General features: G+C 40.3%; 34 protein-coding genes and 1 long non-coding RNA gene across 96 annotated transcripts in view; 19 read left to right on the forward strand and 16 right to left on the reverse strand.

Annotated features, from left to right (window-relative positions):
• Positions 1–1,830: 1,830 nt before the first annotated feature.
• On the reverse strand, positions 1,831–4,565 carry LOC125775222 (uncharacterized). 7 transcript variants are annotated; one of them, XM_049445821.1, is made up of 5 exons: positions 4,382–4,565; positions 4,129–4,257; positions 2,664–4,042; positions 2,483–2,599; positions 2,110–2,233 (listed from the first exon to the last, which is right to left on the reverse strand). In XM_049445821.1, exons 3-5 carry the CDS (start codon positions 3,978–3,980, stop codon positions 2,162–2,164), a joined length of 1,506 nt encoding a protein of 501 aa, XP_049301778.1. In that variant the 5' UTR covers positions 3,981–4,042; positions 4,129–4,257; positions 4,382–4,565; the 3' UTR covers positions 2,110–2,161. The 7 variants fall into 7 exon arrangements, with proteins under 7 accessions (XP_049301784.1, XP_049301778.1, XP_049301782.1 ...); XM_049445827.1 differs by lacking the exon at positions 2,110–2,233 and adding an exon at positions 1,831–2,038 and having other exon boundaries at positions 4,129–4,562; XM_049445825.1 differs by lacking the exon at positions 4,129–4,257 and having other exon boundaries at positions 2,664–4,024.
• An 18,735-nt stretch (positions 4,566–23,300) lies between these two features.
• LOC125765872 (matrix metalloproteinase-2-like) lies at positions 23,301–28,429 on the forward strand. Its single transcript, XM_049431362.1, has 8 exons — positions 23,301–23,565; positions 23,644–23,796; positions 24,928–25,043; positions 26,555–26,716; positions 26,790–27,076; positions 27,153–27,788; positions 27,865–28,014; positions 28,159–28,429. The coding sequence occupies exons 1-8, from the start codon at positions 23,452–23,454 to the stop codon at positions 28,269–28,271; spliced, it is 1,731 nt and encodes a 576-aa protein (XP_049287319.1). The 5' UTR covers positions 23,301–23,451; the 3' UTR covers positions 28,272–28,429.
• Positions 28,430–29,117: 688 nt separating this feature from the next.
• LOC125765873 (probable dolichyl pyrophosphate Glc1Man9GlcNAc2 alpha-1,3-glucosyltransferase) lies at positions 29,118–31,020 on the forward strand. The gene is made up of 3 exons (XM_049431363.1): positions 29,118–29,327; positions 29,391–30,051; positions 30,170–31,020. Exons 1-3 carry the CDS (start codon positions 29,269–29,271, stop codon positions 30,959–30,961), a joined length of 1,512 nt encoding a protein of 503 aa, XP_049287320.1. The 5' UTR covers positions 29,118–29,268; the 3' UTR covers positions 30,962–31,020.
• Positions 31,021–31,124: 104 nt separating this feature from the next.
• Positions 31,125–32,696, reverse strand: LOC125765874 (probable insulin-like peptide 7). The gene has a single exon (XM_049431364.1). The coding sequence runs from the start codon at positions 31,922–31,924 to the stop codon at positions 31,427–31,429; it is 498 nt and encodes a 165-aa protein (XP_049287321.1). The 5' UTR covers positions 31,925–32,696; the 3' UTR covers positions 31,125–31,426.
• Positions 32,697–32,796: 100 nt separating this feature from the next.
• Positions 32,797–35,790, reverse strand: LOC125765870 (glutamyl aminopeptidase-like). Its single transcript, XM_049431359.1, has one exon. It carries the CDS (start codon positions 35,708–35,710, stop codon positions 33,017–33,019), a length of 2,694 nt encoding a protein of 897 aa, XP_049287316.1. The 5' UTR covers positions 35,711–35,790; the 3' UTR covers positions 32,797–33,016.
• Positions 35,791–35,943: 153 nt separating this feature from the next.
• On the reverse strand, positions 35,944–39,771 carry LOC125765871 (uncharacterized). Its single transcript, XM_049431360.1, has 4 exons — positions 38,666–39,771; positions 38,359–38,584; positions 37,595–38,285; positions 35,944–37,506 (listed from the first exon to the last, which is right to left on the reverse strand). Exons 1-4 carry the CDS (start codon positions 38,776–38,778, stop codon positions 35,948–35,950), a joined length of 2,589 nt encoding a protein of 862 aa, XP_049287317.1. The 5' UTR covers positions 38,779–39,771; the 3' UTR covers positions 35,944–35,947.
• Positions 39,772–40,388: 617 nt separating this feature from the next.
• On the reverse strand, positions 40,389–61,312 carry LOC125765631 (kinesin-like protein Klp98A). Of its 2 annotated transcripts, XM_049430966.1 has the most exons (9): positions 61,195–61,312; positions 59,162–59,818; positions 45,380–47,453; positions 45,035–45,157; positions 44,776–44,898; positions 44,523–44,701; positions 43,170–44,455; positions 42,927–43,099; positions 40,389–42,855 (listed from the first exon to the last, which is right to left on the reverse strand). In XM_049430966.1, exons 2-9 carry the CDS (start codon positions 59,206–59,208, stop codon positions 42,613–42,615), a joined length of 4,248 nt encoding a protein of 1,415 aa, XP_049286923.1. In that variant the 5' UTR covers positions 59,209–59,818; positions 61,195–61,312; the 3' UTR covers positions 40,389–42,612. The 2 variants fall into 2 exon arrangements, with proteins under 2 accessions (XP_049286923.1, XP_049286924.1); XM_049430967.1 differs by lacking the exons at positions 45,035–45,157; positions 61,195–61,312 and having other exon boundaries at positions 59,162–60,959.
• Positions 61,313–61,975: 663 nt separating this feature from the next.
• On the forward strand, positions 61,976–90,056 carry LOC125764179 (TBC1 domain family member 4). Of its 15 annotated transcripts, none has more exons than XM_049428111.1 (11): positions 61,979–62,198; positions 63,232–63,814; positions 68,227–68,324; positions 68,468–68,672; positions 82,622–83,173; positions 83,250–83,416; positions 83,764–83,952; positions 84,540–85,448; positions 85,518–86,107; positions 86,179–86,330; positions 86,415–90,056. In XM_049428111.1, the coding sequence occupies exons 2-11, from the start codon at positions 63,695–63,697 to the stop codon at positions 87,774–87,776; spliced, it is 4,344 nt and encodes a 1,447-aa protein (XP_049284068.1). In that variant the 5' UTR covers positions 61,979–62,198; positions 63,232–63,694; the 3' UTR covers positions 87,777–90,056. The 15 variants fall into 15 exon arrangements, with proteins under 15 accessions (XP_049284074.1, XP_049284068.1, XP_049284069.1 ...); XM_049428112.1 differs by having other exon boundaries at positions 61,979–62,183; XM_049428113.1 differs by having other exon boundaries at positions 61,979–62,169.
• A 38-nt stretch (positions 90,057–90,094) lies between these two features.
• LOC125764180 (histone-arginine methyltransferase CARMER) lies at positions 90,095–96,729 on the reverse strand. Of its 2 annotated transcripts, XM_049428129.1 has the most exons (3): positions 95,418–96,729; positions 93,979–95,330; positions 90,095–92,041 (listed from the first exon to the last, which is right to left on the reverse strand). In XM_049428129.1, exons 1-2 carry the CDS (start codon positions 95,929–95,931, stop codon positions 93,979–93,981), a joined length of 1,866 nt encoding a protein of 621 aa, XP_049284086.1. In that variant the 5' UTR covers positions 95,932–96,729; the 3' UTR covers positions 90,095–92,041. The 2 variants fall into 2 exon arrangements, with proteins under 2 accessions (XP_049284086.1, XP_049284085.1); XM_049428128.1 differs by lacking the exon at positions 90,095–92,041 and having other exon boundaries at positions 92,308–95,330.
• A 3-nt stretch (positions 96,730–96,732) lies between these two features.
• LOC125764181 (zinc finger protein 70-like) lies at positions 96,733–98,970 on the forward strand. The gene is made up of 3 exons (XM_049428130.1): positions 96,733–97,099; positions 97,168–97,286; positions 97,350–98,970. The coding sequence occupies exons 1-3, from the start codon at positions 96,977–96,979 to the stop codon at positions 98,542–98,544; spliced, it is 1,437 nt and encodes a 478-aa protein (XP_049284087.1). The 5' UTR covers positions 96,733–96,976; the 3' UTR covers positions 98,545–98,970.
• Positions 98,971–99,688: 718 nt separating this feature from the next.
• Positions 99,689–113,380, forward strand: LOC125764177 (sodium leak channel NALCN). The gene is made up of 11 exons (XM_049428110.1): positions 99,689–100,628; positions 102,509–102,694; positions 102,776–104,245; positions 104,314–105,212; positions 105,281–106,331; positions 106,410–106,604; positions 106,747–106,964; positions 110,924–111,147; positions 111,278–111,551; positions 111,625–111,787; positions 111,870–113,380. Exons 1-11 carry the CDS (start codon positions 100,527–100,529, stop codon positions 112,710–112,712), a joined length of 5,625 nt encoding a protein of 1,874 aa, XP_049284067.1. The 5' UTR covers positions 99,689–100,526; the 3' UTR covers positions 112,713–113,380.
• Positions 113,122–114,761, reverse strand: LOC125764182 (zinc finger protein 770-like). Its single transcript, XM_049428132.1, has 2 exons — positions 114,509–114,761; positions 113,122–114,441 (listed from the first exon to the last, which is right to left on the reverse strand). The coding sequence occupies exons 1-2, from the start codon at positions 114,641–114,643 to the stop codon at positions 113,365–113,367; spliced, it is 1,212 nt and encodes a 403-aa protein (XP_049284089.1). The 5' UTR covers positions 114,644–114,761; the 3' UTR covers positions 113,122–113,364.
• On the forward strand, positions 114,751–115,686 carry LOC125764183 (UPF0587 protein CG4646). 3 transcript variants are annotated; one of them, XM_049428135.1, is made up of 3 exons: positions 114,751–114,911; positions 114,994–115,323; positions 115,397–115,686. In XM_049428135.1, exons 2-3 carry the CDS (start codon positions 115,071–115,073, stop codon positions 115,633–115,635), a joined length of 492 nt encoding a protein of 163 aa, XP_049284092.1. In that variant the 5' UTR covers positions 114,751–114,911; positions 114,994–115,070; the 3' UTR covers positions 115,636–115,686. The 3 variants fall into 3 exon arrangements, with proteins under 3 accessions (XP_049284092.1, XP_049284091.1, XP_049284090.1); XM_049428134.1 differs by having other exon boundaries at positions 114,751–114,888; XM_049428133.1 differs by having other exon boundaries at positions 114,895–115,323.
• Positions 115,687–116,250: 564 nt separating this feature from the next.
• LOC125765628 (collagen alpha-1(I) chain-like) lies at positions 116,251–120,375 on the forward strand. The gene is made up of 2 exons (XM_049430963.1): positions 116,251–117,401; positions 117,471–120,375. Exons 1-2 carry the CDS (start codon positions 117,153–117,155, stop codon positions 119,880–119,882), a joined length of 2,661 nt encoding a protein of 886 aa, XP_049286920.1. The 5' UTR covers positions 116,251–117,152; the 3' UTR covers positions 119,883–120,375.
• A 1,595-nt stretch (positions 120,376–121,970) lies between these two features.
• On the reverse strand, positions 121,971–125,748 carry LOC125765629 (N-alpha-acetyltransferase 30A). The gene is made up of 2 exons (XM_049430964.1): positions 124,061–125,748; positions 121,971–123,981 (listed from the first exon to the last, which is right to left on the reverse strand). The coding sequence occupies exons 1-2, from the start codon at positions 125,159–125,161 to the stop codon at positions 123,817–123,819; spliced, it is 1,266 nt and encodes a 421-aa protein (XP_049286921.1). The 5' UTR covers positions 125,162–125,748; the 3' UTR covers positions 121,971–123,816.
• Positions 125,749–126,104: 356 nt separating this feature from the next.
• Positions 126,105–299,877, forward strand: LOC125760936 (maternal protein pumilio). Of its 2 annotated transcripts, none has more exons than XM_049421542.1 (14): positions 126,105–126,610; positions 128,398–131,039; positions 143,758–144,102; positions 152,103–152,693; positions 170,561–170,790; positions 170,864–170,999; positions 171,072–171,196; positions 171,287–171,632; positions 171,714–171,803; positions 275,845–276,195; positions 283,241–283,451; positions 288,203–289,363; positions 289,449–289,617; positions 289,745–299,877. In XM_049421542.1, the coding sequence occupies exons 3-14, from the start codon at positions 143,929–143,931 to the stop codon at positions 290,292–290,294; spliced, it is 4,134 nt and encodes a 1,377-aa protein (XP_049277499.1). In that variant the 5' UTR covers positions 126,105–126,610; positions 128,398–131,039; positions 143,758–143,928; the 3' UTR covers positions 290,295–299,877. The 2 variants fall into 2 exon arrangements, with proteins under 2 accessions (XP_049277499.1, XP_049277500.1); XM_049421543.1 differs by having other exon boundaries at positions 171,305–171,632.
• On the reverse strand, positions 126,845–128,391 carry LOC125760959 (uncharacterized). Its single transcript, XR_007418072.1, has 2 exons — positions 127,200–128,391; positions 126,845–127,068 (listed from the first exon to the last, which is right to left on the reverse strand). It is a non-coding gene; the product is annotated as an uncharacterized LOC125760959 (long non-coding RNA).
• A 56,171-nt stretch (positions 299,878–356,048) lies between the features above and the next one.
• On the forward strand, positions 356,049–356,882 carry LOC125760956 (protein SREK1IP1). Its single transcript, XM_049421599.1, has 3 exons — positions 356,049–356,166; positions 356,241–356,359; positions 356,423–356,882. The coding sequence occupies exons 2-3, from the start codon at positions 356,255–356,257 to the stop codon at positions 356,825–356,827; spliced, it is 510 nt and encodes a 169-aa protein (XP_049277556.1). The 5' UTR covers positions 356,049–356,166; positions 356,241–356,254; the 3' UTR covers positions 356,828–356,882.
• A 962-nt stretch (positions 356,883–357,844) lies between these two features.
• Positions 357,845–362,179, reverse strand: LOC125760937 (WASH complex subunit 4). The gene is made up of 8 exons (XM_049421544.1): positions 362,054–362,179; positions 361,418–361,977; positions 360,867–361,355; positions 360,241–360,798; positions 359,256–360,176; positions 358,874–359,162; positions 358,343–358,795; positions 357,845–358,278 (listed from the first exon to the last, which is right to left on the reverse strand). The coding sequence occupies exons 1-8, from the start codon at positions 362,073–362,075 to the stop codon at positions 358,001–358,003; spliced, it is 3,570 nt and encodes a 1,189-aa protein (XP_049277501.1). The 5' UTR covers positions 362,076–362,179; the 3' UTR covers positions 357,845–358,000.
• A 98-nt stretch (positions 362,180–362,277) lies between these two features.
• LOC125760953 (ADP-ribosylation factor-like protein 2) lies at positions 362,278–363,935 on the forward strand. Its single transcript, XM_049421589.1, has 5 exons — positions 362,278–362,610; positions 362,708–362,838; positions 362,909–362,985; positions 363,068–363,743; positions 363,809–363,935. The coding sequence occupies exons 1-5, from the start codon at positions 362,561–362,563 to the stop codon at positions 363,913–363,915; spliced, it is 1,041 nt and encodes a 346-aa protein (XP_049277546.1). The 5' UTR covers positions 362,278–362,560; the 3' UTR covers positions 363,916–363,935.
• A 157-nt stretch (positions 363,936–364,092) lies between these two features.
• LOC125760957 (ribosomal protein 63, mitochondrial) lies at positions 364,093–364,726 on the forward strand. The gene is made up of 2 exons (XM_049421601.1): positions 364,093–364,321; positions 364,387–364,726. Exons 1-2 carry the CDS (start codon positions 364,151–364,153, stop codon positions 364,528–364,530), a joined length of 315 nt encoding a protein of 104 aa, XP_049277558.1. The 5' UTR covers positions 364,093–364,150; the 3' UTR covers positions 364,531–364,726.
• Positions 364,561–369,953, reverse strand: LOC125760944 (apoptosis-inducing factor 3). Of its 3 annotated transcripts, none has more exons than XM_049421558.1 (2): positions 369,645–369,953; positions 364,561–366,378 (listed from the first exon to the last, which is right to left on the reverse strand). In XM_049421558.1, exons 1-2 carry the CDS (start codon positions 369,850–369,852, stop codon positions 364,742–364,744), a joined length of 1,845 nt encoding a protein of 614 aa, XP_049277515.1. In that variant the 5' UTR covers positions 369,853–369,953; the 3' UTR covers positions 364,561–364,741. The 3 variants fall into 3 exon arrangements, with proteins under 3 accessions (XP_049277515.1, XP_049277516.1, XP_049277517.1); XM_049421559.1 differs by lacking the exon at positions 369,645–369,953 and adding an exon at positions 367,404–368,645; XM_049421560.1 differs by lacking the exon at positions 369,645–369,953 and adding an exon at positions 366,547–367,397.
• Positions 369,954–384,362: 14,409 nt separating this feature from the next.
• LOC125760938 (GAS2-like protein pickled eggs) lies at positions 384,363–419,560 on the forward strand. Of its 4 annotated transcripts, none has more exons than XM_049421545.1 (11): positions 384,363–384,466; positions 386,702–387,320; positions 399,565–399,987; positions 408,738–408,934; positions 409,240–409,358; positions 409,706–409,971; positions 413,591–413,698; positions 415,592–415,776; positions 415,848–416,007; positions 416,079–416,481; positions 416,565–419,560. In XM_049421545.1, exons 3-11 carry the CDS (start codon positions 399,814–399,816, stop codon positions 417,722–417,724), a joined length of 2,772 nt encoding a protein of 923 aa, XP_049277502.1. In that variant the 5' UTR covers positions 384,363–384,466; positions 386,702–387,320; positions 399,565–399,813; the 3' UTR covers positions 417,725–419,560. The 4 variants fall into 4 exon arrangements, with proteins under 4 accessions (XP_049277502.1, XP_049277505.1, XP_049277503.1 ...); XM_049421548.1 differs by lacking the exon at positions 384,363–384,466 and adding an exon at positions 384,487–384,564; XM_049421546.1 differs by lacking the exon at positions 384,363–384,466 and adding an exon at positions 384,494–384,730.
• A 68-nt stretch (positions 419,561–419,628) lies between these two features.
• On the reverse strand, positions 419,629–420,415 carry LOC125760958 (NADH dehydrogenase [ubiquinone] 1 alpha subcomplex subunit 7). The gene is made up of 4 exons (XM_049421602.1): positions 420,243–420,415; positions 420,061–420,149; positions 419,898–419,990; positions 419,629–419,830 (listed from the first exon to the last, which is right to left on the reverse strand). The coding sequence occupies exons 1-4, from the start codon at positions 420,306–420,308 to the stop codon at positions 419,776–419,778; spliced, it is 303 nt and encodes a 100-aa protein (XP_049277559.1). The 5' UTR covers positions 420,309–420,415; the 3' UTR covers positions 419,629–419,775.
• A 305-nt stretch (positions 420,416–420,720) lies between these two features.
• Positions 420,721–435,681, forward strand: LOC125760954 (sex-lethal homolog). Of its 7 annotated transcripts, none has more exons than XM_049421591.1 (6): positions 420,721–422,264; positions 423,356–423,401; positions 424,320–424,652; positions 425,908–426,200; positions 426,314–426,477; positions 431,327–435,681. In XM_049421591.1, exons 1-6 carry the CDS (start codon positions 422,218–422,220, stop codon positions 431,410–431,412), a joined length of 969 nt encoding a protein of 322 aa, XP_049277548.1. In that variant the 5' UTR covers positions 420,721–422,217; the 3' UTR covers positions 431,413–435,681. The 7 variants fall into 7 exon arrangements, with proteins under 7 accessions (XP_049277548.1, XP_049277549.1, XP_049277551.1 ...); XM_049421592.1 differs by having other exon boundaries at positions 425,911–426,200; XM_049421594.1 differs by having other exon boundaries at positions 424,335–424,652.
• Positions 435,682–438,018: 2,337 nt separating this feature from the next.
• On the reverse strand, positions 438,019–440,866 carry LOC125760948 (cartilage-associated protein-like). Of its 6 annotated transcripts, XM_049421571.1 has the most exons (9): positions 440,676–440,866; positions 440,393–440,532; positions 439,712–440,320; positions 439,497–439,640; positions 439,224–439,404; positions 439,022–439,147; positions 438,699–438,841; positions 438,446–438,637; positions 438,019–438,373 (listed from the first exon to the last, which is right to left on the reverse strand). In XM_049421571.1, exons 3-9 carry the CDS (start codon positions 440,279–440,281, stop codon positions 438,293–438,295), a joined length of 1,437 nt encoding a protein of 478 aa, XP_049277528.1. In that variant the 5' UTR covers positions 440,282–440,320; positions 440,393–440,532; positions 440,676–440,866; the 3' UTR covers positions 438,019–438,292. The 6 variants fall into 6 exon arrangements, with proteins under 6 accessions (XP_049277528.1, XP_049277530.1, XP_049277531.1 ...); XM_049421573.1 differs by lacking the exon at positions 440,676–440,866 and having other exon boundaries at positions 439,712–440,315; positions 440,416–440,646; XM_049421574.1 differs by lacking the exon at positions 440,676–440,866 and having other exon boundaries at positions 440,403–440,646.
• Positions 440,867–442,026: 1,160 nt separating this feature from the next.
• LOC125760946 (putative transcription factor SOX-14) lies at positions 442,027–451,012 on the forward strand. Of its 2 annotated transcripts, none has more exons than XM_049421565.1 (6): positions 442,027–442,222; positions 446,040–446,717; positions 446,791–446,872; positions 446,944–447,259; positions 447,339–447,758; positions 447,836–451,012. In XM_049421565.1, exons 2-6 carry the CDS (start codon positions 446,173–446,175, stop codon positions 448,159–448,161), a joined length of 1,689 nt encoding a protein of 562 aa, XP_049277522.1. In that variant the 5' UTR covers positions 442,027–442,222; positions 446,040–446,172; the 3' UTR covers positions 448,162–451,012. The 2 variants fall into 2 exon arrangements, with proteins under 2 accessions (XP_049277522.1, XP_049277523.1); XM_049421566.1 differs by lacking the exon at positions 442,027–442,222 and adding an exon at positions 442,425–444,480.
• A 584-nt stretch (positions 451,013–451,596) lies between these two features.
• LOC125760942 (kelch-like protein 10) lies at positions 451,597–454,717 on the forward strand. Its single transcript, XM_049421554.1, has 6 exons — positions 451,597–452,134; positions 452,210–452,458; positions 452,528–452,801; positions 452,865–452,990; positions 453,338–453,613; positions 453,684–454,717. Exons 1-6 carry the CDS (start codon positions 451,890–451,892, stop codon positions 454,440–454,442), a joined length of 1,929 nt encoding a protein of 642 aa, XP_049277511.1. The 5' UTR covers positions 451,597–451,889; the 3' UTR covers positions 454,443–454,717.
• Positions 454,718–454,851: 134 nt separating this feature from the next.
• Positions 454,852–457,854, reverse strand: LOC125760945 (tigger transposable element-derived protein 2-like). Of its 3 annotated transcripts, none has more exons than XM_049421563.1 (2): positions 457,272–457,854; positions 454,852–457,085 (listed from the first exon to the last, which is right to left on the reverse strand). In XM_049421563.1, exon 2 carries the CDS (start codon positions 457,082–457,084, stop codon positions 455,291–455,293), a length of 1,794 nt encoding a protein of 597 aa, XP_049277520.1. In that variant the 5' UTR covers position 457,085; positions 457,272–457,854; the 3' UTR covers positions 454,852–455,290. The 3 variants fall into 3 exon arrangements, with proteins under 3 accessions (XP_049277520.1, XP_049277518.1, XP_049277521.1); XM_049421561.1 differs by having other exon boundaries at positions 454,852–457,090; XM_049421564.1 differs by having other exon boundaries at positions 454,852–457,112.
• Positions 457,855–457,947: 93 nt separating this feature from the next.
• On the forward strand, positions 457,948–503,248 carry LOC125760950 (C-terminal-binding protein). 13 transcript variants are annotated; one of them, XR_007418071.1, is made up of 9 exons: positions 457,948–458,120; positions 492,140–492,906; positions 492,973–493,278; positions 493,421–493,681; positions 493,774–493,914; positions 495,090–495,297; positions 496,165–496,338; positions 497,815–501,024; positions 502,606–503,248. XR_007418071.1 is itself a non-coding variant. In XM_049421577.1 (8 exons), the coding sequence occupies exons 2-8, from the start codon at positions 492,724–492,726 to the stop codon at positions 502,638–502,640; spliced, it is 1,308 nt and encodes a 435-aa protein (XP_049277534.1). In that variant the 5' UTR covers positions 457,948–458,126; positions 492,140–492,723; the 3' UTR covers positions 502,641–503,248. The 13 variants fall into 13 exon arrangements, 12 of the variants coding, with proteins under 12 accessions (XP_049277534.1, XP_049277532.1, XP_049277540.1 ...); XM_049421577.1 differs by lacking the exon at positions 497,815–501,024 and having other exon boundaries at positions 457,948–458,126; XM_049421575.1 differs by lacking the exon at positions 497,815–501,024.
• A 3,645-nt stretch (positions 503,249–506,893) lies between these two features.
• Positions 506,894–527,987, reverse strand: LOC125760947 (NADPH-dependent diflavin oxidoreductase 1). 2 transcript variants are annotated; one of them, XM_049421568.1, is made up of 9 exons: positions 526,988–527,987; positions 524,941–525,428; positions 524,577–524,868; positions 513,449–513,535; positions 511,214–511,344; positions 510,992–511,131; positions 510,769–510,914; positions 510,451–510,683; positions 506,894–510,374 (listed from the first exon to the last, which is right to left on the reverse strand). In XM_049421568.1, exons 1-9 carry the CDS (start codon positions 527,817–527,819, stop codon positions 509,736–509,738), a joined length of 2,988 nt encoding a protein of 995 aa, XP_049277525.1. In that variant the 5' UTR covers positions 527,820–527,987; the 3' UTR covers positions 506,894–509,735. The 2 variants fall into 2 exon arrangements, with proteins under 2 accessions (XP_049277525.1, XP_049277524.1); XM_049421567.1 differs by lacking the exons at positions 524,577–524,868; positions 524,941–525,428; positions 526,988–527,987 and adding exons at positions 515,678–516,322; positions 522,498–522,668 and having other exon boundaries at positions 513,449–513,568.
• Positions 523,095–524,431, forward strand: LOC125760952 (THO complex subunit 3). The gene is made up of 2 exons (XM_049421588.1): positions 523,095–523,420; positions 523,493–524,431. Exons 1-2 carry the CDS (start codon positions 523,232–523,234, stop codon positions 524,270–524,272), a joined length of 969 nt encoding a protein of 322 aa, XP_049277545.1. The 5' UTR covers positions 523,095–523,231; the 3' UTR covers positions 524,273–524,431.
• LOC125760955 (U3 small nucleolar ribonucleoprotein protein IMP4) lies at positions 525,664–526,757 on the forward strand. The gene has a single exon (XM_049421598.1). The coding sequence runs from the start codon at positions 525,746–525,748 to the stop codon at positions 526,685–526,687; it is 942 nt and encodes a 313-aa protein (XP_049277555.1). The 5' UTR covers positions 525,664–525,745; the 3' UTR covers positions 526,688–526,757.
• A 6,939-nt stretch (positions 527,988–534,926) lies between the features above and the next one.
• On the reverse strand, positions 534,927–569,386 carry LOC125760940 (protein Skeletor, isoforms B/C). 3 transcript variants are annotated; one of them, XM_049421549.1, is made up of 12 exons: positions 567,489–569,386; positions 555,987–556,063; positions 555,728–555,879; positions 546,087–546,198; positions 543,445–543,864; positions 543,341–543,361; positions 542,836–543,187; positions 542,270–542,756; positions 542,096–542,137; positions 540,767–540,897; positions 540,511–540,680; positions 534,927–539,728 (listed from the first exon to the last, which is right to left on the reverse strand). In XM_049421549.1, the coding sequence occupies exons 1-12, from the start codon at positions 567,883–567,885 to the stop codon at positions 539,546–539,548; spliced, it is 2,544 nt and encodes an 847-aa protein (XP_049277506.1). In that variant the 5' UTR covers positions 567,886–569,386; the 3' UTR covers positions 534,927–539,545. The 3 variants fall into 3 exon arrangements, with proteins under 3 accessions (XP_049277506.1, XP_049277507.1, XP_049277508.1); XM_049421550.1 differs by lacking the exon at positions 543,341–543,361; XM_049421551.1 differs by lacking the exon at positions 542,096–542,137.
• A 2,952-nt stretch (positions 569,387–572,338) lies between these two features.
• Positions 572,339–576,716, forward strand: part of LOC125760943 (shootin-1) — a 10,065-nt gene continuing 5,687 nt past the window's right edge. Inside the window, exons 1-2 of one of the 3 annotated variants that reach the window (XM_049421555.1) lie at positions 572,339–572,540; positions 576,592–576,716. The exon at positions 576,592–576,716 is cut by the window's right edge and continues 220 nt beyond it. In XM_049421555.1, the coding sequence (XP_049277512.1) occupies positions 576,633–576,716 (84 nt within the window). In that variant the 5' untranslated portion in view covers positions 572,339–572,540; positions 576,592–576,632. The other 2 variants (XM_049421556.1, XM_049421557.1) reach the window with 2 other exon arrangements.

The raw sequence follows: 576,716 nt of genomic DNA on the forward strand, positions 1-576,716 counted from the left end.
ACCGAGCGTATAAATTGTCGGGAAGTGGGTTTCGTTTCCATAAATCTTGCACTCCACTTCCCATTGCGTTTTGCATCGATTCTGAGCATCTTAATTGCTTAACATCCACCACGCTCAACCTTTCGCTCGGGTATTCTTTCAGTTAAGTTCGTTTGATTTGCTTTCCCCCACCACGGGCATAAAAGTTGGTCAAGTTCTGGTGAGTATTTTCTACAATTTTCTACAGCACAACTAGCTCAAGGTCAGCCGTATACCCAATCCCGCATGCCACCCAGCAAGCGGCGCGCAGGTAATCCTAGCTGACAAAGGAAAACTTTTGCGCAAAATTTATTATGAGGTTTTTCCTTTGGCGTTTTCCCAACGTACCCGTCCACCAAACAGGGGGGGTAGCTTATAAGATGGGTCTTAAGTTTCCAGCGTACACCAAAAACCTAGCGGGACGTGAGAAACAAATGTTTCCGTCGGGTACGTTGCACAGCGCCAAACGTTAGCCAGCTAGAGCGCGTAACAAAACGCAAGGTTATCCCCGAGGACGCTGAAAGCGAAGAATCCTCCTGCTGGTCGTGATAACGCGAACGAAGCAACACTCGCTGTGGGATGGCAAACTCGGAAAACTTTGAATGCAGCTGGTTGCAGCTGGGTTTTATTACTGTTTGCCGTCGGTTGCAATTCCTGTTTACTAACGTCGTTTAATGGCTTGATAAACGGAGCTCGATGCTGACCATATTGAACCGCTTCCCCCATCGCTTCAGGGTGGAGCAATTTTAATTTATGAATGTTTCATGAAACGTTATGTATTACAATACCGAGGTTCAACAAAATATAATTAAATAGAAATGGTAGAACAAGCTTTACACTGCGTTAGAATGTCTGGAAACCTACGCACAAGCGTTCGTTGCTCACGACAATTTTGTTAAATTTATACCCATTTTGAAACTCTAGATTTATTGGACTTATTTTTACGATATTATCAGCCCAGACTTTAACCAAATGAACGTTGTATTTTTTATGTTTAAAGTATAATAAATGTACTTACAAATATAACACTTAATTAAAGTAACGAGGCTAAATCATTTTTATACAGTCCCCTACCCTGGTTTTGTTGTGTTATCTGTTTCATACTTGATCAACCCTGGTTTCTTCGATATACCTCGAAGCATTTCCCCATTCGTCAACACCATTTTCCTTTTGCACTGATAAAAAAACGAAACGTTTTGTGTTATTGCATCGTAACCTTCTTCCTTTACCAGTTTTTTTCTCTCTCTCTTCCTATCACATGTCCTTTTACCTTGCGCTGCGTGTTGCTTCTCGAGTACAGCGGCAGGTGTTCAACTTGTTGAAAGCCCGGCCACATGATCAGATTCAAGTTCACATCGCATCATGTTTACTTCAGCATCTTCCTCCCGAATGGAACGTTCCAAAAAGGCACACCAACATGAAATATTTGCCACCAAACCCGTGAGTCTTTGTCTCGTTTCCGTTTTGTTCTTGTTTCCAAGATTGCAGTTCCATTTGTCCTTCGTATTGTGCTTTGTTTTCTCAATGCATTTTTTTACCCTTGCAAAAGGCACGTACCACCGTCAACGGATAGGGGCGACCTGATTATACTCGCTCGATTTAGTGAAACAAAAGCTTCGGTACGAATCAATCAGCTGCCGGGAACAGGAAGAACACTCAAAACAACTCAAACGAACGATCAGTGCACCACTTTTGGGACCGGAATGGTACGATCGGGAAGTACATAATTAACGATAATTCGCAACCAGTGGCATGGTAAACTGTGCCCGGTGCAAAGAAGATGGACAACAAAACTGAAACAAAAGGACACGCTGGTGTGGTACGCTGTTTATTGTTTAAAATGTGAAAATTCACTTCAGTGTTGTGAGTACGTGGTTTACCACCACGTAACCAAGAAAAATAAATTCCAAACTCAATTCCATTCCCCTGATTTAGAGATCACAACCGTTTTTCTTTGTGTGAGCTTTCGTACCCACACGTACGGGTGCAACGGGGTACGCCGTCAAAGGGACTGTATCATCTGCAAAATTTCGAAACAAAAAACAAACAAAAAAAATCCCCATAAGAGCGTGGTTAAAACGAACCTAGAGGTTCTGCATTTGCTATCAGTTCATTGACGGATCTTTATTGCTCGAGCTAGCGATCAGTCGCGTCGCACTACGATCCACGAAACGGCATGTCTAGCTTTCCTTCGGGACTGGAACGGCTTGAGCACCTGCCAGGGAGTAGTTGTCCAGGCGGAAATGGAAAGGGGGAACGGGTGAGGGCAGGATAGAAAATGGACAAGGGAGACACGAAAATAGAATCAAACATCAGGGGAACATGGTGTTAGCGTTGGTAAACGGTAAGTATACACGCACTGACGAAATGTCTCCCATCATGTAATGAACCTTTGGACGTTTTGGTATCTTTTTTTTTGTTTTGGGAGAACCTATCAAGGAAATATACTTGCTGGTGATAGTACCAGTGAGGAGTTGCAGCTTTTCAGAATCCCACGGAGTAGCGTCACATCGTCCGGCGTCAGGGCCCATCCGCTTAGCTGACCAACGCTCTGCAGCTCCGGACAGCGGTCCATCAGTATCTGACAAAAGGGAAGCCGTGATCGTGAATTGTGTGATTTGTATAAAAAATACAGGACTTCCTACCTCCACTGATGCAATGGACAGGTACGGTGCCGATGTAAACCAAACGTCTTCCAACTGATAGAAGTCATGCTCGATCACCATCGAGCTGATGTCTTCATCGGAGAAGGTAACTGTGTCAACAGCCAGCCGGCGCAACGAAGTCGTATGGCAGATGAAACGACGCAAGCTAGGTTTCTGTATAGGACTGCTTAAAATCTCCAAACCCTGAAGATTTCCGAAGCTAGTGTCACCCGTAAACGTCAGTGAATCCATCATGTAGAAGTCGAGATCAATCAAGTTCGGACAGGAGCGCACGAGACGATCAATCTCCAGCGGTCCATATCCCTTGATTACGGTCAGATGGTACAGTGCTTTGCCGATGTGCTCCATCAAGCTAACTAACTCATATGAACTAAACTTGTACAACTTCAACCGGCGCAATTTGACCGCACTTAGCTTCTCCAGAATACCCGCCTCCGGTGAGTCGAGATAGATGTGTTCCAACCGTGGACAGGAGCGCACAATCGCATCCAACGTGGACGCATCCGTTTCCGTATCGTGCACATACACCAACCGGCACCGAAAGTTAGCATCCTTCTTGTCGATAATGTACTGCAAACTGCGGCCTACAAACGAGTACGATTGCAGCGTGGCTAAGTTGGGAAGGTTCTGCAGTAACAGTGCCACATCCGTGTGGCAAATGTTTTCCTCTCCGAGTGAACCAATGTCTACGTACGTGAGATGGTTTCGACATTCGCCATAGCAAAGATACTCAATGCCGATCTCCGTAATGTCCGTTTCGCCACTAATATCCAACTGTCTCATACATTGGCTATAGTCGGCGATGTGCTTCAGCAGGTTATCATTCGCAATGTGAGGGATGGTTAGTTTGGTCAGGTGCGGTAAACGCTTCACAATCTCAAACATGTAGCACATGCATTCTTCCTTCACCCAAACACCTTTCATGTTTAGCTGGCGCAATCCACGACCCTGCGCAGCGATCACCTGCAGTATACGCTCGTAGTACGCTAGTGGGAAGATCTCCGTCACCAGACACAGTACGCCATCGTTTAGGAGCATTTGCAAGCAGCAGAAACGCATCGACGCTTCGAGCGAATCCGAGCAAAGGATCACACGCAGCAGATCCTCATAGATGTTGCTCGTGGCACCCAGATTGTCCATGTACGAGTTGATCTCCACCATCAGCAGTGTGTAGTCGGGTGGAATGCCAAACGCATGGCTCGTCTGTACCATGGTACCGATCGCACCCACAATTGTACCAGCCAGCTCCGCCAACGTCAGTTCGCTCAGCGAGCGGACGGGCAGCTTCTTGGACATCTTGCTTCAAAACACCGAACCCCTTCTCTGGTCACTTAATTCACCTACAACAAAAGAAAGATCTTCAAACTGTATTTATGCCGAGACAAGTGCTCACTTAATAATGTGTTGCTATTTTGCGTCTCAATAGTTTTGCAAAAATTGTCACCTTGCCGTTGAGGTCCAAATGTTTCACAACAAAAATATTTGCCACCTTGTAGGCATGCGCACTACGCCTTCCTTCGCCTTCCTTTTTGCTTATATAAGGCACGACAGATTACAGTGCCGGGTGTATGTGCTTTTCACCGTATCAAATCGAATAGACCAAGAAGTGCAAGATGTATCACGTTCTTTTTACAAAAACTCACTATGAATAACGCATAAATCGTTATCTTCTAAGAGTTTCGCTACACACTACTTACTGTGTCTACCACAAACGGAATGGTCTGATAAAATTCGAACTCAGAACAGAACTGAAGATCGTGCGTGTATGCGACTATTATTTTTAAACTATGCGCAGCGGATTGTTTGTACACAAACTGACCGTAATTCTTGCGCTTGCGTAGTAGAAACCAAATTGGCAAGAACGTGTTTCAGTTGGATTGACAGATTGTGCCTAGGTGATGTTGCTGTACATGTGATGACATGTTTCCTAGTCGCTTTGAACGTATCCAATAAGTCATTTTGTGTAAAAGAAGAAGTGGCTATGAGCAAAAATTTAAAGAAACACATATCAATCCGAGGCAATATTTCAATTTCCTCAATATATCGATCTAGCAAATATTTAGCAAGATCGAGCAACAGCAACGACCTCCGGATTCAGATCATTAAAGATCTTGGTACAAAGGAGCAGGTTATGCCACTGAACAATGAACAATTGCCCCTAATTCTTATAAAATAGAAAAAACGCTAAAAATTCAGCTTCATGCAGTACTAAAGGTTCATCAGCGGATCGTATGTTAAGAATTAGTCGTCAAATAGGCAAAGATCTTTAAACAAGACAACTAGGATGAAAATGCCAAAAAATGTCTGAATCGCCGAAGCACCAGATCAAGAAATTGAGAATTTACTTCGAGCAGAATATTCTGCTTTGCACCTTATCTAAAACTTTTTATCCTGAACCTAGACAGTAACCAAAATTGTAACTATTCCTCTTAATAACCAAGTTGTTTCCTCAAATTTATTTCAATTCCTTATCAAAACACAACCCGATTTTTCACGTATAAAACGTTTAACTCGATGTAGATGATGATAAAATCCTTCTAAATAATGTTTCAATAAAATTGTGCCGAAGTATTTTCGTTATCGCAGAAAAGGACATGCAAGCACATCGGTTCGGCACATTATCATGTCTAGATGTGTCTTGTTTCTTCACAATGCTTATTGTCCGCACCTTTTCAATAAGCTGTTCCACTGTCTGTTCACCCTTTTCACAAACTCACCAAAAAGTCACCCATTCCTGTACAGCAGCTCCAAACCAAATAACCGGTTCGCGTGCAAAAACGTGCTTCAGCTGCTACCGGTTGAAAGCAGCTGACTTGCTCACGTTCCATTTAGCGCCCGTTGAAGCACACTCATCGCACCTTCAAGCCCTTGCCAATTTTGTACACGATTGACCCTATTAAGCGTTCCTCACGCAGCTCATCTCATCGCTCTGCCAGCATACAAACTGCGTGATGCGTCATTAGACCACAACTTACCCATGGCCGTGGGTGTGAGATGCTTTTGTTTGGTTGAACCGTTTAGTATGGTTAAAATGCCCAAAAAATATTCATTTGAGGCCATTGTTATTATATTTTTTTGGCAGTTGGTTTTGGGTTCCCTTTTACATCAAGGCATTTGCTCCCCCAAAAAACATTCAGCAACCTATTGAATTGCGAATTTGGATGGTCAATTAAGTCAAGACACAGCTTGAGAGAGATTTTTCGGTGTCTTGAGCTTTACACAACAGAAGTGCCAGTATCCGGCAATTATACCATACCTGATGCGGGAAGCCTTCCCTGTTCGAAACAAATTAAAACCAACAGTCAACAATAGAACGAAAATTGGAATAGATATGTTCAATATTTGAATAGATAAAACATCTTTTCCCCCAACCGCCAAAAAAAATCCGTACACCATCAGCAACGGAATTGATATTGGACATAAGCAAACTAGCACCTTTCACACGGGTTTACGTACGCACATAAATATTTTATCTTCGCAATCTCGCAAAGTAGACCCGAGTAGGACGGTACGTGCCCGTACCGCACCACACAACAGTGGTCCATTAAATATATCCTTCTTGCCGATGCGATGGTTTAACTTTACAACGCCGTCAAAATTCGGAAGATCGGTAAACGACGTGTATGCGATGTCACCCTGAAGCTTCCACAAAGGCGACCTATTTTGGATACGTACGTAAAACCTCACCCGAAAGCTCTAGACGCAATCTGACCCCGCCATAGCCTAATAAGCGTCCCGGAACATGATACTTTACCGCAAGGATGTTGGAGGCGTACTACGCCATCTTGCCATCAGGCAGTTACCTCGCTAGGTTTCGAGTATAGCTACCCGTTGACGTTTATCGTGTCGATGTCCCAATGAATGGGTGATGCGCCACCGACTCCTTTCCCGCACATGCTTTTCTTTTACGAGCCACAAAACCCCGGCAAACGTTAAACCGCCTCAATAACCCACTCCCTATTTTGTCGGGTGGATTTTTTCCACGCTCAGCTCATTTGAGACATTTGAGCAGAAGCCTTTGCTCGTCCTGATGGTAAGCGTTTTTGTCCTGCTTTTAGTGAAATCGAACCCATCCATCTTCCTAGCTCAGCAGTTAACGATTGTTCGAACCAGCGAGGAACCCGGGACATGGTTCGCGGTGGTTCAGAAACCCGGTTCGGGATTCGAATTACAGCGTCGTCAGGTTGTCAACGGTGTTTATTTACGGCACTTTAACACAATCGAACTACCAGCAGATGAAATCAACTGCCGCCCGGAATCGAATAGCGGCGGTTGTTGGAGCATCGTGCACCGAACGTGCTGGAATCGGAGAAAATGGAGAAAAAGAAAAACTGGAACTGGAAAACCGGAAAAGCTTGTTGAATGACGTTTACGGGATGAACAACGGTCCTGCGCGTACGATACAAACGACACTACAGTATCTCCCACTCGACGAGCTTTCCATGGTCTCACACTGCTGCTCCTCTGCCGTATGCACTTGTTCTGTACGATTGGAAAGAAATTCGATAGGCCAAGGTGCGGACTCTGTTTCGCCATCGCCATCCGGTTCGTTGGAACGGGTCTGTAAAGCTGGGAATGGAAGCTTATCAACTCGACAGCTTGACGCATCCACCTTCCATTTGCTTCGATAGAAATGTCTTCGAAAGACAGTGAAGACGATAGACATATTAATTATGATTTAGACGTACTATTACAGCCGAGGTCATGCTGGAGTTGAGCTGTATTCCTGCGGGACAACGGCAAGTCACTGTTTCGAAATCGCTTCTTTTGATGAATGATGACCACACGCACAAACACACACACCGGATGAAGACCCGGGCCAAGAATCTATCCCCAACAAGGCAACCATTTCCCTGTACGGCTTCACAAGTTTGGCGAGTCAGCACCATTCTCCACTCCCTGTGGCCCTATCTGGATGATGTGTTTATGATGAATGGAAATTAACTTTTCATCCTACACCTTCGACCTTAACCCGGTACAAACCATCGTGATCCTTGCACGCTTCCCACCATTTCCCCAGCACTGGTTCGGTGGGACCCGATGATTGATGCTGAGAAAACCGCCACACTAAGTACCAAGGTTCGAGACACCACCCTCCTCCACCAACATGATCCAGCCCAAAGGCAGGAGAACTTTTTTTTTAATCGTTTTTACTTTTTCACTTCCACAGTCAAAAGCTACGCCAAAAAGGGAGGAAAAGCCAACGTGGGGCGCAGCATTCTCGACATGAGGTAAAATTCCTTCCAGTCAACCATAAACCGTTCTGTTTATTCTTTGCCGAACTTTAAACGTTCGAACGAATTCTGCGGTCAATGCTGGAATGCCGTGCACACATACGTACGGGTACGAAAAACTTTGCCCAAACGGCCACCCGACGATTCCTTTGGTTCGTTGAAACGCAACTGGTGGATTGAGTGTTTCGGATTGAGCTACGGCAAACCGATTGCTGCATACCTTTCGTACCGAACTTTGTTTGGCCTCACGGACGATGGTTTGTAGCAGATTCACGGTTATCCGAATAAAGACGGAACCAGTGTACGAGTAGGTCGATCCATCTAGCGGACTCCGGAATAGTTTGCGTTAGAGTTTCAAGTGAAATTGCGGTATTTTGACGGAAGTGGAAAATGGTAAGGATGGGAACCCGTGCCCTTTTCGAGTCTTCTAAAGCACGAGTATGCTAGCAAATACTATTGCAACCTTTGGAATGTGTTTTAAACAAATCTGGACAGGTATTGGTTTGAATTTTTGGCCAAGAGTTGCAATTGATTGCTATTCTTCAAACGATGCCCTGCTTTCTTTGATACGAGTGAGTAGACATTTATACAATGAAACTGTGTTCTTTAGCTAATCTAAATATTATTTCCATGTATGGCATGTCTCTTAGCGCCGTTATGTCTTTAATTGGGACATACGGTTGCCTGATACTTGTCTTTACAAGTCTTTACATGACCACAGAACGGCCTATGTAGCAGCCGAAATCTTTCGTTCGAACCAGGTTTAAACGCTGAAGTTGACCGTCCAACGAAAAATGGTTAGATCTGATCATGCGTATGAACACTCTACGTTCAGGGAACTCTTCAAATCAGGGAAACTTTTGGAGGTATCGAATAGAGATATATCCATAGGTCATCTGGTTCGCATAAATTTTACAAACAGGCTATACATAATTCCTGGATAGAATTGACATACTCTTCATAGAGGATAGTCCTATCATACAAGTCACCGTCAGAAGCGCATCCTTTTCCAAATTTATCCGCTTCCTCATTGCCAGTAATACCAGAATGAAAGAGTCTTTTCAAACAAGAAGCTTAGGAGTTCTAGAATTTTATATTCTACATAGTCTAAGCTATGTTTTGAGTACTTCCACAGCATTGAGTCTGTCTGTGAAAATAAAATTCGCATCTGGTGGTCTATAAGTAATAGAGAGTACTTAAAATATTACCGCTGGCTCAGGAATAGACATTGAGCACGGTTGCCTTGTCCATACGAAAATGCTGTGAATTGCTATCTAGGCGTAAAAAATCTTCCAAACCATCCACAAATTTATGAGAGATGTGCTAAACCTTATATATTTTGACGATGATGCTGGTAAGAATAAATATTGTAGAGCTAGAATTTGATCATAAAGGCTTGTTAATGGCAAAAGCTCATACGAGTGTAGTGTTAGATCATTCTCTTCGCACTACGGCAATGCAAATAATGGTCCAGTTCGCAAATGAAACTACATTACTCTCATTCCTTTTAAATGTTGTAATGCATTGTAATACGTTCCATTACCATAAGCACTAGCAGAAATGGTCTATCACAAAACATCACACTAGGTGGTAAATGACTGCTTTCCATCCATAGCACCAATATCGCTAAGAGCAATGCATTTAACCATCGGTTGCACCATTGCACCGGACCCATTTGCACTGTTGGTTGCTTGTAGCAGAAAAATAAAAAGACTGTCGGCATCATCACGCAGTAGTCGAAACTGATCGCACCAAATTGGCAGCCGACAAGCGCCCTCGAGCATTTCAACCGATCGATCAAGAACCTTTTTGCATACTGCACCCTTCACCTTGTCCCTTTCAGCATGACTCTTGTTCCGAAATGTGTGTATGCGTGTGTGTGTCTGTAGGTCATTATCGTTGGCACGCAAAATGGCCAGAACTCGCTAAACTGAGAACAAAGTGAGACGCGAAACATGGGCTATCATACGCGCAACTACCATTGCACTGAATTGTTTGCCCTCGGGATGGATGAAAGCGTTCCGTAATTACCACACCGCTCGCGTAAGGAACGGGATTCGAGGCTAACTTTTCAGCATCGTTGCCACTGCTGAATGATGATTTTCGGCAGCGTGGTGAAGTGGTATTCGCGCATTTGCTGACGATGCACCGTGGCGCCCTGTGTGCCAATCTCATGCCATTGTGTTTGGCTGGACGCATTCTACAGTTCGGTTCCGAAAGCCTCGAGTGCCGATATGCTCGTGTATGATTATCATCCACATTCCTCAAAGAGGACGAACCAACCGGTTGCAATTTGTGTGTTGTTTTTGAAAGCTACATACAAAAAAAGAGCGCTTTCTGACTGTTCTTCCTCGCCCGGTAATGTTAAAAGCAACAGATATGTAAAGAAAATTCGTACCCAACACACCCTTCATTCGAACGTATACCGGTTTGGGCTGGTAAAAATATTAATTATGTTTAATTTATTTTCTCGTCAACCGGTTCATCGTTTTCAAGCGCCGATCGACAATGCTCAAATTGGTGGTTTGTTTTTTTTTCACGTGGAGTGGAATATTTAGGGCCATTATCATGATGGCATGGTTGCAGGTGACATTTTTACATTTGTTTACGCTGTACGCTTTCTCCACGCATCGGCAGAAGTAGGTTGTAAATAATTATTCTCATTGTACACCTGCCACTGTCACACTTAGCAGGAGCGAGGAGTAAGAGATGGGATCGAAGGAATACATCACGATCGAGTAATAAGGAATTTTCAACAGACTTCTTCTTCTTCTTCTTGGCTTAACGACCTTACCAGTCACGCCGGCCATTTCTGGCTTACTAGACTTATTTTACCACGTAGCCGGATAGTCAGTCCTTGCTACGGGGGGACGGTCCGGATGGGATTTGAACATGGTCCGGCCGTGTGGACTGGCGCCGTTTATCACATGCACCACCGGGCCACCCCCGGTCAACAGACTTACAGTTTGTATTTTGTGTGCTAGACATTTAGCAGCATAAATAAGTAAACGTTAATAATGCTAATTAACAATTGATTAATAATGTAATTTCGATTAAAACTTTCAAATTGAAACACGTGCTCTAAATTTATTTTAAAATATTTCAATTTCCTCATTTCTTATTGACATTCAAATTAAATTTTTCTTAGTTAACAACAATAGGATTAAAAAAATGAGCTAACATGAACAACCAATTAAAACATTGCCGAAGATAAGGCTATTTTAGAACAATTTTTTTTAAATTGTTTAACAAGCGTTGACATTCCGAAATATCTAACGTTAACTTAATAAATTTTAAATTTAAAATTAATAAATTTTCATATGTCCTAGCTTCGAATAAAAATATAAATATATTTTTTTCCCTGCCAATATGAATCCCAGCCAAATCTTTCAAACTCAACAAACTCAACAGCATGATCATTCCTTCTCACTTTCAGTGAATGTATTGACGCTCTATAAATTCCAGAAGTATTTAACAAGCCTTAAATCATAGCATAGTGTGTTAACGGCAAGTGACATTGTCCAGAAAAACAGTGTCAGCTAGTATTTGCACAGTAAAGTGCTTTGATTAACCTTTTCAATTTTATGTAAAAATTTATTTAAAATTTATATGCCACCGTCACGATGAAAAGTATTAGGTTAAATTGCTGCTACACTCCAGTATCATGCCCCAAGCAGACATCTCTACGCTTTATTCTTTGTTGCAGCTTGAAGCATGATTCGATTACGATAAAGTAATCTCTCAACCGATTAAAGTTTGCTTCACATCATTCCTCCGTACGGGGTTTCTCAGTACAAAATCCATTCCACTGCACCAACGCGGTTCCCTTTAGTGCTGTGTACAATCCTGCCCGCCATGCCGCAGATTAATGATGAGCAGCAGCAACAGCAGCAGCATCATCATCATCACCATCATGGAAAGCATCAACCACGACCATAATGACCGGGCAGAAATGTGGTCTACCGCAAGACATAAGCCAACAGGAATAATCAGCAGCTTTGGGGCATTATACATCGCACTGGGTATACCCACCAACGGTTCGGCCAGACACGAAAAACCCCGCGCGGCATGTTACACGGCGAATTAAAAGGTAATTCATCTTAACGTTCTGACGTACGTGCGCACACACATGGTTCGGAGTTCCTGCGGCGCGTACATAACCAAACCACTCCGGGAAGGCGTTCTTAGAATAACGTTTAAATGGCTTCCCGACCCTTTGACGTTCCTGTGGCTAGTCAATTCCGCCCGCTGCGATGCTAGAACAGGAATGCTGAATTCGTATTCACCGGAAAGTCTCGTCCAAAAAACGCTGTCAGTGTGCTTTTCTTACACAGTGAAGGATTCAACCGTGTTGTATTATGCGTGATTTTGCAACGTTAAAGGTTGATTGGTGAGGAAATCGTCCATACATATTATAGCCACCCTGAAACGTTCGCTTCTAATTAGACGCCACCGTATTCTTTCTCCCCGTCACTAAATGCTTAGCAATTGTCGCGTTTGCGAACGCGATTCAGGAAAATTTTGCGAAACTTCATATAAAAAAAATTGCGAAAGCTCGATTTTGCTGGCAATAACAAGGTAAACAAATACAAAAGCAACGATTAGATCGGTTGAGTGTATATTGTACAATATAAATTGTACAGTTTAAAAATATCGATTGCCTTTTTATTTTTTAAAGTACGTACGTGTTGTAAATAATTGTTGTGAATGTAAATACTATTTTAAAAACAGAAGAATGGCTAATCATTCGCAAAAAATCTCATCTCGTAGATATTTCCCAAAAAAAACTATAAATTTAAAATTGGCTATAGCCTAAGCCTTTGTTTTTGGCGAAATTTAGCAAAATTTTTAAACTGATGTATTTTAATGAGAATTTATTTAAATAAGTTTCTTTTCACTCATATAATGCTTTTAATAAAAAATGAATAAAAAATAATAAAAAAATTAAAAAAATTCTAAAAATTTGAAAATTTGCTAAGGTTATAGCCTTAGCTGTTTTTTTGGGAAATTTAGAAAAAAATATAAATTGATGTATTTCAAAGGAAATTTGGTGAAATCAGTTTCTTTTCACTCAAATAATGCTTTAAATAAAGAAAAGAATAAAAAGTAATAAAAATTAAAAAAAAACATATATTTGAAAATCTCCTGAGGCTAAAACCTTAGCTTTTTCTGGGATATTTAGCAAAATTTTTAAATTTGATATTTTTCAATGCGAATGTGTTGCAATAAGTTTCTTTTCACTCAAATAATGCTTCAAATTAAAAAAAGAATAAAAAAATTTTAAAATTATTTTCAACTCGAAAATTTCATAAGGCTTACCCCTTACGTTTTTTTTTTTGAGAAATTTTGCAAAAAAAATGAAACTGATTTATTTTAATGCCAATTGGTTCAAACAAGTTTCTTTTCACTCAACTAATGCTTTAAATTAAAAAAAGGATAAAAAATCAGAAAAAATTAAAAAATTATGAAAATTTGAAAATGTCAAAAGGTTCATTTTTGCACCAAGTTTTTCCTATAAGTCGGTCGGTATCCAACGGATCGCCAATCTTTAACCTGTAGTCGATAGATGGCACCAATGGCTACATTTTCTTCTTGAACGGCCATGCCCTACCCTGTTTGAGAAAATGTAAAATTTTCCTCATTTTTGAGCAATGTAGCAAAATTTTATAAATTGATTTATTTTAATGCGAATTTGTTGCAATAAGTTTCTTTTCACTCAAATAATGCTTTAAATTAAAAAAAGTATAAAAAATCGGAAAAAAATGTAAAAAAATTTTTCAACTCGAAAATTTCGTAAGGCTTACCCCTTAGGTTTTTTTTTGAGAAATTTTGCAAAAAAAATTAAATTGATTTATTTTATTGCCAATCGGTTGCAATGTGTTTCTTTTCACTCAAGTAATGCTTTAAATAAAAAAAGAGTGAAAAATAATCAAAAAATCAAAAAAAAAAAATTTACTAAGGCTCATTTTTGCACCAAGTTTTGCCTATAACTCGGTGGGTATCCAACGGATTGAGAATCTTTAACCTGTGGTCAATAGATGGCACCAATGGCTACATTTTCTTCTTGGACGGCCATGCCCTCAGATGTCTGTGCCAGAAGTAATTCGAGGAACCAAGTTCCTTACCCTGTTTGAGAAAATGTAAAATTTTCCTCATTTTTGCACCAAGTTTTGCCTATAACTCGGTCGGTATCCAACGGATCGCCAATAAACCTGTGGTCGATAGATGGCACCAATGGCTACATTTTCTTCTTGGACGGCCATGCCCTCAGATGTCTGTGTCGGAAGTTATTCGAGTAACCATGTTCCTTACCCTGTTTGAGAAAATGTAAAATTTTCCTCATTTTTGAGCAATATAGCAAAAATTTTAAATGTGATATATTTTAATGCGAATTTGTTGCAATAAGTTTCTTTTCACTCAAATAATGCTTTAAATTAAAAAAAGCATAAAAAATCGGAAAAAAATTTTAAAAAAATTTTCAACTCGAAAATTTCTTAAGGCTTACCCCTTACGTTTTTTTTGAGAAATTTTGCAAAAAAAATTAAATTGATTTATTTTAATGCCAATCGGTTGCAATGTGTTTCTTTTCACTCAAGTAATGCTTTAAATAAAAAAAGAGTAAAAAATAATCAAAAAATCAAAAAAATCAAAAAAATAAAAATTTACTAAGGCTCATTTTTGCACCAAGTTTTGCCTATAACTCGGTCGGTACCCAACGGATCGCCAATCTTTAACCTGTGGTCGATAGATGGCACTAATGGCTACATTTTCTTCTTGGACGGCCATGCCCTCAGATGTCTGTGCCAGAAGTAATGCGAGGAACCAAGTTCCTTACCCTGTTTGAGAAAATGTAAAATTTTCCTCATTTTTGCACCAAGTTTTGCCTATAACTCGATCGGTATCCAACGGATCGCCAATAAACCTGTGGTCGATAGATGGCACCAATGGCTACATTTTCTTCTTGGACGGCCATGCCCTCAGATGTCCGTGCCAGAAGTTATTCGAGGAACCAAGTTCCTTACCCTGTTTGAGAAAATGTAAAATTTTCCTCATTTTTGAGCAATATAGCAAAAATTTTAAATGTGATATATTTTAATGCGAATTTGTTGCAATAAGTTTCTTTTCACTCAAATAATGCTTTAAATTAAAAAAAGCATAAAAAATCGGAAAAAAATTTTAAAAAAATTTTCAACTCGAAAATTTCTTAAGGCTTACCCCTTACGTTTTTTTTGAGAAATTTTGCAAAAAAAATTAAATTGATTTATTTTAATGCCAATCGGTTGCAATGTGTTTCTTTTCACTCAAGTAATGCTTTAAATAAAAAAAGAGTAAAAAATAATCAAAAAATCAAAAAAATCAAAAAAATAAAAATTTACTACGGCTCATTTTTGCACCAAGCTTTGCCTATAACTCGATCGGTATCCAACGGATCGCCAATCTTTAACCTGTGGTCGATAGATGGCACTAATGGCTACATTTTCTTCTTGGACGGCCATGCCCTCAGATGTCTGTGCCAGAAGTAATGCGAGGAACCAAGTTCCTTACCCTGTTTGAGAAAATGTAAAATTTTCCTCATTTTTGCACTAAGTTTTGCCTATAACTCGGTCGGTATCCAACGGATCGCCAATCTTTAACCTGTGGTCGATAGATAGCACCAATGGCTACATTTTCTTCTTGGACGGCCATGCCCTCAGATGTCTGTGTCGGAAGTTATTCGAGTAACCATGTTCCTTACCCTGTTTGAGAAAATGTAAAATTTTCCTCATTTTTGAGCAATATAGCAAAAATTTTAAATGTGATATATTTTAATGCGAATTTGTTGCAATAAGTTTCTTTTCACTCAAATAATGCTTTAAATTAAAAAAAGCATAAAAAATCGGAAAAAAATTTTAAAAAAAATTTCAACTCGAAAATTTCTTAAGGCTTACCCCTTACGTTTTTTTTGAGAAATTTTGCAAAAAAATTAAATTGATTTATTTTAATGCCAATCGGTTGCAATGTGTTTCTTTTCACTCAAGTAATGCTTTAAATAAAAAAAAGAGTGAAAAATAATCAAAAAATCAAAAAATAAAAATTTACTAAGGCTCATTTTTGCACCAAGTTTTGCCTATAACTCAGTGGGTATCCAACGGATTGAGAATCTTTAACCTGTGGTCAATAGATGGCACCAATGGTTACATTTTCTTCTTGGACGGCCATGCCCTCAGATGTCTGTGCCAGAAGTTATTCGAGGAACCAAGTTCCTTACCCTGTTTGAGAAAATGTAAATTTTCCTCATTTTTGCACCAAATTTTGGCTATAACTCGGTCGGTACCCAACGGATTGCCAATCTTTAACCTGTGGTCGATAGATGGCACCAATGGCTACATTTTCTTCTTGGACGGCCATGCCCTCAGATGTCTGTGCCAGAAGTTATTCGAGGAACCAAGTTCCTTACCCTGTTTGAGAAAATGTAAAATTTTCCTCATTTTTGAGCAATATAGCAAAAATTTTAAATGTGATATATTTTAATGCGAATTGGTTGCAATAAGTTTCTTTTCACTCAAATAATGCTTTAAATTAAAAAAAGCATAAAAAATCGGAAAAAAATTTTAAAAAAATTTTCAACTCGAAAATTTCTTAAGGCTTACCCCTTACGTTTTTTTTGAGAAATTTTGCAAAAAAAATTAAATTGATTTATTTTAATGCCAATCGGTTGCAATGTGTTTCTTTTCACTCAAGTAATGCTTTAAATAAAAAAAGAGTAAAAAATAATCAAAAAATCAAAAAAATCAAAAAAATAAAAATTTACTACGGCTCATTTTTGCACCAAGTTTTGCCTATAACTCGATCGGTATCCAACGGATCGCCAATCTTTAACCTGTGGTCGATAGATGGCACTAATGGCTACATTTTCTTCTTGGACGGCCATGCCCTCAGATGTCTGTGCCAGAAGTAATGCGAGGAACCAAGTTCCTTACCCTGTTTGAGAAAATGTAAAATTTTCCTCATTTTTGCACCAAGTTTTGCCTATAACTCGATCGGTATCCAACGGATCGCCAATAAACCTGTGGTCGATAGATGGCACCAATGGCTACATTTTCTTCTTGGACGGCCATGCCCTCAGATGTCCGTGCCAGAAGTTATTCGAGGAACCAAGTTCCTTACCCTGTTTGAGAAAATGTAAAATTTTCCTCATTTTTGAGCAATATAGCAAAAATTTTAAATGTGATATATTATAATGCGAATTTGTTGCAATAAGTTTCTTTTCACTCAAATAATGCTTTAAATTAAAAAAAGCATAAAAAATCGGAAAAAAATTTAAAAAAAATTTTCAACTCGAAAATTTCTTAAGGCTTACCCCTTACGTTTTTTTTGAGAAATTTTGCAAAAAAATTAAATTGGTTTATTTTAATGCCAATCGGTTGCAATGTGTTTCTTTTCACTCAAGTAATGCTTTAAATAAAAAAAAGAGTGAAAAATAATCAAAAAATCAAAAAATAAAAATTTACTAAGGCTCATTTTTGCACCAAGTTTTGCCTATAACTCAGTGGGTATCCAACGGATTGAGAATCTTTAACCTGTGGTCAATAGATGGCACCAATGGTTACATTTTCTTCTTGGACGGCCATGCCCTCAGATGTCTGTGCCAGAAGTTATTCGAGGAACCAAGTTCCTTACCCTGTTTGAGAAAATGTAAATTTTCCTCATTTTTGCACCAAATTTTGGCTATAACTCGGTCGGTACCCAACGGATTGCCAATCTTTAACCTGTGGTCGATAGATGGCACCAATGGCTACATTTTCTTCTTGGACGGCCATGCCCTCAGATGTCTGTGCCAGAAGTTATTCGAGGAACCAAGTTCCTTACCCTGTTTGAGAAAATGTAAAATTTTCCTCATTTTTGAGCAATATAGCAAAAATTTTAAATGTGATATATTTTAATGCGAATTTGTTGCAATAAGTTTCTTTTCACTCAAATAATGCTTTAAATTAAAAAAAGCATAAAAAATCGGAAAAAAATTTAAAAAAAATTTTCAACTCGAAAATTTCTTAAGGCTTACCCCTTACGTTTTTTTGAGAAATTTTGCAAAAAAAATTAAATTGATTTATTTTAATGCCAATCGGTTGCAATGTGTTTCTTTTCACTCAAGTAATGCTTTAAATAAAAAAAAGAGTGAAAAATAATCAAAAAATCAAAAAAATAAAAATTTACTAAGGCTCATTTTTGCACCAAGTTTTGCCTATAACTCGATCGGTATCCAACGGATCGCCAATCTTTAACCTGTGGTCAATAGATGGCACCAATGGTTACATTTTCTTCTTGGACGGCCATGCCCTCAGATGTCCGTGCCAGAAGTTATTCGAGGAACCAAGTTCCTTACCCTGTTTGAGAAAATGTAAAATTTTCCTCATTTTTGAGCAATATAGCAAAATTTTTAAATGTGATATATTATAATGCGAATTGGTTGCAAAAAATTTCTTTTCACTTAAATTAAAAAAAAAATTGTCGCTTGTTTTAGTGACTCATGGTTGGAAAAAAATTTCCTTATTGTGTATTTTCCCCCCTATTTGGTTTGATGTACATAAATAAATAAGAAAATATAATAAGGAGAGATATTAATGATAAAAAATGTAAAATTTACCCAAGAAAAACTACCGAGTTGAGTACTAATAAAAACTTCCATTTGCTAGAATAAGTTATATCGCGTACCATTTCCTGCTTTGTAAATGTCATCCAACTTTGCTCAATTGGTGTATATCAAAGAAAATATCCCTCCACCTTGTAAGTTAAGGGTAAAAAAACCTTTGTTTTGTTAAGTTTTTATTCGCAAGCGATGCACTTTTCCTACTGAGAATTGTTGACGAAAAAAGAACCAACGGTGCCATTTCATGTTATTGTTCATTACGAGGACTTAAATCTTAAAGGTTGCCCACATGCCCGTTGCCACTCGACGAATCTGCTTCACCGGGACGAAATGTCAAACCATCGTTACTTCCTTGGTTTGTACGCGTACAACGTGTAAAGTAAATGATAAAGATCCTTTTTTTTGCTCTCAGAACCAGACGACCAGCAAAGACACACACAATGGAGCGCGTCAAACGTGCAGCCAGAGTTGAAATCGCTTCCTAAGAATCCCAAGGTTTGAACTAGGCGAACTGATGCCGAAAGTTTCGTCAAAGTGCTGCGCCTGTCGTCTTAGGCTGACGTAAGCGGTTCGGAAATAAAGTGCCGTGGGTTTTTATTTTGGCGGGAGGAAAGTTAAGAAGGAAAGTACATAAAAGGAATGAAACACACCAGCCAAATGTTCTCCCAAACCGTCTCCCCAAAAAAACCGGGAATGCTTTGGCTCTGTTCAATCTCCATTTCCCTCTTCGGTAGGTGTTTGGCACCATTTTTCCCTCCCAAAAGCGGCTGTCTATTTGGCGGTGTGTGAAGAAGTTAGAATGAGCTAAAAGTTCGCACTGACACTCGGAAAATGGAAAATGCAAATGCGCTCTAGGGAAGAGAAATTGACGGTTTCGAATCGACAGTTGCCTTTATGCTGGTTGTCTTCTACGCCCAGCGCCTGCGAAGGATGTAACGTGGGACCACTAAACAACCCCGAAGTAATCGGGGGAGTTTCTATCGGCACTTTGGTACGCCACGGAATCGGCCCACTTCCTTCGTGGGGTGGTGATTGTCCTTTAAGAAAAACACACACACACACAACAACCAATAAAAAAACAACCCACGGGGAGCAATGAGAAAAGTTTTCAACTCTATTTCGGATTTCGCCTTACGCCCGCTACGGCGAATCGATGTAATTCCGGCCAAATATTTCGATTCAATGTTCCGTTGTAGTTGCGTACACATTGGTTAGGTCTTTTGGAAGGAATAATAAATATATAAAATATATTTAAAATGATATGTATTTTAAAAAGTTACATTATTAAAGATAGTAAAGATTTGGTACAGATTTGTATGCCATTCTTAGTATACTTTCGCGCAGTAAATAAAACCATGAGAACTTATATAATTTGAAAAGTATATCTCATACTACAAACTGGCATACGGTAAATTAATACACTTTTTTAAATTAAATATAAAAACATAGTCAAAATCATGTGTTTAATGTTTCGCCTGAACCTGCTGCGCCCGGGACAGGTCGGAACCGATTGCGATTCCGCTGCACTCGACTCTCGGTCGAGCTGTAAAGAGTCGTATGACTCCTCAGTTATGATCGTTGTTAAGATTCATTAGTTCAGATCCGGGCTTCAAATATTTCTGAAGCTCGTCGAAAAAGTTTTTTTTCTCATCACTTCTATCAAGGGTTAATTCCGAGAGAAGCGGCAAATTAACTCAAAAAACGTATCAAGGACTAACTATTCAATTATGTAAAAAAAACCAATTGTCCTGATTCGTAAGCCAATAATGCTTGGTTATATCTTTTTGCTCAGTTAAACAAAATATTAGCCGCCAAAAGAAGCGGAAGGAACTCTCCAAACAGTCTTTAGTATAATTCTTTATCAGTCTTTTATTTACGACAATAAAGGAATAAATATGTCTATATTCGGCCAATTGAACTTGACGGTGATACGTTAGAACCACCTTTGGTGTTGAGCAATTGATTGAAAATAGCAATGTATCTTGGGACGCTTTTATATCTTCCGCCGTCTCACATGAACAAGAACAGTAGGAATTTTTGAAAAAAGAAGAAAATAGTACTGTATGTAATGAAATGCTTCCTGCCAGTAGCCCAATTGGGTGGATGTAATGTTTGTACTTAGATTTAAAAGTGACATAGAGGACAGCAGCATGAAACATTTTCCATAATCGAACCGCTCTCCTTCCCATTTCCATCATTCCTAAGTATGTTAAATTGTTTGGCTTTTGTGGAACTATAAAAACTGATTCCAAAAATCGAGTTTTCTGTCTTGCCCGTGAATCAACGTCATCTTGACGTAATTGTTCGCTGTAATTAAATAACGTCGAACGATGTGACGCGATGACACATTTCGCTCGTTTCCCACAGCAAGGAAATGTGGAAAGAAGCGTTGATAATGCAGCATACATTTGCACCATCCGAGCCATCCGGTACGGTCAGTGCTGCTCCCATGGAAGTATCCAACTCACCCCCGGGGAAAAACGGTCCATAAAATGAATAAGCGCGAAGGCCGGTATTCACCACGATAACAATAAACTCTGTTTTCTTCGATGTTTTTCCATGTAAAAGCATTTCTTTTTCCCTTGTTGTGTCTTACCTTAAGTCGTATGAAACACACACACAAAAAAACACAACATTACACACAAATTTTGTACACTATGTAGAGCGGCTGGATGCAGCGCTTTTCATCCGGTGGAAACTGAAAGCGTGGAAAAATTTTGTAGGGGTCTCTTTTAAACGAAAAAAAAAATCTTCCCAAGGTGAGTGGCCTTTTGCATAATTCGGTGTCGATTGTCGTCACAAAACCATCAGAATCTGCCCCCTCCCCGTTATTGCCACACAATCGTTTCATCGTTTTCACCCAAAAATTGCAAATTGATGCAATGAAAATGGTGAGAAAATTTAACACCACTTTTCGTTGGAAGTTTAGTTGCTATCGTGCGGTGGGAATATTTGTGTTTAAATGTTTAAAGGTACAGCAGCTAACCGATTGTATGCGGTTTACTTGCGGAGCGCCAAAAATGTGTAACAAACTGAGCAGGCAACATTACTTTGAACTTCTGATATGATTGCCCCTTTAGGAAGGATGATCAGGAAAGGTGCGAAAAGCAGTAACTGCCCAACAGCTGGGGAAAAGAAACCCATCAAAGGTGCCAAAGAAAACAAAAGGAAAAAAACAGTGGCACATCTATCGGCATGGTAATTATGATGGAACTGGGTTGTCATCATGGCTTCATTAACGAGGCTCAACATAGAAACCAGTGTGTTTGCATTGTTTTACCCTATTGACTATGCCGTGATTTACAGCCCCATATCTGTACAGGGCATCACAGTACGGTGGAAATTACCCGCAATTGTACTGCGTGAAAACTTTTGTTGTGGAAAGTTGCATATTTTCGTGCGTAACTCAATACCATTAGTACAAATTGCTATTGTTTGTCTAAAGGTGAAATTGTACGAATTGTTTAATAATCTGAGAAGCTATTAGAAAATTGTTACATATTAGGGGATTCCGATCCTCATTCACTCTTTTCTCTCTCAATTACGAAGTAGTGACTTACAGATAGATTTTTGAAGTCATCCAAAACTTCACCAATTTCGGCACGACAGTCGAAAATGGTATTATTTAGAACTTATGTATATAGTTCCTGAGCTCACATACCCCCCTGACACATGGACTCTGTTCAAATTTAAGAAATCCCCTTAGCCCCGGTTGATGCTTAGTAGGATTTTTAGGTTGATCATGTCTTTTGAATGACACCGGACGACCCAACTCGTAAACTCCTCTTAGGTCAACCAGATGGACAGAAGAGGTCCATCTTCCAGTGCTCTTCTGGTAGACACACAGAAAGAGCGGTTCATTGATTGGCAGTCGATGAATTAGCAAAACAATTTACTCTCTTAATTTACCGAGCGATGTGATTAGTTTTCTATCTGTGATGGTCAAGCATGATGATCATGATGAGGATCACCAATCCTCAAGAGAATGAAAAGGATTAATCGAATTTGAGCATTTTCAAATAATCCTTTTCAACTGTATAATTTATAATTATTGGTAGAGTGATCTTTTAGAAACAAAGATCGAAGATTCAGCCAGATCTAGATGAAGCATTTTTTAGTTTAAATTTAATTTCCTTAAAGTTTTATAAAAAAAAGAGGTATAAAAAACACAATGTACTCCACCATCGATCGATGCAGTTTCGCATCGTAACGTTACGCCCGAACGAGATGCAAATCATTCACCACAGTGATGCACAATGACACAAATTAACCAAACAAACAAACACGCACACTCCACTATTGGCACAGTAAAAATGTTTCATATCGCTGCAGGAGACACAATGAAAATAGTGCACGACCTCCCGGTATGTCTTATGCCCTATGACCCTCCCCGGGCAATGTGGAACCCACGGGTGAATCATTAATCATTTATTTATTTACTTACTTATGCTACACTCTTCGGTTGCTGATCGCAAGCAATAATTGGCCGGACGCTAATTGGATTTGGCGCGTCGCTGCCGGTTGACGAATCGTTCGCTTGTGTGCGATATGCGACTCCACTTTCTTCTAACAGCCCCCCACCCCCCTTTTCTGGTTCGTGTCACATTTCCCATTCGATGTGGATGCTGGGAGCAATTGCATGCCATGGCTGTTTGACCGCGCTCGGTACGCTTCACAGCCATCAGTCTGCGTGTGTTTGTGTGTGTCCGTAAGAATAAGAACAACATCGGCAGTGAATTGGACCAGCACAGATCGCGTCTTGATCGTGACAATAATTAGCATCCAGCGGCAGGGATCGACAGTTTAATTATGTTGCTGGAGCGAACAGCATCGGCGATAGCTGCAGCGAGTTTTGTGTTTAGTTAAGAATAGTTTTTTTTTCATCATCCAAAGATTTCCATCACCGATGGGTCAATATCGGATGCATTTATTCGGTACAACATTCGTGCTGGTGTGTTTCCTATGTTTGTTATGTCAACTTCGTGTGAATGGAGCACCGGTAGTGCCCATGAAGGAAATGGTGTGTAGTGTAATGGCAAGAGAAAAAAAGGTTCCTTTCGGTTCTACATCGATTGTCGATTGGTTCAATGTTTCGTAGATTGATTTTATGCGACGTTTTGGCTATTTGGAGAAGGGACCATCGCAGGCGGAAGCCTTGTACAGTGGCGATGCAATTGTGGATGCCATTAAGCATGTGCAGAAGTTCGGGGCTTTAACAGAAACGGGCGTTTTAGATCAAGCAACAATCAAGGTGAGAAAGTGAGACAAAATGTTTTAAGTTAAAATGTAAAAGATTTTACAAATTACACCCACATTAAGTAAAAGCGATATTGTACATAAATTAATTTATTAATTCAGTTCAGTGTCTGTTTTAATTAAAATAATTGGAATTTAAAAAAGTGAAATACAACTAGTAGTTTTGTAGTTAATGAATCTTATAAAAAGAATCATTCATATTCATCTACACTGAAGAGTCGTTCAAATCAACTCCCAAAAGATTCATGAATTCTTTAATATTAACGAATTTTCATAGATTCACAAATATCTAAGAAATTATGATTTTACTCAATTTTATGTGTTTCGCTTTAAAATAAAATGCTATTTTTATAAAAAAAGCAATAATATAAATATGTTTTTAAAATATTGAAGGAGAAGTCGATAATTTAACGTTTAGAGTTTGTCTTTTTGAATTATTACATTAATTTTCTCCTCCATATAACTTGTCTTTTCACTCTTAAAAGCTTTTTATTACTAAATAAATGTGTTAAAGTTAAATGTTAAATAGTTAAATGATTGTAAATGTAATGTCAACAACAACTTATAGTCGATTATTATAGATATTATTGGTTCACTAACTTATGTTAACCATATTAAAATCTAAAGTTCCTGGCAGTCTGTATCAGTCGACCCAGAGATATAATTCGTTCTAGATTACATATGCTTCTTTCGTGGCTCTTGCTGTAAACTAACAAATAACTATATTTCTGTGACTTGAATTTCCTTAAGAAGATGAGTCATATGTAAGGCACGGTCCTGGAAAATTTTTAACACAGAATGACCCTTTTATTAGTTGAAATTATAATCAAGAATTATGCATTTATTTACATGTATTGCGAATTGCAGTCTTTCGATTTATTTCATAAAAAACTTATCTGACATATTCATTTACATTAAATTTACCAGGATAGGTAGCCAAAAAAAATACAAAACAGGATTAAATAAAACAAATTAAAATGTTGAAGAAAGATCTTCCAATAATCTTCAATTCAATACACCTCCCGTTCTTTCTCTTCCACTGTAACACTGGCGCCGACACTTACCCTTAACGGCGCCAAACCTTCTGAATCGGTACACCTGTTCGAACGATCGGTTCAAACTGCAGCTGATGTCAACGCCCCGATGCGGCGTGGCCGATGTGATGCAGCACGATCAATCATTGCGCCACCGGCGGTACGTGATCGGATCGGAAAGTTGGCGGAAGCGGCGCATAACATACTTGTAAGTAGTCTCCCCAAAAAAAACCTCCCCAGCACGAACATGCATTCGCTTGGCTTGGCGCATTGTCTGACCAGCGAAGGCTACAACAGTTCCTTCTCCACAGTTTTTACATTCACTGATTTTGGGACCATACGAATAGGACCCCCTGAATAAAAAAAAGACCCCCAAAAAGGATGAAATGAAAAACGAGTTCAAAACAAAACCAACAACGATGCCCTACCTTAACCTCGATTTTTTTATACTCCCTGTACCGGCCTAAACACACAATCCCTTCCCGTTTTTGGGTTGAGTGGCTATTTATGGTGGCGAGGTCGATTTTTGTTATTTCTTCCTCGTTGTGGATAGGCCGCCGTTGCCGATTTCCCGATTTGCTTTCGTACCGATTCACCGATAATCTATGATCGATGATCGGTCAAACGAGTGAGGTCGATCGATGGGTTTTTTTTAACCCTTCAGCGCACATTAACTAACAGTAATAAATAAAATAATGTTTAATTGAAAACACATTTGAAGTTTACTCTATATTTTGCAAAACAGTCATTCGTGTACTATTCTACACAAACTAACAAAAACTCGGATGCAATAAAACCTGTTTGAACTTCCTTAAACTCCACTACCCAATCGATCTTGTTCCAGTGGTGCGTGAGCTTAGGGGAGTGGGGGGATTAGGGGCAACAGGGAAGGGGTGGAATGCTTTTGACTGAATCGAACAAAAACACACATTTATGGGCATACCAATTCCCATTCACATACGAGCGTACGTTGCACCAGGCTGATACTTCTGATCGGCCATTAGCTTTCGCTTCGATAGCCATTTTCGTTTAATTGGTACGGCCATTCATTATCCCGGCGAAACACACCACGGTGCAGTGGTATACACGAGCAAACGAGCCCAACAACAACAAAAATCCCCCGAACGGCTTGCGCCAAACATCAAAACCAAAAGGAAAAAAAGGAAAGGAAAACTTTCACTTTAATTGAAAATGATCATGCGTGCGCCATCTTTGGATGGGTAAGCACGGGGCAAAAAAACAGGGGCAAAACCCGGGAACCGATGGTGGGATGGTGGATTCGGGGCGGTCACATCACCCATGGCGGACAGGTGCCATTTTAGACATTAGCATTTTCATCGATTTATCAACCAATGCGAGCTTGTTGGCCGGTCTTCTGTGGGGCTTTCGCATTCCACGCAGCATTAGGCATTAGGGAACGGATTGCATATTATATCCCGATCGTGACGCTGATTACGACCATTAAACGACAGGGAACCGCAGCAACAATCCTGGCACTACGGACTACGGTTTGGATTCGTACGCCAAATTCTTACTTTCATCCACATCTTGGAGTTTGCTAATGATCTCCGCTGTGTTCTCTTGTACCGAAAGTCAAGTCTATGTGTGGACGCGCTGTAGGAGGTCCACTTTTTTAAATCTTCCCTTGTTCCTCTTTCTCTTGTTGTTGTTGTCTACTGATTGCTTTTCTCGTTCCATACGCGACCACACATCCCGCAGCATTGCGAACTGGTCCAGCAAGGTAGGTGAGGACGCGGTGGCCAAGTTTATGGCCAAAGCGTTCGGCGAGTGGAGCAAGTACAGCAAGCTGCGCTTCGTACGCGTGTACGACCCATCGGCAGATATTATTGTCGGGTTTGGCAGTGGCCATCACGGGGACAAGTGAGTAGACTGCGGGCGGCTGAAGTTGTCTTGTGAGTTTGATCGATTAATGTCCCCTTGCACACGCAAACAGTTATCCATTCGATGGACCAGGAAATGTGTTGGCTCACGCGTTCTATCCGTACGAAATGAATGCCTACGGTGGTGATGTCCACTTTGATGAGGACGAAAACTGGAAGGAAAACTCGACACATCTTAGCGAAGGTGTGGACTTTTACTCCGTCGCCATACACGAGCTGGGCCATTCGCTGGGGCTTGCCCATTCTCCGGTTTACTCGTCGCTAATGTTCCCTTACTACAAAGGAATCGCTCAGGGCACGCTGGATTACGATGATATCTTGGCGATGTACCAGCTGTACAGTACGTTGATCACCAATTGATCACCAGAGTTTGGCGAAGATATCATTCAAACATTTTGTGTTCCTCTTCCTATCAGTACAAAACCCTCACATTACCGATGACCCAGATTGGATGTACACTACCGAATCGGTAACATCCGTGGACGAGTTTGTTACCGTTACACCAGCACCGAGACTACCCGAATGGGAGAGTGATCCATACCCGGAGCAGGAACCGGTCATTACTAGCACCACTACGTCCTCAACGACACAAATCTACGACATCCCAATCACCTTCGTCGGTGACTACGAAACCGTAGACGACCATATCAGTCGGCACCATTCCCAGTCACCTACGGCGGTCGTGACGACGCAGGTGCCAACCACGTACGTACCGGTGCCGGACATATGCAGCGGTAGTTTCGATGCGATCGGATTGTTACGGGGTGAAATATTCATCTTCAAGGGTCCGTACCTGTGGCGGCTGACGGAGAAATATCGCATCAAGGAAGGTTATCCCGTTCGCATTTGGCAGGTGTTCCGGGGATTCCCCAAAACCGTCAGCCACATTGATGCCGTGTACGAGCGATTGGATGATAATGCGATCGTACTGTTTTCCGGCCGCTTCTACTGGGTGTTTGATGCGCTTAACTTCCTTCACCCGGAAGTGCGCCCACTGACGGACTTTGGCCTACCGGAAGACCTCAAGCGTATCGATGCGGCGCTGGTTTGGCGTGAGTAGCGCCCGTGCGTTAAGCGATCTTTTAATACATTGCGTTTCTATCTCGCTCTACACGATCGATCTTTCAGCGAAAAACAACAAGACCTACCTGTTTGCGGGTCATCGTTTCTGGCGCTACAATGATACGGCCGGCGAGATGGATGAAGGCTATCCATCATCCATGGACCGTTGGTTTGGTATACCGAATAATATTGACGCCGCCACGGCCGTCGCAAGCGGTAAGTTGGGTGAAACTGGCCGAAGTAGCAACGCTGACTAGCTGTATAACCTTTCTAATCGTGCTATTTCCTGGTACATGCTGCTAACCTTGACATTCGTCGCATTATCGCTAACGCGCCGGGGACATATCATCTGTTTCGCAGGCAAGACGTACTTCTTCAAGGGAAATTACTACTGGCTGTACAATAACACCCGGGTACGCCCGGAACCTGGATACCCTCGACGGACCGGAACTATATGGCTCGGATGCCGATAAGATGCAACTGGTGCATTACGGTCTTCAATAGATTTCGCGCTAGGAAGGAAGAAATACAACGACAAAGCGTAATATGATTTTTATTTTGCCAAAGTTTTTCTATTCTTGTTCCCACTTAGTAACATTAGTACATAATTAATGTCTTTCTTGAAGATAAAAAAAATATTGCTAAGCGCTGTATCGTTGAGTAAGTATCGATAAACTACGTAAAACAACGGTCTTTCTCTCTCTCTCTCTCTTGTTGGCTTTTAACGACCTCTAAGGTCACGCCGGCCATATCTGGTTTACTAGACTTATTTTTGACGCGTAGCCGGATAGTCAGTCTTTGCTACGGGGAGACGGTGTGGATGAGATTTGATGCCCGGTTCTGCCGTGTGGACCGGCGCCGTTTACCACATACACCACCGGGCCGGGAAAAAAATGGTAATACATTCAATTCGCTAGATCCATTTGTATAATTTCTAAACACAATTCTGAAGACAAAATACAGATTTTTTTGTGTAAATGCTAACATAAAACTAAATAGAAACAGAATACCACATAAATTTCAAATGCTCCGGCAACTTATTCTGTATAACGACCCATAGTGCTGAATTCAAATATTAAGCGTGTTAAGCGTTTCAAGTGTTTCTCAATAAGACAGGCGAAATCTTGGTTATTTGCATAAAAAACACAAGAAAGTAGAAATACAAGCAAAACAATTTAATTCTGAAAGAAAATAATTTATTTTCCAGCCTAAATAATCTATATTTCATTGATAATTCGCTGAAAATAAAACGCAATGTCCCTCAACACAGGGAAACGCTTCATCATAGTCTATTTCACTGAGTTGACGTTAGTTTGACATGTTGAACGTTTGTTGTTGTTTTGAGGTGTTGGCAACTAACTGCAACGAAACCGGTGCCGATTAGCTAATGTTCCATTCCTAACCCATCGATTGCCCATCGATGGTATTTGTTAAGTTTTGTAAAACTTTAATAAAGCAAGAAACTGTACAATGTTTTGGCACATATTTTTACTCGTTTCCGGTATAAAGCTGCTTTTTATTCCCGCCTAGTAAGTGTAAACAATGTTTCAAGTATTCGGCCGATAAGCAATTAGTGAATTTTATGTTTACAGCCGTTCCACAGACTTTGAGGTACACCGTAACTGGTTGGCCCTAACACACAGCTTGCCTCTCTCACGATGGTATTACGAGAAAACGAGCGAATGGACACTCGATTATCCACCATTTTTTGCCTACTTTGAATGGTTCCTCTCGCAGGTGGCCAAATCGTTCGATCCACGAATGCTGGACGTGAAGAATCTCAACTATGCCTCCGAGCAAACAATTGTCTTCCAAAGGTTCTCGGTCATTGTGACCGACGTCATCTACGCACTGGGCGTTCGTCGTTGTCTGCGTGCATTAACGGCAGGCAATGGGAATCCGTCCCGTTCCATGCTTATCGGTGGTGCGCTTCTGCTCGGCAATGCCGGCCTACTCATGGTAGACCACATCCACTTCCAGTACAATGGGTTCCTGTTCGGTGTGCTGCTGCTTAGTATCGGTGCACTGATGGAAAACCGACCACTACAGGCAGCATTATTGTTTGCGGCGTTGCTGAACTTAAAACATATCTTCATCTACGTGGCCCCCGTTTATATGGTTTATTTGGTACGATTTTATTGCCTGCGCGATTTCACCATCGGGCAGGCGCTGGTCAAGCTAATCAAACTCGGTACCATTGTGCTGGGCGTCTGTTTACTATCGTTCGGTCCATTCTACGAACACATTCCACAGGTAAGTTTTGCAATTTCGGTCATTAATTACCACACACGGTACTAATATGAATTTATTACCAATTTTTATCGTTGGCGTTTCGGGAATGCGTTACCGCTCGTCCTCATCGTCATTGCAGGTCCTTTCCCGGCTGTTTCCCTTCAAGCGTGGCCTGACGCATGCCTACTGGGCACCTAACTTTTGGGCTCTGTACAATACCGCCGATAAAGCGCTAGCCGTAACGCTTGGTAGAGTGACCAAAGTGTCCAGCACTGGTGGATTGGTACAAACATTCGAACACACCGTTCTACCATCAATATCTCCCGCAGTAACGTTTGCACTCACAGGTTTGTTTATGGTTCCGGTTCTTCTTAAACTATGGACACTGAAATCATCCCCATCGTCGACTGTCCCTCTTGGACGTTGCTTTGTACGGGCAATCGTTCTATGTGGTTGCACTTCTTTCCTTTTCGGTTGGCATGTGCACGAGAAAGCCATCCTGATGGTGCTGATTCCGCTGACATTGCTTGCCACTGGCAACGCCAGTGATGCCCGTTGGTCCATTTTTCTCGCTATCGTAGCACATTATTCATTGTTTCCGCTGTTGTTTAAACCGGAGCTCACGCTAGTTAAAATAAGTTTGCATGTAGTTTATACCGGCCTAAGTGTACTGTTGCTAAAGCTGCTTCACCGTGGAACATTCTTTCGGACAGTGGAGTTCCTTTATTTGGCTGGATTTCCTGTTCTTTGCACGTACGAAAACGTCGTACATGGGGCAATAGGGTTACGGGATCGGTTACCCTTTTTGCCCCTTCTACTAACCAGTGTGTACTGTGCCGTTGGTGTGTTGTACTTTTGGGTGTCTTACCAACTGTCCTTTCTGCGCACGAATGGTGGTGAAATAGTCCCCGAAAAGAAAAAGACTAAGTGAACACGTAGAGGGAACGAGCAATAAAACAAAAACCAATGACTGATAAATTTACACTTAAACTTCAAATCTTTAAGCGTTTCTTACAAGCAATTGTTTTACAGCAATTACTTCAGACGATGACCAATGACTTCCATGTGGTTTCTCAACTATTTTAGTGATTGTTTCGTAGAGATAAGAAAACAACATAACTTCCCGTTCTTCTGTTTTAGGTAGTGCGGATTCCTTTATTTCACATTATACATACAAAAATGCTACGATACACAACCAATGCTGTGTACGATGATCGAGAATACCGAGAAAACGTCCAGTTCTACCTTCACCTGCATCCCATCTCCTTCATCCGTTACATTCCATCACCTGGCCATAAACCATATAAACCGTCTACCTCATCCTTGCTTTTCCATTTTTGGGGTTTTGACCCACCGCTTAAACCACACACACACCCATTGTATCCGTTCGCAATATTTACTTCCTGCGCCGATATTGATTTAACCGCTTGTTTGACGGACAATATTCGGCATATTCCTCCCAGGTGCAACCGGTACGCGTGCAACATTCGGCCGTAATAGAACCACCCGAACGTCGCTTTCCGTTGCGTCGGGTACGCAGGAAAGCGTACGCCACCTCACGATCAATTGCCCAAGGAAATGAAGCGGTCTGTTGCATATCATCCTCCACAAACGTACGACTCGCTGTACTGCGTTTTTCCATCGTTCCAGACAGACCATCATCTCCGTTACCGCTGCGTCGCGAAATTCGATAGATATCCTTCTCGCAGGCCCAATACAGATGGCGTATCAATTTCTCCCGGCAGCGTGAATGGCTTTCCTGATGCCACACCTTCTCCCAGTCGGCACGGGTTCGTTCGCTGAACGTAACCTCCAGCGCATCGTCCAATCCGCCTGTTGCACTAACAATTTCGGCAAATTCCAGCAGCACACAGAGCGCCAACGGTAGCCACATTTTGGACCGTGTTCCGGCCAGTTTGCCGGATGTGTTTGCTTCTGACTCCCGTGTCTCCTACGCACTGTTACCGAAAGAACGGGTTGCAAAATCTTATCCAACATGCACTAACACGATCATCTTGATAAATGGGTTCCAGTTCCAAAGGTATTGCCCCCCCCAAACAGGTACACAACAACCGAACGAATGTTCACACGCGCACAAACTTTCGACCCGAGCTACGGTCCACCGACGAATGAGGCTGTCCACCGGTTAGCCGAACACTTTTTATACTGTGCACCCCTTCGATTCTGGCTGCTTATCCTGCTTTGATCCTTCACCATATGTATCATATCGGCACAGAATTCCCAGAAAACCGCACACCGATGACGACAAACACCATCGCGCCATCCAATATGACCGTTGACCATTGATATTGACTAATGTAATGATCATTCGCAAACGCCAGACCATTCCGTACCGAGCGTTCGTATAGTCGCCCGTTAAGTGGAGATTCCCTGCCTTGGCCCTGCTCTCTAGCTCGTTTTGTTCACGTGGCAAACAATCACACCCACACTGATCGGCGACAAATAGCGTGACCTATCGGTGGTGCCAAACATAGCAAAGGACGACCGAGCAGGAAAGACCACCATCACACCATGGACCTAATCGAAACGGTACACATAAATTGGACATTGGAATTGAAGGTGTGAGCAAAGGTAGGAAAAGAAGAAAAAATATACACACACAGTGGCCACCAGAAAACATGGGGAACATACAAGAAAATTGCAGACAAACAAATAACACATGTCCTTAGGTGCTTCTGCTAGAATGTGTGGACAACAGATTTCGGCTAAATTCTTAAATATTATTTTAAAAACACTAAAACAACATTTTTGTGATTTCAACATGATTTAGGACAGGTTTTAATAGTTAAATAGAATGATAAAATTACATTCAAACAGCAGCAAACTTTATCTAACACACTAAACTAAGTCTTACCACACGTGGTAAGTGGTGATGAACCTTTTCACACAGTACCGGTGTCATAAAATCGTCCCTCCCCCCCTCCAAACGCCACCGTTACGACATGTAACCCATTTCATTAATTCATCAAACCACCCGCCAATGAGCTTGGTTCGTGTCTTCCTTCCCATAATAGTTGGCCATACGGGAATCGCTAACGAATTCCCTTAACTTTGGTACCTGCTTTATCCGCCAGCTGATAGTTGACGTCATCACGGTGTTTGCGTGTGCGAGGAAATTTTCCGACAGGACGGAAGCATTTTTGACAATGAGCTTCTGTACTTCCGCTGCCTGATTCCGGTCAGTGACCTCGTGTACGATTACATTTAACAGATGCTGCAAACGTTGTCCTTCCGTACCGATCTCGTCCATGCTTACGGTGAGAAGGAAACGTACGGTCGTGTGCAGCAAGTGTTTCGGATTGGATTTAATCATACTTTCCAACACGGCAAGCAACTTGCCTACGGTAAGAAGTTTCGTTTCCTTTATACGGTCTAGTGCTAATAGCAATGGGTCAGGTTGATATTTTAGTTGACATTTCAATCGTGCAAATAAACGATCCCGTACAAGATCATCAGGAGAGATCAATCCTTCCACTATGTTGTCCACTGTTAGTAATGGACAAGATGGTGGCTGAATATTGCCAGCAGTTCCAGCTTTCTTCTGGCTGGGGTCTGTTGTTGGAGTTACCAACCGTTCCCACCAATCGTATGCTCGTTCGAGTGCTTGCGACTGAAACAGCGATTGGGTAACATTCCCTGCAAGTCCAAACATTTCTCCAACGAATCCTACCACAAACTGATCAAACTGCTCCGACATTAGGACGCGCTGCAAGAACCCAACATTCTCTTCTGCCATTGCAATTAACCACGGTACGGGATCTGGGTGTGTCGCAAGTTCCTGCAGCATCTTCAGACATATCTCGTACCCGACCAGTCCAATGCGCGCCAACACGAACGCATCGTCGACCAGTTTCGCCTGCATAACGGACGGTAGCAAGGATAGAATGTCGACGATACTGTTCCAACCACGCTCATCGTACTCGACGCGATAGAAACCTATTTGCCGTGGGTTTACAATTACAACATCCTCCCAATTCATCTCCAGTCGAACTACCAGCTCTTGGTCACTTTCCTTCATCCAAAACGCTGGTCGGTACTCAAACTTTCCTGCACTGCTGTTAGTGTAGTACGTAATCGGGATGTACCAGCGTGAGTGGTTGTCACGGGCAGTTGCTTCTTGCTGGTGACGTTGCTGCCGAAACCGGACAAAGGATCCGTTAAGACGCTCGACCGTTACCACCGGATATCCAGGTTTGTCTGCCCAGCTGCGAAACATTTGCTCCACCGTTGGACCGTCGTCCATCTCCGGGAAGCTACTGTACAGATCGGATGGAGAAACGATCCCATGCCGGTATTTCTCGAGATATCTCCGTACGCCACTCTTGAAAGCTGTCTCGCCTATTGAGCAGTTAATCATACGCAGTATACATCCCGCCTTGCTGTACGTGATCGTATCGAACAGTGTTTCAATCTTTGCCGTATCGGCTGGCAACGGTTCCACCGTGAGCGCATGTCCTTCGAACACGTCTGCCAACAGAGCTGGTCGCATGTGACGTACGGCGAAAGTTTCCTCCAGCGGTAGCAGCTCCGGGTACAGTTCGCTTCCCAACAGTATCTCAAAGTATGTTGCAAATCCCTCACTTAGCCATAGATAGGACCACCAAGCCGGTCCAACAAGATTCCCGAACAGTTGGTGAGCCGTTTCGTGACCGATGGTTATTACTGCCTGGGCACGCTGCAGTCGATGGGCTTTTGGCGAAAGTACCAGAAATTGTTCATCATACGCCACCAAGCCCCAATTTTCCATGGCATTTCCAAAGCGTGGAATGGCGGCATGATCCAGCTTTTTTAGACCCAACCTCTGTCCTGTGTACTGTTCCAAGCTGGTAAGCAGTGTTGTTGCTGCCTGCAAGCTAAATTGTAGCTTCTTCTGATCTTTGGGTGGTGCAAGAATACCAATCCGTACACCGGAGGGACTACGAGCGTGTGCAGCAGTAAAGTTACCGATCAGAAACGATACTAGGTACGTTTGCATTGGTGGAGTACGCTCGAACAGTACCGACTTGTGGCCATTCGGTAGCCAAGTGATCGTTTTGGTTGGTGCATTGGAAGCAACGAGATGGCTAGCGTTACTAACGATCGTCACCTGGAACGTACTTTTAAGTGCTGGCTCATCGAAACACGGAAAGGCGAAACGTGCGTAACTTGGCTGAAAGTGTGTTGCCGCTACGTCCATTGGAATTCGCTTTGGACCACGGTATTGTGTGCGATAGAAGCCCATTCGATCCTCGCCCAGCGTATTGTTGAAGATGATCGTCAGCTGGATCGCTTGATCGTCTATCCTGCGCAGGACACGATCGGTACGAATGCGCAACAGTTCACTAGCTTCTTCCGTTTCCAGCAATTGGTGAGGTATTTCTACGCCATCCCGACATCTTCGCAGATGTATCGATCCGAGCGTACTCCGTACGCTGTGCAGGACAATTTCATTCGTATCACTTGCAATGGCAATTCGTATGGACACATTTCCCCGGTAGGTGAAATCGTTCACTCCTAAACCAGTCACTTCCAGGTGTAGATCGTAATGCAACGGGATGGTATCGTTCGGCAAACGGCCATCAGCCCTTGCCCACGGAACAATCACCAAGCACACCGAACACAGCGCAAGCCACAGCATGATTACGCCAAACCAGCTCAATAGTCTGCTACTATAAAGCATCCCAGCTGGCCAGACACTAACTGCCGTTCCCGAAAGCGTGTCCCGCAAAGTGCATTGTGGTTGAAGTGTTTTATCTGAAGCATGCTTGAGGCACGTTTTTAATTGAAACTTTCAGGTGTGTATATTAGAACAGATGGGTTTCTACAGAACAATAGAGCACAGTTCTGGTATCATCCATTAACGGTGGCTTATCGTAGCAGGTGGCTACCGCTCATCAAACAAAACGGAGCGTACTTATCATTGTGAGGAGAAATCGAAATCACTTTCATCGTTAACGGTGCTTAAGGTTGGTGCATCCGATCCCGGATCCGCTTCCTTTCTGGAGGGCTTTTGCTCAACCGTAGGCTGTGACGCGTCGGTAGCTTTCTTCTCTTGTTTATCTTTCACCAACGTGGAATCGATAACGGCCGATGTCTCAATTGGCTTTTGTTCGTCAACTACTTGTGCTGGATCACCACCACCAGTAGTAGTAGTGCTTGTGAGGGGTTCCATTTGTTCTGGATTTTGAATAGTTGGGTCATACTGTCCGTCGGGAGGATAATACCCTGCTTGTTCATTTGGTTCTGCTGCCGTAGGATATTGTTCTGTTGATTGGATTTGTTGCTGCTGTTGGTCTTGCGGTTGATCCACCTGTTGCTCATACTGTCCTGCCTGCTGTTGATTGGACTCGTCCATGTAGTACTGTTGCTGTGGATCTTGATTATAGTACTGTGCGTCGTAAGCTTGTTGATCATTGTAGTACTGTGCATTTTCATCATACTGATACTGCTGATTCGGATCTTGATATCCTTCCTGGGTCGCATACGTATTGGCAGTTGGATCAGAAGCGTCTTGGTACTGATACTGAGCTTCCCCTTCTGTTCCTTCGATATATTGTCCTTCCTGATTGTTTCCGTACTGATATGCAGCTGCCTGTTGTCCATCTTCTTGTTGGTACTCTACCGGTTGTCCCATCGCATCATTATGATAACCTTCACTTACAGGCATTTGTTCTGTAGATTGATGTGCGCTACCACTGACATCCGTTTGGTAGTAAGGATCGTTCGACTCAACAGAATACTGAGGATATTCAGCAACTGGAGGATCATTTTGTGCAGGAGCATTCTGTACAACATCTTGAATGATGTTACTGGTTTCTCCGGGAACAGTTGGTACTGTTTCATGATGACTCTCTTGTTGACCACCTTGTTGCTCGGGAAGATCCGTTTCAGGTGACGGTGGTTTGGAGAAAGCTCCAGGGAATGCCTTCGAACGTAAGGCTTGCCGTGCAGTGGTCCAATGTTGGTTTCTGCTTTCTGGCTGCTGTACTGGTTGCTGTAGCGGTTGAACATTAAATTCTGGAGCAGGTTCTGGTTTCGATACTTCATTCGAGGTACTGTACTGCTGGTTGTCGTACGATAGGTCTTCATATTGCACTGGATTGTATACACCTACGTCTGTTGGTTGAGTTCCTTCCGGGTAATTCACATTCGCATCAGATAGTTCGTACTTTACGCCGTTAGGATCGTTGATAGCTGCTTCATATGTTGTGTTGGGTAAAACATACGAATCTTCTTCCATTGCAGGTTTGTTCTCGACGTCCTCGTGAGGAATTTCCATTTCAGACGATACAAATTCGGGTTGCAATTCCTGAACATCCTGAACAACATTCGCTTGGTTTTCATGTTCTTGTTTAGAGTTCGTTTCAACCACCATTTCATGATCGTCTTTGAAAGTTTCAACCAAGGCTGGTTTATTGAAAGAGTGATCTTCCTTTTCTGGCACGATCGTCTCAGAAGGTGCAAAATATTCCAGAGCTGGAAAGAGAGAAGATATAGCGAAAATATAGTATAAATATTTGCAAGTTATTATTTACTGTTAATAGAAGTGTATTGCGCTTTTTACCTTTCTCCGCCACTTCGTCCTTTTGTCGCTGCGTTTCATCTTGTGACTGACCCTCGGCAGAATGATTCAAAGTATCTTTTTTATTTTCATCATCAACCATCATACTGAATTCTTTCAACTTGCTTGAGATCTCTCCAACAGGTTCGTCCTCACTCATCGCTGCATCCTCAAGGTATGCTTCTCCAGCTTGTTTCATCTCAGCCACCTCTACTACAGGGGAAGGAGCAACGATGCTAACCTTCGGTACCGGTTCCTTAAGTACCTCACTGTCGATGTAGCGAATAAAATCTTCGTTCGACATTTCAAATTTATTAGCCTTAGCAGCACCGCCTGTCATTTGTGTAGAACTACCTCCATAGTGCATCATGGTTAGATCGTCCTTTAGGGCAGCATTGCTGTTATACGCTCTAGAATATGGACGTTCCGGGAGACCACCACCATTATGGGAAGATGTCAGTGCGAATGATTTCTGTTGCGATGCAAGATAGTTGCTTAAAGCCGTCGGAGGCGGTATCGGATTCATGTTGACCGTTTGCTGATGCGTCAGTTCGCTAATGTATTGAACGAATTCGGATTTTTGAGGACTTTGGGGCAGTTTTGCTGGAGGTGCAGTAATCATCGGAACACTGTACGTTGGTAAGGCTTGCGAAGCAGTCGACCAGGTACGCATCAGATACATCTCGTACTGCGTCTGATATGGAGTGGAAAATAAGATTTTTGTGATCAAATATGCACACCTAAACGGTCAATCCTCCGGTGAATACCTTTAACATCTTCAGTCGATCCGTTTTGGCAGCCAATGATACCGCCTGTTGATCGATTTTGTTTAACATTCGAAGGATACTTTCGTTGCGCTCTGCTCGTTGCCTTTCTGCCTCCAGTTGGCGTCGTTGCCGTTGCCTCACTGCCCGCACTGCAGCCTTCTCGTAGTCCGCCCTTTCGCGCATTAAATCCTCAAACTGGCGCTCCAATTCTGCCCGCTGTCGTTCACTGGCAATAGCAAAAATAAACTCGGTCCCATTAATGCAATGCTGCACAAAATTATCGGAATGCTATGTGGCCCTTACTTACCACCTGCGTATGCGGCTTTCCATCTCCTCGAACTCTCGCTGATAGCCGGCACGTGCATTATGTTCCGTGCGGAACAAGGCACCACTGTCCTCCGGGATGGCACTGGAATACATTGTGCAGTTTCCACCAAAAAGCCCTTTATCTCTTTATCACTGCGTGGACTACCGTGGACAAGGAAAAAGGATGTAATGGCCAATCAATTTCAAATCATACACCAGTAGCTCTAGCACATTGAGTTCCCTTGTCGTTATCCTATCCCCAGAAGATACCCCCCACAAGCCGTGCTGAACTGGTGAAGTAAATTCAGTACCAGCTGCTGCTATAGCAAAAAAACAAAAAACATCCACAAAAAAGAGTCACAATGTTAGAGAAAATCAATAATAGTTCCCCTCCCGGGGACGATCAACAAAGTTATAAACAGGACAACACATTCGATACTGCAAAACACTTCGTCCGCTCGTCCGTTTGTTTGTGTATGCAACGGACAGAACAACGGACTGCGGAACGATTGAACCGGAACGATGGAGGGATCGTTACGAAGTTCCGGACGCAACATAAAATGCAAGAATTTATCCTTGAAAAATGATAATTCGAAAGCACAGGACAAAACAGGGCACAAAACACGCAACATGCTCACCGAACGAGGACACGCAACTCTGAGGCAGTGCAAGTTCATCGGACCAAAAAAAAAAGTCCGAAGTACAGAGTGGAGATGTTTGTACCTTCTGCCTGGGGACGGGTCAGTCACGCAAACCCATGACCCTATTATATGACCGAACCGGGCAAACGAGGCGCGGGAGTGAAAGGAATTCTATTTTCAGTCTTCAGTCTTGGACTTCATTCAATTTCGGGACGGGATTATTTTTTCGTAAGTGACGCCATTTCGCAGACGGTTCACATGGTCATAACGCAAACAATTGGTTTGTTGGGACAGTCTCTAGTTTTTTTTATGTGTGAGGTGCGTATCAAGAGTGTATTGTACCAGCTCCTTATTGGTAGAGGAATAAGATTGTCCTTAAACTCCCGCTTGAAGTCAATATACTTAATCTTATCTTGTATAAAGACACGCTGCTTCATTGTTGTAACTGAATAGAGACTACAAAAAAGCATTTAAACTTCCAAGGCTTATAACGCCTGAAACTATGCATTCAATTCATCACTAATGTTAACCCTCCAATATATGATTTTTTTGTACGAATTCTGCAAGAAACAGCTTACCAGTAAGGATTAAAAAAGGTTCCAAAATCACTGAATCACTTTGCACTGCAATAGTTCTTTCATCCATTCAATGAACTTTCCATCGCAAACTGCACTTAACTGTGACCTTAACTACTTCACTTCAATCACACGAATGACACAACCGTTTGAAAAGAATTGTGTTGTCGCTGCTGCAGTCCGATCCTACATTAAGGGGAACGAGGACCAGAACACCGTATGGCCTATATCGAATAGTCTGGTGTAGTGTTGAATGTCGTACCCTTGCATACGACCCGATGCTCGGTCACACATCGGTGAACTGGTAACCCATGGCAACAAATGAAACAACTAGCATGTTTGTTAGATATCGAAATGGTACGATTGTTCGATGTTCGTGTAGGACATGCTTGGCTAGATGAAATGTTTGTCTGGTTCCATTACCTTCCAATGTAATGTAGCAAAGGTTTGTATTTGTTTCGGATGTTTTTCTACATTTGTTATCAACCCTATTTTATAACACAACAAATTATTTTTCAATATTCAATCGTTTGTTTTTTACCTGTTTCATTTTTGCTGTAATTTCATCGTATGTTTAGTATTCGTTCCAATTTGTGTGTGTTCGTTGGGAGGAAAGATTTCAGAACCAACCATATTAAGACCATTTGTGGTGTCATTTTTATCATCTAGAATCTAGATATTACACTTTACACCGAATGTAACAGTTTCGTACAGTAAAGTCTAATCATCAAATTGATTCACTGTGTTTTTTTGGTAAATTTTTGCTACCCCATGATTTGTGTTTAATTTTTTCCACTATATTTACTATTCGAAATGTTCTTCCAAACATTCTAGACACAAATCATCAGTCGATTTATTTTGCTTTTACATTTAAGCTATACTTATCTATCCTAGTATCTCTTGCACTACACCTTTTAGTCTCTTCTGCAATATTGCGAGCTGCAATTCAGAGAGAAACAAGTCCAATTGTTTTATAACGTGCCAATTTTTTTTTTTGGTTACATTTTTATTTCATTAGTAATTGTTTTTTTGTTTTGTTTACTACAACAAACACACACCTTGCAATGAAATGTTGTTATTTGATGTTCTTTTTTTCTTTCTTTATAATACACACTGTTTTAAACGATCATCAACTAATGGTGGCTGTTCCGTTCGTAACATTAATTGTTTCTTATACTTCAATACAGGCCTCTGTTGTAAACAAGCTCCTGAGTTACTTAACTACTAATGTTGCATTTCGTTCGAATTGCACCGCTCAAAAACACCAAAAACTGTAGCAAGAAAAAAAAATGATAGCAAACAATTACGGGTTTTAAAAAAATAATTTCAAAGAACCTAATAAAAATCATGCACGCCAGGAGGAAACGTGTATTGCTTCGCAGCATACAAACACATTATCCTTTTCAACATTATCTGCCCTACAATGTTTGTTCTTCAAATTGCAGCACTGTTATTTAAAGCTAGTTATAGATTTCCTTGTTTGTATATATAAAAACACATTTCTTACACACTTAACAACTTGGAAACCTTACGTAACAGACAGTTATTTGAAGATGAAAAATACATTCTAACTAAACGAACATAGAAAAAAAACGGAGAGAGAGAAAACATATTGAGGTAAACGACAAAGATTATCTAAACGGTGGAAAAAGCACTTGATGAACAAATACAGAAGCATACGCAACAGCGATGCCTTCCGTTTGGCAAGCTATACTTTTAACGGGGAACAACTACATAACTTTGGATAGGGTTTAGCACAACTAGAACCGTAGCGGGAGAAGAATAATCACAGTTAGTTACAATTGATGAACATTTTTACCGAACCGGAACACAGTTACATGGGTTTGATATGATGTGATTATGATGTGTGATGATAGTTTGTTTTTTGTTGTGGGGTTTTTAGTATTAGTTTTTTTCATATAACACATCCCACCGATGGAGGGCAGAGGATAAAAATGAATTGTTTATCTTTCATTAGATTCATCTTACGAATGATGATTTATGGTACTCCACTTACTAATTTTGGGTTTAATGATTAACGCACGGACTAACTGAACTATATACATTCTTCCTTTATGTTTCCCATCATCTACCTATGGTCCTGTCATTGATAAACTATCAACCGAGCAACACTTTATCCATTTGCACGATAAAGTCCGGTGAAGCTGGGCCCAAGGTGATGGATGGTACGTATGGTGCACCCTATTCGACGAATAGGGATGAGTGGATGGAAGTAACACCTTTTTTTAAACGTATCAGCACACACACATGATGATGATGCTATTATTGTCATTGTTTTGTCATTACTGCTTTGAGCCTAACTGCTGTGCTATTCGATGCTACTTGGTATGGGGGTTAAGACACCGTGGAACAATTAAAGGCCACTAACAAACTATCGTGAAGGGAAGCAAATTTGATAGCCGAATGAAGACTTTAAAACTTATTACATTTTCTTTCCATCGCTAACCGGAAACACGATTGTTTACACCGCAATTGAGCGGGCTCATTAAACTTTTTGCCAATGCCCTTACATATACCAACCAAACAGACTATACATTATCGAACCGATTGATTTGTTCCTAACTATGTTATGTCTAACCTAAAAACAAACCTAACAAATATGCTTGGTCTAGAAATCTAAAAGTCTTTTACATCACAAACAATATATAACCGATCCCACTGCGAAACCACTACAAAAGCAACGGTTCACTATCGGACCAACCCCGTCAGTACTATCCGGTTCCATGTTTGCCCGTTTCGAATAAACCTTTCTTGAAAAACGAATGAAACTCGATCAGTGTCTGCTTGGTTAGACCGGGCCGTCCTTCACCTTCGTAGATGGAACAGTGGGGAATTTTGGCACACACCACCAACAGGCGACGCAGGTACGTTTCTAGCTGGCGACGTCTCGTTTTCGCCACCGATTCCGTGTTGGATGCAAACAGTTCACGCCTCGGAAATGGTATGGTTGCGATCTGAATGTATAAAAAAAAGAATGGTATAGTAACGCTACGCGGAAGTTACGTTGAAGCGTTATTTTCCCTACCTTATCACCGTACAGCTTCTTCATCGTTAGATGGAGCTCACGGAAACGGCTGTACCGTCGCAGTAATGTCCACCGTTCATCGGGCAGGTTTATCTTAACCTCATACTCATAATGGGTTTGTTTTCCCGCACCACGTATAATGTACGTCGGTATGTTTATTGCATGATCCGAACCTAGCAAAGGAATAAAGAGCAAATAGCATATTGTACTTTGTAGTTTCTTCCACTGCCACATCCAACTTACGATAGGTTCCTTCCATCGATGGTAACGATCGCGTAACGCTTGGTGCATAAATGCTACCTTGATCACGCGATCGTACATATCCCGGATAGATGCATGAATTTCCCACCCGACTGTCATCACTGTCGGTAAAGCTTTCGGGGATGTCTCGCATCGAATCGAGCTGAATCTCTCCATCGGACAGGCAACTCTTCTCCACGTCCTGTATTTTTATCTCCAGCTGCACGATACGCTTCTGCAGATCCTGCAGCTCACCGATCTTTCCGTCCAGCATCTTTTTATCACCGTTCGTTTCGAGAATTTTCATAATTTCCGCCTTCTTGCTAGCGATGCTTTCACGCAGATGATTCATTTCGCACAGGATCAAATTTGCCGTTGACGAAGTAATCGAACTATTGTCGATGGATGAACCACGCGAACGGCGCTCTTCCTCGTCATCCTCATGGCGACGTCTGCCCGTCTGCTCCTCTTCGTCGTCCTCCTCTTCGTGGCTACCATCGGTACCACTGCTAACACTGCTTACCCGTAGCGGATGGATACCGTGACGGATGTCAAAGATTTCGGTACGCATGCTACTACTCTTACCATTATTGCTACGTGTTCGATTCGGTAGTGAAAGCTTTAACCGATTAGTGCCGGGCGTACCCGTCGATGACATCGTCGTTAGCGTGGTACGTTCCTCGTCCGAATCGGACGATTTGTGACGCAACCGGGGCGATTGCGGTTGGTTCGATTTCAGCAACCCATTGCCATCCGTCACGATTACGGTCGTGGTTGTGGTGGGCATCTTTTTACCACCGTACTTTGGGTTCGGGGTGGATGAGGTGGCTAGCAGCAGGCAATGATCATCCGATTGGAAAAGCAACTTGGCCGTACCGCTACCAGGATCGTTCTGCCTGTCCACGCTACCTTCGCTTTCGTTTTCATCCGCCTCGGCTAATAATGCTGCTGCCGTATCGGTGGCTTTATTCGTTTCAAAGCTAACGCCACTATCGCTCATACCACCGTGCAGGCCACCGTTCGAAGTGGCCTCCTCGTAGTCACGATCGCCCGTATCGGATTCGGTACCGTCCTCCGTTGAGCTCGGTGTCGGAATGAGTTGGTTTAACGAATTCAACGCTGGTGTGTTAAGGGCCGACACGAAGGAACAGTCCGAATTTGCCGTGTGGAATGTGTCACACGTTTCCAGTGTTGCTACACGATTCACACCCAATAGTAGATCGGTCCGTTCACCGTTCACACCTTCGCCATCAGCATCTCCATTGGTGTGCGTAAGATTAAGTGTCATCCTAAAAGGACATCAATAAATTATTACTTCGAAACAATAACATAAAGTCAACGATTTACAACACTTACGAAAGCTTTTTCTTTTGAATTTGATCCAACTCTTGCTGGGTTCGCTGTTGTAGCAAATCCCTGTTTTGCTGCATCAGCTCCTGTATCTTTTGATCCAGATCGGCAATCTTCTGTGTACTTTCTGAAAGCAGTTGCTCCTTTTCCGTTAGCTCCGTTTCGTACTTATTGATCTCATCGCGCTGTACAAATAATGTAAACCATAGAAATTAGTAATGTACAGTTCCGTTTGCCCGATCGATAAACAAATGCTTACATTGCGCCGAACAAACTCCCGAATGTACTGCTGCGAGTAGTTGTCAAGTGAGCGTGATATTTGAAGCAATATTTCCGAATAATCCTCCGTTTGAGGTGCATTTCGTATTAGTTCACTGCTTGCCTGTGGGTATAGAAATCAACACAACATTATTTTAATTTAAACCAGATCGAGAATACGTTTAATTTTCAAATCAATTCCAAATTCAAAAAGAAATAAATAGAATCAACAAAATAAAATAAAGCTAGCGTTTGTCTACCTCGTCCAGACGGCCACAGTCCTGCAACTCCTGAAGCTCTTTCGCGACGTACTCATAGAAATCGCGCTTCTTCGTATCCAGCTGCGTTTGCAGAGCGGACAGCTGTCGCACTAATATGTCTACCTGGACTCACGCAAAATGGGGCAAGGATCCAAATAAGCGATACAACACAAAAACCAATTCGATGACGGTGGTGAAACAAAGGAAAATTAAATGAAATAAACATGAATAAGTAAATACGAAACAGAACATAATTCATAGCAAAAGAAAATTAGCAAGTGTCGCACTGGCTAAGTAAAAGGATCGATAAATAATTCTTCTAATTAAAGAAAAAATCTTTCTTACTTGCGTCTTTTCGTTGCTTTTTTCCCACAGCACCATCTCTTTGCGTGCCATTAGCTCCCCGATCCGACAGTCCAATATCATCAACCGATCGCGCTTGGTACTTTCCAGCCGATCCAACTCTTCGGTACATAGCTTAATCTTATGCTTAAACTGCTCGTGCATACGCGTACGCTCCAGATTCAGCTGACGCAGTGCATTTTCGATCGTTTGCAGAATTTTCCGATGTTCGTCCTGCAGCTCGGCATCCTCCCTGCTTGGTGTATATTGCCGAAAGCGAAATGCATTCTGCGGTGAAGCCATACCACCGCCACCACCGAACAAACTCAACGACGATCCACCGTCATCATCGCTCAGAAAACTCGCACAAAGGTTTTCACGTGACGCAGCAATCAACGAAAGTCGCGACAGATCGAGCCGAGACGAACGCTGCTGATGGCTATTCTCTTGACGCATTTTTGCCGCCTCAGCCGGATTGTTGTAGCGGAACATGTTTGTCCGGCCAAGCAACAGTATGTCGCCCTGACTGATTGCAGTCGGCACTTCTATGATGCTCGCGTTTAACAAACAGGTTGCATTCGGATTCGGATAAATCGTTGCATTCCCGTTCGACAGTACGATACGGCAGTGTTCCGGCGCGATACCGATACCGTTTAGCGAAATGTCCTGCGGATATGTTGCCTCGTCCGTACCAATTGTCGTTTCACCTTCCTTTAAACTGTAAAGGGTCACACCGGTACTAATGTCATCGTGTATGCCAATCAGATGTGGCATCTCCGAGTCGAGCACCACACCCACACCGGATTTGCGTAATCCAAGTGAACGCTGCTCGCGTAAAATGGTTTGCGCCTCGCGCCATTTCTCCGTCCACTCCTCGGTCAGCACCTTTTCCTGTGCTTCCTTTTTGTGCAGATCTTCAAGCACCTTAAGCTGTGGCTTGAGAGCGGCACCACTATCGCTCGAAAGCATCAGCTTCAGCTTGTATATTTCATCACGCAGCTCGCGAATCAGCTTCACATTCGGATCCTCGTTGATCGTCGGTTTGTTGATGATGTTCTTCGCCCGGTTTGCGTACCGCAGTGTACTGAGCGTTTCGCTGTAGTTCACATCCGCCGGCGAGATGGCTGCGATCATGATCGTTTTGCTGTTACCACCCAAACTATCCTTCAGCAGCCAGGTAAGGATGGAATCACGGTACGGGATGTACAGCACCCGTTTGTTGTTGGTCGGATTGGTTTGCTCTGCCAGTGCGGATATGACACTGCCCAGCGTTACCAGCGACTTGTTGATGTGCGCACCCTCCTTCAACCTTTGCCCGGTAGCACCAGTTGCATTGGCCCGTTCGCTTCCTGCCAGATCGACCAGATGGATCTTGGACACGGTTTCGCTCGGCAGATCGTTGAGGTAGCGTGCCTGGACGAAGGTAATGGTGAAGATTGCATGACTTCGGCTGCTCGTATCGTTCATGTTCGTGCTGGCTGTCGTACGCTGTATGTTGCCCTGGATCATACAGTTCTGTATTTCCGAGTAGTCCGACACCGGATGCTGGGACAAGCTTTCCACGTACGGTCCAAGCGTGCGATGTTCCCGCACACGCAAACCATGCCCCGCACTGCTAGGTCCAAGGAGATCCTTTACCCGTTCGTTGTAAATTTCCAAATAGGAGCATTGCGTCTTATACCCGGTACCCTCCTCCTGGCCGAGCTTCATGCGTGCAAACAGTGAGCGACAGATGCGCGGGATAAGTCCTTGCGCTTCCGGTGTGCCCATCATTGTGAATGTTTTGCCACTACCCGTCTGGCCGTACGCAAACACACACGCATTGTAACCCTGGAACGCGCAGTCCACTATCTCCGTACCGAGATCGTCGAAAACTGTTTCCTGATGCGTGAAGTGTGGATCGCGTTCATCCACCGACCAGTACGAATGATCAAACGTGAAGTCATTGAATGGATCCTGGGCTGCGCGAGATGCGAGATCCCCCCGTATGCCATTGCCGATGCCAAGTTTCGGTTTCAGCAGACGTGTCTTCTTTCCATCCATCTGCACGATGAGCTTTGCGCCGAGTTCATGTTCTCTGTGGGATAAATCAAACAAACAAAAATTGGAATGAGTCCTATAAATATCTTGAATTTACAGTTATATTTGCCAATCTGATTTATTGAGTAAATAAAACTGTTCTCTAATTGTACCTATATGCCGCATCAATATAAAGAATGCAAATAAAGAAGTTAGGCCCCAAGAAGAGCATCTCCAAAGGATATAGGAATGCCAGATCTTGAGGGATTTAAAGAACTCCTGTAGCTGGCCAAGACCTTAGAGCCGTAGTAGCACCTGTTATGTTAGTAAGTAAGATCTTACACAATTTTAAAGTGTCTTTATGAGAGCTACTTTGAAGATATTGGACTCTTGATCGTCTATTCTTCAAAAACAATAAAAATACTCACAATTTTTTGAAGTACGTAATCAATTAAAAATACACGAACATTACAATTCTTTTGAGCTTTTCAGAGAACAACTTTGAAGTACATTATGTTACGAAACTAAGACATATTCGTTTCTAACTACCGCCGTCCTAATACAGATTAATTTTCTACTACAATCTTTACACCAAATTAGTTTGCAACATCTACTTTCAATTGACCCACAAAAATCCATCAGCCGCTGGCAAATTTGAACACCACAAAAAGGAGGCGTTGTTGATCGTTCACATCTGTTAGTATGTTGCTTCCAGTTCAGCACTATTTGCTCGGCTTAGACAGATGAAAGGGAGAAGAAATGCTCATACACAATCAACTCGCAAAAGCAAAGCAGAAGGAAGCTTAGCATGATTTAGCGATAATTCATTACTGTATCATTTATTTCTTTTTCGGTTTTGCTGTTGTATGATTCACTTCCGCGATTGTAAATGAAAAACATACACTTTCGTTTGCCGAAAAACTCCCCTCTTTTGGGTTACTGATTGGAGTTTTTGGGGGGAAACCTCGCCAATCATAATCATAGGTCGAGCCCGCTAATCATGACGGCCCGTGCTGTTGCGTTTCTTTTTAGTTGCTTGATAATGAACTACAACCATCGAACGGTGATCGTGTCGATCATTGCTGAAAGACAGCTGTTTGGTGGTGCTGATCTCATAAGTTCTCTATTCGTAATTAGCAACACCGATTTTTTAGGCTTTAAAAATACATTTCATTCGAGCTCAAAAACATGATTGATTGAAATTTGAGATTGCAATATTCAAATAAATCACCTTCACCTTTTAATAGTACGAACAATATCAAGCTGATTATTGAGACAAATAGAAACTGCGATAAGAAACACACCTCTTCTCTACGTTCAAAAGGCAATGACATAATCATTTGATAATGTTGAAGAATATCATCGGTTGCTTTGAAGAAGGTCGTGTTCCAACCGAACGATAAACGGTACCGAAATTATTGAAATTATTAGCAATAATCGAAACGGCCCCCCGGAAGTTAACAATGTGCAGCACCATCCGTTTAAAAGGTGATTTTCCTAAACGCAAACGAGTTACGTCGCGTTGGTAAGACGTAAGTTTGCAAACTATTCAACGGAGTGGTCGCTTAGGTCGCAACTCCCCCGAGTTGCATCATCGTCTGGCGAGTGTTTTGTCGGTGCCGATTGTTCGTAAAGAAAGAAAAAAACCGCAACTCTCATTACCACCACAAACCTACGGATTGGATTCATATAATCCTCATAAAAATTGACCTATAGATAGCGAGAGCAACCAATCGCAAAGCAAAGATTGATTCATATTCCGAAAGTGAATGTGCAACTGGTAACTCAATGTATATTAATTAAGCAATCGGCCGTGTTGGTGCTCTCTGTACGTGGCTTTTCTTTTGCAAATGTAACATCCACTACCTGACTCATACACAATGTTAAAATGTGATAATACTTATGTTGAAATTAATACGTAAAATAGAAAGAAGTTGATACAAATCAACTTTGGTACTTGACGGTCAATATTACAATTTGTGTTAGAGCGATTAATTTTTTGCATCAAATTTGCTTTGTTTATTTTTCCCATCCCATCTTTCATGTTGAATCTACAGAATGTGTTGTTATTATTACTTCGTTTGTACGATCGCGTGAGTCGTGCTAATCTTACAGCTCGATTATGCAGATCATAGCTATAATGGAGCCTTGCTCCCGTTAGTTAGGTCACATGGCTCTCGAAGAGTTCATGTAAATTTTAAATATAAATTCGCAAGTAGCTTATCAGTCGTTTAGAAAAATAAATAACAATAATTACTAATTTGTGCGATGTAGAATGTTGGATTGAATTTTGCACTGCATCTGTTTCAGGTTAATCTTTTGGCTTAACGACCTCAAAGATCACGCCAGCCATTTCTGGCGTATTAGACTTATTTCTACCTCAGGAGGTCCGGATGGGATTTGGAAGCCGTTTCTGTGTGTTGGTTATCACAAACACAATCCTTTAATCTGAATGACTTACTTTGAATCTCTATTGTCTGAGAAAAGCCGATCTATGAGGATTTATAAGCTTCCAAAGATTCATGAATTTAAAAACATTAATGATTCTTTGAAAGTTCTCTAAAGACTTCTGAATATCTATTAATTCAGGCATGTCTGAAGATTCATAAATGTCCAACGAATCATAAATCTTCATTGATTCTTGGTTTCTTGCATTTTAGGCATCTGCTTTACAGCCACATTATCATAAGGCTAAGAACTCTAATAAGCAATACCTTCGTAATAGGAATATACATAATATTAGATCATTATTTTCCTATGTCTCTCTCTCTCTGTCTCCTTATATCGAACAACATCTGAATGTCACAACATTTGTTACACCATTGCACTTCATATTGTTTATGGTGTATGGTGTGTAGGTGACAAACATCATAAAACTTATATATTTCTCCAATTGCGCTTAATGTGGGCAGCAAACACCCGGCTAGACATGTCTGCACTTTAAGCGTGGTTCACTGGTATGTAAGCAGCATACAATTCACCATGTTCCAGTTTCATGATTTCCACCGCCCGATGAAACAGTAGTAGCACGGTTCCAATCTTTACACTTTAGTTGCAATACGATCGAGAAGTTGCATAAAGCAATCGCAACAAAAGGGTCCATTGCAGCAAAAAAAAGAACTCCATCGCTATTGAGAACTAACGACGAGTTTGGGAGCGCTAAGATGGGAAGGTACCAGGACGGTATTCCCGGTGGCAACCACAACTGACCGACTAACCAAAACCGAGCCCATTTGCCCCCAAGTGCCCAACCCCGGATGGCTCGCAAAGCGCGTCCAGCGAAACGAAAGCGTACCAATAAGTCCTCGTCCACAAGATGTGTCCACCAACAAAGAAATTCAACACCGTCTGGTTTGTCGGTCACATTAACCTACGGAAATGGGAAGGGTTTGGGTGGGGGAGAGTTTCTTTGGATACCGTCAACCGGTACGACACGCGCGCCTCTTTCCTTCGCGCCTCTCCTCCTGCTTGCTGCCGGACGCTACTTGAAAAAAACCGTTCCGGGAGCATAGTTGAAGCCCCACTGTTTGCCACTAGCGCATTGCATTTCCGCATACACAAGAAGAAGCTTGGGAAGTAGGGAAATCAACGAACTGAAACACCGTTGGTAGCACAAAAATGCTACCCCACGCACGGTACGTCACGGTCCTACTGGGCACAGACTACGTGCAACATTAATTATTGAAGAAAGAAAACTCACTCCGGACCATGAGGGGGGGGGGGGGGGGGGGAGCATATGGCAGAAGTACACCTTCGTTACGGCTTTTGATTCACCACAGGTACAATTGCACACTATGAAATTTAAATCAACAGCCACCAGCGCAACAGGCTTGCCAGTTCCATTCTCAATATTTGTTGATCATTGGTGATGCAATTGAATTTGAAAGAAATTGTTTTGTTTGGTGAACTAATTGATTTTAACATTAAGTAAACAACCAAGTACTGTGGCTTGATTGAATAATGTATAAAAATTTTTTATTGCTTTGTCCATTGGACATGCGTAGTATCCTAGTTCCATTGAGAATTCCTTGAAGAGTTATGAATCTTTGAGGAAATACGAATCTTTGGGGATTAATGATTTTTTTTTATAGTCGAATCATGATTACTCCTCACTGAAGATCCACATGGATGACTCTTTTCAAAAGATTCATTAAGCAAAACACTAGATAGATGGATGTGATGTTGCTTATCTTAATGTACAATAATTTATGGAAATTGTATGCTTCCAGGAATTAACAATAAAAAAGATTAACAAGCAATTAAAAAACAACTTTTCTAAATAAAATATTCCTTTAGCTGAACTGGCCTGGTTCCAATGCCAGCTTACTTATCACCACCATCCAATCGCACATATTCACACGGTACGTTAAAATTCGCTTTCAACTAGACGGTCTCAGCCGGACAGCCGAATGCCGAACGCAATTCAACGGCTGCCTTGAGTGTGGTGAAAAGTGAAAATTTAAAATGCATCAAAACAGCAGCACGTCCACTTTACCACGTTTGTTCGGTACGGTACGCCAACACGGACGAATAGTAAGCTTATGGCTCGAAAGCTTCAAATAAATGATTTACTTCCATATTGTACACCGGGGCCGACGATGCGGGGCCACGAACGGTAAGGAGCAACATGGCAACACGGCACATTAAACGCCCACTAATCGAACCCAAGTTATGCTTCGAGCAATGCTACACAAGCATGAAAGTGTTTTTTTTTGTATGTGCGTCGTATTTGTTGTAGCCTTCGCGTTGCGCCCAAATCGTTTGTAGCGACCGCGAGAGACTAGGAAATTAGCCGCCCCGAAAAGATGAAGCGATTTCCGTTACTAAAGTTGCTTTTTTTCCATCTTGTCAAAACGGTTTCACACTCGAACGAGACTGGCGGCTAGACGCGAAAAGGGAATGTAATCGACCGATCGTTTCGAGATGCTAACGCACACGGTGCTTATCATTATGAAAATAAACATTCCATCCATATTGGTAAACGTTCAATCGGGATTGCTAAAGCGCTAAACGGTGATAAATGGGATGGTACAGAAATTAATTTCACTTACATATTTTGATGCAACGCGATTTATTTACGCACGCAACAGCAGATCGTGTTGCTATGCGATCGTGCCCATGTTGGTGATGAATGATCATCCTTTAAATGTGTACATAATTCTTTGTAGTTGTTAGAGTTGCTACCAATTAAATAAATTTAAAGTGGAGATGTCAAAATTTGTTTTTAAATTTAGATTTAAATAATGTTTGTACTATTTTTGATCAATAGATATTCCTCCTAATGCTAGCTGTAAGTATATTATCATTTGATTTGACATAATAATCGGTATTTTAAGCAAACGAGGCAGATGATAATATAAAAAAAATGAAACTTAACAGTTCCAACCGTGTTATTTTGAATAAATAATTCCAAAACAAACCATAACTGGAATAATATCCTCAGGAATTCACCTCATTCATTACCCGATGAAAGTGTTTTATAGGTACAATACAATATAATAGATTTTCTTTGCCATTGCCCTTTGCCTTACTCTAAACAATCAAGTTGTTTAGGGATTTTTGTTAACATTTATATTTTGGGGGCAATCACTTGAGATCGTTAATCATCTGGAAGAAAGGGCTATAATTTGTAGGGTCTTAATGTAATCTAGAAAGACCCACACTTTTGGCAATGACTGATGATTCGATTACGTGCAAAACAGTAATCTTGTAGTTGACAAGCATGACCTGTCGAATAAACGAAATTAAGTGGTAGCAAGTTTTGCTACAGAAAAAAATATATTTCATGGGTAATTTTATTTGTGTTGTTTCACAGTAAGTTAAGCATGAAATGTTTATTGATACTAAAAGTTATCGAAAAGACTAACACCTAAAAACACCCATCAAATCTCTACGAACCTCCATGTGAGTTCGTGTGTTGACTGTTGTTTCCTCCAAATTATCCCGAATATCTTCTTCGTTTAGTGTCGTATTAATGGTCTTTTGATATGTCTTCAAAAAAGTTGATTGATCTCGTTTGGGAGAAATGTCACAAGGTGAGTAAATTCTGGTAACAACTTGGGAGTGTGGTTGGGTGAGATGCTCTCTTGTCATATCAAAAATTACCAAATCTTTCGGTTTGATTGTTAGACTATCCTTTGAACTCAGATGTCTAAGAGTTCAGAGGTTTCATTGTATTGCTGAGTCGTGTTCACCTTGGTCTAAGCCACCGTGGTCTAGTCTCCTCCAGTCCGTCACTTCCTACAAGGATACCAACAAGCCCTTTCTTCATATTTCGTGAGATGTTGCCATCTGGGGTTAGACTCCACAGAAGCACAACATACATACTCTAGATCAGGGGTCTCCAAACTACGGCCCGCGGGCCTCCCGAGAGATCCCGAGATTGGCCCTCAGCTGTGGCTATTCCACTTAATGCGGCCCGTCATCCATTGGAGTTCCCAAAAAGTTTGGAGGCCCCAGCTCTAGTTTATAAGTCTTTTCTCCAAAGATCTGGATGTCACTTCTCTTTTATCAGCCATACCTCTCTTTATGCTCCATGTCGTCATCTTCGCTATAGAAGATCTATCTTTTCTATGACTATAACAAACCTGTCTCTCACTTCCGTTCCTTTTCATTCACATGTGTAATTGCAAAAACTTTGAATTACGACATTGATACTACACATGATCAGATGAAGAAAGGTTTATACAATTTTTTCATCAATTTTGCTCATTCAAAAAACACTTTTCCTTTTTGTCATTCAGAAACCAACAAACTTCATTACCACCTCCATCGATCTCTATCCAGTCTTAATTCATAAAATAAAAAAGAGCCTTTGAAAGTACAGCACATTCGAACGTTCACTTCGGAGTGAAATCGTAACCTTCAGCATCTCAATGCCACCATTCGTCCGAAATTTAAAAAAACTCATCATTCCATTACCAATGGTCGCTCGTCTCCGCGGTGACCTATTTACGGAAGATGCCACGGAAAAATGTTAAACTCACCTTGATCGGCACCGATCCGTAGAGCCACGAACTTTGTACTGGCAAAAACAAAAAAAATGTACATGCGAAACCGAACTGTTGTCGAAGCATAGTTTCACTTCCATCCGTGGCCCACCGGAACGAACGGTCTGCAGTAAATGACAAAGCCCACAAACCGTGCGTTAGAGTATCTTCACTTGATCTATGCTGTCCAGCGAACCGGAAAGCCAACACGATCAACAATGAATTCCACTTTTAAAAAACGGAAGGAAGTCTCATCATCGAAGGTGCTTCTTGTTTGCATTTGCTGCTAAACAAACATGCGAAATGGAACACGCAAACGCACATGGAAAATATGATTGCAAAAATGATAACATAAACTGAAAGAATGCATAAACTGAAACTAATTGCTTCAATAGTTAATTAAAGCAATGTACAAAAAAAAATCCAATTATGAAATCACTCAATCGCGCTTCACTTCTGATCACATCGAATTTGCTCATTTAGTGGTTTATTCTATTTTTTGTGTTGTTTTGTTATGTACACCAATAAATTAAACATATTGCATTTTTTTAACCGCAACAGAACGCCATCATGCACACAATCCATTTCCGTTGGTTGTTATAAATGAACGAAGAAGAAAACAACACACAAAAACTGCATCCTTTGCTGTGGTTTTTTGTTTGTCCTTGTGTCAAGTGTTGCTGTCAAGTCTGATGGACCATTGCAGTGCCATTTGACATGAAACCGTATCCCTTTGGCTGTGGTTTTGTCACATCGACCGATCGTACCTTTTGATGTGTTTCGCGGCACAAAACGGCTTTGCCATTTTTTATTCCGACCCACAATACACGGTGTCAAATGTTTCGTCGATCAGCACTGGGGTTTAATGTACGAAATCTTTGGTCGTGTCTAAATTCAACGTCCACTTGGTGTTGAAATCGTAACATTTGATTTTCAATTGTCAGCGAGAGACCCTCCTTTGTGTTTGGTCATTTTGATTCGTTGCCACAGCAAACACGGTGAAAGTGAACCGAAGACCTTCGGATCATACAGATCGGCAAAAGTGTGGATATTTCTTCGCCCGGAAACGATCAATGTAATAATGGTTTTATTCACACCATTCTCGCCCGACTGGTGCCCGACAGCAAAGAAAGGAACCGTGAACCATGGTCTTTTTCCAAATCGACGTCACAATCCCCCGGAACAAGAAACTTTCTCATTCTAGCGGACAAGCGTTTTGTCGTTGTTAGGAGGATTTATGAATAAATTTTCTCCCACATGGCATCTTTACGCACTCGGAGACTGGGGGGTTTGTGCTTGGTGTTCAGGCGATAGGAAAGTCAATGTACCGAATGGTAGAGACTCGCTCACACGATGAGTCACACCATTTCGAAAGCATCCACACTGAACCAATATAATACTTCCACTGTCAAACACAGTGGTACAAGAAGACTTGACAGCAGGGACAGGCAAATCAAGCAAAGGCAAACGTATTCTTGATAGGAAGTTGTTATCAGTATGAAGCTTGTGTGACAGCAGCTCCAACGCAGTACGAGTTGCGCTACATTGCGCTGGTAATGAAAATTCCAAAATGCCTTCCTTCCGCGGAAACATTTACATCGGGGTTCGAGAATTTCTATCATGCCATGGAGGATGTAACTTGTGAAGAAAAATTCTAGACTGAACTTATGAAAGCATTATCGCTAACTCCATAATACCTTCGAGTAATTGTGCTCCACGAAAAGATGCTTAAAATTCTACAATTTTCTTTTTTTTTTAAACATAGTGTTGTCTAAAGAAGAATTACTAGTTGTTACTACATTACTACATTACTACATTACTACATTTACAATCCCATTGAATGACGGAACAAGGGGTAGCTTACCCTTACTGGTGCTGGGGTAACCATTCAGTGCCACATAAAGCATCGTGATTCACACATCAAGGCCAGCGTAAATTGCATTAAGTCACAGTCACACAAGGGACATGCTTAAGCAACCACACAGAAACACCTGTTTTTCCCCCCTTCGTCCCAAATGGGCTTTTCACGAATAGGGGTAAGAAAGTACACCACTTTCTTAACCTGTGTTTTACGTTTTAAATGGCAAAACTAAGCTTAACGGTTACCCTCCCTCCCGAAGAACCTTGCAATACGTTGTGTAAGACGATTACCGCGCTTGATAAGCTCGTAGAACATTGTGTGTCGTCTGCTGAATGTCGGCAGGCAACCTTCTGACGCACAACCAACCCGGATGCAAATTGGGTCAATACGCGTGAAAAGCTTAAGGAAAAGTGTTTTGATTGGTTAGTAAAAAAAAGGGTTTAAATAATGGCAAATAAACACTAGAATTTAAAACGTTAATAATTACCCATTATGTTTACATAAAAAAATGGATTCCATTTCAATGTTCTTCCTCAAAGCATCAGGTTCCATGGGAACTTTAGCGGGCTGTTGTTTCTTTGATTTTAGGTACCATGAGTCCCAGCTACATTCATCTGTTTTGGAAACTTTAAACGTGAGAAATGAGGTTGGTGTTCGTGTTGGAGGGAAAAACAATCAACACTCATAAACGAATTCGTAGCTTGTTCGGTTCAACAGAAAAAACGGCAACGAATTTTCCTGTCCCGAGCTATTTAACAACACCGTTCTGGATTGCATGCGAAAGAGCAATTTAAACCAAGTGCCAGGCCAGGGATGGTTTATTTACGATCTTACGCTATGTGTACAGGCGATGATGGAAGTACTAGCGCCACTACCGTTAAAGAGGTTTCGCTAGATTGATAAGGGGGGGGGGGTAACTTTATTTATTTTTTATTTATAGAATCTTCAACATTTTGGGTTGTTCAATGTTTTGCAATTTATCCGTTGTATTTTAATTCAAATTATTATACCATCATAAGATTATTGTAATTCCAATAAAATCTCTCGACTAGTAACTTTGAATGATATGCTTCCTTTTAATATTATTTTTTCGGTTTATAACACTGTAGCATAGTTAGCAAATGATATTAACACCTTTCCTCTATAATACGAGCTACAAGAAAATCGCATAATTAAAGAATCATTGAAACTCAAAAAACAATTCAGATCTTCGAAATTGTTTCCAAAGTACCAACAATTTAAAAACTTCTTAAAACGCTTGAAAATTATAAAGTATTTAAGTTAGTTTTAACCACGAAATTATATTCTTCAAATCGGAAAAGTGATTCAAACGAACGAAAAAATTCAACTCATCTCGATACTATTGAAGCACATTTTTTACCAACCAAATCCATTGAAACCCTGCAAAGAATCGCTACAAAATCACATAACATTCGAAGCTAACAATGCAAGAAGGAAAAAAACTGGGAGCCCAACACGTGCCACCACCAGACTGGCGGAAAATGGAAACATGGCGAAAGCGTAAGCGTGGCCAGGAATCCTTCAAAACAATCAAACAAACGGTGGAAACGCATGAAGATGATCATCGTCACGAATTTCGTGACCTACTGGCATGGCGACCAATCAATTTTGGTTCGGGTGATTGATGAAGCAGCTGCTGCCAAACGGGGGGGGCCGGTGAGACAAAAAAAAAAAACAGGGAAAGGTGGAAACTACTGCAAGTTGCAATTTTCACGCCGTCATTAGATGATGCTTCCCAATCAATAGAAAACTTCAAAACTCGGCATAACTTTAAACGATGGACGGACACACACAACAATTTTCAGTCTGGTGTGCGTATGTGCCGTAATCCAATGTAATGGAATAATTCCAATAATTCCACATGCTTTGCGTGTGTTTGGGTTGGAGGTTTTTTTCCATCTTTTGGGTTGCTTCTGCCAAACTACCCACGGAAAATGGGCCACCGAAAACGAACTTCATCGACACGGAATCGTTCAGGGGTTTTTCGTTTGATGTTGGTAAGAAACAGGTGACGCAACATATTCAAATTACTTCTGCTTCTCATTTGCCCGGGCAACCTTTGCTGGTTTGCGTTTGTTTTGGGACAAAATCCGTTTAAAATGTTTTAAGCTTTTTAAACTGCACACCGGTATATAAATATTTTTCTTTTAGATTTTTTTTATTTAATTTAATTTACTGATCAAAACTGGCTTTTCCTTTATGTAATATTTGTGAAAAAAAAATTGGGCCTAATTTTCCACTTTAAAGCGTCGGTTTGAAAGATTTTTATACCACGTTCAAATTCAAATTTTGTCAATTTTTTATTGAAACATTTATAAATGCTTCCAATGCTCGATTCCATCTTTATTCCGGAATCGGTTCCAATCTAACTCATTCGATTCCGGGTCCAGAGTCATATAGGATCGGGATCGGCTCCGGGGTCATTGATCCAAACCAATGATGTCATCTCCGGAGTCGGCTCTGGGGTCTATGATTCAAAATCAACTCCAGAGTCAGTCCTAATTTTGATTTTTTTTTTTTTGAAGATCAGTGGGACCAGTCTAGATGAAATTCGATTCTCGAACTCTGGAGTACTGACTTAAGATGTTTGAGAAATTAAGATAAGTATATTGGTTTTTCCTGTTTTTTCTACACTCTGTTTCTGCTCAACTCATTACATAAAGCATAAAACAACATTATCTTTTTAGTTTAGTAGTTTTAGATTTTATTGAACACTACAAAATTGTTCAATCATTGCAATTTTATCAACAAAATGAAATCCAATATACAGCAACGACTTCGTTAAGCAAAACCCCATGAAAATGCATTTTCCTTTACATATTTTTTTTTTGCTTGCGGTAGGTCAAGTCCGTTTGCATAAACACTTCGCTCACAGACACACACACACACACTTACCTTTGATTGAAGGGACGAACCCGTACGGCAACCTTCAACGATGCCATGGTTGATTACTAAGATCGGGTACACACACACACACCACGTTTTCAAACTACACACAATAGCCAAACTCGGAACCGTAGTTTCCTTTGGCGCCGGTCGGATGGCCTTGCGGATGTGTTGTTTACACAAAACAATAAGAAAAAAAACACACACACACACAAAAGCACTAAACTTCCAACTGTTTCGGGCTCACACTATTAAACCTTGTTTTGGTTTTCCATCACCGTGCGCGCCACAGAATTTCATTTACTCTTGTTGCCTGTGCTGCATCGAGTGTGCAATGACATCTTTCTGTCAGATGACGGTTCTCACTTGCTCGGAATCAGCAGCAGCAGCACCACCGGAGCTAGACAAAGCAAAGCAATGTGCATCCATCACATGATGCAGCTAAATTTCCGCACTGAAACGGACACAGTTTTCCACGGCCACATTCCCCGGTTGTGGAACGGGTTTAAAAGAAACAGTTCAGTTTTTTTCACTTTTCACTACGCATTTACAAGAATAAAACACAAGTACATTTCTGAACGATCGCACACACATGAAGATACAACACTCGCACACAGATTTAGGCTATAAACAGAAATGCGCTGCTGAGGAAAAATAGAACACACGCTAGAAAGAGAATAGCAACAGTAGATAAGGAGATGGTAACTACATAATGCGAAACACAATAATTATCACTTCGGTTGCCTTTGGGATGGATAGAAACATTAGGCAACAATGATACCGTATTCTCACACCACTAAAAACCCACCCTGTTTTACACAAAAACACACACACACGAAGAATTCTTGATGAAAAAGGAATCAAACCAAAACTCACTACACAACTCAAGCAACACTTTTCAAGTGCTTTTTCTTTCCGTAACAACACGGCTGCTGCTTCTTCGTTGTTGATGGATGCCTTAACTTCTAATGGGGAGCTTCTTAACCACAGCAAACAACAAAGCAAACGGGAAAATCGTGAAGAGTTTGCGCTCCCCTGCAGGAACGTTGCTACCGTCTGGCTGTGTGTTTTGTTTGTACGGCGGATGATGATGATTGTGCTGCTACTGATGAAGATGATGATGATAAAATAGGGGGTAACAGAAGGTAGCCGATGGTTCGCCTATTGTGCTGCCTTCAAGTACATGGGGAATAGCTTCTTTTTTTGCGTATCCATTTCGCATTTTCACCGTGGTCAATGGGAACAACAACACAAAAAAGTCGTATATCCTACTGGAACTAGTTACAACCCCCTATTTAGGCCGCGAATGACCGGAAAGGAGGACATGAAGTGGGTACGCGCGTACTACAATATTTTACACTTTTTTTCTCCTTTTTTACGCACACACTGCCGATGCTTCCCACCCAACGTACGGCACAGCTGTTGTTGTTTTGCGTGATGGTTTGCATAGTGAATGCCGTCACCTGGTCAAACTTTGGACGGCACTGCATCTCGATGCAGTCATTCGTGTGGGGGGAGGGCATTCGCTTTCGCTTGCACGCTTTTCCAGGGGAAAGATTTTTCCTCCTTCCTTTCAATGTAAGCTTAGCGTAAGTATAGGTGCATAGGCACGCACCAAAGAACGGACACAATAAAAACATATACCAGCACAGGCGTATATTCAGTGAGCACGTACGAGGAGAGGAACACTTTCTGATTGAAGGCCACAAATGGGCTTACAATCGCTCGTGAAGTATGATAAACATTCGCTAATTTTGTCGCGATTTACTGTGCCGTAGCTGTTGTTGCTTTGTAACGCTGCGTAAATGCAATGACTTCGTTTGACACTGTTTTTTTCCCCGTTCTTCATGCGAGGATCTCCATATTCGCAACACTCGGTTGTTAACCATATCAGCTTGAAAATTGATGTACACTTTTTGTTCCACTGCAACTGACATCATCATTTCAGAACCAAAGACACAAAACGTTGTTAGCACAGAACACCGAAACACGTTAGTACCAAACGGCGTGAGTATTTCGGTCGATTTTACAGATTCAATTACCAAATCCCTAGAAAAACGGTACAGTAAGGCAAAAGAATTAGGTATTTTCGTTCGTTGTAGCACCACCAACCATTGCGACAGAAAAACAACAATGAACTGAAGCTAAACATCAGGGTTCGGTGATGGACGGGTCTAGCAAACAATGACACATTTGACAAGTCGAATGACGTTACCGCTTTGACAGTTGGTTGTCCGCAGAGAATAATGTTCTTGTTGTGATGATGATTTTATGTAAAAAATGGAATTTTAATGCTTCATAGTCTTAGAACGAGACGAAAATATTACAAAATATCAAGCAAATACTATTTTTAGAGAGAAATAAAATGGATAAATAATGTCATATTGGTACAAAATCAAACAACTGTGAATTGGTTTTAACGTACGCTTAACCACAAACCAATTGTTCAATTAAATGTTCATTTCATTGCAGAACATCTTGTTTCTTTATTTTAAGATGAAATTTTAAAAAAAAATTTGATGCAGCAGTTTTCAAAATGTTTGTAATGTGAAAAACAGTCATGTTTAAAAATGCCGTTCAGCGCCATCTAACGTAAAAAAAGATACACATAAAAGAAGGGGTGTAAATTAGGGGATGTTATCTATTTATGTATCAATGGCGGAATATAGCTCAACAAAATCTATTCAAAGTGCTTGTCTATTATCATATATGGTAACTGAACATGTTTTAAAAAACGCAACATAGGCTTACAGCAGTTTTCAGGAGTTACAACAACACGAGATGCAATTCAAACAGCAACATAACGTCCACCAGCAACTCCAAACTTCGAGTGCTGAACTATCGCATAAAAACCCACAGCATAGCACAGGATAAAAAGGCCGAGCATAAACTTCGAGAGGCTCGGGTTTGTTTTGCACACCGAAGAAGAGAACACACACAACCCGCGAGGCGTCAACAACGGTAACGAAAGTCGCAGAAATCCCTTCGGTACCGTGTAAACCCGTGTCCGGGCAGAGGTAGCAGAAAAAAGGTGGACTGGAAGAAGGTGTTGGTGTTGCTATTTTCCATTCAGTGCAGTGAAATTTTCACACATTTCTTCTGGTGAAGAATTCGCAAAAGTGCATCGTAGCAGCGATGGGGAAAGTGAGCAGATGAAAGCAAATCGCCCTAATCGTGTGAGGTGCCTCGGTTACGGTGTACCTCTGTGCGCATTGTTACGAATGAAGAAGGGAAAACACACATACACGCACACACGTAGCCCTCGAGGTTCGTCTACTGCACAAGAACCAGTGAGAGGGATTGATTTTTCTTTACCCTTGTGCTGCTAAACTTCATCTCAGCCCTTCCTTGCTTATGGTTCGTGTGTCTGGCCAAACCTCCATCGGTCCAGAACTACCATCTTCTTCGGCTGTTACGTGTGTACAGGCTGAAAATAAGATTGCTTTTTCAAGGGTTGCCGGAGACGCAAATTTCCCTCAAGCAGTTAGCTAGCTGGCAGCAAACGGGAAGGCTTTGCAAATGCTCTGCGCTAACCCTCTGCCGGAACCATTGCAAAAAAAATCCCCTGCTGCCCTTTTTCTTTGATCGATTCACGTACTTTGGGAGGGTTTTGTGAAGGTGAAAATGTGTGCATCCAGTTTTCGTCACTGTGCGCGAAAACTTTACGTTAAAGAACATTTTTTATCATTATTGTAAAGAGAATGCATTTTTTTTAATTTAGATTACAAATCGCGATGCGTGTTTTGAATTAATTCACAAACAAAAGATAAAAAAACATTTGTAATTAGATGACATGTTTGCTCTGCGCCACCACACATCATCGTTGTAACGTTAATGACGCTTACTTTGATCGTTAACACGCGTCCCAGACAGGTGATTGTTTTGAATTTTAATTCAATGTTGGACATCGAACTGCCTACATTTAGGCGCAATTCAAAATCAATCAATCATGATGTTTTAAAACTTATCAATAGAAAGGATTTTTCGTTTGTTTGTGTGCGAAATACGCGAGCCTTTTTAGAGAGTTTTTTTCCTTCTTACCATCAAGTAATTCATTTATTCACTATATATTACTGCAGTGTAGTGCGTGAAACAGTGCAGTGCAAATGAAAAAAAGTGTTCAAACGACATCATCCATTATGTTCGTGTGCTATTAGTGCGAAGAATAAAAAGCAAATATAATAAAGCATTTTACAGCGCAATTTAAAGGGAGCGCAAGCGTGTGAAAGGCATTTTAGAGGGAAAAAAAGCCAAAGTTTGTGCATTTTTATCACGTACAGTGCAATTTACATCCCAGTACTGCAGAGTCTCATATGGTGAAGGTATTGGTGCATGTCAGCCGTGAATGTAACATTGTGGTAAAGCTTCAACCACCACCACGTCTTTCGCACCGCCAAATCGTTCGTGCTCGTTTCTCGAAGCTTTGCCCATAGTGCCTGGGAGGTTCTGCGCCACAAACGAACATCACGAGTCGGCGGTGGTTAAAAGCACAGCAGCAACGGCCCCACAGTAAAGCTGGACCGGAACGCAACGGCCGCGACGATGAAGACTCGCCTGACGACGCTTACATGGCGTGGATCCGCATCGGTCGATCCACGGTTTTCCACCGCAATGCTACCGTGGTCCATCGCCGACATTAGAAACCACGAAAGTTATGTAACGGTAAGTGTACCGCAATTAATGTACAACCACTCTACGAAACATTGGACAGCCATCACGTGCTAGAAAACCGCTCGACCGACATTGTCCACTAACTTTAAATCAAGAACCATGTTCGGGTGACCTTCCCACTAGGCTGTGGGAATTTGGCCACCCAAAAAAAAACAAAATAATGCAAAGTTTTGCCAGCAAACCAGCAAACCAAAAACCCAATTCTGTAGTCCCACTGGGGATGGAAATAAAACTACCTGCATACACAATCACAAAAAAAAAGAATCGGAACACCGCCTTGGGCATGGCTTTGAGCAGTCATACTCTCCAACCAGGTCCAGTGGCTCAGCCAAACCGTTCAAATCTGAACATCCTTGCCCGTCATTGTGGCGTTGCGTTACAGAATCGCTCCCTGCGTGCATACCTTCAGGCGCAAAGGCACCCCGCCCGTCCAGCGCATCCTTTCCCAAAAAAACTTGACGCCCAACCATTCAACCGTTGGCCATTGCTTGGCTCTTACCCCTCTCTTCGCATTCGAGCGGTGGAAAATATCGATTTTCCATCGGAAATGCGTTCGCAACATGGTACGCATTTCGCGATTGAATTGTTTGACGGGTTTTGCTACCCGTTGCGCTCGAACATTCGTTCCAGGGATTGTGTGTGTGTGTGTGTGTGCGGGGAAATGTGTGCCACCTCATCACCACCAGCCCACCAGTACCAGTACGTGCCATGTGCGTTATGTTGTGTGTGTGTGTTGTGATGCATGCTGTATACTAGAAACGGCAAGCCGAAGATGGCGGAGTCAACCAAAAACCCATTCATCCGCCTAACGAGATTACGTTCTCATCAATTATTAACAAGTCAAACAACATGGTCCACTAAATCCACCCCCGGAATGGGATCCGTTTTCATTGGAAGCTTGAACCAGGGGGGGCAGCGGGACGTTATGGGAGAGTAGATATTGTTTTTTTTTTTATGTTAGGGCTGGTAGGAGGATGCTTTGTGGCAAATGCGCATCAACCGATTACTTTGTATTATCTCGTACGACATTTATCTGTAATGTGGGAGCAATTTGGTATTTACCGGTATTTACTGGTTTGCCGTATTCAATGGAGAGTTACTTGATCTGTGCTAAAGAGAAGTTTATTTTCGTCTTGCATTCCATTCCACTTCCATTCAAAATTTCCATTCTAAACCCAAAAAAGTCGTAGTTAATGACAAATGACTTTTTTCTTCTTCGTTGGCACAATGAGCTACTGATAGTTTTATCATAGTTTTTACAAAACTTGTTAAATATCTATTCTATAGCATGAACTCCTAGATACTTTAAAACATAATGTAGGTCTTTGTTTGTTTTGTTAAAAAGCGCATAAAATATAAAACAATGTTGATTGCATCGTTCTACGAAAAGGATAACAAACATCACAGGAAATAAATTACAATCATATAAATATTCAACATAAAATATTAAACCTAACACCCCATTACAATAGTTGTACTGGAAGCAGCTTGTTTCCCCTTCTCCATATTCCCGAGAGTGTCACAAAGAAATTACAGGAAAAGAATTATAAATTCAGTAAACAAAATTTGCATTAATTAAAACCACAACATAAACGGATTTATCAACTATACGCACCATGTTGATGTCACTCTAGTTCACTTTAGTTTCAGCTTACGTCCGGAATTTGTTAAATATGTATTTTTTGGGTTTATCATAAACAACAGATTTGGCAAGCTGTTACTGTATTTTAAATTATGCTACATCAATATTGTAAGATAGAGTTACAAAAGGCATTTTGAATTTGAAAAAAAATAACATCGAGTACAACAATTTACAATTTCTTAGCGTGGGAAAGCTCACAATTTGCTACAAAAAGACAAAAAAAAGTAATACAATTAAGAGACTAATGTGGTTAACCTTCTGTACATTCGGAAGACTATCAACACGATGCAAAACCGGAAGACTTTTCGTGCCTAACGAAGTGTCGATTAATTTTGTTAGACTTGGAGCATGATCTTTATCGCGCCTGCCGTCGGTCGACCCGGAACGATTGGTCTTACGAAGAAGTTCTGCATTGGAGCATATAAAATGGACACAGCCTATAGGGCACATTGTAACAGGGTATCTAGACATACACCGTTGAATCACTTCATCGCATACATATACATCAAGAGCTCATATACTAAAAATGCATCCTCCTTCGGGCAGCATTTTAGCCAACAACTAAATTGAGAACCTTTTGCAAGAAGACTTTACCTCGTGGTATCACAGCTAAAATTTAATTACCACAAGGGAGAAGAGCTTTCATTCACTGCTAAATGCCATTAACATTGTAATAAAGCAAAATGGAAGTGGCTTTTTTTGCGTTGGAAGGGACAGATAGAACAGACTACCGTTTATCGAAAGATCCAACTAGTGTCGTGCACGTAAATAACGCGATGTAGGGAGTGTTCGGAAAATATCGGTGTAGAAATGATACGAAAGTTTAAGTAGAAGTTATTTAGAAACTCAAACAAATTAATTCACTGCATGTAATAAGCTTTAAGGGTAGTTAAGTGATAGCAAAACCTATGTCCTTTAACATCTTTTTTAAATTTTGTATCCGTCTTTTCACTCCAACTTGTAAGACCGCTTTGAATTCAAGCTGTTCTCCAACAATCCATAGAACTATTTCTGTACAATATGTGTGCTGTATAAAGCTTTTTGAAGTAAAAAAATACACACACAAGTTATGGCTTCTTTCTCATCCAGATGAAAAACTTTACAGGCCCTAGTAACTCTGGTGCCTCATATACACACATACGAAAAAAACCCTTTTCTATAGCCATTCTTTGTTGTCTTGCTTTCCATTGCACCGCACGCTTCACTTTCAACGCCGTTGCTTTTGAAGTGAGCGGATTTATTGTACTCCTGGGAGCCGCTGTTCAGAATAGGCCGCACCCGAAAGCAATCCAAAAAGCTGTCCTTCTAGAGTGGTGTAAAAAATGGCGATGAGTCTCGGTTTCGTGATGGGATTTCGTACCCGAGCATCCGGCAAGAGCGGTTCACATCACCGAAACCTGATTGACGGGGTGGGTGAGGTTATTCCGGCCAGAGGAACACATCTCACCATGGTTCCAATTAGTGCCGATGGAGGGTTTTGTGTGTTGGCGTTGTTAAATTGGACCACTCGGTCCGGATGTCGCTTCTTCAAGCGTAATTCTTGACCACTTCCGAGTAGCTGTTAGTGGTTGGGACATTTTTTTCTTACAGTCAGGGTAAGAAAATAAAGCGAAAAGCGAAAGCTTCCGGAATGAGGTAAAGAAAACTACTTTCCTCACTATAAATGTCGTCATTATCGACCGGTTAGTAACGGTAACCGGTCGCGCATTACTGTTCGGTCACATTAAGTGATGTTTCGCTGTATGGAAGATCCCAAGCAGACAACTTTTGCCGTACGACATTTGGGCATTTTTTTACTGAAGAGCGTCGAAGGAAGCGAATTTTGAACAGTTATTTGAAGAGCACCAGAAAAAAATGCGAGACATCTTATGGATACAACTTAGTCCTAACCTTTGGCAGCTTAACTGCCAACCCGGACGTACTTTATCGTTGCTCGTATCCATAAAGTTTTCCGCCAGGATTAGCTTCGACAAGCTGTTATAGTCTGTCGATTTTTTGCTGGGAGAATATTCCTTGCATCCTTCAAGAGCACCAGTTTCTTACAACAAAACACTTTAAATTAAACTTTTCACCGAGACCCCGGGTATTGTGCCGTGCGGTACAGAAAGACACGAGCAAAATCTTTTATGAAGCATATACGACTCGTTAGAAGTCTTCATAAGCACCAAAAGCACATCCGCCTGCAATATGGTGAAGGGTTCGGTTCCGTATTTTATGGAGTTTATTGTACAGCTGTTACCAATACCCTGTGACATGTGTTTTGCAAATTAAAACATGCTGTTTGACTTGAATGCTGTGAGAAATGTATCGTTTCCTTTACAGTTAGAACTTGCTGAGTATGTAATAGTTTTGTTGGACTATGTAATAGTTAATCGACGGATATTAAAAAACGTACGATATCTTTAAGAAATTCACCAAAAACCATGTTGATAACGAAATTGCCTTCCAGCAGATTTTTTTTGTCAGTTCATGGAAAACATTTCCAACAGCTTATTTCCGCTCACTCTAACTAGTCTGACGACCCAGACGATCAAACGGATCAAACTGCTTACACTCCCTACCCCCCGGACTCAGTTGTTCGTTTCCGGTGATGCAGACGAGATTGTCCTTTGGGAGTTTATCATGATTTATCGTTTCTGGACTGTACACCGGGCACTAACGCGTATTGGTGGTGATTTGATTTCACATACTTCTTGCACTAACGAATTTCTCTCTATTTTCTCCCTCTCTCTCTCTTTTATCCAAACTTCCAACTCCCAAGCTATCGGTCGGTGTGGAGGATGGTGTGCTGGCAGCCTACAACACGGACTTTGAGCTACAGTTTGAGCACAAGCTGAAATACATTCTCGGTTATTGCAGGTACGTAAAGGTGCTCCCCAGAGCCCATAGAGTTGATGGTGTTGAGCGTAATGAATGGAATGATAGCAATCGTTTGAATTAACCCATTTCTTCGTTTTTTTTCTTCTTCTTCTTTCGCTTTCCATTTCCATTGCCCACGACAGAGTGATCGTTAAGCAGGAAAAGAGCAAAAAGAATTCGGACTTTCTCATACCGAAAGCGGCCAGCACACGACCACAACCGGTTACGATCGGTAACGACAGTGTGGCGGAAATCTTTGGACCCGAGTTTGGGCTGGTATATCTGCTGAAAAATCCCCAGGACCCACTGCTCCACATACACTTTTATGAGTGCGAAAAGTATGAACAGGTACGTCTTTCTATCTATAAATAATACTCTTTTTTCTTTAGCAATTTTTCTCGTCTTAAAGTGAATTTAAGTAGAAGAAATTCTTCCAAAAATTATTGACCGTCCAGGAATGGGGAAAACCATCCATGCCCTTGGCAATGATAGTAAATGAAAAGGTCAGTGTTTAGGGCGCTTGTTGCACAGTTGCCCTTTAACAAAGCTCCCAATTTGATACACGCACCCAACGCGACCCAAAAACTTCCCGAGAATGTCCCGCCAGACGTCGTTTTTGGAACGGAAAGACACGCACCCGAACATTCCAGGATTTAATAGCCTTTTTGGTACGGTGCTTTCACTTACTTTTGCGGTACCCGTGCCGAAGGTGTGCGCTAAGTGCACTAACATTAAACCGGAAACTATCGGTCCGTGCCGGCACGTGCTTTTCACGTTGTTGGATCGTTAACCAACCAGCTATGGTAAAGCTTCACCGGTCACCGGTGCTAATGATACATAGCGCGTAACATTCTTGGGACGTACATTTAGCGGTAACCCCTATTCGTATGTTAATTATCTCATTAGGTGAGCTTGTCTGTCCCTCTACAATGCTGAAAGCGTGTTGATCCAGCTGTCAAAATGCCGTAAATGTGTTGACCAGGGCTGGAAGATAATGTTCCAGCCACACTCCCGTGTAGTCCGGTTTGGTGAATTGCTTTATTAAGCGAAGGGTAAAGATCAATTTTCCAGCACGACCGGTTAAAGCATCCGGTTGTATCAGCAGATTTGCGGTTTACGATTCACTACACGTTTACAGTAGTGGTTGCAATGTTAAGAGTATAACCTTACCTTATTAAGGACTATTGTTAATATGGTGGTCACGACAAAGCAGGTTTTTTAACGCCATATTGATAATATTGCTTTACGCTAGCGTCCAGTAGGGGGCGTTCACAATCAACGAATGAAAGCCAGACAGAGCGGCAGATCGTGTATCAACTGTCGCGTAGGTTGTGTTATATTTTTCACCCCTCCCCAAAAAGCAGGAGATTTACCCAACAAAGTCAACAGTGCCGTGGTACATTCGTCTTCCATAGGCATTGAATCCAGTCGTTACGGTGATAATGAATAATGTTCTACCGTTTGCGTAAACGGTTCTCGAATAGCTACGGTCATCGAACGTGGGTACGTTTATCTATCTTACCTTACCGGTGACAAAGAAAAATCCGAATAAAACGATACCAGGCCCAACACGGGCAAATCATCAAAAATGCCAATCGGCACGAAATTCAGCTTTGCTTTGCGTGACTACCGTGTACTCTGTTTTGACGTAGTCAACTTCACCACCACCGTTCGTGCCAGTACCCAGACGTCCCCTCCCCAAAACACGCGTTTGGCTTTTCGCGTTTATTATACAAACGGTCACCGGGAGGGAATATAGACACGGAGCAGAGATATCCACAGTCCGCTTGAAGTGGTTTCAGTACCGTGATTTGTGATATCGTGAAGCATGAAGCCACACCGGCGAGCTTCTAGGGGAGCTAATTCGCCTCTGCGTGACTTAGAACTTTTCCGTTTTTTTTACTGAGTTCCCGCGTGAGTTCCCCACAAAACAGTGGGGGATGGATGGGTTTTTGTTGTTGTTTTGTTTGGAATGACGTAGAGATGCTACGCAAAATGGTTGCAATAAATTTGACCAGCGATCTGCGCGGGGTGCCTTCGTTACTTTGTGTGTCATTCTGTACACTGGCCGCTGATAATAAGTTAGCCAATCATCACAACACGCAGTAACAGCAGTAAGCGAATTGAAACCTTGATTGTTCACCGCAATTGATGCCATAAAGCTTCCCAGTTGTGTTACTTTTCGTGCACCGTCACAAATTGTGCCCCCAATGTCCTTGGGGGTTTGAAAGGTGGGAAACTTTAAACCCGTGCCAAATTATTAGCTTTGTGTGTCATAACGTTGCAGGTGTAATTGGAAGAATGGGCCACAACATGCAACAGGCTTTGGAACGATCGTGTATCATTTATCCAATCTGACCCCATTTCTTAGGCGCTAGCATTGCAAGAGTTTGATTTGAGATTACAATTGTATTAATGTTTTGATGAAATCCACAAAAGTATAGACATAAGTGAGTAAAAATTCACATTAAAATTCAGGTTCTTGAGCTTAAGTGATAATTTGGTTGCCATTTCTGAACGCTTTTCAAGTAAAAGTGAAATATTTAGAACTAGCTGTGGAATTTTTCACACTTTTTTATCTTCTTCTATTGCGCGTTCTATTTATGTTCTAAAATAAAATTTATTCTGTAAGACTTTGTTTTTTTAATTAACACATCCGTCATGGCGGAAAAGCAATGCAACGATAAATTAATTGAGATAGTTGAGACAGTAAGTAAAGATCCCAACTAATCCATTTAATCTTGAAAAGAATCTAAAAATGGTTCTAATTTTCATCCCAAAAGCCCTGTACTGCGAGGTGAACGACACGATCATGCAAAGAATTAAAAATAAAATCTTCTTAATTAATTTTCACCATTTTTTTCCACTCATTTCCACCGAAACGCACGTGCTTTTGCCCCGATGGTGAATTCCTACTCGCACTATACAGTTTTCACCATGCGAAAGAAAAATAATTTATGAGAAGATGGTGAATATTGTTGCTTCACAACATTTTTCTCACACCGTAAGTGAGTAATTTTCCTCAAGTGAGTAAACTCCCCTCGTATGGGAGAAAAAAGAAGTAACACATTTAAACAATACAATACATAGGAAAGCAGCAAACATAGGCCGCTTTTGCATCCGCCAACACAATCACCATCGATGGTCCGAAGTTGACCATCGATCGTTGCCACTCTATACACATGCGATACATATGCAACACACGCAGTCGGCGCATGATGACGGTTTTGGGTTGTCTTTTCGCGTTCGCGCTCTTGGGCATGCATCGCAACCCCCCCGGCATACCATTTGCACCGTTTCATCAATCGTCATCCGTCACCAACACACCGACCGAAACGGGTGTAGCAATTTGACAGCTGCCCAGCTTCAGACGATCGTGTCAACATCGGGAAGATCGTTTTGCGGTTCGGTTTCGGCCTTTCTTTCCGGATGTGCCGTACATGTCAGTCGTAATTTTCCTACCGAACCTAACGCATTGAAACGCTGAACTGTCTGTTCCGGAAGTCGGACGAAAATGGTTCCGCAAGTGGAAAAATAAACGTGAAAGCGAACAAAGTAAAAACTCGGCGCGAAAGTACAAAACAGCCAACAACCGCAACTGTTCGAGTGTGTTCGATTGGTAACAGAGATACCGAAAAAGAACCAAGAAACGAAATTTGCCTTCGGGGCACATTCGAAGTGAACGTGTGTCGGAAAAATAATCTAATCGAGGCGAAAAGTTTTGCCCAACGGAAATGCTCCAATAACTGTGAAAACCGGTGGAAAAGTTGTGGATAATAATGAGTTAGTGTTAGTGCCAGCCGGTCTGTTAGATCTGTGCTAATGCTTTAACTTTAACGCGGATAAAACTAATCACGCTAAGTGCGTTTTGCTGCACGGTTTGGGCCGCGTTGTCCTTGAGAGTGTTTTCGGTGTCACCTGTTACGAAACGAGCGGTGAAGTGTTGATTCTGTTCACTTCCTTCCGGCGATTACCATTTGGTGCGCTTGTTTCACTTGGCTAGTGAACTGAAGCATAATTTATCCATTGCCTTTAATAGGACCGTTTTCTTCGCTGTTGGACTTCGTTAAGATTAATTTGAATCCTAACAGTATAATCACTTATTGTTGTGGTTGTTTTGTTTTCGAAACAATCTATGTACTTCTGGTAATCATTTTTTTTTTATTTTGCTCCAACTTTGCCACCCAAAACAATGTAACGAACCTCATCTCCATTGAGACACAGCTCAGATCTTGGTGATCGATTTTGTATGTGAGCGTGGGTTGCTTACGTAGGGGGTTTGTCTATTTATTTTTTTTCGTTTCCCCTTTTTCATCCACACGAAACAGAGAATTATTTTTAAACAAACTCAATTAAATCAGGCCAACACTCCGCCGTGTGTTGACTTTTTTCTTCTCTGCGTATTTACTGAACACGGTGCAAAAGGCGAGCTAGTTGTGTTTGATATTCCAAAACGATGCGTTTTTTGAATTGAGTATTTTTCTTAAAACAATTGATCAAAATAATACTTCACTTTAATGTGTGCTGGTACGGCAAAAAACAATTAATCGTTTGTCGTAACGAAACGTCTCTCGAACGTGCGTGGCTTTCATTATTTCGCTTCTCACCACACGCAGGAAATTTTGAAGGAAACCATCCATCACTGCTCGATAGTATCTGACAATCGGTAGCTCATTTGTCCGCTTCTTGGCTAATTCAACTTCAATTCTTGGCCATTCAACTTGAACGTTACTTTAGAACGCTAAACCCTACGTACAACCGTGCGGACATACGAACTGGTCCAAGTCAACCCACCAGGCAGCCAACATCGCAAACATCGACCAGGCGCGGCCTTTGTTCAATATACAAATTGAACGTACCATCGTCCGTGCGCGCGTCGTACAATTTGCTTCCCCGTAACGAACACCGCACACAGCGCAGACGAGCCAGAGAAGAAGCCGTAACAAATCAAGTGCAATAGAAACGCGACCCATCGCGCCCGAAAACGATTGTGCACAGGGTAAACAAATCAATAAAATTGGCATCAACTTACCCAGCAGTGCCCGGTCACCCATTGGGCGGGGAAGGGGGTTGAGTTTCGCAACGAAACGAAGCGCCAGCATGAAAGAGTGTTGCACTTAATTGGAAGCAATTGGTGCTGATTGAGTTCCGGGACGCTTTCAGTGCGAGTTTACTAAAAGGCGACAAGTGAAATACACACCTTTCGAAGGTGTGTTTGTGAATTGACCCTCTGTGGGTGTATGTGTGTGTGTGTTGTTTGAGTTATAGAAGCGAAAGCTTTTTTCCCAAAACAGCTGTTGTAACCCACTGGGCGACACAGAAGTGCTTTGTGAAACAAAAGATAAATCGAAAGAATAGAACATGTTTACCCTACCACTGTACAAGGACAACGTCATGGTCACCTCCTGGAGTGATGCTTCATCCTATCGGATGAAGAAGAACGTAAGTAGCTTCTGCAACGTCACAGCACGTGTCACTACTGGGCGCCTCCATCGTCATCCACCAGGCGTCTCCATCATCATCCACCGGGCGCCTCCATCGTCATCTACCGGGCGCCTCCATCCTGAAAAAAAATTTCCTTGCATAAGGTTAACACGCTGCTGGAGCGGACAAATCGAACAAACTACATTTCGAGGGGTGGGCAAACCACAATCGATGAACATAATAATACTGCGGTACCCACTGACGACCGCTCAGCTGCCATTTCGGGAGCAATAAAGCTCATCTCCTCTGCTTTGGGGCGCAACGAATGAACCGTCGGGGGGGAAAAAGCGGAGTTTTTTTCTCATACACATTTGCATCTTTCTTTCTTCATATGCTACGAGCTTTCCCTATCTGTACCATTTCTGTCGAAACGTTCGACTTGGTCCATTTCGCTATTAGAGAACTCTTTCACCTAATTCTACCAGATACGTAGCAATACGAATCCAAACGCAACCTCCAACCGCAGCATACAAAAAGGTGGCTGCTAAACCCTCGCAAAAAAACTGTATAATTTATTCATGGCTAATGCTTCTCGGTGTGCTCCCAGTCGGTGAGACCACGGACGTGTGAAATTCGGTCTCCGATGTGTGGTTTTCCTTCTTGTTGAATATCTTCCACCTTGGGAACCTTTTCCCACTCATCGCTCGAACCATAATCGTGTCTTATCCCGGCGAATGATAAAAAGAGATTGCTATCTCGCTTCTATTTAGTGATGTTCGACGAAAAAGGAAAAAAACACACACACCAAGCCAAAAACCGCTTGTTTAACTCATAACGTCGTCAGGAGCATGTGTGTACGTGTGTGTTTTGATGTAGAAAAAGTTGCTTACTTGAGCGGGTTTTTGGTGGCAACAATCATGCATTTGGGCTTATTTTATCATAACCAATTTATCTTTCACCATCCACCAGCGCACGAGGCTGCTTATTGCTGTCGGTATAGCGTATCAGCTGAGATGAATATTTCCGTGCAAAAAGGTTTTGGGATCGCTTTTTCATATCAAAATATTAATCCTCCAGCTCAAGCCCAGCTGATAAAGGTCGTGTGTGCGGCTCAGTGGGCTTTTGTGGGTTACCTGGAATGTTAATGAATGTTTCTTTAGCGATGGAAGCGTAATGAAAAAGCGATTTTGGGTGAATTATTGTTCAGATGGCAAATAAAGAGAGATGAAAAAAGGAATGAAGCAACAATTAAAGGAGTGTTTTAAAAATATTTGCTTTAGTGAAATAGTTCTTTTTTCACTAGTTCCATGTTTTTTTTGTTTTAAATAAGAAAACCATATGAAAAACAATAAGCATTTAATTTGGATTCGGATTAAACTATTCCTCCTGACACGAATTCCGTTTTGCTAAATAAGCAATTGTGCAACAAAGCGTTCTACTGAAAGGATTCTTTCTATGTTCCTTTTTTTAGTCTACCAAAAAAGGGTCATAGCACTTTAGCTAGACGGAAACCATCGTCTTCATTACGAGCTTGTCAGTCAAAATGTCAGCCAGCAGAAGTACGCTGCGAGAGGAAGGGAGGTGGGCAAATTATTTACACCCCCAACATGCCTTCCCCCGGCCCTCCTCACCCAAGTCATCGTTTTATGATTAAGACGCGTTCTAATGGATTTGTACGATTGTGCTGCGGCGTTGGAATGCTTTGTGTCTTTATAATTTCCTTTTCTTTGATAATGTTTCGCACTCTATTGTGCATTCCTATGGCACATCTCTAGCATGTGGTATGGGTTTCTCACTCGCTTCACTGAATTCGTTTTCTCCTGCCAGCAATTATGCTCACGAAATATCACGAAATTCTTGTCCGGGGTGTGAAAGCAACGAGCAACTAGCAATACGCTTAATCCGTTGCTTTCCTGTGGTACAAATGCAGTATGGACACATACACAGAGCAACTAAATACATTTCGTTCGAATTACACAAACCACTTGGTGGAGGTGTACTGGTTCGCCCGAACAGACGAACGAACAAACGTTAAGGATTATCGCGCAGTACGGCCGCTTGATGGTGCCTTGTTGTCTCCGCACGAGCTACACAGCAGACACCGTACACAACTACTGTAGTGAAACGGTTAACGCACACTACCATAAGCCGAGCTTGATTTCCATAAAACCTCTCGGCCATGTTGTGATGCAGACAATTCATTAAAAATTTAATTGTTTTCTCTACCTTATGTTTTGCATAAAATAGAAATATGATAAAAACATTACCCTTTTAGTTGTTAATATTTTACTAGGATCACAAATATTTATCGAAAGTGAATTATATTGTTTTCATTAAATGTTAATGAAATTAAATATTATGTTCAGATAAAATTTGAACTTAAGCTTCTTCAAGTATATTTATATTTAAATATATTTTATACCTTTTTGTTAAGATTCTCATGTAATAGAAAACAGTAGACTATCTTTGCACATATCTCTTTATTTTTATATTTATTTAATATTATTCACATTTATTTCATTCTAAATATAACTGAAAAAAATTAACAAAAGAAAGAAAATAATTTTACAGCAAGGTGTTCCAATTTTCGATCATACAACTTAAAATAAATTAAAAAAAATTGTTCACTTGTTCTGCAAAAAAGTACCATGGGGAAAAACCCCCTCCTGGCAAGTGATAAGGACAATTTTATTGATTCTACAAGAAAAACAATAAACCTGTCACCATCGTGCTTTTCTTGTTTGCTCTGAACTGAACGGTCAGTTCCTATTGCGGTTTTTTTTGTCTGTGCTCTCCGATTGCATTAAGGATCGCTTTTGCTTTTTGGGCTGCACGGTGCCGGAACATTTCCGATCTAAAAATAATGATCTCACCTTCGTAAGCTTTTACGTCCGACATCGAGAAGTGCTTTTATCTGTTACACAGAACGTTACAAGTGCTCATTTAGATCGGTATCTTGATTTCTCGCGTCGCAAATCTCGATTTAATAGCACTCGGAAGATGTTCGGAACAGTGCTGGCTCCGGAACGTGGCTGATGATGAGTGTTGTGTTACCGGGGTAAGATTAAACCAGTACAAGTGGTATTTCAATGGTGTTTGCAAACAAACAAGAAAATGTTTACCTTTCTAAGCTGTTGAGCTGTTGGTGGAAAAGAAATGTCTATTGATTGACCAAAGCAAAGGTGAGGTCAGGTTATGTAATATTACGCTAAAAACACGATTAAATGTTCATATTCACATTGCACACTATATTGTAGAACAATTATTCTTACCTTGTTAACCATAATAAAAATTAATAAAACTTCCTGAGACATACACGCAACGAAGGGGGAACCTAAAAAACTGGATTTATATTAATGAACCTTGGTGGATGTCGTTCTTCACCGAGTTTAAAGCTTGTTTCGCTCGCTCGAGAAGATCAGCTTGACCGTTTTGCTTTGAAAAGAGAAAAAAAGTTTTATTCAACAACAAAGGAGCAGGAAAGCGAACCTAAATCTCTGGTGATATTTTTTTTTCTTTTCGCAATTATTAATTTGGAAACTTGCCTTAATTAACGGCTTATGTACAATCGGATAAAAAAGAGGCGACAAGAGGCTAGCTGGTAGTTCATTATTCTTAGCAGGTAATGGGAAAAGTTGAAAACACTTCGCTTTACTGTGAAAAAGTTTTTTTCCCTCCATCTTTATTACGATCGATTTTAAATCTATTGAAAATTTGAAAATTTGTTAGAACATTGACACTTTGTGCTATAGTTTAGTCAACTTAAGTTTGAATTAAAATTGATTATAAATTATTTACATTAAAATTTAATTAACAAGCTGTAAAACTTTTCCTCTCTTGACAATTGTTTTGCTTTTAATTGATTTTTAAATTGTTTTAATTTCACCTTTAATTTGTCTGCTTGCCAATGTCACTGCAGCATAATTTGTTTATAAATGTTACCGTCGAAAAATGACCTCACCGGTCGCATTACTTAGGGTGACCCTTTTTCACCAAACTACCTGACGTTGGGGGGTGCTGACTATTAAAAGCGAATCTACAATTCATAAATGTACCCGTTGGTGTTGTAAGCAAACTCTTATTTTTCTGCTTCGAATTTTCTACCCATTACATATAGTAATTTCACCACATCATCATACCATCACCATTAGCCACCGTCAACTGGGCAATAATTGAGGTCAGAGACGGTTTCAGGGGAGCGAGACGGAGAGCGTGGGAAACTTAGCATAGAAAAAAGCCTCCATTTGCAGCATTTTGATCGACACCGTCATAACTAAACACATACGTACACATACGTTACGTAGAGGTTGTACAGAAGTAATCCTAGCAATATTAAATATTGACTGACCCGTGGTAATACACCGCTGATCCTGATGGGGAGGGTAATTTTACCGAACGTTACTCGAAATCTTCATCAAATTCGCTTCGGAACGGCACATGAACCAGCTGCTCCTGCTGGAAGCTATTAGGAAAACGTTCTAGCCCCTGCTTGCCATCATATCCCGAACTCACATCCACCGGTGTATCACTTCCGGTGTTCCGTGCCAAACCTGAGTGTCCTGCAAAACCGGGAGATACGGCCATTTGCGAATGATGAAAGCTTCCAGAATTGGAGGGCAAGAGTGCTAAAAATAAATGGACATTTTTTCTACTCTATTTTTGCTCGCAATCTCCTGCCCCAACAAATGGACCTTTATCCCCGGGTACGGTAATGTGTGTGGGCTCGTGCATGATTGATTCGCTTGAAGGATCTGTACGGATGGGGATGGATGCGGCCTGTTTCCTGAACGTTTGGAACGAATCCAGCTGATGGTCCGAGTCCGGGAGAGGACTTTCACTGTGGCTTGAACTACCAGTTCCCACAAATAAGGCAAAACAGCAACCGATCACACATATGAAGACACACAAACACATTTGCACATAAATAAGGCTATCCATAGCCGTTTTTTCGCACAGGGAGATGGTAAATTGAATGAACGATATCAACGCAAAATCGGAATTTAATTTCATTTCATCCGTACGCACGTAGGTGAAGTGGATCCCGAAATGGAAGGTGAACCACACGTGGATCGTGTTTTATTTGCTGCTGTGGTTGTACAGGGTTGATGGAGAGCAAATATAAGTTTTTTTTAATACTTTCCGGTTTATACCCTAAGGAAAAGTTTCTTCGTGTGATGAAACTTTAAAACGCATTTTTGCAAAGTGTTTATCCAACCAAATAAAAACGGACGCCTAATCTTAGACCACACGATGTGGTTCTTTTGTTTTGTCAACAATAAAACAGTTTCCATTGTGGTTAGTTTTTTGCTGTTGTGTAGCTTAAGCGTAGAGAAAGAATTAAGAAGATAATGTTGGAAAAGAAACATTTTTTTCTTGACTCAATTATTCTTCATGGAAATTCTTACCTAACCGTAGGCTATACTTAACAACTCTTGAGATGACAGGTCGCTTCCCATGGGACAAAGTCCTAAAGGACTGATGGTAAGTGTGTCTGGCTTAAGACTGAAAGTTCTTTCTTGACCTGATGCTAAAGCGGTGCGAATCATGTCCTTATCACTTGATCCGTAGAACTTGATGGAGTTTTTATTGGTAGAATAAAAAAGAGTTGCATCCTAGGTATTTCTGATATTATAAAAGTCATCTCTTTCACATTATTGTCAACTCTCTTGTAGCATTGTAGTTTAATCTAATTCAGTGTTTTAGTAATCATCTCGGGATGTTTTTTTCTATATAATTTATATGAAAAGAGAAATAATTCGTTCCACACCGGAACATTTTTCAATCAAGACACTTAAGCAACGATTTAAAATAAATCAATCCGAACACCTTTTAGTTCAAGTTCTTCGGTAGATGGGTCTTTTATATGATTCGATAGAAGCTCTCCGATGTTGTAGCTTTCAATCCCAAATTTTTGGCTGAATTGGCTAAAGTCTTAAGGGCATAAATGATGGGTTCTCCAGTTACATTACGTAGCTGAGGAAATGCTGAAAATTTCATATCAGACTTTCATTAATGGTTCGACGTCTCCATTGTACAGCAAAAAAACTAATTATGCTTTTTATTTTGCTCCTTAACAATGGCATCTTTACGGCATTTAAAATTTGCTAGTTATTAGAAAAACTTATGATAGAGTACCGACCAAATGGCTTATTTCAATTTGAAGCTACACCAAAACATAAAACCAATCTAACTTAAATTATTTATTTATAATTGGTTCAATACTAATCACTTTCCATAGATAAAATCCTTGACTAATATGGTATGAATATGGTAAATATGTACATTCGCTTTATGCATTGTTAACTTGTTATAAGTTGGCTGTAAATTAATTGGCCACCTTACCTATTCAAGCTAAAGGCAAATTGTTCCAATTTAGTGTCAAAATTCATGCTTACCGTTTGTACGTGTCACTGCTTGCTCAACCAAATGAAGCAATGGAAATTGAATTTGGTCTAATTAAATCACAAGCATCTCGCGCCCGTACATCCTTGAGAAACCTTATCGTACGAGTACAATACACACCCATTGTTGGGCGATCCAATTTTCGTTCAATTTCTTCAAATGCCAAAAGATTTTCTTTACACTTTCTACCACCACACCGGCACACGGCACTACGTTATTCTTCTTCCAGGTACACGCTGACGCTTAGCTTCGGGCTTCTACTGTTGAACCGTTTTCCAGCAATAAAAGTACGTACGTTGAGCGGTTCTTTCGCGTGGTACCAATGTACGAACCATTAGCACCATCGTACAGCACGAAAATCATCTCCAAGTGTGGTACTTTAAAACACGTCACCCTCGATTGTCGTAGTGTTGCGAAAATAACTGCCGTCTGTATGTCATGCCAGCGGGTCTGAAGACGATGCCAAAGTGGAAGGTGTTTTTTCCAGAAAGTATGCAGGAAATTGTCGTACCTCGGATATTGTCATCTCATGGGAGGTTTCACCTAAGGATGAGCCTTTGTTTCAGTGCTCGGTTTAGAACGGTTTCAATGCGAAATGGCATTTTCCGCATAGTAACAGACGGATGAACGTTTTGTTGAAAATCTATTTCGGTTAAACGTACAGAATATGCACGTACCAACAAAACACGGGGGGAATTTTAAAGCGAAAATTGAGCATATTACTTTGAATTAATCATTCATCACGTTTGCGACCTTTTTACAGGGGTCGTTTTGTCGAAATGTTTGATTTCAACAATGTTCACCACATATTAACGGAGATTAGACTACATGTCTTTTCTGGCTAAACTCGTTCCGATATTCGAACGTGTTCAACTGAAGTCTAACCAGTTTTTTGGTAGAACTTACAATTTTAGCCAATAGTCTGACGAGTTTACATTAATCATATATATTTGATACATCTTTTAGGTATCAAGAATGCACGCTACCAATTAAATGAAATTTCATCCTAAAAAATGAAGAACTTCTTGTAAATAACATTGTGGAACTAATGCCGCCATTGAGCTCTAAGTGCCAGATCTCCTTAGTGAATTTTATATGACCACATTAACAATAGGAGATATACAGATATACGAGACTTTGTATACGATAGAGATATGCAAGAGATATACGAGACTTTAGTGATCTCATCAAAAGGCATCAGAACAAGTGCTCAGTGACTCACAGACAAGAAGAAGAAAAAAATACATTTTCTTCAGCCAAAAACACTTAATACTACTCAAGATGCATTCCAAAGATAATTCTTTAACATCTGAGTTTTAAAAATACTCATGTAAATACTCCTCACTGCACACAAGACAACTAAAAGCAGTAAATTAAATGCTTGCACACATATTACCATAAATGTTACTTAAAACACTCAATTTTTCAAACTCTGGAACACTCGACTGTTGGTCATCCCCCCGTACAGCAGCTTGCTCAGCAAACTTCCCAATTGTTGAACTGTAATGCCCCAATCTAAGATGCTAACTACGCAACCATCAAACCGTCGTAAGAAGAAAGTAAACATCGCTAATGTGTAGTTTGCCGCGGCAAGTCACATTAACGTGTCATCTCATGATGTGCTTCCGTGCGGGGCCAAAAATAAACGCACAACGCCTTGCACATCGAAGATGTATGTCATCGAATTGCTCGAACACTGCGGGCTGCGAAGATGGGAGAGAAGAGTAGCAACAATGTGACACCGTACAAAACCTTGCAATGGCTTTGTTTGTATCGAATGAAAATAAATGAGCTATCGGGCAATTGAAGGCAATACACTAAATGTTTGATTTACGACGATGGACGATGGATTGTTTGGGAACTGTAAACACTGCCAGAATTCTATCCTCTCTCACGTGTTTTTAGGGGTGCAACTTGCTCCCGGCATCTCGTCGATTCATTCACGCTGAGTTGTTCCCGTGTCGCTTCGACTCCCGCGAACAAAAGCCATCAACACGCCGCGTGCATGGAAAGTTGCACCGAGCAATGCATCCCCGTGCGCATATATTCACACTAACGCACGCGCACAAATACACACACACGCACCTCTGAGATAGACGCTTTGTAATGGGTTCCATCAAGCGCGGGGAGGGTTGTGAGAGGACTACTGGTGGGCGCAAAGTTTTGTATGGAGCGTACGTTAATTAAACAGCAAGCCTGTGTTTCACAGTCAACCGTTAGATGCAGTTTTGCTACAACTGCCCGTTGTGCAGTAACGATCACAAACGAACTGCAGTGCAGTTTGCGATAACAATTTTATCAAATCATTTTGTTTTTTTCGTGTGCTTTTTGGGGTTTTGTTATATTCTTGAAACTACACTACTTCGTACTTACCATTCGTCTGCGTTTTTGCGTGTGTGTAACAACATATTAAAAATGAATTGCTGGACAACACTCTGACGACACTTCTCGTGCTCTGCCTTTCTTTCCAGATGGCCGAACTGATGCAGCAGATGCGTGATCCGGCCACAATTGGTGGTGGCTCAGTGGGCAGCATACCGCAAAGTATCGTCTCCTCCAGTGCGAATCCAAACGATCTCCAGAAGGCACTCCGCAACCAGGGCATCCATTCAACGCCGGCCTCGAATCTGAAGCTTACGGAACAGATGCGTTACGCACAGCACGACAGTAGCCCAACGCTGGCGTACCATCTGCCATCTCAGCAGCACCAGGCCCATGCACATCCGCAACAGTACCAGAACGGTGGTCCGAATCGGTTGGCCACGTCGAAAAGTTATTCCGGTGGGTTAAACCATTCGACCGGTGGTGTGAACGGTCCGACCAGCAGTAGCAGCATCTCGTCCAGTCTCTCCTCACTGCCGGACATCTCGGCGAACAACTCGCAGTTCTTCGAGGTGCTGTACGTCGGCAAGATCAAGGTGTCGCACAAGCGTGTTCCCTCCACCTTCATCGATGATGCGCTGCCCAAGTTCAAGGCCTACGATGCGGAGAAGCTACGCCAGCAGCAGGAAGCCACACGCAAGGTAGGTTCATTTTATCACCTTCAATTTCGTCATCTTGCCGACGGTACCAATATATTCGCCCGTTTTGTTGCAACAGCAATCCACACCGGTCGGTGAGGAATCAGCTACCAGCACGGAAGCTGAAACCCGGCGCAATGAGTCCGACAATAGAGGCGCGGAGTCAACACCACCTGCACCGGACGATCCACCCGAAGTCTTCCAGGGTCGTCGTGTCAGCACGTTCGATATTCCTTCGAAGAAAATGTAAGTACACGCTTACGGACATTCTGTGGAACGTGGGAGGGAGCAAAAGCGTTACGAAATTAAATATCCCATCGTGATCGCTAGTGAGGGAGAGAGTGTGTGCTAGCTTCATGATCAGGTTTTTGCCGGGATCGTAGAGTCAATGAGAGGTCAAGGCAGATCACGGTCACCGCTACACTGGGTGTGATATGATGGTACACGCGTGTCGCAATGTGATACAGGAATTAGTATTAGTATCCCTTAAGTTTGTGCGCACACCCAGCCACTGGTCCGTTACCCACACCATCACAGATAACTCATTCACCTTACCCTAACCCACCCATCATCCAATTTACGTTCATCTTCAGTGAGAATGGTACCGTGGTTGAAGGCAATACATCCGGCAGTGGTAATGAACAGCCTAAAGTAGAGGAAAAGGTGCAGCAACAGAAGCTGCCAGAACCGGAACAACCGAACCAGACGGCATCGGTGGCAGCTTCCACTCGAGAGTGTGTTTCCGGTAAAGAAACAAAATCACCAACAGCCCAAGATGAGGAGTAAGTGTGGCCTGTACCATACTTTAGTTTTTACTTGTTAATTTCGCCGTTGATCAAACATTTCGATTAGCTTCACGTTTCGGTTGATCGTACCGATGCTTTGCATGGGACCCGAATGAACGCTGAGAATTCCCAAATCGAAGGGCAATTGCTGTAAAAACTGCTTCTAGTGCTGCTGATTACAAGTTTTCATTAGTTACCATTAATCGTATTATTTTACTTCATAGAAATAAGTTTATTTGTTTTACACTATGTATTTATATTTTGATGCTGTTTATTTATATTTCTTACGTATGTTTTCAGAAATAACACCGCATACATTTAATTGTCTTCCAAGTGTTTGTAGTTTTACTCATTAAAATAGAACGTACATTAGTTATTGAATGTGTATATCCAATGAAACAAATAATGTTATTAGTTAATCAAGTCAGTGTTAAATCGCTTTATAACTAATACGAATCAATACTCACGTACTTGCATGTTAGGCAGTTTTGTAGTCGTTTTTCTTATTTATTTATTTCACTCTGTTATCGATCAATTATCTCCTTAATAACGTTCGCAATGCCTTCTTCATCCTCCTTTGATAGTGCACCTGTTCGACGTGATCGTTCAGCTTCGATTGGATCGATACCGGTGGTCGAACAGAACCGAACGATGGTGTTCCTGATTGGGCAGACAGATTTGCGCCTGATCAGCCCAGACCGGAAACAGGTACTGCTGCACAAAGCGTTCCGCGATGTAGCCAGCTGCGTACATGGGTACAAAAATGCCGATCATTTCGGTATTATCTGCCGGGATGTGAACAACGATGGTTACATCGGGTACGTGTTCAAGTGTCAGTCGGAACAGGTCGCAAATGATATTGTGCAGGCGATCTCGCTTGCCTTCACGGCCTGTTCGGAACAGAAGCAGAAGGATAAGGCAGCGGCTCAGATATTCTCCTGCGAGCACTGTCCGATGCTGTGGTACCACAAGCTGTGCACCGATACCGAGGGACATAGCGACAAGAAGACCCAGTACATGATCTTCAAGCGTATCGATACAACGCTCACCGACGACGAACAGCGGCTGCTGATGGAGAAGTACCATGGTGCGGAAGAGGCCGCCGGCAGCAGCTTGGGTGAACAGAATCAATTTCTCATGATGCTATTGCGGGCCCACTGTGAGTCGAAGCAGCAGCGGCACGTACACGATACGGTCGAACATAGGGCCGAATTCTTGAATCAGTATCTCGGTGGAAGCGGTATCTTCATGAAGGCGAAACGGTCCCTTACTAGCTCGTTTGATCATCTGTTGAAAAGGCGCACTAGCAGGGATGATTTCGTGGCCGGAAGTTTGAAGGATTCGAGCTCAACCGACGAGCTGAAGGATGGTAGTTTTGAGCCGGTAACACGCGCTCGTGCATCGACGATCGGGTCCAGCCCGTCAATGGGACGGAAGAGTTCAGACATCGGCAATGGAACAACTCCACAGCTGAAGTCACCCATGATGGATATGTGAGTTTAGGGTCCGAGGAATCAAAAATTTGAATATGGATTTACTGTCAAATTCTTGTCTACTTTCAGCTTCATCAAGGTAGGCAATAGCCCCAGAGATCATAGTCATGCCGGGTCTTGGAGACAGGCAATGCTGCACCGTGTGGTAACACCGTCGAAGAACATGAAGAGTGGCCCCGAAGAATATATGTCACCGTTGCGTTCAATCGGTACACCGGCAAAGAAGCGTACCCGTGAGGAGCTACGGGAACTTTGGCGCGTAGGCATCAAGCAAACAATCATCCTCAACCGGATGGAGAAGGAGAATGCTCATCTGCAGGCACGTCAGAATGAAATAAAATCGAACGAGATACGGCGCGTTAAGCTGGAGTACGACGAGATTACGGTTTGCGATAAACGATCTGCTGAACAGTGGGATGCACTGTTGGATAATTGCACACCGAGTGCAGTCCCACCCAATCAGGCCATATTGTATCAGGCGATGAGGAATGGTGTGCCACGATCAAGGCGCGGTGAAATCTGGATGTATCTGGCAGAGCAACATGTGCACCATCATCCGGAACCGATCGATACAACCAACTTCCCGAACTTCAACACACCGTACCATGTGCTGCTGAAGAACTTAACGGAACACCAGCATGCCATCTTCATTGATTTAGGTAGGTGATGGCAAGAGTCTTAGTAAGCGAAATACAAAACGTTACAGACAACAAATTGGTTCATTTTACAGGTCGCACATTCCCGGATCATAAGTACTATAAGGATGCTCTTGGAGTTGGACAGCTTTCGTTGTTTAATCTGCTGAAAGCATACTCCATTCTTGATCCGGAGCTGGGTTACTGTCAAGGGTTAGGATTTATTTGTGCCGTCTTGTTGTTGCACGTGAGTTTACTTCTCAATTTGTGCTATTAAGGTCTTTAATTCATGCTGAGTCTTTCCATTCTTCAATTCTTCAACGAAATTTAGCTCGAAGAAGCCGATGCGTTCGAGCTGCTTAAGCATTTGATGTTCCGAAGGGAAATGCGCGCCAAATATCTACCGAACATGAAGCAGTTCCAGCTGCAGCTGTACCAACTGTCCCGGCTACTGAAGGACCACATACCGGACCTGTACGATTGGTTCGATCAGCATGACATTTCGCAAACGCTGTACGCCGCACCCTGGATACTGACCGTGTTCAGTTCACACTTTCCGCTCGGTTTCGTGGTGCGTGTGTTCGATCTGCTCTTTCTCGAATCGTTTGACGTCTTCTTTCGGTGTGCGATCGCACTGCTAGAGGCCCACAAGGAGCAGCTAATGCAGCGTGACAACTTCGAGGACATCATGAGCTATCTGAAGAATGTCATTCCCAAGATCGATGCCGATGTAATGGAGAAGGTTTTTCGGGATGTGTTCCGGCGCGATTTCTCGTGTCAGCTGATCGAATACCAGGTCGAATATAATGTGCTGCAGGAGGAGATGACTTCCCAGACCTATTACCGCGAAGGCTACAATCGGTTGAAGGAGGAACACCAGTCACTGAATACGCAGCTCCAGTTTACACAGTCTCACTTGATGCAGTTGGAAAACACTCGCCTCCTGCACCAGGAACAGATCCATTCACTACAGACGCAGGTCCTGACGCTCGAAAACACCGTCCACACGCTCGTCAGGTTTATCGAGCAAACGGTTGATGTACGTTCGGATATTGTGCTGCCGAATGAGGTGTGTCGCATTGTCCAGCAGGTTCAGGAACTTCAACAGCAGCAACAGCAACAACAGCAAAAGAAACGCTCACCAATATTCGTCGATCGTAAGATTGGCAAATCGATCTCGTTCAACAGCAATCTTGGACTGGCCCTTAACGTGCTGGAAGAAGCGAACGAACCGGACGGACCTGGAACACCGACGAAGAAGAGGCAACCCTACTTCCAGAACTCGTTCACCCAGATCCGCCAGCAGCGGGACAGTCTCTGGCTGCACAAGCTTGACGAATGTAACAGTACCAGTCCCGAGCATGGTGGAGCGAACGGTACGGGCAGTACATCTCTGTCCTCAGCCAGCATAAAGGCACTGTCCGGTAATAGTGATGATAGTGGTATAGCGACCCCGATAAGCCCACAGCTGCATGCACCGTCAACTACACCGATGGTGGCCGAAAGTCGACCGCTGGTACCGTTCGAAAACCATCCACTCAGCAGCTGTGGTGATGTGGCGGTACAGTACAACGGCACAACACAGCTAAAGACGCTGAAACCACGTTCGCAATCACGCCACGGTTCCGTCTCGTCGATCGTCAGCGAAACGAGCAACGAACCACGGCCCCAAGTCGCGACGGATCGTAGTTAACGGTCTCGCCAGGTTGCACCGAATGGGAACCACCCGGACATTACATCACGTAGAGAATAAGTGGGGAACCAATGTCGGGTACCGGGGTATCTTGTAAGCTTCCCGCGTGGGCCAAAAAACATGCGCGAGCCACATGCCAGCCGAAGTGCAACAGAGTGTGTTCAACGTCTACGTTCTTCCATCACCGGAGATGTTTCAGAACATTCGCACACGAAACCCGAACAATCTGCTCGCGATGTCCGGTCCACATATACACGAAACAGTTTCTTTCGTAATCGTGATTATCGCTGCTTACTCCCTGGCTGGAGCAGCAGACAAAAGTGTTAGAATCAAAATACGTTCCCTACCCCCTCAAAAGCACATTAATGTTGCAAATCAATTCAAGCGGAGTGGAGGAACTGTAGTGTCTCTCAGCAGCAAGAACACTAGATGGAGTTCTGGATGGAGAAATGAAGTACGATATTATCTCCTACCTGGAGAGACCAATGGAAGATTATATACTCTCGTTGCTTTCCTTTCGGCAGCTATCTTCCGGTTGATCTAGGAAGATAGTACGAAGATAGAAGGATATGAAAGATACAACAACTATTACTACTATTGATCGCTTTTTGCAAACCGCAAACAAAAATGAGAAGAAGTCACATTAGCAAAGGAGAGGACAAAGTGAAACTCATCTACAAAACTCAGAAACCAAACCCAACGCCAGTAAATGCTTCGTACAATTTTTGTGAGTGTGAAACGTAGTTTGTAGTGTTTAGTGATGATCTTAGAACCTTACTGTGCAGCCTGCTAGCTACTGTTGTTATCATTTTTTTTATTCTATTCTTTGCTAGCGATTCAACCAGGATGTCACCAACAAATTTTGTAGAATAGTATCAGCTAGATCAGCTGAAGGGGTATGGTGGGGCGGATTTGTACTTAGGAAGAGAAACAGAACCATTGCGCCTATTTGTTGGTGTATATATTTTTGGGTAATAGATGTAAAATCCTGCTTCCTATCTTGATTTTCCCTTGTTAACCTGCTCGTTTTAATAATGGCAAACAACACCAAACCACTGACAACACAACACCAAAAGCACTGAAGGAGTCTCATTGAAGATTTACTTCAATGAAGAAGTGGCCGCAAAATCTACTACTTCTCACACATACGCCAAGTTTATTAGGAAAAGGCTTCTTTCTTCTTTTTATTTTGAGGGTCTCATATATCCCTTTTCTATAGTATTTGTGTTGTTGACGGATGAAATGTAAATCGCACCCATAAAGGAAGAATATAGTCAAAAGTCCAATTTCTACGATCCCTAACTAGTGTAGAGAATTGAACCTACTCCTCGTGTAAGCGTGTTGTTGGTGTCGTCGTGCGTTCTCTGCTGTACCATTTTACCGACCATTTAACGGTTTGCAAAAAAACAAAAAAGTACCACGTTGTGGTCAAAAGTACTTCAGTGTGGACTCAGGTTCGACCTGGATCAGATCACCTGACAAGAGTTGAAAAAAAAAACAAATTCCTCCTACCGCAATCAAACATGGCGCAATAACAGAAGGGCTAGTTGTAACATTTAGCTTGTGTGCAGCACCGCTTATACCTTCGCTTACACTATAACCGATCGGGCTGGCTCGTTACGTTAGAGAAAGATAATACAACCCCACACTAAACGATTGTGCAGCGGTGAACAAACCAGCGATACGATACACTTAAGATCGCGCTGTATGATCTTCTCTATAAAATCCCTATAATATGTGAAAACATGTCTAGCTGGTTGGGCGTTTTTTCGGTATTTTTGTAACCGTAGCTTTTCGAGCTTTCTCGGGAGACCGCCCACGCTGTGTGTAATATCCAGCCAGCCTTAACACGTGGGGCATACATCTCCGTTGCTTCCCTTATCTGTTCATTGTAAATACTATCTCGTTTAGGTCAAATAGGTGTCACAGGACACCGGTTCTTACCGTATAGACTAGTATTGCGTTGTTGTTCTGTTGTTCTTCTTTAGTTGTTACATTAGTTTAATACTTATGGGCTTTCGTTAATCGGCTTTTTTTGTGTAACGCTTCACTTCATTTGGGATAGGAAAAAAAAGTCACAAAACAAATAGCTAATATATCTCTATCTACGCTTCGGTGATACAAGACAAACAGCAAAAAGCAAAAAGAAGGAAAAAAATAGACACATATATGTATAACACCACACCATCACGGCTGCATATAATTAAGCATCTGTAAGAGGTATGACAAATCGCGAAAGAAAATAAAACCCAATATATAGCTAAATATCAGTTTAAAGAAGTTTTTTTTACTTTCTTTCTATATCACCGATTATTTATATCCGAAATGTTGGTAAATTCTACGATTCGGATGCGTGTTTTTTTGTGAGTAAAATTACATTTTCTTCCAGACTTTCCAACACCATAACTGTCGTATTGCACGTTCCACACACGTTGATGATTTGTGATACTAATCGCAATCAATAGAAGCTACAAATTTGTATGCCTAAATTTCTCCATTTTCACCCTTAGTAAAACTGTTTAAAGCCACCGTGAAAAAGGTAACCGTGACGCAGAACAATATTGTCAGTAAATGGGAAATAAAGTTACAGAATCGCTCAGAACTGTTGCAAGAAAAAAAAAACAGTTCCGGTATGACATTCAAGGGGTGAAGTAAATGATGCACACCAAGATGCATTGTAAAGTATGTATTTCAATCGGTGGTGTTCCAATACTTCTGTTGGTTTGCTCCTGTTTCGTTACTGTGTATGCTGCTCTTACATTTTTACAGTTGTATTCCTCATTCGATAAAGCCATATTGTGCGGATTGTAACTGACTGTTAACAGGCCTTGCTTCTTGCTGACTGACTGACTGGCTGCCTGGCTGGCTGTATTATTCTCACTCTAAGCTTTTCTAAGCCGTCTTCTAAACGCATTCTCGATTCTTATTGCTTTCTCAAACACTCTTACACGCATTAGAACGCTCTTGCTGAATATCATGAATTATGTTTCAATGCAGGTATTTATCCGTACGGACGAGTGTATTTTCCTTTTTGCTTCCTATTGCCGTACGATAATGCAAGATGTACCTTAGGGTTGAAAATGGAACCACCAAGTTTTGGACTGCTTGTTGCAGTGATCGCACCATTCGTTTAACGTCGATCGTCTGTTCGCTCGCTCTTTCTTGCACCCTCTTTCCTGCACACGCTTAAAGGAACTAAAATTGAAATACATAAGGAGGGAGAACCTTTAAATGCATTCATAACGTGCCTGATCTGTCCTTCCACCGAACCGCATTATGCACAGTTCATCCTACGGTCTGCACATTGCAACTTGCTGTATAGTACTCGCTACTGTATAACTCTACGTTGAAGTCGTTCGATACTATCCGGTATGGTAAAATTGCTTACTTTTAGTTTCTTAGTCTTTCCGTGTAACTCGGTGTGATACAGCTTACGCTTCCCCGCTATGTTCGCTATGCGCTCTGCGCGACAACAAATACAAAAACACGATCCACGATCCGTGTGTACGCTTTTCCACATTCCTGCCATGTTTATGGCTACTATTTCTTGCCCCTAACTTATTGGAAGATCTCTGTTGTTTCGTAACGTTCGCACAGCAAATTAGTTTTTTTTTTGCTAAATAAGAGCCGGTCGTCCCGAACCTGGCATTAGTTAGTGAACAGCGAAAGTTCGTTAAGCTGTGCTACCACTAGAGAGCTTTCTTTGTCTATACTTTAGCCTCCTGATTTAGGGGATGGTACACGGTGTTTTAACAATACTATTGTACCTTTAGTTGAGTGGATGGTTGTTTTTGTTTACTTCGAACAGAGTCGCGTAATAATGCCGTATGATTAATAAAATATATCAGCCAACCTGAACGCTAGCCGTAAATTCAATACCTGAGAGAAAGGGAGAGAGGAGACAAAGGAAGAGATCATTCTAAAGAATCGCAAACAAAATGGTGAACATCATTCTTACACTGCTTCTGATAGTGCAAGATGTAAAATAGTTCATAGCAAGACGTTCAAAAGTAAGCCACGATTGTGGCACGGTAGCATTTATGATCAAACTGTCTTCTGGTGTTGTCCTATTCCTTGACTGCAGAACCCCATTCTATGTCGTTGTCTTCAGGGATGACTTAGTTCCATTACGTAGATTAAGGTTTATTTTGCGGGTTTTGTTCATCGCTATCGCCATGCTGATTGTATCGCTGTCCAGGGCTTCGTTTTGTCTAGTGGCTAGACTAGACAAATATCTCACTCCTGCCCTGGGCACGAATGTATTCCTGAAAATAAGAAAAATTAACCATCATAATTAGACATATTAAATAAATGAAAGGAACGAACAACAAGAAAATTCACAATTTGCTTTTTACCTAAAGATTTGTATGACTTTCTTGTGCAAGTGGCTGCGAAGCGGAAGTTCTTGCACAACATAAAAAGACAAACGCAAGGCATCAAACTGAAATAAAAAGAAACAAAGCACACAAAATGGACGGAACACATGCAAACAATATATACACAAAGAAAAAAAAAACACAACACAAAATGCTTGAACTTAAAAATATCTCTATTTGTTTTCTTCTTCTCCTTTTTATAAGACGTGATTGCCAGAATTTGGTTTATTAGGGTCGTACAAATATTATAAGAAAGAACCCTTTCCTACTTTCTTCTCTTTGGCCCGTCTTTGTCGCATACACGGGCCTGTACGATGATTGAAACTAAGTAATAGTAATAATAATAATAATAATCATTATAATCATAATAATAATGTTATTAATAGTAGTAATAATAATTAGCATTAAATTAAAACAAAAATGCCTCAATTGCAGTTTGTCCTAGCGTTGTCAAATTGGATTGGGAGCCGATTTTTTCTGCTTCTTCTCTCTCTCTTATGAAGATTAACATTTTAGCTACGATCGTCTGTAAGCGTCATTCAATAGTGTTCTTAATTTACTAATGTCTTTTTTAATGGAATACCCGGCTGCAAGATTTAAAACAAGCTAAAATCAATATTCTTTCTCTTCCCGGAAGTCTCACTAAACCGGACAGACCACACTTTTAATCTTGATCTTTTTCTCTTACTCGCGATCGTTCTTCCCGGCTATGTTTAGGTGATCAAGATAATATGACGGACCCGACTACTCATGATTTCTTCGATTAAACGTGTTTTTTACACGGGTCCTCTTCATTCTACAAATTTAAACGACTATGTTCAATTGATAAACCGGAATGCAACATAAACCATTGTGCTGCAAAGAGCACAATATGTAACGGGTAAAAAGCTGCCATACGCTTGCCCCATTTATCCAGTTTGCCTTTAACCGTTATTGTCCTTGTTCCTTATGCTAGATACTCAAAATGCACCGATACGCCGCTGCTGGATGGAATCGATTGTCTGTCGACGTGTTCCATTTATGACATGACATTCACAAACATTAAACATACATTACTAAGCCGAAAGACAGATTAATTAACGTAAAATGTACAGCTTACAGCAGCATTACATATAGCTATTAGCAAAAACAAACGAAAAAAAAAAACACACAAACAGCCTAAATTGGATGAATCTCTCTTTTGCGATAAGCGTAAACCAAAGCCGGTTAGCGGAAATTCATCAGCTTGTTAGAAAATGCTACTAATCTCAGTGGAATTAAAAGCAATGCACTATGTCACAATGGACAGAAAGTACACAAACTCCCATAATGCACAGACGGGCGCGTTTGTGTGTGCGTTTAAATTTGATCCTGTGTTGATTATACCCAAAAAACAGACAGGAAACTTAATACTAGACACATTAAAAAAACATATTAATGGATCGTTGTTCTGTAAAGCATCGTTCCATGTACCTACGCCATTTAAAGTTAACATCCTTCAGACTGTGACGGGAAGGATAATCGTTTAATTTGGAGCTGTATATAATTCTATATGCAGCAGTGCGTATATGTATGCAAAAGTGTGTGTGTGTTTGAGTGATTAAGAGCTTGCGGTGTTGGTATATAATGAGAATGTTTGATGGGATGTTTGTGTTACAATGTTGTTTTTGTTTTCACCACGGGCCTATCAAAGATCGTTCTCTGAATAAACGCCAATCAAAGCAGCAACTTGGCCCTGCTTCAACATGAAACAAACCTAATTGCGTACCAAGAGGCAAAGACCTTAGTGTGAAAGCCTTTGAAGAGAGTACACCATCGGTAATATAGTATAGTTCTGCCGGATGTACCTAGTAGAACTGGTTGCCGTGAATCGGTTGGCCCGGATGATGATGGTGACTGTTGAGGATGGGTTGAGCCGGCGAGGTGAACAGTGACGGTGAGATGGCGCCACCGATCAGTTGGTGCTGGGCGACATTCTGCGTTGAGGTAGCCGCACACCCGATCGGTGGCGTCATTGCAAGCTGCTGTGCTGTTGTAGATTGTTGCTGCTGTTGCTGCTGCTGCTGCTGTTGCTGGGGGCCAATGATCGAGTTGGCGGCCTGCTGCTGTCGACCCGTACTCGAGATAAGTCCCGGATGGATGTTGGGCTGATTGGCACCGCCACCGTTCGCCCCGATCGCCATCAGGTTCGTGTTGATGATCGTCGATGACATGTCTACCTCGCCGAGCCCGTTAACCGTGATTCCGTTCACCAGGTTGACCGCGTTACGGGCACCCTGCGCATCCAGCTGGCTCCAGAAAGCTTCACTGGGCGATGTGGTGTTGGAACCGGGCGGGGCAGGCACCGGAGCACCAGTGTATCGGAAATACGGGTTCTTTAGATCGAGCGTATTGGACGAGCTGATCATCGTACCCTCGAGCTTGAGATCGATTTCCACGTCGTAGCTTTGGCGCTGGTTAGCCGCCAGCACTACCTTCCCGGAAAGGACTTGACCCTGCTTCACAAAGATGGGTGTCTGCAGGAGGCATCGTACCTGGTACCAATGGGTTAGCGGTTCGGTTGGCGAAGTCGATAGCCAGATCTGGGAGCACGTGCCGGCAAACTCGACATCGAACCAGAACGCCAACCCGTGGCACGTGCCCGTCTCGAGGATGTGAAACTCGACGTCTATCTGAATCCGGTGCAGATCTTTCTCGTCCGCCGTGAGGAAATTCGTCGTGTGCCGGATTGATTTAGCCATGCATATACGTATGTCAAACGTATCGACGATCGGCTGTCGGAAGTATTCCTTCATTGCGGCATCGCGCAACGCTACCAGATTCACACCATGAAACTCCGTCTGCATCCAAAAGTTTGCCTTATTGTATTGCTCCATATACAGCGCTTCGTCCGTGAACGGGGCTACGTGCAGATCGCCCCTAGACGGGTACATCTTGCCGTCCGGTTTTAGCCACTTTTTACCGTGTAGATACGTTTCCAGCATGCGCTCGTTGTACAGCATGTAACCCATCGGCTCGGAAATGATAACGTCCACCCGTTCGGGCAGTTCGATCTCCTCTATCTTGCCGGCGATCACGATTATCTTATCGGTGAGATTGTTCGAGCTAACCAGCTGCTGCGCGTACTGTGCCATATTGCTTGCCTCCACCGCGTACACTTTTGCGGCTCCGGCCTGGACGGCAAAGAAGGAAAGAATACCTGGAAGCAGACAGGAGCGAAAATTAGCACGGCACCAAACAATCGCCATCTGTTACGACACACGTAACCAGCCCGCCCTCCACTTACCGGATCCAGCACCGACATCCAGAACGACCTTGTTTTGAAAGTCTTGCGCATTGTTGTAGATGGCCCGCTGGTACGTGCTCGTCCGCACAAAGTCCTGCATCATGTTCTGCTGCTGCGAGAGGTAGCCATAGAACTGGAAATACTGCGACGCCGATGAATCCTCCGTGCGGAGGTTAAATACTGAGTTCACCTTGCCGGACAGTTTGTGCAGCAGCCCGCGAAACTGCTGACAGTCGGCCCGGGACGCGAACCGGAACAGAATCAGCTCGCCACCGACGAGCAGCATATGTGACGTGTGGCCCCGGCTAAGGTGCGTCGTGCTCGACCCACTCACCAGGTACTCCTCCAGCTGCTTCGGTGGCGTCGTACCCTCCTGCAGCAACCGCACTGCCATGCCCTGTGGATCGTAGCTGCACAAGACCGTTACCTTGTGGTCGTACTTGTTCACCAGCTTGTCACTATCGTCCAGCACGAGAACGCTGCAACCCAGCAGCCGAGCCATTTGTTCACTCATCTTGCTAACTATTGCTGTTGTGCTTTTGGGTGTTGTTTTCACGCAGGTAGTAGCAAGCCTTGGCTTTTGTTGTACTATCGACACAGACACCGCAGACGCCGGGCACAGTGAACACTGGCACTACCTACAACGGTAATGCACCGCGAGAACAAAGAGCAAAACCACCGATTCCGACGGATAACGAGTTCGCACGCACGGTTCCGATAATGGCCACGGTCACGGTCACGATTTGATGGCGGCGGCTTCACACACACACATACGCGCTCGGATGCGTCTCTTTCTCTGCCAATTTACAGGTTAATGGCCTGAGCAGGGTTCAACGGAGCACAAAGCCCCGGGCCAGTAGGAAGGGAGACAAAACGGTACGGGAAAAAAGTGTCGGCCAAAGTGCCGGACTTGTACGAATGGGCGTGAAAAGCGTTTTCAATGCACTGGCGGGTGTGCGGTGCGCGAACGTTTTGCGTGGCCAAAACGGGGCGCTTGAAGGGATGCTGCTGCTGACCTATCGCCAATTGAAGTTAATAGATTAATTCTTCTTTCTCTTCTTCCTCTGTGGCCAGGTTATAGCATCGTATCGGCGATGAGCCACTGACGATGAGAGAATGATCACAGGAAGGCTGCGTGTTGTACTGTGTTGTTGCACTTGAACGCACTATAACACGTCACTTAACAGCTAACGGTCACAAGCGGAAACGAAAACCTTCAGCAAAGATGCATTTATTTGCCACAAAATTTGTTGTAAATTATTCCATTTACCATGCCCTGCACAAGACACCAAACACGCACACGCACGTCCACACGCCGTTTGATACCCTTTTGTTCGATTCACGCACACTGCTGCAGAACGCTGTTGGCTGTCAAACTTCGTACGAAATTTGACAGCTTCGGCTGTGTGTGCTGCGGTGGCTCAGCGATTTATGCTGCATGGACACTAGTTTCCCTTGCACTATCTCACCACAAAACATAAACAATTGCTCTACAGCTCGTTAGCCAAGCGAAGACAACAATTATTTCCAAGTTATAACAAACATTCCTAACACAAAACATGCTTACGGTGTACTGTAGGCTTTGTTTGAATCCTTCGCAGTTGAACGAAATCGTGTCGTTGTTTGCTACATACAAAGGCTTTTCTATATGCGATGCGTTGCTGGATTTGTTTCAAATTAAGGTAGAGTATGGAATGCCGCTGATTAAAACGTGCGCTTCTACTGCTAATTTGGCATGAACCATTTTCAGATACTGCCCACGGAAACGTTATCCAGCATATGTAAGCAATGTGTAGCCAAGGTGTGTACTGTACGGGACATCCGAGAAGAATTTATCACACAGGATCGCAAATATCAGCAAATGATAAGGTTAGTTGGTTTAATCGTATAATAGGGTAGATCGAATGTTAAACTGTATATTTTTCATTGCAGCGGTTCTAGTGAAGAAGAATCGCCCCAAACTGAGCAACAAAATGCTCCCAAAGACACTGACGCGGAACCTCCACCCAAGGCTGCCGGAACCACCGAAGAACAAGAGCTTGGCCAAGCCGAAGATATCAAAAGTGTCGAATGTTTGGAATTAAGCGAAGTTAAAGAAAACATAACAACGGACAATGGGGACAGTAATTCTATCATTTGCTATGTAGAGCAATCAAATGATACGGACGGACAGGAGACGCCAGAGTCCGATTTTGAAGTGATGCTAATACCCGGAAGTCCTGGAAAATCACCGATTCGATATGAAATATCCGGATGCCCTGTACAAGATAACTGTAGCAGCGAAGAACTGGATGTTTTTGAACCAAAAATCAAAGAAGACAACCATCCAGAATACTGTGCATATACGGAGGACACTTCCGAGCCAGCAGTAGCGCACGACGGAAAAGAAATGGTAAATAGTACGAACTTGTACGTTTGTGAATGGTGTGAGAATTACTACGACACATGCGATGCGTACATGGCGCATGTATGTCCGAAACGGTCGGAAGGTACCGAAGTAAACGAAAGCCAAATCAAAAAGCGACGGATTGTGAGTAGGTCCAACGCAAAAACCCTTGAAAAAGCGAAAAAACGAACGGAGGTTCAAACTAACATCATCTGTCCACACTGCTCAGCTGTGTTCCACAAGGACAAACAGTTGCTTCGGCACGGGAAGACAAAGCATCCGGATCAGTTTCAGGTTATCTGCTGCAATGAATGCAACGACGAGTTCGCTACCTCTAATGCCCTGGACGAACACGTCTGGTTAAAACACAGAACCGGTTATCAGTGTAAATTTTGCAAGAAGAAACTACCGAACACATTCGCCTTGGAAAGCCACGAAAATGTACATACCAAGCGGCAAACGTTCAGCTGCTCGGTGTGTAATAAAATGTTTTCCCAGTACACCAGTTTGTGGCGCCATAAGTTGATACATAACGATATAAAGGCATACGAATGTGATCTATGCCAGCGACGGTTCCGTCAACGAACGGTGATGCTAGCGCACCGTTTGATACACACCGGTGAGAAACCGTACATATGCGAGATTTGCGATCGATCATTCCGAGATCGCAGTACACTGGCAAGGCACGGGCAAACACATACCAAACTAAAAACGACGAGGAAAAGGGAAACATGGAATTAACTGCAGATTGAAATTGGTTGTATTTGCGGGGTTTGCAACACCTGATTGATTGTTGCATCCATTCCATGGACAAAAGTTAGTATTCAATCTCATTTTAAAGCCAAATCAATTTATTTTCGTTTTAATAAGATCATAAGCCCAGACAGTCAGTTAGAATCCCGAACGTTGGGAAGTTTTTAGTCCCAATTTCAATAGGGCATAGGTCAAACAAATACAAAAACCAATCGTTTTGTAGCTTCTAATTGGATGCTATTATGTACTTTTGAATTACTTACCAAATAATATACATTTGTTTGAATACTCTAAATTTTCTTACATTTCTTAAAACTCCTCTCGGTGAAACAAGAGAATAAAATTCAGAAAAATGCATAATGTCAAATCGTGCATATATGTAATAAAATCATTTCATTTTTATATAACAAAAAAGCAATTTATAAACACATGAAGAGTACATAGCAGCCTCACTCTCGAACAAACTGAAAACCATAGTAACGGACCATAGCAACCATTCGCAGCATTCGGCCTCGTAACGACCTTCTATATTGTAGCACAAGCTGTGTGTGCTGTTAGTAAACAACTTTTTACAACAAAACAGCTGATAGATCCTTCCTAGTAAGGATCAGGCCCCTTTGCGTGCAGCTATCCGCTCGGGAGGACCTCCGATGTAAACAAACCTGTTGCGTAAGGAAAAAAAAATCACTTCTCTCACTCTCACTTCCTTTCTCTTTCTTTATGTCTCGAAAAGAGAGGATTTACATTCAACAGGTTGCATAAGTTTTTATTGCAAAAAAAAATCAAACAAGAGTTACATCTCATACAAGGAAGGATAACATTTGAAATGTTTCGTTTTGTGTTCACATTTGCGTTATCTTTAAGGGAGAAAAACAAAAATAATGCGTTAGTAGGAAGTTCCCGTTTCACGTTGGTGCACGTTTTGTAAATAATAAATCCTGCACAAGCGCACTAGAAACCAACCGGAGTCCAGCGTTCGGTTCCACTAGGCCATTCCGGCAGTACAGATGCTTCCGTCCCGTTTTGTTGTCGGTGTCGGACCATTTTCGCACGCATTTGCGCTCAACAAAATCTCTCGCTGGATGGATGTTGGGAGCGTACCTCAAAACGGTAGCAGATTCCCGTTGTCAGACCAACACGCTGTCAGTGCAGAATCTGGCTTCAACGTGGGTGCGTGTGCTAGGTCTGTGCGCTGGTTCTTCCCTTCGTTTGTTGTTCTTGTTGTTATTGTTACTTCCTCAGTGTTAGCATCTTTTTGCATCAGTTTTGTACCAATCTGTACCTTCATCCCTGTGGGTGAAAAGTTAACATCTTCCGTACCGAAACGTGTACCTTTGACGAAATTCGTTTCGAAAATGTGGTTTTAATTGCTGGTAACAAAATGTAGCAAAAGCTTTCTGATGGTGAGATGTTTCCGGATTCAAGATGGCAGCCGTTGTGGCAAGTCGGTTGCAAAAATCTTTATCCGTGACCGATCGATAACGGTCCAGCAGCGATGAAAGGTGTGAGATAACAAGATGAAACCCGTGCCCTAAATTGGTATCTCGTGGATGGTGTGGAAAGTATCGTAAGAAATAATGTTTTACAACATTTTTATGGTGAATGGTTCGTGAACGTGTGGCGGTGGTGGGCGTGCGTGTGTGTGTTGGCCAGCTGTGGAAGCTGTACCACATCACAGTATGGTCGCCATCTTGGATTGGTGCTACAGTTTGGAAAAAATCCACCCCAAGTAAAAGATAAAGTAGAGCGCGAGAGAGAGAGAGAGAGCGAGAGAGAGAGCGAAAGAAAGAAAAACAAATAATATTGTACCTACCAAAGAGCAGGAAAGAAAGTGATCGAGGTGTTTACCGTGTATCGCTATCGCAGCAACCACGACGACGACGACAACGACGACGACGACGACGTCGGCGGCGACGGCGGTAACGGGCCTTAGCGCGTCCGCGTCGAAAAAGAAAAAGAAAACCAGCAACATGTTGGGCCGGAAGCAGAGCATCAAGGGCGAACCGGTTCTGGCCGACTACGGTCCGGAAGAGTCGCTCAACGAAAGTGCGGACATCGAATGGGTGAATAAGGTATCATTTTTTTTTGTAATTTCTATATTGTTGTTGCGTTGTTGTGGACCATCTTCATCGAATTGAACATATCCCGCGTAAATAGTCGTCTGCTGCCTTAACCACCGGTAGAGACTGAACATCCCATCAGCATTATCACCATCTCATCATTACGAACACATCACGAACTTAAAATTAAAGCAATAGAGCTTTTAAAAAAAAACCCGTACTAAACTGATTGCTAAAACAATAGTCTAATGCTGACCATGCGTAGTAGCGAAGGTATTTCTTTCATGGAATTCTCACTTATCGGGAATGTTATGTTTTTAGTTTTTTTTCTCTACTTTTCATACCTTCTCTTATACCCTTTTTTTTATCCATTTTCATCTATCTTTTTACTTCGTTTCACAAAAAAAATTCTTCATATTGTCTTTTCTTGCCGCTTCCTTATGACTTACGAATGGCATGTTTGCGTTTTGTTTCGTCTCGTCTCGTCACAGTTATGACGCCATTCACTAGCGATAAATACTTGCTTCCGATTCACATTCCCATTTCCCAGGTGGAATCGATTAATCAGTTCGATTCGGGCGCACCCTGCAAAATAATGGTCACCGTATCGGTGAACGAATCACTGCTCCACCATTCGCCCAACCTATGGCATTTAATTTCCACCAGCTGTGGTTGTCGCCAGCATTTCCGACTGAAAGTAGAGAAAGACTCTTGGAAGAAGTCAACTGGACCAACACCCATACCGAGTGCTCGTGATGGTATTTATAAACCATTAGGTTTCGAATAAGACCAGCGGGCGTTCTGATAGGCGTTCCACTTCGTACCGTTACACGGTGAAATGACCGTGGCGTTGAACTTTGAAGGGTGCGAATAGTGCGAACGCTAGGCGTGGAAACATTTATTTTCGATGGTATGGTGGAGGCGCCTGGTGTTTTGTACAAAGTACCGTGCGTCTCCATCGGAATTGGGAAGCATTTTTGAAATGTGTAACCGTTTGAACACTGTTTGTTCATACTAGGCAATATGTTTTAAAAGCAGCATTTATTTATTTTTATATCCGATATGATGGTATGGTGGAGGCGCCTGGTGTTTCATATAAAGTACCGCGCGCCTCCATCGGAATTGGGAAGCATTTCAAATGCTTCACATGTTTGAAAATTGTTTGTTCATGTTTGTTAACTGCTTAACAAGTAGTAATGTTTTTGTTTTAAATTGTTCTTAAAAAGAAAGTCAACTAATTTCGTACAACATTTAAGTTGAAATTATTTCTTTTTCCTTTTCATACTAATACAAAATAAAAACAATTACATTTAAAAAAAACTAAATATTAAACAAATTAATTCAATTAAGGCTTTCTAAAATATTTTCTATTCATAACTTAAATTTTTTACAAATATATTTCATGCATGCTTTAAAACAAACTTATCATTCTACATATTATACATATTAAGATGTATTAAAAAAACATTTCAGTGTTAACTTTACACACGCATGTTGCTTTTGTCCTCGACGCAAATAAAATCTATACACAATGTATTCGCTTTCGCAATTCAACCAATTGTTTCGCATGCAAATGGTAAAGAGTGCTAAACATAGAAAGCCCGCCCCGCCCTTAAAGCCCTACCAAAACATATCTCAATACAAAGCCAATGGTCACTCAATCGAAAGCATGTTCGATGGTTGACGGCACACCACATAAACCTATGATGCATGGCATGAAGTCACCATAAATCCTTTGCAAAATCAATACCACCGCTACCAACATACTGTACTAGCTCCCAATCCCCGGCCCGGCCCTAATCCGTCGTTTTGTTTTCTCTTCAAATTGCGTTCCGTCCGCCATTCCACGTGTGGATCGACGTACGGGTTTTTTGTTTTTTTGCGCAAAACAGCTATGGGTCCGCCGATTGATGCGACTGTGTGCCTTGATATCGCTAACGTCCGTGTCGCTAAACACGCCGAAAACCTTCGAACGCCATCCCTTCCTGCAGTACTGTACCTTCTGCTGCGATACAGTCGCCACGCTACTGTTCACATCGGAAATGATTGCCAAGATACATATCCGTGGAGCACTTCGGGTAAATCTGAAAAAAAAACAAGCAATATCCATTGCCGCACGTTCCAACCATTACTCATTCGTCCCTCCTTTCCCATTGCAGGGTGAAGCACCATACTTTAAGGACCATTGGTGCCAGTTCGATGCTTCGATGGTGCTGTTTCTGTGGCTTTCCGTCAGCCTGCAGGTGTTCGAGATGCTCGGTATCGTGCCCAAGTTTTCCTACCTCAGCACGGTACGGGCACCGCGGCCCCTCATTATGATACGCTTTCTGCGCGTCTTCCTGAAATTCTCCATGCCAAAGAGCCGCATCAACCAAATATTCAAACGCTCCAGTCAACAGATCTACAACGTGACGCTGTTCTTTCTGTTCTTCATGTCACTGTACGGATTGCTGGGGGTGCAATTTTTCGGCGAACTCAAGAACCACTGCGTACTGAACACGACCGAACCGGAAAGCTTAACAATCAACTCGCTCGCCATACCGGACACGTTCTGTTCGCTCGATCCAAACTCCGGCTACCAGTGTCCGACCGGTATGAAGTGCATGAAGATGGACTTCCTCACCAACTATGCGATGGGTTTTACCGGGTTCGAGGATATTGCGACGAGTATCTTCACCGTCTATCAGGCCGCGTCGCAGGAAGGTTGGGTGTTTATTATGTACCGTGCGATCGACTCACTGCCTGCGTGGCGTGCCGCCTTCTACTTTAGCACGATGATCTTCTTTCTGGCCTGGTTGGTAAAGAACGTTTTCATCGCCGTCATTACGGAAACGTTCAACGAGATACGGGTACAGTTTCAGCAGATGTGGGGCGTAAGGGGTCACATCCAGAACAGTACCGCGTCGCAAATTATTACCGGTGACGATAGCGGTTGGAAGTTGGTAACGATCGACGACAACAAACACGGTGGTATTGCGCCGGAAACGTGTCACACGATCCTGCGATCACCTTACTTCCGGATGCTCGTTATGACGGTCGTACTGGCGAACGGAATCGTCACGGCAACCATGCACTTCAAGCACGACGGTCGTCAGAGGCATGTGTTTTACGAGAAGTATTACTACATCGAAATTACGTTTACCTTCTTTCTCGATCTGGAAACGCTCTTCAAGATCTACTGTCTTGGGTGGCGCAGTTACTTCAAGCACTCGATACACAAGTTTGAGCTGCTGCTTGCGATCGGGACAACGCTACACATCATCCCGGCACTGTATTTGAGTGGATTCACCTACTTCCAAGTGTTGCGCGTCGTACGACTCATCAAGGCATCGCCCATGCTCGAGGGTTTCGTGTACAAAATCTTTGGCCCGGGCAAAAAGCTTGGTTCGCTGATCATCTTCACCATGTGCTTGCTGATCATTAGTTCCAGCATTTCGATGCAGCTGTTTTGCTTTCTGTGCGATTACACCAAGTTCGAAAGCTTCCCGGACGCGTTCATGTCCATGTTTCAGATTCTAACGCAGGAAGCGTGGGTCGAGGTGATGGACGAAACGATGATACGGACGAGCAAAACGCTTACACCGCTCGTTGCGGTGTACTTTATCCTGTACCATCTCTTCGTAACGCTGGTAAGTTGGGGTATCCCCTCCTGGAAGTCTAATTTCAACACACTTCTCACACTATCGTTAACCCGCAGATTGTGTTAAGCTTGTTCGTGGCCGTCATTCTGGACAATCTCGAGCTGGACGAAGACATCAAGAAGCTCAAGCAGCTTAAGTTCCGCGAGCAGAGTGCCGAAATCAAGGAAACGCTACCGTTCCGGTTGCGGATCTTCGAAAAGTTTCCCGACTCACCGCAGATGGCCATACTGCACAAGATCCCGAACGATTTCACCCTGCCGAAGGTGCGTGAATCGTTCATGAAGCAGTTTGTGCTCGAGATGGAACCGGAGGATTTGGAGGGCTATCAGCGCCCCATGCCGGAATGTTGGGATTCACGCATCGCCTACAAAAAGCATCGCCCGATCAATGTGATGAACAAAACGGCTAAAGTTTGTATGGTGGGTAGCGATCTGCGCAAGCTCGCGATCACACACATCATCAACGATTCCAACAATCAGCGGCTAATGTTGGGCGATTCATCGATGCTACCAGTGGCCGGCACTAAGGCGGGGCTGAAACCGCAGGGTACGATCACGCAGACAAAACCGTGGCGTGTCGATCAGAAGAAATTTGGCTCCCGGTCGATCCGTCGCTCGGTACGTAGCGGTTCGATCAAGCTGAAGCAAACGTATGAACATCTGATGGAAAATGGTGACATTGGGGCAGCTAGCCGTGTTACTTCTTCGCGTGCCCGACCGCACGATCTGGACATTAAGATTCTGCAGGCAAAACGGCAGCAGGCGGAAATGCGCCGCAATCAGCGTGAAGAAGATTTGCGTGAAAATCATCCGTTCTTCGATACGCCACTGTTTGCGGTGCCGCGTGAAAGCCGTTTCCGAAAGATTTGTCAACGTATCGTGCACGGGCGGTACGATGCACGGCTAAAAGATCCACTCACCGGCAAGGAACGAAAGGTGCAGTACAAAAGTCTTCAGTAAGTAGAGATTAAGGCGTAAACAAAACAGAACCTTTTATCCTTTGCCATTTTTTTTCCTTTTGCAGTAACTTTCTCGGGCTGGTAACGTATCTCGATTGGGTAATGATCTTCGTAACGACACTGTCCTGCATCTCGATGATGTTCGAAACGCCACAGTATCGCGTAATGGAACACGTCGCACTGCAGGTCGCCGAGTACACGTTTGTCATCTTCATGAGTCTTGAGCTGGCACTGAAAATACTGGCCGACGGGTTGTTCTTTACACCGAAAGCATACATCAAAGATGTGGCCTCAGTGTTGGATGTGTTTATTTACGTCGTGTCTAGCAGCTTCCTGATCTGGATGCCACGCCAGGTACCGAGTAACTCCTCCGCCCAGCTCCTTATGATATTGCGCTGTTTGCGACCATTGCGAATCTTTACACTGGTGCCACATATGCGCAAAGTGGTGTACGAACTGTGCCGTGGTTTTAAGGAAATTCTACTCGTCTCAACACTGCTCATTCTGCTGATGTTTATCTTCGCGAGCTACGGTGTACAGCTGTACGGTGGCAGATTGGCACGCTGCAACGATCCAACGATACAAAAACGGGAAGATTGTGTGGGTGTGTTTATGCGGCGTGTGTTCGTAACGAAGATGAAGCTAACGCCGGGCGTTAATGAGTCTTACCCATCGATGCTGGTACCGCGCGTTTGGGCTAACCCGAGACGCTTTAACTTTGACAATATTGGTGACGCCATGTTGGCACTGTTTGAGGTGCTTTCGTACAAAGGCTGGATCGATGTGCGGGATGTGTTGATAAAAGCGCTCGGACCGGTACATGCTATCTACATACATGTGTACATCTTTCTGGGTTGCATGATCGGGCTGACACTGTTTGTCGGTGTGGTTATTGCGAACTACTCCGAGAACAAGGGTACGGCACTGTTGACCGTCGATCAGCGCCGTTGGTGTGACTTGAAGAAGCGACTAAAGATCGCTCAACCGCTCCATCTACCGCCGCGTCCCGATGGGCGAAAGTTTCGCGCATTTGTCTACGACATTACACAGCACATTGCCTTCAAACGATGTATTGCCGTGGTGGTGCTGGTAAACAGTATGCTCCTGTCGATCACGGTAAGCGAGTAATGTTCTGAGGAGGAGAGTATTGCGATCATAGTAATGGACACCGTTTGACGTTCTTTTTTTTCTTAGTGGACAAAAGATGAGGTACATACCGAGCGACTGGTCATTGTGAGTACGATCCTCACGTTCGTGTTCGTCATCGAAGTCGTCATGAAGAATATCGCTTTTACGCCACGTGGCTATTGGCAGTCGAGACGTAACCGGTACGATCTGCTAGTAACCGTCGCGGGTGTCGTCTGGATATTTCTGCAAACCACACTGAGAGTAAGTATAGCGTAAGGTGTAATTACGAATTTAAGAAAAAAAAACTCCTTTCCCTGATATAATGTTATTAATTTCACGAAATGACTTCTACACTTTCTGTCCTCCCAAAAAAAAAAAAAACAAAACCCCCCCGGGACTACAGAGCGATTTATCATATTTCATTGGTTTTATGGTTGTCATATTGCGATTTTTCACAATAACTGGCAAGCATACGACCTTGAAAATGTTAATGCTTACCGTCGGTGTGTCGGTGTGCAAATCGTTCTTCATCATCTTCGGCATGTTTTTGCTGGTGTTCTTCTACGCCCTCGCCGGTACGATACTGTTCGGCACGGTCAAGTACGGTGAAGGTATCGGTCGGTAAGTACAGGACCCAAAAAGCTGGCACCAGAAGCGTGTTCCGTATTCCTTCACCTTCCTAGTTCCTGGTTTGGTTTTTTTTTGTTTTGTTTTGTTTTGTTTTTAACAATTCCCCAACCATAGGGAAGGAACGATTAGTGGTGGTGAGCATTGGCTTAGTTAGCCGACTTAGTCAGCCGGCTTGTCCATGCGTTTTTCCCCTTATTCCAGCGTTCCCCATTTTCCCAGCCCGTGTACATTAGGGGGGGGGCTGCTTTTTAAAAAATCCTTTTTTAGTTGAGTGTCCTTTTTAGGCGAAATTTTGATAATTTTACCCTAAATTAAATTAGAAACGAAAAAAACCGGCCTACCGATGGCCTTCGGTACTAAATTCCAATGTGTGTCGTCGTCTAGTGAATCATCCACACATCCACCATTATCGTCATTATCACCGTCATTAAACGATGTTCCTTCCGCTTCCTTACGTTTCCCCCCAACCCCCCCAAAACTATCCTGCAGCGCAAACGTAACGTAAGCTTGCCGCACGAGCAAAACAAGCGGTTCCGGGTTGCGCCGAACCGGAACCGAAGTAGATTGTTTTTGTTACCCAAAAAAATAAAACGAAAACCTCCCCAAATTGCCAAACGACCAATGCTGAACGAGAGAGGCAAAATGGGAACTGCCCTACGCACTTTTCCGGATAGGTGCGAGTAAGCTACATCCCGATATTGTCCCCCAAACCGAGGGGACGAGAGAGAGACGTACAAAGTCATTTGATTTGCGTTTGGTGTAGCTTACCTACACACCGTCCATCAGTGCAAGGACATTTCCCGCCCGTTTTTCCCGGCCCACGGTGGTATTTTACATGGGCAAAATTGTTTGGCGCATCACCCAATTTGTGGCCGATTTGTTTGTGCTTTTTTTCCCTTCTCCCCATAGCCAGTGCAAAATGAGTGCAAAATGAGCACTGAAGTGATACCAAAAAAAACAATCCACACAAAAAAACCACCGGAGCGTGTATCTTCGTTCAGCATTTGCCATCCCAAAATGGCGACGGGGTTTTGCTCCAGGGGCGGCCAGCTTACTACCGACTCACTGTACTCACTGTTGCCAGTCGTCCATCGCTGTTCCGTGTATTCATCATATTTCATCGTGTGGTTGTTTTGTTCGATCCACAAAGTATTGTTTCCATTTTGGGTTACGTTTTCTGGTTTTTATTTTGCGCATTTCGTACCACATGATCGCTTTTGCTGTAAGAAACAAACAGGAAAACTCAAGTGTCATCCTCAAGGGTTTGTTTTTTTTGGGGTGCCACCAGCAATAAGTCCTAACTTCCAAGTTCACCATTTTCGGGGTGGAAACAAAAATAGTAGCAGAAATATCAGGTGACTGTATACACGGTGATACAAGACAGTATGCGAGAAAGGCGTACATCATATACGAGAATAGTTTGTTACCTATCAGCTTGAAATTTTTTTTTTCAAACTAGCAGATCGCTAAAACCAAAAAAAAAACATATTTAGAGCTTCCGCTTATTATAGATAGAGTATACAATTCCCCTTTCCCAAGTGCTACTAATAGTGCTTAACGATCGTGCCGACCGATTGGTATGATAATGGTTCCATGTCAAGGTAAATGCTAACTGCTAACTGTGTAAGTGCTTCCGTGCTACGTTTTTGTTACGTTTCCTACTAATCTACCTACTATGTCTTGGAATGCTCTATCTATCTTTCTATTCCCTACATTTCTCCTTGTTTTTAACACTCTCGCTCTCTCTCTCTCTCCATCTTACATCTGCGTGCGATTCCTTGTGTAAAAGCACAATGTTGTACATCCTTATTTATTTCTCTATTTCTTTTCTTCCGCCGTCCGTCGTGTAAACTTGTCCATTGTCCATTATTTTTATGCCAGCATTTTTTTCTCTCTGTTCGTTATCCCTAGTTGTCGTGATATACGAAGCAGTAGTTGTATTCGTTTTTTTATGCCATTCCATGTTACTCCTTGTTTTGTGATTGTTTGCTGAAACGAAATGGGGCAACGTTATACGGGTCTCTCAATAATAGGGCTACGAGCGATCGATCTTGGTCACGATCGTTCTCTAACACTCGGATATGAAATGAAAAAAAAGTTACTTTTACGGAGAGACCACATAAGTGTAACGGATCCGTACTGCGTCTAATAATTGTCCACGCCATAATGGTGATGTTACCCGTCCTGGTATTCAAACTTAAATATTAATTCTTAAGAGTTGGTTTAGAACACCGGTCTGCAAACTACGGTCCGCCTCCCGAGAGATCGCGAGATTAGTCCTCAAGTGTGGCTTTTCCACGCAAACCACCCCGCCATCTAAAAAGTTTGGAGGCCCCTAATTTAGAACAATAAAATTAAAAAAATGTCCTTGTGGCTTAAGTCCTTTCACATCCGTTTTAAGCACGAAATTGTTGGAGTTGAGAATTACTCAATATTTCTTTATCGATCGTATCTGTTTTGGTGACATTATTGGGAGAGTTACTAACTTCTTGATGAAGGTGATAATTTCCAGTAGACATTTGATACTCGGCTATCTCCTGATCAATACAAGTTCTGAAAGATCTCTTCCTTCTCGATCATCGTATATCACATAAAGAGCTTCATCGAGAACACGATGTTGGAGTCGTCAATACTGCCGCCCTTTTTGTAGAGGATGAATGCCTATTCATCAAGGCATTCGTTGCCGTCCCGAAACCATGCGATTCTCCTCATCCATTAAGTTCTGCAATAATGTTCATCTGGTCCCGGAATTTCCCGGAATTTCTTTACCATTTGGCTAGTTGCTCCAACCTTTTAGGAATTTATTTTTTAAAGACCGTACTCGCGATCTTCATTTTTAGCCCTTCTACTGCACTTTACTGGGCCTGGAAATAGGCGATCTTGTCTTTCGTCATAATAGAGAAGATATAATAAAATATTGATCGACTATATCAGTGACCACATCGACTCTCTGACTGTTTTTTAAAATGATCATTACTATTTTTTTCGTTGTACAAAAAGATTTCTCCTTATTAATCACATACAGTAAGCAATTCGTAAGAGCAGCCACCAAATTCAAGCAATTGCTCTTAACGCATACACGATTTAAAAACTCAACTTCAGCAATTTGCTCTCTGCTTTCATTTGCTTTCACACACACACCAACAGCTCATTGTTTCATCTGGCACTGTTCCATCGATGATATCACTCTACCTCCCCATTGACTGTTGTTGTGGTCATTCCACATTAAGTACTATTGCCTCTTCTTTTGCCGTAGTAATGTGTCTTCATTTTTTGGCCAGTACTAACCAGGTTGCAAATAGCCATTTAGATACTCATTGTAGCATTCAATCATTGCCTACACTTCCTCTTAGCTAACTTTAAGCCGTTTGGCTTCAAATTAGTACAATACCCTACTTTCGGGTACTTTTTTTTTGCTCATTGTTGCACTATACACCCCTCTTTCGTGCGTATTTGGTAATAAAAATTCCTTTTAAAAACTAAAATGTACGTGTGCGTGTGTGTGTGTGTGCGTTGATTAAAGTTAAACCTTCTTTTTGCTACCGTTTGCTTTACTGTTTCCTTCCTATCGATGTTGCCTTATGTTTACTAATGTGTACTAATTTATCAACCTATTTCTTCTCTTCCCGTTCGCAAATGCTATAAACATCCTTTTCTCCTGTTCCAAATTCATGACTCATAAAACGCATCAACCCGTTTTAATGATGTGTTTATGCTCGTCTCTGTATGCTTGGGTGTGTGTGTCTACGCATTTGATCTATTGTTTTTCATCTCTATTTTATATTATATTACAATACCTCCTTAACATTGGTACGCGCGATCGCACAATCGCACAATATCCAACGAACGAACATTTTTTGGCAACACGAAACTTTGCCCTGCCCGTGTTTCCATTCACTTTCCACCGGCCTGCATCAATCATTCCTCTGCCTCCTCCTCTCGTCATCCAGACGGGCCAATTTCGGTTCACCGGTGACCGGTGTTGCGATGCTGTTTCGCATCGTCACCGGTGAGGATTGGAACAAGATCATGCATGACTGCATGGTACAGCCCCCGTACTGTACGCCGGCCGCAAACTACTGGGAAACGGACTGTGGTAACTTCACGGCCAGCCTGATCTACTTCTGCACCTTCTACGTCATCATTACGTACATCGTGCTGAACCTGCTTGTCGGTAACGTATCACAGTAATCGTAGTTTGTAAAGGATAAGTCGATCTATCCGATCGTATTTAATTGTTTCTTTCACTTTTTTGATCTTTTTGATTTTTTTTTATCTTCATTCGTTATTCTACCGTCCTGTAGCTATTATCATGGAGAACTTTTCGTTGTTCTACTCGAACGAAGAGGACGCACTGCTGTCTTATGCCGATATACGAAACTTCCAGAACACGTGGAACATCGTCGACATACACCAGCGGGGAGTGATTCCGGTGCGCCGTGTGAAGTTTATACTGCGCCTGCTAAAAGGACGGTTGGAGTGTGATCCACAAAAGGATCGTCTGCTGTTCAAGTACATGTGCTACGAGCTGGACAAGCTGCACAACGGCGAGGACGTTACGTTCCATGATGTGATCAAGTAAGTGTCGACCTTTGCGATGCAGCTGAATGATCGGGCTTTAAGTTAACTCCATTTGTAACTCGATTTTCAGTATGCTTTCGTATCGTTCGGTCGATATTCGGAAAGCATTACAGCTTGAGGAACTGTTGGCTAGGGAAGAGTTCGAGTATATTATCGAGGAGGAAGTTGCCAAGCAGACGATTCGTACCTGGCTAGAAGGATGTTTGAAAAAGATACGCGCAAACAATGTTGCGGTAAGTGGGGCCGTTGCTTCAGGCTTACTTTTCTCCCACCTTATCATCCGGGTGACGATCGTGATCTTTTTTTTATTTCTAGAAGCAACAAAACTCTCTCATTGCTGGACTGCGTGCAACGAACGATCAGAAACAGCAGCAGCAACAACAGCAGCAGCAACAGCAACAACAGCAACAGCAGCAACAACAACCACAGCAACAAACGGGACCATCCGGTAGTTCCCAGCAAGCCCAACAACAGCCACTATCATCCCAACAACAGCAACAACCTGCCCAACAGCAACAGCAAGCGACCCAAACGCAATCACACCACCCATCCCAGGTGACTTCACCACTGCAATCCTCCACAACGTCCCAGGCCGCATCATCCGTTACCAGCCCCGGTCAGCTGTCGAAGCAAACGGAGGAATCACCAACCGGCAAAGATGGCACCGGTCTCGAACTGCCCGATACCATCGATCAGACCGCCAAAGACATCGAAAATAATGCTAAAAATCGCAAGAAAACGGCCACCGTACTGAACCGTTCCGATTCGACCGGTTCGAGCAGTGGGCGCAAATTTCTCGCTCCCACCCTGTCCGATCCGCAGGCCAAAAATGAAAAGGATCGTTACATGAGCAAGAAAAAGCAACAGCGAGGTGTACCACCGTCGATCAGCGTCGGTAAATCATCCCATTTGGGTGAGATCGGTGGGCACAGTTTGCATCTACATTATCACCATAGTTTTAGCCACGGGTACGGTGGTGGTGATCATTCGCCTCATTCCCAGCCGCTACACCATCATCACCAGCAGCAGCAGCAACAGCAAGCGCAGCAGGCCAATATGAGCAAATTTGGCCATGCGCATACCAACATGATCTACGAGGTGCACGACTGGTGGCAGGAACAGGTGCTTAGCACGCACAGCGAGGAGGAAGACAATTGAGGCGGGAAATAGATTTTTTTCTCTCTCTCTCTCTATGGTAGTTGATGCAACGTAAAGGGTGTACTAGAGCTTTGCAGCAGACAGTTGAACGTATTGTTGAGACTAGTGATTTTAAAATTGTCAGTATTAGCACATGTTTATTTTCCTCTTTTCTAGTCAATTTTAAAACGAGAGAAACCATGCCGTTAGGTTTGATAAAACAGTCATGGATTGTTCTTTTGGATCGATATTGAATGTGTATTGTTATCGTTAACGGGGCAGGGTGTAATAGTAGAGCAAACTCGTCGTTAGTTAGAGTGTGTTTTTTTTTAGCGAATGTTAATATTGCAATAACAGAAGAATGCAGCATTAGATCGCATGTAGAAGAGACCGATTGTTAAAGTGATTCGAAAATCTTAGGTAAGGCGGGCGGGAAAACAAGGACAAGAATGATCTTCTAGCAAATAATGCCAAATCGCGAGGACCGTTAAAGGGATGCTTGTTTTTTTATGTTGCCTCTTTACGATACGTTATCCGTTACCTGTTACCAGATGTACTAACCTGTATGTGCGCGTGTCATTTTACCTCCAGTAGTAGTCCTCCAGCAATGTCTGCGTAGAACGATATGCCAAATGCATGATTAGGGTGATAATAAATCTAATGAGAATACGTTTTAGCATGAAAGCAAACGTTTCACGGTGCTTCTTTTATTCGTACACTCGGTAGATTCCGTTTTCACGGGACGGGATTTCACCACCGTTGCCTTGCTGTACGTTTGCTGAACTTTACCGTTGGATTGCTTCGTTCCGTGTGTTTGTTGGTGCTTTTTAAGCTCCCCTGCCTGGCGGTACGATCGATCGCAGCGATCACACTTGAACGGTTTTTCACCGGTGTGAATCATCAGATGGCGGGTAAGATTTTTCTTCGCTGTAAACTTTCGCCCGCATATTTCGCACCCATGTTCGGCGCGCTTTTCTGAAGCTTTACGCGACGCTTTGTGGCTGCTCGGTTTGTTTCGTTTGTCGGCCGTTTTTCGTTTGCTGGAACCATTCACTGGTTTTGCTTCCATTCGTTTCAGCTTGAAGCGATGCATTTTCCGCTCGTGCGTTAAGCTGTTCATGCGCGTGGGAAACCGTAGCGTACAGATGCGGCACTGGAAGGGTCGTTCGTTTGCATCATGGTACGAGATGTGCTTGCTCGCTTCCCGTACCGTTTTAAACACCAGTCCATCACATTCCGTGCAGGTGTAGGGTACATCGTTAAAGTGGCTCGGTAGGTGGTGGGTAAACTTAAGCGAACTGTCGAACGTGACTCCACAAAAGTAGCATTTGTTTCGTGGCAACTGGATAGGTGATAGAGCAAAGGATTGCATTTTACTGTCGGTGTATTTACTTTCATCGGCTTGTTGCAATTCCAGCTTTTCCGCTTCATCCTTCACATCTGTATCACAATGCAGGTCTGTTGTGGCATCGTTGGTTTCTTCATCGGTTGGTTGATTACTTTGCTCTATTTCAATCACGTGGCTAAGAGCAGAACCTTCACCTTCGATGTGCGTATTGTCCAAAGTGTCGGATGAAAATGCAGTATATATAAGCTCTTCCACAAAGGCACCGGTTGTAGGCTGACTGGTTTGCTGCAGTTCGCGAAATTTGCGATCATTTTCGATGAATAGCTGCTTGATCTTGTGTACCGTATTTATACGATTTACGCATTCAAGACAAAGCGATAGAAGTCGATCATCTTCTAAAACCTGCACAGAACAATAGGGATCATTGTTATACAGAAATATTCCAGCAGAACGAAAACCGAGAACTTACCTTAATGGCAAACAACTCATCGATCAGCTGCGACAAAACTTTCCCCTGGAAGGTATCGAAGACAGAAAAAACAAGCGATTCTGATGGTGGATGATTAAGGCACAACCTACAGCAGGATGGTTCTAGCAAAGCCATAACTAATAGATTAGTATTTACTGATTTTAAGCGGTAGATTTCTGTCCACGAACATAGTTGTTATGATTGTAAACAATTGGTGGCGCAAACAGCAACTCCCTTCAGAAACGTGATACGCACACAACGATTTCAAAAGCCGAAACTAGATAGCTCAACTATGCCTCATAAACGTGTGTTTGCAATAACTGTCAAATGCAATATTTTCAAAACATTCGAGTGGATAAAAAATATAAGAAACAAACAAGGTATTATTGTAAAAAACAAGCATGTGTGTTTAATTTTGCCGGTCCTAGATCAGTAGATAATTCCGCTAACTACTTACGTTTTCTTATTTGTTCCTGTTCGTGTAGAAAATACCAAAACAAGCGAGTTTTAAATCGGGCTTTTCATAGAACGATTCATTCACCTTTTGCACCAGATAGCAAAGATGGGCAAAATTGGATTGCAAATAAAAGCAACGCTGGAAAACATCGAGGAGCTGAAAACAAACCATCCCAACTATGCGTTCTTCTTGAAAATCAAATGTACAAATTGTGGCGAAGTGTCCGACAAATGGCATGATCTGACCGAGAGCGAACACGTCAACGAAGACTCGCGCAATCCGAAAGGGTTCAATTTTTACATGAAGTGCCGCATGTGTTCTCGTGAGAATAGTATCGACGTGATCGAAGGCTCCAATGGTAAGGCATTTAAGAAAAGGACAAACGAATAGATCTTCCACATCCGTAAGTTAATACGATCCGTTCTTTGCAGCAAGCTACACCGAACAAGATTCTGGCAAAAAGAAAACAATCGTTGCCTTCGATTGTCGCGGTGTAGAACCGACCGAATTCAGTCCTCGCTCTGGATGGATTGCCAAGGCCACGGAGAACGGACCTACGTTTGAGGATATAGACCTGTCGGAGGATGATTGGGTGGAATATGATCAGAAGAATAACAATTCGGTCGGTGTGTACGAGTTTGAGTCTGATTTCATTAAAATGAAGAAATGAACAGTTTTTGAGGAGTGATAATAAAAAAAGTGTGTTGCCAATAACATTCAAGAGTTGGTTTAAGATTCGGTTTTGGGTTGTGTTCTAGTATTTCGTAGAGAAATGTACAAAGAATCAATAGAAAGTGCCAACAGGATAATACATCTTGTTTGGAGTAAATTTGAGCGATAGCGGCAAACCACTGTGCAGTAGTTAGCTGAAGGTAGATCGTTGTTTATACGCTTGTGTTTTATTCTCGGAAAAAATTACGTTCAAGCACAATGGCGAACCCATCGGTCTAGATGGGTGTAATGTTGTTAATTTCATATCGAAAATATGCTAATTTATAAAATCATTTATCATCAATTTAGAAGTACAAAAAATGTGATATTTACACCTGGAAATCATTAATTATTTTTTCTTTAAAAGCGCTTACAAAATCTCTTTTTTGTTGAACTTTCTGTACAGCCAAAAACAAGAAATACTAGTTATTATTATTTTATTTATTCCACGTAAATTTATAATTTTATTTAACACATTTTAATGTAATTTTATATTAGTTTTGTGACACTTTCTATAATCAGATGTCACTGCAAACAGCCGTAGCCCCGTGCCCGTAGTGGTGCGGTGGACGCCGTGGTGCTTAATCGAAGCTGTCAATCAGCAAATCACCAACATTACCAAGGGCCAACACAAAAAAGGCAGCAGCAGCAGTAGCAGCATCAATAATAGAAACCTACCCTCAGCCGAAATCCGCAGGTTCGCACCACGGGATATTCCGATTTCGTTGCGTCGAACGAACGTGCCCTAGCGGCACACCACCGCTTCGTGGCCAACCTTCGCACGACCAAAAGCCACACAGCACCACACAACGCAGTGGTTCACGGTAGGAAAAGGCGTGCAAGGGGGTAGTGGCAAACAGTGAAGTGCGCGCGCGGTACCCGGACCACCGTACGATAGGCTTCTGAGTGTGGCTGGTTCCGGTCGTTTTTCGTCCCGATCGTCAGCAGACCGCCGTACGTTCCGTGCGTTGTGAAACTCACAATCCGTAGTGCAGTGTGGAGTTGGTAACGCGATAGCGCCAAAGTGTCGGTTGTTGTGTAGAAGAAGTTGTTTACCTTCGCCACACAACGCACAAGCCCGCGCCGTTCTGGAGAAGAAAAAAGTCGGTGCGTGTGTATGTGGATCGCGTGGGTTTAGTGTTTATTGTTCCGTTCGCATCCAGACGCGTTCCCGTAGAGTGCCAAAACGAGCAGTGATTCCCCGTGGTTTGCTTTATTTTGAATAAGAGTGCTGTGATTGCAATATCTGTCATCCGGAGTTTTGCGGGCAGCTGGTAGGTGCTTGTGGTGAAACCCTTTTGCAGTATGGTGCGGTGAAGGTGCATTGATTCGCAAAAGAATACCATTGAGCGAGGACTTGCGCGACCGTGCAGACGGGCCACAGCGATAATTGGTGGCTTATTGAGTTTGACCACCACACATTAGGTTTCTCGCCGTGCCCTCAGATGGTCATACCCTGAGTGCCGGGGGAGTGGAATGCTGTACGATTATCAACCGCAGTCTTATCAGCAGCAGCAGCACCTGCCGCAAAGGGGACGCGGGGGAAGAGGTGGAAGAGGAGGTGGTGTAAGACTTGGTACAGGAACCTCAGCCGTGATGCCGAAGAAGGATTCCAAATCCGATGAAGGCGGCCGCAAGAACAAGATGAGTCAGGCGGCTGCGGCCAAGCTGGAGCAACAGCAGCAGCAGCAGCAACAGCAGCAACAGCAGCAGCAACAACAACAGGTACAGGTGGCCATCGGTCGCATTAAGTTTGCCATTTGGTTTCAATTTCTCTCTCCTTTTTTGTTGTAGGACGACGGAACGGGCATGAAAGGCGGTGGTCCCGGCACGGGCCGACCCGGTTCGGTTGGACCGGGAGGAATGAAACCGTCGGACGCATGCAGTATTAACGCAGGCGGTGGTCCCGGACCAAACAGCGGTGTAATGGATGCCCTGGGTAAAGCTGGAGGTCCGGTAATGGGCGGCGGTGGACTGGACGGTGTCGGTGGTCATCCGATGGATGGCAAAATGAACCCCGGTCTGGCTGGTATGATGGCGGGCAACAAACCGTCCAACAAGCTGGAATACACGCAGCAACAAAGCCAGATCTTCGTGTTTTCGACGGCGCTCGCGAATAAGGGTGCCGAAGCGGTACTGAGCGGCCAGTTCAATTCGATCATTGCATATCACTGTGCACAGATGCAGAAACAGAACCGACTCGGTGGCCCAGGACCGGACGAAATGAGTGGGAACAATGTGGGACCGGGTGCGATGTCTCCCTGGATGGATCACGGGCACGGGCACGGTTCGCCGGATCACCATCCGATGGGACCGCGCGGCATGGGTGGCCCGGGCGGACCACCGGACGGTATGAAAAAGTCAGCCACAATTCATCATACAGCCAATGCGTCCTGCCTGGAAAATGACGGTTCGCTACCAATGTTTGGCGGTGGCGGGGGTCCCGATGGACACATGCCGCCCCATATGCGCATGGGACCAGGCGGTGGTCCGCTCGATCCATCGATGGTGATGGGGAAAAAGTCGGCCACCATTCACCACACACCGAACGCTTGCATGGATCAGGACGGTAGCGGATTACCGATGTACCCGACGGACACGGGACACGGTGGGCCACACATGCGCATGAACCCGGACGGAATGTCCAAACCGTCGACGATCCATCATACGCCCAGCTCGTGCATGGAGGGTGACGGTGGCGGCGACCCGACCGTAGGAGGCCATCCGGGCGTGAAGATGGAAAACCCGTCACCGGTCGGGTCACACATTTCGCCGAGCGGTGGCGGAGGAGTGCCCGGCGGTGGCCCGGGTGGCGGCCATGGAGGCGGTGGACCCGGTATGGGTCCGGGTGGAGCGGGCGGTGGTGGCCCCGGTGGTCCCGGTGGTAGCCACTCGAGCTCGACGATTATCGACCAGATGAACTCGCTGGTAGCGTCACTACCACTGATGAAGGGTGGTAATGTGCTGTCGCAATCGCGTGGCCATCCCCAGCCATCGCTGCAGGGCGTAAAAGTGCCGGACGAGAATTTGACGCCCCAGCAGCGGCAACACCGGGAGCAGCAGCTCGCCACGTTACGCCAGATGCAGAAGATGTTCTTTCCCGAGCAACGCGGGATGGGTATGGATCCGCACGGTATGGGCATGAGGCCACAGTTTCGGGGGCCCGCTGCCGGTATGCCACCGGACTTCGGTGGACCACCGAATCGGCCGTTAAATCCTGCCTTCATGAACACTCCCCTCGGCAGTGGCGGAGGTGTGGGTGGTCCGGGAATGGGTGGTCCGGTGGACGGTGGACCTGGCCCAGGACCGGGCCCCGGTCCCGGTATGATTAACGAGCAGATACCGCCGATGCAATACAACAAACCGAACATGATGAACCCGGGCATGTATGGTGGTGGCGGTATGGGAGGCGGCGGTCACGGAGGAGGTGGACCGATGGGCGGTCCGATGGGTGGCCCGATGGGAGGTCCCGGTGGACCGATGGGTGGCCCGATGGGTGGCCCCATGGGTGGACCTGGCGGTGGTGGCCCAATGAATCGCATGTACAAAGCAGACCCTGACCCAATCTTTCCACCCATGACGGAGATGGGTGGTTATGGTGGTGGTGGAGGTGGCGGTGGCGGCGGTGTAATGAATAATCATGGTCCCGGTATGTTTAATCCCAGCATGCAGCAACGAATGGGTATGCCACCGGGTGGTGGCGGACCCGGTGGTGGTGGTCCGATGGGTGGTGGCCCCGGTGGACACATGGGCATGGGTGGACCGAAGATGGGCCCGGATCCGTCAATGCTCGGTGGTCCCGGTGGTCCCATTCCACAGTCCCCACTGATGGACGATGACCTCAGTAAGGGTTCGATGCAACAGCAGCAGCAGCAAATGATGCTTCCCGCAAATCCACCTCTTCCGCAGCAACCGGGCACACCGACGGGTGGCGTCGGCAGTAACGGTGGCCCCATGTCAGTCGGCATGAATCCGGGCCTGAATCCCAACGGCGCCAACGGTACGGTAAACAATAATGGCAAAACGAAAGAACCTTCCGTTTCGCCAGAACAGCAACAACAGCAAGGTGGCCCTGGCTCGAACCAGCAACAGCAGCAGCAAGGACCCGGCAGTCAACAGGGCCCATTGACACCGCAAACGCCCCAGGGTGGACAGCAAACACCCGGACAACCACTCACCCCACAGACATCGATGGCCGGTTCGTAGAGCCCGTCCAGCCACCCAAAATCCCTTCATAGAATCTGGAATGATTGTTTCATCTTGTTTAGTTGTGTGTGTGTGCATGAATGAAAGATAAAGAAAGTAGAGTGAGAGAGAACGTTGAAGGAAGGAAGATGTATTAATGGCAAAGGAATCGAACGTATTGAAAAACGTTTTGTCCTTGTTGGGACACATCTTTTTTTTAGTTTTTTGTTTAAAAAAGAACAAGTATACACACATACACACACACACATTGTCCCACACATTATACACACACACACATACATGAGCAACAAATCTGCCTTATCACTACCGATGAATACGAGCAAAGCAAAGAAGAAGAAAAAAGAAGGATAATACGAAAAAAAACCTGCAAACAAAAAAGGGATACGAAAAGTAAAACTATACAAAATAGGACACGATTGAAAAGGAAGCAAAAAAAGCATTTGAAAAATAGAGAAAAAATAGATAAGGAAAGTGTAAATGCGAAAAAAAAGAAAACAGTATGATACAGAAAGAGAGAAGAGCAAAACATTGTAACAAGCTAAAGCAAAAGGAAGGGGGGGGGGGGGGAAAACTACGCGCTGTTTCTGCTTACCCCAATGCGTTTTGGTTCTCGTGTGGCGTGTTTACCGTAGCCGGTGCTGTTGTGTACAGGAGGGCTTGATATGTAATAGCTGCTGGAATAGTCCGTTTCTAGTGTTTTTATGTTCCCCATGTAGTTTTCTTCGATCCAACCGAACAGGATCGCGCGTATTTTCATTTAGTTTATTCCTTTTCCTCCCATTTTCGTTTTCAAACAATCAATGCTCCTCCGGATGTTATTAGATTTTCTTTGGCATATATGCTCCTCAATGTAAGCTGCATGGTTTACTATACCCAGCGCTATATTTCCAATCTATTTTATAGAAAACAGAAAGAAGCATCAGGCAGGCCAGGGAACATTAAAGAAATCGTACACATCTGTTTGTTAGGTTGAATGACGATTGATGCTACCTGTTATGGATTTTACTCCTCATTTGTCCCACATTTGTTCCGTCTGGATAGGAAAAACAGTTTTACCTCAATACGACGTATCCTTCTGGGATAAAATGCAGATCAGCGCGAACCTGAATTTTCTTTCGTTTTCACCGCGTACCTCTATGCCGTTGCAGCGATGTATGTTTTGTCCCTCTTTATGCTAGCGTAAATAAAATTTAACACAATTTATTGTAAAAACCAAAACCTGCCAAGTGGCAATGATTAATTTAACAAGACAACAGAAGAAGAAAAACAAAATCCTTCCCTAACGCAATAAGATCGCCCCTGCTATGTTGTTCCCGTACAGGATGAAACATGGCTTTCTGCTAGCCTTGCTGCTATCACATTTCAGCCAAGTGGGCAAAAGTATAGTATCTTTTGTTTATTTCTTCTCCGTGCTTCCCTTATCAGCAGCGTGCAGCGTGTAAGTTGCCCGTTGTTTATTAGACAAATTGCAATGGAAAAAAAATCAACAAAACGATTGTGTTAACGCAAACCGATAGCAATACTAAATATATTACGATCACGATCCAACAGCAGTACAGTTGCAAAAGAAAACTGTTTGTACGTTTTTCCCTATTTGCAATGTGTAAGTTATTTTTCTTTTGAATTTTTGGTTTTGTTTTCCGTATGGAAAACAATAATGTGCTCAAATGGAACGCAAATGGTGATTAACAAGGGGGTGTTATATCGTTTAAATTAAAGTTAGCGAAAAGATTTTTGACGGTAGTACATTTTTTGTTATCAAACCGTTCTGTTTTTACAGCATTTGTAACACCAACGGAATTAGAGACGGTCCAATGGGCTGTTACATTTATGTTTTCCTGTTTTCGCTTTTTTTTGCAGTTTCTCTTGCATTCTTGCCCCGTTTTGGAACACCATCTCTTTGGGTGTAGTACAGTTGGCCACCGTGTAGGAAGCGAACAGTATATACGGAATTAATTGAAATAAAAACCCCCACTTCACAAAGAACTTGGAAGTATACAACAAAAAAAATCAACCAATCAGATGAGGAGGGAAAAAAGTAAGAGAAGGACAAACCCCAACCACAAATAAAACAACAAAACACGATAATGGAACAGATAAAATCGAAGGAATATTTAGCGAATAAGTATTAACAAGAAGATCTTTAAAGTGTTGAATAAAAGAAAAAAAAGTGTAATAATTTTATCCGCCACTGCGTCGGTTTTGCTTCACTATATTCCACAACCGAACGATCCCCCCCCCCACGTTGTGTTGTTTGATTTTATTGAATTTTTTTTGTTTGTTTGTTTCCTTCGCCCAAATGCTTTCATCAATGATCTTACTTACACCGTTATATTTACAATGCGAAATCGTTTTTCGGATTTCGTATTCGCGTACGCTTTTCTTATCTTTTTTTTTATTTTGTTATAATTTCACCCTTTCTACCCTACAAACAAAAACCGCGACACTCTTGGACATACGAGTTGCTGGACACCTAAAGCATCCACTACTACTAGCCTACACATTTTGCCCGTTCCTTCCCATCCCGCTCCTTAGTAAACCTCAGCCGAAATCTGAAATCTCTGTACCGTGTAATGGAATAAAAATTAATTTACACATGTTGGGGAGAAGGAAAGTAAAGGGAACCTCATCCACGCCATGTTTACATGTTAACTGTTCACATTTGAGGACAAACCAAAACTACACACCAACATTTGCCACAAATTCACCGAACGAAACAATTTTACACATTCAATCGTCGTGCCCGTGTGACCATTCTTAATGTTGGAAGCACACAATACACACCGCACGTGAGAACTAAAAACAATCCAACAAACGCTAAATACACACACACATATATAGATATATCTATACGCAATACTATATATTACAAAACAAAGATTACAGGTGCTGTGTACAGCTTTTCGTTTTTTTTTGCGGTGCATATCCGTTTGCTCACGTTTCATTCATTCGTAATAAATTATTTGTGCTAATTATGTTTGTTTCCATTTTTTGGCAAATTACAGTTTGCACAAAGAAAAGACACATTACACAGGAAGTACTAAAAGCGGGTGCCGAATCAGTCAGTAGTATTAGTAGAGCAAACATCATATCCTTCTATTAGGTTGCTCAATGAAGACACATAATTGGGCACGTAGAGTCGTCCTAAACGTCGGTAACGTAGAGACAGAACACAGGCCCGTTCCGAACGATTTAATATCTCGGCGTACTTATTCACTCACGTCGTAGGAGGACAGACAAACCCTTTGCTGGGTAAATCAAGTCACTTTATATAAGACTACGTAGGCCTAGTTGGGTGGTAATGATGAGGCGGCCAACAAATCGAATTGCTTCTATGATAGAGCAGAGTATGTGGAAAATTATAAACGTTCTTGTTGTTTTCATAAATAATTGGTTTACTTTTTTGGTAGCGGGTTCCCTCATCCGATCCGAGACAATTTTGAATTCCTCTCGAGGAAACACCGACTGAACATTGTTCGGTCCAATATTTGGTAGTGTTACGTGTGTAGAAGGAAAAAAAACGTATCGTTAACTATATTGCCCAAAAATGGTACTCTGTCACAAAATAACATGCAACTAATAGCAAGCCTTACAAAAAGTGAGTATCCGTTTACAGCTGAAACTAAGCTGTCAAGGGTTCTGGCCATTTCTTTATACATGATTTCTCTAGAGAGGGAAACAATGTTTCCTTGGATTTTTTTTTACTATGAGAAATCTCTACCAACTGAATGTATCGTTAATCGTGCCTTATCTGACTGCGCTCCATCAACTAAGAATCCATCCGTATCTGCTTTTCAAACATGCAATTTGCTGCATTGGCGTGTTTTTGTTACTTTCTGTCTCTTCTCATCGGAAGGTAAAATTCCGTTCGGGGGTTTTTTTACGGTACGAAAGGATAAGGACAGACGGAGCCATTTACGTGCAGGCCGCACATTCATCTGAACCACAGCTTTAGCCGTAACGCATCGACACCGTTTAAATAGTAGTGAAAGAGCCGCTTGTCGCGCACGAAGCCTAAATTTTCGTACAATCGTAACGCCGGTTGGTTCGTAATTTCCGTCTCCAAAACCACCTCGTCTGCGTTATCTTCCAGCATAGCCTAAAAACCAGCACAAAGCAAACGTTAGCATTGATTTGCGTTACCGGCACATCTTTTACACAGCAGCAGATCACCCTACCTGTATTGCACGCTGCACGAGTGTGGTACCGATTTTTAGCTTCCGATAGTCCTTGTCCACTGCCAGCATCGCAATGTATCCGCGGCGCGTTTCTTGCCGGTGAATGTCCAGCTTGCAGACGATCGCACCGACACACGTGTCCCGGTGCAGTGCGAGGAAGCACAGCTTTGGCCAGTTGTGTATGAAGTAGCGATAGGTATAGATCGAGTACGGTTCCGATAGATCCTTCTGAATCAGGGCCATAATGGCAGGCATTTGTCGTTCCGATTCGTACACCTGGTACGTGATTTCCATTGGCGTGAGCGCTGGTTTGCTGTCGTCCGGTAGTATTGTATCCGACGGGGAAGAAGTAGAATCGGGGCCAGTTGTTTCCGTCACGTTAGTATCTTTCCTAACACTCCCATCGTTTGATTCATTCTTCTCGCTACCACTCGTTCCCTGAAAGGCAGTTGATGTTGTTTGAGATTTGCCTTCTTCTTCATTCTCTTCGGTTCCGTTCTCTGTACAGGTTGTAGTTGTGGGTCCTTTTTTCGTTTGCCTACTACGGTGCTTTTTCCTACCGGACGCATTCTTGTCCTTTGCTAGCGTTGATGTTTCTGCGCAACTTGTTTCATCACTAGGTGTATTGCCAGCATCCGGCCATCCGACGGTACCGTGATTTGGCAAACCATTATGCGTCAAGCCATTGCGGCCGATTTGAACACATTGCTCCAGCTTCTTGCTGATTGCATCTACGGACGTTACTGGCTCCTCCGGTAGTCCGTTACTATGACTACTGCTATGGTTACTGCTATTACTATTACAACTACTATTTACAGTCACTGCAACACTCTGTTGCACGTCCTTCGCTAGCACAGCCTTCAGTGGTTTCATCATCGCCGTGTCTAGGGGGCCGGAGATTGTCATATTCGTTTCGCCCGTCATCTCCGGCTCGGTCTGACTATTTTTAGCTTTATTTTTCCTCTTGGCCTTTTTGCGTCTTCCGGCACCGCTCGCTACCGCCACCGTCGAGCTTTCCTCCGCCGACGTTGCATTTCCATTGGTGAGCTTACCGCCTGTTCCCGTTGCCGTCGGACGATCGTCCTGTCCGATAACATCCATTCGGCTGGAAACAGGTTCTACTTGAGTTTGGCTCGATGGTTTGCGTGCCTCAAGCAAAAACCAGATGATCGAAGGCCCTGGGAGCTATTTAATGTGTTGCTTGGAGTAAAAAACGGGAAAATCACTTGCACATTTGGCGCTTAGCAGCAGCCAAATTTAGTAGGAGCGGAGCGATGAATTGTCACCGAGCTGTATATCGATTCCTTGACTGTGCCGTACCTGAAGCTGTTCACGAGCGTGTTGCGATCCTCGATCTATATCATACGGTTTTCGTAATCAATATCATTTTTTCTATTCCCTTTTTTTTCCTCCCTAGCCTTTTCCAATCAGGGGAGTTAACCCGTGCCCGTTCGACGGTCGATTGTCCGGAGGGAGTGGATCACAGGAATCGACTTTTGCGTGGCCGAACGACTGTTCCGACCAAGGACAAATGCTTGCTGTTCGTCGAGCAAATTGTGCTGGGTAATAGATGAGAATCAAAATACTGGTGCACTTTTCCTGCGGACTACTTGTGTGTAGTCTTTTTTTTTTATTTTGCTACTACCACTACCAGTGCTGTTGCAGCTCCCACTATTGCTGCACCTCTCTTGCACGTATATTCTTTCGCAACGAACTGTCAACATGACCAAACGAAGGTGCTTGTGTTCATAGTGTCGGGTCGAAAGATTTTGCTTATGTAAAAGCATGTCTTTGCTGAGCAGCGCATAGCAGTGTGCGTGAAAGTTTTCAACGACAAACGACTTAGCACAGACATAAATGCTCTCCAGCGTTCGCATCGATAGTCAAGGTTTATGTACCAATCGCGTAAAATGGTGAATTGATAATAGAATTTTCTTAATGGGTTTTACGCAATCAAAATGATGTTTATATTTAAAGAAAATTAAATAAATACGATTAGAACCAAATTGACCATAATTCAATCCCATCTAGGGCGTAGAAATGTTTTTTTGTTTCATCAATTTACCTGTCATCACGATCGCCGTCCGGTATGTATAAACCTTTGCACGTACTGCTCGCGGCTCAGCTGACTCTCTCAATTGGCACGACAGCGCCAGAGGGAGAGAGCGAAAACCGGGTCTGGTGTGACACCAACACACTGAACCAAAAACCCAAACGACACAACCGTGAAGCTCGCATCGCCAGAACCCAATCTCATCGGATACAGAACCGGACCGCATTATAATCGTGGGACGGCGTGTTGGTCGTGCGTGAACGAAGAAGCGTGTTTGTGTCCAGAGCACCTGCAAGACATCCGGTTTACATCCTTCCGCAGCCCGTGCAGCAGTTCCGTTCGTAGCATCAGAGCGCCCGGGTATGCCAGTCCGGCTAGTTCGGCATTCCGTGAGACGGTCCAGGGCAAGGAAGTGATAAATACTGCAGCCTCTAGCCACCCGAAGCTACATAAACCCGTGGTTGTACAGTGACCGGAAAGAGTCAGGCTGCACCAGTGTAAGTTTCGATAAACGACCGTTCTGTATGCTTGCGTTTGTGTTTGTATGCATGCATGCATGCGTGCGGGTGGATGTGTGCGTGTGTGTGTGTATGTAGGCGATTCTGTGCATCGACCATGATGAGACGTTCCGTGCGTGCATAATGCGAACGCTGCAGACAATGATGCACTTGTTGGGGTTTTTGCGGGTGTGAGGGAAGGAAGAGAGAGAGAGAGAGGGTATAGGGCAAAAGTTAATCAAGAAGATCCTTTTTTTTTGTTCTTCATTGCATGATTTGGATTACATTAAAGCAAACCCCTGGACTAAACCGAGCGATTTTGTGAAGTCTCGGAAGAATCTTCCATTGCATTAATTTTTAGCTTCTCATTGTCCTATCCGTCCGTATATATTGGTAGCAGGCCCGGAGTTTTGCTTGATCCGGTGCGGTTATGTTCTTCAGATGGGTGTGCGGCGCCGCTTCGGGTCGGTGGACGAATAAAGAGAGCGGGAGCGAGAGAGCGAGCAATTGCTATAGAAAAGGTTCCGCAAATGTGCGAGAGAGCGGCGCGAACGCAACGGACGCTCTCACTGTTGCGGGATATTCTTACCTTCGCTGCTCGCGGTGCCGTACGGCCAGAGCCAGAAGTATTCAGCGCGTCTCACCGTGTGCACGGACGAAAATCGAGTGTGTGTACATATAGTTTTTAGTAGACGGGGCCATTGAAATGCTCTGGATGGCGGCAGGCAAGTACACTAAATGCCTCTTTGTGCGTGTGTGTGTGTGTTTGTGCGTGCAGGGCAGCAGCTTCTCCCCTAAGAGTGATGTTTTGTCCGTTTTGCGAAAAAACAAATGGCGTAACAAAGGCCTCCGTGCCAGGTGCCAGGTTTTCGGTTGTGTCAGCTATCCTATCGGGAGGGCAACCATTCGGGCAGAAGTCGTTGTGAGGTTTTCTTTGGTGTGGTTCTCTAACCAGCGCTGCTGCTTTACCTTGTTTTCTTTTTTTTTTCTCGCGAGTTGAATGATCCGGTTGACGCACATAAATGTAGAACTTTGTGCAGTTCCAGTGGCGAATGTCGCAACAATAAGGGGACCGGCTGTTGAATGGCAGCAGATTGATCGGAAGAAAAGCCTTTTTTCCCTTTTGAGTTTAATGAATCTTTTCCATTCCTTTTTTCCTCCTCGGCAGTGTCTTTATTCTAGGTGTTGGTGTGTTTGTTCCGGTCGCAGCGCAGCGCACCATTCTTATTCACCGTCGGTACAATACCACGCACACACAGACATGCTTGTATCTGCTGCTGTCAGAATATGAAGGAAATATGGAACGATGTTGCTATATATCTTATACGGGGTGTTTGCAGCGTGGAAAAAGAATGGTTTAGCTTTAAAGGCCAGTTCCTTTTGGCACACCAAATTGATAAAGAAATCCATTCCTTTTTGATTGATTTCACTGTGAATTTCACGGCACCCCTCTCTATTGGTGAGAAACTCGATGCTTCATTGACAGATCGTGTGACAGTGGAACAATAACTTCCAGCGTCGTTGCGCTTGGCGAGTGGTGGTGAACTTTAAATTCTTTCTCCACTCACCTAGGAATATAATTTTTCTTCGTAAGAAAATTTTCCTTGAAACGACAGCAGGCTTTGTCACACAACAAGTTTGAATATCTCAGTGTCTAGTATTGCTATTGGAAACACAATTCTGATGGCTTTCCCGAAAACTACTGTGTATTTTACTTCATTTTTTAATTTGCTTTTTCTTTCTTTTCATCTTCTCTTCCGCGCATTTTCTCTCTCTCTCTATTGCAGGCTTCAACCAAAACGCATTTCCAACCCGTGTACAGTTAGTGATAATAGTGAACAACAAAGTTATCAAGTAAACAGTGCATCCACCAACCCAACTACCAAACCACCAAACCACCCATCCCATCTTTTGGCTCCGGATCAGTTCAAATTGTTCTTGGAAACGTCTGTTTTGTTTTTCCTGTTGGATTCGGCATCAAAATTACCGGTTAAACGTTCTGTTTTCCACCCCGTAAATCAACCAATCTCTCTCTACTCAGTCTCATTTTCCCGATTTCGTTTCTGTGTATGCGTGTGTATAAAAGTGTATAAAAATTGCAAACAAAAAAAATAAAAGACAGCACCACTAAAACCAACCACTGAATGTGAGGAAACAGATGAGCTGGTTTTTGTTGAAAAACTTTTTGTGAAAATTGTGAAATTTTGCGGTGTAAAAATTAAACTGTGCTGCTTGTGCGTCCATGTCCATGTGTGTGAGTGTACATATAGTTGAAGCGAAGCATAGAATTTGTCTACCAATGCGTGAGTAAGGTTACGAATAGCGCAACAACAACAACAAAAACTTTCAAGAAGCAAAAAAAAAACGAAACAAGCGAAACGACAAAAATAGCTTGCATTATTTACCAGTAGGAACATCATCCGTAAAGGAAGCTGCGTGTTTGTGTAATGTGAAAAAGTGTGCGGTTTTTACTGTTCTGGAAAATCGAGCCTCATCAGAACGGTGGCGGCGAGTAGCACGACAGCACGAGCTTACGAGTAAGGTAATGAGCAGCTTCTCACCGGTGAGATTTGTTGTTCACGTTTAATCGGTTCCGTTCCTCGTGCGATCTTCTCTGGTACACGCGGGTGTTCCAGGAATCTCTCTGTTGCTCTCGCAAACCGTAATTGTGCGTCGAAATGCGTGTATATTTGCGTGTATAATACTGTGGTCCAGCTCTATATTGAAGCACCAGCTCATCCCAATAATCGTATGCGTACCGTGCATGGTTTGCGTGTGTTTGTATATGGTTGCGCAAACATTTGCAACCAAGAACCGGCCCCTCGGATCGGTGAGCTTTTTCGAGCATCGTTTTCCTTTTACGCCCGGTGTGTAAATAGTAATAGAAACGATAGTTTTGAATAATTCTGCTGCAGAAGGTGTGGGTGCGTGCTTTATGCGTAAAACGTTCGCGTAAAAAACGATTGTTCCTAGTGAGTTCTAGACTGTTTTACGCACCGTCTCACACACCCTAGTCTACGTGTGTGTGTGTGCGGTTTGTGTCCCTTGTGAATTAACCATTTTTCACCATACCGTGCCGTGGTGTCCTTTAATGTGCAAAAGTCGTACGAGTTGAATTGTACAGTGTGTAAATCGATCCTATCAACCGTTGGAGCATGCGTTGTTGTGCGTGAGATAGAATCTGTCAAAAGTGAGATGCGTTCATGAGTTGTTCACTACAAAGCTGAGTGAGTGAGAAATAAGGAAGCTGCAAAACGTGAAATTTTTTTTTGTTATACATACATCAACCCACAACGTTGAATGTGTTTGTGTGTATACGTGCGTGAGTACAGATAAAGTTCAATTGAATGATTACAATTGACCGTGTGTCTACCCTTCGTGTTGCGAATTGGTGAAAGCAAAGAATAGAAATAGAACGGTTTGTTGTCGTTCTGTTCGAATGTGAAAGTGCTGAAAGTGATTGTTTTTTTTTTGCGATTTCATACGCAAAGTGCATCGTTGATTTCGTACGTAAATCTTCCACTTAAAAGTTGTGCTGCGGCGTGTGTGAAACGGCTCCTGCAGCGTTCAAAGGTGGCGCAGTGTGTTTTAAAGTGGTGTACATGCGTGTTTGTATATCGGTGTGCGTGCGTGCTGTTGCATAGATGCAATTGTTTTTCATCTACTCCACGAACAAGGAGTCTCCTGATTGGTGTGGCGTGTGATGAGTTTTTCCCCATTTGTATCAATTCGATTAATGTGAATCAAAAAGCAGTGTAATCCACCTAAAGCACGTCGTTTTGCGAAGTGTTTGAATAGCATTTGTAAAGCGGTGTATTGTGTAAAAATAATAAAAATAAAGCCGTGATTTGTTCGTTGCGCTCACACAACAACAAAAAAAGAAATCATTTGCAACATAACGCATCGTTCAATCCTGAAACGTCCAACAACAACAGCCTTTTTGCATTCCTATCGGGTTGTGTTTGATAGTGTTGTGCTGTGTTTAAAGCATTGCTCCATCAAAGAAGGCGCTGCGGATTGCTATCTGGCGGCCCCCGATTTTGTGCGTGTGCGTGTGCTGCGTTATTGCATCTGCCTGGCGGTTAAACAACGCGACGACGACGACGACGACGACGACTACGGAGTACTGTAGCAGCAACCGAGCAGCCCTAGACACACGCATACTAACGCAGCTCCTGGGGGTTTGCGCTCAACAAACAAAACCATCCCAAAAAACCGCAGCGTACGCGCTACATAGCGCCAGAGCAAGAGCGAGAAGTTGTTTTCAAACAAAAACCACATTTCTCATCGAGCGTAGATTGAACCGCGCGGCTCATCTTTTCGAGCGTAATTGCGTGCGTGCGGGCGCGCGTGTGTGTGAGTGTGAGGCAACTCACAACCCGCAACTTGGTGGATCTTCTTCTTCTGCGGTGCACTGCAACATCTAAAGGTATGCAATCGGAACTGGGAGAATATGGTCCTCTATGTTTCAGGCATAGTACTGAGCAAAACACATTTATCTTAAAAATCGAGCCTCTTTTATGTTGTTTTCCTTTGGGGATTTAAGTATGTTTCTAGAATTTATTTAGTGTTGATATTACCTTGAAAGTTATTTTCTAACAATTATGCTCATCCAGAAGAAATGAAATCTACGACCTCCGGTGTGCTAAAGTGTATAAGAGCAAGGAGTTAGATCAAAATCTACTAATGCCTTGGTATGAGCTGCCCGGCGGTGTATGTGATAAATGGTGCCAGTTCCACAAGACAGAACTAGGGATCAAATCCAATCCGGACCATGCCCCCTCAGTATCAGGGACTGATTATTCTGCTACGTGGTAAAAATAAGTCTAGTAACCCTGGAATGGCCGGCGTGACCTTCCGGCGTGAGGTTGTTAAGCCAACAAATAAGAAGAAGAAGACTATTGTCTTTGTAGGTTGCCGTGAATACTGACATTTCTTGTTCTTGTTGGATACAGGGTTTATCAGCCCATAGAACAAGCTTTAGAATGATATAAACAACACAGAATTCTTTATAAACAACCTTTTTAGACTTTAAAACACATTACATCGTTTTAGCTACACTGTTTCAATAGATAAAACAACTTGAACATTTGTTTTGAAACATGTCAGATTTGCCAAGGTTTCTATACCTATATGATGCACATAAATATATGATGCAAAATAAACAGAGTCGTACAAGTTTATTTCTTTTATCTCCCGATAAATAATTAATCGAAAAAAATCGAAAAGGAATTTGGTTATTGCCCGCACAATTCTTCGGTTCACAGTTCAAACTTCGATGTGCATCATATAGGTATAGAAACCTTGGCAAATCTGACATGTTTCAAAACAAATGTTCAAGTTGTTTTATCTATTGAAACAGTGTAGCTAAAAGGATGTAATGTGTTTTAAAGTCTGAAAAGGTTGTTTATAAAGAATTCTGTGTTGTTTATGTCATTCTAAAGCTTGTTCTATGGACTGATAAACCCTGTAAATGAACGCAATTATTTCATTTCAATCTAGACAGCCTGGCTTCTTGCTTATGTTTGAGCTATCAGATGCTGATGGATCTTAATACTCTGTCCATTTGTGAAAAAAGTATAGCTGATAAGGTGTTGGGCCACGAGGACTAAGAGAGAGATCAATTTTAGAGAATCGAAAAGCCATGATTTTGCTTCTGAGCATAATTCCCTTTTGTGTGTGGATGTGTGACTATGAACATGATCCTGTACAGGTCGTAATAATTGTCACTAATAATTTGATCTTTATCTCGATAATCTCCAATCTGCGATTCTGCCACCCGTTCAGTCCTTGCTTGTCGAGGTACTAATATTCAAGATCCATTTGTAACAAAAATGTCTGGCCTTTTCAATGCCTAGACTACGGCCAGCATGGTGTGGAATAGATCTGGAATAGCTCTGTTTTATGTATCTTATTATTGTTCTGCTAATATTTCTCTAATCTCTAGTAAGTATCTAGTAAGATCTAGATCTTCCTCAACAAGTTTTCTCAGTCCTGAAGAGTCCGTCCAATGCATATTGAATGCCCCTGTAAGTAATTTAAATTCGTCAAAATTTGGAGATTGTATGAAATATACCAAGTCATTTTCAGATTTTGGAAACGTCCTTAAGAACTCTTCATATTGTATCATTTGCATGCTTTCGGCAACGTATCCAATTTTGAGGAATCTTGAGTAATAACTGCTCATAGAGTTCTCGGTGGCTCTCCGTTTAGTCTAATACAGGGGTCTCCAAATTAGGCCCTCAAGAGAGATCCCGAAATTGGCCCTCAGCTATGGCTATTTCACTCAAACCGTCCCGCCATCTACAAAGTTTGGAGGTACCTGGTCTAATACGTCCAAGGTCGTCCAATATTGGTGATCGACTCTCATCTTGAAAGCCCCAAGCCAATAGCAAGGATAGATTTGACTATCTGTCTGGGAGGTAATAGCAAGTCTCCTCCGTGAGTACTTGAAAACCCCAAGACACTTCTGTATGATTAGATTTTTCCAATGACCTGTTTGAAAATCTTCACCTAAGAATGTTTAAAAATTGTACAACTAATTGAGTTTTCTTAATATTAGTTCGAAGAATAATAAGATTAGGATAAAAAAAATTTCACATACAGTAAAGAGAGAAACAAAATCTTCGCAAATCGTTGTAAGACAAGGATTATCTAGCGAATGCATCGAAAACGACAGGTTTTAAATATGCAATCGTGCTTGTCTTTCCATTTATTTCCATACGCAAACGCAAATATGTACCGTGTGGTCCGTTGTGCAATTGGCACGATCGCTAATAATAATGTTCTGCTCTAAACTAACACTCGTCTGTCGCGTTTTGTGATGATGACATTGGTTTTCGCGCATACGGTCTCCGTTGGTAGCCGAACTAAGATAGGCTAATATCAGGTTTATTTGTCTGTTACTCCAATGGTACATTGCATTAAACTGTTGTTAAGTTTTATTAGTCGTTAAATCGGCCCAATGTTGTCTGTATGTGTGTGTGCGTGAAACATAATAAACAATTGTTCAACATACTCACAAAACGAATGCGATAAGGGATAAGCGATATTTAAAAGGAAGATATTACACAATTACTATATTTATCCACGTGCTTTGTAACGTGAATAACTCTCCCTTTCCTTGTCACGGGGAGGTTTTGTTTTACACCTATTAAAGGGCACAACCATTCAATGAGGAATTATTCATTAACATTTCCAAACTAGCATCACCGTTTTTTTTTGGTACGAATATCTACTCTCGTTAACTTTAATTTCATTTAAACTTTTAAACAAATCACCTCTACGAATCATATGCTACTTCAAGCAGAGGCACAAACATTACATCAAGATAGCCGTGGGAATGCATCCTTAGGGAATTTGATCGTACAGCCAGCCCAGTTTTCCGTTTTGCTGTCCGGGATGCATTTAGGATTATTTATGACAAGTTGTTAAACCGATTGGACAGCGGACGGTACGCGGAAGGCCAATGGAACAAAATTACAACGCACAGCAAATTATACCACGTTCTAAATCGCACCCACCAGACGTAGAAAAAGGAGGGTGTATGAACGTGTTTATTCGATTATCTGTTTCTGTTGGCACGGACCCGAGCACCATTGCCGCGCGCACTGCAAACTTTGCAGGCAAACGGTGTTAAATATGTAAGAGGGAGTGTGGGGAGGTGGGGGACATTATCATAGATTGTCCGGAAGTAAGCATGATTTACACACGTGTGTTAATTTTCAAACCATCGCGCATTTTGAAGCCCCACGAATGAGATGAACCTTTCTAGGATGCATTGTTGTTTTAGGTTAGAACAGTTGGAATTGTTTGAATTTGTTTGTTTAAAATTGTCTTTTTTTTGGTTTTATAACATAATCATTAAACGGAATATTTAGCCCAAAAAAAACTAAAAATATTGCTAAAACAACAGCCCGGGCGTCATGTGTCATATACATTGGAACGCCGATTATCCGGGCATGTTGGCCGTATAATCGAACAACACGGATAAAAGGTTCACATACATTTTGATATTTGTTCTTATTTTTCCTACCTTTTAGTAGCTTTGCTTGCAGTCCATGAATTCTAACAACTCATCAGCATACGATTTTGCACCGTTAAAATCTATAGGGGTTTTTCAGTCACTCATCTTCTGATTCTGAATTAGATTCATCGTCCGTATTGCATCTTGTTTCTATAATAATACCTGTGTTGCTTTTAATTCGTATCCAGGATAATTGGAATCTGTTAGCAGCCATTTCTCTGCGCTTTCCTCGCCTACATGTTTCAAACATGATAGGTTTTGAAGATTTTTCCGATCCTTAGTTTATACAATTCTTCAATTTCCGAAGTTACAAGACCAAAAACAAAAAAAAAACATGGCTGGCTTCGATATGCAGCTGTCATTTCAGAAGCTGCACGGATAATGAGACAGCCGGATAAAAGGTACCCGGATAATCGGCGCTCTACTGTACGTATAGTATAACGCACAAAATGGTAGTCCTATACATACCTTTTCCAACCATCTTCTTGATGTGTAATAGCAATAAAATATTCAAACATAGCAAAGAAAATTGAAGTTATTCCCTTTTCCCCAATAGTCTGGGATTTGACATATTGTTGCTGTTTATTATTACTTCTCGTCCCTGTATTATGACTGCATCTAACATTTCTCGTTGTGCTGTCATTGTCCTGTCATTGATAGAGATAGCAAGATATGCGGGGAGTTGTTGGTTTTGATATGGTTGCGTTTGCAAATCCAATGCCTCCTAGATACGGCAACGGGGATCATTTGATGCTTCAGCAACGGAGAGTTTCGTTCGGAGTGAGCGAGAAAGAGAGAGACAGAAAGAACGCTAGTGTCAAATGCGTGCGAAATTCCAAACGTCTGGATGGGCCGTTGTTCCCTCGGCGGGGATGGAGTATGGAGTTTTATTGCGGGTCAACGATTGGACGTGTTTGTACCTTCTTCAACGCTCCGGGGTTGGAATATGGAACCTGGGGGGTGGGAAAACAACTTCTTCCGTTTTGGTTGACGTCTCTATTGAAGCTGTTTGACAGCAGCTGGGCTTAGCATTAGAACGTACGATTCTTTCGCATCAGACCAACATGGAGAGGGCGCTAATGTCGAGAGAGAAAGTGAATCACGGGTTCACACTACAATTCGGTTTGCTGTTCCCCGCGTGGAAGATAAACTTCAGAAATGGCTTAACTTCCCTTCTATTCCACACAAACTCAAACACACACACACGCGTGTACGTACGCATCGATCCGCGCATATAGGCTGGGCACATACGAAATGGTGTGGCTTCGTTCGTTCACCTGTGTTGCGACGAATGTTGCTGCAACCCCCTCCCCCAGGAGGGTTGAATCGCGAAGCATAGGAAAAAGAACCACAAACACAATTTGCCTATCGCGAGCGCGTTCTCTTCGCGTTCTGCCGGCGTAAGAATGTGTTGCTGCCATGTGCCATGGTTTTGCTTTTCTGGTTGCTGTTTATTTGCTTGTTGTCTTTTCCACTGTTCGCTACCACATTCTACTAAGCTATTCCATTTTCTTGTCTTTTTTTGTTGTTGCTGTTTTACCTAGTCAATTTGTGTGCTGTGTTCGCTCTCGCGCTATTCCAAGCTGTTTCCCTATTTCGGCTAATGGCGCACGGGGTTTGCCATATCACGCGTGGATTCTTCCAACATCGATCCATCGAAGCAATGACCGTACACATCTGCCTCGATGCTGGGCCGATGGGTGAGATGGTATGGTAGATATGTGCACGGGCAGCGTTTTTTTTATGACGGTCTACTCTACGCTGGGACTAAATTTGAAACTTCCTCAGGAGAATATACTCCCAATTGCGAAAGGGAAAAGAAAGAAGATAAAAAAAAACGCAACACAAAATCACTAGCATTCGGAGCAACAAATTCGCTCGGTTCCAAGCACCTGAGTACCGCGTCTTCTTTTACGAATGCTAAATTGGATCAGAACCAAAGCTACGTTCTGGTTGCCAAGCCCACCGGCATTAATCCATCATCTGCATCGTGCGTTCCTCCATCATCATCGCGCCCAGCGCATTTCGCCGCCAATGGAAAGGAACGCGCGTACAATGTTGATTTTTTAGTTCGATTTTCCATTTCCGTCGATGAAGTTGCGAAACAAAAAAAAGGAAGCAACGTAATGTTTTTTTGTTGTTGTTGTTGCTGCTTTATGTGTGGTTTATGCTGTCTGTTTCCCTTTCATTTCACACCGTGTTCATCAAAGAGAACAAATTCAGTGTTGTTGTTCAACACTTTTGTCTTGCGGCGTGCAAGAGTTTGGTCAACTGTTTCCTTTTGATGCTTCTCTGTTTCTACTTTCTTGTGGTGGATTTGCAAGAACAAAGAAGTGTGTTTGATTTTTTTGAATTTATTTATCTTGTTTAGATGCTTTATGTTGTACCTTTGCTTTTCTATAAAAAACAAACTTTTGCTTGCCATGTTTTTATTCTTTCCACATACGTTTTTGCCCAGATGCATTAGTTCTAGAATTTTTATCTATTCTGGTGTTTTATTCAGTACTTTACTTTTCTTCTTCGATATGTTCTTTTCTTTTTTTAAGAAACTAGATCTTGGTTTATTAGTGATGTTTTCTGTAGTGTCGTAAGTGTAGGTTAGCGTATAAGCGTATAGTGTAAGCGTTAGATGTAAGTATATGTATGTATGTATTAGACTAAGAATAAAGAGTCAGTCGATAAATAGCACTCGAACGAGCAACACCTAACTCCATAATAGTTGGCGACGAGGAAAAAGCAAACGAAAAGTCAAATATTAGTCATGTCGTTAATCGGAGAAATTGAACCATTTGTCATGGGCGAAAGCATCAGGGAGTACTTGGAACGTATTGATATTTTTTTCCAAGTTAACGAGGTGGAAGATTCAAAGAAAACAGTGATGTTGTTAACGTTGGGAGGAGCATCGCTGTATAGCCTCATATCAAAGATGGTGTTGCCTGAACAGCCAAAGACGCTAAACTACGAGAAGCTGTGCATTAAGCTGCAAGAGCAATTGGAACAGAAAGTCAACGTAGTGGCGGAACGGTTCAACTTTAGAAACTGTCTACAAAAAGATAGTTCTGTTGCGGAGTACATCGTGGAACTGAAATCGCTCGCACAATCGTGTAAATTCATGTGCTGTCTAAAGGAAAGCTTGCGAGATCAATTAGTAGTTGGTGTCCGAGATGAAGGACTAAGGAAACGTCTTCTTCGAGAGTCCGAGTTAACATTCGAGAGTGCAGAAAATATCGCCAGAACATGGGAAGCTGCGGATGAACAAAACGAAACATTTACATCGAAAGAGAAACCGAGGGAAATGGCGGTGATTAAGTGTGCGCCAAAACGAAGCGTCGGTCCAAAAGTGCACTACCACCGTGGGAACAGTACACCTTTACATCAACAGAGCTACACGCATAAGCAGGAGAGCAAGCAGCAGCAGCAGCAGCAGCAGCAGCAGCAGCAGCAGCAGCAGCAGCAGCAGTGTTACAGATGTGGAAGATCGCATAATCCACAGACATGTCCTGCGCGTATGTGGCAGTGTTTCAACTGTAAGAAGTATGGTCATGTGTCGTCGTGTTGCCGAAGTACGAACGTGCATAGTTTGCGAGCGGAACCGAAGGATGTGTCGCTAACACGCATATTAGAAGAGAATACGATCAGTAATCCAGAAGTGTGCGTTTTAAATATCAACGGTGTAGACATTGCGTTTGAGATAGACTGTGGTGCGTGTAATACGGTAATACCGGAGAGTGTGTATCGGAAAGAGTTTGCTAATGTCGAATTAGAACAAACACATTTGCGTTTTATTACGGCATCGGGTCAACGTCTGACACCGTTAGGAAAAATATGCGTAAACGTAGCGATAAAAAGTAAAACGGTCCGTCTAGAAGTCAACGTAATTAAAACAGAAAATAACGGTAATCCTTTACTAGGTCGTGATGCGTTGGATATATTATTTCCGGATTGGCGAAAAGGTTTTAAATTAAATCAAATCGAAGCGGACAAATGGCTTGGAGACATGAAAAAAATGTTTCCGAATCTAACAAACGGAAATAACAAGGAAACGATAGAAGGGTTTGAAGCCAGTTTAGTGTTAAAACCTAATTTTACCCCAATTTTCCATAAAGCGTATTCAGTGCCGTTCGCATTAATAGAAAAAGTTGAAGCCAACCTAGATAAATTAGTGAATGACGGTATACTAGTACCAATACGTACATCAGCGTGGGCGAGCCCTATAGTGGTTGTAGGAAAAAGTGATGGCTCAGTACGTATCTGTTTGGATGGAAAAGCTACGATAAATAAATATCTTACGGTAGAACATTACCCATTACCGAGGATTGATGATATTTTGGCGAAAATTGCAAATTGGACAGTTTTTTGCAAAATAGACCTAACAGGAGCGTACTTGCAAGTAAAGTTATCAGAAAATTCGCAAAATATTTGTACTATAAATACGCATAAAGGGCTATACAAGTACACTAGAATGCCATTTGGAGTACAGTCTGCGCCTGCAATATTTCAAACAATAGTAGATCAAATATTGTTAAAGACTAAAGGCATTGCGTATATGGACGACATACTCGTTGGCGGAGAAAATGAAAAACAATGCATGGAGAATGTATGCGAAGTTTTAAAAAGGCTGGAATTGCATAAAGTAAAGATAAACGAAAAGAAGTCGGAATTTTTTAAAACAGAAATAGAGTACCTAGGCTACAAAATATCAAAGAACGGAATAACACCAAATGAGTCAAAAGTAAAAGCGATTATTGAAGCACCGGTACCATCAGATGTGATGCAATTACAAGCGTATCTAGGCATGATAAATTATTACAGCAGGTTTTTGCCAAATCTAGCAACAATATTGAGTCCGATGTATGAACTTCTACGCAAAGACAAAAAATATGTATGGTCAAAGGAATGTCAGGAATCATTCGAAAAAGCGAAATCAATGTTAGTAGATAACAACGTTTTAGTACCATTTGATCCTAAAAAACCTGTTATTTTAGCAGTAGATGCAAGTCCTTACGGTTTAGGTGCAGTTTTGTCTCATGAAATTGGAGGGGTAGAAAAACCTATATATTTTGCTTCAACAACTCTTTCTCAAGCACAGAGAAATTACGCACAGGTTCATAAGGAAGCATTAGCCGTTGTTTTCGGTGTCCAAAAGTTTCATAAATACATTTACGGAATCAAATTCAAACTGGTAACAGATAACTCAGGCGTCAAAGAAATATTCAAACCGTCAAGAACAACTTCGTCTATAGCAGTAGCTAGGCTGAGCCGATGGGCATTGTTATTAGCCAATTATGAATATGTGATAGAGCATAGGCCAGGAAAATGTATGGGTCACGTGGATGGGTTAAGTAGATTACCTTTGGCAGAAATTTTAGAGATAGATGAGGAGTTCACACAATTAAATGCGATTTCGTCTTCCTCAATTATCGATATTGAGTTGGTCAAACAATTCCAAAAGTCAGATAGTATTTTGCAAAAAGTCTACAAAAATGTTAAGTATGGATGGTCGAACAATGTGAAATGGGAGTTGAAAGATTATGCTAAAGTTAGTAACAGTTTAGCAATAGAAGATGGAGTATTATTTTTTAACGATCGAGTAGTAATACCAGATAAGCTGAAAGATAAAATAGTCAGTCTATTCCATGAAAACCATGATGGTTTGGTAAGAATGAAAATGTCAGCTAGGAAACTCGTGTGGTGGAAAAATATGGATAGAGATTTTGAGCAGTATATAAAAGCATGTCAAGTCTGTCAGTGTAGACAAATCGTACCAAAAGAAATAGTCGCAACCAAATGGTTGCAATGTACGCGTCCGTTTCAAAGAGTGCATATAGATTTTTTCTTTTTTGAAAATAGTACGTTATTTATAATAGTCGATAGTTTTTCCAAGTTCATGGAAGTAAAAATTATGAAAAGTACTAAGGCAGAAAATGTTATAGAGATGCTAGAAATATTTTTTGCATATTTTGGGTTACCAGAGGAAATCGTGTCAGATAATGGTCCTCCATTTAGTTCAGAAAAGTTTTTGTCGTTCTTAAGAGCAAAAGGTATAAAAGTGAGTAAGTCCCCGCCGTACCACCCACAGTCAAACGGGTTGGCCGAGAGAGCGGTTAGGACAGTAAAAGATAGTCTAAAAAAGTATTTGTTGGATACAAGATTAAAACCATTAAGTCTACAAAGGAAGCTGAATCACTTTCTAATCAGTTATAGAAATAGTCCATGTACTGTAACTAAAGTCACGCCGTCGGAGAGAGTATTTTGCTACGTACCACACACATTAATAACAAAAGTAAATCCTATAAAAGGACACGAAAGACAAATCTTAACTAAGGTAGAATCAAGAAGGCAAGTTCCAATGATAACAAATCATGATCAGTATGAAGAAGAGGAAGAAGTGTATTACAAAAATCACTTTAAGGAACATATGAGATGGATTCCAGCAATAGTCAAAAAGAAAATAAGTGGTCTAAGATACTTAATAAGTCTGAATGGAGTAATACGCATGGTGCATAAAAACCAAATAAGGAAAAAGGATAGTAGGATGAGTAAGAATGTAATTGTAGTACCAACAAATGTAAATATTTCACATAAAAGGAAAAGGAGTGAATCAAGTCCTCCACCGTTAAGACGATCGAAAAGACTGGAAGGACAACCAAGATTAAAGTATCCTAGATAGAAAGTAAACTTCGTTTAAGGGGGAGAATGTAGTGTCGTAAGTGTAGGTTAGCGTATAAGCGTATAGTGTAAGCGTTAGATGTAAGTATATGTATGTATGTATTAGACTAAGAATAAAGAGTCAGTCGATAAATAGCACTCGAACGAGCAACACCTAACTCCATAATAAAAAAACAAAACAAAACAAACTTTTGCTTGCCATGTTTTTATTCTTTCCACATACGTTTTTGCCCAGATGCATTAGTTCTAGAATTTTTATCTATTCTGGTGTTTTATTCAGTACTTTACTTTTCTTCTTCGATATGTTCTTTTCTTTTTTTAAGAAACTAGATCTTGGTTTATTAGTGATGTTTTCAAATTTATTTATTTTTAAATAACTTATTAAGCGATTTTAAGAATATTAAAATTCAAATAAGTTTGGAATCCATTTTTTTATAAGCTGACTGATGAGTATCAATGTGATGAAAAATATAGGCAAAGTGGAAAACCTTGCTGAGGCAAATATCATCCAATAGGTTCAAATATATAGAGAACACAGCCTGATAGAGAATATAACAAAAAACAGTATTTATTTTCACTTTCAATTGGGCACTGACATGCACTCTAGCGTATCTGAGCCAGCATCGTATACATAACACACTGTAACTAGCCGTTTCTATAGTATGTGAATGGTGCTAATTCGAGGAATTTCTCCTTATTCGAACAACTTTGTGGGGAATGTTCAGTTGATTATCTAGCCATATGTTGAACACAACTGCAAAGGGTTGGCAAAATTGATTCATACATCATTGATACAACTTTTGCCCTGAGTTGTTTTATTTCAAACGTTACAAATCGTCCTTTTTTTTCGTAGGAAATGTTGATAAAAACATAGAAATATTCGAAGAAGACAAGAATTATAGTAGCCGTATTATCGCCCAGAAGCTTAAGGATTGACCATAACATGACATATTATGAGTTGTTTCCGTATTGCCGTACGTCACTGTTAGTTAAACCTAGCATAAAGTGATCATCTTCACCAAAACATTCTGAGGGATAAGAAATTGAGATCCAGCAAAGATTGTGAATGCGAATAATAGAAGTTTCAACCAAGACTTCTATGGACCAAGACTTCTATGAGAGAGACATTACAGGGTTTGCCAAATATTTTTTTTTCGTAAATAAAATATATCATTTTCGGAAATTAAGCCCTGTATGAAGCTACCTTAAAAATGGCTACAAATCAGTACATATTGAATCATGTAATCTTGTAAAATAAAGTCTTGAATTTCACACAAAAATATTATTTTCCTAACAATGAAGTCTCTCTCTCTTCTTGGCTTAACGACCTATAAGGTCAACCCGGCCATTTCAGGGATACTAGACTTATTTTTATCACGTAGCCGGATAGTCAGTCCTTGCTACGGGGCGACGGTCCGGATGGGATTTGATCCCGGACCTTCGCTGTTTATCACATACACCACCGGCAACATAAAATGTAATGGGCATATTAAAAAGGTCATATCGAAAGGCATATCGATTGAAAACGTTTATTTAATAACTTAACATTACTGTACTAGGAGCTCAAGAGTTCAGTGAAGGGCTGTACTGTTTCATCATCCTCTTGGAATGCACAATTTCCAGCTCCCCGGCAATACAACAACATCATCCCACAGGAGGTGCTTTGCTATTATGTATGTTTGTTTTTGTTTCACTACACTTTATATGTACTTGTTTATCCAGGAAGGTACCATTTATAAAGAATCAGTACACAACAACTAATGGTACCTTCCTTTTGCTTGGCACCCTCGGTGCACGGTGTGGTTTGTCGTATTTTACTTTACTGCATGCAGCGGCAGCTTGAGTGCACCTTGATCCTCATTTACGGAAATGGATGGTCTCTTTGGCCAAGAAAATAGCTCCTTCCGGGTGGATCCATTTCCGTTTGCATGAAGCAAACTGAGCAGTACAGCGCCAGTACAGGCAACATCTTTCCCTGGTGCATAAAACACACAAAACAGGCTTTAAGATGCATTATGTTGCACTTTTGCCCTGACTCTTTCATGGCACCTTCGCCGTCGTATACTGCGGTCGTGGTGTACTTCAGTGTACTGTTCAGTTGACCTAGTGGCACTATCTGAACGATCCGTTAGACAAATATCCGATTGTAAGTTATTGTGTCTGCACATACTTCTGTGTCCTTCGTTTGTGTGGAGTATTCCCCTTTTCCAGCATTACTTTTTTCTTATAAGAAACCGATGGAAAGGATAAATGTGTTTTGAAGCGGCAAAATAAAAAGGGAAACCCTCCCACCACTGGGTCGTGGTGCACCATAAAAGATATCGAGCTCATATCGTGTGTCTGAATTTTTATTCATCATGGGTGTTTTGTTTGCTTGCAGATAATATTCATACACCACTCATTAATGTAATGGTTTTCGTGTTTTATTTTTCGTTTTCGTTTCACCTAATAGCTCCCCGGACGGACACGGTTTACTGCTGCCGATAGTATAGTGTAGTGAGCTGAGCACCTCCACGTTACAGCAAAAAACCCTCCCCCAAAAAGTAACAAGGGCACATCGGCCAAGACGACGAAAGAGACAGCGACGACGGCTACGATCGTACCGGAAACGGTTGCCGCCAGTATGAAGCTGCTCGGGGGTCACGATGACGGTGGTGGACGAAATGCGGCTCCGATCCGTACGCAGGACGATGCCGCTGTCGGTTACGTGTTTCAGCGGCATCCGAACGAGACCGAGTTCAACCAGTTCGCACAGAAGCAGTCCCGGTGGGCATCCGGGGATGACACCATTATCGATGTGAGTATCCGCAGCCATTTCATTTCAGTATGAACCCCTGTTCCATTAAGAGCACCCAAGAAACTATGGCTTTTGGGTAGTTGCTAGTAAATGTAATGCGTTTGCAATGCTGTCTTCTTATGTTATCAGAATTTCGGGTTTTTTTTGTGTAGTAAATTCTTGCTCCTTTTTGTATTAGATAACTTGACTTAAGGGGTGGTTTAAAGAAAATTCGTGAAACTTAAATATTTCAGAAATATCTGATAATAATTTCAAATCAATAAACTTAAGTCAAGAAAAGTCAGAAATTGCAGGAGACTTCAAGACTTCTTGAGGTTATAATGCCAAAAAACATATAAAAATATAAAAAAAGTTCCAGTACTCATATATGTACGTCTCTGAGAAGGTTTTTTTTTCTCAAATATGTATGGAAGGACAATGTAGGGCTAGGCACAATGATGAGCTCTATTAGTTAGGGCAATGAATTAGGCTTATCAAGGTCCGTTGAATTAGTCATTAGAATGGCAACGAACTATCCATTTTTTTGAGATCTTTCACGTGAACGGAAGATACCAGGTACATTCAAATTGATAGGGAATGTTGGGAGATAGGGAGAACTAAAGCCAAGGAATGCCAAAAATAAGAGGTCAAGGCCAATTGACGTTATAGTACTATAACTGTACACGACAACTTTTTGTTTTATATTAATTTTTGTTAGCCATTTTTATCAGCAAAATGTTGGCAAATTTGTATTTAATAATCCTTTTTTTTAATTTCTCAACCCTTCAAACGTCCATCATTTTGTCATTAAAAAATGAAAATTTTGCTCCTCAAGTATTAAATTCAAAAAAAAAAAAACATTTCTTAATATATTTGGCAATTTTTGGTGTACAATAGATAACTACTTGAAACATTGTTAAAATCCTGATAAAATCCTGTATTTAAAAATTTGTTAAACAAATTCTTAAATATTGAGATGTTTTTGCGCTTCTGCTGGTTTTAACCATATAACATTTAATATATTTGTTATTAAAAGGCCTCTTCACAAATCTTCAAATTGTCTGTTTAAAAAGTATAAGATACGTATTTAAAAAGGAAAACAAATAATTAATTAAACAAAAGTATTTAATTGTGATAACTTAATAAACAAACATCGTAAAGGAAGCATAAAAAAATTTAAACCTTATGAGAAACCGAAAAACCAGGTATGGGGTAAGCAAGGTGGTTAAGTAAATCAATAATGAACAATTTGTTTGCGTGCTACTGCAAAATTTGTTCACCGCTGCAGTGTTTGGAAAAGTTGGGTACAAATTTATGCTTTCATTCCTGTTGTTTTTTTTCTTCCTTCAACTAAATGGCCATCCATTTGTGAGCCACAGTTGGTAGACTGAGCACATAGACTGTTGGTAGCCTCATGTCTGCTACGAAGAGCAGAACGGTTTTTTCTTCTGTTTGGCCACCCGATTCAATCGAGAATCAACTTTTGGGCCCTGTTGTGTCATAACAGACTGTCCGGTCGGTCGGTAGCGAGGGTGATTAAACGGTCCCCTAGCATGCAAATTAAGAAGTGAGTAGTATTATCCTATGCGCCTGGTGGCTTATATGTTAAAAAGAGCAGCATAAACATAATTCGTCGTGTAGAATGGAAGATAACATGCTTGAAAGAGGAATAACAAGAGAGTGAGAGTAAGGCGATAAAGCTCTGATGTTCAGTTTTGAACGACATGCAAGACATGTCCGGTAGCAAAAATATCGTAATTCGCTGCAGCTGCTGCACACATGCAACAAAAAAGGAACCTTTATCGTACATTGAAGATTTTTTCCCCAATAATATGCAGACAGATACTAATTTCGATAGTAGTATTTTTTCCTAGGTTCGCTTATATTTTTTGTGTATAAAAATTTGTTAGTCGTTACAGGGTTTTTCAATTGTAAGAGACAACACCTGTGAGCGTAAAATAAACGTAAGAATATTTTATTGCATTAAGCTTTTTTATGAAGTAGAATTACCCGTATTGTTTGGCAGGCAATTTAATTAGATTGTGGTGTTCGCCTGTACAAAGTAATTACAATCTTTGCCCATCACTTGAGGTCCGCGATATTAAGGGTTAACTAGAATACAGTGAGACAGTAAACGATTAACGGGAGAGTCGGGTAGGACACGATTAGCGCGAGAAATGCGTAGGTGCATTAGAAAGGATAGGTGCGTGAGCGGAAGCTTACCAAAGAGCGAGAATACGATAGGGAGATCGTGATAGATATAAATTAGGTGTCTGATCGTACAAGCCCTCTCTCGGTTTCAGTCCCTACGTGTGCGAACAACCAATCTACTGTGACTTAATTAAAAGTTCAAATAAGAAACGTGCAAATAAATTGTAGAACCCTACAAATTGGTGACCCCGACGTGATCTGAAGCGCGCGGTGAAAAGTGTCGCGATTGGTGCAATCAAGTGCTAAGTGCTTCGCTGGTGAATAGAAGATTCGACAACAGCCTTTGCCAACGCACATCACTATCCAACCTTTCTGGCGGATCGCATCCCATCATATTATCGCGCTACAGCCATAGGACTGGAACAAACACACACACATTTGTGTAACGAGACATTAAGGAGAGCGCAGCGCGTTACAGATTAGACGATGCACGATCATTACTGAGAATCCCGTAAACGCCACGCATCGTGTGAATGTCATCGTGAAACCCGCATTCCCAACCATGCGGTAGTCCATATTGTGAGTGTCGCAAAGCAAATTTCGCACGGGTTATTTTTCGTTGAGGAAGTCCTACGAAGCGGGAAGAAGCCAGTCCTCCGAAAAACCAACGAATGACACACGTTACAACGCCGGAGCTACATCGTAATAGTTTTTTCCGTGTGAAGGACAAGACGGAGAAAGCATCGTGATCTGCCAAATTAAGCACAACGTGGAGCAGCCATCGCGATCTCCTATATGACGAACAACGTGGAGCAGCCATCGCGATCTCCTATATGACGAACAACGTGGAGCAGCCATCGCGATCACCTATATGACAAACCACGTGGGCCAGCCATCGTGGACGACGTGTAAAATCCTTCATCGGAGCAGCCATCGTGGATGACGTCTTGAGTTTCTTTTTGTTGGTGCAGCATCATCTGCATTGCATGGTCTACGACGCCGCAGCCGCCATCGATAACAACGGGCTGAGAACCTCGTGGTAACCACCGGATGCTCCCGCAATACGCCACAACATCGGTGAGCTCGTTCCTTTATTTTCTTACTATCACGTATTTTTCTCGATTATTATAATTTTATAACATTTCCGAAATCATAAGATGTTTTCTCACCCGCGTTAAATTTTATCTGCCTATCTTTATACATTTACATATACATGCATAATTGTTACGGTATACTTTGTGCACATTACAATCAATTTCATCATACGATTTTTTTTAAATTTTTTTTTGTATATTAAAATAACAATTCAATAGTGCAAGCAATATAGCGAAAATTAGTTACAAACAATTTTTTTTATTAGATAGGGAATATTTGTAAACCCAAAAATGTCAAAGAACGAAAGTGATGATAAGAACGTTGGTCCTAGTGCAATTCCAGTGCAAGCCACGGCGCCGTCACCGGTGGCGAGAACGATAGAACCGGAAAATTCTCATTTGGTTATTGAAAAGATTTCTACAAAGCTGCCAAGTTTTTGGGAAGACGCTCCAACCGCATGGTTTGTGGCAGCGGAAGCTGAGTTCGACGTTTCAAACGTTACAAGGGAACGCTCGAAATATTCACATGTTCTAAGCGTGCTCCCGAAAAACGTCTTGCCAAAAATAATGGACATAATAACTACGCCATTACCAACCAACCCGTACTCATATTTAAAAAGCCAACTGCTAGAAAGGCTCAATGTGAGCGAAGAACAGCGGATCACTCAGCTGTTGTATCATGTACAAATGGGTGATCGTAGTCCGTCTGATTTCTATAGACACATGGTTCAGTTGGCCGGCGATTCTGCAAACCTCACTTCCGAGCTTATTCGCAAGCTTTGGTTATCAAGGTTGCCAAAAACTATCGAAGTAGCACTCATTGCCGTCGGAAGCCGAGAAATCAATGAGCTGATTAAAATCGCAGACAGGCTATGGGAAGCAACCCAAGCCGGAGCGGTATCATCAATCGTAGGCGTTTCTTCTAGTGAAAGCTCGGGAAGAAATCCCTCGAATGAAACTACGATGTTAAGACAGGAAATTTCTGAACTACGTAACACACTAAGGAGACTTTCCCTAAGAACAGGAAATAATAGAGGACGACAGCGAGACAGATCTCAGAGTCGAAACCGTGGTAGGACTCCATCACAGGTTCGAAAGCACCCTATGTGCTATTTTCATTTTCGTTTTGGTGAAGAAGCACGAAAGTGCCAAAAACCGTGCAACTTTATGCAGCAAAAAAACTAATTTGCTCAACGGTGCCGGGCAACCCGAGAGCAACATTAGGCTCCTATCGTCTTTTCATTGACGATGAAGAAACCAAATTCACTTTCCTTGTGGATACAGGAGCCGACGTGTCCGTCTTACCGTTCAATCTGTTTGGCATAGTAAATAAACAAACGGAAAATTTACTAGTAGCAGCTAATGGTAGCCCTATTGCTACCTATGGAACCAAGATGCTACAAGTAAGTCTTGGCCTCAGAAGAGTGTTTATGCACTGTTTTATACTGGCTGAAGTAAACCGACCAATTATAGGGGCTGATTTTTTGGCGAAACACGATTTGTGGGTCGATTTAAAAAGAAAAAGGTTGATCGATCATTTTACAGGTCAAGAAACGATCGCAACCATCGCTTTGGTGGATACACCAACACCTAAAAACTGGATGATCGAATCAAGCGAATTTGGAGATATTTTTAAACAATATCCAACCTTAAGGGATCCACCAGATTACAAAAAACCAGTTAGGCACTCGATAGTACATCATATCGAAACCAAAGGAAGCTTGCCATTTGCAAAACCCCGCCGTCTGGATCCGAAGAAGCTCAAGATTGCCAAAGCAGAATTTCAACATATGTTAGATCTAGGAATCTGCAGAGTATCCTCATCGCCAACTTCGTCACCGCTACACATGGTACCCAAACCTGATTCAGATTGGAGACCTTGTGGCGATTATAGGCGTTTAAATGCCATCACAATACCTGATCGTTATCCGATCCCTCACGTGCAGGATTTTACGATGAACTTGGATGGTTGCAAATTCTTTTCTAAGTTGGATATTATACGGGCGTATCACATCATACCCGTTGCCGAGGAAGACATCCATAAAACGGCGATAACCACGCCATTCGGATTATTTGAGTTTCTGAGGATGCCTTTCGGACTTAGAAATGCAAGCCAATGTTTTCAACGTCTCATGAATAATATTTTTCATGATTTAGATTTCGTATTTGTATACATAGATGACATCCTAATAGCTAGTTCATCGCGTGAATCCCATTTAGAACACTTGCATATTGTTCTAAAACGTTTAACGGATCATGATATAAAACTAAAGCCATCAAAATGCGTTCTTGGTGTGAATGAAATAGAATTCCTTAGCCACACTATTTCCGCGAAAGGGATAAGACCATCGTCGGAAAAAATACTGGCAATTCAAAATTTTCCATCACCATGCACGGTGAAACAGCTTCAAAGGGTTTTGGGAATGGTGAATTATTATCACCGTTTCATTCCCAACATCTCCGATAAGCTAAGAGTCCTGCACCAATCAGTAAAAGACCATAGCAAAAATAAAAAAGCCAAATTTGAATGGTCCAATGCGAGTGAGCAAGCACTAAACCTAATAAAGAAGGAACTTTCAAACGCCACCATGCTCGTGCATCCGAAAAGTGATGCCACGTACACACTAACAACAGACGCTTCAAATGTCGCTGTAGGGGCAGTGTTACAACAAATTAGTGAAGGCATTTTGGAACCTCTTGCGTTTTTTTCTAAAACAATGACGCCCACGGAACAGAGGTATTCCACATTCGATAGAGAATTACTTGCTATCACTCTTGGAATAAAGCATTTCCGGCACTTCTTAGAAGGTAGATCGTTCACGGTTTATACAGATCACAAACCATTGATCCATGCCCTAACTTCAAAAACGGAAAAATCTCCAAGACAATGCCGACAACTAGACTTTATTTCACAATTTACAACAGATATAAAATACATCACTGGCGAGAGCAACGTAGTGGCGGATGCCTTATCCCGAATAGGAGAAACAAATGGAATCACAGACCTCACTTATGAAACAATAGCAAAACAACAGCAGGAAGACGAACAGCTACAAAAGTTATTACAAGGCTCCGAGGCAAACTCCAAATTCAAATTAAATAAATTAATATTGGATAAAAACACACTGATATTCGAGTCATCAACCGGACAGAATAGGTTGTATGTTCCCCAATCTCTAAGGAGATGTACTTTTGACAGCCTGCACAACCTATCGCATCCGGGCATTCGTGCCTCACGCAAGTTGGTATCCGAAAGATTCTTCTGGCCGTCCATGAACAAGGACGTGGGAAATTGGACTCGTGCATGCATTGGATGCCAAAAAGCCAAAATTTGTCGACATACTCGCTCGCCTTTAGAAGAATTACCAATTCCAAAAGGAAGGTTTGAACACGTGCACATGGACATCGTTGGTCCATTGCCACCATCCGAAGAGAAGAGCTACTTACTGACCATTGTGGACCGTTTTACTCGTTGGCCGGAATGCTACCCGATGCCTGATATTTCAGCTAAAACACTAGCTGAAACATTCGTCAGGAACTATATTCCGCGGTTTGGTTGTCCATCTACGATAACAACGGATAGAGGTAGACAATTTCAGTCCAGACTTTTTGAAGAGCTAACAAGGTTGCTTGGAACACATCACATAAAGACGACTGCTTATCACCCTCAAGCCAATGGAATGGTTGAAAGGTTCCATCGACATCTAAAAGGAGCGTTAAAAGCCTGTGAAGACACTGCGCATTGGATTTCTCGATTGCCGTTGATACTGTTGGGCATTCGAGTGGCTTACAGAGATTCATTAAGAGGCTCGCCAGCAGAGATGGTATACGGAGAAAGTTTGCGACTTCCTGCCGAAGTATTCATACCATCTGCTGCAAAATCCGTTGAGGACGTACCTGAATTTGTTCAGGATGTAAAAAAAGCATTAAGGTACATCGAACCGAATCCACCAAAACCCAAACACACAACTACGGTTTATTTACCAAAAACCCTGCAAACCTGTAAACATGTTTTCGTACGGGTAGATAAAGTAAAAACGGGTTTACAAGCACCGTATGAAGGACCTTACGAGGTAGTGCGGCGGTGCAGAAAATTTTTCACGGTCAAAATTAAAGACAAGAATGAATCAATTTCGATTGATCGACTCAAACCTGCTTTCGAGATGGAAGGTGTTTCCAAAACAGGCAAAACCACAAATAACCGAAAATGTGTTCACTTTGCACATAACTAAAAGAAATTTCAAATTAAGAGATAAACAATCTCACAGTTCCTTTTCTATCGTAACTCCGTCACTGGGGGGGAGTCCTGTGGTGTTCGCCTGTACAAAGTAATTACAATCTTTGCCCATCACTTGAGGTCCGCGATATTAAGGGTTAACTAGAATACAGTGAGACAGTAAACGATTAACGGGAGAGTCGGGTAGGACACGATTAGCGCGAGAAATGCGTAGGTGCATTAGAAAGGATAGGTGCGTGAGCGGAAGCTTACCAAAGAGCGAGAATACGATAGGGAGATCGTGATAGATATAAATTAGGTGTCTGATCGTACAAGCCCTCTCTCGGTTTCAGTCCCTACGTGTGCGAACAACCAATCTACTGTGACTTAATTAAAAGTTCAAATAAGAAACGTGCAAATAAATTGTAGAACCCTACAAGATTAAATAATTCGTCACATAAATTCATATTTTTAATACTCGTCAAAAATTTCTTATAATAATGAATCGAAATTTGAAGTATGTATTAACGTTTTTTCCCTTTTTTTAATTTTGTTACTAGAACCAGGACAAGTGGAAGTACAATCCCGCAATACCGAACAACACGCCCGGTGGGCTCTTGCCGCCGCCGATCGTTTCCGGCGTAAAGCAACAGCAGCAAGTCGCTCAACAGCAGCAACAGCAGCAGCAATCGCTGCAGCAGCAACCACCGATGCAGCTTCCCCATCAGCCGCACCAACATCAGGTGCAGCAGGTTCATCAACAGCAGCAGCAGCAGCAGCAACAGCAGCAACATCAACAGCAGCTACAACAGCAGCAGCAGATGCAACATCAGCAGCATCAACAGCAGCAGCTGCCAATGATCAACCATCCATCGCAGATGGCCAATCACATGAATCACCAGAATCATCTGAACCAGACGATGCTGAACCACGCCACAATGAACAGCGGTGGCCTGCCGACGATGCAGATGGCAATGCAGGGCGGCATGTACGATCACATCCATCCGCCGAATGTGAACGTGAATGTAAACGGTGTCGGTGTACCGAAACCACCCGGACCGGAACAGCAGCTCGTGTATCTGAGCGGTGGTCAGCAGTACGGAACGGTTCTGGCCGCCCAAAGCCAATACATACCACGGAATAATTCAGCGGTATGTAGATTATTTTGTATCATTCGCAGATTATTGTGGGGCTGGGTGTGTCTGGGGCTGCGATTGGAGTGGAAATTGATGGTGTGAATGTTTCGGTTTATCATCCTTTTTTTCGGGAGGGAATTAAGAAGATTTTTTTTTGTTCGTTCTTTCGTGCTTTCATTCTGCTAGTGAATGTAGAAAGAGATAGAGAGAGGCGACAGTGCAGGTGGGAAATATTATAATCGTAAAACCGGAAAAAAGCGTTCTTAGGACTTTGCAAAAAGGCAATAAAAATGGCTCAGTTTTCTTTGTACTGTTTTCCCACGAGCGATAATGGCAAGAGCTTGTGGGCAGAGATTGTTCTAAGTTGATTTACTCTCCCAGAACGAAATGGAATTTCGCTAGTTGCTGATAGAATATGTTACGAAAGGGGGAACATTTTATCACCTCAAAATGAATGGTTTTATTTCATTTATTATTGTAATTGCTTGCGATAAAAAAGGGACAATGGAATGACTTTTGTTACTAATTCGAAACTGAATAAGGCATCGGTGAGTTATAGTCGTTTAGCACAATAACAAAACAAAAGATTCGAACGGTATTAAAGAAATCCTTCCGCATGATACATTCAGGTTTCAAGTAAAGGTTTGAAATTGGCTCGATTGTTTTAGAGCTAACGTCTTAAGAGTAACGTTTCTTAACCTATTTTCCAATTAATTTCGAAAACCTTGTAAACATATTTGCGCATACACCTCGAAGCTCACAGAATGTTAGTTAAAAAAGCTTTGAACAGAGTCATGAACAGATTTTTATGACTTCAAAATGTTTCTTAACTTTTAATTACAGAATTGTTGTACGTCCAGTATATGATTTTCCCTTAATTTATCGTTTAATTTAGTAATAAATTAAATGGTAAGTTAAGGTATATTTCCTACCTACCTACCTTAAATTACCTATGCCAATATGTCAAACTTACCGAATGGCTGAACTAACGACTGCTAATTGCCTTTAAATTGCCTTTTTTTTTTTTTTTTTTTTTTTTTTGTTAACGGGGAGGGAACCTTCAAAAGGTACCCACCTCGAAGGGCGGCTTTGCGGTTACAAACCAATCCCTCCGAGATGGGTTATGTGGGATTCATCGTGACGCTGGGCCCGTGAAGCGGACCCGGCAGCCGATGGGACCCTAACTAAACCACTCCTCGACCTGATCCGAACCCTGCCGATGCGCTTGATGTGCGTAGTACTCCATGCAGGAACGTTTGTGCGATGCACCCATCCTGTTGACGCGCTGCTGCTTTCCAATGCTGCCACTGCGTCATCCGTCCTAGTTGTCTCAGCTGCTGCTGCTGCTTCGTGCCTTCCTTCCGCTGCTGCTGCTTGATTCCGCCCGTCCGTAGCCGCTACTTCCGGTGGGGTCTAGCTCCTGCTGCTGCTCTGGTTACTCGTTGCTGCTGCTGCTGCTTCCGTTGTCGTCATCCTTTGGTGCGGTCACGGCGGTAGCTGTTGCTGTCCCGTTTGTTCCGTGTTCCGCCGTCGTTGTTGTCGTCTCCGTCTGGCCGTAGGTGGACTTTCCTCATTCCATCTCACTTGGAGGTTTCTGAAGATGGTCCTTGCGGCGGTCCGGACTGCTTCCCATGTGTTGCTGTTGGCACACATTTCCGCTGCAAGATTTTCTATCGTCAAGCGGGTGTGGCTCTGCTGCTGCATCTCGTGTTGGGTTCGAGCAAACCGTGGACAGTGGAACATTACGTGGTCGACATCTTCCACTTGGTGTTCACACACCGGGCAGTTTGGCGAGCCGTCGAGGATGCCTTTTTCGACGAAGTAGCTCCGGAGAAACCCATGCCCTGTAAAGAGTTGAGAGAGATAAAAATCAATTTCTCCGTGCTTGCGATTTACCCAGGACATAATGTCCGGGATAATTCTCCTCGTCCCCATCCCCGGCGATCTCGGCTGCCCCGCTCCGGCTGTCCATTGTTGTTGCCAGCGTCCCATGGTCTCTTCCCTTTGCCGCTTTCGTATGTCTGGTCCTGGACTTCCCCTCGCTACCTTTTCGTCGTGGCAGCGGATGTCCTCCTCTAGGAGAAGGACTAACGGGATAGTGCTTGCGACCACGCAAGCGGCATCGTAGGAGACCGTTTGGAAGGCACTGGCCACTCGAAGAACTCCTGTGCGGTGCGCCCTCTGAACCGTGGTCCGGTGAACGTCCTTCTGAAGAAGCGTCCGTCCCCACGATGGTGCCGCGTAACGTACAATGCTATTCCCAACGTTAACCAAGGGTCTCCTTCTGCTGCTTTTTGGGCCACACTTATTCGGCATCAGAGCGGTCAAGACATTCGTGATACGTGATGCCTTGCTGCAAACCTTCTCCAAATGCCGACCGTGGTGCTGTTTGCGGCAGAGCTCGACCCCCAGGTACTTGAGCGATTCCGTGGATACGATCGTGTGTCCCCCCGCACGTAGTTGACCTACCTGCGGGTTGTGATGAGTGCAGAAGATCATGTAGCCGGTCTTTTGATGGGCCAGCTTCAATCCCACTCCATCCATCCAACGCTCGATCATCTCCAGATTCCTCGTAGCAAGGTTGCTGATTTCCTGCGGGTCCCTCCCTATAAGGGTGAACGCCACATCATCAGCAAACCCTATAATGTCCGCACGCTTTCCGAACAGCTCCAAACGAAGAAGGTCATCGTACATAACATTCCACAGTGTTGGTCCTAGAACCGAACCCTGCGGGACACCTGCCGATACTGGTAACGAGACCATTCCTTCATCCGTTTCGTAGTGGAGCGTGCGATTCGTGAAGTAGTTCCGCAGCAACGCCTGGAGGTACGGTGGCGTGTTCCTTCGCTGCAGAGCTGCTCCGATCGCTGTCCAGTTGGCCGTGTTGAAGGCGTTCTTCACGTCGATTGTCACCATCGCACACAGTCGATCGCCCCTGCGCTTCTTGTCGAGCGCAACCCTTCCGTTGGCAATCACCCTGTTGATGGCATCCATGGTTGAGCGTCCTTTCCTGAATCCGTATTGGGCATCAGCGAGACCGCCCGTTGCATCCAGATGCTCCGTAAGTCTGCGCTGTATGAGTCGCTCCAATACTTTTCCCAGAACACTCAGCAGGCAGATTGGCCGGTACGACGATGATTCTCCGGGTGGTTTCCCGGCCTTCGAGAACAGCACTAGCCGTTGCCTCTTCCATTCGACGGGGAAGTGGCCGGAATCGATGTAATGCTGGAACGTTCTCATGAAGACGCGTGGAAACGCCGTCATCGCCGCAATCAAGGCCACGTTCGGAATGTTGTCGTCTCCTGGGGCACGCTGGGGATTGAGCGATTTTGCAATGCTCACCAGCTCACCCTCGGTAACGGCATCCCGTGCCGTGTCCTCGTCCGTCAATCCTGTTGCCGTGGGCCATTCCATGGGCGGTTGCACCGGAAAAAGTTCGGCGACGATGTGCTGCAGCTTGGCTGGATCCCGTTCCATCGGTACTCGGGCTCCTTGCCACATCTGCCTCCGGATTTTGTAGCCTGGCCCGAATCCGTGGGGCCCCAGCTGTTCCGGAAGTTGATCACCCTGCTCCTTCTTGCTCCGCTTGACCGCTTGCTCCAGTGCTGCTCTCGCTGCTGTGTACGCCGGACGGCGATCCTGTCGCTGCTCTTCCGTTCGGGCTCGCCTGAGTCTTCTCCGCTTCCCGATGTAAGTGCGACGTAACTGGGAAATCTCGTTATTCCACCAGTACACCGATCGTCGTCCTCCCCGTGCTGCTGGCAATCTCGGCATCGTCGCGTCGCAGGCAGTTGACATTACCTGCGTCAACTCGTCCGCCAAGAGGGTGCGATTGTAGATGTCCAGTGACCCCAGAATTTCAACGAACAAGTCCTTGTTGAAATACCGGGTTGCCCACCTGCTCTCCGAAGCCTGCTGTGCACTGTGTCCCAGGTTACGCTGCGTCGTCGTCCTCCCGACCGCAAACTTGATGGTATTGTGGTCACTTGGATTTTCGTCGCAGACTCGCCAGTTATTTTCCCCCAGAAGAGACGAGCTGCAGAAGGAAACGTCGATAATGGAACTACGGCCACTGTTGTTGCTCCAGGTTGGCCGGTTGCCCCGGTTCAACAAGACTAGCTCAAGTGATGCCATAGCATCCATCACCACTGCTCCCCTATGAACTCGTTCTCCATCGTTGTGTCTGCGTTCCATCCCCCACGCTCCTGACCAGGCGTTGACGTCCCCGCCGATCACGGTGTCCCGATTCCGCGGAATCACCGACGCAATTTCGGTCCATTTGCGTCGATAATCCTCCACTGACAAATCGGACCCCACAGGAGGTAGATACACGGAGCAGAAAACGATACCACGCATTTCGACCACGACGAAGTAATCCCGCCGATTCTCGATTATGCGTTGGATAGGGTATCTTCCTGTCGATACTGCTGCAACTCTGCCCGTCGGATCCGCGACCCAGTTACCGTTGTTCTCCGGAATCCGGTATGGATCGGCGATCAACACTATGTCGCAGCCTTCGTTCCGAGCAGTCTGCATCAGCATGTCCTGGGCCAGCTGGCTGTGATTAAGGTTCTGTTGAAGGACATTAATCATGACGAGGCTGGTTTTTTACCCCTTCTCCTACTTGGCGGCAGTTGCGCTGTCCGAACGAGTGCCCGATTGCTTCCGGGCCCTTGCAGACGAGGCACTTCCGTTCCTTGGTGCACGGTCCTGGGTGCTTAGTCTCCGCACATCGATGACACTTGCTTGACCGATCCTTCCCACGGCAGTGAGTGGCAATGTGGCCAAACTCGTAGCACCGATAGCATTGGCGCTTCACCTCAACCTTCTTGAACCGGCAGCACTGGCTGAATCCGACAACATGCTGTTTTAGTAGCACGTCGTCCGTTACTGCCACCTCTGGGCATCCGAAAAATGCGACCAGCGTTCCGTAATTGGATTTAACGGTACTGATCTGGTCCGCGTAGATCGTGACTCCCAGGGCTGTGCTTAGGTCCGTTGCGATTTCCTCATTGGTGCAGCTTGGTGGAATGTTCGTGCAGGTGAGGCGAGTTGTGGGGGTCCGTGGTCGGGCTTTCGCTTTGCCCTCCAGTGCTTCGGACACTTTCCGCCACATCTCAAGCGTCTCGTCGTGGCTCTTGCAGGACAATTCCAGAAGAATATTCCCCTGGAAATTCATCCTTACACGCTCCACTTTCTGCCGATCATCCCCCAGCTTTTCCTTGAGGATGCGCATCATCTCGTCCTGTGTTGTGTTGTTCGTTGTTTCCAACTCCAACGCATCTGGGACGCGATGCGCGCGCTGCTTCGGTTGTTTTGGTTGTTGCTGATGCTCCGGCTGCTGCCGCTGTTGCTGCTGGTTCGCGTCAAGCGCCGCTGCTTCCTGCTTCCGCTGCTTCCTCCGTGCCCGTCGCTTGGCCTGTTTGCTCAGAACTTTTGTCCATTCGGGCGCCGGTTCTTGAGACTTGTCCTGGTCCTGTCTGTTGTCCGTAGTCTTGTTCTTGGTTTGTCTGCGCTTGCGTTTCTTTGTCTTTTTGGCTGTTTGTGTGTCTGTGTGTTTGTCTGTTATGTTGCTTGCCTCATCGTTTGAAAGGGTCAAGGGTGTGTCCGTGGTCGTGGGGATGTCTGTTTCAGAGTTTTGTGTGGTTTCGGTCTTTTTGTTTGTTTGTGTTTTGGTGTTTGTGTCTTTTGGTGTTTTTGTCATTTTGTTTGTGTGGGTCGAAGGGTTGTTTGTTTGGGTGTCTTGTGTGTTTGTTGGTTTGTCTGTTTGTGTGGTGTCTTCGTTGTTTGGGTTGTCTGATGTTTGGTTTATCTGTGTTTGTGCCTGTGTTTGTGCCTGTGTTTGTTCCTGTGTCCACTGTTTTACAGCGTTCAACTTAAGCAGAAGCTTATTGTTGGCCTCCAAGATCAATTCCGTCATGTGCGTCAGCTCTTCCACCTCCTCTTTGGTCGGACCGGGAGACAGCTGTTTTCCGGGAGACTGAGGTGCAGGCTGGGCCTCCACTAGTGAAGACCTGGCCACTTCACCTACATTACCCGTGGACTGCCGCTCAACCGGTGTCGCAATGAGTTCCAGTAGTTCGTCCACTGCACGTGGCGGTGATTCGGGAACGTCCGTCATTGTTGTTTTGTCGTGATATCCCGTCTTGTTTTTGTCGGCTGTGTCGGCAAGCAAATTCAGGGAAGTCCTGAATTTGAGTGCCCAGTCTTTTGGCATAGTGAGGAGTCCTTTTGTCTTCTGTCCGTCGCGTATGTCACGGATTAAGCCAGTCAGTATCGCTATTGCCCGCTCTAAATCATTCGCGGGACTGATGCCAACGGGGTACCGTGCAAGGAAGTCCTCCAAGCTGCGCCCAGCCGTAGATGCAACCAGTGGTCCTGCACTCCCCTCGATTACCGGCTGCAGCGTCGACCGCTTTGCCAGGCCCAGTCCAACCTTCGAAGTGCTTTTCAAAGGTGCGGAAGCTTCCGCAAATGGAAGGGTTGGCATGGTCGGCGAGGAGCCTAGTGTCATCCGGCGAGTGAGTAGGGCCTCTTGTCTGGTTGACATCAACGGGGTCGCCGTGCTTTGGGAGGCCCGTCCTCTGGAGGTCACCCGGGCCGGTCCCGAGAGTCGCTTGGGCGATGCGGTTAGTTGCGACCTGGAGGTACTGCGCGTCATTGGGGCCATAGTGGAAGCAGATGAAGTTTAACCTAGAAATATAAGAGCAGAGGGAAAGTGTAGTATTGCCTTTTTGGAGGATAGGGATAAAAGTGAAAGGCTTTGCTCTGGAAGAGAAGAGAAGAAGGAGAGTGTAGTATTGTTTAATTGGGTAGGAGGGGTTCTATCTGAAATTATAAGAACAGAGGGAAAGTGTAGTATTGCTTTTTTAGGGGAGTAGGGTTGAATTAGGAGGTTTTTTTTCCTGAAAGAAAAGAGAAGAAGGAGAGTGTAGTATAGTTTGATTGGGTGGGGGTGGGGGAAGATATGTTATCTGAAATTACAAGAGCAGAGGGAAAGTGTAGTATTGTCTGTTAAGAGGGGAGTTAGGGTTTGGGTTGAGAGTAGTTTCCTGAAATTGGAAGAACAGAGGGAAAGTGTAGTATTTTCAATTCAGGGAGAGAGGGGTTTGAGATTGATAATTGTTCTCTGAAATGATAAGAAAAGAAGGAAAGTGTAGTGTTGCTTTATGAGGGATAGGGATTCAATATATATAATATAGGGGGGGGGGTGGAGATTATAAATTAATAAGATTATTTAATTTGTGCTAAGCGGGAGAAAGAAGAGATGTTGTGGATATGCAGAAGAAAAATATATGTATACATATATATGTATAGTAGTATTTTCAGATTTGGTAGGTATAGGGCGTAAATCGAAATTGATTTAATATTCGGGAATTTTTATGCTAGAGTGTACAGTAGGGTATTTTGAAGGGGATTTGGATGTGTTTACGGGAAACCTAATATATTGTTATTTAATTGTTAGAATACTTTGAGTGAAGATTGATTATTTCCAGGAAAAAAATTATTCAGGGATTAGTTTTTTTTTTGTTGATGTGATGGTAAGAGAATTAGTAAGTTAAGGCTTAATTTAGGAGATATTGTATCGGAGCGGAACGCCTAGTTTGAGATTTAAATGAATGAATTAGTAAGTGAACTAATTGTTGGGTGAGTGGTGAATTGGTTATTTGTGTGTAAGAGAGAGAAGTGACGGATGGGAGCTACGGATGGGAGAATAGGCAAGGGATGCTAGTTGATGGGGTTTTTTCCGTTACGGGTAGAAGGTAGCAAGTGTGTACGTGGGAATAAACTACCGAGCGGGAAGAAAACTACCTTGCGCATGGAAAGGGGGTTTAGCGCGTACAGTTGATTGTTATTTTAGGGGGTGTGGCAGGTGCAATAGAGAATGGTGAATAAGCAAAGGATGCTGGCTGTTGGGATTTCCCCCGTTACGGGCACAAGGTAGCAAGTGCGTACGTAGTTTGGCGAGGGGGGAAAAACTACCTTGCGCGTGGGAAAGGGGTTTAGTGCGTTTAGTTAAATATTATTTTAGAGGGGTGTGGCAGGTGCAAAGGAGAAAAATGTTATGAGCGTAGGAAAGTGTGGGTTTGGTCCGTGCAAGAAATTTTTTTGTTTTCTACAGGTGTACAAAAATTAATTGCAAGTGTGAAGGAAATTTCTTCGCAGGAACAAAAGGGGTTTGGGTGAATGGGATTTTGTAATGTTGTGTGTTTGTGAATGGGTTTTTTGGGTTTTTGCTCGGGAATTTTGAGATTCTTCCTGTGGGTTTTCCTAACGATTTTTTAAATGGGGACAGGGAATTTGTACGTGGGTAGGCAAGGTTTTTAGGAATGTATGGTTAATGTTATTGAGTGTTGGGAATAATTTATGAACTAAAATTTCTGCTATCTTAAATGTCTGTGGCTTGCCGGTTTGAATCTACGCTGGCGTTTGTGGGATGCTTCGTCGCTTGAGGATCAATTTCCGGAGCACACACACACGCACGCACAAGCACTAGGACAATTAAGTTGGGACTGGTTTTGGCAGAGGGCCTCACCAATTTGTGGCGTCGACGCCGTCCGTCGAAAATCCGCGTATTTATTGTAGAAGACAACAAATCAGAACGGTTATCCACAGACGCGGTCGCCTCCCAATTGATCTTAATTATCCGTTGATTCAATACACTGGCACTCGCTAAAGCGGGACTGGTTTGGCAGAGGGCTTCACCAACTTGGGGCGTCAACGCCGCCTGTAGAATATCCGTGAATTATCGTGGAAGACAATAACTCAAAAGATACGGCAATCAACAGACGCGGACGCCTCCCACTTGCACTTGTTTGCACTTAGTCGCACACGCATGCGCCACTGAAAGTTCTTCGCGCACTAGACACTTTCACGAATGTTGTTAGTTTCACTAGTCGGTAAAATTGTCGCAGAAGGCAACTTAATTTGATCCAAATTTAAAATGATCCACTTAACGCAGAAGGCGATTAGGATGCCGTTGGAAATTAATGAGTAAAAACGGGACAAAATCACTGTGCCGACGGCAGAAGAAGAGAGAACTGGATATAATTTAACAAAAACCCGTTGGCAGATTTGTCGCAGAAGGCAACTTAATTGGATCAATGAATAAATTAGTACACAAAACGGCAGATTTTCACTGGATTCACAAGCTAACACTCGTGTCACAGAGAACACTTTATTGATATAGAATTCACGCTCGTAGGGATCGCAAAACACAACACATAAAGCACGGCCACATCCAATCACAGAGTAATTCGGAACGCAACACCACTTCACTGCTGTTAGCACGATCACACACACACAAGCACAATATTCCACTTCCAAGTCGCTGATTTAACACCTGCTGTGAGCACTCCACTAATTTCTACCAGAGGCGCGCCAAAGGTAGAAAAAGCTTTGTAGAACTCCAATACCAAGGCGGGAGCAAAGTGTGAACACGTCTGCTCCGGTCGGCTGTTCGCAAGCGTCTGCCTTTAAATTGCCTTAATTTACTCAATTACCTAGTGAAAACAAGGTAATTTTAGGGATAAATAATCAAATTTGTGATTTTTTTTAAATTCAGAACGTACAACGTATTTCTAGTATATTCTAGTTTAACTTGAATAGAATCCAGAAAAGGCCACATTTTTTTCCGTGGAACTCGAAAACCCTGTAAACTGAAGAGTCAATTCGCAAGAGGAGTACTAATCCAGCCGAGAAGTGTATGAAGTTTTTCGATTCTGCAAATAGTTATCGATTCTGCAGTAGTTCTGCACCCGGCTCTGCGCTGCTAAAGTTGAAGCAAATGCATTGCCACCTCACACAGGATATGAGCAAGCAGTGTAGTATTGCCAGCTTCCCCGTGCATATTGACCCTTCGCAAAAGCTCCTGTCGGTATGAAGTTGTAAGGGGGTTGGTACGACCGTTCAACTTACCGGTCAAAATCCGATCGATTCTCTTTCGTCCTCGGACGCGGCAACGGAAGATGCTAGAGGAAGTGTGTAGGGTCTGAGTGAAGAGCGCAGAAGAGGCATAGTGACAGTATAATAATTCAATTAATGCTGACACCAAAAGCTACTACACCCACCTCACACCTCTTGTCTATCGTTGCTCCCAACTCTCTGTGTGTGTTTGGGAGAATATGCTGCAATGAAATGAGGCCATGTCTCTCGTTGCCTGTTTTTTGCCGCTAAAGGTGTGCAGAGGGACGTGTACATCACTATCATCCAGCGAAGGTTTGCACTGGTGGCAATGGTAAAAGGACTGGTTGTGATAAGGAAAACGGAATGCGAACAATTGCGGACCGGAAATGAGAAGAAACGGGAGGGTTAGAGAAAAAAAATGGACAAGAGTGTGTATGTGCGCAAAATAATCTATGTCAACTAGCGCAATTTATCGTCCTTTTTTGTTGCCCACCCCCACGGCATGCTGCCGGTGCGAAGGAATGGAAATGTTTGCTTTGTTTAGGATATCGAAGAGAGAAGGAAAATGGGCGTATGGCTGTGTGAGACAACGGGCTGCAATCGGAAACAGATTTATTTAAGCTTTTCGTTCTTTCAAGTATTATTAATGAAGCTTTTTTGTTTTGTTTTCGCTGTTTGCCATTCAATGGATGCTGGTACTAATAATATGCTGTGCAAGAAAATACAGCACAAAAAAGGACCAAAATGGAGGTGTTAGAACCTGCTGAACGCGTGCTGTGCTTTGCTGCATTATTTACCATTTTGTACAACTTCAAAGTAGTGATGGGTGTCATACGATTCATTTTACGGTTCGATCTTTGGAGTCGGGCGGCGAACCAATCGGAATCGATTCCAACTCCTTGGTACAGCAGATTAGAGCTGAATCTCCCCATGTAAAACAAATCGTACCGCTGGCAGCGTTACCCTCCCCATACCAGCGTTACGTAATGGTTGAATGATCCCTAAGTTCAGTTTAAAAATGAGAATATTCACTCTTTTCAGAGAGTTGAAACAGAGTGAAAGAGTGGTTATAAGGATTCGAAACTTTTATTCACTCTTTTGCGAGTCATAAAAATATTACTCTAAACTAGTCCTTTAATTATTCCTTGATGTTTTTACTCACTCACTCTCTGTGCCGACTAATGATTTACTCTTTTGCGTTTCAACTCACGCAATAAGAGTGAGTAAGTGTTTTGTTACTCTTTTGCGATTTAAATCGCACTACTGCACTGATTAGTTATTTAAATCGCTTTACACGAAAGCTCCTTAATTGGAATGTAATTATTCGAAATTTTGTATTTCATGGCTGGCTGTAATTTTTTTGGCGTAAACGTTATTTAATTTCAACAAAACATATGTTACAATTTATGAAATCTAATTAATTTTTGGTTATACTTACTCATTAGTATTTCATTAGTAAGCATAGAGAGTGACTGAGTAAACACGCCAAGGAGTGAGTCATTAGTCTGCATAGAAAGTGAATCAGTAAAAAAGTAAATGAGTAAGTAAAAGAGTCATAAAAACTTCTTATGCTGAGTTGAAACCATAACTCCTATGCACGATTAAACTCACTCGCTCACTCTTACTTAGTGTGCACATCTCTAGTTCAGTAGTTCCGTCCGGAACTCGATTCACCTACTTTATTAGTGATAAATAAATTAAAAATTTTGCCGGAGTCGAATCGGTCCGACTTCGCCGCCAGCTGGAGTCTGAATGACGGTCCAGTCCGATCAACTCGGACTAGATCGGACTCATCTGAACCCATCCGGATTCATCCGGAATCGATCGGACCCATTCGGCCTCATCCTCACTCAATGGAACTCGGACTCGACTGGTCTCGCAGGAATCAATTTTATTTTTAGTCGCAGTCGGAATCAATTTTTCATACGCGAAGTCGGAGTGAATCCACGATTCCACTCCGGATTACACATCACTACACCTTATGGTTGCTTGCATCTACCGGAATTGTCGATGTTTTAGATATTAAAACATAAATCATATTTCAACTTTTGTGCTGTTTTTGTCGTCTAAGAATGGAGAAAAACTTAAAAAAGGAACCTTAATGTTTTTGTGCAATGAAAAGTTCCAGATTTTCGTGTTCTGATTACGATTTAAATTTGAAAGCAAAACAAAGAAAATCTAGCACAATCTGCAGAAAACAAACAAACAAACTTGCTGCAGCCAAGTATTCGCTCGGAAACGGTCAAGGATTTATCTAATTTAGACGCAAAATCCTCTTTCTTTCTCATAGCCGAAATGAGCGTTTAATTGCTTAAGCTACAGGATTGGACACTTTCCCATCCGTGTATTCCGTGCCGGATCGGTTTGAATCGTTCTAGTTTCGTTCAAAATTTGCCACAGTTTTTTGTTCCACTTTATCTAAACACAACTCATCATCAGAAAGCTGCATGCTAGTCATGTTCTCCATTTAGGGATGGGAAGAAGTATCTATACAAAAAAAAACTCCACCAGCACAACATCCTCATTCTGTGCCAGAAGTGTGATCCAAAAGTCAGAAGCGTTGATGTAAAAACAAAATCTACCAAAAAAGCTAAAAAGCCGAAAGTATCCGGGTTTGTATATTTTTTTTTATTCTTTATTGTCTTTGCACCCAATGGAACATAACGAGGACAATGACAGTCGGTGGTGGTGTCGCGTCGCGTATTTTTTTGGTTGATTGTGACCGGCAAAAGGAACGCGCCAAAGCGTAACGATTTTCTTTCGCATGGAAATCTCAGACACATACACACCGATTGTGTGCCATTGAGCTTCGGTTGAGCTGTGGAATGGTTTTATTTTTTGTTTGGAGTTTGTGATTTTAGTTTGGTTACTTTATTGATCCGATTAGGCTTTAGTAGAAAATTCATTCTTTTATGTGGAAATCCGTTCTTCTCGCTTACTTTCTTTGAGTGCGCTTATCGTGGCAAGTTGCACTGATTCTTTTTTTTTTGTCTAAAAATGTTTCTCCTTGAAGATTATGATTTTCTTTTATGGCGTAGTCCTGGGAAATTTACGATTAAGGTCAACATTACTAAGGTAACATGTATTAGAGTTTAAATATCTTAGAGGTAATTTCCTCTTTCTCAAACCTATGTTGGGCTATAACGTGGGACTTATCTTCATCATCATTAAGGTCAACATTACTTATGTTTTAATCGATTTAAAAGGGAAATTTTAACTTTAATTTTTATTAAGTTTCTTCCACCACATACGCATTTTTTGTATGTGCAAGTTTTTATGATTTTAATGTTAAATCATTTAATTTTTTTAAAATATATTTAAGCATGAAGAAATGGACGATGTATGGCTATTAAAATAATCAAAAAAACATCTTTGAAGGACTGTTAAAATTAGGGTTTTATTAAATTAATTTATTTCCTATTTATTCCAAAACATCTGAAAGAACATTGAAAAAAAAAAACATTATTGTTAAAACATTTATTTCATGAACAGTAAAAGTTCTGATGAATTGTATTAGATTGAATCTTAGACTAGATGATTTGTACATTTTCATGTTAAAATTACCGATTATGTGTTGGGTGGTTTATGCACGTGTCGAAGGGCACTACTTCAGTGAAAGCTTCAAATTCCCAAATCACGTTTTCCTTCGTGTTTTCCTCTAGTGAAGAAAACCCCCTTCTCACTATACGTGTGTGAATAATGCGGTTGTGCAACAGCAAATATGGCCGATGGGGTAGAAGTGTAGTCATTGGAAAACCGTGAAAATGACAGCTCCGTCAGTTAATGTACCTCCATCTCGAGACCTCGTCTTCTCGACGGCGGCTTTCTTGCGTCCAAAGTTCTTTCCCCCTTGTGTTGCGTGTGTTTGTGTGTGTGTGTGTGTTTTACCTGCCAAACCGTGGCTAGAGTATGCTGTCGTGAGATGGCGCCAGGTGCCCGGACAGGTGTGTGTGGTGTATGGTGGAAATTGCAAACCGCTCGTCGCCCCCCATCATTCCTCCCCTTCACAATGAGAGGATGCGGCATGCGAATACACATCTCAACGCGAATGGTGCTATTGCACCGTTGACCGGTACGGAGAAGAAGTCCACTCTGCTGCTCTTTGACAAAAGGTTTTTGGCTTCGGCCAGCTCCAGTCAAGGCCGGACAAACGCGCGCGCTCCGTCGTCTGACTGCAGCCATCGAAACATGGGTGCTGGGTGTGTGAGTGAAACAGCACTACACCGACGATCGCATATGAACGAAAGGAAAGGCACGCGCACGAGACATTCAACAAAACCGCTCTGCGAGAGAGAGAGAGACGAGAGAGACGAGCGATCGAACGGTTCGCGTGAGATGATGATGCTCGTGAGACGTGAGTAGGCAGCGGTGAGTAAAATCGCATTCACCAACAAAACGGGTGAGCCGGTTCATCATCCTCATCATTATACCCACTCAACGCGCGCACCCCACCAGGGTTATGTGTCTTCTTACGTTCGGTTGCGCCTTACCCCGAGTCCGGTGGTAATGAAGCGCGCCTTTACCGGGTTTGATTGCATGATTTTTTCCTTTCCTTTCTTTATGGGTTCTCTGCTCTAGCGTGGAATTGTACTGAATTTTTGCAAACAATAGCTTAATAGGTGGTGAATATCTCGGCGCCATTTTGGTTTCCCGCCCGGGTTTGATCGCTGCGATGCAGCAGCGATCGGAAAGGGAATGGGATAGAACGTTGTTTTCTACAAAACATTTCAACATTATCTATGGACCATAAAATTGTCAGCAAACAAACAACCGAACAGCTTTTTGTAGTGACTAAATTTAACACTTAAATGGTATTTAATTATGTATCAGACTTGCTTATCAACAACAACCTCATTTCTAGCGTTGTACTCGCTTCATCGACGACCGAGAGCTCTCATTTTTCGTGTCATTTCCCAATAGTCTGTGGCTAAGGAAACACACATTCGTGACATTCGTGACTAATTTGAAGCTATTCGTTACGCGGAGATCACTAACCACCCCCTACACGTGGAAGGTCTTCCTATACAGTCCTCCTCACATTACTTTATCCTGTTCCGTTCGCTACACCAACTAAATTGAACTACATTTGACTGGTAAAAGGATAAAGTTCCTTCCATTCACCCTACCCGGATCCAGATCGTCGATGAGGATGAATTGTTAATGCACAGTTCTTAACCTTACCGGTAGTGCCGATGCCTTGAGATTTTCATCCATTCTCACGCAACTGCTTCAGAAAAGCTCACCCGGCACGTAATACACGTATCCCTTTCAATCGATACGTCCCTTCGCTTGGACACCTTCTCGTAGGAACACCGTTGCGTTTGCTTGTTTTTTTGTACTTACAGCATATTAAATCCAGTGTCTATGTGTTTTGTTTCTCTTTTAGCTAGTAACAATACAGAACGAAGAACCAGTTCCAGTTGTGAGATCTCCGTGCGCCCTCCAAAAACATTACCTGCAGCCAGAAGAATAGGCTCCATTTAGCATTTTAGATGTGATATTCTAATTGAGTAAAATCGATAATTTAGGGCCAAAAACTGTGAAGGCAGATAACGAGCGAAACTTACCTATGGAATGATAAAAAGCGAAACGTACAATCACCGGGGGGATCTGATGGACCATGATAGGGGCGCGAGGGGTGGTTTGTGAAAACACGTGTAATAAGGCAGACGTCAGACGTCACTGGTGGTTGTCTCGGACTGCAGAGGAAATGTGTGTCGGTGGCATATTTGCAAGATTGAAAATGCTAATTTCGGTAATGTGATTTGTCTTTCCCTACTGGAGATGATGTCAAAATGTTAGAATTCCGAACTCCAAATTCCGTTGGCAGGCGCGGTTGATGATTTTGGTAGATTCGTGATTTGTATAATTAAAACAATGTAATTTCACTAATTATGAAGTTGATTATGAATTGTGTTTTGGAGCTCATACCGTATCAGTATCGTTATGTTAGAGATAATTTGTAAATGTCTTTTGCAATATTGCCACAGGAAAGATTTTTCGATTTTCAAAACAGCTTTCCGGTAAAGCAATAGTAAAGTTGGCCTAATTGTCCTACGATTTGGGTTCAGTTTGAAAGTTTTGTTTTCTTCTGTTATTATCGAAATTTTTTGCAAGGTGGTATAAAAAAACACCGTCCAACAACATAACACGTTTTGATCGGGTCCGATCATGTGTGCGGACCCGCAAAAACCGAACTAGACAAAACCGGGCACCGGTTACGATCAGTGGTGTAGTCCCTGGTATAGACCTTCGTTGTTTATTTATTTCATTTATTATATTCCTCTCACCCACACGTGAATATATTGCGGATTGCAATGGTATAGTGCACTGTTGTCGTCTGTTACACCGAGAGCGTTACGTTACAACGGCTATCCCCAACACTCTCTCTCGCACGTTTTCTTTCCCTTCACGATGCAACAGAGGTCAAAGTCGGAAGCAAAAATGGTCCTCCGTTTTTTTTTGTTTAATGCATCTCCACTGAATGCATCTCACTAATGAGACTGAGCAGAAGCAGTAACTTTCAGCTATGGAAAGAAGAATCGTTCAAGTTTTAGTATTTGCGCTAAATGTTCTATATGATTAGGCCACCCTTTGCTGCAACAATATCAAGGCACAGTTGCATTCAAAATGGTATAGATTCTTCTACACACACAAAAAAATGCATCTATCCGACAACGATGGGGAGGAGAGGATAGAAGTATGCTGCAAAAACCGGTTAATGTGTACACACTCTCCTTTACGATACTCTGCACACTATAGGGCACCGACCAAACAAGGGAAGTGCAAGACGACAGTGCAATGTTTGGTGTGACGATCCGTCCACTAGGTGGAAGAGTCGGAAAAGAAGAGAGAAAACGAGAGAAAAACATTGAGATGATGGGGCAGCTTGTTGCGCACGCGAATGCTGCGAGTATGTTTTGCGCCGTCGTCTCGGCTATGCGCTGAACTTGAACTCGTTGTTACTTATAGTCACCGCACAAATGACCCACCATGGGCATACGCCGCTACCCTTCTCTCTATATCTCTCTTTTTTTTTGGGGGCTAGGAATGGTAGAAGTACAAGGAGTAAAAACGTCTTTGCTAGACGATGGTGTGTGCTGTAGTGTGTTAAGATTTTTGAAGCGTACCTTATGTAGACACTGATATGGTAAGCTGCATATGCTGCTGCTGCTTCAGTTTGAATATTCGAATAGTTCACACACACATAAGTTTATCTATATTTTTTTTTATTTGATTAACTAAAAAACTTCGTTGAAGAAAATCATTTCCCGAAGGTCATTAAAATCCATTTTCCTCTACTTACTCAAAACAGAAACGGCTTTAAATATCTTGTAACATAGTAACTACATACGCATGTATCACTGTGAAATAGCTTTTTTCCGTCCATTTTCCATTGCTCACAGCGATACACAACCACACTCGCAGCTTTGTGCCTCCCACACTGACGATCGCAATGACTGTACGCGACCAGTAATTGTAGTATGGCAATTATCCTTTCGAATCGATACGTTACCCATTTCGGTACCGGCTTAAAGCTCGGCGAACCAACGAAAAGTGCGTTTCCATACGCGCAACGGTAGAACGGTTTGCGGGACAGCTGAGAAGCAAATGGAACGCACCGATGAATGTTGAGGTGAAGTTTGGTTGCGAGGTGAAGATATAAATTAATTTCGCACAAAGATGAACACGATATGGTGGTTCGTCGCATTCAAAATGGATTTTTCTTTCGGATTGCATATGCTGCTGTTTTGCAATCGAAACAGCTTATTTACAGAGGATCTGAAAATTGATCACTTTACATACGATCAACTGGTGGTGTAGTTGTGGTTGCTTTACATGGGGCAAAAAGGGATCATAAAAGTATTGTTGCCGGTCACGATTTAAAGGGGGTTTTCATTTGTTTAAGGATATATTTGTACTTCATGTGTAACAAATTTAATTAATACAATTTTCCTCATTTTCTTTCATTGCAGATAAATACATCGACTGCAAAGAAGTTGTGGGAAAAGGGCGGTAGCAATGATGTTAAGGTAGCTGCGGCAGCAACTGGTCCACTGCCGCCACTACAGCTGCACGGTACTACAGATCATCAGGTATGGCGCGATTCTACCTGGTCATCTCAGGGCGATGCCATCTTGGCACCGCGCCGCATTTTCCAACACGCACCGGAAACAAATCCGACGGGTTCGACCGGAATTTTAAGGTTAGTGTGAAGATGCATATTGTGTCCTTTTTTCACCTAATTTAATTTCTCTTTCTTCTTGTATTCATTTTAGCCCACGCGACTCCACTGGAGGGTTGGGTGTGAAGATGGTAGAGTACGTACTCGGTGGGTCACCGACAAACAAGGAAAGCCCGCTGGCTAGCTTGGACTCGCGCTTCAAGGGATTGAAGTTTGATGATGGAGACAAGGTAAGTTGTATGCTGCAGAACGACAGGAAAAAAAGATCCATTCTCACTAGCGCGGTTCTGGTTTCGTTTTAGACTTCCGATGATAAAGACAAAGCGAACTCACCTTTTGAAACGAACGGTGTAAAGAAGGAAGAGGTAGTACCCGGTGCAAATGGCGTTGTGATGGTGAATGGTATCGATGACGACAAGGGTTTCAAGTAAGTATATCAAACGATGGTCAATCAAACGGGGCGCCAATGTTGCTAAAGATGCGCACGATTAGCTCAACGAACCATAAACCTCGATAGTCACCTTTCGTTCCAAAGCCGTACACCCGGTTCGCGCCAACCGTCCCCTGCCGAAGAGCAGCTGCCGCGGCCCAACATGCTGGACCCGACGGGCGTACATGGATCCGGATTTCCGCAGCATCCGTCGCTGCACAATATGCTCGGTTCTGTGGCACCCGGTGGCAATGACGTAACGCAACAGGCGGCCGCACTCGGCTCGTACCATCCGCAGATGATCAATCAGATGGGCCAAATGGGGCAGCACGGACAGATGAACCCGATGAATCAGCTGAACCAGCTAAATCAACTGAACCAGATGCAGAGCCATGTGATGAATGGTGTTGGAGGCATGCCTCAGATCGCGCAGGTAACGTTATATGCTTCCTGTGCTCGCATATGTGTCGTGCAATTACTGAATCGATTGATGGGTGTGTTTGTCTCATTTTAGAGTCCTATGGTGAACCAGCTTGGACAGGGTCCGAGTCAAATAGATTCGCCGGCCAATCTTTTACAGCAGCCGCACAACTACGAATTACAGGTATGTTTTGATTTATTTATAACATTTATCATTCATTTGTTTGCTCTGTTTAATATGACAACAGAGCAGGGATTGATTTTTTTGTTGTCGAAAAACATAACTTTGGAATATTCTGTTGTTTTTCGTCACATAAATGATCCTAAATTAGCGTACATAATTATGTTTGTTGTACTAAAGTTGAAACGGTCGGGCCCTATATCTAATGAACATAATTTTTTGTGTCAAATTTTTCAAAACAATGACCATATGGTAGAATTCGTTGGTAAAGAATGTTTGGAAATGCGCACGCGTACTAGCAAGGCATTTCGTGATGTGTCGTTTGCGTATTCTCACACACAGATGGCGCTAGCGTCGATAAAGAGTGTTCGTGTTTCTACGTGAATGCGATTTGATTTTTCATTTCATTGAAAAGGGTCCTTTAACTATTTTAATAGTTGTTTAAAACACGTCATTCTTATTTCTTATTCAAAGACTTTCTCATTATTTACAATGGCATCCGTAGAGCAAATATGTTGCGTTGCAAATCAATCTTGCAATCGAAGAACTTTGCTTCTTAATCAGGATTCTAGAATTGATTCTTTAAAGGTTATTTTTTAATAAATAAAAAATGGTAAAATTAATACAATTAACATGTTTATTGTTTAGCTTCATATTTATCAAAGATCATCTTCTATTGTCGTTTATTAAATATTGTTTAATATTTTATAGTCGCAACAATGTGTGATCTTACATATCTTGTCTGTACCAAATAAACGTAAATATTGAATCATAATAGGAACTACACAGATTAGACTTATTTTTAGATTAGATGGATTCATTTCCAAACATTACCATTATCATATCTACAAATTTAGAACTAGCATTGTCAACTAGACTAAAATTGTTATACAAAAATATTGAAAACCAAATCACAGTAATTTTTAACATAATCTTTTGAATATAGGCTTTACTTGCGCTTCGTTGTTAACAGCTTTCTTATGTACTTGCAGTATGTGACGATTGTTTATCATCCATACCCTTTCACTTCTTAGCGCATTTGTCAAGCTTTAACCGACGAAATGTCCAGGACAATATCGTTGATTTCCCCTGACCGTGGGTTACATTGCGCCAATCAATAAATATCTTATCCTGCCACTGTTTATCCCCACCACGTACACGGCCGGAGGCATGCAAGCCAAGTCTTAGACCAACTCTCGATGGACCGTACAACCGGCAATGTTCCGAATGACAAGGGTTCAAGGTTTAGCCGGAGTAGCGTTTTTTTCCTTTCTTTTCTTCTTCCATTACCCGAATTGAATGGTCCACTTTCGTGGTCTCGTTACGCTTCCGCTGTGGACAGTATTGTTTGATGTAGAAGGGGAAAGCTTTGTCCCCAATGGCAATGGTTTAAGGATACATTAAAATGGAAACAAGAAAGGTTTGTTTTGCACACATGTGTGCTGGTCAGCTGGTTCCGCACGCGAAAAAGGGTTAAGAAACCGGAAGTAGTCGGTGGCATAAAGTAGAAGTCAGACGGTCAGTACGCGGGTACTTTCGTTGCGCTCACCTACAACTTTGTACGTGAATTGTTACGGAGAAAAGCGGGAACGTTTGCAAATGTCCGCAATATTCGTACCGTTGACATACATACGCTTCCCTTCCCACTAATGTTGCTTGTGACACTGTTCCATTTAGCAGGCGGTTAGGTTTTTTTTGCAAAGGCAAAAATCGTTACGGTTGGGGTATAAATGTACGGTCATTTTTTAAAGCAATTCTACCGAATGCTATGGGCGTGTGGATAGGCGTATGTAATGCCTTTTGAGATATCTGTAGTCTGCAGACCTTGCTGGTGATAGTGCAGCTATCAATTTTCTGTCGCACGATGCTTCATTGTACTATCTGATTATGTTAATCTGAAGAACCTATTTTGGGAGGATAGTGTCTGTTGACGAGTGTAACTATCGCTCGGTGAAACAAAGCACACATCAGTCATCCCTGACGCAAACGGTTAGGCAAAAAAATAAACAATAAAACAATAAAAACATCTGCCTTTTGTGAAGGATCATGTGACAATGAAATTTGTCCTGTTTCATGAAGAGAAAAATCGTCCCGAAACGGTTCCAGTCAAGCCACATTCTGTCATGGAATGACCACGACCTTTCTGTTCTCCGCCATCAATCACGATTAGATGCACTTAGTTAGTCAAATTTGCGCTCTACGATTTGATTATGGAAATGTTTTGCTGCTGCACTACTTCGAATCCTGCGGGAAAATGTTTCCAGCGCACGGTCCAACTTTTGGATCGCTACAATCGTAACTAGAGCATTCGCCATTTAGCCAAACGGTCTCGTGGGTTTAGTTAGCAGACATTTGTTTACTTTTTCTTTGCATTTTGCAACAGTTGAGAGGGCAATAAAGTAAGGGTTTTGAGTAAATTGCTCTTAAAAAAATGTGTGAAAATTTGTTTTTGTTATCGCTTTGCTTTTAACGAACAGTTTATTTCGTAGGTTTATGAGGGGTTGCGAATGTTTATGAGTGTGAAAAAATTAATATCCATTTGTGATCACACTAAAACTATCTCATCCGGGTTTTATATTACTTAGATAGCAAATAGAATTAAATGGATGAGTGATACGGCACGAAAGTACCTGCCCTGATGCAACATCGGTTGAACAAAACACCTCGCAAGAGAACGAAATGATGAGATCCAATCAATCTATTTTCATTTTGAAAACATAAGGATACACCCATAGCACGATCGTTTGGTGGCGGGATAGCGATTGTAAGACATTAGTCAGGGGCAAGGCCACCAACTGACATTGATTCGCCTGCAGGAGAGAATTGTCTTCCTTAACGACAACGGGTCTGTTGAGCCAAGTAAGATTGATTGTAGAATAGAACTTGATCCAGGTCGAGAGAATAATGCGGCGTCCAGTGATGGATCATTACATCCACCAAGTAATGACGTAATCGTGTTCATTCTGGATACGTACGTTAAGGAAAAAGCTTTTGCCTTTGCTGACCTCCAATCGCTTAAGTCTGGATTGGTTTTAATTTTTGGTTGAAAATAATTTTAGCTAAATAATTTTTTCTTATGAAAGCCATGGCTCTTCGGTACAATAGTTGCAGCCCATGTGCTTATTAGGAGTGAATAAAAGGAAAATGTGGTAACTTTTCCATTCCAGCATAACAAAAAAAGCACTTTAAAACCCTTTTTCATCAAATTCTGAAAGGATTACATGCTCAGTGCATTTGATTCATATTTTCGAAAGCAAAACATTGTTCGCACCGTACCGTTAGAATGGGTTAGAATAAAATGCACCATTAATCAAAAAGGGCGCATGTGTTCGTCCGGAGGATAAAATAATGATACGGAAGTTTTCTCTGATCGATTGTCGATTGCGTGCTTCGTATGTGAATTCGTATTTTGTGGAACGAAATGGAGCTGTGGTGAAAACTGTTTTTTTCTTTTCCTTTTAAGTGCATATGTGTGGTACTAGAACCGATTCGTTGTTTCGACTCTATACCGAGACAAAATAGAATGTTAATGATGATGATATTTACGACACTCTACGATCGATCCGTGACAATATTCCTAGGCGCCTTTGTTACGGGTGCGGAAGTACGGTAATAGAACGAGACTATGATAATGACACTTTCGAACTTACTCGAGAAAGCGATAAAATATCTACTAAAAGAAAGCAGTTTTGCCAACTCGTTGAGACATAATTTTATTTTATCTATTTTTTTTTATATTAAAACTTTTTATCACTCTTTGCTTTCAACTCAACTGATGTTACTATTGACTGTAACCACATTACCGTTACGTTACCAAACTATTTAGCTTTCATGTGCGCCTGTAGATCCTACACCAGCCAAGGGTAACGGGCCAACGATGAAAGAGACGACCGAGCTGCGAAACGTTTGGGGTGATTAACGCCTCGGTAAGTCGGACAACATAATAGTGTACGGCAATCAGTTTGCTGCCACACCCTAGCGAATGACATTTCATTCAAACCCGTATGCGCTTCTGTGTCGTGTTTGCCGCATCATGCACGTTACGATACACACAAGGCTGGGAAGAGTGTGGCAAAAACCGTCAGCAAATGGTTGCAACGTGCATGTGGGTTACGCTTCAAATGAAAGCGACCAGGCGCCTCCATCGTCGCTTTGAATGTGTTCCGCGCAACTCGTTCGGAGCATATGGTGGCCGGCCGGGCCACCATTTTCTATCCCGTTTCCATACTGTCGGCGCGTGACATTCGTGTTTGTGGATATTTCCGGAAAAAAGCCCCATTTTATGCTTGGTGTGGTGGTGGTGGTGTGGTGGGGTGCGAGATCCTGTACATGCTTTTGGCTAGCTTCGGTGAAGTCCATCGTCCCAAACGCTAATTGTAAAATGTGGCACTGAGTGGGTGAAAGTTTTATGTTTTAAGATACATTTTTTCTTCCGTTTTTTTTCGTTTTGCACGCGTTGCAATAGTGAAGCGGGTTTTTGCAAAGAACGTGCAATGGAATAAAGAAATGTTATGCAAACTGCAGAATGTAATTGTTGCACTTCAGGCAACTATGGAAATACTTGGAAACAAACATTTCTTTCTTGGAAGAAGGATAAATTGTAAATCGTTATTCTTTGCGTGTTTTTCAATTTAAAAAGTAATGCAAGAAGTAATCATTTTATTAATTTTAGTGATAAGAGGATTAATTATATCATTTATACTGCACAGAATATTGATTACATTTTCCATGCGTAAAATTACATTTACAAATTCAAATTCTGTCACTTCAAAGTTTGTACCTCCATAAGTGTAATGCTTTCAAACGACACAGCCGTACAACAAAAACCAATAAACCGTTTGTTGAAATTTGATTGATTGACATTCGTACGTTTTGGGCATCACACAATAAGGTAGTAGTACATCATCGCAGAGGGGTTTGCGTTCCGTCGTTTGCATTTGTTGCTCCCAATGCGCATTGCTACAATTGGCACGACTTGGAGATACACACTAGCGAACATTCCAGCAACGCCGGGAACCGTCTCTAGTAGTGACTGTCAGTTACAGCGCACCTTTTGCTATCATGAAACGGTGAACCGAAGCGGGAATCGATCAACGATGCCCGCACATTGTGTCCGTTTTCTAAATGGCTCGTAAACGGGTCATGTGATGTGTGGTTGCACACAGGATTGCAGATCCTGTGCGATGAGGCGAAGAAGGAAAAAGGAGCGAACGAACGCAGGCACCTGTGTATTATGAAAATGGGGATGGGGGGGGGGGGTCGGAAAAATACGTTTGAAGACGGTGGAAAAGGTGAATCCGTCGCTCCCTTCTGGACCCAATCGATTGCCCATATATGTATGTTAATGCATGCCATTGGCACCGGGCATGGGTGGTTAAGACTTCGTCCAAAAAAACGGAAGACCTCCTCCTCATGGTATGACGAGCGCTTTTTCCATCCCTTCTTCCTATTGGACACGTGGCACTTGGGGGTTACTACGGACACGTGTGTGTGTGTATGTATATGGAATCAAGTGTGTCTGTACCTTGAAGTGTTTGCGTTCTACATCAAGTACTGTGGAGCGTGTACTCTGTTGCTTTTTAACATTCGAACCAAACAAACAAAACAAAAAAAATGCGACCGAATCTGCCCAAGCCTCACGATGATGATGCGTGGAGGAAAGGATGGAGAGTTTTATAGATAGCGCAGGTTTGAATCGTTCGCATTCTCACTTGACGGCACCTCACTTCCAAGCGGTAAATGTATGGAAACTATCAGACGGACCGGACGGTGTCACACACCTTGGTCTGGAACATGCCGACCGTGAGTGTACGGGAAGTAGCCCCGGTTGTTAGCCATCGTATGAATATGTATGAATAATGCTTTATTTTACCTTTGTCGGTGGCGGTTTCTTTTGCTTTGTTATTTTTTCATTTTAAGCTTCGACCTTTTTTTATTTTGTCGTTTTGTGTTCTTTTATAGCTGACTTTAGCTTTTGGGCATGGCAACAGCGTGTTGTATTACTGGTTAGCTTTTTTATTTTATGTACAGACTGTTTAAAGGCTAACCGGTGTGTGGTGACTTTTTCCTCTATTTTTTTTCAACAAATTTTGTCAAGTTTAATACCTTAAGAATAGACGGATGGACTATTATTTTATCAGAAGACAGAGCAAAATATAAAAGATTTCTAAATTCAATTGTCAACAATTTGCATCCATTTCGGGGTTCAATTCACATTGAACTTGAATATGTTGAAGTGTATCTTGAATAATTCTAACTTTGTATAACTTTTGTAAGTTAATTTTGAATCTATTTAAAGCTCCCCCTGTTTACACATTTGCAAAGATTCCAGAAAGTGTTAAAGATTTTAGATCTACCTAAACACATTCCAATTCAACTTTAAAAGAGTCTAGAAATGGTTTCATCTTTATCATTTGAACTCAAAACCAAACCAGATGGATTGAAAAGCTTTCCAAATAGTACTGTAACAAGTGAGTTAATCAGTTTCAGTTTAAATTATTGCTTATTGTTAATTAATAAATCGATTTTGACAAATCGTTTTGACAGTTTTTGTAAAGCGCCCTCTCTTGCGTGGGTTAATCACACTGCGGAGCTTTTAATGAATTGTCAAAAGTGTCTTAAAGTTGACACATAAAACTGCTGCCGGTGGTCAACATCGCACCCAACGCTGTAACACAGATTAAGCTAATCATTTCCTGCTTCCGGCTAGATGCAACCACATCATAATGTGACACGTGAATACTGCTGGATGGCGTCAGACACATGACGCTCTGCTCTTTTGTCGGTCAAAAACTTTCTTCACCAGCAAACGAACCAACCGAAACCGTGCGTTTATTCGAGGTGGCGCAAGTGTTCAACAAACATACCTTCAAACAATCACCCACAGTCGCTGACCGAACCCACTGGGCAGGCGTGGTGGTCAGTCGGGTTTTTGTCTTTGAGCTCATTCGACAACGCCCCAGACACCGGAATGACGATTGCCGTATGGTTTTGTGGTTGTGGAAGTTTTAACGAGAATCGTGATTCAATGTCCAGCACACACCAAAAGAGGGGTCCCGACAACAAACGGTTAAGATATCATCTCGCTCAGACACACACACACACACAAAGCATTCCCGTGCGGCAAATAATGCGTTCTTCTTGTTGGAAATGGTAGTAGAGATGGTGGAGGGAAGAAGAAAAGGGAGGACCAGGGTACATTTACCTTGTGTGTCCTTCGTTGATCGTTCAGGCAAAGCCCCAGTACCCAGTTAAGCACGGGCTGGTAAATTGTGTAAATTAATTTCCGGATAAAGCATCCATGGTCCGTGCGTTTCGGGATCCTCCGTATCTCGAGCACGAAGACACGTGCCCTTCGCTGTATGAAGCAGGAGGTAGGACGGTTTTCGGTTGGTTTCCCTACCAAACCCAACTGAAAGCACACGTGCACATTATTGCACATTGCTGTAACTTTTGTTGTTGAATTGGGTCTGAATTTATCTCACATTTCACAGGTTTGCTAACAATCACCGGTGGTCGCTTGTTAATAGTACCGCAATTTCATGCTCGTTGTGAAAATTCGCATATTGAGTTGGGAAAATATTGCCACCATTTGCAAATTGACGCGCTCGGGTGGATGAAGTTGTTCTGCTTTAAAATGTCAATGCAGCTCGTCATTTGTACGACATTGGTGTTTGCACACATACATATGTATCACACCATCACTGAAGGATAAGATTGAAGATATTATCCCGCCTCAACCCCCTCTCTTACCAAAGTATATAATCGGTTGCAATCGACTGTAATGAACAACATTTTATACGAGTCATTCGGATTTAATTACAGCACAAGCAACCGGGCGCCTCCATCGCTTTTTGTTCGCCGGCGTGCTTTTGCGCGTAGTGCAATTTGTTTTGAAGCCAATCGGTGAAAATGGATACTTTTGCAACAAAACCAATGGTATGGTGCCATAGTTGGGAATGCATACCGATTTTCATCTGCGTCGTTGAACGAGGTCATCCGTACTTGAAGCTTTTCCGCGAAATCATCATCAAAAACGGTAGATGACAGAGGAGAAGTAAACGGAAAGGAGAGGAAAACGAAAGAGAGAGTGAGAAGGGAGAGCAGGGTTTGCATCATTTAATTTCTCTTTCGAATCGAACCGATGGCTACCATCGTGTTCGGTGAGATTTTCACGTGGCGCACGGATGAGGAGAAATGCATCATCACTTACATCATCCGTTCAGAATCATCTTGCTGTCTGTAGTTGATAGCAAGGTTTCCATCATTTGTAGGTAGAGAAAATGGAGAGAATAAGCGGTAGTTTTATGTAAGATGGTCGCGATTATATCACATCATTGAGGGAGTTACATAAATTGATATTGGCTGTTGAATGCGACACTTAACTGCACCGATTGCTTGTGTTAAGTGCCAAGCTAGGAGAGAGTTGATTAATCAACTTTAATTGATATGTATAAGATCAAAATATGGGAAAAGTATTCTAGCTTATATATAATTTAATTCTTTTTATTTGCATTTCGAGCAATCTAATTTTTTTTAAAGTCTAAATAATAGAAAAAAGAAAACCCTGCAATTGGTTTTCCATTCGCGTGACTATTCCATTGATTGGCAACCCCTGTCAGGAGACGTGCGTTTGACATACACCCGGCATAGCAACGGTTGCAATGGATGTGATTGTCAGTTATTAGAAAACTTGATGGAAATTCACTGTGTCAAGTCTTATCCTTCACTTACCGCCAGCCAGTCAGCTACTCGCCCTCGCAAACCTCACTGTTCACTGACTGGTGCGTTTGTGTGGTTTCATCATCCCCTGGTAGCTGAAACAAAAGCGTTCCATATGTGATGGACCGATGATGAATCCTTGGGCCAATTGCTATATGGTACGGCTTGTAGCGTTGGTACGAATTCTTTCCCTCACTTTGTACATAGAAACCGGTGGTGTACGATAAATCCTTCCTAGAGTAGCGACGCTGTTGCAATGTGTTAAACAACGCGAAAAATGTGGGAAAAATGCAATATTTGATTTGATTGTTGCGGGCTGTTTATTGCCATTTGTTTCACTGCTATGTGTAGGAATCAATTTCTGGGGAGTAAACATTCTTTTTTCTTTTTGGTGTTCCCTTTAACCCTAGAGAAAGAGAATATAGCTTTCAGAATCAGTCATAGTTAAACTGCAAGCTATCGAAATAATGCAACAGTGAACGTGTAATGGAGAAATTCAAAAATTACAGAATGCAATATCAAACAAAAGCCCCACGAATATCCACCCGGGAAAAGGTGAAATTGAAAAGGGAAAATCACAACAAAAAAAAGAGGAAAATAAATCAATAGTATGTGTGTGTTTTGGGGGGGCATTCACTCACGAACATATGCGAAGTTTGCCCTCGTTCTGTTGTTCTCACACACGTGATGGTGTGATGATGATGATGATGATGATGATGAGCAACATCATGCAACAGTTTGCTTCCCGTATCGGTGCAGCTCATATGGTGCATGTGTTGTTTTTTTGGACACTCTAAGCGAAAGGTGAAAAGAAATTCTATTCCATTTCTCCTGCTGGTTGGGATGCTAGCGACGGATGGGTTGGCCGATACTAGTCAGTTGCTCACGCAAGAGGGATAGTCCCAATCAACATTCGAATACGGCATGTACTGGTAGTGGGAAAAAAGCAGCAAAATAATAAAACCTATCATTCGTGCACTAGCCATTGCCTTATATACGAAACGGGCAAAAGGACAGGACAGGGAAGGCAGCTGTATTCATAATAAATAATACCAGCCACCCAACTATGGGCAGTAGTGTGGGGTGCTCTGCGCGCGATAGAAACAGTTGGCACTTGTGGATGCAATAATTGCAGCTGCATCACATGTCAGACAGCTTGCGGCTCCAGTCGTGTGCATTGTGCGATTGATTAAAAACTGACTGCCGGCTTTTCTTTCGCCTGATGCCTTTCGCTTCGTTAAAATTAGCGAAGGAGGAAGGATAAGGGATGGAGATGAACCAGGACACTCTACATCGGTACATCATTACAATGCGTTTTTTATGGTTTAATTTAAAAAAACACCCAAGTATGGATGTGTTTGTGTAATGGGGACTCTCTCGATCAGGCCTTCCGGTGAGAATAGTTGCATTTTTATTGGTTACTTTTTTACGATTGCCTCAGGGGCACGATGGACTAGAGATGGACATTTTGTATGAGAATTTAATCTTTATATTTTTAAAAGTTAAAAAAGAGTAGTAAAATAAAATATTAAATAAAGTAACAGAGTAATGAAGCAAAGTAATAGAAGTGGTTTTAGATTCAAAAAGTCAATAAATTGAATTTTTTTTGTCAACTGTCAATTGTAAAATCCCCGTAATTAGCTAAACAAAGTTGATTTGAATATCAGAATTAATATGGTATACCAATACTCAATAGGAAATGGTATAATTGGCTCAATTTCGATCAAATACAACAGATTTATTTTGCAAAGCTAATCTAAGAATATTAACATTTAGCTTAAGAAAAAGATCCACCCATTACACACTAAACATTAATATTTATGAATAAAACGAATTGTGCATATTATCCTTGATAATCGGTGTACCACTGTACTTAGTTTGCAAAAAATCAAGAAATTAAAAAAATATAAAGAAAACCATGGAATGTCCTCCAATTCGCGCGTATGCTGGACCACTGTGCACGGTTAAGTGGAGATGCATATAAAAAGGACGTACAAAAAAAAACAATTCATGACTAGTACTTTTAACATGGTTTACTCTAAAAGTGGGATTAATGCATACCCCATTTAAAGTGGAAGGTTTTTTTTCCATGTGCTATTGTTTATCCTACGAAAAGCTCTTGGTGTTCCCTCTCTCTCTCTCGCTCTCTACCGTACCATTGATGGTTGTTGTTGATGACGCAAGTAATTAAGGCAGACTTATTGTTTGTTCGTGTGTCGATTGTGTGCATTATTGAACAATTCATAGCCATGCTGAAGGATGCTTTTGAGCGCTTACGGCCACAATTGCGTGCGACATAGATGAAATTGTCTGTAATGAGAAAATGCAGCGCTGAACTGATGATTTGACATTTGCTGTCAGTAAGACATTTCAATTATGGATTAACTGTCATGTATGTGTTGTTTATGGAGCATTGCGCATTATTAGTCACTAATTGTTTGGTATCGAAAAAGCTCTTTTCCTATGTTAATTAATATATGCGACAAGTACATATGTTTTTGTTTCTATTTTTCAATGTTGCTTAAAACTTCCGTTATCTATTCGTGTTAAAGCTGAGAAAAAAGGTTACGACCTTGTGAAACTTTACACCGTAAACATGATCATACACTACATTGTAAAGCGCGCACCCTTTTGTATGTCAGGTGAAAAACAAAGAATTCATGCACTTGAAGGTGTGGAATCAATCGTACTTGTACAATTGCCTACCAAACCGTTGCGCCCTTCTTTGCACACATGAATGCGTTGTTATTATCCTCCCTCATAGCTACATGTGTGGGGGTGCACACGTGATACTAAAGGCACTCTGTGAACGTTTCCGTTGGCAAGGTCCAAACGATTCCGAACCAACACCACAGGACAGGTGGAAATGACATAAATGATTCATGTTTTACTTACTACGTATGCTTCAGTTGCTCCACAAAGCAGCGAATGAAAGTTTAGCGCCTGTAAAACCCGGAATGACTTTAATCAAAGCGTAATAAATTCACCTGTACATACGGCCACACTTTACGCGGAAAGGGTATAGCAGGTAGATTATGGATTCAGCTCAAAAAGTAAGCATCACGTCAAAACACGCAACGGTGCGAATACGGGCACAAATGGCAATCTTTGTCGTATTGCAAATTCCACTGAAAGTTCGTTAGGGGCGAACTTTACCGTTGCAGCCGTCATAATTTTGCAACATTGATGCAATTGGATTAACCTATAGGATTGTGTTTTTATTTTTCTGTATAAGAAATGATTCATACAGACAGGTCGACCGGATGCATTTTGGTAGAATTATTTATTTAATTTAGATAAAAAAAGATTGTGTAAATAAGAATTTTTGTTATCTGGAATTACTTGGAATTTGGAACTGTCATTTTCGACATGTCAAATTGAATTGTCAATTCAAAACTATCAACACGGATAATCTGAAACCCGGATAAAAGGACGCTAGTAATGTTAGTAATAAATTATACATTTATCACATGCTCTATCTAGATTTAAACTAGTTTAAACATTTCCGGCACCACAGAATGCAAAGATGGTAGAAAAGGTCCATGGAAAGCGAAGTAAACTTTTCCAATTCTTCCCCAAACAAACATACCAGCGAGGCAAAAACTTTGACAAAAATGTGCCAATATCTGAGCGTAAGGATACGCAAAAGATTGAATTGTTCTTTGCACTATCGCATTACGCTTCGGTACAGATTGAATGGATCGTAAAGCTTCAGTTACGACATTTAAAGCTTCAGAAAAGTAAAACACACACATACACAGAGGCAGCATCAAAGGACACGGAAGTTGTGGTAGCTGCATGGGAAAAAGTTTTTCCTTCCTGGGTACAGTCGGATGTTTTAATAGTGTGAGTGTAAAAAGTATTGTTTTGTTTTTTGTTTGTTTGTTTTTTCACTTTATAAGTTTCTTCTACCGGCGGTGTTTAAACGTTGATCGAGTACGACACGTGTTATGGTAGATGTAAAATGGTTTAAACACCTCCCAAGATGCTTTAACCTTTTTGTCTGGTTTTGGCATGTAAGGCAAGTTCTATTGAAGCATTGAAACGTGTTGCACGTCGGTGCACGTGATAACAGAAGATTTTTATGTTAAAAATGATACTTTTGTTACTATTTAACATAAGAATTAGAGGTTTGAATATATTTCATAGCAAAAATTCTACGATTAAATTTGTGTTTCATCGCATCGTTGTTTTGTTTTTTTTACGCTAAAACCATTACCTTTCAACACAAATTTCTTGATCTAAGTTTCTTAAATTTCTTAACGTTAAAGTGTTCAGCAAAACAGTACAGCTTTCTATGCTGAAGTTATACAGTTTTTACATCAAATAGCTTCAAAGTCCTTATTAAAAGTGAATTATAATGGCTTCCTATAGCTACGAATAGAGGTGTAAAACACTTTGCACCTTTTTCTCTTTTCTGTTTATTTGATAATAATGGAAAGTTTTACACTCTTACCACCCAATAACGGTTGACACAGTAGCGTCACTTTACATTCGCCAAAGACCTGGTATGGAAAATTGCGTGTGTCTAGTGTTTTTTTTCTTTCTTTCCTTCTTGCCACAAACTTTTAAAGAACATTTCTGCAACAGCTTGAAGCAATGAACGTAACGAAACCGCACACACAACGCGTTAAAGAAAGTTTAAGTTCTATCTAAGTCTCGCCCTTATTGCTCTTTGCCCACATTGACACAATGAGGGATAATGATGACGGCCACGGTTTTGGATCTGCTAGCTGTTGACGACTATTGACGGTAAGGATGTTGGCCCCCGGAAGTGATGGTGTGACAATGTTGTGGAGCACTTTGCTTTGCATGGATAGTTGCTTCAATTATAAAAGTTTTCAGTGTCATCAAGGCATGTAACGAGGGAACATGTGCCATTCCTTCTTACTTTAGTTGATGTTAACTAAACTGGTTTGTAGAAACAAATTCTAAAAGCTCTCATAAATTACAATTTCCAAGCTTTTGCTATTCATGAATTGTATTATTTTTTTTAAAATCTTAATTACATTAATTTTAATTCATAAAGTTAAATCACTTTAAAATTAAGATTAAAGCTAGCCAATCCGTGGAAAAATCTACTTATTGTTACGGTTCAATAAAACAAAATTAATGACGGTATTGTAATATTATCGAGGCACTAAATATTGAGCAATGGTCTCATTTTGGAACAATGACGCAAAACACACACGCATCGTAGGGTCCATAATTTGCGTCTAAACCGATCTAAAAAGGATCGATTTAGCATCACGACGACGTCTCCATGAAATAAATCCGTCGTTCAGTCCTCTCTCTCTCTCTCTTTCTCTCTAAAACAAAAACGGATACTAGTATCTGTGAAGGGTGTTGTTTATCTAGCAGTAAGTTCCTACCCCTGGAACGCGCCTTCCCTTCGCCCTTTATCCATCGTCGTACGGTGTCGATCTTTTTTGCCGATGGAAATAGTACACTAACCCCACCATCTTCGGGCAAAACCCCAACTGTTGCGTCGTTCCGGAACCGAACCCGGAATGGTTTATGGCCGGCATTAAATTAATTAGTTAGATGGCTCGAAATTAGTTTGTTTTCCGTGGGTATATCATCACACAGTCCTTGTCCTTTGTGTCTGTAGGTACCCGGGTTTTGGTATCGTTTCTTTCCGGCCACGAATCTGGGTGGGTGGGTCAGCTTTTCTAGTAAGGTGAGCTAGCAAGGTAACATTTATTCACCCGTTAAAAACCTACCCACAAAGTAATACACAGTGTGTAAGTTCCACAGCTGTATGACAATTTTGTTGTTAAAATCCTACCAGCTCGTTGACAAATAGAATAGATATGAGTTTTTTGATGGAAGGAGAAGGAAAAATGGAGCAACCCGAGGTCATCGGACCGTCGGGTGTGCTGTATGAACCGTGTGCGTAAACGTAAAAGGATCCGTATCCTTTTTCCCGAATGGAAAATGATCCCAATAAAGCGAATGGTGTGGAGCAAGGGTGGTTCAAAAGGCCAAACGAGTTAATGTTTAATACGTACGAACCGTAGCGAACATGTCAACACCTGCCGAACCAGAAAAAATAAAGAAAAGACCACACTTACAACGGACATTATTCGAGTCTCGAAGGTGGACCTTGTGTGCGAGATTTATATCGCAAGGTGTGTGTTTGCGTTTGCTGCGGTAGAAAGAAGGTGTGTTACCAAAATTTACTTCTATTTATCTTGTCTTTGACGATCTTATAGTATCGGGTGGGGGGAAAACAGGAAAAGGTTTATGGAAAGGAAGTGCAAACGTGTCTTAAATAGGGGGGGGTACACCCGAGATATCAGTAAGGATACGGTTTTATCGGTACTGCGCCATGACATCCGATTCCAGGACATTTTTTTTCTCTTCAAACGACGGAAACATATTTTATGCCTTGAAGGCAGCAAACGAATATTATCAGTCGCTGGCAAAGAAAGGATAAACGATATCGCCACCGATATCGGCCGTTGGATGGTGCAAGATAATAAAAGTTTCATATGTAGCACATTAAATGGAGAGGCGAGCCTTCGTAATTGACTGCACCGATTACACTAGAGACGTCGGCCTAAAAAAAAAAGAGGGGCGTGAAATGAATTCCTTTTTCCTGTGGATTATATTTCGGATGGTAAAACATATGGCAGACGCTGGTAATCGATTTCCTACGTCCTTTTTTTTCTATACGATACCACTAATATCAATGGCAATGTCGATTTGTGCTCTTTTTCTTTCTGTGAGTTTTTATAATTGTAATAAGTATTTTGCAGATTTACTTGAAAATTAGTATTATTTTAAAAATAAATAATTCATTTATATTCCAAAGATCTTTTTTTATTTGAATAATATCAACGAGAAGTCATTAAAAGATTCGTAACCTTTATTTACATTGAACCTGGCATTTAAACAACCTAACGTTTACTTAGTTTTGGGGGTCTATTTTTATAGGATTTATAGGACAATATTGAAGTCCATTAAAGTGACTTAAAGTTAAAGTTAAGTTAAAGTGACTCGGGTATCCATCGACAGCTCTTGTCAGCTTAAAATGAGTATAATTAATGCAGCAAACAATGGCCCAAAGGCAACTTGTATGATTTTTATTTTGTATAATACAAAAAAAAGCTTATTGGGCGCAAGAAACCTCTTACTCCTAGCAACTTCTTCACTGTGTTTATTTTTCATCTGTCTGCAAACATAATTCAAGCTTACCTGGAATGTTTTGCACTTCAAATGTTCCTTTATAAGCCTTTGGGCAATCAATTACATGAACATTGCACCATTGAACCGAGAAGTATGCATTATTGATTCATAGCTTTATGCATTAATGACAATTCTGCTTTAAAGAGCATATATTCCAGAACATGCTCACGTTCTAGGGAAGCAACTATTTGTGGTCAGACATAACATTACCTATGGAGTGGAGCTTTAATGAGTTTTCCTTGGAAATATTCCTATTGTGTTGCCTATAAAGGATGGTTTAATAAAAGTAAATAAATTAATAATAAAATAAATAGAATTTGCTCAACATTTCTGAAGGAAATTATGAAAATTGTTTTATTTTAATAATTTCTTTCTAAAAAGATCGTTTTAATTATTTATTATTGTAAAGAGGACACGAACAAATGTAAAAGTTGTGCAAAGTTCATTACAAACTATTATAAATTAAATCATTCTCACATCGATATTTTATATTGTTGGGTCGTGTTTTTGACATTGCCAAAATAAAAGCCACACCCGTTCGATGGCCAATGGCAAAACTTGAGTTGACAGTGTTTTAATTAAATTTTCCAAATTTTCCATGGCGCAATGGATTTTCCTGTGATGGCCGTCATCGGGGTGTTGCGGGTGTTTCGAAATACGTGCCACAAATGTGTTTAACTAGTTTTATGTTATAAAAGTTATATAATCACATTGATGGTTTTAACTAAACCGCATCCGGTTTAATGATTATTTGCGTTTATTTTATAGTATATTACATTACGTATATAGTGTAGTATACTAAATGTACGAAAAATAATTGATGTATTCTTAACTTTAATAATAATAAAATGTGATGCTATAAAAGTACTACAATTTATTATACTAAAAGATTTTCAGTGCGTAACACTATCTATTCGTAACTAGTTTCAATGCAGCCTGTTGCGTGAAACACCACGTTGGTAGTAAAGTTACCGGATTTTTTCATTTATCAAACGTGGCATAATTTCATAAATAGCATGAACTGCGAAACATCCCCTTTATTCATACGAATAATGCTTTTAACTCGTCGTGGACACGTAGTGCGAGTCACGTATTGGTGTCGTAAAAATAAAAGCAAATAATGAAAGAAAAATACACTATTTGTAGAAGTTGATTCAATCTGGTTTTTTGTGTTACCGTTTCTCGAATGAAAATGGTTCATTTTCGCCTGCAAACACCATTTAAGTAAACGCACGGCAGTCCTAGTTTCCGACCGTTCACAATCAAAGCCAATTCGCTCTAGACACGCACTTCATTTGGGTAGCGCTTAATTGAATAAAGTGCAATTTCTTCTCAACCTGTTGCAGTGCATGAAACGTTCGTAAATTGCTGCCACTTTTTTGCCCAGATCAAGAGCCCGTAAGCGGTGAGTTTAGGGTTGTTGGAAGAATTTCATTCGTCGTCTTATGCTTCTTTTAAATGTATTGCAATTATTAGCATTATTTTCGATAAGAAAAAACCATCCATAAGAGAAACCTTCACACGAGTGATCGAGGTCTGTCTGAACACCATTCGTTCGAATGAACAGCACTAGGTGTCTAACGCAATTTCGATTAGATTTGCTTTGTTTGACTGTTTGCCAAACTGCATTTGAAATCGATCACTCCCGCTCGATGGTACAGCACTCGGTATGGTTTTTTACATGCCACGAGGGAATGCAATAAGCCATTCACTTCCAACACTGCGACGGTGTTAGGGTGTCTATGTGCCGAGAAGCTAAAGGTGTCGATTTTCGATGTTCCATTTCATAAAGTGCATCCGGATCGATAAAGAATGGTTTAGACGGTGCGGTAGGATGAAGTAACACGGTGCATCACGTTTCCCATCATGTCTGCATTTATGAAAGTGCACCGATGACACATGTGTGTGAGCTTTTGTTACCCTTGCACCGGAGTTGTCGATGGGACGAGCCTGCAAAGACGGTTGGCACTGGTTGGTTGGAAGCAAATAGGGCTAAAATGTCACTGTAATAGAGATACATTTTTACGACATTCGCGCCTTTGGCATGGCATTATGTGCGCTTTAGTGGTGCATTATTATGAAGGTTCGCATGTGTACATGGTCACATATGTATGTAGCCATGCTTTTCAAAAGGATTGCTAAAAATCCGTATCGATAGCAGTTTTAAAGGAACTCGGTATAATAAAAATGATTTTGCCTTTTGTGGTGCATAAAACTATTGAAATATGTGGTTTTTAAATTTATTTTTAAATTTAATTCTTCTATAATTTCTTCAGATTTTTCCTGTATATTATCTTCTCTTTTGTGTAGTTTTTTCATTCCTATACTTAATTATTTCCAAAGACAAATAAATGGCAATGAACTAATCAATCATATATTATCGATTCTTAGTACTGTACTAATTACTAATTTTCCTTTTTTTTTCGTTTCATTTCAGGTATGTACTTATTCAGAACCTTCTTCTACTGGCATTTGTTTTGATTGTATCCGATGGTTTCGAGACGGACAAAAAAGCTTCTACATATTCGACCGCATTACGTAACCAAAGTAAGTGGTTTTGTGCATCAATTAATGTTTACCGCTCGGTGACATAAAGCTCTAGCCACTTTGCCGAACACCTTCTCGACGGCAAAAAAAAAATGGGATGGAAATGGACGAACAGTGTTCCAAACCAATTGATTGATGATGGTTTCCGTGTGGCTTTGCGTTTGATGGTAGCGTTAATATAGCATCACGATCATGTGTTTTTTTTCGTAAATTATCATCAGTCTGCGAGAGGTTAGAATAATGATGACGTTTGTCAAAACATTGTTCGTGAATTATAAAATAATGTCTTTGTTTTTTTTTTAGATTTTGTTACAAATGTTTTATCAATGTTTTTTGTTACAAATGTGTCCAAGAAAGACAACTGTCGGTATCAAAGATCTTAATTATTGTACTAATACCTGCCAGAGTTACATGTGTTTGAGATCCAGTTTTATATTGTACCGAATGTTGGTATTAGTTATATGATACGACAAGAAATTTGGTACTCCAAGGAACTCTTACACACTCAATGTAATTTCGCACAGAATGTTCTGCCATTTGCTTTAATGTGTACGTGTGTGTACACTAAGTAGCGCGAGAGATGATATCAAAAAGGATGACGATAGAGGAACTAACCTCAAACTCGACTCAATTGTCCTTCACAATCCCTCTTTTTCTACGCGACGTTTGGTAGAGATGTAGCACTGAAAATCGATTCATAGCCATTCTCCAATTCTCCAGTTATACAAAGTAGCCTGCTCGTAGTCTGGTTGCTAAGACGTAGGTATGTTGCCTACCTATCCACAACCCGAAGGAAGGCAGGAAGTCTTCCGTCTTCGGTGTTCTGGCTTGATGGTATTTCGATAGCCACTAGCTTTCATTTCTCTTCATGCTTCAACACCGCTCGCCCGGATCAAGAGGTGACGATGGTGTAATATTTGGCTAGAACCCGACCCGTCCTCCACCATGGAGGCAGTTGCGCTGTTGCGTCTAGAGCCCTTTATTGTACGGTCGAATGATTTTCTTCACCACCCAGTGTCCAACCTTTTTGGCGTGAAGGGAACGCTGGAATTCTGAGTGTTCTTGCAACGTGAAGAGGAGTTTTTTTTGTTGGAAATATGTAACTTGCGGGACAATGGGATGATGGAGCGCAAAGATCGAATATAGATGATGCTAACTAGGGTGAAGAAAATCCCAAAGCAAATCTACACACTTGCCTTAGCAATGGGTTCCCAATTTCCATGCTACACTAGGCGTTCTAATTGCATTTGTGTGTTTGTTGCCCATTCGTCCAAAGTCGTATGTGTGGGTACAAATACAAACGAAAATTAGTCTTGGAAAATGTTTAAAATCATGACGTGAAAGCAAGTTTGAACGAATGTGCTTTCGCTAAGGTTCGACATTGCCGAACGGAAACGGTTCATTAAATTTGCTTACGCGATGACGTCACTTTCGTATAGGTAGCAAGTCACGGCGATATATCTACCGAGGGAAAAGTGATGTAACGTATTGATCGTTGAGGGAGAGCGAAAAACTATTATCAAGATTTTGGAGTTGCGAGAAAGATGTATGGAAGAATATTTTATTGTAAATCAATAGAAAAGTTGTCTAAATTTGCTAAGATGCTGCACATGAAATAGATGATTTTGGTGAGATAGGATATGATTGTTTAAGTTTTTCTTCCCGTATCCACTAAACTAGTTCTCAATAGTTTGTTGAGTATAGAAATTATAATAACAGTCTCCAATTTGTTTTATATTGATTGATCATTGTTTGTTTTCTTCGATCAGAACATTTGTTATATTTTATTTTATTTTTGAGTTACATTTAATCTCAAAAATACAACAAAAATAAGTTTCGTGAACTACTAGACATTGGACACACATACGTTTAGCACGTTTAGTATACGTGTCCGAAGCACCTATATGTTCGGAAGGAAGTAGAAATTGATTGATGAGATCAGCTCGCCTCTGTCCAGAAAAAAAACACATCACTACCTTCCTCTTCTATCAACATGTACGAGTGTGTGTGTGTGAGTATGACCATAAGCAATGGGTGAAAGAAGTCTAGAAACCGATTTTGACGGGGTTAAATGCGCAAGTAAAACAAATAGTCGCCCAAAATCACACCCAGGCCTCACGATGGCTTCACTTTCACATGGTGAGAAATGACGATAATAAAGCACACCCGATACGGTCGGCGGCCATCATCGCGCGACGTCGGCGATGGTATCATTAGATAAATTAAAATTCATCAAACAAGTGACAGTTGCTGTATGTGCCACCCACTTTTTTCCCTTTTTTTTACACTACAAAAACACACACAGAGAACCAAACCATCCTAATGTTGATTGTGAACAATTTAAACGCAACACACACCGGCGAAAAGCGCAGCATGTTCTGTTTCAGAGCGGTTTGATAAATTAGCCTTTTTGTATGTGTTGTGGAATGAAATGGCAGCTTTTTGTTTAAATGTAAAATGTTGAAAGCTTCCTTTTTTTGTTCGATAATTAGCGTTAAAACATGGAACATTAAATCTGTATCAATAATGTGGTGATTTAAGCTTCTTAGATTTGTTTTAAATGTTGCATTACATGTGCTTCATTCTTTAAAAAACTATGGTTTGTATTTTATTATGACAAAAAATTCGGGTTCGTCGTTTGTAAGTCATACAATTTTTTCCATTTCCACATCTGTGCACATCCTTAGCTTCAAAACGTTGTTTATCTTGTTTCTTTACGAAAGTTCATACTCTTTATATACTTATAAATACGTCGACATAAACATACACCCACTACTGTAAACCATATGGAGTAAAAAAAAACATAACACCGTCAATGCATGACAGCACACGCCACAGTAAATAATGAGAAAATGTAAGCAAGTGAGACAGAGCGCGTGAGCATAAGCACTATGCTCGAATCTCTCACGCGAGCATAGAAAATGTGTACCACTCTCCAAACAAACAAAGCAACGAAAGAGAGAGCACTATACAACATACGATGTAACAGCAGCGTATGTTTGTTGGAGAAAACGGGAAATACATAAACGGAGAGCGAACGAGAGAGAGAGAGAGCGTTTGTTTGTGGCAGGGATGTCAAACATAGACCGGTTCACGCGCTTCGCAGTGAGAGAGGTTCCACGGCAAGGAACGCAATTCATTCACTTCATTCCGGTGTCGTGGAACGTTTGACTGGTCGTTACATTTCAGCTCCCGCAACGGACGTACAGTGAAAGAAGCTGTGTTTCTTCGCGAGTGCAATCGCAATTGCACTTTCGCGCGTTTGCATCATCACGGTACGTGAACGTATATGTGCGGCAAATATGTGGAACTATTATTGTCATCGCCAAAAACGTGTAGTGGCACATTTTGAAACGATTCTGCACGTGGACGGTTTTGTCTGCCGGTACCACTAAACTGTGTGGCAACGTTATCATCCTCCAAAGTGTCGAAAGTGACCACTTTATTTGTAATATAAAAAGTTATCCTTCGCTAAGTCTGCTACTTTGACTTCGACGTAACGAATATTGTATTGTGGAAAATGCCAGCTTAGTTGTGCTTCTGTGTCCGTTCCCTGTGTGCAGAGATGCAATTGAAGGAGTACAATTGAAACCACCGAACAGCATTATTGCTACGATCATCAACATTTGCAATGTGTCTTTGGTGTATAGTTTCACGTTTGTGCTATTCGTTTATGTCAATACATTCATGAAACACGCTTGTGAAGCTCTCTGTTTTACCCGATACAATACAACTCGGTGCCTTCATTTTACTACCATCGATTGCGTGTCCTTTAGTTTACCTCCCCAAGCAAAAAAGAAAAGGAATCACCAAACGTGCGAGCGTATGCGAAAGTAGGTGTGTGCCATATGCTAAAAGCACCAACCAAACGTAGCTTTTTTCCCTGATATAGTGTCCTTATGGTACTGTCTAACCAATGTGCCGTAACGCTGATCTCCCAGTACCTCCCAGAAACCACCTCAATAGCACCTTATCCAGTCTACATGGTGTAATGCAAGCGAAAACATTGAATCAGTCAAAGTAAAGGAAAAGAAATTCGTCCGACAAAATTGTCGGCAACATCAACGGAAACAAATTTGGTGCTTCTCCTGCAAAGTGTTGTGTTGTTGTCATCAGCAAATCAAGAAGGGGGCGAACTTCCGCCCAATAAAGCTGGTTTGATGTGGCCCGATGTGTGCGCGTCTAAGGAAGAAAAAATGGGCGATAAAAGTATGGACGGCGGTGTCAATAGTAATGGCCTCATCGAGTATGCAATAATCGTTGATCGATCAAATTGATTTTCCTACCATCCAGTGAAACCAGTTGATGATTTCGGGGGGAGTAGAACAGAGTACCGAAAACGACTTGATATTGAATAGTCGAATTATGAGTTACTCAAAAGTGTCTATTTACCTTGGTGTGTACCGAGAAATTGATATGCATTTGTTTTATATTGCAGCGCTTGAAAATTGAATGCATAGTAATGTGAATAAAATGAATCATATATAAATTATTTCAATCAAAACAGTTCAGTGGTTTCAGTGCTTGTTGTTGTGGAGTTGTTGATTTAGGTGAGAATGTGTTAAAGTTAATGGAAAGTTTAAATAATTTGCTAATGTACCTTGTGAAAGGTAGTACAAGTACAGGTGCGTGTTGATCTATGAGGATTTAACCTTGTTTTTTGAAGTTGCAACCTGTGTGAAGTGTTGGGAAATTTGGAATCCGTAAGTGCCCTCGTCAATATCCAATATAAAACAAGTAGCCACGCATTGTTAGTTTTCGCTGTTCCAACCGAAATCCAAAATAGATTCCAAGCATTAACCTGGTGTGTGTAAAAGATGAAATAATTTTCCCGGAAATTCTGGCATGTTTGTGGATCTAGTTGAACCCGGTTCCTGTTGCATTTGTGCGCGTATGTCCGGCAAGGGGTGAGAAAATCTATATCCCAAACCCTCTGTGTGTGTGTGTGATTCTCGCTCCCAAAAGCAGATCGCTTTATTGCAAACCCCCCCCAAGAAGTAGTCTCATTAACCGGATGCTACTGCCTGAGATAGAGGAAATCGAACAAAGTTCATCGAACGAAGCAAAAACCCCAATTCTGGCTCCAGAGCTCCTAGAGCTCAGATGATTTGCTAAGTTTACTGCGCAGTGTGGAAAAGTGTGGTATCGGTGCTAAACTGTACGGCATTATTGGAATACAGAAAGGCGGTCTCCCCGCTGCTCCTTTTTAATCTCGTCGAAACTACGTCACGCTGCCCAAGATACCGGACCGGGACTGAAACGGGTGGAACGGAAATACGATAAAGGTGATTATTGTTTTTGTGCGTGTGTGAACAAATAATTTCAGATGGGTGCTAGGGAGAAGAAATAAACCGATCATATGGCCATCAAACATTCCATTATCATGCGGACGCTCAATTGATCTTTTATTTCTTTTTCCATTTTGGACGGATATGCCTTTTTTGATTTGTTTGTGAATGTTTTGAATTTTGCTGGTGAGCTTTAAAGCGTTTGTAATACCTTGAGGAAAGAAGTCGAATTTCTTCCAAAAAATATTCTTGAAAGATTCAGATTCTTCTATCACCTTCTTCTACTTAACGATCACATGATCTATTTTTAACTTCTAGAAAATATTCTTCTCTTTTCAACAACTATTCTGCATCTAAGTACAAGAAAAACTTGTTGATCATCATCTTCAATTTCGCTGTAGTGTTAGGCTGTTCTTCGCAATCGGTTAATTCGCTCCAGTAATTGGTACAAGATCCTGTTCGCTAACTACTTTTTCGTTTCGCTTTCCTAGTCTCATCCTCACCTATCTATTGCTGATCGTTTCTTGGTCGATTGGGAAGAAGTAGTCCACGCGGATCGTACATCGAGGAAATAGTTTCTCTAAAGTGTGCTGGAAAGGGCGCACATATTCTGGAATGGTTGGGGTGGGGTGGTATATAAGAAAAACTCCAAGATGTTCTCTCGTTCTCTCTCTCGCTCACTCAAACTCCAAGACATGTTTTACGGACTAGTCTTAAAACTCTTGAGAGAAATAGCGAAACATGAAAGCAAAGCAATAGAGAAGAATAAAGCACGGTATGGAAAAGAACGCGTAAAAAGTTCATTGAATCTAACAGTAAAACGAAGCTAGAAGGTATGGTCGGCCGCGCTCTCGAACGCCACAGTAGGCAGCGAACGCCACGTCTTCGACTTTCGTGGTCATCTCCCGGTTTGTACCAAAGCAAGAGGGTATACCTAAGTTTCTAACCAGCTTGGCGCACAAGGAGAAGCGCTAGCTTTATATGCATCTTATGTGCGGTAATTCAATCAGTTTTTTTTTATGTGCGATGTGTGCGCGTAGCCTTTGAAGGTACTGAAATCCGCCACAGATTTACCCCTCAAACTAGCTCCATTACACTTCCACAGTTTGTCTCTCTATGTCTCTCTCTTTCTTTTACTTGATGTACCTCATTTCAGAGGGAACTTTTGAAGATTGATCCTCAAATTACGTGTTGCCGCGGCCTGTTGCAGGTATCGGACTTGGAAGACTTGGTTTGCGTTGATGTTTTCTTCACGCATTGCGTGCGCTTGTTGCGTGGCGATTGCTATGTTCCGTACTTTCTCGCCCCATGCTTGTGGCGTGCTTTGAAGCCACTTGTGGAACCACTCGTGGACCACTTCTGCGCTTACACTACGCATGTCTGCATCTACTCTAGAATTTGATTTGTAGGCAATTTTTCTCTTCACTCTGGTGTGTGCGTTGGGCAGAGAAAATCAACCACTAGAACCAATTCAACCAGTCGGAACAGGAACGTGTACACCGTTCTGGCCATGCTATTGAGCTTGAGCTTTAGTTGTCTAGCACGAGTCTACTTACGTGATAAAGCATCTTTCCGTCATGGGGTTTTGAAGAAATATTCACATTCATTATGTTGTACTGCGTTGTGGAGTAGTGAAAGAGGTAAAATAAGTATAAAAACCCCAATATTGATCAGTTTTATAAAGATATCTCCAGAGTTCTTACATAAACTACCGGATGAGATACTTTCTTGGAACCTTCAAAGTTGTGTAGTAAATCAGGTTTTAATTAAATCGATTTCTCATAAATTGATTATATTTAAAGACTTTTCCAAGTTTTATATTTATGAAGTAATCGTGTATCAACTGCTGGTAATTATTTCCTTTATCTAATATATTTAATACAGTGTCTCATATGTCTAACACTTTTCTTCATTTATTTTATGCTATGGTCTTACCACCAACACAAAAGAGTTCGTTGGTTACCATCTGCAAGGTAGTCATTTGTTACTTTTGCGTCTATCCTCAAATGCTCTCCTGGTCACGGTCTAGTCGGGAGTCTTCCAGCCGTGTCCTCAATCATTACCGGGTGGTGGTGCTTCTTATTGAGCGATGTAATGGTACTGGCATTTATTCTGACAGTAGTTGAGCAGATATCTCACCAAAAACCTTCACTTCGAGACGTTCATTAACTGAACTGAGCACTGGAGGTGGTTTGCTGAAAAAGAAAAATCCATTACCAAAGATTTTTTTTTATTTTAGTGTTGTTCCGACTGTACAGTACTGTAATTATATTTTATTGATTTTTTAAAGAAATTGTTTATGTTTACAAGGCACAAGCTTTTCCGTGGATTTCATTAATCTAAATCAAAATAATATCTGTTTTTTTTTAATTGGAATTTATTACTCATGAAACATTAAGCAAGTGCCATAACACTTCAGTCAGAATTTATTAGATTCTGCAGGAAACGGCCAACGTACCGTTGCAATGGTTGATGTGTTTCTAACGGATTTTGCTCGACAAATAGATTCCGGTCCGGTGACTCGTACCGTGATGCTTAAGATGCTGTCACACAACTTGCTCATTTACTGCCGGGTGAAAAAGGAAAAAAAAAACAAAGCTTAAACCCTGAAATGGTTGTGGCTTACATACACCGCAAAACTTTTTTTCTTTTTTTGGGATGGAGTCTGCCCAGCCGACCGAGCAGCTTTTTCTCAGATAATCCATTTTCCGAGTACGGAGCGGCGGCTAACGTAGGGGGGGGGGGGGGGCGACTTTCTCGTATTCTTTTCCAGTTCAAGGGCAATAACCTACCGCCAACCGGGGGTAGCTTGGTTGAAGATTATGATTGTTTGGCAGGAAATTGTGGAGTGTGTACTGGAAACCAAGATTCCGGTCGCAATGTACGGTCGGAGCCGCCATGCTCTCTGTCTCCCGTCTTTGTTGCTTTTGCTTGTTGGGTTCTTTTCATTTTTGTGTGTGCTAACATTGCATGAACATTGCGAGGACTATTAATCGCTGGTTCATCATATTTTGCTTTTCTTTTCTACACTTTTCAAACCACTGTCTCGGCTTTCTTTCTTTTTTTGCCGCACGCCCTTCGCCCGTCGAGTAATCTTTTATGCGCCGGAAAACCATCAACCGTTCATTGGCTGGGCGAGAATGTTTCTTTACAAAAAATAAAACGCTGCCATGCCCGTTCTTAACGTGAGGCACGGTTTTTTTTACCTTATGTGTACGTGTTTATAGCTTATCAGTAGAAAACAAATTAGTAGGGCGTATTTGATGTGTCTGTTGCGATTTTACGCATGAGCCACATTTCCATATGGATATTATATGTTATTTTTATCATTTTGCCTATTTCTTAGAATAATTTTCCAAATTATTTTATTCACGTTCGTGGCACTATTGATAAACGTTTTTTTTTTCATTTCAAAATCTGGCTAAAGCTCACATAATTATGAAAAGGTTTTTCACGGAATATTTTGATATAAATCGAACGGGTAAGCATTATCACATGAATGAGTATAAATTATGCAATGATGTGTATAATTTGCACAACGAAATTAAGTAATTAATTCCACCATTTGCTAATTGCAAGCCGTAATCGATGTAATTCTTTGTTTTGATAGGAAACGCACGTCAATTATGTGTTGTTTAAACATGTATACAAAACGATGATGCGGGAGGAGGAAACACACTAGATAAACAGAGGAATGGAAATTCTAGTTCACGAGAAAATCAATATTTGTGTTATTTGTACTGTGGTGAAGCTGTGCTGATTATTTATCCCAATAATGCGTAGCTTTGAAGTATTTAAATATATGTTTTTTATGGTTGTCGTAATGAGCGATGTTTTCATATGATTATCGTAAGTGAGTGTTCATGTAATTAGAAAAAACAACGCAGTAATTGTAAACTTGTTTATCAAACAAGAGCAATCAAACGAATAAAACTTCAATTTGTTGGAAAATGAAATAAAATCCATACAAAAAAAGTGTTGCAAAACATTCATGCAACAAGTGTCTCGGTGAAGGAAAACGTTTTCCTTCGGTGGAAAAGGGAAAAGTGAACAACAAAACAGTCGGGAAGTAGCGTATTTGTGTCTGTCTATAACGTTATTCCCATTGAGAGGCCATTTGTTATGGTATTTAGTAAACTTTCGTCCACCAATCAACCGACACTAATGACAAGTTGTCAACGAATGGAATATGTACTGCCAAAGGAAACCAACCAATAGAACGCCATGTCGAAATCAATAGCAATGATGTTACGCATTTATTGAGCGAAAGCGTACCGAAATGTGCCATTCGCTACGGTATCGGGTGTAAATTTGGGCCAAAACACGCTGTTGAACGTTGGTTCGAAAAATGATTATTTTTTTCCTAGCAGAAAATCATTAATAACACTCCGAATACATTATTGAATCTCTAGGGATTATTGTTGGGAAAAAAGGGGAAAAAGTAGGAGCTAGTGGAATTTATGTGCCAGCTTGGTGCAGGTGCTAAGTGACATTTTTCGTCCGGGACTATGATCACTTTTCTTTCCACTTACAATAAACTCGTTTCGATGGAAGTGGAAAACACCCAAAACTCTAGACACACAGTTTATGTTCGTTTTGCAAACAAATCAATTAATGCTCAATATGATACACGAGAATGGAATGACATTATTTTGAAGCACTTTTTTTCTTCTCTTCAAATTACGCTCCAGCTGTTGATTATACGATTGTATGATATTCAATGATAGGGGCGGGTCGTCGACATGTGTTTTATGCTGCGAATGGGTAAGTGGCCCAGTGGTCCACCGGGTGGCGGCAGTCCACCAATTGTGACCGGTCGACACACAATTTTCAGCGTCATCAATTTATTGACCGCCTCCGGATTCTCCTTCTCTCCAGTTCCTCGCCATTCATTCGTGGGGCTTATGAATAAGTGACGTTTGTTTGGTGAGCAATGTTCGAGTAGCATTGGGTTGAGGCTCTTGTGTATCCGTAGGGAAGAGTTAAAAATTTAAACCACTCCACTGTGAATAACATTTGAATATAAAATAGAGTTACATTTTCTTACATTGTAACATAATATGTTTATCCGATCTGTTTTTTGGTGGGTAGGGGAACTATGTTGTGACCAATATATGTGCTTAACATCGATGCCATTATTATTACTATCGCAAAATGTCGTGTTTTTCTGTTTTGAAAATTGGAAAAGTATTAGTAACATTATGTTGCTATTCCAATTCACACATTTGTGCAATTACTCATCACACAGCTGCCGATCCCTGTGGGGTGATTCCGCCAATTGAAACATTATGTCTAACTACCATTGCAAAACCATTCCGTTCGATAGGCAAGTTGCTTCCTTTTTTTGACCTCTCTGCGAGTTGGAAGCGGCAAGAGTGCACGGGTAGACACACATTTATTGAATTGATGATGCACAATTGCTTTGCCACACTGCCATCACTCAGCATGTATGGTTACAATATTTCACTGGCCTTAAAATCCCGCCACGGACACAACTTTTCGTCGTAGAGAACCAAACTAACGGACATAAAGGAATTATTTGTGTGCGTTTTTTGTGCGTGATTCAGTTGATTTAAATTTTTTATCCACATAACACAGCGCTGGAATAAACAACCGAGCAGTGGAAGGCTTCTAAATATTATGGAAAATGTTTAACCGTATGTGTGCTATTGGGTGTACAAGAAAGTTGATGACTTATGACTAGATCACACGAAAGCAGCAGGTAATATACGATACCCGGCTGATCCCACCATATGTAGTGCGCAACTTTCTGCGATTGAATTTTACGCTTTAATATTAATTGAGTCTGTTCATCGAACATGCTTGCTTTTTTGATTACCCTCAATGATTAACTTTTTTTAAATATTAATTAAACAATGTAAATAACAGATGTCATATCTATAAACACACTTGAGATGTGACATTTTTGCCCTTAACGTAAAGGTGTTAAAATCATTCGTCAAATACTGGAAAAACTTACTTGCAGACCCAATAGATTTGCTCATTTAGCAAATCATTTAATCTCTAAACTCTGGATATACATCTTATACCAAAATAAGGCGAGAGCATTGTTTCGAAAACATAGAAAAAAAAACCCTCACCAAAGATCGGAGACGAAATCAAGCGCATTTGTGTGTGCGCAAACCAGCAGCACAAAGGAAGCACACACTCCAAAAAAAAGTGTCAAATAATCAATTTATTAAACCCACTTGTTTCAATTCAAATGTCGCGCGCCATCATGAACTGCCGCGTCGTGTCGAGTTCTTCTTGGATTTTGTGACTCGCAGGGCTATATTATCATGGTGGTATGTGCGCCGTAAGCAAATGCTTCCGATCGACATCGGATGGTACAAACCAAGTTGCTTTTGATTGCACAACAATCGTACCTTCTCTGAGGATAAACTATATGGTGAAGGACTCTGAAAAGGTGTTCATAAGATATGGTTTAAATATTTCTTGTTGTTACACATTTACGCGTTTACAGTGCAGCAACTTAAGATTAAAATTATTTAAAAAAATGAGATTAAAATGAATTGCAAAACTCTCTAAAAACATCATCCACAAAATACCATTTCTTCTAGCGGATTGGTAAACTTTTCAAGCTCGCACGAGAGTACACTTCATTTAGCACAAAAGCGGGTATGCATTTAATTTAATCATTCCATTCGTTGGAAATGTTCCAGTGCATTTTATTCCGACCGACACGCACTCCGCTGCACGTGTGTGTGCAGCACAATGCACACCGGATATTTCATCCTCAGCTGCAAAGGGTGCATTCGGGTGTGAATGCGTTGGCCTGAGCCTTACAATCGTGGAAGTGAAATCGTTGCACACGATTCGTTCCATATTGCTTGCTACACACTACCTTACCCTTGGGTTGGTGTGCTGCCTTCGCTAAAAGGTGATTTTCCCTCCCACACATGTTGGGACGAAGTCAAACACATAATCGAGTGTGCCGCCCTTACCATGAGCGATGCACTTGTTTTAATGCATTTACTCTTCTGCAAAAGAATTGTTGCATGAAGAGAGAAAGAAAAACGTAAAGAGAGTGAGAGAGAAGGAATGAAGGAGGATAGTTTGTTTTTTTCTTTCTTAGTAAGTTCGGTTCAGTGGTCAGCTGTCGGTTGGATTTTGCTTCGACTTCGTCGATGGTTTCGTTTGCAATTGCATTAGAAAAGTGCTTACGTTGGAAGGAAGAAAAAGTGTGAGCGAAATGAGAGTTGGCCGTTACGGTGAGAATGCATTGTCTTGCAATTTCATGATTTCGTATGCTGTTTGTTGCTTTTTAGTGCATGTTTACTTTTTGCATTGCATTCTGCTGCAGAAAGTCAGACTATTTGCGACTTGGCTGTAGTTTTATTTTCTTGGCAGGCTTGAATAAAGTAAATGCTTACGCTTCGTTTAGCTTAAAGGAAGGTAAGGCAAAACAAAACCATGATAGTGAACAATCATGTTGGTTTAATTAATTTACCATTAGAAAAGCATCAACAGATACTGTACAAAAGGTTTTTGCTAAGGCGAGTCAGAAATGTTAACTTAAAACAACATTATGTTCTTGTAAAAGATGATCAAGAGAGGTAAGAAATCATTCTACTATCTACCATACAAGGTATAGAACCCCAACCAAAAGGCAACAGGTTTTTTTTATTAGTAGCATCTATAAAATAAGCTTCTTAGAACACTATTTTGCTACAAACATTGCTGTTAGTAATGTTACGCTCTAATGATGCGATTTCATGCTTTGCTGCTATCTTACGGTGTATTGTTTGTGTGTTTATTCCTGATCATGGTTTTAAGCATTTGTGTTTTTTTGCTTCTTCTCTGTTCTGCTATTGAAGCAAATGATGATGGTATTGAAGCGTGCTGATTATATTTATGCTGGTCCATGGCACGGTGAAGATAATTTAGAGAGAAGAAAAGGGTGTAGAAAAGGGATGAAGTTTTGTACAACAATCAATGGATCGTGTCCAAGTGTGTACTCCACAATGTGGACTGATAATGAGAGGTACGCTATAGTTTGCTACCCTAACCAGTCAGAGCCAGTAGAGAAGGTGAGATGAGTAGCAGCATAATATTCCCCCCTTTGCTCATCATATCTTAAAGGTTTCGAGCAAATCATCATCACGTGGAATGATGATGCCGAACGGGAAGATAAGTTTTTCAAGGAACACTATTCCATTAAAGGAAGGAACCACTTGAAGAAGTTAGTTGATGTATCGATGGACAGAAACATAAAATACTGTAATGGAGGAAAACCCCTCGGCAGAGAGAAAATATCTCAGGTGTATGTGTGTTTTATATTCGATCCTAGAATCGTGTCCATTTGCTAGGCGAAAGAGCTTCAGTTTTGGTTACAAATGTGATACAAGAAGTGGTTTCGTTCAGTAGATTCGAACGTGAATAAGTGTTACCCTTACACTCGGTTGCTATGCAAAAGGATTCGGGAAAGCTTTGTAAGCTTTTTCGCCCTTGTTGCCACACTGCAGCATTTGTGTAGATGCTGGGGCAGTCGATACTTTTCGTCAGTACCAAAAAGAATAAAAAAAAAGAATACAAGAAACCTAAAGCGTGATTTTATTACGGATCGATCTCAATTGTTCCATTTCTATCAAGTGTTGTTTGTTTGATTTTTTGTGCTTTGTCCGTGGTTTACCTCAAGAGTGTCGATTTGGTTTCCTTTGTGCCGAATTTTAGTATCTCAATCAAAATGTTGTTATTTTTATCATGATTTCTTTCGAAGTTATCATCTCTTACTTCTTTTGCTAACGGAAATATAAAGTACATACAGTAAATTTGTAAAGACTTTATTGGCTGGGTCGTCTGGTGTCATTCGAATGACATGATCAGCTCTGATCGTCTGGTGTCATTCGAATGACATGATCAGCCTCGAATGAACCAACTAAGAAAGTTTTATTCGGCTGTTCGATAGTGAGTTCATTGAATAGCTTATAGAGCCTGTCATTGTTCTTCTATCCATCCCCAAACTTTTTGAGCAATTTCCTTTCAAACTCGATTAAGAGATTTCTATAATCTTGCACAGAGTTCATTTCTCAGAAGCTTACGTGAGTAGCTATTGGAAATATTTATTTATTTGTCCGGAATTTCATCCGCTTTGCGGTGTTGCACTTCTGCAAGAGTCCTCCAAACTGCTCATGATGATAATGAAAATTAGAAGAATTGAATTAGAATTGAATAGAAGTAATTCAAATAATTTCCATTTCTTCTTATTCATTACACAATGTTTTCAATAGTAACAATTAATTTTAAACATCGAGTGTAGTTACTTCAAAATGTATCACAAACTGTATTTAATGTAGTCACTCAATAATAAGGGATTTAATGTTGCGAGCTGTTGGTGCTATTAATAAGGCCATACCGTTCGTAAGCTTCATTCATTAATTCCGAAATATGTTCTTAGAAAAAAGAAGAATGAACACACACACCCCGTTCCACGGAAGCCTGTGGTGGTACAAAATGGTGGCCTCAACCATATGAAACGTGGCTCGAAATCGTAACCAGAAGCATAAAATCAACATGATACATATTGAAGAAAATGAAGCATTTGTAAGATTGTAAGATATTGCCTCCCGGACGGCGGTTGTAAAGGTTGGTTACAAAGGTAGAAATATTTGAATGCGAACAATGGCAGTTGAATATCAATGTAATGTTCAAACCATTATGCATGAACAAAAAAAAAATTATCAATAATATTAAACAATGGTGTACCCTTAGAAGTGTTTTGTGTGTTTGTTTGGTCACTGATGGAGGTGGGTCGATAAATGGTTTCACCACATTTTACCACATTTCTCCCCACGAAAGCTTGATTAGTTTCAGTCGGTATTGCGTGGATTTTATCGCCTATCGTTGTGGCTAAGCTTACTGATCGGATACTCCAAATTAAGTTAAAGGACATTAGTCGAAATTCTAAGAACATTCACCGAATGAAAGTGGAAGAAAATGGTACGCCATGCCTTTTAAATGTCCTTCGTAATGGAAGAAAGAAAATAAAAAAGGTAAAAAAACTAAGAAGGAATCCAATGTGGGAGGTAAAAGTGGTTGAACACATTTCGGGTAGGGTTAATTACGAGTCGATTTAATGATGGATTAGGATTCGATTGGACTTCATCGTACCTTTACTGTTTTTACTGATGTAAGAATTGAGGTTGAGCAATTGAATGAATAATGTACAAGACGGACACAATTAACTGTATGCCGTTCGTTGGAAGGACACACAACCCTGAAGGGATAATAAAAGCACTGAGTAGGAAGAAATTGTTTCCAAGGAAATAGTTAGCTGTCGAACGCCGGAGGTGACGTGTATGTGCCGTTGCCGTAATGATATGAATATCCGATCCCATACCGTCTGGTTCTTATCTTGATACTGTTGCTTAGACGCTGGCTTAGCATTCATCGAATGCAAAACCTTTTGATTCGTTTGAAGTTACATCCTATTAATAGCCATTGGAAAAAGCAAGAATCGTAATCAGAAGTACCTAGCACCACCACTAGACCATACTTTGCATAAGACACTTTCCGGTGTTTCTGGTGCCGAGCGATAGAATGTCGAATGACTTAGAAACGAATGAAAGTGCACCCAACGGCATTCGCCGGGGGTGGGTCAGACGCAGATCTGCTGGAAATAGGAAATTTAGGATTACTTCAAGCGAACATAAAATACAGCATTTGCCTGCAGAGAAGAAAGCTCCATCATCTTTGATTACTTTGATTATGATGGTTAAGGGGGGTAGGGGTGGAGGGAAGGGCAACATCATCCAATCGCAATCACTGCCGGCGATTGATTAAGTTCTAGTTGTTTGCGCACAGTGAGCCTTCGTTGATGAGCTCTTGCGGGAGACTTTGATTTGATCGGTTGTGGAATTGGGCTCCCCGGTTTGTTTTCTCGTAAATAATGATTTGTTTTCCAGAATTTTAGACCCTTTTTTTTGGTGGTTAAATTTAGTTGGAAACTATTATTTAATCATCTTGCTTTTATTGTGGCCCCCGGTAAACACCCGGATGGGTAATTTAAGATTAGTTTCATGACGTCAGTTGTCTTGTTGAATAATCAATTTTGCTATTCAGTTAATACAATCACTAGCGTGTTGTGGGACATCTCAAGCAGTTCTATAAACAGAGAGACTGTTAGTACGCTGCGTGGGTTTTAGCAGACAAATCCAAACCGAGCGTGACAGTGATTTGCACAGCGTTTATCTACGGCAAGCGCATTGTTTTGCTACAATTCTTTTTTTTATTTCTAATGAAATGCAGTTTAATTTAAATGACATTTCATATGCAACTTGCACCCACAATCGGATGGCTTTGTTGGTGTATCGGTTTGCTTTGGTTGCATTAGATAATGTTCGATGACATGCCAAAGTGCTTCGAACTGTACGATGAATTCACAACAAACATCTTGCTGTGGAATAAATTTTCTTTTCTAGATAAACTTTTCTTATTCTAGAGACTTTTCTTCCCAACACGATATCGCCCGGGTGCTAAGAAACATATTTTTAACATCAATTTATTTATGTGGGGTGTGTAGTACGCACGTTTGCTGGTGTGTTTTGATAACCCGAATTACTTCAGTCGAAGCTTGTTTATTGGATAACACACCATGAAAGTAGCTGATGGGGTTCGCTTGGAACTTAATATTTAAAGGTTTTAGTTGAACCAGTTCGCTAAGTAAGTCTTCGCAATGGCATCAACTTTAAAAATATTAAATTTCCATCAAGTATTCCCTGTTACAAATTTTTCATTTAAGTTTAATATAATACTCATTCACTAAATACGCTTAAAAAAGCACACACACACACAGCGGAAAAACCTTCACCGGAAAAACCTTCTCATCACCACATTCACCCACTGCCCTAATGAGAGTGAGCATCAAACACTTTTTTTTCCGTCCGATTTTTCCCGGCCATCATTTTTCCCATTTGGTGGCCGGGTGAGCTGCCATTCTGCCAGTGGAAGTAAAACACATCGTAAATCTTTTTCCCGATGGTTCGTCGGTGTCAAGCGTTGAACAAGCGATAAAACTGTCATTAAGTCAATGTGCTTCATCCTTGCTTGCATCACGACCTTTTGCTAGAATATAATATTGTAAGGCAGTTATTGCTCGTTTTTTGTCGGGGTGTCTTTTTTTGCCTTCTTTTTTATTATTGGAATTGGGAGTTTGTAGCGCTTTCCATTTGTGCTTCCGACATTTTGATAAAATATACATTCTTTTTGGGCAAATTGGGTGTTTGGCAATGTGTGTGTGTGTAAGAAATTTGTATCGAAATGTTCGAGAAAAGCAGAAAGTTAAATTGCCAACCATTTTCCTCGACAGTCAAGCCAAGAACACAACCGACCGACGCGGCAAAGGTTCCCATAATGATGGCGATGATGTAGATCATAAATCATATGCTAGTTGTAACACCACCACCATCGTTATGATGGACGATACATGTAGTAGGTACGTGTGATGTTTGTAGTAGAAGGCAAATTAATTTACCAACGGGATGTTTTATTTGTGTGTGGCAACAAATATTTCTGTAATTGATAGCATACTGATTACAATATTTTTTTTTTAATAAGATTAAAATTTATTAACTAAGATGATGGTAGGCCATTTTGAGATAAACATAGTTAATTAAGTTGATATTGCTTCTAAATACTATCGTAAGGATTAATCTTAAAAGCCACAATTCACAACAAATCTAATACAAAACAATCAGGAGGAAAACCCCATCGAAAAGTCTCTTCATTAATGCGTGCTTCGTCCTAAAATTTTCTCCAATTCGCTAGTCCTTTTAGCACCTTTTTTTTGCTTCCAATCTTTATTTTTAATTTGAACTTCACATTTACGGTCACGTTCGATTGCTTCATCGATTCATCGGTGGTGTTTACATTTGATAAAAAAAGAGTGCGAAAGAAAAATCTGGGGATCAGACTTTCCTGTAACGATAAGAGAAAACTTTTCCCCACAGTGATTATTCCGCTCAGTGGCCACGACACCTCTCGATGCGTAGCGATAAAAGCTCCGTTGTGTTTTCCCAAAAAAAAAGATGCTTATCGAAAGATTTGTTTCGGATCGGTTCAATGTGAAACTGATTTCTATCCCATCCTTGCTGCTCTTGAGGATGACACACCAGGATGCTTTACAGGCGTAGTTGTATTAATTAAATCCCATCAAACACATACCACCATACCATGCGAGTTTTCTCATCACAACATCAACAGTGAAATGATAAAGTTTTCCACAGAAACGCAAACCCGGTGGAAAATGTGATGAGAAATTTCATCGTAATATGTTTACATTTCGGATGAACTTTGGCCATTGAACGCACAACCCACAGTCTGACTGCGGTTTGTTTGCTCTTTTTTCACGCCTCTAGAGAAATCCGGAGGAGGGTTTTTTTTACTTTCTTCTGTTGGGTGTGTGTGCGTGTGCAACTGAAACGTGTTGTTCCTTTTCCCTTGAGGAAAGTAATTTCTAAGTCACATTCATGATAGAAGATTGCAATTTTGCTAATTTAGAGCAGTGTTATGTGCAGCTTAAAGTATCGCGTTGCTTACAAATTTCTACCCATTTTGTGTGAAATAGGTCAATGAAGAGGTGTAGGGGTGTTTTGGGAAAATTATTGCGATTAGAATTTATTCCCGTGAATGATGGAAACGATAAATTTGAGTGAATTTTGAAAAGCGCAAAAAACAGTGAGACAACAATATTTTTATAGGCCATATATTCCCCCACATCTTTATTCTTTTTTCCGGAAAATCCGGAAAAAATTGCATCTCGAACATACGTAACGTTTTCGTCAAATCTTTTAATAGGTTTTTTTCGGTATTTAAATTTGCCGAATAGGAATATTTTTATGCGTACTACCGAGAAAAGAAATGACTCTGGGTGTAGTCACTGCATTAACGAGCAGACAAGATGCTGTCAATTCATCGACAATTTGTAATTTGTGTTTTGTATCAGCCTATTGAGCGGAAAAGATTTCAGAAAGGATTTGTAACAAACGAATACAACTTCTTTGTGCCGCACGTGTAAAGGATTACAGGATTCCTTCCTTTTATTGCCAAGTGGTGAGCAACGTAATAAAATGTTGTAAGAAAAGATTTTCTATTTCATACATTTCATTCTTGGCTTTTCTTTTAGGTCTTCAAGATCTATTAGGTATTTGGTTGGTCGGTTATTATTTTGAAACCTTTTATTTTTTTGACACAATATTCTATTTGTTTGCATGGGAAAAAGATGGGAACCTAATCCTCGAATATTTAATATTTATCCTCGAATATTAAATATTTTTTTAGAAAACCACAAAAACACCTCCCCGGGGGGTAAGTACAAATAAAAACTTTACCCCGCAGGGGTAAAAAAAGGGCATTCAAATTTCTTACACCATTTCACTAAACCGTTCTGCCGTTATACATATCCAATCAATAGAATTTGCGTGCTTTTCACACGTTTCCCAGTGGAAGCCGATGTTACTAAGCGTGGCAGAATACGATAGAATTTTCCACCTCCCAAAACCCCATTTTCAACGGCGCTCTCACGGCTGTGATAAAGTGCGCGGGTCCCAAAAAAACAGAAAAAAAACGAGGACCAACCGTCTGCTAAAAGGACTGTACTCTACTACTGGTTCTGTTGCTGTGGCTAAAGCAATTTGTGTGCAGCACACTTTCACTCGTGCCGGTGGGGACGATGAAAAACTTTGCCGAGCGTGGGGCGGACCAATGTTTGCCTCTTCCCCAAACCCTCTTCCAAACGAGAGCGTTTGAATAAAAGTGGAAACACTCAGACTTCATCTTTTACTTTCATTATGGCTCCACCATTCGTACACCTTTTCGGTATAGGATTTAGTTCTTGTTCTTTGGGCAGAGTTCGCCGCCTCCTTTTTTTTGGTGTAGTACCATTGGAACAAATTTTCTTCACAGAAAGCGTCTGAGTCATTTACTGAAAACAGTGTGCGATTTCTGCTCCAAAAGCACAAGGTCACCGCACTGCTGGGGGTGAAGCAGGCGTAAGAAGACGAAACGGTACGGAAAATGATGACGGTCAAACGAGGAGCAAATGAAAATTGCGTTAAACATGGGAGCGCCCGCTGAATTGGCCGTTCGGATTTTATTTGGGGCGTGCGTGCGAGCGGCTAAAGAAAAGCCTGCCGCCCTTTTCCTTTTTTTTTTGCTTTCCTGGTACGTGTGCTGCTGGTTCTGACAGAGGAAACAGTTGTAAAATGCCTTGTGCCCGTTCCCGTTGCTGCTCGCTGCTAACGACGCTGCTGATTCGATAATTAAATAGTGACGCAATGGCGTTGATTTAGCTAAATTATGAAACGATAATGAAGATAAATCAAGGCTGGTAGATTAAAAAGTGTAGTGAAACCATTTCTTCGCGGTGTTCCTTACACCGGTAGCAAAACGATTTATCATGTTCTCACTACGACATGTCACGACTTTGTATTTAATTTCCATAATGGTAGCGTAATTCATTTACACCTAAATCGATCACTATTTTAATAGAAAATAAAATGATTTTAACTAGTGTTTTAAATTTATTAAAAACAAAAGAATTTAATCAGATTTTTTTGACCATAAAAACAGTTGCATTGACCACAATAAAACTTCCACAAACATTCGCCCAGAAGTAGAAGATCCTTACTAGAACATTAAAGCATAAAAAATGTATAAAAATTCTGATTTTTTAATGTACTGCGGCTAGCTTCTGGCTGAAAGTTTCCACTGGAAAGGACAAAATTGTCCCTCTTGTTCGACTCTCCTCACAGGAATAGATCCAAACCCTGTACTGTAATATGGTGCCTATGGAACTTCCAATGGCATCGTCATTTCCACATACACGGCTCGTCAAATCAGACTCTCGGTTGGCAGTTTATTTGTTTCAAGCTTAATTCCTTCGTCCTTTTTTCCACGTTACAACTCGTGAAAAAGTATATGAATGCAAAAATAAAAACCACAATGGAGTTAAACTTCTCCTGTGTATCACTGCTCCGGGTTATATGCTACGGAAAAATGGCGGGCAAATGGCAGCATCATCATCCCGTGCATACCGGGACGGGAGTTTTTATGTCTCGTGGCAATCCTTACCGGACAAGGCAGACATCTGTATGAAGGCTCTCTAGGTTGGTAAAAGGGGGAAAGAGGAAAAAAATCTGTTTTTAGTCACATTGTTTTACGAAAAAGCAGGAAGAGTACGACGTGGTTAAAGCTAGTATAATAGCATCCATCCGCTTTGGTCGGTTTGCGAGGATAAAGCTATAGAGGATGGATAATCGCTATCCAGTCTTTTAAACCCACCACAGGCATGTCAGAATTTGAGTATCACGTGTGTGTGTGAGGGAGTGTAAAGTTGAAAACAAGGATGCTCGTTTTATCCACGGTACAAAATTAAAGCAAGTTCCTGCAAGCCCTACTAAAGAGATACAACAATATTCTGAACTGGATAGTATTATTGATATACTTAAAGTCGTAACACGGAAGATTTTGTTGAACCCTTATTTCACAGATTTATTGATTTGGCATACAGGAAAAACTAAGAAGGTAAAATATTTAAAAAAATATGATGTAAGGAGCTATGTTGTCAATAGATATGCTAACATTTTTTTGTTTGTAAGAAGATCCCAAGATGCTTTTACAAAAAATAGTCAAATATTACTATTTTGGTTCAAGGTTTCGAAGTAAAACTGTTACCAACCCAATAGGACCCATTTCAGGTGTTTGTCCTCTACGCAACGCTCTCCCAACACTGATCAAAAAGGTGTATTGAGCATGGGAAAGTCAAATTGGTATGTTGTTATGGTGTGTCGTTGATTGCTCACAGCTTTATACTAGTGATGGGTCATACGATTCATTTCATGACATAAATTCATTTCATTTTTCAAAAATTTCATTTCATGAATCGACTCCGCTCCGTGGGTGCAGCAGGTTCGGGACGATCAGTAAACGAGGAGAGGATCAGTAGTTCCGACCAGAACTCGCTGTAACCACGGGTGGGAGAACTTACTGAACCTACTACGGGTCGATCTGAACCGGTTCGGATCACTTATGGATGGCTCCGACCCGGTAGGTTGGGGCCGACTCGCCCATCACTACTCTTATACGCATATGCCCAGTGCAGACTTCCCTATATCCTTCGGGGAAAACGGAACGGTCTGAATAAATGATGGTACGATTTGGATGAAAAAATAAAATACAACAACAGAAAAGCAGGACAGACAACGGGAAAGATGGTAAATTGCGAAGCATATTATTCGCGTTGGGATTTCTACTTGTATTATGAACAGTTGATTTTTTTTTTTGTAAAAAAAAACCAAAATGTGCCAAATCTCTCCATCGCTGTTTGAAATCCTATATCTATACGTATAAGGCACGATTTTTAGCGCTCCCTTAGGTACAACTGACCGATGGTCCTGTAGGGATATTATGCACCCTGCACCTTCCTCCCCCACCGGCTCTCAATACCGACCAGGGACCATTCAGCATTTTATTTGTTTGTTTACCTTTACCCAATCGTGGAAAGAAGAAAGAAGCATTTTTCCCGCCCCGCATTTTCCCCTATGCTCCTTCACCATACCAGCAATATGTGTGTGTGTACTGGTGACCTGAGCTTTACCTTTACATCGTAATACGCCCGGGATGTATGCATGTTTGGCACAGCCCAACATTTTTCATGCAACCGGAAATAGTTTTCAGCAATGGCAACAGTTTCTGTCGTTTTATCGAACACAAAAAAGGAAATAAATAAATATACACATTTTCACGATTTCTCAACTACACAATATCAATCAAACTTTGTCTGCGAAGCTGACTTTTTTGTGTGCTGCATTTCGTCATTCCTGACACATTCCTTCCACAAAACGCATACACCCTCACAAACCGAGCACACCCTTGAACCCTTGCGATTTAATCGGGTGGCCGTTTTTTGTGTGTATTGCCTATTCTGGTTTGCGTTTAAAGTTACGAAGAAGAGCGATGGATGCAATTTTTCGCGTTTTGTTTATGGCGCGAAGAAGCTCTCGACGGGAAATACCTTCGGCTCGCACACTGTCCTCCGGGTGCTATGGTTTTTGCGCCATTACAAAACCATTTTTTTTTTGGTTTGCATGTATATTCACCTGCAGCGTACAAGCGTTTGTTTTGCTGAACTTTGGGCTAGTGGCACCCCCCAGAAGAGTCTTGCACACCTTGGCTGTGTGCCCGCATTGCATTGAAAACACCCCTGATGGATCGTTCGTTTTTGTTTTGCTTTTTTTGGGTGGCAAATGTACGATGCCGGCTATGTGTTTAGACGTTCCGTGTCTATCTATCTTTTCTTTATTCCATTTCGATCGTGATCGGGTGCTGGTCCTGGTGTGCCATCGTACCACGAAGCCACCAAAAAGCATAAAAATTGATTTATTGCAATTGTTGCAACAAGAATACACACTACAGCAAGAGTGAAGAGAGAGATTTAGTTTTTCTATGTGTTAGAATTAGTTTTCCATTTCGGTGAGGGCGAAAACTAAGGCAAATTATCCTTCTTTTTGTATGTCGTTAGTGCGGTGCCTTACTTTGTTAGAAAGGTTTTAAAAATAACACCTCTATACCTCAACACCATTCTGGGTGAGCTTTATTATGGATTTAGACGCTTTTTTCCCCCGTTGCATGGATGTGATTATTTCCGTACGGATATGTTTTTCCAAGCTTTCAATCTTCTTGCCGTATGAGTTCGAGTTTTTTGCGGGCCCATGTTCCGGCTTTTGTTTGAAGGCGCGATAAAATCTTTTCCATGTTACGCGTATTGTTTCATGCCGCTGTACCATAAGAAAAATCACATATTACCAAATATTATTGCAAACATTATCCCATATCCATTTAGCGTGCTGGAATGGCGAGGTGGAAAACTCCTTGGTGAAGGGCCAGAACATTTACTACGCACTACAGTTTGTTTGTTTATTTTCACACATACGAGCAAACGTGGAAAAGCGTCTACCACCACCTCCCTGCTTGGGTTGTTGTCTTTCTGTTGGAATAAGCGTGTGGTTGTTTTATGAAAATATCGTCTCCCGATAACAGTCACACACGCACACACGGATACAGATGGTGAAAGGTTTTACACCGTGTAGCCCCGTTTTTGGGGATGTTACAATTTTTGGGCAAAAATATCAAACCGAAGATATTTTCGATCGATTTCTTGCTCCCTCTCTCTCTCTCTGTCTCTCTCCCCTAAAACCGTTCTTTTGCAAAAGCTCTTCTGTAAAGTGTAGTGAAATAATTGATGCTAATGCGAATGTAAAAGGTCTTGGTTGTGTATGGGAGCGCGCCTTCTTTTACATAGTTCGCTGACAACCAAGATTGATCCTTTCAGGATCTGGCGCATCATTAGGAATGAACGTGTAAACTGTCCTCGTTATGTACGCCTCGTTCACCGGCGTCACTAACGCAATCAGATCAACATCACACAAGTCACGGAGTGTGAGTTCCTTTCAAAACTTTGGTCGGTTTTTGGGGTTTGAACTGTTGGCAAACACGCCACGTACCGCGCGGTTTCGTAAGCACCGGAAGTGGAGCTAAAATTTTACACCATTTCGCACAATTATGTAACGAGCATTAACGAGGAGAGAGAGAGCATCGTTCAGTTGTGTTAAAGCTACTACTGTCTTTGAGTCTTAGCTCTTGCGGCGTCTCTGTAGGTGACGACAAATGTCGACCTAGCGATCGAGGATAGAATTTTGATGGGCTTTACTGCTCGGCGGGAAACATTTTAAAAATCGCTCTTCCTACCCTCTTGAGTCTTATTTTTTGTGAGTACTTTTAGGGTTGAGATTCCTTGTATCTTTTTTTTTTTGCTTCTTTTGTTCTATATCAGACGACCTTCTGAACTGATCCAACCGTGGACTGATGGTAGGAATTTGCATCTGTTAAATCCTTTTTTGAAAGCGAAAACACAACAAAAAATTGTAACTCGCTTCTATTCGCTCGTGTGATCATCTGTGCCACACCAGTTCGGCCGGTTAAAAAGAAGACATAAAAACATCTTGCAAGAATGTTCATCATAACCTCGTTCGCGGCCATGGTGGTGGTGATGGTGATGTTGTTTGAGGTTACAACAAAACCGCGTGAAAATACTCCTACCATTCAAATCTCTACCCGTTTTTGGGCGGTGTAATGCGTCGTGCCCTTACGGAGTTGTGCGGAAAACGCTTCCTTTATACACCGCTGCGAAGGACATAAAACCAACGGACTCTTTCGCGGCTTAAAGTGTGCGTGTGTGTGTGTGGGTCCGTAACAAAACGTTTTATGATGCACCACACCCTAGGTGGGAGGAAGGGAAAGGGTGGGGGGGCGGTTTTATAATACAGTCATTTGGTGCGTAAGGATAGAAATATGTAGGTGATGCGTCAGTTTGTGGAGTGAAATGGGAGTTTTCCTCGGTAGAAGACGACTTTTCCCGCGTTTCCCCACGAGAAATGTCTAGCAACGTAGGAAAGATGGATGGATTTGATGTGTGGGGAGAACAAAAACCTTCGTATTCGGGTAGAAATCACCGGCAAAGGCATTTGTGTGTTTTGTCGCCGCACACGGCTGCGGGGGTTTTCGTGGAATTATGTTGGAACGTGAAATTTTTGACATTTTTTAAGTGTTAAACATAGCGCAAAATCCTTTCCATTTCTAACCACCATCCACCATTTTTTGTTGTTGTTTTTGCGCCTTTGTGTCTGCACTTGTCACATCTAGTCATGAATGACGTGTGCTCACGTTTTTGGCCTTTTGTTGAAAACGCTTGTAAAACAAGCGATTGCTAATGAGTTTGTTTTATATATGTTGGCGTTAACGAGCCCGAAGTGAGTGGTTAGTTGTGTACATTAACACGGCTAGAAAAATGTGTTACCAAAATTAAATATACTAATCTGTTTGTATGTTTATAGTCGTTAACTCAAGTCCTTTGGCTTGACTTCGATTCCAGAGAGTACATAAAACCTTCTTAAGGGAAAATCTTCCAAAAAAGCCGATTCTTTCGTTATTGATCAGATTTAATTTTCAACCCGTGCTGTTTTAGATTCTATAAATTCATCTTTTCTTTATTTCTTAACAAGGTTAACAAGTTGTCGCGTAGTTGAATATAATATATAAAAGGTAGAACAGAATATTGATGAACAGAGAGGTGGACGACAATGCTTGGTTTGGGGCGGGAGTTATTTTTTAGACGACAATTCCGTATTTTGATGAGGGTAAGACAGTTAGCTGGAAGAAAGGTTATGTGACTAGCCACATTCTATACATCCTTTGCTACAGCTTTAAACAACCGTGTGAACAATTCTTTTCCTTTTGCTAAGGTGGATATATCCTTATAAAGTTGATGCAATAAAAAAGGGATTTTATATAGGAAAATAATGGGATAGCGAAGAGATGTCAGAATGTGTCTGTCTACAGGTTCACCTTTGTTTTGCCCACACAAAAAATCTGTTCTGTTATTACATTTTTGTAGCTAAAGATTTTTGGTTTAGTTTTTTTTAGTTGTATTTTTAATTTCATACACTCCTTTTTCTGAAGCTTATTATTTAGGTTATTTTTATATCGAACATTACATTAAACAATGGGTTTCAATTCAAGGACTAAGATAAGACTTGGCTGCTGAGTTTTAGGTATTTTTAGTACTTTAATAACGAAGACCTTTTGACGACAGCATTCGTCAATTTTAGTGGCCGTCATCATCATCATCATCATTGGATGATCGTTGTCGATGATGGGCACTGTCTCAAGGAGAAAAAGCTGCAATGAGATATGAACTATGGTGAAAAAAAAGAAACGCATTCTTACCGTGATCGGAAAGTAGCATATACTTCTAAATATAAGCCGTCGTCCCGTACGGTAAACGGGTGTTTGAGTTTTTTTTCGTTCTTACTTTGCTGTTGTGTGCCCTCGTTTAGCACTCTTACTCCATATGACGGAATGGAGCAAAATGTTGTCGTCGCTATTTCTGTTGTTTGTCCGTCCCATGATGGGCAGATCTTTTTTTCTTTCGGTTTTTAGTCTGTTGTTTTTGCTCTGCTGAAGTTTTTAGTTGTCGAACCAACAAATGATGATATTTCTTTTTTGTTTGTTCAGATTTTCTGTTTGACTCTCACTTTCGCGCTCGGAGCACGCACTAATTTTTCCACCATCCTAATAGGTAGCCGAACCATTGGGCGGGGGGAACCCTCGACTGTGTATAAATCCCATGTTCGACGTATATTTCCACTCTTCGAAGGTGCACGCGGTTCCGTTTGCTAACCTTTTCCGTCAATAATTTCCACCGCTTTTCTTAGCCGTCATTTCACCCTGACACGCACATTCAACAGCCTGGGAAATGAGTGACATGTTCGATATTTTCGTCCAAACGTCGGTGCTGGTGGGGCCCGAGTCAAAATCTGTTTGGTCTGACGAAACAGTGAAACGTGAAATCGTGGAGGCGAACGAAAACAGAACTCCCATTTCCTTTACTTTTCCTCCAACTACCAAACATTGCGTGTGTGAGTGGAGAAAAGTGATTTTACAGTGTAACAAATTTTTGCTCTGTTTTTAAAATGCGTATTTTTCTTACAATTTAAATGTTTTTGCATTGATCATTATTTATCAGTTGCCGGGGCAAGATTGAGTTTGTGTGTTGCTATATACACACGGTCAAATACATCTTTTTCAATCGCTTGTCGGTGCTGACGTGTGGGCGGTATTATGGTGTGTGAAAATGTGTTCCATTGCTTTTACATTGCAACACGGAACGAGGAGAGAGGTGAACGAACAAGAAAGAAAATGGGACGCTTAGACGGGCGCCATAGCTGCGCGTTGTCGCTTCATGTCCTGGCATTTTTGGGGACGTTTCTGTGTCTGTGGTGTAGAGCTCATTTGGTCGATCGATCGATTGACGTAAGTGGATGCGGTTTGACGACGATAATGTCTAAGTGTACCGTACCGATAGAGCAAACGCTCTGCAGCAGAGCGAATGTGTGGTGGACCGAGATGTGGTGTGTTGGAAGGAGGAACACCCGGAAGATACTTCTTGAGCACGCACGCGGATCATGAATAGCGCATCTGCTGCTTTATCTTCTATGTCTTCTATGTCGAAATTGATTTGCCGTTTTGGTACTTAAAGTAATCGGCTTTACTGGATGCTATATTGTTTGCTTTGGATGCTGAATGCATCATAACAGATTATGCTGTTTTATGATTTACTGTTTTGGAATACCTCATCACACTCATCACGTTAATGTTAATGCGTTGTTGTGTAAACCAATAGCAAAGGACAACATATTGTAGAAAAATCGTTCAACCCAATTACGACCTTCGACAACGACGACCTTCGATTAGAAAACAATTTAATTGATACTTAACTGAATTTAAATCGCAATTATTCTATACACCTTACTACAATGCTTCAAATCCTCAAGGAATCCTTTGCCCTCGGACTACTTACCTGAGGAATTACTTCTGTGCATAGTCTAGGTATAGAGCGGATGTGTTTGTGAACTTAGAAGTCTCCAAAGATTTCCCAAAAGGATATCCAACAAAGGTTTTACAAATCGCAAACCAACTTCACTCACTCATTATTCATCAAAACCACGATGCTTTTCTAGCGCGTTTTAATGGCAAATGTTTCGCCTGATCACAACTCAATCAGTGTGGTAACACTGTTTAATTATGCACCGCTCTGCGTTAGTCCCATTAAGCTTTGTTATTTAATTTAAAGCACTGCGTGGGGATTATCCTGCTCATCACCGTGGCATTATAATGAGCGATCGGCGCGTTGTTCAAGTGGTCGGGTTTTCCCAGTTAGCGTCATCAAGGTTGAAAGGGTTCAACTTTTATCATGTAGCAACGCATAACTTACCAGTCGATGATGATAGCGTCTAACGTACTGATAGTGATAGTGTACTGTTTTCGTTTTGATTTTTTTTTTCATCTCCTTTCGCCACCATCGAGGTCTACCACCTTCAAAGTACTGCTTTTGTCTGGAACAGAATTTCAATTATAAATTTTAATGAAGTCGTCTGGAGAAGAAAAGAAACCACTTCCCGATGAATCAATGCCGTGTCGTCTCACGTATGCTGTGCGGGCTAGTGTTTTACTTTGTTTGCATTGAGAAAGGTTAGAGTAGGCGTACGAAGCTACTGGCTTTTTCCGGAACCAATGTGGATGGTTGGATGGATGGATGGATGGATGGATGGTGAAGTAACTCGAGTAAACTTTGCATCTCTGTACGGAGAATAGCTTCCATGCTGTAGAAGTCACGCCGCATTCATATCTGGTGGTTGAACTTCATCAACGATTCATGAGACAAAACTATGCAAAGAGAGTGTATTCCCCTTTTGTCGCAAAGCGACTACTGTATTGGGGACGTCTAACTCCATCAGCTATCGTTCTCTCGCAACTGGCCATCCAGATTACGCAGCTTTGCCGGTGGGAGTAGATCTAATGGACGGTGGTCTTTGCGTGTTTGTAAGAAAATGTGATGGTGCTCCAATTACATAGAGAGAAAAAATCTGGACATTATAATAGAAGGTTCCCTGGTGAAGAAGCTGTTGAGATAAGAGTAAAAAAATTTTGGAGGTGGTGTTTATATACATTATCCAAGAAAGAGGTGACGTCGAGAGATGACTAAAACGAATAATTCATGCGTTTTTGGTTAGTAGATTCACTGAATCACCTTGAGGAGTTAAGTATGCTTTTGCAAAGATTAGGATCTTTAAAAGTTTGATATATTTTTTTGAAGATCTTGTTGGAGATCATTATTTTTTGTTCTAAGGTTATCATTAGTTCTGAGGTATACATTTGCAAAAAAAAAACTGTAAATGTTTTGTGAAGATACATTTTTTGAAAAAATGTATCTACAATAGAAAAGCGCAGTTGCAACTTCCTGAAGTTGTTTCTTAAGTTACAGCCATTCTCCCATGAATGTGAGCGCATCTGTGAATCGTCTGTTCGGGCCAAGTGTTTGGCTGTGAAAAGAACCTAGCTTATACTCGTTGCAAGCCATTACCAGCTGGCTTCTGGCCAGCACGTAACGTCCTCGTGTTGTTGTGCACCTCTTCGTCTCGTGTTGCCCCTTTGTTTTTTAGTGTATACAAGATGCAAGGTTTGTTTTGATTCTATTCTATTCATACACACTCTGCACAGTGAAGAGCGGAAAAGGATATTGTTTTCATTCTGCTATCGAAAATACCTCCTCCGGCCTTTGGGTGTGGAACTAGTTGTAAGGACAACAACAGATATTACGCTGCTCTTTGCGGTTTTGCTACAAAACATAAATAAAGTCGGTTCGTTTTTTAACCTTCTCTGGGTGTTTGATACAGAGGATGTAACAGCAACAGCAGCACTTGAAAGATGATGTCCATTTTCATCGTCTTTTCTATCCAACGCTTGTTTCACTTTTATCTTCTAAGCTGTATGTCACCAACATGGCTATGTATGTATGGGCTATATTTGTGTGTACTCCGGAAATAGTAACCGCAGCAAATAATAGTATAAAGCTGTTGTACGTATGCTTCTACTTTGCTAAAAATATTACATCTCAAGCTCATATCACCACATCCTGTGTTACATGTCATCCCGAAATATGGTGTGTCTGGATGGCAAACATGGTCTTACAACAAATCTTCCAAGTGTCAGTAGTGTATTTTAAGCCATAGCCTTGCCTCGGAAATACATTGTAGTGCACTCATCGTCCGTCCAAAACCACGGTACCGGCGTTGGAAGCTGGCAAATGATTTCCGAAACAAATGCCACAGAATGAAAGCTCGACACCTTAACCGCTCGGTTGGTTGATGCTTTTCGGCCAGTTTATTTTGGGTCGATCCACTTCGCGTACATTTTAGGCTATGCATTAGTCACGTAGATAAGCAAACCAAGGGACAGGAGAATGTAAATGATTCGTCTGTCCTCATAATGCATTCAGGCGGTGTCAAATTAAACATGTGAGATGAGTTTGGCTTTGCATAAATTATAAGGCCTCTTCGACATTCCGACTCCTTCCGGCCTTCCGGGGACTTAGTATGGGTTGTACTAAATTTACCTTTCACTCTCGAAGCAGCGGCTAGCCACCACGCACGCATGCTAGAGAGCAAAATACACACGCGTACGAGCCGTTAGAGAGAAGCGGTTGGCCGCTGTGTAGTGGTGAAAATTTGATGACGTACCAGGCGCCTCCATTTCACGTGTTCGTAAGTTCGGATCGGAAGTTTTAGTTTTGTCCCTAACCGGATGCTAGGTGCAAATTCGAAATTTTGCACATTGCTTACAATAAAGATTTAATTTATTGCACATTACCTACAAGCTAGTGAGCAATGTTCGTTGAGCGGGAATTATGAAATAAATTGCTTTTCGCTTGAAAATCAATGCTTTGCTGCACCGGTGGGTTCAATAATTGCTCGGCGTATGACGCGATCAATTTCTTTTTTTTAATTTATGCAATGTAGTTGACAATGTGTAGTGATCGGATTAAGGTTAAAGGAGCTAAAGATGTACCACATAATTAGCATCACGTGCTGGATGTAAATTGGAATTTTATAGTTGCTTTGTTGTTCATTGTTTTTTGTCTGTTAGTAAGTGTCTTATTTAAAAAATTGCATTTTTTAAGAAACGCCAATGATTGTTCTATATTGTTAACGTTCAAATATATTCACTATTTTCTAGTTTGTGTAAAATAAAGCTAAAACTGCGTTTGAAAATGGCCGCTGCTTCACTCAACGATCTTTTCTTTCTGGTATTATCGTTGATAAAGCTTTCCTCAACTGTCATCATGTTGTTTATCTTATGCTTATCGTTTACAGTGATGATGGAAAAATAAATTAATACTTTGACTAGACTAATTTTCCTTTAATATCTATAGTTGGCTTCACTATCTACGTGTTGTCCAGGAGCCTCATACTCGCAAAGGACGATTTTACTTCCGATGAACGATGGACAGCTTTTTCCGGTCCTTTTTTTTTTTGGTGATTGATTGGTCACTAGGGTACTCTAATATTATGCTAGCTGTGTAGCATGTTTTACTTTGAGGTGTGGACATGATTAGACTATTTTGTTTCAGTTTTTGATCAGCAGTATGATGGTTGCGCCTAGCTGCATGAGACAGAAATGTGATAAGGATAATATTGGGAAATTAACAGCCAAAGTTGCAAAAAATAGCCTTTCTTTTAAGAACAGGAATATAGCTTTTGTAATAATGTTTCCTGCCATAAAAATGATGCATTCTTCAAAATCGTTAAATGATGCAAAAATATTATTTATTTAAATCTTACAATTAAATTTATGCATTCGTGTGAATGCATGTCTTCCTATGGAAAAGATAATAAATGAGTTTTTAACAGCTAAAAGTATCCCGTGGATATCCACTGACCATCTGTTGCTTCATCTCATCGAATGCGCACACTACATCCATGTGCCATTCGAAAACCATCGTTATCATACCGGAACTTTGCATATGTTTCCGGGATTTTCACTCCCACAATGTTCTCGTTGTTTTTCGTCTTGATTTAATGAAAAATAAAAATGAATTCGAACTGGAAAATCCCTACCTATTGCCTCCCAGCTGTCATCGTTTCTCACGTGATAATGCAATGCATTGCACGCTTCCTTTTCTGATAACGTTGTGGTGCGTGCTTTAACCGCTTTACTGGTAAGTTGGAGCTTGTAGTTGCCAGAGGAAAAAAGACAGTGAAGCATAATCAACAACAAACCGAACGCATAAACAGTGTGTGTGGTAACCGTGTATCGTTGTCGATACACAGGACGCCATTGCCAATCTTTTCGACAAGCTTATCCGATAGCCCATTTAGTAGAGATAAGGACGGAAGGAGGAGGGTAAAAAACACACCACACCGAACAGAAATAGCAATAAGATAAAAAGTCAACAAAAATTGCACACAAATAAACCTAGATCCTTGATGTTTGCCAAGGTACGGCGGTCACCAATGATAAGCCATACTAAGCTTATTCGGATATTCCTCAGGATTAGGGCTAAGCTTCGGTGAATTGGTTGCTGTTTCACGATTGTTTAGTTGTCGGTAGCCCATTTCCTACAAATCCAAGGAAGGGACAGTGTTGTGCTTTGGGAAATCAATTTGTACAAACAAGAAAAATCTATTACCGTACATGATAACAAAGAGATAAAATAAACAAATCATAATTTAGCCATAATGATCAGAGTACTTAATTTTGAAACAAGGAAAATATGTTACTATTTTATCCTCTTTATGATAATAGGCAAAGGCTAAAGATTTGTTGTAATTGTTTTTAGGAAAATACTTTTTTGTACTGAAAAAGCTCAACAAGTTTCTACGTGAATTATAGTGTGAATTATAGTCCGTACATTAGCACACTGCGAGCAACTAGTACTTTCTCGTGGAAAATGAAGTGATAAGCTAAATAACATTTTCTTCTTATGAAAATGATTCTTTTCCTCCTATTTTATAATCTGCCTTTTTTCCTGGACACTTTCCCAGTCTAGACTGGGCTTCTGTTATTCTCTTGGTAAAAAAAGGAAAACGCTTTTCCTTCTGAGCTTTTACGGCTTGCTGTGCGAGTGTTACGTTTATGTCGAACGGTGTGCGAAAGTAAAAGTGCTCATTTTAAGGGCCTTTTCTCTATGGGCAGTGTGTTATGTGCAAGCTCGTTTGGCGGTACTTTCGATCCAGACTGGCTCGTCTTTCCGGAAGAAAATTCACTCCACATTCACAACGATTATTCGTTCCCATTTTCTAACTAGTTTGGCATAACGCCAAATTGATAGAGCTAGCCAAAAAATAAAGAAAATGTTCAGTAAGTGGAAAATATGTTTTTCAACAAGTGCATTTTTTCTTCATTCGGAACATCACCTTGAAAAAGTCTTGACCAGAAGAACACACACTGGAAGGGAAAGCTTTTTATGTAATCGAAAGCCAAATGTAATTTTGGAGGCTACTAATGAAAAGCGCAACATGTGAAGGTGAACTAACTACGTTGTTTTGCTACATTCAAAGTTCGTTTACATGAGCAATTTACCGCAAGCAAATTGAAATCTGATACGATTTCAAAACTTACCTACTTACCAATACATTGCTACACGATACAACCCCGTTTTGCGTGCAACTGTGCCGCCGGAAGTGAACACAATTCTTACCCCAATCTAAAACAGAGCGTAAAATTGGCAGAAAAGCTCTGACTAATAATGGAAAATGGAAACGTTTGCTTGTTATTAGACAACTATAACACCGAACCATCCGTTGGTAGTTTCAGTTTCAGAAACAGCTTTAATTAATGTTTTATTTTTATTTTACCTGAACTTAATTTTTTTCTTCTTCTATGAAGTCTATTTAACTTCCCTGTGTGCGAGGAAAACATTTCGGAATAGACGTTAATGTTTGTCCATTATGCTTCGTCGTGAGATAAGAAAGATATCTCTTGCCTATCGTTAAGACGATAAGCTATATAAAGTTAGAGAAAAGTATGGCATTTTTGGTGCATGTTTTGTTTACTGTACAAATTGTACAACCCAAACAGCAACTCTAAACATCCGGTTTAGTGCGTACTGCCTGTTGGGGCTTGGAATCCTCTTTGTTATTTCATGCTGTCCCTATCGCTCGCAGTCGCTTCTTCACCGCCTTCATTGTGCGTATGTTTGATCTTCCAGGGTTTTTTTTCGTAGTTGCTTTCTTCCATTTTTTATGCCTTTTTCAAAGACTTCATTTGTTTTGCCCCCTGCCGGCTGGGTATCATCTTGGTGCCAGATGTGAATGCGTTTCGGTGCGAGCATTTCCAAGACACGCAACGTTAACTATTTGCGATGATCAAATCTGTGGCCATATGAATAGAAAGCGGCAGGCGTCGCTTGTTTCTTGATTGAGTTGAAATTTTCACCCGGTTTTCTGCGCACACTCACACACATACTGTCGAGCTTTGGAAAAACGCGCATGAAATTTTCTGCATTTTCTGCGAAAGCATCGAACTGGAACGCGCTTAAAATAAACGTTACTGTAAGCATTAATTCAATCGCTTTGGAATGTAATTAAAGTCGGTTGAGCGTAGGTTAAAAAATTAAAACAAAATGATACGAAAAAGAAAGGGGTCTAAAAAAAATAAAAATTAATTTGTGTGAAAGGAAAGCTTTTTATGCACAATCTCGTGTATGATCGGATGATGGTAGTGTAGAAATTTTAGCAAAAGTAAATTTATGTGTACGTTATCACGATAAAGCTTTTCTGTTATGGATATTATTTACCTTGTTGTTAAAAATAAACAAAACCAAAATATTAATTGCTGTACTTTATGCTTTGCTAAAAGCAACAATGATCATCAGCCGATAGAAATTAACATGTCGAATATTATCATAAACTCACAATTATATCTTGTGTTTATGGTATACTTGGTGTATACCTTGGTATACGCTGTTTACAATCTGAAATTGAAGCGCCTCACATTAAATTAAAATTGAGGTTTTGTTATAAGTTGATTGTTAAAGGCTTAAGTTTTAAATTTAAATTTGAAATTATTGTATAATCTAGCAAAAATGCTTAGTTTTCTGTCCTTTCCCAGTATGGGTTGAACTCGTTGTACAAATTTTCCGCTTCACGTTTGCTGCTCACAAAACGCACGAAGTAAATCCAACGTCATTAGCTGGGCATAAGACGTATCTTCTTGCGCTGACGTGTTAGTTTATGCTAGGTTTGATGTTATAAGCCTTCGTACGTCTAAGAACCCCTTAACCGTAACACCTTCCACACAACTGTGATCGTTTAACGTTTCCCTTGTACCCTGGCATAATGGTATCGTTGTGTCCAGTTCAGTGGTTTGGTTCGACGGGCAGTATTCCCCAACCTGCAACGCAAACTGAACATCTTCCATGCCGGTGTGTACGGTGCAATTATGTTGAAAATTATCGGTACCATCCTCCAACATTCGGTGACTCTACCTCCCGGCACGCCGACAACAACAACCGGTTTTTTTTTTCTTTCCTAGAAGCTTGGCACGATTCCAGACGTGCCGGGGCAAAGATTCTGTGTCTGCGTCGATACCTTCCGTTCACTACAACCCGCAGTTCAGTGAAGCGCAGTTACTCCCAGGGAGAAGGAAGTATGTTGCATGATTTTCGATCTACCTGCCTGTGGCGGCACCCTATCGTGGATGGGCTTCGTTTTTTTGTGATCAACACAAAATCCAGCACGGCATGTTCTACGTTGTACCATTGCTCGGATAGGGAACGAATCGTTAGAGCTTACCACCAGTGTGTGGGGCAGCTATATCTAATCACAGTCTTTACGGCGCTGCTGGATCGCGGCACTGTACTAGCCGCTCGGGAAAAGTCCAATGAACCTTCTCTGCTGGAAGGGTCTATAGTTCCGATAGTCACGAAGACATCGAAGACATTCGCGTTATGGTGAATCTTCCACCTTTCTTTGGTATTTTCTTACCGTTCGAGTTGTTCAAAAGCTTCGTTTCAGTTTCAGTGTCTGTGTGATGGGGCTAGATGTATCTACAACGTGATTAATTCTCTCTATTTTTGCGGTTAGATTATAGCAAAAAAAAAATACAGCGAAACTGGAAAATACAGCTCCATGTAAAGGCTTAAGTCAATCAGCATCAAATCACTAGTTGTGGTTTGGAAATTCCGTTGTGGAACAGAGCTCCAAATCCAAAGCTATCTGGTTGTTGAACTGAATAATAAACAGATGAAAAGATGATGAAGAATATTATTTTTTTTCATATAAAATACTATCGTGTAATAATAAAATTCTTCGTTTTTGTAAGGATACATAACAGTTCAAAACTATTTCTTACGAAATCGAATATTGGTTTCCAGCCACAAAGACATAAAGTGGTACAACATTTTACAGACGATTGATAACCACTTTAAACCTTACTGCTCCTAGTAGCGTAGTCAAGCGAATAATGTCCAAAAACAGGATAAAATAATTGATAAATTAGGAGGATAAACAATGTGAAAAACAAATCCGATCAATAACAAAATGGCATACATTGATGAAAACGTTTCGGAAAGAGATTGTACTAAAAGTGGGTAAGAGTACGAAAAAAGGGAAAACACATACAGTGAAAGCTCCAAATGGAAGTAATGGTACTGGCCAGAGGAAACACCGCCTCTTCCAAATTACTAACAACCATGCTCGTTCGACTCAGCGAGCTGAAACCATCCGTTACTAACAAGCGGCAATACGAAATCTTCACATTTTCCCTCCGTGATGTGTACCTCTCCGCGAACCGAACCGTGCATCAAGTGAATCGAGAAAGGAAGTGTAGATTGTAGATGTTAGTGGCACGTCTAAATTTAGCCCTCTGTGGAATTAATATTCAGGACTGTCTCTATGTTATTTAGTTGTATATTTCGCTTCCATTTTGACGTGAACTTTGGAAGTGTAAAAGTTGTCAAAATAAATTTTCCTGGAGGTATGAGGAACTCTATTCTTTATGTTGTAAAATATGATAAAAAACGGAAATTACCAACGCTCACAGCACATTCAAGCTCACAAACAAACGAAAAGGCATAACGGCATCCTTACCAGAAGAGTACGTCATCTGGAAACGCACTCTGGACATGATGCGCAACTAGCCCTCCCTCCTAATGTGATAATATTTTTATTTCAGTGCATACAATGCTTCTTTCCGGTATCATCATCAGCAAACATTAGCGACAAACGCTACATGCATTCGAAGGAAAGATACAGGAATATCTATACCGGCGCAAGTACCTGATAGAAGCAACGCAAACACCGACATTTCCAAAACTTTAGACAACTCAACAACGGTTCGATAATTGATTCTGTATTTCCTATGTTTTGAACAATTGTCAGCAGCGTACTGTTATCAGCAATCATAACCACCGATAAGCAACAGAAAGGGACCATCGTTAACGAACCAAAACCTCGGGAGTTCCCGACAGGTGACAGATACAGGTACATATAGAGAAATATGTACACCACGAAAAGCGGAACAGCAGAGAGAACAAATGTAGCTTGCGCTAGCAGCAACATTGGCGAGCACTGATTTGATTGCAAAAGGCGCGGAGAAAGACAAAACCAAGGGAGGAAAGTACAACGCCGCCTTTTTACACACAACCCATCGAGTCATTCGAGTATCCAATCGGAAGAACTCATGTTGTACTACGGCTGATAAGCGCACCCTTACTCTGGAGGACGGTAAAGAGCAAGCTGTGGGTGAAGCACTGCGACGTAGCTTGTCCCAGTTTACGATAAAGAAAACCAAAACCCAAACACATCGTATCGAATGGTACTCTCAGTATTGCTCGGTGTATTGCACAAGTAGCGGACCGGAACCCGCGTGCGAGTAAGGTTTCGTATGCTGCTGGAAGTCGGCAAGTCGGTAGAAATTCTCTATTACGAGCGTAGTCGAATGTGAGTTTATTGTTTTACATCCATACCAGTGTGGCCTCTCTCGCGTGTAGAACACATCCAGAACCACGGAGTCATCGTAAACAGGGTGGACACGTTATATTTTTATCCCACCTACATTTATTGTGCATCAGATACATTCCAGTGGTTATTTATGTGAGCAAAATAGGATAATATAAAAAGGAGTGTCGTGATCTATGTCTGTTTGACTGTGCTCTTCAAGAAAGGACACCGAGGAAAACAGATGTACTCGGCAGCGTAACACAGACTGCAAAAGGATTACAACGCCCAAACAATTCGGTAAACGTTGGTGTAAAGTGTGGACAAGTAAAGCAACAAAAAAGCATTGCAAATCCCAGCCACCACCACTAACATTGACGACAGGGTGATCGCAAGGACCAGGAAGGTGCTTGTGCTGGTTATATCGCTTGTTAACACAGAGCACAACTGCAGCAGCAGCAGCAGCAGCAGCAGGACATCGTCGTAATCGTTACACACTCCTCCAGAGATAATCGGTTTCGGTCGGTAGCAGCGGGTGGTCGGTTGAGGACGATAGCTTTCACCAGATTTTGTAATCTATATGCAAAGTGCCGATAACAGTAGCAGCAGCAGCAGCAGCAGAAGCTGGTCCATACGATCCAGAAGCCGTGCGAGGGAGAAGAATTAAGCCAGAGTCAACCATTATTTTGTTATAGCAGCAGAGAGTCTCCGGAGGCAGTAACGTCCGGTGAAATTGGCAAAACTTCGCTCCCGCGCTGGTGAGATCGTAAGGAAGCGCGCGACACACGGCGAGACAACGCAAGGTCCTGATCTGAGGTGATACGACGATAACGAATGCTGTGGGCGGATACGGTTTGGTAGATAGTGGTGCGACGGCAAAAAAAAGGTGTGTTCCGGTGTGTGTGTGTGTCACCAACCGAGGAGAAAGAAAAAAAAAGAAACAGAACCGTTGATTCCCGGACATTGCCAGACGGTTGAACATATTTTGCCATTACACACTTACTGTCGGAAAACTGCCGCCGGGGAAAATATCCCCCAGGGGTGCGGGGTTTGTTCGCTAGTGTTCGAAAACATCGAACAAAGTTGTGAAGCAGCAAAAACTTCCAGGATACGATAAGAAGAGGCCGGAAGTGTTTCGCGAACAAGCGAGAGAAAAGCCCGTGTACGTTTCGTTGTTGGTCCGACTGAGTGGCAGTATGGCTGCAATAGCAAAAGAAGCAGTATGAAGAAGCACGGAACTAATAAAAGATAATGAACGAAAAAATAATCACTACCAAACGGTAGAACCATTGGCAAACCCGCAACGGAACGACCACTTTACACAGGAGCAGCATCCCTCGTTGCCCGGGGTGGACATTGATCGCTGCCAAGATATTCGACTTCCCATCCCCATTCGACCATTGCGTCTAATATCTTTGTCAACGTATTCTGGTGGTAGAACTGGCATCACGACGTTACGCAGAAACGGGAAGGTAGCCCTTGTCCAGAAGGTTTCACGCTTCTGTTTAGCAAAACTCACAGAAAAAACGGAACATTTTCCAATCCCGCCGGACTTTTCAAATACTTATCCATCGAAACGGGTGCCCACGGAGTGTTGTAGTTTAACAAGATTGCAAATTCCCGTCACACGCTTCGTTAGAGCGTTTGCGCTAAAAATACAGCATTTTACCCAGAAAAAAAGAACCCCACGAGGATAGAACAGTGCGCGACCGTGTGAATCCAACCGGAAGCGGTATAAAAATCATCCACACCCGTATTTAGGGAGGGGACGGGATGATGATATAGTCCTGTAATAGCTATAATCCTCCCGGAACTGGCGGTATTACCACCCGGCGTTCGAGTTTGTTATCCTCGGTTTTGATTGGGTGACAACCAACGGCCCCTGCCGTCGACGTAAAGTTTGCTCTGGACGACGAACCCCTTACAAGCGGAAAAGCGACCGAAACAAGTGGATCAATCGGTGTAAGACGAAGAACACTTCATAACGGGCAAAAGGACGTGACCGAAAAAAAAAACGCCCCACACACCCAGGGGAAGCAACTGCGCACGGTGGACGAAGTGGTTAGTGTTTCTGGAGGAGTTTCTTTTGTCGATAAAATAGTCGTAAAAAGTTAGAAGAAAATATCCCAACCGCTTCGTGGTGGTGGTGTGCGCCGCAGGAAAGTTTTGGGTGTCGTTTCGTTGCGTTCCCCATTTAGACGGCACTCGGTTACCGCGTGTGAGGTTGTCGGCTGTGTCTACTTCCGCTCCGAAACAACATACAAGCCTTGCAGGCCCTCAAACGGCGAATGGAAAGTTTGACCGTGTGGAATAATACGTGTGAATGTTGTCATCGGAAGAAATAAAATGGAGCGAACATAAATCGCCCATCCAACGTCATCGTACGCATCATTTGATAATTGGTGTTTGCTTGTTGAAATAGTGTGTATATTGAGGGTTGCTATCATTCCGTTGATGTGCCTCTCTGAATGTGAGAGTTTGTAAGGTGCTCCACAACATAGGTTTAAAGTGTTTATGTAAGTGTTTGTGTGTGATATTGTTAATTCGTTAATGTTTTTTATGACGGCCTTTAATGGTGTCAATTTCTTTCCCTCTATAGTGCGTTGAATGTTATTCGTAGTTATTTGTTAACAAAGTAAAGTGGTGAATGTTACGGAAAAATAAAAAAGAAATATAAAATTGTTAATATCGTTGATAAGTAGAAGCATAATTGTGTGTGACCTTCGGGTGTGTTGTGAGGTGCAGTAGTGAGTGAATATAGTATCGCTGGGAATAATAGTCATTCCGTTATTGAGCAAAGTGCAATCCGACACGTGGCTTTTACTGGAGACGTGCATTAGTAACAGCCGTCGGCAACGTCGCTCGATCGTACGATGGTAGTGCTGGAAGGTGGCACGATGGGGACATCATTGCTGGGCGGTCCATACGCCCAAGGTGCCCCGGCACTCAAGATGATGCAGAAACGTTACGTGGGTTTGCACCAGTGGCTCAGTCCGATGTGCGCCGCCAAGGATCTTAAGGAGCATCTAGTAAGTGTACACGGTTTTCGTGAGTTAAGCTCAGACGCTTAGGTATATGCTTAAAAGAGCACGTCTCAAGAATTTCTACGAGTTGTGACAGTTGGGACTTATGGAATCATTTTTGAAGTCATTGCAATTTTGAACTTCTTTGAGGAGATCTTTGAGAATTTAGAATTCAGTTCTTATGTACTATTACTCAATCAAACCATTTTCGCTAGATTTATAGACACTTCTTCTAGTATTCTGCTAGTTCTCCATGCATTTAGCCGCAAAGGATCATTTCGTCAGTATTCTGCAATTTGAAATGTAAACTTATGCAATCTTATTTATTTGAAGTTTGTTGAGGATGTCATGTCTTGCCTATATCATCACCGATTTTCAGAACCAATCAGTTCAGAAGTTTCATACCAAAAAAGGAAACGAAGATATTGAACAAAACATTTGCCACAAATTACCTTTGTCTTCTTGAAATAATATCGATCACTTCTTTATTGTTGCATCGAGCAATCGCTGGTAGTGCATCTTAAAGATAGGAAGCTCTTCCTGTCTGTAGCCTTATTTTTATCTTCCTATCTGGGTACACTTTATGTACCTGCATGCAGTGAGGTGGATGGGCTTTTGGGGGCCGAGTGAAAATGGAAGCTCTTCAATCATCTTATCTAATGAAACCCGTCCGTATGTACGTGTAGAACACCATTCGCCCATACCATGGGTGAGATCAATTATTTCGAGTGGTTCCCGAAGGTGATGCCGACGGTGTGGTGTACCACCAATCACCTATCACCCGTATCTGTGCGAAGTGTAGTGGTTTCGTGCCACGATAAACAAACACGCCAGGTGCACGCCGTGCAATCGGGAACCGGCCAAGGAACTTGCACCCCTGCCCCCTTTTGCTTCCATTTTATTTTTACCTATTCGCGCAATTACTTTAAAAACCCGACAGTGTGCGGAGTAATTGAATGACTTTCGATAGGGATCGACATACGTCGGGTAACAAGCGTTCGGTCGGCTTTGTTGGTTTGTGTGATTTGATGCATTGAATGGTTCGGAACTGGGTCGGTTTGTTTTTACTTACACTTGTTTTCTTTTTTGCTATAAGCTCTGTTCATCAGTGATCGAGAAAGATGTTTGGAGAGATTGTTTTTTATAGGTTCCTTCTTACACCACTAATTGAACGGTTTCAATCGATCGGTAAGGTGTGACGCAAAATAAAAGAAAAAGCGTTTCATGTTTGTAACCGCGCAAATGGCATGTTTGGAGAACAGGATGTAGCAGACAGGCGTGTGATGCACCCCCTGTCCATCGGTAGTGAGTCCATTATCAAAAAATAAACACGAAACGTGTGAGAATCCACTTCATCGATAATGGATCAATGTGTTCCCCTTTGGGTTGGGTTCCATACCATCTCTTCTGAAAAAAAAAACTTATCAGCGGCCCTCTTGTGTGTTGACCGGTTCCGCAAGATATGCATTCATTTCGTCATGCATTTGACGCCAATCGTGCTCAATATTTCTTCATCAATGGTGAATAATTTTGTGAACATTTTGCTGAATAAATGTCATTTACCATTTGCAAAGGAGAAGGATACTGTCTGCTGATGGAAACTAGAGCATAATATTTTCCACCATTTAAGTATTTTCACTTCCGATTACAGTTTTATATTCTCCCTTGATTTGGTTGGAAATTTAAACTCTGTTTGTAGCGTAGGACGGTGGATAAAACTTCATGTTTCCGTCGCCGTCCAGTCGGGATAGAGCAAATAAATTACATTTCTCAGCAAATCATGGTGCCTTGTGTGTCTTCTGTGTGGCGACCATCGTCGGTGGAGCTGTTCTAAGCACGTTAACTCCCGGTTCCAATCTGTTGGCTTGTCCTACTGTAAGGGCTTCGTAGTTCTTCGGCAAACAAGCTGACGGAAGAGGCTACCAGACACCAAGAGAAGCTAGCTAAAATGCGAATAATGCAATAAAATCCTCTATGAAACGGAACTCCCCATCCTGCTCAAGTACGCAGTCATTTGTGTGAAGGTTGTTTTTTTCTTCCTGTGTTTCTCCCTTCATTTTTCTTGTTCTCGCTGTGGTCAAACATTTGTACAATCGTAACATGATGAAATTATGTTCGAGAAATGATATCAAATTGCAGCCAACTAGCGATAGTAAGATTCGGAATACTGGATAGTTGCAACTCCTTTTGCCAACTCCTTTAGATAATTCCAACAGTTTGTTGGCGTGCTGACCACTCTGGACACGAAATTGGATAACGTGAAGGAAGTTTCGGTTGAAACAAATATTAATCACACAATATTTCGTTCATTTTGATGGGAAGCTGACCGTTAATGGGAGAATAACACTTATGTATGGTCAAGTTTAAAGATGTTGAACAGCAGTTCGTTGGTTGAATTCTCATCTCAGACTCTCCAAATCACTCTTCTTCTAAGTATGGCTGCCTTTGAGTGACGCATTGCAATAAATGAATAACAAAATTTAAATCTAATTTGCATTTGATCTTTCCATTTTTAGTATCTTTCCCCTGAGTTTGCCTCAAACTTGAAGAAATACACTTTTTTTTACTACCCAACTTCCCTTTTCACTCATAGCGTAATAGATAAAAGTTTCGAAGTTTTTAATACCCAAACATTGACTTGAGAAGTATACCAGCGCATTAAAAAGAAACAAAAAACAAAAATCCAAAGCACCTCATTTATGACACTATATACACATTCACTTAGCATAACAACGTCAACGGTTTGACATGCAGTACAATTTCAGGATCGTTTATATCCCTGCCATGTTTTGCGTATGTGGTGAAAATGGGCAACCGGATCGAACATTTTCAGTATCAAGTGTAATAAAATACGAACCAAAAAAAGAAGAAAAAAAGAAGCCATCAAATCAAACGACTTTTCGTCTTCGGTTTCCTCCGGATGACACTTCAGTGTCTTTTATAACCTCAACACCATCGCTCCACCGACAGTGCAGCAGTTGTTTTGGGCACCCCAGGACGCGCTAGTCACATTTCAAACGGTTTATTTCGATGTACTTTACTTGTGAGATCGTGCAATAGGCTAAACTCTCTAACGCTTCTAGTGCTGTTCCATCAAAAACCCGTCCCAAGAAAGATTGATTTTTATGTCCTCACATATGACTGACTGTGCACCCGGTGGGTTTCATCCTCATACATATCTATATTCCCGTAGATACACCCACCGTCGTCGGTATGCGAACGCACACGCGAATTGTTTCGATGGCCAACGGAATGATGACACTTTCGATGCACACAATAATAATAACGACTTTGGGGTGGTTCGTATGTGCTATGTGCGGTGAAGGAAAATAGGCGTATAGGCCACAAATGGGAAATATTTTTGATCAAACGATTTTTTTTCTGTTTTGAAAGTGTTTGTCTTTTCTCACACGTCGACTACACTTCAAGTGGATGCGTTTCTACGGTTTTTTAGAATAATATTCACATCAGTAGTTTTGCTGTTCTATTTTGTTTGGTTTTCCAAAGACGTGTTCGAGCTTTTCGATACGATTGATTATAACGTTATTCGCTTGGCAACGGATAAAGGTTAACACTATTACTGATACCAAAAAAAGCAAACTAGAATAGAAAACTTCGTAATGTTGAGGAAATTATGCTTCGGTTGGTGAAGCTCGCAACGGCCAAAGGAGGGAGTCAATCGTATCAAACAAACCGTAGCCAAATGGGCGAACAAACAAACCGATATCCATATCTCTTAGATATTCTGTCGCCGTTGTTAGCCTAGGGGCGGATGATACCCTTATACCAAGCAAAAGTTGAGCGCGCCTTGGCTTGCATATGCATGTTTATCCAACATACATGTATGGATACACACACGCACCATGTATCCATCGTTATTGTGCATGAGTAGTAGAACGGCGAAGTATGTTTAAAGAGCTTCTTAGCTCGAATTGAATTCCGTTACGATTCGATTCTTTCATCCATACCGCTGCGTTTTGCTGTCCGACGAAGCATACGAACTATTGATAGAGTTTATTCATCGTTTTGTGTTCGGTTACATACGGGCACACACACAGACACATTTAAAGAAAAGCATAGAACTCATATGATTATCATTTTGGATTCAAAGCCAATCGAATGGACTTGGCTGTTTTGGGTTTATGCGTTTTCCGGTGACTGTTTGACTATTGTCTTCAAACGAAGAAGCTTTGGGGGACCTTTTTCAAGATAGATTGTTTCTTTTTTGGCTTCATTACCTTAGCAAAGCTTTTTGTTTTTGCACAGGAATATTAGCCAACCATTGCTCAAAAATATGCTAAAGAGTTTGTGTGATTTTTATTGTGAAATTTATTTTATTTTGACGCGAGAGATAGAGTTCATGTTCTTATGCTAATTATTACAATTACTATTTCTTGGCTAGGAATATCCCAATAGATTAATAATACAAACAAGCTGTTAATAAGCGATAAGCAAAACTATGTTAAAAAGGCAACAATTTCTTTGGTATTATATCTCAACTACTGGAACCACTATCAACCACCATAAATGATACACTTCGTACGACTATAGTAAAACCCAATTTGAAGCGATTGTCGCTTATCGCTTTTGCTATTTTACTTCCACTTTATAATGGTCTGTCCCTGCAGACCATGATGATTAACCTCAAAAAGAATGTGCGCATTTATCGTGTATGTAACGCCTTCTTTTTTTTGCTACGTTCTATAGTTATTGGAATTCATTCTGTACGTATGCAGTAGGACACAACTCGTATCTCATGCACTTATCACGCAATGGTGTAACAAACATGTTTTACGAATAGCCTTCTTCTGCAAAACGTCCTCCAAAGTGTCCATACTTGTGGTTAACGTTTGATAAGCGGCAGGAAGGAGTGAACGACTACCACACAATTCCCATGACTCATGTTCATGTTTATCACCGCAGCCTACATTGAATGTAAGCATATTTTGCTTTATTTTATCACAAATATTTAATATTGAAAAGAGAATATTTTTTTTTGTAAGAGGAATTCTAGTGTAATATTATTCCAATTTTGTTTGAAATGGAACTTTTGAAATTTTCCTTATCCTCGTGTGGAGTTCTGGGATAGATTTTATTGTACGTAATGTTTACGTATTTGAAAAATAGTTTTATTTTTAATTTTTATATGCTTTTCATTTAAACTCCGCTACCGCATTCCATCAGTGCAAAATTTGTAATGGATTTTTTTATGCCTGTATCCTAACGATAATGCGATAAAATGGAATCAAAGCATACGATTTGGTTTACACATTACACCACGGAACACTCCTAACGATACAAACACGTGCCCAGTTTTGGTGCTGCTGAGTATGAAAAGTTTAATTGTATCAAGCATCACTAACAGATGCATCATTCGCGTTCGCGTACCCGAAACTTTGTCTTGGCGCACATTGCGCATCCTCATTTTCCGGGATGATGATTTCCACTGAATACGAATGAATCCTGCTCCTTCACGAACGTAGCCTAAAAACCGAAGCACAGACACACACACAAACATGGTAAATTGAAGATAAAGTCATTAAAACTGGTTGAGTTTAACGTCAGGCAACGACTCCATTTTGCAAATGTCTCTACTTTTAGCAACATTGAAAGGAATGAGTCGAACGTCACAAACGTGACGGGGTTTTGCCCCCTCGTGACGGTAACACCCGGGACAGGACAAGCACGAAGGGTTAAGAAATCGATTCCTGAAAGTTCCTTACACCGTCAATGCAACAAAGTTCGCACGATCTGTTTGCTTGAAGTTGAAAAGAAGAAAGAAAGAAAAAAAACCCCTAGCGGGGCATATAAGAGCGAAGGGCTTTGGGCAGCAGCAGCAGCAACCATGTTGAGGATGTTAAAATTCGCTCCGTAAAAGTTTGATGAGCGAACTTTCTTTTGGATGAAGCTTGAAGCCGAAAAGGACCATTTTCTTGTTCCACTTTTTTTGTTCTTAGGATGGACAGCCATCCAATGCTCAATGTATTTTTTTTCTATAACAAATCACTCCTTCCAGATGATCTTATTTCTGTTGCTTGTCTCCGTCAAGATGGTAATGCTTATCAGAACTATTCTGAACAAATAATTTGCATTACAGTGCACTTGAACGTGGTGGCAATATTGACTCCATGTGCGTGTTGTGATTATGTTTAATAAAAAGTTTTAACGAATTTTCCACACGTAATTTATTTGTTTACAACTCTGTTTGTTTGCTAATTTCAGAATGATACTTCCATGTTTGATAATGTATGATTATTATTTTCATTTTTAAACAATCATTTTATTTCCAACAATACAAACCTATTCGTGGTTGATTACCTCTAGCTAGAATCAGTTTATCATAAATTCTGTTTTCTCTATAACATTTCCTTCCATTTTATTTCATGTCCTGCTGTTGACATAAGCAGGAACTTCCTGAAGTCGAGAGACAGGCTTATTTATATTTTGCTCAGGAAAATCATCATTAGCTCACCCTTTTTCTTCCACTTTCTGAACAGCAGACAGCCATTTCCGTAGAAGACACGTACAGAAAAAAGACTTAACCATTTGGATCTATGCGAGAAAAGCTTTGGTAAAAAAAGAGAAAGTCAGATAATGTCTTATCTTCGAACCTTTCTGTAGCTTCTGCGTGAAAAACCACCAGAAGCTGTGTACGAAAGCTGCACTCCTTTAGTAAACTTCGTTACTGCCGGTGTGTTGTGTAATCGTTTCATTGATCGCGTTACAACCAAACGCATCCACAAGGGTTCCCGGTATTGTCTCGCAAGAATTCTTAACCGATAGAATGTTCACAAAACCCAACGTTTCCTGGAATTTGAGCAGCGTGCGTGATTCCACTGGCAGATGGAAGTATCCTGCAATCCATCGTCGGGCCTCTTGGTGGTTTAGTTGTTGCTCAGGAATGTTGAACCGGATAACGTCTACGCAGGGCAGGAAACGCCCCCCAAGAAGAGGAGAAGGGAAAAGGTTGAAAAGTAATAGAATTTTCCTTTCCTTGTATGGGAGCGCTTTTCCTGAATCGGATTGTTGTTCGAGAAATAGTTTCTTCACTCACGATCAAGGAAAGGAATCGTCGCTGCAGCATAAACCCTGTAGGAATGTCATCGTTTCGTGAGCGTCTGTGAAGGTTATGGTTTTAATTTGTGAAATTTGTTTCTAAACGTTTACTAAGTTAAAAACCATTATTTAACAAGTTTTGAAATTTAATGAAACATTTTGACTTAGTTTATTTCTCGCTTTAATGCAAAGAAATAAGCAATCTTGTAAAGCTACTTTAATCAACTTTTTTTAGTATAATATTAAAAAAAACTTTAAAGCACGTACTGCAGGAAATAATTTCCATAGTAAAATCTTTCTCAGCTAAAGTTTACTTCCTTCATTTTACGGTTGATAATTGCATTTACTCACCACTACCTCAACATAGTGGCAGTGATTGTGAATAGAAAGAAAAAACAAATTGACAAATCAAACCCCAACCACAGCACTGTTAAGCGAAGGCCTGTATGATTCGTTCTACTGCGTGAACCACCTTTAGCATTTTGCATGTTGGCGTCGTTGGACGTGTTTGTACTATCAGTTAGAACGGCCATGGAGCAGTGAACCGAATGTTTTTTTGTACATTCAGAAGAAGCAATGACACAGTGATGTATTACTGGGGTTTGGGTTTCCAGCTGTGTTTGTTTTCTTTTTTTTAAATATGATTTTTTTTCTACGTATGAATTCTGAAGGATGCTTGCCCACACTGTATAATTGATACTGTCAACAAAGCGGCTTAATGATGTTTTTTTTCCTGTGGTCAGGTTTGCGTAAAAGCCTATAGAAGGTTAACACAATTTTTATGTTAGGAAAATTACAAAACATAAATATTTATATAAATTTGATTGGTTGTATAATACAACTTAAATGCAAAGAAAACAAAGATTTAAATTTCCCAATTTGTTGATGCCTTTTTTTCCTTCATCATGTACATGAATGATCTTTATGAATCAATCATGTTTGTCAATCAATATTCTTCTTCTATGCCATTTTTCCCATTTTTTTTCTAAACTAATTCCTTGTCGAACACGAAAAAAGCAAAACAAAAAAGTCTTCAAAAGATGGTGATAAAACACATTGCCACGTGTTGTTTGATCTTGTTGTTGTTGTGTGCAGCGCACCACCTCCCAGATACACACACACAGCATCCCCGGAAGTAATCGGCGAAGATGGCATCGAAAAGATCAAATGCCGTTTGAAGTTGGCTTTCTCTCTATCACTTCTGTTTTTTTTTTGTTTGATGATGTGTCATCACGTTGTGCGGTATTTCATGCTTTGGCGTCTGCAATTTGGTGAAGCGATGTATTTTCAAGTGGGGTACCATCCACTTGTGGGAAATAAAAATTCAACAACGAAAAAAAAATGTTGCATTTCAAAGAGGCGAAGACTTTCTTTTTATGGCATAAATTTGGCATCGTTTATTTACATTGCCGTTTATGATGTTTTGAAGGTAAAATTATGAATTTTTAAATGTACATTTACCTGATGATTGCTTGTGTATACAGCGTGGACAAAATATTTCAATACACTAATTTAATTAAATATTACCCTAATGTGTATTTTGAGGTGCATTATGTAGTTTATTTTAATGTTAATATTATGCTCCTCTCAAAAAAAATTAACGAACATTGGTATCGACTTTACTTTCTTCCACATTAAAATACAATCAATTGCTCTGAATTTCTATTACGTGTGCATATTGTTTTTGTGGCTGATTTCTTTCTTTCTTGTTGTGAAACGCTTTAAGAAAACGATACAAGCAAGAGACCATGAAAAAAACAAATCAGTCACCGCTATTATATTGGGTCATGCGGTGCGGTGTATCGATGTAATTGTATTGATAAATTACTTTTGCATCATAATTCGTTTCAGCCTTGTGTGAAACTTTTTCCGCATTCGACGTAAGGAAGCGGACCTTACCCCCCTGAACGATCGTATCTCTTTACTTTTTATCTAGGTGTGATGTAAAGATTGATTGACCGCATTACACATAGTAATTTATTGAATTAATGTGATGGTTTTGAAACATATATCCCCTTCTACGGAAGAAACAATTCATCTGAGCTTTATCTGCTGCAGTAATACGATAAGTCTGTACCAAGCGCTTAGTTATTATCATTGCAGATGCAGTGACATTTTGATCTCATTGTTTGCTCGTTTGTTGTTTTAGTCTATGAGGTTGTACCGCTTGTTAGTAACTCGTCCGTTAGCATACGCGGTTGACATTTGAGCTGTCAAGGGGGCGCTCTCATATATACAACGCTTAATGTCACATTTCCACTATGGTGGAGAAAAACTTTGAAACGAAAAAGACAATCAGTAGCACATTGCGCTTGCCATGCAAACAAAGGCTTCTATTTTCTTTCTTCTCTTCAGCTTTGGTTTGTATCATGTACTAACGCAAATGTGCACTGAGCTCATGCAGCAGCACAAATATGGTATGATGCTGTTCTTCCGTACCAATGGTTGAGGGATCGTTGAAGGGAACATTGCCAAGAACGGTTGTGTCATCTGTTCTGGCGAGAACACGTCATTGTCCTACTCGGTTTCGGGCGTCGCACCATAATTCCACAGCCCACAGAAAGGGGGGGGGGGCGAGACCAGAAAATGTCATTATATGGTACTAATGTAATATTAACACGTATTAAAACTTGTAGACGAGACATTCGTGTGTAAAGAAAAGGAAAGAGACGGGGTCAACAACAACGGGTGTGGTGTAGTAACTTTTATCATCGGTGCCCAACTTTTCTCACAATGGCTTCACAGACATCAGGTTTGGCAATTGAGACGAGACACAGTATCATTTCCTGTCTGTGAAGGCAACCGTTTGTGCAGCCGAATGGAATCATGTTCAAAATGGTACAGTCAAAATGTAGTCAGACTCTGCAGCGTTCCTTACGAGAGTTAGAATCTTGTATTGGTTTAAACAACAACAAAAAAAAGGTTCAGTAAACTTTGAAAATCGAATCAAATTATCAAGCATATTCGGAGAATGATGTCGCCTTTACGTCACTTGTAGTCAAAGTATTCGTCTATACTTTGAAGTTCAGTGCTCGTAGTAATGGGTCTCTCTTTCTATCCATCTCTCTAGCCTTCTTAATACAGCACGATTTTACACACGAAGTCTTTTGCATTAAAAGTATCACCATCGTGAAGGGTAGCGGTGGAATAATGGAAAAGTTTCAAACCCAGCAAATGTTATAGAACACATTCTTTATCGACAGGAAATTTAATTATCGATCTAAGTCCGACCGAGTGGAACCACATTGGCTTAAGAGCATTGAGGTGAAGGAAGAATGTTCCTGACGTGTCGTTCTAGATTTTCTGTTTGCTTCAACAAATTCTTAACAATATCATTAAAATGTTAAAACTACATCCTGGAAGTGCTTAAAATAGATGCAATTATTGATTGGTTTCTTCTTGGGCATATCTATACAACGCTGCATTTTAATGTTCTTTTAAGTTTGATATAAATAAATTTCTGAAACGTTATTCAAAAATATTGGGATTTCTTTTTCGTCTAAACTTGCGAAACATCATCTAGCCAAAAACGGTGCCAGTAATGTAATGAAAGACTCCTATTAACAGCAATTTTGCCATTGTAATTGCCAAACAGTGGAAAAATGGTCTTCGCTTTCACCTGTGGAAAAGCCATTTCCCTCGGAAACCTATTGTTCTCACCAGAACCTTCCGTATAAACTCATTTGCTAACAATTAATTTCTTTTGTTTTTTCTCCTTTTTTCTTTCAGGTAAGTGCCCATCAGTTGAACGGGTCGTACGGGTGGCAGTATGTACGCAAGACGCAAGTACTAGCACTCGGGTGCCACCGTCAGGGTGAGCTCCCGCGTTTATGTGGTGGGTATGACGAAGAAATTAAGAATGCGCGCGCCAGATGAATTAAATAAAGCGGCACCTTGAAATGTGCTAACGAGACCCATATTCTTATACTTGCCGTGCGAAAGATGCGTGTAGGATGAAAAACAAAAAAAAAACGCACACACACACGAACGGTTCAACCTAGATGAAACAGAAAACAAATGCCTTGATCTTTTGTTTCCAACTTTTGCACCACGTTGCCACGCATTGGCCCGGCAAGTGAAATAATTGAGTTGGAAAAGTATGTGAGTGGTTTTTTTTTCGGGCGCTTTATCGTCCTTTCCAACGGTTCATTGTTGGCATAATGCTTACCTTACGTATTTTAACTTTTGCTGCTTAATTTCCAAGCATTTCATCGCGTTAATGGAACTGCTAGAAAGGAAGTGAAGGTATAATAGGTCATCAAGGAAGTGTCTTTGCAATTTTGCCAACTATTGGCTCCTTTACTACCGTTTGATGCTTTGACGTCTTATAATTCTGTCAAACCGATCTTGACAGGTAATACTTCATTTGATAAGTGACTGAATACACTAAAGAGAACAGTTAAAAGCGTGACCTACATCTACCTTAATTGGGTAGGCCAATAAGGGTTTTTTAAAGTGTTTGGTGGGACTTAGAAAAAATCGTTCATTATGAGGTTCTGCAATCTGACAATATTATTGATTAGGACTTTTACTGCCTACCATTGTACTGCTTGAATGAGACCATCAAACAGCAAAGTAGAATATATTTTATGGTTTGCCTAATATTAATATTCGCTTTTGCTTTGATCCTTGCCACAAAATGATCTGCTATACCTTTACTACCACTGACTCATACATGCTTAAGCTAGTGGGTTATATGCTGTACTACCCTGTTACACGATACTCACAGTTAATGACGCAATTTGTGTGCAGACTGTTTCACTTGCAACACATTCACCCGTGTCAACGTATTGGGAAAAGTGATGATCCTTCGTGATGATGATGCAGCACAACCAGGCACAACAATGATGACGGTGATGAGCTTCCGCCCGTGTTGCGGATCACTGGTTTAAATAGAAATCCAAACGTCCAGCGTTTATGATAAATTTGTATATTTTTTTTCTCCTACGGTCAAACAACAGTATGTGTCCCTTTTGTACACACGGGGTGCTTGTTGGACACTATGTTTTGCTGTTTGGTACCTTTTTATCCTTTCCATATGGTGGATACTATGACTACTACTCACTAACACAGCGCACTGGTGCTTACGGTGTTGTCACAATCACCCGTACTCTGGTACCGGCGCGTGCTATGGACAAGAGGAGTGGCCCTTCAAGGATAACGATAATGGCTCGGGGTGTGTGTAATAATGAAATGCCGCAACCGGCTCCTGTCGTTGTGCGCTTTGTCCACCAACACTCACTAACCTCATTGTGTTCGGGTTGGTTGGTGTGGAGGAGTGGTGATACTATTCACACCCAGTCGTTATTTTATTCCGCTCCTTCGCCTCCCCAAACCTCGATGGCAAAAAAGTAACCACCCATCCAGCGCACTGTGTGTGTCCTATCTGTGTTGATTGGCGCCATGTTATGGGTTGTGCTTTTTTTCTCTCTCTCTCTTGTATCCTTTGCAATTCCTTTACTACATCGCATATACACAACCACGCACACGTTTACTGTTTGAGTGTGGCATGATGGTTGAGGATGTGTTGAGCAAGCCGAACCACCCGGGGTCGATTAGCGCTGTGTGTCCTTGGCATGTCCATTGCCGGCTGATGGTGCCTTTTAGAGCAGATACGTTTCATGTCTGCTTTCTACTTTCTACGCTATCGGTTCGGTTGGCATTATTTATTTATTTGTCCAACCGTTTTTTTAACGTTGACTGATGGTGGAGTAAAAAAAAAGAACTGCACGACCATTAGGCAAACCAGTAGTGGTTGCCCCCGGGGGCATTTGATGGCAGGTTTAATGTTAAGGGAGGGAGAAGTAAGCAATAACATTAGGACGCAATCGAACGGCAATTGAGAAATTTTCCCCGATAGAGCTCTGAACCCACACGGCGAACCTCTTTACGATAGAGACGTGAAGTTCGTGAAGAACTTTGAGCTCGTAGATTTGTAGTGTACATTAGTGGTCGAGGAAAGTCTCAAACACGAGCACGATTAAGTGACCGCCAGCATATAAATGCGATGAAGTGCTTTTCGATAGCATCGCTTTGGTTTCCTTTAGAAGAAAAATCCTCATTCCAAGTGGATAAGAATATTTGGTGTCTTTTTGGGACACGAAAATGTAATTGTATATTACTTTAATGGACAGCGCACCAATCAATTGACGTTGATCAATGAGGAACAGACAGAAGCAAACAACAAACTGTTCCTCGAAACGGGCTGTCAACACTGTTCCCTAATCCTCTCATTCATATGATTGCGTTTACACATTCCATCCATTTCCGGACGACACTGACACGGACACTAACGGCCCCAAAAGTATTGGGAAAGATCGCTGAGTTAATGGATATTTAAGCAAATATTACTCATAAACATCCCTTGCGACGACGCAAGGTCTCGTGGACACATTCGTTCTCGTTTAGGAAACGGCAGCTAAGCGGGAAACGAATGCGAATGAACATCACTTACGCGTGCTGGTTAAAAACTCACCCATCATTGATACTCCCATTTGCTTACACAGCACCGACAAAGGGAAATTCGGATTGGGATAGTTGGCGAAGTTAAGGGGAAAAGTGTCCCAAAGGCAAATGAAAAAGGATTGAAATTTAATCTACCGTATCACTCACGGAAGCAAAGTAACGATATTGGAATGGATGTTTGCAATTCTTCGAAAATTATATCTGCAAAATACGTGTTTCATTCGAAATGCAATGTTCATGCAAATGGGGTGTTACAATGACTTTGAATTAATTTTTGATAAGCGTTTTTACGTGTTGAGGTTAAAACTCTGGAACGTTTCTATAACAGAACTGGAACTGAAAGGTCACGTTGGTCTGTGGATTTTTTTCCATCCCGGATTACAAAAATTAAATGCCGAAAGACCGAAATAACTTAATTTTAAAAGTTGGACAGGGTAGGTTAAAGTTTCCTTTATTCTACAATTGTTAATAATTTATAGGACAAATACCTTTGAAATAACTTCGATTCCTTCAAGATGTTTCTCAATCAATTAGGACGTAGTCCATTTTTCGTATTCGTATTTCGTCCTCCGATCTTAAATCATCATTTGATCAAAATGTTTTCCTTACACATTTTGGTTTTTTGATATCTCATCAACTTTTACTAATTTTTATTTACACCGGAGAGAGAAAAAATTCATTACCTTCTGAACGCGGTACTTATGCATCATACCGAAATAGTAATCTTTCATATTTTACATTGCATGTTTCCTTCGCTCTAAACCGGGCAGCTTCATTTATGGTCCGCATTTGTATTGCGTTTTTTGGTAAAATTGATGGAAGCAAATTTGTGTATGCAGATTTGATTTGCCATCGTCGCGAAACCCCCCCCCCCCCCCTCCCCCGCCGAAGCGCCTCCTTTAAACCTGCAGAGAAACTTTCATCTGGCGCATGTAAAATAGGACAAAGCTGTGTGTGCGATATGGAATGGTGGCTTTTGGTGGTGGGTAGAAAGCCCTAGAAAAGTCATTGAAAAAAAAGGCTATGAATATTTTACCCGCACGTTGCCCCCATCGACACACATGCGTCACCGTCGTCATCCGTTTGCCATTGCCAAGCGAGATAAAAAGCTTTCCACCCGGGTCGGTAAAGATGGGCTGCATTCCCTTCTGTTGTACGCTTCGATAACGATGGTGATGGTGGTTCAGCATCAGCTTCAGCTCGCCTTCTCTCGACGGTCACATTTTTCTAGCTTTTCTTCCTTCGCCAGTAGCTGCTGGATGGTTGCGGGCGGGAAACGCTACTTGACTGGTTACCCCCCTTTTAGCACGAGCTTAGATTTTTGCATAAGTAGATGCATTGTAAATCGCTTGTTAACGCAAATGCTTGTTTTGTTCCACTTACAGTGCGGTGTATCTGCATCTGTTTGATTTTGCCCTTTGAAGATAGAGATTGGATTTGGAAATTTTAAGTCGTCTATAAAGGAGGCACCACACAGATTTGTGTAGACTTGGCTACAATTGTATGTAAAACAATGTTTTTTTTTTGTTGGTACACATCTTGTTCATTGGTATTTTTGGAAAGAATTTATTTTCTGAAATCATCATAATCTTGCAATAAACAGGTAGTACCCGAATTTGGGAGTTCAGGTACCTCGAATATCCGCCTCTGTCGAATTCCGATGGGATATCGTTTATACTTGAACGTTAGTCGACTTATTTTGACACCTAATGCATTCAACATTTCAACAAAATGTATTCAAAAAAACATTACTATTATTCTAACAGAACTCTGGAATTTCTTGTATAATATTAATATAAATTTCAACGTTTACAACAAGAAACATTTAAGCTCCGAAACGCTTCGCTCTTGCAGTTTATGACCCTTTTTTATGTGGTGTAAAATTTTCTCGCAAGGTGTAAAACTGTATAAGCGAGAGCAAAATGATCATGTTCCGGTTCTTCGTTAAACCCTGGTTGACTGAGCTAACTCCCAAACAACCACCGTTCACTGTTTACCGGTGACACGGGTCTTACGAAAGCTTCTTGTTTAGCTTTGGTGGGGGAGATTCTAACGGGTTCGTCGTGTGGAGGGTTTCTACCTTTCCTGTTTTTTTTCAGCTTTCCTGCTTTCCCAGCCCTCCCCAATGGCAATACCTCAAACTATCTTGAGGAGAGGTTTTAAGGTTTGGCCGACCCAATGTCGCTTCCATTAACTTTCCTCCGTCTGCGGGGATAGTGTTGTGCTATTAGACCGAACCCTGGGCGTTGGGAAGTGAGGTTGATGTTGCTGCCCTGGGTAATGATGGCGCAATCTGAAGTACAGTTATTTTTATGCAGTCCGTTATTACGAAACGCTTCTCTCGTTAAGGTCGCTCAACGTGCAAAACGACGCTATCGGGAAACTGGGATGGGTAACTACCGAATGCATCGGTGCCGAGAAAAAAGAAGAACAGAGCTGTGGAAAAGAACTTATTTGAACGGCTAAGGGAGGTTTGGAGAGTAAATGTTTACAGTTTGTGTTTATGAGTGTATGTGTGTGAGGTGTGCATCATTAGCGTGTCCTGAAGATGATAACACCAACCTTCTGACTCCTCATGACCACTCGCTTACAGAATAGTCTCGGAGTCGGTAGTTGCATGGACTGGTCTGCCCAGTGCAATTTTGTAATACTCCCATTTGCTTGCTCTGTGTGTATGTGTATTTGTAACGAAAAGAGTTTGTTGCCAGTATATAACAGTGGTTGTAACTGTGCGCTGTATAACCTAAGGGTAGATTCTCCCGCATAAAAGAAAAAGCTCATTTAAATTGAAGCAATCATTAACCGCAATACAACGGTGCATTTGTGCGGTTGATAGATGGATGAACTGTAGAGCGTGTGGAAGAGTAGAGTGTTGGGGGTGGCCAGGTAAGGGTAGCACCGGCATCAGCCAACCTAGTAGTGTTGAAAAATGTGTCGGAGCTTTGGTGTACACCGGCGGTCGATGATGGTGAGATGTGTCCTCGATTTCGTTTCCTTCTTTCGGTGTACCTTTTTTTCTGCCTCTTCCCCGCTCGGAACGGAACCACTTTTGTTGGATTTTTCTCCAGCACACTGATGGAGGGGGAAGAGCAAGTCGTTCCATTTCTTCGCCACTATTTTTCCACAAATGCTTTCCCATCCATCCGAAGGTTCGATCTTCGTTGGCCCATTTAACGTTGTTATTATTTTTTTTACTTTTTTTTTAAACGATAGACATGCATCTTCCTTATGGCAAAGCTTCCAATGATGGAGCTTCACCGATCGTAGTAATGTGGTGCAATTCTCAGGTGAAGCGAACGACTGTCGAAGCGTTGTTGATTATTTCCATTAGTTTGTCTACCTCCGAGTGTGGGGAGGCACACGTAGAAGGAAAACTGAAACATTATTTGAAAAACAGGTTTTGGGGCTCCAGTTTTGCGCTGACGGGCGCATGCGGAACAGCTTTTTGCATCATCTTCACCGGAGAAGTTTAGCTTCCAGCAAGAAGAAACTCGTGGAGTTTTGAGGGTGTGTTTTTGCCCCTGAGAGATTCTTCAATTTCAGATTTTCATTCGTTTACTTAATGCTATTGGGTTATGGGTAAAATCATTAAACTGACAGATGCAGGTTTCGACAACTAAATTCTGTGTTCAGTAATTTATTTGGTTATGTAGATGGTTCTACAAAATAAATTTTTAATGAAGCATATTAATATTTTGAATATGTTTTTTTAATGTGAATAACAAATAAATAAACCTGCGACTCACCGTTCTATGTATATCTTGCTTCTTTGTGGAGTTTTCTCCTGTTTTATGTTGAGACCAAAACAACAAAGTATACGAACTGTGGTACCCTGGATTCCCTTTGATTCGGCTCTGACATTCTCCATCTCTGTTAGCTGTTATTATACTTCCCCGGAACTTTCCAGTTTCGTTCTTTGGCTGTGCTTCGGTTGATCTTCTTAGTTCAAACGCACCGTAGTAACGCATTTGAGAGAATCGAAATCGAGAGAAAGATCAACCAAAAGGAACCGATTGCTTTGTGCCTCGAGTACCGTTACGTTGACCCGATTATATAATGGTGGCGATCATGGTGGTTTGCGCGGGGTATAATACTTTCATGGACTACTCCAGCGCTGCTACATAAGGCTCGATCGCGAGAGAAACAGGGTGTTATATAGCCCTCCCGTCCGAGAGCACAAACTGAGTTCGTTCACACTACTGTCCGCACACTCCGTCACATCTTTGGATGTGTATGCGTGCATATTGTGTGAAGAAGATGTTAAAATGGAAGTCAAGTTCAGGCCTTGCTTTTATATACACTTTAACCAGATCGTACTACTGGAGATGATCTTCATTTATGATTTTAAAAAATCTTCTAAATGCTTAATATATTTTGATACTGACATAAAACAGTTAAAAAGATCTTTCGTGTAGCAAAAAAAATTATAATAGTACTCAGTTTAATCCTCACAATCATTTGACTTTATAATGTACCAATATCCTAAGTATTTTTACGTCGATCGATGAGAAGAATATTTTACCTTCGAATAAGATTAATCGTCAAGAATCAATCCATACATAGCATTAACCTCCTATCGTCGTTCGCTGCACCTTTTTTTGCGGAACACCTGATTGACCTGATTTCCGGTCGACAGTGTTTGGCACGGAAGCCCCCACCCCCCCAAAATGAACGGGATGGGGGAGCAGGGGAGAGCTGTTTTACGCATTTATTTATTTATTTATTTGTCTTCCTTCGGTCGGCTTGAGTCGAATATTTGGACTTTCTCTTAGGATTCCCATTTTATTTTGTTATTTTTATTTTTAGGGCACATAAAAACACACACACTGACTCAATTTTCATGCACATGTTGGGAGTTTTTGTCTTTCTTTCCTTGTTCTCCGATGTGGTATGTTTGGTTGTTGAAGGTATTTTTCTTTATCGAGTTCCGTTAGACTTTACTGTTCCCGAAATGAACGGTAAAGGGGAATGAGTTTAAAGCTCTTTTTTTTGTTTAATGTGCACTGCTTTCTATAAAACTGAAACAGCTGTGTAGATGAAAAAGAATAACAAATAAAAGCATGTACGCGAATTTTGATAATCAATTCGTAATGTTCAACAATAGGTCAGGTGGCCCTTGGGCCAGCTTATGAAAGGGTAATAATGAAATAAAAGTAAATCATCAAAACCAAAAGCAAAATGCGAAAATGGTGTCAATGGGGTTGATTTTCCAAAAGGCAATCAAAAGTAATGGTGTACAATTGTCTACAATAGATAGAAAGTATGATATATCTTGATTTTCAGTAAAATAATTTATTTAAATTATGCACCTAGACGATGTGTGGTGCTGTTATATGATCAATGGTAGAAGGAAATTTTTCTCAATAACCAGACACGATCCGATCGGAATTCTAAAATTGCTATTTGAAACTGTGTTTTCATCACGCTCGGTACAGCATCCGGTGTGAGAGCGTGTAAAATCGATGGAAAGCAACATATATTCGTCATAGTTCGAATTGTTTATTATTGGTGCCACCCGGTCGGCCAGTCGGTTCGGTTCGATTCTCTATGTTCCGGCATGACCTCGTAAAAATTGATGTGGTTTTTTTTTTGTTTAGCAAAAAACCGTACAAAGAATAACTTCACCGTACGCAGATAAGTTGTGTTGCGTAGTAGAATGGTTAGAGTGATGTGGTGCTACTACTCCTGCTGCTAACCCTCCCCGCTTGTAGCTGAACGTCTTCAACCATTGACTCTAAAATCCACCATGTTGACGTTCTTCGTCATTCGGACCAAATGTCTCCAAAACTGGTGGTTCTGGTGGTGTAGCATCCAAGAGGATGTTTGTCTTGAACGAGATTCTACTATCTATTTGTTTCTCCCTCACCATTTCCTGTTCCATTGCGCCCCGGTATCACGTTGCGTCAGTGTATTTTTGCCGACCTGAATGACGTACAGCAAAATGGATGCAGGAGCGATTTATTTCAGGGATTTTAATTTTGTGATCTATTGTAGCATGCAAAATGGTGCTTCTAGAAGATGGAGTACCAAACAACAGCTACGGTGAAACACATTGTAATAGCATTATATATTTAGATGATTTGGTCATATCTGCCCACTAAAAAGGGGGGAGCGATTTAGTTGAGTTTGCAGTATTTAATTCACCTTGTTTACACCATATTCCAAGTATACTTGTATACACCTCTCTCCAGCAGTAGGTACACAGCGGAAGAACAAATTACTCAACAACCAATTTCTGCATTACACGCTCATCAATCCTGAACCTTTTTTTTGTCGGATCGGCCACCCCCTCCCAGTGTGTGCGTTCCGTTGATGGAGATGAACTAAACACGTGTCGAAAGAAATGTAATTTAATCTTTTCCCATTTAGCATCTTTCTTCCCTGCAAATCGGCTGCAAACCGACCAACTTACGGTATGTTTCTCGTTTGTCGGTGATCTGAGCTGATGGTTTAAAATTTTTCTACGGATGAGTAAATTTTTCTCCTCTCGGTCCGGTGTCGAATGTTTTGTTTGTTTTTTTTACTCTTGGCTGATTGCTTCTTGGTGTGCAAAAAAATCCAAAGGTCGACTTAGCAACAACCGATAGTAGATGCGGCTGATCGAAAAATCCGTTTTATATTCCCAAACGGTACGAACAGCTATTTGTTTAGAATGGTGAGAAAAATTGCTTTCAATATTTTTCATTTTCTACTGGCCACCAGAAAGCGTGTGGCAGGTTGAGTGATACATTCCCGGGCGCTGTGGAGAAAAGGTGGAGAAGGTGGGCTGCCCATTAGAATGAGCTATTCGAAAATAGGAGAAGCTGCTTGAAACGAATTTTCCTGGATAACAGAGATAGTTTGTTTTATTCTGAATCTTTGGAAGATACAAAAAAAATGGTGGAATAAAATTCGATGACTAACACACTCACTTCATTTGATCGGAACACTGGCCTAGCTTTTGTTTTTGTTGATTGCTCGTTCTCGAGGGGATTGAGTTCAATCTAAGCGAAATATTTGAATATGAATGATTTGCAGCTTTCACAGGCAAATAGTTTACTGTTTTGCAGGTCAAAACGAAAGCAAGAAGTTTAGCTTTCAACGATGATAACGCCATTTTCTTTACCGCTGTTTGATTTAATTTCTTGGTTTTCCTTCTCACAAAATCCCGGCAGAGTGTGGCACACGGGTCAAGATCTATTTACCGCGTCTTAAATTATAATGAAGCAAACAATCTTACCAACCACAAAAACAAAAAAACCTCTCTTATTTAAGCAGTAGTTTCTTGGGAAGCTTGGGAAATCTTGCCCAACATCCACTTTGGTTAGAAAAAAAGAAAACAAATCACCTACTTCAAACAAAGTGATGGAAATACAAATTTGAGGAAAACAAACAAAAAAAAACTATCTTCCGTTAGTCATTTTAACCTACTTTGGCGGTGGATGGCTTCACACGAGAAAACGGCAACCGGACAACCCTTTTGTCAACGACGTTGGGTGACCATTTGACCATTTCCTCTCGATGATCGTTAAGCAGCATCGTTAGCCTGCAGTACGAGAAAGTGCAAACATAGGAAAAGAAATGGTACTGCTGTCGGTTACAGGTTGAAGATCTTCAACGAAAAAAAAAATAGGAAACATTCAGCAACAAATTTTCTAACGGGTATTCACGGTTATTTGTTCGGTTGGTGAAGTTGGAACAACGAAGCACAAACCCCAAATGTACCAACCAGGAAATTCGGGAAACACTCAAGAAGGATATCCTTTTCTTTAATGGGATTTTTCGGAGGAAAAAAATTGTTTTTCGCTAGTTTCTTCTTAGTCAGCTTTTTTGTTTTCTTATGACAAGATTTAGCTTGCGTCTGCTAAAAGTGTTGCTCTCGGTTATGGTCCACACACTCGCACTACCGGATGGGTGGCGCAAATCATTTATCTTATTATCTAATTTCAAATATCCGTCACAGTTTCGTGTTTTCCTTAGCTACCGGTAACTTAAGGTGACGAATTGTTGACCAAGAAGGATGAATCCTTTTTCCACCTTTGCTTGGTTGGTGATCCTTTTTACCCATCCGATGTGCGATGAGACTTTTAACGTTTTCCTGTACCGGTGCGCTTCGAATAGCCTCGGCATTTTTCTAACTTTTACTTGTCTGACAAAAAAGAAATGTCACTTTTCCGGTTAGGTTTTCGAGCAAAAGATGTTTCTTGGCGATCTTTTTTTTTGCTCCAAACCTTTCACGCTACATGTTTTGAAGCGTGTCCCGGTGGTCAGTCCTCGCCTAAAGCTATTGTAGCGGTTATCCTTTTCCCACGCTGTAAATACACATTGCTGACCCATCTGTCATGGTGCCTTAAACTGTTTGAATGTGAAATCTTTCCATTAAATCTAGCCCTGAAACCATCCTACACGCCGCCGGACAGCAAGCTTCAAAACGATCATAACAAAGCGGACACATCGTGCTGGGGACAGAACAAAAAAAAAAAAGGATTCGCGTTGAGAGGAGAGATGTGTTACCATGATCGTTTAGTTTTGTTTTTTATTATTTTTTTTTATGTTTTCTATACCTTATTGTAGCTTCAATAGTCTCGATAGGATATACCAAGGTTTATTCTTTTTTGTTTATTTCGAAAAGCTTCACATTTGGAATGGACATTTTTAAGTCGTCTGTTGTGACCTTGCCGGCGCTGATCGGGATTGTTTTCCTAGAACCGTAAGGAAAAACCACACGCCAACCCACTTTCACCCATCGCGGGTTGTGAAAAATGGTTTTCAACGTTCTGTTCCGGACTTTTCCGGTTAAGAGTTCTGTGTTTTTCCCCCCGTTTAAAATCCCTTTTTCTTGAATCTCGATCCCTATAGAGCTGCACGATGGTTAGATACGGTTAAGATTTCTCTCCAGTCGCTTTTCTTCAGAATTCACCACCACCAGCACCGTCGTTGTGTACGGGTTTTCTCACAGTTTTCCACCATCCATCCTGTTGCTCCTGTGGGAAAAGTGTGGAGGGACGTTGGCACAAGAAGGAAATATACGTGCTTTTGCGGTTAGTGTTTGTTTTGGATTTGTGTGTGCATTTAAGCTATGTTTCTTTTTTTTTCTTATTTCGAAGCATTGCTCAGAAGAAAAATCAGCTTCTCGGTAAATATTGTTGAGCAAAGTTTGGCCGTTGTTGGGTGAAGAAAATCATAACCACAAAACGTGCACCGGCAGTAGTAACATTAGCAATTCTATTTTTTTGTGAATGTTCCATTTGTTTTCCATTCCATTTTGTTTGTAAAAGTGATATGTTGCAATACTGCTTTTGTTGATGGAAAGTGGTTTGTACACAAAGGGAAGAATTCAATTTTTACGAGATGAATGTTTTTAATCATGTTTAAACGTTTGTTTACATTAATCTTCTTATCTGTTAATTTGTCTGGCGGTCGTGAAACACAGTCTTTTGCCACCAGCCAAACATATCGACATGCCAACCAGTTGATTAGACACACTTTGGAATGTTAGAAGTTTTGATGAACGTTCAGTTAAAAATGAATCTCTTCTTTCTTCTCCCTTTCTTCATTAAACTTCTTTCCCAATTTGATGTCTGCACAGGGACGGCACCTGACCATAACACCTGTGACGCGCATCCGTTGATTCCGCTGTGTTTTACTTTTGCCTTGCAAGCACGTAAAACTCATCTTAACAGCGCATTAGAGCGTGTCCGACTGTTACCGTTCGCGCATAATTTGCCATATTTTCACCGGTAGAAGACGATGGAATAATTTGGAATTTTACGATCGCTCATAAATTATTTTCAATCGTTCGCCCGTTCGCGGCCCAAAACGTTTTCTTCCACATCTGTCTTCGAAACTCGGCTCAAGGTGTGTGTGTGTGGCCGGAAACCTGAGCAGGAATTTCTTCAGTTGGCCCACTTTACGGCGGCTTTACAAGAATCAACCACCGTTCGTATCGTGTCGTCTAATCGATGAGAGTAAAGCAAGTGCAGAAATAGAGGAGGAAAAAAATCCGTACACCCGGACCGGAAGAGCTATAGTTTATCAGCTGTGCGTTACACACAGCGAAAGAATCGGGACAAAGAATTTGCTTTTGCTGAATGGTAATTTTCAAACAACACGCACCAACCACGTAACGTAACCGTAAGTCTGATCTGGTGGGTTGTGAACCCAGCAAGCCAAAGTTTGGATTAAAGTTTGAAGAGCTATTTTTCTTCCTTGCACCTTGCACGGTGACGAATTTGGTGGAAAATTTCTCAACCAACCCGTTTACAGTTGATAGAGTGCTACTACTCGGAACTTGAAAACTTCGTTTTTCAATCGCAGCAAATCGTCAATCGAAGAACACTCAAGACTGATGAAACAAGTTGTACGAAGAATAAGACCAAAAGGGTTGATAAAGTTTGCAATTTTTTTTTTGCTCTCCTTCGTGTAAAGGTTGAGCAAACTGTCAAAAGCAGTGGTAGAATAGCTACCAATTCTGTGTTTGGAAAATGGGTATAAAGTAAAACGATTTTCCACAAATCAGACGTACGGATTAACCGATATCGGTTTCCGGTGGGCCGCAAATATTTGCCCATTGTATGGGGGAAAATAAAGAGTATGAGAGTGAAGAAGAAAGAGAACGGAAGAGTTTATTTTGCTGATCACTTGCAGAAACCCTCCAAAAAGGGACGGAGTTTTTTCATGTTAGTCGGCAAAATAAATTCAAACCTGATGAGAATTTAGACTTTGAAATTGCTAAAATGAACAACCAGAAATGGTGGCCCCGCGAGACTCGTTTGCAAAGTAAAAGATATTCTTTTCAAGAAATTTTGCTTATTTTACTTGTAATTATGTAAAGATCACCGAGAGCTTTCAAGAATAGAGCATTCTGAACGTTCTGCACAACATTCGTTCCGTTTCATTATGATAATCAAATTTAATAGTAATGTGATTGTGCTGAATATTATTTTTGAAGCGAAGATTAAACACCATTTAGTACATCTGCAAAATGACACGTTGATTGCTTTCCACGCTTGAAATGGTTGCCAGAAAATGGTTCCAAAAATCGCCATCGTCCACCCGAAACTCGATTGTACAATGAAACCATACTCATTGAAAATACCGCCTCAAGGAATAGCAGCTCCGGACCTGGCTGTACGCAAAGAAAGAGGACCGCTTTTCTGTTTCATTGCACGAGCTCCGATGAGCACAAAGCGGCACCGGGTAACTTGTTGCTTTTCCCAACCGTGTTTGCTGCTCTGCGGCAGTGGGTGATTAAATTTTTGCTCTCAAACCATGTTCGCAGTGCGCCTGGGATAGCAATTTTCCACTGGATTTTCCTCGTGACGAAACACATCAGCGTGCGAATGAAAAGTGGCAGCAAAAAGCAGCGACTGTGTTTGCAAGAAGATCAACGTGGAAAATATATTGAACCTAATGAGTATTGATTTTCTGCGTTTCTTCGAACGGAAGCGCAGAAGCATTTCCTTGCGAACCTTCACCGGTAGGCGATCGGAAGTCGCAAGTTTTTGGCCCGTCCGTTCGATGCTGTGGAACTGTGGTCTAGCCTTCGGGACATTTGGAGGCGAATGTTTCGCCAGCCATGTACTGTTTGTGCCTTTTCAGGAGGGAGGCACACCCGTTCAATGAAGTTGAAAATTGAAAACTGATTTCGCAGTATAGGTTCATTAACTGAAAAGGCGCATTAACTGATGGTTACATTCGGTGGATAAGGGTTTTTCGTCCTTAAGCGTGTGCAGGGGAAAATGGAAGATATAATTCGTTTCACAGTCTACTACGCACAAAAGGGGGTTTCGCTTTATTGAAGCAATAAATTCATGCAACAGGAGACTCTTTTATTGACATTTTAAATTAAGCCTCCAGACTTAAAACTGTGCACGCTACAGAGAGACGTTTGAAATGTGATGCGAACGTTTCATAGAGTCATGATGGAGGTACCTAATCACAGCTGTGTACATACATAGCTAGAATATAAGTGTTTTAAGCCCGTAGCAAGCATATCCCTTTTCTAGCATTAAAGTATACCGTTGGAGTACTATTGTGTGTATTGCTTCAGACCATACTCAGATTTCTTGCTGATCCTTTTTAAATCATGAATCCAAGGAAATGGGTTTAAGGATGGCAGAAATAGTAAGGCTACGATGTATTATTTATGTACAAAGTTTCAAGCCTACCCTCTGGAACATCAACATCAGAGCATGCCTTCGTTGTTAATTTCGATCAAATAAATCTCCTCTTAACCTCTATCAATCTTAATAAAATTCGATCGAATATGGTATTTTGTCCATGCTCGACCATGTGAATAAACCTGGTTATGAACTCTCGATAGGAACTCATCGCAATCTGTCGGATATCACAACTAACGAAATGTTTTCTGACTTACAGTAGACACTGTGCGATATGTTTGCTTTCAAGCGTATCGTACAACATCTAAACCATTTCTCTATTTTTGTATCGCCTTATCATGGACCAACCTTCCGTTAATGTCCGTTATGAATTTTAACCTTCTAGGTAGTAAATAGTATGAATGCAACCATCACCATTCCTGCCTGCTTATCAATGATTTGACATTTGACGATACGCTGTCACCGTCGTCAAGCGCATGTTGACAGTTTTGCGTGACCAATTCGTCACCATTTTGTACAGCATTTCGTTTACGCTTGTCGATGTTCTCTCTACGTCGTTTCAATATTGTGTTAGCCGTCGCTAAACCATGCACTACGGACGACAGAGTGACCGATAGCTTTCACGAAGGATAATGGGAATGAGCCTTGTGTGTGACAATGTTGACATCTTGTGCATTTTTTTGGGGGACATTTTCTTTGTTTTTCCTTTTGTTATGCTCACAACTCCTCCCAATGTCACAGATTTTCGGCGTCGTCAATGTTAGCTATTGCGTCAAACGCTGTGTTTTGATGACGCCGGTTGGAATGTTGTACAATTCCCTTGTAGTTTTCTTCACGGTTCTTCCTTTTAGAGTGAAAAAATAGCTGAAAACTATTTTTAAATTACTCGTTCATCTGTCCTTCCGATCGGGCCGGAGGCAAGCAAAATGAAGGCAAACTCTGGTACCCGTTGATAAGAACTACGCTTTACAAGTAACTGTTTCTCCAGTCTGTCCCTTCAGGGCGGAAGACCGTTGCCGCTGTCGCTTTTGTAATGGTATGCACATTTTGTGATAAATGAAACTGTTACTTCCGTCCAACGATCTCAGCCTCGGGGCACTTGCCTACCGTCACTGTTGTTTCCGCCTCGGAAAGTCCCTGTTCACATTCACAGACCCGGACGGAACAGTTTCGCCACGGGAAGTAACCATTTTTTGGACAACTTTGACTTCAATGAGAAAGAGAGCTTGGTTTTGTTTTCTGTGCTAAAATAGAAAGAGTTTTTAGGAAAATACAATGCCAGAAATAATGATGAATGTAAGAAAAAGACTGCGTTGTTTGACTGGAGGAATAGACTGCTTCTGAAGTTAAATAATGTCAAATAAATTTCTGTTCAACTTTGTTTCGACTAAACTAATGCCATTTACCTCGTAACTTGAAGAATCTTATTTGTAATTCAATCACACATAAATTGATCATGATTTGTTTATGATCTTCGCACGATGTAGAATATAATGTCCAAGCCTTTCGCATGGTTTATTTCTTCGCAAGAAATCATTACACCGATTAATGAGAACTTCGCTCTGTGTTGTAAATTGTAAAGATTATATCCCACATACTCTCAATATGCTAGATGAGACGTAGACTTAACACTCGTTAATGAATCAAATTTAATCTGAAAACAGCTCATGAGTACAGTGTAAATATAGTGCTCATTAAACTTCCGTAAACAAAACGTCACACACAGTAAACCAAATCCGTGTAACACATGGATTAATTGTGTAAAACAAGTTTCTTTTTTTTTGTAAAACCCTTCTCGAGAATGTTGCTCGTCACACGAACATTATTATATCGAATTTTGGATGAAATCACCCCTCCGAGCGCTCTGATTTTCGCAAGCTCATCAAGTGCGAGAAATGATGTAAATGAGGCGTTACGGTGAAAACGCTTATTATGTGAAAAGTTGGTCGTCCTACTTCGCGCGGACGTATGCACTCAAACACACTACCCAAAGCCGCTACTTACCCCAGAAGGTGAGAGAGAACATACTGTAGCGCAGGGGAAAACACTTTCCAAGTTTTGGGATAATTATCGATATAATGAATCTTCACTGCGTGTGGAATTTGATCCATCTTGGAATGGTCTCTTCGACACGGTTCCCTTCCGGACACGCGTTTCCATCGATATTTATTGTTTCCAAAGTTACACATCCCGCTACCGGTTGCTAATGTTTCGGTGTTGTTACAGTTATGCCTAGCCCTACATAAGAATGTCTGCACATTGCTCAACAATCAGCTTTACTGACTCGTTTGTTGAAGATTAACAATTTCGGAAAATTCATTAGCAAACAGCACTACAGGCTTATTGTTTCGGTGTTGGTTGTTTTCTCGATATCGTCAATTCTTGGAATCGAAATACCTGAAGGGAAACATAATAGCTTTAAGAGATTAGAGCAGATAAGCTTGTAGATCATGCAAAATCATAATCATCGTTATACAGCAACTGCAACTATTTTCCGATAAATGTATTCTTGGGCATAAATATAAATGTCGTTTTTGAATGTTCTGGTGTTTTTGGATAGAAAAAAAGGTATCTGGTTGGTTTGATGTTTATGTTGCTAAGTTGCCTCACGTACCAAGTTGGGCCGGTTTGAAGTCGCGTATTCAATGTGTACAATTATCACCTAACAGCGTCATAAGCGTAACGAAGCGTAAATGTTTACATCAGCAAGCGTCAATTGTTAGTGTTCAAATATTGCAGACTATATTGCTTAAAAGTCCGTAAAAGTTACTGTGCGTTCAGAAATGTATGTTAAAAATTTATCAATATTTCCATTGTACCATCCACATAGCCTTTGGCGACGTCACTTTCAATTCATTTGCAAATTCTTCACTCAAATAAAGAATGCGTAACACGTTATTGCTTCGGCCACGGAAAGTTAGCAGCACATTTTTCCAAACATTCTTTAATTTCTGCATAATTTCCAGAACGTCGCTATTACAAAAGTGACTTTTCGTGCTTACTTAATGGATCATCTTGCTATCCATCTTCCTCGCATACCGATTCGCCACCGGAAGCAAAACAAGTGACGCATTTAGTTTGATTACTTCCCGATGATGGATGGAATGTCTATCTGACAACTTTCGTTTGTAAGATGAACCATTTGTACACACAGCGGGATGCAATGGATAGCTAAATTTGCTACCATTCTGTGCCGAATTTCAAACATTAGCTAAAATGATTTTTTATCCAAAGAGGAATTTCTTCCAATGGAATTATCCATTTTTGTTCACTTTTCGTAACCTCAAAAGATTTTGAAATGATTTTCAAATGTGATAAATACAGTCTCACTTCCCATAAATATGGATGTAGAGCGTAGAATTCGAACAGTTCGGCAAGAGGCTATGTTCCACAGTTTTATCCCCGAACATTATTTGTTACACTCATCATCCATTTTCATCACCTTAAAAGCACGTGTCTATAGTTTGTGTTTATAAATATTTATTGACCCCCTGTGTTCCCAACGGGGAAGTACGGCGATGAACATTTGATGATGTCTTTTCTCCGTTCGTTCTGCCCATTCCATTGAGGTATCTTTGGGATTAGTGCATCAGTTTCGCTCGTGAGCAATAGTTAAGATACACATTTAATGTCCTAGTTACTTCGTTTAGGTGACCTCAGAAATAGGGTTTTCCGTGTATTGTCCATCTCCTTCACTCCAAATGTTGAGTTTATACTATTGTGTTAGATGACTTGAACGCTATTATATTTGATGACATATTCTTCCCTACCCATTCAGTCCAAGAGTTCAAGAATCTCAATATGTCCCCAGGTGTTTGAGAATGGTTTATTTTTTAACGACAGCTCCTCAAATTATGCAATCATTGTGGTGTGAAGATAAGGGAACCGAAGGAGGAAGTACGGCTGCGTCATCGTAATAAAATTGCATTTTCTTTTTTGTAATTCTATTTAAGATGTGCACGAAACTCAATGAATATAAACGTGTTAGTTTAGCAAAAAAAACAACGACTAGAACACCTAGTGCGTCACGGCTAGATCCATAGTGTACCTAGCAATTCCTAAGGTTCGGTGCCGTTCTTCGTCCAAAGGAAGTATGTTTGGAATTTATATTTCCCTGCTTTACCTGGTCTGTGGCATCAAATATTCCCATTTCATATCTTCCACCGGTTTCTCTGAAACATCGTGAGACAAATCTTCTGGACGCCCCATCGGTGTGAGTAATGATGAAGGTATACACCGTGGCCCGCTTTGTATATATGGTTGATGAGAAACGCAATAGTGTCAGGATGGTGGTCATTTAAGCATAATTAAAATTCTTCCCGTGGCAGTAAAGTGTCACCTAGCTATTTATCCTACTCTTTCTTTTGCTTGTTGGCAATTCTGCTCTCTGACGTCTGCTGTGTGGTATAGAAGAATTTTCTTAATGCACACACCAGCACTGTGTCGCTGTTGTTAGTGTTGTTGGTACATTTTAATGAAGCTTCAAACCAAACACGACACTTTGAAAGAGTAATTTTAAACCAGTATAAAAGTCTGGGCAAAACCATCGTACTCCGAGTGGCGTTTGTATTGAGTTACTTATTTGGCAGCATTTTTTTTGTCATAATGTAACTCTATTTCCTAAATGTATGGTAATATCGAATTACGTCATTAATTATTGCATAACCTTGTGCTTAAGGTTGTTAGTATCCGTTTTTTATCCGGTCGTTAAACAGAATATTAAACTTAATTTAAGCGAAAAGGTGATCAACATCGATACTTCCTTCTTTGGACATTTGTTTTTCTTCGATTTTCCTAATCCACATCCAAATGCGCAGGTTGACCTATTGAATTGAAGGAGAAAAGTTAATCGTAATACTTGCGATAAATATTTTAACGTTTTCTCACGTCACTGTAGACTGTATGTGAGCAATCGCGGGGGAAAACAATACCACCCACGAATGGTTATCATCAATCAGTTTTCCTTCATTTGTGTTCGGCTTTTTTTAACTTCCCCGTTTTTATCGCTCACTCGTGATGAATGTGCTATGGACGAATATAAAACACTAGTTTCATTATTCATACACACGCCACACAATACAGAGGTGGGGCATGTGCGCCCGTTATATAGACCCGCGCAATCTTTGGAGCACAGTTTTGATGGTCGGTTTTGATAAAACACACTACAGCAAGCATAGTTTTCGGGGTTAATAATCTACCAATCTACCTTTAGAGTTAGCCCCCCCCCTAAAGGGCTGTTATGCTCCACATTCGTATGAAAAAAGGGTCTCGGTTGCTGAGGAGGAAAAGTCTGACGCGTGGCTCATTTAACGGCAAGGTAAAGAATGAAATTTATTCCCTCAGAATCATGAGGCTGTGGGTCAACTATATTCTTCTCTTCCGGCCAGGGTGTGCACCACCGTTGTATTAGTGGTTTGCTTTACCCAAAAATAAAAATGCACCCATAAATCGGTAGTTCCATTGATTGGACCTTCTGTTGGTCGCCGTTCACTGAAGCTTACCAAAAAGGTATACAGTGTTTACCGGTAAAGGTGAAATCTTTTATTGATGTTTTTACCCCGATTTACGACCACTACAGGTGTGTTGCTTCTGGGTTGCCCGGAACCTATTCCGAAGGTGTCCAGTTCGCTCCGGGTGCTCGATTTAATAAACCACATTGAACGAGAGAAACGCGGTGGACCTTCCTTGTGGCGGTTGTGATCGAACCCTTGTGTGTCCTTTAGGTTTTTGTTTTGTTTTTGGAAAGGGAAGGAGGACCGCGTTAATAAATCCCTTCCTCATTAAATTCATTTCCTCGGGCCCAATGCGATGGAACACAGCATTGATTTGCTCCGTTGCTTCTTAATGGCGATCTAAAAATGTTTCCTTTAAAAGCATACTCGAACCATCTCATCAAGATGTGAGAAAGAAGGGCAAGAGATATGTGTGCCCTTTTTCCTGCTTTTTTGTTGCTCTATGTTGCTAGATGAGAGGAGCTTTCATGAGCTTTTTTTGGAACAGAATTACCCAATTTGTATTCGTGTTTCTATGGGTGTGTGTGTGTGTACTTTAGCTGATCGATCAATAGCACGAAAAATCATTCAAATTCGATTTAGCAGCCACCTTCCCATCACACCCGACCGGCTTAATGCTACCGGTATACTGCATTAATGAATGTTGCTCCATGTTTTGAAGCCATAATCCAACGACGAATTTGGTTTTAGAGGAGTTATATATATTCAAAATCTCTACCCCTCTTTTGCTATTTCACCACCATCCATCATACGTTCAATGTGATCCTTTGGTCTATGATTTGAATGTCCTAATCGATGTTTTCTATTCAAATAATCGAATCGGGGCACCATAGAAAACGCGACAGCACGAATTATAATCGAAACGAAATCACATGCAGTAACACGCGACTGCTGTGGAGAAAAGAAAAATCTCCTGTGAAAATTGGAAAACAGCCCAACCCGCAGTACCTCCGTCGAAGATTAAGCACATTTTATGTGCTGTGTGGCAGCTACTACTTTGCATTGGAGGATCATTAAGATCGGACGGGATTATTCTGTCATTTAATATGTGCATATTTAGTCCGTGTTGCTCCGAGGCTTACTGTATTTTTTTTACCAATGTTCCCCAACAAAACGCCCCGATGTGGCACAAAGAGCTGAGGAAGGAAGTTGGCTTCTTATTTGTCCTTTTTTTGTTGTTGTTGTGGACATTACTGATAATTACATTCACATTACACGATGGGCAGTGATGAGGGTCGTGAAGGGATGATTAAAATTCTCGAGATTCGATAGCGTCGTTTATGTTGGTAGAAATTATGTTAAGTCAAACATTTCTTCCTCGTAAAACCAAAGTAATGCCAAAAAAACCAGTGTAGCTACTGTTAACATTACGAAAATAACGCGACAAAATAGAAAAGAAGATAATATTATAAAAATATGTTTGGATGTAAAAGGTCAAACATTTCTAATGAAATAAATATCATTTCACTCTGTGAAGATTATGCTTTTACCTGAGCGTTGTCCTTTTTTCACTCCATCCAACCATTAAGTAAAGTACCCGTATGATGAATATTGAATAAAAATATTCGTCCGGATCGGGTATTTCCACTAAACCGGAACAGAACAAAAACCATATCATGCGTGTGGGCATTGAAATAAAGATCCTGAAAATAAGACCCAGCAAGCAAACACCTGCCAACGTTGCGTGGGTGGTTTGCCGGAGAATGTCGGATGTTTTGCATTATCCATCAAGCATATGCACACTTTACCGTCTGGCAGATTACACGGACTGTATACGAAAGGCGTCTTGAATCTAACCTATTCCATCTACTACCCGTCGGGGTTATTTCTTTCGTGTTATTTTTTTACAACGCGTCATCAGCGACGCCATCTTTCACGTTCTGTTAAATCAGCGGTACTCCACTAATCCGATTTCTTAGTCGCTTGATCCTAAACTTTGATTGCTTTTTCTACCCCATCTGACGATGGTACGGAAGGTTCTAATCATGCCGAAAGACTCTCCTAGAATACCTTGAAAATGGAAGCAAATTTTTATTTATAATTACAAATTATTTTGAATTTGTTTTTGTTTACTTCTTGTTTTATGATTTGTTACTTAATGTTTAGATTTACTTTATATTTAAAAACCAACTTAAAAAGGGGTTTTCTTCTTATGTTCATCTTCTTCTCATGATGTCATACAATAAAATATGTTTTCCAATAATTTATTAAGATTATATAATTTAAATTACTTTAATATGTGTAATACGCTACTGACACGTTTGAAAGCCTTCCACACACACACAAAAAGAAAGTTCGTTGTGGGTATTCGAAAGTACATCCTTAATACGTTTACAAGCAAAAACTACGTGGGACATCATCGATGACGCGCTTGTTACGTGAAGCAAAACTCGTTCGAATGTGCCGATCGCGACACGCTGGTCATCGTTATTTGAAATTCAGTAGCTTCTTGATGAGCGTTTTGAATTATTTATAAGCTCAAAGGAAAACAACGAAAGTATCAGTAGTATCACTAAACGGAACATGAAATGTTTTCATCAATTTCATCTCACGATTAGTAGCATGCTGTAATGATTACAACAGGAAATTCTTCTACAGAAAAACAAAGAATTTAGTTGTGGTACGAATACTTGGTATCGTTTTTTTCAGTTACATTTCTTAAAGTGATTAAATATAATAATCAAAATAAATAACTTTTTGCGGTAGAAGAGCTTGTACAGTGGGACATAATTTTACCTCGCAAGAACGCCATCTAACGTTCATTTGAAAATGGTTCTGAATTAAAACAACCGCCCTGCATACGCCGGCGGTGCATAATTTACTCCATTGGAGCGCACCAGAGGTGATCCCGTTATGTGGTTCTCACGATTTTTATGTTCCATTTTACCCAGCACGTCCCCAATTGTCCCCTCCTTTCTACCGCCAAAAACCTTACCCCCAGCACACACACAGACGCAAATACACTCACCAACCATCTATGTAGCATCGTCGTGTGCTTGGAACACACCTGGAAGAGCTTTTTTTTGCTCCATTCTCCATCCGTTTTACACCCTCATCTCCTTCCCCTCTGCCACCCCTTTGTGCAGCTGCAGCATTCACTGCATGCAGAGCAAATATGCTCCGGTCATTGACCGCACGCTTCTGCACCGTGATATGTATGGCACGAAAGATGCAAGCGACGAATGTGTTACAAAAGACGAAAGTCACATTGAAAAAAAAAAGCTCCCGCAAAGACGAATTTAACATTACAGCATTTTTCTTTCCATCTTTTCACGTTGCTTCTCTAACCGAAAAAATGGAGCCAATTTTCTACCTTCTTTCTCTCTTTCCCTCTCTTTTTGTGTAATTTTTTTCTTCTTTTTTGCGCTTTTTCGTTTTCTTACTTCTTCGCAGTTTCCGCATTCTCACAGGTGTGCGTGTGCAGGCACTGTTTTTCGATGTTACAAACCTTTCGGAGAAAGGTTGAAAAGAGATTTCCCAAAATGCAACAACCGTTATAAGTTGCTCGCAGAGCTGCTGGGAAGGGGTGTGTGCGTGTGGAATGTTGGGTGGCAATCAATTTGGATTGGAGTAAGAAAAGAGGGGGTATGGGATGATGCACTTTTTTCTCCTCTCTCTCTCTCCCGGCCATATCTCGACTACAATCGAGAATGCATCAACAAACGCTTCGGTTCTCTGTCTCCTTGCCATTTTTGTTGTTGTTTTGTTTCTTTATTTTGTGCATTTTCGCATCAAAAACATGTTTGGGTTGATTTTTCCGTGTTTTTATCTCATCTTCATGTACGGACAATGTTGAACCGTTGCGTTACTTCTGCTTCGATGCAACTTCTCTAACGTTCTTCGGGTTTGCTTCAAAAATTGTTTGCCTCACTGCCTATCTCTTTAGTCATTTCATCGTCTTACTCTCATATTTATGTCGGAAGTTTCGTGTCCACGCGACCGTTTGTGTATCAGGTCTTTCGTTGCGTTTCTTTGCTTTGCTTTCGGTGCTTTCGTTCACCGCGGGGAGTTGTGCAATTGTTTGGCCTAGTGTGGCCAAAGATATCTCGGCCCAATCGGTGCACTTCTTGTGAGTTGCAATTATATTCCGTTTCGTTCCAATACACCATACCGCGGACACACATAACGGCACAAATGAAGCGACAGGGAGGTTTTTGGCAGATAGGAGAAATTGTTTGACTCCCGGGTGTTCCGCATTTGTCGCGGTCGGGTTTTTTCTTCTTCTTTGTTTGGAGCAAAACCGTGTGACTTCAAATTTTGTTATGTTTTTGTTGGAACAAAATTGGTGAGATCGGCACGATATTGCATCGATGTAAAAGGCGATGAAGATGTCGTCCAACATTGGTAATAATCAATAATGATTATGTTTGGTGCTGTTATTTTCGTCAATTTTTTTAAAAGAGTTTTGAACTTATTATACCAATGACAGTTACAGTAAAAAAAAGACACATTATATCTGGCGCACAATATGTGAGTTGTAATTACCATGATGAAGAAAAGATGGATGCAATTGATGAGTTTTTTTAAAAACAAAAAAAAAACAAAAAATATCTGAACATCTGCAGCAGTACTACAAAACAAATCATTCAACACGAATCATAATATAGTGTGATTTTTATTTCTTGTACACATTACGCACTAAATGTCATCATTATTATCGCAAGCTGATTCATTCATTGAATCATGATTCATTAGCATTGCTATAATAGCCTTGCTACCGAATTGATTGATGGATTAGATAATAATGTTACCCCAAGCAAATACTGTTGTGCTTTAAAAATGAACCCGGCGACAAATAAATCATGCATCTTTCTCGGACGGAAAATTCAAATCTCTCCCGGAGTGTTTGGGCGGAAAATGCGGGAACCCATTTCTCGCTGTGCGTGTGCGTGTGTGTGTGTGTGTTACTTTATTTCGATCATCCTCCCTCATATGTCAAACCGTCTGTCAGCGACGATTATCGGCAATCCGATTATGGGGCACATCGCTTAGTCATCGTCTCTCGATAACTGTCAATCGCACGCTTCCATCATGTCCAACAAGGATCAATAAATGGTGGCCCGCGGCGTTTAACCACCAGTCTCCAGCGACGAGAGGAAAAAAAGGAAATATCCTCTTTTACGTAAGCCGCTTCTGCCGAAATGCGTAAAAGTCTCGATACTCCATGATAGGACGCAAAGGCTTGGCTGTGTCCTTTCCCAGCAGATGGTTTTTCTTTCTTGCTTCACCGTTCCGCACGGCCGTTATTATTTCCGTGCACGGGGTTCAGGTTTTTTTTTCTGCTTTGCCATTGATACCACAATCACCAAAGAATACTGCCTATCAGCAAAGGCATCCCAGAGATCGGGCGACCCGCGGGGGGTTGGGTTAAACTTACGCAAAAAAGAATTCTTCTAGTCTCTGCAGCGGTCGTCCTCGGCAAAGCGTTCGTCGTCGAATGGTTGAAACCACTTTGCCACTGTTCCCTGCAAGTGACAGGCGGCGCCTCCCGATGCTGACGCTAAACGATTATGATGGCATTTTATATTATGCAATTGAGGCGTGTATTCTTCCACCATCGATGTGATATTTCTGTAGGAGGAATCCTTATCGGGCCGGAGAAAGAAATACCTTAGCAAAGTGCTTTCGAGGTGCTTGTACATGTACTTTTTTTTCTACAATATTGACCTCCATAAAATGGCTAGCGGTTTTGCGATGTAAGGATGAGGGAAAAGAGCGGAACTTCTACACAGGACACGTTAAGGACACTGAATAGTACACTGGGTTTACGCTCGTTTTGTAATTTTTTTTTCGAGAGGATTTATTACATCCGTAGTCACATATTGTCGCGTACGGGTGTGTAGAAGCTATTTTCCATTCATATATGAACCATTTCCAAGAATACTCTAAATTTATGTTCTTATCCGCCTGTTAGCGTCTGCACTAAATTGCTAGAGTAAAATTTGCAATAAAAAGAAAGAGTTTTCTTTGAAAATGTTTCTTGACAAATTGTTTACTTTTATCATCAAATCCTCAAACGAATGCTAATTTTATCCATTTGCATGTGACGTGTAACATAAAATTGTTCTTTTTGTTTCATTTTTCACATATTTCATTTTTCACATATTTCTCTATTGCGCCATACTCAAAAAGTTATTAAAATAATAAGATAACAACATACATCATCGGTTTGAAGCAACATAGAAATGGTGATTTTGGTTGTGGTTTTTACTTATCTTTCTTCCTCACTAGGTCGTTAAATTATATTGAAGAGAAAATAATCTGTCTTCGAAATTTTGTGAAAAAAATGGAAAGAATTGCCAGAACACAGGAAAGGGGTCTGTTTTACCTTATGTAAATAATGAAAGAATTTCAATGTGAATCGTATCACCTTCGCAATCTTCTTCTATTTTTTCACTACAATCTCATTAGATCTTGGTCAGCTCTACACCGCGAGCTTATAAAATGTTGTTTTTTTTCTCTTAAATGTATAAAAGCAAGCCATTACATACTAAGAGAAAGTAAACGGAAACCCTGTCTTCCGTTTACAAATCTTCTTGAAATATGCTTCAAAATATTCCACTGACCACCACCATCACCTTTGTTCCTCCTTTTGCAAACTATCTCTACGAAACCCCTTATCTCGGCACTACCATTTAAAGTGGTAGAAATTATGATTTCCTCCAATCGCTTGCGGGAGATGCTCTTTCGCATACCGTCGTAACACTCTAGCGTGCTAGTCTACCATTTTAAATTTTTATCTCCATCGAGCATACCCTCATCGTACCGGAAGAGAGTCATTCAACGAACCAACCATTCACCGGAACATCCCTGACTTTCTAGCCAGAAAAAAACCGCACATTAAACAAACGACGTGTGGGTTCTTAGCAGTGTGCGTACGATAATGTTTGTCAGGACAACGAAGGCATTATGAGACACGAAGCAAACGTCGATTTTCGGTTCAACTCTCTCTCTCTATCTCTCGTTAACTGTCCACTTTAAATGAAGCACGTAATGGCTCAGGATTAAAGACGACTTATGGTGTACGTTTTTGGTGGTTAGAAGCTGGGAATCTTCTACTAATCCTTTGCAACCATCTCTGCATTTCACTCGATTTGTGAGCTTTTTCCAGTTCGTATGCACTGTTCCATTGTTGGAATTTGCCCCATTTGAATGCATTTTCCGATTACCATTAGGAGGAAAAGGTCCACGAATTGAAGCAGCAAAGAATAATTATCTCTAAATGATTTTTTTATTGAGATCTTCAGACGCTGCGGTTTGCTGTATTTCGAAGCGTTTGTATACCTATGTGATGATTTCCTTCCACCAAGTGTTTAATACACAAATACTTTCAGTTTTGATAACACAAATAAATAAATATTTTCCAATATCTTACTGTTTTTATCAAGCTTTTTTAACGATTTGATCATCTTTCAATACAAATCGTTTTTGGAAAGGCTTTCCAGTAAATCCTTGCCCGAAAAAGGTATACATTTATGTTGCCCACTGTGTTCTGGCCAGTTGCAGTTGCATAAGTTCATGCGAATGATTCGTTTTTGGACCGTGTTTGGAGTTTATCCGTGGAAAGTATGACTTCATATAGCGGTGGATTAAATTTTTATGGTTTTATAGCTCAATTAATGCTGAAAATCGTATGCAATGTTTAACGATCGTTGTGTCTCACATTTAAAACGCCTAAAAACAAAAGGAAGAGATTGGATAAACTCTGTGCTTAACGAAAAGTGCAAAAAGCCGTTGCATTTTTGAGGTTACGTGCTAAAATCATCCCCATAAAGTCATCATGATATCATCATCACCGCCTTTGTCGTTGGCGGCCCTTTCACTGCTGTCTACGTTTATTGTCGCCACCAGCTAGCCACAGGCGTGTCCGTATTTGCTTGGCGGTGATAGACATCAAACAGCGGAAAAAATAAGATAACTCAGTATCATTATGAAGATATTGAGCAGCGAAAGGGATTGTTTAAAGTGCACTTTACGGTCAGTATACGAAACAGTGAAATAAAAATACTTTGGGGATGCTATTTAAATATAGCAGAGATGATTCTTTGTTTTGGGGGGTTTCCTTTTTTTGTACCATTTACTTAAGCATTGTATGGATAATCGAAACGAATTCCCCAAACTATTCGATATATACATTAAACCATTAACGTGTATTGCTTTGCGAAGCGTAACATTTTATTGGATGATTTTTATGTGTTCTTCTCTTCTTTTTTGTTTGTGTTTTGCAAATAAGCATTGGCCATACGAAACATTGTGTATGCGGCCGAATACCGTGAAGCGATGGTGTGATAATGCTAACACACCAGCATGAAATCATCCGTCTTGATAAAACGCTAAAAGAAAAGAACTGCCACGGGAAGGAAGTGTTCAAGTAACCGAACGTGTCACGGTACATAACACACCGGGGTAGCATATTGTCACCATATCTTGAACAAGTTCTCGTACCAACTCTCCACCGCATGTACCGTTCCGCACACGCATACGAGCATTTGTGCCAAACCACAGCCAAAGCCATTTGCACAAAATAAGCAAAACTCTGCTGCGCTTTACGCTCTATCTATCTCTCTAACCGGCACACTCACTCAGCCCTTCGTCAAGATAGGGAAGCCTTGCTGTTGATTTGATTGTTGATGCTTAACACACAGGGAACCGCAGGGAAAATGGGAACCACCCCAAAAACATTGATTTGATTTTGCAACCCAACGTGCACCGTTTGCTTCAATGTTTCCTATTTTTTTGTGTGTGCGTCCATGGCCACCGACGGTCTGTGTGCTCGTTAGCTTCGTGTTCGGTATTTGATTGCAGTAGCAAATCTGATCCGGAAGTGCATGGAACTGGAAGTAACATGACCCACACTAAAGAAAAGCAGACTATTCGCTTTCGTTCGCCCGGTTTGTGTCAATTTTTCCTTTGCGAGACTTGTATGTGCACAATCTTATCTGACTGTGTGGCAAGATTTTCGTCGCCTTGTGTCTTCTCTCGCTGTCGTTCAGTTTAAAGCAGAACTGTTTTGGTGCCGGGAACGGGCTGATGTTATTAAGCTCGAAACAGTTCGTAATGGATGGCATTTTATTTACTGATTTGCTGAGTAAATGTTTTGAATTGTCTGTCCAAACCATGTGTCGTTTGTCATTTTTGTAGGGGGTGATTAATTTATTGAGAAGAAGCGAAACGGTTCCTAGCTGGTATGCATTAGAGCTTTATCATAAATTAGCAATATAAATGAGGTGAGTGACGTTTTGCTATCAGATATCATCACTAGAGTATTATATGTTTATTTCACCTAGTAACGCTATCATTTTAAAGTGACGCAAAATGTTCTGGAAGTCCGAAAAAAATTTGAAGTTGGACAACTAGAGGCATTTCATGATGAAAATCCTTCAAAAACACAAAAACATTAACACTTTGACAGCCGCACGCTGCGCATTGTCTACTTCACTGGTCGCCGGCGCCGTTTGCGCCGTTCAAAGCACGTCTCGCGGGCTTGGTTTGTTATCATCAGTATCTTTTTCGTATATTCGTAAATAATTAACGATTTAAAGCATTACCAGTCCGAGTTACATGAATAAAAATTTTTTTTTTCATCGCATTGAGCCCAATGTTTGAACCATTTTAAAGAAAAACACAAAAACCCATACTCGCTTCATTACACCACTGTGGTGTGATCGGCTTTCAACCGATGTGTCTACCATCACACCACAGTGGTGTGATCGGCCGTCAAAGTGTTAACATAAAAGTCCAGAAGTTTGGAAATTGGGTGCCACTGAAGCCAAGAGACCTCGAATGAAGTACACGGCAAATTAATAATTGCAGACATACCTCATCACTGACCGCCAACCCAAATATTCTAACCCGGAACATTATTTGGTGGGATCAGCTGTGTGTAGTCTACTGTGAGCTCCTACAAACAATCCACAGAAATCCTTACTCACCTGAATAGCCCGGACATTGCAACTTTAACTGCTCTTTTCCGATTTAGGGAAAAATCGCCACAAATGTTTTTCCAGCAAAACCTTGAATTACCTTGAGTTCCTAAAATCATCTATCAACTATCTTTTTTTTTAATAGCGCACGAAGCTTCAGTTAAGCGAAGATAATCAGCTGAAGGTTAATAAAAGATTTTTCTCCACCATAAGCCAATTATTCATTCTGTTTGCTCAAGTTCATGGCTATATTTGGGGGCAGGTAAAAGTTAAACACGTTGCTGATGAGTCCACCGAGTGGCATCATCGCGGGTGCCTCGTTTGCTAATAAAGTCATAATTAAGAGAAATTAATTGATCGACTCCACACAATGAATAATCCCCAGTGAGCAAAAGCGAAAAATGAATAAAGAAAAACAAAAACCTTTATTCCCGAGCTCGGTCTCGCAGGATGGGAAACGAACCGGGAAAGGTTGAAGTTGAATAAATAGTGGCGCCTGTAATTAAGAGCTTTCGGTGCATGCAACTTGAATCTCATCGATCCTTTTGTTACCTGCTCATCTTTCCCGTTCCTTTCTTCCACGTGCGTGTTTTATGTGAAATTTGCATTTGCATGAATAGTGTTTGGATTGATAAATTTCGCCCCATGTACCCAAACTAACCAAAAACGCGTGTATGCATGTATCAGAGTGTGTGAAGTGTATGATTGCACTTCCGCACAAAATGATTACATTTCTGCGGGATGCAGCTTCCCGCACTAAATCATTACCTCGGTTGGTCATGGATCATTTCACCTGTTGGTGTATAGTGGTTTCGTGTAATCTCCACTCGTAGTGTGTGGTTGGTGGAAATGAACGAGCCTTTTAAAAGCCGAGCCGCACCAGTTCAATTGCACAAACAAATATGCAAACGAGAGTTTTCGGGTAAGTTAATTAACCTACCTCGTACAGCAGTAATGTGCACTTTTATCGAGCTCAAGCGTGAAGCTGGATGCGTAATGGGAAGCAAGAGTTCCAGTTAAGGGGAAATCTGATATCAAGCGCGATCAGCCGGAAAGGATCCTTTACATGTCTTTACCCGGAAATTCGCTGGTAAAACGGCAAAACGGTCCAGCTTGTACTGCAGGCCGTGCAGGTTCAACTTGATGTTGGTGTGATTCATCGGAACCTGTCATGTCGTTCGAGGTTTAATATGTTTGACTTTTCATCGAGCGATGGACCACAGAGTTCCCAAAGAGTAACGAAGGTGATTGAATTTTGTATCCTGTAGCCGTTGTAGGGAAAAGCAGTCTCCAATCGATAACTAATTAGTGGGTATCGAATGGTTTACGTACCAAAACTATATTCTGATCTGATTCCGCGAGAAACAGACATGCAAGCAGCTACAGCTCCAGTAATGAATCTTCTCGGTTGCCATCGATAAGGTCTCTGTTTCCAGTGTTGTGAATTTGCGAATATAGTTTGGGATATTCGGAGGCTTACCATTTGTTTGCGGACCAAAGTTGAAGCGTCCTCGGCAGCAGCATGAAGTTGACATAATGTGAAACTAGAAAAGATTTCCAACCGACTCTTGATACGATGACAATGCCTTTTGGGCTTGCTATTGTTTTGCTCGCAATACGACATTATCCATCAACTCTCGCTGCTGCATAGGGTGACATACTGAGAATTTTCCCACAAGCATCCATTCATTTTTCCAATCTGCTTTCGGTCAAGTATTTTTTCTGGTTTAATGTCCATTTACAAGAACCTCCCGTTATCCTTTCGGTTTCTAGCATATCATTGTTTTGTTTGCCGAAAGGACCATTCCCCTTCCCCCCACCCCCTTTCTCAAGAGAAAGGGAGGAAAAATAGTTTTGTTGTGGAAATTAGTAGCATTTGCCGTAGTGGAACGGGTGAGTGAGCAGATAACAAAACAGCCCATCAACAACGCTGACCAATGCCGTTCCGGTTTTGCTAACAATAAGCGCCGTTGGCCGATGTTTTGGAACGATTTGGGTGTGGTGGCCAGTTTCGTTCATAAATTTTTACCAAACCCACTCAAACAAATGGGATAGCCCGGTTGGATAATATGAAGGTTCGGAGGTCGTTTAAGGGTTTTTTTTTGTTTTTGTGCCACTGTGTTTTCCTGGCACATCGTAATTCCATCGGTACCAGAGAACAGCAAATAGCCGTACCGCTCTATGTTTCTCTGTGTGTCTGTGTGGTTAGACTTATCATAGCTTCCGGGAGCGACGGACGTCGGGGTTTTCCATTCTATTTTCTTCTTCACTTAATATTTTTCTTGTTCTTTTTTTTTTGGTTCGTCTTTTTCACAAATATTGCTAATGGAAACACAAACTTCTTTTCCCGGCTTTCCGTTTGCGCTTCGCGAGCCACCATTTCGACTGGTTGTTGGAGACGTGAAGACCTGAAGGATAAAATTGGTATTTGTGTGTGTGTATATGCCGATGGGTTAAGTATAAAACTACCAATCGTTCGGGTGGGGGAAAAAAGCAAACCAACCGCGCGCCGTTGTTTCGCTTGGCTCTCTGTATGGCAAGTTTCCGTTTTTCCAATGTTGAGATAAGTCAGAAAACAAACTTACAAAAAGGGATTAAACAAGCAGTTTCGAATGTGAGAAAAAACCAAGCCATCCAGCAGATGGTCGGATCGACTCGGATAGGGTGTGCTGACTTCCACTTCCCCCCGTAGAAAAAAAACATGATATATTAACCATTTGTTCTATCAAAGTGTATATTTCAACCTGGTTCTTTCTTCGAAGTTTGTGCGAAAAGTTTAATCATAGTTGTGATGGGATAGCATCAAATATTCATGTTTTTTAACATCCTCCGTTTTCTGTTTTTCTCCCTCTCCTAACTACAGCAACTTTTCCGCTCGAATCCGGGCCTTACGGCAGCCAACTCGGCCGTCCCAGGTGCGCCGAACGGTCAACCACTGCCCCAGTCGGCTCTCTCGCTTTCGGCCGCCCAGCAGCAACAGTTCCTGCAGCATAATGCAGCGTACGCCGCCCAGCAGGCACCACCGTACGTCATTAACCCGGGCCAGGATCCGTCCCAGTACATGGGAGCGCTCATTGCGGCGGGCGTACCACAATACTATGCACCCGCACCGTGGAGCGTGTATCCGGCCAATCTGGCCATTCCGCAGCAACAGTCACAGCCCCGACGGCCGCTCACCCCATCGCAACAGGGAGCGGAAAACCAACCGTATCAGGTAAGCGTTTAGTGGTAACCGCAATTAGGTTAAATTAGGTTTTGAAAAGCGAAACTATACCCTTTTCATTTTGATCCTTTAATATTTTTGGGAAAATTTACATCCCACTCCTACTACAATCCTATTTAAAGTTGCTGCTTCATCATCATCACAATTAAAGTTCTTTTTTTTGTGCTGTGTTTTATATGTAAATTCTTCTTTGAAAATATTCAATTTATCCCTATTAACATTCGATCGTTAATTTACCTTTCCGTACGGTAAAATTCATCTATACATACACACTGGACACTGATTTATATATTAAAGTTTTTTGTATGCATCACAAACATCACCGGCAAAGCAACTTTGAGTACAAACATCAAATAAGTGAGGGAAAAAATCATTCTTCTTATTTCGCTAAAAATTGCAATTAATATTTCTTCGCTAAAGCTTAATTACTTAATAATCTTTGCGATCAGAAAACTTAATTTGGAGAGAGAAAAAAATCCTTTTATTCTTGCCACACACCATACATCAATTGAGCCACACAAAGCGTCAAACAGGAAAAAAGGCAGATATCAAGATAGAGTTAGTGGATAGTTAATAAAGCAAAATGGGAACGATGAACTTTTCGGTCGGTTTTTGGGGCGAAGTACCCCCTATTACGTCCGTTCGCCCCACACCGCGTCTTGAACACATTTCACGTTAAAGAATTTTCCGAACCGAACAAAAGTTTGTATTGGTCAGCCGGAACGCACCGCTGCTTTTCTGTCTCTCGCGAATGTTTCGACAGTTCTCAGACGATGTTGCACGCTAGGACAGTGGGTGGACATTTGGGGGAGAAAACAACAAAATTAAAAACCCGAAATTAGAAAGTTAGTTAAGTTAGTTGGAAGTCCATTAGCTAACATAGACGTATCGAAAGCTTAATTTTAATTTATTGAACAAATTAATTAAAAAAAAAGGATTTTTATTTGAAATTTGTTTAGATGGTTCTTGGAAGAAATTTCTCCACAAGTTTTATGTTCTTGATAGAACGTTCGATATCCATGAAAAGGATTTCTGCAGAACTAATCTTACACCAAGAAATCAATCGAGATTTCATGCAAGATGAATTCCAAATTTGTCGAAGTTGATTGACAAAAAATTATCCTTTTCAATTGTATTAACCTATAACCAAAAATGACGACAAAAGTGAAATTTAACTTTTTTGGAAAACTAATGTATATATTCATGTTCATTAATAAAAAGTATGAAAGAATCAGTTGCCAATTTTTTAACGCTTTTTATAGAATGTGCCATACATGTGTGCCATACCAATCTGTTTGACAGATGTAAAAAGCTCTTCGAAAATGTTGCATTTTCTGTTGGAATGGATTTTTTCCACCTTAAAATACCGTGGAATTTTGATCGTATCTTTATTTATTGCTATTTTTAGGATAAAACATTCGAAGACATTTAACAAAACTAAAAAAAAAGAAATATCCATCTATTTCTTCTATGTTGTCCCACCGTGCGTTGTTACCATCATCAACCGCAATGGGTAAAATAATTACAACTTAGTAATTGGATTAAGTCTACCAAGCGGCCAGCCCAAAAACATTCAGTTGGGTCTACCGTTTACTTCTTCTCCGCACCGGTTTCGATGCGGTTTTTGCAAGCTTTTCATCTGTTTCCAATCTTTTTTTCGTTACTGGCCATTTTCGAGTAACATGCCCTCATTTCCCATACACTCTTACTTCCGGTGTGCGCCACTCAGACGTGCACGTGATACTACGGAAGGTAAACTTATTTTCAGCATCTAAATTCTACGAACACTTTCATGAAATATGGGTTTTTTCCTGACTGATGTTTAATTATGACTGTGATGAAGTGTTTCATAGACATCGACCGACGATGATTCTATTCATAGTTGGTTGAATGTTAATCGTTTGAATTTTCAAAAGATGTTTTTTTTTAATATTATGAAGGACGTTTAATAAACTTAGAAGAACATCAATCTTAGAATTTTTGATCCATTCGTGCTTGATCAATGCTAAAAATTTGTCTAATTTAACACTTAACAAGCTTCATCAAGATATTCCACTCTCCTGTATTATATTTCGAAAAGCCCTCCCATCATCAGCCAAGACATCCTCTATGTTGGCAAAAAGGTGGGTAAGTTGATGCACCAACCATGGTTTGTGAAACTTGTAGTCAGTTCCTTCCTTCCTGCACTGTCGTAAGCTCAGGGCAAGTTCTAGCATCACCCATTCAAGCATGGTTGTTGCCTCATCGCAAAACCTACAACCTATTTCCGACCTTCGGTTAGAAATGCGAAATGCCTGCAACCGCACCAGCGGGACGGAGGTTAGTAAAGAAGTTAGCTGGCGTATTTATTAATGAATAGTTTACGCCAACCCCGTAAACGTGATTATGCTGCTGCACCTGGATGCCTCACAAGTCGGTGTTTGTGTTGTGCCGAGAACGAGCAGGCGGTAAAGGTAAATCTCGTCCCAAAACCCGAAAGTCAATCTGTTCGTCCAGCCAACCATGCTCTAAAGGGAGCTGAAATGGAAACCTTGCAAGCCAAGCTGCCCTGTTCTAGTAGCAGTGTAGCTAATTGGTATTAATGATTCATTAACACAATACCACAACACTCCCTAACGCAATTGGGAGTTTGTAGATGCAAACACAAACCCGCACACCGGGTCTGAAGAGATGTGTGTGAAAACTCGCTCCAGACGCAAGTCTGTGCACGCGAGCATTAATAAAGTAACACACACAGGACGTCGTCACGCGGTTGTACCAGGGTTTCGCTTGGCCAACCTCTATTACTTCGAACAGGCGCTGATACACTGTCCCCAGCAGGAAGTTGCCCTCCACCACTCGGGCGGGAAGCAGTTGCACCGCGACTTGCAACGAACAATTTTCATCCCTCTTTCTTCTTTTTTTCCTCCGCAACATTTACACCTTATTTAATGACGAGAAAGGCACACGTCGTATATAATCTTCATCTTTTGGAGAATCGCGTTCCCGGTCATTCACCAAAAGGCGGTTGTACATAATGTACATAACGTCTGCGAAGGTCGGAAAAACTTTTACCGGACGGATGATGATTTAATTTGCTCCAAGGAAAATGCTTTATCAGTGATCCGGCTACCAGAACAGACATTGTTGAAGAAAGATTCATTCGAGCGATGATACTGTGCAAAGGAAAATCGTGAAAATTCAGGCCTACCAACGACATTTGAAAAGAAATATTTGTGAAACTAGTTTTTGCTTTCCACATCTACGAGATTATTGATGAAAGCAGGTTTTTGGTTTGATCATATGTACGGAAGGGCACGGTATACACTATCCCCGGTGTGGGGAGATCGCGTCATCGCGGTCGCGAACTCTTATACCGTCATGCCGTAATGGACGTGATGTGACGAGAGTTTATCGACCTAGAGAGCAAGGGAGAGAGAGAAAGAGAACAAGCACCGTAGCCAAGCGTTATGTATCATCTTGTGACCCTGGCCATCTCTGGATGCTTTGATGGTCACGGTCAGACATTGGCGGACATCACGTTATGGTTCAAATATTAAATCTCTTAAATCTCGTTATTTTATTTTGCGATTCTTGAGAGCTATCTTCACTTCAATGGATTCGTTGGCATCGAGTTGCGCAGACAATTTCTATGCGAATTTTTCTTTACATTGAAAACGGCCAGCATAATGGGCACAAAATTAACACACTCCACGAGACCACCCTCATTGCAGAGTAGTTTCAGTGAAAGCGTGTTAAAAAGAGTGTCCCACAAGCACACGTCATTTTGGCCCTATTGCCAACTGTGGTCACGCAGTGGAGATGGATTGCGGTTAATCGGAACTGAAAAAATAAATATTGAAATTAGAAAATTCAATTCCCTCCACTCTGACAGTTAGTTATTTCGTAAGGAATTTTCCCGGTTGTGTTGAAGTTTTCCAACTGAGTGGGTCATTTACCTTCACCCATTCCAGCCAAATCAATGACGTCGTCGGACGTGATGGAAACGAACCAAGGTATATATAAAACACAGACCAACGAAAATGTCGCCACATCTCCACAGTCCAGCGATCGATGCCCAACAAAAAAAAGGTCACTCTGCGTGTTGACTTGATATTGGTCGTGCGCCGTAATGTACACCGGGCACCAAACCAAATGGTGTTGGGTGCGCTACCTTCCCTTCCCTGACCGGGATTGTTGTAATTTAATTCTTATTGGCAAATCCATCAACGCCGGGGAAATTAAAAGTGAAAGCGTAATGGTTAGAAACAGCAAGGTAAAGGGCTCGTTTACCTGTTCGCCTGCGGGCTGATGAGGGTCATAGATCGTCACTTATGCTAAACAGGGACCGTTCCTCACATATACACATATATGTACACACATAGAGCTTTTGTTATTAGAGCGCACCACCCGCACATTCTCGGTTGGATTACTGTTTTTTTTCGGTAGCATTTTCGTGTGACTGGTATGCTGGATATTACCATCATCAATTAACATATAACGCGTAGCTTATGGTTAGGAAACGACGAGTGCCGAGTGGGCAGAGACGACTATGTGTATCGGATCGATTGAAACGAACCTGAACCCTCAGAGCGCTTTCTGCTACACTGTAATACCTCCATCGAAGGTGTCCGGTTGATGGTGCATAAATGCCATAAAACCTAAGTAGCGAAAGTAAGTAACTGGTTGTTTGCCCCTTTATTCGCTGAATGTGGTTCATGTTGTTGGTGCCACCCTATTACAAACTACTTGAAGGAAAACTTGTTTCCCATTCGACTCTCTAGTTCACTGGGTCTCGATGCTCATGTAAGGAATTCTTCGGACAAGTCCAAAGAAATGTTATCAGGTACTGTTGGGCCTACTTTTGTGCTGATTTTCTGTTCGGATTTTGCACACTGTGACAGATTTTGGACGATTTTAGACTCGTTCGTTATGAAATCACTTTCAAACTTTCAAATGCATAAGCAAAGCCATCTCGTTTCTCTTGTTCGGTTTGTAAACCTGGACGAGTGCTCGTTATATTGAAAGTTTTTTTTCTACAACGAGTTTACCTCCATAATTAGCTAAAAGTATCGTGATGCCTGAAAAAATCAATATACTTGACATATTTTTTTATTTGCATTGCTCTTTCAATTCTATTACAGTTTGTTGTGACGATAAATTTTGGTTCCGATGAAGGTTTGGGGACCGCGACACTTCGTGCCCTGCACTGCGGAAAGGGAAAAAGTTCATTATAATTTTACTTACATTTTATCCAATACCCACTCAACTCCCAACCAGAGGGAGAACCATCATCCGGTGGTTCGTGCATAAGCCTAGATTCCACAGCAAACAACAATGCTTGGTTCATTATCACCCCGGGGACGGACTTCGCTTGGTAATTGCCGAGTTCGCTAGCAATTCGCGTGCAATCAGTGATCTCTTCTCTGTGTGCGCTTTACAAAAAAAAAAACGGGAAGTAACGCGCTCGGGCGGCAATTGGTTAGCCGCTGAAAATGTTGCCATCTTCAATGCTTTTTTTTACGTTCGTTTGCGTTCTTCCGTTCAGGGTTTGCAGGAAGCGAAAGAATTTTACTTCGATTCCTCAGGATTTCAAGAACCTTCCCGTTCTGGTTGGCCGTAAGTCTATTATCGTCTTGTATGCAGAAACCTAGACAAGATCGCCGAAAGGCGAACCAGGGAACCGCTCACTATATTCTCACGGTGACCTCCTTTCGTCTAGCTTCTACTCAAGTGTAAGCTTCGTTATTTTTTTGTATTTGTATATTTGAGAAATGTATCACCATTTCTTTCACCCGTGCTGGAAGAGTGAATTTAGGTTCGCGTGTCGACTTTAATGAACCACCCCGGACACTCCAACTAAAACCCAACCTCCTCCAATGTTCGATCAATCCCCAAACCCCAAAGAAAGAGCACTAGACATTCTTGAAAGCGTGCGCGAAGACGCTCACCTGCCGTGATAGGCCGTACACCCCTCCTGTATATTGATATATAGATAGTTTAGTCCTTTCTTTTCTTTCTTCCCAATAAAAAGAAGAGAAAACAAAAACAGTCTCCTTCATGCATGCCAGCCCGCCAAACATTAGAACTTATGTGCGGCACATAAAACATTAATATTCTCATTTTTAGACCCGCTAGTGGTTTTTTGGGGAGCACGCAGAAGGGAGACATTAGGCTGAGGAAGATAATTATTATTTCTGTAAAGGTAATCACTATTTTATCCGGGACCAGATTACACCATTGATGACGCTATTGTTAGATTATTTTATAAGCTCACACGTAAACAACGTTGCTTTGCCGGAGTTGATGTTTTGGGGTCCATACGTGAAAGCTAATGGATAAAGGTGAAATCGATTTTAACGTATCCTTGTTGATGGTATTTTGTTTGATTAGTGTCCCTTGGTCACGCGCTCGATTAATTTCAAACGGCTGTAATATGTTACACTAGGTATTTCGAAGTTTTTTGAAACGTTTTTTCTAGTATATTGTGTATGTATATTCAATTTTACACGAGTCTTGTATTGTTACTCACTCAAAGTCACTTTACAATCTTTAATTAAAAAACTTCATCTTCAAGAAAAAAATCGTAAGTTGCAGTACGATCAGACCATACAATCGCTACTTTCTCTGTGACAATAAAAAGCAACAACATGAAGCTAAATCTTTAAAAAAATAATCTACTATGTACATGCTTAATCATAGAATCTATTGCTAATACAACATTATAATATTAAAAATTGTACATTTTTCCTTTCTTTTTTCTCTCTTTCTCTTTCCTTCACATGTGTTATCTTTTTTTATTTCGTTCGTTATTTTGCATCGTTGTTTCATTGTGTCTTCCCTTCTGGCAAAACAACACGCAAATCCTTGTGACAACAAATCCGTGTATAACCCTTCGCGTGTATGTGTGTGTGTGAATGGGTGTGTGTATGTGTACAAAAAAAACAATACAACAAATTAAACAACAATTACAACAAAATCAACAACAACAATCCCCAATTTGTACAAAAAAAAACAACCCCCCGAACCGAACGTACACATCGTTGGGGATGTGCAGGTGATATCGGCATATTACGACACGAGCGGTTCGCTGGTGATGGGACCACGCACCGGAACGCCGATGCGGCTCGTCAGTCCGGCCCCGCCAGTGCTGGTGCCGCCCGGTGCAGCTGGTCCGCGGGCACCCCAAGCGCCCCCGATTTATCCTCCGCAGCCACAGACCGCCCAGCAGAATGTCTACTCGGCCCAAAACGGATCCAACGTAGGAGGTATGTACATAGCGGAAGCCATCTTAACTTTCGAATATATTATTTATTTCCTCTTTACTATGTAAATTAAATACTATTTAACGCATTCGTATCGTTGAAGCTGTTCAAATTTTAATTGTTTACTTTTTTGCTGTGCAAATGCTGCAGCATTTTAGCTTCAACCGTGGCTTGTAAATATGTTTAATAGATCATTTTTTCAACAATAGTACATCGAATGTAACCATAATATTGTGTACATTTGTAATACATACATACTACAGCATTAGTATATAATTCTTCATTGTACTATCGATTGTTGATGTATTTTTTTTTTTTTGTTTTTGGATAATTATTCTATCGTTTGTTACATCAAAATGTTAGCGAAAGCTCAATAACCATTCGTTTATGCTTTTGCACCAAAGCAACATAATGCGCGGTCAATAATGTAGGTCAGTAATGGATGGGCAGCGATACACAGAAACACACACTGCACAGAGATGCCAGAAAGCCCAGGGAAACGTTGTTTGCTGCAAGTTGCAGGGGCTTCACTTGTCCATCAACAGGTCCGCTACAATCGCTTTCCATCAATTGGCACGCGGGCAGAAACCCCTTTCTGGTTTGCTTTCCCCACGTGCTTTCCCTGCTGGCAGAAAGAAAATAACGCACCCGAGAATGAAGATCATGTTTCGCTAGGTACAATTTTCCATCAATCAGGTTTGATTGCTTCGCCTTAACCTTCCCTTGGTTATAAGTGTGTCTGTCCCACCATTCGTCATGGCTCAAGAAGGAAATTGATGCAAACACAGTGAATAGGAGAGTGCCCCCCGGGAAGGTTTTCTGTAGTGTAGATAGCAAATCCAATTCAACATACATTCATAGTGGTATAATTTAAAATATGGAATTATATCTTTCCGCACCCTTTTTTACATACCTCGGTGCACATTATATTGCACCTTTCAATGTATAGTATGCAGCAATGTAAGCTCTGTGAGGACAGGACAAAGAGTGAAAGATAGCGTGTCGTTGTCACTTATTCGCACACAGTGGAAAATCTAAATGATCGGGAACTGCATTAAACCAATTATACGGGGTGGGTGTTGAAGTTTTCCCTCCCTTTTAAGGTTGTTGTAGTTCATAGTGTAGGAGAGTGTGAATTAACATTTCATACATTCACAATCAAATGTTCCAAGGTGAATTGTTTGTGCGTTAATTGTATTTCATTATGTTTCCGATTGTTTAAATCAAAACAAGACAGGTGATCTTCATAAAGATCCGTCCTCGTAGTCAACTGCTGTAGGAAGCGGGTTATGATGATAAAGGTAGATGATATCCATCATCTGGCTTTGACACGAATAAACGGCTACCATGGTGCGAGCTTTCGCAAAAAGGGGAAATTTTTCTCTTGCTGGTTAATGTTTTTTTTTTGTTGTGCTCCAAAGGTAGGAGGATAATGACTTGCCCTGGTTTTCTCTGCTTTCTCTGCGTTTGGCGCGGAAAAAGCTGTACGGAAAAGCGAATCGATTGTACGATCAGTGCATTTTGTACTACGTGGTATATTGAGATTAAATTAAATATGTTCCAATATTCAAACTCCTATAGAGGAGAAGCTTGAGAAGTTTAATTATTTTTAAGTTCAAACCGTTAAATGTCTTGATTTGTTGTTTTTCCACTTCTCCTAAAAATGGTGCCACAATTATTGAATTAACGTAGATTTGTGTGAAACATATTTACTCTATTTTCATTTTTACAGAGCTTTTGAGTGGTAAAATCGTAAAGTCTGAGCCATTACTGGATTCTTTTCAAGATGACCTAGAATGTGTTACGGTAAATGTCGAATAATTGTGCCTTGGAGGCGTTTGCATATCTTTTGCAAGTGTGTAAGCTCCGAAAGCTTTGCACAGAATCGAGTTTCATCTCGATAACGCTAAAATAAGGAATCCGTTTCTAAAGATTCCACTTCAACTAGTAAAAAGTCCAGAAATGGTTCCAACGTTATCATTTAATCTCAAACACCCTGTATTGGGTAAAATTTTGCAAATTGTGCGCTGGTGTTCAAATCGAGCAGCTGCACAAAACTTAATTTTTTTACAGAAAGATTGATGAAAAATCTTAAGCCTTTGCTGCTTAAAGGTCTTTTCAGTTACATGCGCACAGATTTTAGGAATTGTGCAACTTATACAAAGTTACGATAATTTCTCAATCGTACATAACTCTAGCGCTTTGTGCTTTACGTATGTGGTTAAATTGTTCCTCATTACATCCAGACCATACTCAATTGATCTTTGCGGTTGCATTGATCTGTTAGTTCAAAGTACAGAGAATGATGCAAACTAAAGAAAAAACGGAAAACTTAACTCTAGGCAAGAAAAATGTTTATCAGCTTACCTGGTTACACAAATCTGCCAGGATTGATTTTGCCACTAAACTCCATCGCCGGCGCATTAGGCGATTCTTTCGAGCGTGAACATTTCCTTTATACCCATTCCGCGCCAACGCTACAAACTATTCCCTTAGAAACCCCTCGCTGTCAATTGTCTTTCTTTTCCTTTGTCGAAGGTTTGTCATGGAGATTTTGTTCCACAGCTCCCTTTTGGAGTGACAGCGTTTTCTTTCCGGCTTATCCAACCAAGGCAGGCGACAACCAGAAGTGCAGGTTGTCACTTGTTTGTCGATTGCATAAAATCGATTACCAGTTCGTTCCGCTCACTGTGCTGCAATGAAAATTGTGGAACCCTTGTGTGGAAAGCATATTGTGTTTGTGTGCGCCCTCCCCGTTAATCATCGTGTCGAAATTGGTGCTTTAAGAAAACGTCCCATTTTCTCACTCCCTGATTGACCGCAACGTAATCTGTTCCGGTTTTTGTAAGAAGGAAGCCTTTCCTTTCTACCTATTTCCTTGTCGGAATTTTCGGCACGAGGCTTCATGAAATTTGTTTTTTGTTAAATTTTCCACTTCATCGAACCATTTGTGCGTGCTGAAAGGCGTGGATAAATTGATCGGCTTTCCGTCAAGGAAACTGGTATGGAAGTAATTAATTTCAGCTTAATCGTTAGTGCTTTCAAGTTGTAGAAAAGAGGGAAGAAACCTTCAATGTATTAATGGTTTATGTTAGGGTGAATTGTACGAGATGTGATTGTATAATTCTACTTCATTTGAGACCTTAGCTGAAAGAATTTTCTTTTGTATATTTTTCGAGATATTTTCTTAATCGTTCACTAGCATTTTATAATCAGCTTTATATGTGAACTAACAAATATCCTTAAACACAAGCCGTTGATCGGTGCACTGCTATTCAAACGATCGTAATTACACGGCTCTTGTTTGGATGATTAGTAAACACTTATCATATGATAAAAATCCTAACATCAATACAAAATGTGCATTAATAATACTACTATTAAAGCTTTCATTACACAAGCTTACCGCGCTACTCGTGGAACGCTTTCTGGCAAGAAATTTGAATTTCGGAATTTCTTGGATACGCGAATTTTTGACTGTTTGCTCCCACCTTGTGTCTTATCTTCTCTTCGTAAAACGCTATTACAACACCGCGACTAACGTGCTGGTCCTTAGTGATGGCAAAAACGACTCCACAGCCGGAGTTTTGCGACCGGTTCTGGAGTCGGCTCCGAAACTGAAACCGATTGCGAACCCAATAGTTTCGAAGCCGGAACTCCAACCAACAGCTTCGTAGGTGTAACTAGCCAAAACAACATGCTTCGCAACTCCTGCAACCCATGCAACTAACTCCGAAGCACACATCATTCCTGTCCTAACCGTTGTTTCGTTTCGCGCTAAAACGTCTTTCTCCACTGTCATTTTTCGTGCATAACTGTAAGTTACTTTGGTAAACAACACTTGTTCTGCACGATCACCTAGTAGTGATGGATCATACGATTCATTTCATAGCTCGACTCGGAGTCGGGTGCAACAGAATCGGAATCGACTCCGACCCGTGGGTGCAGCATGTTCGGGCCGACCCGTGAATATAACTAAGTTCAGTAGTTCCGACCCGAACTCGTTGCACCTTCTGGACCTACTGAACCTACTTCGACTCAAGGTCAGCTTGAACTCGTTGCACCCACGGCTCGGAGTCGCTTATGGTAACTTGCATCTACCGGAATCGGTGCACCTAGTGAATCTATTCGTATTTAGGGATCAACCCGAACCAGTTGAAAGGCTCCGATCCGGTAGGTTCGAATCGACCTGCCCATCACTAACACCTACTATACAGCATTTCGCATGCAATCATCAAAATGGTTCTATCTGTCTTTTCGTAGTGTTCTACTTTAAATGTGCTAATAATAGCAAAGTCCTTTTGGTACTTTTTCTTACTTTTACTTACACACACTCTCATGTTTAAACGCATGAGTTTGCGTTATGAAATGCTGACACTTTGTTGAAAACTCTTTGTATTCGTGTAAGATTGTATTGCTATGTGTGTAGACTGCACACATACTGTGTCCGTTAAGCCCTACCGGCATTGGTAGTAGTTTTAACCGTTGGTTTGTGCGTAGGTAAGCTGTAACGACGATCAAACCGCATGTTAGTTGTAACTCTCAGTTTGAAGTGATGAGAGGAAAGTAGTTCCGCTGTGCGCCAAAAAAAGTCGAATTATGGAGTGCCAAAACTGGTTTGAAGAAGCGAAATTATCCTTCTTCATATCTAAATTTTATCAAACAAAACGTAATGTTCTACCCCACTTCCTCTGAACAACATATCGGCACTAATCATAATCGTTTCTTATCCTAACCTTTGCTTTATACAACAGGACTCGGTGCCTTGAACACATCATCCCTGACCACACGTCGGGATTCGTTTGATCGCAATACATCGGCCTTCAGTCCTTCGCTGGACTATACCTCGAGTGCCTCGGCCAACACAATGGCGATGAATGCTGCTGCGGCCGTAGCTGCTTCGGCGGCCCGCAAGTGGCCTGTCGGTGCTGGAAATTACAGCGGTCTCGGTACGGTAGCGGCTGCCTCGGCTAGCCCGCTAGGGCCTTCGCTCACACCACCGCCGGTATCGAATCTTGGCGCCCTGGTAACAAGCCGTGCGCCCGGTGCAGAGACAAAGTTCCGACAGGTAAATCCCGGCCTTGTGCCCGGTATATCGACTGCAAACGCGGCCATGTTTGGGTCGAACAATTGTGCCGCACAGGCAATCCTATCGCGACTCTCCAGTGCGGTGGCACGCCCAACTGCAGCACCCGCGGCCGCTCCGGTCGTACCGGGCGCTGCCCCGGGTCTGGATCGACCACCGGGCCGTTCCCGGCTGCTAGAAGACTTCCGCAACCAGCGCTACCCGAACCTGCAGCTGCGCGATCTCACCAATCACATTGTGGAGTTCTCGCAGGATCAGCACGGATCGCGCTTCATTCAGCAGAAGCTGGAGCGAGCCATTAGCGTCGAGAAGCAGCTCGTATTTAACGAAATACTTGGAGCAGCCTACAGTCTCATGACGGACGTGTTTGGCAACTACGTCATCCAGAAGTTCTTCGAGTTTGGCTCGCCGGAGCAAAAGCAAGCACTGGCGCAGCAGGTCAAAGGGCACGTGCTGCCACTAGCACTGCAGATGTATGGTTGCCGGGTTATACAGAAGGCACTGGAAAGCATTCCGGCGGAACAGCAGCAGGAGATTGTGCGTGAACTGGACGGGCACGTGCTTAAGTGCGTAAAGGATCAGAACGGCAACCATGTGGTGCAGAAGTGCATCGAGTGTGTCGATCCGGTCGCGTTGCAATTCATCATCGACGCATTCCGCAATCAGGTGTACTCGCTCAGTACACATCCGTACGGTTGTCGGGTGATCCAGCGGATACTGGAACACTGCACACCCGAACAGACGGCACCGATATTGGCCGAACTGCATGCCAACACCGAGCAGCTGATCCAGGATCAGTACGGAAACTACGTCATCCAGCATGTATTGGGTTAGTAGCAGGAATACAAAATATGAATGTGCCTCCGACGCAACTGTTTCTTATGTTAATTGCATTTTTTGTTGTATCACTTCAGAACATGGAAAGCCCGAGGATAAATCTGCCCTGATTGCCAGCGTCCGTGGTAAAGTGTTGACTCTCTCCCAACACAAATTCGCCTCGAATGTGGTGGAAAAGTGTGTCACACATGCTACCCGCGCGGAACGTGCACTACTGATAGAGGAAGTGTGTTCATTCAATGATGCGTAAGTATGGCCAGTTGTCGTCTGTTGTTATAGTACAAATTCTGCAATGATGTTCAGCTTGAAACATTCCTAGCAACAAATAGTGTAATACCATTAATACGAACATGTGTCTTTCTTTTGTTTTTAGTGGACTTCACGTCATGATGAAGGATCAGTACGCGAATTATGTGGTACAGAAGATGATTGACGTGTCTGAACCGACGCAGCGCAAAGTGCTACTGCACAAGATTCGACCGCACATGAATTCGTTGAAAAAGTATACATACGGCAAACACATCATCGCAAAGTTGGACAAATTTTCGCTCAAGACACCAAATTCCCTTGCCGGGGGTGGTGGTGCCGGTGGAGCTGGAAACTCTGCCGCTAGTACTGCCACCGGTGCAAATGGTACTGCTGGTCCAGCGGTTGGCAGTGCCGGCAATGGTACCAATGGTAGTGTTAATGGAACTAATGGTGAGCTCACTGCCACTAGCACCGCAAACGGAACGGTTGTAAACAATGGAACTAATGCGAACGGTGCTACAGTATCAGCTGGCGCTGCCGGATCCGTAGCGGGCAACTGTAACGCTACGAGCGGCGTGGCAGGAAGCAACAATGGAAGCGTTAGTGGCGGTAGCACCAACGGTACCAACGCTGGCCTACGTCCGATCGGACCTCCAACAAATGGAGTAATGTAAGGTTGATCGTGTCGCAAGCATAGTCGAAAAAGGGGCTTACAGCAAGTAGATAGAGTGTAAATATGTATTGTTCGCTATTTTCGAATATTTAGCGGTTACGTTCGAATAACGTTTAGTGTGTCCCCTTAGTAACAGCATACGCGTTTAGAACCATAAGAATGGGTGTAAATGGTCGAATCTTTATCATTTTACGAATTATCCCAACACTTTTCTGTTTGGACCAAGTAACTAACGTTATATGTTTCTACTACGTTGAATAAGCTTATAATTTAAAAAAAAAAAGCACAAACGGATAAAACAAAGGGGAAAAAAAGGAAACCGAAGTCAATATTCGCTTTCGAACGAATAGTGAAGCTCACCAGCGAAAGTAAAGCTTCTCAGTGCTAGTACTGTCTGAACGTTTTGTTTGTTTTGCGTCACCTTCATACATTTATATAATTTGTGTACATTTTTATTTTGTGTACGGTGTTCGATCTCAATTCTATAAACGAAACGATAGCAGAGAAAGTAAATTTAGCAGATCAACGATGATCGATCAGTGCGAATTTGTGTAATGAAAAAAAGGCGCAACACATTCGCATATATTAAAACAACAACGCATACGCATGGTTTGCTTAATGCCTTGATGTAAGTAGTAAAGTTTTTAGTTGAAATAATCCTTTCCCGCGCAAAGGTTTAGAAGCCAAACATTTTGTATTAGGTGGAAATGAAATTAGAGCGTGCAGGATAAACCTCTCCGGTCGTATATGTTTGTTCGGTTACTTTCGAGAACAAATGGTCGAGTCAATTGAACGAATCTGGTGGAATAATTACACTTAACGTTCATGATCGATCTTCAACTGGATAACACTACTATGTCCTTTAGTTTCATTTGTCTCATTTGTGCTATGTGAATGTTTGCTTTGCAAATTCCATGCTCCAAATCCCAACCGTAACCAGCAAACCATGCAAATAAAATGCAGTGCAAGTGTAATGCAATAGTGTTGTAGTGTGACTCAGAGTACCCGTAAACGTAATATTTATAACAAATCCCGTACAGGCGCATTCTCGCGATAGAACAAGTATAAAAGTACAGCATAATAATATGGTAGTGCGACAAACCACTTGGTAAAAAAAGCTGTGGAACTAATGGAGCTTACTATTTGTTGTGGTAAGTGTTTCGCTGTCGGGTAGAACATTAAGCACATAAAGCGATCGAATAATGTAACGTTTGTGATCGCATTGAACGAACAACAGAGTGAAGGGAATTTGGCTAACAATCAGATTGTTATGGTACTAACAGATTAGAACCGAAGCAGCATTCCACTACAGAGTGAAGAGTGAAAATCTATTCTTCAACTGCTACTTCTAGCAAATATATATGTATGTATGTGCGTATGTATGGTACGAAGGAATATCATAGCAGGGGAAACACACAACTAATCGCTGCAAAAAAAAAAATGTGTCGCACATTTTAATGCTGCAAATTGCACATGTATAATGCTGATACTCAGCCACTAGTAAATAGTGGCGCACTGTTTTTTGATAGAAGAAAATCCTCCCTATATAGATGAATGAACACTGCTTCCCTCTCCGTTACGAGGAGAGGGACCATTAAAAAGATGGAAGGGTTGAAACCTTTAAGCAACGTTTTGTGTGCCCGTTTAATGTTAGCATGTTTTAAGTACATTCAATGCAGCAAAAACAAAAGCAAACAAAAAACGAACAACTGTTGAGAAAGAATAATTAGTAGTAGCAATATACTGCTCTAGCGATACATAGAAATGAGCAGCGCAGAAATATCGATTATTTTTAATTATTAACTAGGAAGAAGCTGGCATAGGGATCATTTTTTCAAGAACGTTAAGGGCAAGAAAAATACAGTCCCACATCCACATCCAGAAAGGCAGACGTGAGTTTTTTTCAAATTGAAACCATTTATCAGCAAGCGAGCCACGTTCGGTGTGGGCTGCTAACAACCAAGTGGCCGACAGTAGTAATAGTAGTAGTAGGTGCACGTTGCAGCATTTTTGGTGGATGGTGGACTGCGTAGTGCGTACAAACAGGTACGCACAGGTATTGGCATCTTAGAATTAATGTAGTACACAGTTTTACGTAAGCAGAAATGTAAGCAAAAAAACCAATTAACTGCCATCCCAGTCCAACGTAGATATTTACGTAGGTGCGTTCTGGTGATGTGTGTCCGCTTGGTAAGCGTTTAGTTTAGTCTAACATTTCAAGCACTATTGTAGCGCGAGTTAGCGATTTTCCCAAGTACCGTTAGCAAACCGCGAATGATGATGAATGAATGACAGTCATTTACTTTATTCTCCTTCATCAGTTTTTTTCCCCACTCAAAACGATAGCATTAGGAAGTCTAAACACGTATCAAATCAAAACCTACTTGAAATGTATCAATTAACGCAACGATATAAGCTCCGCATCTTATTTAATCATTTTAAAAACAATAGATTTTTCTCGATCCATTTACGAAACAAAACAACAAAAAACTACACAACATTATACACCGATGTTGTATCGAACCACACACAGCAGACAACAGAAAATGGAGCCAATGTACCCAATTGCTCGTGGTCTGGTTGTAACCGTACAGTTGGAGGGCATTAATGCACCAAATGCGCGGGGATGTGTGAATGTGGTTTTGGGTATTTACTACCCTTCCGAACATCATAAACGAAATGAATAGATTTGCACGATCATGATCGTGCACATTTGATATGACAACAACAGTGTACTATTTGTAAGCTCATTGCATAGTCCCTAGTTCTTATCATGGTAGTAACATAATTAACTAACGAATAGTAAACTGTAAACGTAACGAAACTCACGCATAATGCAAACCGACTGCTGACAGCAGCGTAGAATTATTCGAGGTCGCGCATACTCCTCCTAGCGATCGTTGTAGCGACGAATGAAGGAAAGCGAACTTGTCCAAGACTGGAGTTTGAGAATTTTAACACAACCTGGAAAGAGAAACTATTTCTTTTTTTTTAAATATGATGCTAAAATACCCACATCGTCTGAGTAAAGTTGTAATGGAAAGGGACCGATTTTTGGCATTATACTTGTGGCGCCGTAAAACGAAACGAATCTGCAGCACACTAACAAATTCACCAGTCCCAGTCGAGTGTTTCCACGCATTCGAAATACCATAATTTATTCGGTACGAATGAAATCAGTTCGAATGTTTTGCGTCACTACCCACAACATATATGCTCATAGCTTTTCTATCGAGTATTATCTCTAGTTAAAAGATTGGCCCGTTTTTTTTTTTTTGGTTTGTTCGACATATTACTTTGATATAATTTATTTACGTTATGCGTTTTGCACTATCAACACGTGCATGTATATTTTAATCAAACTTATAATTTTAATCAATAACTAATGAGAAAAGGGGAGGCGTATAAAATTAGCAAAATATGCATTTTTTTGTTTGGCGACAAAGAACAAAACCCATAACTGTAGAACAATTATTTCATAGAAGAATTACGGTGTTTTACTGTCACCACACTATTTTTTTTTCTTTATAACATGGGTTTATGTGTAAAACCTAATTTCATTTAATTTGCAAACATTGAATGCAAACGAAATTAATGTGCATTCATTAGAATGGTATCACATTACTGGGTTTTTTGATGTTGCTTTATAAATGCAAACTATAAAAAAATACATATACATATTAATATTTGTGCTATGTTAAATCAATTAATGAACACAGTGAAAACACTGTGAAGTGCGTGTGTGAGGGGGGAGCTTATAGCAATTGTCTCACGAATCATATATAAATATTCCTCATAATGGATAGACTTTCTTAGAGAAACGATTTTCTAGAATTTAATATAAAAAAAACTGTTTGAAAACGTAAAAAAACAACCCCTGCCACAGGGCAGTAAAAAAAATAACGAAAACTTTAAATAAGGATTGATTGATGCAAAACCATAAACCCATTTAAAGAAAATCCATGAGCTGTAGAAGAAGGAAGGTGACACGGAAATGCTTCACTATTGAAACTATGAAAACAGAACTAGAACTTGATATATATTAACTTCCAATTTTTTTCCCCGTTATACATTTATATACATATATATATATATACATACATATATAGACAGCTTATAAGTTGTGCATACTGTTTTAGTGAGTCGCATAGGGGGTGATGCCGCCGTATAAGCATAAATCCGGTAATGAAACCGTTTAGTGAAAAATGAAAACAGAAAAAAAACCGGCGAATGCAAAACAAAACCTGTACTGCAAATATGATCCAGTTGTATATCGCTGTACAAAATTTACATAGTTATTTTATACTACTTAACCCCCTACCCAGAACAAACACACACACACACATACAGTGGTTCGTTTATAGCGGCGAATATAGAAAACAGAAATTAACTCTCTCCTTATCTCACCACTACAAAGCAGATGGAAATGCTACAAGAGAGGAAAAAAACGTTAGCATAAAAAAACTCGTATTTGAAATAAATAACAAAACACAAAAAAACAATACATTTATCGAAAAAAGTACACTCAAAGCAAACAATAGAAAGGGGGAAGGAAATCCAATCCCTTCTCCTTGATCTCTCGCGAGGCGACTGTATCGGAACGATGGACAGCGTAAAAGTTTTCAAATTTTAAACAATTACCACAAAGCTAGTTGAAGAAAATAAAAAGCAGGAAGCTAGACAAAAATGTAGCGAAGGTGACCCGTAAAAAAAAGAAGCATTTTGAATAGTGTTTGATTGTACATTAGAATTCTTAGATACAACAACAAGATAAAAAGAACAAAAGCTGTAGAAATCCTTCGTAAATATTATACTATATGGCAAAACATGTGTTCTATGATGAACCAATTTGGTGTGTGTTGTGTGTGTGGAACCTTGTGAAGGCAGATTATTAGAAAGATTATTTTTATGTACGCGAACGCAAGCGCCCACGGGCCGAAGTGTGTGAGTGAGAGTGACTTTGAATGCAAAGTGGTTCTGTGCCGTGTCCGTTGTAAGAACAGCATTAAATGAGACAAGCAGGAACGAATAAGCACACAAACACAGAGTTCCATTGTGAAATTAGCAAATCAAGAAGATTAAAAGACCTCACAGAAATGACAAGAAGGCTTCAGTAAACGAAAAACAAGAAGATGCCTGTTGAGTGGTGTGTATGTGCGTATGTATAAAACTTTGTACAAACCACCCCCCCAAAAAAAAACCACTATTAACAAGACGCAGGGAGAAAAGCACGAAACACGCAACGACAACAGAATAGTGAACAAATAGTGCAAACAACAACACACTGAACTAATACAACAACTGCAGGCATTACTACACACAGGCAAATATAGAGCGATCAAGCGAAAGTTAAATATTAGTGGTCGATGTAAATACAGCAATAGTTTCACAAAACTAACACCGTTCTAATGGTTGGACTGAACTGAACATACGAAGAATGATTGAAGAACTACACAACACAATTGTAACCAAAACAACATCCAAACAATGCCGACACATACACACACACAGAATCCTTGAATGAATATGTGTATAAAAGCCGAACAACACCTCGAAACGTGGTTCCTGATACCGCCACACACTAACCATCCCTTTTGCAAACGATGTGATCGATCATCATTTTACACACATTACAGAAGGAAAAACAAAAACACAGACATACGCTGGAGATAAATCATGTGTAAAATTATGCTGTAAAGTAGACAACATTAAGCCAAGCCACACAGAAGCGAAAATAGAGAAAGTGTATATTAATTACAGCACGCCGTGCCGCGGGAGGAACGAAAACGCACGTTCAACAGTGTGTACTCGGGTTAGATTTGTTTTCTCTATAATGGACAGCAGTGTGGGAGGGGAGAAAAAAATGGGGGAGGGTGTAAGAAACGGGGTAGAATGGGGGTGTTAGGGAGATAAAAGATTCCACTATAAAGCGGATATTCCACTCTGAAAACTTCACCATTTTACCGCCATTTAGTGGAATATCCTGAAGAACGTCAAGCGCGCGTATACTGGGAAGTGATAGGAAATCTTATACTTGTAAAAAAAAGAGAAGAAAAACATGTAATTTTTGTTATAAAATTCAAATTTAGTAGGAAACTCTAATGTGCGATGCATCCATGCGGCATATGATGATCACTCGATCTCAGTCACAGTCGCAAACATGCATTTTGCATTTTCAGTTTTGCTGACAAAATTTTTACGTTGTACAAATTAATCTCACACCACAACAACACGCAACCGGTGGTTTCGGTTTGTTTTATATTTGTAAATTTCATCGAAAATGGAAATGGATGTTGTGTAAAAAAAAATAATGAAACCCCCCTCGCCGGAACAAGTAATATACAAGTAACACGAAGAAACTACTAAGTGTTGGAGTGTTTCACCGAAAGATTTACACCGATATATGTGTGTGTGTGATGAGTTTGATTGTTCATTAGAATATTCGGAACTATTAACTGAGTTTTGTTTTTTTCGTTTTCTGTTTGCACATTTGTATTTTATGTATTCCAGCAAAGGAATCTAGTATTGGGGAAATTTTGTGAAAAATTGTACAAAAAAAAAAACAGAAACCATCTCCACTAATAACACTCAGAAGGGGCGAGACAAACAAATGCACCGAAACCCAGTGGGGGAAGTATCGCAAGTTTTTTTTGGTTTGCCATACAGCTTCTAAGTAGCACGAACGTTGGACAGTTAAAGACTTTATCAGCTTCAAAACCCAACTCGGATGATAGATCCTCGGAAGAAAAAAAAACGTGTGATATGTACAGAGCGTAATGTGTAACATAACATTGAGGAAAACTCTTAAAAACAAACGAGGAAAAAGACATTTTTTTTGTTTTGTTTTTATAAAACAAAAGCTGTTTTAACCAATGCTTTTCAGGGGTTGTTTATGCTTAAAAGATTTTATTAAAATGCTGCTTGATCTTAAATTTCCTCCCCTTGCGATCGGATTATTGATCAGTCATGTTCCAAATGTGTCCAGCGTTCGTGCTGCGGATTGTGGTTCGGCAGAACAATCTGCTTGCTGATGACTTCACCCCGAGGGTGGAAAGTGTCCATCTTTTGTGCTGAAAAGATAGTCGCTCCCAGTCGCTGCCCATCACAGCGGCGACATCATTGTGTATAAATTGTTTTAAACTGTACAAAAAAAAGAAGAAAAACAAAGGAAGAAAGAGAAATCACAACACACAACACATAACGCAAAACAGAAACGCGGATGCATTCCTCTTCGTTTTTGGAGGGAAAGGTAGAGCAAAAAGGTGAATTCCCGATCAAAAAAAAGGAAGAAGAGGATACGAATGGTACACAAAACAATCCCCCTTTTACGAACGCTTTACAAGAAACGAACTTACTTACGAATGGAGCGCGTTTACAAAACTCATCCCCGAATCTGATTATTATCTGTAAATTAACGCAAGAAAGAGAGAAGATTCGTTAACGCTAAGCGAGCAAAACGAAAATTTTGTATGAAATTATCCAACAATTGAACTGTGATTTTTTTCTACTTGCACCCAACAACGGATTCCTCTTCTAGCCCCCCAAAAACCACCCATCTACAATCCCAAACCTCCCTCTTCCCCTCCGATCATACGAATTCGGTTTCGATGCGAAAAAACACACAAAGGACATATGAAAAGAAAGGGAAACTCAGAACAGAACCTCACCAGAAGAGGCACACAAACAAGGTTTGCCGACACTGCCAACAAACCGTTCTGCTGTTCCGGCAATTGGTAATTGTAATTGTGTTTTATTGTAAAATTTGTAACGTTGTAAAATTGTCTGCTTCTTGTTCCTGTAGTTACTGCTGCTACTGTAAAGTGTACATTTTTAACAAAAACAAAACAAAGTTTAAATTATTTTACTTTTTATTCTTTCGGAGGCTGCTGTTGGGCCACTCTTTGCTTTTGGGTGCATGTTTGTCGATCAATTTCGTTTAATTGTGAACAAAATAGATGAATCAATTTCTCCCTTTTCTATAACACGTTTGTACTGTTTGTTTTTGCACATTTCAAAGAGTGTCTTTTTAAAAGGAACAAAAACAAGCTTCAACAATTAAGCTACTTACAGCAAACAAATAGAAACCTTTCTCGAAGCAGCCTCTACAACTGGGTTCCCCGATCAGCAAGTGTACTTCTCCTAGAGCTAAAACGGCACGAACCAACAGAGAAGGGGTGGTTTAGGAAGAAAAGAATGCACACCCCCAACAAAAAAAAACCTTTCCCATTCATTTATACAGGTCTACAAATAGGGCACAATGAAGGTGCAAAATAGATTTTTGTTAACGAAAATTACAACAACAGAAACAAGAACAAAATAATTCAGTTTAAAATACTGAGTAAAGTAAGCAAAAGTTTGCCTTAAAATCGAGAGAAGAAAAAACAAACAAACTCAACACACAAGTAAAAGAACCGAAAGAAGCGAACAGGAAAGCGAAAGTTGTAGGAAAAACAAATTTAGCTTGAGCAAACATATAAAACCAACAACACACAACCACACAATGTCTCCCCAAAAGAAACCATCAAATCCCATCTGATGGCGTGTTAACAAAAAAAGCAAAATGGAAAACCTAAGATCCGCGTAAAAGAGTGTGCAAAAAGACAGGAAAATATGAACAAGGAGGAAAACAATCGCAAACAGGAAACTCATTTATCATTGCAATACAGTGAGATTGTCACCACGAAAACAATGGAAAATTCACAAAAAAAAGAAAACACATGCAAATACTACCACGCGGCAAAAGTTGTACCGTTTTGTGAGGTTTGCTTTAAGAAGTTTTTCTCCATTATAACGTACGTGAACAACCGAGAAACCGTCTCTGCAAAATGGTGATGAAAATTCAAAGCATACATGCAAACATTTTAATATGTTTGTATTTTTTTTTTGTTTTCGATTTATTTGTAAGTTCCATTTTGAGTAAACTAGGGTTTTGTAACTTATCCTCATCCATACATATAAATATATTTTTGTCTCTTTTGTCAATTGTAACTCATACGAATTTAGTTATTTAAGTTTGAGCATTAGCATTTTTGTATGAAATCGAATTATTCGATGTAGAAAACACTAAAAGAGGTGAACTATCCAATTTTCGTTGGATTTATGCTCTGCTAGTGTGTGCGTGTGTGCGTGAAATAGTTTGTGTGTTTTTTTTTAATTTGTGTTTAGTGTTGCGATGAAAACGTACAGCAGAGTTTGCAAAGAATACAACCAAGAAACTAGAAAAAAAGCGAAAACTAAAATCACAGAGGCAACTAACCTTTTCTGATGATTGGCGGGTGAGCCTCTACAGAATACAAAACAAAATAACATAAGCATAAAAAGTTGCAAAACATTTGATAACCGATTCGAAGAACGAACACATACACACACAGAGAAAGAGAGTAGGATCAAATAGCAGCAGTTGGCAAAAAGCGGCTAAGAGCAACAACAAACAAAATGAAGCAAAAGGAGCACACACTCACACACGGCTATAAATAAAAAAACAACAACATATAAATATGAAAGTAATATTAATTTGAACATAACTATAAATATTATGATACTATCAAACAAATAAATTTTCTGTAACATTGAAGAAATAATAATTTCTATTTGGTATCCTTTTCTTTATCATCTGCTTGATAAATAGTTCAACAGTTTATTCTTTTTTTAATTTGAACCATTATTTGAGTGAAAAGAAACTTATTGCAACAAATTCGCATTATAATATATCACATTTAAAATTTTTGGTACATTGCTCAAAAATGAGGAAAATTTTACATTTTCTCATACAGGGTAAGGAACTTGGTTCCTCGAATAACTTCTGGCACAGACATCTAAGGGCATGGCCGCCAAAGAAGAAAATGTAGCCATTGGTGTCATCAATCGACCACAGGTTAAAGATTGGCGATCCGTTGGACATCCACCGAGTTATAGGCAAAACTTGGTGCAAAAAAGAGCCTTAGTAAATTTTTATTTTTTTGATTTTTTTGATTTTTTGATTATTTTTCACTCTTTTTTTTTATTTAAAGCATTACTTGAGTGAAAAGAAACACATTGCAACCGATTGGCATTAAAATAAATCAATTTAATTTTTTTTGCAAAATTTCTCGAAAAAAACGTAAGGGGTAAGCCTTATGAAATTTTCGAGTTGAAAATTTTTTTAAAAATTTTTTCCGATTTTTTCTACTTTTTTCAATTTAAAGCATTATTTGAGTGAAAAGAAACTTATTGCAACAAATTCGAATTTTAATATATCACATTTGAAAATTTTGCTACATTGCTCAAAAGTGAGGAAAATTTTACATTTTCTCAAACAGGGTAAGGAACTTGGTTCCTCGAATAACTTCTGGCACGGATATCTAAGGGCATGGCCGTCCAAGAAGAAAATGTAGCCATCAATGCCATCTATCGACCACAGGTTAAAGATTGGCGATCCGTTGGATACCGACCGAGTTATAGGCAAAACTTGGTGCAAAAATGAGCCTTAGTAAATTTTTACTTTTTTGATTTTTTTGATTTTTTTGATTTTTTGATTATTTTTCACTCTTTTTTTTTATTTAAAGCATTACTTGAGTGAAAAGAAACACATTGCAACCGATTGGCATTAAAATAAATCAATTTAATTTTTTTTGCAAAATTTCTCGAAAAAAACGTAAGGGGTAAGCCTTATGAAATTTTCGAGTTGAAAATTTTTTTAAAAATTTTTTCCGATTTTTTCTACTTTTTTCAATTTAAAGCATTATTTGAGTGAAAAGAAACTTATTGCAACAAATTCGAATTTTAATATATCACATTTGAAAATTTTGCTACATTGCTCAAAAGTGAGGAAAATTTTACATTTTCTCAAACAGGGTAAGGAACTTGGTTCCTCGAATAACTTCTGGCACGGATATCTAAGGGCATGGCCGTCCAAGAAGAAAATGTAGCCATCAATGCCATCTATCGACCACAGGTTAAAGATTGGCGATCCGTTGGATACCGACCGAGTTATAGGCAAAACTTGGTGCAAAAATGAGCCTTAGTAAATTTTTACTTTTTTGATTTTTTTGATTTTTTTGATTTTTTGATTATTTTTCACTCTTTTTTTTTATTTAAAGCATTACTTGAGTGAAAAGAAACACATTGCAACCGATTGGCATTAAAATAAATCAATTTAATTTTTTTTGCAAAATTTCTCAAAAAAAAACGTAAGGGGTAAGCCTTATGAAATTTTCGAGTTGAAAAATTTTTTTAAATTTTTTTCCGATTTTTTATACTTTTTTTAATTTAAAGCATTATTTGAGTGAAAAGAAACTTATTGCAACAAATTCGAATTTTAATATATCACATTTGAAAATTTTGCTACATTGCTCAAAAATGAGGAAAATTTTACTTTTTCTCAAACAGGGTAAGGAACTTGGTTCCTCGAATAACTTCTGGCACAGACATCTAAGGGCATGGCCGTCCAAGAAGAAAATGTAGCCATTGGTGCCAACTATCAACCAAAGGTTAAAGATTGGCGATCCGTTGGATACCGACCGAGTTATAGGCAAAACTTGGTGCAAAAATGAGGAAAATTTTACATTTTCTCAAACAGGGTAAGGAGCTTGGTTCCTCGAATAACTTCTGACACAGACATCTAAGGGCATGGCCGCCAAAGAAGAAAATGTAGCCATTGGTGCCATCTATCGACCACAGGTTAAAGATTGGCGATCCGTTGGATACCGACCGAGTTATAGGCAAAACTTGGTGCAAAAATGAGCCTTAGTAAATTTTTATTTTTTTGATTTTTTTGATTTTTTGATTATTTTTCACTCTTTTTTTTATTTAAAGCATTACTTGAGTGAAAAGAAACACATTGCAACCGATTGGCATTAAAATAAAACAATTTAATTTTTTTTGCAAAATTTCTCAAAAAAACGTAAGGGGTAAGCCTTATGGAATTTTCGAGTTGAAAAATTTTTTTAAATTTTTTTCCGATTTTTTATACTTTTTTTAATTTAAAGCATTATTTGAGTGAAAAGAAACTTATTGCAACAAATTCGCATTTTAATATATCACATTTAAAATTTTTGCTACATTACTCAAAAATGAGGAAAATTTTACGTTTTCTCAAACAGGGTAAGGAACTTGGTTCCTCGAATAACTTCTGGCACGGATATCTAAGAGCATGGCCGTCCAAGAAGAAAATGTAGCCATCAATGCCATCTATCGACCACAGGTTAAAGATTGGCGATCCGTTGGATACCGACCGAGTTATAGGCAAAACTTGGTGCAAAAATGAGCCTTAGTAAATTTTTATTTTTTTGATTTTTTTGATTTTTTGATTATTTTTCACTCTTTTTTTTTATTTAAAGCATTACTTGAGTGAAAAGAAACACATTGCAACCGATTGGCATTAAAATAAATCAATTTAATTTTTTTTGCAAAATTTCTCAAAAAAACGTAAGGGGTAGTAAGCCTCATGAAATTTTCGAGTTGAAAATTTTTTTTAAAATTTTTTCCGATTTTTTCTACTTTTTTTAATTTAAAGCATTATTTGAGTGAAAAGAAACTTATTGCAACAAATTCGCATTTTAATATATCACATTTAAAATTTTTGCTGAATAACAGAAAAATGAGGAATTATTTACATTTTCTCAAACAGGGTAAGGAACTTGGTTCCTCGAATAACTTCTGGCACAGACATCTAAGGGCATGGCCGTCCAAGAAGAAAATGTAGCCATTGGTGCCAACTATCAACCAAAGGTTAAAGATTGGCGATCCGTTGGATACCGACCGAGTTATAGGCAAAACTTGGTGCAAAAATGAGGAAAATTTTACATTTTCTCAAACAGGGTAAGGAACTTGGTTCCTCGAATAACTTCTGGCACGGATATCTAAGGGCATGGCCGTCCAAGAAGAAAATGTAGCCATCAATGCCATCTATCGACCACAGGTTAAAGATTGGCGATCCGTTGGATACCGACCGAGTTATAGGCAAAACTTGGTGCAAAAATGAGCCTTAGTAAATTTTTATTTTTTTGATTTTTTTGATTTTTTGATTATTTTTCACTCTTTTTTTTATTTAAAGCATTACTTGAGTGAAAAGAAACACATTGCAACCGATTGGCATTAAAATAAATCAATTTAATTTTTTTTGCAAAATTTCTCAAAAAAAACGTAAGGGGTAAGCCTTATGAAATTTTCGAGTTGAAAAATTTTTTTAATTTTTTTTCCGATTTTTTATACTTTTTTTAATTTAAAGCATTATTTGAGTGAAAAGAAACTTATTGCAACAAATTCGCATTTTAATATATCACATTTAAAATTTTTGCTACATTGCTCAAAAATGAGGAAAATTTTACATTTTCTCAAACAGGGTAAGGAACTTGGTTCCTCGAATAACTTCTGACAGAGACATCTAAGGGCATTGCTGTCCAAGAAGAAAATGTAGCCATTAATGCCATCTATCGACCACAGGTTAAAGATTGGCGATCCGTTGGATACCGACCGAGTTATAGGCAAAACTTGGTGCAAAAATGAGCCTTAGTAAATTTTTATTTTTTTGATTTTTTGATTATTTTTCACTCTTTTTTTTATTTAAAGCATTACTTGAGTGAAAAGAAACACATTGCAACCGATCGGCATTAAAATAAAACAATTTAATTTTTTTTGCAAAATTTCTCAAAAAAAACGTAAGGAGTCAGCCTTATGAAATTTTCGAGTTGAAAATTTTTTTTAAATTTTTTTCCGATTTTTTATTCTTTTTCTAATTTAAAGCATTATTTGAGTGAAAAGAAACTTATTGCAACAAATTCGCATTTTAATATATCACATTTAAAATTTTTGCTGAATAACAGAAAAATGAGGAATTATTTACATTTTCTCAAACAGGGTAAGGAACTTGGTTCCTCGAATAACTTCTGGCACGGATATCTAAGCGCATGGCCGTCCAAGAAGAAAATGTAGCCATCAATGCCATGTATCGACCACAGGTTAAAGATTGGCGATCCGTTGGATACCGACCGAGTTATAGGCAAAACTTGGTGCAAAATTGAGCCTTAGTAAATTTTTATTTTTTTGATTTTTTTGATTTTTTGATTATTTTTCACTCTTTTTTTTATTTAAAGCATTACTTGAGTGAAAAGAAACACATTGCAACCGATTGGCATTAAAAAAAATCAATTTAATTTTTTTTCCAAAATTTCTCAAAAAAACGTAAGGGGTAAGCCTTATGAAATTTTCGAGTTGAAAAATTTTTTTAAATTTTTTCCGATTTTGTATACCTTTTTTTAATTTAAAGCATTATTTGAGTGAAAAGAAACTTATTGCAACAAATTCGCATTTTAATATATCACATTTAAAAATTTTGCTGCATTGCTCAAAAATGAGGAAAATTTTACATTTTCTCAAGCAGGGTAAGGAACTTGGTTCCTCGAATAACTTCTGACACAGACATCTAAGGGCATGGCCGTTCAAGAAGAAAATGTAGCCATTAATGCCATCTATCGACCACAGGTTAAAGATTGGCGATCCGTTGGATACCGACCGAGTTATAGGCAAAACTTGGTGCAAAAATGAGCCTTAGTAAATTTTTATTTTTTTGATTTTTTTGATTTTTTGATTATTTTTCACTCTTTTTTTGTTTAAAGCATTACTTGAGTGAAAAGAAACACATTGCAACCGATTGGCATTAAAAAAAATCAATTTAATTTTTTTTGCAAATTTTCTCAAAAAAAAACGTAAGGGGTAAGCCTTATGAAATTTTCGAGTTGAAAAATTTTTTTAAATTTTTTTCCGATTTTTTATACTTTTTTTTAATTTAAAGCATTATTTGAGTGAAAAGAAACTTATTGCAACAAATTCGCATTTTAATATATCACATTTGAAAATTTTGCTACATTGCTCAAAAATGAGGAAAATTTTACATTTTCTCAAACAGGGTAAGGAAATTGGTTCCTCGAATAACTTCTGGCACGGATATCTAAGGGCATGGCCGTCGAAGAAGAAAATGTAGCCATCAATGCCATCTATCGACCACAGGTTAAAGATTGGCGATCCGTTGGATACCGACCGAGTTATAGGCAAAACTTGGTGCAAAAATGAGCCTTAGTAAATTTTTACTTTTTTGATTTTTTTGATTTTTTTGATTTTTTGATTATTTTTCACTCTTTTTTTTTATTTAAAGCATTACTTGAGTGAAAAGAAACACATTGCAACCGATTGGCATTAAAATAAATCAATTTAATTTTTTTTGCAAAATTTCTCAAAAAAAACGTAAGGAGTAAGCCTTATGAAATTTTCGAGTTGAAAAATTTTTTTAAATTTTTTTCCGATTTTTTATACTTTTTTTAATTTAAAGCATTATTTGAGTGAAAAGAAACTTATTGCAACAAATTCGAATTTTAATATATCACATTTGAAAATTTTGCTACATTGCTCAAAAATGAGGAAAATTTTACATTTTCTCAAACAGGGTAAGGAAATTGGTTCCTCGAATAACTTCTGGCACGGATATCTAAGGGCATGGCCGTCGAAGAAGAAAATGTAGCCATCAATGCCATCTATCGACCACAGGTTAAAGATTGGCGATCCGTTGGATACCGACCGAGTTATAGGCAAAACTTGGTGCAAAAATGAGCCTTAGTAAATTTTTATTTTTTTGATTTTTTTGATTTTTTTGATTTTTTGATTATTTTTCACTCTTTTTTTTAATTTAAAGCATTACTTGAGTGAAAAGAAACACATTGCAACCGATTGGCATTAAAATAAATCAATTTAATTTTTTTTGCAAAATTTCTCAAAAAAAAACGTAAGGGGTAAGCCTTATGAAATTTTCGAGTTGAAAAATTTTTTTAAATTTTTTTCCGATTTTTTATACTTTTTTTAATTTAAAGCATTATTTGAGTGAAAAGAAACTTATTGCAACAAATTCGAATTTTAATATATCACATTTGAAAATTTTGCTACATTGCTCAAAAATGAGGAAAATTTTACATTTTCTCAAACAGGGTAAGGAAATTGGTTCCTCGAATAACTTCTGGTACAGATATCGGAGGGCATGGCCGTCCAAGAAGAAAATGTAGCCATCAATGCCATCTATCGACCACAGGTTAAAGATGGGCGATCCGTTGGATACCGACCGAGTTATAGGCAAAACTTGGTGCAAAAATGAGGAAAATTTTACATTTTCTCAAACAGGGTAAGGAACTTGGTTCCTCGAATAACTTCTGGCACGGATATCTAAGGGCATGGCCGTCGAAGAAGAAAATGTAGCCATTAATGCCATCTATCGACCACAGGTTAAAGATTGGCGATCCGTTGGATACCGACCGAGTTATAGGCAAAACTTGGTGCAAAAATGAGCCTTAGTAAATTTTTACTTTTTTGATTTTTTTTATTTTTTTGATTTTTTGATTATTTTTCACTCTTTTTTTATTTAAAGCATTACTTGAGTGAAAAGAAACACATTGCAACCGATTGGCATTAAAATAAATCAATTTAATTTTTTTTGCAAAATTTCTCAAAAAAAAACGTAAGGGGTAAGCCTTATGAAATTTTCGAGTTGAAAAATTTTTTTAAATTTTTTTCCGATTTTTTATACTTTTTTTAATTTAAAGCATTATTTGAGTGAAAAGAAACTTATTGCAACAAATTCGAATTTTAATATATCACATTTGAAAATTTTGCTACATTGCTCAAAAATGAGGAAAATTTTACTTTTTCTCAAACAGGGTAAGGAACTTGGTTCCTCGAATAACTTCTGGCACAGACATCTAAGGGCATGGCCGTCCAAGAAGAAAATGTAGCCATTGGTGCCAACTATCAACCAAAGGTTAAAGATTGGCGATCCGTTGGATACCGACCGAGTTATAGGCAAAACTTGGTGCAAAAATGAGGAAAATTTTACATTTTCTCAAACAGGGTAAGGAACTTGGTTCCTCGAATAACTTCTGACACAGACATCTAAGGGCATGGCCGCCAAAGAAGAAAATGTAGCCATTAATGCCATCTATCGACCACAGGTTAAAGATTGGCGATCCGTTGGATACCGACCGAGTTATAGGCAAAACTTGGTGCAAAAATGAGCCTTAGTAAATTTTTATTTTTTTGATTTTTTTGATTTTTTGATTATTTTTCACTCTTTTTTTTTATTTAAAGCATTACTTGAGTGAAAAGAAACACATTGCAACCGATTGGCATTAAAATAAAACAATTTAATTTTTTTTGCAAAATTTCTCAAAAAAACGTAAGGGGTAAGCCTTATGAAATTTTCGAGTTGAAAAATTTTTTTAAATTTTTTTCCGATTTTTTATACTTTTTTTAATTTAAAGCATTATTTGAGTGAAAAGAAACTTATTGCAACAAATTCGCATTTTAATATATCACATTTAAAATTTTTGCTACATTACTCAAAAATGAGGAAAATTTTACGTTTTCTCAAACAGGGTAAGGAACTTGGTTCCTCGAATAACTTCTGGCACGGATATCTAAGAGCATGGCCGTCCAAGAAGAAAATGTAGCCATCAATGCCATCTATCGACCACAGGTTAAAGATTGGCGATCCGTTGGATACCGACCGAGTTATAGGCAAAACTTGGTGCAAAAATGAGCCTTAGTAAATTTTTATTTTTTTGATTTTTTTGATTTTTTGATTATTTTTCACTCTTTTTTTTTATTTAAAGCATTACTTGAGTGAAAAGAAACACATTGCAACCGATTGGCATTAAAATAAAACAATTTAATTTTTTTTGCAAAATTTCTCAAAAAAACGTAAGGGGTAAGCCTTATGAAATTTTCGAGTTGAAAAATTTTTTTAAATTTTTTTCCGATTTTTTATACTTTTTTTAATTTAAAGCATTATTTGAGTGAAAAGAAACTTATTGCAACAAATTCGCATTTTAATATATCACATTTAAAATTTTTGCTACATTACTCAAAAATGAGGAAAATTTTACGTTTTCTCAAACAGGGTAAGGAACTTGGTTCCTCGAATAACTTCTGGCACGGATATCTAAGAGCATGGCCGTCCAAGAAGAAAATGTAGCCATCAATGCCATCTATCGACCACAGGTTAAAGATTGGCGATCCGTTGGATACCGACCGAGTTATAGGCAAAACTTGGTGCAAAAATGAGCCTTAGTAAATTTTTATTTTTTTGATTTTTTTGATTTTTTTGATTTTTTGATTATTTTTCACTCTTTTTTTTTAATTTAAAGCATTACTTGAGTGAAAAGAAACACATTGCAACCGATTGGCATTAAAATAAATCAATTTAATTTTTTTTGCAAAATTTCTCAAAAAAAAACGTAAGGGGTAAGCCTTATGAAATTTTCGAGTTGAAAAATTTTTTTAAATTTTTTTCCGATTTTTTATACTTTTTTTAATTTAAAGCATTATTTGAGTGAAAAGAAACTTATTGCAACAAATTCGAATTTTAATATATCACATTTGAAAATTTTGCTACATTGCTCAAAAATGAGGAAAATTTTACATTTTCTCAAACAGGGTAAGGAAATTGGTTCCTCGAATAACTTCTGGTACAGATATCGGAGGGCATGGCCGTCCAAGAAGAAAATGTAGCCATCAATGCCATCTATCGACCACAGGTTAAAGATGGGCGATCCGTTGGATACCGACCGAGTTATAGGCAAAACTTGGTGCAAAAATGAGGAAAATTTTACATTTTCTCAAACAGGGTAAGGAACTTGGTTCCTCGAATAACTTCTGGCACGGATATCTAAGGGCATGGCCGTCGAAGAAGAAAATGTAGCCATTAATGCCATCTATCGACCACAGGTTAAAGATTGGCGATCCGTTGGATACCGACCGAGTTATAGGCAAAACTTGGTGCAAAAATGAGCCTTAGTAAATTTTTACTTTTTTGATTTTTTTTATTTTTTTGATTTTTTGATTATTTTTCACTCTTTTTTTATTTAAAGCATTACTTGAGTGAAAAGAAACACATTGCAACCGATTGGCATTAAAATAAATCAATTTAATTTTTTTTGCAAAATTTCTCAAAAAAAAACGTAAGGGGTAAGCCTTATGAAATTTTCGAGTTGAAAAATTTTTTTAAATTTTTTTCCGATTTTTTATACTTTTTTTAATTTAAAGCATTATTTGAGTGAAAAGAAACTTATTGCAACAAATTCGAATTTTAATATATCACATTTAAAATTTTTGCTGAATAACAGAAAAATGAGGAATTATTTACATTTTCTCAAACAGGGTAAGGAACTTGGTTCCTCGAATAACTTCTGGCACAGACATCTAAGGGCATGGCCGTCCAAGAAGAAAATGTAGCCATTGGTGCCAACTATCAACCAAAGGTTAAAGATTGGCGATCCGTTGGATACCGACCGAGTTATAGGCAAAACTTGGTGCAAAAATGAGGAAAATTTTACATTTTCTCAAACAGGGTAAGGAACTTGGTTCCTCGAATAACTTCTGGCACGGATATCTAAGGGCATGGCCGTCCAAGAAGAAAATGTAGCCATCAATGCCATCTATCGACCACAGGTTAAAGATTGGCGATCCGTTGGATACCGACCGAGTTATAGGCAAAACTTGGTGCAAAAATGAGCCTTAGTAAATTTTTACTTTTTTGATTTTTTTTATTTTTTTGATTTTTTGATTATTTTTCACTCTTTTTTTTATTTAAAGCATTACTTGAGTGAAAAGAAACACATTGCAACCGATTGGCATTAAAATAAATCAATTTAATTTTTTTTGCAAAATTTCTCAAAAAAAACGTAAGGGGTAAGCCTTATGAAATTTTCGAGTTGAAAAATTTTTTTAAATTTTTTTCCGATTTTTTATACTTTTTTTAATTTAAAGCATTATTTGAGTGAAAAGAAACTTATTGCAACAAATTCGAATTTTAATATATCACATTTGAAAATTTTGCTACATTGCTCAAAAATGAGGAAAATTTTACATTTTCTCAAACAGGGTAAGGAACTTGGTTCCTCGAATAACTTCTGGCACGGATATCTAAGGGCATGGCCGTCGAAGAAGAAAATGTAGCCATCAATGCCATCTATCGACCACAGGTTAAAGATTGGCGATCCGTTGGATACCGACCGAGTTATAGGCAAAACTTGGTGCAAAAATGAGCCTTAGTAAATTTTTATTTTTTTGATTTTTTTGATTTTTTTGATTATTTTTCACTCTTTTTTTATTTAAAGCATTACTTGAGTGAAAAGAAACACATTGCAACCGATTGGCATTAAAATAAATCAATTTAATTTTTTTTGCAAAATTTCTCAAAAAAAAACGTAAGGGGTAAGCCTTATGAAATTTTCGAGTTGAAAATTTTTTTTAAATTTTTTTCCGATTTTTTATACTTTTTTTAATTTAAAGCATTATTTGAGTGAAAAGAAACTTATTGCAACAAATTCGAATTTTAATATATCACATTTGAAAATTTTGCTACATTGCTCAAAAATGAGGAAAATTTTACTTTTTCTCAAACAGGGTAAGGAACTTGGTTCCTCGAATAACTTCTGGCACAGACATCTAAGGGCATGGCCGTCCAAGAAGAAAATGTAGCCATTGGTGCCAACTATCAACCAAAGGTTAAAGATTGGCGATCCGTTGGATACCGACCGAGTTATAGGCAAAACTTGGTGCAAAAATGAGGAAAATTTTACATTTTCTCAAACAGGGTAAGGAACTTGGTTCCTCGAATAACTTCTGACACAGACATCTAAGGGCATGGCCGCCAAAGAAGAAAATGTAGCCATTAATGCCATCTATCGACCACAGGTTAAAGATTGGCGATCCGTTGGATACCGACCGAGTTATAGGCAAAACTTGGTGCAAAAATGAGCCTTAGTAAATTTTTATTTTTTTGATTTTTTTGATTTTTTGATTATTTTTCACTCTTTTTTTTTATTTAAAGCATTACTTGAGTGAAAAGAAACACATTGCAACCGATTGGCATTAAAATAAAACAATTTAATTTTTTTTGCAAAATTTCTCAAAAAAACGTAAGGGGTAAGCCTTATGAAATTTTCGAGTTGAAAAATTTTTTTAAATTTTTTTCCGATTTTTTATACTTTTTTTAATTTAAAGCATTATTTGAGTGAAAAGAAACTTATTGCAACAAATTCGCATTTTAATATATCACATTTAAAATTTTTGCTACATTACTCAAAAATGAGGAAAATTTTACGTTTTCTCAAACAGGGTAAGGAACTTGGTTCCTCGAATAACTTCTGGCACGGATATCTAAGAGCATGGCCGTCCAAGAAGAAAATGTAGCCATCAATGCCATCTATCGACCACAGGTTAAAGATTGGCGATCCGTTGGATACCGACCGAGTTATAGGCAAAACTTGGTGCAAAAATGAGCCTTAGTAAATTTTTATTTTTTTGATTTTTTTGATTTTTTTGATTTTTTTGATTTTTTGATTATTTTTCACTCTTTTTTTTATTTAAAGCATTACTTGAGTGAAAAGAAACACATTGCAACCGATTGGCATTAAAATAAATCAATTTAATTTTTTTTGCAAAATTTCTCAAAAAAACGTAAGGGTAAGCCTTATGAAATTTTCGAGTTGAAAATTTTTTTTAAAATTTTTTCCGATTTTTTATACTTTTTTTAATTTAAAGCATTATTTGAGTGAAAAGAAACTTATTGCAACAAATTCGCATTTTAATATATCACATTTAAAATTTTTGCTGAATAACAGAAAAATGAGGAATTATTTACATTTTCTCAAACAGGGTAAGGAACTTGGTTCCTCGAATAACTTCTGGCACAGACATCTAAGGGCATGGCCGTCCAAGAAGAAAATGTAGCCATTGGTGCCAACTATCAACCAAAGGTTAAAGATTGGCGATCCGTTGGATACCGACCGAGTTATAGGCAAAACTTGGTGCAAAAATGAGGAAAATTTTACATTTTCTCAAACAGGGTAAGGAACTTGGTTCCTCGAATAACTTCTGGCACGGATATCTAAGGGCATGGCCGTCGAAGAAGAAAATGTAGCCATCAATGCCATCTATCGACCACAGGTTAAAGATTGGCGATCCGTTGGATACCGACCGAGTTATAGGCAAAACTTGGTGCAAAAATGAGCCTTAGTAAATTTTTATTTTTTTGATTTTTTTGATTTTTTGATTATTTTTCACTCTTTTTTTTTTATTTAAAGCATTACTTGAGTGAAAAGAAACACATTGCAACCGATTGGCATTAAAATAAATCAATTTAATTTTTTTTGCAAAATTTCTCAAAAAAAACGTAAGGGGTAAGCCTTATGAAATTTTCGAGTTGAAAAATTTTTTTAATTTTTTTTCCGATTTTTTATACTTTTTTTAATTTAAAGCATTATTTGAGTGAAAAGAAACTTATTGCAACAAATTCGCATTTTAATATATCACATTTAAAATTTTTGCTACATTGCTCAAAAATGAGGAAAATTTTACATTTTCTCAAACAGGGTAAGGAACTTGGTTCCTCGAATAACTTCTGACAGAGACATCTAAGGGCATTGCTGTCCAAGAAGAAAATGTAGCCATTAATGCCATCTATCGACCACAGGTTAAAGATTGGCGATCCGTTGGATACCGACCGAGTTATAGGCAAAACTTGGTGCAAAAATGAGCCTTAGTAAATTTTTATTTTTTTGATTTTTTTGATTTTTTGATTATTTTTCACTCTTTTTTTGTTTAAAGCATTACTTGAGTGAAAAGAAACACATTGCAACCGATTGGCATTAAAATAAATCAATTTATTTTTTTTTGCAAAATTTCTCAAAAAAACGTAAGGGGTAAGCCTTATGAAATTTTCGAGTTGAAAAATTTTTTTAAATTTTTTCCGATTTTGTATACCTTTTTTTAATTTAAAGCATTATTTGAGTGAAAAGAAACTTATTGCAGCAAATTCGCATTTTAATATATCACATTTAAAATTTTTGCTGAATAACAGAAAAATGAGGAATTATTTACATTTTCTCAAACAGGGTAAGGAACTTGGTTCCTCGAATAACTTCTGGCACGGATATCTAAGCGCATGGCCGTCCAAGAAGAAAATGTAGCCATCAATGCCATGTATCGACCACAGGTTAAAGATTGGCGATCCGTTGGATACCGACCGAGTTATAGGCAAAACTTGGTGCAAAATTGAGCCTTAGTAAATTTTTATTTTTTTGATTTTTTTGATTTTTTGATTATTTTTCACTCTTTTTTTTATTTAAAGCATTACTTGAGTGAAAAGAAACACATTGCAACCGATTGGCATTAAAAAAAATCAATTTAATTTTTTTTCCAAAATTTCTCAAAAAAACGTAAGGGGTAAGCCTTATGAAATTTTCGAGTTGAAAAATTTTTTTAAATTTTTTTCCGATTTTTTATACTTTTTTTAATTTAAAGCATTATTTGAGTGAAAAGAAACTTATTGCAACAAATTCGCATTTTAATATATCACATTTGAAAATTTTGCTACATTGCTCAAAAATGAGGAAAATTTTACATTTTCTCAAACAGGGTAAGGAACTTGGTTCCTCGAATAACTTCTGGCACGGATATCTAAGGGCATGGCCGTCGAAGAAGAAAATGTAGCCATCAATGCCATCTATCGACCACAGGTTAAAGATTGGCGATCCGTTGGATACCGACCGAGTTATAGGCAAAACTTGGTGCAAAAATGAGCCTTAGTAAATTTTTACTTTTTTGATTTTTTTTATTTTTTTGATTTTTTGATTATTTTTCACTCTTTTTTTTTATTTAAAGCATTACTTGAGTGAAAAGAAACACATTGCAACCGATTGGCATTAAAAAAAATCAATTTAATTTTTTTTGCAAAATTTCTCGAAAAAAACGTAAGGGGTGAGCCTTATGAAATTTTCGAGTTGAAAAATTTTTTTAAATTTTTTCCGATTTTTTATACTTTTTTAATTTAAAGCATTATTTGAGTGAAAAGAAACTTATTGCAACAAATTCGCATTATAATATATCACATTTGAAAATTTTGCTACATTGCTCAAAAATGAGGAAAATTTTACATTTTCTCAAACAGGGTAAGGAACTTGGTTCCTCGAATAACTTCTGGCACGGATATCTAAGGGCATGGCCGTTCAAGAAGAAAATGTAGCCATTAATGCCATCTATCGACCACAGGTTAAAGATTGGCGATCCGTTGGATACCGACCGAGTTATAGGCAAAACTTGGTGCAAAAATGAGCCTTAGTAAATTTTTATTTTTTTGATTTTTTTGATTTTTTGATTATTTTTCACTCTTTTTTTATTTAAAGCATTACTTGAGTGAAAAGAAACACATTGCAACCGATTGGCATTAAAAAAAATCAATTTAATTTTTTTTGCAAAATTTCTCAAAAAAAAACGTAAGGGGTAAGCCTTATGAAATTTTCGAGTTGAAAAATTTTTTTAAATTTTTTTCCGATTTTTTATACTTTTTTTAATTTAAAGCATTATTTGAGTGAAAAGAAACTTATTGCAACAAATTCGCATTTTAATATATCACATTTGAAAATTTTGCTACATTGCTCAAAAATGAGGAAAATTTTACATTTTCTCAAACAGGGTAAGGAACTTGGTTCCTCGAATAACTTCTGGCACGGATATCTAAGGGCATGGCCGTCGAAGAAGAAAATGTAGCCATCAATGCCATCTATCGACCACAGGTTAAAGATTGGCGATCCGTTGGATACCGACCGAGTTATAGGCAAAACTTGGTGCAAAAATGAGCCTTAGTAAATTTTTACTTTTTTGATTTTTTTGATTTTTTTGATTTTTTGATTATTTTTCACTCTTTTTTTTTATTTAAAGCATTACTTGAGTGAAAAGAAACACATTGCAACCGATTGGCATTAAAATAAATCAATTTAATTTTTTTTGCAAAATTTCTCAAAAAAAACGTAAGGGGTAAGCCTTATGAAATTTTCGAGTTGAAAAATTTTTTTAAATTTTTTTCCGATTTTTTATACTTTTTTTAATTTAAAGCATTATTTGAGTGAAAAGAAACTTATTGCAACAAATTCGCATTATAATATATCACATTTAAAAATTTTGCTGAATTGCAGAAAAATGAGGAAAATTTTACATTTTCTCAAACAGGGTAAGGAACTTGGTTCCTCGAATAACTTCTGGCACGGATATCTAAGGGCATGGCCGTCCAAGAAGAAAATGTAGCCATCAATGCCATCTATCGACCACAGGTTAAAGATTGGCGATCCGTTGGATACCGACCGAGTTATAGGCAAAACTTGGTGCAAAAATGAGCCTTAGTAAATTTTTATTTTTTTGATTTTTTTGATTTTTTGATTATTTTTCACTCTTTTTTTTATTTAAAGCATTACTTGAGTGAAAAGAAACACATTGCAACCGATTGGCATTAAAATAAATCAATTTCATTTTTTTGCAAAATTTCTCAAAAAAAACGTAAGGGGTAAGCCTTATGAAATTTTCGAGTTGAAAATTTTTTTAAATTTTTTTTTGATTTTTTATACTTTTTTTAATTTAAAGCATTATTTGAGTGAAAAGAAACTTATTGCAACAAATTCGCATTATAATATATCACATTAAAAATTTTTGCTACATTGCTCAAAAATGAGGAAAATTTTACATTTTCTCAAACAGGGTAAGGAACTTGGTTCCTCGAATAACTTCTGTCACGGATATCTAAGGGCATGGCCGTCCAAGAAGAAAATGTAGCCATCAATGCCATGTATCGACCACAGGTTAAAGATTGGCGATCCGTTGGATACCGATCGAGTTATAGGCAAAACTTGGTGCAAAAATGAGGAAAATTTTACGTTTTCTCAAACAGGGTAAGGAACTTGGTTCCTCGAATAACTTCTGGCACGGATATCTAAGGGCATGGCCGTCCAAGAAGAAAATGTAGCCATCAATGCCATCTATCGACCACAGGTTAAAGATTGGCGATCCGTTGGATACCGACCGAGTTATAGGCAAAACTTGGTGCAAAAATGAGCCTTAGTAAATTTTTATTTTTTTGATTTTTTTGATTTTTTGATTATTTTTCACTCTTTTTTTTATTTAAAGCATTACTTGAGTGAAAAGAAACACATTGCAACCGATTGGCATTAAAATAAATCAATTTCATTTTTTTTGCAAAATTTCTCAAAAAAAACGTAAGGGGTAAGCCTTATGAAATTTTCGAGTTGAAAAATTTTTTTAAATTTTTTTTCGATTTTTTATACTTTTTTCAATTTAAAGCATTATTTGAGTGAAAAGAAACTTATTGCAACAAATTCGCATTAAAATATATCACATTTAAAAATTTTGCTGAATTGCAGAAAAATGAGGAAAATTTTACATTTTCTCAAACAGGGTAAGGAACTTGGTTCCTCGAATAACTTCTGGCACGGATATCTAAGGGCATGGCCGTCCAAGAAGAAAATGTAGCCATCAATGCCATCTATCGACCACAGGTTAAAGATTGGCGATCCGTTGGATACCGACCGAGTTATAGGCAAAACTTGGTGCAAAACTGAGCCTTAATAAATTTTTACTTTTTTGATTTTTTTTATTTTTTGATTATTTTTCACTCTTTTTTTTATTTAAAGCATTACTTGAGTGAAAAGAAACACATTGCAACCGATTGGCATTAAAATAAATCAATTTCATTTTTTTTGCAAAATTTCTCAAAAAAAAACGTAAGGGGTAAGCCTTATGAAATTTTCGAGTTGAAAAATTTTTTTAAATTTTTTTTCGATTTTTTATACTTTTTTCAATTTAAAGCATTATTTGAGTGAAAAGAAACTTATTGCAACAAATTCGCATTATAATATATCACATTTAAAATTTTTGCTACATTGCTCAAAAATGAAGAAAATTTTACATTTTCTCAAACAGGGTAAGGAACTTGGTTCCTCGAATAACTTCTGGCACGGATATCTAAGGGCATGGCCGTCCAAGAAGAAAATGTAGCCATCAATGCCATCTATCGACCACAGGTTAAAGATTGGCGATCCGTTGGATACCGATCGAGTTATAGGCAAAACTTGGTGCAAAAATGAGGAAAATTTTACGTTTTCTCAAACAGGGTAAGGAACTTGGTTCCTCGAATAACTTCTGGCACGGATATCTAAGGGCATGGCCGTCCAAGAAGGAAATGTAGCCATCAATGCCATCTATCGACCACAGGTTAAAGATTGGCGATCCGTTGGATACCGACCGAGTTATAGGCAAAACTTGGTGCAAAAATGAGCCTTAGTAAATTTTTATTTTTTTTATTTTTTGATTATTTTTCTCTCTTTTTTCTATTTAAAGCATTACTTGAGTGAAAAGAAACACATTGCAACCGATTGGCATTAAAATAAATCAATTTAAATCTTTTTGCAAAATTTCTCAAAAAAAACGTAAGGGGTAAGCCTTATGAAATTTTCGAGTTGAAAAATTTTTTTAAATTTTTTTCCGATTTTTTATTCTTTTTCTAATTTAAAGCATTATTTGAGTGAAAAGAAACTTATTGCAACAAATTCGCATTTTAATATATCACATTTAAAATTTTTGCTACATTGCTCAAAAATGAGGAAAATTTTACATTTTCTCAAACAGGGTAAGGAACTTGGTTCCTCGAATAACTTCTGGCACGGATATCTAAGGGCATGGCCGTCCAAGAAGAAAATGTAGCCATCAATGCCATCTATCGACCACAGGTTAAAGATTGGCGATCCGTTGGATACCGACCGAGTTATAGGCAAAACTTGGTGCAAAAATGAGCCTTAGTAAATATTTATTTTTTTGATTTTTTTGATTTTTTGATTATTTTTCACTCTTTTTTTTATTTAAAGCATTACTTGAGTGAAAAGATACACATTGCAACCGATTGGCATGAAAATAAATCAATTTAATTTTTTTTGCAAAATTTCTCAAAAAAAAACGTAAGGGGTAAGCCTTATGAAATTTTCGAGTTGAAAAATTGTTTTAATTTTTTTTCCGATTTTTTATACTTTTTTTAATTTAAAGCATTATTTGAGTGAAAAGAAACTTATTGCAACAAATTCGCATTTTAATATATCACATTTAAAATTTTTGCTGAATTGCAGAAAAATGAGGAAAATTTTACATTTTCTCAAACAGGGTAAGGAACTTGGTTCCTCGAATAACTTCTGGCACAGACATCTAAGGGCATGGCCGTCCAAGAAGAAAATGTAGCCATTGGTGCCAACTATCAACCACAGGTTAAAGCTTGGCGATCCGTTGGATACCGACCGAGTTATAGGCAAAACTTGATGCAAAAATGAGGAAAATTTTACATTTTCTCAAACAGGGTAAGGAACTTGGTTCCTCGAATAACTTCTGGCACGGATATCTAAGGGCATGGCCGTCCAAGAAGAAAATGTAGCCATCAATGCCATCTATCAGCCACAGGTTAAAGATTGGCGATCCGTTGGATACCGACCGAGTTATAGGCAAAACTTGGTGCAAAAATGAGCCGTAGTAAATATTTACTTTTTTGATTTTTTTTGATTTTTTTGATTTTTTGATTATTTTTCACTCGTTTTTATATTTAAAGCATTACTTGAGTGAAAAGAAACACATTGCAACCGATTGGCATTAAAATAAATCAATTTAATTTTTTTTGCAAAATTTCTCAAAAAAAACGTAAGGGGTAAGCCTTATGAAATTTTCGAGTTGAAAAATTGTTTTAATTTTTTTTCCGATTTTTTATACTTTTTTTAATTTAAAGCATTATTTGAGTGAAAAGAAACTTATTGCAACAAATTCGCATTTTAATATATCACATTTAAAATTTTTGCTGAATTGCAGAAAAATCAGGAATATTTTACATTTTCTCAAACAGGCTAAGGAACTTGGTTCCTCGAATAACTTCTGGCACAGACATCTAAGGGCATGGCCGTCCAAGAAGAAAATGTAGCCATCAATGCCATCTATCGACCACAGGTTAAAGATTGGCGATCCGTTGGATACCGACCGAGTTATAGGCAAAACTTGGTGCAAAAATGAGCCTTAGTAAATTTTTATTTTTTTGATTTTTTTGATTTTTTTGATTTTTTGATTATTTTTCACTCTTTTTTTTATTTAAAGCATTACTTGAGTGAAAAGAAACACTTAGCAACCGATTGGCATTAAAATAAATCAATTTAATTTTTTTTGCAAAATTTCTCAAAAAAAACGTAAGGGGTAAGCCTTATGAAATTTTCGAGTTGAAAAATTTTTTTAATTTTTTTTCCGATTTTTTATACTTTTTTTAATTTAAAGCATTATTTGAGTGAAAAGAAACTTATTGCAACAAATTCGCATTTTAATATATCACATTTAAAATTTCTGTTACATTGCTCAAAAATGAGGAAAATTTTACATTTTCTCAAACAGGGTAAGGAACTTGGTTCCTCGAATAACTTCTGGCACAGATATCTAAGGGCATGGCCGTCCAAGAAGAAAATGTAGCCATCAATGCCATCTATCGACCACAGGTTAAAGATTGGCGATCCGTTGGATACCGACCGAGTTATAGGCAAAACTTGGTGCAAAAATGAGCCTTAGTAAATTTTTATTTTTTTGATTTTTTTGATTTTTTTGATTTTTTGATTATTTTTCACTCTTTTTTTTATTTAAAGCATTACTTGAGTGAAAAGAAACACATTGCAACCGATTGGCATTAAAATAAATCAATTTCATTTTTTTTGCAAAATTTCTCAAAAAAAACGTAAGGGGTAAGCCTTATGAAATTTTCGAGTTGAAAAATTTTTTTAATTTTTTTCCGATTTTTTATACTTTTTTTAATTTAAAGCATTATTTGAGTGAAAAGAAACTTATTGCAACAAATTCGCATTTTAATATATCACATTTCAAATTTTTGTTGCATTGCTCAAAAATGAGGAAAATTTTACATTTTCTCAAACAGGGTAAGGAACTTGGTTCCTCGAATAACTTCTGGCACAGATATCTAAGGGCATGGCCGTCCAAGAAGAAAATGTAGCCATCAATGCCATCTATCGCCCACAGGTTAAAGATTGGCGATCCGTTGGATACCGACCGAGTTATAGGCAAAACTTGGTGCAAAAATGAGCCTTAGTAAATTTTTATTTTTTTGATTTTTTTGATTTTTTGATTATTTTTCACTCTTTTTTTTTATTTAAAGCATTACTTGAGTGAAAAGAAACACTTTGCAACCGATTGGCATTAAAATAAATCAATTTCATTTTTTTTGCAAAATTTCTCAAAAAAAACGTAAGGGGTAAGCCTTATGAAATTTTCGAGTTGAAAATTTTTTTAAATTTTTTTCCGATTTTTTATACTTTTTTTAATTTAAAGCATTATTTGAGTGAAAAGAAACTTATTGCAACAAATTCACATTTTAATATATCACATTTAAAATTTTTGCTACATTGCTCAAAAATGAGGAAAATTTTACATTTTCTCAAACAGGGTAAGGAACTTGGTTCCTCGAATAACTTCTGGCACAGACATCTAAGGGCATGGCCGTCCAAGAAGAAAATGTAGCCATCAATGCCATCTATCGACCACAGGTTAAAGATTGGCGATCCGTTGGATACCGACCGAGTTATAGGCAAAACTTGGTGCAAAAATGAGCCTTAGTAAATTTTTATTTTTTTGATTTTTTTGATTTTTTTGATTTTTTGATTATTTTTCACTCTTTTTTTTATTTAAAGCATTACTTGAGTGAAAAGAAACACTTTGCAACCGATTGGCATTAAAATAAATCAATTTCATTTTTTTTGCAAAATTTCTCAAAAAAAACGTAAGGGGTAAGCCTTATGAAATTTTCGAGTTGAAAAATTGTTTTAATTTTTTTCCGATTTTTTATACTTTTTTTAATTTAAAGCATTATTTGAGTGAAAAGAAACTTATTGCAACAAATTCGCATTTTAATATATCACATTTCAAATTTTTGCTGAATTGCAGAAAAATGAGGAATATTTTACATTTTCTCAAACAGGGTAAGGAACTTGGTTCCTCGAATAACTTCTGGCACAGACATCTAAGGGCATGGCCGTCCAAGAAGAAAATGTAGCCATCAATGCCATCTATCGACCACAGGTTAAAGATTGGCGATCCGTTGGATACCGACCGAGTTATAGGCAAAACTTGGAGCAAAAATGAGCCTTAGTAAATTTTTACTTTTTTGGTTTTTTTGATTTTTTGATTATTTTTCACTCTTTTTTTTATTTAAAGCATTACTCGAGTGAAAAGAAACACTTAGCAACCGATTGGCATTAAAATAAATCAATTTAATTTTTTTTGCAAAATTTCTCAAAAAAACGTAAGGGGTAAGCCTTATGAAATTTTCGAGTTGAAAAATTTTTTTAAATTTTTTTCCGATTTTTTATACTTTTTTTAATTTAAAGCATTATTTGAGTGAAAAGAAACTTATTGCAACAAATTCGCATTTTAATATATCACATTTAAAATTTTTGCTGAATTGCAGAAAAATGAGGAATATTTTACATTTTCTCAAACAGGGTAAGGAACTTGGTTCCTCGAATAACTTCTGGCACAGACATCTAAGGGCATGGCCGTCCAAGAAGAAAATGTAGCCATCAATGCCATCTATCGACCACAGGTTAAAGATTGGCGATCCGTTGGATACCGACCGAGTTATAGGCAAAACTTGGTGCATAAATGAGCCTTAGTAAATTTTTACTTTTTTGGTTTTTTGATTTTTTGATTATTTTTCACTCTTTTTTTTATTTAAAGCATTACTTGAGTGAAAAGAAACACATTGCAACCGATTGGCATTAAAATAAATCAATTTAATTTTTTTTGCAAAATTTCTCAAAAAAACGTAAGGGGTAAGCCTTATGAAATTTTCGAGTTGAAAAATTGTTTTAATTTTTTTTCCGATTTTTTATACTTTTTTTAATTTAAAGCATTATTTGAGTGAAAAGAAACTTATTGCAACAAATTCGCATTTTAATATATCACATTTAAAATTTTTGCTGAATTGCAGAAAAATGAGGAATATTTTACATTTTCTCAAACAGGGTAAGGAACTTGGTTCCTCGAATAACTTCTGGCACAGACATCTAAGGGCATGGCCGTCCAAGAAGAAAATGTAGCCATCAATGCCATCTATCGACCACAGGTTAAAGATTGGCGATCCGTTGGATACCGACCGAGTTATAGGCAAAACTTGGTGCAAAAATGAGCCTTAGTAAATTTTTATTTTTTTGATTTTTTTGATTTTTTTGATTTTTTGATTATTTTTCACTCTTTTTTTTATTTAAAGCATTACTTGAGTGAAAAGAAACACATTGCAACCGATTGGCATTAAAATAAATCAATTTCATTTTTTTTGCAAAATTTCTCAAAAAAAACGTAAGGGGTAAGCCTTATGAAATTTTCGAGTTGAAAAATTTTTTTAAATTTTTTTCCGATTTTTTATACTTTTTTTAATTTAAAGCATTATTTGAGTGAAAAGAAACTTATTGCAACAAATTCGCATTTTAATATATCACATTTAAAATTTTTGCTGAATTGCAGAAAAATGAGGAATATTTTACATTTTCTCAAACAGGGTAAGGAACTTGGTTCCTCGAATAACTTCTGGCACAGACATCTAAGGGCATGGCCGTCCAAGAAGAAAATGTAGCCATCAATGCCATCTATCGACCACAGGTTAAAGATTGGCGATCCGTTGGATACCGACCGAGTTATAGGCAAAACTTGGTGCAAAAATGAGCCTTAGTAAATTTTTACTTTTTTGGTTTTTTTGATTTTTTGATTATTTTTCACTCTTTTTTTTATTTAAAGCATTACTTGAGTGAAAAGAAACACATTGCAACCGATTGGCATTAAAATAAATCAATTTCATTTTTTTTGCAAAATTTCTCAAAAAAACGTAAGGGGTAAGCCTTATGAAATTTTCGAGTTGAAAAATTTTTTTAAATTTTTTTCCGATTTTTTATACTTTTTTTAATTTAAAGCATTATTTGAGTGAAAAGAAACTTATTGCAACAAATTCGCATTTTAATATATCACATTTAAAATTTTTGCTACATTGCTCAAAAATGAGGAAAATTTTACATTTTCTCAAACAGGGTAAGGAACTTGGTTCCTCGAATAACTTCTGGCACGGATATCTAAGGGCATGGCCATCCAAGAAGAAAATGTAGCCATCAATGCCATCTATCGACCACAGGTTAAAGATTGGCGATCCGTTGGATACCGACCGAGTTATAGGCAAAACTTGGTGCAAAAATGAGCCTTAGTAAATATTTACTTTTTTGATTTTTTTGATTTTTTGATTATTTTTCACTCTTTTTTTTATTTAAAGCATTACTTGAGTGAAAAGAAACACATTGCAACCGATTGGCATGAAAATAAATCAATTTAATTTTTTTTGCAAAATTTCTCAAAAAAAAAACGTAAGGGGTAAGCCTTATGAAATTTTCGAGTTGAAAAATTGTTTTAATTTTTTTTCCGATTTTTTATACTTTTTTTAATTTAAAGCATTATTTGAGTGAAAAGAAACTTATTGCAACAAATTCGCATTTTAATATATCACATTTAAAATTTTTGCTGAATTGCAGAAAAATGAGGAAAATTTTACATTTTCTCAAACAGGGTAAGGAACTTGGTTCCTCGAATAACTTCTGGCACAGACATCTAAGGGCATGGCCGTCCAAGAAGAAAATGTAGCCATCAATGCCATCTATCGACCACAGGTTAAAGATTGGCGATCCGTTGGATACCGACCGAGTTATAGGCAAAACTTGGTGCAAAAATGAGCCTTAGTAAATTTTTATTTTTTTGATTTTTTTGATTTTTTGATTATTTTTCACTCTTTTTTTTATTTAAAGCATTACTTGAGTGAAAAGAAACACTTTGCAACCGATTGGCATTAAAATAAATCAATTTCATTTTTTTTGCAAAATTTCTCAAAAAAAACGTAAGGGGTAAGCCTTATGAAATTTTCGAGTTGAAAAATTTTTTTAAATTTTTTTCCGATTTTTTATACTTTTTTTAATTTAAAGCATTATTTGAGTGAAAAGAAACTTATTGCAACAAATTCGCATTTTAATATATCACATTTAAAATTTTTGCTGAATTGCAGAAAAATGAGGAATATTTTACATTTTCTCAAACAGGGTAAGGAACTTGGTTCCTCGAATAACTTCTGGCACAGACATCTAAGGGCATGGCCGTCCAAGAAGAAAATGTAGCCATCAATGCCATCTATCGACCACAGGTTAAAGATTGGCGATCCGTTGGATACCGACCGAGTTATAGGCAAAACTTGGTGCAAAAATGAGCCTTAGTAAATTTTTACTTTTTTGGTTTTTTTGATTTTTTGATTATTTTTCACTCTTTTTTTTATTTAAAGCATTACTTGAGTGAAAAGAAACACATTGCAACCGATTGGCATTAAAATAAATCAATTTAATTTTTTTTGCAAAATTTCTCAAAAAAACGTAAGGGGTAAGCCTTATGAAATTTTCGAGTTGAAAAATTTTTTTAAATTTTTTCCGATTTTTTATACTTTTTTTAATTTAAAGCATTATTTGAGTGAAAAGAAACTTATTGCAACAAATTCGCATTTTAATATATCACATTTAAAATTTTTGCTGAATTGCAGAAAAATGAGGAATATTTTACATTTTCTCAAACAGGGTAAGGAACTTGGTTCCTCGAATAACTTCTGGCACAGACATCTAAGGGCATGGCCGTCCAAGAAGAAAATGTAGCCATCAATGCCATCTATCGACCACAGGTTAAAGATTGGCGATCCGTTGGATACCGACCGAGTTATAGGCAAAACTTGGTGCAAAAATGAGCCTTAGTAAATATTTACTTTTTTGATTTTTTGGATTTTTTGATTATTTTTCACTCTTTTTTTTATTTAAAGCATTACTTGAGTGAAAAGATACACATTGCAACCGATTGGCATGAAAATAAATCAATTTAATTTTTTTTGCAAAATTTCTCAAAAAAAAACGTAAGGGGTAAGCCTTATGAAATTTTCGAGTTGAAAAATTGTTTTAATTTTTTTTCCGATTTTTTATACTTTTTTTAATTTAAAGCATTATTTGAGTGAAAAGAAACTTATTGCAACAAATTCGCATTTTAATATATCACATTTAAAATTTTTGCTGAATTGCAGAAAAATGAGGAAAATTTTACATTTTCTCAAACAGGGTAAGGAACTTGGTTCCTCGAATAACTTCTGGCACAGACATCTAAGGGCATGGCCGTCCAAGAAGAAAATGTAGCCATTGGTGCCAACTATCAACCACAGGTTAAAGCTTGGCGATCCGTTGGATACCGACCGAGTTATAGGCAAAACTTGATGCAAAAATGAGGAAAATTTTACATTTTCTCAAACAGGGTAAGGAACTTGGTTCCTCGAATAACTTCTGGCACGGATATCTAAGGGCATGGCCGTCCAAGAAGAAAATGTAGCCATCAATGCCATCTATCAGCCACAGGTTAAAGATTGGCGATCCGTTGGATACCGACCGAGTTATAGGCAAAACTTGGTGCAAAAATGAGCCGTAGTAAATATTTACTTTTTTGATTTTTTTTGATTTTTTTGATTTTTTGATTATTTTTCACTCGTTTTTATATTTAAAGCATTACTTGAGTGAAAAGAAACACATTGCAACCGATTGGCATTAAAATAAATCAATTTAATTTTTTTTGCAAAATTTCTCAAAAAAAACGTAAGGGGTAAGCCTTATGAAATTTTCGAGTTGAAAAATTGTTTTAATTTTTTTTCCGATTTTTTATACTTTTTTTAATTTAAAGCATTATTTGAGTGAAAAGAAACTTATTGCAACAAATTCGCATTTTAATATATCACATTTAAAATTTTTGCTGAATTGCAGAAAAATCAGGAATATTTTACATTTTCTCAAACAGGCTAAGGAACTTGGTTCCTCGAATAACTTCTGGCACAGACATCTAAGGGCATGGCCGTCCAAGAAGAAAATGTAGCCATTAAGTCCATCTATCGACCACAGGTTAAAGATTGGCGATCCGTTGGATACCGACCGAGTTATAGGCAAAACTTGGTGCAAAAATGAGCCTTAGTAAATTTTTATTTTTTTGATTTTTTTGATTTTTTTGATTTTTTGATTATTTTTCACTCTTTTTTTTATTTAAAGCATTACTTGAGTGAAAAGAAACACTTAGCAACCGATTGGCATTAAAATAAATCAATTTCATTTTTTTTGCAAAATTTCTCAAAAAAAACGTAAGGGGTAAGCCTTATGAAATTTTCGAGTTGAAAAATTTTTTTAATTTTTTTTCCGATTTTTTATACTTTTTTTAATTTAAAGCATTATTTGAGTGAAAAGAAACTTATTGCAACAAATTCGCATTTTAATATATCACATTTAAAATTTCTGTTACATTGCTCAAAAATGAGGAAAATTTTACATTTTCTCAAACAGGGTAAGGAACTTGGTTCCTCGAATAACTTCTGGCACAGATATCTAAGGGCATGGCCGTCCAAGAAGAAAATGTAGCCATCAATGCCATCTATCGACCACAGGTTAAAGATTGGCGATCCGTTGGATACCGACCGAGTTATAGGCAAAACTTGGTGCAAAAATGAGCCTTAGTAAATTTTTATTTTTTTGATTTTTTTGATTTTTTTGATTTTTTGATTATTTTTCACTCTTTTTTTTATTTAAAGCATTACTTGAGTGAAAAGAAACACATTGCAACCGATTGGCATTAAAATAAATCAATTTCATTTTTTTTGCAAAATTTCTCAAAAAAAACGTAAGGGGTAAGCCTTATGAAATTTTCGAGTTGAAAAATTTTTTTAATTTTTTTCCGATTTTTTATACTTTTTTTAATTTAAAGCATTATTTGAGTGAAAAGAAACTTATTGCAACAAATTCGCATTTTAATATATCACATTTCAAATTTTTGTTGCATTGCTCAAAAATGAGGAAAATTTTACATTTTCTCAAACAGGGTAAGGAACTTGGTTCCTCGAATAACTTCTGGCACAGATATCTAAGGGCATGGCCGTCCAAGAAGAAAATGTAGCCATCAATGCCATCTATCGCCCACAGGTTAAAGATTGGCGATCCGTTGGATACCGACCGAGTTATAGGCAAAACTTGGTGCAAAAATGAGCCTTAGTAAATTTTTATTTTTTTGATTTTTTTGATTTTTTGATTATTTTTCACTCTTTTTTTTTATTTAAAGCATTACTTGAGTGAAAAGAAACACTTTGCAACCGATTGGCATTAAAATAAATCAATTTCATTTTTTTTGCAAAATTTCTCAAAAAAAACGTAAGGGGTAAGCCTTATGAAATTTTCGAGTTGAAAATTTTTTTAAATTTTTTTCCGATTTTTTATACTTTTTTTAATTTAAAGCATTATTTGAGTGAAAAGAAACTTATTGCAACAAATTCACATTTTAATATATCACATTTAAAATTTTTGCTACATTGCTCAAAAATGAGGAAAATTTTACATTTTCTCAAACAGGGTAAGGAACTTGGTTCCTCGAATAACTTCTGGCACAGACATCTAAGGGCATGGCCGTCCAAGAAGAAAATGTAGCCATCAATGCCATCTATCGACCACAGGTTAAAGATTGGCGATCCGTTGGATACCGACCGAGTTATAGGCAAAACTTGGTGCAAAAATGAGCCTTAGTAAATTTTTATTTTTTTGATTTTTTTGATTTTTTGATTATTTTTCACTCTTTTTTTTATTTAAAGCATTACTTGAGTGAAAAGAAACACTTTGCAACCGATTGGCATTAAAATAAATCAATTTCATTTTTTTTGCAAAATTTCTCAAAAAAAACGTAAGGGGTAAGCCTTATGAAATTTTCGAGTTGAAAAATTGTTTTAATTTTTTTCCGATTTTTTATACTTTTTTTAATTTAAAGCATTATTTGAGTGAAAAGAAACTTATTGCAACAAATTCGCATTTTAATATATCACATTTCAAATTTTTGCTGAATTGCAGAAAAATGAGGAATATTTTACATTTTCTCAAACAGGGTAAGGAACTTGGTTCCTCGAATAACTTCTGGCACAGACATCTAAGGGCATGGCCGTCCAAGAAGAAAATGTAGCCATCAATGCCATCTATCGACCACAGGTTAAAGATTGGCGATCCGTTGGATACCGACCGAGTTATAGGCAAAACTTGGAGCAAAAATGAGCCTTAGTAAATTTTTACTTTTTTGGTTTTTTTGATTTTTTGATTATTTTTCACTCTTTTTTTTTATTTAAAGCATTACTCGAGTGAAAAGAAACACTTAGCAACCGATTGGCATTAAAATAAATCAATTTAATTTTTTTTGCAAAATTTCTCAAAAAAACGTAAGGGGTAAGCCTTATGAAATTTTCGAGTTGAAAAATTTTTTTAAATTTTTTTCCGATTTTTTATACTTTTTTTAATTTAAAGCATTATTTGAGTGAAAAGAAACTTATTGCAACAAATTCGCATTTTAATATATCACATTTAAAATTTTTGCTGAATTGCAGAAAAATGAGGAATATTTTACATTTTCTCAAACAGGGTAAGGAACTTGGTTCCTCGAATAACTTCTGGCACAGACATCTAAGGGCATGGCCGTCCAAGAAGAAAATGTAGCCATCAATGCCATCTATCGACCACAGGTTAAAGATTGGCGATCCGTTGGATACCGACCGAGTTATAGGCAAAACTTGGTGCATAAATGAGCCTTAGTAAATTTTTACTTTTTTGGTTTTTTGATTTTTTTGATTATTTTTCACTCTTTTTTTTATTTAAAGCATTACTTGAGTGAAAAGAAACACATTGCAACCGATTGGCATTAAAATAAATCAATTTAATTTTTTTTGCAAAATTTCTCAAAAAAACGTAAGGGGTAAGCCTTATGAAATTTTCGAGTTGAAAAATTGTTTTAATTTTTTTTCCGATTTTTTATACTTTTTTTAATTTAAAGCATTATTTGAGTGAAAAGAAACTTATTGCAACAAATTCGCATTTTAATATATCACATTTAAAATTTTTGCTGAATTGCAGAAAAATGAGGAATATTTTACATTTTCTCAAACAGGGTAAGGAACTTGGTTCCTCGAATAACTTCTGGCACAGACATCTAAGGGCATGGCCGTCCAAGAAGAAAATGTAGCCATCAATGCCATCTATCGACCACAGGTTAAAGATTGGCGATCCGTTGGATACCGACCGAGTTATAGGCAAAACTTGGTGCAAAAATGAGCCTTAGTAAATTTTTATTTTTTTGATTTTTTTGATTTTTTTGATTTTTTGATTATTTTTCACTCTTTTTTTTATTTAAAGCATTACTTGAGTGAAAAGAAACACATTGCAACCGATTGGCATTAAAATAAATCAATTTCATTTTTTTTGCAAAATTTCTCAAAAAAAACGTAAGGGGTAAGCCTTATGAAATTTTCGAGTTGAAAATTTTTTTTAAATTTTTTTCCGATTTTTTATACTTTTTTTAATTTAAAGCATTATTTGAGTGAAAAGAAACTTATTGCAACAAATTCGCATTTTAATATATCACATTTAAAATTTTTGCTGAATTGCAGAAAAATGAGGAATATTTTACATTTTCTCAAACAGGGTAAGGAACTTGGTTCCTCGAATAACTTCTGGCACAGACATCTAAGGGCATGGCCGTCCAAGAAGAAAATGTAGCCATCAATGCCATCTATCGACCACAGGTTAAAGATTGGCGATCCGTTGGATACCGACCGAGTTATAGGCAAAACTTGGTGCAAAAATGAGCCTTAGTAAATTTTTACTTTTTTGGTTTTTTTGATTTTTTGATTATTTTTCACTCTTTTTTTTATTTAAAGCATTACTTGAGTGAAAAGAAACACATTGCAACCGATTGGCATTAAAATAAATCAATTTAATTTTTTTTGCAAAATTTCTCAAAAAAACGTAAGGGGTAAGCCTTATGAAATTTTCGAGTTGAAAAATTTTTTTAAATTTTTTTCCGATTTTTTATACTTTTTTTAATTTAAAGCATTATTTGAGTGAAAAGAAACTTATTGCAACAAATTCGCATTTTAATATATCACATTTAAAATTTTTGCTACATTGCTCAAAAATGAGGAAAATTTTACATTTTCTCAAACAGGGTAAGGAACTTGGTTCCTCGAATAACTTCTGGCACGGATATCTAAGGGCATGGCCGTCCAAGAAGAAAATGTAGCCATCAATGCCATCTATCGACCACAGGTTAAAGATTGGCGATCCGTTGGATACCGACCGAGTTATAGGCAAAACTTGGTGCAAAAATGAGCCTTAGTAAATTTTTATTTTTTTGATTTTTTTGATTTTTTGATTATTTTTCACTCTTTTTTTTATTTAAAGCATTACTTGAGTGAAAAGAAACACTTTGCAACCGATTGGCATTAAAATAAATCAATTTCATTTTTTTTGCAAAATTTCTCAAAAAAAACGTAAGGGGTAAGCCTTATGAAATTTTCGAGTTGAAAAATTTTTTTAAATTTTTTTCCGATTTTTTATACTTTTTTTAATTTAAAGCATTATTTGAGTGAAAAGAAACTTATTGCAACAAATTCGCATTTTAATAAATCACATTTAAAATTTTTGCTGAATTGCAGAAAAATGAGGAATATTTTACATTTTCTCAAACAGGGTAAGGAACTTGGTTCCTCGAATAACTTCTGGCACAGACATCTAAGGGCATGGCCGTCCAAGAAGAAAATGTAGCCATCAATGCCATCTATCGACCACAGGTTAAAGATTGGCGATCCGTTGGATACCGACCGAGTTATAGGCAAAACTTGGTGCAAAAATGAGCCTTAGTAAATTTTTACTTTTTTGGTTTTTTTGATTTTTTGATTATTTTTCACTCTTTTTTTTATTTAAAGCATTACTTGAGTGAAAAGAAACACATTGCAACCGATTGGCATTAAAATAAATCAATTTAATTTTTTTTGCAAAATTTCTCAAAAAAACGTAAGGGGTAAGCCTTATGAAATTTTCGAGTTGAAAAATTTTTTTAAATTTTTTTCCGATTTTTTATACTTTTTTTAATTTAAAGCATTATTTGAGTGAAAAGAAACTTATTGCAACAAATTCGCATTTTAATATATCACATTTAAAATTTTTGCTGAATTGCAGAAAAATGAGGAATATTTTACATTTTCTCAAACAGGGTAAGGAACTTGGTTCCTCGAATAACTTCTGGCACAGACATCTAAGGGCATGGCCGTCCAAGAAGAAAATGTAGCCATCAATGCCATCTATCGACCACAGGTTAAAGATTGGCGATCCGTTGGATACCGACCGAGTTATAGGCAAAACTTGGTGCAAAAATGAGCCTTAGTAAATATTTACTTTTTTGATTTTTTTGATTTTTTGATTATTTTTCACTCGTTTTTATATTTAAAGCATTACTTGAGTGAAAAGAAACACATTGCAACCGATTGGCATTAAAATAAATCAATTTAATTTTTTTTGCAAAATTTCTCAAAAAAAACGTAAGGGGTAAGCCTTATGAAATTTTCGAGTTGAAAAATTGTTTTAATTTTTTTTCCGATTTTTTATACTTTTTTTAATTTAAAGCATTATTTGAGTGAAAAGAAACTTATTGCAACAAATTCGCATTTTAATAAATCACATTTAAAATTTTTGCTGAATTGCAGAAAAATGAGGAATATTTTACATTTTCTCAAACAGGGTAAGGAACTTGGTTCCTCGAATAACTTCTGGCACAGACATCTAAGGGCATGGCCGTCCAAGAAGAAAATGTAGCCATCAATGCCATCTATCGACCACAGGTTAAAGATTGGCGATCCGTTGGATACCGACCGAGTTATAGGCAAAACTTGGTGCAAAAATGAGCCTTAGTAAATTTTTATTTTTTTGATTTTTTTGATTTTTTGATTATTTTTCACTCTTTTTTTTATTTAAAGCATTACTTGAGTGAAAAGAAACACATTGCAACCGATTGGCATTAAAATAAATCAATTTCATTTTTTTTGCAAAATTTCTCAAAAAAAACGTAAGGGGTAAGCCTTATGAAATTTTCGAGTTGAAAAATTTTTTTAAATTTTTTTCCGATTTTTTATACTTTTTTTAATTTAAAGCATTATTTGAGTGAAAAGAAACTTATTGCAACAAATTCGCATTTTAATATATCACATTTAAAATTTTTGTTACATTGCTCAAAAATGAGGAAAATTTTACATTTTCTCAAACAGGGTAAGGAACTTGGTTCCTCGAATAACTTCTGGCACAGATATCTAAGGGCATGGCCGTCCAAGAAGAAAATGTAGCCATCAATGCCATCTATCGACCACAGGTTAAAGATTGGCGATCCGTTGGATACCGACCGAGTTATAGGCAAAACTTGGTGCAAAAATGAGCCTTAGTAAATTTTTATTTTTTTGATTTTTTTGATTTTTTGATTATTTTTCACTCTTTTTTTTATTTAAAGCATTACTTGAGTGAAAAGAAACACATTGCAACCGATTGGCATGAAAATAAATCAATTTAATTTTTTTTGCAAAATTTCTCAAAAAAAACGTAAGGGGTAAGCCTTATGAAATTTTCGAGTTGAAAAATTTTTTTAAATTTTTTTCCGATTTTTTATACTTTTTTTAATTTAAAGCATTATTTGAGTGAAAAGAAACTTATTGCAACAAATTCGCATTTTAATATATCACATTTAAAATTTTTGTTGCATTGCTCAAAAATGAGGAAAATTTTACATTTTCTCAAACAGGGTAAGGAACTTGGTTCCTCGAATAACTTCTGGCACAGATATCTAAGGGCATGGCCGTCCAAGAAGAAAATGTAGCCATCAATGCCATCTATCGCCCACAGGTTAAAGATTGGCGATCCGTTGGATACCGACCGAGTTATAGGCAAAACTTGGTGCAAAAATGAGCCTTAGTAAATTTTTATTTTTTTGATTTTTTTGATTTTTTGATTATTTTTCACTCTTTTTTTTTTATTTAAAGCATTACTTGAGTGAAAAGAAACACTTTGCAACCGATTGGCATTAAAATAAATCAATTTCATTTTTTTTGCAAAATTTCTCAAAAAAAAAACGTAAGGGGTAAGCCTTATGAAATTTTCGAGTTGAAAAATTGTTTTAATTTTTTTTCCGATTTTTTATACTTTTTTTAATTTAAAGCATTATTTGAGTGAAAAGAAACTTATTGCAACAAATTCGCATTTTAATATATCACATTTAAAATTTTTGCTGAATTGCAGAAAAATGAGGAAAATTTTACATTTTCTCAAACAGGGTAAGGAACTTGGTTCCTCGAATAACTTCTGGCACAGACATCTAAGGGCATGGCCGTCCAAGAAGAAAATGTAGCCATCAATGCCATCTATCGACCACAGGTTAAAGATTGGCGATCCGTTGGATACCGACCGAGTTATAGGCAAAACTTGGTGCAAAAATGAGCCTTAGTAAATTTTTATTTTTTTGATTTTTTTGATTTTTTGATTATTTTTCACTCTTTTTTTTATTTAAAGCATTACTTGAGTGAAAAGAAACACTTTGCAACCGATTGGCATTAAAATAAATCAATTTCATTTTTTTTGCAAAATTTCTCAAAAAAAACGTAAGGGGTAAGCCTTATGAAATTTTCGAGTTGAAAAATTTTTTTAAATTTTTTTCCGATTTTTTATACTTTTTTTAATTTAAAGCATTATTTGAGTGAAAAGAAACTTATTGCAACAAATTCGCATTTTAATATATCACATTTAAAATTTTTGCTGAATTGCAGAAAAATGAGGAATATTTTACATTTTCTCAAACAGGGTAAGGAACTTGGTTCCTCGAATAACTTCTGGCACAGACATCTAAGGGCATGGCCGTCCAAGAAGAAAATGTAGCCATCAATGCCATCTATCGACCACAGGTTAAAGATTGGCGATCCGTTGGATACCGACCGAGTTATAGGCAAAACTTGGTGCAAAAATGAGCCTTAGTAAATTTTTACTTTTTTGGTTTTTTTGATTTTTTGATTATTTTTCACTCTTTTTTTTATTTAAAGCATTACTTGAGTGAAAAGAAACACATTGCAACCGATTGGCATTAAAATAAATCAATTTAATTTTTTTTGCAAAATTTCTCAAAAAAACGTAAGGGGTAAGCCTTATGAAATTTTCGAGTTGAAAAATTTTTTTAAATTTTTTTCCGATTTTTTATACTTTTTTTAATTTAAAGCATTATTTGAGTGAAAAGAAACTTATTGCAACAAATTCGCATTTTAATATATCACATTTAAAATTTTTGCTGAATTGCAGAAAAATGAGGAATATTTTACATTTTCTCAAACAGGGTAAGGAACTTGGTTCCTCGAATAACTTCTGGCACAGACATCTAAGGGCATGGCCGTCCAAGAAGAAAATGTAGCCATCAATGCCATCTATCGACCACAGGTTAAAGATTGGCGATCCGTTGGATACCGACCGAGTTATAGGCAAAACTTGGTGCAAAAATGAGCCTTAGTAAATATTTACTTTTTTGATTTTTTTGATTTTTTGATTATTTTTCACTCGTTTTTATATTTAAAGCATTACTTGAGTGAAAAGAAACACATTGCAACCGATTGGCATTAAAATAAATCAATTTAATTTTTTTTGCAAAATTTCTCAAAAAAAACGTAAGGGGTAAGCCTTATGAAATTTTCGAGTTGAAAAATTGTTTTAAATTTTTTTCCGATTTTTTATACTTTTTTTAATTTAAAGCATTATTTGAGTGAAAAGAAACTTATTGCAACAAATTCGCATTTTAATAAATCACATTTAAAATTTTTGCTGAATTGCAGAAAAATGAGGAATATTTTACATTTTCTCAAACAGGGTAAGGAACTTGGTTCCTCGAATAACTTCTGGCACAGACATCTAAGGGCATGGCCGTCCAAGAAGAAAATGTAGCCATCAATGCCATCTATCGACCACAGGTTAAAGATTGGCGATCCGTTGGATACCGACCGAGTTATAGGCAAAACTTGGTGCAAAAATGAGCCTTAGTAAATTTTTATTTTTTTGATTTTTTTGATTTTTTGATTATTTTTCACTCTTTTTTTTATTTAAAGCATTACTTGAGTGAAAAGAAACACATTGCAACCGATTGGCATTAAAATAAATCAATTTAATTTTTTTTGCAAAATTTCTCAAAAAAAACGTAAGGGGTAAGCCTTATGAAATTTTCGAGTTGAAAAATTTTTTTAAATTTTTTTCCGATTTTTTATACTTTTTTTAATTTAAAGCATTATTTGAGTGAAAAGAAACTTATTGCAACAAATTCGCATTTTAATATATCACATTTAAAATTTTTGTTACATTGCTCAAAAATGAGGAAAATTTTACATTTTCTCAAACAGGGTAAGGAACTTGGTTCCTCGAATAACTTCTGGCACAGATATCTAAGGGCATGGCCGTCCAAGAAGAAAATGTAGCCATCAATGCCATCTATCGCCCACAGGTTAAAGATTGGCGATCCGTTGGATACCGACCGAGTTATAGGCAAAACTTGGTGCAAAAATGAGCCTTAGTAAATATTTACTTTTTTGATTTTTTTGATTTTTTGATTATTTTTCACTCTTTTTTTTATTTAAAGCATTACTTGAGTGAAAAGAAACACATTGCAACCGATTGGCATGAAAATAAATCAATTTAATTTTTTTTGCAAAATTTCTCAAAAAAAACGTAAGGGGTAAGCCTTATGAAATTTTCGAGTTGAAAAATTTTTTTAAATTTTTTTCCGATTTTTTATACTTTTTTTAATTTAAAGCATTATTTGAGTGAAAAGAAACTTATTGCAACAAATTCGCATTTTAATATATCACATTTAAAATTTTTGTTGCATTGCTCAAAAATGAGGAAAATTTTACATTTTCTCAAACAGGGTAAGGAACTTGGTTCCTCGAATAACTTCTGGCACAGATATCTAAGGGCATGGCCGTCCAAGAAGAAAATGTAGCCATCAATGCCATCTATCGCCCACAGGTTAAAGATTGGCGATCCGTTGGATACCGACCGAGTTATAGGCAAAACTTGGTGCAAAAATGAGCCTTAGTAAATTTTTATTTTTTTGATTTTTTTGATTTTTTGATTATTTTTCACTCTTTTTTTTTTATTTAAAGCATTACTTGAGTGAAAAGAAACACTTTGCAACCGATTGGCATTAAAATAAATCAATTTCATTTTTTTTGCAAAATTTCTCAAAAAAAACGTAAGGGGTAAGCCTTATGAAATTTTCGAGTTGAAAATTTTTTTAAATTTTTTTCCGATTTTTTATACTTTTTTAATTTAAAGCATTATTTGAGTGAAAAGAAACTTATTGCAACAAATTCGCATTTTAATATATCACATTTAAAATTTTTGCTACATTGCTCAAAAATGAGGAAAATTTTACATTTTCTCAAACAGGGTAAGGAACTTGGTTCCTCGAATAACTTCTGGCACGGATATCTAAGGGCATGGCCATCCAAGAAGAAAATGTAGCCATCAATGCCATCTATCGACCACAGGTTAAAGATTGGCGATCCGTTGGATACCGACCGAGTTATAGGCAAAACTTGGTGCAAAAATGAGCCTTAGTAAATATTTACTTTTTTGATTTTTTTGATTTTTTGATTATTTTTCACTCGTTTTTTTATTTAAAGCATTACTTGAGTGAAAAGAAACACATTGCAACCGATTGGCATGAAAATAAATCAATTTAATTTTTTTTGCAAAATTTCTCAAAAAAAAACGTAAGGGGTAAGCCTTATGAAATTTTCGAGTTGAAAAATTGTTTTAATTTTTTTTCCGATTTTTTATACTTTTTTTAATTTAAAGCATTATTTGAGTGAAAAGAAACTTATTGCAACAAATTCGCATTTTAATATATCACATTTAAAATTTTTGCTGAATTGCTCAAAAATGAGGAATATTTTACATTTTCTCAAACAGGGTAAGGAACTTGGTTCCTCGAATAACTTCTGGCACAGACATCTAAGGGCATGGCCGTCCAAGAAGAAAATGTAGCCATCAATGCCATCTATCGACCACAGGTTAAAGATTGGCGATCCGTTGGATACCGACCGAGTTATAGGCAAAACTTGGTGCAAAAATGAGCCTTAGTAAATTTTTATTTTTTTGGTTTTTTTGATTTTTTGATTATTTTTCACTCTTTTTTTTATTTAAAGCATTACTTGAGTGAAAAGAAACACATTGCAACCGATTGGCATTAAAATAAATCAATTTAATTTTTTTTGCAAAATTTCTCAAAAAAACGTAAGGGGTAAGCCTTATGAAATTTTCGAGTTGAAAAATTTTTTTAAATTTTTTTCCGATTTTTTATACTTTTTTAATTTAAAGCATTATTTGAGTGAAAAGAAACTTATTGCAACAAATTCGCATTTTAATATATCACATTTAAAATTTTTGCTGAATTGCAGAAAAATGAGGAATATTTTACATTTTCTCAAACAGGGTAAGGAACTTGGTTCCTCGAATAACTTCTGGCACAGACATCTAAGGGCATGGCCGTCCAAGAAGAAAATGTAGCCATCAATGCCATCTATCGACCACAGGTTAAAGATTGGCGATCCGTTGGATACCGACCGAGTTATAGGCAAAACTTGGTGCAAAAATGAGCCTTAGTAAATATTTACTTTTTTGATTTTTTTGATTTTTTGATTATTTTTCACTCGTTTTTATATTTAAAGCATTACTTGAGTGAAAAGAAACACATTGCAACCGATTGGCATTAAAATAAATCAATTTCATTTTTTTTGCAAAATTTCTCAAAAAAAACGTAAGGGGTAAGCCTTATGAAATTTTCGAGTTGAAAAATTGTTTAAATTTTTTTTCCGATTTTTTATACTTTTTTTAATTTAAAGCATTATTTGAGTGAAAAGAAACTTATTGCAACAAATTCGCATTTTAAAATATCACATTTAAAATTTTTGCTGAATTGCAGAAAAATGAGGAATATTTTACATTTTCTCAAACAGGGTAAGGAACTTGGTTCCTCGAATAACTTCTGGCACAGACATCTAAGGGCATGGCCGTCCAAGAAGAAAATGTAGCCATCAATGCCATCTATCGACCACAGGTTAAAGATTGGCGATCCGTTGGATACCGACCGAGTTATAGGCAAAACTTGGTGCAAAAATGAGCCTTAGTAAATTTTTATTTTTTTGATTTTTTTGATTTTTTTGATTTTTTGATTATTTTTCACTCTTTTTTTTATTTAAAGCATTACTTGAGTGAAAAGAAACACTTTGCAACCGATTGGCATTAAAATAAATCAATTTCATTTTTTTTGCAAAATTTCTCAAAAAAAAACGTAAGGGGTAAGCCTTATGAAATTTTCGAGTTGAAAAATTTTTTTAAATTTTTTTCCGATTTTTTATACTTTTTTTAATTTAAAGCATTATTTGAGTGAAAAGAAACTTATTGCAACAAATTCGCATTTTAATATATCACATTTAAAATTTTTGTTACATTGCTCAAAAATGAGGAAAATTTTACATTTTCTCAAACAGGGTAAGGAACTTGGTTCCTCGAATAACTTCTGGCACAGATATCTAAGGGCATGGCCGTCCAAGAAGAAAATGTAGCCATCAATGCCATCTATCGACCACAGGTTAAAGATTGGCGATCCGTTGGATACCGACCGAGTTATAGGCAAAACTTGGTGCAAAAATGAGCCTTAGTAAATTTTTATTTTTTTGATTTTTTTTATTTTTTGATTATTTTTCACTCTTTTTTTTTTATTTAAAGCATTACTTGAGTGAAAAGAAACACTTTGCAACCGATTGGCATTAAAATAAATCAATTTCATTTTTTTTGCAAAATTTCTCAAAAAAAACGTAAGGGGTAAGCCTTATGAAATTTTCGAGTTGAAAATTTTTTTAAATTTTTTTCCGATTTTTTATACTTTTTTGAATTTAAAGCATTATTTGAGTAAAAAGAAACTTATTGCAACAAATTCGCATTTTAATATATCACATTTAAAATTTTTGCTACATTGCTCAAAAATGAGGAAAATTTTACATTTTCTCAAACAGGGTAAGGAACTTGGTTCCTCGAATAACTTCTGGCACGGATATCTAAGGGCATGGCCGTCCAAGAAGAAAATGTAGCCATCAATGCCATCTATCGACCACAGGTTAAAGATTGGCGATCCGTTGGATACCGACCGAGTTATAGGCAAAACTTGGTGCAAAAATGAGCCTTAGTAAATATTTACTTTTTTGATTTTTTTGATTTTTTGATTATTTTTCACTCTTTTTTTTATTTAAAGCATTACTTGAGTGAAAAGAAACACATTGCAACCGATTGGCATGAAAATAAATCAATTTAATTTTTTTTGCAAAATTTCTCAAAAAAAACGTAAGGGGTAAGCCTTATGAAATTTTCGAGTTGAAAAATTGTTTTAATTTTTTTTCCGATTTTTTATACTTTTTTTAATTTAAAGCATTATTTGAGTGAAAAGAAACTTATTGCAACAAATTCGCATTTTAATATATCACATTTAAAATTTTTGCTGAATTGCAGAAAAATGAGGAATATTTTACATTTTCTCAAACAGGGTAAGGAACTTGGTTCCTCGAATAACTTCTGGCACAGACATCTGAGGGCATGGCCGCCCAAGAAGAAAATGTAGCCATTGGTGCCATCTATCGACCACAGGTAAATATTGGCGATCCGTTGGATACCGACCGAGTTATAGGCAAAACTTGGTGCAAAAATGAGCCTTAGTAAATATTTACTTTTTTGATTTTTTTGATTTTTTGATTATTTTTCACTCGTTTTTTTATTTAAAGCATTACTTGAGTGAAAAGAAACACATTGCAACCGATTGGCATTAAAATAAATCAATTTAATTTTTTTTGCAAAATTTCTCAAAAAAACGTAAGGGGTAAGCCTTATGAAATTTTCGAGTTGAAAAATTGTTTTAATTTTTTTTCCGATTTTTTATACTTTTTTTAATTTAAAGCATTATTTGAGTGAAAAGAAACTTATTGCAACAAATTCGCATTTTAATATATCACATTTAAAATTTTTGCTGAATTGCAGAAAAATGAGGAAAATTTTACATTTTCTCAAACAGGGTAAGGAACTTGGTTCCTCGAATAACTTCTGGCACAGACATCTAAGGGCATGGCCGTCCAAGAAGAAAATGTAGCCATCAATGCCATCTATCGACCACAGGTTAAAGATTGGCGATCCGTTGGATACCGACCGAGTTATAGGCAAAACTTGGTGCAAAAATGAGCCTTAGTAAATTTTTATTTTTTTGATTTTTTGATTTTTTTGATTTTTTGATTATTTTTCACTCTTTTTTTTTTATTTAAAGCATTACTTGAGTGAAAAGAAACACTTTGCAACCGATTGGCATTAAAATAAATCAATTTCATTTTTTTTGCAAAATTTCTCAAAAAAAACGTAAGGGGTAAGCCTTATGAAATTTTCGAGTTGAAAATTTTTTTAAATTTTTTTCCGATTTTTTATACTTTTTTTAATTTAAAGCATTATTTGAGTGAAAAGAAACTTATTGCAACAAATTCGCATTTTAATATATCACATTTAAAATTTTTGCTACATTGCTCAAAAATGAGGAAAATTTTACATTTTCTCAAACAGGGTAAGGAACTTGGTTCCTCGAATAACTTCTGGCACGGATATCTAAGGGCATGGCCGTCCAAGAAGAAAATGTAGCCATCAATGCCATCTATCGACCACAGGTTAAAGATTGGCGATCCGTTGGATACCGACCGAGTTATAGGCAAAACTTGGTGCAAAAATGAGCCTTAGTAAATTTTTATTTTTTTTATTTTTTTGATTTTTTTGATTTTTTGATTATTTTTCACTCTTTTTTTTTTATTTAAAGCATTACTTGAGTGAAAAGAAACACTTTGCAACCGATTGGCATTAAAATAAATCAATTTCATTTTTTTTGCAAAATTTCTCAAAAAAAACGTAAGGGGTAAGCCTTATGAAATTTTCGAGTTGAAAATTTTTTTAAATTTTTTTCCGATTTTTTATACTTTTTTTAATTTAAAGCATTATTTGAGTGAAAAGAAACTTATTGCAACAAATTCGCATTTTAATAAATCATATTTAAAATTTTTGCTGAATTGCAGAAAAATGAGGAATATTTTACATTTTCTCAAACAGGGTAAGGAACTTGGTTCCTCGAATAACTTCTGGCACGGATATCTAAGGGCATGGCCGTCCAAGAAGAAAATGTAGCCATCAATGCCATCTATCGACCACAGGTTAAAGATTGGCGATCCGTTGGATACCGACCGAGTTATAGGCAAAACTTGGTGCAAAAATGAGCCTTAGTAAATTTTTATTTTTTTTATTTTTTTGATTTTTTTGATTTTTTGATTATTTTTCACTCTTTTTTTTTTATTTAAAGCATTACTTGAGTGAAAAGAAACACTTTGCAACCGATTGGCATTAAAATAAATCAATTTCATTTTTTTTGCAAAATTTCTCAAAAAAAACGTAAGGGGTAAGCCTTATGAAATTTTCGAGTTGAAAAATTTTTTTAATTTTTTTTCCGATTTTTTATACTTTTTTTAATTTAAAGCATTATTTGAGTGAAAAGAAACTTATTGCAACAAATTCGCATTTTAATAAATCACATTTAAAATTTTTGCTGAATTGCAGAAAAATGAGGAAAATTTTACATTTTCTCAAACAGGGTAAGGAACTTGGTTCCTCGAATAACTTCTGGCACGGATATCTAAGGGCATGGCCGTCCAAGAAGAAAATGTAGCCATCAATGCCATCTATCGACCACAGGTTAAAGATTGGCGATCCGTTGGATACCGACCGAGTTATAGGCAAAACTTGGTGCAAAAATGAGCCTTAGTAAATATTTACTTTTTTGATTTTTTTGAGTTTTTGATTATTTTTCACTCTTTTTTTTATTTAAAGCATTACTTGAGTGAAAAGAAACACATTGCAACCGATTGGCATTAAAATAAATCAATTTAATTTTTTTTGCAAAATTTCTCAAAAAAACGTAAGGGGTAAGCCTTATGAAATTTTCGAGTTGAAAATTTTTTTTAAATTTTTTTCCGATTTTTCATTCGAGTTTTACTTTAAAGCATTATTTGAGTGAAAAGAAACTTATTGCAACAAATTCGCATTATAATAGATCACATTTAACATTTTTGCTGAATTGCAGAAAAATGAGGAAAATTTTACATTTTCTCAAACAGGGTAAGGAACTTGGTTCCTCGAATAACTTCTGGCACAGACATCTGAGGGCATGGCCGTCCAAGAAGAAAATGTAGCCATTAATGCCATCTATCGACCACAGGTTAAAGATTGGCGATCCGTTGGATACCGACCGAGTTATAGCCAAAACTTGGTGCAAAAATGAGGAAAATTTTACATTTTCTCAAACAGGGTAAGGAACTTGGTTCCTCGAATAACTTCTGGCACAGACATCTGAGGGCATGGCCGTCCAAGAAGAAAATGTAGCCATTAATGCCATTTATCGACCACAAGTAAAAATTGGCGATCCGTTGGATACCGACCGAGTAATAGGCAAAACTTGGTGCAAAAATGAGGAAAATTTTACATTTTCTCAAACAGGGTAAGGAACTTGGTTCCTCGAATAACTTCTGGCACAGACATCTGAGGGCATGGCCGTCCAAGAAGAAAATGTAGCCATCAATGCCATCTATCGACCACAGGTTAAAGATTGGCGATCCGTTGGATACCGACCGAGTTATAGGCAAAACTTGGTGCAAAAATGAGCCTTAGTAAATTTTTATTTTTTTGATTTTTTTTATTTTTTTGATTTTTTGATTATTTTTCACTCTTTTTTTTTTATTTAAAGCATTACTTGAGTGAAAAGAAACACTTTGCAACCGATTGGCATTAAAATAAATCAATTTCATTTTTTTTGCAAAATTTCTCAAAAAAAACGTAAGGGGTAAGCCTTATGAAATTTTCGAGTTGAAAATTTTGTTTAAATTTTTTTCCGATTTTTGATGCTTTTTTGAATTTAAAGCATTAGCTGAGTGAAAAGAAACACATTGCAACAAATTCGCATTATAATAGATCACATTTAAAAATTTTGCTACATTGCTCAAAAATGAGGAAAATTTTACATTTTCTCAAACAGGGTAAGGAACTTGGTTCCTCGAATAACTTCTGGCACAGACATCTAAGAGCATGGCCGCCAAAGAAGAAAATGTAGCCATTGGTGCCATCTATCGACCACAGGTAAATATTGGCGATCCGTTGGATACCGACCGAGTTATAGGCAAAACTTGGTGCAAAAATGAGCCTTAGTAAATTTTTATTATTTTGAGTTTTTTTGATTTTTTGATTATTTTTCACTCTTTTTTTATTTAAAGCATTACTTGAGTGAAAAGAAATACATTGCAACCGATTGGCATTAAAATAAATCAATTTAATTTTTTTGGAAAATTTCTCAAAAAAACGTAAGGGGTAAGCCTTATGAAATTTTCGAGTTGAAAATTTTTTTTAAATTTTTTTCCGATTTTTCATTCCTTTTTAACTTTAAAGCATTATTTGAGTGAAAAGAAACTTATTGCAACAAATTCGCATTATAATAGATCACATTTAAAATTTTTGCTACGTTGCTCAAAAATGAGGAAAATTTTACATTTTCTCAAACAGGGTAAGGAACTTGGTTCCTCGAATAACTTCTGGCACAGACATCGGAGGGCATGGCCGTCCAAGAAGAAAATGTAGCCATTAATGCCATTTATCGACCACAAGTAAAAATTGGCGATCCGTTGGATACCGACCGAGTAATAGGCAAAACTTGGTGCAAAAATGAGGAAAATTTTACATTTTCTCAAACAGGGTAAGGAACTTGGTTCCTCGAATAACTTCTGGCACAGACATCTGAGGGCATGGCCGTCCAAGAAGAAAATGTAGCCATTAAGTCCATCTATCGACCACAGGTTAAAGATTGGCGATCCGTTGGATACCGACCGAGTTATAGGCAAAACTTGGTGCAAAAATGAGCTTTAGTAAATGTTTATTATTTTGAGTTTTTTTGATTTTTTGATTATTTTTCACCCTTTTTTTTATTTAAAGCATTACTTGAGTGAAAAGAATTACATTGCAACCGATTGGCATTAAAATAAATCAATTTAATTTTTTTTGCAAAATTTCTCAAAAAAACGTAAGGGGTAAGCCTTATGAAATTTTCGAGTTGAAAATTTTGTTTAATTTTTTTTCCGATTTTTTATGCTTTTTTGAATTTAAAGCATTAGCTGAGTGAAAAGAAACACATTGCAACAAATTCGCATTATAATAGATCACATTTAAAAATTTTGCTACATTGCTCAAAAATGAGGAAAATTTTACATTTTCTCAAACAGGGTAAGGAACTTGGTTCCTCGAATAACTTCTGGCACGGATATCTAAGGGCATGGCCGTCCAAGAAGAAAATGTAGCCATCAATGCCATCTATCGACCACAGGTTAAAGATTGGCGATCCGTTGGATACCGACCGAGTTATAGGCAAAACTTGGTGCAAAAATGAGCCTTAGTAAATTTTTATTTTTTTGATTTTTTTTATTTTTTTGATTTTTTGATTATTTTTCACTCTTTTTTTTTTATTTAAAGCATTACTTGAGTGAAAAGAAACACTTTGCAACCGATTGGCATTAAAATAAATCAATTTCATTTTTTTTGCAAAATTTCTCAAAAAAAAACGTAAGGGGTAAGCCTTATGAAATTTTCGAGTTGAAAATTTTTTTAAATTTTTTTCCGATTTTTTATACTTTTTTTAATTTAAAGCATTATTTGAGTGAAAAGAAACTTATTGCAACAAATTCGCATTTTAATAAATCATATTTAAAATTTTTGCTGAATTGCAGAAAAATGAGGAATATTTTACATTTTCTCAAACAGGGTAAGGAACTTGGTTCCTCGAATAACTTCTGGCACAGACATCTAAGGGCATGGCCGTCCAAGAAGAAAATGTAGCCATCAATGCCATCTATCGACCACAGGTTAAAGATTGGCGATCCGTTGAATACCGACCGAGTTATAGGCAAAACTTGGTGCAAAAATGAGCCTTAGTAAATATTTATTATTTTGAGTTTTTTGATTTTTTGATTATTTTTCACTCGTTTTTTTATTTAAAGCATTACTTGAGTGAAAAGAAACACTTTGCAACCGATTGGCATTAAAATAAATCAATTTCATTTTTTTTGCAAAATTTCTCAAAAAAAACGTAAGGGGTAAGCCTTATGAAATTTTCGAGTTGAAAAATTTTTTTAAATTTTTTTCCGATTTTTTATACTTTTTTTAATTTAAAGCATTATTTGAGTGAAAAGAAACTTATTGCAACAAATTCGCATTTTAATATATCACATTTAAAATTTTTGTTACATTGCTCAAAAATGAGGAAAATTTTACATTTTCTCAAACAGGGTAAGGAACTTGGTTCCTCGAATAACTTCTGGCACAGATATCTAAGGGCATGGCCGTCCAAGAAGAAAATGTAGCCATCAATGCCATCTATCGACCACAGGTTAAAGATTGGCGATCCGTTGGATACCGACCGAGTTATAGGCAAAACTTGGTGCAAAAATGAGCCTTAGTAAATTTTTATTTTTTTGATTTTTTTGATTTTTTTGATTTTTTGATTATTTTTCACTCTTTTTTTTATTTAAAGCATTACTTGAGTGAAAAGAAACACTTTGCAACCGATTGGCATTAAAATAAATCAATTTCATTTTTTTTGCAAAATTTCTCAAAAAAAAACGTAAGGGGTAAGCCTTATGAAATTTTCGAGTTGAAAAATTTTTTAAAATTTTTTTCCGATTTTTTATACTTTTTTTAATTTAAAGCATTATTTGAGTGAAAAGAAACTTATTGCAACAAATTCGCATTTTAATATATCACATTTAAAATTTTTGTTGCATTGCTCAAAAATGAGGAAAATTTTACATTTTCTCAAACAGGGTAAGGAACTTGGTTCCTCGAATAACTTCTGGCACAGACATCTAAGGGCATGGCCGTCCAAGAAGAAAATGTAGCCATTAATGCCATCTATCGACCACAGGTTAAAGATTGGCGATCCGTTGGATACCGACCGAGTTATAGGCAAAACTTGGTGCAAAAATGAGCCTTAGTAAATTTTAAGTTTTTTGATTTTTTTGATTTTTTGATTATTTTTCACTCTTTTTTTTTTATTTAAAGCATTACTTGAGTGAAAAGAAACACTTTGCAACCGATTGGCATTAAAATAAATCAATTTCATTTTTTTTGCAAAATTTCTCAAAAAAAACGTAAGGGATAAGCCTTATGAAATTTTCGAGTTGAAATTTTTTTTAAATTTTTTTCCGATTTTTTATACTTTTTTTAATTTAAAGCATTATTTGAGTGAAAAGAAACTTATTGCAACAAATTCGCATTTTAATATATCACATTTAAAATTTTTGCTACATTGCTCAAAAATGAGGAAAATTTTACATTTTCTCAAACAGGGTAAGGAACTTGGTTCCTCGAATAACTTCTGGCACGGATATCTAAGGGCATGGCCGTCCAAGAAGAAAATGTAGCCATCAATGCCATCTATCGACCACAGGTTAAAGATTGGCGATCCGTTGGATACCGACCGAGTTATAGGCAAAACTTGGTGCAAAAATGAGCCTTAGTAAATATTTACTTTTTTGATTTTTTTGATTTTTTGATTATTTTTCACTCTTTTTTTTATTTAAAGCATTACTTGAGTGAAAAGAAACACATTGCAACCGATTGGCATGAAAATAAATCAATTTAATTTTTTTTGCAAAATTTCTCAAAAAAAACGTAAGGGGTAAGCCTTATGAAATTTTCGAGTTGAAAAATTGTTTTAATTTTTTTTCCGATTTTTTATACTTTTTTTAATTTAAAGCATTATTTGAGTGAAAAGAAACTTATTGCAACAAATTCGCATTTTAATATATCACATTTAAAATTTTTGCTGAATTGCAGAAAAATGAGGAATATTTTACATTTTCTCAAACAGGGTAAGGAACTTGGTTCCTCGAATAACTTCTGGCACAGACATCTGAGGGCATGGCCGCCAAAGAAGAAAATGTAGCCATTGGTGCCATCTATCGACCACAGGTAAATATTGGCGATCCGTTGGATACCGACCGAGTTATAGGCAAAACTTGGTGCAAAAATGAGCCTTAGTAAATATTTACTTTTTTGATTTTTTTGATTTTTTGATTATTTTTCACTCGTTTTTTTATTTAAAGCATTACTTGAGTGAAAAGAAACACATTGCAACCGATTGGCATTAAAATAAATCAATTTAATTTTTTTTGCAAAATTTCTCAAAAAAAACGTAAGGGGTAAGCCTTATGAAATTTTCGAGTTGAAAAATTGTTTTAATTTTTTTTCCGATTTTTTATACTTTTTTTAATTTAAAGCATTATTTGAGTGAAAAGAAACTTATTGCAACAAATTCGCATTTTAATATATCACATTTAAAATTTTTGCTGAATTGCAGAAAAATGAGGAAAATTTTACATTTTCTCAAACAGGGTAAGGAACTTGGTTCCTCGAATAACTTCTGGCACAGACATCTAAGGGCATGGCCGTCCAAGAAGAAAATGTAGCTATCAATGCCATCTATCGACCACAGGTTAAAGATTGGCGATCCGTTGGATACCGACCGAGTTATAGGCAAAACTTGGTGCAAAAATGAGCCTTAGTAAATTTTTATTTTTTTGATTTTTTTGATTTTTTTGATTTTTTGATTATTTTTCACTCTTTTTTTTTTATTTAAAGCATTACTTGAGTGAAAAGAAACACTTTGCAACCGATTGGCATTAAAATAAATCAATTTCATTTTTTTTGCAAAATTTCTCAAAAAAAACGTAAGGGGTAAGCCTTATGAAATTTTCGAGTTGAAAATTTTTTTAAATTTTTTTCCGATTTTTTATACTTTTTTTAATTTAAAGCATTATTTGAGTGAAAAGAAACTTATTGCAACAAATTCGCATTTTAATATATCACATTTAAAATTTTTGCTACATTGCTCAAAAATGAGGAAAATTTTACATTTTCTCAAACAGGGTAAGGAACTTGGTTCCTCGAATAACTTCTGGCACGGATATCTAAGGGCATGGCCGTCCAAGAAGAAAATGTAGCCATCAATGCCATCTATCGACCACAGGTTAAAGATTGGCGATCCGTTGGATACCGACCGAGTTATAGGCAAAACTTGGTGCAAAAATGAGCCTTAGTAAATTTTTATTTTTTTGATTTTTTTGATTTTTTTGATTTTTTGATTATTTTTCACTCTTTTTTTTTTTATTTAAAGCATTACTTGAGTGAAAAGAAACACTTTGCAACCGATTGGCATTAAAATAAATCAATTTAATTTTTTTTGCAAAATTTCTCAAAAAAAACGTAAGGGGTAAGCCTTATGAAATTTTCGAGTTGAAAAATTGTTTTAAATTTTTTTCCGATTTTTTATACTTTTTTTAATTTAAAGCATTATTTGAGTGAAAAGAAACTTATTGCAACAAATTCGCATTTTAATAAATCATATTTAAAATTTTTGCTGAATTGCAGAAAAATGAGGAATATTTTACATTTTCTCAAACAGGGTAAGGAACTTGGTTCCTCGAATAACTTCTGGCACAGACATCTAAGGGCATGGCCGTCCAAGAAGAAAATGTAGCCATCAATGCCATCTATCGACCACAGGTTAAAGATTGGCGATCCGTTGAATACCGACCGAGTTATAGGCAAAACTTGGTGCAAAAATGAGCCTTAGTAAATATTTATTATTTTGAGTTTTTTGATTTTTTGATTATTTTTCACTCGTTTTTTTATTTAAAGCATTACTTGAGTGAAAAGAAACACATTGCAACCGATTGGCATTAAAATAAATCAATTTAATTTTTTTTGCAAAATTTCTCAAAAAAAAACGTAAGGGGTAAGCCTTATGAAATTTTCGAGTTGAAAAATTTTTTTAAATTTTTTTCCGATTTTTTATACTTTTTTTAATTTAAAGCATTATTTGAGTGAAAAGAAACTTATTGCAACAAATTCGCATTTTAATAAATCATATTTAAAATTTTTGCTGAATTGCAGAAAAATGAGGAATATTTTACATTTTCTCAAACAGGGTAAGGAACTTGGTTCCTCGAATAACTTCTGGCATAGACATCTAAGGGCATGGCCGTCCAAGAAGAAAATGTAGCCATCAATGCCATCTATCGACCACAGGTTAAAGATTGGCGATCCGTTGAATACCGACCGAGTTATAGGCAAAACTTGGTGCAAAAATGAGCCTTAGTAAATATTTATTATTTTGAGTTTTTTGATTTTTTGATTATTTTTCACTCGTTTTTTTATTTAAAGCATTACTTGAGTGAAAAGAAACACATTGCAACCGATTGGCATTAAAATAAATCAATTTAATTTTTTTTGCAAAATTTCTCAAAAAAAACGTAAGGGGTAAGCCTTATGAAATTTTCGAGTTGAAAAATTGTTTTAAATTTTTTTCCGATTTTTTATACTTTTTTTAATTTAAAGCATTATTTGAGTGAAAAGAAACATATTGCAACAAATTCGCATTTTAATAAATCACATTTAAAATTTTTGCTGAATTGCAGAAAAATGAGGAAAATTTTACATTTTCTCAAACAGGGTAAGGAACTTGGTTCCTCGAATAACTTCTGGCACAGACATCTAAGAGCATGGCCGCCAAAGAAGAAAATGTAGCCATTGGTGCCATCTATCGACCACAGGTAAATATTGGCGATCCGTTGGATACCGACCGAGTTATAGGCAAAACTTGGTGCAAAAATGAGCCTTAGTAAATTTTTATTATTTTGAGTTTTTTGAGTTTTTGATTATTTTTCACTCTTTTTTTTATTTAAAGCATTACTTGAGTGAAAAGAAACACATTGCAACCGATTGGCATTAAAATAAATCAATTTAATTTTTTTTGCAAAATTTCTCAAAAAAACGTAAGGGGTAAGCCTTATGAAATTTTCGAGTTGAAAATTTTGTTTAAATTTTTTTCCGATTTTTGATGCTTTTTTGAATTTAAAGCATTAGCTGAGTGAAAAGAAACACATTGCAACAAATTCGCATTATAATAGATCACATTTAAAAATTTTGCTACATTGCTCAAAAATGAGGAAAATTTTACATTTTCTCAAACAGGGTAAGGAACTTGGTTCCTCGAATAACTTCTGGCACAGACATCGGAGGGCATGGCCGTCCAAGAAGAAAATGTAGCCATTAATGCCATCTATCGACCACAAGTAAAGATTGGCGATCCGTTGGATACCGACCGAGTTATAGGCAAAACTTGGTGCAAAAATGAGCCTTAATAAATTTTTATTATTTTGAGTTTTTTTGATTTTTTGATTATTTTTCACTCTTTTTTTATTTAAAGCATTACTTGAGTGAAAAGAAATACATTGCAACCGATTGGCATTAAAATAAATCAATTTAATTTTTTTTGCAAAATTTCTCAAAAAAACGTAAGGGGTAAGCCTTATGAAATTTTCGAGTTGAAAATTTTGTTTAATTTTTTTTCCGATTTTTCATGCTTTTTTGAATTTAAAGCATTAGCTGAGTGAAAAGAAACACATTGCAACAAATTCGCATTATAATAGATCACATTTAAAAATTTTGCTACATTGCTCAAAAATGAGGAAAATTTTACATTTTCTCAAACAGGGTAAGGAACTTGGTTCCTCGAATAACTTCTGGCACAGACATCTGAGGGCATGGCCGCCAAAGAAGAAAATGTAGCCATTGGTGCCATCTATCGACCACAGGTAAATATTGGCGATCCGTTGGATACCGACCGAGTTATAGGCAAAACTTGGTGCAAAAATGAGCCTTAGTAAATTTTTATTATTTTGAGTTTTTTTGATTTTTTGATTATTTTTCACTCTTTTTTTTAATTAAAGCATTACTTGAGTGAAAAGAAACACATTGCAACCGATTGGCATTAAAATAAATCAATTTAATTTTTTTGCAAAATTTCTCAAAAAAACGTAAGGGGTAAGCCTTATGAAATTTTCGAGTTGAAAATTTTTTTTAAATTTTTTTCCGAATTTTTATTCCTTTTTTACTTTAAAGCATTATTTCAGTGAAAAGAAACTTATTGCAACAAATTCGCATAATAATAGATCACATTTAAAATTTGTGCTACATTGCTCAAGAATGAGGAAAATTTTACATTTTCTCAAACAGGGTAAGGAACTTGGTTCCTCGAATAACTTTTGGCACAGACATCGGAGGGCATGGCCGTTCAAGAAGAAAATGTAGCCATTGGTGCCATCTATCGACCACAGGTTAAAGATTGGCGATCCGTTGGATACCGACCGAGTTATAGGCAAAACTTGGTGCAAAAATGAGCCTTAATAAATTTTTATTAATTTGAGTTTTTTGATTTTTTGATTATTTTTCACTCGTTTTTTTATTTAAAGCATTACTTGAGTGAAAAGAAATACATTGCAACCGATTGGCATTAAAATAAATCAATTTAATTTTTTTGCAAAATTTCTCAAAAAAACGTAAGGGGTAAGCCTTATGAAATTTTCGAGTTGAAAATTTTTTTTAAATTTTTTTCCGATTTTTCATTCGAGTTTTACTTTAAAGCATTATTTGAGTGAAAAGAAACTTATTGCAACAAATTCGCATTATAATAGATCACATTTAAAATTTTTGCTGAATTGCAGAAAAATGAGGAAAATTTTACATTTTCTCAAACAGGGTAAGGAACTTGGTTCCTCGAATAACTTCTGGCACAGACATCTGAGGGCATGGCCGTCCAAGAAGAAAATGTAGCCATTAATGCCATCGATCGACCACAGATTAAAGATTGGCGATCCGTTGGATACCGACCGAGTTATAGGCAAAACTTGGTGCAAAAATGAGCCTTAGTAAATTTTTATTTTTTTGATTTTTTTGATTTTTTGATTATTTTTCACTCTTTTTTTATTTAAAGCATTATTTGAGTGAAAAGAAACACATTGCAACCGATTGGCATTAAAATAAATCAATTTAATTTTTTTTGCAAAATTTCTCAAAAAAAACGTAAGGGGTAAGCCTTATGAAATTTTCGAGTTGAAAAATTTTTTTAAATTTTTTTCCGATTTTTTATTCTTTTTCTAATTTAAAGCATTATTTGAGTGAAAAGAAACTTATTGCAACAAATTCGCATTATAATATATCACATTTAAAATTTTTGCTGATTTGCAGAAAAATGAGGAAAATTTTACATTTTCTCAAACAGGGTAAGGAACTTGGTTCCTCGAATAACTTCTGGCACGGATATCTAAGGGCATGGCCGTCCAAGAAGAAAATGTAGCCATCAATGCCATCTATCGACCACAGGTTAAAGATTGGCGATCCGTTGAATACCGACCGAGTTATAGGCAAAACTTGGTGCAAAAATGAGCCTTAGTAAATATTTATTATTTTGAGTTTTTTGATTTTTTGATTATTTTTCACTCGTTTTTTATTTAAAGCATTACTTGAGTGAAAAGAAATACATTGCAACCGATTGGCATTAAAATAAATCAATTTAATTTTTTTGCAAAATTTCTCAAAAAAACGTAAGGGGTAAGCCTTATGAAATTTTCGAGTTGAAAATTTTTTTTAAATTTTTTTCCGATTTTTCATTCGAGTTTTACTTTAAAGCATTATTTGAGTGAAAAGAAACTTATTGCAACAAATTCGCATTATAATAGATCACATTTAAAATTTTTGCTGAATTGCAGAAAAATGAGGAAAATTTTACATTTTCTCAAACAGGGTAAGGAACTTGGTTCCTCGAATAACTTCTGGCACAGACATCTGAGGGCATGGCCGTCCAAGAAGAAAATGTAGCCATTAAGTCCATCTATCGACCACAGGTTAAAGATTGGCGATCCGTTGGATACCGACCGAGTTATAGCCAAAACTTGGTGCAAAAATGAGGAAAATTTTACATTTTCTCAAACAGGGTAAGGAACTTGGTTCCTCGAATAACTTCTGGCACAGACATCTGAGGGCATGGCCGTCCAAGAAGAAAATGTAGCCATTAATGCCATCTATCGACCACAGGTTAAAGATTGGCGATCCGTTGGATACCGACCGAGTTATAGGCAAAACTTGGTGCAAAAATGAGCCTTAATAAATTTTTATTATTTTGAGTTTTTTGATTTTTTGATTATTTTTCACTCTTTTTTTATTTAAAGCATTACTTGAGTGAAAAGAAATACATTGCAACCGATTGGCATTAAAATAAATCAATTTAATTTTTTTGCAAAATTTCTCAAAAAAACGTAAGGGGTAAGCCTTATGAAATTTTCGAGTTGAAATTTTTTTTAAATTTTTTTCCGATTTTTCATTCGAGTTTTACTTTAAAGCATTATTTGAGTGAAAAGAAACTTATTGCAACAAATTCGCATTTTAATATATCACATTTAAAAATTTTGCTGAATTGCAAAAAAATGAGGAAAATTTTACATTTTCTCAAACAGGGTAAGGACCTTGGTTCCTCGAATAACTTCTGGCACGGATATCTAAGGGCATGGCCGTCTAAGAAGAAAATGTAGCCATCAATGCCATCTATCGACCACAGGTTAAAGATTGGCGATCCGTTGGATACCGAGCGAGTTATAGGCAAAACTTGGTGCAAAAATGAGGAAAATTTTACGTTTTCTCAAACAGGGTAAGGAACTTGGTTCCTCGAATAACTTCTGGCACGGATATCTAAGGGCATGGCCGTCCAAGAAGAAAATGTAGCCATTGGTGCCATCTATCGACCACAGGTTAAAGATTGGCGATCCGTTGGATACCGACCGAGTTATAGGCAAAACTTGGTGCAAAAATGAGCCTTAGTAAATTTTTTTTTTTTTATTTTTTGATTATTTTTCACCCTTTTTTTATTTAAAGCATTACTTGAGTGAAAAGAAACACATTGCAACCGATTGACATTAAAATAAATCAATTTAATTTTTTTTGCAAAATTTCTCAAAAAAAACGTAAAGGGTAAGCCTTATGAAATTTTCGAGTTGAAAATTTTTTTTAAATTTTTTTCCGATTTTTTATACTTTTTTTAATTTAATGCATTATTTGAGTGAAAAGAAACTTATTGCAACAAATTCGCATTATAATATATCACATTTAAAATTTTTGCTGAATTGCAGAAAAATGAGGAAAATTTTACATTTTCTCAAACAGGGTAAGGAACTTGGTTCCTCGAATAACTTCTGGCACAGACATCTAAGGGCATGGCCGTCCAAGAAGAAAATGTAGCCATCAATGCCATCTATCGACCACAGGTTAAAGATTGGCGATCCGTTGGATACCGATCGAGTAATAGGCAAAACTTGGTGCAAAAATGAGGAAAATTTTACATTTTCTCAAACAGGGTAAGGAACTTGCTTCCTCGAATAACTTCTGGTACGGATATCTAAGGGCATGGCCGTCCAAGAAGAAAATGTAGCCATCAATGCCATCTATCGACCACAGGTTAAAGATTTTCGATCCGTTGGATACCGACCGAGTTATAGGCAAAACTTGGTGCAAAAATGAGCCCTAGTAAATTTTAAGTTTTTTGATTTTTTTGATTTTTTGATTATTTTTCTCTCTTTTTTTATTTAAAGCATTACTTGAGTGAAAAGAAACACATTGCAACCGATTGGCATTAAAATAAATCAATTTAATTTTTTTTGCAAAATTTCTCAAAAAAAACGTAAGGGGTAAGCCTTATGAAATTTTCGAGTGGAAAATTTTTTTTAAATTTTTTTCCGATTTTTTATTCTTTTTCTAATTTAAAGCATTATTTGAGTGAAAAGAAACTTATTGCAACAAATTCGCATTAAAATATATCACATTTAAAAATTTTGCTGAATTGCAGAAAAATGAGGAAAATTTTACATTTTCTCAAACAGGGTAAGGAACTTGGTTCCTCGCATAACTTCTGGCACGGATATCTGAGGGCATGGCCGTCCAAGAAGAAAATGTAGCTATTGGTGCCATCTATCGACCACAGGTTAAAGATTGGCGATCCGTTGGATACTGACCGAGTTATAGGCAAAATAAATCAATTTAAATTTCAATTAAAATAAATCAATTTAAATTTTTTTGCAAAATTTCTCAAAAAAATGGCAAGGGGTAAGCCTTATGAAATTTTCGAGTGGAAATTTTTTTTAAATTTTTTTCCGATTTTTTATTCTTTTTCTAATTTAAACCATTGTTTGAGTGAAAAGAAACTTTTTGCAACACATTCGCATTGAAAAATATCAAATTTATAAATTTTGCAAAATTTCTCAAAAAAAACGTAAGGGGTAAGCCTTATGAAATTTTCAGGTTGAAAATGTTTTAAAAAAATTTTTATTTTTTTTGTAATTTAAAGCATTATTTGAGTGAAAAGAAACTTATTGCAACAAATTCGCATCAAAATTCATCAATTTATGATCATCAATCAATCAGTCAATCAATCGTAAATTGCCTTAGGAGATTGGCAAATTTATAGAATATTTTTTTGGGAAATGTTTAGTGACATTTGTAGAATTTTGTCGCAGACAATGATCACTTTTTCCGTTCAAAACAACAAGAGAGCATCCATGCAAAGAGGTAACACTAACAGCCGTTTGCCTGATCAGTGCTTCCTTCATAAGGTGGTCTCTTTTACGCATGTTATCATTGATAGCAGATCCTTGTCTATTGATCGAATGGATTGAAAGAGATAAATATTCTAGATGATAGTAATGAGTGTTACCTCTTTCGTGGATGCTCTCTTGGTGTTGAAAAATCGAATTCGGCTGATGTTAGTGCAACAACGGTAACGTTAACGTTCTTTTTAAAATCTCGAGCGAATAGAAACATTTGTAAGGCTCTGTGAAAAACAATACTTTTGTGATGCTTCGCGTGGAAAGCTGCTGTCATTTGGAGTTGTAATTGAAATTAGATAAACAAAACAAACGCTACAAGCGGTATTGCGGCGTTCGCAAAGCAACAAAACGAAATAAAATTGTCCTCCAAGTAATTCATATCTGTGTGCGCAATAGTTACACATAAAATTACAGTAATTGTGCCTTATTACGCACCATTTTCAGCAAACCAATCGAACATGGAATATCTTACCGGCCTGTCGCAAAAGGAAAATGTTCGCGCCGCCTGTAAAAAGTGTGGTTTCCCGGGACATCTAACGTATCAGTGCCGGAACTATCTGACGGTATGAACATACCATCACCACGTTTCCGATACCTATTCTAATGATATCATACCCTGCTGCCAGGTTGATCCACAAAGCCATGCAGTTGTGCCAAGCCAGCAGCGTCCGGGTAGTGAATCGCCGGAACAAAACTATCTCACGCCACTGCAGGAACTCAGAAAGCAGGAAGAGGAAGAGGAAAAACGAAAGGCCGAAAAGGCGGAACGGAAGGAACGTGCACGAAGGGCTAAGGAGGCACGCAAGGAGAAAAAGAAACGCAAACACCGCAAACGTTCACGATCGCGGTCCAGCTCGAACAGTTCCGATGCAAGCGATACGGACAATACTGACAGTAGCAGTAGTGATGGCAAACTTAAAAAACGTTGCAAAAATCGGTACAAGAAAAAGCTAACGAAAAAACGCAAAAAGTCCAAAAAGGGAAAGCACAGCCACAAGCGAAGAGGTCACGATAGCAGCTCGGATAGTTAGAAATCCTTTGGCGTAGGTAAGAGAGCAGTAACGTTCGATGAAGATTACATCGAGATGTAGCATATCTGCTAAACATCTTATCATAATTTAAATGTTATACAGTATAAAGTTAGAAGGTTCATCGCGTGACAGAATTCAACACATTTCGCCACTCAAAAAAAGCCACTTAACCTAAATCAAAAGGAGGTCAGATTTAAAAAACACAGTAACCCACATTATTAAATCGGCAACTGCAAAAAACCGATGACCAACGCATAAACGTAAATTTATACACTTAGGGTTACCAACGAGAATCAATTTCATAGCCACCCGGTAAAGATAGCTTAATAAGCGGTTTTTGCATGAACAGCAAAAAACGGAACACCGGAACCACAATTAATAACAAATAGCACCATCGTTATTTGTCACCGATTTCGTTATAGCCTGAAGATAAATGTTTGCGACAGAAACCAAAATAATGGCTATTTATTATATTAAGTTATAACTCAAAATATGAACTACTTATTAATATTTTTATAACATCCATAGATAAATAAGCAAACTAAAAGCTTGGAAAAGGGATATAAATAAAGCCAGTTTAACCTGACGAAGAGGAGTCCGAGATGAACCGCCAAAGTGCGTGTTAACCGTCAGGTTGGAAATTATAACCAACCAAAACTATATTGTGTTCTTATTTCAAGAGCTTCGAGAGTCCCCCTACCCAAGGTAAGGCCTCGATGTCTCCATCAATCCAGTAAGGGAAATCTCTTCCAGATTTCTATGATCGCCTGGACGATCAAGTCCGCCCGAATGAAGAAGCGTGTCGTCCGAACGAAAAGTCGTTGATACCGTGAAATGATTAACCTTGCGCAAATCGATAAATGTAACGCGGGTACGAACGGAAACGCGAAGTAAGCAATTGTACACGCGAGCACATTACAGAGACATTTTCAATATGCTTACTAAAACATGGTGTACAAGATACACGCGATGTTGGACTGACCACTGTTGTCTATAACATAAATCAAACAATTTACATATTAGTTAAAAATTTCTTTTAGATAATTTCATAAAACACTTGTAACTAGGTAGATAACATAAACTTTCATAATAACGAACAAAGTTTCATACGGAATGTGTACCATAATGCCATTATTCACTCAAGAAACATCTTGTGAATCTACTTTAGCAAAACTATTTAAAGAAAATTTTCGAACTGGACAGATTGTATTGCAGCAGCTCGAACTCGTGCTGCATCGCGTTCAATCGTTTGCGGGTAAGCGATACGGTCGGTAGCATTTTTTCGTCCGTTGGTTCCACCGAAGCCGTCTGCAGTGGATTTGCTGCACCGCTTGCTGTCTGTTGATTGAGTTTTGCCATTTCCCGTGCATACTTGGTGTGCACCTCCTTGAACCAGTGCAATGAATTGAAGGCGGCCGTTTGGTTGAGCAGTGTCAGCAAATAGGATAGACCTGGAAAATGGAATGTATTAAGTGAGTGTGACCAACAACATGAAAGGCATGTGGGACACCCTACCCATTACGAAACCATCGTCCGTTGGCAGGAACGTTCCGTGGCGATCCTTTTTAGCGATCGTTTCCTTTGCCTTTAGCATTGCCTCTACGTAGCTGATCGTGAGCGGTGGAATGATCAGGTAAAACAGTTCCAAATGTGCAAAACTGTCCGCTGGTGAGGAATTTTCCCCATCCGGCTGATTTCCTCGCTGACGTCGAAAACCATCGAACGCATTGAGAAGCAAACGGAAAAATTCGTTCTCCAGACGCCAGCTGGCACGCACAGTTGCCATATCCTGTCGCCAAATGTTTACAGCTGATTGTTTTGTTTGCGAATCTTTCCCTAAATTCGCTACGGCTGGATCGTTTTCCGTTTCTTCGGCCGATTTCGGTGGATTGGAAACAAATTCTGCCGCTCCCGTACATTCGTGAAGCGCACCGGCATGAAGCATCCGTACGAAAGCCATCGCATTGCCTGTGAGACAGATAGAGGAAACATGACATCATCTTAGCAATCGGTTAAGCGAGCCTACTTAGGTCTGTTATAGCTTACCGATTTGACAGATTAATTTGCGGAACAAATCAACGTACGTTTCACCATCGTCGGAGAGGCCGAGATTTCGGATGCGCCGATTAAAGGCGAGTGCACGGTCGTACGTGTAAGTGGCAGTACTCACGCCAGACGAAACATTCGCAGCGGATGTAGCGGCACCAGTGGAAACGGCGCTTTCGGTGGTTAATTTTTTGGCATCCGCAGCCAACCGGGAGTGTATTTGCTCGTCGTACAAAAAGTGAGAAAACGTGAACAATTTCTGGCGCAAAAACTGGAATGCATAGTTCACCTATGCAACGAGAAATGGATACAAAAAGTAATCTGTAAATGATATGCTATCACATAGGAATGTGTAAAAATATAAAAATGATTTATATCTTACCACTGTGCTTATAATTCCAGGCCCGTGTCGTTTAATCGAGTTGGCAATGTGTTCAATCTTAACCACATTTACTACGCCACCACTACCGGCTGCCTGCTGACGTTCGATAAACAACTGCCCGTGTAAGTCATACCCGTACGAACCGATAAACGTTTCAAAGTCTTCCATCAGCGCTAGCACATCATCATCCTGACCGTGACCACGCGGTCCCCGCCTATCCTCGGCCGTGGTGCGTGGTAATTGATCCTCCACCAACCGTATGCCGTACTTTCGGTCCACGATTGAGCGCATCTCCCGGTAAATGCGCCACTCGGAAGGTGAAATTGTCGAGAGCGTGTAGAACACGTCGCTCAAATGTTGCGCCACCGAATGTCGCGTACAGAGCCACCTTCCGTTCGCTTCCTGTGTAAGCTTGGTGCGAAGGAATGCAAACACCAGCTTTTGGGTGTGGTTCTGATCGGCCATCCCGGTATCGCTACCGTCTCGGAATGGATCGAACGGTTCGATTTGATGCCATTTGCCATGGAAATCCCACCGTATGAAGGCTTCGATGCGATTGCTCATAGGAACTACACTCACCGAGAGTGCATTCTGGCGAGTAGTTTGACCTAGTAAAGCCGTATACTTGCCGGCAACATCCGTCCGTTCACATTCTTCCTCCCAAGCGATAAAGGTAGCAAGTCGCTTAAGCAACGATTCCACTTTACGGTAGGCATCGTCCGTTAGGGCTAGCAGGGGCGTTCCGGAACTGGACAAATTTCCATGGCAAAGTGCAATCGTTACCTGAGCTAAGCCGACACGGTCTGGTGTGGCTGGACCGTGAAGGCATTTTTCCAGCACGTCGATTGTGGACAACTTTTCCAACCAAAGCGAACCACTGGCGGTCGATTTTGATTCCTTCGCTTCGCGCAGTAACTTCTTCTACAAAAAATAAGTAAATAAAACATAAAGAATTGATTGTAAAGAAGACATAATTTGCACTTACTTTGGCATTGTTAACGATGGTATAAATTTTATGCTGCTGGTGCTGAACTATAAACTGCAGACAGGGCACAGTAACGGAGCGACAGGTGGATGAGAGCAAAAATTCTACCACCATGCGCCGATATTGTATCAATCGGTCCGTTTTCTCAGTCGGATTACGACCGTAAAGTGCATACAGCGTACCTAGCACGTATTCCATTTCCTGCACGAGCCTTATGCCCTCCAGCAGCAGGGCACATTTAATGCGTAGGTTTTCGAGCGTAAAATTACCATCCTCCCGGCCTGTTCCGGGTGTGGGAGGGCAGTTGCGAAGCTGAACGTGCGCTTCTACCAACCAGCTGGCCGCATGCTGGCAAAGCACGGCAGGCAGAGCCGATTTTTCGATCATCTGCAGATATGCGTCTCGTGCCTTCTGATAATCGAACGAGGTCGAAAGTGGTGTGCTAACGGAGATGGGAGCCGTACTGGCATCGTAATCCCGCAGCAGCTTATGACCGTGCTCCTGTACGAACTCGTCTGGCAGCCAGGGAAAATTGGCTTCCAGTGGTATCAGTGGAAACTGAAATTTAATTGGAAATGAAGTTACAATAACGTTTATCGCAACAGTACAAAAACCGATTCGCTTACCTTGAGATTTAATTCGAAAAGATTCTTCAACATACGCTGCTCGATCGGTAAGAAGAGGTACAACGCAAAGTTTAACAGCACATTCACCCCAATGATGTCGTTTGATTGTGTGAAATCAATCCCATTAGTGGTGGTTCGTACGCTCGACGCAAGGGTGGTTAGTTTGCGCTTTAGAAACTTCATAAACCGATCGCTAAATGCTTCCCCGGAGCAAACGGGATCGAAACGCGTTTTCACCTTGTACAGTGCCTCAAGCAGACGCTTTTCTCCCGTTATGTCTGGTGTTGTTTCATCACCAATCCAGAAACCAATCGCTCGACACACACTCAATAGATCATGATAAGCAACCGTACGTGATGGGGCGATTTTTGACGCTTGGCGTAGTTTTTGGGCGAAGGAACGCCAGTGTGCTTTGAGGAAAGTTTTCCATAGTATGTGATCTAGCTCCATTACGACCCGTAACAGTTTACCGATGTAGTCGAACAGATACTGAACATGAAGGAAGGATTAATATAAAAGCTATCTTTTACAACGCTCCCGATAGTACTCACTTCCACTTCCAGCGATGGAGGAGACTTTCCCTCAAGGCCTATCTTTTTCGTTCGCTTGGCACGCCCATAGGAAGCTTCTTCATCAAAAAAGGCACCGATCTGGCGTAGCAACAGAACGCCAACATCTCGCATTCGCTCGTAATGACACTGTACCGCTCCCATTAGATCAATGTTGTCAGCAATCCACAGTACCGGTGGACGTTCCGTACTTTCAGCATTACGGAACGATTCTGTACGATCGTAAATATTGCCCGCTAGGGTTCGCACCTCTTGCTCCAAACAATCGATCTCACAGCACAATTGTGCAAAGGTGGCCAAAATCTTGTTCAGCGGTATGTTACTATTGCCGGGAGTTGAGTTGTTCGACTTTCCACTATTGATACTATTGCTCGCTATCATGCGAGCGAGAGACAGTTGCTCATTGTTGCACGCATAATCCAATCGTACAATACTCCGCACAGGACCATCCGCAAGAGCTGGTAGATGAAGCTGGGTTAGCTTTTGGTCGTAATCTTTCAGAAAAATGCCGTACTCTTTGATCTGCGTTGCGTAGAAATGATCTATAAAGGGAAACAGTAATATAACACACACCCAAGGAGTAGCACAAGGTTCGAGCTAAATACGCGATGCACTTACTTGACGATACGTGTGTTTCCATTTTCCACTATTTACTCCATAATATGCTAAAAGAAAAGTAAAATATTAGCACCACAGCAGAACAGAGAATTCGTGATTCATGTTTGTTTGTGTATATTGCGTGATTTTATTTTCATTCTGCTGTCATATGTCAACTGTCAAATGCACTGTTCTGTTCGCTTGGGATTTAAAAAAGCCGTTGCGCAGATAAATTATTCTTCCAAAGGTGTCCGTTTTTTACCTGTTCTATCTTGTAGTTTTTACAGATAAATAATAAATTAAACAACAAACAGATAAATATTTTTGTTAATTACATACACGTGTTTGAATCCCCGATTTGCATTAAATGACATCGCTCGTAGGTGCAACACCGCTCCTAGCAACCGTTGGCAAGGATGTACTAAATAACCTAAACAAACAAATGTTTGATACGAGAAAGTCGGAAACCCCCATTCGTACTATAGTAGCGCGATAATCCATCCAAATCATGTAACTTTTGGCCGTATAATGGGAACAGTTTTTGCAAAATGCTGTAGAAAAGAGCATGAAAATAATGAGTAAGTATAGTACCAATCCGCCGTCGACTCATGTTTATCGGGTACAATATTTGGTCCACGTGTAAATGGTTTCGTTGACCTTCATCGTTGATTCCAGTGACGCACTTAACATCCTTGTGTTGGGAATAGAGAACTCTGGCAAGACTGAAATAGCGTTTAAAATTTGTCATCAAAAGCGGAGTGATTATGCTGCAACGAAAGGATGCCGTTTGTTTGAAACTGTGATCGGTAAGGGGATCTATCGGCACTAGTGAAGCAAAGGTGTGTTTTTTATTCCATTCATTACTGCTTCTTCTAGCGGATACGGATATAAAACTTATTGAAATTGGAGGAGGATCAGATCTTCGAGACATCTGGAAGTACTATTTTTTAGACGTAATTCAAACTGCCTGCAACTCGGGTTACCTAAACCTCGTTGAGAAGATGTTTCATCAAACGTTTACTTGTATAATTGTAGGCCCTAGCAGTAATTTTCGTAATCGATGCTTCCAACATACACAACATCTGTGAATCTTACAACATATTCCAAAACCTAATGGCACACGAGTTTCTGGCGGGCAAACCGTTTCTTATACTTGCCAACAAACAGGACCTTCCCGAATCGGTTGATTGTATCGAAATCTGCGAGTATCTGGATGTCGAGTATCTGGCCAACCGATACCGCTGTCCATGTCTGGTAGAGGCATGTGGCAACTGGGGCAGTACATCATACGAATTGAACGAATACGATGGGCTAACGTACGGCATCCAGTGGCTTGTTGGTACGGTGATGGCCCATCGACAGTTCATTATGAATCGTATCAACTTCCACAAGGCAATGCTCGGACGCGAGGGTGCGGATGCATCACGTACCATTAAAAGGCCACGTACGGGTATAAAGTCTGGTGGTGGCAGCCGTAAGCGTAGGGATAGTCGTCCTAAAACGGCTCCCTCCAGTCAGCTGGCCTGGTTGAAGGAAAACGATAACAATTATCTGATTAAACGAAACAGCATCATTTCCGTCAAAAGTATACCCACCAGCACAACCACGGAACGCACCAACAATTCATCAACCAAGGCAACTACTACCTCCGACAGTGGACTTTCGGTCGTTGATGAGGGAGTTGAAGTTAGCCAGACTAGTAGCAGCACCGGTAAGCGAATGTTGAATACATAATCAATTGTGTAATGTACAGTCATTCGTACTTTTTTCTTGCAGAAACAGTTTTACACGTACGTAAAGATGAGATGACTTTAGAAGATTTGTCCCTTTCCTTCTCCGTCAATGAGGTCAATGGAAAAGCTGTGGAAATGATCGAGAATTAGCCTAATGTGCCAAAAACGGCTGGATGTTAACCAAGGCATAACAATGCACTTCCTGTTTGTAATTTTTGAAAATTTCTTCTCAATTTTTGGATTACATAAACAAGTTCCACCCACCAGCACTGTATGAATCGTGTTTCGTTTGGAGCACCAAGGATCTATCAACCTTGAGCTCGTGTCTCGATGACAGATGTTATGAAAACATTTCCCCTGCAACTCTTGCGTGTATCGTAACGAAATGCGGCTTTCGGTGGTAAATTTCTTCAAGAAAAGTGTAAATGGACACATTTTTCGTGGTAAATATCGTTTGGTGAAGCGCGTTACTCCTCGCGCCATGCAAACACTGGTCCGAGAGTACGAACAAACTGAAGCCAACATGAAGCTGCTGCTTCATCCATACCTGACGAAGGTAATACGGCACCCCGGTGTATGTGTTATGCTGGGCGTAGTAAACGATTTCCCTTTTGCTTTCAGGAACAATCCAGTGGCCATGCGAAGGAACTGGGTAAGAAGGAGCAGATCGTGGCGAAATGGCGAGAGGAACAGCTTAAGATGAAACCGCACGTCACGATAGCGGAACGGTTAGCACACCTGAAGGTGAAAGACGTGTGGGACTGAGTTCGAACGGCGAAACAATTCAAAGTGTGCTCCATTGTAAAAGGGTTTTCTTTTATTGTACAACAAGCTTTTACATCAACAATACTTTTTTGAGGCAGCGTTTGCTTCTCTCTCGTGTATATGTGGTAACAAACATAGTATATCAATAGTGAATAATGTTACGATGAAATAGATTAGCGTGTTTCTGCGAACGTAACTGATTGTCCTAGAATTATGCCGGTATCCAACCGAACGGATTAGGTGTAAGGTCATCCTTATGCAAAACCTTGCCCTGTGATGAATACTCCGCGAACTGGGCCACCACTGGGTCGCGCTGGCACGATGACATACCGATCACGCGACCACCTTTGCCAATGTAGAATGCAACGAATTTCAAGGCGGCCAAATCTCCTTCCACGATTACCTCGTCCGGAGTGCCGTAGCCACAGTAGCGGAACGACTTTCCGAACAGTACCGTCCAGAAAAAGGGTACCGCTTTGAGCGGTGTCGCCACGCCAACCATATTGAGTGCCGCTACGCGACCATGGTACTGTGCTAGGGGATAGTGCCCTATTGTGGCCTGCTGGCCATCATTCGAGTGGACCGGGGCATTGGCAATGTCTCCACCAACATACACCCCCTCCACGTTCGTCTCCAAATACTGATCCGTGTTGATCGATCCGTTGCGATTCAGGGTAATGCCAGAGTTTGCCAGAAACTCGGTGTACAGCGTTGATCCAATGCCAAAAATGCACACATCCGCATCAAGCATCGTTCCGTCGGTCAGCTCGACTTGTTTTAGCGTCCCAGCCTCCCCGGTACACCGCCGGATACCGGAATTCATCACAAACTCGACACCCTTCTCTTCGAACAGTTCCATGACCCGTTTCCCAATTGCATCACCGAACGATTCCTTCAGCGGGACGGCTCCACGCCCAATGACCGTAACCTTGGCCACCTTGCTCACGCAGTAGGCAGCTGCTTCCAGCCCGATAAAGCTCGTGCCCAGTATGACGATCTTCTTTTCCGGTCCAAGCTGTTCGTTAGCCTGTTTCGCATCGGCTGCCGTTCGTAGCACGCAAACATTGGACAAATCCGCACCCTCGATTGGAGGTCGCCGTGGATTCGAACCGGTCGCAATGTAAGCCTTATCGTATCGAATCTTATACCCATTGTCGAGCGTAATTTCACGTGTGGCACCGTCCAGCTTGGTCACTGCGGTGCCCAGCATCACCTCGATGTCATTATCGTCGTAGAACTGTTGTGTCCGCAACAGGCACTTTTCCAAATTCATGTCCATCGTTTTGCTCACCTTTATACGATCGTAGGGTAGGCACGGTTCTTTGTTAATCATCACAACGCGGCCTGTGAAACCTTCCTGTCGTAGAGTTTCCGCACACGTTGCACCGGATGGGCCACCGCCAATGATGACGTACGTACGTTCGTCTTGCTCCGTTCGTTTGGCCATTACGCGTGCCCGTTTGTTTGTGGCCAATTCGGTGCGTTTTGCCCGTACCTTCACATCGCCCGCCTCACCGATGGTTACACGGTAGCAAGGTAACGAATCCATACCCGGGAAGTCTTCTATATCACCCGTCTCCACATTGAAGCAGGCTCCGTGCCATGGACAGCGGACGCGTCCTTCGCCCAGCGCTCCGGTAACGAGCATTGCTCCATAGTGCGAACATTTGTTACCGATGGCGGTCAGCTTTCCGTTCTGGCGAACCAGCAACACCTTGCCCTCGCCCAGTTCAACCTGTTTCATTTGATTCTCGCCAATCTCCGACTCCTGGCAGACGACGGCTTCGATGAAATCATCATCCTGCACAACCGGTCCGCCGTTAGTGACCGTCGACGTTACTTTGGATGCTGTGAGTTAAATAGGAGGTTCAACGCATTAAAACTCGAAACTAATCAATTGATCCGTGACACAACGGTATTGACATACACTAATTAGAAGCTAAAATACCCAACAACATCACTTTCAGTGGGTGAATCATCCAAAACTTGAATGGAATGTTCACGAAAACTACTTACTGAGATACGACATCATTTTGTGACGCACACTAGAGAACTGAGCCTAGAACCAGAAAACCCACGTTCGCATCGATCGAAGGAGCCGGAATTTCTGATGGATAGGGTTTTTTTTCTTCCCTATCCATCCGATTGTTTGCTGCACACGGCACACACTAATGCGTTACCAAGGCAACCGCGCCGTAACGCGCTGTAACACACATACACAGTAAAAACCGCGAAATAGCACACAGGCGCACCCACAAAAAGGGGGTAGAGAAAAAAAAAGTTTCGCGCCGAAAACGTGTTGCGGTGGTTATGGTATGCTTTTTCTCACATCCCTTTCTGGCCGGTTTTGAGAGAAGGGTTAAATTTGGTTCACGACCTTCGATGGGAAGTTTGGATATTTTGCACAATCTCTCCTTCACTATTGCGATGTCAGAAGGTTATGTACAGCAAAAGATTCAAGCACGATCGAGAAGCGGGTTCTTGCCACGAGTTAGATCAAGCGGTAGAGAGCGACTCACGAAACGAAAAAAACCCAAAATTCAAGGACACTGCTTTTTCGCTTGACAGAAACCACATGTTGTTTGTAAAAAAAGCTAATCGCACCATCAACTCCCACTCCACAAAACCACAAGCCATAAAGACGTAACTTTCACTTCTTCCGAATTGGCGTGAACCCTCCCGCGTAACTACTAACTCTCCGTTTCCGTTCATCACATTTCCGTCGTTACAAAACATGGTTTGAAGGGTTTATCTTTGGAGGACAGGATAGCGAGAAAACTGGTCTCACTGAAATCACACGTTTGAACTTGGCCCGTTGCTACGGCAGTCGGTGACCTCCATGCACACTAACACATTAGCACGCGGTTGCTTACCTTTGGCAAGGGATTCGTTCGAATTGCGAACCGCCTTTGACGAACTGCAGCCCATCGTGTACTGATGTTTGGTGACAGGTGTCTGTGCCTAATGACCCTGGGACAGCGAACGATCTGAAGCTCTGGTAACGGCCTTAAATCGCACAGCAAGAACTACTACGAATGGCGCGACAGAACCGCACGACTAATGTGAAGGCCTCGGCAATGTATTAGCGTGTCTTGCTAACTACGGAGACAACGATTTATCCTGCCCATTGGAATGTGGTCGAGTGGGGACTAACTGGCAGCAGCACGACCATCACCGAATGTTCCGCGTCCCGTGGTCAATCGTTAACTAAAACCTGCAACATTCCGTCGGTCCGCTTCGACCGGCTTGCAAGGCGACTGTGGTGTGGACTCACCGTGCACTTGTGCACCGCAGACAAAACGTGCTTACAAACAACGGTTCATCCATCATCGCTTCGTTGAGTTGGTCGCGTTCGCCACCATGCGTTTAATCGGCATTCGACATCGCGATCGTGATGCTTCGTGCCGCGATTGGAGTGGAGGCGCATGCCTTTTTTTTGTTTATTGCAAACCAAACGTACACCGCTCATCTGCGTTGAGTGGGAGGTAGGTTCTAGTGCATAATGTTGCCGTTCGTTCGTTGTATATGCTAACGATATAAAATTGCAACTGAAATTGTACTGCAAATGTAGAACAACCTACCCGGGTGCAGAAACATGCGACCTGGCAATAGCGATTACAATGTCAGTTGTATTAGATGTTGAACTAGTTTCTTTTTTTGTTTATTTTTTCAATCATTTGCTTTACGTCCTTGGGGTGTTTATGAAATGCGAACTCCATTAGCTTCGATCCGCCAGCCTTCTACAACCTACTTTAATTTATACATTTGAACTTCTATCTAAATGCTGGTATAACTCATCAAATGACTCTTTTACCATTCTTCACTTCTTCGAATGGGATTTTTAATCAAAGTACACTGGTTGTATTCACAAAATCTACACCAGTATGTATTGATCCTAGTCCTGTTATCTACATAATAGCAAAAGACTGTGGAATCTGCCACATATCACACTACACTGATAACACAAATAGCAGGTAATAAAAATAAAGCGCAAAACCGGAAACCCTTGTCGCCTTGTCAGCAAACAATTCTGCTTGATAATGTGCGATCGATGAATCACTAGGTTGGTGTTAAGGATGTAACAGCCGATTAAAACGTTGTCTTCGACGTGAAACTTCATCCTACTGCTTAGGAAAACCTATCAACGTAGTGCAAAACCTCGAAGCCAACCTCCACCATGATTAGAATGATAATCATCCACTCCAACCGTACGTGATGGTCATCATTCAGGTTAGAACTAATCAGGTCGGCCAGCTCGACACAGTGGTTAAGTTTTTCGTTCATAACGCGCGTCCGTCGCGAAATGCTAAAGTAGGCGCACGTCTGATTGTACAGCGTTTCGAGCTGCTCCCGGTCCCAGTAAAAATCGGGCGTATCAAGCAGATCCGAGCTGAGGTTGATGACGTGCCGCAATGCAAACAGCTCACCGGTACGGCGCAACATGTCGGGCCGTGAAATTTTAATTTTGTTGCCCTTCTTCAGATCCTCCGTGACATACGCCATCGAGTCGATGTAGCGTTCCAGCGATGCCTCCCAGATACCAAGCTTCACCGACAGTGACATCGCATTGGAGAAGGTGTACTTCTCCAGGTCGGCCTCGTCCGATTTCGACACGTAGAAGCTGTTGTACTTTAGCCGGGCCACTCCGTCATGGTTGAACAGCATGGATTCGCTTTCCTCCAGCACAGTGCCCTCATCGTACGAATCCTGCTCGAACGGTCGCAAAAAGCGCAGGATGTTGCTGCTTTCCAAATCGGTACAGTTCCACAACACTACCGTACCTTCGCGGAAGAAGTACAAATCGCGACACTCGTCGCCCACTTTGTATTTTGCCGTCACGTGCAGGACATCTGGTTCTGTATCGATGTCATCGCTCGATAGAAACTGCTTCGGTTCGTAGAGGTTCTGCTCCCGTAGGGCCCGCAGCAAACGATCGAGATCGTACTCTTCTGCCGTAGCAAACGCGGTAACATTTTTGTAGCCACGGGCAATCTTATCGTTCTCGTCCTCGCGTTTCCGACGGGGACGTTTTTTCATTTGCATACTTTCGTGTAGACTTATGATAGACGATGACGAAATTTTGTTACATTGTTGCAACAGTGACGATGGCCTACCTCTGCTGACGAAGTATGGACTGTTACCCAACTGCGATGCTATAGTTAGATGCCCGGAACTCCCCGGTACGGTTCTGGCTTTGATAGGTTTCGCCAATGGTACATTTCCATTGCCCGTTGTGGAAGCATTTCTGCATACACTTAGCACTAGTGTCGATGACACTCTTCTGCAATTGTTAAACAAATTAATGCTGATAAAACTGGTCATGTTTACTGCGGAGTATAGTAGACCGGCATGTCGCAAAATTTCACCGTACAGGAGTTTTGTTTTCTTTTGAATCGATTTTGCTCCGACGTTCGCTGTCAAAGGAATTGTCAGTTATGCAATTTTAGTACAATGTTTTTACGTATTTTTCAAGGGCTTAGGAGATTTACTATATTAAGAAATACGTAGTGTATTAATCCACCTACAAAATTGCATGTAACCTTCTTCAAATAACTATTTTTTTTTCGATTCAAACTGTTTGAATTTGTCCCCTTGCACGTGTAGTCAGTGCTTAAGCTCAGATGTTAACCGTCAAAGTGACATCTCGAGGTTTAAAGCTAGCGTAAACAAAAACGTCTCTAAAAAGGCTTGTTTGTAACAAACAGTGATCCAATAAGTATTAAGTTTATTATCTATAACTCATCATAATTTCATCATGAAGACGCTGTTCGAGCAACTGAAAACACTTTTCGACTTCGAGCTTTACTCCAATGCGGCGACACTGGTATAGAAACAATGCTGCAAGATTGTTGATCTATTCTGTACGTACTAGCAACGGCACATAAACGCTAATATGATTGTGCTTTTTTCAGGCTAATCTACTTCTTTCCATATACGACACAAATCGTGCCACGCTAAGCCCGCCGGAACACTTCGGTACGCTCGTGTACTATGCCGAATCACTCTTTCATGAACGACGGTTTCGTGAAGCGGAGACGATCTACCGTCAAGCGCTGCAGCTGAAGCGGCTTCTGTCGAAAAACAAATCCCCAAACTGTAAAAGTACAGCAGGTCCCGTTCCGGGACAGGTCGATCTACAGTCGGAGGTAGAGCTGAAGTACAAGACGGCACGATGTCTGATCGAGATGAAATGTTATCGCGATGCAATCGTGTTGCTGCAATCGCTCGCATTGAAACAACGCACGCCGAAGGTTAATATGCTGCTCAGCAAGCTTTGTCACAATCATGGCCACGAGCGAAGTGCAATCGGAACGTACAAGGAAGTGCTGAAAGAGTGTCCTTTGGCGTTTGAAGCGATCGAAGGTCTGCTTACGCTGGGTGTTAAAGGAATTGAGGTGAATTCACTGATCGTGGATGCTACAATGGCGCCACAATGTAACGAATGGATGAGCAGCTGGATCAAGGCGCACGCCAACATTCAGACCCGCAAGTATACCGACGCCATCCAAACGCTGCGTAACATCGAGGCGAACACCTGCCTCCGGAATTATCACCAGCTGTTGGTACTGATCGGCGAATGTTACTACCATAATGGCGAGTACGAACAGGCATACATAACGCTCAAGCGGGCCCACGCCATGCAGCCACACTCGAAAAGCGGATTGCAGATTCTTGCTATTCTGATGGCGAAGAACAAAAAGGTAGCCGAGCTGGAAAAACTCATCACGCCATCTCCCTCGTTGCTGAACGAGTACACTTCAGAGATGTGGTTCGTAATGGGCCAGTATTTGTTTGCTACCGGAAAGTATGAAAAGGCCGTTTACTTCGTGCAAAAAGCCTGTTTCCAGAATTCGCGCAACGTCGAAGCCTTGGTGCTGAAGGCGGAAGTACTATTTCAGGTGAAAAAGTATCAGCAGGGCATCGCTCACCTGCGGTACGGGCAACAGTTTGCACCGTATCGATACGAAATCCATAAGGCTCTTGTGGACAACTATCTGAATATGGGTCGCACACGGGAAGCGCAATTGCAAGCACTGAAGGCGGTTAAGGTGTTGGGTGAATCGGCGCGAACATTGGTGGTGAGTGCACAAAATCGTGAAATGAGTAACTTCACGACGAATAGTTTTTTGATAAAACACTTTTTCTTTGCAGTTGATGGCACGTACATACATGAAAGATGAAGCTGCCCGACCGAAAGCAAAGGCACTCTGTCTCAAAGCACTCGATTTGAACGAAAACTTCTTGCCAGCAGTCTATCTGTTGGCAGAACTATATTTACGGGAGAATGATCTCACGGCTAGGATGAAGCTACTGAAGAAGCATGCAATGCTATCGAAAAACTGCAAACTTCACATCATGCTTGGAGAGATGCTAAACAATGAAAAAGATCATTCCGGCGCACTGGAGCATTATTCCATTGCGCTCAAGTAAGTGTTGCTACTTGTAAATTGGTTTGAATATTTCCCCTTAAAATTTAATTCTACTTCCGATAATCATAGTATGGACCCGTCGAACCGTGCCGCTATTACGGGGTTGTTACTGCTGGGAAAACACACCGGCAGTACGACCAGTGGTACATCGAATGCGGGTGCTTCCAGTTCCTATCTCGAGTCAATGGTTGAGGACGGCAGCGATATGCCGGACAATCCGCTAGAAATGATCGAAATACGTACGACTGGGGCGAACGAAATGGAATCGGAAAGTGATGCAATGTGGTCGGATTTGGAAATCGAAATCAATCAATAGGTAGTACATACGGTAAGCAGAAACAAGTCGAATGAAGGAAGGTAATTGGTTAGTTTAAATTCATTTTTAGCATTAATAAATTCTACTCTATACCCACTACAATGAAGGAATGCAATCAAAAAAATATTTTGTTAACTTTTACGGTTATGCGCTAATCAGTTTAATACGGATCATATGAAAGTACACAAATCTGTTTGTTTTGAGAAAATCCATAATCAATTCTGATTCCACCGGAATTGAATTTTTCTTCTAGGTCCAGTGTACTTCTAGCAGGATCTTCTGTGTAGCTGGCAACCAACCGTAAGTAATTTGTCATTATTATATTCGTTGTCGGGGCGGCCCGGTGGTGCATATGATAAACGGCGCCAGTCCACACGGCCGGACCGGGTTCAAATCCCATCCGGACCGTCCCCCCGTAGCAAGGACTGACTATCCGGCTACGTGGTAAAATAAGTCTAGTAAGCCAGAAATGGCCGGCGTGACCTGTAAGGTCGTTAAGCCAAGAAGAAGATATTCGTTGTTATTAAGATCCCACTAAAACTTGTCTGCGTCTGCTATTTCGACTATATAAATAGTGGAACATGTTATCAATGTCTGTTTTTTCTTGAGTACCATAAAATTTAATCGGTAACACGAGAATCAAACCCATGCTTGTCTTCCCAGCAGTGTTTATCTGAGTATAAGACATGCCTCGTATAATCTACCATTACTCCAAATTGGACAAGATTGATACGACGAATAGAAGGAAGATTTTGCCAGTTGTCTAAGAAAAGATGACCGCAAAAGACAAGTGAAAAGCGCTGAAAGACACATTTCCGAAGAATTGTTTTTGAAAGTCTAAGGATCTAAAACAAAAAGCTGTCCAAGCTGTGTCTGAAGGAAGAGACGCCGTTCCCTTATCTATCAAACTACATACTATCATTCAGTGGCAGAATTATCGATCTTCGATTATCGGAAGCAGCAGAAGTTGGGCAGATGAATGTGATAAATGGTTTCTAAGCAGTAATAATGAGAGAAATTTGTTGATCTTCTACAGGTTTACAGTATCAGTTGTCTGTGTGAACCCATTCTTGTTTCCAAGTGTAAAATTAAAGAATTTTGCACCCAAAATTTGGACATGGTGGAATGACTTTTTTGTTTGCTATGTAGTGTTTTTACCTGATATGTTAATCATAGTTTAAAAAAATGGTGCCCCACAAATCTCCTTATGTGGTGGAAAATAATCCTCAAGCATTAAATCCAGTACGTTCGCAACAATGACCGTACATGGTGAGAGTATAGCGATCCCCCCCCACCACCCAGATAAACTTTTTGGGAAATAAAAACCAACACCCCAAACATGAGCATGTGATTAATTCTACCACGATCGCCATTCGTGCCCTGGTGTAGCGAATAGAATGCGTCAAATTTTCACATCATAAATCAAAAAACCCCTACCGCCGCATTATCCTTCGAAAACTACATCATTAGGCGACGAGATTTACCACGGACAGGGAACAACAAATCGGTTCTCGGGTCCATTGTGTTAGCCTGCTGGTACGACGGCACCTTCGGACGCTGTTGTGAGCCGTTGTGACGACGTGTCATTTCCTTGTACGGGGCAGGGGTTAAATAGTGGCGCGCGCGCATGTAATAAAAGTCCATTGGCAAGGCACAACCATTTCCAATCCGTAATAGGCACCTCAAAGTGAAGCCAACCCAATGGGGTTAAGCGGTTTATGCGCTTAATTAAACGCTCCATGATCGGTACGATATCCGTACGCAAACTGGATCGCTGCTAGCCCTTTCGATCGGAAGGGACACATTACGTTGCCCTGTTCGGAGGACGGAGAGGATAATTTATCATCAATCGAGCCGGGCAGCGTGATTTCCGGTCCCTTCGTAGTCGCTGATATTGTGTGTCGATAACTCTTCTAGAAAAATGTATCGAGATGCTTCCGAATTGCGCTTCGCTGGAAGGAACTCACGAGCATAGAACACTCTAAATGTGGTCTTTAGTTTTTGGATAACACTTTTCGTGCCGATTGAGTGATCTTCCTCATTGGCCTAACATTTATTGGAGTAATTCCTCAGCTTGAGGTTTGACGATGAAACTTCTTATTTCCGGAAGTAACAAAAATTGGGACGAGTTGGGTCATTTCGTGACATGTCAAGCGGGTTCAAGTCAGTCGCAAAATTGATATACTCTTTCTCGTCGTACTGATGAAAGCAAGAACTTCACAAAGACGTTCCTTTCCTTGGGTGAGTAGTGTGGAGATCGATTAGAATCCTTCTAATTTTGTCCGTGTACTGTAAGATACCAACAAAAGAAGAAGGATAGTTACATTCCCTCCCAGCTAGCAGAAAATTCATATGAAAAAATTGCTAAAATCAATAAATTATTGATACTGAAAGTTCGTCAAACATCAGCCTAAAAGACCCAACACTGTCGATCAAAGTGACGCCATCGTATCTGCAGTTTTGGGTTCATTGGGCGCCCCGAAAAGTCGTTGCCCGAATGTCCCTCAACCCTTGGCCGGAAGTAATTCCCCGTGCGATCCGTGCGGAAGGAAAGCATAATTTTATCCTACCCCCCGTTTCGTCCATCGCGTGTCCTTCCGTTACCCGACCCTCGCGCACGGAACACGGAATGGTGAGCATTGAGGCCCCAAAAAAGTACAATAACAACCAGAAGCAGAAGCAGAAATAGCAACAAACCAGAAGAAACAAAAACAAAACACACAGCTATGTATGTACTATCGTCTTAAACCCTCGAACGGGTGCTGTCCGATCTCATGCTCCAACAAAATGCGGACGTCCTTTGCAGAAATTCGATACGCGTTCCTCGTTCGGTTACGCTTGCCCATATATGGAAGGTGGCTGCGGAACAACAAACTACAGTGCCGATAACTGTCGACCCGCTGCCGGGACGGAGACGTGTGTTCTATGCTAGGCTCCATCCATTTGCTCCGGGTTCCACTCATGGTGTCGTGTGCCGTCGGGCTTCCGAACTTTATCATGACAAACGGTATCGCAAAACACAGCACCCAGAAACGCCTGTGGATGGAATTGTTGAAAAACTCGGAGCCAAAGACGGAAGGCAGGAATGGGATTTCGAGGAGAAGCCTTTGCCAAACAGCTGTCCGACAACAAACAAGCCACCGAAGTTCTTTTTTCGCATTTAGATTGGTCAGGCACAGTTGGTTGATGTATGCGTGTACGCTTGGAAAGGAACGGAAAAAAATTTAAATGCCATACAGCCACAATAACACCCCAAAAACCTCATTAAGCCATGTTCGTGCTTTTTTGCCAACTGAAAGTTACGAGTTAGCGCAAATCCTTCCGTTATCTCTTGTTTTATTGCTTATTACTGTTGGATGCTGTAAGAGCTATTGCTTTGGGTCAGAGCACAAGAGGATCTTCCGCAGTGGACTGATGTGCTATAAATTGAATGAATTATTCGTGTTCCGATAGAACGGAACGGTTGAGTGGCTAGTTTATATTACAAAAAAACCGTGACCTTTGAATATAGTATTTATTGATCATCGGTTCTTGTCAGGTCTGATGATCCTTGGTACGGGTGGTTTGTTTAAAGCTTTAATCACTTTATTAACGCACAACACTTATTTTCCATTGCTTGTATATTGCACATGTTTATAGCATCTTGCGTTATAAAATGTTTAATCAATCGCTTATGACAATTTATGATGCAATATACGGATGAAGGTTCATCATGCTAACGGCTTCACTATGATCGGAAGCCATTTTTGAAGTAGGTTTGTTAAAGTTCCTTTTTAAGCTACACATATTTTCTGTTCGCGAGAGGTCACACATTCCGCTTCCTCACAGTCATATTTACACCGAGAGTGTCAAGAGTGTGTTTCTGACCCATTCCATAATTACTTCCGTCACTGGGGCTTCTCCTGTTTCCTTCCCTTTTTCGTACACAACATTCCCGAGAAGTGGCAAAGATTTATCAGACATTAATTTTCTTCGAATCAACTATTAGCGTCACCCTTTTTGCCATTTGTCATGTGTCCAAGCAAGCGTGTGAAAGATCACATTATCCTTCAAGGTGACCACGAAGATGTCCGGCACATCGTGTAAGAAGCATCCTTAAAAATGTTTCTGAAATTCCACCTTCCGACACACACTCGTTCGTTTGTTTGGTTGGTTCTTATTCGATCTTCTGGAGGTCACCAATCGGGTCACCGAAGAGAAGTCTCTCCTCAAGCTGTGGCACACGGATATTTTAGCTGATCATGCTTAAACCCGTACCTACGATCATGCTTACGGTTTTGATGCGTATGTTGTGGAGGAAGGATGGAGAGCGTTGGTGATGCTTACAAGGGGGGGGTGGGGGGTACTATTAATCTCGGTTTCAACCTTCGGTATGCCATATCGATCGGTCGATGTTCGGTCAATTGACCCCTCGCTGTGTCATGTTTATGTGTGAGGTTAAACCGGTACGAGAGCGTGTTCGTGTGTGGTTGTATTTGAGTCGGAAGGGTTATGTAGAATGAAGGAAGCTGCTACGGCAGGGACAGTTACATCCAACTGCAAACAACACGCCGATGATCAGTTTCTTCATCTGCTCTTTTTGGAGACAACTCTGGGAAAGCAAGGAAGTAATCTCGTGTACTGACATAAAGAAGATAAAAGCAGTACGAACGATTACTTGACCACTATTGTTGTGTTAATGCTTTTTTTCATTTTATTTGGAAACGATCAACAATTTATGCTGGATTCGTTTGTCCACTGTTCATGAACACGAACATCCCCATGGGACTTATGGGAGAGACGTGGCCGTGTCGCTGTTTAATTTATATACTTGTGCCTGTTCGCGAGGTTTGAAATACAAATTATGCATTACTTTGTTGCCTTTGGCGTGAGATTGCCGATACTGATGGAGCTGAGTTGAACAGAATGGAGAAAGGAGTACAGGGAGGGAGTAGGGTCAACAGGCATCCTGTTACAAGACACTAAATTAATCACCAGAATAACTGTTGTCTTACTAATGAAATGATTGCTATTTTTTATACTTATATTTTTAAGGTCTGATTTTTTATTGGAGTGTGATCGTGTGATTTTTAGGACTTTGGTGAAATAAGACCCAAGAAAAAAATGCAAGTTCCTATTTTTTGTAGCTTGGAGTTAGAAACGGTTTTCATAAACGTTCTAAACCTTTCTAAATGCAAAACTTGTTGGTCCTTACGCATGTATAATTAGAAGGCATGGGTTCCGACTTGTGCTCGATCGCCTAGGTCCATAATTATCTGGCTGCACTCATTTCACTGCTCCTGCTGTATCACATCAGCCAGACCTTCGGGCAGGTCAGTTCATGGCTTCCGATACTTATTGGGGAAGCACGTACGTCTAACCCCCCCGGCGGGTAGACAACGTAAGCGAACGCCGGCAGTGTCGCACCAGATTCGATCATCATGAGTCATCATGGTCACGTCCGTGTCCGTGGCCAAGCCCAGTCAACCAATTGTCAACCGAACGTCATCCGCGCGCGCGCGCGTGTCATTAGCATATCGATGACCCGCGAAAATGGACTCCGCGTAAGAAAACGATCGAAGCACAGTGCGCCCCGGCGCCAGCTGCAGCAGCTGAACGATTTGCGAATCGAGCTCATTCGCTCATGCGGCCCGATGGCAATGGATGCTGCCCGGTGGCCATTGACTTTTGACGTTTCGTTTGTTTTTGTTTTTTTTTTGGGCTCCATGCTGCCCCATATGCGCCGGTGTGGCTCCACGGTGGCGACGACAGCAACGATCCGCGGGCGAAGAACCCAACTCCCTCCGCCCGTCCATTCCCGATATCGTGGCCATATTAATTCGGAAGCACGAACGGAACCCGACGATCGTAGCCACGGGGCTCAATGTCAATGACGAAAGGCTCTGCGTTGTTTGTTGCGATTTATTTTTTTTTCCTCTTCCGTTTTGTGCATTTCCCTCATCTTCGCTCCAGGACCAGAACCGTATAAGGGCATTTCAAGATTTCACGATTATTTATATCCACCGGCGGCGCCATTACCCTGCCCTGTTGTACGCGTTATGGCTAGAGCCACCCCGGCACACAACCGTTTGGGGCCGGTATGGACCGCTCTACCGTTCGTGAAGCTATTTCGTCGATCACGATCCCCTCCCGTCAGTCCGCAGTCTCCACCAGACCGGATCGGTTCAATCAGACCCGGGCTTGATCTTCAAGGTGGTGTGCAATTATGGTGCGCAAAAAAGGAGACTGCTGAGCAGTGCACGAACAGTGGAACAGATGCGAAGGCAAAAGGGGAGATCGCTACTGACCCGCGACGGAAGCGAGAAGGAAGCGAGACGGGTGGACCTTATGGAGGACTGTGAGGTTTAACACCGTCTCCAAGGTGGCAGAAGCTTTTGGGCACGATGTTTAGACTCACGTGCGAGGAAATTGGATAAGGTTCGTCCGAGGAATGGGCAGAACTAGTCGAAGCGTAGTGTCGTGTGATCTTCGTTGTCACCGTGGAGAAGGCGTCTGGTCTACTAGCTTTGAGAAATGTTGGGAATGTTCTCTCTTTCCCGTCTGGTTCTGGGTAGTGTGTAACGATCACAATTATTACAGACTAAAGCAGTCTGGTTTCTACTACGGCAAACACTTAACAGTAAGATCCCGATGGGAGGTAACTTAACGCTATGAAGTGAGGACACGCTTCAGGCAAATCTGTATTGGCTTAGTAAAGCTTAGAACTATTCTTCAAAATCTCCTAAATCTAAATTCTTCTAAATCTCTTGTATTCAGTGTTTCCTAAGTAACAAAAGCTGTTGCGGATTTGTTCCTATTTCTTGAAGACATTATGTGCTTTAGATGGACAACTCACACATCACCATCGGACCATGCATACAGACGCCATCATAGCGCCAAAGTACGTCGTCATCGTTGTCACCATGGTCGCCAACCGTCATGTCATGCATGCCCAGTTACCGTAGCAACCGAGACCGGACAACTCTCAAACAGCGTCAATACTAAGCCATCGATATCTTCCGTACCGCGACAGTTGTGCACATGAATGATTTATCTGCTGCTCACCGTCTAGGAGGTCTCCAAACGGTCGGTCACAACTAACGACCAGAAAGCCTCCGCCACACTCACCCATAGCAACGAATTCTCGCACGGTCAGCCAGTAATGGACCCTGGGATGGGGTGGCAGGATGGGCAAATGTTTTGCTCGTTGCATGAGTCGACGAGTCTACCTAGCAAGGCTAGATCAGCCATTTGTGTGTTTGAGTGCACGCTTTGAAAATGATCTTCAACTCCTTAAAGGGCTAAAAACCGTGGCCGGTTAAAGGGGTGGGTCAAGACCCGGGCGACGAGCCCGGATGGGAACCATGCTGAATGCCTGCGCAACATAATATAAACATTAGGCATTAAGGGGAGGGGATGGGGGGATTGTTGTTTTCGTTACGAACCGTACCGTGGCCATACGTTCGCTGCCATAACGATGGTAGAGAAGGTGCTGCTACACTAACGCTACGCCAACACACGATGCTTCTCCCGTACGCGATCAGCTGCATCGCCATGGTAACAGCTGTCAAACCGATACGTACGGTCTTTTCGGATCGTGCCGAATGGTATGATCACGGTTTTGCGTGCGCTTTGCACCCTTTTGCCCGTTGGTTTCCACACCACCTGAAGGCTTGGTGACGGAAGAGCAGTGTGCTGTGTCCACTTCGCCACGCCGTTTGGACAAGCCTGAGCTTGGGTGTGTAAACATGCGTGTAAAATGCCTCGGGGACAATCGATCGCATCATAGACGAATCGAATGCGATCGGTATTGTAGTTTGTAACCAATGGAGAAATCGACCAGGTTAACTTACACATGGAATATTAGAGGATAAAGGTATACCACTATTATGCCCTTTCTTCTTCTACCTTTGGGTTACGCATCTATGCGGCTAGTTCAATCTAGTGTCTTTTGAAACGTTTCTCAAGATCGTGTAAAAACATTACCCCCAATGTAAGTCCTTATGATTTTGGGTTGTTTTCGTTTCTTTTCAAACTCGTGCATTTACATTTGGTTCAATATCTAATCTTATCTTGATCGTCTTAAAAATCCTAGGCGGTTAAAACAGAAATTCTCCAGAAATGACTAGATTTATTATTTCCAATGTGGAAGGATCGTTAACAGAGGAGTACTACATATCTGTAATACGCTATTTTAGTGTTTCACTTTGATATTTCTGGAAGATATTTTACTTTCTGTTCTTACTATTAGTATCCACCAAAGCAGGGAATATGAAAAGTGCGGATTATTTGTTAAGCTATAACTAGAAGATCTCCCAAGAAGATCTCATGATCCACAATAACATGTTTTCCAAGGATGATTTCCTAGAATACGAAATGAAGAAAAAGACCATTTCTTAGGGATTCGATCTCTAATTCGGAGAACAAAAAAGTAATGGAGATGTTGTTCCATGTTGTTTACAAAAAATTAAGATCTCTTGTTTAAGATACCAACATATACAACATTGTTCAACTTCATTGTTCCTTTATCCCAACTCCGTCTTAAATACAAATAAGATTTATTATTTAAGTATCTTTATTTTTAGAAGAAACGTGATTTACTAGACAACGTCAATTTAAATTGATGACCTCTCAACTAGTTTTAATTGTTAATTGTAAGTACACAAATCTCCGTGTGAATCTTTCGCTATTGCAAAGCAAAATATAAATAGGCTTTTGAAACATTTGTAAGTAATATAGATAGCCATCGTATTTTATTACATTCTCATGTATAGCTCAGTTGCATTGTTAGTGCCTGTACATAATAATAAAAAAAAATAATTCTTTTCTTGCAACCTTTTTGATCACCCTGGCCACATAAAGTTCGTTATTGTTTTGTTTAAAAACCATTCGCTTCTGTCCCGACAGCGTTTCCAACGGCCACAACAAACAAACATACATCCTTTCTATTTCGTTCGCGTTCCCTTCCTGCCCAAAAAGTGTAGGGTTCTCTTCGTTTTCATCCGCGAAACGATCAATCGCTCACTCTCCCCGGAATGGTCGTGTTGCGCACTGAACGATCGTTCGTTCACGTTGCATCGCCTGCTTTGTTCATGATCTAATGTTTTTACATATTTTTACATGATAACTGTACGCGAGGTACAGCAGTGTGGCCATAACCAAACAGACCCACCGGCATGAGTCAGTTCGCTTTTCCCACCCCCATTCGGGCCCAGCATCCCAAGTCGTCGTTCCGCTCGCATTCGACCGGACCGGAATCTTTGTTTGTTTTATTATCCACAATTTTACGGCTTGTTATTATTAGAGGCTTGTTTTTCTGCTGTGCCCACAGTTTGCCTTTCCATCATTCGGGGTTTTTTTCGGATGGTTTTGAGTTTGGGGAGGTTGTGGGCAATGAAATTTTTACCGTACACGGAAGTGTTGGTGAAAAGTCATACCCGCTCCGTTTAGTAGTTCAGACATGAATGAGGTGTTTTTATTTCTGTGAAATCGTTTGGTTTACATTTGCATTTTTAAGTGATACCCTTCAAGTGGTAAAGAAATGACGACAAATGATGAAAGGAAGTTTACTCTCTTAGCTTTGTCGAGAGTGTAGTAAGTTAAATAGCTTTGTTTGAAGTGGTTTTTGGGCAGCGTACAGTATGGCGTTCTAATTCACAGCACGATTAAAATTATGTTGCTTCATCCGTAGTCATCCGTAGAACGTAAATGTAAATTCATCTTTGAGAAATAGATCTAATAATTCCGGAAGTCATCAACCGTGTGCCAGAGTGTGGCAACGATTAATATTCCCTCCCGGAACGCACTAAGACGACGATCGACATGCACCCCTTCTCACATTGATCTTCACCTCGGATCGCCTGTTCGCTGTTTCGTAAAGAAAAAGCGGTTATAAATAACACACTAGTTTGCCGACGATTCACACCACGTCTGTCATAAATTACACACCTCGTCGACACCCGTCGGGCGGAAGTGACACTCTAGCAGTTGAAACTGATAAGAAACTGCCAACGTTTCCTTTCGGGACGTTTGCCTTTTTCTTTCGCAAACTATCATTCGTCATTCTTTTTCAAGGTGTGCATATTTATGCGCGAAAGCATTATTGAGATGTTCGGCTTGCTGTTTCAAATCGACATATTTACGAAAGGAGGCATTTTGCAAAGAAAATGACCGTGAATCATAGCACATTTGTGCGTACGGTATCGGTGTATATGTTTCTTTGTACATGACGTGCACCATCACGAATGTGCGCGAAACGCCAAGAATACGTGCCAAACCGGCAGAAGAATGCTTCTTTTCCATGCCCATGGTCGTTGCACCGAAGAATACGGTAGTAGGCTTTTCCTTTTCGTTTTTCTTTTTTTTTTGTTAATAATTTCTCTTTCTAGTATAAATTCTCTTTTGCGCTTAGGAAAGGTTCCCAGACATTCGCTTCCTGCACACTTCTATAAGGCACAGAAATTGCACATGATTTTCGATGTAATGGAAGACAAAATAAATTTAAAAAAATCTGTAATGTTTACGTTTAGTCTTCAAAAAGAAAAAAAAGCATCAATTTCCGTTTCCCTAAGCAACACATCCGTGACTGCTTTTCTAACCATTTTGCTCAGAACCTTCATTTGCGTACTTAGCGCAAAAAAAGCGACAAGTAAAAGTGAGGACAAAACAATGCTGTAGCGTATGTTTCGCACCCAAAAGGCATCGTTAGTTTTGTTTAGCTTGTTCTTTAGTGTTTTCTTTGCATGCACTGAAGTATTAAGGTGCAACGCTCAAGAAGAGGAGTTTTATTTTGATGTTTTTTAGGCGAAACCTAACCTTCTATTTAGAAAACTGACTGTGTGGTTAAGTGTACATAAAAATGTTTCATAGTTTCTTACTTTTATTTATAACACCAATGTTATACTGTATATCTTTAATGACCTTTTTGAAGCATGTCTTGTCTGTGTTGCTTGAAATTTATTTTTAAATTTATTGCTCATGATTTTAACTGCTAATTTTTCACCGGTACTTTATGCTCACAGTGTCATTTTTATTTAAAGCATCATATTTTTTATAAAACTAATAAAAATAAAGCATGCTTTACCCAGGGGAAACCCCTCCCTTCGGTAATGTCGATAATGCTAGATGGTCATAACAATAAAACAAGATAAAAGTGCATCCTCTCGATCGCACGAGCCGGTAGGGACGTTTACACTGCCGCGAGTAGTTTTACGTGTTTGCCATCAATCCTGTTGCCGCATGCCGTAAGCTGCCGGGCCTGAGTCATCGTTCGCCACACAGTTTCAATGTCATCGTCGGCCATGCACACACGCACGCATGGAAATGCAAACTGCAGTGGTGGTGGCGGTGACAGCGACGGCATTATTGCATCCTTACCCGAAAACGGTATGCGGCCGCAGGATTCCATTGATGGTGAGCGAGAGCGCATGCTGCAGAAGTGCATTTCGCTTGCTCTTTCGTGCGCATCGCGGTAGCCGTGATGCACATTCGTTCCACGATAACAACATTGCCCGTGGGTAGTGGCAATGCGTGGAGCGAACGCAACTGCATATAAGAATGAGAAGCAGAGAGAGAGAGAGAGAGAGAGAGACCGTGTGTGTGTGGAGAGATTCCAGCTGATGCAGTTCGGCGGTGGAACTGTGAGAGAAGTAGACGAAACGCGAGAGAAGCTGCAAGTTTGCAGGGTTCGTTAGTATAGTTTGGTTTGTTGCGCATTAATTTGACTGTTTGCGAATTTTTCGCTTTCATTCGTATTGGGTTGTCTTCTCTTAAACACAAAAAAATTTAATTTTTTTATTAAAAAATTACGACAACGAATTTCTTCTTGTGTTGTTAGTTGAATTATGTACTGTACTACTGATTTTGTAGCTGTACGTAATATTAATAATAATGATAATTAACTCTTACGCACTTCTTCAACAAAACGATAAACCCTGCAGAAAAACAAAACAAAAATGCATTTGTTTCCATCTTCTCTCATTCATGTTGTACAATCGACGAAAAAAATGCGTACCGAGCGAGAGAGAGAGAGAGAATGGACAGAGAGCAACGAGAGCACGCGGGAGAGCAAAGTTGACAGGCGGTCCGCGAACATGAACGCGTACATAATGTACACTGTTCGATTCGTTCGCGTTTAATTCACTCGTTCACGCGCGACTATACGGACGCACGTGCTGTGCTCGGGAAACCGCGCTGTTACAACTCATCAACGGTAAGGAGAAAAACTTCTAGCCACAGACGAACTTCTTATCCCTCTGTTCGTGCCTGTTCGGACCGTGCGTGCGTGTGGACAGCTGCGATTGCGCGAATGTGTGTTTTCTTCTTCCAGCCTGGCAATGCTCATTCTCCATGTGAGCATTCCCAAGTCTCTGTCTGTGGCTGTGTGTGTGTGTGTACGATAGAACAAACTGGTGCTAGAACGGCGACGATGTGTGATGCAGTGTTTTGTGTATATTTTTTGCGTGCAGAGTAGTGTGTGAGCCCAGCATTAGAAGCATTAGTGAATTTGCGTTTTCCACAGCAACTAATGCTGGCCATTTTTTTCCTCGTCTGGAAAAACAACATTTCCCATGTGTGGGCTCAGCCCTAGGCCCTAGTGACAGTTGTGACAGTTTGTGTTTCGGATTGTGTGTTTATTGGAGGAAAAATTTTCCCGTCTCTGCTGTGCTTCGACAAATGGAGGAATATCGTACTTCTGTTCGGAATTGGAAAAGTGTGAACCTTTTCGCGTAAAAAAAGGAGATAAAAGTGTGATAACCTTCTCGCTACTGGACGTGTATTCGCTCAAAGATTCCAAATCAAAGCGGTCAGTGCTATTCTAAAAGATTAGACAATGCTCTGCGAAGTCAAACAGCAACCATAGACTTTTTTTTATTTTGGTTTTGCATCAGCAGTTCCTCATTGCACGTGGCCCCTTCTCCTTAGGCACTTTTTTAGGCTCCATTCGTCAGACTTGTCGCATTGGAATAGAGTTCCGATTGTTTGTTTGGGCAGTGTCGATGGTATGCCCGAGGCTAGTAGGCCTTGGAAGCTGTTGGTTTGCCGTTGATCGAAAACATTGTCTTGCCCTCGCCCCTAGTAAAGTCTTAACGTGCCGACAACCCTTTAGGCAACGGCAACCTCCCGGTTCCGAGCAGCCGATGGAAAAATGTTCGTTTTTTTTGTGGAAGCTCTTTCCGCCTCATGCCTCAAAATGTCTTGCGGTAATGTCCAGTCGTTTCTTGAAGGATGTATTAGGGTCCTGCTTTATCATCTCGTACGAATGCTTTCGTCTTCGACTATTGTTACACTGAACGGGGCAAACCAGCAGTAGCCAACTTTGATAGCTGCATCCTGTTTGATTAAAGGCAATTTAATACTTATCGCTAACGGGGTTGCAACAGCAATCGGATTCGGCAAGGCAGACCACCGTCACAACATGCTGTGGCTGTGGATCGGTGGAACGTCTCGTTATGCATAAACTAGCAAACATTTCTCACCTCACCGCTTTTGGGCTCACGATTTTTGGTTTTCCCACACTTTTCTCATCCCGCCCTCCTCCACGTTTTTGATTTTCCTCTAATCCGTTGTGTACGATGGTGGCAGCCTGTTTTGGCAGTGTTTTACTTACATTTTGTACCCTCGTCCCTTAGCCATCCCCCACGGGTGTACGGTCACGACGCGGCGCTGGTGGTGAATTCTTCAAACTTCACTACCACACACGACGATAAAATGGCGAAAAGGGGGGGGGGGGGGGGGGGGGGGAGTTTTGCTGGTGGAAAGTGAGAGTGTACACACGGAATTTGGTGGAGACGCAGACGGAGACGAGACACGATCGCGGGTGTCGCAAGATAGTGTCACTTTTGTTTTCTTCGTTCATTTCGTTGTCCTACCATTTGTTTTTTTTTTCTTCTCATTCGTATCGCTTTGTCTTGTTCGGTGACCTCGCTAGCCGCCCTTTTCGGCTGGGAAGGGGTTGGAGGGGACGCATTTGAGCAGGGCGAGTGGTGGCGAGCCACATTAGAGACGATCGCTATTGCCACCCAGAGTGAAGTCACAACTTCGCGAACCGTACGGCGAACGGTACAGGGGGATGAGACAAAACACTTCAGCAACACTTATCGAGAAGGAAGCGCGTACATTTGGGCAAACCGTGAAGTGTGCTTTAAGTGAAAATCTTGAAAATTAGTTAACAAAAAATAAACCCCCTCGTTGCTGGTTTCCGTGCGAGCTAATGGTGACACTCCTGACTGCTCAAAATGGCTTCCGATGTTGGTCGGCATATTGTCTTTTTCAACATTCAAAATTTCAAGTGCCCATCTTCAAATTATTTTTAAAATTCATTAAATTGTTCAAGTTTCTTGAAGTTGTCCTAGCTACTATTTTAAATCTCCTATTTTTTTTTTAATTTTAAAAAGAAACCTCTTGCTATTTAAATCCTTTTTATTGTGTGATGTACCTTTTCCAGTGAATTTTCCCTTCAATGTTGCTGCGAGCTATAAACGTTCCACGTTCCGTGTTATAAAACAATAGAATTCCAATCCCAATGTAGACAGTGAAGCAAAAGCAACACGTTTTTCATTTCGGTTTTCGCTCCTTCCAAACCTTTCCGACTTTGTGTGCCCGGCCATATTCAGTGACAGATTTGGTGGTGAAAAAGTGGTGAAAATAAAAAAAAACAGCAAAACGAGTGCAAAACAAGTGCAAACTTCGTACGAAAAAGAAAAGCCAAAGCCTACATTGTTACGTTCTACGGGCAGACGGCCAAGCATATTGGAGAGACTTGTGTGCAGAGCAACGGTGTTGCCAGCATGATATCCTTTACGATCAAACCATCACTGCAAGGCGTTAGCACGACGACAGATACAGTGAAGAATACAGTGCGCACGGTGATGCCAACGGAAGCGGAAGTAGTCGCCGCGCTGTAGAGAGCGAGAAAGTAATAAAACAATCCAACACAAACACACCCATTTGGAGGACGTTTTCGTTGTTCTGCAGCGGCAAAGAAGCATCGGAACGGTGAAAGAAGGAAGCAAACTTCGGGAAGAGGTAGAACGAACCGGTGCACAGAGAACGGAAATCATTCGGTATGTATTCACACATGAAAACACAACTTAACCATAGAGAAAAGTAGATGTCATAATCTGCATATTGAAATCCATGTTCCTTTCGTTGGTTTGTTTCTTTTCCTGCCTTTGCTACTCTTTTGATGCTTCAGGTTTTGTGTTTTTACTTGTTGGATGTTGTTGTTTTATTCCTAAAGATTAATCTACTCTTCTTCTTCAGTTTCCTTCAGTCGGCTTGTGAAATTTATTTTCGTTGCGTCTCGATCCATTTCCGGTTCGATTCCAATGGATGAAAGAAACAGCAAAGGGCTCGCTTCACTCCATCCGTGTACGCTTTGTTCTTTTCAATTCCTGTCAAAGGATCTTTTGGTGGTGTGCTTTGTTTGATGAGGCTTATCACCATTGACCCAGCAGTGTCCGCCGAGGGAGGGGGGATTATTGGGAAAGAAGCGCAGAAGAACACTTTGTTTGACTTGTTGCGCATAACGCGCACCAGACGTGCGTGTTTTGATACGCAACTGTAGCGCGACCCAGCGACAAATACATAATGTGCCGCGTACACCAGGCAAAAACCTGTCTGCCACAGTCGAACGATAATTTATTGCCCCTTCTTTGGGAGCGCAGGGACTTTTACATTGTTGTGGTTGCGTTAGTTACGCAGCAGCTGATAAGGTCGGTTTCCCAATGTACACCCTTTTACGAGGTTAGTTTTTCCTTTAACAGCATCTCAAACGCTTAGCAAAGCAAACGCTCGTGTAGGGTGGAACAGCCACACTAGTACGCATGGCGATTGAAATTTTGATAACTTATCGCAGGGCAAAGATTGGAAATCAACATTCAGTGCACAAGTGACATTGACGGGCAATAAGTAAAGAGGACATTTAATTTGTTTCATTGTTGTTCTCCTTCAACTCTCTTAATGAATTTAAAATGAAAAAATAAGCAAAATTTCTATTAATAATATTAATTTTTTATTTTGTTTAATTGGGGATAAAATGTTGTAAAAATTTATTTCCTTTCAATTTAATTTTTAAATCTCAACTAGAGAATGTTATATTGGTATTCAACATCTTTCAATTATCTTTTAATAAAAAGTAAAAATGGAAAATAAAAAAAGGAAACAAAAAAAACATTAAACACAACAAATTTATAATCAAGAATAAACTCCGTTAATTCAAACAACGATAAAAAAACGAGAAGAAACATATGAAACATAGAAACATGAGAGAAACACTTACAAACCAAAGCAGGAAAATAAATAGAGAAATTAGTCTGACATATTTACTTAATAGAAAGAGTCATGAACCTTATTGCGGTTCAACTTCGCCATCAAAAGAGTAAAAAAGAGGTAAACAGAAGAGTACACAGCTTCTTTTAATTTATTCATTTATTAAGCATTTTATGCTATATTATTATAGCATAGTATAGTATTAGAATTACCTTATTTTTGTAACAAATTATTTATTTTTAAACCAGTTTTGTTCAGCTTAACTGTTTTAGACTTCGTCTAAAATCGTCGTCTGCTAAATCAATTCTCTACATTTAGTTCGTTTGAGCAATAATTCAATGGCGTAAAACGTGACCAAACGACACGTCGTCTATTTGGTTTTTTATTTAATTCTCTCGTTTTAACGACCATTTTCTTTCGTTCTGGAATGGATATTTCTTGCACAGCCATTTTTCCCCCGATAGGGGTTTTGTGTTGGTGTTCGTTAGAATGTGTAAACTTCTACCGATGACCAGCAAGTAGCTGTACCGTTTGCTCATGCTGCAGAGCCAGATCGAGTATACGATTTAATCAGTAACGTTGTGTGCAGTTATTTATTAGCAAGCCTCTTAACTGACATTTATGGTTAAAATTGGCAAAACGATAAAGCACGCCAGAGTTTAAACAACCCACTAAAGGCGGGTGCTGTGGCTTTATAAACGATGCCTCATCGATCATCGCACATCAGGAGTGTCCGTTTTGTGAGCGTGTCATTTCCTTCGGGGAAGCATAAAACACATCACAAACAAACGAACGGAAAGAACGTCTCCGTCTAGACAGGAAGAAGAAATAAAATCAATATGACGGGAGCTCACGGAGCTCGGATTGAATAAAGCTCGGCCCACCCACCGGACTAACTTTGAACTTTGGTCAGACTCGGAAGGGTTTCAAACAATATCAGCAATGCCACCGGTTGACCAGTTGGGTGGATTGTAAAAAACCCTTTAAAAGCTTCTTTTCGCCCCTTGTGTGTCACGTCGCACATTACGGTTGCACCTTTTGGACCACTTAATGGTTTGTCGATGCAATCATGGCGCTGTTATCATACGTTCGCTCACTCACTCGCTAACTCACGGCCAACCAAAGTAGATGTCGAAACAAAAATCAAACACTCCCCAGGTGTAACCAATTCGCCTTCTAACGACGTCCCTTCGTTTGTTGCTTGCCGCGCGTTTGTCGTTTGTAATAAGCTGCGTCCCGATACCGGCCTGATAGTGTTGGAGAGATGTGTTGTTGTGCTGTTCCGCGGGTCTCGCGCGCGTAAATTACAAGCCAGCGTTCAATGTGAGTGTTGATTGTGTCACCCACCCGAAGGGGTGGAGGGTGGTCACACAACACGGTGGCTAGCCTAATGCCCTAACCAGCGTGACACGAGCGGAAAACATACCCCCAATGAGTAATGTGAGATTTATGATAATTTTTCTTTTTTGTTTCACTCAGTTTACTCAGCTTGAGCTTGCGTTCATTGATTAGAAAACTGCAACTGCAGCGAGTAGTAAGTAGCCTTATAGCCGTGTGGTTTACCGTGTGGAAGGAACTTGGAGATAATACCACACCGTACGGAAGATAAACTAGGCCACTTTAGGGTCGTTCGTGAACGTGTCAGAATTCCACATGCACGAATCGATCGTACCAGAAGCTACCGTAAATCACGGCAGTTTACTGGCTCCATTAGCATGCTGGATGGACGCTGTGTGTCCGCAACAGCATAAAAAAAACGAAAGAAAACAGTGAGCAGACGCGGTAGGCATATGGAATTATCGTTATTCTGCTGCATGGGATCGGTAAAGCTGGTACTCGAAACTGGGATGATATGCTGAAGTGTGAATTTTAAAGCCAAAGAGACACATTCTCGGCGTCCATTTTGTTATGTAAATGTGATGCTTAACCAGTGTATGTTGCTGATGTGACCTTAATATCTTTTCATAATAAGGTTTTGCAAAATGTTACATCGTGTTAAGTTATTCAGTTTTTGAGTATTGTAGTACTTCTTGATTTAATAGTACCTTCACAGCACTTATGCATGCACCGTGTCTAGTAGTGATGGGTCGAATCGATCCGGTTTCAGATGCAACCCAACCGGATTCGATTCCGCTCCGTGGAGGCAGGATAGGCGGATTACCAATGTCTACTAGTGATGTGCGTTCCGACATGAACCTGGTAGGTTCGTTCCGTTTCTTAAAATGCTTTAAAATTTCGAACCTGCTGGTTCGCGGAACTAGGCTCGGAATTATGAACCTGGTTGGTTTACAGAACCAGGGTAGTATAGTTGTACATTTCCGTATCAATTACACAGTAATAGCACTAGAGCATCAACAACCCCCCACCCCTCCTTCCCAGCCCGCTTCCCCCTAAAACAATTCAATTTCATCTGCCATTAGATAAATGAACCTACCAGTTCCGTTCCTTTTCAAAAGGAACGTTCCTATTTTTTCCAATTTTCACATTACTAGTGCCTACTATTATATGTCTCGTAAAGAAAACGCAATTTATTTAGAAAATTTTTTACACTCAGAAACTCGAAAAATTGCGGGCAAAAACTAATGTTTCGTAAAAATTTATAGAAAATTTAAACAAATGAAATGTTAAAATGTGACACTTTAAACTAATACCTACTGAATCGAGTTTTGCCATTCTCTTTGAATGATAAAATAGAAAATGTTAAAAATAAAAAAAAAACAGTTTTTTCTAGTAGACAGTTTGCGTATAAAACAATCAGTTGATAGAAAAAGAGGTACTACTAAAACGTGGAAAAGAACACTAAAGACATTGACTTTCATTAAATTGCAAAAATGATTATGTTTCGGAACAATTAGCCTTTTTATTTTCACTTGAACGAGAAACGATTTTACAAGCCGTTTGGTGTGTCATTATTTTAACCCCTTTCCGGTGAATTGTTTTTTCACTTAATCTGCACTTAAATGCGTCATTAATAAGCTTGAAAGATGTACCTTGATGTTTGAAGGGAACACTTGAGCCACTTCACTGTCGTTCACTGAACTATTGGTCTCTATTATTGGTCTGATATCAGTTTGAATGGTTTAACGAGACCAAATAAGAATGGTCCGCTAGTTACACGATAATTTATTTAAACGGATTCGCATAACTGTCAAACTTGACATTTCGTTTTTTGTACAAAATTTAAACAAATATGAATAAAAAATCTTGGATGTTTTTGAATAAAGTTTTATTTAATCCTTTGTATAATATTTTATGTTACAGTTTGTTCGTTTCTGGAATGGAAGAAAGAGAATCAATCCGCTCCTAATGATGGTGATGGTCGAACCTTTTAAAAAGAAAACAACACCATCTATTTATATGCTTTACGTCCAAAATTTAGTTTTTTAAATTTTATGTTCATTATTATAGCAACCGAGACAACAGTGTTTGTCAAAACGATTGATACAACTTCCTAGTCGCGTGTGTGCTAAACAAAGATTACGTCCGCAAACTTCAATAAAAGCCGAGAACGTGACGGTTGGAGCAACAAAGAGAAAAAAAGACACTGGAAACGTTTACCCGAGCACATAAGATCCATAAAAAGATCTGTGAGAGTTGAGTCCTCTATTGCATTGCACTGGATGCACCGAGCTGCATCATCCTATCTACAACCGCGAGCAGGAGGAAATGCATTACAAAAAACAAACAACAATCATTCCACAACCACAAAGCCTGTGCCGCCAACGGTTGTGATTGTACTATCTGTCTGTCTTTGATTCCATTTTCCACCGTCAGTAAGTATTCTCACTCTTCCCTCTTCGTTCGCTTGCGCTTGCTTTCGATTTCATTTTTTATTGTTAACTTTGGATTCGCACATTTTCACGTTGACTCATTCAACGTTTACTTTTGCCCCCGGGGTGTGCGTTGCCGCATACCGCGTGACCTTGATGATGGAATTTTTTAATCAAGCTTCCGCGTATGGCAGCGTCGCGATACCTCCCGCCGTTGGCGGGCTTTGTACCATTGGCCGCCACCAATTGATTGCGGCCGATTTGAGACGGGGGGCGATGCTTTCAACGCGACCCTGCCAGCTATAAAATACCGGTTCGTTGATTTTGGTTTCATTTCTTTTTTGTCTGTTTTTTCTCAAGTTTGTTTTTCCATGTAATGGACAACCATTGAATGGAACAGTTTAACAGTTTTGATAATGAAACAGCAACGCATGGTGTCCTTTCGCAAAGGAATCGCGCAAACGATTATGGCGATGGTGACAACATCCTGCAAATGGACGGACGTGATCCGGATTGCGCATTGATTTTATGTCAATTCCAATGTAAAGATTAGTCTCAACTCCTCCAAAGGTGGAGAAATTGGTGCACTTTTTTGCGTGTGTAAAGTCGTTAACTATTATGGCATAATGTTGCACATCCCCAACACAAGATTGTTGCACAGCTACGCTTTAGTAAAGCTTTTAAGCAAAGTTTGCGCAAAGTGCAAAACGCAGTCACGCACAGGCAGGCAAACAACGAATGCAGTGACCGTGAAAGAATTGCTTCAAACTAAACGGGTGGCAAAAAGGAATTAATTTCATCGCTTCTTCTATGCTGGCTGGACCTATGTTGTGTGTTGCCGTTTTACACTTTTGCGCCACACATTACTGTCACGATTCAGTGAATCCGTCGTGCAATTTATTACAGTTGACATGATTTTTTCCGTTTTTTATTTATCATTTGTTTTCCGGTGGTTGCAATGAACACTCATTAGTATTCCTTTCAAAATTATTAATAAAATAGGAAGTCTTGAGTTTTTTTGCCAACCAAAATGGACATTTTTGCGCTTCATTAACCGGTAACTCATTACTACGGTAGACTGGGTTTAACCTTCTTTTTCTTTTGAAAAAAAAATCTTTGACATTATTAAAATGTAGCTAAAATGGTCGGAAATTTTATTGCTAATAATCAAGGCAAGTTATACGCATTGAAGACAAGTTACTGCTTTATGAAATTATTGTTATGAAATTATTGTTATGAAATTCTCCAAAAATTGTCCAAAGTCTGCTATAAAGCTGACACAAAAACTTAACTTTAAGCAGCATTAAGGAACATAAATCATTAAAACGTAACGAATAGAATCAAAGGATAAGGCGTGAATGTAAATGAATCTTTAAGTAGAATGAATGAATTGAATTACTAACACTATAACTACCAAGCGTTTTAAGTGTTTTTCGTTCGTGGTTAATTTTTAAACAACTTTAGATTGTTTTGGACAATAGTTGGAGTATATTTTATTGTTTATTGGAGATCTTACTATAGAATCGGGGGCGGCCCGATGGTGCATGTGATAAACGGCGGCAGTCCACACGGCCGGACCGGGTTCAAATCCCATCCGGACCGTCCCTCCGTAGCAAGGACTGACTATCCGGCTACGTGGTAAAATAAGTCTAGTAAGCCAGAAATGGCCGGCGTTACAGGTCGTTAAAAGCCAAGAAGAGAGAGAGAGACTATAGAATATGTGTGTAAAATTTATGCTTCTACTACCATGTGATTGGTTAACCGTAAAAATATGTTGTGAAAATGAAGCGTTTCAGTCAAAATGACTGGTCCGCTAGTTCTAGTGCTAAAGATTTATAAATCTCCAAAGATTAGAAATGTTCAAAGATAGAGCTAATATAAGATGAGGTTTTTCATGTTTCATATTCTCTTTTTAAAGAAAAATTAATTCTTGCAATTTTCAGTGATTCATAAATTTTCTAAGATTCATTTATTTTGAGAAATTCGTGAAACTTGAGGAATTCAAAATCTTTCGAGAGATGAAGATTTATAAATTTTTTTGAGAGTTGATTCATATATCGAAGGACATCTTCGAATTTATGATTAAAAATCATAACTCTTCCAAAGAACCTCATTAAACATAACACTAGAGAATAATTGAACAGAATAGAACTAAATGAAAAAAAATGATGAAAAATCACCTCATTAGTATATGAAGTGTTTCGGTTAGCTCACAATCGATAGGAAATGAAAAAATAGAAAGCTTTTTTTTATTCACAAAAAAGAACCCAAAAATGCAGTGCTCCAAATAAAGTTTTGTGCCGGTCACTTTGAAACCACCCGTTTATTCCCACGTTCTCCTCCAAATGGTACAGAGGCAGAACCGAAAAAAAAAAACCTAAACAAAACAATACATTACCATCCAACAAGCCCTACTTTGTTACGCCTCTTTTTCTTTTATCGCCGGCAGTCATCTAAAAGATACAGCTTCATTTGTCGCTTCGGCAAATTGGCCCCTCTTGTTAGGCAATGGCTTTCGATCTAGCAATTAGAAGCATAATGAAAACAACCCCCAAAGCAACTCCCCGGCGGACCACCAACCATTGATCGTAATCTAATCACCATCATGTTTTCCCATCCATCTTCCCACATTTCTTCGGCGGGTTGCAATCGTCACTTGCACGCCACACCATACTGCACGCACTTATCTCACGGTTGAATAACGCTACTGCGCTGCTCCCCAAAAAGGCCCTGGCTGAATGCACTGTCGTGTAATGATGATACGGCTTGTTGCGTTTCGACAACCACTAGCTCTCGGCTAGTGTCTGTTCCCCTTTTTAACCGTGTTTAATTATCAAATTTATAGCTCGGCTCCAGATCGTTTCTGGTAAGGAAAATAGCGACAAAATGGTGTAAGAGCGACAATTGTTCCATTGGAATTTGCGCCCAATTTTTTGGCAGGGGTGTGCTAAATTATACACCCTTATTTTTTTGGTGGGTCAATATCGTGGAAAAAATAGGAAAATTTGTAAGAGAAGAAAACACTGTTTTCCATTCAATGGTGGGACTTTTTCACCTCACCTCGCTTTTCTCATTCGTTGCAAAAAAAAGGTATGTTTATGATGGGTTTGTCTCTTTTAAGAACCGCTGTTTAATAGTACCAACCCGCCTATGGAAAGGGCTCACAGCACGCTAATCTGCCCTTTTACGACTGCATTGTGTGCGCTTGGAGCTTTCAATTTTTTATGATTATTCTTGTACGGGGATTTAATGCCGCTCTTTGTGTATGGAGTGTTTCTATCACTGTTGCGGGGTATTGCGACAAGATAGAGTAATACTTTTTTTTTTAAAGGAATCTGCATACGACAAAAATATTCATCGATCAAACATAATCTAATGCAGTGTTTAATAATTTGCTAAAATAAAATCGTTTATGCAGATACTCTTAATAATTACCGATGGCGCAACGCGTAACTACAAATCAATCTATTATGATTCAACTATCCTTAGCTATAGCATTTCATTCGGTTTTTGTTTCGCTTTAATAAAATAAACATACTCCAGAGAGAAACCGCCTCAATATCGATGAGTGTTCATTAAACGAACTTCGAACTCCGTGCCAGTCAACTGGACACCTTGATGAAGCAGTTAGTGTGACAGCATTGCAACCAATCATGTAGGCAAAAAACCAACCCCCCCGTTGACTGATCACTAACGGCGCCTCTCGGTCATATCGGTTGCGCCCGCAGATTAGCGCAACCTCGGGGGCCGTCAAAACATAGCACCATCGTACGCAAACGCACGCCAAATCCCGCCACTAAGGTTGGAAGGTTGAGTGACCCCATTTATGTCGTCTCTCTCTCCCTCCTGCTCATTAAGGAGGCCAGGTTTTTGCGCCAAACCTCGCAATCGGAATTGGTGGAGCGGTCCAAGACATCGGAATGCTATGAACCACCGTCGTTCGGTGTAACTGCTCGTCGGCAAGATCGGGCACCGTGCCGAAAATGCGGTCAGTTTTTTCGGTGCAATGTTTTTGTGCGGGGCCCCGCATTTTACGTTTGTGCGGCTATGTTGTGCGAATAATTTTGGTTGTGGTTTTTTTTTACTGCAAACTACTTCTTTCCATTGCAGCCGGACACGTCAGCGTGTCTGGCATTTTGGTTCGGTTGTGGCTTAACGCCGCATGGAGACGGGACGCGTGGCCTGACGGTGGCCCCTAACGTTGAAGCTATTACTTATTTCGTCATTTAAAATTTCGTTGCAATAAGAATAATCGCATGCCCGTACCTGAGCGATCTTGCGTTTTGTGTGGGTTTGGGGGTTTTGGGGGGAAAGCATGCGTATACCGTGGAATGAATCGCCGGGTGGGTGTAACGATGCCGCTCAGTAGTCCTGGTAGTGAAACCACCATCAGCCTTCCCAAGTGGAACCATTGTGTTGGATGTCCGCTTCTCTTCCTACCGAGGGAGCAAAAGGTCTTCGACATCAATCATGAGATTGCTCGGTAATGGTAGTTATGCTTTATCATTGAACTTAGCAACAAAAAACAACGAAAAGACAGTCTTCAAAATTCCGCATATTTTCAAACGTTTGCCAATCGTCTAGTGATCGTTTGTCTAGCGTCTTACGACCGACATGGAGGTTTGGGTTCGTGGGGGAGACCACCACCTCTAGGACGTATTATTATTTTGTTATTTTCTTTTATTGCTCTTTTGTGTTAAAGTAGTGTGAAGTTGTAAATCTCCATAATAGCTCCCCGCAGAAAGTGTCAAATAAATATTCACCATGGGAACTGTGTCAAGAAGTGAGAAATTGGTGAATTTTAAAATGTTTCTTTTTTATTTCATTGTACAAGCTTTTATGTGCCAGATTTGTTAAACACCCTTAACAGCGCAATGTGGCTAGGTGAAAGAAGGCGAATGAATCAATTTTTGGCACAAGTTGGGTTATGCAATAGTTTCGCTACGATTGTATGCGGATAAAATAAATCAAAGTTTATGGCGGACGTTTGAAAACATTTGATGAAAACATTGCTAAATATTAATTCACGTATTTTAATCAAAAGGCTTGGAAGGAAGGTTTGGTTTTATGGCACGCTTTCGATAACTAGGAATTGAGGAGGGAATTCTTCATTCAGTGTAGATGATGAATTTATCAAAAATTAAAGCTACATTAAGTTGTTGATGGACTTTACGGAATCTACGCCACATAGTAGTTATCAATGTAATACTTACAAATCTGGTAGCGTAGTAATAATAGCCATAAAGATCGTTGTACACTCTATCCGAAAAAGCCCGGATTAGAGCCCATTATAGTTCGGATGAGAGCCCATTACGCATGATGAGCATGGCCGATTTAAGCTGTAATTGTCCAGAAAAGATATTTAAACTTGTTATCCAAAAATAGAATGAAAACTTCAGCGCGGATAAACGATTTCTATTGCTAATGGACAGGTCCAAAGACATCAAGATCACCTTAGATGTCATTATGGTTCTAAATGAATAATTGAGAAACATTGATTTTTGTTTAGTTCTGGATTTTTTTTTCCTTTTTTGAAGAAATTGAGCCTAAGCTGAATTTCTTTTGGCACTACAATCTGAATTCTATTTTATTCCTTTTTTGGCTTTTGCTAACTCTATTTCTTCGCAACTGTAAAACCAACAATATGCATACAGGGAAACGACTCGGAACCTCCAATTCACGGTATAAGTCACCAAGACTATTTCAGTGTCTGTGAGGTTCTCAGTTAGTAATGATTGTAGGGTGATCGAGTTAATGTTGAACTCCATAGGATTCATACATCATATCCATGAGCTGGTTGCTAAAGACTGTCAAATCAGTTGACCCACCCAATATCATAGGACGCATCTTAATTAAGTTAATTGAATTGTCAAAAACCCACACTGAGAGACCTTTTCGTTTGTTTATCGAGCAATGTATTTAAACTAATTGTTACATTTGTACCGGTGGCTTATTATCGCATTTACGGACCGGTTCCTCTCGACACGCCGCCTCGTCACCTTGGGGAAGAGATAATCACGGTACATGAACCACAAACAAGATATGTGTGAACTTGAATTCTGAGGCACCGTCTTTCCGGGGGCAAAAATCCGTGTGCCCTACAAATTGGTTTAAAGCTTCCTTCAACAAATTATTACTCTGTTTTCATTTTGTTTTATGTCACTCTGTTTGCCTCCACAATTCGCTCTGTGCACTGTGCTTTTGGGTGTCTTTTTTATCCCCTTTTCATGCTTCGGGTAGTATCTTATTATCTCAGTCGATTTAACATCTTTTAAGAGGGTAATCACGGGCTTTTTATTTGTTGCAAGACGGGGCAAAGACGGGGCGATACCTCTATTAGCGGATCATTTGTTGCCTTGCCTGCCATGTTGCATATGTTTGGGCGCATGTTCATCAGCCTGCCGAGTTGGTGGAAAGGTGTATTACACTCTCATCTCACCTGGCACGTAACATAACACCGACACGAAATCTGAGATGCCGGCAAAACATCGAACGAAGGAACAAAAAAGTTCCCTGTCCATTGGCACCTCGGTCATGTAATGTGGGGTGAAACAAAAAAGTACCCTCACGATCACACGAGGGCCAGCGTGCCGATGGACGAGAAAAGGAGAGTGAATCGGAAGGGGGATGTGGGATGAGAAGAGCTGCCCCCAGTGCGGTCACGTTAAACATCGTACTTCCAATTAACCTACCGGCGCTATCGCATTACCGTCATTCATCGTTTTTATTTTTGTCTGCTGTTTTGGGTCGTGCCGTTTCTTCTTCTGGATTTGGTTTTGTGGCTTCTTTTCTTTTTTTTCGTTCTACCTGTTCTTTTTTCGTTCTTACCATATCGTTTCACTATTCTTCTTATTTGTTTTCCCTGTTTTTCCTGTTGCTTTGATCGGTTTAGTTTGTTTGTTTTGTCTGCATTCGTTTTCCCTTTTTGATTAGTTTTCATTTTCATTACCCTTATCGAGTTTAATTCGTTTTGAATAGCTCCATTATATTAAGGGTGTTAAATTAAAGTAGAAAGAGAGAGAGAGAGATAGAGAGAGAGAGTGAAAGAAAAAGACGTTTCAAAAGAAGCGTGCCTGTTACATTAACTTGCATGTTTCCTACATATTCTGCTCCACTCTTCTCTTCTTTCTTAACATTTCTAGATGCAATTAACATTCTGATTAGCTACCTTCTGTCAATAATGTGGATTTAGCATGATTGTTCTAATTTTAACATTATTTTAGTATGTGTTAAATTAACTTTCCATTTCACTGTTTTCTTTTTTCAGATTTTCTCTCGATGAAAATCCAATCGATACGCGAACGTGGAAGGTCCTCAAAGGCTTAACGAGAAATAATAAGACACTTCCTAAATACCTAAACATACGCAAGAATTGACGAGATATAACACTAAACCATAGACAATAAGCTAGTCAACTAAACAGCTAATTAAAGACGAAAAGTTACAGCGTAAAACGGGACGAGTTAAAGGAATAAGCTAACGATTTATTGAGAACGAGCAACAGAACTGCAGCACAATGAACACCGTCCTGCTGGAATCGCGGCCATATCGGCCATTTAAATCGAGCGAGGAGTATCTGTACGCGATGCGCGAAGATTTGGCCGAATGGTTGAACACAATGTATCCGGACCTGCGCATCAATGTGGAAAACTTTATGGATCGGCTGGATACGGGCGTAGCTCTATGCAAGGTATGTTTTTTTTACTAAATTTAAACAAAATAAAATACACAAACATCATAAAACACAAACAGTTCTCCATAACAAAAGTTAGTACGATGTCATAACAGAACCAAAATGGTAACACATAGTGAAACAACTATTGCGTGTTCCGTTAAATGGACGTGTTTTAAAATTGTGGTACAGATTTTATTTCTCATTGCGCATACATTTATAGTTGGTTGATGTGGTTTTTTATTTTTCACCAAGGACCACAATTCCGTTTTACAATCTTGGCGAAAGTTATAAAATGGCACCGCCACACTTAGGGAGAGTAATAAATTTTACAATTTATGTGCATAATCTTCGGGGTCATCACTATTTAAGGATGGATCAAGATGAATCGTCCTTGAGGAAATGCGTTTTGGACAACCCGTTGATATTTATCACTATTCTTGTTGTTTATTTGCTTTTGAATTATGTTAATTTATACGAAGCAAGGCAATAAAACGTGCGGTTTAATAAAAGATCTGAAATTGTTGTTAGTTTGATGATATGGTTATGAGCCTCACATTTTTAGCAAACAAACATAGATTTGTGTGTTTTGTGAAGGCTACGATTTGTATAAATTAATTGCTCTGATTTCAGAGATTTCAGTTATTAAATAAAACCATTATTACTTAATAAAACACTAGCAAAGAAATGACAAAAATGCATCCAAAAATGCACAAGCAACCAAACAGGTGATTACTTTCCGTTTTCAAACCCGTTGTACGAAGTGTTTCGAATAAAACAATTGATCACCACCCTACGCGTGTTAACGTGATCACTAACCTTGCTTCAATTAATTGTCCACCCCGTCATCGGCAAGATGGAACCCCGCCCCGTATGCTTATATGCATACTTTCACGGCTCGCTATAAACCCATTCCACTGGCAGCTAATTGTGGTGGTGGGTTTTCGAATCGTCTCATTTATGGAATGCATTCTTCCTCACTTGTTCCCTTCCAAACCGCGGGGGGATCAGGGGTTTGGAATTTATCACGCGTACAATCCGTTCCGAACACTGTCACCATTAGTAGCTAACCGGGAAAACGTGGAATCTTCGTGGAGTGTCGTCGTTTGTTGACTGTTCTGATTGTTTAAATTAAAACGCTGCATTTGTTGCTGTTGCTGGCCCCGGCACTCATTAACACCAATTAACTTGAAGACGAACCCGCTCCAGACAACGGGAGATTGCTGTTCCTCCCATACTCCTAAAAACAAATGTCCCAAAACGCTCAGACTAACTGCATCGGGTTCAGTCTTCCCAAAGACCCAAAGAGACATTCTATCGCATTCCGTAAATCTGCGCCCACTCTCTCAGGGAACGATTTGTAGTAAGTATTGTTCCAATTTTCTCGTCCACCGTTGCATCCGCGCGAGACATATGTCGGGAGCCTGGAATTGCTGTGTTCTTGAGGAGGTGGAGGCAAGAGGACTCGGTTTAAGCAGACAATATGTATGCCCTCGCGCCTGTCTGGTGAATTCTGGCTATAAACTGGTTTTTACCATATATACTTCACGTAGAGTTGTTTTTAAACACTACAAATTGACATTTGGTTCCAACTTCCCGCTTTGGGTGTCTCGTTTCTATTTGGGAACTGATTGTGGATATTGGTTTTGGAGCGATGAATGCCGATAGCTTACATTGTAGCTACACACAAAAATAAAGCTGCATCTATCGAAACTTTCATAGCCAAAAAGGTATCTTCACTATCAATGCGCAGTATCTCACAGTTTACTTCCAAAACTTCTTCCGGCACTGTTGCGTGCCGGCGAACTCTGTTGCCTTTCTTTCATTTGCGATCCCTGGAGCCTTATTAGAATCGCACGTCAAGGTTTTCGCCCGTTACTGCCTTATGCCAGGTACGTTGATCTCTTCGTACACCGGTGCGGAAGAATCGCCACCAACTGGTGTTGTGATCTGGCGCCGCATATCACTCGAGACCTTGTCGCCTTGTTGGTGTACACAGAAGGTCACTCGTTGGAGATCACTCTCCACTATCCGCCGCAGCATACCGGACCCCGAATTGCTGGATAAGGAAATTGCCACTCGAACTTGTTGCCGCGCACAACTCGCACACATGCTGGGACGATCCGCGACCATGATCTGCAGATGATGACGACCTGCGTTACACACAGGCGCGAACGCTTGCGATGACAACCACGCTGCCGCTAGGCGACGACGACCTGTTGAATCATGGCTGTGGGGGGCTCTATTGCCACTCGCCTGATCAGATCGACGTTCCTCACGCACGAGGTGTGCTCCTTATTTGGCGGGAATCGTTCCGTGGTTTTTTGTTGTCGTTGTTTTTGAACCGAACAGCGTTGTTGTTTTCGTGCGCTAGTGGCGATCCTGTGAGATGTGGTTAATGTTGAGGGTATCCGCACAACTATGCTCGGCAGCCAAAAAAAGAATGACTCCACCGTAGCGACACACATCAAACGCACAACATGAAAATAGGAAACCGTGCGTGCTGTGGGAAGGTAACTTACCGAATTGTTGGACTCGCAGGTGGGAATGGGGTGCGCATTGCTCTAAATACGTCGTCACGCTGGCGGGCCAGAACTAGAACCACCGTGCGTGCCTGCGTGCAAAGTGCAAAAGGGCAGGACAAGCCGCGAAAGTGTTCGTCGCTCGCAGTTGAACGATCGTGGCGTAAATAGAATCCCATTATTGCATGCCGCGCGTGGTGCAATCCACCCTTCGTTTTGCTGGGAGGAACGGTACGGATTGGTACCACCCGCTGCTGCCAGTTAAGAGGATGCGGAAGTGTACCGATTTGATGCGAATGGTACGTCCCTGTTTGGTGTGGATGAGATCGTAGAAGCAAGGTAGTTGCCCATCGCGATCGAACGATGAAGATCGAAAGAATGGTCACCATCGTTGGGTGATTTTCATGGTAGTAGGGAGGAACGACAGCTAACGACGATGGGAGTAATGCTGGGAACTCCCTAAAAATAGTCCCCAAGAAAATCGTAGCACTAGCGCGAGGGTCTTCCCATCATCAGCTAACGCTTTTGGTCCGTCCATCTTTAACGCCGTGCCTAGTTTGATATGGGAAGAAGCGCAGCATTGCATTCTGATGCTCTTGCCGGTGCCGCCGGATTTAATGGCAAGTTGTTTCATTTTGTTTTCAAAACCCACGTCCGGACCCTTCACTCCCCCTTCAGCGCCATATGCCCGCAAGAGAAGGATTACTGTAGCGATCTCCTGCGTGAAATAACGTGCGACGCTGGGAAGGAAAATTTATTTAGAACAACTGGCCCAACGTAGAACAACGCACAGCACCAGCATTAAGCCACCAGCATTTATTGGGCAGGAGGTGTTGTGTTCAGCTGCTTGAAAGGCCAACTAGCCCGGATTTAATTCATACGGAAAATAAAACATAGCTACACTCAAACTAGCTCGGAACGGATGCTGGGCGTACGGCACAGAGTTCTAGGGAGATTTCACTTTCCATATGCACCGAAGACCTCATACCACACTCAGAGACACGCACTCTCACACACACACGCGTTGCACCCCAGATATGCTATACGGGCACCACAATACGTACCACATTTGGCCGTCTTTCCAATGCTTTCAATGGCACTGTACGTCAAACCAAACGGCAAAGCGCTAGTTCCTGCGAAGGGGTGGAATAAATTGGGTTGTCGGTTGATGGTTTGATTTTTTAGAAAGGGGTTTTTGAATTGGCTGCAATTGAACGCTTTATGAGCTCGAGAATGTGACTCGAGTGGGTGAGATGGGGCCGGCCGGGAAATGGCTTAAATAATCGCTTATCACCGACCAAGTAGGACGGAATACAGCTGTGGTACGCTGTGTTGATGTTGGTTACGATGTGAAGTATCACACCCGCCATCATTGGGTTAAGATTCGGAAGGGTTTAACCGAGGTATGCAATTTATCAAGCTTAGAAAAACTCATACAGTTTGGTGTGTTTTGGATTTTTTAAAATAAATGAAGAAATTTTGAACAAAATGCTAAAGTTTATGCAATACATTACAAAGGCAGTTTCAATATTGCTCTCTTCAATGTATACTGAAGTATACAATTTGTCATTCTAATCGCATTGAGTGCCATTCTTCTGCGGCAACCTTGGAAAATTTTAGAATTGGCGCAAAATTTGAACGTTGTCTCTGGCATTCTAGTATCTGGCAGGAGGGATATCAAACACTGGTTAGCACTCTTCCTTGTCCGTACACCTTCAGTATGGACCATTTATCAATCAAAAGTCGCGTGCCATTTTTGGCCAACGAGGCCGCTTGGTTCCGCAGTGTTTGCCAGCTTGTTTCTGCTCACCCACTCACACGAGGTTATTGGTGTTTTGGGGCTTCGCACATGCACACGGGTTCCTTGAACTTTCGGGCACGACAGAACAACGGACACCGAAGGACGGCATTCGTTCGCCCGCCAGACCTTTATGGGTCCCAGGACCAAAAGGTTGGGTTTATGTATGTGTGTGTTGTGTGGTGGTATTAAGCTACAACAGTACAACAAAAATTGGAGGAATTTTAATGCCCTCGATATGGCTCGATTTCATTCACTAGATAACTTGGAGGCGTACGTATTTGGAGTACATGCGAAACACTTATGGCATAGTTTGGAGACTTGTTTAACAGCAGTAGAAATGTTTTTAAAAGCTTTTTCGCTGCCCAAGGACGTCGACATTTGACAATGAACATTCAAGTGGTCGAAGATGATCTTCAGAGATTGAAATTGGGCCCACAAAATGGCGTTCGGTAGAGTAGGGTGAGTACTACTAAAAGCAAACCCTAAACATTCTCAGCTTTATCTAAGATTGTTTACTGAATTGCCGTCTTTTATGCAAATCCGAGTGAATTATTGCTTTAGTTATGATCTCTTAGTATTTTTTTTACTAAGAGCAAAATATTACACCGATTTTTACATCGACATTTATTTAAAAGTGAATACAATGTAAAGTTATTTAAACTATTAAAGATTCTTCAGATTGTTATTCTCTTGGGAAGGTTTTTACGGCATCCCTAAGAGACATAATTAATGTACTACTACTACATTGCCGTTCGTATCCAGACGCCAAACAATCGTCATGAATGATCGTTAACCATTTATGTGAACTAAATCCATAACGATCCGTAAGGTCTGGCAGTTCCATAAAAAAGGACACATTTAAAGATTTAAAGATCCCGCTCAAGAACTCGTTAAATGAAGAAGATTTTACGACCTCCAAAATTCCGACACAATCTTTAAATCCTTTGCGCAGTGTCGATAGTTCGCTCATATCGGGAGCAGTTGTTACGTTTACGACTTTATTTATAGGTGCAAATGGCATAACACTGTTAAGCGGCTGGGAGCCATTCGGACTACCCAGAACGTTATTTAAATTTTGCCCTCTGTTCGTTCTATAATGATTTCATATTCTCGGTTGAGTACATAATCGCCTAAGCCATCATAAATGGGGATTTTTTCGCAATCCTTTGATCTCCGGTCACAAAGTGGTCCGCGTTAAAACGATTCTGTTGTTCATTTGTGTTCTAACGGTGTACCTTTTGCCCGTTCCACGCCATCCACAGCAAGTAACGCTGATCGTTTCCATCTAATGTTGACACTGCTTAGTAAGATTAAACATTGGAGAGGGGAAAAACAAAAGCTCCATTATTGAAGGATCTGCCTCAAACACCCAACTCTCGTCCCATCTAGTAATAGCAAACGATCAAGCCACGATCCGTCCGAAATGGGCAAACCTTTGACCAAAAGCTTCACTATTTTGTGCTAATGGTACCGCAAGTGTGGAGGTCTGCTATGATCTTGACATCGGCACCGGCACCGTGTGATTATGATCGCCTTTGTGTCTCATCTCATCTCCATATACCGGGCCTGCGGTAACGCGATGCCAATGTTTGACCTCTCGTTTTACACCGTCCCCTTTTCTGACGACCCTCTGGCCATCGACACAAGCAATCGGAGTGCCCAACCGCAATAGCAAACAGTTTGTCTCTTGTGCTCTTGTGTGACCAAAAGTCGAACCCGTGTCGATATAATACCCGCGTTGTCCACTGTCACACGCGCTGTTGCTGACAGTTGATGCTGTGAGGAATCGTGGAATCGTGGGAATTGAAGGAGGTGGTCGGTGGTGTGGAGCGAAGCTGAGTTTGTCAAGCAAACGCGTAGGTGTCCAAGCGCTGGAACGACAATTGACGTTTTGTTCTCCGATAGATGCAGAGATACACATACACGCGCGCGAACGAGTGCGCCCTGGCTAGCTGTACATGGACGTAGAGCCGTGTACTTAACGGAAGGGAGCATTCTGACCCCGTACTTGACTGAAGACGAAGTGATCGCCACGATTCGAAAAGCTCACGTATCGGTCGTGATGCCGTAATAGTCGGCTTAAGCTTGTTCATTTTTTTTCTCTGCTAATACCGACCGTTGCAAGCGGGTCGTGTTGGCTATTTTTGTGCTCCGTACCTCGTTATTTTCCTATCAATTTGGTTCGCAAATGAAGCCTCAAAGTGGCTTAAACGGGTGGCCTGCACGGTTCGCATGAAATAGAAAGCAAAAAATCAATTTTCCTTGCTAGTGGTTTGGAAGACGCAGAGGGAGGTAGCGGTCGCTATTCATGATGGGGTTGTCGACGATGCGTCACGGTTCTGATGTGTGGTTCTAAACATCGCCAGAGGTGTCAAAGATGGGTACTCGAACTTGTTTGCAGTTTATCTTCTCGTAAGGAGAGTTGGATACATTCTTCAATAGTAAAATTGATTGTGAAATAAAGTGGTTTCATCCAATTGCTCGTGTTGCTGTTATGATATTGATTCATTTTTCGATTGTTTGACATGCCTGCATTAGTGCGAACGGCGTACCAGGGATATGGTTGCGGGAGGCAACGAAGCCAAGGTCACCATGGTCGTAATTCCGATGGTAAATTGCAAATCCTATGCGCCTGTGCCGGGGACGGGTATGGGGAGGAACACAGTCGTTCGCTTCCTTGTTTGGGAAGGCACCAAACCATCAATCCATCCGCTTCGGCTGTCGCGTACCATCGCCGGGGCCTTAGCTTAGTGTCGTCGGGTTTTGCGAGCGAGCATATAATTGCGATAATGAAGTCGCCGTTTCCATGCGCTTTTGGTGGCTAAGAATCACCCTTCACAACCCTACACGATCGTGAAGTAGCGGAGGTAGCGAAGAGTCAAAAACGAGCGGCCCCGTCCATTACCTCGCGGAGTCTTTTCCCTTTTTAGAGGTGGCTGCATTTGTCACGCTATTTTAATTCCCTTTTTTTGGTTTTGCTTATTCCCATTGCATTGTACCGAGGGCGAGGAAATGCAGTGGTAATAAACACAAACCCAAAACGTTAACCGCACATCTAATTTCTGTTGTATTCCCTTGCCGCGAAACGAGCACAGGGGTTTGTCCATCTCCACAAAAGGGCAACACTGGCGCATGGATCTTGCTTGCTAAGTACAGACGAAAATGGAAAATTCACATTCACAACCGAGCGCCGCATTGCCGCTTTGCTTTTCTTTAAGGGCAAGGGGGCGTAAAAAAAGGGCTGGCTCGTGTGATATCTTATCGCAACCGTGCAGCCTGCCCTCGCTAAAGGTTCGCCGAAGTGTATCGCTGGTAGAGGTAGAATATAAATATGGAAGCGGCTTAGTCCGCGATACGATCCGATTCGAGAGAACAAGCTCCTAAATATAAGCGATCGCATAAATTAAAGCAAAAATATATTGATCCACTTTCGGTCGTGCGAAACCGAACGATCAAAGCTCCATATTCCTACTGTCAATATTTTAGTATCGGTTTGGTGTTTTTTAGAGTTTAAACCGCTCGACGCCGTCCGCCTTTAATGGGTTTCAGCCGGTGTGTGGACTTTGTTCGCTACGTCAAAGCGCTACATATGTCGATCGCAAATCGATCCTTTTACGATCTCGTACAGCACCGGCACAGGGGTTTGTTCTCGTGGCCATATTTATGTGCTAAGCCACCGCCCGACGCGTTGTGATTGCTTTATTAGTGAAATCGTGTCACAGGACGCACGCGTTCGTTCTGAGAGTTCTTTACGCTTTCCATGGAAAAGTGGTTGATTTTACGGCCATGGTTTGTGGAGGTGTGGCGAGGCGTATTTTTATCTTTTTCACACCATCAACATCATGCTAAAACATGAACTATTACTCATCAGAAATTTTCATGCGTGTATGATTCCGTTTATTTTAAAAATATGTCTGAGTGCGTTGAAATATTTCACTCTCCGATATTGTATTTTTACACAGCTTCGACGTGAACATATCGTAGATTATAATCGTGAGATTACTCATGATGCTGCTGACGCTACTTCAACGTCCAAATCATCCCGCCTTACCAAACCTTTTGCATCAATTACTTGTGCATGCGTTAACTGCCGAAAAGGGTACATTGAAAAAAGGAAAATAGTTGCGTCAACGGACGTCACATTTCTCCGGGACGAGTTCGTTAAGAATTCCAAACCAGTCCGAATTTGTCGATCGAAACCGATTGCTGTCGTACGGCACGAATATTTTGTGGTTGTGCGATTTGCCAAATGAAATCACTCCGTGCTGCCCGAACCCATACACTCATGGTGGACGTTTAATTGATCGGCGAAATTGATTGTAAAAGATACCATCGTACCAGCACTGTCCATTTTGTGGCCACACAAAAACACACACAGCAGAGTCCATTCCATCCGCAGGTGATTAATATTCTTTCCCATTCTTCTACCTTTACTATCAACACAGCATGCCAACAACGTACGTGTGGCCGCCGAACAGTACGTCGCCCGCCGCATGGCGCGGAACAAATCCATGACGAAATCGATCACATCCGGGCTGGCCGGTCCGATCCTTAGTATGGGCAATGTGCACTTTCTGGCCGCGGCCAAGAGTGGTACCTTTTTTGCCCGTGATAACGTATCCAACTTTATCACATGGTGCAGGTAAGCTTGTGGTAGAATTTGAAGGACGAATATCCTGCAATAGAATGTGGACATGTCATTATGCTTAGGTTGACCCAGAAAAAAGCGTTTAGTAAGGGATTATAAATAGAAAAATCATACTAATGCAATGGACATCGCATTCCTTTTCGTGCATTTGCCTGCAGTGGAAGTGATTGCGTGCCAAAAGCATTCGACTTTCTGGTAACCTCGCTCTCTCCATGTCCATGAGTGTATGTATAATTTCGATTTTTTCTTCTTTCATTTCTATTTCCCATTTTCCTGCATTTGCACTTTGTTAACCACAGGAAAAGCCTTCAAATTCTCGAGTGTCTGCTGTTCGAAACGGACGATTTGATAATGCGCAAGAACGAAAAACACGTCATCCTGTGCCTGCTGGAAGTTGCGCGCCGTGGTGCCAAGTTTGGTAAGTTTTCTGTTTGTGTGATTTTCCATTTCCTTTCGTTGGGACCAACACGGGATGGATTGGGTGCGCCACCCCGTCTGGGTCAATAATGCCGGCCCGCAGCGATGACTCAGACCTGCTGTCTGGGGAAAAACAGCCAACGGACGGATGTACAAAATCAATAGTTTTGGTTTCAACAAAAAAAAGCTCTTCAATATCATGATGTCATAGGCATATTACCGTAGGTCAGGGCTGGCCGTATGGAGGAAGAACAAATTATGTATTAAGCAAATGCCCTAGCTGATTAGTATCTTTCGCCCGTACCATCAATCCATCAGATAGTTTTAATAAGCTATTTCCTTTCTCAGGTATGCTTGCTCCAATGTTGGTACAGATGGAGCGTCAGATCGATCGGGAGATAGCGGCCGACAATCGGGCTAATGCTGGTGTGGGCTGTGGTACACAGACCGAAGGTGAGGGCAATGGTTCCGGCACTGGCATATCGACCGGCACGGAAACGGAGCTTTACGACAGTGACAGCGAGGAGGAGGACCACGAGGCGGAGTCACCGATGCTGATGTACGGTCCACAGCCACAGATCGTCACGAACGATCTGAAGAGCCTGGACGAAATGGTAAGTTATCGTACATATGTTTAGGAATTCACCCATTCTACGGTTGCGTAAGGGGAAACTGTTGAAATCTTGCGTTAGCTTTATCTAAATTGTCACTTTAAGTTAGAAGTAGTAAGCCTTAAGCAGAAAAGAACTCCTGAACAGTATTGTAAGGTAAGCGAAGAAACGAAAGTGGAGCTAATGACCAAACCTCGTGTAAGGAAAGAATAAGCTCCATGCTAGACGTAAGAGGTAGTGCCGGTGTCGTCTTATTATGGTCTTAGACGATGGGAGCTTAAAGAAGTGAAAATGGCTTTATCCGCTTTATGCGTCTTTTGGTTCGACCCTAAAACCCTACCCCAGGGTCAATCCAATTTATCTTTTAACTTGAAGCCCGTGCCGTAGCTAAACTTGTCCCAGTGTCCTTGCAACATGCGAGTGAGAATAGGTATGGGTATTAATGCATCATCTTTCTACCGGTTGGAAATGCATAATGTCGCAATACTACGCATAACTTTAGCATCATATGCTACCTTCGGTGCATGTGACTTGCGAGGTGGATTATGAATTGTCAACGACAGGCGAATCCAATTCTGCTGGCCTGTGTTGTGTGACCTTACTGCATTTAGACGAGAAGCATCTTGACTGCAGAGTCTTGTGTCCGGTGCGTACGATGAGATCATACGTACAGTATGTAATAAGCAAACAACGGAGACCTCCATGCTTCAGTAAGCACAAGTATGTAAGGATCCCATTGAACCATGGAGATGTCAAAGAGGTACTTGAGTACCATCCCCCTGTTTGAAAGAGCGACTACGTGCGAGATCTCGTCGTACCAACAGTTTATGCCTACCAATAACTGTACAGGTGACAAAAACCAGCAGCCAAATGGCACCGTATGTGGACACAATTAATTCGACAATTACCATACAACTCTGGGGTTACCGATTGTCGGCAATGCCACCCAACGGTTGGTTTCTTGCGACTTCTGCCACAATATCAGCACATGATGTAACGCGTAGGGTTCGTTGGGCTTCTCTCCCAGTGCGACCTTGCGAGATTAGTGTGTGATGGTAAAGATGATGGTGTTGAAATCGCTCACCGACATAAAAACAAAGAAACAAAGAAAGATGACGATCTGTTGGGGTGGTTGGGACATGCGATCGAACGCATGTGCTGTTTGACAATTTGACAACAGCAACAACCGAATGCTGTTAGACCTATTTGTAAGGTGTCTTGGTTTTTGGCATTGGTAGCTTTCCTGCTTTTAAGAGCTAACCTGTCCATTTCTATCCCTTCCTTCTCCGCCCTCCCAGTTGCTGGTTTTTGTTGGACAAACAATGGTGTGTAGGGCTTTGAACAATTGAACAAATTGAAGTTGTGGGCACACACCACATCGAAAGCGGGATGCAACCCCGAATTGATTCAGGATGTGTGATCATCGTTTTATGTTTTTCACCCAACTCTAAAAGCGATTTTGGTCTTCGATTGATGTTTTTGTTATAACTCTCTTGTTATGGTCTTATGGCAACCTTCCCGAATGTTTGTGTTTTCCCGCTGAGTACTTTTTGAATTTTCGATAGCATGTCAAAATAAATATCTGCTTCAAAAAACACACAACAGCTTCATTTCCAGTGAAACAAACAAACGCACTGTCATGATTACTTTTGCGTTTTTTTTTTGCTTTAAAATGTTGAACTTTGCTTAGATTTTAAACACACCGATGGAAAAAAAGTAAAGTACACACTGTGAAGTAAACTTTAAGCTTATTCGGTTTCAGATGATTATCTCATCCGAATGATTAAATCGTTCCAAAGCTGCTTTGGCAGATAATAAAACTCACAACGTTGTGAGAATTCTAGCTGACTCCTCAAAATTGTCTTATTAAACTTGCTTAACAGATAGTTTTATGGTTGTGTTAATTGCTTCGCCATATCGCATGAAATCAATTTTCGTCAAAATCTTTCCAGAACCACAGACACACACATTTAGATTTAATTTTCACTGTAGATAGAATTGTTGTGTTTCACGCCCCAAAAATTATCTGTCTTGATATTCCCCCTCCGTTTTTTGGTTTCCTTTTGCCATCCCGTTTTTTCGACCCGGGCTCTGCCGAGCAGCAAACTGTCACCGGGCCGCAGTTATGCCATGCCACCCATCACCGACGCCCGTCCGGGGCGTCCCGGCCAAAGGCTCGTCGCTCGTGCCAAACGGTAACAAGAAAACAAGAAAATAGCAAAATAGCGAGTAGGAAGTGGTTCGCTAGATAGTTTTTCGCTAATAATCCACCCGCCTACCAACCACCATTCACCGCTCCACCTTCTTTCCATTCTTCCACACCGCCGCACCTTCTGCAGCGCGGGGGCCGCACCATTTTCCACCCCTTTTGCGGAGCGTATGCAAATGGGTTCTTTATAGGTAGACACAGAACAACGACAGCAGAACAGCAACCGCGCTTGGGGAGCTTGTCTAAACGGCAACAGCGAGCCGGTGACGAGGGGCAAGGGACAGTGGCTACTTCTTCGCCAAGTTTCACGCGAATTGGATGGACGCAATGTGTATGGTAGGGTCCGGGTCCGATATTTCTCTATCGGAACAGGTTCGTTCGGTTTGGCGAGAGCGCGGAGGTTGACCGTAAGTCGCACGCGCTTACGACATTCTTGTTGCGAGGGTTCTGTGTGATTTGGTGTTTTTTTTTCTTCTTCTCCATTTTACTCTTCAAACAACTTTACGGCTTACGCCACGCAATACGCGGCGGCTCGGCGACTGCCCTTATGATGATGGTGATGACCATTATTATTGGCATTAGCATTATTGTTGTTCTTATTATCATCATTATTTCAAAACCTTTCAATCTGGCCGCCCTGATCGCGCGCGCGCGCCTGCTCTGGCACAACAACCCGGTCACCACATGCAAACGGCCACTTTCTTCGTTCTCCCGTCCACCTGGTTCGACCACAGGTTCTGATGTCCAGCCGCGGTGGAGTCCGTACGAGCGCTCGCCAAACGACACAACACCGATCGTAAACAGTGATCTTAGGGCGGCATTTTAGACATTGGCATCGATCGATCGAGCCAAGAGTGAGAATGGCGCAACGTTAGCCCAACGGGCGGAAATCCAACCGAGTCCGTTCGTGTGGGCGAACTTCGGACCAGCCAGTCTCTGCTGCTTTGCTGTATGGTTATTGGTCGGACTGGTCTTGTGCTTGAGTTGACGTAGCTCCAACCCTACTCAAGATCGGCACGGTTTGACAAGGGATGGTTAAGAACAATCCGTTAAATTTGGTCCGCATGTTGCAATATTTGCTATTTAGACAATGGAGCAATCCTTGACCAAACAAATTAAGAAATTCGTCTATTCTGGGTAGAAGATTTGCAATTGCTCATGGAACCTTTTCCAGTACGTTCACACACTAGGTCAAACATTTTGTCAGCATTTATCCCCACACTAGGTCAAACGCTTGGGCTAGCTGAAGCGCTTCCAAGCTCTTATCATGCGCTCCATGACAATATCGCATGTCCACCAGAACCATTATGCTACTGCTAGATCGCCCACGGCACCCGTAATCAATTGACGCCCAGTTGAAAAAGCTCATTAATGTATGCATCACCCTATTTTCTCTCCTTCCGTCTCTCGCAGGTTCGTGATCTGGTGGAAAAGTGCACCTGCCCGTCCCAGTTCCCGATGGTGCGCGTCTCGGAGGGCAAGTACAGAATCGGCGATACCAAAGTGCTCATTTTCGTGCGGGTAAGTAACGTTCGGTGTGGATTACTTCTGCCGCATCGTTCGTAACACGTTCAGCGCGATACGATCGAGTTGCGATCCGCGGCGACTCCGGAAGAGACATTAAATCGTGAAACCGTGGGATGAATGTTGAACGCTTCGGAACGCGAGAACTGCTCGCACAAGTGGGCAGAACGGGCATAGGACGCTTACCGGTACTCAGACGTACTGTAATCTTTGGACGTGTTGTTCGGTCCCAAACGGTAGATCCCTTTTTTCGGGCATTCCAGGCACATGCGTGGCAAGATTATCATTCTTGCTTCGATTTCGTTTCTGTTTCTTCTAGTTATAGCCGTGCTGAGATGGGATTCCGTTTTCAAAGAAAGGTCCTCAAAGAAAGGAGGAAAAAATCATGCCTCGTTTTTTCAGTTCAACGACTTCTTAGAATTCGTCGGTGAAATTGTGGGAACATCTGAAATGCATTCCTCACTAATGCACTTGCATCTACAAGTCCGTCACCTTAAAGGAATTGTTTGACACCTCTGCTTTAGCCTTTTCTGTAGCTCGGAAGATTAACGTCCTTCTCCGAGTGGGAAAATATTAACGTTCTTTTGGAAAAGTCTCAGATGTTTTGGAGTGTATATAGCTCAAACCTTTCCCGCAAATAGCACAAGCATGTTCGACATGCCGCCAGCTATCCTTGACACCTTTTAATTACGTGGCTGTGCTAGCCTTCTAATGCTCTCTTCCTGTACCTGGTTTTATCTTCAAAACATCGGCCGTTTCGTTATCATTATGCTTCCGCTTTTACGCCACGGTTCGATGATGATTGTGTGTGTTTTGTATTTTTCACCTATTTTATCATACAGAGAGCTTGTTTGTAGAGCTCGTTATCTTTTCCCCCTTGATAAGGTTGGCCCGATTGCTAACTTATTAGTTTTTCGGTTCCCTCCTTTACTCATCACATTGATTTTGGGTTGCTTTATCAATCACGATAATATTGATGGTGTTGTAATAAATTTGTTTTGAAAGTTGACTCAAGTTCTGAGAAATTAAGAATCGAGAACGGTTTACTTGATGAAATTGAATAGTGGTCGTGGAGCATATGGAGGAACTATTGCGCCACGCTCCTTGAACGAGATCCGTCCAATCGACTCGGATCGTTTGATAATCCTTCAGGACGCGAACATATCTTGACGATGGCTTAGAGCTAGACGAAATGATATCACGCTCCAAGCACCACTCGAGTATTATTATCATCAATTTGCCAAGAATTGCTATTGTTGTTTAGTCGTGTATTACCGTCTATATTGAACGGTACGCAGATTACAGCTAAAGATTATTCAGGAATAATCAATTTATCTTATCATAAAGGTTCCATACACGAATTTGACAACAACTCAACACAGCGAGCAACTTGTTATATAGCGCATATCGCGATAAGCTTCTTCCAAATCATCGTATGTACTTATACAATTAATAAGTAATTGGAAAATTATTCAAAAGCTTACCCACTGACACCGCCAAAAATGTTTGAATGATGGAACACCCAAAGGTCGTCCAAAGTGCCATCGATTTAGAGAGGTTAGAGAGGTACAAAAAAAACTGAGTGCAAGAAGCATGGAATGTGGGTTAATATTGCGTGAACGTGACTGCGCATCACATTGCCCGGAAGCGTAGCCGGCGTGTGCGCCCGAAAAAGTTCGGTTCCGCTGCAATGCACCCTGTGCGATTACATAAAACAAAACCCTTAGCGATTAAGCAGTAGCCTCTGCGGAGAGGACGGTTTCGACAATGTAGTAACGATCTTTTACGACCCGTAAACCCGCCCAAAAAGGTCCGCAATCAAAACATTAATCATTCATGGAACTGTGTGTGCGTTTTTTTTCTTCTGCGGTTTTTGGGCTTTTGGTGTAGATTCTTCGTTCACACGTGATGGTCCGCGTCGGTGGTGGTTGGGATACGCTTGCACACTACCTGGATAAGCATGATCCGTGCCGGTGTCGATCGCAGCATCGTTCGTCCGCTTCAGCACGGCTGATCACCAAAACTACCAACGCCAATGGGATCGAGCTGCACAAAGCTCAGGTACACTATGATCGGTAAGTGGTCATCGGTAACAGGTCGTCAGCAAGGAGGATATGTAGAACAAAGCTCTTGTTTCCCTCTTTAGATCTGGTTCCCCGTGGAAATCTAGTGCAACTCCAAACCAGAATGGATCACCGATCAATGGTGGTGGAAACAGTAACGCTAATACCTTGTCACCTCCAGCACGTGCCAGAAGCCGTAGCCGTAGTCCCAGTGCTCAGCGTCGTTTACCGACGGAAAATGGGGTTGGTATACGGAATCACCTATGAAGAATGTACATTACCTAATGCTACTACTCTGTACGTCTTTCCTTCAGGATAAACTGCAACCGCCAGGATCTCCGTTGAAAACGTCCAGACGTTCGGTGTCACCGAGTCCGCGCCGGATACAAGAGAACAGTGTTGCCAACAAACGCAAAGCAGCCGGGACGTCAAATAACGCTACTACTGGTGGTGTAGTACACTTCGAATGTGATAATGATCCGGTGGCACCGGTTGCCCCGGTAGTTGGAACGGCGACAGTGTTGCCATCGGAAGATGACAAGAATCGTTACGAGAGCGTTAGCGACAATGGGAGCGAAATCAGTGACGAGGGTTACCGTAGCCTTGGTTTAGTGCAAGGTGGACATAGTGCCGGTACCACAGCCGGCGCTGGAGCTGGTGGGCTGCGGAAGGGTTTCGGAAATAGTCAACATTCGAGTGAAGATGCAGATACTAATGGTACGGTACAAATTCTCCCAAAACAACGTTTTGTTGGAAAGCACACTAATGGCCAACTTATGTAACGATTATCTCGATTGTAGCGCATCTCGATACGACTGCTTCGGACTCGCAAGCTAGCCCAACGGAGGAAGAAAGCTCTACGAAAACGAACGACGAAGATCTGACACCCATCTCAGATGAGCTGGCCGTGGCCAACGAATCTACAGACGTACGCCACTACGTCACCCAGCACGATTCACTAATCGACTGTCCGGATGGTACGATTTCCACCGGTCCGGCTTCCGGATCCTTCGAAAGCTACGGTGTGTACGTGAACGATGATGAAATCACGGTGGACATTGCGAATGCGACCGGTTTGCGCAAGACGGGCTTTTCCGACCGCATTATGGACCGTACCAGTGTGGCCCCTTCTGCTGCTGGTGCTGGCGGTGCCGGATCGCGCATTCCGCGCTCACCTGTTGGGCCGCGACGTAAAGAAAGTGCCGAAAGCACCGCCAGCGGTACGGTTACCGACGAGTTGGCGGTGGTCAACAATCACGGACTCCGCAAACCATCCATCGCCAAATCGGTGACGCGCAAACCGACCGCACTCGCCGGTTCCACCGTGAACAGCGCGGAACAACCGGCGAAGGAAACGAACACTTGGAGTGGTCGATCAAACAAGAAGCGTCCATCGCTAACGTCACAAACGTTTAATGCAACCGGAAAGGGAGCTGCTGCGCCCGCTCCATTTACACGCAATTCACCAGTGCGTGCCTCACTGGCAGCAGAACGCACGATGACGGGTCGGAATCGAACGCCCAAAGCGACCGGTTCGGCCTGTACATCCACCAATACGTCACCGAGCAAGAGCACATCGGATGCAGTGGCAATGCTGCTGCAGCAAATTAAGGATACGCTGGATTCGGGCACAAATGATACGCAGATCGTTGAACGCGTTAGACGGCTGGTGTCGCAAACGAGCGTACCGGATGAGCTGGTCAACGATTTCACCACCGCCTGGGTACACTCCAACGGGAATCTCGATCGTTCGAAGGTGATTTTGGCCGGTTCCGGTACCGGATCGTCACCCTCCAAACCACAGTCCACGTTGTCCAAACGGGCGAGTACACTCTCCAATGCGTCCGATAGTACGCAGTCCAACTGTCGCGACTTGGCGTCGGTAGTTTCGCCACGACGTCTCGATAAGGGCCTGTCCAAGATTCCGGCACCGGTTCGTTCGAATACGGGTCTGTATTGACGCAGTACTGCGTATCGCGTACGTTCCGATGCTGGTGCTACCCTAGCCATATCCAAGCAGTGAAGGTCTATAGTTCTCAACTGATTACAGATGATGCGCGTACCAGCAGCATTTGCTGCATTTTCGGTTCGAAGTTTAATATGAATGTGACGTGATGTATGCCAGTGAAAGACATTGAATTGAATGAAGGTTTTTAGCTGAATTATTAACTTTGATTCCACAATTTGTTCGGAAACTGTTTCGATCTTTACCGCGACTTTGTAAGCAAGCTTGATGCAAGTTTTACAACTTCTCATTTGCTTTTGTTCGTAACCATATCAGATTGAAGTGAAGTGAAGTCCATGTAGAATTACTTTCTTTGAGGGAGTAAAATAATCCAACGGGAAAGATGTTTTATCATTCCTGCAGCGTGACTAATTTTTGTAATCTACAGTTTTGCTCCAAGTTTTGCTTCCTGTTGTTATTGTGCTTAGGATTGTTTAAGTAGATTAAAGTACTAAAAGGAAACCATGCTATATACACAAAATTGCAAGGCGAATCCTATCATTATGCGCTTCCAGCTCGCATTCTCGCGCGAACAAATTCTGTTGTTTACACATCATGACATTTACTGGCGTTTACGTTCCTGGCACGTGTGGTCTCAGTAGACGGACGGGCAGGATAGGCTAGCAATGTTGCGTTTCTGCCCAATATTAACCCAATTTCCAGTATATCCTTTTCATGGAATAAAATTAGAAAGAGAAATGTTGAGAATGGAATAACCAGAAAGGGACGAAACACTGGTAGATATGGTGCCCCCTTCCTTGAAGCAACCCAGAGAGTGCTAAATGACTGACTTTTGCTTTTTTACCGAGCTAGTTTAGGAAAAGAAAAGAAAGCATAGTATGTGTAGGAGAAGTGTTTTTTTTTGTACTAGAATGTGTGAAGTTTCTAGACGTTTTTTTATAGAAGCAAGTTGAATCGGTTCGCATTGACCGACAAAGGCAAAGTGCTTGCAGGGAAAGTAATGTTTTAACTGTACGCCTCCCTAACTCAACTGCGAGTCGAGTCTTTCCCTTTTTACCTAGCCTAACAAACTAATGTCGCATTTTTTATACATTGCACAATTTCCCACTTTCCATCTCCAATAGTTGCTGATAACTCTATAAAACAGATGGTCAGAACAGGAATTGTGTGACTACCGCATAGCTACAAATTAGAAAACAAACAGTACGAAATTTTAAAGCGTCCACATGCGTAGAAAACCGATCAAAGTGCAATAGCGCAATCAGGAAAATGATACAAATTCATATTAAAATTTATGCAAGTTTACAGGTAAACAAGAAAAATGCGATAAAAGTAGTTCAGAGTTTAAAAGCACTGCGGCGCCGGGCAAGGCAGAAGCAAAAGAAAAAAAAGGTTAAAATGTTGGACCTGGAATATCGGAATAAGCAATTATCCACATCACCTGGTGATGAGAACGTTAAGAGACAAGGGGGAAAGGAACCATGATTGAGAAGCATTATGCATAATCAAAGAGTGCTGTGCAATATATGCGCACTAGTGTTAAGTTTGATAAACTTAACGTAGCGCCGTCAGAATGACACTTTAAAATTGGATTAAGGTAAACAAAAAAAAGTTACTAACAAACTGCAGTTCTTACACGAAAATCAAAAAAACCACGATAAAAACACTTGATAAACCGTAGTATGTACGCATTGTTTAAAGTTTTCTTTTTGCTGTTTTCTTTTAACAATGTATCGAGAATTTAAACGTTAGGGCAACATGTAATAAAATCCACTAGCTATTTTGTGGCAATAATGAGCGTAAATAAAAATGAAACCTCCTTCACGGAAAGATTTGTGGTTTGTGGTTTGAGTTGCATTCGTTTGCGGAAAATCCGATTTCAAACATTCACCATTCAGTTTGAAATTTGGATTGCACGAACACACCAATCTTTTATTGGACGAAGAAAACAGAACTTTATATCTTCGCACTCGCACTTGATCAAACACAATAACACTTCGCTAGTTTCTCACTTCCATCGTTCCATCTACAGCAGAGTCAAACGATCAATGTTTGTCCCAGCCATACGACTTGCCGGGTGTTGGTAGTCTTGCGGCCGCTCTGCAAAACATGAATAATACAATTGAAATGCGACTCAATAGATCTAGCTTTGAATGTAGCGAATTACCCCTTTTCCGCCAGTAGCTTTTGGGTGGACAAATCAATCGGTGGAGCTACTTCGCGACGTGCATCACGGATCACGTAGTGATTTGCAGACAGCCTGAAAGAATAGTGAATTTTGATGACATGCTGTAACACACAGAGACGCAGATTAGAGCATATCAACATACTTATGCGCGGGTCCATCGGGTAGATTCGGTGGCGGTTGAGTTCTGGCCGCAATTCCATCCTCAAAGCGGAGCGCATTTGTGTGTTCTCGCTGCAAATACAAATATTCGGCAGTGAAGATACATTACATAATGGTAAGTATTGCAAACCAAATTTGTCATCGGTCACTTTAAGAACCACTTACACCGAGCAGAAAGTTGCGCATCTTTTGCAGCAATGGCGAAATATCACGGCGCACGACCCCAGACATGTTTCTTGCCGTAAAAACGCGCTAGATTTTGAAACAATGCACTTTCGCTAGTTGCGCCCAGCTGTGTACGATAGCCCGTGCGAAGAAAATCAATGTTTTGATTCTGTTCGGCCTAATGACAGTTTGCATACATGATCGATTATCCGTGGCGTTGCGTCCATATTGTCCACTCGAAAGCTTAAAGTAATTTATTTCATGTTTTCCGATTTGGTCCATTTTTCGTAATTATAATACCAGGAACTACGTTCAAACAATCAGAACATTATGTTACCATTTATAGAAAGCTAATTAGCTACATTACACATTTCTGCTGAATAAAACATAAAATTTATTCTTGACCGGATTATTCGTGCATTTTCATGGCCTGCTGTGTATGTACACGGTAGCTGTCAAATGTGGCCCACGTTGTTGTTTAGTGTGTGTTTTCGGCCGTGGTAGTTGTGTAGGCGAACGGGGCAGTAGCAGCCTAAGGGCAAAAGATATAGGATCGGTCGGGTGTAAAGAAGCAGCGAAAGCGAAGGAATTTTCAGAACTTCGACAATTTTCCTCTCGAACGGTGCATATTCTTTCTTCGAGTGATAGCGTGCGCGTCGCCGTCGTCCCCGCGGTGCAAGGACAACTGCTTGTTAATCAAACTGGTGGCCCAAAAAGTTGGTACTGCGAAAAGTTAACACGAATTAAGGAGAGGGAAAAAAACGCATTTACCCCCTCATTGATGGGAGCAGCAGTACGGGAAGATATCTGGATATTATCAGGCTTATTTGGGGGCAAAACAAAAAGAAAAACATTACAAAAGTTGTGTTTCGTGCATCGTGGAAAACACCGTCACTACACTACACGAGTTAAGAGCAAAGCATAATTTCTGTCGGAATACAGAAATTCTGATTACTGCAGTAAAATCGTCTTCCCTACAGTGTTTTTTTTTGTGTATGTGTGTGTTGGCTACATGCAGGTGACAGCTTAGAGCAGCGAGCATATAGGGAGGAAGGCATTCAGATTCGATAGGCCTGGCTAATGTGATATGCATTGTGTCGCGACGAAAGAATTGCATTCACATTACACGAAACGTTATCAATTCCTTACACTATTGCGCCAACGACCAATTTTCGTGCCCATTTGCTTGTGAGTCGCTTGGTGAAAATATTTTATTTTTGTTCCGATCCGATCGAAAGCAATTGGCACGGAAAAGCAGCATCATTAGTAGGCCTCGGAAAAGTCCGCTCTGTGACACATACGCTCGGTGGAAAAACGTTGCCCGTGTGAGCGAGTGTGTGTGTGTGTGCTTCGTCTCGCAGAGGAAAGCAAGAAAATCCCACTTCTCACAGATAGACCAGCAGAGTAATCGGAAAGAACATCATCGAAGCAAACCGTGGTGCGTTTAGCAAAAAAAAAAGGAAAGCTCTTTACCCCAACGTCGACGATTAGTGCATACACAACAGTGTAGAAGAACAGTGAAAAGTATCTTCTCGCGCCCCAACATCACTTACGGTTCGATTTTCTTAGTGTGGTGTTTTCGTTTTCGTTCTTTCTTTGCTTGCCCGTGCGTTGTGTATCCACCGTTCCCTTTAGTAGTGAGGCAGATAGGCAGTGTGTTGTCTCGTTATCAGTATACGTTGAAGCATACACAGGCAAAAACCTGCACGTCGGAAGGCCTATTTGCTAGAGAGCGACTTACCTCATCCTCGTTGTGTGCTGCAGCAGCAATCAGCAACATCGTCATCGTCGTTCGTCCTGTGCACTTGCACACACAAGTGTGTTGGCAGGAAGAAGCAAGAAGGTGGTACGTGCGGAAGTGTGCGGAAGAACGTGGCAGAGTGGCAAACAAAAAAAACATCATCTGAATAAGGGGAAACACGTAGCCTGTTGTGTGGCGGATACGAGGACAACGTGCGCAGCCACGGCGAGGAAAATGTACAGTAAAATGAATGGATATCCTTCGTCATCCTTTCGATCAAGGTACGGTTTGGGGCTGCTGTAAACCAATCGTGTTCAGCACACAACAATTTCGAAGAGGGAAAAAAAACCGGGGCGAAGGGATATTTCAAATCCAACCACATTGATGCTACTGTCGCGTTGAGCATGATGTGTTTTGGGTGCTTTGTTGTGTGTGGAAAACCTAGTACGATATACACACACACACAACGGACGGAGAAAAATCAGGATGACCCAGTCCGAAGGACGACAACGATGGAGAGAGAGTGTGCGAGTGTGCGAAAAAGAGCGAGATCATTATGATGACTAAGAGGTGGAGACCACAGAAAAAAAAACAACTGAAATGTGCATACAATGAAGAGCACACGAGTGTATCGTATATATTGGCGTTTAGTGGAATAGAGTGGAAACATCAAGCCAGGGAAGCGTCCGAAAGGGCGCAAAGGAAATCGATAAAAATGATCCACTTTGAAATAATAATCAAGTCGCCTTCAGAGCCGATAGTAAAGGACTCGCTGAAAACATTCGGGCACAACCAAACACACACCCGTCAATCCTTTCCCAGCATTTAAGGCACGTGCAGAGGCTGGCGGGATTTAGATGGGCGCAAGCACATTATGCTGCTGTGCGTCGTTTAACGCGTCTCACGCGTGTGCGTGCATGTGCCTTGCCGATGGGCCAGTTTTCCCTCACACCGAGGATATCAATCCTCGTCCGTCCATAACGTGGAACAAAAATATCAATTCTGTTTATGAATTTATTTTCCATTTCCCAAGCACCCCCTCTTCCCCTCCCGAAAACCAAATGCATGCCTTCAAACAGATTGCTTCGATCGAGAGGGGGGGAAAAGCATCCTCGAAAGGGCATCGATTGTTACACGGACCCGGACACAGTGATGGGTTTTATTTACATTTTATGTAATTTTATGTCGACAACATTTACATGATTTTCTTCTGTGTGCCTAATTCTAACAATATGTTTCTATTTCGTTTCCTTTTTTTCTCTCATTTTCGGTTCTTGTGTGTTTCCCCCCCGGTTCCAAACCGTCGGCACAACCACTTACAACGGTTTCGCGCTCGTTGCTACTCTATGACACGTGCTCGTGGAAAATGTAGCAGTGGTCGGCTTTGGGGAATGTCACACTCGCTACCCTCCGGAATGGTATGATTTGCCTGTATAATTCCAATCAAAGCTCGCGCTCCGTTGCGCTTACGGTGTGCCTGGTTGGAGTGCACTGGTGATGCTGATGCTGATAAAACGAATCCCCTCACCGAATGGGGATGCTTGTGCTGCGATGTTCGAGACCGTTTGCCTTCCTTAGCAATGATTGCATAGAGCCTGGCTGTAGGCAGTACGTTTGCAAATCGCTTCGAAACTGACGACGCTTTTGCCACCACGACACACCAAAAAAAAAGGGACATTTGAAGCTCTGGCTCGTCAGCTGGCGACAACCTGTCCACGAGTATTGCTGCATTACGACGGTGACGTCGGATCGGTTCTCGTGGCGGACGAAGACAGGGCCATCGCACCACCGAACGGTACGGCTGTATCTGTACGGTCGCTTTTGTTGGCAATCGACCACATTAAGGCTCAATCCGTTTATTCAGCCCGTGTACCGGGCGCTTTTTTTACTTCTTCTACGGGTGCATAAATTTTTGCTCTGTTTTGATGAAGGGGATGCTAAACCCCTGAGGAGGGCGGTCGCATTCGGATGGAATGATACGTCTATGATTGTCTCGACCATTCGCTTCGTTTTTTCCAAGAATCATCACGATGAAAGATTAAGTTCAGATATGCTGATCACAGCCATAAATCACCCCTGAAGCGATGGTAAATACAAGTGAAGTGTGTTACGTTTTCCGCAAAAGACGTTTTCCAGCTCGGGCAGTCTTGCAAGGAACACAAACGCGAACGGAGAAGGGTTTCTTCTATTCGTTTTGCTGGCACAATGGTTTTAGTTTCGTTTTTGGGGCAGCATCCACCAGCCTGTACCGCTACCAACCGTGCTAACCGTGTGCGCGCGTATTTAGCGCGTACGGCGCGCATAAAAAAGGTTCAAATTGTTCTGCAATCTTCCAGTCAAACTACCTGCAGGATGCCGACTTTTCGTCGTATTCGCGTCCCCGGATGTACGGCGATATGCCATCGAGCAGTACGTTCGGCGGTGGTAATCCGTCGACACCGCACCACCATCACCACCACAACCATCATAGCCAGCCGTCGCATCATCACACGTCATCGTCCAGCACGAGCTCGCTGACCGGTGTGAACTTTGGTCCTGGATCGTCCGGCAATGCCGGCACAAACCTGATCGTCAACTATCTGCCGCAGGACATGACGGAGCGGGAAATGTACTCGATGTTCTCGTCGATAGGCCCACTCGAAAGCTGTCGGCTGATGAGAGATCTAAAGGTATGCTCAGCGGAAAGATACACCAAAAACATGCCAGATTCGTATGCTTATCTCGGTTTTCTGAACGCCTATAGGGCGGGATGAGTTGCCCAATTTACAATTAGTTTTACGTGGCGTGCGTTGTGTAAATGGAAGACAAAAAGGAAGTAACTAAATGCCCCTAAAAACCTATCACGCCCAATAGCAGACACATTAGTAGATAGTCGATGAGCAAATGAGACGCTCGGCCGTACAATTTAGCAACGAGCATTATCATCGCTATCATCATCACCATCATGGAACGTCATTCCTATTCGTAATAGTGGCCTCGTTAGTGGCATCTTTTCTCTCTCTCTGTGATGGTGACTGCAGTAATTTAGCATTAGAAATAACATAATTGCGGCTTAGGTGTAATGTAGGGCACCCAACCGAGGGAGGGAAGTTAAGGTTTGTAAATATGTAAAGGCACATTGCAATGCTCTAAGGAGTTGTATCGATTGGCTTTTGGGGGTAAAGTGTGCATTTTTTATTAGTTTTGCTATAATACTCTATCGAAATGTCGTTTTCAGGCTGAAACGTTTGTTCAATTTGATGTCAATTTGATTGGCAAAGACTATGCAAACTACAGTGGAGCGCCGATTATTCGGGTACCTTTTATCCAGCTGTCCCATTAGCCGTGCAGCTCGGAAATGACAATTCCGAAGGAGAATTGACATATGAAATGCAAAACCGATGATGGCAAGAAATAAAAGCTTCAATAGGGAATGATATAATTTGCTCAAATTTGAAAAAAAGAACAGATTTATTTTGCAAAGTGCAAATATGAAAATTAACATCTAGCTTTACAAAAAAAAATCTCTCCATTACATACTAAACACTAATATTTAACAATAAAAAGAGTTGTGCCTATTATCCGTGATATTCGCTTAGCCGGCAATTGCTGAGTCCCGATGAGCTCCACTGTATTATGTTTGTAGCATATTTACCTTGAGAGCAGTTTATCGTAGCATACATTACCTCTATTCCCTTTTTTCCCCCTTTTGAATGTCTTCATTACGCAGCCATCAATATGCCATTAAAACTTATTCACATTAGCTTACCATTTTAACGTTGCTTTCATCGCCTGGATATAACTCCTGCTAGCTAATATGCTGGAATTATCTTACGGTGTGAGGCACGAACCGTGATTTTGCTAGTTTATTGTTTTCTGTCTGTTTGCTCTCTTTTTTAATACAACCCCCCCAAACGTACTGTACATTCGTGTTTGGAACCGAAGCAGACTGGGTACAGCTACGGCTTCGGTTTCGTCAACTACCTAAACGAGGACGCAGCACAACGGGCGATCAAGTGTCTGAACGGGTATCCGCTGCGCAACAAACGTCTAAAGGTGTCGTACGCACGGCCCCAGAGCGACGACATCAAGGAAACGAACCTGTACATAACGAATCTGCCCCGTACGATCACCGAGGAGCAGCTGGACATCATTTTCGGCAAGTACGGTACGATCGTACAGAAGAACATTTTGCGCGACAAGCTGACGGGTCAGCCACGTGGTGTGGCTTTCGTACGGTAAGTGCAACGCAGCCGGGATATATCTCCGGCGACTCTTATTTGTTGCCATCGATTAATTGCCTTCTCGTTTTTTATCTTCCCTTCCCATGTGAAATTGGATCGGTATGTAGGTTCAACAAGCGCGAGGAAGCACAGGAAGCAATATCGGCCCTCAATAACGTGATCCCGCAGGGTGGTAATCAACCACTGATAGTACGGGTCGCCGAAGACCATGGGCGAGCCAAGGCGGCACTCTATGTACCCTCGTACAACTCTATCGTGCACAACAATAGAGGTAGAGTACGAATGCGCAATAATCCGTACTGAACAATCATCTGACATATATTCATTACACACAAACACACATACACACGCCCAGATAAACATACATCTACATCCTGATAACATCCTAGCGTACATGTTCGTGAAGGGTTTTCCTAGCTGGTTCCGAGTTTCCCAGTGCGTCACAGCACAGTTTCGGAACGAGCTTTGAAAATAATCGTGAAGCGAAGGCGTCCCTGCATTCTTCATAATTCGATGCTTTTACCTTGAATGTTCCATGTGGCTCACTTCGGAAACTCGGAATCAAACGAAAATAGTGTACTTTTTTAATGATTGAAATAGAGTTCATAAAACCGGGAATATGACTTTCGAAAAGTCTTTCTCAAATTCTGGTTCTGTTCATTTTCGAAACTATTTTTTTTTTCCTTTATTTGTTGCTTTATGCAGAATAGTTGTATTTTATTAAGTTCTGTGCGCTCCCTATCATTATCGATTGGTTTACTATTTTTTGCAACTTTAGTGTGAGTGGCTTTTAGAAGTCACTGCAAGTTTGCGACTGTCGTTTTAAAAGTGTTCTGTTGTATGTCTATGCCCATGTTGCCAGTACTCTTTAGCAAAGGCTGGAGCAATGTACTTTTTCCTTGCTTTGTTTCAATATTTGATAGATTGATTTCAACTAGCTCTAGCTGATTTTTATTTTAGTAAAACACAAACAAGCATGTTGGACCTCTCGTCCGCTTCTTTCGACTAATCTACTTTAATAAATGAATGTTGGCAAACAGATAAACAAGCCGATTTTTTTTTGTTCCATTGTCGTTAGGGACAGAAAAGGAATGATTTTGCGTTAGCTTTCATATCTACATCAAGCTAAGAAAAAAGATTTACCAAGCAAAAGAGTGAAAAAGGGCCAATGTCGTTTCGTATGTTTGTATGTTATTCGTGTTAAGGGTTGGGACTTTAACACCACAGTAGCCACCCACTATATATAGTTCGTTTAATTTATGGTAAAATAGCATTATTGCTTTAGTGTTAAGAATTGCACTCTGTGTGTTGGAACACTATAATGGAAAGGAGCAAATATCCCTATACAATTCATTAACAACAAATATGTAGAGTAATACGGCCAAGCCAGTACTAACTAAAACAGTGTTTCGGTTGCCTGTAATAGCCAACTTCAGTGCATTCGTTAAACAAAAACAAAAAACAAATTGCTAAAGATTCGTTTCTTTATTTGCTGTCCAGTTTGTTTTGCTTTCGTTTCGATCGACTATTTATTACGTACCTACTGAAAAGCAGATAACTTTAGCATTTGTGGCATGAATATTATATGTTTTCGCGCTACATACACTTTAGCTACTTTTTTTTTCTTTTTTGCTTTTGTCTCTGTTTTATGTAATTAGTGAATATTCATATATTGTTCGTATTTACATCATTGGGTTATTTGTGCACGCTGTTATAAAAAAATATTTTTGTTCAATACCTTCTCTCCTATGATCATTTTAAGGAATAAACAAACAAACGCTATCATGTTTATATTTCGGGGTTTGCATTGGTTCTATCGCTCAACAAGAGAACGTTACTATCCGTAAAGGGTAGTACCATAAACATGCTATAAAAACAACTGGAAAAGCAAAATTCACCTGGGTAATGAGCTATAAAATCCGCTTAAGTAAATGTGAGAGAAATGCATACAGACAGTAATATATATATACAGACATGCGTGAATCTCACTAGTCAGCTGTCTGATCCTTTTTATGGAGATTGGAGATTTTTGTTTTTACCTAATCGACATTGAACAAAACGACCAAAGTCAATACAACAAGTACATTAGCGTTTTTTGCAAAAATAGTTAACCAACAAAAAAGGGAAGGAATGTACGGTTGAAGGCCAGGATATATAGTGTTTTAGCGATAAGAGTCGGTTAAAAACATATCCATAAAAGGAAGCGTAGCGGCAACAGAATTCGTTATTATATCGTAATAAAACAATATGATAGCCCTATCAATGTAGTATCAAGAGTTTTTTTTTTTGAAATAGGTGATAGCTGAGATGAAATACTAAACCGTAAGTTTAATACTTAAGATGACGATGTGTTTTTTTTTGGTTAATAATTTATGTTTGTGTGTATATGGTTTTGTTTTTAAATATATTTATATTTTTAGCAGCTTTCGATGCAACCATCCAATAGAAATCAAGTCGTTAATAGTGCAATAGAAGATGTCCATTGTGCCCGGATTTCATTATCCTTAGATTCTTCTCCTACTCACGTAATGCTTTACCGCTAGGATTGGTGAGCTAAAGCTAAATGTACATTGTATAGTTGGCCTTTCGTTTAATGTAACGCTCGTAGGAGTGGAAACATTCGTTACTTGTGTTCCGCTACTTCATCTCATCACTATTTTTCATGTAGAAGACCGAGAACCAGAACCCGTTTTCTTATTTTTTTATTTTTTCTATTAAACATTAAAACCATTTGCGCCTGTTAACCACCCCAATATCTCTGTGCAAGTGCAGCCAAATGCGTTACACTTCTCTGTCACGCTGTCTAACTATCCTGTAGATAGTGAGCTGTATATCCTTGGCTTAGTTTATTTCTGTTTGTTTAATACTTAGTTCATAACTGTTTACTGTGACGATCATGTTTTCTCAATACTGTTTGCTGAAGATTCAATGCTGAAGAAAGCGATCCATCCATACGCTTTCGTCGTCACCTTCCGCAACACGTTTAGATGTGCTGTCCTCCTTGATGGTAGATCAATCACTCTCTGTAGGCGAAACATGTTGCTTATTCACTGCTCACACACACGTAGATGCAATGGATGTGTGTATGATTTTTAGTACGACATTTTGACATTCATTTCGATCGGTCGGTCGGTAGAATGGTTTCATTTTCTTCTATTTCTCTCTCTCTCTCGCCCGTATGGCTACTTCCAACTACTACACACTGTTCATTTGGAGTCATGTCCAGCAGTACTACTCCCCCCCGGGGGGGATGGTGGAACGCGTCAAACCACACATTTTAAAAAATTTGATAATGTTTTCTTACATTTCTATTTCTCGCAACGTTTTGGAATACCTGCCCTGTGTCTACCCTGGTGCTCTGTGTTCCTGGTTCCTGTTTTGCCTCTTGCCTTCCTCGTACGTTGGCACACGTGCCCTTTCGCTCGACACAATTGCGCCATCATTGCGTGGGGAAATACAACGTGAACGTGGGTTTTATTTTTTGCATTAAATTGTTGTGTGCTGCGGCATGATGATGCCGTTCCAGCCGATGGATTGGACTTTAGCAACAGGAACAACATTGACTCGTACCCTTACTGATATTTAAGGTACTACTAGATAGTAATATGCGTAGTCGCTATTTTAGGCGTTTAGGCCACTAAGTGAGGGTCAAAACAGCGCAGTAGGAGTGGTAGGTTATTATGGAACACACCGTAACGCACTGTAACGCACGGATTAGACTGGGATCGTAACATGCGGAAGATAACGCGTTGAAACGCGTTTGATCGTAAGTGTAATGGAGCCGAAAGAAATGAAAAGTGGTGGTGTTGCAAACATTTGTGAGATTAATATGTAAGATTTTTTATACACAATAACTCAATCAAACTAAACCTTTTTTTTTCGTTAAAGCAAAAACTCTATAGACTGTGCGTGTGTGTGTATATGTACATAAAGGAAAGCAGCAACAGAAAAGGGGAAACTAAACTTAGATTGTAAGTTTTGCTGTCCGGTAAAAGGATTAACAATATTAGTAGAAGCAGCATTTATATCAGAAGGTAGAACCAGATATCATTCCCTTATCTCATAGATAAGATTTAAGCGATCTGTATGACGAGAATATAGGATAAGAATTTATCTTCCAGAAACTGATGTACTACGAAGGACGAACGGCTCACTAGATATTAATATGTTGTTCGAGATCTAAAGAATCGTAAGAAACATCCAAAACAAGAAACAAAAATATACATTAGTATCTGAATTAAATGCCAAGGTACAACGGTACCACCAAGAATGATCAAACTCAATACTTCGTAATAGTTTCTAGCACAATTGTTTGACTAATGACAAAAAAATGTGCTTCAACATTCTTGCAAACCTGTTGCAAAAAGGCTATATAGGCTTGGGCCATACTACTGTGGCTTATTAAAACTTTCCAAAAAAAAAAGGTTTCGATCAAAAATAAGCGGGGGCGCTACGATAGCGACGATGTTAGTAAAGTTTTTTAATGACACTTTTTCAACGTAGAACTACAGTAAATAGGCAATTCTGGCATTTGTTTGTATAGATAATTAGCATTAGCTGCATTACTGTTTGAGTTGTTAAGAACTAAAAACAAAAATTCCCCGCTATTGTTGAGAATAATTTATTTTAAGTTAGTATTTAGTCATATAATGAAACTAGTTTTAAACTGCTTTTAAAAGGGAAGACACTTGATTACTTGATCGACTTACTTTCCTGTTCACTATCAGGTTATAGTAACAGTACGATGATCTCAGAAGGGTAATGTTAAATGAATACAATCCACTCATTACTTTCTTATATGCTTTCTAGCTTTCGTTCATTTACGCACTCATTTACGATATACTTTCTATACTATTTCTGCCCGCAAAACATCATCTAACTCTGATACGCAAAAAAAGAACACACATTTTTATCGTAAATCCACATTACATTTTTTGCGATCTATCTTTCATCTACTAACAGCAAACATTATCTCTCTTTTCCATTCCTCGCCAATCCTCTGCATGTGGACCGCTGCCAAACTGTGGAACCCTCCTTTTTGTACTCTCCACATCATCACTGTACACTTTTCCTTCCCAAAAAAAAAAACGATCTCGTCCACGCTTCGTTTCACATTTCAGCACTGCTTCCCCGTCAGAACTCGATGAAGTATAGTGATCGTACGAGTGGGCTGCTACGATCGCACCATTCGTTAATATTTTACTAAGTTTTCGATCGCGATCGTCCAGACGGATTTAGCATACGGAACGAAGGATACCGTGGAACAGTTTGCGAGGAATTTAAGTTTGTGATGTACTTTCTACCAGCATCGAGCAAAAATCGTTTCTTTTTAATGCATTTTAGGGAGCGTCGATGGTTGACTAATTCGCTGCCGGCGGACTGAACGCAAAAAAAGGTTGTAAAGCTAAGCGAAACATGCAAAAGTGCTAAGCTTCAAACTACTCATCGGTCATTCCGTAGGAAATGAATGTTAAGCAATTAAAGTCGTGAAGAAGAGTGAAAAAACGCAGCTGTGAGAAGAAGCTAAAATTACGGAAATGGATCAACATCGAGTGAAGCGTGAAATCGAACAGATTTTATACACACAAATACCCGTGTTCAATCGAAACAGCATAATGATTCTTCCTATTTTGGCTAACCTTCCGTAGAAATAATGGCAATTGTAGGTGAAAAGGTTGATTTCTGCGTGCTACTTACAATATTCCATTTCTTGTTTCTTTCCGTTATTTTTGTTGGGTTACTGATAACACCAACCAACTTTTAGCAACTCGACCACGAAGCTAGTAAAGAGTGAACAGTATAGTTAGAACAAGTAAAAGTGGTTGTTTTAGAAAGAAGAAAAAAAAAAGATTTTTGAGAAAAAAATCCTCACAAACGCTAGCAAAACAAACCGCTGTAGCAAGCCGTTTTTTCCCTCATCGAAAGCATTAAAATCTCTATATTAAAAAAAAAGAAAGAAACGGAACTAAAAACAAAAAAAATCAAGCCATAATTACGAATGAAACAGGGTTCTACTAATACTCATTATAGTGTGACAATGTCAACCTGTAGAGATCACCGATCGCCGGTTTAGAGGTTCATCAACTGTTAGACATTTTCTAAACGCACTATTTTAATTGTACAGTTTGCAAAATTCAACCAATGACTAAAACTTGTGCTGCTCACTAGCCACATCTTACTATCGGCGCGGTTTATTAACAAAAAAAAATACTACAACTACAACTTTTCGAACGAAGCTGTACAACTGGACTGAAAGCCTTCGGCACCTTCAATACATGCATAATTCCTTGATGTTTTAATGGGGTGTTTCATACTAGAGCTGGTTCAGTGGCTACGGTGTTTGCGTTTGGCATAGAATCGCTTCCTGCGTTTGAAAAAAATCCCTTTCAGCTGAACACTTAAGAAACATAATCTGCCAAGCTATAAGTCAAACAAAAATAAAATCGAAATAGGAGATCTGTTCTGTTAGCCAACAAAAAAAATCACTCCACAACAAGTGTATATATAAAGGACGCAATTAACATGCGTCACACGTGCAAAGGAAAGAGCCTAACTAACATGAAAAAATTTTGAGCCTACAGATGAAAACGGTGATTGTGCTTAGTTATGAACTAATGCGGGAATTGAAGCGAAAAGGAAAAGACTTTTCCGGCTCTTATGGTGACAAGCAAACAATTGCCATAATCGGCAGTAAGCAATTTCCTTTTAATTCCCATCTTTCTCGACTTTGGCTGCATCATAATTGTGTTTAGATTTTTATTTTTCTCCATGCGTGTTAAAACATTACACCCATGCAAGAACACAGCAAGAAGATCAAATTATAGAGAATCATTCTAGGAAATAAATGCAAAAAAACCAAAACGTGATACAACTGAGCGTGACATTAAGATTTAAACAGCAAATAGTTGAACGAAACGCAAAAATGTACGTATTATAGGGTGATAGGAAAGGAAAAGCCATACGAATCGATGCAAGTGTGTTGTACAGTGTGTAAAAGAAACAAACAAACAAACAAAAAAAATGCAAAACCATACCCAACCACCAGTAAGTAGCTCCTTATTCGGCGACATTCGTCCTTTGTATTTTTCCAAGCAAAACTCTGCGATCCCCCGGTGCCAGTTGCACCAGTTGATAATCCTTCTCTATCCATACCTCATTAAGAAGTTACACAAAAGCAAACCAAAACAAAAAAAAGAAGCTAAACACAGCAAGCATTACGACTAGCGAAATCAGTGCGCGAAACGAGTTCCGATACTATTACGCTAAATTTAATATAAAAAAAATCAAACTCTTCCTCCTGAATACGAAGCAACAAAAAAAAAAACCGAGATAGAATTCCGATTTCAATCAAAACGCCATAAATTATGACATTCACCTCTTTACAGTACGATACACATCCGATTTTTCCGGGCTTTAGATTAGCATATTTGATCTTCCATAGTGATTAAAGGATGATTGCGCTCTTGGCCGCATTATGTTTTCCGCAAACAGTGCAATAAACGAATACGCATACGCAAAGGAAGGTATCAGGGTTACGAGAAGAGAATTCGTTGAAAGACGTGAAAGTGTATTAAACCTTTGGCTCATTTTTTCCTTTTTTTTGGGAATTAATTTTAGCTTGCAAAAACTTTACTTTACTAGTAAAACACTTGCTAAAGTTTTACGTTTGCTAATAGTATGATAAGAAAATGAAGTGTTCTGTTCTGTTTTATGCTGTTGTAAGAAAAATAAGTTATAAAAAAAGAACAAGAAAAGAAAAGAACAAAAGGAAAAAAAGAATACAAAAGAACCTAGCGTTGGAAGAAGCGAATGTTGTTACTATAAAAGGAAGTAATTCAAGAAGAAGAAAAAAAAGTGGCGGATACTGTTTACATGTTATGGCACCAGGAAACTAAGTAGTACGAGATAGCTTGAAAAGACGAAAAAAAAAAACATTTACGTGTCTTATATATTGAACCAATGGCATATATACATATAAAATATATATATATACAACAAACAAAAATATATATACATTCTGTTTGTTCTCCTATTCTACGAAACCTAATGTTTAAAAAAACGAAAACAAATAATAACGACAAAAAAGAGAGAGTAAAAAGAACGAACCATAGCATAGAGACGACGAACCTGCATTACACAAGGCAGACAAGAGAGAGAGAGAGAGAGACGAGAATTGCAATATATATAGATTCTGTACCGTAGTGCAATTGTTGTGTGTGTGTGATTGTGTGTGATTGTGTGAGCGTTTGTATATAAATATATATACTTATGCAGGATGATTAAAAAGAATCCTTTATCTTGTCCTTCAGTTCCATTCAGCTGAAAATGTGTTCCAAGGGAATGTCTTCGTTGTACGAAATCTGCCGATTTGCTGATGATAAATGTACAGGAAATCTAATTAATTTGTCAATTAACAATAGTTGAGTGCGATAGAACCACTTGCCAGTAGTGATTGTAAAGCAAATACTACTGTTTACACTTAAATGTATTGTATCCATTTTTTTGCTTGTCTGTTGAAAAAAGAGCCAAAAAAAAAGCGAAGCCAAGTGCTTTAAATGGTGGAAAAACAAAATGAATGAACTGCTACTGTTTGTGTTGGGAAAGTATGTATAGAATTATAAGCTTCTTAAATTTAATTTTCACAATTTACAGTCCCTTCCAGCTTAGCTCTGATTTGTGTTAATTACGGGTTAAATTAAGCAAACTATCGTCACAAATTTAATCGCAGTGTGTTGTAGTATGCATGGTGTGTGATATGGGTGTGTTCAAGTGAGGTTTGAGTTGTTTTATTCACTCGAATAGCAGAACGTCGTGTAAAACACGAAAAATAAATAAAAAAAAAAACAAACCAAAAATAAAATAAAAACAAATAATGCGAAAACATTATCCAAAAAAAAAAACAAAACAAAACAGAAAAGAATTGAAAAAACGAAACATAAGATCTAGTTATTAGCTGTGATTTTTTGGTTGTGTCAACCAGAGCAATGTATGCAAACTATAAAGAAAGTCGTACTAGTTTCGATTAAAGTGGGTTCGGCAGAGAAGCAAGAAGAAAAAAAACACTGTGTATAAAAATGAAATAATTCATTGACCGAACACAATATGAAAGCGGTAGGGAAACACGCGTATATTGTTGGACAGTTACGAAACTTAGTACTTAGGAAAAGAAAAAAGGAAAATCCGTAGAAACAAACTAAAAAAAAACCACAACGTGTAAGAACCACTCATATAGTAACAGAAATGCGTAAACTTGTAGTTGAAACTAGTGAATCCGAAATATGGCCACATGTCGTATGATCGTCGTTGAAGCAAAAATAACAGAACAAACCCCCAAAAAAAAAGGCACGTTACAATAAGAAGGAATTTCAAGGAAATTATGTAATTCTGCCCCCATTAAGAGGTAGAAAGAAAGAGATAAAAAGAAGCTCGAAGAGATATAGTTGCTTCCAGAAAAAAGGAGAAGAAACGAAACAAACATAATACAACTGAGATGAAAACAAAAAAGGAATAATCAAGTGTGCGGATGACTTGTGTGATTGGAATTATGAATGAATGAAACGAATGTCAATCGTGTGTAATTAGGAACAATGAAAAGCATAAAAAACCGAAGCTGTAATCGAACAAACGAAACAAGGAAAAAGAACAACTCTATTGAACTTAAGCATAAGCGGTTTTTCTCTTCCCCACGGTGTAAGCCACGTGTTTTATGTGCTGTTGCGTGCTGAACGTGCTTTAAGGCCGGCCGCAAGCGGACAGATTTAGATGATGGGTCCTAATAGGACGAAATTGCCCCATGTCAGTTGCCTAAGGGACAGACAGTATGTAAGCAAAAAGGGAGGGAGACATGCGCGCGCGCGCGCGTGTATGCGTGAAAACAGGCAGAAGATTTTTTCCTAATTAATTTAAATCAACATCCTGTAAAGTATTTATAATTCATAGGTAATTTGGAATTGGAATTTCATCACATGGACACAATGACACAATGACGCATGAAGGACGACGAAACGTAAGACGGAGTAGCGGATCAAGCCGGTTGGAGGCTCTTGGAAGGGCGGAATAGCTATTGGGGGGACCTCGTAAAATTTAGTAACAACCTAGGCCTAGGCTTAGTAAAAATCTTTTTTCCAATGTTTCTGATTGAATGTTGTGTACCTACCTGTATGTTCACCATACACATTTCAATACACTTTTGCGAATTTATAACACAACACTCGCCTAAAATGGCCACATTTTTCACGCAATAAGCGAATCACGACTTCACGCAATAAGCTTTATTTTTTTCACCAAAAAAACAACCAACACTTCCTTTATTTCTTTTCACAAAGGCACATGCACACACTTCAATGGACTTTGGCACATTTAAAACACTCACCAACAATAGCCACATTTTTCAAAAAAACACGAATTTACGCAATAAGCTCATTGAGAAAAGGATTCACTTTTTTACCAAAAAACAACCGAAACTCCTTTTTTTTTCTTTGCCCAAAGGCACATGGACACTCGTATGCCCTTTGGCACATCTAAAACACTCGCACTAATATGAACACATTTTTCACGTAATAAGCTCATAGAGAAAAAGACATAATTTTTTCACAAAAAAAAACCGACCCAACACTTGCAACACAAACACAAATGCAAATAATTTGCGAGCTTAGTACATGCATAGTGCACGCACTGATTCTAAATTTTGCTTCCACTCACACACGTACTCTACCGGCGTCGTTTGCGTACAGCAAGCGTTGGAGGAGTTAGAACGCAGGTGCGCAGGTAACAATTCGCTTGCTATCACTTAACCACGACCACCACGATATACCGTTAGTTCCGCATTGATGACTTATTCAATCCCGAAAGACACTTTCTTCAATGGCGTCCTTAACGGTTTTCTTTACCGTTTTGTCAAGCTTTACCGTTTTTTGTGCAAATTTTTCATTACAAAATGATCGAATCTTCTTTCATTTAAACACTTTTCGCTTTTGGTGTATAGAAGACACTCGATCGCCACGAAAAAATATTACGAGAGGCAAGCCAACACTGGAAACAATTTGTTCATGTGCGAAATAAAATTCTTCACTATTTTTATATTACATCAAGACAAGATATACCAACAATTCTTTGTATAAAATAAGATCCTCTAAGATCACTATTTAGGGCACCGAAAAGTTGCTGCTAAACTGTAACTGTACCGAAGTGTATTACGGTCCCATCGCTACTGACCACAATTTCTCCTTCTCTCATGATCGCGTTATCTCTCGTGCTTCGTTATCACGACACACCTACACAACTATAATTCACGAAGCGGCCGCCCGATCTTCGGACACTACGGTCGTCCTTGAGAGACGAATTCGCTTCTCTCTCTCGATCAAATCCGTTCTTACATTTATGGCATGGAAAATGTTTCGGGTTCTTCGACGTCCCCCTGACCGTCAGGATCGTTGGCTTTGACCGGCGCAATCCTTGGCGGCCCACCTACTCCCACCTTCCGTTTGATCCGCCACTCGTAACACAAAACTGTTTAAAAACCAGTTTAAAAGATGTAAAGCACAATAACACAGCAGACTTGGAACAGACCGACAGTACCAGTAAGGAAGAAAGGCAGGAATGTGTGGGCCAGGACGGAATGAAACAAACGAAACAAAAAAAAGAAACCCCAATAGTCGATCGAAAGGATATAGTAGCGCGGTGCACAAAACGTACTCATTACACACATACACACACAACCACACTCCCCATAGAACGGACGTTTAGATACATTATATTATTATACATATATACATATATTATATATATTTGAAATGGTACATTTTCCAAAGTTTAGATATGTTTGATCTATGTAAAGCATTATTAAAGACAAAACTGAAATAAAAAGAAACAAATAACGGAAAAAAACAACAATGGCTTTTAAATTTCTTTACTAAACCAAAATTTGCTTTAGATTTTTTCTCGTATTTTTTTGTTTTGTTTATTTATTAGTTGAGTATAATTACTGGTAGATACTTTAATTCTTTCCATTATGCTGAAAGATACCGTTATGGCACACTGGTAGTCCGGCTGGTCCGATTCTTCCTCTCTTAGCCCACTAACTTCTTTTACAGCTCGTCATGATCGTTATATCCGATCGTTTCTTTTGGATATAGCTCATTGCTGACATCTTCTTGTGGTTGAGTATCCTTGAGGAAAGGTAAGGAAAAATGGAAGCCACATTAATAGGCGAACCAATTACGCCAATCTGCAGTGTGTACCTCTTGAGATTCTTCATTAGTTTCCATTTCATATTCCTCCGCGATAAACGCCTCATCTTCTTGAACATCTTCTTCATACTCCCGGTCTAAATCTGACTCTGATCCACCATCTTCTAGCAGATCAAACTCTTGCTTGATGAAATGAGCCAACTTCTCCTCATACTGCATCCGTTCATTGTACTCGACTGCTTCCTGTGTTGGAAAGAAAGTGTCAGTACACGGCACAATACTCCGGTACAACATGTTTACCTACCCTTCGAGGCTTAAAGAAGTTAGCCGTCACACTGCCCTTCGCTTCGGTTTCGATCGTTTTCAGTGCCTCCGGCATCTGGAGATCATCCACGTGAAACAGCAAGTAGCTCATACCGGCTCGATAGGACTCCTCGTACTGTTTAACTGGGGGAAAACAAATTTCAAAATAAAAAAATAAATTGATTAGAGAAGATCAGGTGAAAATTTCAAGCCCATCAGTTCACCGGTCTCTGAGAAATTGTGAATTATCTTTGAGCTGTTTGAACTTCTTCTTTGGCAGATATTTTGTTTTGAATGTTTCTAACATGCTAACTGAACTCATACCATGATAATACGCCTTCTGCAGGTGTTGATAATGCCGGGGGAATAGATTTTCGTAGTACTTCCCTCGCACCATGCCCATGTTGGAGGTACAGTTGCGTTTGCAATACAACGCATTGGTAAAGTGATCTGCATGAAGATAAACAACAAAAAAAAAACACAATCATCAGTACGAAGCCACGAATTTACCGAAACAGACACCTACTTCCGATGGCGGTAATAAAGTCGGGCAGGAAGCCATGATCAAATTCACCCTCGCAAAATGCGCGACATTCGTTCTCATCGAAGATGTACTGCTTGATGGAACTTTCGAGCCGTTCGATCGCACGCTCCCAGTTGGTTTCCTGCTCGTCTACAATACCACCGATAAGGAGGGGGACGAATTTCTAGCACAAAATAAAATCAAAACCCCATTTTAAGCAGTGTTTAAGAATGTTATCTTCGTTTTTTTGGGAGGCGAAAAAACCCCCTCAATTACCTTTTCCTCAAGATCATGAATTTCGTCCCGATCGACACCGGGCATTTCGATGGCTTCTTCAAAGTTTTTCTTCATCACTGTATCCGACGGATGCTTTACCATGAAAGTGTAGGCGGCCGATGCCGCTAGCGTTACACGATTCGACTGCCAACAAAAAAAAAGACATTAAGTTTAAGGGTTGCTAATAAAATTCATCTAGCAAAAAGCAACCAAACCTTCACGTAGCACGCGTACAGATATGGGTAAACCTTCTGCTCGTGAAAGATGTCCATATAGTGCCCATCGAAGTCCTCACTGAACGGAAGATATCGGTAGATCGCATACTTCCGGGCACACTTCGACAGGCAGAGCGTACGGCGCAAGATCAGTTCGTAGTGTTGCAGATTGTCAATGTTGCTGCTGTGCAGAAAATCACCCCGATGCTTTACATCTCGTGCCGCATATTCACATTCCATCCTACAGTTTGCCACCGACTCGTAGTACGTCCGGTATCCCTCCAAGGCCCGCTCGAGAAAGTACACACAGTCTTCCCACTCGTTCGAAAGGTACGCCTGTACACCCTGTTCGTACTGATCGATGAAGCTGCTACCATCTTCCGGTGTGTCGGATATATAGTTCGGATGTTCCGTTTCGGTGGTGCTTTCGGTGGAAGCTGCTGACGTTGCAGCTTGATTCGTAGTTTGCGCTACGGTCAGTGTAAATAAGCAACACCAGCCGATTACGAGCAGTGGCCTATGCCAGCGTCTGGTGCTTGATATCATCTCCACCCCTTCCACGTCGATCATCTCGCGGAGTTTACCGAGATCGTACGATGGTAAACTTCTCTGCAAAAAGAAAAGGTGTCAGAAAAATAGTTTCCCTGTTCCTACATGCCAACTCGTATCGCTGTGTATTACCCCACTTTACAATCTTTGCTTACACGACGTGACAAATTGTTAAATTCAGCTAAAAATCTTAAAACACTTCTTCAGCATCAACACAGTCACTTCCCGTGCGAACACTTGCGTGCTTCACTTGCGATGCCGACTGGTACCGTCTAGCCATCGATGTGTGGTAGAGAGAAAGAGAGAGAGAGAGAGTTACATATAGACGCATTTCCAGCCTGTCGATGATCGTACGTTCATGCGGCGATCGCGGTCGGAACGCGAGCGCCGATTTATGCTTATACATCAAACTTACCACTACACAGACACAGATGGTCGCCCATGCTTCGTCGCGATCGTTGAGTCAAATCGATAAGAAAAGCCGCGCGTGTGTGAGTAGGATGCAATATTACACCGCGTCCCTTTTTTTCATGCTTGTGTAATGTTTCCAGACACAATGACACTCCAATGCGTGCGGGTCGCAAGTGTTCCTGTTGGAGAAAACTAAACAAATCAATGTCTACTAGAATGTGCTATACCATCGGATTTTTGGTTTACCCTTGGGATGGCAAACAATGGAACTCATTGTTTGTAGTTGAAGCAACTAAAGTAGGCTTTGCGAAAGGAAAAAAAATCATTTTCTATATGCGTTACATAGAACAAGTTACAGCAGATAAACAGGACCTCTCACGACTCTTCACAAGGAATGAGGATGTTTGTGATTTCACACTTGAAGTGCGTATACAGCAATGTGCTTATTGAATGTGTCAACGAAAGCAAACCAGATCATTTTAGAATGTTTTCAAATATACTGCAGTTACTTTTAATGATCATTTGCCATTAGGATGGTAAAGAAAGAATTGTTATTTGACCTATCGCACCATGCCGGTGACGTTATTTCAGACCCAAACTACAAGTTAAAACCTTCAGCTTTATCTTGTATTACAGTTTTCTTTGATGATTTTCGCTAAATATCTTTCTTCGCCTGTTGAGAAGCTTGTCGCATATAGCAATAATGACGTCACGCTGACGACGCGCCACCATCGTTGCTGCTGCTGCTGCTCATTACATCGTTTTTACGGTATTAAATGAAACAAAAAGATTAAATAAAAGATTCAATAAACCTACAAAATGCCAACCGTAAAAGAAGCTTTAGCTTTGGTAATAAAACAAAGTTTATTGAAACATTTTTTTTGTATAGAAACAAACCGCGGAATTCGATGGAATTCGATGGAAATATCCCACGTGCACTTGGCCGGAGCGCGCCTTCTATGCGTGTGTAGTTTATGCTCACGAGCTCCAACACAAGTGTAAGCGGGCAGCTGATTTTTGGCCCTACACACATGCATGCCGTTCCATGCTGTTTTTGCTTTCGATAGTGTTTGTGTAGCGGAACGTAAGCGTACCCGTTTACAGTGTAGTGTTGAAAAGTGTAACGCACGGGCAACACGTAACGGGGGGATAACCGAAATATGTATGTTAATTTCAATCTTATGTTCGATATATGGGCCACTATGAAGCAAGATTTACAATATGAAATATATTTTTAAGATGTAACAAAGGGTTTCCGTGCTTTCTTTGGTCGGTTCCCCATTGTCATAACTCGCCGCCATTCAAAACAATATATGCACACACACATCCGCAAAGCGGTGCAGCCGTCAATGGTGAGGTTGTGGGAGTGTGTGCGAGTGTTTAGCGATGAACAGTCGGACGAAATTTTCATCCAAGTGCAGTTGTGTTTGCTGTTGGCGCTGCAATGCTCCATTGTTCAACTAACTTTCGTACGAAGCGGACGTACTGTTTGTGCTTTCCAAGTGACTTAGCCATCGTGCGTGCATGTGTGTGATCTTCTAAACATAAAAGGTACGTATTCGCGTTCCGAAAACAACTATCAAACGATGGGTTTAGTTTCTGTGTATCGAGTGTTTTAACTATCCTGCCCCCAAAATGTCGTTGTTGTGTTTTGCTTTTGTTTTTTTGCTGAATGAAATAATTGTTCTTTTTAATCGCAAAAATGCTCACACTTGTGCCGTCAAACTGTGTGTGACGTCATGGATACAGGACAGTTAACTTTGATAGCAAACTTTTGTCACCCGTTTGTTAAGGTGGTTGTTGGAGGGAAATTAGCAAAGGGTGTACCTAGGAATGGGTGCATCGATACACGAAAAATCCTGATTATTTTACGTTCGGCGTATCGGATTCCGGATTGGAAGCATAACTCTTCCGGCCTTTTTTTCCATTCACCTAATTTCAAAAATTGTTTTTGTTTTTCATGGTGAAAAAGGTAAGCTAAACTAGGTAGAACGGTGAAGCTTGCAGTTGTGAATTAAAACCATTTTTTTGGTACAGAAACGCGAGACAGCGATGAGAATGAGATGAGATGTGAAATGAGCAGGAAAAGATGGCCCACAATAACGATCACGGTTTGGCGCGGGAGATTACGCATGTTCGGCCTTAATGCATCATGTAACCTTGCACTCTCATCCTGTACACCAGCCAGGATTGAAACGGACGGGGTGGGAAACGGACACGAAGGTCACCTAATTTGCGTGCGTGTCAATGTACGGTGGTGAGTGAGCAAAATGCACAGAACGCTTTTCGGGGGACAATGGTACCTCATCGTGCTACTCTCAAAAAAGTTAGGGAAAAAGCGTTCTTTTCCGTCACCGTCGTGATTTCACACCCTATCAGAGGGGGAGGGGGTGGTTATAGCGACCAACTCACGGGACGCAAATATTGCCGTGTCGGCAATACACACCGCCAGCGAACGATCACGGTCACCTACACAACCGTACGCCGGCCATCATATGCTGCACGCGTATCGCGGTGGTTAAATTCATGTGTAACAATATCGAATTTGATTTCATTAACGCGGCGCTTCATCGAAAATGAAAATGCATCGCACACTTAGATGAGAGTAGAGCGTGCAGAGAGATTTTTGTGTATTGTTTTTGTTTTGTGCGTTTGGTTTTGCATATTTCCTACAGGGAGGAAACTTTTGGCACATTTTTTTGCCACTTTTCGAACGTTTTTTATTGTTGCTCTGCATGGAAGACATTTTACGAATACCATTACGCATTTGGCAATAATGTTGTGTAGAGATAAATAGATGAAATTTAAATAAAATTTAATACAAATCTCCCCAACGTCAACTTCCTCAGCTTGAACACGGTGTAATTCATATCATTATTGCAGACTATAATAAATCGACATCTTGGTTAATGCTTCTCTCTCCCGGTGCGGGAGTTACATGCACATATTAAAAGGCAATAATATATTGAGACACCTTTCGTAGTGCAATACGGCACGACAATGTGTGTTTGGTGCATGAGGTAATGGCAAAATAGGATGCACACACAACGTCCCCAAAAATAAAAAAAAAAACGCAACAAAACTGCATCGCGTAGGTGCATCGGAAAAAGGCGGGGAAAATAAAATAAAATTAACCTCTTTATCATAAAAAAGCATATCACACTTTTTTTGTTGTTCGTTGTTTAGTTTAATATCGGCGGCACTTGCGTTCATTCGTTCATTTCCCCGTTTTTTCAGACGAATATTATGGTTGCAAAAATGAATGTGTGTGCGTGCTTGTATGGGAGGAAGCAAATGCGTGTGCAATGTTGTTGCTCTCACTCTTTCACTCTCACTCTCAGTTAGCGGTGAAAAATTTTCGTCGAACGCGATCCAACACTTCCACCCAACAACCGACGACTACTTGTTCTAGAAAATACGCACACAAACACACACACACACTCGTGTCCGTATTCCCCAAAACCACCCTTTTGTCGGGCTGCATTAGTGTGCGGATATTGGGGGGTGGGCAATGGGAGAATATAGTGTTCACGAGCGACCTTGAATGTTATTGCAAGCCGAAAGGAAAAGCATAAGTTAAAGTGGAAGTACCGTTTTGGGCACACGTTACAAAATGCTTCACAAACTGGCGTTCCATCTAGTAGCCATACTGCACACACACCATTCGATGTGTTTTCTGTCAAGATTTTCGAAAAATGTAATCCAAGTATGGTGGACGCTACAACCACTCGCAAGTGTGATTGTGCTGCGGTCTAATCAACTTCGTATTACGAAGCATAAAAGGGGCAATGACAAGGTGGATCAAGACGGTATGTGGAAGCATGGAAAGGGCAAGGGTTGGGGGGTTGGGGGTGGAGGGTTTGTATTGGCGACCAGGCATAACATAACAAAACGCAGTATAGGTCTCGTATTTGGAGGAAGAAATTAGTGCCTTCACGAACACACATGCCTGTCACATGCGAAGTGAAGCTGTGTTAGTCGTATTATCACGACTACTTCCGATGCGTATGGCTTGCTATGCTATGTTTATATACAAGGGTGTGTGCGTGCGTGTACTAAGCAAGAAAACACATGCGAACATTTGCGTTCGCTACATGATATGATGCTTGTTTGAATTCGGTGTCGCCAACCGTTTACTGTTCACATTTTCTTTTGCTGATCCGTTTTATTGTTTATTTTTCGAAATGTTTACATTTAATTCTGTATCCGCTGCCGATACCACTTTTGTTTCACTCTAGGCAAGTGTTCGACGCAGAAGAAGAATGGTTTGATTGAATTCCATCTTCTTTTTTGTTGTTGTCTGGCTGAATCACGCCACTCTTTTTATCTGGCTGTGTGTTGCATTTAAGTCTCGAACTAATAGACGATGATTCTATCTTCTGGAAAAGATCGTAAAGAGAGAAAAGTTTCTAAAGTTTGCACCATAAAATTCGTAGCATTACGATTCGTTTTTATGCATTTGAATAATGCAAAATAAAACATAAAACTTTTGCGATGCTCCCGGGCGTGATGATTGATTTATTTGATTTTATATCTCTCAGGTCAGAAAGTGCATTCGTATTCCGGCATGGATATGAGGATTTTTTCCTTTGGAAATTATAGGAATTGACCTTTCCGATTTATTGTCCTCAAAGGAAAAACTTTCGCGGACAGTTGGTTGGCAATATTATTGTTTGGCGGTAAATCTTTTACTAGCGGGTCAATGGCATCCTTTTTCACCTCTCAGTATAGAATGACATAGGGAAACACATTCTCGATATACTGTAAGTTCGCTTGCATCAGATAATTTCTTATCACAATATTTAATGTTGGAAAGTGATTTGGTTAGCAAACTTTTTCAAACAAATTTAAAAATAATGGTTGTTTCCGTAAACCCAGATTTTTGTAGATTTTCCCAAAAACAAGGTAAGACTTGTCAATTAGTATAAAGTGTCCCAGATCCCTGAAAAAAACTGGTTTAGGGCTAGTCTAATTCTCCAATCGTACACGATCATTTTATTCATCTCAATAGAGTTTATCTCACAATTTCCTTGATAAAAAAAACCTTAGTCGATATCTAATTTAAATTCCACAATGTTTGTTCAAGAGTCTTTCAGTAGTCAGCACAAAGCTGAAGTACCACGACGATCGAGAAATGTGACGATATAAGCACATTCCTGCGATCACAGCGATCATACGCAATGGCGTATGAAACTGTAAAATAGAGTCTCGATTTTCTTATGTTTCTCTATCGGTTGAATAATGAGTCAGAATTGTATGTGTTGCGAGTTTGATGCGAATTTAGAATGTATATTATATTTTATATTTATCTTACTCTTTTTTAAGTTTTGTCAAATGTATTAGAATCTAATCAATATTTCTATTGCAGTTATTTATTTCAGAAAGCCATTTATTTGGACAAAGTGTTTTTCATACGCCACTCAATTTTTGAGACAAAAAAAAAATCAAAGTGTCACTTACAATTACATTACCTACATAAACGTAGGATATACATAAACACCATGATACAAAACAGTGCCTACGGGAATCCGATACTGGCTAGCGGTTGGTTACCGCCACCGATCTGCTTGCAAAATCAAACCCTTGATCTTGACTCGAACAATAACGATAAGAACGGTACATTCGAAAACGGTGGTAATATTTGCTACAGATACGCTGAACAGTGCGATGATCATCAGCGCGATGGAATCACCCCAGTACAGGAACATCCTACAGATGATGATTCGACAAAGAACCATTTCCAAACATCGCACAATGTTCAGAATAAGACTGATGATGTCTGTATTGTAACATCACGCACTAGTCAGCCCGTCCAAGTATCACAGTCCAATGATGAGCCTACCCAAAAAACAGTCGAAACAACGGACAATGTTTCGACCGTGGAACAAATGGTACAAAACTCTGATGTGGCTGATGTGGTCGAATCGTCAAAAACGCAGGATATGGATGAATCGGATTATATAATACTCCGTCCAATGAATGCGTTTCTATTGTTTTGCAAAGTACACCGCAAAATAGTGAGGAAACGTTATAAGGTGGAAAACAGGTGTGTATTATCTCATGTTCGATTCTCGATCGGTGGAAGAATTACATTTTCCTGTTCTTATTTATTCGCACAGGAATATAACGAAAAAACTCGGCTTATGGTGGGGTCTTCTTACGAAGGAAGAGAAGTTACCCTTTCAAAATCTGTCCAATGAGGTAAGATCTTATCAACATTGCGAATGGTTTATGCACTAAGGATGGTACATTTCTTTGTCATCTTCGGACAGCACAAGGACAAGCTGTATGCCATCGACCCAAATTTCCAATGGACCAAGAAAGCTAAAGTGCGGGCAAAAGCACCAATGGCAACACGTACTAAAGATGCAAGTGCAAATACAACGTCAACTGCTCCAGAGGCTGAACCGATGGATGTAGCTGATGATACCATTTCTATTGAAAGTTTGGAAGCGGCCGAAGCTTTGGTAAGATTGCATGAAGGCATTGAGGTGCTTTCGTTGTCCAAGCTGGCGAACGAAGCAGATATGGGAAAGTTGAACGAGCTGTGCAAAGAAACCGGTATGCAACAGCCTGCTGCAAAACCAAGTTAGTTTTGAAAAGTTTGAAGATAATATAAATTATTCGTAATAACTTAATTTTTGACACATTGTTCTTTATTTTTTAGTTGCGAGTCAGACATTGGAATCACAGTGCAATCAATCATCTCAAATGGCTCCGGACGCGGGTGCTCCTGTTCTTGATGGTTTGGCAGATCAGACTGAAGCTGGCCCAAGTACGCAGAGAGCTCCGCGAGCATGTAAAGGAAAGCGGTACAAAGACTTCATGAGTCATATGCTTTCACGCGCCCAATCGAAACCAGCGACAATCTCGAAGAAGTCGCCAAAAGCTCCCACCAAACAACGGAAAACCGGCAAAGTGCAAACAACTATCGCAAACGCCGTTACAGTTAATAAAGCCTTTATAAAGTTTACCGTAGGCGAGTTACGGAAGGAGTTGTTGGACCAAATTCGTTATTTGCCTGTCATGAGCATTGACCACTTTGTGGCCATACAAAATGCATACAAACAGCGTAAAAAGGCACAAGGTAAGTGGCGCGTGATGTTAGTAAACCACCATACTAATAACTAGTTTTGTTCTTATGCTTCAATCCTTGTCCGGCAGAATCATCAGCACCAGAGCACCAAAGTGACGTTCCAGCTGATGTTGTGGTTGAGTGTAATACAGTCGAAAGTGCACCGATTGGTACAATTGCACAACCCACAGCGGATGACGCAACTGCTTCAGAGGTACCAGAAATGGTGCGACCTACACCCACCAAACTCGTCGGCAGTAGCAAACGGAAATCTCCCAAAGAACGCATTACACATCACCCTCAATCAGCGACGGTGGAACGCCAAACCATCTTGATATGCCATATGCCTGAGGCAAACAACGGTGTCTGCCATGGCCGTGCGGGCCAACATGACAATCCAATGACGTTCCAATAAGGATTTAAATTTGGCGAAAAGCTCAATCTCCAAAAAACGCAACTTCCTTCTCGGATCCTGACGGAAAATGGATCTTTTTATGAAGGATTAAGTACATGATCGTCAGGTGATTAGATTTTATTTTTCTTAAGCCATTCATTAATTTACTTAAGCAGATAAGTATCGGCATATGTTCAATTCCGCTAAGTTACCGGCACAAATAAGTGTTATTTTTATTATTTTATTTTTGTTTTCCAATTGCACCAAGTTAGTTGTTCATTTGTTGATTAAGTTAAAAAACAAAACATTACATTTCATGCTCACGTTATGTAAAGGAGGTTAAAGGCGAATAGTGAATAGGCGAAACATTTTTTTGCATTTTAAGTAACATTAGCAAGGCTAACCAACAGCACAGTCAGAAAGCGAAATACCAAAATGGATACTTATCTAGTTGGAGCGCACACTGTATCAGTGGCCATAGTTCGTCGCCAAAAAACGGAATACAGAGCAATACCTAATCGCTGACAGTTGTAGTGCGTATATCGTATGCATTAAAAAACGATTTTTCAACTTATTTGGGCGATTTTTGAGATGAGTTTCCTGTCACTTATTGGTGCCAGCATTGTGCTCTCTTTTGTAAAGCAATTTGAATTGTAATTGTAATGGAAAATGCGAAAACGATCGTAAAAAATTTGGTGAAACTTCGTGTCCGCCAGACACGACAGTTGATCTGGCATTTGGATTATTTACATTCAGGCACTATTCTCCTATCTTCTCCTATCAGAATGTGAAACAGTTGTCTTGTTTTGTCAGCCCAACAACATTTAGACGTAACCAAAAAGTGCAGCAAGATCTAAATACATAGATCAAAGTGATTTCTTAGTTCTCTATAGAAGATGAATCAATAGGCCAAACAGTTTTAAAGTATCTGGACAAGATGAACTTTGTTGTGCGGAAGTATCAGTTCAATCCAGTGGAGGCGGAGGCCTTTGCTAAGGTTCTGGTTAGTCAATGTAAGGTCAACCAATGGGCCGTAGACCAAAACTGCAGTTCAATTCAGCCATCTTTATACGTTTATTTTTTTCATCGTCATTTATAAGCAGTCCATTTTTTAACACATACGTTATTTGTAATGTAAAGTCAATATACATCTGTTCGAATTGAACAAGAGCCAATTTCATAAATGTGAACTTTGAAACGAAAATACCTATAAATTATATTAACTAGATCGGCAACAGCTAAGTCGTGAAGGAGAAGAATGAAAATAATGTAAGTTATCTGTAGCTAACCTAACCGCCCGATGATGAAAATGAATCTTATTTTACGGGTAAGAAGGTACACAGAGGTGCTGTGAATTCTAACGCGATCAGTTTAGCAAGGTGTCTTTGAATTGCTTCCTTATGTGCCGTTTTTTGTTTTGTTTTTTGTATTTTTTTATTATTATTTTTTTTTTTTAAATATTTAATAGATATAACAATTCAGTTTTATTACACTTAATATTCATAAGCACTCACCCCTGGCGGATGAAATGACGTAAAAATGTTATTTCTTCCTATGGTACGCTTAAAAGCATAAAATGTGTTAACACATACATGTTTATCATTTTATTACGTTGTTTTGCTAATACTGAAGAATTATTTTCTATTTAAAATGGCATTCGTTTTGTGTACTGTTGTTCTCCTTTTTTCTGCAATAATGTTTTGCGTAAGACATATTTAATTTGGTATTTATTTATTACTTCTGTGCCGGACCCACATCACAGCAATACGAAAACGATGAACTGTGGTACTGTAGTTGCCAATTAAATTTTATTCATCACATCACCATGCAAAGTTAACTCCAAAGGACAGCAAAATTGTCCTAGAACAAAACATTGTGATTAAAAGTTTTCAAAACGGAATAGAATTCTTGTTCACTTTTATTGTCCTATTAGTTACAAAAGGTTAAAATGGACAAAAGTTATTGTTATTTGTACTAACCAGTAAAGACATGGAAAGAGACATGGAGCGAGACAGAGAGAGAGAGAGAGAGTAACAAAGAGAGAGAAGGATAGAGTGAAAGGTAAAAAAAACTTTGTTTTGTTGCATATTAATGTCTAATTGATTCATTAAGCGTTTGATAAATATCTGTGTAAGTGTAATAAGAGGACAGTTTTGTATTAAAAAAGTTTAAGCAAAAGGTTTAATCAAAAGACGAACGATACGCAAAAGTGAGGACCAACTTTTAGAATCAATCCATTTGAAAAACTCAAAATTAAATTGTATTTCGTATGTTATACGCAACATTTATCGATGCTGTTAGGTAGGCGAACAATAAATATTACAGAATAATAAATATAAGTACAGAATACAGTTACAGGAGTTAATTTACAATTTAAAACTGTCCAATATTATCATTCTCGCCTTTGAACACAAGTATGATATTTTCTCACACGCATTATGAGACGGATTTAGTCACGACTCGGCCCATAACCGTCCCTGACATGTATCAATACTAACAACCAGTGTTTTAATGTTACAAAATTTCTGTTTTTTCAATTTATATTCTTTTAAAAATAGCCAACACGTAGTGTTAAGTTCAGTATTCTTCTGAAGGTTAAAAGACGCTTTCTCATAGTTTTTTTCTCTGACAAAAAAAAACAAATTTTTATTATGTTATCAATTTCTAAACCTTTATGTAATTTTTCAACATATCCTAAAGACAGATTATTGAGCCCGGATTCCTTTACTGTGCTTTTTATTTAGTTCTCTTTATTGCGGACAACGATCTGAACGATCACTAGAGATCGTTCACTAGAGAGCAACACTAAAGATAAGCATTGTCAAAAATACTTTCTTTTTCAACAAAATAAAATAGTTCAAGTTCGTTAATATCATTTTGTTTTATCAGTTTTAAAGTGCTCGACTCTAAGTATCACATCACATCGCCATACAAAGGTGATCTCAGATCACAATGTGTCATACAACGCCATACAACGGTGATCCTGGATAATTAGATCCTTTATTATTGGATCGGATCAAACGTTTAAACTATTGATCAAATCAGATAAACTGATCCACCTTCAAATTCACATCACTAGTTCTTACTACGGCGGAGCGATCCTAATGGAATTTTGTACGATCACTAACCCAACGGAGGACCCCCAGTTTGTCCAAGCTCTTCTTACTTCTTAACAGGCCTGCAGCAGGCCTCCTCTAAACCGTTCACGGACAAGCGCCATTGTCATTCAATCCATTACCTCGATTTTTCTAGAGGACGCATCAGCGCCATCATTCCATCCCAGTTTCGGCCTACCACGCCTCCACTGTTCATTTGGACAAAGTAAAAGGACTTTATGTCCTGAGGATTTTGCCGCGGTAATCTCCAACCCGAGGTCGAAACTGTTCGAAATTCGTATGGAATCTACGCAACGTGTCTTCCTCGGCAGCGTTTAATCGGCTCGGCCTCGGCTCAGTTTAATTCGCTCAGAATTTTTTAAAAACCCCACTTTCAGAATCTAGTAGCTCTGTTCGGTTTTGTTGTTTCTGTTTTTTAAGCATCATAATGTAATCCTCAGCATCCATAGACGGGGTTTACTTACTGGGATCGAAGCTATCCCTTCAGTATACAGTGTTCTCCGATTCGTCGACAGTCTGATATATTTTTTTAACTTCTTTTTGGAATTTTGGTTATTCGCCCTGTCTCTTCCACATCGATAACCAAACAAACTAAATTGTGAGCGTATTTTACTACGGAACCACGGAACCGAAATGATCGGCGAACTTCGCGTATCACGTGCGGATACCTCATCCTCGACATCGTGTTCCTCTACCGCTACATCGTCCTTGAATGTGTCCCTCCAGCCGAAACGATGCATCAGCTACATGACGATGCAAACGCTGCACGATATGCGGCTCAGCGAAACGCTTTGCGATGCATCCATCGTCCTGCCAGATAATGGTCACGAGTTTCGCATACATCGTGTCATTGTGGGATCGTGCAGTGAATATTTCCGGTACAGTCCTTATAGGGATTTATGTATGTATCATCACGCATGTACATTTTTAACGTTGTCTATAATTCGTTACAGTATCCTGTTTACGACGTCCGTGCCGAGCGAGAAGTACCAGCTGGAGATACCGGGCATACCTAGCTCCGTAATGGAGCAAATCATCCGGTACGCATATTTGCGCGAGTGTGATCTTACTGAGGATACCGTGTTCGATGTGTACGCAGCGGCCGACTTTCTGCTCATGACTAGTCTTACGGAGCACTGTTCCGTGTACATACTGGACCGGTTACGTCTGGACAACTGCGTAACTATAATGCTGTTCGGCAGGTTTGTCAGAAAGTGCTCGCAATAATCTTTCCCCGCAATGTGTTACTGAACCTTTTTTTTGCCTTCTAGACAACGTGCATCAAAAACACTACATGATTCGGCACGAATGTTTATACTGAAAAACTTCCCACAGCTTTCCCAAACTCGGACTAAAGAAAATGAACTACTGCAGCTCGACGTGGACGATATCTGCCAGCTGCTGGCAGATGATCTTTTGAATGTGCGCGATGAAGATACGGCGTGGGAATTTGTTATACGTTGGATCGATCATGATCCTTCCAAGCGCAGCAAGCACATCTACCGACTGATGGGCACGGTTCGCTTTGGGCTGTTAAACACGGAGGTACTGATCGGTATGGAAAATTTAGACCACCTTAAACTGATCTCCTTTTTTCTGCTTCTACAGTATTTCCTTGATAAGGTGAAAGAAAACCAGTATGTGCTTGGGAGCGATGAAACGAAACCACTGGTGATTGAAGCATTAACGTTTTTGTACGATCTGGAAATGATCAGTACCAAAGCTATGAAAGAGGTTAAGTTTTTTTTAAATCTATCTTCCTATCTATTCAAGATTACATTTCAGTAGTTTCCGAGATCTTGATCTTGATCCAAGGAGTTGATTGCGTTTTTCCTAGTTGTTACTATTGTAGAAATAGCACTTGCGGTATTACTCTAGTCCAGCGGCCTCCAATCTTTTTAGACCTTGGTATTTGGTGTGGAGTGTGTAATGATCGCTTCATGCAGTGATCTACCGAAGTAACAATTACATCCCTTGATCAGAACTTACTTTTTTGTTGTTGTTTGGATATCTTTCCCTTTGTATCGAGACACATGTAGATTATTGAAGTATAACTAACCAATTCTTAATTTAAATTTCAGATGAAAACACCTGCAATCGCGACGCCACGATTACCGCACGATGTAATATTTACCGTCGGCGGTTGGGGTGAGGGTCAATCGCAGTCCATCATCGAAACGTATGACACGAGAGCCGATCGTTGGATAAAGGTACCCAGTGAAGATCCGGCAGGACCAAGGGCATACTACGGAGCTGCTTACATCGGGCATCATCTCTACTTTGTTGGAGGCTATGACGGAGTGGAACATTTCAACACTTGTCGTCGGTTCGACATGGTGTTGAAGGACTGGCAGGAGGTATGTAACCATGGATGCAAAGAATTGTCGCTGTTGGCGATATTTGATTGCATTTTACATTTCATGCCAGATTGCACCAATGCACTGTAAACGGTGTTACGTCAGTGTGGTAGCCTTGGATGGTATGATTTACGCGATGGGAGGTTACAATGGTTCCAATCGGCACAACTCGGTGGAACGCTACGATCCACAGACAAACCAATGGACGATGATCGCGCCAATGGGTTCTTTACGGTCTGATGCTGACGCCTGCACACTTAATGGTATGATCTACATTGCCGGTGGGTTTAACGGACATGAGTGTCTTAACACCGCGGAAATGTATGATCCGCAATCGAACAGCTGGTCACCGTTGCCCCCTATGTTGCACCGCCGATCCGGCGTATCCTGTACCGCACTCGGTGGATCAGTGTATGTGGTTGGAGGTTTCAATGGGCTTATCCGGTTAAATAGTTGTGAACGGTTCGATCTGGCTACGAGACGCTGGACGGCTTGCAAGGAGATGTACCACCAACGGAGCAACTTTGGACTGGAAGTTATCGATGATATGCTGTTCGCGATCGGAGGCTATGACGGTGTGAGTGCGATCGCGTACGTTGAATGCTACTGTCCGGACACAAACGAATGGCTCGAAGCAACTGATCTGAGCATGATGCGATCCGCATTCCGTGCTGTGACCGTAACCGGACTACCGAACATCAAGGATTACGTGCATTCGAACAAGGAAAATTTAATCAACGAAATGAATGAGCACCGACACGGTAATGCGCGTAATAGTGCCGTAGTAGCTTCTACGTCCACTAGCGACGTCGAGGATGAACTAGACTAAGCATCCGGAACACACACTCACATCAGCCCAAGGGTTTGGTTCGTCACGGAAACATACCACAGCGCGAAACCGAAGGACGATCATGCGTGGCAAAGTTGTTCAAATCAATCGTTACAAAAGTTACGCAAAGTGAATTGTTTTACATTCGCCTGCGTGTACAGTGGACGAAATTGTTTGTGACGTGGAAGGTATGGATTATCATTATTTTAGAAGAGTTTCAGAAACACCGCATCTTTTGTATGTTTTGATGGAAATTTAAATTTTACACCGTGAAACTCTAACTTGTGTTGATTTGTTAATGTTTGAGAGAACTGATACAACATATTTCAAAAAAGATACTGCTAGCGTTTTAAGGAGATCGTAAGTATCGACCGTATCTTTCTAGAAGGTAGGAGACTGAAACCGTTGGTTACTCTTAGCACTGATAATTAATAATTTGCTTTATTTATATTTCAGACCGTGCACGAATATATAGTAAACTAATAACATTAGGGAATTTTGCTACCGCTGCGTGTAGTATATTACCTCACCTTATACAAACCCCTAGTCTCTTCCATTGATTAATATTTTTTAGGATCGTTACCAGAAGATCAGCTAAGAATTTGTACCGGAGTGTCTTAGTGGGGAACTATTGCTATTTGCAGCCCAAATTTAGTAGTGCATAGGTACGAATAAGATAAACAATTAAGCGTGTGATAACGAAAATGTGGAGATCGTAAAACAGAGCATATGCAGAGCAAAAAAACGTCTCAAACATAACCACTTTACTCATACATAAACAGAAACAGGATTCTAAAAAAAAATGAAAATATTTACAATATGATATTTTGGATACTTTTATCCTTCGCCTACGATAAAATAGCGGCAGGTTTGTTTTTCTTCAACTCCAAACTTTTCATCAACTTTCGCACATCGGCACGAATTTGTTTGAAAGCCTTCTTGTCGTCCATCTCAAGCCCCCGGTGATCGACAAACCCCAACAACGTTTCGACGGATGTCAGTGCCGTGTGCAGTTCGAGCCGTTTATCTGTACCCTCATCGCCGGAATTGTCACCACTGTCGGGGTTTTCGTTCAGCTCGGAAAATTCGACCGCTACCTCTACCATGTTTTCCTCCTTCACAATGATCGCCTCGTTCGTGTTGTACCATTGTTCCACACTAACATGCTCTATTTCTTCGATCTGTTGTATCTCTTCCTCGGCTCCTTCGGGATCCTCCTGGATGTCGTCGTCCATTTCTTCACCTTCACCTGTTATACCTTCTATTTGCTCTACACCTTCAATTTCTTCCACATCCTCAAAATCCATCACCATACCAGTCTGGTGATCCATCATCACAACACACGACTCGTTATCGTTAGTCACCTGTATGATTTCATTTTCCACCACGTACTGTTCCGTATCCGGGATCAGCTTGCTCCAGGCGCTCTTGATCGACTGGGGTAACACTTTGGACCACGCATTTTTTAACCCTATCGCTGCATCCTCCAGCTTTCTGTGCATCACGTGCTTATCGTCGTTTTGGCACTGCTTGAGCAGATCCGTCCGGTAGTTCCACTTGAGCAGTGATACAATTCCCTGCTGCATCGGTTGCACCAAGTTGGCCACATCCGTTGGCATGAACCTTACAACCATGCAACCATCTTCCGACCGTAGGGATGTGTCGGTGATGTGACACGGTGCCGTATCTAGCAGCAGTATCGCTCTCAGGGGTAAAAGTTTGTTCGTCAAAAATTCCCTCACTTCCGGAATCCATTTATACTCGAACCAGTGACGAAAAATCTCCTTGCTCACCCATCCTCCTTTTGCTTCGTAGTAATTAAGGGCGGTTTGTGGAAGTTCTTCTTCCTTCAGGTTCCAGGGATTTTTGGATTTTATTACTATGGTTAGGTCTAGCTTGTGCGTCCCGGTAGCATTCGTACAACATATTACCATAATGCGTTCGTTCGTAATATTCATATCAGAGCCAGTACTGCCAAATTTGGATGGTAACGAGTTCCAGTACATACCCGTCTCGTCCACGTTGTATATTTGATCCGGCAACCAATCTTCGTTTTGCATTACCTGCTGGAACTGGTAGCAGTACCTTCCTGCATTGGTCGTACTGCCACCCTTCGCAGTCGAATGGGTGTATACGCCCGAGATGCCATACCGTTGCTTGAATCGACTCAACCATCCCGACGATGCATTGAACGCACGCTTAAGGCCTAAGGTTTCGTGAAGATATTTCGCCTGGTCGATACACATCGCACTTGTCACCGGTATGCCTGCCGTTCGGTTTTCATTGTACCAGCTTAGCATTCTTGCGTCCAGTTCCTCGAAGGATGATACCTTCATGCTTTTGCGCTTAACGGGCCCTTCGGAAGATTCACAGTTCTGCACAAACTTCCATATTTTGTCTCTCTGCTTTATAATATCGCGGGCAGTCTGTTCGCCTATCTGGTAGCTCTTGGCAAGGTCTTGGGGAGTTTCGCCAGCATCGTGCCGATGGATAAGGGAAATCTTTTGCGCTAATGTCAGCATGGTTTTTTTTCGACGGCGAAGTATGGCTGGTGTTATGGATTCCATGGGCTTGGATTCCATTACCTTGTATTCCATTGGCTTGGATTCCATTACTTTGTATTCCAGTACCTTGGATTCCATCCTGCGCTAGGGTAGTTATAAATCATTACTTAGAGTGAGCATGGAGCGATAAAGAAATGCAAAAGATCAGTACTTTTTAAGTACTGCAAAACAACAACAAAACATATCTTTTTCGGGGGTCAGTTAGTTAGCGATGCTGTTGTTTTGCAATGTTTTATAAAAATTGAGCATTATGCCAACTACTTACGGACAGATGTACAGATGCTTTTGAAAAAGATTTACAATAGATCAGGTTGCTATCCGTTAAACTAAAATACAAACAGGTCCAAGCCGAATAATCGAGGATTAGGTAAATTGCTGTGCTTATTTTATACTGTGTACAAGTGCGTCAAATTGTGTATGTTTTCTCTTTACGCGCTGTTTGACGTTTTTCTCCCAAAACATGATTGTGACATATCGTGTGAAAGTCACCCTGTACAGATTTCTTGATGTTTGGAGTGGAGGATTTCTTTTTTGGTGAACCTTGAATGGAGCGTTGAAATAAATGCTAATGTTATTTTATGGTTGAATTAATTTCGTAAAATTGATGCAAACAAACCGTGTATTTTTATGTTGATGTTATGTTGTATGTTGAGCGAGGGTCGTTTTTCATTCCTGCTTTTTCGAACTCGAACCTATTTCAAATAGAAATCTGAATAAATTTAAGTATATTTTATCACCACGCTAGACGCCCAAATATTGTATTAAAATCATTTAATGTCGTGATAATGTATGGCGCTTGAAAAAGATATATTTAATAGAGAATTTTTGTAATTTCGACAGCACTAAAATCGTGTGTTCGAAAATATTTAATATATTTGTCACTTTTGGATGACCACGCTCCAATGCCCGGTGTGCGGAGGTTTTGTCAAACGCTCTGTACAACATGGCCGCCGCGCCACCATTTTCGAACTCGAAAGGTAGCGAGGACGACGCGTTGCTTTTTCCTCCAATCGAACCGGGCGGTGAAAAATTACTTCCAATAGTTTCCAGTCATTTTTCGGTGTGCAAATGTCGCTCGAATCGATCGCAAGACCGATCCGGTGCTAGATGCAGCGTAAGTGTACGGTTTGCTGCAGAAAATTCGCGTTTATTTCCCCAAACCTTCTGTTCCTGTTGCGAGGTCATCGTAGGCCGCCGCGGTTTTCTTTCCAATTTTCTGCCTCTTGTTCTGTGTGCGTGTGTGTGTGTGTACTGCTTCGTCGTCGCCGTCGCGTCCGGTGCGATGCCGATCCGGTTTTAATGGTGGTTGGAGTCAAGGTGTGCGCGTTGCGAGAGTTCTGAATAGTGCGTGCAAACAATTGTAAACCCTTAATTTTTTTGACGCTGGCATGGTAAACGTACCGATGAATTGAATTTGGTACGAGACAAATTTCAATTGTCGCTGTGTGTGCCGCACATCAAGATGCAGTGAGACACAAAACCCGTCAGCAGTCGTGAGTTCCGGGATGGACGGTGCAAGTGATGAAGCTATGGTACTATGGTGAAGGGAATAGAAGGGCGACAGGCAATCCGCTTGTCGTCACGCCGCTGCCGGTGGAACACAGTTCGGTCGGGCTGGCTGAAAAGCAACCGGGCAAATTACAGACCGGGAACCACACTGCTGTAAGCGCGCGCGTTCCCCACTGCGTGCGTGCCTGTGTACGAATGTGTATGAGTGCGTGTGTTTGCTGCTTGTATGTGTGTGTGTGTGTGTGTGCGCGCACGAGTAGTGGTGGTGTTTCTTTTTGTGTGGTGTGATGGCGCTGATGGCTACTCCGAAAGGCATCGCGAATGCCGCGCGTTGATTGCAAAGCCAACTGCGAATAAAGCAGAAGCAGCGAGAAAAGGAAAAGGAAGAAAGCAAGAAAAAGCAACGCCTCACTCGAATGACGAAAAAGTGTGGCTTTTGCTCCTGTGTAGCATCAGCGGGTGCGCTACGATTTTCCCCGATCGTTGATGCGGTGTTTTTTTTTTGCTATAGTTCGGTGTTGTATTAGGTGTGCCTCCTTGGATATAGTTTCAACTATTCTAACCTCTTCTCGATTTCACCGTCATCACCATCATCATCATCATCATCATCATCATACTTATGGTTTCTGTTTGTGCGAACCCGACGGTCGCCGAAACCAAGCCAAGACGCGAAGGAAGAGAACGTTTAGTTTGCTTTTTTCACCTCTTCTTGCTCCATTAATTCACTCGTTCTTTCCAAACCGCCGTCATTGCGGACGGCAAGGAAAGGTGTGTGCTACATTTCTTTTCCCGTTGTGTGTGAGTGTGTGTGGGTGTGTGTATGTGTGCGATTGTATTCAAAGCGCATAATGGAAAGTGCTGCTAGGTGAGAAAACGTGGTAGACGAATTAATGAGATGAGCGGTGAGATGCGGCTTTATTTGCTCGTATGAACGCTACTCATCTTTACTCATCTCACTTTGCCCAGTTTTTTCGTAATGCAGCTGGGGGCTTAAGGTAACGCGCGTTTAATTGAGGAAACAAAAAAAGTGTGCCCAACATGACTTTGTGTCGTCATTTTCATTATTTGCTAGTGACGTTAGTTTGATTTTTTTGTTACTGTTGTTCGTGGTGACGTATGCGTAAATGAAACATAAAGCTATGTAGCACTTACAATTGTATGAAGTGTGGTTGTGATATTAGGAAGAACAAAAATGCCGGACGCATTAATGTAAAAAAAAACAAAGCATCATGAGGCTTGTGAGTTTCCTCTCATTCTCACAACCCCAATGCTCATCGTGCTGATGAGATTGTCTGTACCACAATTTGTTGTTTGCTTTGTTAACCGGAACAGAGACTGTACTAGTTTGTACCCGTAGTATGCAATACTCTTCAATGGTTAAACACCATCACAACCACCACCACCACCACCTGAACCCCGGTGGCGTTATTCGTTTGTTGGACAGCGCAAGGTCAATTGTAAGAGTTCCGCGAACATATTTCGTCTGTCTATACGTGCCGGCGGCTTTCGGGGGCTGTGAATTACGTTGAAGAGGGAAACAAAAAGTCTCTCACGCCTCCTTCGCATGGACTGAAAAAAAAAGGCGAGACATGTGTACGGGTGAAACAGAAACACTTACTTTTGTTGAAGAGCATCGTAGCATTCGGAATTGTTGTAGACAGTTGTAGAATTAAACGGCTGATGACGCATAAAATTGCGCAATGTTCCAGACATTCCGACAACGATTGAACGAAAAAAAAATCGATTAATCGTTTTTGTCGAGTAGCAAAACGAAAGGTAAGTGACATTTAACTGCAAACTTTGCAATATAACTGTACGTTATTGTGGTTATCTTTGCTTCCGCTCGATATTATTCACTGTCCTGTAAAAAGCAAACAACTTTTTCTTCACAAATTTATTTGATTTTGTAAAAGAATGAAAACAAAAAAATCGTTTTTATTTGATGTGTCCCTGGCCGTGATAAAGCGCGTCCGGTTCTTCATTCTTTCATCGAAGCAAGCTCAACATGTAATGATTGTAGCAAGTTGTTTCGAGTGGTTTATTTCGTTGCTAGTTGGCGACTGCACACTCGTTGCCTGCAAACAGGTGCTCACTGCGAATATGTAATCTTCTCACCTTTACACGATGAATGATTTAGCGCCGTGAAACAGTAGTAGTACGTTCTGGTGAAAAGCGCGTACACCCGTCCTGCCCCTCGGGGTTGGTTGTGTGTGTGTGTTTTGTAAAAATAAACGACCTCCTGCTGCTGTTGGTTGTGTTGCCACCACTTCATCCACAGCATCCTCAGCAATTGAACCGGATTCTTCCTTTCCAGGCACCGAAATGGGGCACACAGAGACCCTAGCTAAGTCTGGATGTGAAAGAACAAAAAGAAAAAATCTCAGAGTGGATAAAAAAAATAGCGTCACTCTTTTTTTTATATTCCGGCTTACATACTCACCCCCTCACCCTTCGTAAACCCCATCTAGCATAACCTCAACCAATCTTTCCCCTTCTTCCAGCGCGCAACCAAAACTCATTTTCGTGACGTTAACTTCTGTCTTTTCCGATTTGTTGCGGTTTCTCCAGTGTTTCTCACCCGCTTTTGCTTATTCATTCGCGCGTTCCTTTCATGCGCGCGTCTCTGTACTGCTCGCTCCCGTGCGTGCGCGTAATGGGCGCACGGGGCTTTTTACAGGGTTGCTCAGGCCCTTATACGAACTATTAGAGCATTGAAACTCAGCCTCTGACGAACTAAAAGAGCACTGAAACGTCGAACGATAAATAAACAAATAAAAAAAATCAATTCTAAAAAATATTTATTTTGTTTTTCAAATGAAAATCAGCTTCGATTGTAAAACTTTTGTTTAAATTTTCAAATGCGTTAAAGATCGATTACAATGGAGCATCGAAATACGTAGACTAAACAGATTGCATGACGGATCTGCCGAATACGCATTTCCTAGTGTCGAGTAATGATTTTATGGATTCGAGAAACCCTGTTTTTTCTTGCTGGACTTTTTCACTCTTTCCTCTCTGGCCACCATCCTCTTGCCCTCATGGGTGGTGTTTTGCGCGCGTCATTTGCGTGTTGACCCACGCTCGCTGTTTGTTGGCCTACGAGTCGCCCTGCTTTCGGTTACCGGCGTCCCTCTTTATCCTTTTTGTTTCCCCCACATTTCAATGTGAAAGACATCCCGGTTTTTACATTTTCATAGCGTCATCTCGCAAAAGGCGTCGGGATGAATGGTGGAATTAAGGGGAACAGAAGGAGCATGGCTAGCAAGTGGAAAAAGAGGGTCGAAGTTGGGGTCAGATCCACTCGGCTGCCCCGCCCGCGTGTATGTTTGTCCTCGAACCTGGGACCTACGCTATGTTGTAGGCGATTTATTTCTTCTCCTTTCTACCTTTTCCCTTTCATCAATCCCCACCCCAGGGGGGGGAAAGGAGCCAGCCATAAACGTAAATCGGTTGCCTTTTTCCCTCTCCATTTTGCTCTTCATTTGATGTTGTGTTGTTTTTTTCCTCCTTCTTCTGTTGTTTGGTTAGTTTGTTTTATGCGTTCTTTCGTTTTCTGCCTAAGCTTGGCGCGCGGGTTACGTCTTCTCCTTTTTCGATCGTTCTTGTTTTCTTGTGTTTTTTTGTATGTTTGCTGCGCTTCTCTTCGTCGTGGTGCGCCTATGTTACCCTGTGTGTCTGCTTTGTCATCGTTGCCTTTGCTCTGATGTGTTGTGGATGTGTTCTTTCCTGATTTTTTTTTGCCACTCTCGTGTCCCACCTTGAGTATCGCAGTGTGTTCGTCGCTTGTATGTTTTTTGCTTTGCGCACACACCTTTTCATGCGCTTGACTTTTGCTGCTTTTGGTGCGGTGTTATTATTGTTGGCAATGGAAAAGGGATGTTACAAGAGCGAGAGGAGTGGGCATTATGGGCAGGGAAACATTAATCCATTCGCTGCAAGCTATAGCGTGAATGAGTGAGCAATGCTCTCGGATGAAGGAGAAGGGTGCGCAGGACGTGCGCATAATTTTATTCATACGCTACTTTGTTTTTACAACTCCCATCAGTTCTGATCAGCGGGTTGAAAAGGAATCGAAAACGGAAAAAGCTGATTCTTTAATGGATGGAGAGAGAGAGAGAGAGTATGAAGAATTGGATGGTTGGTTGTGTTGGGTTTCCACAGACGGCATTCAAGCCAACGAGACCTAACATATTACTGTGTCTTTTTTTTGTTCGTTCAATGTTTTTTTTCTTCTATTGCTCTAACAACCTCTTCGCTAACTACTGCTCTTGCCCCCCAAATTGAATAGCACGATTATTATTCGACGATCGATGTGAGAATGAAACGAATAATATTTAAAACATTACCGGAACAAAAGGGAAACGAGCAAACACACAATGGTCGATGCGCGCTGCACGATCCAAGCTTGCCGCAAAACAAGAAGCGCCATCTCACCATTTGCATTAAAACGCATCCGCGCGATTTACGGTGTGCTGACAAGCGTGTGTGTGTTTGTGTGGAAATGGTTTATGTCATTTTCCATGCACTGTTGCCTGCCTGGGTTGATTTCGTGTGTTTTTTTTTTGTATTGACAAATGGAAGTAGCTGAAGCTTGAAAATTAAATTATTGTAACGCTTCTGTGTGAGAGCCAATTGGGCAGGTTTTATCCACTAACCTGTGCTTTGTTTTTGGAGAATGGTCAAGAGTAAAGTGTGTACCATAATGTCAGTAAATGGATTAATTCGGTATGCATCAAGCCTCTATCGCAACCGTAAATTCTATTGAATACAAGTAATCGAATCAGATTTACTGTAAACAAAAAACACCGCTGCGATTTCATTTTTGTTTTGCTTTTTCATTTAAGGCCCATTAGTAAAATCCTATTAAGCTTATCACCAACAGAACAATAACAGAACACATCAGTAGAAAAATACTCTACTCCAGGTAGACGCATCTTTAACATCAAATCACTTTTTAATGCGTTTTTCGTTTTGAATGAAATGTTTTAGGGAAATTTAAATTAATCATTTGAGTTTCTAATTCTGTTCATTTTATATTGGTATTGCCCGATATACGCCATGCTATACGCGATTTTTTCGAAACTGACATTTAACTTCGTTAACAAAGAAGCAAATTAAAAAAAAATTCAAAGCCTGTTGTAACGAGTATCAATCTAGCAGTAACAACAACTTTACAGTTATATTGAAAGAACATTATCGGAAATAGAAGCAATGGACGAAGATGAAGAAATATTCAATAATGTAAGTCAGAATATCTGCAAAGAGATGGTGATATACAAAGAAATTTATCAAAAAAAAAAAAACTATTAGCATGCAACTCACTATGGATAGTTTTGTAAATATAAGTTAGTTGTAGCGTTTATCGTTTCATGTATTCCTTATTATTGTCACTGATTAAATCATGAATTAAAATGTTATTTTTATTCATATGCTATTGGTTTGACTCTGAAACAATGAGGTATAAACGAAAAGTAAACAAAAATTCGATATACGCTAATATTCGAGATACGCGATTGCTTCCGGTCCGCATTGATAGCGTATATCGGGGATTACCTGTTCACAAATTCCCAGCTGTTTCGATATTAGTTTTCTATTATATTTTTTACATTCTACATGAGTATCGTTTTTGTAAATAATTGTATTTACCTTCATATTACAGTTAATTTAATTTTCTCACTTTCTTGTAATCATCGCATGGGGAACAATATATTGGAAATGACGATGGAGGAAAGCATCACATGAATCCAGGACAACACCATCACTGATTCCCATCCCACAAACAAATGGTTTTCCCTCTAGAAAGGCACTGTTATACCATTTGCAATTGATTTCAACCCGTCGTCAGCAACCCTTCTCTCAGTGTTCTGTACCCATTTCCATTTCCCGTTCCATTTCCGGATCCCAGGTTGTGTGGTTGTTTTGGGAAATAATTAAAATTATCGATTTTGTCCCAAATGATGTTTCTGATCATGAATGATCCTAACTTGCTCCATCAGTAAAAGAGAGATAGACAGAGAAAGAGAAGCCGTGGTTTGGTTTTGTATGCAAAAGGTGTTTCTTCTTTCGATAGAAAGGTAGCATTACCTCTTTACTGCAAACGGAATGAATAATTTTACTGTATTATAAACGATACGGTACCGAAAGCGAACGATAGATGAGGTAAAAGGCAGGGAAAAAATAAGAAAAACACAAACTCATCCCTTCCTCCCTTCTCATTCCACCCCTTAGCGAAATGCATGTTACAGATACACAAATTGATAAAATTGCCATCACACACACAACACTGGGGCATTTTAGAGGGGTGGCAGGGTAGAAAAAGGGATATTTGGAGCAGTGCCAAACACCTCTGTGTTTTGGTTTTGCCTGCTGCATATGGTAGCATTTTCCTGGCGGGATTCCGCGTCCAACGTCCTTTTTCACTGTTTCCAGTCACCACGTGCTCGGGTATTACTGCCGATAGGAAAAAGGGGTGAGAAAGGGAGCTCTTTTGTTCTTGCTTTCGCTCCACCAGGCTCTCTGAGGGGGCAAAATAGCCACAGCATGCACAATACCCGTTGCATCATTGCAGTCACACTGTTCGTTATTTGCGTGTGTTTCTCTTCGCAGCTTGTGTATGTGACGGCTTTTTGACAGATGTAGAAGAACGAGCGAGAGCGAGCGAGATAGAGACAGCAATAGTATCGATTGGCACACAGTCTCTGTGCAAAAAAGGGGTTGTTGAAGTGGGTGGTTGGGTGGAGCGAGCGGGTGGTGGGAGCGAGAATAAATTGGGACGGGTGTCTTTGTTTCATCTCGAATTGTTTCATCCCTTCGTAGCATCACTTCCCCCTTCCCTCTAGCTACATAGGGGGAGGGTGGCCACATTCAATGGTCGTTTTCCGGATCGATTCGAGAGCATTTTTGATGAAATTTTACTCATCCACTGTCGATGGAGCGGGCGGCCGTAGACTCTCGGCGAGCGGGGTAGGCCGATCGAAGAGGGGTTGTTTGTGTTACAGAAAGAGGGTAGGGTCACAAAAGGAGAAGATTTGTGGGTGGGAAAATATTGCGCATCGGGTGGTGAGATCGGGATATGTGGATCGTTTTCGCGTTAGCGTTTAATTTCAATATGGACATTTACCGCAACGTTTGTGCTGTACTGCCGTTGATTAGTTTTTGCGAATCGGCGTTGGGGGGAACAATAAATCAATCATTTACGGATTGATGTAGAGAAATGATTTATTATCAGTGTCGCGTCGTTACCTCTTTTAAGTGGTGTATGCTAGAAAGGGTTTAAAATAGCTTCTTTTGTTTAATTAATTTTATCTACTTAGCTAATTACTAACATTGTATAAAAGATGCATGTAAGCATAAAAAAAATATAAAATATAAAAGATGCATGTTGAAATGTAAGATGCATCATATTCTTTTAAAGAAAGTAAAATAATCACTTCATTACTTTTCTAAATTATTGTTACCTTAACTCTCATTCGAATGGTGGTACTGTTGTATGTTTAAAATGATATCATTGTTGCAATCATTCCCATCCTGGAGGATTCCAATTCAACCCGCTGCGGTGCGTGTTTTGTGCGCCAGTGAGAAAGACCGAGCGAGTGACCGTGCGAGACAGAAAATCGAGAAAGAAACAGCAATAGAATACGTGTCATCGCATTTGCATTCGCTGCAATCACATATTCCGACTAGCATACGTGCTCTGTGTACCCTTGGTAATGTCACCATGTGTTCGCCCGGTCGACCACCACCATGCCGACAGTTCACCCCTTTAAATGGATAAAGCAAGCAATTGATGGTGGTGGTGATGGTGTGATGGTAGTTTGAATCGAGACACAGCAAGCAAGCAACCACATGCACAACTCGGATACACTAAAAAAGAAGAAGGAAACCCTTTCTTTTTATCCTTTCGGCTTTTCATGCTTCACTTGCTAAACCTACGGATAAAGCGTAGAACAAGCAATACTGAAAAAAAACGTTAGATCAGGGCAAAAGGTGAAGGAAGGGGATGAGGGAAGTGGCAGATGCGTAGCATAAAACCGGGGCCTGTCTGTTGGACACACGTCGGGTAAGGATGGTAGTGTACGAGCTTGAATAAAAAAAGGGTTTAAGTGAAAGGTGGTTTGCGGTAAAAGGACAGAGGAATATGTGAGAGAAAGGAAGACTTGGTGGTTGGAATTTTAAAAACCAAAAAAAAAACTCCTCACCCTTAAGAGGGGTGGGGCAGATAAACGTTACATTTTACCTGTTTAAACTGATCGCGGTTTTTATGGGTGCAGTTTTTGTTTGTTTCCAGCACGCTCTATTTTTTTGCATCCGATGAGGTAGAAGACAATCTCCTTCTTTCTCTCTCTTTATCTCTCTCTCTCTCTCTCTCTCTCTCTCTCTCTTTCTTGACTCATGTAAGGGAAAACGGTAAAATCGTTTCCACGATCCTTTCACCCCAAAAGTACGCGTCCCCTCCGGTCCTTTTGTACGCTCGGAGAAGCGCATATCTTGACGGTGGCGTTACCAAGGGTAATTCCAGAAATATTCAACACGGCCAATACAGACGATTCTGTGAATGCGAACTGGAGAAAAAAAAACAAAACAACATGCGAAACAAGATTTGGCGCGCGTAGAGGGTGTGGGAAGAATTTGTCGTTGTATTATTTAGTATGTTGCTGGTTTCAGTATAAAACATTGCCCGAGTTACTGGTTTTGCTTGCTGGTGACGCAAACGAGGGATGTTTTTTATTTCCTGTTTCCTGCATGCAAAAGTAAACACTTCAGCAGGAAAGCAAAGGTTGTAGCTTCTTGTGATGTAAAAGGTCATTCGGAGAAGAGAGAGAACAATAGAGAGGAGTTTCGTATTTAGGAGTTCTTTGATGTTTGGAATTAATTTTTGGATTCAGGATATTTAATTATTTGAAAGGTGTATGACTGTTTTTTTATCTTATATTTTATTGTTCAATTTTATGCAAAGAAATTTAATGGTATGAAATTCGTAAGGTAGCAATACGGCCAGGCCGTTCTTTATGAATAAAAAAAAACGTAAGGTAATCTTAAATTATTAACTTCAGTGTAGATATTTTCGTCGTCCAAAGCAGGGCATTTTAGCACGCTAATATTGCTCTTCAATTACAGAAGAACGTCGATTATCCGGCGTGCTCGGGACTGTACTAATGCTGGTTAATCGATTTCCACGGATAAATAATAAGGTCATTTATATATCCAGATACTATGGTGGTCCCATTGATGCTAAAAGTGATTGTTGATCAACCTAATTATTATCAAATGACAATTAAAATTTAGAAAGTAAAAAAAAAAATCATTTCAAATATTTCGTTTGGTGACGATTTTAATAATTTTAAGCAACCTTACGTCAGTACAAATGTTCACAACGGTTTAACAGCTGTCAATTTTCGGCGCACGGTTAATCCGCCCCCGGATAATCGACTTTCTACTGTATATATTTCATAGTGTAACTTCTTGATGACATTATTAACTATTCTTTTTTAATTTTTATTCTTTTTTATTCCTTTTTAAGAAATTTCAAAGTATCTTAGCGAAAGACTCAATTTCTAGGATGGACTTGAGATAGATTTTTGAGGCGATGAGACTCGTAATCTTTGTGAACATTTCACCGATTCTTAATTGACTAAAAATTTAACGTAAAAAAATATAGAATACACATTGTCCAAAATAAAATAGTTAAACTCAAAAAAAAACTAATGCAAAAAATATAAATTGCATTTGTTAACAATTAGGATAAACGCTTCAATATAAACCCCGAAGCTCACTAACCTTTTTCTTATGACCTTCCGCAAGAAGTTATGTTGCGTTACCGTCTTCCACTGTTAACCTTCCCGTGCTCTACAACACCACCGAAGATTATCCTCCCACACTCGTCACAGCCAAGGGTTACCACGAGCACAGCACGATGATGTTCGCGTGCTTCCGAGTGCATTCTATTTCCATTTCTTGCGGGTGTTTTTGGATGGCGCTGCACGTTCTCCATCACCATCTCGTACGCGAAGTAATGTTCTGTTACTCACCATGAGAATGCGACATGCATTTAATGTGCAAACCGTTTGTTGCGCTTTCGGCCGTCTGTGCGACGATTCTGTTCGCTTCTTCGTCAAAAACCGGTTCCGGACACTGTATACGGCAAACAAGCATGAGAAACTCCCCTTTTAGTGTGTGATTTTAACCACAGACGAGGGCGAGGGAGATGCAATAAGTGGTGGGCAAGAACGGTGGCAACGTTGGTCGGTGCAACGCGGATGTCGAGAATGCACTTCTCGTTGCAGAGTGTCTCCATTTGAACAAACTGACGACGACGTCGATGGTGGGGTTGGGTGGTTGTGTTGGGTTTTCGTATAGCTGTACACCTCTTATCAACAGTGCGAGTGCTGTTTGCTTCGGGCTTACGGGTCGGCACCGGACAGTGTTGACGGTTGTTTAACTGTTTTGGTATGGAAAATGTAAAACGTTATCTACTAAATAACATTTTAACACGCCGCTCCCGTATGTGCGCGCGCGTCTGTGTTAAGAAAAGAGGCACGCTTTAAGCGGGTGTGCGATGAAGTGCAATATAAATGCGCTCTACAATTATGAAATTATCGTCCTATGCTTGAGAATGAGATTTTTGTAAAAAAATCTTTTTCAGTTTTTTTAACATTTTATATTAAATGTTGCTAATCTATCGTTTTGTGAGGAAAGAATTAATTATTCATAACAGCAAGAAGCGAAAAAACAATTATCTGTTCCCTTTTTTATTACTTAATGATGGAATGGGTGGAATATTACTACATACACTAAAACATTTTCCACTCGTCTAACCAGCTGTTAAATTCGACAGATAGTAGTTGTGCTGTGATTTTCCTTCGGTAGCTACATATTTTGCACCTAATCAATGTGTGTTCATCTTTGAGTCGCCTGCTTCAGTGTCGTAAATATTGATTGCCTTTTTCAAACAAAAAAAACCTCTTCTTTTTTCCCTCTTCTTTCATACGGAAGAAAAATGTGTGGTGCTGTTGTGGTGCGAGATAAGGGAAAGAAATGAATCGAGCATGGCGTCAAGCCCGCCCTACTTTCAAGACCGGCCAGCAGCAGCAGCAGGCGGCATATTTTCCGTGCGCAATTTCCTTTGCTCTTCCCATTGCTGCTTCACCGTTCACCACACGATGGTCACAGTTTACTCTTTAAAGCATGGAAAATGGTTGGCAGTGGAAATCGAAATCTTACCACTTCTTGCCAAACTAGGCAACAGCAGCAAACACTTTAAAGCCACAAAAGGCCACCAAGGGAGGGTGGGAAAACCCAAACGGCTTTTCTCTTTCTCTCTCTCTCTTTCACGCTCGTTTGCACATCCTCTCTGGATGGCTGGAACTAATCTGGAAGCGGAAAGTTGGAAAGAAAACCTATGCTAAGCTATTTCTACGTATGTGTGTGTTTGGGGAGATGGAGGGGTGAGTTGGATTGGGGGTGGTTTCTGTTACTGCTGCTGCTGCTGCTTCTGCTGCTGCTGCTGCTGTATGTATCGATAGCGCTGGCGAAAAACGATTTATAAATAAATCTCATTTTCCAACCCAAAATAAGAGGTGGAAATTGGTGCTTCTTCGGGGATTTGCTCCCTTCCAAACATCCCCCTCCCTCTTGGCCAATGGAAAAAATCCCCTTTGTCAGTACCTTTTTCCCAACTTCACAGATACACACACACGTACGCGCTTAGCGTGCTTGTTAAAATTTAGGGCTATTTATGCTGAAATGTTCACCCAAACTCCCCCATTCCCCCATGCAAAACCATTCAATTTTAAACATTTCGTTTTTGCTTTTCCCGGTTTACACCCACTTGTCTTCCTGTCTTTTCTGCATTTTACACGCCTGCTAAGCTAATGATGATGATACATACGCACACACACACGCAATGCTCATTCCAACTCTGTTTGTAGACCCTCCTCCCTGGGAACCACCTTTCGCCACGCTTAGAGTCCCTTTTTCTTCCATTTGAACCTTGTCGGAATGTCCCAAACCTTGTTGTCTGCGTGTGTGCGAGTGTGTTTGTGTGTGTATTGAATGATGGCAAGATTAGAGCGCGCGAAATGATGGACCACGTCTCGTGGAAGCGGGTTTTGAGAAGGGCAAGAACTAACTTTTTTGTTGTTGTTCGAATGATGCATCTCACGTGAGAGCTGGGTGAAAGAAGGTTTATGTTAAGATCGACCACGTGTATGCATGTGTGTGTATGTGTGTGTCAGCATATTGTGAAGCCGCAACGTTCTGTTCTTCGATTTGCTTGCATTAGGTGTATGCCCGAGCCTGCTGAAGGCAAGGAACACGGACGCAAGACTTCAATTAGCGTATAGGGTAGGTGCGCGAAGTAAGGAATGAAGAGAGCAATGTTCATTCCCCCCCCCCGCACCGCAACTAAAGGAAGATGCAGGGCGCCTCCATCCCCGTAGCAGTACATGGGTGGTGGTTGCATTACATTTTGCGATGGAAGAGAGCGAGAGAGCGAGAGAACGTACGCGGTATTCGATTTCTCAAACCACTTCGAACTGGTATCGCTGCATTGTGTGATGGATGGAAAAGGGAAGGAAAACAGGTTGGAGACGCGCGTGCGAATGAGAGGCGAAACGATAAACAAGCGTGGAAGATAGCGGCGAGCTGTCCAACCCCAAAATACATTCCCTTCCCTTGTAGTGAGCTACGGGCAACAACATTGACGCCGGTTGTATGTGTCCGGCCGGCCAGCACTAAAAGGGTCGAATCTTTTTTAAAGCCGTTGTTGGTGCGTTTGCTGGATGTTCAAGGAACGGAGACGCGTCGAAACAAAAAAATAAAACCGGTTTCGCCCCCCTCGCGGGCCAGTCGTCGCACAGAGTTCATCCAAAATGGACCGCGCGCGCACGGGCTCTCTGTCTCTTCCTTCTGTGTTCTCCCTTCATCACATCCATCACAGACAAAACTGCTCTTTGCTTCTCCTTACCCTTGGAAACTTGGTAAGAGGGTGAACGATGCGACTGACGCTCGCGTTTTTTAGGGGTTTTGCCGCCATTACTATCGCGCGCGCCCCGGCACACTATGGAACGAGTTTCTTGGCGGTGGAATCTTGGTGTGTGGTTATGAAGGAAACTATACCTCCTGGAAGCAGAACGCGTCCGTGGGGTAGGGTTAAAAATCACTATTTTATTTGCTCCTGCACTTCGCTTCCCTTGTGCGCGCACACACGTGTATAGACGTTGAAGGTGGCGTCGGTTTTTTGCTGTTGTTGCTTTGCCATACTGAAAAAAAGGTGCGCTTCTTTCTCGCTTAGCACCGGTAGCGAGATATGTGAGCTTTTCATTTGTGAGAACGGGCTTATAGACGCGATGAGATGATTTTGTATTGATTGAGAGGGAGGTTAAGAAGGAAAAAGGGAAGAAAGAATGAAGGGGAGAGGCAGGGTATGGCAACCAGGAACGGGAGAGGAAGGTCGATGGAAGAACCAATCCAAGTAACCTTTTAAGTGCTTCGATTCTGGCATATAGACACGCTGGGCTGTGGGTTGGAAGGTTGGAATCGATCGTCTCAAGATGTTTCGTTTGCCCGTTTTGATTTTTCTTCTTTCATCCCGGTTCAATTATCGGTTTAGTTTTTCTTATGCTGCATATTGCAGCATAAGAATGCATAAGAGCATCTAATGCAAACATATTTCCTGTACTGTGCTTTAAAGGGATATATTTTTAGTCAACTTTCATAATTATTATTAATTTATTTTTCGTTTGACTTTCGACGAAATTCCTGTAGGTATTGCAATCTCAGGTTACTCCGTTACAATCCTTGGGTCTCCGAGGTATTGCCATTTTACTCGTCAAAATACTTCAAATCCTAAATGTGAGATGATTTTCTTTTTAAAGATTACCCCAATTCTGGATGTAAATCTTCGCTTAATAAAAAGATGCAAATTGATTTCTCAATTTCATCATCAACCAGTCATCAGCACCTTATGTATTTACCTTCTCGTCTGAACTTGTTCCCTGCAAATAATTCTCTTAGGTGTGGAATTGTTACTGAACGCCCTTGCCGGTAGGGCATCGATTGCGAATGTTTGTTGTTTTTTTTTCTCTTTTCTGTACTTCAATCATTTACAACTCTCCCACTCACCCCTATACCACCCTGTTCTCACGGGGTAACCCTTTGCAAGATGGGACGCTTATCAGTAGCACACAAAACGGGAAGCACAACAGTAGACGACAATGTGTGTTCTTTTTTCCTCGAACAAAACTTATCTCCCCATTCGTCGCTCTGGTCCCTCCGCCGCCCCCCTTTCATTCGCTCGCTTTTTGACTTCGACTCATCCCGTGGCCCATTGACATCATCCGGCTTTAAAGCGCCACGAGGTGTGGTGTGGTATAATCGTAGTTGCAAAGTTGCGCTCGTACAGGTCCAGAATTTGCTCACTGCAAAATCGCTCCTACATTCACACACGAGACGTGGCTCTTATCATCAAGATTGTCCGCTTTTCGCGTCGTAACGAGGGTGACCAAGCGGGTCTTGTTACGTTCGCTTCAAGGCAGTTTAAAGTGGTACGTTTTTTTCTTTTTTCCCGGCAAAATTGTATCTCCAAATCGCTGGTAAAACCTCGCACAACCTTACGCCACCACGATAGGATGTTTGAATGAGAGGCGAAGGGATGGATTATGATAAGCCTCTTCGTTGGTGGTAGTTATCGTCATCTATACGTTTTAAAGCTGCTGTTGTTCATTCGAATGTTGGACTTAAATTTGCTCTACAAACTCTCGTTGGACTCTGCTGTTGCTTGACAAATCAATGTTTTGACGATTCGCGTTGTTTATTGTTTTTTATTTGCCGGTGTTTTTTTGGTGTGGCGAAATGAACAGATGCGCGTTCTTTATTATCATCATTTTACTGCTTCTAATCGTGTGATTACGTTGTATGTAAAATGCCGCAAAATGATAATCATGTGCAATCGTTTGGAATATTTTTCCCCGCCGGTCGCTGCAACTATTCATGAGTAGCATTTGATAATGAGAATCGGTTTCCGGTTGTCTATTATGAGTTGCAAAAATATAAGGGAAGGACATTCTATTATAACGCTCACGCTACGGGTTGGAATATTTGAGGGAATTATTGCAAAAAATGGTGAAATTGTTGAAAACAAAATGGTCACATTATTATTGAGACAAGTAGGAGAAAATTTCTATTCACTATTCTATTATTTGAGCTTTATGGTTGCTAATCTATTGAATTTATTGTTTCATTACAGATCTATTTGGATGATCGACAGCTACCTTTGGGAACATCTTGAATTTTTTAGGTAAGATATCTCCTTAGTTCCATTCAACAAAGGATCCTTGGACAGAATCAACTATTTTTTAAGGACACTGTGAGGTTTTCGCCATTGAAAAAATATCTTCAATAATCATTGGGTATCTAATGCTCTTGTATTGCGTCCAATATATTTGTGTATTGGGTCACTTGGATTTAAGCGCTCATTGAGACCACCACAAGTACGTTTAAGTAATTATGAAATTTGCAAATTTATTTTTCTCCTCAACTACTAAACAACTAATTTAACCATAGTTGATGTTATTACTTTGCCTATTTGGTCTTAGCCTATATTAATCAACAGGCAAAATATGTTTTCTTCAATCAAAAGTTTCCTTTCCCTGTTCGTTTGGTTCATTTTGCGAATTGTAATATGGTGTAAAAACCATCATACAAAAAACGCGACCACCGACCGGCATGGTCAAATGGTACCGCTTCGGCGATGGTGTGGTGATTTATTGATTTTCACCTTTTTTTCTGCGTTCACCTTTGTGGCGTTGTCGTCGTTCGTTGGTGAGTGGAATTGAAAATGGAACGGGCGTACACCAAAACTCTCCACTAACGGACGAGGGAACGGAGCCAGCGGATGAGAAACGGACCTTTCCCATCCACCTCGTTTGCTCCCGATCCCGCCCCCCCCCCGGCATCTCCCTCCCCCTCCCCCCTCGTAATCATTTTCTATGGCGTTATGTTGTTTTTCGTTTACTTCACTTTTTCGCATGTTACTTCGATCCATTTCCGGTGCGAAAAAGCACAAAGCGAATAGTAACGATTGCAAAGGACAAAGGAGAGAACGAGAAAGTACGACCGCGGGGCCAAACCGAGCATGGTCGACCCGAGAGACAGTTGGATGGGGGTTTTTTCGTGTTGCCGTTCTTCATCTTTAGCAAACGGCCCCGGTAACGGTGCGCGTTTTATTGCGTGACGCGACCGGCGGTGTTTGCGCCCGTCCGCGCGTCTTTGCGCCTTTTGAATCATCACCTTTTTAGAGCAACACCTTATGCAATTGTGCTGTGCGAAACCATTGAACAATACACTTAATCTAAAACATTTGATTTAATATTAGTGCACAATGGTTTCGCCTGGAGCTCTGTAAGTTATGCAATGCGATGGAGGAACACGCCGTAATGACTAAGTTGTGAACTTATGGAACTGAGGAACCGGAAAGAGGTTGCAAAAAGGTCGTACAAATAGAACAAGATAACTGTGGAAATTGATGAAGTTTTTAAAATAATATCTGGAGGAGTTGTTGAAGTCCATACATGTCTATTTGTTGCCTATTTTGTGGGAACTGGTGATGGGTAAATTATAAAGGTTGTCGCTGCTAGTTGGAGTCGGAGCAGGAATGAATCCGGCAAAAGTGAAGATGGGATGGCGACTCCTGTTGAATATCGCATCTCTCCCAATCAACCCATCCGGAATCGATCGGACCTATCCGGACTCACCCGGACTCACCCGGACTCAGCCGGACTCAGCCGGACTCAGCCGGATTCACCCGGACTCATCCGGACTCATCCGGAATCGAACGGACTCATCTGGACTCATTCGGACCCATTTGGACTCATCCGGACTCGATCGAACTCGGAATCGATTGGACTCAGCCTTACTCGATCGAACTCGGAATCGGCCGAACTCAGCCGAACTCGATCGAACTCGGAATCGACCGGACTCACCGGAGTCAATTTTGGTTTTTAGTCGGAGTCAGAATCAATTTTTCATACGCGGAGTCGGAGTGGATACACAATTCCACTCCAAATTACACTACTAGGAACTTAGAAACTGAGGAAAAAGATATTCCATAAAAAACCACTGCTATGAATGCCTCAAAGTTCTAGAGATACACACTGCACATGAAGAAGAATCAATGTTTCCATTCCCAGCTTACTGATCCAGTTTTGGGTTGTTGCATTGCGGATGAAGAACTCGTGAGGTCCCAAGCTCTCCCGATGTGATGTGGATTTTGGATGCCATTTTATTTTCATTGTTGATCGCTTCTCTCCCCCCAACCCCGAAATCAAAATCTTACGTCTCGGATTTGGAGTGGTCGCTGCCCACTATCCCACCAAATTCCACCTCCACACCCCTTCCCCTTATGTGTGAATGTGTGGAGTGTTTTCCTTTCGCTTCTGGTGTGCCATTTTTTTGTGTGCGCTCTCGTGTATGTGTGATTCATTTTTTTTATTATAGTCCAATTCTTTCGGTATTCGGTGAAGTAGCGCGCTGCCCACGAGTGTTTTTTTTTAGCCAGCCTTCATTATCTCACTGGTTTGTCTGTCCCTTCTCCCGTGTGTGCGTCGTCGAGTCGTCGTACACTATGTTCGCCATTCTCTTTATGCTTCCATCTTCGGGATTTGGTTGCGTTCTTCATCGTTTCTTCCTTTTCATAAAAGCACCAACGTCGTGTGCTGTGCCTTATATTCGATACGCTGCGGCAATTCACGGTCTGTTGTACTTTTATGGCAAAGAGCCAAAGATGGAAGAAACACGGGGTTGATCACCAGTGAGAAGAAGATTATGTATGCATGAGGGAGGCGGGAGAGGAGACGGAGGGTTGGAGTGGGGTGGTAAAGAGGGTTGAATCATGAAGAAGCTTGGAAGGGATGGTGACGCGCCGACGATGGTGACCAATCTATGCCCCCAACGCCCCACCCTTCCCCCTAGTTTTCTCCCGCTGTCAAGTTCACTTCTTCATTTACCTTTTTTTTGCTCTTCTCCGATTATCATGTTTCGATCGATTGGGCGGTTGGTTGGCTCGCGTCTCTTTTTCTCCCAAGCCGCATTTCGATATGCTGTGTTACATATTATTCGTTACGATAGTGTCTCACTTTTCTGCACGTTTCTTATGTTGTTATTGTTCACTTCGTTACCCATTCATTGGGGTATTGTTTTTATTGCTAGTGTTCCCGTTTTTTTTTGGTTTCTTCTAGTCTTCTGCTGTAGCACTCCCGATGACGTGGAAGCTTCGTTTCTTTCCTTTTTCTTTGCTTTGGGCTTTTTTTCCACTGTCTGTGTATTCGCGTTTACTTTTATTATTTTTGACCGATTTGCTGCTGCTGCTGCTTGCATTTCATCATGATTCCGTTTCGTGTTTCTTTTCCTCAATGTTCGGTCACCTTAACCCTTGTTTTGTTGCTTTCGTTATTGTTCATGGTTTGAAGTGTTTTTTTGCTACGTTTATTGGGTGTCTTTTTTTTCTCTTTGTGAATTTTATTTTCATGTTCGGTTTCTCCCTTCCTCTTCATCGTACGTTATTCTTCGTTACAATTTTTTGAGACCTCACATACGTCCTTTTTCAGCATTTTTGTTTTTAATTCGCAACACGTCTGCAACGGTGCATAACCGAGCTTTTTGAGGGTGCATGGTGACTGTTTTATTATTTTTTTTTTACTACAACCCACCTTCCACAGTCAGTGGTTTCGTATTCGCTTTCCTGTGTGAGATAAGTGGGGTTAACGCAAGAACTAACGGAGCAGTGATTTTGATTGAACCGGTTCATTCTGTTCACATTGTTACTATTTCCCGATTGTATGACTTTTACACATCTATTCTATGATAGTGGGGTCTATGATACCTTCCACTAGTTTTTTTATATGGACTTTGACGTTTCGCGGCTTATTTGCTGCATGTTTTCCATACAAACCGCTCAGCAAAATAAGCCTGCGTATTTCAGATTAGAAAATTTGTCTAATGTTAGTTTCGATCAGCTGCTCGACAAATGTCAAAACAAGGCATTTTTCTAGCAGGTCTGAAACAGGTTAGGCCATATTTGATTCGGCTGAATGTTGATTGAATTTGGATTTAAAACAACAATGAAATTACATGAATTTAATTATGTTCAGCTTTTTATGAAAAATAATAGAAATTTTTACTTGTGCTATGCCTATATTTCGAACTACATTTCGACGCTGTAATTTCTGTTTCGTCAAAACGCGGTTCTACAAAACTGCAGCCTAATGTAATTCTTTATGTCAAAATGCTAGGTCCTTGAGGAATCCATGCATGATGATATTACCTGTCAACAATTTCCCGCTCGATTCTGCTCGATGTTTTGACAGATCCGGGCTAAAAATTTTAGCTTTCTAACTTAAGGTATCATAGACCCCAGTAATTGCAACAAACTTGAATTTTGAAGAACAATTTAAGATAACTTTCGGCGTTCCAATTTATTTCTTAATTCTTTCTCGTTCCGTTGCGTGAATGATCGTGATTTTTTATTCTGGTTTTGCGATTCAAAACAGCATCTTATTGTACACCCTTTTTTCCTCCATTTTGGGAAAAGATGGGAAAAGAAATCATCCTTCAATCCGTGTGCCTTCTAAAGTGACCTTGGTGGCGCTGTCGCTTCTGTTATTAAATCCAACCGTGGCTGTTGGCACTTGGAAGTGATTCGTCATGATGCAGTGCAAGAATGAAACTGTTTGATGAATTATTCAATTTAATTGATCTAGTCTAAGTGGTTGATAAGGAGTTCTTTTAAAAGTCTCTCATAATCCGTGAGCATAATTTTTGCAACTAAAAATCTTAATAACTCACCAAAAAAAGTTGCCATTTAGAGCGATGAACAATACATTACAGTTGAACTTAAATGGTAGTACTGTTGATGTTGATGGTAGACGATAAACGCCGACTTCTTTCATATGTCACTTTTTTGTTATTTATCCTATTGCTCGAGGTTGTATGCGTCAGTTTTTACTGTTTTCTTCTTCTGCATTCTGCTTGTGCATAGTTTGTCATCGTATAGCTGCACTGTTGCACCCGGTCAGTTGCTTCAAACACTCAATCCTCACCATGTATTCATCATCGAGGATGATCGAAACACTCGACACAACAACAAACACACACAGCCCAACAGAGAAACAGTAGGAAAGAAACGCGTCGTTCGCGCCCTGTTGTTGGGTTAAACTGTGATGATGTTTTACGAAGGGGGATTGTACGAGGGTAGGAGGGAGAATGGGTTGTGTGTGTACCTTTTCGAGTCGATTCAAGGTTGTTGTGTACACTGTACACGGTGACAAGACCTTGTTTCGAAGGGCATCTGACGCGGATTCCCGAAGACACGACGACGTCCGGTGAGGGAAGAAGCTTTGCTGTTGGTATGCTTTTTTCATACAGCACTTATACACACACGTTTGTGAATTTAGTCGTACAACAGTTACCGAAGGGCGAGCAGAACACCCTGATAAGAACACTCCAACCCCCTGAGCACGCGTGCTTGGTGGGGCAAAATGCATTCACCAAAATGAAAGGGTGAGAAACCATCTTCTCACTCTGCTTACTGCTAGTGAGAAGTGAGCGCGCATTTGTTTAGCTTTGTTTAAATGTATGTTTCTTCATTTTTCATTCATTTTTTTTTTACAAAACCGAGACTCAACTGAGCGTCGATTTGTTATATTTCGTTATCGAAAAATTTCGCAGTTTAATAATCGTGCAAATTCTGCGCCCTCGCCTTGCAATCTAAAAATGCATTGGAATGTGTGCGGTCGGAAATAAATTCCCCACACACGTCGGAAAATGTTGCCTGTTTCCCACACCCTTACTTCGGTTGCCTTTTCCACAGTTCTGTGTGTGAGGCGGCAAATTCCACGAATAATATTTTGGTCCAATTCGCTTAAGTTCGCTTGTTTCTGTTGCGTGCGTATGTGTGTGTGTGCGTGTACTTGTCATGGCTGGTTGAATTGCTAAAGTTATGCTAACCACCCCTCTGTAGTGGGTAGGGGGTGGCTAGGGTGACGCTTATAATGAGAAATTGATGGCGGTTGTTAAAATTTGCTGACGCGTCGTTGAAAAGTTGTATTATATTTTCTAAACCGGGGAAAAGTGTGACTCGAAGTGGTGGTGGTGGGTGGGTGTAATGAAATTTGTAACAAAGTTTTTCACTCTCTCATAAAGCATTAACTCCCATATAAAGTATTGCGTAATTCACGCCTGCATTCGTATGTTGACAAGAAAAGGAAGAGAGAATTGCTCTTTGGCTAACCACAAACGCCATTTCTTGTTATGAAGAAAATGCGTAAAAAAGGCAATTGGAGGTAAGGGTTTTTACCGGGGCGTAACTTAAGAGAAATGCAAACATTCCCAGTTTCTGCCTCTCCAGTTGATCAACGATCGCGCCCGATCATAATCATCATCAGCAGCAGCACCAACATTACTAAACCCAGGGCCCGTGTTTGTGATCATTATATTATTCCAAGATATACCACCTCACTTGGCACATGCAGATCGAAGGAAAAGCTTTACCGTGCGAGAATGATGTACAATAATGAAGCGCGATGAACCGTCGGGATGGAGGAAGCAACAGCAGAGGAGACATGTTGCGCTCTTGGGATGTACGGGTTATAAATAGCTTCAACGATGTTTGTATATTTAAATAACATCTGCGTAGTTAGCATGTGCCAGCTATTGCCGACGCGAACTCTTAGCTTGGCGCGGGTCGTTTTCACGATTTTCTTTCCCCGTTCGCGCTGTGTGCTATGCTCTCTGCTCTCCAAACGTGCTTTCTCGCCTTAAGCTAAAAAAGCTAAAAACGATCGCGATCCTCAAGAGCAAAACCCCCAAGCGCATGTATCGCGCCTCGATCTCCTCCGATCTCCTCCGGTTTCTTCTCAAGTTGCGCGGCGCGCGGTTATTGACGTTGCCAGCGACATAAATATTCAACCGGCAAAGAAAGACCAGACGACACGGCAGACAATGACCGTGCTTCTGAAGGGTTGTTGCGAACACACAAGCAGCAGTAGCAGCAGCACCAGAAAATATGAACTAAATTTAAAACCATTCCGATTTGAGTCAGAGAAGGGCGGTGAGCGTGGGGTGGGATTGTGTTTCGGGAGGGGACCTTGTTTTTTGCATCCCATTTAAATATGCATTCATCCATCGGTTATGGGTTTAACGTGATTAATGACGATATGAATGTTAAGTTGGTGCAATATTAAATCAGCAATTTATGCTAAATATTCGTTTCTATCAACGAGTGCGGTTTAAATCAATAACTGTTCTTTGGGTTATATTGATTGCTTTCCAACGTAACTATCAAGCAAATACATATTGAATCATCTAATATTTATAAGTTCATATGATGCATATTTTGCATCTTGAGCTGACCGGCGCACGTCATTGAAGTGTGTCATATTTCTTAAAAAATGGCGCTACGTGATGCTGTTTGGTTTGTGAAGAAACTAAATCGTGACAAATACATTTTAAACTATGTGCTGTTTATGGGGAGCATGCCTTAAGCGTTTAAACAACAGACCCCCTCACTCTGGGTGGCTTATGATCCAAACAAACTAAGGAAAAATTGGAACAAGTGGAGCGAAAAATATTGCGAATTTATTGGAAAATTCGCACACAAAGGTTCACAATCATTCGTAAATGTTGATATTAGGTTGTCAGCAGAATTGTCATCCAAATGTTTCCTGCATTGACAGTGTCATTTTGCGAATGATAATGGATTGATGGAAAATGGGTCAAGTAAAGAGAATAACACACGCAAACGCAACACAAACCCGGGGCTTTGCGGGCATCAAGTCATTTATTCAGAGTTTGGTGGGATTGAAGGAATGTTGTGAAATTTTTCACATTCAATTACATTTGTATTTTGGTTTCGTTTCTCGAAAGTAAGACAACTATCAGTAAGATTTCATCCGATTTTCACATAACAGGAAATTACAAAAATTCAACAAATTCAAAACATATCGTTAAAAGATTTCCCCCCTCGCTCCTTTATTTCTTTCCTCTACCACATATGATGTAAGGTACTATATCTAAATGCTTGTTAATGTAAAACACCAAAAATATGTTAGGGACGTGCGTGGGAGTGACCTTTCTCTCGCTCTGAACAGGGGAGGAGGATGCTCTTGAACTTAGCTCTTGTTCGTCATGCTAGCTAGCCTTTAAGTTTGTATCCGTTCTATTTTCAAACAAATTTGCACACAAGAGAAAAAGAAAACTACACATAAAGAAAAATCGCACCAGTTTCGTCGTACCGCATAAATTGCTATGACGCTCTAGTGCGAAATGTTCGTTTAATTTACAGAATGGGTGTTTGTTTTGCGTTCCGTAGAACATCTGATCGTAAACGTGTTGGAAGAGGGTGTTTTTTCTTTCATTCTCACCCTCCCCCCATTCCCCCACCTCCCACACAAAGGTGGTGGGGTTACTGTCAAAAAAACGATGTTTTGTTTGTGTATGGTTCGTTTCACCTGGCGTGTGTACAAGCATATTTTCATTGCTACTGAAATAGCGCTAGAGAAGAGGAAATGGCCAGATGAAAACACGATGGCAACTAAAGAGTAGGAAAGCGTGAAGAGAGGGGTGGCCTTTTGGGAGACGAATGTAAAAAAAATGAAATGTATGCAAAATATTTCGCACACTACCACTACTGTTATCGATCTCTATTCTTAGCTCGACAATTTGCGGTAGCAAAAACCGACGAAAAAACACAATAAACGACGCCATCTCAGGGTCGCTTCGTTGTACAGTTGGGTCGTATTTGCATGAGATTTTGTTGTTGTTTTTGTTAACATAATACATATGTAGAGTAAAACATACTGTTACAATGTAAACGAGAGTAGCTTTGGTGTAACGTTTTATTTTTTTCTATTTTTTTTTTAAAGAAAATTCCTTTTTCTCCAGCGAATTGATGTAAAAGCCATATATGCCCCTTTGGGGAGCTGAACATTCTTTCTCTGTGTCCAGCATTTATTCCTGTTCAGTGTTTCAAATATTTGCTATCAGTGCAAAATGTTACTCTGCACACATAAGCAACTTCGTGACGGTGTGTTTTTTACGCTAGTTTGCTTCCTTAACAACGAAAAAAAAATGTATCCTTTTACATCGACACTAGAACGGTTCTGCTGACGCATCTATAAACATCCCTTGCAGTTGGGCGGCGGATCCGTTTGCCCATTATGAAACATTGAGCGACAAACGGGACGAAAAGTTTGCAAGGTCAGCAGAGTTACGGCAAGATAAAAGAAATGCATATATGCTGCAGAAAAGTAAGATTGTGTAAAGTTGTTTTGATGATCCGGGATTGTGGCAATTTGGGGTGGAAGGTCGTTCAGCAGGGGTGTAACGATATCTGTTGTCGATGAATAAAGATATGATAAACCAATTTTGCTCTTCTTCCCTTCAAATGGCTTACTGTTTCAAAAAGATCTGTGTTTAATAAAGTGTTTCCTATTGTTTTGTACAAATTTTCTTTATCTGTATCTATCGTTTCCTAAACGTTGTTCTTTTCCCTGTTATCAAACTTTTTGTTTCCCTACTTTTCTCTGTTACATTCCCTCTCATTCCCTCTCTATTTTTGCACATGTGCATGGGGTCGTGGTACTCATTCATGCTTGGTTATTAGCTGGTATATGGTTCAAGGAAATGTGTGATATTTCGCAAACCAAACATGGAAGAAGGGGAGGTGTGTCGCTTTATTTATGCTGTTTCTGCATTCGAAAGAAATTGGCAAACGGAATAGGCACTGTTATGGTAAGAAGCATAAATTATTACGCGTGATAAGCAATATGAAAATGCAAGCGTTGTTTGTTTTTTTAGTGCTTGGGATTTTTACCGTTAGCGCAACAATGATTTGGATGGAAAAAGTTGCCCTATATTGCAAGGGGAAAAAAGTATGGCAATAAATAAAGAAAGGGAGAAAAAAAACCATTTCCATTACTCAAACCCCTGCTGCTCTGCTAGCTGAAAATCTCTGTTCAAGAAAAAAAATTACGAAGTAATTAGGGATGGAAATGTGTGTTTTTTTTGTACAAAATCGCTCCAAAGTATTCGCCACTTCTTTCTTTTCATTTTTACCCAGATATCTAGAATGTTCTATTATAATCTAAAAGTGTTTTTTTCTTCTTGAGAATGCCCAATAATTGTTTCAAAGCGAATCGAGATAGCGTGACCATGTTCAAATGTGAATGATATTTTTTTTTAAATTACACTCAAGTCACCTTGAGGTAAATCATCTAAAAGCATTGCTCTAAGTGAGGTAATTAATTTCCCCTTAAGATGGATCTCTCTGAGACAAATCGTAATCTTAAAATTGAAGCTCCGTTTTGGGGACGCATTTTTATTTTGAGCTATTCAGTTTGTTAAATGTTCAGCTTGTTTTTGCATATATCCGGCGTACTTTGGAAAAGGAAATTTTTGGTCTATAAATTCTTCAAATTCCAATGTTTTTGCTATGTTTTTGTTAAGACAAAATCGACCAGTAAAAGAATCAGACAGCTCAAAAAAAAAGTAACAATTTGAAACTTTAACCAACTTTAAGCTCAAAATTCTCAAAAAGTATATACCTAGTATAAAGTTTAGCATCGTCCCGCACCTGTTCCAGTTCGGCATTTTTGTTGTGTTGCGCTACATTTAATGAGTTAAGTCAGAAAAGTTTTTCTACCATGAGCTCCAGTTTTTCCCACATCCCCGGTAGTACTATCTCTATCCGATTGGCATGATCTTCCTGCAGAGCCACAAAGAGGATGGGAAGGAAAGAAAACAAAAGTTTCCACATGATGATGCGCTATATAGCCGACGACTAACGGCTGCTGTTTTGCGTCCCAAGAGAGTTTATCTTGCCGTTCCCCGACACAAACATACTGTGTGTAACCCTGCGTACGGGTCGTTTTTTTCTTTTTTTTCTCTGCTAGACACAAACACATACATAAAACAAGACGAAAAAAAAACCAACATTGTCGCTAGCTGTCGTCTCGCCAGTGCAGCGGCATCTTTTCTGATTTTCCTAACTTTGTGTGGAATGTGTGGAAAAACTTCCAACAGGGTGGTTCGATAGTCCGTCCGTTTGGAAAGAGAAGGGCAAAATTGCTCAACAATTTTTACTCGCCTACTTTTCCTTGTTCTTCAAAAAAAATGGTCGATCGATGATGGGTGGTTGAAGTCGGCAATGGTTTGAGGGTGTGTTTGGTTCCAGTCGGATGTAGAAAAGGGATGTGATGGTATTCTACTGAAGCTTACAGCGCTTGGATGAATCAACCGGATACTTTTTCGACCACAATGGTCTTGCAAAAGGGCAGAAACGACAGACAAGTCCGGGCGTAGGTGGGAAGAAGGTGTGGTGGAATAGAAAAGGGTGAAAATTTGGTGTTGTTGTACACTTACATAACTTTTGTCCGGATGAAACTCTTGCTACTGTTAATGTGTCTGTGTGTGTTGGATCGAGGGTGGGAGACGTTGTATTGTTTTTCTGCCGCGAGACACTTTACCCAACATCTCATCTCCCTTAATTCCGTTCGCCTTCTGTTAAGATGTGGTCTCTCTCCGGTAGTGATCGAAGCATACGCTGCTTTGGAAAGACTTACGACCGATGGTGCTTCCATAAGGGGGACACAGGACGAACAGGAAAAAGCAGAGGTAGCACATGGTTGCTAAGGTAAAGCGAAGTAGGCTACTCTGAGGCGGGTTTGAGGGTGGCAAAGGATCGGTAGAAAGACAAATTGTGGAAAGGAATCAAAGTTGGCTGTAAAACTTTTCCCATCGTTGAAAGCAGAGGCGGACAGCATATGGTGTTGGCGGGAACCCGAGAAGCAAAGTGAGAGAGGAAGTTCGAACTAGTTTTGGGAAAATCATGGAAAACTTTTCTCTATCTCCCCGCTTCTCTTTAATAAAACACGCACGTCTCGCTTCTCATGACTCGGCGTCGAACGTTTGTCGTCAAACAAACTTTTTTGGAAACTGTTTTTCCCAAACTCTCCCAATTATGGGTTGGTTCTTTTTTTTTGGAGAGGTTTTCCTCCTCCGATATTTGCGCCATTTCCGAGTGTGCGGAAGGAAAGTGTGAAATCCTTTTGTGTAACGTGTTTTTGGTAGCAGGCAGCAGAAAAGGAGTCTTTTGTCTTTATGCAAAAAAGCATAAACAGTTGTAGGCTTGTTTTTTTCCATCCCCTATTATAATCATAAATAGTGGCGTTTTGTTGTTAATGAATGAAAATGAGTAGCATGTGAAAGTAAGTACAAAAGTATGGGTGGAAATTCTGGCGTCCACATTAAATGGAGACGCATGGTGGCGTGTAAAAGAACTTTTTTTTCTTTAATGATTTTAAATGCTTTATGAAGCTTAATAATGTAATGTTTAGTTGAAATATAGGAAGTTATTTAAATCTCATTAAATAAAGTAAAAAAAGAAAAAAAACTTTTCCTTCTCACCCTTATTTAAAACGTAGAAAACTCAACCAAAAAAAAAGGAAAAATTAACTGTTAAAGTTTTTCAGGCGAGGAAAATAATACTTTAACTTTAAGCATAATTTTCCCTAGAGGGATGGTGTCATGCTGTAAGGAAAATGGCAACAAGACTGGACGGCACACACACACACACATACACAGAGCAGTAAGCCATTACACGGGGCGAGGTTTTTACAGCAATAAATATTTACTTGCAATACACTCTCACTACGTTTACCTTTTTTTGTTGTTGTTGTTTCGTTATGCGCGTTCTCAAATTGCTCCCTTCCAACGAGAATGCCTCCCAATGCCTTTCACCCAGGAAGCAGGAAATGGGAAGGGATTCATAAATTTATCCACTAAAAACCCGTGTACAACCCAAAAACCTCACCATCTCTTCTTCACCGTGCTCCGGTCGCACACCACTCGCCGGTGGCGCTTATGTGACGCTTGCGACGCCGACGTTTGGAAACCCATGTTGTTGGCTGTGGAGGCGCCCGGTCTCTTACCTCTCTAGCTGCGCTTGCCCATCTCGCTTTCCATCATCTAGCATCGCCAGTAGACTCATTCTGTTGTTGCCGGTCCTTCCGTTAGATGATGCTAGTGGGGTTGTCCTTCGAAGGTGGCAACCGGATAATGGATTCCAATCGCCCCGATAGGAGTGGATAGACGGCCGGTCAGAACAGGAGTGTGTGAGACCTGGGAAAACCGCGACGGTTTATGGTGGAACGGAGGGGGACACAACGAGGTAGAGGAGAGAACATTCCGGAAGAGGCTGCGCATGTGCAGCATAGCACTAACTGTTGGGAAAGGAAGGGGGATGAAGGGTGGGGGAAGTAGAGAGTATAGCGAGATCCCAGGAAGGGGAGACACACTGTCAAGCGAAACTACCGCCAACAACCAACCATCACACGGTTATGATCACGATGATATTGGTGACGTTAGACTTTTGCACCGTGAATAACTGTACACAATTGTTTCGTTTCTTTTTCCTGTAAGGTTTATTTGTTGTGCGTTAATCTCCATTTCTGCTGCCACTTCCATTTCCTGCACGACCGAGAAAAATGGCCTCCACAAAGGTTTGTCACCGTTGGGTGATTTTTCTCTGACCGCGAAGGGTGGTGCGATGGAGAGTGGGCAAATGGAAGATAATTATGTATTGTTGTGCTTAATGGCTTTTGGATCAATTACTGGTAAACTTCTCGAAGCTATTTCTGATACAAACCAAGAGCGAGAGCGAGAGAGAAGGGAAAGAATGTTATGATGTGATTCTTGCTGAAGTATTCGCCCAGACATGAAGAATTAAAGTATTATCAGAACTTCTATTGTTAGGATATCAGCATTTATTAAAGTAAAAACAACAAAACCAACTATACATTTACGATCGATGAATTTCTTTCCACTTTCTTTCCGTTTTTCTTGACTCCCTTCGTCACTCACTCCACCGTGTACAACAGCTGGCAAAAGTTTTCCCCAAAGTGCTTCAGCCTCTCTCGGTCGTGTGCCTCGCACGAAGAAAAGTTTACCGGGTTTTTAAACTTTTCTCACCAAACTTTCGGCATTTGCCCAGTTTTCCCGACTACTACAAGGGGCGGAGGGTTATGGTTTAAGGGGGGGAGACTACCAAGAAGAAAACCCAACCATACCTCAATTGCTGCTGCCGCGGCTCAACGAAAAGTTAGTTGACGGAAGTTTACAAACTTCTTGTGCGTTCGCTCCTTGTGCCGTGCTTCGTCTCGCTCGGTCATGATGTTTATCTGCTGTATGCTGAAGACTACTGCAACAAACATTTTCCAAAGTGTTCCAACACGATGTGCAAGATGAAACGAGAAACGACGGGCGGGGAACGACGGAAGTCAAGGTTTTCGTAAAAGCCGTACCGATTAACGCCGAGCCGGAGAGAGAGAGAAGAGTTGGGTTCTAAAGTTATCCGAAGAAGAGAGAATGTTCAAAGCCGGCTTTTTTTTCTTGAGAACTTGAGGGCAGGAGGACAGACGTTTCACAACAAACATCGCCCCAACATACATCCAAGCAGGGGAAAAAAGCGGCTGCAACTTCATCATCCCCCAATTTGCCTGCGGAAGTTCTAAAACCCTATCCGCGCGAAACTTTCCATAGGTCGGGGACAAGAAGAGGGTGGTTTGAAAGGAGAGCAGAAGAGCGAGGAGGTTGGAGGGTGTGGGCTGTAGTTGGTGCGTACAATTTCCCATCAAACTTTCGCGTACCAAAACTTCTGTCGCCGGCGCAAACTTTGTTCGCACAACAACTTCTGCCACGGCTCCCGGAGTCGTCCGAACTTTTGTGCCTCCCCCCCAACAACTTTGTGGGATAGGTAGGATATTGGGACAGTATGTGCGCGCTCTCTCTCTCTCTCTCTCTCTCTCTCTCTCTCTCTCTCTCTCTCTCCCACAGCCACTCTTTCTCACTGTGCCGAGGTCAATTGAAGCCGATGCCGAAAAGTTACTTTTCTAACTTTTCGTCCGGCGTTTGTATGCGAAAGTATTAGTACGAAAGTTGGGAAATTGTGTGTGTTTTTTTTTGGCTATGCGGCACGGTTCACGCACTCCCATTCTTCTAGCGGTTGTAGAGGAAAAGTCCTAGCAAAGTCATCATTGATGGTGGCTTTTCCACCACCCCAAAAACCAGTTCAACTGTATCGGAAGCTTACCCAACTTTTCCGATAAAGTTTTTGGGTGACTGTAGTCGAAAGCAAGAATGAAGCGCAATATTACCCAAAGTGAAAATGCCGGCTAGATTGTAACGCGCGTGTGTGTGTTTGTATAAACAGAAGCAAGATACAACAATTTCAATGCTCTCGTTCTGTCCCTTTTGCTCGTATATGTGGTACATTTTACGGATAGGAATAATATGCGCGAGGAATGTGGTGCAACGATGGGGCTGGTGGGGGAAGGACACGAATCACTAAAAAAGTAAAACAACATGGAAATTTCCACCAAAGTCTAAACGCGCACGCTTCGATTCCGGGACCAAGCAACCTTGGATTGGCAACACTGTTTTCCAAAACGGAAAGAGAGCGATAGCATTTTCTTCATATTTTTCCAGTAGGCTGTGCGACGCCATACCGAAACCGGAGACCAAATGCTTTTTTTTTGTTTTGTTTGTGAAGAAATGCCGGTTACATTGGCCGCTTGAAAAATTGATCATATTTTCCTGTTTTAAATTAAATATAATCATTCTATCAAGTGTTGCAGATTATCATTGTGGTGCCATTTCAGAACCGTCAAAGGTTATATAATATAATATTTGAATTTCTTTTTTTTCTTTAGAGAAGAAAAACGGCGATACAGAAATGATCTGAAGAAATTTCACTGTGTGTGGGAGGCTGCCGCTTAAACGAGAGTTTTTTCTTCCATTGTGGGAGATATGCCCTGTGTGAGGGATAATATAATTAATTCATCTTGCTGCTTTATTTACCTTTTTTGTAAATATTTTTATCAATGGTTTTGAGCACTTTTCATAAGAAACAATTCGATCAATACCATTAAAAATGGTTTGGAAAATTTTAAAAGTGGTGTTCGTTTACGCGATCTCAGCTACACGAACGATGAATTCGTTCAATACAATTCTGGGTACGAAGTTTCACTTTTCCAGTTAAATTTCTTTTCCCCAAAAAGTGCAAAACCATTCGATTGCAAAAGTTCTTTAAACTGGCGTGAAAATTCTTCTCCTCCATTAAAGCTACTTTTCAACGAGTTTTCCTTCGCATAAGTAAAAATAACGATAGAGATAGAAAAAAGGTGTGGAGGAGAGAAAGCGATAGAGAGAGAGAGAGAGAGAGAGCTCGGTACAGTCTGAATATGCTCTCTAACGGTCTCATTCACTCAAACGGTACAAATGACAAGGAGGGGTGAAAAATGAGTTTTCATTTTATCTCGCTGTACGCAATAACTTCCTTGTGGTGTGTGTGTGTTTGTGTTTTTTTTACTGTTCCTTGAATACTTTTACATACAACTTTATCTCTCGCCATAGAAAGATCCAGGACACTGTATACCAAGCTTCAGCTTTAAGGTGAAACATTTTTCCCTTGAACGTTTGGCATTTTCTGCTACGTTTTCCGGCTTGAAAATTTGAAGCAAACATTTATGAACGCCTTTCCCTGTCTTTAAAGTGTGTGTGTGTGTCATTTGTATACCCTGAAATGGGGAAAGGACATTTAATAAAAAAGATATTCACATCCGCGTACAGTGCTTCCATAGCGAATACATACAATGCTTACAAGGATATGCTAATTTGATTTCGGAAACGGTTATTTTCACGATGTTTTGTATCTTATTTACCTATTTAAGTGCCCGAATAGTCTCACACACATCGTAATATTTTTTCTTCTCGGATTTCCATTTGCGTTGGGTGAGAGAGAAAATTAATTAATGTTATGCTAAGTTTTGTCAGAGGGAAGGGATGGGGGTTGGTTATTCCCACCAGCTCGACAGCCACCTTCTTCGAACTGCATTTATTTGCTTCTTTACTGTTTGTCTTTTTTTTTGGTTTTATTCCGTCTTCCCTTCAAGCTGCTTGTACAAAACTTTTCCACTTGACCGAATAACTCGCTTCATCGAACTTTTGGTAGAAGCAAAATCTCGGCACAACATCGTTTGTTTCTTGTTTTTCAATTTTATTAACTATGGAAACAAACCCACCTCACCCTCTCCATCAGTACTGAGTCCCCACACGTTCGTTCCTTGGGTCTTTCACCCTCCTTCGCCCTTTTATCAACGCACGCGAATGGCTTTTCCCTGGAAATGGAAGGAAAAAGGACCCCGGCCAGACCGGGGAACACATACCGGGCACCTTGTCCAGTAGCGTCTGCCCATCCGTACGGTTTTGTAGGTGGTTTTTCGTCTTTAATCATGACTCCTCGTTCAACATTCCTCGCCCAAGAACTTGTTGGGAGCTTGTAAATTAATTACATTTTAATTAAAACTTTTCGTTTTATTGTACCCTGCGCTGTTCAGGGTGTGTGTGTTCTGTTTTCCTTCCACCACCCTCCCCCCAGCGGGTCCGATCGAACGGTTCTGTCAACGGTTGGTGCCTTCCGATCGCGCGCGCATTTGTTGTGTTGTTCCCCGGGTGGCGAAGGTATGTGTGGCTGTGTACCATGGCGCGGTTTCATCAAACTTCCGGCGTTTTTTTTTGTTGTTGTTATTGCTTTTATTCTGCGACGATGGATAAACCACGCGTTTGCTTTTATCTCTCCTCCCCCAGCACTGCTTTCCATTCCAAGGGTTCCTTTCCACTTTCGAAGAACTTGGAAAACTTCGTACCAGATATGCATTCTCTGGGAGCGAAAAACTTTCTTCCATTCGACCTAGACGCGTGCGAAGAAAGCTATGCAAAAAAGCATCGCAGAGCAAGAACGACAACGGCATTGTGACCTTTTTTCTTGTGTTGTTTTTTTATGGTTTTTGACCAAGAATTGAATAGGAGTAGAAGAAGTGCACGCTGGAGCACTCAAACGCGGGTGTATGGCAAGATGGCGAAAAAAGAAGTAAAAAGTAAAAGATTGAAGATGAACAAAGTTAAACCCGGGGGGTGGGGTGGTACGAAGGTGGGAAAACTTTCCAACAGAAAGTAGCTAAAAGTGTAAGGGAAGAAACATAAACTTTTCTGTTCTGATATGATGGCACACTCCTCGTCTGGTGACTATCGGCAACACCTCCATGCTGTTGAGCGGGCCAGAAATGGGTAAATGAGAAAAGTTAGTGATTAAGTTGGGGGGTTTTTTTCCTCCCATTTTCCTTTCGTTCGTTTCCCGGCTCATCGGCTGCCTTGTTATGATGCCCCACGTTGCACATAGTTACTAATAATAGTTTTCTTTCTCTCTTTTCTTTCATTACAGATTATTGTAGTTGCATCACCTCGGCATATGACGAACTTCTTCTCCAAGGATTTTCCATAGGATACTGTGTTTAATCCATTCATGGGAACTAGCTCTTTCTTTTAGATGTGTGATTTCTATGAGTGAAAGAACGTTAAAAAAATAGCTATTGTTCCCGCTGTTGTGATATCGCGTTTTGTAATTAACATATCTGACTTGTTTTTTTTGTTTAGTTTTTCAAATTAATATTTGATCTCTTCTATGCGAACGTTACTGTATAAAGCATTAATTTTCTTTTTTCTTCGGTTTTTATTTAGTTGAAACAGCAAATGTTTATGGTGTGTTTTGTTTCAATATTCGTCCAGAGCGTACCCAAGGACTCGGGGACCACTGTATGATCGGTAGAAAAGCAACACGTCATAGCAACCAAGTGTGTCGTGTGTGTGTCGGGAGTGCGTTTACGTGCGGGAAAGTGTGAAGCAGTGTGTGAATGAGTAGTGCATGCGAAAACCACGACGTGTGTGCGTGTACTCACAAGTTTTGCTCTTGAGCAACAGATCCTTGGTTTAGACACACCAAGAACTACTAAAATTTCCGGCAGTCTTGGTGTTTTTTCTTCTTCCTCTCTCCTGTGGACATTCTTCAAACATTAGTCCGCAGTGAGTGCGTGCGTGTTAAGGGTGTGTTGCAGAACGAAAAAAAAAACGGAGAACAAAGAGTGTGGAGAGACAATAGGAAAAGGATTGAATATCCTGTGTTCTGTGTTGTGTGTTAGTGAACGGGAAGAAGGACGGACGGGAAGCGATTGGTTCGGTGGTTCGCACGCGGCGGAACACGGAAGTAAACAAGCGCACAAACCGAGCCGAACGTCTGGCCGGGCAGAACGGTGGTTGTAACAACAATGATGCCGAAACGATCACGTCTGGGTGACGTCCGCGGGCCAATTTCGAACGGACCGATGCAATCGCGCCCACTGGTCGCCCTGCTCGATGGGCGCGACTGTTCGATTGAGATGCCCATACTGAAGGATGTGGCCACGGTTGCATTCTGCGATGCACAGAGCACATCAGAGATTCATGAAAAAGTAAGTTACTGTTGCTAATAGTGCTGCTGCAAACTCGTTTTACAATTCGTCTTCAACCATCAACAGGTATTAAACGAAGCCGTCGGCGCACTGATGTGGCACACAATCATTCTGACGAAGGAGGATCTGGAAAAGTTCAAAGCCCTCCGGATAATCGTCCGGATTGGTAGCGGTGTCGATAACATTGACGTAAAGGCGGCCGGTGAGCTCGGTATCGCCGTCTGCAATGTGCCCGGATACGGCGTCGAGGAGGTCGCCGATACGACCATGTGCTTGATCCTGAATCTTTACCGGCGGACCTACTGGTTGGCGAACATGGTGCGAGAAGGCAAGAAATTTACAGGCCCGGAACAGGTGCGAGATGCAGCGCAGGTAAGTCTTTGGCTTCGCAATGAACGGATCGGTCTCCTTAGAGAGAGATCCCACAATGAAGCTCAAAACGTTCATGATCGTAGTGGGAGTTGATGTTTCGTTTGTTTAATTTTCTGTTTCGTTTTGCAAATGTTCGCTTCAGGGATGTGCCAGAATACGCGGTGATACACTTGGGTTGGTTGGACTGGGACGCATTGGCAGTGCGGTCGCGCTGCGAGCAAAAGTATTCGGCTTCAACGTGAGCTTCTACGATCCGTACCTGCCGGACGGTATCGAGAAATCGCTCGGACTCAACCGCGTCTACACACTGCAAGAACTGCTGTTCCACTCCGATTGCGTCTCGCTGCACTGTACATTAAATGAACATAATCATCACCTTATCAATGAGTTTACGATTAAACAGGTACGGAGCAAACGCGTGCGCGCAAACACGTTCGCAACGTTGCGGACCAAATCAATCATGTTAATATATTTTGTACTTATGCTTAATTGTAGATGAGACCCGGTGCATTCCTGGTAAATACGGCACGCGGTGGCCTGGTGGATGACGAGGCGCTAGCCGTCGCACTGAAGCAAGGTCGAATCCGGGCGGCAGCACTAGACGTTCATGAGAATGAGCCATACAATGTATTTCAGGTTTATTCTACTACTTATACTATCTTTTTTCTCTACATACCGTTTGTGTTGATGCTATTGTTTTTGTTAGTTGAATCATCCCATATCGCTTTTCTCATTCCTCTACTGACCGTTCGCATAAGGATACACAGGTTTTTGTTTTAAAGAAACAATATCAAGAAACTTCTAGTTAAAAATTAAGTTAGCTTATAGTTTGCTCTACGCGATTGACGTTTTCGCGCTTGTTCCACCCTGGAATGCTTTATTTCATTCAAAATGTATACAACTAATGAAATTAACCATAGAAAACTTTATTTCATCTGTAATAAGAACTATTATATACATTCGCAATTTTACATTTACGTTTATCAACAATTGATAGTTTTGAGGAAATAAATTATTAAGAAAATTTAGACAGTAACGTTCGTTTGACATAGAAAATTATAACTTTCCAGTAACTTGATCTCATTACGGTCCAATAACATGTTTAGATTTGCTTTGCCAGGTAATGTTGAAGACAGTAAAATCAAAAGCAACAACATACGTACACAAACGTGTTTTAGAATAACTAACCCAATTCCGGCTAGGGCATCATTTCTCATTTGCGTACTAACACACAACAAAGTTCTTTTCATGCGATGATTGAGGCAGACGGATGTACACGTGCGAAGAGACCAAAGAAGATCGCGCATTTCAATTGCAACATTTGTTTCCCGGATGAATGACAATCACTCATCGTCGATATAGAACTGAAATGTCACTTTATGTATTGGTATGAAATCTTACTAGAGAGTGAGTTGATTGAAATTTACACGAAGAGTTTTTACTACTCTTTTTTACAATTCATTTAAATTTTATACAATTCATTTAACTTTCAAACTTCGATTTAAATCTTTCAAATGAGTTGCTATTCCACTCTTTATTTGAGGCGCTTTAAAGTATGTTGTATAATCTTTATGCTGAATCCAATATACGAACCTCATACACGTCGGCACAATCTTGTATGGAAAGGACAAATATTGTAGCGAGTGAAAAACAACAAAAAAAGCCAATGGCTTCAATCTCTTTGCAAGGGAACCAGAAGCCATTAGCTAATTCTGCTTCGGGTTTCACTAACATGTATGCTATGTTGTTAATTTTCTCTTTTTTATGTGCGCACAACAAACACTCGCAATATCGGGAACGAACCGAATCAGGGTGCCCTGAAAGATGCCCCCAACCTGCTCTGTACGCCACACGCTGCCTTCTACAGCGAAGCGGCCACGACGGAACTGCGCGAGATGGCGGCGAGCGAAATCCGACGGGCAATCATTGGCAATATACCGGAATGTCTCCGGAACTGCGTAAACAAGGAATACTTCCTGCGTTCGTCGACGGGCGGTGGAGCCGGCGGATACTCAGAAGGTTAGTAGTCACAGGTTGTCCGATTTGTTGTTTGTTGTTTTCTGTTTGTTGTCGTTGTCGTTACGCTGTCTTTACTCTCCGTTACACTATACGAACACATGCTCCCATTGCTTTCTACCGCCGATATTGCATTAGGATCACACACACACATACACACACACTTACTATAAATGCATACATACACACACATACACGAAAATCAAACTTTTCCCGAAACTTTTCCTCCTCGCAATCATCGTTTACAACCTCTCACAAACACATACATATACACAACTTTTACCCGTTTTACTACTTACGTACATTAAAAAGATGCTAAAAATACTAAACTTCTGAAAACTTCCCTTCAATTTGTTGCAACAAGACGAAAATCGTAAATTGTGAAATATAGAAAAACCGTCGTAGTGTTTCAAGTGTTGCTCCACGTACCTTGCTTATGACACTCCTGAATGTATTTTGAGCAACAGAATGTAAAACGAAACAAAATAGCAAAAAAGCGATTTTGCATTCTCACTGCCTTTCACTTCGGTTCATTTTCGATAAACATCTCCACAAACCAATCAAACTATCACAACCACCACCACCACCACAACCATCAATACTGATTCCACACAAATGCCAATCCCACAAAACAGTAAAACGATGATTAACAAAATAGTAAAAACTACTACCTTCTAGTGATGTTGTTCATTGTCATGCTTTTTAATTTATAAACAAACCACAAACTTAACCAACTAGTTGTATACTAAAAAAAAACAAAAAAAAAACAGTACATTGAAGAACAAAATCTCTCTATTTAATGAAAAACAAAATCTCATATACGCAGAAAAAGTGAAATAATAATTTACAAATCAAGAAAAAAACTTATAGCTGGTATAAATGGCGGCTATTATTCAGGTGGATTACAGCAAGCCCATAGTACAACACCGCTCGAGGCACCACACAGTGCAGGATCGCATGCGCCACCCAGCGGCGGCGGTCCCCCGCCACCGTCCGTTGCCGTAATACCGCCTGTTTCCGCTGTTACAGCGCCACCACCACAAGGTATTATACCACCTCCTCCTTCTCCGAAACTACTACAACAACTATCGGCCAATGTCGGCACCACCATCACCACCATCACCGCCACTATCTTAACTAACCACGCCAGCAGGAGGAAACTGGTAAGCTGTGCTAATCTAAATGTGTTAAAGAAACAACAGATGATGAGTGGTGATCGGATTTATCAAGCTGCTGCTACGGATTAAGAACATCCTGTGTGATCGTAAAGAAGCTGAAGAAAAAGTATTTCTATTTACGCACAGTCAGCATTTAATGATGCCGTGTTGTTTCTTCTACATACATTTAGTGCCGCACACACTTACCTTTCATGAAGTTTTTTTTTAACTTTAGTTCCAAACCTTTTTCCTACTGTTCCTTTTTCCTACAAATATCTTATGTTGTACATGTTCTGTTTTTTAATGATACCGTTCTGTCTCTCTTACGTCATTGTAGTTGTATGATATATGTGTATATTAAATTTTATCTACATCTGAAGTGCACATTGAGTATTACCCACCGGTCGATACGATTTTTGATCGTTGGTCTTTTATATTTTCCAACAGAGGGCGCTGTATATATCGCTCGCGATACGAAAGTAGTCGAGCCGGAGATCCTTGAAAAACCGAAGAACTCCGATCGAAAGGAAGAAGAATGAACGAATTATCCTTTTCACTATGTGAAATGAAAGACCTTACTCGAGCGGGAAGCACTGTACGATTTAGCTTCTTTAATACAAATCAATTACGTTAAATACGAATAAATCAAACAATGAATGTTGTAAACATGCGTTGGAAATGATTTGCAGTAGCTTTTTGAAATATATAGTCCAGACAGTGATATTTGTTTGTTGCATTCGCAGTACAATTTTAAGTTGTTGTACATTGTTAATCGATATTGTACTGAACTGCGCTGCTTGTGTGCGCTTTCTTGCGCTCCTACTTAGCGACGGGTTTAGTATTTTAGTTTTAAATAATTGTAATATTGGGATGACGAGTTAGTAAAGGGATTGTAAGTATGATAACTTAGGAATTGAGTTATTTTACATAGTTATGAAATTTTAAAAGATGGAAGGTATAGTCCTATCCATCCTTTTCACCCTTCCTACTGTCTCTTTTTTGTTTGAGTTGTCCTCTTCCCAACCCTTCCTCCTTGGGCTCTCTTTGCCCCTCTCTACCCTTTGCAATCGCGATCCACTGGTTTTTACGATCCCTCTTGTTTGACTTTCTTTCCACCCATAAATCCATCTGCGTGCGTGTGCTGGTGAACGAAGATGGTATCGGTTGTTGTATTTAAATCTCTTTTTTGTGTTTTCATACACCTAACTCTTACTAATCGGTACGTTCTCTATCCATTTATCCTCTTTTTTCCGCATCCGCATCCATTTTTCGCTGCGATTCGATCTACCTACTGTACTACCTGTGCGCGCCGAATTACACACACACAAACAAATGAAAAAAAAAAAACGCACAAAACCAACAGCCTCTTAGTGCCCCAGATCCAAGTAATCATCATTCGGTTAAGCCGGAACCATCAGAAGTACATTAGTTTTTATCGTAATGAAAATAATATTATATATATATATGCTGCTACTACCTTTACGATTGTAACGACAAAAAGAAAAACGAAAATGAAAAATGTTCATCTAAACTACACCATGTTGTACACAGTCACACCACTGACGGAGAGCATCAGAAAAGGAGAGCTAGGCACACATATAGACATACACAGATACAGCACTAGAGGTCCCAGACTTTCCCAGGGCGAAATATATATGTAAAACGAAAACAAAGTAAGCAAATGTGACTACCACCACTCCTTTGTAATGAACTGTAGAAATGCATAAGAATTATGAAGTATATATGGAAGAATTTTCTTAGATCGACAAGCTCTTATGCAATGCAAAGCAAGAAAAACAAAAAAAAAACAAAACAAAACACAAAACACAGCAAGAAGGAGTGGATAATAAGTGCGCAAAAACGGTAAACTAATAAAATGCAATAAAAATACACACACAAACATACATACAAAAAGGAAGAAAAAACGATAGCAAAACAAAAAAAAATGCAACAGCCAGCAATTTAAGGGAAACATTGAGCAACAATGCAACAAAAGTAACGAAAGGTACGAACAAGAGAGGTGTATTAGTTTATATACTATTATTTGACAAAACAAAATGTGAATTGTAATTCTATAAATAAAACAGTTGAGATATGAAATGGAAAAAAGCGAAATACAAGAAAAAACACGGAAATGGGAAAAGCAAGCACTAGTTACGTGTATAAGAAAGGATTTTATTTTTTATTGTTTAATGTGCTTTTTGTCCTTGACAAAAAGAATAAGAGAGAGAGAGAGAGTGCGAGAGAGAGAGAAATGAAATACATTGTGTACGAAAAATTAGAATAAATTAAGAGTAGAAAGAGGATAATGCTATTAAAAACATACTACTAACTAACCTACATACATGCAAATACAAAAACACATACACACACACATATACACCATCCACAAACAAGTAATGGACAAAGGACACGTTCATACATAAGGGTAGAAGGTTTACTTGAAGATAAATCAATTTACCACAAAAGGAAGAAGTAAGTTTGACAACATTTCCCCCAAAACACGAACACACAGACACAATTACTCACGCATTACGCATTCACACACAAAGTTCCATAAATAGATAAAAAGAAAACAAAACACATAAACACGTGCATATACACATTCGGAGGTAGGTAAGGTATGAATAATGGGAAAAAACAAACGAGAATTAATGTGTAATTGATAATAATAATTGATAATAATTATAAAAGTGGTGAAACACTTGCGCTATACATTTAGTGCAAAGGGAAGAAGATGCGAAAGATAGTAAAGAATGGGACAAGAAAGGGCAGAAGAGTGCATACAGATACACACAAACACACACACAAGCCCCTCATCCCCTGCACGCAGGTGCAAGAGAAGCAGGCAAAGAATATGCAACCGTTTTTTCTGTCACAGTAGGCAATGGTGTAACGAAGGATAAACAAAACACTTTTGAGGAGTTTTGGCGATAAATAAGAATGTAAAAAAAAACAACAACGTTTTCTTATTTCTTTTTTTTTTTACTTTGGGGGCTGTACAACCGTTATCGGATTAGGCCTCTCCAGCAGTTTAGCTTTTTTTTTCTTAGGAGGCAGATTGCCTGTGACTTTAATTATCCAAAACGGAATGGACAGTTTTTGTTGCTGATTGTGATTTGAACCCAGATGTGTAATGGTAAAGACTCGCACACTCCCAACTGTTGCACTGCAATCAAGCAAAAGATAGTGCAAATAAATGCAGAAAATGGTAGAGAAGTGTCATGCCCTTACAATATGGAACAATATGCCAGAGAAGAAGGAAAAAAAACACTCTAATAAGCAACACCACGTCTTTGATGTGAATGGCACATTTATTTGTTTAGCATAAGTTTGAATGATTGTAAATGAACATTGTTAAACCGTAGAGGAGGGAATGCGTAAAGTGTGTGACCGGAAGTAACACACACACACACCCAAGCTGACCACGGTGTCATACACGGCGGTGTCTTAATGATAGCGAATTGTCAAGCAAGTCAAAAGATCAGCAAACAGCAACGACATCCTGCAAGACCAATGGTAATTACGTAAAAAAAGTGAAAAGCAGATTAGAAACAGTTAGTAGAAACGTCCCAAATGTGCATGTGCATTCGCATCTTTTGCGCAAAGATTAAGCATGTAAAGAGAGGGGAACTGTGCGGACCCACTATGTTTTTTTTTGTCCCAACCATGCAATAATCGAACCGACCCATAGATTGCACCACATTCTCCCTACTTTTATTGTCGGTATTTCTAGAACAGTAACGTCTAGAAATGAGATAAAAATTATACTTCTTATGGAATTCCAATGTTGCAAATATAGATGGAGTATTGCATAATGTACAGGCGCAATTCTTTCACCTGGCATCAAACGCGGGGTACATGTACATGTGCACACTTTATCTTATAGAGCAGGTCCGTTCTTGTCTGGCCTCTTTGAACAAAACAAGCAAACATATATGTATATGTGTGTGTGTTTTTTAAAAGTTCTTTCCTTCTGCAAGATTTGAGGATAATTGTGTACAAAACAAACAAACAAACAAAAAAAACCCCTATACACAGCATATGCAAATTGCGCCGGCACAACAGGGACAATGCAACACGATAATAGTAGCTACTGTGGACAATGCAAACAATGTGCTTCGTTTTAGTTTGTTTTTTTTTTAAAGTTGTCAATAAGAGTCTCTCGGTTCACAAATGCAAAGGCTTCATTTGTCAAAAAAAATAAAAAAAAACAATAAAATTAATTCCTTGACGAAAACACGTGCTATGTGTGAAATGGTCGTCTTTTCTTTCTGTTTACGTATGGTGGGGGGCGATAGTCAATAATGGGGCAAAACGAAACTAAGAGATGATTGCCGGATGGATTAAATGCGGGCGATGTGTGTTTGTGTGTGTACGTGCGCGGGTCAACTTCTTCAACGTTTCACTGCACTCGGTCCGATCCGGAGAAGAGATGAAAGATGGCATAGTGGTGGCGATCATCGGCGAACCTAAAGCAACATGGAGCATGGAACAACCGAATGGGTGTGATCGAACATGTGACCGATCGGTCGAACATGTAACCGAATTACGTCGCCAACAGCAGCACAGTGTAATTTACTTTTTGCAATTGTTTTTTTATGTTTATGTTTTTTTCACACTTTCATACCCTCTCTGGACACCATTGCTAATTGTGGTTGATCATAATCAGTAAATTTGTACATCTCTCTAGGTGTACTTACAGTTTCAATTTCTTCCCAACTTTCCCTGTACACACACATACACACATGCACACTCGCACACTAGACTGGTGAATAGTGGAAGTGAAAATTATGTTTAGTCTTTCGTCTTTACTTTCCTACTCTGCTTTCATAGCACGCTGCTTAACTGTAGGCTACTTTCGTCCAAGAAAAACAAATGCATACTATTTCTAACTGCCTAGTTTGCTATGCATTGGTTATACATATGTAGAAGCATTAGGTACTGAACATGTAACCGAAACAATGAAAAAAAAAGCAAAAACAGAGGACAAACAATACTTTGACTTTTTTGAAGCCATTCAATCATAGGAACATCCATTGGCAAAAGGCAAACGAAAAACAGAAACAACAAATCAACAACTATTCGATTAAAACAAAGCAAGCGGCGACATAGTGTGAGGATTGTTCGTTAAATTAATATGTAACCCACGTCAACTATGGTCCTAACATATGCAGTACATAATGTGATAGCTGTACTTGATCTGTACATCATACAATATCTGCCTGCGTTATATAGTAAACTTTCATTTTAATTAGCCCTTAAAGAGTAACGAACCATTCGAGATCATTCTCTTCTGAATTGTGGAACTTTATTAAACCCTAGTTTATATATTGCCTTTTGTCATGTTTGTGTCCTTGTATTTTTTTTCTTTTTCGTCTCCAGGTCGAACCAAATCTGATCATTAGGAACATTATTGTTAAAGAAACAAACTTAACGTTTACATTATATTTTCGTGTGTATGTATGCGTGTGTGTGTGCTCCAGTTTTTTTTTGTTTAAAAGGCTGTTTTCTGTTCAATATATTTTTTTAAAAAATCATTCGTAAGTTTAATTGCGATGGTTGAGGGAAAAATTGACACAAACAATTGAGATAACGAAGAGAGAGAGAGATAGATTGTAATGATACTGCTTCGATCAGAATGCTTGATCGTACGTGGGGATTAAAAAACAAGGACGTAGTAGAAAAGTAGAACCACTAACAACAACACAGTATTCTTGCTTATTTTGCACACTTCATACTTACCCTCTTCCCCCTGAAAAACAGTTTGAAAGCAGCTTGAAAAAAGCGACAACAAAACAAAAGCAAAACAACACTCCTGCAACAAATGGGCAATGCCAAACGATGTAGCATGTAACGATACTGTTTCATTTTTCTATCTTTACCTCTTTACTGTTTTTGTTTTTTTTTTCTTCTTCTGGTTTCTGTTATTCATAACCATCCTTCCTCGAAACACTTACTACACAAAACTTCACATACACGCACATACGTACAACAAATGCATTTACACACACACACATACACACGCAAAATTACAAAAAAAAACAAAAACCTCTTATTCTCATACACTCTGCACCGCAGAAGAGTAATAAACTGCACGAGATCCAACTTGGTTATAATATGCGAAACTTTCTTCAACTTTCATCCCATTCAGAGATTGCTGCGAAACTCTTAGCGGGAACTACTTGAATGAACTGAATGAATGAGAAAAACAAAAACCAGTAACATGCAAAAAGTGGAAAAAAAGCAAAAGTTAAGACACACAAAGCCGCACACAAAACGCGCACACACGCATTCACAAACCAACAATTGTAAGGGATCTGCTAGAACAAAATGGACGCCGCATAAGAAAGAGTATTGTAAGAAAATCAGCATAACTAACTCAGCTCTAACCGAGAAAAGGGACATGGAGAAAAGAAAGATAGAGAGAGAGAAAGAGAGGAGAGAGAGAGAGAAAATTTGATTCGTAAAAAAAGGTAAAAGTACGGTTAGCTTTGTAGGAAAGGTAAGCGAAATTTGGTAAAAAGAAAATCTGTGTTTGAACTGTAAGAGACAAAAACATACTAAAATATAAGAAGGCAACAAAAAGAAAAACACACAAACAGATTAAGTGAAACGCGTTCGAAGTGTAGAGAAGAAACTTAAAGCAAAAAAAAAAAAAGAAAACATTCACAGTGCAGAATTGCAACAAGCAAAAGGTAAAAACAAAACAAGAGAAGCACTAAAGGATGTAATGATGGAGTAAAAAATGACGACGAATGATAAACCTGAAATAAATAAACGAAAACGTAACTGTCGAGGGTGTGTCTATTGTTTTCTTCTGATTGTAAATTGCTTTTATGCTGATGTAGTTGAGAAAGTTGTACACTGTTTCTTCTATTTTACGTAAAGTTTTGTTCTTTCGCCAGGATGAATCAAAGTTATTAATCAAAGAAGTCTGGTAAAACATCAAAACCGAAAATCAAGACATATTTATGGCCGTAGCAGCCATTGGTTTGCTTAGCAACCAGAAAATTGAATGGATAATCACCCACTGAAATTCGTATTAGATCGTGTAAATCGAATTTACATCAAAAAAGGTGTTTAAAAAACAAAAAATATAAACGTTTTTTAATTTCTTTCTTTCATTCGATAATTTAAACCAAAATTTCCAGAATGAAAAAGTAATAAAACGGTAACCCATTTAAAGGGGACAAAAATTTTGTTTTGTTTTGTTTTGTTTTAATATGTTTATCAACTTTCTTTGTTATTTGCTCTTTTACATCTTTCTTTCGTCAATGATAGAACGGCCCTGTATGCATTTGTGTTTTTTTTTGTCTTTTTAAAAGAGATCCTAAGCCATGAAGTAGAAGAGGAAAGATGATATCTATGAAGCAGCAGATATAGTTTACTATTTGTTATAGTAATAATAATAATTTCGATTAAGGACATTTCTGTTCGCATCTAGCTTTAGTAGTAGTAGTAGGTAGTAATAGTATTCATAAATTGGTTCCATTTGCTGTCGCTTGTCCATTGCTTGTGTTATTGTAATTATTAATTTTTACTATTATTATGTAGTTTATCATTTCTTTTCCAAGCTATCCATATTATGGTGTATAGTAATATAGTCAAGATCGAATGATTATCGGTCACCTTCTGGCCATCCAACTATGTACGGCATGAGTTGTAAAAGGTTATTAGGTTTTGCTTGAGTATTTTGTGGCACATGTTCTTTTTTGTTCTTTTTTTTATCTCTCTTATCCTACACTCTGATATAAACGGGTATCATTTAACAGTACACTCACTATCATTTTGCTTCTTTCTTTTTTCATTACCATGTTTTCTACGTTGTTCGTGAAAGTAAGTTTATCTTTCATCACCACTGCCAACGACGACATTGTAAAAAGCGCTCCATACAAAGTCCAAAAAGGCATATTTTGCTTATTTTTCATGTGTTGTGCAGCATATCCTCAGTTATCGGGGATTGCACGATGATGAGGATGAGGATGTTCTTTTGTTTGTGTTTTATTGTCACCCGAGAGTTAGGAAAATATTCCCACCTCGTTTTTATTGTGCCTGGTTTTGAGAATGTTTTTGAGTTACACACCCTTTGTAAGAGTTTGATAATATATATTTGTATTATTGTGTTTGGAAATGTTTAAGACCAAAAAAAGCGGAGCTCAAGTTTTTTAATGTATGTTTTCTGTAGCAAAGTGGTGAAGTGAGCGTGATAGGCTGGTATCAAATCACTATTGAGAAATGGTTGTTGAGGTATTAAGAAGAATGATTGATTGTTTGGCTAGTGCGATATAACAAGAGATAGCGGAACAGGGCAGCCCCATCCTCTAGCCCCAATACTGTACTCCCTTCGCCGTCTGTTCAAAAATTCACTTTCAAATATAGTCGATAACTAACGTGCTACTTGTAGTTTTAGTTTATAGTATTTTAGCTCTTTGTAAAAGATCCGGAAAGTTAAGTTTTACTGTTTGAAAGATTTTGAGTATACTTAAACACTATTAAATATTTCCACCCAAAAATTTGGTAGATATTTCCTTATTGGTAATCTTGTTTTTTTTTGTGCTGCCTGATCTAATGCGTTCTTTTTACAATTAAAAAAAACTTTATTTTATTATGTTTCTGTGTGTTAAATTGTGTGTATGATTTTTTGTTATAAAGTGTTTCATGCTTTGCAGTAAGTTCTCGGTCTTCATACAACAAACGAAGAAAAACTGCACCTGCAACAAGACAAAACTACATTTTCCTAACCGAGCAAGGTGGTAAGGCTAAAGGGAAGAGAAAATGGAGAAAATCACTATATTGCTTTTTAGTAGGTGAAATTTAGTTCCCCCCCAAGCTGCAGACGCTGATATTTGTGTATTGTTTAGCATTATTTAAGCATATTATTGTTCAACAAAACGTGTATGATTTGTTTTGTTCTCTGTTGTGTGTTTTTTTTATTTGCTATCTATATTCCATCGCTCGTTTTCGCTTGTATTATTATGTTTTAATAAATTCTTAATTTAGTTTTATAATTTTATAAAGTTAACATACCACCTCTCGTTAACATTTGCGGCTTTTTGCTTCACTTTTGTTTCTATATAAACTTTGGTTACTGTTTTACTTGTTCTCTCGAACACAAGTCAAACGTACACGGTACCTATTGTGTGTGTATATATGCCTATATAAATATATATAGGTTTTTGTTCATATATGCTACTTATACCCTCAACATTTGTCGCTACGGTTTTACTAAAGAGTGTGTACTATCAAATACTTTTATCATATTTATGGTTTCTACGGACTGTAGATAAGAGATATATGTTTGAAACGATGTTTGTTACTGTTTTAACAAACTGCTGTATAAAACTGTGTTTGTTGTCTAACACCCGGGAAAAAGGTGGTAACCTTAAGCGGATTTGAGTTTAAAAAAAGGTAAGTAACAAGGAGTATGTATGATGTAGCACCTACGAAATTGGTAGTAATAATATTATTACCAATGAAATATTCTGAACAGTGTTGTGCCTTTGTTATTCTTGGGGTGAATCCGTTCTAATCAGTTAATGAGCCCTGGCTTGAAGTAACTATCGTTGAGCTATCCATTGAATCTTAGCTCATGTTTGTTATTAATTTGACGAGACTGATCGTTAGTGTAGATAAGATAGGAGATGATGTAAGAAAACCATTTCGTCTCTTTCCATTCGTTTAAATTTTTCATTCTTAAAAGCGATTTCACTTTCACTTGCTCTATTTTTTCTGATTGATCGTAATAAGAAGATATATTTTTCTGATGATCCAATCGATCGTACGTGTAAAAGGAAAAGAACGATAATCTCTTGTTATTTGAAGTGATAAAGCTGACAAGGTTTTTGGAAGCTTTCGCCACAACTAACGGAGATTTCAACGATGGAGAAGATACCGCAAAGGATTCGTTTATCTTCATTCATCATTTCTTACGGATCCGACCAATCTGTTCGATGTTTTGTGTTAGTGTTTTTTACTTCTCAGAACTAAAATAATAGTCTGATCCAGTTAGCGACATATGAGCTAAGACTCTCATGAGTTATCTCATCTATAGTTAATTAAAGCCAGGTCGGAATTTACTAGCCTTTCGGTAGTAACTTAACTGTGTGAGAATTTGAGCTACTGTACGATCACTTTCTTATTATGTTTAAAACAAAATTGTTACATTTTAGCTTACTTGTATGATGATTATGTTCGTTTCCCTTTGCTCGGTAGTACAGTGGTTTCATTATAAAAAGGTATGCTAAACGGAGAGGGAGGGAGCATACCCATTACCCCGATTGAATAAGAAATGCCATCCATGTTTTCGAAGAAGCTCGCTACGTTTCATGTTTCCGGTCAAAGCAGCTGAAAAGTGTGTAAATAAGGTTAGAATATAAACTAGTCGAATGGGACATTTGTAACGTATAATAATAAAAGAAAGAAAACAAATCAAAAACGCATATTTTGGAAGCATTTTATTGGGTTCTAATAAAAAAGAAAAGAAAAACAAACAAATACAGTACAAGTAGCGTAAAGCAACGTGTAACCGTATGCAATGTTTGAAGCAGTAGAACACTTTAAAATTACCATTAAAACACAAACACAATTTCCCGACGTACAAAACAGGACTTTGGAACAGTGGGAAAATGTATAATTACATAAAACCAAAATTGAAATCAAACACTAAAATCAAGACTAATCTGCACACATCGGCTAATCAGCTAGTGTAAAGCCCTGTTTCTCGCTTATACTTCATCAGTCAAATAATATGTTTAAATATTGTGTGTTTTTTCCTTGATCAAATCTGTCACAAATATTACACAAAAGCAGCAAACTTATGAAATAAAATTTTGGTCTTCAAACGAGTGACAAATGTTTCAGGATATGAGGAATCTTAGTTTCGTTGTTTTAAAAGTAAACATTATTTTTAAACAAAACAGCATTTAGGATTCGCGATTTGACAAAAATACAGTGCGTGGGTGTGATTTTTTTAAATTTTTGGTTTACATTTCATTTTCCTTTTTGTTTTCTTCCTAACATTGTGGCAAAACTTGTTTCTCTGAGATCCGGTATTAAAGCGCGCTTTGTATGACTTGTAAGTGGAACAAAATTACGATATGGATGGGTCGCTGCATTAAGCTGCTGTGTACTATTCTTACACGCTAATTGATTTTACTTTTTGACCATTTTTTTCTGCTAGCGCGACAACACAGTTTGATGTAACCGTCCGCTAAGAGATAGGAAACGAAACAGAACTGTGCTGAAGATGCTTATATGTTAAAAGATTAAATAAACTTACGCTAAACAGTTCGAATTATTGATTCGTTTTTAGTAAATTGTAGGCTATGAAATCTTTTAGCAACAAACCAAAATGAATGAGAAAATATTCCACTTGTTGTATGTAGGATCGGTTCGGCCATATTTGCATAACGGTTACATCGAGTTGTTAGTCTAATCCGCAGTTCCAGAAATTGGATGAGTAAGAAAATATAACAAAAATCAAACCTTATTGAAATCAATAAACCTAACAATTGTAATGAAATCGATTGTGCTTCTCGTTGTTGATGTTAATTTCTTATAGTATTTTTTGTTTTAATCAGACTATTGGTACGTTGAGGACATTTCTTTGATTAGGTTCTATTAGAACTTAGGTTTTAGTCGTTGTTGTGTGTTTGTGTGTACGTCTACAATAAGTATTCTGATAAAATCAATAAACAGATGTTAACTTCATTCTTCTTTGAGAAATTATACCTTTCCAACTGATTTGTGGAGAAGTTGACCTTTCGTGCTAATATCTACTTATGTTAAGGTCTAGTTGTTGTTAGTTTCCCATTTTGTTTGATTCTATTTCGATCGCCACTAGCTGTTCTGTCGATATTCTTTGAGTTACTTACTGGTAATGAGCCGGATAATTGATGGATGGCCTTATCGGTCGAAATTTGAATCTTAAGACGTACATTACAAACTATAAAACCGGTTCAAACAAACTTTTAGGCATAAAACAGTACATAAAACCGATTTTTGGTGAGACTTGTCGTTCACGTCACACCGACTGATTACCATTACCGAGCGTGGCGGCCGCAGTTGATGAATGCCGTTTGAAAAAGGCGCACGGCTATCAGTAAGTTTCAACTTCCGCTATCAGTCCGCACGAGCCGGGGCAACGGGAACAGGAAGTTTATCACCGATCCCTAAGGAAAGGCCTATTATGCGTTCAATGATCATATCGAAAAGGAGTGATCTCGTGACACTAAATAGCTACAAACAAATAAACAAATTCAAAGACAAACAGTAAGTTTGTCTTGCGCAAAAAGTTTCCTAATTAGTAGTAATAGTCTTTCCAAAACAATTAATTACCCTAAATATGGATTTGATGGGTCATTCCGGTAGTGTATGTGATAAAACGGCGCCGGTTTCACACGACAGGGCAGGACATCAAATCCCATACCGTAAACTTCCGTAGCAAGAACTGACTATCCGGCTACGTGGTCAACAAGTCAAACAAGTCTAGTAAACCAGAAATGGCCGGCCTAATCTCTAAGATCGTTAAGCCAAGAGTGAGATGGATTCGATAGGATTCATTTTGTTCTGCATTGCCCAAAGGTAGTGACGATTTTGCAGTCCTGCGGGACTAAGCGAACATTTCTGAATTTATACACATGCGAGCATGGGGCCCTTGCGGCCACTTAGTCCGTTTGCCGTTAAACCCGCCACTGACCACACCAACATCAATCTTAGATCAATAATTTTAATCGTTTGATTAATGATTTAATTTCCTAACGCTTAAACGTTGTATCTGATCGATTATGGTACATGATCTACCATACAAATCCATATTTAGGTAGGTTAATAATTGTTGAAGCAGCTTAAATTATCTCAAAACCTTCAAATGAAGCAAATTAAAAATCAATTAAAAAAATACACGCAAAATAAAGTGAAAAAAAAACGTGAAGAAAAAGAAAACTTTGTGCGATTCTGTATAATCCTGCAGTGTTCCGGAACCCATCCAGTAGAAGCAGGATAGTGTGACGATAGTGAGCGCCTTTTAACATGGTTTGCATTCTTTCAATCTGAGCAAGGTGATATGATTTTAGAGGCGAAGACTGTAACACACCAAACTGTGCGCAAACGAGCCACGAAACGATCGTCTCTTTGCGCCCGATCGGGTATCACACTCTTTACCCGTCGGTTGGTTCTCCCCTTTGGGGCGAAGAGAAAAAAAACAAGAGTCTCGTTGGGAATGGGAACGTATGCCGGTTACGAAACGTAGCCGTCGTACACGTCCATTCCCCAACGCCAGGCCTAGTGAAGCCATTCGAGGAAGTTATACTGTACCACCATCGGGAACACCATCGAGAACAGAATACCGGTAAAGATGCCGGTAATGAGCATTGCGGCCGCATACATGCCCGCCGTCATTGCGTACTGTGGTTCGACTGATTGCGGTGCGTACATCATGCCGAGCGAGCTGAAGTAACCGGACGTGAAGGCCATCACGATCGCGATACCCCAGTACACCCAGTCGTGATCGATGTAGACGGGCAGGACGCGCGAAATGTTGAGCGGCTGATAGTTGCAGAAGAGGAACAGCGGCAGAAAGGCTGCCCGCAATAGTACGGGCCATACCAGGTACTTGGGCTTGGGCCAGGTTACCCAGGACGTCAGCAGGCTACCGAGCATGGCGCACACGTTGAACGTTAGGAAGCAGCAGATACTCACGAACAGATCGTCCTCGATGATGAAGTTGCTGTCCGTACGTTTGATGTCGGAATGCACCGCCGGGAAGACGGCTAGCGTGATGAAAAATACGAAAAACACGTTGAACAGCTGTGGGAACGCTTGCTTAAAGATGGTCCAGTACGGTGGCCGGGCGCCCACATTCGCACGCTGGTTCGATTCGATTTCCTTCTCCTTGAGCAGCTCATGGTAGCGGTAAAATTTCTAAAAGGAAAAAAAAACACATTTACAACACACAAAAACACATGAGGAAGATACCGACTGCTGGGAACACACTTACATTCAATGGTAACGCAAAATACGTGTCGAAACATAGCAGCAGCACAAACATTGCCGTAATGAAGTAGTAAATTGCTGCCGTCCTTACGGAGGAGGCAAACTGTGAGCTGAGGATTGAGATGATCGACGCAAACGTGCCACTAATGTTCGATCCGAGCACGACTGCGCCCGTATACTTGAATGGAAGCTTCGCGGCCATACCGTACACGGTGTTTTGATAAATTCCACCCGCCACTAGAACATGGTAGAACATGCAATTAGTAAGAGTCGTAACAACGGATCGATATTGTATGTGAAGAAGCAAAGAACGGGAACGCACTGTTCAATATCACCACCGTCGTCATCGTGATCCAGAAGAATGCTCCGGGCCATTCGGAAGAGTTAATCATTGCTAGCACTACCGTTACGACGAAGACGATCACTTCTATCAGAATGCTGTAAACGATCCGTTTCGTGAGATTGCCACTGTAATTAAAAATCATAAATTAAATAATGTTAAACCGTGGCGTTCGGCTTCTTTTTGTTTCTTCTAGCCATCTTACCCAAGGTTCATGAAAATGTTAAGCCAATTAAACAGCAGATTTGGAACTTGGGAAGCGAATCCAACGTACGCTAGAAAGTACGTTCCATACTCTAACTCGACGCCTGTATAGTTTTGACTTAGCTTATAATCTACAAAATACTAATGAGAAGAGAAAAGAAAATGACATTATTAGTAGCTTACTCTTACTCTCAATTTCCATTTATCGATGGCAAACACTTACTGATTTGGCAGTGATGAACATGTTCCATGGCATCAGCGTACCGATACCGTGGATCATCAGTGTGAGAAAGACGAGGCGCAGTTTGTCTCGCGGTGGATTCAGTTCCATCTTGGCCCGCTCCATTGTCATCCCTGGAAGCAGGTTCCATCGCGTTAGCAGATAGTAGAATGTGAAAATCATTTTGCTTTTCCCAACAACAACAAAATTAAAATTGTTTAACAATTAAACGTTCCAAACGTGTCGGCGTATCGCGTGTCTGCTGTTGTTCGTGCATTAACGTGATGGGTAAAGAACCGGTAACTAAAATGACCTCCGCACTACGGCAACGACACTTGTCAACTGGTCAGAGCAAAGAGCGTACAGTGGCACACAAGGCACATCACTCGGGTTTCGGAGAGTTTAAAACACCACCAAACACGATTCGATAGAGCTTGTCCAAAGTATGAACTAGCTTTGTTTGGAACACTTTTTTGTCCTTCTTAAACAGGACAAATTCCGTTCCCAGCTTTAAATATCCAAACGCCAAACGGGATACACTTTTCCCAAACAAACGTATCATCCGATCAAGCTGGACGATGCTACCGGAATGAATGATCGTACGCGTTCGAAGCGAACAAACGATTCCCGAAGGATTGCGGGCGCGTTTCGAAACCGGACAGGGCCAGGAAAAACGCGCACAAAGCTGAACGAGAAAAGGTAGAGACGCAAAATTATAGTCCTCGTTGTATTTCTTGGCTTCGCATGAATCTTCCCGTGTTCGAGTGGAATGCGTAGCGCAGAAAGACACAACATGAAATTGCATGTTGAACCTGCATCATCTTCTTGGTTCTTCTGTTCCACGTCTAGATGCAATTCGCGTTTTTGCTTTGCTTCGATTAAATTCCTGCACGGGTGAGGTTTTGTGCGCTGCAGGGAAAATTCGAGGAAATTATGTCTGCCAGGTGAAGAATCCACCCAGAGAAAGAGAGACATGGTTTAAACATTCGATTAGAATGTTTTTTGTTTAATAAAAATAATTTTTTTAAATTAATTTGCAGAAGTCCAAGTGTTACATAAATTTGAATTTAATTTTTAAAAACCTCTTCTAAGTTCTACTACAAAAAACTGAATATTTTCAAGTACGTTATCGATTACAGTAAGCAAATGTTAAAAACTAAAGCACAACATTAGTAACTTTTCTTTTCTCCATTCAACACACAATCGATAAGTTTGATCGATCGATTAAATATCTTTCGGTAAAATTAAACTTCAACAGGTACGATAAATTAAACGGCGCGCAGGTAGTTGTGCCTCGAAACAAAATAAGGAAAAACAAGGACATAACACACACTGCACGGCATGGTACAGCAGCGAAGAAATATCGAAAAGGAAAGAAACGAATAAAGCATCGAAAAAATGAGGAAACGAAATTTTTAAAAATTTACATTATTTATGTGAAACCAAAAAAGGACCATTTAATAAATCTTTTAGAAAAGATTAATATTAAATATCATTACTTTTTAAACCTCTACTGCGCGATCCAACACATTGTAGTGGTAAGCGCTACTCGGGGCATGTTTTGTGATAAGGAAAATTTAAAATAAAATTGTGTCAACTGTGTGTTTGGCCTTACGCACACGCACTACAACCGCGCCAGTTCAACCAACAAAGTGCAGAGGAACCATGGAATGTGTCGTAGTAGTAAGGCACAAATTGGCAACATTCTTTCGGTTTCTTTGGGTTCTTCTTTTTGAACCGTGTTTTTTTGGCTATACAGACTTTAAACCCATTGTGAGACACCACCAGAGACCAATAAATTATTACTTCCAATCGAGCAATAATTCACACACACATACACACACGCAATCTACCCCACGGTGGACTATTTAATTTGTCCAGATAGGCATTAACACACAGCAAAAAACTGCAAGTTGGTGGTAGCGGTGGTACGGCTTTTGCTGACGGTTGTACAATTTTGTGCGCTTAAGCTGACATTTAATGCGAAAGCAAAAAAGGTATAAAACATTGCATTCCAAAATGGAGCAACAACAGAAAAAAAACACACACACACCGGGTCCCGTGAAGGCACAATCAGTTGGGGGTGTGTGTATGTTTTTTTTTCTTTCGACACGAATGGTTTGCTGGATTTCTTTACGTAAATTAAGCTTCAGAAAACACACAGCCGGTCCTAAATCATATCTGCCTTTTGTGGACGTGAGGTTCAGAGGGAAGACAACAGCAACCAACAACACTTACCCCTGAAGTTGAGCTCATCATTCGGTAGATTGTGCTCTTCCCAGGCCGGCGTAAGCCGCACCGGTTCCATCTTTTCCAGGAAGGGATCTTTTTCTGTCTCATTGTGGGGCGCTGTTGTTGCTGAAATGGAGAAGAAAATAACGTTTATAAAGCACTTTATTTATAAGATTTCGATGGAATTTTATTTATATTTGCAATCAAGATTAGCAAAAAATCCCTCCATCAATCATCTGCCGAATCAATGAAAAATCATGCAAATTAAAACTAACCCCTAGCTAAGAGTTCTCACCCCTTGATAACGGGATGGTGATAATGGTTTAACAATAAACCGCATTTGTTCTACATTCAATCAAACCCTTTCTGTTGCATAATGGAAAAGACAATGAGGCATTAATCATGGTAATGACACAATACCGGAAGGTTAATCCGATTGGCATGTGTTGAACTGATTTCTTTTTGCTTTTTCCAAACATTCATCCCTTGTCTGAACGTTGTTGTGATCATTTCGTACTGTTTAAAAAACAACAATAACTTATTTATTAAAACGGAAGATAGTTGGCTGCTTACTGTTATTGAATGCGAACCATTTTCAACCGTCGTTTATTGGCTACTTCCCACCAGTATGCGGATAATTGCATACTTCCCGACATGTCCCATACAATCAACACTTGTACGCCAGAGGCCCGATCATCATTCCCGAACCATCGTTCAAGTGCAACGTCGTACCAGCAGTCGGGTACAAATCACGATCACTCGGGTTGCATAAAGAAATCTCAGGCACGTTTAATCTGTACTGACGGGGACGATAAATAACTCTCATCATTCGCTAGCCGCGAATTCGTTACTTCACACGTTGATCATACTGTGCTTCGTCGATCCGAATGGAACCGTTTCTTGGTCGAATGCATCGCGTACCGTCGTTTCCGAAATGAAAAACAAAAACCCTGACGTGTTTGTCCTCCTGCTCCCACCGCGGTTGATGATACACGCGTGATGAATGACTAGAATAAAAGTTACGAGATCTATTTTTATCGCCGCACACATCAAATCGTGTGCCGGCCACCCTTATGTCCTGGGTCATCTTGTTTTCTCCTTCCGCCGATCGTGAGTTTGCCCCACCAAATTGTGTACGAATTTCTCGCAAACGTTGATTTCTTGGATGGATGGATGGATGGATGGATGGACAATAGATCAATTGGGGCAGGAATGCGTAGATGGCAATCCCTGGCAAAGCCACCATGTATGCGAAGCGAAAAAATTTCTTTTGATCTAGTCAACCAGTGACGATCGGTCGAAGCAGCAGGTCTCGATCGGAAGTTCTAGCGGCATACTCACGCGCGCTCACCAACAAGTTCAATCAATTTATTAGCCAATTATGTTGAGAGAAGCAGACAGGCAAGGCGGGTTAAAAAAAGCAAAATAAATTCATAACAAGGTACACATGTAGACGATAAGAAATGATGGCGAGTCACTTAGATCAATCAATCTTCTGAAGAGAGAGCGCGAAAGAATGCAACACATACACACGCGTATGTAGCGCAACTTCTTTACTTCGACCTTTTTGCCGATCGGCACGGTACGGAAGACCGGCTTTTGATAATGGAAGCGCAGGGATCCGACCGATACTACACTATCATTTGTACGAAAATATGCCATGTATAAAGCAAAACCAAATGGTAATCTTATTCATGCATAATAAAACGGGCGTAATAGTAATTTCCGCTCATCATCGAGGTGAACGAGATTTAGAACCTTGTCTGACCTCTTCTAATAAGTTTTTTTTAATTGGCTTGATACCATTAACAACGCTAATGATAAGATTAATTATTCTTTGTAAGAGATAATTTCCAGTCTGGCTTAAGTCGCAAAATCAGTAGTACAAAACAGCAAAGCGACGCTTAGTACACGGATCAAAAATAGAATTAATGATGCGATCCACTACATCCACTACACCACGTGTGGCACATAAAGTTTTTGGAATTATTTTCCCGCCAAACAATAACTAGATTTGCGCCCGCCGGAACGGGCCCAGTCACAGTTAAATTTAGCGCATTAGCATGTTTAGATGTACGTCACATTCGCAACAGTACAACAACGGGACAGAACTGACCATGCTAAAAATCGTGCCACCCCATTTAACCAAACAAACCCCGTTTTGTTTACCGACGAAAGAAAATCTTTCTGCCGCCCGGCGCTAAATGAAGCAAATGATGCTTCACATATACTCACCACCGCTTCGGCTGCTAACGACGCTAATGTTGCCTCCATTGATCCGGCCACCGGCACCGCTGCCGGATAAAAGGTTTTGACTATCATACGATGCCATCGTGCCGGTAAAGATCGTTCGGTGATAAACCGTTTCGTTTGTTGGTGCTGCTTGCTGGCTAACGGCTTTTCTCTACCTTCACATATCCATCCACAAAACACGCGTGGTCGATCCTTTAACCGATTGTCCACTTTGCTGTTGCCATTCAAGCGCACGTTTGCAGCATAGAACGATTTACCATCCAGCGATCGACTCGGTTAATAAAACGCTACCAACTTTAAGACACCGTAGTTCCGTGAGTATATCTGCATCGAACTGCCGTTCCGTTGCGTACTGGTGTCGTACCCGGTATTATGCAAGATATGCTTGTTTGCGTTGCTGTTAAACCATTCCGTATTCAATTACAGGTGCTCGGTGCATAAATGTGCTTCGATAGCATACATTCTGCTGTTGGGAACTGGCTATGAAAAAAAAAACTGACTCGCTGTGAAAAAGGCTGTAAACAGGCCGTTCTCTTTACACTTTAGCACAAAACCACAGATTTGCCTTTGCTGGTCTAGTTTTGCCACGCGAAACACCGCTCCGAACCGTACCGTTGCCGACTGAATCTGTAATGAAACGAAGAATGAACGATCGAATTAATGAACGGTGGAAAATCGGGCGAGATAAAATCAGTGACGTCGAAAGTGGCTGATAAGGTTGTTGAAGAAGTCACTACTATCTAGTGTCTCAATCAATTGTTATGAATATGTTCTTCTTCTCCCCTTTTTTCCATTCCTATTCCGACACTCAGATTGGCCCATTGTGGGCCACGTAGAAACAGTGGGTTGGCTATACGTTTTTTTTTCACGATTGCGAGGAGGGACGGTCTTGTCTTATCAACTGCTTGGTGCATCGATACTTTGGTGCTTAACGATCGGGCAATGGGAAGCGCCAAAGTCTACTGCTATTACACCCCACCGAAAGCGAACCATATATTCCATATTGGTTCATTATTGAACAACGAAAGCGGGGCGCCTGCCGAAATCGTAACCGAAAGTAGCAAGGTTACCGATAACCAATTGATAATGTTGGAAAACAATGGAAAATGGTTCTATCAACATGCTGATATGGAAGTGTACAGTGGACAGAAAGATGCCGTAGTATGTACACATAGTGCGGAGCGGAATTTACATTATATAATACATTTAGGTAATTCAAGAACGACTCAAAAACGATTCTCACAGGTTCGTTAACGAATTCTAATAACATACAAAGATGGGCTAAATATGAGCAATTCATTTTACGGATCATACATTTCGATGTAAATACGGAGTCGTGCCTTCGTTGCCGGCAGTCATAACAACGTGACGATCATTGCAATTGCATTTTAATGCGCTTAATCGATCGCGTCTAGAAGCATTAACCTTTCTGATCACCTCACAAGAAAGCGCCGGCATTCGCATCAAGTAAGCTGGGATTGTTTGATGTGCTGTTTTTGCATGTTTTGTTTGCATTATTACGATCGAATGCAACGCCTGCTTAGATGTGTATTTGGCGCGAATAGCATCACGCTGGTACCGGATCCATGGATACAGGGTAAACGCGTGTACCGATTGTTTACACAAGCTGCAGGCCGTAATGTAATGTTTGCTTCCACGTGATAAACTTGTTGGACATGGGATAACCCATTGTGCAACGCAGACGAACTAATGTAACGTCATTTCTTCAACTATTATTCTTCTAACTACTTCTGATCTAGTGTGTTGCATAATCTAGATGTGTGTGAATAAACCGAGTTGTGTGACGAGTAGAAAAGTACTCTCTGCGTGCTGATTCTTTAACGTTAATTCTAACAGGTTATGGGCCCAGCGCACACCGCTTTATCTACTGTAAATCCTTTTGCTGTCGAAAATGGAGGGAAGCCGATTCAACATAACAAAGCTGAATAACAGCAATTACAACAGTTGGCGTTTTAAGGTGGAGTTGTTACTCGTCCGTGAGGAGCTTTGGCGCTTCGTAGAACCGGGTGTCAAACCGGATAGCGAATTGCAGGCTACATGGGACGCTGGTGTTCTAAAATCCAGGGCGACAATCGGTTTGCTGATAGAGGACAACCAACACGGGTTAATTCGTGCTTCGAGGACGGCACGTGAGGCTTGGTTGTCGCTACAGAACCATCATCGCAAAACAACTCTAACCTCAAAAGTTTCACTTCTAAAAAGGATTTGTGATAAGCGATACTCGGATGGCGAAGATATGGTCGAACACATATTCAAAATGGAAGATTTGTTCGAGCAGCTGCGAGATGCTGGACAGGAGTTGCCAGAAAACCTCAGGGTCGCGATGATTCTGCGGAGCCTGCCAAACTCCTTCGCCACACTCTCCACCGCATTGGAGGCTCGCGGAGACGACGATCTCACAATGGAGCTCGTGAAGAGTAAGCTGATCGATGAGGCCGATAAGCAACGCGAGGTAACAACGGATTCCGTGCTGGAGGTTGGCATCGGACGACATAGCAAGCAGAGGAAGCCGATCGTGTGTTACCATTGCAACAAGACGGGCCACAAGAAGCCGAATTGTCCACAATTGGTTCGAGCGTCTGATAGAAGCAGCAGCCGTGGCAAACCACAGAAAAAGGACGACAGTGTATCATTCGCGTTTGCAGGGGTAAGTGAAACGGATGATAAAAGCAAAATTTGGGTTGTAGATTCTGGTGCATCCAGCCACACCGTTGCAGACCGGGATTGTTTCAGAGAATTAAGAAGCAGTGATGTAAAATCGGTGAGGCTGGCAGATGGAAAACAGGCTCCAGTAATAGGCAAGGGTACCGCGATGGTAAACCTATGCAACGAAAATGGAGAGCCCAGGGAGGTTAAATTAAGCGACGCTTTATACACACCAAGTTTAACTCTCAACCTGCTGTCGGTGTCGCAAATTATCCAGAAAGGTGCTACAGTGACATTTGATGATCGAATAGGATGTCGAATCACGGTGGGAAAAGAGACCGTTGCCTGTGCACATCCAGTTAACGGCCTATATGTTCTGAAGCAACCCTGCAGGGCCGTGTTAGCGACTCAAAGCCACCACAACATAGACTGTGAGCACGTATGGCACAAAAGATTCGGGCACCGTGAGATGAGAGCAATTGACCGTCTGGCCAGAGAAAACCTTGTCACCGGATACAAAATGGTACACTGCGGCGTTGATGAACCCTGTGAATGCTGCATGAAATGTAAAAGCGTGCGTACTCCTTTTCCGAAGGAATCTCTATCATCGACGAAGGCTCCGATGGATCTAGTACACACAGATATCTGTGGGCCTGTAGAAACACCTTCCGTAACCGGATATCGATACTTTATGACTGTGATCGACGATTATTCTCGGTATTGTGTCCTTTATTTCCTAAAGCACAAATCAGACGTTGCTGGAAAAATCGAGGAGTACGTATCGATGGTAAAGAATATTTTCGGTCGCAACCCGAAAATCATCCGATCGGATCAAGGAGGAGAATACCGTGGACACAAACTGAAAGAATTTTATAAACGTCACGGCATACAGGCGCAATATACCGCAGGATACAGTCCTCAGCAAAACGGAGTGGCAGAACGGAAGAACCGTTATCTCGTCGAAATGGTGAGATGTTTACTTGCTGATGCTAATATGCACCAATGGTACTGGGCGGAGGCTCTAAACACCGCCGTCTACCTCCAAAATATTTTACCTACAAAAGCAGTAAAGCGGTCACCATTCGAGTTGTGGCATGGTGTTAAGCCAAATGTCAAGCACCTCAAGGTATTCGGTTGCAGCGCCTGGGTACATATACCGAAAGAAAAGCGTAACAAACTCTCCTCTACCGCAAAACGACTCACGTTCGTGGGATACTCACCAGATCATAAAGCATACAGATTTGTTGACCAGGAAACGCGACAGATTATTGTTAGCCGGGATGTTCGTTTTGTCGAAAATTCTCATTTTAGCGCTAACAGAATCAGACCAACGTCTTCAATGAAAGCCATCGAGGAGGAGATCGAATACGAATCCACGTTGAAGCAACCTTCATGTCATCTAGAAGAAAACAGCGATGACGAGGATGAATCGTTCGATTCGGCGAACAGTGAAAACGATGAAGACTCAGCATCCTGTAGCAACGACAACGTGGACACTGGAATTGGTCCTAGAAGATCTGATCGAGTTACTAAAGGAGTCCCACCGGAGCGGTATATCGAGGTATCGGGATTGACAAAGCATGACGCAAGCGAGCCCCGAAGTTACTCGGAAGCAATACAGCATGCAGAAAAGGATGCTTGGCAGTCAGCCATGGAAGACGAAATAAATTCGTTAAATGAAAACCAGACGTGGGAGTTAGTACCGCTACCCGCGGGAAAGAAAGTAGTCGGCTGTAAATGGACCTACAAGCGAAAGGAAAACGAAAATGGTCAAGTGGTACGGTACAAGGCGAGATTGGTCGCACAAGGATTCTCCCAACAGTTCGGCACAGATTATGATGAAGTTTTTGCCCCCGTGGCGAAACAAACCACTTTTCGGACTTTGCTGTCGATAGCATCTCGGAAGGGTATGGTGGTTAAACATCTGGACATAAAGAGTGCGTACTTGTATGGAGATCTGGACGAAGAAGTATATATGAAGCAGCCTCCAGGGTTCCAGTCGGATGAAAATCTAGTGTGCCGACTTAAACAGAGCCTGTACGGTTTAAAACAATCTGCACGGGTCTGGAATAAAAAGATCGACGGAGTGTTCAAGAAGATGGGGTTCCAACCTGGCCTGGCAGATTCGTGTTTATACGTAAAGGACGAGGAAGGCGAAAGGAGCTTCATATTGATCTACGTGGACGACATGGTGGTGTTTTGCAAATCCGAAATAGAATTCAATAACATTAGCACTGTGTTAAAAGAACAGTTTAAGCTGTCCAACCTGGGAGATTTGCGGCAATTTCTAGGCATCCATATAGAGAAAGTAGACGGGCACTACGTACTTAACCAGAAGAGTTATATCGAAAAGATAGTTGGCAGATTCGGACACGAGGATGCAAACCCATCAAAGATTCCGCTCGATCCCTGCTACCTAAAGCAAAAGGAGGAGAAAGTTATGGAAACCAATACATCGTACCGGTCATTGGTAGGAAGTTTGCTTTACGTATCGGTGAACACGCGACCGGACATCAGTGTTAGTACATCCATACTGTGTAGAAAGGTGTCTATGCCAACAAACCGTGACTGGACGGAAGCTAAACGAGTGCTACGGTATCTGAAAGGTACTAAAGATTTTCGTCTGCACCTGGGCAGCGGAGCAGGAAAGCTAGAATGCTTTGCGGATGCTGATTGGGCAGGCAACGAAATCGACAGAAAGTCCAACTCTGGATTTCTGATTAAATACGGCGGAGGTTTGATTTCATGGGCTACTAGAAAGCAGACCTGCGTGTCTTTATCATCAACGGAAGCAGAATTCGTGGCCCTATCGACGTGCTGCCAGGAGCTGATGTGGATCAGAAGATTATTGCATGACTTGGGAGAAGCAGATCCAGGAACCGTCGTCATCTGGGAAGACAACCAGTCTTGCATTAAGATGGTTGAGTCTGATCGCATCGACAATCGATCGAAGCATATTGATACCAAGCATGCATACACTAAAGATCTGCGAAAAAGGGGTATAATTGATCTCCTTTATTTGCCAACAGATGAAATGCAAGCCGATATGATGACCAAGCCGTTGGAGCGCATCAAACTCGAGAAACATCGTGAAGCTATCGGCGTCAGGAAGTAAACTCGTCTTCGTTGAGGAGGAGTGTTGGACATGGGATAACCCATTGTGCAACGCAGACGAACTAATGTAACGTCATTTCTTCAACTATTATTCTTCTAACTACTTCTGATCTAGTGTGTTGCATAATCTAGATGTGTGTGAATAAACCGAGTTGTGTGACGAGTAGAAAAGTACTCTCTGCGTGCTGATTCTTTAACGTTAATTCTAACAAAACTTCACCCGATTCGATTGCGTTCTATTCGTAAGTACACACATGATTCATAAAAATTATCCATGCACATCCACGAAATTCTAAACCCTAGGGTGTTCCTTCTTCCAAACTGTTGCTGCAACCCGCCTAATCAATGACACAACAAATGCATTCATTGCTTGAGCAATTCCGGTATGTTATCATTCTCTTATCGTAGTAGATAAGAATGCGTTGCACAATATACACGTGGGCAAGCGTCCAACACGAGGGCGTTTTGATTGTACTTCCTGGAACGCACTTGGTCAGTTGGCACTGTGGATCTGTTGAGCATTCGCACCGGAAACAGCACATGTCAAAATCACTCCGCTGTGACAACAGAGAAGACCCATTGGATAAGAATCGATTTTCGGACGAAATTTTCTAGGACCTATTTTTAGAAGAGCACATTTTCACCACGCGAAGAGCGCGGATTGTCGATCCGATGCGGCCTCGCTTGGTAATCTATTTCACATCCATCAGTCATGAAAGCCGTCGACCTGCTTAGCTGTTTTACTGTCCGCTTGTTTGTCTTGTGATGCCGTATGCAGGACTTTCCATTTGATCACTCATAAGCACTTCATTATTCGGTATGAACAGTCGACAGAATGTTAGATAAAACATTCGATTCTCACGCCGTTTCTGTTGTTTCTGTTGCACCATCGATCCAACAAACCGAATAGGGAGAGACCGAACAGTTCCACTTGCTTTTGAGGTTTTTGTTACGCTGCCTAAAATCGATACCAGCAAGATGCGGTGTTTGGTGCGCTGAAAGAATTTTGAGTTTAACTTACCTTCTCAAACAAAACCGTTAGCGGATGGTTAATTATGTGCCGATTCAGGAACACCAACTTAGCGGTGTTTCCCCCGTTCACGTGATGGCCAGTGACGGTAGCGGCAATTCCGGCTCAACGCAGTATCCGTATTGAACGTTGCTGGTGTTGTTGCAAGTAAAGACGACTTCTTCTTCCTCTTTGTTGAGTTTGCGTCCATCAACGTTTAGTGCTGTTTACACGGTACGACGATAAAGTGTGGAAAAATAAAAACTGGGAAAATCTAGCTGGTTCAAAACGAATAATTAAAAAAAAATGAACCTGTACCTACGTTGAACCTGTAATTGTTGTTTCATTTTCACAGATGATTTTTCACAACAAAAATTGAAACGAAGTTTTTGAGACCGAGATTAAGTTATGTCGATTAGGAAATTTATACTCTTTTGTGAGACCTTTATGATAGTATTGATCACATTTAGCTTAAACAAACAAACAACAAGAGAACAAAAAGAGGATTATCCTTTTTCTGCATACTTTCCACGTTTTCTGCTCAATTTTCTCAATATTATCGAACGGTTAATTGACGATCAAAGGTAATGTCAGTTGAAATGAGTTTGTTGCTTGGGTTGCTGGGTTGTAAACCACTGACATTACGGAAAGCTTTTCATAGACATAAACAAATCGAACCACCGCACAAGCCGCCGAAAACAAAAGTTGTGTCTATTGAAAATAGTAAAAAAAATCCAAAAATTGCAATGGTCAGTAGTAAAACACAGCTTGCAGAGCTGCAGGAATATTTCAAAGGACACAACAAAAGCAGAGAAGCATCGAAGGCACATACGGCAAAGGTGCATTCGGTTGGTTGGAACTGCGATGGACGTCGCTTGGCTTCCGGCTCGTTCGACAAAACGGTGGCCGTGTTTACGCTTGATCGCGATCGTTTGGTAACAATTGCACTACTGTCGAGCCGACACAAGAGGAGTTGTTAAACTTTCACGCTTTAATTTACTTTGCAGAACAAGGAAAGCACCTACCGCGGCCATACCGGCTCGGTTGATCAGCTGTGTTGGCATGCATCGATGCCGGATTTGCTAAGCACAGCTAGCGGAGATAAAACCGTACGAATATGGGACGTACGGGTGGGAAAATGTGCCACCTTCATAAATACGAAAGGCGAAAATATTAACATAACTTGGTCACCGGATGGACACACGATAGCGGTCGGCAATAAGGAGGATTTGGTCACGTTCATCGATACGCGTACGCACAAGATCCGTGCCGAGGAACAGTTTAGCTTCGAGGTGAATGAAATTGCCTGGAGCAATGGTAGTGATTTGTTTTTCCTGACCAACGGACAGGGTTGTGTGCACATCCTGAACTACCCGAACCTGGAGCTCCAGCAAGTGCTGAAAGCGCACCCTAGCACCTGCATCTGTATCGAGTTCGATCCGACGGGAAAATATTTTGCCACTGGTTCTGCCGATGCACTGGTTTCGCTGTGGGATGCCGAAGAGTTGGCCTGTTTGAGGGTGTTTTCCAGGCTCGATTGGCCGGTGCGTACGATTTCCTTCAGCCACGATGGTAAACTGTTGGCTTCGGCGAGTGAAGATTTGATAATCGACATAGGTGACACGGAAACGGGAGAGAAGGTGGCGGACATTTCGGTCGATGCGGCCACGTTCACCGTTGCCTGGCACCCGAAGCAATACATTTTAGCGTACGCCTGCGACGACAAGGATACGAACGATCGGCGAAGGGATGCCGGTAGTTTGAAAGTGTGGGGATTTTCAGAGTAAGTTAGTAGTAGAAGTGAGAAAATATACACCTGTATCATCATAAACTGCTCGTAGTGATTAAATTTGTCGGTAAAGTAATGTGAGTCACAACCGCTTATCGATTTTTGTCCTATTGTGTTCATTTGTTTAATTAAACTATACCTTAACAGTCATTAGAAATGATTCTTTTAGGCCCAAGTTTCTTCCTGATACCGATTCGCTTGAATCATTTCCTCTATGAATTGTGCATCACCGATTGCTTCGGTTAAGGCTTCCTTAACCGCTTGGGGCATATTTTTGGAACTACCCGACACCAGCACATAACCACCTTGCTCTACCAGCAGCTTTTTTAAAAGCACACCCTGCTTTGCGATAAGATGCTGTACATAAATCTTTTCCGGTTGATCACGGGAAAAGGCACAAAATAGTTGCAGCATACCGTTCTGTTCCATCCGCTTGAGATCTTCCTCGCAGTGAAAGTCGGCGGTAGAGCTACGGCAACCGAAAAATAGTACCAACGGTGCAGAAGTGGGCATTTCCGAGTGTTCCCTTTCCTGGAGTATACCACGGAATGGTGCTAAACCCGTTCCTGGCCCAATCATTACGAGTGGAATTTTCTGTGTGCCATAATGAAAGAAAAAAACGACATAAGTAAACAGCAGTAGTTAATCCTCGTGAATGCAACTTACATTATCTGTCGGCAGCTGGAATGTACTCTTTCGTACCCATGCATTTACTACATGGCCCGACGTCAATCGTTTCAACCAGTTTGAACATAAACCGCGCCTGGGAACACTTAGCTTGGTTCGGTATTCAATAATAGCGACGAGAATTTGTAATTTTCCACTTTCCACTGCGGAGGCAATCGAAAATGCTCTCGGCTTTATCGGTTGGAACAGTTCGAAAAGCGCTTCTAGCGTCAGACAGGTTGTGGCGTGTGGGAAATCTTGTAGCACCTCCAGTATCGTCCGTCTCGGCCGGTTGGCGTAGGAAAACAGATCTTCCTGCCCTTCGTAACGGCTGAACTCGATCAGTTTTTCCCGTTCTAACTCGTTGGTGCAATTTTTTGCCAATACCGCAAAAGCCCTCGCACGTGGTATGGCCGTTAAATCCCAGTATTGTTCCGCAATGGCAAGCAAGGGCAGAGGTTTTTGAAGAATTGATGGTACGGGCATTTCTGTAAAGGATTTAAAACTTTATTAATGTAAATTATCTATTGAAAGCCTATAAATAATGTAAATTTATTAAATTATTCCGTTGCTTTTGTCATCCACGCGTTTGGAATAAGTTTGTTATGTCGACATCGCTTGTGTTCACAACACAACTAAGAACAGACACATCGCGACAAGTCGACAAAGTATCGAATCGCACCGCTTAACAATTTGTTGACATATGACTGAAAGCAACGTGCATTTGTTTGTATATTTTCCACCAAGAACGCACCGCTGCTGTTTGTGAACGATTTGTGGCTAAAATACACCGAAAGCAACTATAATGCTCCGTCGACAAGCGCGTCTACGTAGAGAATATCTCTATCGGAAGGCAGTTGAAAGCAAACATAAAATCGTGCAGGATAAAAAGGAACGAATCAAACGATCACTCGAGGAACACGTACCGATTCATGGCGACCTCAAGAAGGATGCACTAGCGCTACAGGAGAAGCTCAAATGGACCGACGAGGGTCCGAAACGTGCCGCGGAAATTAGTGGCGTAAGTGGTGGAGCAAATACGGCCGATTCCAAAGACGACGAGTATCGGTACGCTGGCTGTGAGGATCCGAAGATCATGATCACGACATCACGCGACCCATCTTCCCGGCTGCAACAGTTCGTCAAGGAATTGAGACTCATCTTTCCCAATGCGCAACGAATGAACCGTGGTACCTTCGAAATGAAACAGCTCGTACACGCCTGCCGGGCAAACAATGTGACTGATTTCATTGTGGTGCACGAACATGGCGGCGTGCCGGATAATCTCATTATCTGCCATTTGCCGTACGGTCCGACGGCAAGCTTCAACATATCTGGAATTGTAATGCGCCACGACATTCCAGGTATTGGTGCGATGAGCGAACAGAAACCGCACCTAATCTTTCACAACTTCAAGACGAAGCTGGCCGAACGGACGATGTCCATCCTGCGATATCTGTTCCCGGTGCCGAAGGAAGACTCGAAGCGCGTCATGACATTCGCAAACCATGACGATTTCATTAGCTTTCGGCACCATACATATAGTACGGTGGATAAGCAGCTGGTACTGACGGAGTGTGGACCACGGTTTCAGCTGAAGCTTTATCAAATCAAACTGGGAACACTGGACGAACTGGATGCGGCAGATACGGAATGGGTTTATCGACCGTACATGAATACGGCGGCAAAGAGACGCTTCCTCTCGGATGATGATGGTTGGCAGGAGGACAATCTCGTGCAAGAATAAACCGCTAAGGCACGATTGTTCATATGTGTATGGTGTAATAAAGAAGACAAATATTGTCGATAAAATTGTATGTGCCGATCTGTTCATGCTTCTTATCAACTTTTGTAAACAGAAGGAAAAAGAGGTGCAGCGTTTGATTGCAAAGTTGCATCACTAATCCCTGCCCATTCATCATCGTTATCTTATTTTACTCTGCTTGGACAACAAGATATATAATAGGAAAATCAGTAATTCCCATTGTGCAGTTGTACAACATTGTAAGAACATAATGAGAAACGTGATTCGCATAGATCCACTTACCTGAATCAATGGCTTTCACATGAACAAACGTATCCCTTTCAAGGTGAATACCATGCTGGTTAAACAGTTCGAACAGCTGATCAATGCTGTCGCTAGAATTGTGCGGTCTAACATAAAGCACATCGCCCGAACTCCAAGGAACTGCCTTTTTCTCGAACGTTATCATCCGCACGTCCTGGAAGTGGTCCGCAGCGGTGGTGCGTCGATTTTCTACAACTACAGTTTGAAATCCGTTCGGCATTGTTATGTCGGCGTACAGATCGATCACATCTGTTTGCTGTTGGTCCGCTTTGACTATTTCCACGTTCCATCGGAACTCTCGAGGACTTTCTGGAAGCTTGTGCGTACCGACTGGCAGCGGTACCGTGCTTCCCAGCTCTTCCCACAGCTGATTGATCCAGGGCAAAAAGACGGCCCCATACCCCAGATCGTGCTGATCGTCACAGAGACCGACTGGCAGTAGGGCAGTTCCGCCTAGCTGTAGCAAACGTTTGTGCAGCTTCTTCGCTACGTAATTAAACTTCGGGTAGCGCGAATCACCGAGCCCGAGAACGGCAAAGTGCACCTGTTGAAGCGAATCGGTGGGAAGGCTTTTGCGCAACAGAAACTTCCAGAACCGCTTCATATTGTCGGGTTCTTCGCCCTGACCGTAGGTGGAGCAGACACACACTACGAATCGTTCTCCGATCAGTTCCGACACGTCGTACTCATCCATCGGTAGTACGTTCCCCCGGAATAAGTACATCTTCGATTCGCGCCATATCTGCTCGGCCAAATCCTGTGCCGTACCGGACTGGCTTCCGTACAGGATTGTAAGTTTACGTTCCATCATCGTTGCGTGCCTTGTTTCCACTTTACCTAAAAACAATACACCAGTTCCACTGGAACACTGCTGTTCTTTGTTTCGTTTTCTGTCCGATTCGGGGCACTGTTTATATAGGACATTGTGCTCAATAGCAAACTTATTATCAGCTGATCGTGTTTGACAGATAATTTCCGCCCGCAGAGCGGTGTTTAGCGTTTGGGGCGAAAATGAGGCGAAATGGTAGGCGACATTTATCTTTAAAAAACAACAATTTGTTGATGCCGTTGGATGGTGCTATCAGTGTTAAATTATTTCAACAGTCGGAGGTATTTATAAATCCGGTCGGAGTCATCGAACAACAGGTATTCTTACCATTATTTTCAACTAACAACACCAGCTCTATAGCCTTCTGATCAATTCAGTAGAGTTGTGCGTCCTAACATAAAGCCATATCGCCCTCCAAGGAATTGCCTTTTCTCCGTTTTCTACCATTACCGTTTGAAATCCGTTCGGCATTGCTATCCCGGTGTACAGATTGATCGCATTTGTTTTAGAGATGAGAATAACAACTCTTTTTAGTGAGTCAACTCATAGTTAATGAGTCCTTATTAGGAGTCAGCTCGCTTAACGACTCATTTCAGAGTCATAAAAAACCTCGGCATAAATCTCCTAAGGCCTTACCTTTTTTTTTGGGAAATGTAACAAAAATTTTTAAATTGATTTATTTTAAAGCGACTTTGTTGAAGTTTCCTAAGGCTCATTTTTGCGCCAAGTTTTGGCTATAAGTCGGTCGGTATCCAACGGATCGCCAATCTTTAACCTGTGGTCGATAGATGGCACCAATGGCTACATTTTCTTCTTGGACGGCCATGCCCTTAGATATCCGTGCCAGAAGTTATTCGAGGAACCAAGTTCCTTACCCTGTTTGAGAAAATGTAAAATTTTCCTCATTTTTGAGCAATGTAGCAAAAATTTTAAATGTGATATATTAAAATGCGAATTTGTTGCAATAAGTTTCTTTTCACTCAAATAATGCTTTAAATTAAAAAAAGTAGAAAAAATCGGAAAAAAATTTAAAAAAAATTTTCAACTCGAAAATTTCATAAGGCTTACCCCTTACGATTTTTTTGGGAAATTTTGCAAAAAAAATTAAATTGTTTTATTTTAATGCCAATGGGTTGCAATGAGTTTCTTTTCACTCGAATAATGCTTGAAATAAAAAAAAGAGTGAAAAATAATAAAAAAATCAAAAAATTTAAAAAACAATGAAAATTTTCCTCATTTTTGCACCAAGTTTTGCCTATAACTCGGTCGGTATCCAACGAATCGCCAATCTTTAGCCTGTGGTCGATAGATGGCACCAACGGCTACATTTTCTTCTTGGACAGCCATGCTCTTAGATGTATGTGCCACAAGTTATTCGAGGAACCAAGTTCCTTTTCCTGTTTGATAAAATGTAATATTTTCCTCATTTTTCTGCAATTCAGCAAAATTTTTAATTGTGATATATTTTATTGCGAATTTGTTGCAATAAGTTTCTTTTCACTCATATAATGGTTTAAATTAAAAAAAGAATAAAAAATCTGAAAAAAATTTCAAAAAAATTTTTCACTCGAAAATTTCATAAGGCTTACCCCTTACGTTTTTTTTGAGAAATTTTGCAAAAAAAATTAAATTGATTCATTTTAATGCGAATTGATTCAAATAAGTTTCTTTTCACTCAAATAATACTTTAAATTAAAAAAAGAATAAAAAACCAAAAAAAATAAAAAAATATAAAAATTAGAAAAATTCATAAGACTCATTTTTGCACCAAATTTTGCCTATAACTCGGTCGGTATCCAACGAATCGCCAATCTTTAACCTGTGGTCGATAGATGGCACCAATGGCTACATTTTCTTCTTGGACAGCCATGCCCTTAGATGTATGTGCCACAAGTTATTCGAGGAACCAAGTTCCTTACCCTGTTTGAGAAAATGTAAAATTTTCCTCATTTTTGAACAATGTAGCAAAAATTTTAAATGTGATATATTTTGATGGGAATTTGTTGCAATAAGTTTCTTTTCACTTAAATAGTGCTTTAAATTAAAAAAAGAATAAAAAATCAGAAAAAAATTTCAAAAAAATTTTCCACTCGAAAATTTCATAAGGCTTACCCCTTACGATTTTTTTGGGAAATTTTGCAAAAAAAATTAAATTGTTTTATTTTAATGCCAATGGGTTGCAATGAGTTTCTTTTCACTCGAATAATGCTTGAAATAAAAAAAAGAGTGAAAAAAAATAAAAAAATCAAAAAATTGAAAAAAAATGAAAATTTTCCTCATTTTTGCACCAAATTTTGCCTATAACTCGGTCGGTATCCAACGAATCGCCAATCTTTAACCTGTGGTCGATAGATGGCACCAATGGCTACATTTTCTTCTTGGACAGCCATGCCCTTAGATGTATGTGCCACAAGTTATTCGAGGAACCAAGTTCCTTACCCTGTTTGAGAAAATGTAAAATTTTCCTCATTTTTGAACAATGTAGCAAAAATTTTAAATGTGATATATTTTGATGGGAATTTGTTGCAATAAGTTTCTTTTCACTTAAATAGTGCTTTAAATTAAAAAAAGAATAAAAAATCAGAAAAAAATTTCAAAAAAATTTTCCACTCGAAAATTTCATAAGGCTTACCCCTTACGATTTTTTTGGGAAATTTTGCAAAAAAAATTAAATTGTTTTATTTTAATGCCAATGGGTTGCAATGAGTTTCTTTTCACTCGAATAATGCTTGAAATAAAAAAAAGAGTGAAAAATAATAAAAAAATCAAAAAATTAAAACAAAAATGAAAATTTTCCTCATTTTTGCACAAAGTTTTGCCTATAACTCGGTCGGTATCCAACGAATCGCCAATCTTTAGCCTGTGGTCGATAGATGGCATCAATGGCTACATTTTCTTCTTGGACAGCTATGCCCTTAGGTGTCTTTGCCAGAAGTTATTCAAGGAACCAAGTTCCTTACCCTGTTTGAGAAAATGTAAAATTTTCCTCATTTTTGAGCAATGTAGCAAAAATTTTAAATGTGATATATTTTGATGGGAATTTGTTGCAATAAGTTTCTTTTCACACAAATAATGCTCTAAATTAAAAAAAGAATAAAAAATCTGAAAAAAATTTCAAAAAAAATTTCCACTCGAAAATTTCGTAAGGCTTACCCCTTACGATTTTTTTGGGAAATTTTGCAAAAAAAATTAAATTGTTTTATTTTAATGCCAATGGGTTGCAATGAGTTTCTTTTCACTCGAATAATGCTTGAAATAAAAAAAAGAATGAAAAATAATAAAAAAATCAAAAAATTAAAAAAAAAATGAAAATTTTCCTCATTTTTGCACCAAATTTTGCCTATAACTCAGTCGGTATCCAACGAATCGCCAATCTTTAACCTGTGGTCGATAGATGGCATTAATGGCTACATTTTCTTCTTGGACGGCCATGCCCTCAGATGTACGTGCAAGAAGTTATTCGAGAAACCAAGTTCCTTACCCTGTTTGAGAAAATGTAAAATTTTCCTCATTTTTGCATCAAGTTTTGGCTATCACTAAGTCTGTATCCAACGGATCGCCAATCTTTAGGCTGTGGTCGATAGATGGCACCAACGGCTACATTTTCTTCTTGGACAGCCATGCCCTTAGATGTATGTGCCAGAAGTTATTCGAGGAACCAAGTTCCTTACCCTGTTTGAGAAAATGTAAAATTTTCCTCATTTTTGAACAATGTAGCAAAAATTTTAAATGTGATATATTTTGATGGGAATTTGTTGCAATAAGTTTCTTTTCACTTAAATAGTGCTTTAAATTAAAAAAAGAATAAAAAATCAGAAAAAAATTTCAAAAAAATTTTCCACTCGAAAATTTCATAAGGCTTACCCCTTACGATTTTTTTGGGAAATTTTGCAAAAAAAATTAAATTGTTTTATTTTAATGCCAATGGGTTGCAATGAGTTTCTTTTCACTCGAATAATGCTTGAAATAAAAAAAAGAGTGAAAAATAATAAAAAAATCAAAAAATTGAAAAAACAATGAAAATCTTCCTCATTTTTGCACCAAATTTTGCCTATAACTCGGTCGGTATCCAACGAATCGCCAATCTTTAGCCTGTGGTCGATAGATGGCACCAATGGCTACATTTTCTTCTTGGACGGCCATGCCCTCAGATGTACGTGCCAGAAGTTATTCGAGAAACCAAGTTCCTTACCCTGTTTGAGAAAATGTAAAATTTTCCTCATTTTTGCATCAAGTTTTGGCTATCACTAAGTCGGTATCCAACGGATCGCCAATCTTTAACCTGTGGTCAATAGATGACACCAATGGCTACATTTTCTTCTTGGACAGCCATGCCCTTAGATGTATGTGCCACAAGTTATTCGAGGAACCAAGTTCCTTACCCTGTTTGAGAAAATGTAAAATTTTCCTCATTTTTGAACAATGTAGCAAAAATTTTAAATGTGATATATTTTGATGGGAATTTGTTGCAATAAGTTTCTTTTCACACAAATAATGCTCTAAATTAAAAAAAAAATAAAAAATCAGAAAAAAAATTCAAAAAAATTTTCCACTCGAAAATTTCGTAAGGCTTACCCCTTACGATTTTTTTGGGAAATTTTGCAAAAAAAATTAAATTGTTTTATTTTAATGCCAATGGGTTGCAATGAGTTTCTTTTCACTCGAATAATGCTTGAAATAAAAAAAAGAGTGAAAAAAACAATGTAGCAAACATTGTTTTTGAACAATGTAGCAAAAATTTTAAATGTGATATATTTTGATGGGAATTTGTTGCAATAAGTTTCTTTTCACACAAATAATGCTCTAAATTAAAAAAAAAATAAAAAATCAGAAAAAAAATTCAAAAAAATTTTCCACTCGAAAATTTCGTAAGGCTTACCCCTTACGATTTTTTTGGGAAATTTTGCAAAAAAAATTAAATTGTTTTATTTTAATGCCAATGGGTTGCAATGAGTTTCTTTTCACTCGAATAATGCTTGAAATAAAAAAAAGAGTGAAAAAAAATAAAAAAATCAAAAAATTGAAAAAAAATGAAAATTTTCCTCATTTTTGCACCAAATTTTGCCTATAACTCGGTCGGTATCCAACGAATCGCCAATCTTTAACCTGTGGTCGATAGATGGCACCAATGGCTACACTTTCTTCTTGGACGGCCATGCCCTCAGATGTCTGTGTCAGAAGTTATTCGAGAAACCAAGTTCCTTACCCTGTTTGAGAAAATGTAAAATTTTCCTCATTTTTGCATCAAGTTTTGGCTATCACTAAGTCTGTATCCAACGGATCGCCAATCTTTAGGCTGTGGTCGATAGATGGCACCAACGGCTACATTTTCTTCTTGGACAGCCATGCCCTTAGATGTATGTGCCACAAGTTATTCGAGGAACCAAGTTCCTTACCCTGTTTGAGAAAATGTAAAATTTTCCTCATTTTTGAACAATGTAGCAAAAATTTTAAATGTGATATATTTTGATGGGAATTTGTTGCAATAAGTTTCTTTTCACTTAAATAGTGCTTTAAATTAAAAAAAGAATAAAAAATCAGAAAAAAATTTCAAAAAAATTTTCCACTCGAAAATTTCATAAGGCTTACCCCTTACGATTTTTTTGGGAAATTTTGCAAAAAAAAATTAAATTGTTTTATTTTAATGCCAATGGGTTGCAATGAGTTTCTTTTCACTCGAATAATGCTTGAAATAAAAAAAAAGAGTGAAAAATAATAAAAAAATCAAAAAATTGAAAAAACAATGAAAATCTTCCTCATTTTTGCACCAAATTTTGCCTATAACTCGGTCGGTATCCAACGGATCGCCGATCTTTAACCTGTGGTCGATAGATGGCACCAATGGCTACACTTTCTTCTTGGACGGCCATGCCCTCAGATGTCTGTGTCAGAAGTTATTCGAGGAACCAAGTTCCTTACCCTGTTTGAGAAAATGTAAAATTTTCCTCATTTTTGCACAAAGTTTTGCCTATAACTCGGTCGGTATCTAACGGATCGCCAATCTTTAACCTGTGGTCGATAGACGGCAGCAATGGCTACATTTTCTTCTTGGACAGCCATGCCCTTAGATGTCTGTGCCAGAAGTTATTCGAGGAACCAAGTTCCTTACCCTGTTTGAGAAAATGTAAAATTTTCCTCATTTTTGCACAAAGTTTTGCCTATAACTCGGTCGGTATCTAACGGATCGCCAATCTTTAACCTGTGGTCGATAGACGGCAGCAATGGCTACATTTTCTTCTTGGACAGCTATGCCCTTAGGTGTCTCTGCCAGAAGTTATTCAAGGAACCAAGTTTCATACCCTGTTTGAGAAAATGTAAAATTTTCCTCATTTTTGAGCAATGTAGCAAAATTTTTAATTGTTATATATTTTATTGCGAAATTGTTGCAATAAGTTTCTTTTCACACAAATAATGCTCTAAATTAAAAAAAGATTAAAAAATCAGAAAAAAAATTCAAAAAAATTTACAAAAAAATTTACCCTGTTTGAGAAAATGTAAAATTTTCCTCATTTTTCTGCAATTCAACAAAAATTTTAATTGTTATATATTTTATTGCGAATTTGTTGCAATAAGATTCTTTTCACTCAAATAGTGCTTTAAATTAAAAAAAGAATAAAAAATCAGAAAAAAATTCCAAAAAAAATTCCACTCGAAAATTTCATAAGGCTTACCCCTTACGTTTTTTTTTGAGAAATTTTGCAAAAAAAATTAAATTGTTTCATTTTAATGCCAATTGGTTCAAAAAAATTTTTTTTTCACTCAAATAATACTTTAAATTAAAAAAAGAATAAAAAACCAGAAAAAATAAAAAAATATAAAAATTTCCTAAGCAGAGACGGATCCCGTTTAATATCCTTGCCGATGACACTATCCCGCTTGTTCGCTTATGCAGGTTTGATAGTTAGGCAGAGCGAGCAATATATTCATTTGGCTAGTTTGGGTATTGGTTCTTGGATAACACAAGTTTTGACCAATGAATGATATAATTATTTTCTTTCCACAATTTACTTTCGTTCGCATGCTTACTTCACACCATTCTTTTGCTATAAGAATCGATCGTGAAACATTCAAAATCAACACACCTCGTGATCGTGTTTTGCTTAGTTACCGTTAATGCTTTATTTAAAACTAGTGTATGTTTGCTGCTTACAATGCAATCTTGTTCGCTTACTTCAAAGTGTAAAGAATTATTGTCTCACAATCATCATTTCCTTAGGTATGTCCACCTGTTTCATCTTTCATCTTCCCGGCCACAAATGTTCTTTTGCTGTTTGCTGATTTATGTTTTTGTAATTGTTGTAAGTGAACATCGGTGCGGTTCCGTTTACCATCGTTCCGGTGGCGTTCGAAATTATGCTTCGAATTGGTCAACGCGTTTCGCAAAAAGGGTACAAAACGTTTCCAAAACAATCGGTTGAAATATTTGCGCTTATCTGCAATGTGCTGTGCGTTTTCGATTGACATTCAGTTATAGAGAGAGAGAGAAAGATAATAGGGGAAATTCTTTTCATTAGTTGCTTTTTTTGTGTTGTTTGATTTTGTTTCACTATTGTTTCCGCATGTTTCTTCCTGTTTGCCATTTTACTCAACTCCCAATTAATATGTTTCGCTTCTGTTTTTTTGTTTTGCTTTGCGCTAATTATTGTCTTACGGTAAAGTAACTACAATGCTTTTCTGGCTTTCCTTGTTCGCAATCTAATTTGTCACATCAGCTTATTCGCTATTTGTCATGTAATTGACACATGGCTGTTTTTTTTTACATGGAGACACATAAAGTAATAAAACAAATTTGTGCGAACTTTTTTCGTCCTCATTCCTTCTTTTACTGCAACATGTTTTTTTTAGTTTGTAGCTTAATTTGAGTGCCTGTTTGAGAACAACTAGTTTGTGCCGTTTTTATGCTCATTTTTACAGTTTACTGTAATGCTTTAGCCACCGAGTGTGAGGTAAAATAAATGAATAATACATAGGAAACATGCATACTCTTACCCGATGTTACGAGTTTAAAATGAGTAAAGAAAACATAATCTTTCATAACAACATATCTTTAAGAAGCATTTAACAGAGAGAAGCTTACAGCTTACGATTTCATTGCATAGCACGTGGATTATTGTTCACATGTAAAGTAGCTTCTTCACCTCATGAATGTAGAATGTACATATACAACTTCTGTTTAGTATTAGCAATTGCCCTATACCGGTCCTATAGTTTTAATCTTTAGAGTGTACGCGCCCAACAGCATCCCTTAAATAGTACCTATTATTGTCCTTCGTGTTTTGCGTGTAAATGATGCATGTTAAGGTTAATAATGTGCTGTCTTCGCGCTTCTTAACGACAAGAAGTTAGAATAAAATGGTCCACCAATGTCGCAACACACAAACCACACACACAGGGTGGGTGGATGCTTATTTGGTGGTTTTTGGTGCTGTTGCACCTTGCTTTGTTATTTTAATTTGAGAGAATTGCATTTCGCCAGCCTATTTTGAGTTTCTTTGCTAAATTTACAGTTACTGGGTAAAGTTTTGTTGTCGCGTTTGTTTTGTTAGTTAAATTTAATATTTTTACTTTGAGCTTTGCTCGTACATCGAACAAACTCCCCCCGGCCGTCAGCCCAATGCAACGGAGCGTTGCATCGAGCTACACAGTATTGTCGTTTTAATTGCAAAATTAAGTTTTCCTTTACATATATTACTATATTTACTTATCTCGTTGCTAGTTAGGGTTTTATTTGCATGGTATTAATGGTTCGCTTTCATGTTGTTGAAGTGTATTCGCAGCTTTGTTACCTATATTTATATATATCTGCTATGGTTAGTTTGCTTTTGAATTTTTGTATTGCCAAAAATGTGTGCATTTCGTATGCGTGAAAGTGGGTTTTGTAATATTTTTATTTCGGAAAAGAATTTTTTTTTGTGCAGCCTTATGATCGGGTGTTTACACTGTTGGGTTTATCTACGTTATCAGGGGTATCGGTGTTCTAGAGTGTTTATGCAAATGCATTTGTATGCTTTTCCGGGTGATCAACCTTGCCCTTTATACACAGCGAATGAGCGTATAACAAACATACTTAGAAAAATAATAATTACACCTACATTTTCCCCTTTTTCAGCTTGCCGTGTATATTCTACCTTAGTTTAACATGTTTCAATTGTTTTTTTTTTATTGTCAATTGTTTCTCCCTTCGCTGCGGGGTTTTTTGTTTGTTTTTTTTGCGTAATGCGTCTTAATAATACGCAATACATTATTTCTTAAACTATCTAGGATGCGCTTTCTCCCACCCAAAAACTTTTCCCTTTATTGTCAGTAGTTTTTTTCAGCGCGAACGTTAACGAGCACTCGCAAGCGCATTTGTTACGCTGCGATCGATTGCGCAATCCCCCTTTTGTATTACGCTAGTATATGGAACGTGTAATTAATTAATGAAGTTTCATACACAGACGGTTTTTGATTGAAATAGCATGCAATGGGTTTTTGAAATTGTTCGAACAGTTACAGTTTTGTATGTTACGCCTTATTGTCGCATCGTTTTGATTTACTTTTATATTTTTACGTGGTTTTTGTTTGTTTCTTTGTTTGTTTTCATAATTTATTCCTTTCTCCCATCTGCTTCGTTCACTTCTTCTACTAGTCGCAAATACGTTTATTGTCTTTTGCACTGTAAATAGTGTTTTGTTTCCTTTTTCTCTCTTTTTTTCCTTGTTGTTGTTTGGCTTTTTTACACCTTTTTGCACCTAGTGCTAGAATTTATTGTCTTTCGTTTTCATCTTGCAGATTGTTAAACGTGCAAAGGGTACTAATAAATATGCTTTACACATTTTTTTTGTGTGAAATGTTTTTCTTTTTCCTTCCTCTCACTTCTACTTGTACCAATGGGGGTGGGCCTCCACAATGTGAGGCATTAAATGTTCGATGTGTTTGTGATGTACGTGTAATCTATTCGAGATTGGTTTTGTTAATTGTTTTAATAACAAAGTTAACGAAAAATAAAAAAAGTAAAACGAGAAAAGATTAATCTAATAAGATTATTAACAATTCATACAAATTAATGTAACAAGTTTGGTACACATGCAAATGGTTAGCATTTGCTAATAAAAGTGTAAATGTTTTTGTTTTGTTGAAACATAACTGTAAATTATGTAAAATGATTTAAAATATTCATTAAAAGTTTAAGTTTAGCATTAAGTTTTTTTTTGCAATGTGGTGAAACGTTTTGCTTATGCTTACGAATATTTTTTTTTTGATTTGTAAATTTTCTTTACCACCATTTGTGTTTGCACCACGCAACAGAATATGCAAAGCCTGCTCATGAAGCGCACAAGCCCTTCGATTTGTAACTTAACTTATCCACGAGTTGGTTACGATTTTAGTAAATTCTTTAACTAATGGTGCTTGCAAAGCTTAGCTTTGCGATAGGTTTTTGCTGAATCGGGCTTCCATCACCATTCGTCCCCATTCGTCGCTAGTCTTGAGGACACAATTTGATTAGCTAGTACAGTTTCCTGTTTCCTTACACATCTATTCACGCTTCAGCGTCTAAACAGGGCCACAATGTACTCCGCTTACCCACCAACGGGGGTTCGTGTCTTGTTGCGTGCTGTTGTCACTCGTTTCCGTTTCGCTCACTTGTTTCCAGACTTTCGCTCCAGATTCACACTAGTAAGATATGTTTTTCGGCGATATCGCATGGTTGTATGGGTTTGTTTTTTTTGCATGCAGTTTGCAAAGCAATTCGTTCATTTTTGCTTGAATATTACACGCTACCCCTTTGCAATTGCTCCACAACCCTAGTGGTGGACATCCAAGTGGTGAAATTGCTTTAGCAAACAATTTTTGCTACTTATCACATTGGATCGGGGGTTTTTTGAAAACAATTCCACCCCGCCCGGGCAAACCCTTCCCGGGGTGAGGTGTTGGACAGCTTTTCGGCGTTCGTGGAATTTCCGTTTTTTTCCAAACGACACCATCAAAAAGTCGCCCCCACGTCGGGCGTGGAGACTTTTTGTTCTTCCACTTTTTCAACGACTTGTAATGTAATCTAGCATCGATTTGTATCTTTGTTGTTGCCTACCTAAATTTGCCTACAGAGGCATTTTGTTCCGTACGTACGATTGCGTGTGCCATATGACCGGTTTAGGCTCCAAAACGTGGCTCGTTCGCGCCATTTGCCATTTGTGTACTATTTATTTGTTTTTCTTTGGCGATTGTTACGCCGGGCAGTGAAGGTAACACAATCCAGTTTGCCGGCAAAGGGGCGTACGGTGTTTTGAATGTGGACGGATAAAGACATTTTTAATTTCCTTCACTGCCGTTCGATGTGTGTGATGGGCGCGAAATTTCGTGCCGAAAAAAAAGAAAAATGCGCGTGCAACACGTGGAAAGAGGCGTTTGTAAATGAAACGTTTTCGGAACGGAAACGAAACCGGTCGCAAAATGGCGCGAATTCCTTGGCTTGGGCAGCTTCGTCCGGGTTATATGGCAGCAATCAACGAACGGCGTAATAGTACAGCGATTGTAAATGATGGTCAACCAATAGGTTTCCCAAGTTTTCGGCAATAGCCACCTTTGCCTTTCTTGCTCACTCTAATCTAAGGTTTTTGTTTGTTGGTTTGCGTTGGCAAATAGCTCCAAACGCAGTATTGCGCATTAATGACAATATTCAGCAACGACCGTCATAGGTACGTTGGGGGTGTAAAGTTTGCATTAAACTATCAAAAACCTCGGGACAGTTGCATCAGTATGAGCCACCAGGAGGGTGTGAGGGCTAGCACGAGCAGCGCATATAGCAAGGTGGATGAACCCGACCCATACAAACCATGCGATCCACTGATCTTACTAGTTTCACCCGGATTGACGACGTGAATTTTCCAACCCAGATTACGATGCGTGAAGCACTGAGCACGGATAGTTAGAAAATAAAATTGTGAAGAAGATAATGATTATGTTTTCATTTGTCATTAGATGCAAAGAGATATTACAGGTTGTGCCATAACTATACGGTCCTTTGGTTTTTTTCAAATTAAAAAAGGACAAAGTTTAGTAGATAAAAAATGCGATGTTATACAAATCTTAACTATATAAAATAAGTTTACAAAAATCTTTAAAATTCGTTAAAAAATACTAGTAAGTTTATAGCATCTTATATCAAGTCTTGTTTTTTCTGTCACGAGATTATCATGGCTTGGAAATAGTATATCATTCGTAATGTATATTTACTAAAGAAATATAGATTTTGGTCCCTTATTTTTTGTCAGAATGATGTGAAACTAACTATGTCAAACATGGCTATATATTGATGATAAAATTACCATAAAAACAGGACATGGATGGCTTTAACCTCATCTATCAAATTGGTGCCTTTTTATTGCAGGAATCGCTGATAAGGCCGCATTAAGTCCTTGTTATTCTAATCGGGAAGATACTTCGTATACATTAGTGATTTATGAATCCACTCCGACACCGACGAATAAAAAACGGTTTCAAATATCCAGAGTATACTAAAAATTACTCCGGAACTAACTCCGAATTACTCTTGGGTTGATACCGGATTACTGCACCCAGAGTTTACTTCGTGTTTATCTATTAAACTTTGTATTTTATTTGTATAAAAATAACTTATGACCGTATAGTTATGTTACGGACTGTATAAACGTCCATGTAGCAAGCTAACACATACCTGATAGTACACCAGGTCGGGTGTTTCATCCACAACCGTCCAATTAAGATAGGCTGGCTGACCGTTCGGATCGTCGCAGGACAGTTGGAGTGTTTTCTTGTACTCGTCAAAGGTAGCAATTTCCGCCGATCGGTCGATAGTTTTGTGCTTCCACTCGCAGTAACGACCAGCTAATATAATAAAAAGAAAAAACAGCCGTTTTAAAGATTAAATAATCCATAATATCGTGATGTTTGCTGCCAGGGATTCATCTTACCGCCGGTTGGATAGGCGTACCCATCGGCATCATATTCTACGCCGGCGTACACCGTTTCCCGACGTCTCTTAGCCTCACTCAACTGACCGTAACCGCCCTCGCTCGAGCTGGTAATGTACAGTGGATGATATCTGATGGTAAAGAATGGTAGAAAAGTTAGCTCATTGCGTTTTACAACACGAGGGATGCAAATTGATACGGAATCTACCCAACTCATGGGGCCAGAATGCGATGCAAACGGTAGCTCTCTAGCATGGTACAGAGTTAATCAGGATGCATTCATTGGTTTTTGGGGAAAGTTATAATGAGGAGAAGCAACGGGCAAGATAGACAGACATTGTGAAACTTGAACTTTATTAAACTTTCCTTCATTTCATTTGCTGTTTGGTGCTGGTTTTTTGTTTGTTTGTTAGGCACCAAAAACGCGAAACACCATGAACAGAATGAAGATGAAGGATAAAAGTAAGTCATCAGTGTGGTATCAGTCTGTGAAGCGGCTGAAGCATGAATATAACAAAAAAAAGCTTTAAGTTATTTTCATATTGTACATCATGTGGTAGAATGGTAGAATCGTTTACATCTGCGGTTAATGGAGACTATCTTTTTAAAGCCCGTCGTCTGCTCTATGGTTTGAAAAGGAAATTTCCTTGATGTGAAAACAAGCAAGACGAAGTTTTCTCATTCCACATGGAGCCTGTAGGCAATCCAATATTTGTACTGGGTTTTATCAAAAAAAAAAATACAATGTTCCGATTATTTTACCCCGACAAACATAATAGAGTGGTTTGAAACTTTTGAAATAGTTCATCTTATAATAACATAAATAACATATCAAATAATATTTAGAAATTGTCGTTCCGTTAAGATCAACATATAACATCATATAAAGTATCCACAACTAGAGTAACTAGAGTAACTAGAGTAACTTAGTAACTTAGAGAGAAATTCGCCTAACGGCGACTAAATCATTTTAAATGCATCTCAAATCTTAAGGCCGGATTTTTTGATCATCTGTGACGTCTATTTAATGCAATGTTCTTCTTCTTCTTCTTGGCTTTAACGACCTTACAGGTCACGCCGGCCATTTCTGGCTTACTAGACTTATTTTTACCACGTAGCCGGATAGTCAGTCCTTGCTACGGGGGTAACGGTCCGGATGGGATTTGAACCCGGTCCTGCCGTGAGAACCGGCGCCGTTTATCACATGCACCACCTCTTAATGCAATGTTATTGAATGTAAAAATAAAAGGAGATTTTTTGAGGACAACAAAAAGCATCAAAATCTTTATAAGGCATGCAAACAACAGCAACATCCATTCAAAAAATCACCTGCGCAATTTTTCCAGTTCTGAGGGCGTTAAACGCTGAAAACTTGAGAAAAGTATTAAGAAGATTTAATTCTATGATGAGTATTTTTGGAATGTTAGTTAGTTTTCTGTTGATTTATAGTTAAACTCCCATATCCAATTAGAGTAAAATTTCATGCAATACGTTTGTACTTACTTGGCCGGTTGTGTCATCTCGTCACCACCCTCCACAATAAACGTGTAGGTTTGTCCTCGCTCGACATAAATTTCCGGTATCAGCATATCGTTCATATACCAAGCAATACCCCAGGACGGATGGCCGGTTAATGGTGTGTAACCACGCTTGCCACCCGTCGGTCCAATGCGGGCCGTGATTGTCTTCTCCCCAAGAATGGTACGCACTGGCCACGGTTCTGGATCGTTCTCGTCCCGATAGTTATCGAGCGCATCCGTACAGGTATGATCGTTCTTCGAAGCAAAGTCAATCTGTACATCATCGACCGTCACTTCCGTACCCGTGTGCGAATGTGCGTTGGCTTCGTCCCGTGAATTTAGCGGTCCGATTGCAGCAATTACCGAAATTTGGCGATCCAACGGATACGCTCGATCGTTCACGGCTTCGTTCGTCTGTAGTAGCCGACGATATTTAATCTTGGTCACACCATGGCTACGGTCACCGGACACTGCAATGCGGCGGGATGAAGAAAGAAGAAGAGAAATTTATTGTTAATGCGAACGAAATGTGTCCATCTTATTACTTACGTATTTCCACATCATTTTTACCACCGATTCGCTCGTCCGGACAAACGCCCAGTTTGCCATCACACTGGGACAGCGAGGACATGTAATAATCCTCCGCCCGGAACCGACGCTGACGTCGATCGTAGAACGCGACCACGACATCGGCACCAATCATCTGCGGGTGTCCATGACTACCGGAAATACCGAACGCCATATACTGGTCCTCCCGGATACGGCCTATCAGTTCGATAACGATGTAGTCATCCATCACTTCCCACATGACGTTGAGTTTGCCGCGCAGCAGCTCCTTACAGTTGATGTTTGCCGGTTTGCTAGTGGCCTGTGTTATTACCGACGATGTGGTTGTGGTCGTCTGAAGGAAAATTAGTGAAGGAAAAAAAACGTTTAAAATATCTTTACTGCGAAGAATTTCATGTAAATAAAAAAAAGTTTAAGTTGTGATTTTTTTTGGTAAAAATTAAAAACAAAATATTTCTTAAAAAATGGTACAATATAGACTATTTACCGGTTTGTACCACCATGGCGGCTTGTTAGTGAAGAAAAATAGTAGAATGTTTATTGAAATATTCATCCCCAATGTTCTACCCTCCGAAGGACCACCCAACTTACCGCTATCTTCGTCTGTCCGAGTGCTGGCGGCACATCCAAATCCTTCGGGATGTAAACGTGACCAAAGTTGTGCCGATACTCGACACACCAAACCGCTAGCCAATCGATATCGTACACGGTAAGATTCCCGGGCAGCTGTATCTCAATGTCCTCGCCCTGATAGCCACGCAGCGGTTCGAGCGATCCGATCTCGTTCGGTACCTTCGTGCCCATAATGTTGGGCTCGGAACCGTTGCCGACCCAGAAGTAGGCATCCGGTCCGGCCCCATCGTAGTGCAGGTTGGGAATGTAGAACGTTTTCGCGTCCAGGATGCTGATGTTGCTCGAGCGTAGTCCGTGCGCTAGACGCTTGAACTCGGGCAGTACCCGTGGCTTCGGTACGTCCAGTCCGGGTGGGATGAAGATTTCACCAAAATCGACCTGTGTTGGGCAAGACGTACGAAACGCAAAGGTTGAAGATAATTATACTGAGAAATGCTAGTGTGAATCGGTCGACAAACAGCACACGGCTGCTACTGACAAATGCCACTTGAGCAGCGGACTCTAAGTAGGGAATCTTTGTGGAATGATTTTTTTTAGGATGTTGCTGACATTTATTAGCGCTGTTTCTTCACTTGTTTTGCAATGGTAATTTTAATTGGATTGCCACTCGAATCGTCTGATATTGAAGATATTTAAATTTGTTTTTTTTGGGTATTTCTTTAAATGATTGAGGAGACTGAATGAGAAGAATGATTCTTCAGCAAACGAACATCCTAACGAGTCGTGAAGGGACGATGGAGAGAAAAATTCCGGAATAAGGTTTTTGAAGTATTTTCAATTATTATAAAGCTTATTAAATGTCAATAAAAATAGTCATTTGTTTCTGTGGTCTCAAAAAATCAAGACATTTTCAGCATTAAAGAATTACTCTTGGAGTTCGTAAAAAAGTAACACCTTTCTACCTAAACATCCAGCTTTACTCGTTTCGACTCTAGTCAGGTGCAAGGGCGACCCAGGACAAAAGCTAATAATCATGTGTTGGGCAAAGTGATTACACGGGAGTTGTCGTAGCAATCGAACGAGATCCGATACGGAGAGCATTGCAAGCCATGCTCAAAAGGGCCGGTTGCGATAGCAACGAGCAGCTATATAGGGTGGTTGAAGACGACCATAATGATGACGGTGTTTCAACCGTGTTGTACCGTGTTGTACGGGCTGCTGTGCCCACGCACGCGCACTATGAAGGACACCGTTGGGCGACCGTAAACGCGCACGAAGAATGTGGGGTTGAAACGGTGCGTTTATCGAAATTATCAATCCATTTGCCGTTGTTGTGGGTGCACAGGAAGAAAGTACAGGTGCAGACACGCGTGAGCAGGACTAACTGTGATTTGGTGCGTTACCATTATACGGCCTAAAGCGCCACAGTCCCTTTTTGATGGTTGGTGGTGAATGGTGCGTATTGGTAGCATCGGTGTGGAAGTTGTGTTTTTTTTTATCTTCTCTCTCTCTCTCTCTCTCGCTTTGCTCAAGTGAAGGAAATATTCCATATTCAATACATTTGGTTGTAACTATGGTGATGCGAGCGATTAAAAACGACAATAAGCTACCGAAATGGGACCGGGGCTTCTTAAACGAGCAGTGTGAAGCATTTCTCTAAAATAGATCAAAGGATTGGGTGCGTGTATAGGGAGCGATAACAAGAAATTGATATTTGTGCACGGTTTCGGGTGTGTTGTTTTATTTAGTAAGAATATTTTTATGTTTTGTTGTTTGGACGAAAACTAAGTTTAGTATAAAAATATCTCTTTTTTGCTTTGTTGTTTTAGTAGATTGCTAGTAGACAAAATAACAAAATTTTAAAACCTAGGTACTTTAGAGTTTTATTAATTATTTTGCCCTTGATATAAAGTCATATGCAAAATCAGAAAAATATGCAAAACTCGATTATTATGATGGAGTGTTTTGTAACTATATAAGTTGTAAGTGTATAGAGTTGTTTAATAGTGTTTTGTCTGAACTCTCAAAATGGCAGTTGATAATTGAATCAAATTGAATCAGTGTATCAGTATAATAGTAGTATATACATAGCTACTATTTAGTTGTTATATGAAAAAGGTTCGTTGTTAGTTTGCACTATGAATACATAAAAAAGAGTTGTTCAAAACGAAAGAAGGTCGTTTGAAACATTCTTCATTTTATCGCTGTTAACAATAAAAGATTAAATTAAAAACAATTCTAAATCCAGAGTAAAATACGCTTAATATTTGTTTAAAAACGTTAAACAGTTCCATATCTTATGGTGAATATGTTTTACTAACATTATGGTTTAGTTCGCTAAGCTCTCTAAATTTTTTAAATTTTATATTTTAGGAGGTAAATTTGCAACGAAATGCTGATTATAAAACTATTTTCGTATGTTGCAAATATTAATTAGCTTTTTTATAAAAAACCGGGAAAGGAAAGGAAAAATATTTAATTTAAGATAAACGAAATTGTTAATAACATCTTCCAAAGTTTAGCTTCAAGCAAAAGGACTCAAAGGTAGGAATGTTCTAATGTGTTCTGTAGTTTTGTTTGTTTAAAAAATTATTAAACTATTTCTTAAAAACTAATCCATGTCTAGAAAATACGAATTATAAAAATAAAGCAAAACTTACCGTAAATCGGCGACACCAAACCGAAAGCCATTGAATGTCACGAATCCGTTTTCCCATCGGTAGCTTAAGTATAATGTCCGTGTTATTATGTTGCTGCAGTACCGGCGGTTCTCTGTGTGCGACAGCAATGAAACCAAGACGAAACGGAATTAAGCAAGGATAAATTAATTTAGATCATTTAATTATTTAACGCTAGCATTTTTCTTGTTGCAATAGTAATACAATCAACTCGACGTAACGAAAAAGGGCACACAGTTTGTTGTCCAATGCCGAGACGGTTGACCGTGTTGGCAAGGCAAACTATTACAAAGGTCTGTATAATGTGGAGGAAAAAAAAGTTAAACATGCTTTGTCGCATATTTCATTGTGCCGGTATGTTACCCTGACCCAAGGCTCAGGGAGAGTACAGCATCCAGCGCATGAGAGAGGGTGAACGTTGTTATCATCTATATTTATGCACGGTTTACATTTTTATGCTGATGATGTTCAAAACCGTTCGTGAAAATCCGATGAGCTACGAGATATGCGATTTGTTCAATGCCCGTTCCCATTTCCAGATCGCTTTTCAATGTTTTTCGGAATCGAATTTTCCGCTGCCCAAAACAAAAAAAACGGTTTTTATTGCAATGGTATGGAGCTCGAGTTTCATTTTACCAGTTGTTTTGTGGATGGTTTTTACTGGCCAACCGTCAACAATCGACTAGAGCTGCCGAGGTCAGGTTACATACCAACATTGTGCCTTATGAAAGTTGATACAAATTCCAACAGACAAATACGTCCACCGGGGGCCACCAACAATCGAGTGCCATTTTTATTCCAACCTCCCTCTCTACCCCCAACCCCAATCATTACCTTCACACTCGGACCCCCCTTTGTTCGCTTCCGTGCTTGCGGTTTCGGTGTCTGATGTCACATTCGCCCTTAATCGATCATTATTTAATGAGGTGTAATCTAAGATATATAATTCGTTATGCTTGTTTCCCGTGCAGATTGCCGTGCAGTCGGCGAATTATGTGTTTCACACACACACACATCCAGACCGGGAATGGGATGGAAAATAGGGGAAAAGAGCGATAAAGGCAACAGGAAAGCAGAATCATTACTTTCGCCACTATCACTTTCCATTCCATCCCCATTGCCAGTCGTGGGCGTGTTGCGACAATTTCTGCCGACTCGTCCAAAAACTGTACGAACAGTGGCAACTTTTCAGGTCACTTTTTTGAGTTTCCGAGATTTTGTTCAATTTCTATCACCGGCTAAACTGATCTACACCATACTATTGTGAACATTTTTTTTTCTTTTTGCAATAGAATTTTCTTTTACGAGAATTGAGACGAATAGAAGGTTGAAGTTAAGCAACATTGCACCATGCTTTTTCCCATATTGCAATCACCTTCTTGGGGAAGGAATCGAGGGCGAATCCTTAGCGGGATTTTCCGAATTCGAGTGACAAACCAAGCATAAAGTAAAACGTCACACAGCTCTGTACGGTTCCACCAACCGTTCCTCGGTAAAGATGTTCAACTTTTCATGACTTTATGGAGGCAAGTTCCCTTTTTTTCTGGTTACTTCCACGTCGACGGTATGGATTTCGGTTTTGAGGTTAGAACTTCAGCGCGGGCATGGGATTTCTTTGGGGTTTTGTTCTACGAGTGTGAATGTTGTGTGTTTGTGTTCACGGACCGAGACGGGTGGGAAATGCCATTGGGAAGAGGACAATGATTTCGCACGCATGTCCACGGGAGGATGTGGAGCGTTAGAATTCTACCGTTGGCAGTTTTCGTACAGTTTTTTGAGGGTGGAATCAGAAGGAGTTTTTTTTCTTGTTTGCTGCTGCTGCGTTATGTTTTCTATCTAGTTAAGCTCGGTTGAAAGAATCGCATCCATGCCAGGGAGGAAACCGTAAAGAGATGGGGTGATCCTAGTGGATTTCCCAGCAATCTGTTCGTAATCCTTGCATCCTTCCTGCAACGGAAAATGAGATGGATGTATGTCTGTAGGGAGAGTTGTGCTGTGAGAACGAAACCCGATTGAAAGAGCAAACCATCGTAGGGTTTATTGTATTTTCCATGGGTAATATGCTTTGATGAATTCATATGCTGACGGTTCCGGATTTGGCAAAACGGTTCTAGACGAGGGCCACCGACCGCCACCGTCATTGTTTGAGGGGAAATGCTGTTTGGTACACTATTGCACTCGAGAGGGGTTTCCATTGACAGTGGCATGGTTTAAGGGTGGCCGTACAGCTCCGGAGGGTACATTCTAAATCCAGTGCCGATTGTTTGACGAGCATAATTTGATGAACGTAAAATGATTGGCAAAATCAAATGATAACCATGAAAACAGAGCAGTACCGTCCGCCGTGCGTTGGATGTTTGTGGAGTCAATATGAACCATGTTCAAAGGGTTGTTACATTGAATTACACTGAGGTTTAATATTTGCTGTAAAAGATTAATCTTTTTTCTAGCGTTTTGGGCTATTTTATGTCATCAGTGGGCTTCACGGTCTTGGCAGTGTGATTTGAATAATTCAAACGGGAACTGTATACATGGAAAACTTTCAACTCAAACGACAAAAGGATAATTGGAAAATGATATATGGAGGAATTAAAAGTAAATCGTATGGACATTATTATGTCATCCCGGACAGGTCTATTTTCATATTTTAATTTGAATAGTTTTCATTCACAGAATGTGGATTATTAAAATTCTATAATTTGAGCTACAAACAAACAAACTTTTTTACTATATAGTGATCCTGGTTCCACACAGATTTTAAGTTAAAGATTTTTTTTAATTGGATTTTTTATATATTATTTTAAGTACAGAAATAACATCTGGTCTTGCGGGCAAATATAAGTTACACCAATTTCTGAGTGAAGAATTCAAAGTCAAGGAAAGTTAGAAATGGAAATGGAATAGTTCTTAAAATTGTTATTTGAAAAATAAATTATTTTAGTTGAATTGTACAATTCTTGTTAATATATCTGAGATGAGAATTGATATACTTTTAGTTCCAATAATTTTGAGACCTAATGGGTTGATCCACCCCTTGCAAGCAGTAATTATACTCACTTATCTCTAGCATCCATTATAATAAAAATGATAAAAAAAACATCAACCAACTAAAAAGCTAACAATAAATGACACAAATCTAATTCACTTCTTGACGTGAGATCTTTTTTTTTGTTAATAATATAGCACGTTTTTGTACATAAATATACACCGCTAACGTAAATACAGTGACTCGTATTAACGCACATGACTCATCGGTCTGACACATTGAGCAATTTTCAAATCATTTTACACAAAACGGAAACCAACTACCAGTCCGCTGCAGGACCTGAGAGTAGCATATAGAATGATGAAAAAGAAAAAAAATGACTCCAATCCATTACCGGTTGACAACGGCGGCCCCATTACTTTTCCAAAGGCACAAAACATGCACGCATTCGGCCTTCCACCTGAATCCTTTTCAACGCTGACCGGGATCGACAGTTTGCAGGCGATCGGTCAGGGCGAAACACGGAAACTCAGATCCACCGGAGGTGCACCGTGGTAGGACTCTCCACGACTACGGGCCATCCTGACATCGATTCCCGCTCTACAATTATTAATGATGTGTCGAACGTGTCGTCAAAGTACATTAAACCCGTGTGCTCGCACCATGCTCCACATGTACTCGGTACTCGCATTTCCACCCAAGAGGCAAGACCACAACAGACGTGTATGAAATGGTTCGACGAGTGCCTTTTTTTCTTGGCACCCTACTGAAGTTGTACTTTGTCGCTTTAGGCAAGGATACGCACGTTGGCACATCAATGCCCGGGGATAGAAAGTGCCAAAAAACGGGGGCCCGCCCCACACCGACACCCTGGACGGTTTCCGGAAGAAGCACCACCGGAAACTCGGCACGGAAACATGCACGCGCCGGTGGAAAAATGGAGGATATTCGCGTAACGTAGCGACAATAATAATTTAAAATGAATTTTCATTATGAAGCGGCCACGTGGCGTCAACAATGAAGTGCATTAGGCGTTTCAATATCGGAGACGCCCGATACTGTCGCCCCCGGTAGTACTGTGGACTGATTTCACCATCATTCTCACGTGCGTTGGCGTCCGTTTTTCTGGTACGGTGTGGCAATGTGGGTTAGTGCTTCCTAGTTACCGTGGTCGGTACGCTTGTTGAGTTCCCCAAAAACGTGCCACACTGGTTGGCTGTTTTCTAAGCCATTTTTCCCCAAAAACGTTTCATTTTCCTGCAGTTTGGTAATGGTTTGGACCAGTGACTGGAGGACATTTACTCTGCTGGATGAGCAAGAACAATGCCAATGGGAAGAAAGGAAAACGCATGTGCTCCTGGATGGAGGATGAATATTTATCAGACACGCGTGCCAAAAAGCGGCAAAAGGCACGATCCTGCCTGTGCTTTGGTTTTTGTACTGCAAATTATATCTGTTGCGTTGATGGCACTATTAAGGGTAGTTTTGCTGCTTCGTGCACGTTATGCATATGCATTTCTTGGTGGTGATTGTTGTTTAAGCATAATCTCATTTCCTAGCGATGATAGCGATGAGATAATATTCATCAAACATTAATAAAGCCGTTTATTTTAAGGTCTTTTTTGTAGGGCGATTGCGTCCTATATCTGTCACGTTTCTGTGAATTGGCATTCATATAGCTCAGTAGTACATTTTTATAATTAGATAATATTAATAATTAGAAATCGTTTCTTTGATGAGTTATAATCTGCACCATTTTATGTATAATGTTTATGTCTAAAAGTATAGGATGCATTAAAAAGTCTAAAAACAGTTCTCGACTCCTGAAAAGAATGGTCAAACTGCTATTAGTTCTGAATTATTCCCATCTACCTTAGATAGTAGATCAGTAGATAAGAAATTATTATACCATGGAATGGAACTTTATCAAACGATTTTTACTATTATGAAATCCTTGCGCTGATTAGTAAATAAGTAAGCGCCTCATATGTAAGTTACTAAGAAATTCTTGCGAGAGGATTTCCCTTCACCGGTTCTTCCCGGCATGTTCTTGGAACTGCATGGTCATTGGAATATAAATCAGTTCTGTACTAATGCATCCTTATCAAAGCACTATTTTTTATGACATGTGGAATATAAACCTTTTTCTGATATTTTAAGTATTACAAAGCCTGGAACGTCTACACGATCGTCGAATATTTTTGTCATTTTTTGATAACCTTAGGAACACCTACGAGTTTTATTATCTCTCGAGGATCTACGAAGGTGTTTGTGTTCGATAACTCTTCTAGATTTCTTTTCATTTTCTGGTATCGTTGAGTGATGGCTAAGTTGAGGTCCAAGTATTTCGTATTGGTCACGTAGCTCTCCAGCTTGTAGACTTATATGGGACATCTTACACGAAAAAGAAATTGCATGGCCCTCGTTTTTGGACGCATATTGAAATGAGGAATCCTTGATGTTCCGATATAGGACCTATTTTGACGTACTTTATTTTTAAGTGAATTCCACAGATATCTCGTGTATCTTCAAACATGAATTGAAGCACGGATAATTGACTGTTTAGAACCTGAATTTAGTTTAAATTTAAATGTTTAAATGTGATCCAATAAACTACAGTTTACAGCTTTCAGGCAGAATGTTCAATCAACATTCGCACCTTCAAACGCAAATGAATATTAAATTTATCAAGTTTTTAATGCACTTGGTGCAAATTTGTGTGTTATGTTGTTTGTTTCGAACACTATCCAACGGCTCGTTATGCGTGACGATTATCGGGATGAACAAAAAAAAAGGTATTTGGTTTAGCTTATCGCTATGGATCATAGCCCCATAGATCCCAGGGTAGTGGGAACGGTATAAAGGAAAGACCAATCAACAAAATCCAATCCGGTCCAAAACATGTTCCACCCGTAAAACAGTTACACCCGCTTTTCCCATGGGCAAGCCGTTTGTCGATTTATACACGCACTGTAAAGTGTTTCCCTTTTGTTCCCGCTGCTATTCCATTCGAGGGTCCTTTCCCCTAAACCTGGTTCGTTATGTCCGATCGATAAAACAAATCCTTTTACACGTAATCACTTATCAGAGGAGCAGCAATCCATACGCGGGAGAATGTAAAAAAAATCGTCCTAGAAAAAGGGAAGATAAAAATAAACGCAAAACGCGTCGCAGATGTCGGTTACGCTTCGTGGACTGATAGTACGGTACCGTTCCTTGAGTACCTTGAAAACAGAGTACCGAACACGACGACCTTGTTCAAGTAGGATTGATATAAAATCAAGCACAAACTGTTGTATTTTCCCTCCAAAAAAGGATATGCGGAGTAAATCAATCTAAAGTCGGGAGTAGTCGTGGAATTATATTACATTTGTTGGGGCTTTGTTTTTGCACTTCCACAAGCCTTGAGCTATGTAAAACGGGATTACACTTGAGAAAAACTGTCGCAAACGGAACATTTCGTGGCTCAAAGCTTATGTGCAGAAATGGAAATCCAAGTAGATGGAATGCTGAAAACAACTGATGTTTTTCAGAAGTTGAACGGTGAGTGTTTGGAATGGTAAATTTCGGACGGTTGATCGTTATATTGCACTCGCGACAGAAGTCGACCTTTTTGGGAGACACAAACATGCGATACTTAAAGCAAATGTAGCACACAAGTGTGAGATCAATTCAGTTCGTCCGATGTGTCCTTCGTTGCCGTAGATCATTAATCTCGCACCAAGAAGTGTTCCTTACAGTGTTATTTATTCGTACGTGACTACAATAATTGATAGAAAAACCTTTTTGAAGTCAAGAGTTATTGGAAATGTTTAGAATAATGTGAAAAATAAAATTAGTTTTTCTGTAAATCAGACACACCTTTAAATCAAGTAAAAATCTACGCGAAACTAGACATTTTTCCAAGGAGTTAGAAATAATTATCAGAGTTTGTTGTAATTTAATGATAACATGCATTCTAATTCCTCACTTTTCCATTACTTGCTGACTTTTTTAGCCAGCAGATGGATTAAGGAAAACAATACTGATGGGATTTCGGAACTGAATCACCGGAAAAGTGTCAAAATCCATAGCTAAGATCCATATTAAGAACGGGACTATCCTCGCGAGTATAAATTATCTTTCGACAGTTTCATATTACTTAATGAAAAAAATTAATTACCCCTTTTTAGGGGCTTTTTACTACGTGAGAAAATTAATTAATGAAAATGTATGCGAAGCGAGCCATCCCTAATTGACACGCCCCAGATTGATACTTATTCGAAATAATCTCTTTAAAATTGAGTAGAAAAAAAAATCTTCCTAAACGTGAAGAAACCCTTTTACAAAGAAAATAAACTTCCTTCACTAATTTTAAAATATTTCAGAAAAAAAATCTATACAAGTTAGTGAATTTAAAATGGTACACAACCGTGACGGGTTGAAATATGCTGGCAAAGCCGAAGTACGCCCTGTTCAATCATAATCCATTTCAATTAAAAGCTGAAGTACGACTGCGAAGAATGACGGCAACGGCAAGGGCTTTAACATGCCGCTGCCGAGGCACCACTTGAACAGGTACCGTTTATACCACACGGTTTTCGGCGGCCCTCGAGGGACGCTTTGCCACTTCAATCTTCGGTTTCGGTCTCTAGGCAAAAGTGCCATTTCCAATGTACGAGGGCTGCACTTGCCATGAGCAAAATGTGGCCGTTCGTCTTTGCCGGGATGTTGAGGATGGGCAGGAATAGTCGAATGAGTAGGTAGTGAAGCCCATCCAATCAAGACCGAAATGCATAATAATTGTGCGCGACAACAGACGGGTCGAAAACGGAATGGACTGGTGGGTAATGTGAGTAATTGCTGGTGACATTTACTACAATGCCGCCATGCACGATTACGTTTGCTTGGGAATCGTGCTATAGTTTCGGGAAGAAATGTAATGGAATTGTGTACGACACAATAAGTATTGCATTAACATATAGCACCATCGATCTTAGGCTCGGTTTTTGTGCGAAGAAGAAAATAAAAAAACGTTTGCAAAATAAAATTGAATTTTTAAAAAGTATGTCATCTAGAACGTGCTCGACGTTAAATTGCAAAAGGAAAGTAAAAAGCAGGACGAGTGGCACGATATTATCCAGATATAATTTAATTAACTTATTAAACGTACCGACCATTTGTTGAATATTTAATTTTGCATTTCAACGCCCTGTTCCGCCCGTTTCAAGTAGTAGCGTCAGAATCTTCTGCCGGGGCAGACAGCAGAGTCATGAAGATGTGCTGCCAAGAAAGCTGCACGCTAATCTGCGGAAATATACTTCTCACGCTGGGTTGCTTCAGGCACACCCTCCCCGGGTGCCGAAAATGCCAGAAACGTGATGAAATGTTAGTGTGGTAACATTAAGGTACTTAATCTCTAGTAAATGATTCAAATTCTTTGCGCCGACGTTGAGAGGAAAAGTTAGGGGAACGCTCTACCACCTTCTACCAAGAAAAAAAAAGAAAAACTCCCGGTTCGGACAACCCGTAAGAATGCAGCACTTCCGGATGGGGTTGCTGCCAAAGCCCTAAATAAAAATAGATTAGATAGGATGCAGGACTATTATCGTTCGCTTCCGTCCTGGTGTGAAACGGCGGGTGGTCGGGACTAGAGGCTAGCATGAGCTCGAGACGCGAGAGTTTTGCCGTGCGTGAGGACGTTTACCCACACACACACACGCACACGCAGACACAGCGGGTTGATGATGGTGTTGATCCTTTCGCTCGTGTGGATAAGAACCGGAAGCCGTCCCAGTATACCGTCCCAGTGCTCCGCCTGCCAGGAAGTTCATTTATTTTGTGACTCCTCCTGCAGTGTGAGCTGTTTCCCACCCACTCCCCCCTCATCCCCATTGGAGGGGAGGTTTAAGGGTGGTGGAGATAAAAATTTATGTGAATTTTATGCGCGGCTCTTCCGGCAAACCCATCCCTGTTACACTGTTGCGTACGGAGAAATGGCCCTGGATGGAAGTGATGGGCTTCTTTACTCTTTCGGATTTTATTTGTGACGTGAGTTAAAAGTGTTAAAATAGAGATATCGTTGGTGGTTGGACACGTTTTTCATTACGATTGTTGATTTGACGTATATGTGTGTTTAGGTGGGAAATTTCTTTTACTGAAGATAATTATATCTTACAGTGTTACAATTACTCTTGAATATGAGTTATTGTTTTGAAATTATGCTTATAAAATTAATCTGTTTCTATAGTCTAGGGACGCTGTCGTCCAAGGATCTCCAAAGGATAGACATTTAAAATGAAGGTTTTTATATTAATACAGTGACGATAGGAGACATGAATCTTAAATTGAGGACGAATTGCTAACATAAACGTGAAGATTACATCACATCGTAGATTGAATAAACTATTAAGAAAATTTCAAAGAATTGTTGTGAAGTTTTAATAGAAGTAGGTAGATTTAACCACCAAATTTTAAAGTAACTTAGTAATAACTTTTCAAGGACATGAATCCTTGAATTTGTTGATATCTTGGTGAAGCAATAACTAATTTATTCAATAATTTAATCGACTTATATAACGTATCTCAACGTCCATTAAGAGAGTCCATAAATAAGAATAAAGGTCATAAATAAACCACGAATGAAATCAAAACTTACCGCCCACTGTACTCCTCCGGGTATGGTATGATGTATCCTTCCGGGCTTGGGCGAGGCGAATTGCCAACCCAGAAGAACGCATCCGGTGCGTTACCGTCGTAGGCGAATCCTTTGACAAACAGCGTCGATTCATCGACGGCGTACACTTGTCCCTAAGGTAGAACAAACATTTTTAAAAAATACAACATATATACATCAGAGCACATTAAATAAATTATTCTTTTGTAGATGCGCAGGTGTCTAGTTACTTGAACCTTACCTTGATGCCATGTCCAAAGTTAGCCAGTTTTCCTATTTCGCGACCGTAGTAAGGTTCCTTTGGAGCTCGACAATCAACTAGAATGTGTAGAGAACATGACACAAACATGATTTAGTTCTACGTTATATAGACATTAAAGAGAATTTAATTTTTTTTTTTTTTGTTCGGTTAGAACGGCCTGGCCGTATCAAGACTTATTTTACCACGTAGCAGGATAGTCAGTCCATGCTACGGGGAGACGGTCCGGATGGGATTTGAACCCGGTCCCTGCCGTGTGGACGGGCGCCGTTTTTCACATGCACCACCGGGCCGCCCCAAAGAGAATTTAATTCTATTTTATTCTATTTCTATTTATTTCTATTTTATAAAGAAGATTAAACATCTATTTTAATTTTTAACACTTTGAAAGTTCGAATACTTTAATTTTACATGTACGTATATACTTAGTCAAATTATTACATTCACACCTATTTTTTGAATCTGTATTATTAACAAAGAATTATTAAAAGATTTTTTGTTGGTTTACACGCAGTTGGGTTCTGCACGAGGATGTTGGGTTTTGGTATGGCGACATAGTGTAAGATTACTCTTATCTTAAAGCAAAATATCGTTCACTAGTCGCCAGATATATCAGGATACTCGTATGTCTAGGTACAAATGTACATAATACTTCTGCTTTTCCTTTTATTTCTTTGCACAAAGTGACGAGCTCTGGAATTAACAGTTTTGAGGTTAAAGTTTAGAGCTTTCTTAAGTACTCCAGAACTTCTCTAGCTGCACGTGGAACGCTCATCAATCAAGTAGTTTAATGTATAGTAAAAAATGAACTCAAAGTAAACCTTAGTACAAAGCGATACAAGCATCTTTGACGGCTTGTTTAACTAGCGCAGGTTTCGTGCAATCATGACAAACTGTAAAACATGTTGTAAATCGTTGAATAGCTAGATTACGAATGGTATCTGTGCACCCTTTCTCGTTCTTCGCTTTTTTTTTGCTCACTGCTCTTCAATTGCAACCTGTCAAGCTTGATCCTTAAACGGTTTTCCTACCGAACGAGTTCTGTATTACCGGCAGGCAGGCAGGCAGGCAGGCAGGCGCATCACAGACTGTTGTGTAAATATTGTCGCACACTTTAGGCGAAAACGCAAGGGGAAGCTATACCAACCCTCCCTACACCCTCCGTGTTTGGGTTTCCGTGAATCGAAGGATTTGCCTCCGGAGACAACAGCTTAAGCAAACAGACAGCGCCGTCCAAACACACGAAGGTAAAATGGATACATTTTGCAATAAAAAAGCACCGTGCGCCGTTCCGGTCATGTCGGTAGCCCTGGTTTCCATTCGTTGGTTGGTGCGTTTTAGTGAACCCCCTTGCTCAATCTGGTCAATAGTCGATCCAGATTGCATCTTGAGACTGTATTGAAGTTTTTTTTGCTTCTCCGCCTGAGGACGGCTTAGGAAAGTAATATTAAAGCTAAGCAAATAGTCGCCCGCCTATTCATCACCGCGGCGGGGTAGGCACGAAAATATATATAGGTGAACCGGGAACGATAATGCATCGGAAACAATTTGGAAAAGGGGGGAGAGAGAGAGAGAGGTTTACTAAAGGAAAACGTACAAGGACGCTCGTCGGAAAAGTCGTTGAACGTGTGGTTCGGGCTCATCACGAACCAGGCTAAACTCTTTACATGCAACCATTAACAAGGGACAGTACAAGAAAATCTCTTTGTCGGAAAGGAAAACTTCATCCATCCATCGACTACTAACACCGCCGTACTAAGGTAGGTAAAACGTCGACCGAAGGAAATGAAAACTGTCGTTGGCTTTGAAACGTCCTGCGATTGGATAATTAATGCTGACAACGACAACGATGTGATGGGACATTTATTTATCCACCCTCGCTCATTTTTCACGGGTTTTTTTCTTTTCCCACTCCTCACCCTATACGCTAAAAACGGACGAAACACAACAACAGTGCCAGCAGCCGTAGCGGCAAACACCATCGGCTTAATGGCGTGGTAACTGGGAACAAAAGACTTTTAACGATATTAAACGGGCTGGCTGGTTGAATGAGGTTTTTCCGGGGTTTTTCTTCTGTTCTTTTCACACTGCTTTTGGGTTGTTTTTTTTTCGTTCCGAAAGGTTTTCATAGCGAAACTTGTCGGACGAGGAAAATCGATGAGCAGCTCCATCATCAGTGGTATACATCTTGTTTCTACGTATAAAGCCAGTGTTGCCTGTCAATGATTTTACATTCCATCTCGAAGTCGTGGAGACGGTTAGTGACTGAAGCACAGCGACAGGAGAGCAGTTACAACCAGACACTTTACTATAGACACTATGTTTTACCAATGTTTTCCAGCATTTATTTGTGATTGAAAAAAAAACAAGTTGTCAATATATTTATTGAGTATAATGCAATAATTTTTACACCTATGATTATAATTGATTCACAAAGAACTTAATACAATTTAGAGCTTATTTTCAAACTCCAGATACTGAAGGAATCAAATAAATTTCAAGATAAAGAGAAGATACTCTACAACAATTATATTTAGTGTATTTAAATTTCCTGAAGTAACATTTGAAGTAATTTTTAAGCGTATTTTGCTAAAACGGCACATATTGTCTTGTACTTTGTTCAGTGATGTGTTATGCTATAATGGCTCACTAAGGCTATGAATGGCAGGTTCAGATAAGATCCTAATCACGACCTTCGGTGTATTAGAGTGAACGCCACGGCAAAATGCCATTCCACAGCTCCAGAACAGCATATCAAAAGGAGGAATTTTTCTAAAAGATGCGTATGAACTACTCTAATTGACAAGGAATTTGAATATATTTGTAAACATTTACTATATTGTTTTTTTTTTTACATCCAATCTATTAATTAAAAATATTATATTCATATCCTGTACTGGACATTATTTAAAATTTACCAAAAAATAATACGTTCTAACTTTTCCTTATAAAAGAAGTTCTGTTTATGATTTATTTAGCCAGAATTGAGGAATTAGTTCAAACAAATAAATGATCCTGATAAGATTTGGTAGTGGTTCGACGGTGTAAAGACCGACACTAGTACCACTAAACCATAGTGCCATCGCAAACGATAAGATCTTCTACCATAATGAACATTGTTCCAATGTGTTCGAATACACATTTTATTTGTGTTGTATGAAACATTCGCATCTTTTTTTGTATATGGAAAAGGTTCAAAAGGACACGGATATCATACGGAAAATTATTTCGGCAGGATTAATTCGCTTCTAGCATCTTCTAATGGGACTTTCCCTTTTCCTGTAGACACTTCCTATAACCTCATACTGTCTTCTGCTTCATTGAATTATGAAACCTGCATCAGAACGATCCAGATGGATATAATGCTCGCGTGTGTGTGTGTGTGTATGAATCGTCCTTTTGAAACACACTCGCCTGTTTCTTTCCCTTCCCACACAAGCTCAGCTACACAAAACTAGTAATGAACGATTCCGGTTTTGCTTGAAACCGTCAGATCGGTTGGCAGACAATTCGACTAAACGAGCTCAAAACGACCGACCGTACAAAATCCTATTACGTTGCCCGGGGAAATTAGATCAGCATCATGCGACCGAGTTTCCTATCATCTTCATATCAACCGTGCTGAAACCGAGAGTGTGTACTGCGAATGAAGGCGAGAAAATTGATTAATGCGAGCAACGGGCTTTGGCGGTGCTGCTATTAGAGATCAAGCACGTTTAAAGAAAATGTTCTCAATGTTTCGAATTTCTGCAGTAAAAACATTTGAAAGCTGCACCGGTGGGGTTGCACGATCAACACGCGTTTCGTGCAAAATAATATCGGTGAGCGATTTAAAGCTTGGAAATCTTCGAAAATCGGTAGCATATCGATTAAGGTAGAAGAGGGCGAATGTTTCATTGATGACAGTTATTGAATGATTTCAAATATTTGCCGTACAATCGATACCATTCCAATTGGAGACCGGGATTACGAGGTCAACACCATTGTACGGTTGGTACGTTGGTGGATATGAAGGAAAGATCACTTCGCTTACTACCGAAACGGTAACATCAGTGCGTAGGCGCACTAGCGGGGCACAATCGTCGGAAGGGTGGTAATCCTTATCCCACAAGCCGTGGGCAAACGGAATGCATAATGGAAAATCGGATAAATCAATAAACTTCACTTCCCCCTGGTGTGGCACTTGAGCTGTCTGATAAACGTCAACGGCCGGTCACGATGAGATGGCGAAGCAACAAACGTTTTGCTATTTGCTGGTATCGCATTTCATCGATTTTTTCGTCTCGATACGTTATATTCGGAAGAAAATTGTCGAGAGAATGCAGCAGTAAAGTAACTGGCAAACATTAATAATCGATTGAATTCTGATGTGGATGTCCTTTTTAAAGGTGTTTTATAGCTTCAAGAATGTAAGCAGAAAATTCTTACAAATATTACGATTGTGTTACAGTCGGAAATATCTAATTTTAGACCATTTACGACCGGAAAACTACCCTTAAATTTCCCTTTTTTCCACCTATACTGTGATGAATAGCAAGCGAAGGAAAATTTGAAAACCCCGACCCTTTGCATGGAGATCGATGTAAAAAAAGTGTATGAGTTTGTGATCACCTTAACAATCTCGTTGCTACATTTACCCTTACAGATTGTAACAGCTAGATATGCGAGGAATCAAAAAGCGACACAACCCCCCAAATACGGTATCATTATTTTTCTCCATTCTGCAAATGATAAGAAAAACGAAAACGACAAGAAAAAAAAGGGATGACAAGAATGTTTTCTTCCACAAAGGCGAATAACAAGGCGACGAAATGATACAGAGCCGACGGTGCGTTCTTTCCCCTTATTTTGGTTCCGGCATGCCCAAACAGCAGCGTGGTTTACGTACTGACACTGGAGGGGTTGTTCTGTTCACCCTAACGGCGGGGCATAAAAGGGAAAATGGTAAAAATATGATGTGCGCCCGGCATCACACCGAACTAATAATGTTTAATGAACTTCTTTCCGGTTTTGCACACACAGTGTGGGGCGAGGGTCGGATGGAGAGTGGATGGAGGAAAGTGGATGATTATTATCGATATAATCTGTGACGGTTTTTCGGGTACCCGAACCGCCGCCGTTTATTCGGAAGCGGTGAGCTCATTACGACCGCCGTAATAATGGGACCGGGGATGTGCATAAGACGCAGGATTTCGGAAAGGATTTGTCCCGGTTCTTTTTTTTTTGTTGGGTGGATTGGTGTGTGAACATTTAAACTTTATGTCTGTAGTGATGGAACTTTCATTTTTCGAAAACAACTGGAAGGGTTTATAATCTTAAATTTGTTTTCGCAACAAATAAAATAGTATTGGAAATAGAACTCATTCAAATCATGTTCCAAAAGGGTGTCGCAAAATTTAGGATAGTTTTAATGGGTAATACTGACAGCTAAAATGTCTTTTCGAGTACCAAGCTATTCCAAGAATCATTAGAGTTCGGATCAACTAGGCCACATAGCATCATTTGAATGTTTTGATCATCTAAGCATTTTTTAAAAGAGGATTTGGTTATGTGCAAAGATCTTTGCAACGCCGATTTCTCACACTATAAGACCATTTGTCGAAACTCAACCGGACTGTTCTTCCGTACATTTAAACGGGCTATAAATCTATAAATGACAAACCAAGACCTTCAAGGTAATAGTGTCACAAAGAAGAAGAAAAGGAGGAGCGATTGAAAGAACTCAGAGACAGGAGATTTCTCGCTAATAAGAAATGGAGAGATGACCTTTAGATGTGTTGATCTTTCTGAAAATGAGAGGATCCAGAGTGTTTATCTGAAAATTTTTGGAATAGTTTGTACAGTCCAACATGGTCGGAACTGTCCGGAGCAGTATAAAGCAACTTCGAGTTCTAAGCGCTTTGAAGTAGGTAGAAGAAGACTAGGATAATTAGTCTGAAGTATTTGGAACATTCTGACATAATTCGAAGCCTACAGAGCACCAGAGTCGTTCCAGGAGTTTCCTCAGAATTGAATCTGCTGTGTCAAAGTGGCATTCGCAATTTATTCTAAATTCCTTTCCAGAGGATTAGTAGTCTTCATTTACAAGCGAATAGTTAACAATTTCAAACAAATAAATATTTCTTCACAAAAATCCGCCATTATTGATTGCCTTTATGGAACTTCCCAGCAGCATACGTCCAGAAAGTATGTTATAATAATTCATAACCTTCAAGCCAAACACTACATACCAGAAATTCCATTTTGTCACATTTATAATGGTTTCAATAACTTTCCACAACCCGTAAACGTACACGGGCGGAAAAGTCTTTCATGGTAAAGTTGTGTGTGTTTTTTACTCCCTAAACAGTGAAAAGTGCAGTTTTTTCTTTTACTGCCGGCCTCATTACAGAATCCACTTTTCCGCTTAATTTGTCCCGGCAGTGCTGCTAGACGGGCAGCACAATGAACAGCCAACACAGAGTATCATATTTTACAGTTTCGCATTCGCAACCATTCCTAATGAGAACGATACGTACGAAACGGGTGTGCTTTTCCGTCGTCCGTTATGCACTGGCCACGTAATGTGAAGCACAAGTTTTTCTTTCCACGGCCTTGAGTGTGTACGAGGGGGAACCGGGCCGGTGCAGTGGGAACAGAAAAGGGGGAAAAACTCTCTATATCCTTTTTGCATCGGAGTACTCTACACCTGAACAATCATAAACAAAGTGCATTTTGCCTCATTGGTAGTCTTATAAAGCTCCTGGTTGGAGAAGTTGGATGTGTGGATGAAAAAGGAAGGAAAACAGAGACCGGGAACAAAGAAGCGAAGGATAGGAAACTAATTTTTCATACCATGATCTTACCATAGATACCTAACGGGATAAAGCTCCCGCACGTGGTGCTTATGCTGCAAAAAAGTAAAATTTTCTCGCTTTTCCTCCGCGGCGGTATGCCGGCCTGAAGCAAGAAACATAATACCAAACTATTGCACCGCTGGTACACTGTACCTTAATGCATGAGTTTAAAGAATTAAATAATATTTTACTTCATAGGAATGCTTGTTGGAGCAAATTAATTGCTTCTAATTGGACATCGTGCATACACGTTCCCGGGTATAAATATTAAATAAAGAAAGTTTTGCTTACAACATTTTTTGACTAATCTAAAAACATTTATGAACCATTTTTATAGCACCACAAACTAAAAAGAATCAAACCATTTGTTGAACAATTTTCTGCCCCAAAAACAAGCCAAATTATATACCATCTTACAGGCGAAAACCATTAAACCACTGTATATGTTCCAATTTGCTACGATAGCACCAAATACCCTACAGTTATGAAGTATCACAAAACCAGAGGGGTTTACTTTTTATGATTTATGACTTAATTTTGCGATCAACACGTGTCTGACTCCCGGTGTCGGTGAGTTTGGCCCACGCCAAGGCGCACCCTCGCAGCGTACAATTCGCCACGGCCGCTATGGTTACCATCGATATGGTTATTATGAAAGCCTTATCGGCGGAACCGGAGCGACAACGAGCGTACGATCTCGAGGATTTCCGTGGCGTACACTTACGTTTGTCATGAATGTTTGGACGATATCGTAAAATTTGCAACCCTCTTCATTAGCTCGCCTAAAACATAACTGCTCGTTGGAGAATGTTGGTGTGAAAGTGGGAACAAATTTTATGGTTCCTGGCTTGTCGTCTGGGAGGTAAATGCTATGATCTGTTAATTATGTACACTTTGATGCTGAACAAATCGGTCTCCGGTCTGGTGCTGATACGATTGGGCTGGAGTGGATGTAGCCAATTAGCGAAAGGAAATGTTATGGTAGCTCGGGATGAACGTAAACTTATTTCTGCACGATGATTGATTGAATTTAGAAGCTGAATAAGATGAAAAATAAGCTTCATCCATTATTGAAAATTGTTTTGAATAAATTGTCACTATCGAATGTATTTCCAAAATGATAGCGTTGTTTGTAAATATCAATCTAAATAATAATTTGTTATTATAATACTTCAATTTTTTCATTAACTAAAAAATCCTCATTACTAAAAAATTTTTATCAAAGCATAAGAAATGTCTAATTGAGACATTCCATACTGAAGGTTAGTTGAATCCTGAGTAAGATTTTTTTAGAAAGATCCGTCAAATATTATTAAAAATTATGTGAAATGATCGAAATAGAGTTCAACAACAGGTTGTCGCTTTATTAAGAACGATTTCGGCATAAAATATGAGTTTTTACCATAGTGTAGTGGATGATGAAAATACAAGAATATAATATTTATTCAAATCTTAATTTCTAGTGTATAAAGAATGCATAAAATTGTAATAAAATAAATATTTAAAACATCCCCTCTATACAAGCTAAGCTACTGAAGTTGTCAAATTAAAGTATTTTCTAAATTTCCGCAAGACAAAAAGTATGCAACGACCATATGTCTAGATAATGGTTATGCCCTACTCTCTAGAAATGCCAAAAATCGAAAATGCAGAAAATCGACCATCAACATGTTTCGTTTCCATTTTGTTTATAAATCAACGCCCTTCCTACGTTTGCCACCGTCACGGGGGTCATAGGCTGTTCACATTTGACACCAGTGCTGAATAAGTGTATCAATATCGTACCATTTTAAAACGATAGCCACTATGGCGAAAGATCAACGTGAGCAATTTATAAAGCGAAGACAAAAAAACACACGTTACGCAACGAAAATTCACCAAACCAAAAGTGGTGGTTCCCGCACATATCCATATTTGTGCCCAACATTTTAAACTGCCAGCGTGAGAGGGAAAAAAAATACAGCCACAACGAAGCGTTTTCATGATTGGAAAGTAGACGAGAGTAAAAGAAAAAAAAAAGCTAAAGCAAACGAAAGCAAAGAAAGCTAAAGGGTTTACGGAAGTGGATTTTATTCCCGCGCCACGTTTCTGCACCGCCCTGACGCAAAGTCAATCGACGCACGGCGACGAACCCGCCCGTAGTTGATTGACACACTTTTCCCCATTTCTGGACGCGTTTGCGTTACTTTCACCGCGTTGTGGTGTTGTGGTTTGCAATTAACACAAACCCACGAACGGTGGAGCAGCGCCCATGTTGCGGATTATGATAGAACTACGCAGCAATTCAGCCAAGAAGTACGGGACCCCACACAACAGCGAAAGGTTACACCGTGGCTTACGTAATGTGGTGCTTGCAATAATGGGAATAAAGCCGACTGGCGGCCAGAAAAGGTAGAGCAAACAAGTTTACTTTCGTTCGTCTACGATGCATCGCGCTGCAAGACTTGCCGGAGATATGGACTGCATCTGGCCGTGTTTCGTTGAAGCGGGAACTCTTAAATTGATGGTTTCAGGTTATCGGTTGTTATGCTTGGTTGATTCGAATGGGGAACTTGGAAGCGCGGAGAAAAGTTACGCTCTATCGGTCTGATCGACCCGCTGGAGGGTAAGTTTATGATGCCCTTAACTCGCTACTCAACTCACTTAATATGGAGCGCTATTGCTAAATTTCGTTGGAAAATAATTTTTTCATATAAACAAATGAAGTAGATTGAGAATAGCTGACGGTAGCTTATGTGTTGCAATTTGTTTCATCTCAAAAAATTATTCTTTTTGCAGGAGAGAAAGAGTCAAAAGATTTAAGCTTACGGCAAAATTCCGTAACACTTTTATTGCTCTGGGGAGCTGGCAAAAAGTGAAAGGAACTCGAACATCTTCCACCGCACTTCGATAGAGTGGTTTGATGCAATAGTTCAACATCACTCTGGAGACGAGTTTTTGTGCCGATCGCAGAACGAATTATTTTGCCGCAAGAAAATAGAATTCCTAGGGGTGTACAGGTGTCGAGAGGCATCGCAAGTCACCTTTTGTAGGTTGTGGTGGGGTAGATTTCAAGGAAAATGGAATGGAAGTACCGTGTAGTGCGATGAGGACATTGATGATGATTCAATCCGTACTGCGTTGGAATTAGATCTCCAAACACATATCCATTACTTTTGCACTACAGTAGACATTTACATGGCCGAACAAGAATTGTCTTCTTCTTTTAAATTTATTAAGAAAGTCTTTGAAATCTTTGTTAAAATATATCTTCAATCATCCAACTCAAAGCTATTTACAATCCATCCTCAAAACACCTATCGATTGGTTGGATCGTAAATATTGAAAAGACACTTCGGATGGGGAAGGTAAACATTATTTCTGTTCTTCATGACTAAACAAACTCTCAATATAGACAACAAATGGCAAAATTCGCTACAGGATAAATATGACACTAAGTAATAGGACTCTAAACTTTACTACCATTTTGATAGTAAAATTTACGATCACTTAAAGCAGACACTACCGCGCTCAGTAACTAGGGACAGGGTATGCAATAAATTCCTGAAACGCTTTGTGTGTTAATTCTGTCTGGGCTAAAACCAACCGAAGGGTGCCCATTGTATTAGAACAATACAGCAAAAAAAAAAAGAAGAATAAAATCAAAATGTATAAATTCGTCAAGCGAGATGAGGTAGAACCTTTTTACGTTAGTATTTCTTTTTTTTTTGCAACGAATGCCCTTCGCGAAAGTACCTAAACTACACCACGGGACAGGGGAGGTTGAATGTATTAAAGTCTAACCAGCTCAACCACCATCACGATATGATATGGCTGATGTTGGCTCTATTGTTTTATGTGTTTGATACGCTAAATTATGCTCCCATCATGTGGAAAAGCGAGTTTGCTCAGGCTTGATTAATGCTACGCGCCGGATCGCACACATTAAAACCCTATCAAGCGCTACCTAGCAGAATTGCATAATTGTAGCTTTGTTGTTCTTATGTGACGGAAACGTTGATGGGTTTTACGGTGCGGTGTGTGAACTTTTGTTTTATCATTCGGTTAACATTATGTAAGAAAAAGATCCACAAATTGGAAAGGCATTCTGCAGTACGTATCAAAACTATAAGGTCGTTATTATTTTGTTTTAGAATAAAAGACAAAATTGAAGAAGGAATTCGATTTATGTTCTATAAAGATGGCGCCGGTCCACAGGACAGGGCCGGGGAACAAATCCCATCCGGACCGTCTCCCACGGCCAGGAATGACTATCCGGCTAAGTAGTAAAAATATGTCCAATAAGCCAAAATGACTGCCATGATTTGTAAGGTCGTTAAGCCACGAAGAAGATATTAAAACCATAAGTGCAAATATTGATCTAAAATTTAAGTTATTCTTTCATTATGTTTAGTTTTTATTCGTGCCATAAAATTATGTTAAGTATTAAGAGAAATCTAACTAAACTTAATATACATAGAATAAAAAAGGCGCAAACACCACATAATATAAGTAGGGAGAAACATGAAAACATAAGCAAATCAAGCAAATGAAAACAAAAGATCTTCCACCACAAAACCAAGAAAAAAACATTCTTGATAAAGATGGCAATTAAGACATCTTGACCCCAAAAACGTCAATGTGAAAATTACACGACTAATCGACTTACCTTCGACGGTGTGTAGCAGCACCAATACTAGTCCTACTAGAAGCGACGTATCCCTGGCACACGACCCTGACCATGGCCAATGCCTGCCCTTTGCATTGTTGGCCACCAATCCACTCCTCTGTTCCTCCACTAAGCAACGACCATCCGTGCAGTTCCGGCCATCTTGCGCCTTCTGCTTTTCTTGCTGCTCCATCATCTCCTCCTTCACCGACCCCAGGCAGCACACCGAGGACAATCGGGGAGTCCTTTCGTGCGATTGTAGCGCCTGCTCCATACGGTTCCACGCACCATTCAGACCGTTGCTCGCATAACATTCACTCACGGTTGCCGGATCATCATCATCATCATCATCACGGGTTTGTCGCGGTTTTTCGCGTACCAAAATGGCGGCCATCATTTTTCCGGATCGTTCCGGGTTGTTCCGCGCCCGACCGTACCGCGCGGGCAAGGAGATTTTGTTAAGCGTTTGCTCGCGGTTTTGCACTTTTCCAAAATGGCGGTCAATAGCACATGACGCGCGCTCGCTCGCTCGGCGTAGAGGGGTTTTTTTGTCGGGGCAGGAAATTACTTTTTCCCAGGCGAAATGTTCTCGGCGGTTTACAACACGTTTGTTGTGACGGTATGCGATTGAGTGCAGTTGTACGGGAAAGGAAGAATACAAACCAAAAAAATAAAAAATAAAAAACACAAAAATGAAAGTAAAAATTTACAACAAAATAAACACGAAATCAAGCCAATAGCAAATGCACTTTAAGCGGTGCCTTGAGGTGATTCTTTATCCGGTATCAAAGGTAATTCTTCACGAAAAGCATCGGTCACTACATTCTACCATCTCATCACGATTTGCTGATGGTTTTTTCACGTTACAATGCTTCGATGCCAATCGTTGTTTCGTTGTGTTAACGAAAGCGTCGACAAAAACTGTCCACTATATCACAGAACATTTGACTACAGCTTTTGCATTTTGCGCCCCCCCCTCAGAAAGGACCCCTAGTGAGTTTTGGGATGAAGGACCGGAGAGGAACACTTTTTCTTTTGTTTCACCACAGTTGTTCTCTTTTTCTTTACTCAGAACTCACAATCAGGCCGTTTTTTTGCAACACCGCATATGCATTACACCGACACTGTGTCACAAACGTAAGGAAAAAAAACACTTAAAAGCCGCACCCTTTGTCACGTGCAGATGAAAGGTAAGGTCCAAGAACTATTAGTTAAACAATCAAAAAGAAAGAGAACAAAACAAACAAAACAACCAAAGTAACTAAATGGAACAGGAAAAAAAGGCGTTTTGTTTTTGTTCGCTTCTAGCGGAAATTTTTTTTACCCTTCACTATGTGGCAGCTCCATGGTGGGGGTTGTTTGTCACTTGTTCGTGGCGCGAATTAGCTGGCCACTTGCATGGAAAGAACCAACCGTTTTGAGTTGATTCCGAAGATTCGAGACGCGTTCCAGGAGCCAGGAGATTCGTCTCAGATGGAGCCGGTGAAGGAGGCGTTACCAGTGTTACGGTCGTAGTTGGCTTTGCTTTGCTTACGCTCAGTTACGGTGGAAAATCGGCAAACAAATTTCAATCACACTCGTTTGCTTTGTTGTGAAATTCAGGACGCAATTATAACTGTCAAGCTTATCAGTAACAACGGTAGCACACAGAACAAAAATGGCCGAAAGCTTTAGCCAATATTCACGCACGGATACTCACACACACGCACGAACATACACTTACATTGAAGGGGAGGAGGCAGAGGAACGGAATAGCGACGGTTTGGGGGGAGATCTAAACTTTTGTACAACGAATGCTGCTGCCCCAAAAAAGGTACGCTTTGCTGAAGATCTCTATGGCCGTGTGTCCGTTCGCCAGGGATATTCGTCTCGGACTGGTGGTGTGTTTGCGTTCGCGCACAGCAAACCGACCGCGAGCAGCAAAATCGCAACACGCGAGACAGCACCGTCTGGGAGCAAAAGATGCAAAGGGAAGAAACAAAAAAACACTCTTCAACTCCCCCTCTTCTCCAGCGAAACGAAGAAGAAGAAGAAGGTGGTTCGGGCTGCTTCGACCAAAATTCCCCATTCAAGCGGCGGTTTCCATTCTGTTGCGAATCAGCCGAAAGGGAAAGCCTCGCACATTTGCTCTCGCTTTACGCTCTTTCTCTCTGTCCCGTTCACGGTGGTACGGTGAGAAAGTGATTCCGCGGCATAGCTGCTGAGCTGCTGGGATGTGTTTTTTTTTGTTGTTGCCTAGGGGTTGCCCACAAGGGGGGTTGCAACGGGGGAGCTGTCTCGGATTGGAAACGGATGGTTCGGACGAAGGGCGCCCAAGGGGATGCATGGGCAGAAGGGTGGAAAAGGTTGGTGAGATGAATGGGACATGCGTACTGGGTTGGAATGAATAGTAAGCGTGCACATTATGGGGGAGCATTGCACACCAGCGTTTGTTGTGCCGTGTGGAGCCCTTTCTTGCACGGCAGCCATATTCGCTCACGGTCGGTGAATTAGTTGTCGATCGGTGGGTGTATGCGTGTCGGTGCGTATGCTCGCTAATGGAAAGGATGCTTTTGCTATTGGTTACATCCATTACACTGCTGGACAATTTGTATGTGCATAACGGAAAGAAGTTTTTCCAACATCTTAACTCATGATTTATTTGCTGTTTCATTTTCAGTTCTTTTATGTTTTAAGTTTCTTCCATTTTTTCTGCTTTGGTCTTGTTTTCTTATATATTTTTTTTAATATTAGTTTTTTTATAAGTTTTGATTGAATTTTGCTTTTAAAAACAAAGTAGATACTTAATACAACGACTTCATAGTGAATTTTAAGTCGAGGTAGTGTAACAAATTAAAAAAATTGAAAATCAATAAAACCAATAGATAAATAAAATATCATGTTAAATTCAGTAAGTTGAAAAATATAAAATAAATGTTCAGTTTGTTCTACTCAGGTAATTATCATTATTATTCAGGTGGTTTGATTGTTGATACCGAACTGTACTGTATTTTATCCATCTTTAGCATCTCTTAGCAAAGCGCCAACTTTATTGCTCTTTCTCTTGCGTGAGTTTGCAAGACACCGGCACTGTTAAATCTCGCATCTTTTGGATATTTCGTGAGAAAACATTATTCGAAAAAGAAATGTTGAGAATATAAAGAGAAAGTTTGCGCCAATTCCATCGGCTCAGAAGTTAGCTTTATCGCGCCAGCCGACCAGTTGTATTGTTGCAATCACCTTTACTACCGGCCATTTTATAAAGATTGTTTCGAGTTACTTGTGGTTCAATTCCTTTACCGAGTTGCTGATGTTCCTTGGATTGAAAAGCAAAATAAAGATATGAACAGAAACACAGTGAATTATTTAAATCCATTCTGTGATTGACATTTCCGTTTGAAAAACATTAACAATTCAAAACAGTACTGTACAATACGGTCATAACCGAGTTCATGGTTCGTGTTAGGCCACCATTCTAGTTGAAGTTTCATAAAATGGTTTCATTCAAAGGTTCGTGAGAGAAACCAAAAACTTTCCGAACTTGTAGTACGCATGTCGGGGGATACCTTTTACACTCCCAAGACTGGTTTCGTCCATTTATGTGGGGAAAATGTCTGTACTTTTGGGGGATATTCTTGTGTTTGCTGATTAAAGTGTACCTGTTTGGCGGTGGACTCAATGCTGGTGACACATGTTGTTTAATTGTACCGATGAAGAAAAACCAATTAGTTAATTTATTTTTTACTTTTCATTTACATTCGTCATGTGTTGGAATGGTATAATATAATTCGGTTTTGAAGCTTATCTTGCAAATTCCATCAGAGTGTACCATGTTGAATGATTCGGTGCATGCGCATAAGAAACGACACGCATTGAATGTTTGTTTAAAATCATTGAGCCGATTTGAATCAATTTAATCAAGGTACATTATTAAACAGCAGTTAAATGTTCCATTGTTTTCCGTTTTTTAACTTGATAACACCCCTGGGGCATCCTTGCGCGACAAGACAATAGACAAGGTTCACTTACACGCCATCGTTGAAGTCACCTAGGCATCTGGTTAATTGAGAGAGAATTGCCACTTGAAGGAGAGTGAGAGTATGGAGCTAAATTTGCCAACAATTCAAAGTGGCAAACACGCATTTGGTGGGTCGCAGTTATGCAATGGGAATTAGCATTGTGGTCAACTCAAATGCTGTCGACATTAAACTTCAATTGTCATGCAAAAGGGGGAAAAATGCTCGAAAAAAGTTACTCAACATTCAAATAAAAAAAGTAATGACCAAATTTAGCAAGCAAGTTTTGGTTCACTTACAATGTTCCAATAACTTATTATTCATAGATGTAATACAAATCTATCAGAACAAGTTGGTTTTGCAGTTACAATAAAATTATGTAAAAAATGAAAAGAACAATTAATCAAAGATTAATGACAAAAAAGAGTAATTAAAGTGAAAAAGATGTGGTTTAATAAAATAATCTTTAAATATTTTGTTGATAAGATTTCTGCCAAATGCATTTTTGTTACAATTACAACATTGTAAATTAGCGCCAGAAGCATCGCAGCATAAATTTTACGCACTGTTCGATAGCGAAGACAACAACCAATTCGAAGTACAGTGCGTATCAAAATTAAACTCACGCCAACATATTTTTTCTTAAACTGATGGCCAGTTTTGAATTACATTCGGTATAAAAATGGTAAATAGAAAGATAAAGAAATATTCTATTCTCTTTTTTTTGTTTTCATACAGGAACGGAAAAATTCCTCTCTTAAATCGGAAAAATCATCAAAAATTCGGAATCTCTTTCAAGATTTTCGAACATATGGTTATGATTTGACGTTTCGAACAGTAGAAGCAAAAAAAAAAGCAAAACAGTTTGAACCTTTATGCTGGACCATTTGCTCCATTGCATTTAGTTTTAAAGTGCGTTTCATGTAATTCAATTGCTGAATTTTGTTTTACATGCAAGTGCATTTAGTAGTTTTGTGACTTTCCTAAAAGTGGTGCATGTGCACATTGCAACGAGTGGTTCAAGATCGAGGGAAACAAGAACAGGTTTCCAACAGCGGTAAGCTGCGCGATTTGATCTTTTTTCTTATGTTGTTGTTGTTTCTCACCCTCGCATTGTCCATCGGGGTGGTTCGTGACATCGGTTTTGTTGAGGCGTATGGTGAATGGTGAATACAAAGCATATTTTCGTTGATCAATCGTAGCGATCAAAACATCTTTGTGATCGAATTTATAACCGATATAAACGTTTCGTACAGCTAGTGCCGTAAAGCATTTCGGAGTTGCGATTTCGTGTGATCTGTTTCTATGGAGTTTAGTGCCCTCGAAAAAGTGCACATTTGCTATTGTTTGGCTGTTTGTTTGATGCTGTGTTGGGGCAAAGAAACAAAAACCTCACGCTAAACATAACGAAGCAGGTGAGAGCAAGAGATGTGCATTTAGCATTTCCCTTTTGGCAGTTCATTTGCTTCTAACCCCCCCGGGGGTGATGCTGTGAATATGCATTGTTGTGCTATTGTTGTGATGCATACCAACACAGGTACAGTTTCAAGTACAGGTGACGCATCAACCGTACGAGAGAGAAGAAAAAAGGTAGCATGATTTGTTACTTGTCGTTTTTATGCTTGCGAAAGGTGAAACGAGTTCGCTGGCCACGTTCTTATGAAAATGCAACCCCCGAAAGGAAAATCATTTGCGTGCGAAGTTCGCTTGTGGTGTGTTGTATTTAGTGTACTATTGTGGTTTGTGAACATATGTGAGCAAAATTAAAAATTATCATTAAAGTTGTGTTTCCTTTCCATTTCATCTCCGTCAAGTGCAGATAAACACAACAAATAAAGTCATCCGGCTCGTTCTCTGATAAGGCACAGGTGTGTGCAAGAAAATAAGATACGCATTTCCTTCGGAATGTGCAAACTGTTCTGTGTGTGTGAATGTGAATTTACCCAACTCCTCTCCCCAAAAGACGAGTGAAAGTTCTTTAAATATTTTAGCAAACATGAAGCAAATCGCGCTCGAAACGGTTTTGACCCTTATGCTTCGTTCATCATTTCGCTCAGTAGCCCTTTAACTGGGCAACGTTATTGGTTCCTTTCACTTTGGAATGTTTCTGTTTTTTTTTTTGAGGGAGACAACAAAAAGACAGACGAAGTGGTTTGAACCGTTGTGCTTCCTGTTCGAACGGTAAGGTGCTTTTTGTGTGGATCATATTTTGTCGATCACATACAGTCTACCAAGATGCAGTCATCCATTGAGGCGTAGAAAAACAGCAGCATGTTGCTTAGCAACCGTGCATGTCTCATTCTCCGGTGTTGCTGCAATGCAGTTTTCCATACAATGAGTCATTTGAAAAATACGTTGAAGTGAATAAAATTGTTTGTGCCATATCTTCCGGGAACGATTGGGACGCATATGGCACATATTTCTTGGTACGCTTGGCTAAGCAAAGATAAAATAAATCTAGATCTGATCTAGCACTTTGTCACTTCTGACACGGTATGACGAGACAGCAGTAGATCCTTAAATGTACATTGCGCAGATTATAAAACGTGTCTGCCGTGGGTTGGCCACCAACTGTACTTCTGATAGCGTATTAGAATGGGCTCGGAGAACCATTAAATGAAACCGCCAACAAATGGTTGAGTGTCCGGTTGTTACCACAGGACAACATAGCAGCAAGAGACTTCTTGCATTGCAAATGATCGCGCGCGCATTTTGTGTGGTGGTGGAACCGGTCGTGTGTAGGTTGAATCTTTCCACCTTAAATCGATCCACATTCGGTCATTGAATAATTGAGCAGTTCAAGCTCAAGCCCGTTGGTTGTGCGTTTTTATTTGTTGTTGCTGTTTCTTAAATGCCATGCAAATATTACGCCAAAGAGAACTGACCACCCTTCCGGTGACGCACCGTTTTTCGTTTCTTGGTGTTCGAACCCATTTCGTTAAAAAGCCGGTGCCGGACACCACGTACGTTGGATATGTTTAGTTTTTTTTATGGAATTTACTTCCGCGACTTCAGTTGGACTCAGTGTATTGACATTGGGGGATCGTTTTTGGGACAGTGACTTCATCACAGGTATTCAATAAGAGGTGGAAGAAAGACTGTCCATGAAATGATTAACACTGCAATTGTTAGCTTGACTCTCAGGAATATCTTATCTGTAATGTTATCATTTGTTTTGATTTTTTTCTCTGTTTTGTAATACAACAACAGGAAGGTCGTTGGAAATATTGATTCACATTCAAATTTACAAAAAATTCTATAAATTTGAAAATCTCCTAAGGTCTTAGCTGTTTTTTGGGAAATTTGTTTTTGTTTTGTTGAAATAAGTTTCTTTTCTCTCAAATAATGCTTTAAACAAAAAAATAGAAAAGAATAGAAAAATAAAAAAAATCTATAAATTTGAAAATTTCCTTAGGCTATATACATATAACCTTAGCTTTTTTTTGTGGGAAATTTAGCAAAATTTTTAAATTGGTGTATTTTAATGCGAATTTGCGGAAATAAGTTTCTTTTCGCTAAGAAACAGTTTTCACTAAATAATGCTTTAAATAAAAAAAGAATAAAAAGAAATAAAAAAAAATAAAAAAAACATTCTATAAATTTGAAAATTTCCTAAGGCTATAGCCTTAGCTTTTTTCGGGAAATTTTGCAAAATTTATAAATTGTTGAATTTTAATGCGAATTTGTTTAAATAAGTTTCTTTAAATAAAAATAATAATGATAACAAAATTCTATAAACTTGAAAATCTCCTTAGGCTATATCCTTACGGGATAGTGACTTCATCACAGGTATTCAATAAGAGATGGAAGAAAGACTGTCCATGAAATGATTAATACTGCAATTGTTAGTTTGATTCTCAGGAATATCTTATCTGTAATTTTATCATTTGTTTTGAAAGTTTTTTTTCTCTGTTTTGAAATACAACGGGAAGGTCGTTGGATATATTGATTCATATTGGAAGATGTAAATCAAAACAAAACAAAGAAATTATTAAAAATTGTTAATCATAAGATATTGATTTGAGTTCCTATTTATGGTTGCGTCGATAGCCGGTGGTCGTCGATGTGTGTGTGCCACATGCGGAGTTTCAATAGAGATTTTATATATATTAAATTCTTTGTTAACTATTTACTCATTTGCACAGGGTTGTACCTGGTCAACAACCGACAGATCGTCAATTCGATCATGTATACGATGGTGTATGGCCTTTTGATTCGTCACCATGCAGAACAGTTTGCCATGTGTCTCTTAGCAAGTTAAGGCATATTTTTGATACACAATGCTATACAATTATTGAGAATTGATAAGACACTTCGTACTCAATGATATCTCAATCGCATTTTTTGTAAGGTAATATTTACCAATATATGGCGAATTTCATTGACCGATTTTGTAGATCAGGTTTGATCGTTCTTGTGTCATTCAGCCGGTATTAACTACTAAAAGTAACCTATTAAAAGACCTTACTTCAATTTTTTATGAAGAAGGTCCGTATGAAGAATGACCGTATTTCTATTTTACTAAAAAAATATTAAATTCCCAACTATTTATGAACAAATAAAAAAGAATTGTTTATGCATCTATTTTAAATCGAAAATTCAACAGTCATAGTTGTATGAATTTTAAAGATACTAGAAAAGTATACAAATTAATTGTTTGAGTAATTTATTCATCTTGAATAGGAAGCTTCAGGGCATAAATTTATATTAACGCATCGACATAAAAGGATTGACATTTTGTAAAGGATTCTCGCATCATTCTCAACAGTAAACTTTTGCATTCAATTTGGTTATAAGTTTCCTAGTCATGCCATACTTATTATTCTTAACAAGCTTTACAACGTTAATGGAAAAGAAAACAGCACCAACTTCTGATTAAAATTATTAAAGGTTAAATTAAATATTTCCATTACACGAACAGCATGAGCTGTTATTGCAGTTCCTAAAATAGTGTCTTTGTTTAATTTTACGATACAGAATACCCCTTTGTTCTGTTTCAGCTTCACAGCTCTTATCACTCCGCACGGTAGTTAATAATTTAATTTGTTTTGTAATTTCGCTGATTTATTGTGTGTCCTCTCTATCCAACTTAATTTCCATCTCTGCAGGCGTTTGAAGTGATAGCCTTTTGAAGTGGACGGCCTCAACAATGGACAGTTCGCAATCATCCCCCTCGAAGCGCAGCAGCATTCCGATACCGAAACGCAAAACATCGCTCCACCTGTACATTGCC

This window comes from Anopheles funestus, chromosome 2RL (assembly GCF_943734845.2).
Source record: "Anopheles funestus chromosome 2RL, idAnoFuneDA-416_04, whole genome shotgun sequence".
Classification (NCBI taxonomy): Eukaryota; Metazoa; Arthropoda; class Insecta; order Diptera; family Culicidae; genus Anopheles; species Anopheles funestus.

Excerpts from the sequence above, each read along its gene's own strand:
- LOC125775222 (XM_049445825.1), bottom strand. The coding sequence starts at position 3,980 with ATGTCCAAGAAGCTGCCCGTCCGCTCGCTGAGCGAACTGACGTTGGCG. Across the intron at positions 2,600-2,663 it reads TGTCCATTGCATCAGTGGAG|ATACTGATGGACCGCTGTCC; the intron begins GTAGGAAGTCCT and ends CCCTTTTGTCAG. Across the intron at positions 2,234-2,482 it reads AAAGCTGCAACTCCTCACTG|GTGCTCAAGCCGTTCCAGTC; the intron begins GTACTATCACCA and ends ACTCCCTGGCAG.
- LOC125765872 (XM_049431362.1), top strand. The coding sequence starts at position 23,452 with ATGGGTCAATATCGGATGCATTTATTCGGTACAACATTCGTGCTGGTG. Across the intron at positions 25,044-26,554 it reads AAGCGGCGCATAACATACTT|CATTGCGAACTGGTCCAGCA; the intron begins GTAAGTAGTCTC and ends CACATCCCGCAG. Across the intron at positions 27,789-27,864 it reads CGATGCGGCGCTGGTTTGGC|CGAAAAACAACAAGACCTAC; the intron begins GTGAGTAGCGCC and ends TCGATCTTTCAG.
- LOC125765873 (XM_049431363.1), top strand. The coding sequence starts at position 29,269 with ATGTTTTGGCACATATTTTTACTCGTTTCCGGTATAAAGCTGCTTTTT. Across the intron at positions 29,328-29,390 it reads CTGCTTTTTATTCCCGCCTA|CCGTTCCACAGACTTTGAGG; the intron begins GTAAGTGTAAAC and ends TTATGTTTACAG. Across the intron at positions 30,052-30,169 it reads TCTACGAACACATTCCACAG|GTCCTTTCCCGGCTGTTTCC; the intron begins GTAAGTTTTGCA and ends TCGTCATTGCAG.
- LOC125765874 (XM_049431364.1), bottom strand. The coding sequence starts at position 31,924 with ATGTGGCTACCGTTGGCGCTCTGTGTGCTGCTGGAATTTGCCGAAATT.
- LOC125765870 (XM_049431359.1), bottom strand. The coding sequence starts at position 35,710 with ATGCTTTATAGTAGCAGACTATTGAGCTGGTTTGGCGTAATCATGCTG.
- LOC125765871 (XM_049431360.1), bottom strand. The coding sequence starts at position 38,778 with ATGTATTCCAGTGCCATCCCGGAGGACAGTGGTGCCTTGTTCCGCACG. Across the intron at positions 38,585-38,665 it reads GAAAGCCGCATACGCAGGTG|TGAACGACAGCGGGCAGAAT; the intron begins GTAAGTAAGGGC and ends TGCTATTGCCAG. Across the intron at positions 38,286-38,358 it reads ATCGACTGAAGATGTTAAAG|ACGCAGTACGAGATGTATCT; the intron begins GTATTCACCGGA and ends ACTCCATATCAG.
- LOC125765631 (XM_049430966.1), bottom strand. The coding sequence starts at position 59,208 with ATGGCATCGTTGAAGGTTGCCGTACGGGTTCGTCCCTTCAATCAAAG. Across the intron at positions 44,702-44,775 it reads GGGAGTTTGTTCGGCGCAAT|CGCGATGAGATCAATAAGTA; the intron begins GTAAGCATTTGT and ends TTATTTGTACAG. Across the intron at positions 43,100-43,169 it reads ATCGATGGAAGGAACCTATC|GTTCGGATCATGCAATAAAC; the intron begins GTAAGTTGGATG and ends TTCCTTTGCTAG.
- LOC125764179 (XM_049428111.1), top strand. The coding sequence starts at position 63,695 with ATGAAGACTCGCCTGACGACGCTTACATGGCGTGGATCCGCATCGGTC. Across the intron at positions 83,953-84,539 it reads CCAACAGCCCAAGATGAGGA|TGCACCTGTTCGACGTGATC; the intron begins GTAAGTGTGGCC and ends CTCCTTTGATAG. Across the intron at positions 86,331-86,414 it reads GTGCCGTCTTGTTGTTGCAC|CTCGAAGAAGCCGATGCGTT; the intron begins GTGAGTTTACTT and ends AACGAAATTTAG.
- LOC125764180 (XM_049428129.1), bottom strand. The coding sequence starts at position 95,931 with ATGAGTGAACAAATGGCTCGGCTGCTGGGTTGCAGCGTTCTCGTGCTG. Across the intron at positions 95,331-95,417 it reads GGATGTCGGTGCTGGATCCG|GTATTCTTTCCTTCTTTGCC; the intron begins GTAAGTGGAGGG and ends GTCTGCTTCCAG.
- LOC125764181 (XM_049428130.1), top strand. The coding sequence starts at position 96,977 with ATGCTTACGGTGTACTGTAGGCTTTGTTTGAATCCTTCGCAGTTGAAC. Across the intron at positions 97,100-97,167 it reads TGGATTTGTTTCAAATTAAG|ATACTGCCCACGGAAACGTT; the intron begins GTAGAGTATGGA and ends AACCATTTTCAG. Across the intron at positions 97,287-97,349 it reads AAATATCAGCAAATGATAAG|CGGTTCTAGTGAAGAAGAAT; the intron begins GTTAGTTGGTTT and ends TTTTCATTGCAG.
- LOC125764177 (XM_049428110.1), top strand. The coding sequence starts at position 100,527 with ATGTTGGGCCGGAAGCAGAGCATCAAGGGCGAACCGGTTCTGGCCGAC. Across the intron at positions 100,629-102,508 it reads ACATCGAATGGGTGAATAAG|CTATGGGTCCGCCGATTGAT; the intron begins GTATCATTTTTT and ends TGCGCAAAACAG. Across the intron at positions 105,213-105,280 it reads GTGCAGTACAAAAGTCTTCA|TAACTTTCTCGGGCTGGTAA; the intron begins GTAAGTAGAGAT and ends TTCCTTTTGCAG.
- LOC125764182 (XM_049428132.1), bottom strand. The coding sequence starts at position 114,643 with ATGGCTTTGCTAGAACCATCCTGCTGTAGGTTGTGCCTTAATCATCCA. Across the intron at positions 114,442-114,508 it reads ATGAGTTGTTTGCCATTAAG|GTTTTAGAAGATGATCGACT; the intron begins GTAAGTTCTCGG and ends TGTTCTGTGCAG.
- LOC125764183 (XM_049428135.1), top strand. The coding sequence starts at position 115,071 with ATGGGCAAAATTGGATTGCAAATAAAAGCAACGCTGGAAAACATCGAG. Across the intron at positions 115,324-115,396 it reads CGTGATCGAAGGCTCCAATG|CAAGCTACACCGAACAAGAT; the intron begins GTAAGGCATTTA and ends CGTTCTTTGCAG.
- LOC125765628 (XM_049430963.1), top strand. The coding sequence starts at position 117,153 with ATGCTGTACGATTATCAACCGCAGTCTTATCAGCAGCAGCAGCACCTG. Across the intron at positions 117,402-117,470 it reads AGCAGCAGCAACAACAACAG|GACGACGGAACGGGCATGAA; the intron begins GTACAGGTGGCC and ends TTTTTGTTGTAG.
- LOC125765629 (XM_049430964.1), bottom strand. The coding sequence starts at position 125,161 with ATGGATGTTATCGGACAGGACGATCGTCCGACGGCAACGGGAACAGGC. Across the intron at positions 123,982-124,060 it reads TCGTGCAGCGTGCAATACAG|GCTATGCTGGAAGATAACGC; the intron begins GTAGGGTGATCT and ends GCTGGTTTTTAG.
- LOC125760936 (XM_049421542.1), top strand. The coding sequence starts at position 143,929 with ATGAAGCTGCTCGGGGGTCACGATGACGGTGGTGGACGAAATGCGGCT. Across the intron at positions 144,103-152,102 it reads GGGATGACACCATTATCGAT|AACCAGGACAAGTGGAAGTA; the intron begins GTGAGTATCCGC and ends TTTTGTTACTAG. Across the intron at positions 152,694-170,560 it reads TACCACGGAATAATTCAGCG|ATAAATACATCGACTGCAAA; the intron begins GTATGTAGATTA and ends CTTTCATTGCAG.
- LOC125760956 (XM_049421599.1), top strand. The coding sequence starts at position 356,255 with ATGGAATATCTTACCGGCCTGTCGCAAAAGGAAAATGTTCGCGCCGCC. Across the intron at positions 356,360-356,422 it reads AGTGCCGGAACTATCTGACG|GTTGATCCACAAAGCCATGC; the intron begins GTATGAACATAC and ends CCCTGCTGCCAG.
- LOC125760937 (XM_049421544.1), bottom strand. The coding sequence starts at position 362,075 with ATGGAAACACACGTATCGTCAA. Across the intron at positions 361,978-362,053 it reads GGAAACACACGTATCGTCAA|ATCATTTCTACGCAACGCAG; the intron begins GTAAGTGCATCG and ends TTCCCTTTATAG. Across the intron at positions 359,163-359,255 it reads CTGGAATTATAAGCACAGTG|GTGAACTATGCATTCCAGTT; the intron begins GTAAGATATAAA and ends CTCGTTGCATAG.
- LOC125760953 (XM_049421589.1), top strand. The coding sequence starts at position 362,561 with ATGGGAACAGTTTTTGCAAAATGCTGTAGAAAAGAGCATGAAAATAAT. Across the intron at positions 362,611-362,707 it reads AAAGAGCATGAAAATAATGA|TGACGCACTTAACATCCTTG; the intron begins GTAAGTATAGTA and ends CGTTGATTCCAG. Across the intron at positions 363,744-363,808 it reads CCAGACTAGTAGCAGCACCG|AAACAGTTTTACACGTACGT; the intron begins GTAAGCGAATGT and ends TTTTTCTTGCAG.
- LOC125760957 (XM_049421601.1), top strand. The coding sequence starts at position 364,151 with ATGCGGCTTTCGGTGGTAAATTTCTTCAAGAAAAGTGTAAATGGACAC. Across the intron at positions 364,322-364,386 it reads TTCATCCATACCTGACGAAG|GAACAATCCAGTGGCCATGC; the intron begins GTAATACGGCAC and ends TTTTGCTTTCAG.
- LOC125760944 (XM_049421558.1), bottom strand. The coding sequence starts at position 369,852 with ATGACCAGTTTTATCAGCATTAATTTGTTTAACAATTGCAGAAGAGTG. Across the intron at positions 366,379-369,644 it reads TCCATACTTCGTCAGCAGAG|CATCCAAAGTAACGTCGACG; the intron begins GTAGGCCATCGT and ends TTTAACTCACAG.
- LOC125760938 (XM_049421545.1), top strand. The coding sequence starts at position 399,814 with ATGAACACCGTCCTGCTGGAATCGCGGCCATATCGGCCATTTAAATCG. Across the intron at positions 408,935-409,239 it reads AACTTTATCACATGGTGCAG|GAAAAGCCTTCAAATTCTCG; the intron begins GTAAGCTTGTGG and ends TGTTAACCACAG. Across the intron at positions 416,482-416,564 it reads TGAAGATGCAGATACTAATG|CGCATCTCGATACGACTGCT; the intron begins GTACGGTACAAA and ends TCTCGATTGTAG.
- LOC125760958 (XM_049421602.1), bottom strand. The coding sequence starts at position 420,308 with ATGTCTGGGGTCGTGCGCCGTGATATTTCGCCATTGCTGCAAAAGATG. Across the intron at positions 419,991-420,060 it reads CCCGATGGACCCGCGCATAA|GCTGTCTGCAAATCACTACG; the intron begins GTATGTTGATAT and ends CTATTCTTTCAG. Across the intron at positions 419,831-419,897 it reads AAGCTACTGGCGGAAAAGGG|AGCGGCCGCAAGACTACCAA; the intron begins GTAATTCGCTAC and ends CATGTTTTGCAG.
- LOC125760954 (XM_049421591.1), top strand. The coding sequence starts at position 422,218 with ATGTACAGTAAAATGAATGGATATCCTTCGTCATCCTTTCGATCAAG. Across the intron at positions 422,265-423,355 it reads TCGTCATCCTTTCGATCAAG|CAGTGGTCGGCTTTGGGGAA; the intron begins GTACGGTTTGGG and ends TGGAAAATGTAG. Across the intron at positions 423,402-424,319 it reads ACTCGCTACCCTCCGGAATG|TCAAACTACCTGCAGGATGC; the intron begins GTATGATTTGCC and ends GCAATCTTCCAG.
- LOC125760948 (XM_049421571.1), bottom strand. The coding sequence starts at position 440,281 with ATGATCGACGTGGAAGGGGTGGAGATGATATCAAGCACCAGACGCTGG. Across the intron at positions 439,405-439,496 it reads TTCATGATCTTGAGGAAAAG|AAATTCGTCCCCCTCCTTAT; the intron begins GTAATTGAGGGG and ends ATTTTGTGCTAG. Across the intron at positions 438,842-439,021 it reads GCAGAAGGCGTATTATCATG|TTAAACAGTACGAGGAGTCC; the intron begins GTATGAGTTCAG and ends GTTTTCCCCCAG.
- LOC125760946 (XM_049421565.1), top strand. The coding sequence starts at position 446,173 with ATGATACAAAACAGTGCCTACGGGAATCCGATACTGGCTAGCGGTTGG. Across the intron at positions 446,873-446,943 it reads TTCAAAATCTGTCCAATGAG|CACAAGGACAAGCTGTATGC; the intron begins GTAAGATCTTAT and ends ATCTTCGGACAG. Across the intron at positions 447,260-447,338 it reads ACAGCCTGCTGCAAAACCAA|TTGCGAGTCAGACATTGGAA; the intron begins GTTAGTTTTGAA and ends TTTATTTTTTAG.
- LOC125760942 (XM_049421554.1), top strand. The coding sequence starts at position 451,890 with ATGATCGGCGAACTTCGCGTATCACGTGCGGATACCTCATCCTCGACA. Across the intron at positions 452,135-452,209 it reads TCGTGCAGTGAATATTTCCG|TATCCTGTTTACGACGTCCG; the intron begins GTACAGTCCTTA and ends AATTCGTTACAG. Across the intron at positions 453,614-453,683 it reads TGTTGAAGGACTGGCAGGAG|ATTGCACCAATGCACTGTAA; the intron begins GTATGTAACCAT and ends ATTTCATGCCAG.
- LOC125760945 (XM_049421563.1), bottom strand. The coding sequence starts at position 457,084 with ATGGAATCCAAGGTACTGGAATACAAAGTAATGGAATCCAAGCCAATG.
- LOC125760950 (XM_049421577.1), top strand. The coding sequence starts at position 492,724 with ATGATGCCGAAACGATCACGTCTGGGTGACGTCCGCGGGCCAATTTCG. Across the intron at positions 493,682-493,773 it reads ATGAGTTTACGATTAAACAG|ATGAGACCCGGTGCATTCCT; the intron begins GTACGGAGCAAA and ends GCTTAATTGTAG. Across the intron at positions 493,915-495,089 it reads AGCCATACAATGTATTTCAG|GGTGCCCTGAAAGATGCCCC; the intron begins GTTTATTCTACT and ends GAACCGAATCAG.
- LOC125760952 (XM_049421588.1), top strand. The coding sequence starts at position 523,232 with ATGGTCAGTAGTAAAACACAGCTTGCAGAGCTGCAGGAATATTTCAAA. Across the intron at positions 523,421-523,492 it reads CGCTTGATCGCGATCGTTTG|AACAAGGAAAGCACCTACCG; the intron begins GTAACAATTGCA and ends TTTACTTTGCAG.
- LOC125760955 (XM_049421598.1), top strand. The coding sequence starts at position 525,746 with ATGCTCCGTCGACAAGCGCGTCTACGTAGAGAATATCTCTATCGGAAG.
- LOC125760947 (XM_049421568.1), bottom strand. The coding sequence starts at position 527,819 with ATGATGGAACGTAAACTTACAATCCTGTACGGAAGCCAGTCCGGTACG. Across the intron at positions 525,429-526,987 it reads TGTGAAAGCCATTGATTCAG|AAATGCCCGTACCATCAATT; the intron begins GTAAGTGGATCT and ends AATCCTTTACAG. Across the intron at positions 511,132-511,213 it reads TGTTCATCACTGCCAAATCA|TATTTTGTAGATTATAAGCT; the intron begins GTAAGTGTTTGC and ends TCTTCTCATTAG.
- LOC125760940 (XM_049421549.1), bottom strand. The coding sequence starts at position 567,885 with ATGATGGCCGCCATTTTGGTACGCGAAAAACCGCGACAAACCCGTGAT. Across the intron at positions 556,064-567,488 it reads GCTGCTACACACCGTCGAAG|TTGATTGTCGAGCTCCAAAG; the intron begins GTAAGTCGATTA and ends TACACATTCTAG. Across the intron at positions 540,898-542,095 it reads GAACTGGAAAAATTGCGCAG|ATATCATCCACTGTACATTA; the intron begins GTGATTTTTTGA and ends CTTTACCATCAG.